General features: G+C 44.6%; 5 protein-coding genes, 4 long non-coding RNA genes and 1 pseudogene across 33 annotated transcripts; 4 read left to right on the top strand and 6 right to left on the bottom strand.

Annotated features, from left to right (window-relative positions):
- Positions 1-305: 305 nt before the first annotated feature.
- PLB1 (phospholipase B1) lies at positions 306-184,752 on the top strand. 7 transcript variants are annotated; one of them, XM_033425198.2, is made up of 62 exons: positions 306-1,479; positions 7,453-7,641; positions 9,036-9,240; positions 48,324-48,862; positions 54,636-54,824; positions 75,954-76,015; positions 77,267-77,339; positions 78,534-78,592; positions 81,891-81,931; positions 82,512-82,555; positions 84,319-84,409; positions 84,745-84,796; positions 86,502-86,588; positions 93,032-93,094; positions 93,882-93,961; positions 95,048-95,123; positions 96,054-96,158; positions 97,226-97,282; positions 101,869-101,940; positions 102,740-102,814; positions 104,860-104,923; positions 113,609-113,667; positions 115,428-115,501; positions 117,012-117,055; positions 120,085-120,193; positions 123,387-123,438; positions 123,782-123,862; positions 125,037-125,102; positions 125,452-125,552; positions 127,552-127,633; positions 130,285-130,389; positions 130,500-130,595; positions 130,829-130,900; positions 131,988-132,026; positions 132,593-132,653; positions 133,495-133,553; positions 134,725-134,798; positions 138,906-138,949; positions 139,662-139,770; positions 141,133-141,184; positions 141,908-141,988; positions 142,547-142,612; positions 143,737-143,837; positions 144,839-144,920; positions 145,593-145,697; positions 146,748-146,843; positions 147,395-147,466; positions 153,724-153,789; positions 156,932-156,992; positions 157,544-157,602; positions 159,560-159,627; positions 159,875-159,918; positions 160,136-160,235; positions 162,888-162,939; positions 163,898-163,978; positions 165,401-165,466; positions 165,989-166,083; positions 167,259-167,343; positions 168,152-168,250; positions 168,771-168,866; positions 175,336-175,410; positions 176,939-177,350. In XM_033425198.2, exons 5-62 carry the CDS (start codon positions 54,767-54,769, stop codon positions 177,140-177,142), a joined length of 4,392 nt encoding a protein of 1,463 aa, XP_033281089.2. In that variant the 5' UTR covers positions 306-1,479; positions 7,453-7,641; positions 9,036-9,240; positions 48,324-48,862; positions 54,636-54,766; the 3' UTR covers positions 177,143-177,350. The 7 variants fall into 7 exon arrangements, with proteins under 7 accessions (XP_033281089.2, XP_033281087.2, XP_049552270.1 ...); XM_033425196.2 differs by having other exon boundaries at positions 8,973-9,240; XM_033425194.2 differs by lacking the exons at positions 306-1,479; positions 7,453-7,641 and having other exon boundaries at positions 8,414-9,240.
- Positions 154,629-162,524, bottom strand: LOC117200779 (uncharacterized). Of its 5 annotated transcripts, XR_007471031.1 has the most exons (5): positions 162,189-162,524; positions 161,043-161,162; positions 160,106-160,252; positions 157,056-157,215; positions 154,629-155,939 (listed from the first exon to the last, which is right to left on the bottom strand). It is a non-coding gene; the product is annotated as an uncharacterized LOC117200779 (long non-coding RNA). The 5 variants fall into 5 exon arrangements; XR_007471030.1 differs by having other exon boundaries at positions 160,106-161,162; XR_007471032.1 differs by having other exon boundaries at positions 154,629-155,929; positions 160,106-161,162.
- Positions 168,720-176,221, bottom strand: LOC117200778 (uncharacterized). 3 transcript variants are annotated; one of them, XR_004482467.2, is made up of 9 exons: positions 176,084-176,221; positions 175,556-175,779; positions 174,497-174,782; positions 174,148-174,411; positions 172,666-172,889; positions 170,580-170,727; positions 170,237-170,456; positions 168,947-169,151; positions 168,720-168,853 (listed from the first exon to the last, which is right to left on the bottom strand). It is a non-coding gene; the product is annotated as an uncharacterized LOC117200778 (long non-coding RNA). The 3 variants fall into 3 exon arrangements; XR_007471029.1 differs by lacking the exon at positions 175,556-175,779 and having other exon boundaries at positions 176,084-176,207; XR_007471028.1 differs by lacking the exons at positions 174,497-174,782; positions 175,556-175,779; positions 176,084-176,221 and having other exon boundaries at positions 174,148-174,472.
- On the bottom strand, positions 177,629-301,848 carry LOC125960895 (uncharacterized). 2 transcript variants are annotated; one of them, XR_007471034.1, is made up of 7 exons: positions 301,434-301,848; positions 301,005-301,144; positions 280,504-282,872; positions 253,900-254,044; positions 184,607-184,772; positions 178,600-178,672; positions 177,629-177,767 (listed from the first exon to the last, which is right to left on the bottom strand). It is a non-coding gene; the product is annotated as an uncharacterized LOC125960895 (long non-coding RNA). The 2 variants fall into 2 exon arrangements; XR_007471035.1 differs by lacking the exons at positions 301,005-301,144; positions 301,434-301,848 and adding an exon at positions 290,926-291,940.
- Positions 260,846-262,916, top strand: LOC125960898 (uncharacterized). The gene is made up of 2 exons (XR_007471039.1): positions 260,846-260,976; positions 261,115-262,916. It is a non-coding gene; the product is annotated as an uncharacterized LOC125960898 (long non-coding RNA).
- Positions 296,196-296,569, bottom strand: LOC117200782 (ubiquitin-fold modifier 1-like). Its single transcript, XM_033425207.2, has one exon. It carries the CDS (start codon positions 296,516-296,518, stop codon positions 296,294-296,296), a length of 225 nt encoding a protein of 74 aa, XP_033281098.1. The 5' UTR covers positions 296,519-296,569; the 3' UTR covers positions 296,196-296,293.
- Positions 301,849-301,858: 10 nt separating the features above from the next.
- On the top strand, positions 301,859-339,471 carry PPP1CB (protein phosphatase 1 catalytic subunit beta). Of its 3 annotated transcripts, none has more exons than XM_004268170.4 (9): positions 301,859-302,009; positions 302,225-302,364; positions 320,466-320,597; positions 322,917-323,147; positions 325,016-325,120; positions 327,227-327,298; positions 331,686-331,837; positions 334,573-334,707; positions 337,657-339,471. In XM_004268170.4, exons 2-9 carry the CDS (start codon positions 302,313-302,315, stop codon positions 337,759-337,761), a joined length of 984 nt encoding a protein of 327 aa, XP_004268218.1. In that variant the 5' UTR covers positions 301,859-302,009; positions 302,225-302,312; the 3' UTR covers positions 337,762-339,471. The 3 variants fall into 3 exon arrangements, with proteins under 3 accessions (XP_004268218.1, XP_012387903.1, XP_049552301.1); XM_012532449.3 differs by having other exon boundaries at positions 301,922-302,051; XM_049696344.1 differs by lacking the exon at positions 301,859-302,009 and adding an exon at positions 302,089-302,112.
- A 4,525-nt stretch (positions 339,472-343,996) lies between these two features.
- Positions 343,997-345,071, bottom strand: LOC101277253 (phosphatidylinositol 4,5-bisphosphate 3-kinase catalytic subunit alpha isoform-like; annotated as a pseudogene).
- A 6,829-nt stretch (positions 345,072-351,900) lies between these two features.
- Positions 351,901-385,902, top strand: SPDYA (speedy/RINGO cell cycle regulator family member A). Of its 2 annotated transcripts, XM_033425208.2 has the most exons (8): positions 351,901-352,105; positions 354,686-354,767; positions 355,936-356,188; positions 358,225-358,283; positions 360,646-360,731; positions 365,235-365,406; positions 371,656-371,950; positions 385,591-385,902. In XM_033425208.2, exons 2-8 carry the CDS (start codon positions 354,750-354,752, stop codon positions 385,677-385,679), a joined length of 972 nt encoding a protein of 323 aa, XP_033281099.2. In that variant the 5' UTR covers positions 351,901-352,105; positions 354,686-354,749; the 3' UTR covers positions 385,680-385,902. The 2 variants fall into 2 exon arrangements, with proteins under 2 accessions (XP_033281099.2, XP_049552302.1); XM_049696345.1 differs by lacking the exon at positions 354,686-354,767.
- Positions 385,559-404,389, bottom strand: TRMT61B (tRNA methyltransferase 61B). 9 transcript variants are annotated; one of them, XM_049696330.1, is made up of 7 exons: positions 403,555-404,382; positions 398,881-398,983; positions 395,680-395,870; positions 387,797-387,888; positions 386,889-387,088; positions 386,068-386,145; positions 385,559-385,988 (listed from the first exon to the last, which is right to left on the bottom strand). In XM_049696330.1, exons 1-7 carry the CDS (start codon positions 404,266-404,268, stop codon positions 385,945-385,947), a joined length of 1,422 nt encoding a protein of 473 aa, XP_049552287.1. In that variant the 5' UTR covers positions 404,269-404,382; the 3' UTR covers positions 385,559-385,944. The 9 variants fall into 9 exon arrangements, 8 of the variants coding, with proteins under 8 accessions (XP_049552287.1, XP_004268280.2, XP_049552286.1 ...); XM_004268232.2 differs by having other exon boundaries at positions 386,862-387,088; positions 403,555-404,372; XR_007471022.1 differs by having other exon boundaries at positions 386,068-387,088.
- Positions 404,390-409,525: the final 5,136 nt, after the last annotated feature.

Here is a 409,525-nt window from a genome sequence, read left to right as displayed (position 1 = left end):
TGTGGATACATTGGGTTGGCCAAAAGTTCGTTCGGGTTTTTCCATAAGATGTTACAAAAATCCGAATGAGGGCTTCCCTGGTGGCGCAGTGGTTGAGAGTCTACCTGCCGATGCAGGGGATACGGGTTCGTGCTCCGGTCCGGGAGGATCCCGCATGCCGCAGAGCGGCTGGGCCCGTGAGCCGTGGCTGCTGGGCCTGCGCGTCTGGAGCCTGTGCTCCGCGACGGGAGAGGCCGCATCTGTGAGAGGCCCGCGTACCGCAAAAAAAAAAAAAAAAAAAAAAAAAAAAAAAAATCCGAATGAACTTTTTGGCAAACTCAATACTTCTAGACTCTGTTCCCTCGATTCCATTGTCTATTCTTATGTCAATACCCACTGTCCTGATTACTAGAGCTTTATAGCAAGTCCTAAACCAGGTAGTGAGAATCCTCCATGGGGTAGCACAGTTTTGAAATACCAACAATTCCCTCCAGTATTTATTCTCCACCCTTGTCACCACTCAGGCAGTTCTGTGCTGATTGCCGAGGGGAAGTAAGCACGAGCTCAAGCGCAAGATGCAGGGCAGACACAAAAGGGAGATTTCCTGCTTTGGTTTTGAAAGCCCAAGTCCTCAGAGGAATAGAGACATAACATTTGGGGAACACAACGTGATAAAGAGCAGCCCGCCCCTCAGCTTCTAGTCAACAACACTTCTAAGACAAGATAACCCACCCTAGGACGGGTGGAAGGAATTAGAGCAACCATGCACCCCTACATCAGGGTTAGGATCTCAGGGAGGCAGGGGAGCCCTTGCAGAACCTCCACTGTCTCTGACGGTCCACGGCAGCAGAATGAATCCTGGACCCTCACTGCGGCCCTGGGGAAGAGCTGTGTCCTGAACAGGCTGTGGATCAGCACAGCAGCCATCCCGACAGAGGGATGGAAATGTACCCCGGTGCTTGGGTTCCCTGTAAACCTCCCAGAAGATCTGCCCTGACCCTAAGAAAAGGGGGAAAGGATCATGAATTGACTGTGATTAATGTCCTGCTACTCTGGTAGCAAGGGGTTTCAGCTGAGTTATAGGGAAGGAAAGAAAGATCCTAAAACACCTGAGTTTATTGCTTACGATTTATTCTGCTTTATATGGAACTTCTAACAAACTACATTTAAATGACTGAGGCTAATGATAGTAAACAGTGAAGATGGGGGAGAGGAGCCCTCCTTTCCGCTGGGAGAAGGGCTGGTGGGGAGGAATCAGGGGGCTCCCCGGCCAGGCCATTTTCCTGCCTCACTAATGTTTCAGCCCCTGTATTTTGGATCTCAAAATGCCATCAAACAATTCATCCTCCTAACATGTTCTTCTGCGATCTAGTGCCTCTGTCCCGAAACACCTTAATAAAGTCCTTCCGCTTAATGCATCCCTCTTGTCTTTAGCAATCAAAGGACATCATGCTGGGTCCCAGATGACACCTCAAGATCCTCACGGAGCGAAGCTTGGAGGTGAGCCCCGTTTCCTACACTGAGGGACTGTCTGGGGAGCTGAGACTCAGAGTGAGGACACTGTCTTTTCCTGGTTGCAGAGAATGTTGAGGTAGGGCTGCCTCATGCTTCCCAGTCCTGGTGTTATTTTCCACGCCATCTGTGTCCTGACTACACCCATTGTAGGTATGGAGAAACTGATGCTTCAGCTCTGTGTATTAAGTGCAGGACAATCTAGTTTGCATGTTGTTTTGCTAATCCAAGCATGTAAAATAAACACTTCAAAACACATTGAATTAATACCTCCCTTTGCTGGGATCTCATTTCCACCAAATGTTCAGAAATGGGACACGTGGAAAATGGAAAACAGACCAAAACTATTTGTTCAACTGGCACTGTGGATTAGGGTGTACAGGAGCGTATAAACACACACACCCGCTCCACATACGCACCCTGCAGGTTGAGCCCTGGATTAGGGCCCTTTCAAAGCAGCCAAGGCTGGGCTGCCAAGTTCAGGGTTGCCCTGGGCCTGGCTGTGCTGGGGTGAGGCCAGGGGTGCTTGGGTCAGAGAAATGCAGTGTCCTGGAGCTCACTGAGAGGCCCTGCACCCACTGCCCAGAAAGGGGTGTGGGCCGTCACCTCCTGCTGAGAAGGCCATGGGCAACCAGGGGTTGGCAGAAGGGAGAAGGGGTAAAAGGCTTTCTAGCTCATTGCTGAGTAAAGGCTAGCTCCTGTCCAGGGTCCTGTGGCCCCTTCCCCCAGGAGGACTCCTGGCACATGTCTAAGTGGCCCTGCTCGAGGGAGTATTGAACTCAATCACCCTCCCAGCAGTTGACGCTCATGGGCCTCTTACTCATCCCGAAGTCATCAGTCATGTTTCCAGGAGTATGAGTAATTCAGGGATGGAGGGGGAAGGGGAGAGGACTCACACTTGTGCAGGGGTGGGGGTGGGGATGATGTTGAAGAGGCAATGTGGCCCAGAATGAGCCCCATCTCTCTTATTCCAGAGCTGGAAATGCTACTCTTTTTGAGAAGTAATGCATCCTTAATCTGCTGCAAAGTGGTGTGTGTGTGCGTGTGTGTGTGTGTGTGTGTGTGTGTGTGTGTAGAATGCTGGCAGTTTAAGGAAACTGGAAACCAAAGCAACAAGGACTTCTCCCTTCATCCCTAGGCAGCTGGGGAAGTGTGGTAGCCCAGAGATGCCAATAGGGTACCTTTTAGACTTGTTGATAAAATATGAACTCGATGTTTTCTAACACATTATCCCATTTGTCTCTCTGAGGGGAACTGAAGCTCAGAGAGGTCATGTGAATTGCCCACCACTGGGAACTATCAGAGCTGGCATTAGAACCCAGGTCCCTAGACTAGTCCAGCACCTACGTCTCTGGACTGTGAGGTCTGGTCTTTGCCAGCCTCTGGACTTGTTTTCTCTGCCAGACCAGCTCTCCACAGCTGGGCTCAGCCTGGACCCGACAGCCATCCCCACCCTTTCCTACGTCACATTCTCCCAGAGGTCCCGGCAGTGGGTGCTCCCGGTGAAGTTCAAGTTCAGATTATTTTTGCCTCTTCCTGCTCTGGGGCTTGGCTGCCTTCAGGGTAGAATATTTTCTGAGGTAGTAACAGGTGGAAAAGCCAGGAGACCACATGTAGGATGGAGAGTTGGTGAGCCAATCAGCCCAGACTATAAGAGGTGACCAAGGAAGGGTTCTTCCGGCCCAAATGGTGGCCAGGCATTTGGGCTGTGGATTGGCTGAGGAAGCTGACATCTTAACCCTGTACCTGAGTTTCTTATGTTTCCCGGCACGCTCCTCCCCAGAGAACGGATGGAATTCATCCTTAATTCCCTGGAAGTGGAAACCCTGCAGGAAATACACCTGGAAAGGGAACTCCCCCTTGGTGAGCACCTACTATGTTCCCGGACATTGTGCTATGTTTTACACGTATTATCTTTTTGGATCTTCACAAAAACTCCCTGTGAGGCAGGCAGTATGATCCTCATTATACGGGTGAGAAACTGAGGGTTCAGAGCTTATGTAACTTGGGCTACATCACCCAACTAGTAAGCGAAAGAGGCAAAATTTGAATCCGGATCTGACAGCTCAGTGCCTAGTCTATCGAGTCATCCTGCCTTAGAAAGTCTACAACAGCTCAGGAAATATATTCTAAACCACCTCATCTCAGGGCCTAACCTCAGATCGAGATCAAAGAAAAAGCCGTTGTCACAGGATAATGACTTCTTGAGATCAGAGCCTCTTATCAGCGGAATTGTGTCCCCCCAAATTCATATGTTGAATTCCTAACATGATTGAATTTGGAGACAGGGTCTTTAAATAGGTAATTAAGTTAAAATGAGGTCATACGGGTGGGCTCTAATCCAATGTGACCGGTGTCCTTCTAAGAAGAGGAGATCGGGACACAGACACACGCAGAGGGCAGACCACGTGAAGACACAGGGAGAAAGCGGCTGTCTGCAAGCCAAGGCGAGAGGGTTCAGAAGAAACTAGCCTGAAGACCCCTTGATCTTGGACTTCCTGCCTCCAGAATTGTGAGAAAATAAATTTCTGTTTAAGCCACCCCATCTGTAATACTTTGTTACGGCAGCTCTAAGGAATTAATTCAGAGCCCCTTTTAAAGATCATCTCTGCGTTCCGCACACAGTAGGCACAGAATCCACGTCTGTGGATGGGCAGAAAGAAGGAAAATGCCTCTCCAGTAGGCAGAGAGGATTCAAATTTTGACTTTTGCAACCGGCGTCTGTCCTTCTGTTGAAACTTCCTGTTTCTGAGGAACAGAGATTTTTACAGATCCCAGAGGGCATCCAGTAAGCCCAGCAGGGATTACCAAATAATTCTGGTTTTGATGAGCTCAGTGAGTATGAATCAGAAGCAGACAGAGTAGCGTTTCCCTTGAAATAGACCCAAGATTACATTTTAGAGGGAAAAGCAAAAACATGTTTGGGAATTTATCGCCAGCCAGGAAAGATGGACAGTGTTGGGACCCTAGGCCAGGTGGAAAAGGTCTTTCCTTCCTTCTGTGCAGAACAGGAACCACCATGGGCTTGGGCGAGGTCCGATGTTGCTATTGGTCACGCCGGGGCCTGTCCTCGTGGTTCTCACCCAAGCCTCCTATTTGAAAAAGGCAATTCTGGGGTGAGGGTCCCTCCTGGGAGCCCTAGTCATCTTGGTGGGCCGCGGCCTACAGGATGACCTGGCTCCAGCTCCCCCAGGAGGGAGTCCTGGTAGCTTCCCCAGAGGTGTAGAGGTTTGGGACAGGGAGAGAGTATGGGGTCCACACAGCTAGGACCCCTCAGCCCCTGACTCAGGGAACCAGGGCTCCAGGTCCTATGATGGGACAAGATGGGGCATGGGTGAGAAGGTCGAGCCAGGGTGGGCCACACATCGTGGTGAAGGCTGGCTGTTTTTTCAAGAGAATCCCATGAAACTGGCCATGGCTGAGGAAGAGCTGTGAAAAATCATGGAAAGTGAGTTCAAGCAGGAGGTCCCAGGGAGGCCTAGGGATGGTAGAGTTTGGAAGCAGTTAAGAGCTTAGACAACCTGGCTTCTGATCTTGGCTCTGCCATTTATTGGCTGTGTGATGGGGGCAAGCTTCAATGCCTACGGCACCTCAGCCTTTATATCCGTCCACTGGGGAAATCGATCTACCTCCGAGGATCACTGGACGGTGGCATGGGGCGATGTGTGATGAGACCTCCAGTGCAGGCCAGACTCCCGTGAGAGCTCCATACTGGGGCCCGTCTCTCTGTGAGCGAGCTGGTCACCCAGCTGTCAGAGTCACTTGCCCACATTAGACAAAGGGTCTCCTCTCCCAGGAGGGGATCTGAGCACGCTCTCCTGGGTTTATACCTTCGGGGGGCCTCACTGCCTGGAAAGAGCATCTCGGCTCCTTCAGGATCGGCTCTCCTTAGCTCTTCAACCTCATTTCTTGCCACCTTCTCCTGCACCCTCTCAGGATCCTCTTACAGTTCCCCAAATCTCCCTCCACCCTGAAACCTCCGTGCCTTCTAGCACGATGCTCCTTCCTCTGCCTGAAACTCCCCTCCCCCGCCTCCATCGGGCGTCTGCCTACTCCTCCCACAGCACGTATCACAGAGTCCCCTCCCCACCCTCTCCTTCCCTCCTGGGGGGCAGTCTTTCCTGCCACTCCCTCTGAATGGCACCGAGCCCCCTGGCCTCCTGCCCCATCTCCCTCTGCCCCCGGCACACCTACGCTCTGCAGTGGAACTGTCTTTCCCTTCTAGGCCACAAGCTCCCTGTGTCTTGTCAGTTCTCTCTCCCTCCCCTGTGCCTAGTCCAGTGCTTGAAACACGGTAACAGCTCAATAAACATGTGCTGAAAGACTTGATGACTTGCTAAATGAATGGCTTCTCCGGGATATGGGGGCAAGTCTCATAAATGAGTCACCATGCCCCCTCCCACTGACCCAGGTGAAACAGTCCTTGTGATGACATCACTAGTTGCCCCTGATTCTCAGAATCACCCATGCCTTCTTCTTTCTTCTCCTTTTGGTCCTATTTGCTTTTCATCTCCCTCTTCCTCCTTCCTTTCCTTCCTCCCCTGGGGGCAGCACATCTAAATAAGGTGATGCTCCCCCTGCGGCTGGCCGGGTACAGCCATGATTTTCACCCAGTTACACTCTTGGATAATGGTGAGATAGAATCCTGAGATCCATCCCCAGGTGAGAAGGTGGGACAGATACGATTCCTGTGGTGCACCTCGCGTTGGACACACACAGAGACCCTGCAGCAAATATGGGACCCTGGTGTTCTTGAGTTTACTGAGTAGGAACCTGAAAGGCGTGGGTGGGGGAAGGAGGAAGGTGTTTGATGAGACCTGGGCCAAGGAGAATGGGCACGGTGTGTGGGAACCTGGCAGGTTTGGGACCCTGAAAGCCTCCACATTCAACACTGATTCTGGTGTGGGTGGCGAGGGGGCACCACCCTCACGCATACACTCATGCCTGGCTGCCTGTGGTCCCTTGGGGAGGGCAGTTGTCCTTCCCCAACCCAACTCAGATGAGTAGGCAGGAGCCCAGAGGTGACCGCTCCAGCCCTGACCCCCAGCCAACCCCAGGGTACACCCCCGCTCCTTTTCTCTCATCTTCCCTCCTTTTCCCCAAGACTCCCCTCAACTTCATTAAATGTCTTGGAGGTGTTTCTGGCCTAAGTTATGAGGACTAGGCTTTCAGAGTGTGCCCCGAGATCACTGCCATCTTCCAGTTGTATACTTTTCCATGAGAATGAAAAACTAAATTAGTACCTGCTCTGGAAAACCGATGTTTATGGGACCATGAAGGAGAAGATGGGATATTTGTGACTCTTAAAACAGAAGACCACAAATATCTGAATAGAAGGCAGCTTCTGAGGCTGGAGAAAAATAATATTATAATGAATAAGAGGACCTGCTACTTCATGTATCTGGTGGAAAATGTACGGCATGAACTGACCTCAAAAAGTTGGTGTGTAAATAAGTGAAAGTAAACGAACCCAAGGAGAGATAAATCAAAGGGTACTTCTTGGGAGGGTTTTATGGGGCAGAGGGGCACCAGCTGGCCACACATCTCTAGCCCCACGCTTCTCACACTTCTCCAGTCATCTCCTTGTCTGTCTCCTCACTGGCTGGTGAGCCCTATATAAGGCTTTACAGGCCCAGTGTCTTTATATAGCATCTCTCTCTCAATCCCTAGCGCCGGGCACAGAACCTGGCACACTAGGTAGGGTGATGCATATCATTGATCATCCAAACCGGGACACTTCAAGAGTGAAAGGAGGCTATTACTCATTATGTCAGGACAACAGTTATAATCTGGGACTCATGCATGAATGAACAAATGAACGAATGAATGAAAGATTCTTTAAGAGGTTGAGGCTGTTGGCACTAAGGCAGCCATGATGTCACTGTCAAATAGGAAATTCCTCTGCACGTACCATGTGTCCCATTACACGTTTTATGGTCCATCTTTGTTCTTCTCTTGCAGACGAGGACTCCTGTTGCAGGAGGAAAGCTGGGCTGGGACTGAAAGGCCCTGCCGGCGCTGCTCAGAGACTCCTCCACCGTGGGCACTGCCTGCTTGGGTACCAGGCACTGAGCTAGGCGCTCTGTGTTCTTACCGCGTTTATTCCTCCCACCACCCTTGCGAAATAGACGCTCTTATAACCTTTTCTAGGTGAGTCAACCGAGGCTTAGTGACGTTAAACAACGTGCCCAACGTCACACAGCTACCGATATCAGAGCCGCAACCCGGGCCCAAGCCTGCTGGACGCCGGCGCGTGCGGTTCTAACAGTCCTCAGCCCAGCTTCTGTGCGGCCTGCTCTCTCCTGCTTGGCGCCCGGTGATATCAGGTTCACCTGCTGGAGAGGAGTCACGGGGGCTGGGGGCTGGGGAGCAGAATGGGAACAGAGCGTTGGCCTCCCTGGAGGCCAATCCTGTGTCCGGTTGTGGGGTGGCCAGGGCAGTGGCCAGGTCAGGACGGCGGGCAGCGGGCTCTTCGTGGGCAGCAAGCCTTTTGGGCTCTCCGCAGGAGAGGATGCCCAGACCCCAGTGTTGCGTCTGAGTCCACATGGCCGGGGAGGGTGGGTTAAGGAAGAGAAAGTGGGTCCCTTCTACATCCTACCTCCTGCCCTCCCCACCCACCTTCACCCTTCCGGGGCTGTGAGGCTTCCTGGGACCCGGCCTGGCTATCATTCCAGAACGGCCATTTGAGGCCCAGCCACAAACCATCGGGAGAGCAGGCCCAGGGGCCTGAGGTCTCCAGCAAGGGTGGGCCATGCCACACCCAAGAGCCCGGGGGTGGGGTGAGAGGCTGGCAGGGGCCTGTCCAGGCTGAAATGGAGGAGGGGAGGTAGTGCCGGGACCGTCTTCCCTCGTAGGCACTGCTCTGGCACCCTGCTGGCTGGATGCGGGGGTGGGGGGGTGGGAGGAGGTGGGCCAGGCTGGGTGTAGGCCAGGAAAGGGCTCAGCTAGGGCTCTGCTGAGCACTGGTCCCCACCTGCCGGCCTCTGCCTGCGACTCTCCTCAGACAGGCCTTGTCCCCTGGCAGCCAATCGGGCCCCAGCCTGGGGACTTTGCCGGCCAAGTACAGCTAACTGGCGCCCTCTAGTGTCTGCCTCTCTCAGTCCAGTTGCCCCTCTTGGGAACAAGGCACATCACACACAACTCCCCTGAGCCAGTCCCCGGGCCAGGCCCCCCACAAACCTATCATGTATCTTCCAAACCAGGACGCCTCTGAGAGTGAGAGGGGGCTCTGTGGACAATGAGGCTAGGACAACAGACATAAAATGGGACTGTCCCAGGCAAGTCGGGGCGTCTGATCACCCCACCCAGGTCAGAAGCACACCCTCCCTGTCGTGGCCGCCAGAACCATCTCTGGGAGGCTCCCATTAAGGAAATGAGAACCCCGTTAGCACACGGCATGGGAGAGTAGGTGATCAAGAAACGTGCGATCAATAAACAAGTACCAGCTACACGTGGTGGTGGTAATCACCTGTTTGCTCTAGCTCTGGGGGCCCTGTTGCAGCCGGGCGTCGGGGAAGCGGCATCTAAATCTCCTTGTGAAGCAGGAAGGAGGACTCTGGCTCTGGAGCCTGGCACGCAGCAGGAGCGCGGGCCTTGGGGCCGATAGAGCAGACCCACACATCGGCCAGTGATTAACCGAGACGTCCCCCTCCGGCCATTTTGGGTCTTGCTGCGGCGTCTGGAAAGAAAAGCACCCCTCCAGCAAGAGGACGACATTTTGACACGGCGCCTCTTCCCGCTGGTTTTCAGGTGGGTCCTCAGTCTCCCCGTCCGTCCCTCCTTGCGCATGCGTTCGCGATGACCTCTACTCTGCTGCTCCGTGCCCTCCTTGACAAACACAGGCCAGTGGGTGGGCCGCCACCGTCCCCGCCCCACCCGTCCCCCTCCATTTCCTCATCACTGCCTCGTGGTTTTTGGGGAAGGCTTCAGGGACTTGTGATAACTGCTGGCTCCCCGGGGCTCCCTAATGTGGGCTGATGCAATGCGGCCGGCATCTGTGACCCCTGCACCAGGTGGGACCCAGCGCAGGGAAGCAGGATGGGAGCAAAGGATTTCCACAGGTGGGGGTGAGGGGAGGGCCCGAGCGGGCTCAGCTTGGAGAATTCCAGGGCGAGGGCTCTGGGGTGGCTCTGTGTGTGTGTATGATTTGAAGAGACATATTAGTGACTTCGGTGAAGTCAGGCGGATTTGGGGGCTGGCCAGACGCCATTCTGGAGAGTTCCTTGGCATAGGGATGATGGGCCAGGTCTGGTGCCTTGTGTGGGAAAGGGAAGAAAGCTTTAAGCTGGTTTTTGTATTCCTCAAACCAGTTTGCCCACATCCTTGCCATCTGTGCCCCATGAAGGACCTGTTTGCAGCTGGGCATGTCTGGACCTGAGGGGCAGAGCGCCTGTGTGAGGCCAGTGGTCTCTCCAGCCTCTCACCCAGCGGTCCCAGCCACTGCTGGAGTGGAGGGAGCATCTGGCTTTGCCTGCTGTCCTCCTGCTCCTCACTCATCCTCTCCCCAGTCCTCCCCCTCCCCCCACCCCATCCCCTCCTCACTCATCCTCCCCCAGTCCTCCCCCTCCCCCACCCCATCCCCTCCTCACTCATCCTCCCCCCAGTCCTTCCCTTCCCCCACCCCATACCCTCCTCACTCATCCTCCCCCCATTCCTCCCCCTCCCCCCACCCCTATCCCCTCCTCACTCACTCCTCCCCCGCAGTCCTCCCCCTCCCCGAACCCCTATCCCCCAGCCAGCGGGCCCAGCTGGCAGCAGCGCAGGCTCAGTTGCAGCAGTCTCTGCGCCTTTTCTATCCTCGGGGCCCTGGCTCTCACATAAGGCTTCCTTCTCCAGCCCACCTGCAGGGCTTTGCACAACCAGCGACACACAAGCATTGGGTCTGGAGCAAAAAACCCTGGGTTTTTAGGAGATTGGGATTGACATATATACACTAATATGTATTCAATGGATAACTAATAAGAACCTGCTGTATAAAAAAATAAATAAAATAAAATTCAAAAAAAACGAAAAAACAAAAACCCTGGGTTTGAGATCAGGCTCTGCCATTTACCAGCTGTGTGGCCTCGGGCAAGCTAAACTCTTGGAACCTCAGTTATCTCATCTGTAAACTGGGGATAATAATACTTGATGGTCCTTATCTCATGGGGCTGTCATGAGAATCAAAGGCATCGTGCACGTGCAAACGCTTTGCAAAGGGCTCCACCAATGGGAGGGAGTATTGTTGCTGTTTTCATACCACACTCAACCCAAACAGAACACTCACCCAAGACTGGAAACATGTTCTGAGGGCTGCGGCTTTACTCATATGGTCACTGTCTGGTGAGCTCACTGTGTGCCAGGCCCTGTTCTAGGGACATGGGCTACACAAGCAAATATGAACCCCCGCCAACCTAAAGCTTACATTCTAGGCGGGGGGCTCCCCCACACCCCAATCTGCTCAGCTCACACTCTGGCCTTTCTCCTGCATCTGCAGACGTAGCCTGAGAAGTCAGACAGCATCGGGACTGCTAGGGACTCTCTTCCTAAGTACCTCGCAGTCACCTGATGGCCTGGCAGAAGCCCTTGGGTGGGAAAACAAGGTCATTCTGATACTTGCTGGAACACTCAGAGCATTGTAGCAAGAAGAGAGCACGGTCATTAAGTCTAATCGCCCATTTTACAGATGAGGAAATTGGGGTCCAGAAAGGTTTAACTGCCTCACCCTCGGTTATGCAGCTGGTCACACAGTTATTCATTTGATCAACAAACATTTATTGAGCTCCTACTCTGTGCCTCCCACTGGACACCAGGGACAAGGCTCTGTCTTAGTTTTGGCATATGAAAGCAAGTAGGTGAATTTCAGGTGGTGAAGAGTGCTGGGCAGAAAACTAGGCCTCCAGATAGGGAGGGGGAGTGCCTAGGGGTTACGGAGGTCAGGGGAGGCCTCGTGAGGTGTCAGATTTGAGCTGAGGAATCAAGCAGAGGCCTTAAAGGACTCCAGAAATCCCCTCCCTACACTTAAAAGGCAAAGGAGTGCCTCTCCATCCCTGCCCCCTGGGAAGAAGAAATGGCATCAGAAGAGAAAAATGGGCCTTGCCCCCTCCTGGGGGCAAGCAAGTCTCTCTGAGCCTAATGCTGAGTGACTCCTGGCCTGAAGAGGGAGGTGGCCCTCTCTGTTACCCAGGGTTGCTTTTGTTTTTTTAATAGACTAATTTTTAGAGGAGTTTGAGGTTCACAGCAAAGCTGAGCAGGAAGTACAGAGACTTCCCATTTACCCATGGTCCCCCGTGTACCCCTGCCCTACACATGCACAGCCTCCCCACCATCCACGTTCGCTACCAGCGTGGTCCATCTGTTACAGTCCATGAACCTACACTGACATGTTATCACCCAGAATCCACGGATTACCTTAGGCTTTACTCTCAGTGTTGTACACTCAATAGGTTTTGACACCTGTATCCATCATAATACTATCACACAGAATAGTTTCACTGCCTTAAAAATGCCCTGTGCTCTACTTATCCACTCCTCCCTCCCTCCAAACCCCTGGCAACCACTGATCTTTTTACTGTCTCCATCGTTTTGCCTTTTCCAGGATGTCATAGGGTTGGAATTGTACAGTAGGGAGCCTTTTGAGATTGGCTTCTTTCCTTTAGTAATTTGCATTTAGATTTCCTCCATGTCTTTTCATGGCTTGATAGCTCATTTCTTCTTTTTTTTTTAAATTTTATTTATTTATTTTTGGCTGCGTTGGGTCTTCGTTGCTGCACGCGGGCTTTCTCTAGTTGCGGCGAGGAGGGGGCTACACTTCGTTGTGGTGCACGGGCTCCTCATTGCGGTGGCTTCTCTTGTTGCGGAGCACGGGCTCTAGGTGCTGGCTTCAGTAGTTGTGGCACGCAGGCTCTAGAGCACAGGCTCAGTAGTTGTGGCGCACGGGTGTAGTTGCTCTGCGGCATGTGGGATCATCCCGGACCAGGGCTTGAACCCATGTCCCCTGCATTGGCAGGCGGATTCTTAACCACTGTGCCACCAGGGAAGCCCCTCATTTCTTCTTAATGCTGAGTAAAGTTCTGTCTGGATATAGGGGCTACTTTTGTTTCAGCTTTTGTTTTTCAGCTGGGCTTCTATCTAGCTTTTCCTGCAGTCTCAGCCTGCCAGCCTCTCATTCCCCAGTGGTGGAGGTGGAGCAGGGATGTTGCTGCCTGGTGCTTGCAGCAGGTCCAGCTGGAAAGCATGGGGCCTCTCCGGGCCCCAAGGCTGCACCACCCCCGGTCCCCAACAGGTGGCCACACCACCGAGCTCTGGCCGGCCTCTAGTTGGTAATGACTGAGAGGGACAGGGGCATCTTGGGAGACTGTGTGAGGGAACAAGGTAGAAGTGGTGGCTGTCCCCCATTGGCCACCTCTCTTTCTCTCTCCCTCTTCCCAGGCAACTCAGGCAGCCGAGCTACATTTCTTGGTTTTGGGGAGGGGGAGACCTGGAGCATTTTGCCATTCGTGTTCTTCAGGGAAAGAAGTTCTGGTGCCTTGCCCTCACACGATACTGTCTTCTAGAAGACTAGATCACAATGGGATCTGATCCCCCAAGTAGGTAGTTCTCTGGGCAAATGACCCCATTTGCATGGGGAGAGCCTCCCTGGGGTAAGGAGAAAGGGTGCTGGTATATTCTGCTCTTGGAGCTGGCAGCGTAAAGGGGGAACTATTTCTGGAGAAAGAGGCTGCTCCTTTTGTTAGCAAGATTGAACCACAACACCTGGGAATGGATACAGAAAATGTATGTATATACCATACAATGAAATGTTATTCAGCCTTCTAAAGGAATGAAATTCTGATAAATGCTACAGTACAAGTGAACCTTGAAAACGTTTTGCCAAGTGAAATAAGCCAGACACCAAAGGACAAATATTGTGTCATTTCACTTATATTACGTATCTGGAAGAGCTAAATTCATAGAGACAGAAAGTAGCGTGGTGGTTGCCAGGGGCTGGGTGGAGGGAAGGGGAGTTAGTGTTTAATGGGATCAGAGCTTCAGTTTGGGATGACGAGAAAGTTCCAGAGACGGATGGTGGCGATGGTTGCACAACTTCGTGAATGTACTTAATGCCACTGAACTGTACACTTAAAAATGATTAAAAGGGTAAATTTTATGTTAGATATATTTTACTACCATAAGAAACCTTAAAAAAAAGACTGAACCAGGATCATAAAGTCCACAGAGCCCATCATGTTCTTTCACCATTGTTCACACTACCCCCCACTATGACAATCCAACACGGAACCCTACGGCTCCCACCCATGGAACCCTACGGCTCAAGAACGGAGCTCTCACTACCTCAAACGAGCTTTGAACCTCAAGTGAAAGGACTTGAGTTGAGCCTAATCGCTGAGCCTCATCTTCCTCAGATATAAAACGGGGAAAGAATACTTGCCCTTTCCTATGTCACAGAACTGTCACAGGATCAGTGAGGTTATGGATGTGAAAGTACGTGTAAATTCTGAAGCACTCAGTACAGATAAGGAATCATAAACAATATCATCCTTATTGCTTCCCTAGGTCATTGGCTCCATCTGGGGACAACTCTAATTGCTGGAAAGTTCAGGCAGAATTGTGAAGTAGCAAAGGTTGCTCTTGGTATCACGCCTCCTCTTACATGTGTCTTAGGATGTACCTCTCCATTTAGCAGTTTCATCTTCCATCCCAACCCCTTGATATCGTGAGCGATGCTCACCTCCTGCCTATATCTTTTCCCTTGGGAACTGTGTTAGGGAAACCCACTTCTCCTGTGTGTCTCCTTTGCTCTCGCACTTCTATCACACTCACAGCCCTTCTGATGCCAGATGTGTGGGGTTCGTCCCCACCTCCCGACACCAAGCGATTCTGTGACACCAGCTGGGTGTCTTACAATTTAATTTGGAATTTAATCCAATTCTGACACTGTCTACCTGGAGATAGCGTCCGATGCCACAGGTTAAGGGCTTAGTCCCACAAGAGTGGCCCCTGCACACTTCAGATGCCAGTTGCAAGTCCAGGTTGCCACCTGTGCTGCTGACTGATTGGCTGTAAATCGGAGGTTTGACTAATTTGCTGCAATGGCTCACAGACCTCAGGAACACTTTATTTACTGTTTACCGGTTTATTATAAAAGGATATAATTAGGGACAGCCAGATATGGAAGAGATGCATGGGCAGGGTGTGTGGGGTTGGGGGGTGGTGAGGAACTTCCTGCCCTCTCCGTGCACGCTGTTCTCCCCACGTGTCCACCAACCTGGAAGCTCTCTGAGCCCCATACTTTTGGGATTTTTATGGAGGCTTCATCACATAATGATCGATCATTAACTCCATTTTCCCTCTCCTCTCTCTGGAGAATACGAGGTGGGGCTGAAAATTTCCAAGTTTCTAATCGTGGCTTGGTCTTTCCAGTGACCAGCCCCCATCCAAGAACCCACCAAGGGCCACTTCATTACATCAAAAGACACTGCTATCACTCAGGAAATTGCAAAGGATTTAGGAATTCTGTGTCAAAAACTGGGTCAAAGACCAATATGAGAACAAAAGATGCTCCTAGGGCTCTCATCACTTAGGGAATTATAAGGGTTTTAAGACTCTGTGCCAGGAACTGGGAAATAGATATAAATATTTTTTCTCTTATCTCACAGGATTCAGGATGCCACCTCCTCCAGAAAGTCTTTCCAGATGCTTCCTCTCCCTCATCTGAGCCAGATGGGGTTTTGGGAGCTGTGTGTTGCAATGAATGTATAAATGAAATTATAAAGACCTAGATTGAATTCTGCTGCCGTCACTTACTATGCACGTGACCTTGGCAAACAACCTCTCTGAGCCTCAACATCTCTCTGTAAATTAGTGGCAATGAGTTACTTAACAGGACAGTAATGAAGAATAAATGGTATAAACAACAGTGCTAGAATATGAAGGATACTCAAGAAATAACAGTTTCCTTCCTCTGAACTTTCATAGCCCTTTATCTGAGCTTTCAGCCTTGTGTTATAGGTATTTGTGTCGTTCATTCATTCAACAAACATTTAACTGAATATGAAGGCAAGAAGTGTTATGACTAAAACTAAAGATGAAGGAGGATGGTTAGGAAAGATTTCACTGATAAGGCATTATTCAGGGAGAAAATTGAAGGAGTGAGTCATAAATATCAGAGAAGGATTTTGGGGCAAGAGCAGAGCCCCTGAGGCAGGAACATGCTGGTGGGTTTGAGGAGAAGCAAGGAAGGAACAGCCAACGTGGCCAGATCAGAATGAGTGAGAGAGGGAGGGAGGAAGAACAGAGAAGTAGCAGGGACCACATCACATGGGGCCTTTGTAGACTGTGACAAGGACTCTTTTTGTTCCCTGCTGAGATGGGAAGCCGTTGGAGCCTGTTGAGCAGAAGAGTGGAAGAACTGACATAGGCTTTAAAAGGAACCGTTTGTCTGCTGTGTTCTATGCCATTGACTGCATGGTAGCAAGGGTAGAAATAGGGAGATTGGTTAGCAGGCTATTGCAGTAATCCAAGCAAGAGATACTAGTGGCTTGGACCAGGAAGGCAAATGGACGTAGAGAAAATGGTCAGATTTTGAATATATATTGATTTGAAAGTAGAGCCAAGACTACTTGCTGGACAGTGAGAGAAGGATCTAAGCCAAGGGGTTTGCCTGGGGAAATGTGAAGATGGTGTTTTCCTCACCAAGATAAGGAACCTACAAGGAGAAGCAGGTTTGGGTGGGGCGAAGTGGGAATTACAAATTTGTTTTTGTATTTATCTGGTTATTAGTATTTACCATGGTCTTCATTTGTTTCTAATAATCCAAATTTCCTTCTTCTATTACTTTCCTTCAGCCTGAGAACTTTAGCATTTTCTGTACTGAAGATCTGCTAATGGTGACATTTTTTAGTTTTTCTTTATCTGGAAATATCTTTATTTTACCTTCATTTTTGAAGAATAGTTTTGCCGAGTGCAGAATTCCGGGTCGAAAGTTTTTACTTTCAGTTACTTTAGAGATGTTGGTCCACTGGTTTCTTCATTGTTCCTTTTCTCCCCGGGCCCCCCACCTTTTTTCAGCTTTATTAAGGTATAACTGATAAAACCGTAAGGTATCTAAAGTACACAACATAATGATTTGATGTAGGATCCGTGGTGAAAGGATTGCCCCCATCTAAATTGATTAGTCACCTCCCATATTTACCTTTTTTGGGGGTGGGGTGAGAACATTTAAATTTTCCTCTTAGAAAATTCCAGTTATACAATACAGTGTTATCAACTTAGTCACCATGTTACACATTAGATCCTCAGACTTTATTTATCTTATACCTGAAAGTTTGTACCCTTTTACCAACCTCTGCCTATTTTTCTGACCTATAGCCCGTGGCCACCACTCTTCTGCTCTCTGTTTCTATGATTTTGATCCCCTCCCACCGCCGTTCTTTAAGATTCCACGTGTAAGTGATGCCATCAAGTATTTGTCATTCCCTGTCTGACTTATTTCACTTAGCACAATGCCCTCCAGCTTCATCCATATTGTTGCAAATGGCAGGATTTCCTTCTTTTTTAAGGCTGAGCAATATAGTATTGTACACATATACCACGCTTCCTTTATCCATCCATCTTTTGACAGACACTTAGGTTGTTTCTATACCTTGGCTATTGTAAATAATGCTGCAATGAACATGGGGGTACAGATCTCTCTTTGAGATAATGGTTTCATTTCCTTTGGATATATATCCAGAAGTGGGATTGCTGGATCATATGGTAGTTCTATTTTTAATTTCTTGAAGAACCTCCATCCTGAAGCGACTGTACCACTTTACATTCCCACCAACAGTGCACAGGGTTCCCTTTTCTCCACATCTTCATCGGCATTTTTTGCTCTCTCTCTTTTTTGATAATTTCCCTGATGATTAGTGGTGTTGAGCACCTTTTCATGTACCTGTTGACCATCTGTATACCTTCTTTGGAAACATGTCTATTCAGCTCATTTGCTCATTTTTAAGTTGGATTATATGTTTGTTTGCTATTGAGTTGTATAAAATTTTGTGTATATATATTTTTTATTGGAGTATAGTTGCATTACAATGTTGTGTTAATTTCTGCTGTATAGCAAAGTGAATCAGCTATACATATACATATATCCCTCTTTTTTGGATTTCCTTCCCATTCAGGTCACCACAGAGCACTGAGTAGAGTTCCCTGTGCTATACAGTAGGTTCTCATTAGTTATCTGTTTTATACATAGTAATGTATATATGTCAATCCCAATCACCCAGTTCATCCCATGCCCCCACCCGCCTTGATATCTATACAAATTTTGTGTATATTTTGGATGTTAACCCCTTATTGGATATTGGCCTCCATTATTTCTGGTGAGAAGTCAGGGTCATTTGAGTTGGTTTTTTTTCCCCCTATATGTAATGTATCCTTTTTCTCTGGCTACTTTCAAAATTTTCTCTTCATCTTTGGTTTTTAGCAGTTTAACTACAGCATGCCTTGAGGAAGTTTTCCTTGTATTTATCTTGCTTGGGGTGTACTGGGCTTCTTGAATCTGTAAATGTATATTTTTCACCAAATTTGGGGGAGATTTGGGCTATTTCTTATTTTTTTTTCTGTCCAGTAGTCTCTCCCCTTTCCTTCTGGGATTCCAGTTACATATGTTAAACATTTTTTTTTTTTTTTTTTTTTTTTTGCGGTACGCTGACCTCTCACTGTTGTGGCCTCTCCCGTTGCGGAGCACAGGCTCCGGACGCGCAGGCTCAGCGGCCATGGCTCACGGGCCCAGCCGCTCTGCGGCATGTGGGATCCTCCCGGACTGGGGCATGAACCCGTGTCCCCCGCATCGGCAGGCGGACTTTCAACCACTGCGCCACCAGGGAAGCTGATGTTAAACATTTTGATAGTGTTTCTTAAGGCTCTGAGGCTCTGTCCATTTTTTTTTTTTTCAATCCTTTTTCCTCTTTGTTCTTCAGATTGGATGCTTTCTACTGGTCTAATATCAAGGTCATTGACTCTTTCCTCTGTTATCCCCATTTTGTTGTTAAGCCTAGTCAGTAAATTTTTTATTTCAAATATTATCTTTTTCAGTTCTAGAATTTCCATTTAGTTTTTTAAAAATAGAGTTTATTTCTCTGCTGTTTTCTATCTTTTCATTGTTGACAGACATATGATGGCTTACCTCATGAAGCATAGTTATAACAGCTTACTTTAAAATTATGATCTGCTAGTTCTAACATCTGGGTCAGCTCAGTTTCTGTTGACTGTCTTTTGAGTATAGATCACATTTTCCACTTTTTTCATGTGTTGAGAAATTTGGGGCTATGCTGGGCATTGTGATTAATTTGTGCACACTCTGGATTCTGTTCTGCAGCTCCCCCCAAATGCTGGACTGTTTGCTTTAGCAGGCAGTCAACTTGATTGTATCAAACTATAAACTGTCTCTTGGGCCACAGTTCAAAACTCAGTTCAGTTCTTTTATTCTTATCTGGGCCTCTTAAGCCTGCCTCATGTACTACATTTCAGGAATTGGCCAGAGACCTGGACAGAGTTTATACATAAAATGTGTGGTTCTTCTTCTCTGGGTCTCTCTTTTCTTGGATTCCTCCCCTCACTTTCTAAAGGCTGTGGCTGCCTTAAACGCTCTCCTTTGATTCTTCAGGGCAGAAGGACTGCAGGTTTTCTGTCATTTTATCTGCCCGTTGTGACTCCACTGTGGCCTGCTTCAGGCAAAACAAAAACAAAAACGAAACAGGAAACACACCCTGTGCATTTGCTTTTTCCAAGTGTTGATTCCTCTCCAGAAACTGATTGCTTCTGTTCACTCTCCAAGACCTTCAGGTAACTGGTAGTTTTTAAGAGTTCCTAGTTATTATCGACAGGAGTCTGTCTCATAGGAGCTTACTGAGCTATCCTGGAAACAGAACTGTCAGTAGTTTTGGTTTGGACACGTTAAGTTGCAGATGTCCAATAGATATCCAAGTGGAAATGTTCACTAGCCAGTTAGATATGCACCTAGAGTCCTGGAGAGAAATCATTCAACATTTGAAAGAATATAGATGGTGTATGAAGTTATGGGTGTGGGTAAAATCAACCAAGATGTGAATATACCTGTAGAAGAGGAACAGGCCCAGAAACAAACCCAGGTGTACTCCAGGGTTTAAAGATCAGCGTGATGAGGAAGAAATTAGCAAAACAGATCAGGAAAGAGTGGACAACAAAGGAAGAGAAGAACCAAGAAAGAGTTATCCTGAAATCCAAGAAAAGAAAGGATTTCCAAAAAAGGCAGGGTAGTCAACTGTATCAGATGCTGCTGGTAGATCACGATGAAGATGAAAAACTGACTGCTGGATTTAGCGACAGGAAAGTCATTGGTAAACCTAAGAATAACTGTGTGGTTCAACTAGTGGAATCAGAACTCACTGAAAGGGAAGTGAGGAATTGATAGTCCAGGAGGATGGAGAAATCCATCAGGGACTTTTACCATCAAAGAAGGAAGAAAAATGGGATGGAAGCTGGAGGGGGTTATGAAGTCAAGAAGTTTTGTTTTGATTTTTGACATCAGGAAAAATTATACCATGTTGGTTTGCTAAAGTAGGAAGTAATTGAGAGGGGATCATTGGTGTGTTGAGAGAGAGGGGACAGGATCCTGTGCACATGTGGAGAGTGGGTCTTAGATAAAGTCATGAGCAGCTCGTTCATAGCAACTGGAGGCAAGAAGAGAAGCTGTTGGGTATTGGATGTGATGGGGGTGGGAAAGACTATTATGAGAGGACCCAGAATAGGGGGAAGTCAAAAGAGGCAGCGGGCCAAAAAGAAATCCCCTTTATTTCTTAAACCAGTTTGTGTTGGATTTTGTGTTGCTTAGGACCAAAATCATCCTAAATGATCGATGTGGTTGTTATGAATCTTTCAAAAATGAATTTTCATAGACCAGAACGTTATTATTTATAAGAAATGACTACAAAGTAATGAACTTTCATATAATAGACAGACCAGAAGTTCTGAGTCCAAATGGGTATTTGCCATTCTTTCACTTACTTCTGGGAGCCACTTCCAAAGAATATTGTCACACCTTAAAATATCTTTTGACTCTGTTCTGTTTTGAATTACTTTAAAAATCTGTGCTACATGTTTTGAATACCCTCAAAGATGACAAATCATGGTCTTTTGCTGGTGGATTAGGGGTTGGATATATACATAAGCTAGCTGGAGTTGAGTCTGGCAAATATCTTTTATTTTATTTTATTTTATTTTATTGGCCACACTGCCTGGCATGCAGGATCTTAGTTCCCTGACCGGGGATCGAACCCGCATCCCCTGCATTGGGAGTGCAGAATCTTAAGCACTGGACTGCCAAGGAAATCCCTAGCAAATACCTTTTTAGATCAAAACCTTTTCCACAGAAAGTCCAGTGCAACCTGGAGCCTTAGTATGGGAAAGAAAAGAGTCACTGTCCAGAGTTTGTTCTTTTGGAGTAACAAGTCATCTTTTGGATCCCTCTTGGTTAGCCTGACCATTCAACCTTGTGGAATATTTTCAACAGACACCATACGCTGATGTCAAGGAAAATAGCCAATGTGAACTTCATTTCTGTTGTGCAGGAGGGTAACTTTTCTCCTTTGAGACAGGATAATCCTCAGATGTGTGTGAGGCAAGAGAGCCACAGGAGGCTCTCCTCTTCTCACTTACCTTTCACAGTGAGTCTGTATCTTTTTTTCTTTTTCTCTTTCTCCCTCTCTCCCTCGCCCCCTTTCTCATGCCCACTGCCCCTCCTCCCCTTCTTTATTGAACTCTAATTGACCTACAACACTACGTTAGTTCCAGGTGCACAAAATAGTGATTTGTTATTTCTATACATTACAAAATAATCACCGCAGTAAGTCCAGTTACCACTTGTCAGCATACAAAGATATTACAATATTGATGACTATATTTCCCGAGCTGTTCATTGCATCCACATGACTCATTTATTTTATAACTGGGAGTTTGTACCTTCTAATCACCCTCACCTGTTTCACCTATCCACCCTTTCCCGCCTGCTCTGGCAACCATCTGTTTGTTTTCTGTATCTATGAGTCTGTTTTGTTTATTGATTTGTTTTGGTTATTAGGTTCTACATATAAGTGAACTCATACAGTGTATATCTTTCTGTGTCTGATTTATTTGACTCCAGGTCCATCCATGGTGTCACAAATGGCAAGATTTTATTTTTTATGGCTGAGTAGTATTCCACTGTATATATATATACACCACATATATACGTATGTATACGTCCATTCATCTATCAGTTGACACTTAGGTTGCTTCCACATCTTGGCTATTGTAAATAATGTTGCTATGAACATTAGGGTGCACATATCTTTTCAAATTAGGGTCTTTGTTTTCTTTGGAAAAATACCCAGAAGTGGAATTGCTGGATCCTATGGTAGTTCTATTTTTAATTTTTTGAGGAACCTCCATACAGTTTTCCGTAGTGGCTGTACCAATTTCCATTCCCACCAACAGTGCACAAGTGTTCCTTTCTCTCCACATCTTTGCCAACACTTATTATTTTTGTTTTTGTTTTTTTGGTTGTTTTTTTTGGTTGTTGTTGTTGTTTTGTGGTACGCAGGCCTCTCACTGCCGTGGCCTCCCCTGTCGCGGAGCACAGGCTCCGGACGCGCAGGCCCAGCGGCATGGCCCACGGGCCCAGCTGCTCCGCGGCATGCGGGATCCTCCCGGACCGGGGCACAAACCCGCGTCCCCTGCATTGGCAGGCGGACTCTCAACCACTGCACCACCAGGGAAGCCCTATTTTTGCTTTTGATAATAGCCATTCTGACAGATGTGAGGTGATATCTTATTGTGGTTTTGACTTGCATTTCCCTGGTGATTAGTGATGTTGCACATCTTTTTATGTGTCTGTTGGCCATCTGTATTTCTTTGAAGAAATGTCTAAATATTCAGGTTCTCTGCCCACTTTTTAATCTGTTTGTTTGGTTTTTTGTGAGTTGTATGAGTTCTTTGTATATTTTGGATATTAACCCCTTATCAGATATATCATTTGCAAATATCTCCTCCCACTCAGTAGATTGCCTTTTTGTTTTGTTGATAATTTCCTTTGCTGTACAAAAGCTTTTAGTTTGATGTGGTCCCATTTGTTTATTTTTGCTTTTGTTTGCCTTGCCTGAGGAGACAGGTCCAAAAAAATATTGCTGTGACTGATGTCAAAGAGTGTACTCCCTGTGTTTTCTTCTAGGATTTGTATAGTTTCAGGTCATATATTTAAGTCTTTAATCCATTTTGAATTTATTTTTGTATATGGTGTGAGAAAGTAGTCCAGTATGATTCTTTTGCATGTAGCTGTCCAGTTTTCCCAACATCATTTATTAAGGAGGCTATCTTTTCTCTCTTTTCTAAAAATTTATTTATTTGTTTATTTGGCTGTGTCGGGTCCTAGTTGCGACATGCGGGATCTTCTGTAGTTGTGGCACGTGGGCTTCTCTCTAGTTTTGGCGTGCGGGCTCAGTAGTTGTAGCGCGCAGGCTCTCTAGTTGTGGTGCATGGGCTCCAGAGCACACGGGCTCAGTGGTTGTGGCACATGGGCTTAGTTGCCCCACAGCATGTGGGATCTTAGTTCCCTGGCCAGGGATCAAACACACATCCCCTGCATTGGAAGGTGGATTCTTAACCACTGGACCACGAAGGAAGTCCCTATCTTTTCTCCATTATATACTCTTGTCTCCTCTGTCTTAGATTAATTGGCTATATAAGTGTGGGTTTATTTCTGGGCTCTGTATTCTGTTCCATTGATCTATGTGTCTGTTTTTGTGCCAGTACCATACTGTTTTGATTACTGTAGCTTCATAGTATAGTTTGAAATCAGAGAGCATGATACCTCCAACTTTGTTCTTCTTTCTCAAGACTGTTATGGCTATTTAAGGTCTTTTGTGTTTCCATACAAATTTTAGAATTATTTGTTCTAGTTCTGTGAAAAATGCCATTAGATTTTTGATAGGGATTGCATTGAATGTGTATATTACCTTGGATAGTATGGCCATTTTAACAATATTAATTCTTCCAATCTGTGAACACGGTATATCTTTTCATTTGTTTGCATCATCTTCAATTTCTTTCATCAATGTCTTAGAGCCTTTTTTGAGTACAGGCCTTTTACCTCCTTGGTTAGATTTATTCCTAGGTGTTTTATTCTTTTTGATGGAATTGTAAAATGGAATTGTTTTCTTAATTTCTCTTTTTGATAGTTCATTGTTAGTGTATAGAAACAACAGATTTATGTATATTAATTCTGTATCCTGCAACTTTACTGAATTCATTTATTCTAATAGTTTTTGGTGGTGTCTTTAGGATTTTCTATATATAGTATCACATCATTTGCAAACAGTGACAGTTTTACTTCTTCCTTTCCAATTTTGATTCTTTTTATATCTTTTTCTTGTCTGATGTGGCTGGACTATGGCTTGGACTACCAATACTATGCTGAATAAAAGTAGTGAGAGTTGGTATGCTTGTTTTGTTCTTGATCTTAGAGGAAATTGTTTCAGCTTTTCACCATTGAGTATAATGTTAGCTGTGGGTTTCTCATATATGGCCTTTATTATGTTGAGGTATGTTCCCTTTATGCCCACTTTTGGAGAGTTTTTTTTTTTAATCATAGATGGATGTTGAATCAAAAGCTTTTTCTGCATCTACTGAGATGATCATATGGTTTTTATTCTTCAATTTGTTAATGTGATGTGTCATGTTGATTGATTTGTGGATATTGAAACATCCTTGCATCCCAGAGATAAATCCCACTTAATCATGGTGTATGAGCCTTTTAGTGTATTGTTGAATCAGTTTGTTATTATTTTATTGAGGATTTTTGCATCTATGTTCATCAGTGATTTGGCCTGTAGTTTTCTCTTTTTTTTTTTTTTGTAGTGTCTTTGTCCAGTTTTGGTGTCAGGGTGATGCTGGCCTAGTGGAATGAGTTTGGAAGCATTCCTTCCTCTGCAATTTTTGGAAAGAATTTCAGAAGGATAGGTGTTAGCTCTTCTTTAAATGTTTGGTAGAATTCACCTGTGAAGCCATCTTGTCCTGGATTTTTGTTTGTTGGGTTTTTAAAAAAATTTTATTACTGATTCAATTTCATTACTGGTAATTGATCTGTTCACAGTTTCTATTTTTTCTATATTCAGTTTTGGGACATTGTACATTTCTAGGAATTTATCCATTTCATCTAGATTGTCCATTTTACTGGTGTATAATTGTTTGTAGTAATCTCTTATGATCCTTTGTATTTCTGTGATGTCAGTTGTAACTTCTCTTTCATTTCTGATTTTATTTATTTGGGCCCTCTCTCTTTTTCTTGATGAGGCTGGCAAAAGCTTTAGCAATTTTTAGAAATCTTTTCCAAGAACCAGCTCTTAGTTTCATTGATATTTTAAATTGTTTTTTAGTATCTATTTCATTTATTTCTGCTCTAAACTTTCTGCTTTTTTTCCTTCTACTAACTTTTGGTTTGTTCTTCTTTTTCTAGTACCTTTAGGTGTAAGGTGAGATGGTTTATTTGAGATTTCTCTTGTTTCCTGAGGTAGGCCTGTATCACTATAAACTTCTATCTTAGAATTGTTTTTCCTGCTTTCCATAGATTTTGGATCATTGTGCTTCCATTTTCACTTGTCTCCAGGTATTTTTCTTTAATTTTCTTTTTGATATTTTCAGTGATGCATTGGTTGTTTAGTAGCATGTTGTTTGACCTACACGTGTTTGTGTTTTTTGCAGTTTTATTCTTGTAGTTGATTTCTAGTCTCATATCATTGTGGTCGGTAAAGATGCTTGATACTATTTCAGTCTTCTTAAATTTATTGAGGCTTGTGACTTCTCTGGTGGTGCAGTGGTTAAGAATCATCCTGCCAATGCAGGGGACATGGGTTTGAGCCCTGGTCCGGGAAGATCCCACATACCGCGGAGCAACTAAGCCCATGTGCCACAACTACTGAGCCTGTGCTCTAGAGCCTGTGAGCCACAATGACTGAGCCCGAGTGACACAACTACTGAGGCCTGTGTGCCTGGAGCCCATGCTCCGCAACAAGAGAAGCCACTGCAAGGAGAAGCCCGTGCACTGCAGCAAAGAGTAGTCCCCCCTCACCACAACTAGAGAAAGCCTGTGTGCAGTAACAAAGACCCAATGCAGCCAAAAATAAATAAATAAATAGATTAATTTTTTCAAAATTTTATTTAATTTATTGAGACGTGTTTTGTGGCCTACCATGTGATCTATCCTTGAGAATATTCAGTGTGCACTTGAAAAGGATACACATTCTGCTGCTTTTGGATGGAATGTTTATATATGTATATGGAGCCCGTCTGATCTGTGTCATTTAAGACCAGTGTTTCCTTACTGACTTTCTGCCTGAATGATTTGTCTATCGATGTCAGTGGGGTGTTAAAGTCCCCTAGTATTATTGTCTTACTGTTAGTTTCTACCTTTATGTTTGTTAATATTTGCTTTATGTATTTAGGTACTCCTATATTCGGTACATGTATATTTACAATTGTTATATCTTTTTGTTGGATTGATCACTTGATCCTTATGTAATGTCCTTCTTTGTCTCTTGTTGCAGTCTTTGTTTTAAGTTCCATCTCGTCTGATTGTATTGCTACCCCAGCTTTCTGTTTCCATTTGCATGGAATACCTTTTTCCATACTCTCACTTTCATTCTGTGTGTACCTTTAGATCTGAAGTGAGTCTCTTATAGGCAGCATATATATATGGGTCTTGTGTTTTCTTTTTTTTATCCAATCAGCCACTCTGTGTGTTTTGATTGGAACATTTAGTCCATTTACATTTAAAATAATTATTGATATATACTTATTGCCATTTTGTTAATTGTTTTCTGGTTGTTTTCATAGTTCCTTTTTTTCCTTTCTTGTTTTGCTCTCTTCCCTTGTGATTTGATGACCATCTTTAGTGTTATTTTTTAAATTTCTTTCTCTTTTTTGTGAGTACATCTATTATAGATTTTTGGTTTGTGGTTACCATGTGGTTTATAATAAGTATAACTATATATATGTATAAAAATATATAACATATATGATTAAGTTGATGATCTCTTAAATTTGTACACATTCTACCAAACCCTGCATTTTTATTCCCCCGCCACATTTAATGTTTCTGACATCATATTTTACATCTTTCTGTTTTGTGTATCCCTTAACTGCTTATTGTGGATACAGATGATTTTACTACTTCTGTCTTTTAACCTTCCTACCAGCTTTATAAGTGGCTGATCTACTATGTTTACTGTATATTTACCTTTACCAGTGATATGTTTTCCTTTCTTTATTTTCAAATTTCTAGTTGTGGTCTTTTCTGCTTAGAGAAGTTCCTTTAACACTTCTTGTAAAGCTGGTTTAGCGGTGCTGAACAATTTTAGCTTTTGCTTGTTTATAAAACTATTTATCTCTCCTTCAAATCTGAATGATAGCCTTGCCTGGTAGAATATTCTTGGTCATAGGATTTTGTTCTTTTCATCACTTTAAATATATCATGCCACTTCCTTCTAGCCTGCAAAGCTTCTGCTAAAAAGTCAGCTGGTAGTCTTGTGGGAGTTCCCTTGTATGTATGTAACTAGTTGCTTTTCCCTTGCTACTTTTAAGATTCTCTCTTTATCTTTAATTTTTGTCATTTTAATCACAAATGTATCTTGGCTTCAATCTCTTTGGGTTGATCTTGTTTGGGACTCTGTGCTTCCTGGACCTAGATGTCTGTTTCTTTCCCCAGGTTAGGGAAGTTTTCAGCTATTATCTCTTCAAATATAGTCTCTGCCCCTTCTTCTCTCTCTTCTTCTTCTGGGACCCCTACAGTGCAAATGTTAGCATGCTTGATGTTGTCCCAGAAGTCTCTTAAACTACCTTCATTTTTTAAAGTTCTTTTTTTTCCCTGATGAGCTGGGGTGAGTTCCACTACGCTGTCTTCCAGTTTGCTCGTCTGTTCCTGTGTATCATCTAATCTGTTGATTCCTTCTAGTGTATTTTTATTTCAGTTATTGTATTCTTTAGTTCTGTTTGGTTCTTCTTTATATTTTCTAACTCTTTGTTCAACTTCCCACTGTGTTCATCCATTCTTCTCCCAAGTTCATTGAGCATCTTTATGATACTTACCTTGAATGCTTTATCAGGTAGATTATCTCCACTTAGCTTAGTTCTTCTTCTGGGGTTTTATCTTGTTCCTTCATTTTGCAGATATTCCTCTGTCACCTCATGTTGCCTAATTCTCTGTTTTTATTTCTATGTATTAGGTAGTTCGGTTACATTTCACAATCTTGGAGAAGTGGCCTTATGTAGGAGACATCCTATGGGACACAGCAGCACACTTACTTCCTTTGGTCACCAGAGCTGTATGCTCTAGGGATGCCCCATATATGGGCTGCATGTGTCCTCTTGTTGTGGCAGGTGGACTACCACGGGCACACTGGTAGATGGGGCTCACCACCAGCCCTGTTGGCTGCCAGGCCCTACTTTGTGCAGAGGCTGCCTGCTTGCTGGTGGGTAGGACCGTATCTTGGTACAGCTGGCTACGGGGCCCAGGAGATCCTGGGGCTGGGGCTGGGGCTGGTCCAGGGTGGATGGATCCAGGTCACCACTAACCTGGCTGCTCTGCCTGTGGCGGGGAGAGGGTCTCAGGACTGGTGCTGACTGGCTAGTGGGTGGTGAGCCCCTGGTGCTAATAGGCTAGAGGGAGGACTCCAGCATGACACTTGCCAGCACCGGTGTGTTTGTGGTAGAATGAGTTCCCCAAAATGGCTGCCACCAGCATCTTTGTCTTCGGGGGAGTCCCATTTGCCTCCTGCCTCTCTGGGAGGACCTCTAAGACGAGCAAGTGGGTTTAACCCAGGCTCCTTTCAAATTACTGCCTCTGTGCTGGGTCTCAGAGCAGGTGAGATTTTGTGCACCCTTTAACAGCAGAGTCTCTGTTTCCTACAGCCCTCTGGCTCTCCTGTATGCAAGCCCCCAGCCTTCAAAGCCAGATGTTCTGGGGGTGCATCTTCCCAGTGCAGGACCCCCTAGGGCTGGGGAGCCCAATGTGTGGCTCAGACCCCTCACTCTTTGGGGAGAACCTCTGCAACTGTGATTATCTCTCATTTGTGGGTCACCTACTCAGGAGTATGGGTCTTGACTACACCACATCTCGCCCTTCCTACCTGTCTTGTTGTGGTTCCTTCATTATACCTTTAGTTGTGAAAAACCTCTTCTGCTGGTCTTCAGGTCATTCTCCTCAATTGTTTCTCTGTACATAGTTGTGATTTTGATGTGCCAGTGGGAGGAGGTGAGCTCAGGGTCTTCCTATTCTGCCATCTTGGCCACACCCTCAAGTCTGCATCTTCAGCTAAGATAAAGTCACTGGCAGACATTTGGACTGCCAGTTTTCCTGAAAACTTTGAATTCTCCTAAAGAAACTAGTCAGGTGGTATTTGGAAGTGTGGAATAAGAACTAGGATAGGGGTCAGAAGCTACTGGCTCATTTTGGCTTTCATTTATTAGCCATGCAACCTTGGATGAGAAACTCACTTGAGCCCCAATTTCTCCATCTGTAAATAGCAGTGATTCATATTTGACCCAACAAGATTAAAAGGGGAAAGGTTTATGAAAGCACCTAGCAATGTGTAATAAAGGAGTCATCTTGCTCAGGTTCAAATCCTGGCTCCAGGCAAGTTACTTAGCTACACTGTGCCTCAATTTCTATGTAAAACAGACATAATTATAGTATCCACCTCATAGATGTTTATATCAATCAGAGTTTAGTGCAGAAAACAGCAGAGAAACAGTGTCTGCCTTCCTCCCATGTTCCAAAATTGAAGCAAGTCCTTCTAATTGGTGGAACCAGAGCATCAGCTGCAAGCTGCTTTCTAGCTTCTGCAGTAGGAAGGTACACAGGAGGATGCTACGGGAGCTGAGGAAGCCAATCCACACGCACCTCCCAAGTTATCACCAGGATGCAGTGAAATGATGTATGTGAGGTCTTAGTAAGTGCTCAAAAGACATCAGCCATCGTTACTTTCAGCACATAGCTAATGCTTGAAATATATTTGTTTATTCCTTCATAATGGACCAGAATATAATCTACTCTGTTTATACAAATAGCATGTATTATGGACCCAGGTTTTCCCACAGCAGACTGAAGGTCTGAGTCTCCCTATTTCAATCAATATCATTCAGGCTTTAGACACAGGTGTCTAGTCTACTGTGGACCATTGCTGCCCTTCTTTGAGAAAACTACTAAGCGATTTGAGATAATATATGTAGAATGTTCTATCTCTGGAGGGTTACTTAAGAAACTGATGACAGTGGTTTCAATGGTATGTACAGGGCTGGGGGTAGGGGTGGGAACTGGTTGAGTGGGGAAGAGGAGGGAGGGAGACTTGGATTTCACTTGCAGTGAGAAGGGTCTATATTCTCTCATTCCTTTGAATTTTGTAATATGTCGGTATATTACCTATTCCAAAAATTGTAGAAAATTTAAGTCTTTGAAGCATTCACTGATTTATTATTGGCATTCAACTTCAAAACAAACCCATCCTACGTTCAAGCTACATGAGTCATAGCGTCCTGGCTTTTAATGCCCATTCAGGGCACTCATCATAAATCAGAGTGGGTAGAAATGGATTGTTGACAGAAGTTGTTCCAATGTAAGGCAAAAGGCATTGTATAACTCTGCCTCAGCTCCAGTTCTTGTGAAATGGTGTCTAAACAATCTGCTCCAGGCCTTAGGTGAGCGCCAACAGGGTACTTCTGCTCCACAAATACTGATGGCCAGTTGTCTTCCAGAAGGGTCCTTGAGGAACAGCTGTTCCTGGTAGGCAGCTACTGTGAGGAGAATAGCTCAGCATAGCTTTGCCATAGACCACACCATTGTTCTTTCCCCCCACCCCACCTTTGGTCAGTTCCTTCAGTCTGCAGATAATTGTAAATCAATCTATTCAGCAGGTTAAGTAATTCAGGAGACTGGGAAGGGGGGATACGGATTACGCAGCTAATTCCTTGCCATAGTTCAGGCACTTAGGCAACCTTGGGTGAGAGGCATCAAAGTGCTGAGATGGAAGGGTCAAGGGAACAGACCTGATTATTGGGCGGACTCCAGAGGCTCAGTGGGTGCAGAAGCTCTGGCTTAATCCTGAGGTGTGGTAAGGAGTGTGAGCAATGAAAGCACTGAAACGGTGGCTGGTATCATGGAGAGGTATGTCTACAAGTGGCAGGACACTCAGGGGAACAACCTCATCAGAGAAGATTGACAGCATCTTCCTGATGCAAGTCGGGGATCAGCCTGTGCCTTCCGCCACTGGCTCCTTGACCGGTGTATGGCTGTTAGCATAACTGATGCCATCCTGGGCCTTATACAATTTCTCCTGTCCTTTTGCTGACACCACTCAGGAAAAGTACTGTGCAGTGAATCACTTCTCTGTCATCAAGAGCTTTGTAGTTAATAGATATTGCTTAATAATCATTTGGACCTGGTAACCTCTATGCTCTGTTAGTCCCCAAACAATGATGAAGACCTTTGCTACATATTCCTGGCACCCACGAGACTAGTTACCCATCATAAATCTTAGGAATGCGGGTCCTGTTTCCAGGCACCTATCCCCCTACCCCGGGTTAACTATAAAATTGTCCCAGTGGCCCCTTGGCGGCACAGAATGTAGCTGCAGGTGCAGTTGGATTGTTGTCTGCCTGGTCCAGATGCCCCCTGTGAGTAAGTTACCCTGCAGTAAACTGACCCATGGACTGTATGGAGCTGCCGGCCTCAATTTTCGGTCTCAAGATGCCTTCTCAGTTTTGTGGGCACTTTTGTTCCGTCTGTCCTTGAACAACTGGGAACAGAGTCCATCAGAGGTTGGTCTAGGAGGTTGGCTTTTATTCACCAATTTCACATCATAATTCAGTGCCCACATACACTCATGCATTATTGAAACTACACTTTAAAGAAACAGTGTGTAGGAATTAGTTGTGATGCACTCTGATTTTTTCTTTTAATGCTAGTTGCAACCAACCAAATGGATGTCATAACCCACCAATGGGTTCGAACCAGTAGTTTGGAAAACACCGCCCTAACCACATAAGCTAATCCGCTCTGGTCTGTCTGATTCTCAGCGGGTGGTGAGCCACACGAAGATTCCCAAGAAGTCTCTTGCACAACCGATTATCTTGGCCTATCTATCCATTCCCAGAGATTTGCATATATGAACTTCAGAGCGCACTTGTGTGAATGTACACTTTGTCTTCCTTGACCTGACCTCAGACAGACTCACTTTCCTGACATTAGAGCCACAGTGCTGAGTGCACCTCTTCATTCCTTGCTTCTCTGATATTTGAACCCAGCACTGCATCTTTCCCACTCAGTCCTCATGGGAGGTCCCGAAGTTAAAATACTTGAATTACAGAATGTCGAGGATGAAAGAGACCTTAAGAATCATTTAATACAACCACCCTTTTGATGCACCTCAGTAGTCTCCAGTATCTGCTTGCATTCCTCCAGAGACAGTGAGCTCACTACTGACTGGGGCAGCCCCTTCCATCTTTGGGCAATATTGGCTAAACCAAAATCTGTCTTCCTATGCTTCCATTTATCACTTTTTGTGTCAAAATTAGTCAATGTGTCTTCTTGGAACAGTGCCTGGCACATAGTAAGCACTAGATAGAGATTTGTTACTAGTGACTAGCAGTGGTTGTATTAGTGCTATTAACAGCAGTAACTAATCTAACCCTTTTCTCACATGACTGCCCTTCATGTGTTCAAAAGAAGGCATCACACTGCCTGGGTCTTCTCTTTTCTCTGCTAAACACCTGCAGTTCCATCAGTCCTTCTTGCTGTAGTGTGCTTTCCTGCCCCTTCGCATCCAGCTTACTGTTCTCCTGATGCGGGCGGGTCTCTGACATGTTGATACTTCTGTGAAAACACCAGCCTTCAGAATTGGCCACCGGACTCCTCGTGTGGGGTACCAGGGCAGAGGACAGAGACTCTCACCTCCTGTGACCTGAGCACTTGGTGGCTAGTAATGCTGCCCAGGATTATTAACAGCCCACGTCAGAGCAGAGGGAGGCCTGCACCCACAGATAATGGAGGAGCGGGAGGGGTGGCATCCCTCCCTCCAGAGCACGGTCCCTTGGGGGAAATGCACCAGCTGGCGTCCTGGAAAGAATGAGGCCTGCAGGAGTGTGGCGAGCCCACCCAGGAAGAACTAAACATCCTGTGGCTGCACCAGGGAGTCTCAGACCCAAATAACTTCAGGGAGGTGAATGAGTGGTGGGACTGTAATGCATTGGGGAGGCACACACTCCCCCTAAGGGAGGATGCACTTACCCTGCTCCAGCCGGTTATTACCACGCAGGAATGTGGGCCCTCATGTTTCAAGGTCATCCACATTTTCCAAAAAGCCAGAAATACGGAGTTTTAAATATAGAATCATCCCACTTTTAAGAAGTCAACTAGTTCAATGTTTTCATTCAAACTGTTGTATGAGGCAACAGTGTCCAGGCTAGACCAAAGCCCTGTGACCCTCAGTTCTTCTTTTGGACCTCTGTTCTCTACCTGCAGAGCAGGGGGCCTTGGAGGGGGGTGCTGGGGCTGGGTGGAGCCTGGTGACTTCCTCTTACTTCAGTGTCGCCAGACAGTTCTCAAGTCACACTGCAGCCAGGGCTAAACTTGGAAAAACGGCTCTGCTATCTGAGCAGCCAGAGGGAGCTTGCTGGAGTCTCTAGTGTTTTCTGGGCAGGTGGAGAGAGCATTTGAGGCTGCTATGCGGTGGAAGAAGGTTTTGAATGGAATCCAACCCCGTCCCCCTCAAGGGGCGGGAACATTACCACCTGGTCAACATTACCGGCTCTGTGGGGGAGGGACTCAGGCTTTCCTTGGCCTCTGGCTTCCTGAGTGACCTCGTCTGTCCTTCCCAATGACTATTTGCTTAACTATTTGCGAAGTAGTGAACATAAAAATGCTTTTGTGTGGTTCAAATGTAAAGCGTGCAAGACAGTGTTAAAACGTAGTTGCTTATCCTAAAATTTTCCACTCATTATGGGATCCACAGAACCATAGATTTTTAGAGCAAAAAGGGGCCTTTCAACCAGCGAGCCAGCCAAATGAGGTAAACTGAGGCAGAGAGTAATTTGCCTAAAGTCTTGCTGCTGGTTCACTAATTCCTTTATTTCACGTCATCCTCCCTGTGCTTTGGAAAAATGAACCCCAGCTGCCCCTCACCCCATCCTACCACTCACACACATCACAGCTGGCCTGATCAACTTACCTTTGCGATAGTATCATATTTTGTGCAAAGTAGAAAATTTGCATAAAATATTAATAAATTTTAAGATACGATTTTATTTTAAAAGATTAATAAAAGTATTAATGAAGGCTTCATTTATATGTAACACATGAAATAATGCAAGTCCCCCAAAGTTTTATAAATTCTTCACAAATTGCATAATTTGAAACCTGGCAGGCCAAGTGAATTATAAACTGTTTATGCTACTACCACATGGTGCTACAAATTTAGCTAGTAAACAGAAACTACTACCAGACACTGTCAGGATTGGTTTTAATTTGCATGAGCTTTAAAATGTGCAGGTTTTCAAAATGCATTTTTCACATGAAATGAAGTGCCTGGTACTCCACTGAACACATTTTATTGTTTCCCAACTGGATGAAACCTGCTCTGGTCTGAGAGTTCTTGGTGATGTGGGAGACATTGCTGGCTGCCTTCCCAGCAGCCATTCCTACTTTCTACCTTGTGAGTAGAATCCCAGTTTTGCTTAGATGTTGATCAACAGTATGCTCAAGGAAGGTGGTACCAGACCTAAGAGATGAGTCATGCTTGCTCTAGTCTAGACATGGTAATCCCATCTCCCTTGCCAGTGATTGACCCAGTTCTGCCCACTGAGACCCAAGGAAGAGTCAGCTAGAGACCTCTGGGAATGATTTCTCTTGACAAAACATAGACATACACCAAAAGAGCCGTGTGTCCTTCCTGCCTTTGGACATTGTTATATAAACATGAGATGCTTGGAGATGTGGCAGCCATTTTGCAACCACGAGGGAAAGCAAAGAGAATCATAGAGAATACCTATATGCTAGGCTGAAACATGTGTTTTATGGTAACAATAAAGGGACAAAGAAGAAAAGGGAATAGATGCAGAAATGTGAGGCATATAGGGCCAAACCTCCCAACAAGACAGGACCAAGTCAGGATTACATTGGGCTGCCTGTCTTAGCCCCTGAGCTATTTCTCCTGCACTAGAGATGTGAAAGAAACATATGTCCTTGGAGTGGGAGCAGAGGGCACTCAGAAGGTGTGGGGTTGCGGGGGACCCAGAGTGTCCTGTGCACCCTGAGGGGAGTGTGTGTGATACTCCTGCATATGCCATGTGCATGTGTGCTCTGGAGAGGACACGAGAGGTTCCCTGTGCCCCATAGGTATGTATGGAGTTGTGGGATAATGTGGAAACTCTCCTTCCCTTGGAAATTAAGCCATTCATCAATTCACTCAGTCATTTTACTAATTTACAAAATGCTGACTTTGGGCCACACCCTGTGTTGCTTCTTTGGGGGATGCAAAAAAGCAGAACACAGGCTTGCTGCCTTTTTGGAGTTTGCAGTCCTGGATTGGGAGAGAAATCATGCTTGCAAATTATTAAGAACCAAGATAGTACGAATCAAATAGCAGGTGAAGGGCCGAGGCAACCAAGGGAAATGGTCTCTGGGGACTGGGGAGTCAGGAAAGGCTTCATGGTGGTAAGGGCAAGAAGAGGAAGGAGTCTGATACGGAGGTTTGGTAACTGGAAGACAGGGAGAACGGAGATTCTCAGTTTGGGATGTCAGAAGAAGGAGGCTTCATCTTCCTTCTTCCTTGCACCAATGGGAGAAGCTTAAATTCTAGGTCTTAATCTACATTCTAATTCTTTGCTTCATTCGTGTCAATAAATTTTTATTGAGCAGCTACTATGTGCCAGCATGGTTGGCATTTGGGGCTATAGAGAGGCAGATCCCTCCAGGAGCTCTGTATCTGTGTTGAGACAGCCAAAGGCAGGGGATAAGTGCTGTTCCAGGGAGAGACACCAGGTGCCAGCAGGCCTGGCCAGAGGAGGCACACCGAGGAGGGCAGGGGGGATGGCAAGGTAGTTTTCAGGGGCACAGATGGCAATTTATCTTGGGCCTCTAGGGAATCTGCTAGGCCGGGGTGGCTGCTGGCCTTCTGATGAACCTATCCCCCACTCAACTTTTCAGTAGGGTCCAGTCTCTGTGACCAGGAGCTCACCCCGTCTCTTTGTGTGGATGGTACCCGTGGTCCATCTGATCATTTTGGTCTCTCATCCCAGAGGAAGGGGATTGAATAGGGAAAGACTCTGCTTTGCCACCCTGAACAGATTCTCTTTGCCTTGAGTTATATGGACAGCTGTAAGTTGACACCTATTTTCCTGGGGTGAGGAAGGGTGTGACAGGACAGTGTGGGCCGTGCTGTGCACATATTCCTCTGTAGGCAGAGCTTGAAGGGTGCTGGGAAGAGGTGGGCAGTTGTGAGCTGCCTCAAGGGCCTGCTCCCTGGGGACCAGCGATGCTAACATCTCTACTGGATGGAGGTGGCTCTATATGAGGTCGCCTGGTAGGAGAGGACACCAGGGGCCTTGGGAAGGAAACTCCCCGAGTGCGGCATTCCACGTGCACAGTGCAAAGACCTGAGGCCGTGTGCAGCGGCCAAGCTGATAAGGCAGGAACCACTGGGGCACAACTTCTTCTTCGGCCATTGTCAGGGGTCTTCTCTGCTCAGCCAGGCCTGTTCCTGCCCAAGATCGCTGTGTTGGAGGGACAGGAGGACCTGGGAGGTGGCAGAAGCAGCCCAATGCCTGGGAATGAGGTGTGAGACGGTGGTGAGGTAGTTGTGAGGTGAGAAGGTAGCTGCTGGCCTTTGTTGGTTTTGGGGCATCTCCAGCCACAGGGAAGTGTTTGACCTTCCCAGGATGGGTCATTACTGGTCCATCCTCATTTCCATTCAACAAATACCTTTTGCGTAGGACCCAAAGGGACACAATAGCCTTAGGGAAGTTTGCCACCTATAATAGACAGCCGATTTGGATGCCGAAAGAGAGTTGCAAAATATGCTAGAGCTTCAAAGGAGGGTGAGATCACAGCTGGTAGGAGGTGACTGGAAACAAGCTCCAATAGTAAGCATTCCTGCCTCGCTGCCGGGAACCACATGCTGCATGGAGCACCTCATAGTCCTGGCTTCGTTTCATCCTCGCTTCGCTGAAGTATGGACCAGCCCTTCCTTTTATAGATTGGGAAAGAGGATCAGAAGACAGGAAGTGACTTGCCCAGGGGCAAACAGCTTCAAAATGGCTAAGCAGAGATTAAGGTCAGAAGTCTCTGGCTCCAGAGCACATAGTCGTATGCATTTTGCCTGGCTGCCAGATGAGACAGATGGGGTTTGAGCTGCATCTGGAGGGTAGGAAGGAACTTGTTAGATGGAAACAGGAGGAAGGTATTTCAGGCTGAAGTTACACCCTGAACAGAGATGTGGGGGTCCCTGTGGTGCCAGAAATGTGTGGTTTGCTCAAAGGGAGTCTCTCAGGGGAAGGGGGGAAGGGGAGGCTTGGGTTCATCGTGGAAGGCTTGAGGGCCTGGGCCAGGGGCTTGTGTCCCTACCAGAAGGGAATCCCTGATGGAGGCAGGAGGCCCAATGATAAAGAGAAGGGAAGAAGCAAACCAAGACCGAGGAGAAAGGAGGGCAGTGGGACACGTGAGCTGGAGGTGAGGGGAAGCGGGGAGGAGTCGCCTTCCTCGTGTGGGCAGTGGAGTTTCTTGGAGAAGAGCTGCACTGTCTTGGGCTGAAGGTGCAGCAGGCAGCCGTCAGGGAGGAACCCAGCAGTACCCACCACCCTGGGGCAGAGAGCGAGAGGCCGGGTGCAAGGCCGATGAGAAGAGGGAGGAGGGGGCTTGTGAACGGTCAGAGTGAGAAAGGACCCTCTGTTGGCTGGGTTGGGGGAATGAGGAAGGGAGAGGGTCTGGTGAGAAGCACAGTCAATTCTCAGATATTCTCCTCAGTCCCAGCCCTGGCTGTGACGCGCTGTGAGTCTGTACGTCCATGTATCTCGCTCAGGCCTGAAGTCACCCTTGGGGGAGCAGGTCCCCACGGGATGATATCTGCTTTCACAGGTCCCGTGAGGCATATTGGACCTGTAGTGCTGGCTCTGCCCTGGGCCAGGCTCTGTGCCCTGGACCCGGATGCAAGCAGCCACGCCCATGCCTCCCCATCTCTGGGAATCCCCACCCCATCCCGTCAGACCTGCCAACCCTCTATCAGTCTGCTCATGGCTCTCCTCCATGCCTTTGCCCAAGCTCTTCCGGTGAGCGCACATCACTTCTTCCAGACCTGGCTCAAGGTTTGCCTACTCTAGGTAGCTTTCCCGCAGGGTCCCACCCTTCGTCCTCTGCCTGGCGGCTCTGTGTACCCTTACATGCTCTTACCTTTTACTTATACAGTCTCTAGGCTTCATTTTTTGTGTATGTTCATCTTATCTCCCCAAAGAGGTGATGAGATCTTTAAGGGTAGGGATTACATCTTACATCTTTTCTGTCTCCCACATAATACCTAAGATTGGCTCATAGAAGGCCCAGCATTCACAGAACATCAAATGAATGGGAATTCCCTTCCACCCACACATGGGCCCTGTGGCTCTAGGAATGTGACCACAAAACATACCCAGAGGATGTGGTGAGATGCAGGTGGGGAGCAGGGCCAGGCAGGAGCTGAAGCATGCCTCCACCATGATGTTTCTCTGGAATGATGCTTAGCTGGAAGGGACCTTGGTGATGATCCAACCTTCTTCCTCCATTGACTGGTAAACAAAAGTCTCAGGTGGGGCATAGGTGTCCCCAGGGGCACAGAGCTGAGCCAAGACTCCAAGGTACAGCATGAAGACCAGCAACAGCCCCCTCTGCTAGAACCCAATTTCCCAGGTCTCAGATCCGTGTCTTCTCAGCAGCACCTCCATGTTAGAAACACTCTTCTCTCCATGACATAAACCTTCTACTTCTCTGGCTAGTTTTTCTTTGTCTCCTTTGTAGGTTTTTCCATCTCTAGCTGCCCACTAAATACCAGCATTCCTTAGGATGCAGTCATTAGATGTTTCTCTTCCCCTTCCCCCATCCTCTCTCCCTAGGCAGACTCATCCCACCACACCTGGAATGGCCATCTGACTTCCGCATAACTCTGGCCCAGAATTCTCTTCAGAGTTTTTGATCCCTTTATCTGCTGCCTCTTTGGCATCTCCCGAGTGTCCATACCTGAACATATGATCTCCCTCAGCATTCTCCAAAAACCTCCTCCCTGCCTAGTGGTCCCTACCCAGTGCGCGAACCACTGTCCATGCCAGTGCACAGGGCAGAAATTGAGGCATTGTTTTTTCTCCCCTCTTACGCGTAATCCATTGGCTTTACTTCCTGAACATCTCTCTACCCGCTTCTCTCCATCCCCACCACCATCCGCTGGCTTCAGGCCTCCTCCACCTCCTGCTCAGAGGGTAAGAGCCTCCTGTCTGGGCCCCTCCTTGTCTCCCTATGGTCCCTACTCCACACAGCCATCAGTCCCCTTTTTAAAATATTAGGCAGATCCTGTCACTTTCCCATTTGCGACCCTTTATTAGCTCCTTGTTTCTCTTAGGGTAAAGGCCCAGACGTGACCAAGGCCTACAAGGTAAAGACCCAGATAGGACCAAGGCCTACGAGGCTTGAATAGCCCCTCCTACCTCCCCTGCCTCAGCCTCCCTTCCCTCTGCATGGTCGCCACCCTGGCTCTTCCCAGGATCCCACTAATCACAGAGCCTTGAAATCAGCCTGGGAGAGGTCCCCTGGCCACATGTGTTCATATCATCATCTTATGTGCATTTGTAAAACGAATTCACGTTTCCCTCTCTACCTGCCTAGAATACAAGCTCCGTGAGGTCAAGGGCCTCACGGCGTGTGTAGAAGTGGCTCACGAAGCACGTGCTGCTCTTAGGCCACCCTCAGGGATGATGCTTCTGAGTTCTGGTCACCAGGCTGTGGGGCAGATGAAACCCAGGTGACCCGGTGCTTCACGGGCTGGACACATGGCACATGAAGGAAGCACCTTTATTCTCTTATCAGCCCCTGCAGATGTTTCTTTGTGTCCATTCTCCCTGCCGGGAAGCCCCAGGCAGCTCCTACTGATTTTCTGGTCACTCTCATGTAATAAGATATCCAGCCCTGTGGGAGAGATATCAAAATGCCCAGCTTCCTTCCAGTCAGCCTGGGAAAGTTGTGGGACGGGGGAAGTGGTCCGCTTCTGTCTCCATCTCCTTTCCCCATTCTGGGAGAGCTTGGTGCTCTTGGGTGGAAGGTGGGGGAGGGCAGGGAAGGGCCTGCTGGACTTTTTACAACTGTATCTCCCCGTGGTGCCCTGCCTTCAGGTACCAGATTCTCTGGTGGAGGAGTCTGTGGTCACTTTGGAGCCTCTCCTAGCACTGAGGTTATTTTCCCTGTGGTTTTCTGCCACAGGCCACACCTCCTCAGCCTGGTCACACAGGGTCCCTCTGGCTCCACCAGTCCTATAGGAAAAATATAGTATTTTATTGGTTGGTTGGTTAGTTGGTTGTTTTTTCTTATTCTTTTCACAAAAAAGAGCTCTCACAATATATACCTTTATCTTCTTAGTTTCTTTACTCAACATTATACCCTGCAAAGCTTTGTTGGTTGGTGTGGGCCACCCCATTCTTTTTCATTACTGTGTAGTATTCCATAGCGTGGCCATACCACAACTTATTCAACCACTTCCCTGGTGATGGACAGTTACAGACTTTCCAGTATTTCAAACAACAGATGCTTTGTTCAGAAGAGCTGGGAAGCTACAGGGGTCAATGCTGGCAAGTCCCAGTACACAAGAGGGGCTCCGACAAGGCTCACGTGGTAATGAGAAGGCACACAAGTCGGGGTGGTAGGGGAGCTCTGCACCAGCAGTCGGGAGCCCGGGGCTTGAGCCCACTCACCTTCTCTGGGCCTCTGTTTTCCCTCCTCTGAAATAAAAGGGTTGGGATGCTCCAGGTTCTCAGTCTGGGGGTTACTCATCTAAACCACCTGGGAAACTCTAAACAACATGACTAACAACAACACAATGCAATAACACCAAAAAGAACAGTGCTTGGGCCACACTCCTAGAGATTCTGATTCTATTGGCCTAGGTCAGGGCTCTTAGTCATTTTTTAAAGTGCCCCAGGCAACTCTAATATGCAGCAAGTTTTGAGAACCACTGTTCTAGACCAGGGCTTCTTAAATCCTACTGTGCACACAAAGTATCTGGGGACCTCCTTAAAATCTGCTTCCTGACTCAGTAGGTCCTGGGTGAGCCTGAGGGCCCAGATTTCTAACAGGCTCCCACATGCTGCCAGGGTTGCTGGTCCTGGACTGTATTTTTTTTGAGTGGAAAACTAGATCCTCTAAGCCCTCTTTCCATCCTAATGTCCTTTCGACCATCCTATGTACACACTGACCTTCAGCCAACTATTGCCAGGCTAAGTGAGGCTGGTATATAGAGTGTGCCTGAAAACTTGGATGCAAAACACAGTGGTTCCCCAGGACCACGCATGGCAGCTGGGGAAGCCCAGGGGCTTGACCCCAGCCGTGGGTGTATCGAGCCCAGAAGACAGTCGGCAGAGGGTTGGCAGGGCTTGTGAGGTCCAGCTGCAGATCCAGTGCTTCCGTCTCAGCCATAATTTAGGCAACAGTTGGCCTAGGGGCCTCCAAGAGAAGGCAGCTGTTTCCAGTCAGGCCGCCTGAGCCAAGCTGCAAGGGATTCAGAGCAGGCAGTGTCACCTAGAAGGAGGCCTGCCTCTAGGCAACTGCATCAGACACCTGGAAGGGGGTTCCCCTAACAAGACGTAAGCTTGGTCTTTTCGTCCCAGTGTCCCTTCTGTTTACAGTATTTCTGGGCATCTTTATCAATCCGAGGCCAATTAGAATTAGACCATCTAATTGTTTCATCTGCAAAGTCATGCATTTATTTTACATTTTATATCGTTTCTGTTTCAAAGTCCTTTCAAAGTATTCCACTAGGTGCTATAGTTTAGACAGTGGGGCTATCTCCCATTCTCCTTTTTGCTTGCAAACTGGGTCTCTGATTTCAGGTTTGAGAGGACTGCTGTTATATCAGCATTGAGACTGACTCCTGAATCTTGTTGGAAAGTAATTTCTAGTCTGTCTCTAAAAATCTCCCTTTTGATTCATCTTTTCTCTGCTTACTACACCGAATCAAGATGTAATCAATTTTTATGTTCTTTAATTTTTTAAATAGACTTTATTTTTCAGAGCAGTTTGAGATTCACAGCAAAATTGAGAAGAAAGTACAGAGAGTTCCCATACATCCTCTGGACCCCACACGCACAGCTTCCGCCACCATCAGCATCCCCCCCACCCAGAGTGGTACGTCCAGTACAGTCCGTGAACCAACATTGACACAGCGTGATCATCCAGAGTCCACGGTTTACATTAGGATTCATCCTTGGTGTTGTACAATCTGGGGTTTAGACAAATGTGGAATAACATGTATCCAGCGTCATGACATCATACAGAATAGTTTCACTGCCCTAGAAATCCTCTGTGCTCTGCCTATTCATCCCTCTCTCCCCCGACACCCCTGGCAACCAGTGAGCTTTTCACCGTCTCCGTAGTTTTGCCTTTTCCAGGATGTCGCATTGCTAGAATCACACAGTGTGTAGCCTTTTCATTTTGGCTTCTTTCACTTAGTGATATGCACTTAAGGTTCCTCCGTGTCTTTTTGTGGCTTGATCATTCAGTTCTGTTTAGCACTGAATAATATTCCATGGTATGGATGTACCACAGTTTATTTCTCAGTCCACCCACTGAAGGACATCTTGTTTGCTTCCAAGTTTGGGCAATTGTGAATAAAGCTGCTATAAACATCCACGTGCTGTTTTTGTGTGGACATAAATCTTTAATTCTCGTGAGTAAATATCAAGGGCTGCGATTGCTGGATTGTAGGGCAAGAGTATGTTTAGTTTTGTAGGAAGCCGTACCATCTTGAACTCCCACCAGCCATGAATAAGAGTTCCTGTTGCTCCACATTCTCACCAGCTCTTGATGTTGTCAGTGTTTGTATTTTGGCTAGAATAAGTGTGTGGTGGATTTTAGTTTGCATTTCCCTAAAAATAGGATGTGAAGCATCTTTTTATATGCTCATTTTCCATTTGTATGTCTTCTGGTGAGGTATCCATTCAGGTCTTTTGTCCAATTTTTTAATTAGATTGTTCATATTCTTATGGTTGAGTTTTAAGAATTTCTTTATGTATTTAAGATGACAGTCCTACATCAGATATGTCTTTTGCAGATATTTTCTCCTGTCTGTGGCTTGTCTTCTCGTTCTCTTGATGCCAATCAATTTGGACAGGGGAGGTCCAGAAATCACTTTTAGTCAATTCTGACCCGTTTTCTGGGCTTTCTCGATGCTGCTGGTTTAGCATGCATGCTGGGATTCCTTGAGTCTTACCCTGGATCGGTCCATTTTGCCTTTTTCATTGCTAATTTAGCCTTTAATCTTCATACCAACATGCGAATTTGTTGGTAGAGATCTGGCAAGCCTGGCTTATAGGCTCCTGGGAGATTCCAGATTCTTCAGAAAGGAGGTGTCTGTCTTGTCAAGATTTGGAGAAATCTTGGGCAATCGTTCTTGGCTGTGCTGAGATCAGGGTTTAAACTCTATGGCAGGTGGCATGTGTGAGTCTCAAACAGGATGTATTTTTAAAGGAAACTGATGTTTTGGAGTGTCAAGGGGCTCGTTAAGAGAAACGCAAGAAATCCAGACAAGGGGAAGGAAGAGGTAGAGGGGTTGGGGTCAGATCTGTGTGAGTGGTAGAGAGTGTATGATGAAGAGCGGGCGGGTGTTAGAAGTGGGGGGGTTCGTGAGAGAGGCGGTTTTATCCCAGATGGTTTTACATTTTGAGTCATCAAGTTCCTTGTGGACCCTTGACCAAAAAAATTTGAAGAACTGGAATTCTGCTTAGAAGCGTCAGGGTACCAATCAATAAACACTGCTCATTGGGCCTGAGGAATTTTATTCTGGTCTTGTTCTAAGGTACCTCTCAAATGAGCAGTTCTACTTAAATCAAGTGTTTCCCCCTCGTACATTGTTGGTAGAAATGTAAATTGGTGCAGTCACTGTGGAAAACACTATGGAGGTTTCCCAAAAAACTAAAAATAGAATCACCATATGACCCAGCAATTTCACTCCTGGATATATATCTGAAAAAAAAAAAACCCCTAATTCAAAAAGATACATGCACTCCAGGGGCTTCCCTGGTGGCGCAGTGGTTAAGAATCTGCCTGCCAATGCAGGGGACACAGGTTCGAGCCTTGGTCCAGGAAGATCCCACATGCCGCGGAGCAACTAAGCCCGTGAGCCACAACTACTGAGCCTGTGCTCTAGAGCCGCGAGCCACAACTGCTGAGCCCACGTGCAACTACTGAAGCCCACGTGCCTAGAGCCCATGGTCCGGCAACAAGAGAAGCCACTGCAGTGAGAAGCCTGCTCACCACAACAAAGAGTAGCCCCCGCTCGCCACAACCAGAGAAAGCCCATGTGCAGCAACGAAGACCCAACACAGCCAAAAATAAACAAATAAATAAATAAATTTAGTTTTTAAAAAAGATACATGCACTCCAATGTTCATAGCAGCATTATTTACAATTGCCAAGGTATGGAAGTGACTTAAGTGTTCACCAACAGATGAATGAATAAAGATGTGGTATGTACGTAATGGAATACTACTAAACCATTAAAAAGAATGAAATTTTGGGCTTCCCTGGTGGCTCAGTGGTTGAGAGTCCGCCTGCCGATGCAGGGGACATGGGTTCGTGCCCCGGTCCGGGAAGATCCCACATGCCACAGAGCAGCTAGGCCCGTGAGCCATGGCCGCTGAGCCTGCGTGTCTGGAGCCTGTGCTCCGCAACGGGAGAGGCCACAACAATGAGAGGCCTGCGTACTGCGAAAAAAAAAAAAAAAGAATGAAATTTTGCCATTTGTAGCAACATGAATGGACTTGGAGGGCATTATGCTAAATGAAATAAGTCAGACAGAGAAAGACAAGTACTGTATGATGTCACTTATATGTGGAATCTAAAAAATACAATAAACTAGTGAATATAACAAAAAAGAAGCAGACTCACAGATATAGAGAACAAACTAGTGGTTACCAGTGGGGAGAGGGAGGGAGGGAGGGTCAATATAGGGGTAGGGGAATAAGAAGTACAAAACTATTAGGTATAAAATAAGCTATAAGGATGAAGTGTACAACATGGGGAAGATAGCCAATATCTTATAATAACTATAAATGGAATATCATCTTTAAAAACTGTGAATCACTATATTGTATACCTGTAACTTATATAATATTGTGCAGTGACTATACTTCAATTAAAGGAAAAAATTAAGTGTTCCCCAAAGTGTCCATTGAAGGCCCAGGTCATCCTTGGTGAAGTTCTGCTAGAGGGGACACAGGTTGGATTGAGAAGACTCCTGGCTGCTGTCAGCTGAAAGTTACAAGTCAACTGAAGTTGCTCTTACAATCTTCTGTCTCGGGCCCCTGACCTAATGGTCAGCTGCCTCTGAACACAGACCCAACGACCAGAGTCCCTGGCAGGTAGAATATATCAGAGAGAGAGAATGCTCTCTTCGAATCAAAATCAAGGTCTCAGGACAAACAGCCAGGATGGGAGGACATTTTTTCTGGCTTTATTGGTGACTTACAGCAAAGTTTGCTCTCAGAGGGTGCTGATCTGCAGAGAACTGCCACCTCCCTGTTCTGTGAGGCTGGTTCAAACAGCCAGCTTACAGGAATGAGGCCTGTGTTCCACTCTGTGGTCCTCCTCCTCTCGACAAAATAACACTCGAGCACACAGGACAGAGCAAAGGGACGCAGCTCTAAAGGGGAACCCTAGCCAAATATAAACACCCAGTATTCGACAAGTGAGTAAAACGGCCAAGGAACCTAAAGGAGAGCGGAGTTGAGGTCCCGCGTAAACGGACTTGTTGATATGGACGATGGTCCATGGGCAGTGAGGCTCGAGGACACCACACCTGGACAAGAGTCACGGTCCACAGTGACAGGCAGGTCAGGCTGGAGCTGAGTCATGGCACCAAGATTGCAGTCAAAAAATCAAACAAAACCCAAGAGAAAATTAGTCAAGGCTGTTTCTTTATAAACTTGCAGCCACAGGGAACCGTCTGCAGTCACTTTAGTTTCCACAGGGGTTCAAAGGTGTCTGAAAGGAGAATAAGTTTCATAGGGGAAGAAAGAGGAAATGCTGGCAGTCTCCGATCGGGAAGCATTTTCTTCGGGGGGATCTTGGAAACAGGGGAGACTCTGATAGACCTTCAAATCTATTTGCCAGTCCTTGATTGGCTCACTATCCATCAGTTATAAGACTGGGAAATTTTCAGATTTTCCTGGGGTTTTTTTTAGGAGGATTATTTTGAGAGATTTCTCAAGCATAGGAGGACACCTGGGCCAGACAGAGACCAAGCAGGGCTCCCTTCCTTTGTGTGGTGATGTATTGTTCTTGGTCCCAAGAGTGCAATTCTTGGGACACAGCTTCCTCCTGTGTGCAAAGCTGCAATGGGACTTTGCAGAGACTGTGCAGGCGGTTCCAATAGGCCCATGTTTGGATGGCTGACAAAGTTAAGTAAGTGATGTAACACAGCTACAGAGAGGGCAGGAGCAGTTAATCTGCCATGAGGTAGCACTGGCTTCTGTTCACCAGGGGCTCCGGAGGGTGACTGGAGCCAGGCTGGGTATTTTCATCAATGTAGCAGTTGTTGAGCATCTGCTGACATCAGGCCCTGTGCTAAGTACTAAGGACACAGCAGAGAACCATTTGGCCCTTGCCCTACTGGAGTTTGCAATCAGAAAGACAGGATAGACCTTGAACGAGCAATTCCAAGTGTGTTGAATATTGGAGGAGAAGCAAGGCCAGGGAACCATGAGACAGGGCCTGACACTCGCTGGGCCAGAGAAAGCATTTTAGGAAGAAATATTTATGCTGAGCCTGGAAGGAGAGCTAGTGAGGCCAAGGGGTGGGAAGGGGATTGGTGTGGCCTGAGAGTTCCAGGCAGAGGGAACAGCATGTGTTAAGGCTCTGAGGTGGCAAAAAGGATGACACGTTCAAGGAAGTGAAAGGAGCCCAGCAAGCCTGGGGTCCGAGCAAAAGGGTAGAGGAGGGCTTAAGCCTAGAGGGAGGAGGGGGACATGCAGGGCCTTAGACAGCACGCCAAGATGGTTAGACTTCGTCCAAAGGGCAGTGGGAAGCTGTCAAAGGCTTTTATACGAGGGTGTGACATCAGATTTGCACTTTGAAAAGATCCTTCAGGCTGTTGTGTGAAAAAAAAAAAACCAAACAAGATTGGAACAAGCAAGAGGGGACATGGAGCGGATATTACAGCCATTCAGGGGAGCAGAGATGGTGACATGGGCCCGGGGTGGGGCGGTGAAGACAGAACGATGAGTGAGCTCACGAGGTGATTGAGGGTCTAGAATTGATGGGACTCAGCAATGAATGATCTGTTGGGGCTGAGGAGATCAAGCTTTCAAGAATCATTCTTGGGTCTGTCTACAACCACTGCTGCCACTTCCTGTAGGAGTGCAAATGAGTGCCAGGAAGAGCATACGGCCCGTTCTTAACCCCTTGAGTTTGAAGTCCTATGAAGCATCAAAGTAGAGATGCTGAGTCAATGAATCAATAAGTTTATGGGGTTTGAAGGTTGAAAGAGAGGGCTGGCTGGAAATGGAAAGGTAGGAGTCAGTGATGCACAGATTTTAAATGAAGCCGTGGGTGTGTGTGTGTGTGGTTGGGGGGTGAGATCACCTTGGGAGACAGAGAGAGAAAGAGGAAGGTCCAGGCCAGAGTGTTGAGGAGCTCCAGAAGCAGAGGGGGAGCTGGCAAAGGAGGCTGAAAAGGAAGAACTGGAGAGAAGAAAGCAGGAAACTAGACATGCAGGCCCAGGACAGCACTTTCTGAGAAGAAGGGTAGCAGTCAGCCGTTAAATGCTGCTGAGATGTCAGGTAGGACGAGGTCTGAGGGCCTCACCATCCACTGGATTAAACAAATTGTTGATCTTAGAGTATGTCTGCTAGAGTGACAGGAGCAGAAGCCACGGTGGAGGGCAGGGGAGATGAGCGAGGGGAAAGGGTTTTAAAAGGTCACCCCCTCGGGGATGGGCGAGGGGTTGTGGTGGCCAGCCTGCAGGGGCTGGTCCAGGAATCCAGGCGAGAGATGCTACAGGTCAAGAGCCTGGAGCCTCGCTCTGCTTAAGAAAACCTGGATCTCAATGTCTGCAGAGAGGAACAATTGGCAACTTGGCTCCAGGTGGCTCCCAGAGCAAAGATGAAAGGGAGTGGGGCGTAGGAGGAGGCGTCCGGGGTTTCCATGGAGACCACCCTGAGCTTCCGGCCGCTCTCTGGAGAGCCTGGGATTAAGGCCTACAGCCCTGGGTGTTCCTGGTCACATGTGTTTGGCCCCTAAGAGGCCTACGAGGGTCAATCAAGGAACAAACGGAAATGAACAAAAGTAAGGAAGTATTGTGTCTTGGGCTGAGGACTGGCCTTTGGGGCAGAAAAAACAGTATTAAAAATCTGGTCTCACCACCTGCTCTCCGTGTGATCTTGGGCAAGCTTCTAAACATTTCTGTGGTTTCTTAGAGACTGTCTTCAGAGATGTTACAGTATGAAAATGTACGTGGATTAGAATGGAGAAAATTAGGAATTTGAAAATTCCTTTTCCTCAGGTTTTCTCTTCTGGGTTCTAACAGGTTATAACCCTGCAGTTACAAAGAAGGTCCTTCCAGAATCAGGGAGAGAAGAAAGGAGTACAGGCTGGCCTGCCTCAGCCAGCAGTGCCCCGAAGAGAGGCACACAGGCGCTCCCTGGGACACAGAGCCTGAGGTGACAGAGCTCCGCGGGGCTGTGCCTCATCTAGACCTGGCTGCGCTGATGACTGGAGCCCAGCGCAGATCTGCCTGCCCAGCCCCACCTGGCCCAGCAGGCCCGTCTGCATCGGCGCCCTGGGACGGAAGGCCGGCCCCCTCCCACTCCCAGCCCCCTTGCACGGCCCTCTTCCCCAGGTGATGCCCATCACAGGTAAACAGGGAGCCGGCCAAGCAGGCACACTTGTGCATCGTCGTCATTACTAAGGCTGTCAACACTGCGTGCAGCGTGTGTGAGGGTGGCTGACGGCCCAGCTCCACAGCAAGCTGGTGACGCCAGGCCACAGCCGTCTCCTGCCCCACAGCCCAAGGCCCAGAGGCCCCAGCCTGGATCAGCAGTGCGGATGGAGAGACGTCGACAGCCGGTAAGCTGCCCCGATTTGGTGGTAGAGAGGCGCTCTTCCGTCTCTGGATCCGTGGTCCGGAAGAAGCCCTCCTAGCAGGTGGTCCACTCTGAACACAGGCCAGGGAAGCATGTGGGGTCAGGCCACGAGGGGCTGCAGGAACCAGGATCCTCCCGGCATGGTCCTAAGCACGCGAGGTTCCCAGGAAAGGCCAGGAGACTGTGGTTATTCCCTTTGGATTTGAGGAACAGATCATAACTCTCAAAGGATGCGAAAGAAATGGAGTAAGGGAAATCTTAGCCACATGGCACAGTTCCCTCAGGAGCACCCCCCTCAGTGGGCAGAGGACTCTCACACCACTTCTCTCCCCAGGGCACTCCCCCGGCCCTGCCCCGGGGATCTCAGCTCTGGAAGATCCAGGGAAGAGCTTCTCCTGTGTTCCAGTGCCTACTGGCCATGCTGGCCGACCTGTCTCCATGGGAACCCTCTTCCCAGAATGGAGATGCGGGCCCTGGTTTTTATGTTGGTATCTGCTAGTGCAGGGTCTGTGTCGAGTGTCTCTGACTTGAACCTGACCACTCCTGGGCTGTGGTAGAGAGGGCAAGCACTCTGGGTTCTACCCTGAGTAGCTGAGCAATTGGGCAAGTTACTAATCCTCTCTGGGTTTTCATTTCTTATCAGTAAAACTGGCCTAAAAATTCCATTGCTGCAAGTGGTCGGGGTGATTCAGCCCTACATGATGAATGGGGAAAGAGCCCTGGACTTGAATCAGGGAATCCAAGACCCTTAGTCACAGACTGGCCCTCTGGCTTTCTCTGCCTCGGTCTCCCCCTCTGTACAATGGGGGTGGAGGGGACTGACTAGATGGCCGCTAAGGTTCAGGTGCTCTCTGACCAGTTCTGACCTAATCCCTGCTGCTTTCCTGCCTCTGGGTGGGATTCTCCCGAGGAGGGGAAAGGAGGTCACAGCCGGGCATCCACCGACTGGGATGGAGCAGAGCATCCCTGTTTGGTTCTCTGGTCCTCCTGAGATGGCCTCCACAGGTTAGTGGGTACCCGGAGCCCAGGCCGTGAGGCGGTCAGGCTGGGTGGCCCGCTCAGACCCAGCGCCCAGGAGGGAATGGTCGTACTGCCAGACTCTCCTGCCCAGCTGGGTGCATGAGCCAGAGGCTGCCCTCCACCAACGCACAATCAGACTCCTTCCCGGGTTTCCCTCCGGAAAGGTGTTTAAGACCATTTCATCAGGCTCATCTCTCAGTCACGCCTGGGAGAAACTCACAGCTGTGGAGGTAGAAGACGTGGGTCAGAACCTCCTCTTTACAACTTACTGGTTGGGTGACCTTAGTCAAGGCTTTTAAGCCTCATGAATGTAGCTGATATTAAATGAGATAATTCATTTATGAGTTTGATTAGAACATGCCTGGCACCTAGTAGGTGCTCAGCAAATGCTGTTCAAGTCTTCACCTGGGTGTAGGTGCACTAAGGTGTACAGATGGGGAAACGCATTGACGACACCCCCCAAGCCCTGCTCGGGGTGGGGGAGGGTGGGAAGGGGCTTGGGGGCTGTCTGGCTGATCACCTAAGGCTGCAGATCGCCCCATCTGCGCAGACTCTGTGTTGTGCAAATACCACCATCTTCCGTGTGCTGGGAGGCATAAAGGTTGGGAAGCACTGGGGGGTCTGGGGGGCTCAGAGTCTGGAGATGGTGGATGAGAGAGGGGAGAGAGGGACCAACAAGCAGAACAGCGTGTGATTTGGAGGATGTCAGGGCTCATGCCGTGGGGGCCACATGCTCCCCATCTGTAAATGGTGGCCAGTTGGTGACGGTGCCCTTCTCTGCACAAAGGTTTGTGCGGGAGAGAGGTACCCTATATGCTTGAAGTAGGCAGCTCGTCTCACCCCTTCCCCAACGGCTGTTGTCCAGTTCTTCACACTGCACGTGAGAACATGGAATTCATGCCATCAGTCTCACAGGCCGGGAAACCAAGATGCAAGGAAGAGGAAAAGCCTGCAGGTGGTAACGGGCACCATGGCTGTTCTGGAACTGTAGCCCACACACCCTGGTGCTCAATGACTGGGCCTCTCCAGGCGCCAGGCCCTTTCCCCATCTACTCCCTGACCTCGGAGGGAAGCACCAGCATTTTACCCAGGGTTCCTGTGGGTTTCCTCTCTGGAGAGGCTGCCAGGTCAGTCTGACTTTGTCAGCATCCGTGGCCTGTTCTGGCATCAAGCCACGTCCCAGGGACCTTTGGCTCGTCCAGAACAGCAGAGATGAAGCCCTCTTCATCCCTCAGTGCTGGGCAGGCCTGGCTCAACTGGAATCCATCATTAAACTTGATGGCCAACTCCCAGCCTAGGCCAATTAATTCAGAAGGTCCGAGGGTAAAGCCCAGGCACAGGTATTTTTCTTGAAAGCTCTCCAGGTGATTCCAATGTGCAAGCCAGGCTTGAGAACCAAGGAGCTGGGAGAATAATCGTGTGACCTTGGGGAAGACCATGGGCTGTGAGCTTCAATGTTGCTTCTCCCATGATGCTTCCCATCGTGCTTCATGGTATTAGAGCATTGTGCCTGTCTCTTTCTCCTCAGTGTTCTGTCCTAAAACATGATGTGTATCCCTTTCATCTTTTCTGTTCTGTCCTGTTGAGCTGATCTTTTTATAGTAGGCTTGGTCTCTTTCCTTTTTATTCTGACTTTCATTCATTTATTTATTCATCCAACATTGAATGAATGCCTGCTATGACAGGCAATGTGCCAGCCGTGGGGGACATAGCAAAGAACAAGGAGGACAGGTCTCATGGAGTGTATGTTCTACTGGGATTTGCCCTGTCCTTTTTTTTTTATTACTAATGCTGTGATATTTGAAAATTGTATTTTTTCTAGACATGCATTGCTGGTCCCTTCTTCATTTTGTCTCTTACTTGTTCATTCCTTAATTAAACTCTTCTTATCATTAGTATATTGATTATAAGAAAATCCACTGCCCCAGGGAAGCTAAATCTGCTCAGTTACTTGCACTGGACAGTGTTTTGCCCGTGTGTGTGTGTGTGTGTGTGTGTGTGTGTGTGTGTGTGTGTACATCCAGGCTTGTGTTTTGTATCCACAGGAACACTGGCATCTAGGTAACATTCAGGTTTGGAGATGCCTAATCCAAGCCTCTTTTCCCTTCTGTGGCTGGGAAGGGCTTGGAGAACACAGGCTTGGTTAAACCAGTTGTCTCTGCCTTTGGAGAAGAGTTAACCAATGAATGAAGATTTGTTGAGGGCCTCGTATGTGCAGGACACCGAGCTAGGTGCTCTGTGGGGAGGGGTGCCAGGGGTGGCAAGACGACAGGAAGAGAAAGGCCCAACTTCTCCCTCAGGAGGCCTACCAGGATCCTGCGACTTAGTTCCATGCAGGAATGAGTGACACGAGGCCGTCATGGTGAGGGCCAGTAGGTGCTTCAGAAAAGCTGAAACTGGGGCAGACAATTCTCAGGGCATGAGTGGTATCCGTGCAGATTATTCTGAAATTGACACCCCTGGTTCCACCCCTGCCACAGTTCTGGTGTGTACCCTTCCTCTTCTAGCCATGGGTCTTTTGTAAGATAGGCACCAGTGGGTACTTGTCCTAAATGACAGGCACACATTCTACCACATTGGCAGAGCTCACCCAGGAGCCAGGGATGAGGTTTTCCTTTGTTGAAAGAAGAGAACAATTTTATTTACTACGGCTCACAACCATTAAAAAGAATCACAGGCACCTTGTGGTTTCTTGGACAACAGCACACTCTCAGCTTTTTTAGTCACTAAGATGCCTTCTGACCAAGGCATGGACTGCCATCCCTAAAAGATTTGAATTCATGGGCCTGTGCCTTTCGCGAAAGGAACACCTGCTGATTGTTGCTAAAGTCTGAAGTGAAGCATCTTACCTTCTCTAGGACATGTCCTCGTAGGACATTTTAGTGGCAAAAATCAGAGAAGCTTATAAGCTTTTGGAGTTTGCCTCTGGCTTTTGACAAGTCCTTTGTCCATTGTTTTCACAGCTGCTAATAGATCACATAGGTCATCAGTGCTAATTAAGCTAACACCTAATGAGCACACCACAGAGGATGACAAGAATGCCCCCAAAAATGTTATTCCCCCACTGCCTCACAGTGGATGAGAATTCCTTGATGCACTGACAGGACTCAAAGATTTTTTTATCTAAGAGAGAATTCAGTCTGTACTATATAAAAATGCTTCACACAGGTTAAATATGTGTTTAAGTCATTTCTCAATTTTTCTAAATGGAAAAGAGGTGAGAAGTTGGTATGTGTGCCAGTCCAGCTGGGCCATAATGGTCATGGAGAGAAGCAGTAAGAGACGGAAAGGAATACACAGACTGCAGAGCTAGGCTATTTCTGCCCATTTCCCATCACGCTTCCCACCCCACCTCCAACTGGCTTAAGCATGAGTGGGGACCTATGAACACCCATTCAGTCCAAGTAGGTTCAGGGATGCTCCTCGAAGCTGTTGGTGGCCTGGAGCTGAGTGGACTCCTGACATCCTTGTAGCAGGGCAGCAGCTTTGGGTCTCTCATTGAGCTTTGTGGGAAGTCTGGTGAAGATAACAAGTGTCAGATGCTCAGAAGCATCTAGTCCAAATGGCCCCTGCACACACGCCTTGGGTTTACTTCTTCTTCCTCCTCTGCCTCGTGTGCCGCCCTCTGCCAGGCTCCAGGACCAGCCGATGGTCAGCTGGTCAAGTTGTATCAGGGCCTCCACACTCTCGGTGTGACCTGAGACCTCCGTGCAGCCCTGAGGCGGAGCCTTGGGCACAGCTAGACCAGTGGTCACCCACGAGCCACATTTTTCTGAGCAGGTGAAAAAGGAAAACAACATCTTAATATCTGGAAGCCAGAAACAAGGGGCCGCCCACTTAGTCTTCACTTTACACTTAAGAGAACCCAACTGTGATTTTAAACGTTTGAGAAAAGTGTCAGCAGATCAAGACCTGAGGTTGGGTGATGGAAACCAACTCCAGACTCCTAGCTAGATCTCAGAAGTCAGGCTCTCAGCCTTGCTGCCGTAAGGGCCACCAAAATGCAAGGATGATTTAAATATATTTGTTCTATTAACTAAAGACCATTGTTCCTTGATACTTGTAGGAAAAAAATTCAACTTTACCCCCTCAAGGCTTGTCACCCAGGCTTTAAACTCCAGCGCCATCTGCCCAGTTTGGACCCAGCCCAGCATCCTGACTTCGTTTGCCCAAAGGAAACTTCTAGTTCTATCGGATGAGTTCCATGGCTCACCTCTCTGGCTAACATCTGTCAATTCAACATGCAGACAATAAACGTGTGGCACACACTTCAGCCCAACACTCCCAGCCACCCCGGCTCTAGGCGCAGGGCTCGGAGAAAACCTCTCTGTGCCGTGGAGGCTAGGGAACCCAGAGGCACTCCTGAGACACTGTGGGAACACATTGCCCACTAGAGATCTCACATTAGAAGGTGGCTGGTTTACAGTTGTTACAGAGTACTTTCACTCCTCTCCTGGCTTTTAGTTCCATAGCTTACAGCGGGAAAGCTGGGGCTAACGTAAGGGATGCCCCCCAAGCTCTGACGGCTGTGGCCGACCTGGGATTGCAGCCCAGTGCCAGCAATTTCCAGTCCCCCGACGCTAGCAATTTCTGGGCACTCACCATCCTGGAAGGCCAGGCGAAGGGGGCTGTGTGGTCCTGGTCTTCTGGTGCCTTTGTCTAGAACATGCCACCCATCTTTGACCCATCTACCTTGAGAAGTCGTCTACCTAAATGTTAATATTTATCATTTACAGCTGGTCACTGCCCCTTTCAAAGGTGAAGACAGTAAAATTTATGACAGGCGTCCTATCAGACAACAGAGGAGCATAAAAGCAGAAGGAAGAGTGATAGCCCATCGGTCCGCGGACATCTGGAGGGTTCCAGCATGGGGCTGCGGCCACGCACTTTCCTCCTGGGGCTGCTGCTGCTGCTGCTGGGGCGAGGTAAGTCTGCCTTTTGCTCAGAGGGCAACCAATGGGTCAGCCCTGCCGGTGTCCCATGTTGCTTCGGCACAGAGCTTGGGAGAGGAATTTTCAGTGAGCACGAAACGCACAGGTGAGAATAAGCAGGCTGCAGTGCTGAGCTTAAGTGCCCACAGCTGTGAGGGATGGGCAGGTCTTAGGACAGGTGAGAAGCGTGGGCGGGCAACAGCCCCGTGGTGGGGAAGCAAAAAGCCGTAGGTGTAGGAGTCGTGAAGACCCGGATTCTAGTGCTCTGTGCTGCGTGGCCTTGGGCAAGTCCTACCTCCCTGGACCTTGCTTCTTAACATGGAAAAGTACCACTATGACCACTAATGGTAAGCACATTTTGATCATTACGTGGGCTTTGTTCGTTTTTGCTGAAAGGGCAGAGGAAGGCAGATTTGAGGATGATGAATTCTACAGGATTGCACCGCGTTCTTTAGTACTACTGACTCTGACCGAAACGAGTGGACTCCAAGCCAGGGCTTTGGATTTCTTCTGAGCTAATGGTTAGAAGACAGTGCCTCTGTCCCTCTTCTCCCAGCCCCTGGCTCTACCTTCCTCCCTTTGTTCAGAAAGGCGGGATCTTTTAAACCGAAGAGGGCCTTAAAGATGATTTTTTTTTTTTTTTTTTTTTGCGGTACGCGGGCCTCTCACCGTTGCGGCCTCTCCCGTTGCGGCCTCTCCCGTTGCGGAGCACAGGCTCCGGACGCGCAGGCCCAGCGGCCGTGGCTCACGGGCCCAGCCGCTCCGCGGCATGTGGGATCCTCCCGGACCGGGGCACGAACCCGCGTCCCCTGCATTGGCAGGCGGACTCTCAACCACTGCGCCACCAGGCAAGTCCCTTAAAGATGATTTTTTAACTGTCTCCAAATGAGAGGCCTGGGCCCAGAGTCAGAAAGCTCTTGCCCTGGAGCCCGCAGAGGGAGAGGAGGAGGCGGGGACAGAGGCCGGGGCCTGGCTGGGGTCCAAGCGCTGCTTCGGCTACCTACCTGGGACATGTCGGTCGCCCTCTCTGAGTCGCTGGGTGGGATGCGAGGCCAGAGAGAACGATAGTGCCTGCTCTGCTTCCTGCACTGGTGACTGCATTTTCCTGATTACTCCTGAGGCTTAGGAATCTTTATGTTTATGGACCATTTGAATTCTTTCATGCAGTGACCGTTCTAGTGTGTTTCCCTTTTTTTCAACAGGTTGTCCTTTTTCCCACTGATTTCTTTTTAGTTGTTCATATGGGCTGAGCACTTGCTGTTTGTTGGTATAACCAACAAGTATCTTCTGAAGCTTGTCTTTCATTCTCTTTATGGAGACTTTAAGTGAACAAACTTCCTAATCTGGGGGGGAAGTAAAGGGAGACCAGCCAAATGAGAACAAACGGAGGCATGTATTCCAAGGTTGCTATGGTAAAAGCTGCTATCATTTGCGTTTGGCAGAGACTCCGAGGCAGGCAGGGGAGTGGGAAAGCTTGACGACGGAAAAGGGGAAGGCTTTAGGGCTGCTCTGACTGGCGGCTGTTGCCAGGGGGAAACTAGCTGCAGGTGGCTAACTAGAAACCAGGCATCTTAAATGATTGGTTTGGGAAACATACGTGGCTTTCTCTGGTTGGTCCTGAGTTGGAAGCAGGGACAAAAGTTGGGGAGCTGCAGACATGGGCCAAGTCCTGACTGTTCTAGGCTGATTCCTTGCCCGTCTACTACAGATGTGTGGGTCACAGGTGTATTGTCATCTATGGTCTGGCCATTGTCTGTCTGTATACTGTCTGTCCATTTCTAAAGTTTTTTTAATCTTTTCTGGTTTGTGCTCTTTGTGTCTTCTTTAAGAACTTCTCTCTGGCCTCAGGGTCATGAAGATATTATCCTATATTTCCTTCTAAAAACTTTATAAATTGCTTTTCTCACTGGGTCTTTTTAAAGACATCTGGGATTGATTTTGGTGACTACTGTAAGAGGAGAACCTAGTTTTATGTGTTTTTTCATGAAGATACCTGGTTGTCTCAGCACCATTTATTGAAAAGTCAGTTGCTTCCTCACCATTCTGAAGAGCCTCCTCTGTTCATATATAAAGGACTCATACGTGCATGCATCTGTTTTAAAACTCTGTTTTGATTTATTTGTCCCATTGTCTATCCCTGTGCCAGTAGCACACTATCTTAATTCTATAGTTTTGTACTAAGCTTTATTATTTGTGAGAAACAAGTCTTTCTGTTTTTTATTCTTTTTTTGTTTTTGTTTTTGTTTTTGCGGTACGCGGGCCTCTCACTGTTGTGGCCTCTCCCGTTGCGGAGCACAGGCTCCGGACGCGCAGGCTCAGCGGCCATGGCTCATGGGCCCAGCCGCTCCGCGGCACGCGGGATCCTCCCAGACCGGGGCACGAACCCGCGTCCCCCGCATCGGCAGGCGGACTCTCAACCACTGCGCCACCAGGGAAGACCTTTTCTTCTTCTTTAGAAGTGACTTGGCTTTGAACTTTCACATAAATTTTACTATTTGTCAATTTCTACCCCCCCAAAAAACAAACCTGTTGGGCTTTTGATAGAAATCGCTTTTAATTCTGTGAATCAAGTAGGGGAAAACAGACATCTTTACGATATTGAGTCTTCCAAATCATGAGCTTATAATTAGACCTTTAATGCCTCTCAATGCTTTATAATTTTCTCTGAGGTCTTGCATATGTTTTGTTAAATTTATTCTTAGGTATCTAATACTTTTGGTGTATGATAAATGGAATGTTAAATTGTCATTTTGAAAATGTTATTGGTATATAGAAATTTTTAATTTTGTACCCAATTAAACTCTTATAAATTTTAGTAAGTTATCTGTATATTCTTTTGAATTTTCTGTATACACAATCCTGCCAGTGATGACGGTCTTGTTGCTCTCTTTTCAGCCTGTGTGCCTTTTCTTTCTTTTGCCTTACTGTGCTGGCTGGTGCCTTCACTACAACTGTTCATAGCAGTGACGGTTGGACACACTCTTGTCTTATTCCCAAGTTCAAAAGGAAAGTGTTTAATGTTTCGTCAGTAAGTGTGGTGTTTGCTACAGGCTTTTCTGTAGATGCTCTTTATGAGACTAAGAAAGTTCTATTTTATTCCTAATTTGCTAAGCGGTTTTAAAAAAAAAATCATAAGTGGGTGCTGAATAAATTTTTCTGCATTATTGAGATGATGGTATGATTTACTCTAATCTGCTAATATGGTGACTTAAGTTAATTGACGTTTTATTATTTTGTTCATTTTTTTCAGTCATTGCTTGTTAAATTCACCAAAGACTGCACATTGCATTTACCTGTGCTGCCTCTTTAAACCCTTTTAATCTAGAGTAGTTCTTTAGCCTTTTTTTCCCTTTCTTTCTTTTGTGTGTGTGTGTGTGTGTGTGTGCGTGTGTGTGTCCTTGAAAATTTGAGCCTGACTTTTTCTGTGCCCACTGCAGTTTGGATTGGTCCAAACTGTTTCTTTGTTGCTAGAATCAGATTAAACTCTTCAGGTAGAAATACAATGTAGATCATGTTGTGTCCTTGATGTGTAACATTCAGCGATACATGTGACGTTAGCAAATATTTTCATTGGTGATGTTAAATTTGATAATTTGGTTAAGGTGGTGTCTACCAGATTTCTCCCTTGTAAAGGTACCTCCCCCCATGTGATTTATAAGTTGTCTGTAGGGAGATACTGTGATAGCGAGTGACTGTTCTTATACCCAATGGTTTTTAGCATCCATTGATGATGCTTGGCTGAATTATTACCATGGTGAGTGTAAGATGGTGATTTTAAAATGGCTATCATTCCTCCTACTATTGTTAGTTGGCATTCCTCCATAAAATAAAATTCTCTTCTCTGCCCCACTCTTTTTAGGTTTTATCTTTCTCATATAAAATGGACATATGGATTCTTTTATTAATCAGTATATTATAACCCAGTCCTGTCATTACTCATTTTGATGCTCAAGTTATTGGCCAGTGAGAGCCACTTCAAGCTGATTCCTGTTTCCCCATCAATTTTTAAGCACTTTTTAGCTTTATGGAACAAGTTATTCCAGGCTAATCTTCTATTTTCCCTATCTCACCATGCAATTAGCAACGTCTTTAAGGTGCCAATTGATAGGGGATTTTATTTAGAAACCAAGATCGAGATGCCAGGGGTGTTCATTGCTTCTGGAGTGTCATTATGTCTAAGTTCTCTCAGTGGACAGAGCCAAGAAATATTGTTTTCTTTTTAATGAGATGAATTTATACAGATATCTCTTAATTTTAGTTAGAATTAGGCTTTTATCTCCTTCCTCTATTCCTGATTTGTATTGTCCTTATCCCACAGTGTAAGCTGAGGTTACAAAAATATTGATAAATTTATTCATTTGCTGAATCCTACAGTACATCCAACACAATATTGGAATTACTGCAACAATAACACCACCACAAACAAAGTTCGAAATCTCTTTGTGGTTCTTTTGTCCTTAGAATATGTCCCACACAGGGTATATAATCAAAATACTTTGATCAAAATCACTTGTATTAACTCTTTTTCTTTTGTTCTCTCTGTGTGGTTATGTTATGTATTTGACATATAGTTAAATTTGTCTCTGTTTCTATTCACTTATAAAGTTTCTCCCATTCTTGATTTTACTTTAGTTTTTGAATATATAAAGCATTAACATGGTTCAAAAGTCAAAACTGTGTGAAAAGATATACCCGGAGAAGTGTCATTCCCATCCCTATCCCATCCATCCCATTTCCACCTATCCCTGTCAGTAACCAATTTCATTATTGTCATATCCTTTCTATGTTTCTTTTTGCAAATATATATTCTTATATTTTCTTCCTTCTTGCACAAAGGTAATCTACTATAAACTTCTTTTTCATCTTGATTTCTTTTCACTTAATAATATATCCTGAAATTACATTATATCTGTTCAGAAATCTTTTTTATTTTTTTCCAGCTGTAGGATATTCCATTGTGTACCATATATATTCAACCAGTCTCCCAATATGCACACTAGATTGTTTCCAATATTTTGCTACTTTAAGTAATGCTGTCATGAACAGTTGTATACATATGTCTTATCCATGTTGTTGGAGGGAGAGCTTAGGGTAAGTTCCTAGAACTGGGATTTCTGGGTCAAAGGATAAAAACACATATAGTTTTTCTAGATATTACCAAATTTCCCCCCAACCATAGGGATTATACCATTTTACATTCCCATTGGCAATATATATGAAAATGCCTACTTCTCCACAGCTTGACAATAGAGTGTATTGTCAGGCCTTAGAATTTTTGCAAATGTCACAGATGAGAAGTAGTATTTTAGTTTTAAATTCTCTGCTTGCAAAGGAAGCTGTCTTTTTTTTTTTTTTAAAGACCACGTGGTCTCAGGTTCCAGAATGCAGCGAAAAAGGGTAAGCTCCAAAAGCATCAACATTTTCAAGTCTCATGCTTGCATCATCTTTGATAATGTCCCATTGACCAAAGCAATTCATATGGCCAACTGCAGGTTTAAGGGGTAGAGAAATAGTCTTCTCCTCTTTTGGGGAGGAACAGCAATGTTGTACTGCAAAGTGACATACATTCAAGGATAGGAGAGATTTGTGGCCATTTTGCAATGTACTTCACCTACCTTCATTGCACTTGTTTTCCAGGATTTCATAGCTATTTTTGCATGTTTATTTTTCTATATGAATTTTAGAAACAATTCGCCTAGCTTTAGAAAAAAAAAAGGTATTGGTATTTTTATTGGAATTGCCATAAATTTGCAAAATAGAGAGAAATAGGCCACTGTATCTTCTAACCAAGCCAGGCCATACATTGATGTATATGAAGGCTTTTACTTTTTGCTATGTTAATTTTATACTTTCTATCTCGCTAAATTATTTCATTGTTTGAATTAGTTTTATCATTGATTCTCTAGAGTTTTCATGGTTAGTCCCACATTATCAACGAATAGAGATATTTTTCCTTTTTCTGCCTTTACTTCTTTTCTTTCCTGATTGCATTGTCTAATACTCCAATACAATGTTAAATAGCAAGGGTGATAGTGGGGATTCTCACCTTGTTCCTGATCTTAGTAGGAAACACATTTTCCCTGTTCAGTTAGATGATGGATTTTGGGAATCATACATACATACACACACATATATGTGTGTTTTCTGTGTTCACATTAAAGAAGTATCCACAAATTTGTGTTTTCTTGAGTGTTTTTATTTTTATCAGGAATGAACTTTAAAGTTTGTTGAGGGTCTTTTCGGCATCTATGGAAATAAGTGTATTATTTTTTTCCTTTTAGATTTATTATTGAATGGTTTTCTAATGTTGAATCATCCATACATTCCTGGAATAAAATCAAGTTGGTCGCAGTGTATTTTGTTTTTATATACTGCTGGATTTGGTTTGCTAACATTTGCTTAGGATTTTTTTCCCTTATATGTTCATGAATGAGATTGAACTATAACTTTCCTTTCTCTCACTACTGTTGGATTTTGATACCAATGTTATACATTCTCATAAAATAAATTTGGGAGTGTTCCTATTTTTCTCTTTTCTAGAATAGTTTTTAATAATGGAAATTTTTTTCCTTTAATTGGTAATAGAACTCACCAATAAGACCATTTAGGCCTGAAATATTATTTTTTGGTGGACTTTTGACTACTGACTCAATTTTTTAATGGTTATAGAATTATTCATATTTACTTCTTCTTAAGTAAGTCTTGGAAAGTTTTATGTTTCACATTTACTTACACACAATTCAGTGAGTCTGCAGTTTGGGATGACTTCAGGGATCTTGTCTCTGTTCCACATAGTGTTGTCTGGGATTGACTTGGAGAGTCTAAAATGCCATATCAGGGGACTTGGTACTGGGGTGCCTTGGTGCCCCTCCACACAGCCTTTATCTCTACATGAAAAGCCTGGGATTCCTTACCTTGAGACTCAGGGTCCAAAAAGAGCAAAATTGGAAGCCACAAGGCCTTTTAATACATAGACTCAAAAATAATTTCTGCTGCTTCTGTTGGTAAATGCAAGTTTCAAGGCCAGCGTAGATTCAAGGGGAAGGAAATAGACTTCACTTCTTAAGGGGGGAAGAGTGGCAAAAGTCATATTGCAAAAGTGCATACAGGATGGAAGGAAATGCCATGGCCATCTTTGGAAAAATATACAGTCTATGTTGTATATGTGTTTCCTAGTTCATTCATTTTTGTGTTAATCTTACTCAACATTTGTAGTGTATCTTGAATCTGTGGCTTAATATCTTTCATCAGTTTTGAAAATTTCCCAGCTAGTATCTCTTGAAATATTGCTTTTACTCCACTATTTCTGTCTTTTCTTTCTGCAGTGCCAATTAAATGTTTGTTTGCTTTTCTCACTTTATGTGCCATGTCTCTTAGCCTGTCTTCCAATTTTACCATCTTGTTGTCTTTCTATACTGCATTCTAAGTAATTTATTATAACACATATCCTAGTTTATTCATTCTTCTTATTGTGTCTAATTTGCTGTTAAACCTGATCATAGATTTGGAAAATTGGTTTTATTTTTCAAATTTAATTTACATTTAGTTCTTTACCAAATTTTCAATGTTACTTTTTAAAATAATTTTGTGTTCCTATAAATATCCTCAAGTTTGTCTTTATTTATTTTAAAAATTTATTTATTTTTTTGGCTGCATTGGGTCTTTGTTGCTGTGCACAGGCTTTCTCTAGTTGCGGCGAGTGGGGGCTACTCTTTCATTGTGGTGCACAGGCTTCTCATTGCGGTGGCTTCTCTTGTTGCAGAGCATGGGCTCTAGGCGAGCAGGCTTCAGTAGTTGTGGCTCATGGGCTCTAGAGTGCAGGCTCAGTAGTTGTGGTGCACGGACTTAGTTGCTCTGTGGCATGTGGGATCTTCCCAGACCAGGGCTCAAACCCATGTCCCCTACATTGGCAGGCAGATTCTTAACCAGTGTGTCACCAGGGAGGCCCTAGTTTGTCTTTTATTTTTTAAAACATAGTATTTTTATAATTTTTGTCTGATAATTTCAGTCTCCAAAGTTTTTGATCTATTTCTGCTTTGTTTTTTTTTGCTAATACTTGCTCCTGGATACCGTGTTTGTTTATGTGCTTGGTTATTTTTAGTGTGTGGTGCTTTGACTCCTTGAAAAGTTATTTGTGAGATTCTTTGAGGCCTAGGATGAAGGCCTAGGATGAAGATGGCTGTCTTCAGAGACTATATGAACATCATCTTTCAGGCACTTGGGACATTACCATGAAGGATCACTTCAAACTAAATTTGTGGTATGAGGTTGCCTAGAATAGCCAAGCCCCATGCTAAGCACTGTACATATATAACATATTCCCTTTAAGTGGGATGTACTATTCTCCCCATTTTATAGATGAGAAAACTGAGACCCAGAAGTTAAATACTTGCCCAAGTTCATTCAGCTAATAAGCACAGGAGTCTGAATTTAGTCCTGAGACTGAGTCCAGAGCCAGGGCCTTTCACCATCTCCCTGCATTACAATAGAGCCCAAAGGAGGAAAGAACCAAACCAAACCAGGGCTTTTGTTTAAGCTTTAAAATGGGCTCACCAAAACCCATATTAAAACAGATTCCTGCTCTGAAAGTTTTGGTTTAGAAAACTGAAACATCATTATCTCAAAACTACAATTGGCGAAAACAAGTTGGCAAGGAAATCCCTGTGCCTAGTAAAATACCATTTTCACTAGAATTTCATTTTCCTGGCATGGGTCAGAAGTTCCCCAGGAGACTGTCCTGCTTGTGAATGAAAACTCTTGCCTTGGTAACACACCCATGCCAGGCCTGTCTCTGCGAAGCCAAAGGTGGGAACTGGGTGAACTCATTGTGTGAGGAAAGGAATGCCTCTTTCATTATAAGAACAAGTAAAGTTAGTCAACGTTTGTTTCACAAGGGCCTGGAGTCCTTCCTGGAGGATGCCAGCCCAGCCTTCTAGAAATACTCTTTCCAAATAAGAGTAGAAAGCAATCTTGGAGGACTTCTGGTGGCCCACGTCCTTCCAGTTATTGATGAGGGGTCGGGGGGACTTGCTCAAGTCACCTATCTAGTTGGTGGCAGATGGTGGAACTCTGGTGTCAGACTCTCTCCTCTACATCAGATGCCTGAATCCCCATTCCCAGCCCCCACTTCAGCTCACACACATGCCTCCAAATTCCTGCCCTGAGTAGCGGGCACAGGTATGGGATTTTCTCTGGGGGCTCAGAAGTCCTACTTTCCTGGGATGTCATCTGCACCTTGTAGATTTTGAGGACTTTATTGTCAATCATCATTTTCATCAAGTTGCATTTTTGCTACTGTCAGTTAACTGTCTGAGCACCCTTCTAAGAACCCAAGTAGGGCTGAGCCTGCCAGGGAGATAATAAACCAAATGTACGGAACCCTCTGGGGAGAGAGAACTGATCTGCATAAAAATCACTGGAGAAGAATTAAGTACCAAAATAGGTGTAAGTAGCTGTAATAAAAGCAACAGGATTCAGAGAACTGAGAGATGAATGTGGGCTGGAGAATTTTCACGTGGGAGGTGAAACTCGATTGAGCATGCTGGAGGATGAGTGGGCTTAAGATAAAGGCAGAGGAACAGGGAGGGCATGCAAGTGGGGGAAACAACATACCTAAGGCAAAGTCAGGGCTCAACGTGATGGGTTTGAGGAGCAGGGAGTGGGCCTATTGGGCTGAAGGGCAGGGCTGGTGTTGGGGGAGGTGATGAGTTAGGTAAAGTGAGGTTCTGAGATCCTTAGATAAGAACAGTAGAGATTATTACAGTGTCTTTTTGCTTAAAGAGACTTCTAAAGTGATTTAATCCAAATCTGTTATTTTTACATTTTAAAAAACTAAACCCTATATATAAAATAGATAAACAAGTTCCTACTATATAGCACAGGGAACTATATTCAACATTCTGTAATAAACCATAATGGGAAAGAATATGAAATAGAAAATATATATGTATAACTGAATCATTTTGCTGTACACCAGAAACTAACATAATATTGTAAATCAACTATACTTCAATTAAAAAAAATTTTTTTTAAACCCAAAAAAACTAAGCCTTACAGAGGTTAAGTGACCAGTTCAAGGTCATGCAGCAAGTCTAGAATTTGGATTTGCTGTATTGGGAAGGGGAAACTATTAAAGGTTCTTCAGCAGAGGAGTGGCCTAATGGAAGTGGTATTTTGGGCAGGATGAGTCTGCTGGTCAGACATAAAAGGTCATGCACTGAGAGAGGCAACACACTGGTGAGTCAGAGGCTCACCTGGCTCTTAGAAAGAGGCCCAGCAGGGAGTTTGCTGGGCTCTGGGAAGGCCAAGTGCTTTCCTCCTGAGTCAGGCAGCCATTTCCTCTTGCACTCTTGCATCTCAGGGAGAAGCAGTGGTCCTCGGGCAATGCTCCCTTCTTCAGACCAGAACCTCCCAGTTGTCTCTGGGAGGAGACCTTCCTGATGGGGGAGACGTGAGGCCCCCCCACAGTTTCCTGGGATCCTCCTCCTGTTGGAGCTCACTAATCCTTGCTTCTGCCCCCATCTGGCTCTGGGGGTCCCTGGTCCCTTTAAATTCTGGCCCCTTGGGGCTGAGGCAAAGCTGGAGCAGAGTGATGGTGGAGGGATCAGGGCTCTGACCTGCCACTGCCCAGGACCACTTGTTCATCTTTACCATGGGACTGTCTTCTTTGGGTTGTTCCTTCCTGGCTGTGGCCCTGCCTCAAGTGTCCCCATGAGGAGATTAAGGAAAATACAATCTAAAAGGGAAGCAGTCCTTGTCTGAGGTCATATAATGAACCAAGGGCCAAAGGTCAGGTCAGCTTTGAATGTGCTCTCTCCTGTTAGGACTGCTCTTAGAACCATCTTCCCTCTCCTGGGGCACAAGATGTTTGAGGTTGAGTGTTGGGTGGGCATCAGAGATGGAGACGGGAGGGTGCGTTGGTCTCTGTCCAGGATGGAATTTGTAATGGGTGTCTCCTCGGGGTCATCAGCACAGGGCATGGGTATTTAAAGAACGGTGGTTTGGGGCTTCCCAAATTATCTCGAATTTTTTAATAATCTCATCAGACTTAAGGTTGTGTCTACCCAAAAATTGTAACAGTGTTAATTCGAAATTATTTTTTGGCATCCTGCTGTTAAATCTATTTCGATTGACTGCTGGGTAAGGTAAGGGCAGCTGAAAATACCTTTCTTGTAGACACGGCAAAGGAACAAATTTCCATATGTTGGCAACTCAGGCTACAGAGCAACACACACAAAAAACCTTTGTATAATTGGCCTTTAAAACATTTTTATTTTATATTGGACTATAGTCAACTTATGATGTTGTTAGTTTCAGGCGTACAGCAAAGTGATTCAGTTATACATGTACATATATTTATTCTTTTTCAGATTCTTTTCCCATTTAGGTTATTACAGAATATTGAGCAGAGTTCCCTGTGCTATCCAGTAGGTCCTTGTTGGTTATCTATCTTATATGTAGCCGTGTATATATGTTAATCCCAGCCTCCCCATTCCCCACCTTTCCCCTTTGGTAACCGTAAGTTTAACAGACTTTGGTCCCAAGGAAAGCAGGCCAGACTAGGTTAAGGAAAACTGAGCTCCACACACAGCCTTCAATAACTTGCTGTGTGGTCTTTGGCAAGTTTGATAACCTCTCTGGGTCTCAGTTTGCTGAGGTATTAAACGAGATGATCTCAAAGTTCAGCCCACCACACACATTCTAGAATTCTAAGACAGAGGTCAGTCTAGCCACCCCAGAAATGTTCTCTGGCCCTTGGGTCGCCCTCACTGACTGTGGCATGTGACTGCCCAAGCACCCTGATAGCATCCTGTGCTCCTCAGAGCACTGTTGGTATAGGAGCAGCAGCCGTGCATGACCTGTGCAGTGCCTGCTCGCAGGTCGACAACAGCATCCCACAGGCCCTAAGTGTGAATGGGGGTAAGATGCTGCACAGGGTGACCGACAAAGCCCAGAAGACCTGCTTACAGCCCAGGACAGCACAGAAGACAAACCCTGGCTGACTTGGGCCCTCCCCTTCCCAGCTTACCCAGATAGCTCACTGGTTAGTGAATGGCAGTGCTGGTGCAAGGCCTGACCCTGCCCTTGCTGGTGTGGTTTGTGTGAGCTGGTGAAAGTTACCTAACCTCTCTAGAGCCTGTCAATCCTGCCTCTACTTACCCTTTAGGGTTGCTGTGAGGACATTATACTTTTTCAAAGAGCCCCCAGATTTAATGTACACTGAGGAGTGGCCCTAATTCCAAATGTGTTGGCCTTGACCGTCCTTCCCACTGCCCAGGGCATGTGCCTCCCATTCATCCAGGGAGACAAGTCCTCCCTTGCAAGTGTGTGGCCTCTCCTATTCACACGGCGCTTTCCTGTTCTCACAAGGAAGCCAGTCTCATCCCCATTTTATAGATGGGGAAGTCAAGGTCCAGAGAGATTGATGCTTGATCAGGGTTACAACATGGCCATCTTTCTTCGAGGCAGGGATGGTGGTGGAAAGTTGTGCTCTAGACACAGTATAAGTAAAAAATAATAACAAAAAAATAAAGGAAATCTACTAATTAAGAGCGCATGAGTTGTTTTAGTTTTGCTTTTGAAATCACACTCCCTCCCCCTGGCCAGCTGTTGGGTTGACAAGCTTTGGGTTTCCGTGAAGAGTCAGGGCTGTTAACCTCAGAAGCACACAAACATCACTCAAAGGGCTTTGAAAATCTGCTGGGGTCCAGCACACCGAGGCCCCCCACCCCCAGGCCAATCCAATCTGAATCTCAGTGTTGGGGGCTGGGCAGCAGGCAGTGGGTTGAGAACCACTGTTCAGAGGGGCCTCCCGGAGGAGAACCGTGTGTGACTCTGCCTTGCCAAGGCCTAGTACTATGATGGCCCTTTGTTGGCTCCAGGACCCCAGTGGTCACAGCTCTGTCCAGCTTGGATGACTGATCTCAGCCAAACCTGTTCTTAAGAGTGTGCACACACATTCTGTTTCCTGCCTAGCAGGGTGGAAAAGTACTTGTCTCTTTCCCTTATTGACCATACTGAGGTGGTAGTTTTTCAGGGAGCTCTACGCCCTTCATAGATCCATGAGCTTGAGGCTAAAACAACCTTCCAAATGGGAAAATTCCCTTGGGATTCCATGATTGGGGTCCAGTCAGGCCACAAGTGCTTTGACAGTTTCTCCCACAATACCTCGGGGTGCTATGGGAAAGGCAAGAATTTTTCTTCCATTTGCTGGTGGGAAGCAGAATGGGAAGCAGAGTGGGAAGCACTGGAGTGAGGGCCCAGGAGTCAGTGGGGATAGGACCCAGGGGTCCTAAGTTTCCATCCGGGTCTTCAGGTCTAGACACTTAGATTCCAGGTACAGCCTCTCTGTGACACCCCAGGGCAGTTATCAGGGATGATTTAGATCATCAGGATAAACACGAACTCTCTAGTTATATAAGGAAATCCCAGAATAGTATCTGAAAAATGGTCTGTGCTTAATCATCTCTCTTATACTGATTATAATAATCATAACTACCAGTTACTGAACCTTAGCACGTGTCAGATACCAGGCTTCACGTTTACATGTGAATGACCCTTACAGTAACTCCACGAGGCAGGTGTTATCGACCTCACCTTATAGGTGAGGAAACAGAGGCATGGAGAGATTGACTAGACCAAGGGTGTCCGAGCTCCTAACACCTGCCTGGTGTATGTACCACATGCCCCCCATGGTCCCCAGCCGCTGCCTGGACCAAGTGCCCTGAGCGGCCCCATTCTTTTTCTTTTTTTTTTTTAACATCTTCATTGGAGTATAATTGCTTTACGATGGTGTGTTAGTTTCCGCTTTATAACAAAGTGAATCAGCTATACGTATACATATATCCCCGTATCCCCTCCCTCTTGCGTCTCCCTCCCACCCTCCCTGTCCCACCCCTCCAGGTGGTCACAGGGCACCGAGCTGACCTCCCCGTGCTGTGCGGCTGCTTCCCACTAGCTCCACTCTTATTCAGGTGGCTCTAGCTGCTCTACCAAGGGACAACCTGCCTCCACTGGTCCAGTCCTGGTTTGGGGGCCACAGGGAACAAGGCCACCCCCTTGGTATCCAGACCTTTCAGACACTGAAGGAAGTTCTCATGCAGCCCCCTAAGCTTCTCTTTTCCGTTCATCCCAAGTGTGCTTAAAAATGATATCTGACCCCCTGTGCTTCAATGTGTCGTACCTGTTCTATGATCTTTTCTCCTCCTCTCTTGTCTTCTTTGGATTAAGCATTTCTATTGTTTCAGTGCCCCCGCAGTATCCTGCCCAATGTTAGCTTGCTGATTATACATTTTTGTTATTTTGGTATTTGATTACAACGTGCATCCTTGTTATATTAAAGTCTAATATAAATGAGGATCAATCACTCCCCAGATAAAGAAAAACCTGACAACAGTGTAACTCCATTTGCTCCATTCACATCTGCCCACAGCAATACATTACATATATTTTAAACTCCACACTATTATTTTTTATTTTTTGTATTGGGGTGGGCAAACATTTTTTCTATAAAGGGCCAAACAGTAAATATTTGGTTTTGTGGATCATGTATGGTCTCTACCACATATTCTTCTTTGTCTTATAACCCTTTAAAAATATAAATATCATTCCTATCTAGTGAGCCGTACAGACATAGGCTGTGGGCAGATTTAACCTATGAGCTATAGCTTGCCGGCTTCTGTTTTATACAGGCAATATTATTTTGGATTTACCTACATGTTTACTTTCTGTACTTCATTTCTTCTTACATTACTATGCTTGCATGTGGGGTCATCTTCCTTGTAGCATTTTGAATATGTCATTCCACTGCCTCTGGCCTCCACCGTTTCCGATAAATTGACTGTTAATCGTAATGTTGGTCTCCTATGCATGAAAAGCTGGTTTTCTTCTGCTGTTTGAGCTTTTTTTTTTTACCTTGGCTTTAAACTACACCTGAACACATCAATTATTACAGTTGATGTGTCTAGGTAAAATTGTGTTTTTCTTACCTGAAGTGGTTGTTTTGTTTGTTTGCTTTTGTTTTTATCCCTGCTTCTTTGATCCGTGACTCAATATTTTTCACCAAATGTGGGAAATTTTCAGCCATTATCTCTTCAAATCTTTTTCTGCCTCTTTCTCTCTCTGCTTCTTCTGGGACTCATTAACTGTACGCTTTCTATGCTCGACGGTATCCACAGACCTCTGAGGCTCTAGTTGTTTTTCTTCAATCTCTTTTCCTCTGTATTTTTCAGAAATGCACTTTCTATTGATCTGTCCTTAAGTTTACAGATTCTTTTTTCTGCCATCTCAAGTCTGTTACTGAGCCCATCTAGTAAATCTTTCAGTTATTTTATTTTTCATCTCTGGAATTTTCTTTTTATAGCTTCTATTTGTTGAGTCTTTCACCTTCACATTTTTCTTTAATTCCTTGAACATAGTTTCATTAATTCTTTGAACATATATGTAATAGCTACTTTGAAGACCTTGCCTGGAAAACCCAACGTTTGGGCCACGTTTTCATTGGCTTCTTTTTTTTTCCTGGGTCTCGCTTTTCAATTTCATGGCACATCTAGTAACTTTTCATTGAAAACTGGACATGTCTGATAACATTTAACAATCTTACATTCCATTTCTGAGGGTTGTTGGTTCATGTTTTAGTAACCTGCCTGGAATTAAACTGTGGAATCTGTTGCCCTGCAGTGGACAGCCACTGATGTCTTTGCTCAGTTTTTTCTTTCTTTTTTTTTTTTAACCTGGCATCCTAGGAGTCACCCCTGAGTCTGCATGGTTTAGTGATCAGTGATTTGGACAGAGGTGGTGTCCGAAGACCTTGAATTTGGAAGGCTCTGTTTATCGGTCTGTGTGTAGGGTGGGGAGTGAACACAAAGTTGCAGACAATTTTCAAGGTTTCCTTCCCTTTAATTTTACGTGGGTCTCTTGCAGGTCTTCCCAGCACGCAGACTCCCAGCCAGCCGGGAATATGTGAGGTGTATCTCTGCCCTTCCCTTTTCCTCCTTCTCATTCCTGGATCGCCCCGTTGAATATCCCATTGGTTTACTCCTCACCCCAACTGGGAACAAAACATCAGGCTAACAAAGCTGCAGATATTATCCCTTTATTTCCACATTATTCCACCACTTTTCACTGTCTATCGTCTGTTGGGATTTTTTTCTCTCTCTTGGTTTCTGTTTATTTGGTATTATCTCCTGGTAATTTTTTTTCATTTTTATTTTATTTTTTGGCTGTGTTGGGTCTTCATTGCTTTGTGTGGGCTTTCTCTACTTGCGGCGAGCAGGAGGTACTCTTCGATGCAGTGCGCGTGCTTCTCAATCCGGTGGCTTCTCTTGTTGAGGAGCACGGGCTCTAGGCATGCGGGCTTCAGTAGTTGCAGCACGTGGGCTCAGTAGTTGTGGCTCATGGACTCTTGAGCGCAGGCTCAGTAGTTGTGACGCACGGGCTTAGCTGCTCCGTGGCATGTGGGATCTTCCCGGACCAGGGCTCAAACCCGTGTCCCCTGCATTGGCAGGCGGATTCTTAACCACTGCGCCACCAGGGAAGTCCCAATTTTTTTTTTTTTTATTGAAAGCCAGGTATTGTGTATGAAAAATTAAATAACTGTATGTTCCAGATGGTGCTGTCTTCTTCCATAAAGGCTTTACTTTGGGCAAGCAGTTAGGTAGGGGCAGATCACTCTAATCTAATACTGGGAATCGATCTGACTCAAAGCTGGGCTTCAGTCTTTTTGGAGGCTGGTCTATTTCCACTTTATCCATCTTCCAAGGGTCTAGCTCTTTGAAGTCCCAGATAAAAGACTGGGACATTCACCAGGGCACCTCCTCCTTGATGGGCACTGGGCTCCAGTGTTTCCCCCCAGCTCCATGGGCAGTCTGAAGCTCTGCCCAGCATATTAGCCACTTACCTGCTGATTTCTGTTGCCCATGATTTGGCAAGTGTTTCAAGGATAAAAACAGCATCAAATGTTGGACTCGCTCTCTCTGCTGTCCTTTTCTCTGGCTCTTTACTCCTCAAGTTCTTGCTGCCTTTATGACTCTCAACAGATGGGCACACATATGCGCGCACGCACACGCACGCACACACACACACACACACACTCACACACACAAAATGGGGAAATGCATGACTTAATGTCTGCAGAGGAAGAAAATCAGGCCCAGAAGATTCCATGATGTTTTCAGGGAAAGATGTAGGGATCCATCTCTTCGAAAACAAGCTCTTCTGAGCCCCTTTAAAACCTTTTAGATTTAGAGTCAGCAGATAGGGTCTCTCAACCCAGCCCCACCTCTCTAAAGAAAAATTTTAACTTTCATTGTTATAAAATTATACTAATAATGACATCTGTCTCTCTGGATTCTTTTTTCTTTTTTCTTTTTCTTTTTTAAATGCCCTTGTTGTTTATCCATTCCATATATAATAGCTTACATCTGCTAACCCCAGCCTCCCACTCCATCCCTCCCCAACCCCACCCCCTTGGCAACCACAAGTCTGTTCTCTAATGTCCATGAGTCTGTTTCTGTTTCGTAGATAGGTTCATTTGTGTCATATTCTAGATTCCACATATAAGTGATATCATATGGTATTTGTCTTTCTCTTTCTGACTTACTTCAGTTAGTATGATAATCTCTAGTTGTATCCATGTTGCTGCAAATGACATTATTTCGTTCTTCTTTCTGTAGTTCTTTTAAGTGGTAGTTTAGGTTGTTTATTTGAGATTTTTCTTGTTTTTTGAGGAGGGCCTGTACTGCTATGAACTTCCCTCTAAGAACTGCTTTTGCTGTATCCCATAGATTTTGTAAGATTGTATCTCTGGATTGATAATGAAACAACTTCTTTCATAAAAATTAACAGATTTCAATATACACTTTGTGCAGGCACTGGGCTAGATCTTCTGCTTATATTATTCAATTTTTTAAATTTATAAATTATAGAGTACAAGCATATCCATGATGATAAAAATCTTTTTAAAAAAATTTTTTTTTAAGAAAACTGCTATTTTCAACAGAGACCAAAGGCTTTCTTTGAGGAGCAATTTTTTATTTCTCAGGCATGAAGCCTGGAGGACCAGGAGATGTGCTGAGCGGGACATTTCTCAAAGACCAGGGAGAGTCGCTCTAGCCCCTGTGTTCCTCTACTTGTGAAGGTGCTGGCAAAGCCCAATGAGGAGCTGTGGCAGCAGCAACCAGCATGGTAATCTAGAGATGGATCCCAGGCTCCCATCGGGGATGCCCAGGGCTAAGGGATATTGCTGATCACCAGAGATGTTATCTTCCCATTTCACCTTGATGACCTCTTTTCAGTAGTGTCTAGATCAGCGGGGTGGGATGAATTGGGAGATTGGGAATGACACTATTGTTACTATGTATAAAATAGATAACTAATGAGAACCTACTGTGTAGCTCAGGGAACTCTACTCAGTGCTCTGTGGTGACCTAAATGGGAAGGAAATCCAAAAAAGAGAGGATATATGTATACGTATAGCTGATTCACTTTGCTGTACAGTGGAAACTAACACAAAATTGTAAAGCAACTGTACTCCAATAAAAATTAATTATAAACAAAAATAGTGTCTAGATCAGACATTGGTTAACAAACAACAGCCCATGGGCCAAATCCAGCCTTCTGCCGCTTTCTGTATGACCTGTGAGCTAAGAACGATTTTTACATCGATTTTTTTTTTTTTCACGTGGACATCTAGTTATTACAGCATCATTCGTTGAAAAGACTGTCTTTTCTCCATTGTGCTGCCTTATGCACTCTTGTCAAAGAGAAGTTGACTCTATTTGTGTGGGTCTGTGTCTGGACCCTCGCTTTTGTTCCATGGGTCTGTTTGTCTATTCTGCCAGTATCATCCTGTAGCTTTATAGTAACTTTTGAATTTGGGCAGTGTCAGTCCTCCGACTTTGTTCTTCTCCTTTGATATTCTGTTAGCTCTTCTGGGTCTTTTGCCTCTCCGTATAAACTTTAAAATCAGTTTGTTGATATCCAAAAAGGTTTTTACATTTTTAAATGGTTGAGAAAAATAAAAAGAAAGGTATTTAATGGCACATGAAAATTATATGAAATTCAAATGTCTCTATAATTTGTCCACATGTTATCTATGGTGGCTTTCACAGTACAACAGCAGGGCTGAGTATTTGTGACAGAGACTGTATAGTCTGCAAAATCTAAAATATTGACTATATTGAAGAAGTTTGCTGAGCCCTGGTCCAAATCTTAGGCTGTGACTTACACTTAGTTTGGTTCTGAGCTCGGCCCATGGGGCCGGGCTGCCCATTTTCAAATCCTTCCATTGCCAGGTGTTCACTGTGTCACCTTTAAAATGTCACTTACCCTTTCTGGGCCTGTTTCTTAACTGTAAAGTGGGGATGATAGCATTTATCTCATAGAGTTGTTGTGAGGAATAAATGAATTATTTCACATAAGTGCTTAGAACAGTGCCTGGCACCCAGAAGCTGCATATGTGTTGAGTCCCATGTACATTTTTATCCCGGCTTAAAAACAGTGTTACCAAAATGGTCTCAAATCTCTGCCCTGCGAATTCACCTACCTCACTACCCCCAGTGATGGTCATCTTAAAACACACCCTGTCATCCCTTCAAAGACTGGTCATGGCTTCCTGTTGCCTGTGGAGCAGCCTGGCATTCACAGCTCCACAGCCCAGCTGCCATCGGTCTGTGCAGCCTCATCTGCCCTGCCCTGCACTCCCCTCCAGCTATGAACCCTCTGCTCCAGCCCTTCCAAGCTCTCCCTGTTTGTCCACACCTCAACACCTTCCCATCATGCAGTTCTTTCTGCACAGAAGCATTTCTTCCGGGCATTTCAAAAGGGTCACTGAGATCTGGGGGCAGGATCCAACCAACATTCCTGTTACGAGCTCCGAAGTGGAAATCAGTGCCTGATCTCACCGTGGGCGTGAAATGGAAATATACTCTTGTTCCTCATGAAACTCCAGATAAATTCTTTTCAGGCTCAGAAAGTAAAGCTGCAAAAGAAGGGTGGGGTAAAGAAATCAAGCGCTTTCCCCCAAGCCAGGCCTCCCTTCAGCCTTGTCTGATGCTGTCTGGGGGTTCTTGCATGATATGCCCTTACAAGGAGTGTGCGCTCTGGGCAGAGAACTGGGTGGGGAGAAGCCAGAGGGAGCAAGGGAGCCAGACCTCTGATTACATATCAGTATCATAAATGTTTCTTGAAGGTGTTGAAGTAAGCATCAAGATGATGTAACAGTGTGAACAAAACGCTCATGATACATTAAAGGGAGCTTGTAGGATACAACGTTGCATCCACATTGATTACAACTGAATACAGAGTGGGACTGATCAGGAGACTGATGGTGGACAGGAGGGTGTGAGCATATGAAACCACTCTTGGGCTAGAGGGGTAGTGGCACCGTGGGTGGTTGTCTTGGTTCCTTTATTGAAAAATGAGTGCTGTTATTGTACACAACACTGTCATTTCCGTAGCTAAAAGTTTGATGGTAGGTTTGATAGGAAAACTCATGAGCTTACAAAATGAGTCTCTCATTGTACATATATTATATTTTTAAAAAGTAAAAAAAAAGTTTTAAAAGACTGGCGCAAAGTAAGCTGGGACAAGGACAGTGTCTTCGCAGCTCTCCACCTGCCTTTTCTTCCTCTTTGCCTCACCGTCAGTAAGCCCACTGGAGACAGCCGCTGTCCAGCTACTGTGTATAGTTATGGCTAAGCTCACATCACCTTCAGACTGTTCCCAGATGTCCTCTGCCTTCCCTCATTTGTCCTGGATCCCCAAACAGCAGCAGCTATTTGTCCAACATTACTCTCCTGGAGAGTTCTGCCCTTCGCTAAGGAACCAATAAAGGCATCTGTGGTAATGTGCCCATGAATGATATAGGGTTATTGCTGACCCCTCCCAGGTAGCACTTTTGCTTTTCATCCTGGGGATTCTGATTAATAGGCTGCATTAATGGAAGCACAGTGTCCCAAACAATGGAGGTGATAGTGGAGGAATGGAACCTGGACTTTCCTAACACAAGGGACGTGACTGAGCAGGGCACATAGGTTGGGCAGGGAGGAAGGGCACGAAAGCTGCAAATCTGGGCGGGAGTTAATTTCCAGCTAAATAACCTGAACTGTTTTTGCTTTCTTTTAGGAACTACCCAGGCCCGTACCTCCCCTGGAGAGAACACACTAGAAGAGCAGCTATGGCCAGAGGTCAGGGCTTCGTCCTCACGGGAGGGGGAGTGAGTTCCCTTCTAGAGGGTGAATCTAAGTCTTGATGCAAGTTGGCAGGTTCCCTCCCTGAAGCCTTGAGGGAATGGGCTAGATGAGCGGCTTCTCCAGGGACAGCCGGGCTGCCTGGCAGAGCATAACTGTATCCCCTGGAATTTGGGGCTCATCATCCCTGCAGAGTGAGCAGGTGGTTCCCAGAAGTGTCTGGAAAGATTATAGATGGGCTGGTTATCTCTGTGAACCTTGAAGCAGATGCTGTGAGTTATCTGAAGGCATCTGGGTGAGATCTTCCCAGAACATCTACAAGATAAGAGTTGAGAGTAAATGCTTGATCTCTTAACCGAAATTGGTAATTCACGAGAAATTAACTTGTGTCTCCTTGTGACAGAGAGATGTGGTCAAGCAACTCATTTACTGCACATTTTTCCCCCATTGGAGTATTTCCCCTTCCACTCTCAATTCTGGGGAGAAAACACATAATCTCCCTTCCCAAAGCCCTCCATGTGATTCACAGAAGCAGAGGCTGCTCTGAAATTTCACAGGCATCTGAGGAGGCCAAGTGGTCTTGAGGACCCCAGCACTGGTCACCCAGTCCCTCCTGTGCTCTCAGCAGCCCCTCTGGGCTTAGGACACATTCCGTTCCAGTGGGAATGTGAGAGTCTCCCAGTTTCCACTTTATCCAGTTACCAGCAGCAAATAGCATAATTCCTCATATACCTACTTTTGTGTAAATAATCAAATTTAAAGAAAGAAACAGATAATAAAAAAACATCATAGGATAGAACAGATTTAAACATTTTTCAGTCTAGATATACTGGGTCTCTTCTTAATGATTTCTTTTTTATTGTAAAATATACATAAAATGTACCATTTTTGAGTATACAGTTCAGTGGCATTAAGTATATTCACACTGTTGGGCACCTGTCACCACTATACATCCCCAGAACTTTCTCACTATTCCAAGAATTGTTCTTATTCTTTATCCTCCCTCCCTCTCCACCCCACTGTTCTGGGGTATCCTTAACTGCCATCTGCTAAAATCACTGTCAATAGGCACGTGTCCCGTTTTACTAGGTGAGCTGGGTAAGGGGTTAGAAGACCATGACTGTGGAAAATTGTTGCTTCTGGATTTTGAGCCTAGTACAACAAGTACCTGGTCATTTCTACACCAAGTTTTCAGGACCTGTAATATTGCCATACAAGGCAGTTGATGTTTCCGATGTTCGGTTTCAGTGGCAGAGCCTGAAGGGTTTTCCATTCTCATGCAACTCAAAGAAGTCAGGATCTGATGCGCCTTCTAACTCAGGTATGTGCCGCTGAGCCAAGAAGGCCAGCATCTTCTCTCTGGTGTGGCCAGCAGAGGCTCCAGCACTACTCCTCTTGCACTTTTTGGCTGTTCAAGCCCTCTCTCTTTCCCATCCTTAGTCCTTCCTCTTTTGGCCCCCTCAGTCATTCCTGTGGAGGGACACAGCCCAACACACCACGCAGAGATAAAACCGGCATGACCCCACAGTGGTTTGCCTGGGTGAGGGCACCCTCTGGGAGCTCACCTCCAGGTGGGTAGAACCGAGTCACAGGAGCTGTGGCTTGGAGCTTGGTCACTCACGTGCCTTCCCCAATCCTGTAATGTAGCCACAGTGGCAGCTCTAGACATATTAGTCCTGTAATGGGCTACATTTATCTAATACCTGGATGCTCTGAACGTTGCTCTTGAGCTGGTCCTCTTCTCCAGCCTTATCCTATCACGTGGCTGCATTATAAACTGTGTTTAATGGATTTGTTTATGTTTGCATTGTACTGACTTACCAGGGTTTCCAGTTAAGCATGCTATTCTCACTATTCTGTCATGTAAGGAATGTGGGTAGAAAAAGAAATTGATGTACTTCTTAGGAAGTGGCTTCTTTGGGAGGCTTACCTTGAATGCCCCCATAACATGACCGAGGAATATATCAGTGGTTTCTAAAGAAACTTAATTCTAAGGATGCTAGGGGCCCAGGTAGGTCACGGAGGCTTCTTGGTACCATTTGCACACAGCTTGCATCCGATGCAAAGCCTGTGTGTTCACAGGCTTTGCGTCCTTCAAGCTAACATGAACCCTTTTGAACCCAGATGGTTTTCATTTTAATTTGTTGCTCTCTCACTCATTAATGGTAGCCCAGAAGTGCAGAGCCAAGGGATAGCGGGAAGTAAGAGGCAGAAAGAGGGCCAGGTGAGAGGGGAATGAGGGCTGTGAGTGACCTTCCATGGGACACCTATTTGGAGATACTGAGTCCAGTTAGCAGTGTGGCCTCCAGAGAGGAGTGAGCCTATCTGGAGCAGGTTTCCAGGGCTCCCAGCAACTGCCTGATCTTCAGCTTCCCACTCCCATGGCCAACAGGCGGAGCCTCAGCAGCTGTCCTTGGGGTGGGGGACATGGGTCTGCTTCTCCCATTTGGCGCCCTTGGCCCGCATCATGGGGAATATAGATCTGACCTTCTTACATGCGTTCTTGTCTTTGCAGTCCACTCTCTGAGCCCTTCTGATATTAAACTTGTGGCAGCCATTGGCAATGTGGAAACTGTGAGTTTGGCAAGGAGATTGAGGTGGGAGGTATAGGGTTTGGGACTGGTGAACTTCTAAATGAGCTCCTAGTAACCAGGCAGAACGCTTCGTTTGGGGAGAGAAGGGCATTCTCTGAGTTGGAAAACATCCTAAACTCTAGGGTTCTGAGCTGATGTTGTTGTTGTCTTAAATGAAATGAATGCCTCCCTTTACATTAGGATGAAGAAACTTTTGGAGTTTCATTAAAAAATCAAACCTAATGATAAATTAAGTCAAAGGTCACACAGAATTTTAAAAGTAATCTCTTAAACTTTCTCTTTATGAGGTGAAGAACAAAAATGTCCTTACCTGCATGGTAAATGTTTAAAAATACACTCTTCTTTGCTAATAGGTTGTAAATGGTGTTGTTCTATATGGTCAGGTAACAGAGAAAGAAAGCAATAAGAAGGGAGGGATGGAAAGAGAGAGGAGAGAGGAGGTGAGCAGAAAGAGAAGAGGGTTGGAGAGCAGAGTGGAATTTCCAGTGTGATTCCCCAGTCAGTCCTGGCTTCCCACAGTCCCACCTGCTCTGGTCTCAGCACTGCTGCCCCCCAAGTCCTAGCAGCTCCCAGCCGAACAGACAACTAATCAGGTGTTCTCAGCTCTGCCCTGGGGCCCAGCTGTACCTCCTGCACCAGAACCAGGATGCCCCTGCCTCTCCCCTCCTGTGCCTTCCTCCTGCCACTACCTACCACATGTCCTTCCCCATGTCCTTCCGTGTCCCTGCTGCACTCTGTACCCCCTGCAGCTTCAGCCCCTGCCCCTGGGCCCAGCCGGCCTCCTCGCTGCAAGCCCCGTCCTGCTACCCCACGCACAGCGCCAGCCGTGTGTAAAGGATGGGACTTCACATTAGAAAACTGACCAGGGCCCAGTGAAATCTGCAGCCAGGGCTCCCGCCCTTGTTCTGTTCTACCTGTGATGGTGGTGTTAAAACTGCACATGTGACTGTGCGTATGCGTGTGTGTGTGTGTATGAGGGTGAAGGTGGAGGTTTCCCAGTAGGAGGGATGTGAAGGGGGGGATTGGAATAATGAGAAAAGAGGTTGCATGTCACGCAGAGCACACTGACTCCGCCGAGCCTGTGTGTCCCTGCGTGTGTCCCTGCGTGCTGATCGCTACGTCACAGAGCCAGGAATGTGTGACACCAGCTGGAGGACTCAAATTCTCCTTCCTTGGGCAGGAAAATTCACTGCAGGGAAATCTCCACCCCAAGTCAGGTTTCTAAAGTTAAACCAATCAACAGTTTCCACTGTCTGGTCCCAGCTCGGAGAGAGTTCTTTCGCTCATGAATTATTCATCCCCACATCTCCTGCTGTCACTCAGCTCACCCTTTCTCCTCCTGGGAGCCCGAGGCCCAGGGCGCTGGGAGACGGTTTCAGTCCATGACGGTCTCCTGGCCCCAGAATCATTATCATCACGCTGACGGGCACCTCAACCTTCAGGGTGAGCCCTGAATGCACAGTTCTTAGGAGGCTACCTTCCTCTGTCTGCCCTGAGAGTCAGCTGTCATGAGCTTAGCCTGGTTTATAAAAGACATCAGACCAGGGAAAAATAATGGAAGACAGTGAAATGAAAAAGACGGAAGTCTGTAAGGCCCATGCTTTTGCTTCGAGTTCCTGAGGCTTTGTGTCGCCAAGGCCGATCGCTTACTTGTATCCATGACTAGCACTTGTTTGTCTCATTGCTGTGGACTTCCTTTTCCTCACAGAACGTTAAAGATCAGATTCATCAAAATTATTTTCAAACTAACACTTGTGATACATGTTCAGTATAAGAAGAAAATCAAAGCACATGTAGATAGTATAAAATATGGAAGATCTCATTCACATCTCCTATTCTCTTGCCTCAACACACACACACACATACTCTCCAACATATAGGGTGAGAGAGAGAGAGAGAGAGAGAGTGTGTGTGTGTGTGTGTGTGTAACCTAAATAGGGTTATACTGCAATATACTAGCTGTGACTTTTTTTCCCCCTTAACTAAGAGTCACAGACATTTTCCACGTCAGAGAGGTTATAATCCACTATATCAAATTCCATGAAGCCAGGGCTTGTGTCTCACTTACTTGTGTGTCTCCAGTACAGGCAGCCAATGAACAGTGTGGGGAGAAAATGGCGGCAGTGGGCAAAATGGTGGCATGGGAGTTTGCAGGGTTTGTCCCAGCCTTCCCTCTGTGACTCCCCCTGAGCTCTCCCCCACTCTCTCCACCTTGTTCCTCCTGTTCTCTCCTTTCCTTCCCCTCACCACCCCCATCCAGCTTTCCTGAGGGAAACCTCTGCTGTCAATCAGGTCCCGTTCGGTTGGGCACAGGCTATCCCCCTTGCCTCGGCCCTGGAGGCTAGCCTCCCTCAGGACTTCTCCTGTCTGGCATCCTTATGCTCCCTGACTTGCATCTGTGTGTGATTTTCTGTTTAATGTGTTACCTTTCCCTGGAAATTTTCCTTTCAAGCTCCCTCTTATTGAGAAGTAGAGAGGACTCCATCCCAGGTAGAGGAAGGTCATGGTCAGCCTGCCCTCCCAAGATGACCCCAGAAGTGTGGCCCAGTTCTACAGACTGAATGGCTGTCGTTGGAGCTGGGTTGTTAAGGACAGGCAGGTCCTTTGAAGGGAAGCAACAGCAGGCTGGGTGTAGGTAGTGTGGGTACAGCATCACCTGTCAGCACCACAGACACTGTCTTCTAGGAGTTCTGAGAGAGAAAATTGGTGTCAGAACCTGTGAAAATAATACTACTGACAACAGCTAATATGTCCTGGGCACTTTCTATGTACTGGGCACAATCCCAAGCATCTAAAATTAGTATCGAGCAAGTATATATTGAGTACTTACGATGTGTCAGGCACTGTTCTAGGTCCAAGGAATATAATCAAGGACAAAACAGACACAAATTCCTGCCCTCATGGCGCTTACGTTCTAGGCAAGGGAGACAAACAATACACAAATACATTTTAGATTGTGGAAGATCACAATAAAACAATCTATTTTGTTTCTATGTGGGATGTTAATATTCTACAGTGATGCATTTAAGTCTAGGCTCTCTCACCCAGTTTTCTATTCTGAAGAAAATGTTTATACCTTTTATTGCTCTGAGTTTGAACCAACAAGCTTTGGAGAAAACCTAACCTTCTTTCTTCCCTCCCTGAAAAACAAACATGGGTGGGTTTGGCCTTTTTCTGGATCCACGGGTTCCCTTTTGTTGGTGGGAGGGGGTGTCCTCCCCAGGACAGGATCTGCAGCCATCCCTGGCTGGACTGCTCACACCTTGCATCTTTTCCAGCCTCCAGACTCAGGGACGGATGACCTGGAGAAGCAAGAATGGTAATTGTCCTGGAACCACAGAGCAACAGAGTTGAGAGGAGCCTCAGAGCTGATCCGCTCTCATCTCCCTGCTTCATTGGCAGGGAAACCCGAGGGCCAGGGAGGAGACACCTGCTCCAGTCTCGCTTAGGATCAGGCGGCAGAGTGGGGACCAGATGCAGCCTCCTGCCTCTGTGGCCAACACTCCCCATGCCCGGGAATCCCCCGAATAAGGGGAATAAGGGAGGAAAAGTGGGAAAGGCCGAATGTGGGATTCTTGCTTCCTTCCTCCAGTCTCCTTGCTCTGCCCTGGAGGAAGCTAGCAGGGTTGGACCAGGGTCAGCCTCGTTCAACACGGGGTCTGCATCCTCTTCCAACTTTGGACCAGACTAACGGGGGTGGGAAGGAGGGTCCAGACCTGCTCACCCCCTTTTGGTGAGTCCATTGCCATCTGAGGTGTGTCTCTGTCTCCAGGAAGGATAAACCAGAACCTGGGCAATGCTAAGCTGGCGCTGGTTATGAAGGAGACCACAGCAGTTGGGGGCAAGGTTGGCAGGCGACAAATGCGGTCTGAGGCTTACGTGCTTGCTTCTGCTTGCAGGACTGAAAGCGAGGGACCGCAGGCGTGCATGGGAGTGGTGACCGGTGAGTTCTGTGTTTTCATGGCCAGAATCCAGATTGTCCCTGTCCCTCCCGACACAGCAGCATTTCGGTTAGTGAAGAGGATGTACCCTATTGGCCACCTCGGGGCAGAGCCTGAGGAAAGGGGGAGGCAATCTGAGAGGACAGATAGGGAGCTAGGGTATGAAAAGACACATTCCCTGAAAGGAGGGCATGAGAAACGTGTCTGAGAGTCCCTGAGCAAAGAGACTCCAGGAGACATTGGGTTAAGCTTCGGAGACATGGGAAAGGGGTCAGGGGGTGGCTGGACCAGAGTCCTGAGGCTCCTTCTCCCCCGGGACCCCAGGGCTGGACTTACAGCACTTCATTTGGGAACCTGTCCACCATTCACTGCCTCCACCCCCTATCCCCCCATCACACCAAGGAGAAGACCCATCTCTAATTTTCAGTTTATTTCATTTTGTAGTAATTCCCTTCCTTACAAAATAAATATCTCAGTTGGATTCAGGGAAATGAAATGAGAAGAATGAAAACCAACTGTAATCCTGCTATCTAGACATAATCATTGTTAACATTTTGACCTTTTTATATATGAATGTGCCTAGGAATATGCTATCTCTAACCTGGTTTTTTTCACTTAACATCAGAGGTCCCTTGCAAGTAGATTAAGCCATCCTGGAACCCCTGAGTCCCTTAACGTCGGCTGAATTAGCCTGGTGGATAGAGTCACCTATGCTTGGTGCTCACAGGTTGAGAGCAGGGACACCACTTTTCACTCCATAATTAGAGTGAGGAGACTCGGGCAGCAATGCAGATGCTCTACTGAGCTGACACCGAGCAGAGCGTGAGGACGCGTGAGGTAGCTGGTATCCTGTCAGTTCAGCCAGTGAATTTCACCAAGGGCCTGGAATGACGAGGCTCCCTGCAAGGCTTGGGATAAATAAGGGACTCATCCTGCCTTCAGCCCTCACCATCCAGCAGGAGAGGCTGAGGCCTGCTATGCAGCCCTCCAGGATCTGATTGACAGGTGAGAGGGTACTGATGGCCCAGGTGGTGGGAGGGTCCCCATCTGCTGCCTGCACCGTGTCAGCTCCCTTCAAAGGCGGCCCCTCTAAAGCCGCCTCCTGGATTCCCGTCCCACAGAGCCCCAGGCACTCGCGGACGGGGGTAAAAAGCAAGGGGGACTGGGGCGGGGCAGTGCACCCTGCCTGCCGAGACACTCTCCCCACTCTGCCCTCTCCTCTCTGGGGAGCAAGACGCAGCCTAGCTGCTCCTGACAGCACTATTTTTAGCGGTCCTCTGGCTGTCAGCTCTGGGACGAGTTTTCTGCGTGTTCCCCGGAGATCTCCCACCCTGCTGTCGCTCTCAGGAGGAGGGAGGGTGGCGGAAGGCAGCCTGCCCGGGTCCCTGTCCCAGTACACTTTCCCGAACGAGTCAGTAGCACAGGACAGTGAAGAGCTTTGGTATCCGAGAGCTCAGGCTCAGATCCCAGCCGCCTCAGGCAGCCCTGAGACCTCGGGGAGCTAGCTTGGCTTCCCCCAGCCTCAGCATTCCTTCACACACACCTAAGTGCTTAGCGCTTGGCCTGGCCTAGCACCTGACCAGTGCTCTCTTTTTTCAGCTCCCTGTACTTCTAGGGCCCTGCTACGAGGTTGACCTCACAGCCCAAGGCAGGTCATGCTTCGGAACAGGGGCAGTGACCCTGGTACCTCACCCCAAAGGGGGTCACTCTTTACAGGTGACCTCCGCATGCCGAGACCACAGCCTCAAACCAGCTCTCTCTTTAGTCCTTTCAGATGTCATCAGACACTTCAATCCATCTGTCCTGAGGCCCATCTGCAGCCCTGGGAAGGGAGTGGTACCCCATAACGGTGCCGAGTAAGCTCTTTTTCTGACACTTTGCAGGGTTGTGCACTCCCGTCAGTCCTGGGTTTCTAGATGGGAGGATTTGGGGTGGCGGGCTGGAAGAGTCAGAGGCTTAAAACTAGAGATCTGTGTTAAAGCCGGAGCTTATCTCCTGCGCTGATTTTAGTCTGTTTGATGGGCCTAACTTAAAAAATCAGGTCAATGTCTGCCCTCCAGAGCCCAGGAGTGGTGTAGTGCAGCTTCCAACTCAGAGACTGGCCTGTGGGCTGAGGCAAGGGGGAAGCTTCCGGCCCTCAACAAAGTGGTATTTAACTGAGTTTTCTCTCTGCTTCCCTCCCTCTGTGCAGGGACTTGTGGATTCAGGCAAAAGAGCTGGTGAGGAACATGAAAGAGAACCAGGTAAGACTCCATCCGGCTCTGTTGGGGGCCATCTGTGTTTGCTGAGAGGCAATCAGGCAGCTGACGCCCCCGGGTTATCATGCCCTGAACTAGGCAACCAGTGTGGCCTGGGCCCTCCAAGACTGCCTTTCCCCTGGTGATTCTCTGGAGGCCAGCAAAATCCAGGGCTACTTCTCATGTTCCCAATGTGGTCCTGCCGAAAGTCAGCAGGTGGGCTAAGTAACTTCCTGCTCAGCAAGATGGTTGACAGCTTGGGTTCCAGAGGGAGACCAGTTTGAGTGGGAATCCTGAATTTCCACCTATTAGCTGTGTGACGTTGGGTAAGGCGCTTAACCTCTCTTAGCCTCGGTTTTCCCACTTAAGAAATGCGAGTAATAAAATGACCTGCAGCACAGGGCTTAGGGTGGATTCAATGAGGTGTTGGATGTGCCTGGCACACACAGAGGCAGTGCTCAGTGCAAGCCTGCAGCTGTCATGGTCACTGACGTGGCCACTGCTGTCGTTATTAATTACGATACCCATTTTAGTTCTTGGGTGGAGGTTTCTGTAACATATATGCTGGGGCCCTGGTCTCCACTCTTCTAGCAGTTCAGACACTCTTTACTCAGAAACTCACATATGGACTTGTAATTAGCTACCTCTAATCTTTTGTGCTCTCCTTATGAACAAGTATCAAATCAAGGCAAGCCTTGCTACCAGGCTGGCTCTAACCAGGGTCTCAGCCTGGACCCCTGGAACCAAGGGAAACCACTTTGAAGGCCAGTCACGCATTCATTAAAGAGTTCAGGTGTTCAAGCCAGGTCATTCCAGGTTATACAAGGACAGGGACAATTACAGGAGTGATGCTGTAAAACGTTGGTTTCCTCCTCCCAAGAGACTTCCTGAATTTCTGGAATGGTCGTAACATTCTGGAAAATGGCTAGGAGGTCTTGAATCCAATCCTGTCATTTTACAGATGAGGAAACTGAAGTCCCAAAAAGTCTTGTGACCCGTCCGAGTTCACTCAGCAGGTTAAAAGCTAAAATCTAAAGTGCCTCATTCTTATCCAATGCCCCTCAAGTACACCATGCTGCCTCTTAAAAAACAGAAGTTTATTTTTTGTTCCACGTAACCCGTGTTCATTAGAGAAAGATCAGAAAACACAAACAGAAGAATATTAAAATCATCCTTAAACATGATGCCCAGAGAGAATCACTGTTCCCAGCTTGGTGTACACTCCCTTCCACATTTTTTCCAAGCACGTTTATCTGTTTTTATAAAATAGGGACGTTACTAGATGTAGAGACTTTTTATAATCTGCTTTTCTCGGTATCCTATTTCCCACGACAATAATTACGTTTTCCAGCATCGTTTTAACAACTACATGGTGTTTTGTCTTATGAGCATTCCACAACTTACACAGCAGTCCTCTGTTTTAGACATTTACATTGTTTCCAATTTTTGACTCTTATGAACAAGGCTTGGATCGAATGGTAAGCCCTTTAAAAAAAAAAAAAGGTTTTGCTAAGTTTTGCCAAACTGCCTCGTAGAGCAGTTTATACCACTTTAAATTCCCACCATATACACCTCCTTTTGGGGGAAAAAACCCCATACATATGGTTTTATGGGGGTGGTGTATGAAATGGAAAGACACGCAAAGAAAGCAGTTCTCTTGGCTTCAGGTTTCACCACCGTCTCTTTTTGATGCTATTGTCCTCTCTTCCAGCAACTTGACTTTCAGAATGACTGGAAGCTCATCACCGTGTTCTTCAGTAACACTAGCCAGTGTCACCTGTGTCCCTCCGCCCAACAGGTAAACCACAGGCTGGGAGGCAGAGGGATTGCAGATGCTGGGGTGGGTGCAGAAGGAACTAAACCTGCCTGATTACATCTGGAAGGCTGGGCCTGATAGCACCTGTTTCAGAGTTAAGGCAGGCAGGCAGGTAGAGAGACAGACAGATATCTAAGGGCTCAAGGAAACATATTGAGGGAGAGGTATTTTTAACTTACCATCCTTACCATTCAGGAAAAGGAAACCATGGTATAGATAAGCTGAGTCAATGGTCATTCTGCACCTGAGGAAAATCCGCTTCCTAGTTCAAAAATCATTTTGCCTCTTTTAACTCTGATTTCATTTGAATGCTGAACTTAGGAAATAAAGCAGTACTTTTGATAACACCTCTTGAACTCTAGCTCACCGTGAACCCTAGTTTTAGTGGGAAGTTGTCTAGTTGTTTATTAGGTAGACTGTATCTTCCAGGCTCTTTGGCATTGCCAGGAATGAGATATGAAACATGTGACTTTTAAGATATTTAGGTGGGTGACTGACTATGACTTAAGTCTTTATTGACAAGTGTCCAGGTTAGGATCAACTGAAAGTGAGAGGGTGGCTTAGAGGCCTAGGCCATGGTGACGTAAATGGCATACAGGTGACCCTTCTGGAGCCTGAAGCCTCATTGCCACCCAGCTGGCCCTGCCACTTACGGCAGTTCAAACACCTGCCCACTGTCCTTTCAGCAGCCTTCCAGGGCCTCCACCAGGCCAGGCACAGGCAAGGGTGAAGTTTCTTGAGATGCTGTCCTCTCCTTTTCTGTGCCCTTCTCCCAAATACGTACTCTTGCCTTCCTCCAAATGCCCCATGACCCCTGCTCCACCACCAAAATCCCCTCCCTTTAGTGATGTTAGGCGCTGGGAGAATGCTGACAGAAGCCCACCTTCCCTAATCAGCTCTTGTTAAACAATATTCCTGCAGATCTCCTGGGTTTGTGGCATATAGATCTTGAAGCTTATTCTACTTCACCTCTGTTTTCTCCCATACCAAGGGAAATTTCCAAGCCCTGTTTATTCTCTGCACCACCCCCTGCACTTTGGCCATTTTGCACACCAACATTTACTCGTGAATTTACACATTCATGCATTGAAATGCTCAAACAAGCATTTAGGCTTTGCTGCATTCCTCTGTATATCCACGCAACCATCCATCCATCCATCCATAAGTTACCTATTCGTGCATCAATTCATTCTCTCTTCTTACATGCAGGCACACATTATTGTACTTATGATGAGTTTGTTCATGCTAGCATTTGTTTGATTTTTTAATATTTGAATGTATTCATTGATACTTACACTCATTCATGATTTCTTCCATGTATTTTATCTTGTGTTCGAGCATTCCTATGTGAATTCTTGCATACTTTCGTGTATTTATTCCTTCAGTACCTTACATGCATTCTTGAATACATGCATGATGTATTCCTGTGTGCGTGTCCATTTATGCACTATTTATTTTTATTAAATTTTAGTTACACAAGCAATGCACAGATGCTTTCTTTTAAAAAATGAAACATTATAGTTAAAGCTAAAATACCCTTTAGCCACCACCTCCAATCCTCTCTCTTTTTATTTCCAAACTTTTTGCATATTTGTAAATCCTAGTATTCCTTTATGTGTGTGTATATAAGAGAGAGATTTAACATAAATAGTATTATATCGTATGTACCACTGAACAGTTTTTTTCACTAATCGAGTGTTTTTGAGATCCAGTCATGTTGATACATATGGATTGAGTTTATTCCTGTAACTTGCTAAATAGTATCCCACTGTGTACATTTACTACATTTTATTTCACTATTTCTGTATTGATGGCCATTTAGGTGTTTCTAGTTTTCCACTAATATAAACAATCTTGTTCATTTACTTGAACGTGGTGGTTTTCTAAATACAGTGATTATATTTCATTGTATTCAATTACAGTGTAATTTATTATATTTCAGATTATAGATTGAAGTATATTAGTGGGTCAAAAATCAGTTTAAAAGATTACAACCAAAAATTATAAAAAAAGAAATAGACTAGGATCAACTATAAAATATTAGAGTTCATTGCATGTAGTAAGGTAAGTGTTGGTTCGTGATTATTTTTGCTTCATTTATATATAGATATGTGTGTACCGGGTTGTGGTGTGAAACATATCTCACACTGTGGGTCATGATCAAAGCAGTTTGAAGAAAGTGCCTTGAGTAGATTCGTAAACATAGAATTGCTGGTCATCAGATACATACACTTTAAGTCTTGAAGGGCTGCCTAATTGCCCTCCAAAGGAGCTGAACACCTTTATATTCTAATATCCTGGGACCAATCCCCACATATAAGGGGCTTTTCCACGCCACCAAGCAATTCTCAGACACCGGCTGGGTGTCCTACAATTCAGCTCAATTCTGACACGATCTGCCTGGAGACAGTATCAGATCCCACAGGTTAGGAGCTCAGTCCTGCAAGACTGTCCCCAGCCCCCATTTCAGAGGCCAATCCCAAGTCCAGGTTGTCACCTGAGCTTCTGCCCAACTGGCTATCAATTGGAGGTTCCAACAAGCCCCTCCTTGAGTTCAATTAATTTTCTAGAGTGGCTCACAGAACCCAGGGAGACATTTTACTCACTAGGTTCTTGGTTGATTATAAAAGGATATAATTCAGGAGCAGCCAGATGGAAGAAATGCATAGTGCAAGGTATGGGGAAAGAGCGAGAATCTTCCATGCTCTCTCCAGGTGGGCTGCTCTCCCAGCACCTGCAGGTGGTCACCAGCAGGGAAGCTCTCTGAACCCATCCTTTTGCGCTTTTTTGGAGCTTCGTTACATAGTCAGGATTGACTAAATCATTGGCCAACGGCAACTGATTCAACTTCCAGCCCCAGGTTGGGTGGCGGTCGTGGGCAGGGGGACTGACAATTCCAACTCTCTGATCCCAGGGTTGGTTCTCCTGGCAACCAGCCCCCATCCTTAGGTGTAGTCCCAAAGTCACCTCATTAACACAGCAAAATACACTTTGATGCTCTCATCACTTAGGAAATTCCAATGGTTTATGAGCTCTGTGCCGCAAAAGGGGACAAAAAACAAATATATACCTCGTATTACAAATGACAATATCACACATTCTCACCAGTGTCTGAGTGCACCCGTTCCCTACAACCTTTCCAACCCTTGTTGTTATCAAAGCCAATGATCTTTTGTCAGTATGTGAAATTCCCTCAGGATCTAGTCATGTTGACACATGTGGGTTAGGTTTATTCACACTTAAAACCGCACACTTTTAATTGGTTGTAAACATATGACAAAAGTAGCCATGCTCCACTCCTGATTTCTAAATGGCTGCATACCAGTGACTTAATCTCTGTAAATTGAACTCACTGAAGCGATGTTTACTATCATCCACTCGTATCCCCACTGTATTGCGTTTTTCCTTCCGTCTTGATTTTCCTTTTGCCCAAAGACCACCGAGGCTTTGGAGCCTAGAATAAATCCCACCTGCACTTCCATTTCCCCCAAAGGACATTGTGGCTCATGGTTCTGGCTCTCGACCTCCTTGGCCTGGGCTGGCTGGTTCCTCCCTTCACTCTTGCACTCTTGCTTCTGCAGCCCAGACCCAGCCCTCACCTCCTAGTCTCCCTGGTGACGCTTCTGGCCACAGCTAACCAGGATCCCCCATCTGAGAAGCTCTTACACAGCACTTCTGCATCCCCAAAGCACATCCCAGGCATGGCCTTTCCCTCAGGGGTTGCTCTGAAGAGTCCCAGGGGCTGCAGGAGGTGCTCTGAGACTGTGGGCTCCAGGCTTCCACCCGACCTCACAGAGCAGGTGCTCTGCCTTTAACTGTGGCATACATATGGCAGGTTTCCTGAAACAGTTCATGTGAGAAAAAGGTATTTTATTGTTAAGAAGAAATGTTAAACTCCGGTCCTGCCCTACTTAGGACCTGGAATTTTCCTCCCCTAAGAGACCTTTGGGCTCCTTTCATGGGGAATAGACAAGGGCTTGTGTCCACATGTGTTCTTTAGGGATTTCTTAAGACCAAAGCCATAAGAGATAAGACCAGGAACCATTCATTAGGCAGTGATGGTGCTTCTTCAGGGCTGCTATGGTGGATGCAGCAATTCAAAGGCAGGTGCTTCAGAGCTAACTAGTAACCTGGCTCATAGCAGTGACACAGGGATGCTTTTAGGGTCTGGACTCTTGCTTACTGCTCTCCAGTTAAAGTCTAGTTATATGGAGTAAGAACAAGATTGCAAGAAGAGAAAAAATAAAGGAAAAGAAAAACAAAAAGCCTAACACTGCAAAAATCGGTTACTGAATCAAGTTCCTTTGCCCCACGCATGACAGGCCACATGCTGGGACACTGAGGATTGCAGAAAGAAAGGATTTATTCACCAGGCAGCCAAGTGAGGAGATGCGAGAACAAATCTCAAATCCACCTCGGGATATTTATGGGATAAAGAAGCAGGGCAGTCCGAGGCATGGGGAATGTGGGGGATAGGTGATTGGAGAGAAGAAAAAGGTGAGGTAATCGTTCTGAGCAGGTGCAGCTAAGCTACATGCTTCTTCAAGGGGACACGTTCTTCTTCATGGGATACATGTTCAGAAAATGGTAGCATTAGCATGTTCTGAAGGTGGAGTTCTGGGCCCTCTGACATCAGAAGGTCACTGATGGGACACTCAACACATGCCCAGTTGGAGGCCTCAACCAGTCTTGTCCAGTTGGAGCTTGAGCCAGTGAACAGCTGACTCCAAGTTCCTGAAACACAACTAGGGCAAACATCTTATTTAGGCCATGGAATGCTTGGAGAACATGCAAGTTTTTATAAAAACAATTGAGGGAACTTGATCAGTGAAGGCAGGTTACAGTTCATTATTTATTAAGCAAGTTGTAGTTTAAGGTATCTAATGGATGACACTTGGTTTCAAAAATATACCCATTTATTCCTTGCAGATGCCTTTAGAAACAGGTGTCAACATTTTGGAGGACATGCTGGCAGTATGACTCAAGAAACCTAAAAGTGTTTGTGTCTTTTGACTGAATAATCTTACTTCTTGGAATAAATCCCAGATAAATAACTTGGTAGAAAAAGTTAAGTCTGGTTGCAGGCACATGTTTGATAACAGAGCATTCTTCTGATTCTGGGGGCAAAATATGGAAATGTGTAAGTTCTTTTGAAGAAATAAGCTTTTTCCTGACTTCGAGTTATGGAGGAGTTTATCACGTGTGACCTTCTAGGCAGGGGACATTTTATAGGAGCATCATGTCTTCCACTAAGGAACAGGGACAGTTGGTGCCCCAAGGACAACCATTCAATACCTGGAAAGCCTAGGTGGGCCCTGATTCACTCTGTAGCAGTGAATCAGCACCTTGACTAAGAGGTTTCTAAATCAGGGTTTGCAGTCTGAGGAGACGCATACAGGGATTCCCCGAGGAAAGAGGGATGCCCTGCATATGATACAGGCAGTGAGGACCTTTCTGGACCGAAGTTCCTATGACTCCCAAGAAGGGAAAGTGTGATGCTTAATGTCATGCTCAGGGAGAGAAGAAATGAGACAGGAGGCTTTGTTGCTGGCTACGGCAGCAGATTGGGCTGGACTGGCTTCCAGAGGACAGCCTGGCACCAAAGTGGGGACACAGGAGCGGGAGACCGCCCTCCACGCAGTCCCAGCCCGACTGATGAGCAGCTGTCTCCAGAGTCACCACCTGTGTCCCCCCCAGGAAACAGAACGGCTGCTAGGCCTGCTTTGTCTTCCTGTCTGAGCCAAGTCGCCTCAGGGAACAGCAGGTTTGCAAGCAGCTTAGGAATCTGTCGTGCTGCAAAGTTTATTTTTGTTTTGTTTTGTTTTTACACTGAAAAGGTAAACCCGGGTTGTTTTTTGAAGTGCTCTCATTTGTTTATTTTCATTACCTGCAAGGAATTGGGTGGGAAGAAGCTGTCTTTAAATACTCAGTGACAGGAGCCCTTTTCTTAGGGCAGATGTGGCAGGGAAAGGTCTGATAAGAGTGCCATGTGGAAGTTTTGAGGTTCATCTGGGTCCTTAAATCCAAGTGTTCCCCCTTTGGGCCTGATTTTCTTCAGGTCAAAGTGATTCCATCAGTCTGTGGGAATAAATCTGGTCTCATGTCCCTCATGTGAGCTTTAGAATTGCCTTGGCCTTGGGTTTGCCCTTCCCTGACACAGAACTTCTCATTTGGGAGAGTTTACTTTTTTCCTGGTGGGTGATGTGTTGGGGAAGTCAGAGAATGGACAAAAATCCCAGGAAGCTCTGGGAACTCTACACTTGTGTGTGGGAAACTGGGGTCTAGATGGGGCTTTTGTTACTATCATCTCTGTCGAGGGGGGATGGGGGGTTGGGGAGGGGAAGGGACAGGCCAGCGTGAGCCTGGGCCTCTCTGCCCCGTGTCCCCCGTCCCCACCCACACTCAGAACATTTCTCCTTCCACAGCAAAGACACATGACGAGCAGCATGGACCAGCTGACGAGAATGCTGGACTGCCTGCATCAGGAGGTGAGGTTGGCAGCTCCCTCAGCTTGGTGGGACCACGCGCCCGGAGCTCCCTCACGGGCACCTGCAGCAGCCAGGAGAAGCTGCCCTTCCGTGGGGTGGGGGGACAGGTTCTGGTTTCTTTCGAATGGCCTCCACCAGGACGGGAAAATGGACTCCCAGGAGGGAGACCAAGACCCCAGGGAAAGGGAAGGCTCTGGAGTGCTTTTGATGAAAACACGGGTCACAGATAGACCTCTTCACTCTTGCAAAGGATATTACTAAGAGCGCCCCCTGGGGGGGAGGGAGGATACAGCCCTGTTCCCCCCTGGGGTCTCTGTGACCCGCTCCTTCCTGAGGCCCGTTTCTGACTGTGTCTGGGGCAGTGATGGCCTGGAGCCTGCAGGGACCTTGAGAACTCTCAAGGCTTCCCTAAGTGATTAGTGTGAGCACTGCAGGTCCTGGAAATCCCAGGGGAGCTCTGGGTTCTCACCTTCCCCGCCTTTCCCTAGGGAGGAAGAGGGTCCCCAGTCCCATTACCACTGGGTCCTGCTGCCCTGTGTTGGGGAGGTGCCCTGCCCACCGTGAGGGGCGGTGAATGACCCATTTCTGGATGGCGCAGCCGACCGAGCTGACAGCTTTGAACTGACCCCAGCCAACCACGTCCCAGAGGGCCTGCCTGTTTAACCAAGGAGAGTCCCATCGTGCTCAACCAGACCCCAAACTAGGCTCAAACCAGGGGTTCCAGAGAGGCCGCAGGGCAGCGGCAGCGACTTTGCAAATGCTCATCTTGCCCCTCGTATCCCCCTAGGTCCCCAAAGCGTTTGTGAACCTGGTGGATCTCTCCGGGGTTCTGAGGGGCTCGCACTGGCATCAGGGGACTCCGCTCAGGTAAAAAGGGAAGTGAAAAGGGACCAGCATTTGTCGACTGGTGCCACGCGCCAGGCACCGCGTGGGGCACTTCACGTGCATCAGCTGATCCAAGGCGTGGAGTGGGAGAGAGACAAAGCGACGTGTGTGAGATTCCACAGCCAGCGGGGGCAGAGTCAGGCTGCGGAAGGGGCCCTCTGCCGCATTGTTTTGGGGACTGAGTTAAAGGATGAAATATGCAGCCTGGTTGACGTAGTGACAGGTGCCCCAGCCCCACCAGGGTGACTTGAGAGTTTAAAAACCAGCTTGGGCAAAACAGCTATTAGCCAAGAAGTATTATTTCCAGAAATTGGAAAGACAATTTAGTCTAATTGTATTTTATTTTCACACAACTTGATTCCCATGTATTTCTGAGATTTTTCAGATAATTTAAACTTTCTGAGCCCAGATCCTGAGATTTCTGGCTGGATAAAGTCAGATCAGGGGCGTTGTAGGTGGTGGCAACGGAAAGGAGAGGACAGTGCAGAGAGGATAGGGGGGTTTGAAGAGGAAGAAAGCTGAAGGAACGGTGGCTCAGAGTAGGGGAGGGGAGAACAGGAGGTGGGTTTCTGGGGGAGGAGCAGTGAGGGAAGCGGTGCATCAGGAGATGAAGTGAGAGGCAGCGTCTCCATAACATACCCTTTTTTTTTTTTTTTTTTTTTTTTTTTTTTTTTTTTTTTTTGCGGTACGCGGGCCTCTCACTGTTGTGGCCTCTGCCGTTGCGGAGCACAGGCTCCGGACGCGCAGGCTCAGCGGCCATGGCTCACGGGCCCAGCCACTCCGCGACATGTGGGATCTTCCCGGACCGGGGCACGAACCCGTGTCCCCTGCATCGGCAGGCGGACTCTCAACCACTGCGCCACCAGGGAAGCTCCATAACGTACCCTTTTTTCTCCCCAATGTGTACTTCCTTCCTTCCTTCTCCTGGGCCATCTAAGACTTCCAGCTTCCCCTTCCCCCGGCTCCCAAAGCAACTCCCAGTGCCCCCAGCCCCACCTTCCTCCAAGAGGGAGTCTAAACGGCCCCACACGGCATCCATGCTCACTTCCTGCTTGTTTTAACCTGCAGTCCCACGGCCGAGCCCTGCAGGTGCTCAGGGGAGACCTCGCGGCTGTCCAGGGTTGCGACCCAGTGGGCCTATCAGGTGAGTGCACTCTGGGACACTGCCTGTTGGCTCACAGGGGCAGGTGGTCATGAGAACAGGGATGGTGGGAACAATTAGGGTGCACGTTTGCTGACGTAGGACCCCACCAGCTGAAGTCAGAACTGAGTCAGGAGCGAACGACAGCAGCTACTCTTGCGTCGCTTCCAGGTGCTGACTTGATCTTCCAGCACGTAAAGTGGGAACTGCCGTACTGGTTGCGGGGAGAGTGGATGCAAGTGGAGGGTGGTGGTGGTACCTACGGTAAAAGATGCTGAAGGATTTTGCAGGTCGTTCCGAGATGCTTTTGGTCATCATCCCCCTTCTGCCACTGCATCTGTGGCTGGTGGACGGGTTTGCCTGGACTAGGCTTGCACAGACTGCAGCCTGGACTACGGTCTGGCTCCTGAAGATGTGCATCTAGTTTACAGGAGAGACCCCAAGACAGTGTGCGTGGCTCAGCGGAAGCCTCCATCCCCACCAGCAAACAGTGCAAAGCACGGTTCCCACTGACATGCGTTAAGATGATGATTTTTGTTTAAGAGGCAGTTTTGTATAAGAAGTTTTCCATATGAAGCTGTATGTCATTTCTCTTGCTTTGGAAATGACATTTTTTGAGTGGTTAATAGCACATCCCTGTACAGAACTCAGCCCTTGAAGAGAGAGTGGGGACCCTAGCTACATACTGGGCTGGCGTATACTTCTCGAGCTCCCAGAGAACAGTTCTCGGGTCTTACCTGATGCTGGACGTCAGAGGAAAATGAAAACCTGGTTTAGTTAATCAAAGGGCCCTGAAGTGTGAGATGAGAGGGAGCTTCCCAATAGCATGTGATTCAGAATAGCATGGGTGGGTGATTCTGACCGGGGGGCTGCTGGGAACTCCCTGGTGTGAGGATGGGGCAGGCTGAGCCTCGCTGGTACTCCTTTCTTCAGGAAACCTGGGAACAGCTCCTGGCCTCCAGCAAGTACAACGAGCAGACGTCCTTCGCAGTGGTTTTCCAGCCTTTCTTCTACGAGGGAACCCTGCCACCACCCTCGGTGAGTGAGGGCCTGGCCCACACCCTCTCCCTCTCCCTCCCCTGCCCTCTCCTCTGCAGATGCCCCAGCACAGTTGAGCTTCACCGAGCCCAGGATGTGTAGTCTCAGGGGGAAATGCTGCAGTGTTCTCTTATACTTTTTGGACAACTTCCCCGTGGGGTTGGATAGCCCCGTGAGGAAGGTTCCGAGAGTCAGAGCCGCCCAGAGGTAAAGAGCATGGGCTCCAGCCAGACGGCTTCTGGCTTTGGAATGGGCCGGCTGTGTGACCTTGGGCAAGTTGTTTGAACTCTCTGTGTCTTGTTTCCTCATCTGTGAAATCAGGGCCATTATTAACATTCCGCCTGCTAGAGTGGTTGTCAGGGTGATTAAATACATGTGAGGAACTTAGAGCAGCGCCTGGCTCTTGGAAGCCCGCAGTGTCTCTCAGCTATGGTGACTATTCAGGATGGAATTTCCAGGCCCCACACTGCACTCCTCCCCCTGAAGGCTCCTCCACATCTATCCCTGCAAGGGAGGGCACTTTGAGTTGTTTCCTCACCCAGGTCACTGGGCAAACGCCCCTTCCCCCTGGGGGTCCTGCAGACCACAAGCGCTGTGGTGGGTGCACACGTGCTCAGCTCAGCAAGGTCTCTACACCTGTGGGGCTTCAGCACTGTACATCTGGGACAGCCCCTCCCTCCAGGCTCCTGGCTCCTGCCATTGGAGTCATTGTGTCCCTCCGGGACTTCAGTGATGTTTAAATAGTGGTTTAGTAGGAGGAGGAATATTAGTTCCCGTCCCCCCCTCCTACTCAGACCATACCTGAATCACTTCCCTGTCACCTCCTTCTGCTGTTGAGTTCAGTGTGTACAACCCCACAATGCGGAGGAGCAGCCAGACGTGAGACGCGCCCCTACAGGCCCTCACCTCCTAGCCTGTAAGTCCCTGCCATTATTGATGGGGAGGGACTGAGAGATAGAATCTGAGTGCATCAGGACCCCCATCTCTGCCGGGAGAGCTTCAGAGTGCGCGGCAGGGCTGTCCCAGCCCCGGGGGCACACAGGACCTCTCATTTGGTTCTCTTTCAGGGGGAGCGACCACTCCAGGATCCCACCGTCCTCGCCTTGACTCTCTGGAACAGCATGGTGAGTGGCTGGGGGTCCCGGGGCGCCGCCCTGCCAGCCTGGGGTTTAGTCTATGGAAGGAGAAGCAGGGCCTCTGCCGTCGTGCCCCGTCTGCTCACCGCTCTGATGGAGGGGTTGAGGGACACCAGCAGGACCCCAAGATGATGATTCTGGGCCATCAGGGGTCCCTCCCACATCCAGTGACAGCCCATCTGGGACCACCTGGGAGTTTCACCTCCTCTTCCTGGAAGCTGGGCTGCAGCCCTGACAGTGAGCATGGCTCCCTGGGCAGCCTCAGTCCTGCTCTTTCCGGATGCAGGAACGTTTCCTTGGCATCTGTCTGGGAGACCTCACTTGGAGTGGGGCACTAGGGAGAAGGCTCACGTAGCAACCTGGCCCAGCTCTCCCTCATTTTACACTTAAGTTTCCAATGCCCAGGGTGGTGCCTGGGGTGAGTGTGGAGTGATGAAGACCTGGGTTCAAAGCTCTCACGAGCTGTGTGAACTTAGGGTCTCAGCTCCCTTTCTGCAAAACCCCCGAGCCAACACGTGGAGAGTGTACAGCTCCCTCCCGGCCCACAGCGAGTATTCACCCTGGGTGGCGCTTCTTACTCTGACTGTGACGGGCTTCCCCCAGACTCTGAAGGTCCCCCGGGGCTGTCTGGGATTAGTCAGTGGATGGAATGTTCCATTAAACTTTGAACCTCTCCAGAGCACCAGACAGAGACCTGATTTTGCCATTTATTTTTTTCCCATCCAAACTGTCCTAGAATTCCAGGGACGGCAACCTGGTTTTCTTCTTCCTTGCATTAGAAAAATTTCTCTCCATCTCCTCAGACTGAGGTGCTGTGCTGAGTCCTGTGAGCAGCTGTAGTTGGATGCGCAGTGGCCAGTGAGACAGCAGGGAGGGCAGGGGCCAGCCCAGGCAGCCCGGACTGACGGAGTCACACTAGCCTTCGGAGAAGCCATTTGATTTCTTTGAACGAGGACCCTTGTTGGTGGGCCTGACCCCTGAGCGGTCAGGCCCCAGAAAACCACTTTGCTGTTCATCTCCCTCCACCCTCTCTCTGGGGGAGGAGGGCTGATTCTTCCAGCTCGGCCAAACCTCTCTCCTCCTCTGTTACCTTTCTCCCAAGCAATGAAAGAAAGCCTAGAGGGTGCCTACCCTATGCTGGGTCCAGGGAAGATACAGGAGACACACCAAATGGCCCAGCGAATAGCTGGAAGGGCACAGCAGGAACAGGGTCATGCCCTGGACAGAGCACCCAAAAGGGATATGGGCAAGAGGCCAGGACGGCCCCCCGAGGGTGGGACTGGAATTGGCTTTGTCGGCATGGGTTGGGGGGAAATATGTCAGAGGAGGTGGGGCTGGCATTCCCAGGCGAGAGGAGCTGTGTGAACAGAATAAAATGTACTAGCAAGGGGTGGTGGGAGAGGAACGGGATAAGGAGGCCCCACGAATGAATGAAGTGCCCTGTGCAATCAGACAGGGGCACGGCGCGCACAGCGCCCTGAAACCCGCTCGAGGGCGAGGATGGGCAGGTGCCCAGAGGGGAGCAGAAGGTCTCACGCTCAAGGCCAAAGGTCTGGGACCCAGTAGGTGTCCCAGGGGCTTTGGGGAGGAGGCAGCTTTCCTAGGTGGGCAGTTACCTGCCCAACGAACCAGCAGTCCTTTCCCAGGGAGAGGCCTCGAGGTCCCTGTAGCCAAGCCAACAAGGAGGGAAGCGTGTCCCCTGGCTTCCTCTCGGGCAAAATGCCAGACCATCCCACGGCTCCCGAGCGCACGGACAGCTCCTGCAGGTTAATTTATGAGAAATTACGAAGGTAACAGGTTAGGGGAAAGGGCACTGGGTAAGGAGCCAGAAAACCTGGCTTCTGAGTCCAGCTGTGCATTTGGTTGTTTCTTGAGGTGAGTCACGTGGTCTTTCTGGGCCCCATTTTCTCTATTTGCCAGCCTCAGAGGACCTTGGGAAATATAGGAGCAGTTCACCCTTGGGTTCCCTCCTGTGTCCTCCCAGGGACATGGGGAGTCCAGGAGCCTCCCTGCCTCCACCTCTGTGTGCCTCTGTGGTGTTGGGCTTAACTGCGACTACAGAGGTAAAAGACAGCTATGTCCGTCATGCCCACATTTGCAGACACACAAGAGCCCCGAGTGAGGGCCACCCTCTTACATGGGGAGCAGAGAGGGACCAGCAGAATCGCTGTGACCAGAGGGGCCCAGTTTCTACCGCTTCTCTGCTTGGCCTCGACCTAGGACACAGCGATGGTGGTGACTGTGCAGGGCCACACAGTGTCTGCTCCCCGGGCCAAGTCCCAAGGTGCGCGTAAGCTCTGAGGGCCAGTGAAGGAAAACCCCCCACACACGCACGCAGTCATCGTGAGCGGCCCTGCTTCGGAAACACGCCTGGCTGCATGGGCCACCCAGACGGAAGCGGAGCTCCTGGCACGGAGCAGAGGAGGGTTTTGTGTTTGGGATGTAATTCATTCCCTGGGCCCTTCCTGCCTCCTCAATAACTTCTGATGATTCTTATGTAACAGTAGTGTTGATGAGGCCCACCTGTGGGGACTCAATTGCCAGGTCTAGCAGTCACGGCCCCCCACCTTATTCCCAGCCCTGCGCTAGCGCCAGAGGCGCAGGGCGAGGTGAGAAGGGCTCACAGTCAAGCGGGACTCTTGAGAGCACGTCTAAGGTCATCCCGCCACCCCTGCCGCGCTCCAGTTCATCTCGGGGACAGGGAGGCTGTGCAGAAGAGATGCGAGCAATTAAAGGGCCGAAGGGTGGAGTAAGAGAACAGGACCAGCGTCCCCAGGGTGCGTGCGGGCATGTGCGGTGCAGGGCGGTGGATGGAGGGACACAAAAAGGGTCATTTGATCTAGCCGAGTCATTTTCCATCCTGAGGATGGAGGGTCAGAGCGTGTGTAAAGGGGATTAATGGCAGCAGGAAGGACGTAGGTGCTGATAAAGAGACATTTAGGACAAGGTTCTTAGTGCAAATGGATTTATTGGGAAAACCTATGAATTTTCCTTTGGAGTCCTTAAAAAATTAGGTTCTGTTTTATCCATTCGACTAAAATGATCACAATGTGGCTTTCTCAACATTTCTTTCCAGATTCTATTATTGATTAAATTCTTGAAAGATTGGAGAAGAGAAGTCAGGCCACTTCGACACTGGGCCACCGACTCAGGCCCACTGAACACTCCCTTTCAGGGCGGCCCTGAAAGTTCTGGGTTGGAATCCCATACTTAGGAGTGTCCACCATCAGAATAAAACTGAAAGGAGATGGGGAGTGCAGTTCCTCCTCCAGCCCCTGAGCAAAAGGTTGCCACTCGTTTTGCAGAAGGTTATTCACACCCTCTTATCTGACCCTGTCCGTTTGGGTGAAGGAAGTTTACCTGAGAAGATAAAGTTCTTCCCCTGCTCTTGTTTGCTGGGCACAGATGCCGGGGCAAGATATTGCTGAGGAATCTAAAGGGCTCGTGGAAGATGGCAGAGCCCGTGACTGAGCCAGATAGGGGGCCTCCATCCTGTAGCCTCCTGCACTTTTGTCCCCCGTCAAGGTCTGTGGGAGGGGAGGGGAGGGACCGGGTGACCTAGGAGCCCAGCTCCTCTGGGCAGCAGGGCTGACAGCAAACACGAGGTCCCCAAACAGTAGAAGACGGTGCGTGCAAGAGAAAATCTGTGATCTCTCAAAGCCACTGTATTTTTCTGTTAAGTGTTTACAAATGTATAATGAACATTTAAAAATAACAGAAGGAACTTAAAATCCTGGCTCCGTTGAATTCTCCAACTGCCTTCATTTTTCTATCTCCCCTCCGATGTCTTTACCTGAGCCGATCCTCTGCTGCTTTCTCTGGCGGGTACACCATACACTTTTCGTCTATGTTGTTAGATAGGCTTCAGTTATCATTGAAGTAGCTGCCTCTATCAGCCACTGGTACCACTATCACTGTTCCTGAATGGCTAGACACTCTAGTTGTTAGCGTGGCGCCGTGCTATGTCCCATGTCACTGTACCTCTGTGTCCCAGGTAAAGACATGGGGCTTGCCAGGTGACAGAGGGTTTCATTCATTCCCTGCTGGTTTACACGAGAGCCATTTATTTGCCCTTCCTTCCCATTCCTACTCTCCTCCCTGAGGGAAATTTAATCAGGGAGCCGGCCAGCAGCAGGGCAGCAAGGAGGGGGATGCGACATCGAGCTAATAACCGGCTCCTGGTGATCAGGTAGCCGGTGACCCTGTGAGAGCGATTTGGTTGAATCTGGACATCCGTGTCCTTGTGTCAGCTCAGCCTCCCTGGTGTTCACTTTCCCCTGTAACAGGAGGGGTGGGCTGGGAATCAGTGGTTCCTCTCCCGCAGTGGGCCCTCACCTTGAGCGCGCATCAGAATCCCTGGAGGGCTTGATAAAGCACAGGGAGCTGGACCCCACCCCAGAGTTGCGGGCTGGGAATTTGCCATTTCTAACGTGTTCCCAGGTGACGCTGATGCTGCCCGCCCAGGGTCACACTCTGAGGAACACTGAGCTAATGAGCCTTTCTCAGTGGTAGTACCCTAGGATGCTGCCACCCGTGTAAGACTTTTCTGTTCTGAACATCACCTTCTTTCCTAGATGGAGCCAGCAGGACAGAAAGATGAGCCATTCAGTGCCAAAGAGAGGCGGCCAGTGAAATGTCCCTCTCAGGTAGGCGAGGACTGGAGGGGGCGGGGGGCCGGGGGGCGGCACCTCCTGCTGAGTTGGGGAGAAAGGCGGGGTCACAAAGCAGGGGGCTTTGCTGCGAAGTGGGTCTTACCTGGTTGAGACATTAGCCCGTTAGAGTCTCGGGTCTGTTCTTCTGGGCCTGGGCACACCTAAGGTTTATACCTGTGGGTCAGGAGAGCTGTTTTAACAGAACTGAGGCCCCTTCCGTGCTTGTAGAGGGCATAGGAACAAAGGCACAGCTCACACGGCCCCAAATGCTAAGATGGGTATCTTAAATATGTGCCTAATATATAGTAGGTGTAGAATTAACATTGCTGAATAAATTAATGAAAAAATAGCTGAATGTAAATGAACAGAAATCTTTTTTATCACTTAATGCTAGTCAGATTTTTGGCTTTATTGATGAATTGGTAAGTTTTTGTTACCAGGCTGTAAGAACCGTATAATTCACCCTCTTTTCCTCTTTGCCTTGGCTCTCAGGAAACTTAAGATTAGGTTCTCTTTTCAAGGAAATATACCTACTTTGCCTGTTGGCATGGACCTCGGGTAGAGAGCAAAAGATGCTGACTGCTGCAAATGGGAAATTTCAAAATGTTAATGAACTCCTTCAGGGAACTAATGAGCAGTCCAGAGAAGAAAAGCCAGAGAATGTTTCTCTCATCCTTTAAAGGATGGTATGAATGTTTCAGATTGGCCAAAGGCATTGCTGGGTGATAAAAGTTGATGATTACAGGATACGGATTTCTGGATCGTGGTTACAACGCATTGCCTTTCTCTGCAGGAGAATCCCTATCTGTTCACCTACAGGAACAGCAACTACCTGCCCAGGTTGCAGAAATCCCAGGCGAAGTTTGAGGTACGGAGAGGTTTTTCTGTGATTGACAAACATGCAAATGAACCAGGGGCCGTACCTTTCTGAGTCTTTTGAAGCTTCCAGGGCAGTTCTTTGTGTCCTGGACCCCATGGGTAGGTTGGAGAAGAGTGAAGGAGCACATGTGTGGCTGTCCCCTTGGTGCTTGAAGCAGGGCTGCCCTCCAGCTCCGTCTTTAAAACGGCCTCAGCAACCAGCATCCCATGGCTTCACGGGGTGTGTTGGGGGGCTCAGCACTACCTGTTCCCCGTCTATTTTGATGCGAGACAAGAATTTCAGGCCCTCCCCAAATCTCTGACACGTCTTTTAAAACTCATCTGAGCCCTTAATCTGAAGAGAAAGTCCAGAAAAGGCAGGGAAATGGGGTGAAGTCTGAGAGCTGTCAGCATGGAGACCAGAAGGCCTCAGCTGTCGGCCACACCTTAGGGGCCCGCCTCACACATGTCTTGCTTATGACTTATCTCATGAGTCTCTTTCTGATACTTCCTGTCAAGATTAGATAGGGCACTCCACACTCTTCTGAGGATGCAAGAAACACTTGAAGGTTGTCTCCTTCTCAGAGGACTGGGGACCAATATGTGTTGAGACGAATTTGGTGGTGGTCCCAGCACCACCCCTGCCTCCCTATTGGATAAAAGAGGGTGCGATTTACTCCCAGGGGTGTAGGCAAAGCTGATGGCCTGGGCCTGCACCACAAAGCCCAAGAGATACGGCGTAAAAGACTTGATGTATCAGCTTGTCCCGTGCTTTCTAACTAATATCACAGCAGTAAGGATACATCTGAGAGGCACCATGGTGCCGCGATTTGAGAGAGCTGGCTCGGGGTTCAAATCCAGACTCTTGCACTTACTGGCTCTGTGTCAGGGGGACTTAACCTCTCTGTGCCTTAGTTTTTCAAATCTGGGAAATGGTGATAGGTCATAGTGCTACCTGATAGAGCTATTAAATCGTAATAAGTTATTAAGTATAAGGCACATATAACAGTATCTGGCATGCCATGAGTTTTATAGTAGAGGGAGCAATGCATATCTTCAGGATACATTTACTGAATACCAGCTGTGTACCATTAGGATGCACGCTCCATGGGGGCAGTGACTCAGAGCAGGTACCTAGTCACTATTAGCCGAATAACCAAGTGGGTGGGCAGGTGGGTGGGTGGACGGGGACCAGGCATAGGAGATACAAACACAAATACGTTGTTTGTCCCAAGGAGCTCAGTCTAGTGGAGTCAACCAGCAGCGATAGCACAATGTAAAAAGTGCCGTAAGGTTTCCACAGGGTATTCTGGGAACACAGCGGAAGAACAAATGACAGGCAGGAGAGAGTTGAGAAGGCTTCCCCAAGAGTACCCATGACCTCAGCCTGAGGATGACAAAAGTCAAGCCAGGTGGGTGGGAGTGAGGGAAGCAGAGGGAGGGAAAGGGAAAGAAAGAGCAGACGTAGGTGTTCAGACGAAGATGTGGAGGGACAGAGAGGTGGATGGTGTGGAATGTCGGGGGCTTCCTACCCCGTGCTGAGGAGGGTGGACTTTATGCTGATGTTAGTACAGAGTGGAAATATGCTTATTCAACCAACAAGTGTTTATTGAGCATCTACTGTGCAGCCTTCTAGGCTCTGGACATACAAGAAGCAAAATGGATGAAAATTCCTGCTTTCACTGAGAATTTGGGCAAGGGAGTGATTTTTATATTGAGAGAGAAAGAGTCCTCTGAATGGATTCAGAAGGCTGGGGAGGAAGACCACAGGCTGGCAGCAGTGATGATGGTGAACAGGGCCATGTTCCAGGAAGAAGGGACAAGGCCTGAACTTAGCCTGAGGCTGAGGGACTAGGGAAGGGGGGCCGGCTTGGGAACATCTGGAAAGGGTGTTGTGGACGCTCAGATGTGAGTGTTGAAGGAGAGGGAGAAATCCTACATGATGCTTAGGTTTCTGTACTAAGTGATATCTTCCAAAATAGAGGCCCACTTCTCACCCAGTTTCTTAGGTTGCAAGATCCATTTCTTCTTATTTCTCCATGTGTCTCATTTCAGGTGAGAGATGGAATGGAAATCAGGTGTCCTGACAAGGATCCCTCTGACACGATTCCCACATCAGGTACACGGCTTGAGTCAAGTAATTTTTAAAGTCATTTGAGGTCTAAAACCATCAGTGTAAGAGCAGCCTTAAGATGACAGGGGCTTTCTACACAATCTGAGATACACCTGAGAAGTTTTCAAGGCCATACAGCTCTGTATGTATACTTGTAAGTTCATGCCTGTGTTTGATTATTCTTTAACTAAAATATGATAACATTATCGAAAGCATTTACTGAGCATTAACTGTGTGCCAGGCCATGCTCTGCAAAGGGCCCAGCGTCAGGTGAGTGAGCTGATGTCATTGTCCCCACTGGGAAGCCTTGATGAGGTGAACTTATTCTCTGAAACATAAAACTACCTTTAAGCAGGAAGCAAAAATAACCAGTCCAAGCTCCCGGTCAGAGCCATATGCAGAGTGCACTCAAACACTGGAAAGCCATCTTACAAACGTGCCATTTTCACTGCTTCTCTGTGTTTCCAAGATGACTGGTGCTGGGCCATGAAAATGAGGCTCATGGAACATTCTAGGCAGAGACCTTCCCAAAGAGGGGCTGCCTAAGGGCTGAAACTTTTCCTCCAGGTGAGCCAACCTCTGAGCGATGGCTCTGTGCGCGTGATCGTGGGAGGTCACGGGAGAGCCGTGTGGTGGCCCACGTGACTCACAACCTCAGCCCAGGAGCGTTTCTGCAACGGTGCGATAGGTTCTCATGCTTGGTCCTGGAGGGTGACTCATTTGTTCATTGATTCGGTCACTTGTTCACTCATCTATTAGATGATTGTTGAATGCCTCTTATGTGCCTGCCAGGATGGAAAGCGAAGTTTGAAGATGTCGCAGCGTGCAAATCTTTGTAGTCACATTGTCTCCTTTTGCTGAGTATTAGTAGAACAAGTTTAAGTGTCAGCCCGCCCTTCATGCCTGTCTTAGCTCTACACGCTCAAATCTAGTCAAATGACGGGCAAGTAAGTTAAAAATCTTCTCACCAAAACTTCGGTGTGTAACTGGTTCTTGACTAAGTTGCAGAATAATGGAATAGGTGATAAAAGTCTTACAGGGCTTCCCTGGTGGCTCAGTGGTTGAGAGTCTGCCTGCCGATGCAGGGGACATGGGTTCGTGCCCCGGTCTGGGAAGATCCCACATGCCGCGGAGCGGCTGGGCCCGTGAGCCATGGCAGCTGGGCCTGTGCGTCCGGAGCCTGTGCTCTGCAACGGGAGAGGCCACAACAATGAGAGGCCCGCGTATCGCAAAAAAAAAAAAAAAAGAATCCCCCTGCCAATGCAGGGGACATGGGTTTGAGTCCTGGTCCAGGAAGATCCCACATGCCACAGACCAACTAAGCCCGTGTACCACAACTACTGAGCCTGCGCTCTAGAGCCCGTGAGCCTGTGTGCCACAGCTACTGAAGCCCACGTGCCTAGAGCCTGTGCTTCAAAACAAGAGAAGCCACCGCAATGAGAAGCCCACACACCTCAACTAGAGAAGGCCCGCACGTAGCAACAAAGACCCAACGCAGCCAAAAAATAAATAAATAAGGTAAAAGTCTTTTAAAAAAAAGTCTTACACACACACACTTAGTCTTTAGACTTTTTCCCCCGTACTTAGTGACAGCCCCTTCGTATTGGTTAGTTTACTAGCAGAACTTCAGTAGCAGAAACAAATTGTTAGCTTCATATGTAGGCCCTCCAACAGCAAAACCTCAAAGATGTATGTATGTATAGAGAGAGGAAGGGGGGAATTTGAATGTTTTAATAGCCATACTCTTTACAGTGAAATGATATCCATCCTCTTTTAATCTTATCATTCTGAAAGGATGATGTGTAAAGATTTTGCAATCTGTCTAGATTATGTTCCCATCATGACAGTGATAACCAACCAATCCATCAGAGCATATCTGAACATCTGAAAGCCAAATAAAATGTGAATCTCTTCTTTATTCCTTGACCCTGAAGATTATCTTGTTTATTGGCACTTGAATATGTAAGCACAAGAAATCTCAAGACCTTGAGATCTTAGATACTCTGGTGACAGAAGCTGTTTGGATAAGCAGATGGATAGATTTATGCCTCCTTGATCTAACCAAGTGGGCCTGGGACCAAAACATTAGCATTGGCCAACTGGGTGGCAGCCCTCATGGGCTAACGTTGGGCCTGCGCCTCTGAGTCCCCCTGAAAAGTGTCTTTAGAAAAATGGCAACAACTAACTGGACAAAAACAAAAAACACATTTCATTACTGCGCTTGATCTATGATTGGACATTTTAATCATACTTGTGGCTGTCAGGGTGGGAAAAAGACTTAGCACAGGGTCACGTCATTATTACCCTTGATGATCGTTGTACTGGTGAGGTCATTCAGTCTTCTGGAGATCATGTTGGCAATTTCTAACTGAGATGAAGGCCTCTGATACGTACTTGTAAGAGCAGATCATCTTATCTTTACAACCGCAGTGACTCAGCACATGGTAGGGGCCTGATGATGGTTGTTGAACTCATCTTAATTATGGAGTATTCCTACTTCCGCAAATCAGAAATTCCCAGAGTTGAAAACGATCTTAAAAACCAAGTGGACCAAAATGCCTTCCGTTAAGACAACTTTTCACTAAGACTCTCTTATAAAATAACTGTTTTATCTTCAGAGTTGTTTTCAAAAATCTTCTTTGTAGTCCCCTTTTCTAGTGTCTCTCTCAAACCAACCCACAGCTACACCTAAAGTGATAATTTCAAAATAAGATACTGCCGCTGTCAACAGGTCCCAGCCCCTGGCAGCCCGGGTGCCCCACCCTCACACCATTCAGAGCCCACAGGTGATGAACCTCTTCTACTGATCTATGGGGCTTGGGATGAGATATATAGAGCTGATGTAAGTAATTTTTATTATCAATCGCTATTTGGTAGCATGAATAAATGAATGCACACGTGCGTGCTTCCAATTTTTCCCTTCTGGTCAGTGCATACATGCAATTTACTGAGTGCTACCTCCTGTGAACTTTATAACTTCATAAGTACTTACATCATTTTATATTACTTCATGGCCCTAACATAGTTGGGATAACTAAGAATAATATGCTGGGCCTGGTAGATGACTTAAGGTTTTCCCAGTGAGAAAAGGCGTTGCATTTTGTAAACAGAAGAGTGGCCATAAAGAGCCAGAGGGCACATGGCTCATCGCCTGTCCATTGAAGCTGGCTATCTCGAAGTCAAGCTGCTCCTTCCTTGCAGAGGGGAAAATTCATAGTATTTGAAAATAGGAGTCCACCAAGCTAATTCTATGCCACTGTCACCAGTAGTATCAATTAGAACAGTTCATTTATTTTAAGCTATTGATTCCTTTCTAAGTCCCTGATGTCATTTATTTTACCCATTTGGCTAAAGTGAGCTATTCAAGCGCTGATATGAAAAATGCCCAGGTTACAGGCACTGGGTGACCACTAGGAGTTTCACTTCATTGTGAATCAGCTGTGTACTGTCCAGTGTACGTCCTGAAACCGTCTCTATAGTCACCACCTGCTCATGAGTCTTGTGGCCTAACCTAGCCTGTGACTAGGAAGTAGTGACGCCCCACAGGGAATATAACAGCCTGCCTGTCCCCTCGGCGTGACCAGCCTACTGGACAAGTTCAAACTCACCCTCAAGACACTCAGATGAATGTATTTCCCTTCCCTGCAGTTTCCACCATTTAAAGCATTGAGAGCTGTAGTCTCTGACACAGAGCCTCTTCCTTAGCCTTTAATTCAACTGAACACATTTCTTGAGCTCCTACTGTGTGCGAGGCACATATTTCTTCACATAAACTTATGCCAACGCACTTCAAAGAGAGAAACAAGGCCCAACCTGTGCCAGCAGTTTACCACCATTGCAGAAGTCCTTATATAAGTCCCTAAAATCTGAGAGCAAAAGGGTTGGGCAGCCCTAGCTGACAGTCGAGAGAAAGTTGGTTTTTCAGGTTATGGCCCCAGGTTTAAGCTGTTGGGTTACACAGGACAAAACTCCCAAGTGTCAAGTCTTTTTCCTGCTGTTCCTTTTCATGTCCAACGGGCAGTTTCCCCTTTCTCTACTCTAGTCAACCATTTTCTGTCTATTCATGATCTTTTATCTTAGTTTGGATGGCCTTCTGATAAGAGGCCCCTTCTGTAAAGATCTTGATGAGTGAATGATGTGTTTATCAACTGCTTTCAAGGTGGTGGACAGTTTGTACCAGACAATGTTTAGCTAATCAGCCACACAAATGTAATCTTATCTCTAAAGAGTTCTGTCCCCAAGGAGAGCAATTGCTAAAGTGCTTTGCTGTGGTTCCAGGCTGTGTCTTTATCATATACGATAATATTAACAAAGCTCAAATCAAGGTCTCCAGAATGTCAAACCAATGAAATGTGTGTTGGGTTCTGTTTGAATAAGATCCCAGAGGAGTCAAACTCCTCCCATCTAGACTTGGTTCATTTGGTTTATTATCTCTTACAGGTCATTCCTTACAGAATGACCAACAGAAAACCACCCCTCCCAACATACCCACCAATCTACACGTATACACACATGCGTAGATGTGGACATACACGAGTGCGCGCATATATGTGTGTTTCCTTTCTGCCTGCTACAAATTTAGGAGACAGGAATGGCCAGTTTCAGCTGCCCCTTTAGCAAACTGCGATGTGCTTTCAAAGCAACTCTATCCATCTCTTCCACATTTTACCAGCCTCAAAGATGTCCCCTAGCCTTGACACACCAGTTAGTGTTCACAGAATTCACTGTATTACACATCATGGCAACAAGAATACGGTGATTGACTGTCGCCATCAGGAGCTAAAATAAACCGTCTAGAGTTGAAGGGAGGAGGTCTTATTTTCCATTTTGTTGCCTTTTTTACCCAGAGCCTCATTTCTTTGAGAAGAGGTCATTTGAAAGTTCTCAGGCTTGGCCCCGTCGATGTGTGCTAATGTGTGCAGCTGGCTTTGTGATTTGATAATGTTCTCCTAACCACATAGGATTGGGCCCACCCCAGACCTACTATATCAGAAACTCTGAGGGTGGCAACCAACCATCTGTGTTTTAACAAGCTCTCAGATGATTCTGATGCATGCTCGAATTTGAAGACCACTAATCTCTATATTTTGCATACACACATTCACAGCTATGCATGTGTTACTTTGCATGCTGTCATAGGGAAGAGGCAGGGACTTTTCCTTTTCCAATGAGAGGAAATCCTCAGTGGGAGCAGCAGTTCCACATCTGCAGACAGCATGGAAGTCAGGTAGACAAGATGTCTCCATGGAAGGAGGCAAGACCTAGAGATCTCTTTGAACATTGATCCCACTGACTGTTAACACAGCTTCCCATGCAGGTGTGATTATACACCATGATTTGGATGTTGATGAGTGAAGCAGGCTATATGTAGCCTGCTGGTGTCGAAAGCATCTTGTTCTCTGTGTTTTACTGCCCTCGTTATAGAGTTACTTGGTAAAGAAGGGCTTTCGAGAGAGCCTCCTGGCAGACAGATTTCAGTTTATCCATCTTAAGCAGTGGTCCACTGAAATGATGGGTTTCTTTCCCCACTGAAGTAGTGGGTCACCCCGTGGTACAAATGCTCTATTAGACTTCTTCCAAGGCTGAAAGCTAATTGACAAGTTACTGCAACATCACGCCGCTAGAGACCATGAAAGGCACATCTGAGGAAAGATGGAGCTGTGTCAAAGTTGGAGTGACTATGGGAGGAGGTGCCCTGGGGGAGTGGGAGGTGAACTTGTGATTTGAGGGGACAGAGCCACATATGGCAGAAGGAATTTAAGTGTGATTCCCAAAATGCACTTGGATTCAAGTCCGTATGTATATAAGGTAAAGGGGTAGATAGATATAGGACAGGCGTATATATGCAAGTAAATATATATATGTATATGTATGTGTGTATGTGTGTGTATATATGTGTAATATTCATGTTAAGCTCCTAAATTGTTAGCCAGGCATAAAAGGCCTTTGGCCCTAACATACATTTCCAATGTTATTTTTTTTTAATTGAAGTATAGTTGATTTACAGTGTTGTGTTAATGTCTGCTATACAGCAAAGTGATTCAGTTATACATATATATATATATCGATACATTCTTTTTTTAATATTCTTTTCCATTATGGTTTATCATAAGTTATTGAATGGTCCTCTGTGTTATACAGTAGGACATTTTTGTTTATCCATTCCATATATTGTATAATAGCTTACATCTGCTAACCCCCAACCTCCCACTCCATCCCTCCACCAACGCCTGCCCTCTTCGCAACCACAAGTGTGTTCTCTATGTCCACGAGGCTGTTTCTGTTTCGTAGATAGGTTCATTTGTGTCATATTCTAGATTCCACATGTAAGTTATATCATATGGTATTTGTCTTTCTCTTTCTGACTTACTTCACTTGGTATGATAATCTCTGGTTGCATCCATGTTGCTGCAAATGGCATTATTTCATTCTTTTTTATGGCTGAGTAGTATTCCATTGTATATATGTACCACATCTTCTTTATCCATTCATCTATCGAAGGACATTTAGTTTGTTTCCATGTCTTGGCTATTGTGAATAGTGCTGCTATGAACATGGGGGTGCATGTATTTTCAAATTAGAGTTTTGTCTGGATATATGCCCAGGAGTGGGATTGCTGGATCATATGGTAATTTTTTTTCTGAGGAACCTCCATACTGTTTTCCATAGTGGCTACACCAACTTACATTCCCACCATATGTATAGGAGGGTTCCCTTTTCTCCACATCCTCTCCAGCATTTGTTATTTGTAGACTTTTTAATGGTGGCTGTTCTGACCGGTGTGAGTTGGTACCTCATTGTACCATTTGATTTGGCATTTCTCTAATAATTAGCGATATTGAGCATCTTTTCATGTGCCTATTGGCCATTTGTATTTCTTCTTTGGAGAAATGTCTATTTAGGTCTTATGCCCATTTTTTCGACTGGGTTGTTTGTTTTGTTGTTGTTGAGTTGTATGAACTGTTTGTATATTGTATATTTTGGAAATTAAGTCCTTGTTGGATGCATCGTTTGCAAATATTTTCTTCCATTCTGTAGGTTGTTTTTTCATTTTGTTTATGGTTCCAGTGTTATTTCTTGTTAGTCTCCTTCCCATGCCCTTCACTTAAGTCAAACTGTACAACTATCCGTTCTTTATGGACGTCACACGATTTACCACACCGCATCCTTATCTCATCATATCCTGAGTTCAGACATGACCTTCTCCATGTGGCCTGCTCTAAACTCTCCTCCCCCACCACACACACACCTCTGAGGGTAAATCATTCCTCCAGCTCCTGAACCTCTTATCACTTTATTACCTCCCATAGTATTCATCAGCCTATAAGTTATTATAACTATGGATGTTTCTCATTCCCTGCTTATCCTGCGAGCTTCCTGAGCACATTCTCCATTTCTGACCACGGTTTTGTCCCCAGGGCCCCCAGCCACTGCTCGGTGGCCAATATGTTTGTCATACAAGTAAGTAGCTGCTTAGCCACATCATAGCACATGCCTAAACTCAAGAGATAAAATAGTAGCAGGCTATGGAAAACAGTTTGGGGTTTCCTCAGAAAGCTAAACATAGGATTATCCTATGGCCCACCAAGTTCCACTCCTTGGTATATACCCAAAATAATTCAAAACAGGCATTCAAATAAAGACTTGTATATGAATGTTCATAGCAGCACTATATACAATACCCAAAAGATGGGACCAACCCAAATGTCCATCAACAGATGAAGGAATAGAAAAATGTGGTATATCCACACAATGGAATATTAGTCAGCCATAAGAAAGAATGAAGTACTGGCACCTGCTACAACATGGGTGAACCTTGAAAATATTAGGCAAAGTGGAGGAAGCCAGACACACAGGTCACATTTTATGATTCCATTTACGTGAAATATCCAGTATAGGTAAATCCATGGAGAGGAAGCAGATAGTGGTTGCCATGGGCTGGCAGGAGTGAGGGATGACTGCTTAGTGGGTACAGGTCTCTTCTGGGGGTGATGAAAACGTTTTGGAACTAGATAGAGGTCATGGTTGGACAACACTGAGAATGTACGAAGTGCCACTGAATTGTGGACTTTAAAATGCTTCCTTTTATGTGATGTGAACGTCACCTTGATAGTGGTTGTCATAGTGTTTTTAAAAAACTATGTATAGTGTAGTGTAGTGTATAGTATACACTATAGTATAGTGTAGTGTAGTGTAGTGTATATATACACTATACTATAGTATAGTATAGTATAAAGGCGTTTCCCTTTTCCCTTCATAAAAACCGAGCTGATTTTTTTCTAATAAGATGGTATAATATTTTATCCCAACTATCAACAGATCCTAGAATGGATGAAGTATGGGTTTCACCTCCACCACAATCCCCTCCTTACTCCCAGATCATGTCGCCAGGGGCTGTTTCACGCCCTGAGAGTAACTGCCCACCTGTGGCATCAGGTTCACCCAACACCAGCAGACACCTCTCCGAAAGTGGGGCCACCTTCCAGCTCCCGAGCCCTGTGTCCAGGCGCCCCACGGAGGAGACTGGCAGTCAGGCTCCACGGCTGCTACTGCTGAGGTTTAGGGCAAGGATGGCCTTTTAATATCTTTGTCCAAGCTGAATTGTTCTACTTTGTCTCCGTTTTCCTGGAAGACGCTCCTTTGCTTTCAGAGGAGACAAGAAGCCCACCGTCTGTTCATCTTTGTTTTCAGTTCACAGGCTGAAGCTGGCTGACATCAAGGTCATCGGAGCCCTGGGTGATTCGCTCACGGTGAGTTACTGACGGTGGAAGGAAGGGGCAGGAGAGGAGACGATCTTGGTTAATAGGAGAATCTCACTCCTGGACCTTAAGCGTTGCCGTCTCTGGTCCCAACCTCAGTCCCTCCCCACCTCCATGCCCACCCTGGAATCCGGCATTCCCTGGCCCATCGTGTTTTCCCACCTCCATTCTAACCTCATCCTTCCTCTCCTAACATGGGAATGAAGGAGAGAGCAGGAAGTGGGGGGACCCCAGAAGGAGCCCCTGAAATGAAAGTAACCTAGCCCAAACCGCACAGCCTGTCGGTGGTGGGGTGTAGGGCCCCTTCAAAGACCCGGTGCTTTGTTTTGTCCATGTAGGAAAGCGAAGGGAAGGTCCCAAGGGCAATGGGATGATGGGACAGGAACGAGTACTAATGGGGGAGGGGTGAGAAAACCGGGGTCCGTGGAAAAGACAGAGGTACTAACGATGACCCAGCCTCTGTCTGCAGGTGGCTGTGGTGACCTCCCAGGCCCAGCAAAAAGCTATCCAGAAAAAGCAGAATCAGGTCCTTAGAGAGCCAGGGTAGGGGGGCTCTGAAGCTCTCGAACTTCAGGTCCACAGTGACTCATTACAGAGGAGTCCAGCTGCTCTTCTCTGGATCAGTAGAATTTTCCCTCAAATACCAGCTGACACCTTTCATGTCTGTGGCCTCTTCACATTGATATGATCTCACTCAATATCCTCAACGAAATCTTGGGCCATATGACTCTCCTCAAACTGAAACCAACAAAGGAGGTGAAGCCGGTTGAAGCGAAGTGAGTGCCGCAGCCAATAGCTTGTAACTGCTGGGTGAGGACAGGACTCCCAGGTCCCGACTCTGAGGCCAGAATTCTTTCCCTGCCCTGTAGCCGTCTCCTCCATGACCCCTCAGGTACTCCTCACCCCGAAGGCCCTATAGCTCCTAACCTTCTGGGAAGGACAGGCAGCACGGCTCATCCCAGCCACTTCCTGCTGGGTGTGGCCTGACGCAGCTGGAAATGCCCTGGCCGTCCAGTGGTTAGGACTCAGCGCTTTCACCACTGTGGCCCAGGTTCTATCCCTGGTTGGGGAACTAAGATCCCAGGAGCCGAGGCGTGGCCAAAAAAAAAAAACAACAAGAAACAGAATCAGCCCAGCTGTTCAGGACTACCTGGGGAGGCAGCAAGGCTCCTCTCCCGGAGGCCAGCCTTCCCCACAGGCTGCCTGGGAGGCTAGCCCTTGGCATGACCTTTGGAATGGCTCTGCTGGGAAATAACGTGCTTTAGGCAACGGACGTGCACCTGCAGAGTGTGTCAGGGTGTGGTTTTAAAAGACCCCGCTCTTTCTTTAGCTGAGGAGTAGGTACGTGGCGTTTCATTTTAATTTTTCCAATTGTACATATGTGAGACCTATTCACATCAAAGGATTACAGGATACTTCCCTTTCTGATACAGTTCACGACTTAAAAAATGAGGAAAATGGGGCCCTGAAATGTGTCCTCTGGAAAACTGTACACTGCAGTATAATTTTCAGAGCGCTTCTGCCAGGCTAGGGTCCGGGCAGGGTTTCTTAGGGTGAGGCTGCCCTTGGAGGGCCCCAGAATTCCCAGCGGGAAGTAGCACTCGTTTCTGACGAGGCAGGATGCAGGTCAAGACGTGGTGCTCTCAAGACGCTAGATTCTAAAGTGCCGGACATTCCGGCCCGGCCAGGAGGAGAACACAGACCCTCTGGTGAGCAGGCAAGGAAATCACCCCCTTGTGGTTCCCTTTCAGGCAGGTAATGGGGCTGGATCCAAGCCTGGGAACGTCCTGGACGTCTTTACTCAGTATCGAGGTCTGTCCTGGAGGTAAGTGCAGGCGTGGCAAGGCCCAGAGACGCCCCGTCGCAGGGCAGGGGAGGACCCCTGAGCATGTAGAAAACAAGTTCTCTAGCAGAAGGATGAGTCAACCTAGTGCTTTTCCATGAGAAAGTTCTAGGTTTAATTTAAGGAAGGTATTTATCAGCTTCCCCAAACCAGATATTCCCCCAAAACAAGCCAGGACCTGAGCAGGAGTTTAGGAGAAAAACTACTCAGACGTTTGGGTTGGAAAAGTTTGGGCTTGCCTTTCTCCCTCTGGGCAGTCACCTCAGCAGGAGGCAGCAGCCTTCAGAACCCGGGTTGTGTAGGAGCCCCAGCTGCCCGCTCTGTGTGACCTTGGGTAAGTTATTCAACCTCTCTGAGCTGGTCTCATCTTTGACACAGAGACAATAATACTGCCTTAGCATTGTCGCGAGGCTTACAGAGAATTTAAATGCCCAGCACAGTGCCTGACACAAAGGTAGGTGTAAATGGTAGCTGGGATCACTATTAAAGGGCCTTCATTTTACAGATGATGAAGCACGGCTCAGAGAGGGCAAGTAACCTGTCCAAGGTCACACAGTCAGATGGTAAGAGAGCAAAAGGTAGAGTAGATGGCTCCTGACCCCTAATGCAGCACACCCCCCATCATGTGTATTTTGTGCAGGCTTGTTCCTGCTCTGCCTGTAGTCAAACCCAGGCAGCCCCAGGCTGCGGGGAGCAGCGCTCCTGCTTCACCTCTGCTATGAAAGCCCAGCTCATGCCAAGCGGGAGAGGGCAGGTTCGGTGTTCCCTCAACCTGGAATCCAGCATCTCTGGCACCAGCTTGAACCTGAGCGTTGAATCCCTGGCATCCTCCCTGGCGATGCTACACAGAGTTAAACCCCAGACGTTTTGAGAACCTTTGAAATGTTCCCAGACATACTTGGCAGAGAATGAGGGGATATGGAAAAGTAGGGAATCCAATCAACTCTGGAATGCTGCTTATTTTCATGCCTAGAAACCCATCCAACTTTGATTTCCTTGGAATTTTAGAAGCGGCTCAGAAGATGGGTTGCTCTCTAGAAGATACCCTTTAAAAACCGGGTTTTCCCCAAGCCAAACAGGACGAGAAACATGAAGGCAAACTTTTTTTTTTTTAATAATAATAATGCACAGCTGCAGTGGCTAGTCGGCGCTGGGCTGGGCTCTGCATCCAGGGAAGGGCCATTTCCCCTTTGGAAGATGGGGCTGAAGAGGCCCACTTAATTCCCCTGTCTCAAGGTCAAAGCTCAAAGTCAGCCATGACGGTTTAAGCCAGTTTTTTGTTTGGACGTTCTGGTTTGTGGGGCAAAGGAGAGAGAAGTTGCTGTATTCTGGTTTTTCAGTTTTTATACAAAAATAATGAGGAAAGGGCAAGCCCCAAGCCCCCAGGGTGTTTCTCAGAAGGAGCAAGGTCTGTCTTGGTGGTGTCTGAGGTGTTTCAGCGTCGCTGGCCGTTTTAACCTTCATTTTCTTTTTTGTCCCCACGACGACGCAGCGCTGGCGGCGATCAGAACCTCAGCAGCGTCACCACCTTGCCCAGTAAGTACGCGCTCCCGGGGGCCCGAGGCGGGCTCGCCGCCGCCCTGCGCGTTTCTGCAGCTCCCCCTGGCGGCGGCCGCGGGCTTGGCAGGGAAGGGTGGCAGGAAACAGCAGCGTTCGGCAGGCGACGCTGCTTCCCCGAGGCGGTCGCCCTGCTCTGTTGCTTGAGAGCGATTAAAGCCTTTTTTTTTTTTTTTTTAAGAGAAATTGTATTTGTCCGAGGAAGGAAGAGAGTAAGAGGGAAAGAATGCTCAGGCCAACCCTTAGTGCAAGTTATTATTAAGAAATGATTGAAGAAGGAAATAAAGGAAACCCATGTTTGCTTTGCCTGTCATTCAGAGCAGAACACCTTTCGGGGAGGCGTTGATCTAGGCTTGGGCTGTATTACGCACCACTGCATACAAAGACGTTGAATTCCTGGTGTTGGTTTAGGAAACGCTGCTATTGCAGCAGTGATGATGAAATTACCTTGTTCAGGCTCTGCAAACACAGCCATATTTGGGGTGCAACCTTTTCTTTAAATTACTTCATCAACAACCTGTTCGGAATGATTTTTTTTAAGCCTGACTACATTCTTTGAATGGTCTTATTCATCTTTTTATTCTCCTTAGTGCATGCACAGTGCTTGTTCTTAAAGTACGCGTACAAAAAAATGTTACAATTGAATTATTTTCCCTTAAAATCTTCTGGCTAACGATTTTGCCTGAGAGGAATTTAATCGGTCCCATTCTCATTTACTTTTCTCGTAATTATCCCTCTGTAATATATCTTTAGCAGCTAAGAAATTATTTGAGCTTTAAGTCACCGAGACTTTGATGATAAAGGTGGTTTGATCGCCACATGGGCAGAACTGGTTGGATTTCATGCGTGTTATCTGTTCTTGCTATTTGCAAATCCTGTTGATTTTAAGTAGGTACAGTTCTGTGGCACGAGTACTTCCCATCTTCCTTATTTCTAGGTCCACACACAAGAGCTATGAATAAGCTCCGCCATCTCTAGCAGACGATTTGGGTTGCGTTTGTGAATGTAATTGGGCTATGAGCTGGGCCAGCATACACAACTTGCTGGGCTCTCTGATTCCCATGCTATTGTGGTTGATAACATGATTGGAAATCATCTGACTCAAGATCTTTCACTAAAATGATTTATAAAATATTAAGACAGCGTCATCTGGGTGGACGCCCTGTCACGCTTAGCCCAGCAGTGGAACATTGCCTGTTCAGACTTCCTTACCAGAGTTGTGAAGACAGATTGGCTGTAGGGACTGGATAATCCATGGAGAAATAATCACGTGGCAATGTGTTGGAAAGCTTATGAGAACATAGGGTCAGAACAGAACCTCGGTTCAACTCCCTATTCAATGTAATCTAGCAAATACACCCGTGCTGGGTGCTTGGGAAACAGGAGAATGAGGTGAGGTCCCTGCCCTGATGACATCACTGAAGTCTCTTTAGGGACACGTCTCCCTAAAGACAGACATGTGTACCAATAATTATAGCCATGTACAAAGTTTAGGGGAAAATAAATAAGAAGGCTGTTACCCTGCCTTTTGAAAGAGGGCTTTAAGAACTGGAATTCATCGGATAAGAAAAGGGGATTGAATGTTCCTGGCAGAGGTAACTGTGTGCACCAGCAAGTTCTTGTCCTGTCCAATGAGCAGTGCCTTCTGTGACATTACTGATAGGTACCTAGCTAGCCAGTGCTGGATGCTTCCAGTAATGGGGAGTCTGGGACAATCCCTTCCGTTTTCAGATAGCTCGAGTGATCTCGCAGCTCTTCCTTCTATTGAGTAGATCAGAGTAATTGCCATCCATTGGTACAATGTCCCCAGAGCCACAAGGAATGAGTTCAATCCATCTGTGTTGTGTAGGCCCTGTAGCAGTGCTTGGTTGGAGAGAGTGCTCTGCTGGATGGCATGATGCCTGAAAGTCCTGACTGATACCTAGCCAGTTCCTTTCCCACATCCTAGTAGATTGTAGGTCTGGGGAAAGTACCCTCTAACACGAGCTGAGAGATCAGGTTCTAGCCTAGGATTCTTAATAATGTATGACTTTTAACAGTTCTCCTAACCTTTCTGAACTTTAAGTTCTTCTTAATTCAGTGCATAAACGTTTATTGAGCCCATGCGAGGCTCAGGGCTGTATACAGACCCTGCTCTCAGGAGTTTTCAGCCAAGCTGGGGGGGATTGCAGAGTGAAAAGTGTAGCTCCAGCATGGTAAAGGCATTAGAATGTGTGAGATTGAAAAGATGGACCAAATCAGCGAGCAATTAGACTGACCAAGGTGGATGGTGGGAAGAGAGCCTAAAACTCGGAAATGAAAGAGGAGACATAAGTATAGAAATAAAAAGGATTATGAGAGAATACGTTGAACAGTTGTAGCCATACAATGGAATATTATTTGCCAGTAAAAAAGAATGAAGTACTGATACATGCTAAACATGGATGAACATTGATAACTTGCTAAGTGAAGGAAGCCAGTCACAAAGGACGTGTTGTATTGTATGGTTCCATTTATATGAATGTCCAGAATAAGGAAACCCATAGAGATAGAAGGTAGATTAGTGGTTGCCATGGGGCTGGAAGAAATGGGGAGGGACCACTAGTGGCTACGGAGTCTCTTCTTGGGGTGATGAAAATGTTCTAAAGTTTATGGGGTGATGGTGGCACAACTGTATGAATGTACTAAAAGCTATTGAATTGTAATTTAAATTGGTGAATTCTATGTTATGTGACTTATATCTCAGTAAAGCGATTACATATTTAGAGAAAAAAGCAAAGCACCCGAGAGCAGCACCTTAACCAGACTGGCATTTATCCAGCACTAATTCATCGAGCGCCCTTGGGTGCCGCACACGTGGTCCGGCATCAGCCTGCTGGACGTTTTGTTTTGGGGGCCAAGCGAACAGTAAGGGTGAGGGCTGTGGGGCGGGCGCTCTGCTTTGTCGCCAGCACCCCCGGCACTTACCAAAGGAATCTGAAGATTGCCTTGGGGCAGTGATGACGAACATCTTTTCCTTATATTTCCAGACATCCTCCGGGAATTCAACCCTTCCCTGAAGGGTTTCTCTGTTGGCACTGGAAGAGAAAACAGTCCTGGGGCCTTCCTAAACCAGGCCGTGGCAGGAGCCCGAGCTGAGTGAGCAGTGGAGCCTTGCGGGTGAACCACACGGGTCCCCGGGAACCTGGTCGGGGGCTTAGCCTAGACCAGGGTGTATGGCTAAAGGCTCCGGATTTGGTCCAGGGGGAGGATCTGAGGGTCAAAGGCTGGACTGGACGGGCTCTCTTGGGGGTGTCCTCTGCCGTGGGACGCGGAAGCCTGCTGGCTCACCCACCAACCGTGCCCCCAGGAGCTAGTCACCGTTGATTCTGATGCCAGGTACATGCTTTGAGCAAATTCCTTTGCCTCGTCTGTAAACCTTATGTTCACATAAGACAGCAGCCGTAGGTGGACTCACGGAGCCCCGAGTCTCACCACTCTGTTAATGCTCCGTCTGTCGTGTCACCTTCTCCCTCTTCCTCAGACTTGCTTTTCAGGAGGCTTTTTCAGGCTCCATGCTTTGCATCCTTCCTGGTTCATGGGAAGAGCACCAGTCCTGGGGCCAGCGGGAGTGGGGGAGTGTGTGAGTCTGAGCCCTGGTTTCTCCCCTGGCCTCTCCAAGCCTTAGCCTCTAAGAGATGGGGCTGAACCTCTCCCATGCGCCGGCTGGGGGGCTCAATGCCGTGTTTTTCGGTGTGTTTTTTTAAACATCTTTTATTTCTTTAATGTTGTATCTATCTGTTTATTTATTGGCTGCATTGGGTCTTCGTTGCTGTGCACGGGCTTTCTCTAGTTGCGGCGAGCGGGAGCTACTCTTGGTTGCAGTGTGCAGGTTTCTCATTGCGGTGGCTTCTCTTGTCGTGGAGCACGGGCTCTAGGCCCGCAGGCTTCCGTAGTTGTGGCACAAGGGCTCAGTAGTTGTGGCACACGGGCTCTGGAGCGCAGGCTCAGTAGTGGTGGCGCATGGGCTTAGTTGCTCCGCGGCATGTGGGATCCTCCCGGACCAGGGCTCGAACCCGTGTCCCCTGCATTGGCAGGCAGATTCTTAACCACTGCGCCACCAGGGAAGCCCTCAGTGCCATGCTGAAAGTGAAAGTTCTGGTGAGCTGTAAATAGCACAGACAGGGTGGTGGTCCCAGCAACAGTGCAGCAGGGCTGCAGGACCCACCTGGGGTAAACTGTTAGCGAGCAACAGGACCACTGAGTCGTGGGCCAGGGGCACTGGATGGAGGGTTCCAGAGAGCGGGGTCAGCTTTCCTGGGTCCTACAGCTCCATTTCTCCCCACCATCCCAGAACCCTGAGTACTTCTTTGGGTTTGCTGCCAGTCAGAGAACCAGTGAGTGCCACATCCAATGTAGGAAAAATAAATGGAAAGGTCCTTTTTGTTTCTTAGTCCTCTATTTCTTCCAGAACAATCACGAACTTTACTGTGTAGTTCCTAGGGATTCCTATGTTTAGGTTCCTAGATCCCCGACATCATTCTCCCAGCTCTCAACACCATCCTGAATCTACGAGTCCCTGACTAGAGTAAATCTTATTTATTCAGGACAGGAAAGGGGACAGATTATCTGAAGCAGAGATCATACAAAACCTAATAGGTTTTATAATGAATTCGGTGGCTTCATTTTCCTTTTGGTGGGGCGGGGGTGAAAGGCTACAGATTTACTGCTTAAAATTTTAGGCTTACGTTAATATTACCTTAATCTTGCTTTTTTCCAAGCATATTTCAGCTGGTGGTGTAAGAGGAGAGGCAGTTCTAAGCATGATTAGGTCAGGAAGGCATCCAAGAATGAAAGCTTAGCTGAAAGCATAAATGTAATGAAAAATGGAGTGTGATTCACATGGCCCCGGATTTCTTCCCTGATTTCCCCAAGGCCTTGGGGCTCGTTCGTGTGAGTCATTTATTTGTCCAAGCATGTCCTGTGTTGTAGGGAAGAGTTGGGGATTATTATTCCAGATTATTATTACTATTCCCCTTAAAGATGAAGAACCTGTAGCCCAGAGAGATGAAGTGGCCTGAACAAATGCCTTATCTCGACCACGTGGTCTGTCATCTTTGTGCCCCAGGCTTTACCACAGGTCCACTAATGACCCTTCATGTGTATATAGCCGTGTGCAGTTACATAGTACCCTCACGTTTGTTATCTCTTGTGTTCTGAACAGTAACTGTGAGATGGACAGAGCAGAGGCTCAGATGCCCATGTTTTCTGAATGATGATCTTGAGGCTCAGAGCGGCCAAGTAATCATCCAAAACTCTGGTCCATAGAAAGAACAGCAGCCCTGCTAACTTCAGAGCAATAGATGAGGAAACTGAGGCTCAGAGAGGTGAAGGGGTTTACCCAGAGTCTCCACCCAGGTGATCTGATACCTAGCCTATTATGACTAAGAGCAGGCCAGTTGGGCTAATACTTAAGAGAGGAAGAGCGTGACAACTAATGTTTCCTGCTGAGTCCTGTGCCAGGGACTTTAGTGATGGTGATGGTGGTGATGGTGACGATGGTAGAAATAATTCAATGGGTTGTTTCTAATATGGATGTTTACCGTGTGCTCTTTTAAGTTCTTTCTGGGCACCTTATTTAATTCACCCAACATCTCTGTGAAGAAGGTATGCTTGTCATCCCCATCTTCCAAAGGAAGAAACTGAAGGTTTGCAAGGTTAAGTACTTTGCTGAGGTCTCACAGCTGGTCAGGGGTGGAAGCAGGATTCAAACCCATATGCTGCCTGGCACCAGGAGTGGCTCTTACCCCACGGGGCTGCTTGGCTCGTCTCTACTAAGACCCATTAAGATGGGGGGGGGGGCGGTTATCTCCTATCTTTTGGATGAGAATTTAAGTCACATTCCCACAGTTAGCAAGAGGCAACTAAATGTCACACCCAGGTGTGTCTGACTCAACCATGTCACGTTGAAAGTGAGGGCACCCTTGCGGCTGAGGTCTTGGCACCTGCAGAGATAGCCATGTGTGGCATGGAACACTCATAGGCAGCCCTCTGTTTGTCTTGAATGAGCCTGGCTTGGAAGAGAAAGAAAACTATGAACTCCAATACGCCAATCAGAAAACAGTCCCGCTAACAGTCACCCCCTCATATGTAGGGTGCTCTGCCCTTCCCAAGGCACACTCACGACTCCCACCCCCAGCAGAGACTGAGTGGGGAAGGAGCTGTGTGACAGGGCATGGTCTTCAGTCCAGTTTTCCTGCTACATATTCCCGATTTCTCTGCTAAGTCCCCTCCTGACCCCGGCTTCACAGCCCCCGCTGGTCACATGACTTCTTCCTGTGTGTGCCTGCAGGGATTTACCTGTTCAGGCCAGGAGGCTGGTGGATCTGATGAAGAATTACGAGGTAAGTCTAGGGGAGGTGGCACCTGAGACCACTTGAGGTAGGATGCCCAGAGGAGGGAGTGGGTGGGAGGATCATAGAGACAGAGAGGGTCAGCTCTGGGGTGGGGGTGGGGGGGACAAGGCACATGGGAATCCAGAGAGGCCACCTTTAAAACAACAACAAATGATTTAGCATCTGTGACCTCTGACCTCAGGACCCACAAACCAAAGAGCAGAAATGATTAATGTCCCCACTAAACCCTCCTGTGTGTGAGGACCCATCCCTACAGCATTCAGCTCTTTGTATTTTCCTGGACTTGACTCTGGAGCAAGGCTTTTACTTGTTTGTTTCCTGTTCATTTCAGGATATAAATTTTCAGGAAGATTGGAAGATAATAACCCTGTTTATAGGAGGCAACGACCTCTGTAATGTCTGCAAAGACCCGGTAGGTCTCCAGGCCCTCACCCAGGACTCCTCTGGGAAGGATTTCCACCCCGGGTCGCTGGAGCAGTGCAGCTGGGTTGGGACTCGGCTGGCAGTCGGGCATGGACCCAGCCTGGGCAGTGTATCCGGGGCCACACAGACACCGAAACACAGGCTCTGTCTGTGATGAACTCACACTGCCAGGGCAGGGAGGTACAGACAAGTCACCATCCTGAGGTGTTTCTAGAGCTGGTCTGGGGTCAGAACTGCCGTGGGATTTGGGGGGCTGGGGGAGGGAGGGGCAGCGTCAGAGGTTTACAGAGAGCAGGAGACTTTCCAGCTGGGCCAGACACATGAGAAGCTTTGTCGGTGGTGGGTCTAGCTGTGGCCTGGGAGCACCTGTCCCAAGGGGTGACCCTGCCCGCCAGACCCCTCAAGGCCTGTCTTCCTGGCATCAAAGTCACCAGGGTCTGGGGGTTTCAAGCTACAATGCGAAGGGCCCACAGTGGGGCCTGGGGGCTGCTGGCTGCCAGGGTGGGGCGGGGCGGGAGGTGGGACCATGGGTCCCTCCCCCACTTCCCTTGAGGCTTTGATCCATTTGGTAGAGCAGGCTCTTGGCTAAATTTCATTCAGACACTGGGTTCCACTGCTCTTTTAAAAAGTTTGAAGACCACAAGTATCGAGATCAGGGGAAATCACCATTAAAATGTATTTATGCTTGGTGGGGGGGTTTGCAGGACCCTCTTCCCCTCTCATAATCTCCTTACGTGATTTGATCGAGCTTTCGCTTCCCAGGCACTTGAGGTTCCATCAGAAGTGATCAGCCCCTAGGACCAAACAGTGTTCAAGCTGTAGGAGATCTTAGAGGTCCCCTGCTCCGACACCCCAGTTTAGAGGGGCCCAGAGGTGTGATGTGCTGTGGCGAAGGCCCCACATCTAGTTGACGTGAAGTGGATCCAGAGCTTTCCGTAGCTCCATGCAGAAGAAAGAGTGTTTCCCTGAGGGTCACAGCCTTCACCTCAAGCCTGAGGACCGTGGGGTGAGGGTGGAGGCGAGGGCCCCAAAAGATAGCCTGTGTTTCAGTGTTGCCCATTCTGCCTGAAATACAGGGAGGAGGGGACCCAGGAGAGGAAGTGGTCCTGGTCTACCGAGAGGTGGGTGATGAATGGGGTTAGAGACATTTCCTCTTCCTGCAGGTCCGCTATTCTCCACAGAAGTTCGTGGAAAACATCGGGAAGGCTCTGGATATCCTCCATGCCGAGGTACAGAGGCCAGGCCACACGGCCTCTGGGCAGCTCAGCCGCAGGCCTCCTCCTTGGGCCTCAGTCTTAGCCTGGAGGCAGCTCTGGCTTCCTGCTGAGACCTCCCTGCCAGGTCCGCTTCTCCTGGAGACCAGCGCAGACCGTGCTGTCAGTCCTGGCCCCAGCAGCCTGAACATATGCGTCAACAGGGAGCAGAGGGGAGGGAGGGGGAGGGGTGAAGGCTGTGGCTGGGGCCAGATGAAAGGCCACAGACCTGAAACCCAGCGGGAGACACTGGCCCCAGCCCCAGGTGAGAGGCTGGAGCAGCCTGTCCTCGATCCTCCAGGGGACGGACCTTGCCTTTGCTCAGGTGCCTCGGGCGTTTGTGAACCTGGTAAAGATCCTGGAGATCATCAGCCTGAGGGAGCTGTACCAGGAGAAGAATGTCAGCTGCCCGCGGCTGGTCCTCCGGTGAGTTGGAAGTTCTCCACCTATTCCTGAAAAAGCCATGGGACCCTCAGCAGAGGGTGACTCTGCTTAGTTAGAAAAACCAAAGGCAGGAGTGTGAGGAGTGCTAGGACCCCGTGGTCTAGCCTGGAGGAGACACCCCAGGACAGCCTTCCCGCACCCTCGGAGTTCATGCGTTTGCAACCCAACGTGCTTCTATTGCCAGACAGCTCAGGACACCCTTCGGTCCTCCAGGGAGGGAAGAATAAAACATGACAGATGGAACGAGCCTCTGTGGGCCAGTCTCACTGGCCACCGATAGGGCCTCCTTCTAAGTGTGCCCTGCCCCCTCCCAGAGGCCCAGCTCCAGGACAGAAGGGGCCTCTGTTCAGCATGGGTGCTCCAGGCTGGGCATTCACAAAGATAGGGCTATTGTCACTTTCTAAAAGACAGGGTGGTCAAGTCAGAATCAGCATGGTCTAGAGGACGGTCTTATCCCCCGCCAGCAAGAGCCCGGCCCTGGCCCCGAGAGGCCGCCTTCATGCCCAGCCTTCAGAGCCAAAGATGGCTCCCCTGCTAATGTTACCCATGAGCCTCAGGAATAAGACGTCCTTCTACCCCAAGCGTGAACGTTCCTTCCTGCAAGGTCTTCTCTGGACCATTAGCCCAGATCGCAGTGGCTGTGCCCCCCACCCCCTTTCTCCCTTCCCCAGCTCTGTAGAGGCCTCCACCACTGCCCTGAGCGCACCACGTGATAATGGCCCGTGTGCCTCTCCCCCCAAGCCCTGAACTCTGTGTCCGAGTCACTGCCAGCACGGTGTAGGGGCTCTGTGGCTGTTTGCTGAATGACTGAATGAATAATTCACAAGGGCCAGACTTGCTCTGGGAAGTGAAGGGGTATCTTGGCTGTTCCCCGGAGATCCATGCCAAACCAGCCCTGGGGGCCTTGACTGACAGGTCCCCTGCAGAAGGCCTGGGGATGCTGTGGGCAGCGGGAGGATGGCTGCAGGGTGACACATGCCTGTTAGCACAGCTGGTGTCAGGCGTGCTATTTTCGGCTGCTGACTCATCCCCTGCTCCCACTCTCTCCAGTCACTGGGCCCCACGGGGGGTTCAGCTTGTTCATTCCGTTTCAGAGCAGCTCACCCAAAAGTCTCTGGCTGCCCATCACTGCAAGGTCTTTAGACAATTAAAGCTAAAGGTTCAGAGTCCAACCTGGAATGGCCAAGTCCCTGGCTGTGGGGTTAGGAAGACTCAGGGTCACCTTGTCCTGCCACCTCTCCAGTGCCCCGCACTCCCTGGCTCTCAGCTGTCCTGCCTCAGTGGCTGTGCTTTCCTTGGTGGCCCTGAGTCTACACTGAGCCATCCTCGCTATTATCACCTCCTCCCCCTGGACCAAAAGCCCAGATCTGCAGGTTGGCTAGTCAGGGCAGAGGTACGGACTGGACAGAAGCAGCTCAACTAGGGATTAAGAGCTCAGGTTCAGACCAGGCAGACTTGAGTTCAAGTCCTGGCTCCCACGCTCAGCATCCATGTGACCTTGAGAAACTACTTAACCAGGCTGAACCTCAGTTTTCTCATCTATAAGATGGGGATGATGAAAATACATCTTCTAGAATTGCTAAGAGGATTAACCAAGTTAATACCCATAAAGCTCTTCGCACAGTAAACATTCAGTATGTGTTAGCATTTTATTATTGTTGTCACTATTATTTAAAAGGAGGCATGCCTCCTCTGTACCACACTGTTACCGAGCATTCATAAGGTAACGCAGCTCCGTAAAAGTCACTCCTGCAGGTGTCAGACGATGTCACTACTTCATTTTCATGGGCAAATCCAGGTCTGGGAAATTTTCTTCACTTCCATCTGGTGCAGTTGACAGGTTAGCCAGCCAGGGCCCTGTTAGCACAGGCTTCTGGTACCTCCGAGTTAAATATATTCTGAATCTCAAGCCAACGCTTCTGCATCATGCACTCAGCCAGGGGTCCTGGTGGATGGGGCATCTCTTTGGTTTGGCCTGCAGGAGACTGTGTCCCTGTGTCCTGAAGTTTGATGATAACTCAACAGAACTTGCCTCCCTCATCAAAGTGAATAAGAAGTATCAGGTAAGCCGGGAAAGGGTTCCAAGACTGCACAGCAACTGCTGTGTGGTTTCATCCCTCTGCTTAGAAAACCAACAGACACTTAGGTTATGTTGACCCCGACTGTGTGTGATGTTACCGCTGACCAGTTTGCAGATTTTAATACTCCCCCCTGCCCCCCGCCGCAAGACAGCAGGTTCAATGTATTTGATTCAAGTTGTAGAGCCGAGTCACTGAACACACGTCACCAAATCTCAGTTCCCGGCCTTACACGAAAATGAGTATTTCCAGTTGTCCACGGAGAATGAGTATGAGGTTCTGACTCCTGGGGACGGGGTTGGGGGAACTCTTGCCACCCAAGAGAGTCTGGAGGATTCAGTGAGAGAACATGCATTCCCTCTGCCCTCCCGTTCGGGGGGGAACAGGTGTTATTAGGGTGCACAGGGAGAAAGAAAGTCAGCAGATGCTCTCCCAACATCCTGTGGGGTGTTCCTTTTAGGCCTTCCTCCATCAAATCTTTGACCAGAGCAGCTGACTCCCTTGACTCTCTTGAGTTTTCCCCCAAATAATCATCCAGTCACTCGAGAGAACAGTGGTAGTCTCCCAGCTCTTCTGAAGGGGGCTGCAGACAGCTTCCAGGGTGCATCCATCCTTCAAGTCCGTGGACTCCCTGGAGCAGAACCCTTCCCTGCAGCCTCTTTCAAGGCAGCCGTATCTGCCAGCAGTGTGAGGGCTCAGGGGAATGAACCTCTGTTTATCGTCCTCTGAGGCCATTCCCCCAGCCCTGTGGGTGACTCCCCAGCTGCACTTCCTTCTACCGTGAGCAGGTGCCTCTGTCTCAGGTGAGGAAGCCCATGCCTCACCAGGAGAGGGAAGGCAGCCGAGGTTATGGCCATGAAAGCAGACCTTTTCCAGGTGCGGTTTGGGTGCAAGCAACAAGCGCTTATGCGATTCTGGTTAATTTATTATTTATTATTAATCCAGATGTATTATTTAAGCAGAATGCCTGGAAGAGCTAAGGTCAGAGGCCAAGCCACCAGAAATGGCGAGTCTTGGAATTTTAGGAGCCAAGCCATGAGAATAAAAACCAGGCCAAGGAACTAGTCCAGTGGAGGCACCCTGGACACCACTGTCACTGCTCTTCTAGGAACTGGATGCAGCTGCCACCCCCAGCAGAATGGGTTCTGTGCTGTCCCTCCACCTTTCTGTCGCTAGCTTCCAAACCAAAGCCTGAAGCGGGAGCATCTACTGGGGGCCACGTGGGCACGTGTGAGGGGCATTGGGAAAGCCAGCATCTGGGTTTCTCACCTTCTGCAGTGCAAGTCAGGCTGGTCTTCACACAGTGGATTTTTTTTTTTTAATATAGGAAGTGGGTCCAGATGCTGGGCAACTAAAGAGAAGGAGAGCTATTCACAAAAATGGCCTTCACTGACCTCTCTAGATTGGCCAGCTGTTGTTCCCAGGTCTGACCTTGGTTACCATGGAGACCCTGATCTAGCATCCTGGACAAGCTCACAGCTCAGCCACATGAGGCCGTCACGCCCTCTCTCTGAATCCTCTGACTCTCTACTTCCTGCTGAAGCTATCATTCCATCCTTCTCCTTGGAGGTGCTCATTGCTGTTAATAACCACCGTGTGCTAGGCATTCTCCACACTATTGCCTTTATTTCTCAAGAGGTGCGAGGCTCCACTGTGAGCCATCATGGCTGACCCACGGAGGCACTAGCAGCCCTGAAAGGGACTTAGGGTTGGCCCAGGCCTCGGTGAACATCCTCCACTTACAGATGAGGAAATAGAGGTCCAGAGAGGGAAAGCATCTTGCTGAAAGTCACACAACTCGTTAGCGGTATTGCACCTTCTGCCTTCCTCAAGGCTCTGCATGTAACTGGAAGAGACTCCCCCCAGGAGGTCAGAGGTGAGGTATCCCCAGCATGTGGACTCTTTTTCTGGCTGACCCTGGAAAAAGACGGTGTTCTTGATGTCATGATGTCTTCTGAAGTGACTGCTGTAATGTTCTGGGTGTGGAAGCCTGACTTCCCCCTCCAGCCAAGGTCCTGGTCCAAATGATGGAAACCCGGCAAGCAGTGAAATGGCAGAGTCCGGGAGAAGTGGGAACCAGAACTGGAGTAACTCGTCCTTGTGGAACTCAGCCCAGGCGGAAGCTATGAAAGTAACAGCTCTGTTACCTCCTAGACAGATCTGAGAATCTCAAGTGTGCACACACAGGAGCACACGTGCTCACACTCACTTCATGCGTGAGTGATATAATAGTCATTAAACGTCATTGTTGATTCACCTTTGATTTTCTGAACACCCGTAGGACAGAAATAAATGTAAGGGTTCTCCAAAAAAGTCATTTAATCAAATTTGTACTCACCCCACTTCCACCCTAGTCTTTAATCAGAAGCTTTAAAAGAGGATCAAACTGATGGACTTGGAGTTTTCTTTTTTCCCAGCCTAGGTCAAATAGAGGCAAAGGCAGCAGAGGTTAGGGGCAGGGGTTGAGATAAAGCCTGATCTGAAAAGTAGCTGGCTCCTGCCTGATCAGTTGGGATTTTGCTGCAGGTTGATTTCACTCAAAAGTCAGACTGTTTAATTCTGCAGTGGAGAAAGAGTTCCCAAAGACCGGGCAGATGCAGAGAGTCTCCTGACCCCTGTCCCCCTTCCTCCTGCAGGAGGGGACTCACCAGCTGGTCGAGAGTGGGCGATATGACACAAGGGAAGATTTTACAGTGGTCATGCAGCCGTTCTTTGAAAACGTGGCGATGCCAAAGACCCCGGTAGGGCCTCGTGGATGAGTGGGAACCACAGGTGTGCCCGGCTGTCTGAGCATCATTTGTGTTATGCGACGTCCCTGTAACACAGCCCCTCTATTCTGTCCTGTGACCAGGAGGGGTTGCCTGACAGCTCTTTCTTCGCTCCTGACTGTTTCCACTTCAGTAGCAAGGCTCATGCCCGCGCAGCCCAGGCCCTGTGGAACAACATGGTAAGAGGACCGAGGTAGGAAAAATTATTCTCCTTTTGATAGGAAAAAGATTCCAGGAAGTTTCAGAGGACTTCAGAGGCCCATCACTCAGGCTGTGTGATTCCCTGCACAGCGGTGACGATAAAGCCTATGTCCTCCGTCCCGCCCTCCCTTCTCCGGCCTCGCCCTGCATCCTGACTTTTCCATTCTTGCCACCCCTTTCTCACTCTGCATCCTCCTGCTTCTTGGTTTAGCTGGAACCTGTCGGCCAGAAGACAAGAAGGCATAGGTTTGAAGACAAGATCAATATCACATGTCCAGACCAGGTACGGTGAAGAGCGCAGCCTTGCCAGGGGTCTACCTAAAGCCCCTTTCCCAGCCTTTCGAAGTCTCTCATTAACATTTCTCAGTTCCTTCCATCCCAGCTTCTCACCCCCACCCCCAGCTCTGTTCACCTACCCACCCATTCCAGACTCCAGTTAGCCATCCACAGTGCCCCATCTGATTGGACCGTGAAGGGTGATAGCCAGTGGCTGGGAGACCCTAGAGCTCGCCTCTGTCTCTCCATGTCCCTGCGAGCCCTGACATAAGTCTGCACACGGCTGTCTCCAGCTGGGCAGAGGGACATGGCAGGACCAGCCAGATCTCATTTTGAAGGCCAGGGGTGGGGAGGACCTCAAGGGCGGGAAGGGACAGAGGATACCCCATCTCCACAGAGCCACTGTCCCCATGGTAGGATGGAAAGAGTGAGGGGCTGAGACCTAGAAGAATATCTTCTAGGGTGGAGGTGGGGTTTGGGGGTGGGAGGTCCATTGGAAGCCGGAGCTAAGAAAGCAGACATCCAGCAGAAAGGCAAAGCAGATCTCCGAGTTCATTCACAAATGATCAGAGATTCTTGGACCTTTGCAGCTGCTCCCTCACCTCTGTCAGTTCCCCTAGATTCCCAGAGGGGTCCCAGGCCCGGCACGGGAACCCACTGGTCTGGGGCTTGCAGGGGGCAGGACCTCAAAGCGCCTGGCTTTTCTTGTCTGGGCGGGAGGCGCCCAGGCTGCTGCAGGGCGGGAGTGGCATGGGGTGGGAAGGGGTCCTGCGAGTTGGGGACATGCTCTTGTATTAGCAGAAAGGGGGGCTCTGCTGGGAAGGGGCAGCGTGGGGAAAGAGAGGTGACCCAGCCACCTCAGCCAGTTGGGTGGGAGGCAAAGAGCAGAGGTGCTCATTCCTGGGAGCCGTGCAGGGTTTATTCCGGTTGTTCAAGAGGTTTGCAGAGACAGCCGGGTACGTCCTGGGAGGGAGCCCAGCGGTCAGCCTGGTGGCCGGGGGCTTGGGAGTGTGGAAAGTGTTTCTGCGCACCGGAGCAGAGCAAGAGGCAAGTCAGCTTGCTGCGGTGGCTCACCCCCCCGCTTCCCCTCACAGGTTCGGCCATTTCTGAGCACCTACAAGAACGCTGTGCAGGTACCCGCTCGTTGCTTCCTTTCGGCTCAGCCACCAATGCAGTGGGCGGCCCCCGAGCTGGGACCAGCCCTGCAAAGCAGGGTGGGAATGTGGGCAGGTGTTCCCGATGGGCCGTCGGGGGGATTCACACTCCTCTGTGAAGTCCATCCACCTACACCTTCAGACAGTGGGGAGGGCAGAGGAGGAGCCATTGATAACAGCACAGATAGGGGGCCAGCCGGTCAACTCTCAGCCTCTCCAGACGTAAGTCAAGAGAACCGTCCCTCTCACAAAGCTGCTGCAGAAGCAGGGCTGGCATGCGGTGGGCTGGCTCGTTTTGCTGATGCCCTGATGTTTACACTGGATGGTGGGGGCCATGTGCGGGGGTCTGAACTAGGTTAGCAGATGGAGCCCAGCCAGATTCTCAGAATCATCCAGGGAGCCTTTTTCAGATGTCCTGCTAGGCCGTCCCCAGGGTAGGGCCCAGGGATCTGTGTTTGTTAAAGCTCTCTGGTGAGTCTGATGCCAAGCCAGCCTCTCTGGCCCCTGGCAACCCTGCGATTCTGGGATTCATTCTACACCCCTAGGGTCACGGGAGCCAGCTGCTGTGCAGTGACAGAGCCCCTTCTGCCTCGCCGCCCACCTCAGGTGAGCCCCCTGTGGCACAGCAGGACCCAGGGCCCCTCCACAAGAACTCACTTATGGCCAGGGCTTGCTTCCTGTCTGGCTGGTCGCCTGGGACGAGTCCCTGCTTTGTTCCTGTCTTCTGTAGTGAAGTCTGACCCAGCAGGACCCAAGGCGGCCAGGGTCCTTCCGATTCAGCCCGCCATCGGGAGCACACGCGGAGTAGCCACAGGAGCGCCGCCCTCAGTGGCCCGGCCCTGGGGTGTGACCTTCCCGGGCCCGGAGGCGGGGTGTGTGGTGCCCAGGAAGGCCCCAGAGGGAGCCAGCTCTGCGGGTTGCCCTGCGGCCCCAGGCTCTGCAATCACTGCTGCTGCCTGCCATAGGGCTGGAAAGTTCTCTGGAGTCTTCGGAAGAGACTTGGGGGCAGGGAAAGACCCAACATGACTATTCCTCAGATTCTTGGTGGAAATCCGGAACCCAGCTCTAAATGGGCCGTGCATCGGGCTCTGCACCGCATCTCGGATGGGCCAGCGGCCATTTGGTCACGCACTCAGGTCACAGCTGGTGTCCCACGTGACTGCTGGCACCAAAGTGGTGGGATCCCACTGTGCCCTAGCATCCCCTTTCCTTCTCCCCCTCTCTCTCAGCACCTCTCCCTTCCCATAGGCCCAGGATCGTTTATTGTGCCTCTGATGGGGAAACTGTTTTCACCTAAGCTCTGCCTCTATGGCGCCATGGACGCTCAGTCCTGCACAGCCGAACACACACGCGGGTCGTGTTTCTGGTCTTGCTTAAAGCAAGAAGCCCTGGACTCTGACTGCAGCTTCCTTCGCACAGACTCAAGTGTGTCTGTTTGTCTTTCCAGTGCACACCCTGAGACCTGCAGACATCCAAGTTGTGGCCGCTCTGGGGGATTCTCTGACCGTAAGGACGCGTGGGCCCCCCGTGGCTGGGGATGGCTGTGTCGGCTCCGGGCCCCCGTCCTCCTGACCCCAGGGCCTGCGCCCCTGGCCCCTGCATTATCCCACCCCTCCTTCCTGACTCTGTCAGTCTGAGTGCAGGACAGTGGTTTGATTTGGCCACTTTCTCCATCAGGTGTGCGAGGGGGGCTCTTTTTCAGGAGCGAACTGAATTGTCTCAGGCAGTAGAGGTTTGGAACACCTAATGTCACCTTTTGAACCATTGCAAAAATATGTCATTTTGACTCAAAAACTCTCCTAAACCTAATGTGGCTGCTCTTTTCCCCTGGGATTATACTTTACGAGCAGCTCCAGCCTTCACATCCATTTCCTCTTTGCCTCTGCCCCAAAGCAGGAAAGGCTCCACAGCTGTGGCAAAAGCTCTGCTCTTAAGTTCCAAGAAATGGGGCCATTGTACCATCCCCAAACAGCACTTTCTGGCAGCACGGCCAAGGCCGTGAGATTGTCCTACAGAACGTCCCAGAGGGAAAGAGGAGAAATGTGAAGTGTATGAGAAATCTGTCCGCTGGGGCCCACTCAGTCTATGGGCTCTTCCTTCATGCGTGTAAAGGACTTAGGAGCAGAATGCCGCTAATAATATTGTAAGTGTCTCACATTTATAAAGCACTTCAGAGGCTTCAAAACTGTGTTTGCAGCTATGATCCAATTTGGTCATCAAAACAATCCTGTGAGGGCTTCCCTGGTGGCGCAGTGGTGGGGAGTCCGCCTGCCGATGCAGGGGACGCGGGTTCGTGCCCCGGTCCGGGAGGATCCCACGTGCCGCGGAGCGGCTGAGCCCGTGAGCCATGGCCGCTGAGCCTGCGCGTCCGGAGCCTGTGCTCCGCAACGGGAGGGGCCACAACAGTGAGAGGCCCGCGTACTGCAAAAAAAAAAACAAAAAAACAATCCTGTGAGATGAGCAGGGCATGGCCTCAGCTCTGTAAGGAGGCAGCTGAGATTCGAGGAAGCCACACAGCCGGGGAAGCAGCAAGCCCGGGCGTTCTGGCTCCCAGGGCAGCGTTCTGCTCACGCTACGTTGCGTGCGCGGAGAACACCTTGGGAAGCCCTGCATATACACAGCCTCCCTTTTCTCTTGACTTGCTGATTTTCCTGTGGATTTTGATATGTTTTCAAAGGCTGGCAATGGGATTGGCTCCAAACCGAATGACCTATCTGACGTCACTACTCAGTACCGGGGGCTGTCATATAGGTAATGTTAACCCATGACCCCCTCCCACCCCATGCTCACCCGCAGAGATCGGCCGGGGGTTTGTCTCCTATAAATGCATAAATACCAAAGAGCAAGGACCAGGTCTGGAGGGGGCTTTCAGAAGGAAAACCTATATATTTCTGCCAAATGTAACAATTTGGTGAGTAGAGAGGGTATCTTACTGCTAATAACCCTTTCCTTTTAATTGTGCAGAAGGAGCACATCAGGGTACTTATCAGACTTCTGGGTCAACAGATCCAACATGAAATGCACCAGAAAAGCACCGAATCTCTGAGTCTTCACCTGCCCGTTTGCGTGTATATGTGCACACGTAGATTCTCCCATGTCTCTTGTTTACTGTCTGTCTGTATCGATTCATGTTGTTTATTCATGTTCTGTAGCCACACCTCTGCCTTTATGTACGTGCACACGTCTGTACAGAAAACTCCGAAACGCAGCACCCGCTTCAGGCAGAAACAACCGAGACAAAAATCACAACCAATAGGCGTTGCCGAGCCCCTCCCATGTGCCCGTATGATGGAGGCGGGTGGGTGAGAGGAATATATGGGAAGCACAGGCAGATGCTTATGCCCAGTTGGCAAGTGTTATTTAAAAATAAAAGATGCCTGAGTGCCACAGGACTATAGAAGAGGGAACACCCAGCCCTGCCAGTTGGGATAGGAGGGCTTCCCAGAGAAGGTGGTAGCCAGTTACGCCTTGAGAGATTAGCAATTTGGTAGGTGAGAAAGGGCATTCCAGGCAGGAGGTAAGAAAGCTTAAGACGTGTCAGGAAAGTGGTTGGATGTGGATATTCTAAAGTTTCTTTCTTTCCTGATAAAGTTCTTGTTTACGAACCCTTCACAGTCATTGGCGATTAGCTCAGGATTCAAAACCACTAGAACACGGCCTACCACAAGAGGGCAGAGCGCTGATGAGAGGCAGGACAGCTCAGTGCCGGCCCCCTCCCTTTCCTTCCGAGAGGTTCAAATGAAAGGTTTCTTCTAAGAAAGCGAGAGGGAACGGAGTGGGGACGACGAGGACAGTGCCAGAGAGAAAGTTTTTCCCGGGTGAGAGAAAGGCATCCTCACTCAGCCAGGAGCCACCCACAGAGAGGATCCAGGGCGTGAGGACATCACCCCGCCTAGAGCTGAGCCAAAGACCTCGCAGCTCCCGAGGTCCCACACACCCTCCGCCAGGTGGGGGGTCTCTACCGGGCTGCCGAGGGGCAGAGTGGAGGTTGCCTCCTGACCACTGGGCCCCAGGCTTTACTGAGGCTGCAGCAGAGAGAAAAGCCAGAGGGAGAGCAGGAAAGCAGAGCTTATTACAGTCGAAAAAGCATGAGGTTGTGGCCGCTTTACTTAGTCTGAGCTAAAGAAGGCCGTGACCTCACATCCTAGTGTGGGAAAACAGAAAATACAGCAGACAAGCCAGCCAGCGATGACGCTGGTGTAGTCAGGGGAGTGAGGTGATCTGCCCAGCTCCGCAAACAGTTCAACTGCTCGGATTCCTGGGATTCCGATAGAGACAATCTTCTGCTAAAGGTCTCTATCTGCAGCTGTGGAAAAATTCAGCCATTGCTCTTTGTTTCTTCCTATGAGTGAGGTCCAGTAAGGCCTGATGTTTCAATCTTCTGGTTCCAATTCCGAGGCCTTGTGTGCTCAGTGGCTGCTGTCCCTTTAAACCCTTTATTCTAAATGTTTCAAAGACCTGCCCCAAGACCCATGTGCGTTAAAGATCGGAGCTCTTCTTGGTCAGAGTCTGAGAGACAGTTTGACACTTGATAAGGTGGGTAGACTAGGGTTTCTCAAAGTGTGTTCCATAGAACACTAGCCCCAGTCTTTTATTTTGGGGAAAATATTTCCTACTATATCCTTCCTCGGGGGAATTCACATACATGTTAGCATACTGAAGGCTCTGAGAAGCCGCCCTACGTTGAAGAGATCTGTTTAAATTGTGTCTGTTGAATCCAGTGTTTCCCTTAATCCCAGAACTCTTTCTTTGTTCATAACTCTTTCTCTGTAGATGCCCATTAGCATCCCCTGGGAAATGTCCATGCAGTAGACTGATCTGAGAAAAAGCAATTTTCTGAAGCCATTAAAACTTCCGGATGGGAAATATGAGGCAATTAATTGATTATAGGTAAATTAAGAATGCAAATCGAGCCTCTTCCTCCAAGGAAAGGAAGTGGAGAGAGCGGACCTCACAGAGTCAGACGGGGGAGAAGGATTTTTGGTGGGTGGGCGGCTGTGAGCAGGGCCTGCAAGAAGAGGTTTGGCTGTGAATATTTCCAAGGCCCCTTGACCTGTAAGGATCACACAGCAGTCAAAGGCCCCAGCTCTGGGTAGCTTAACGGTGTGGTAGGCCCAGAGGTCTTTAGAGAATTGCCTTTCCAATTGAAATGTTTGCTTGATTGAACTCATTCAAAGGACAAAAATAATATTTATCAAAAAATGCATTTCTTTGTCTTATTAATTAGGAGGTCAGTCTCATGTAATTGAAACTCCTCCAATAGATGTTATCAAGCATCTTCTCTGCATCTCTCCGCACACTATGGGTGACTAGGGAACAAAGCCCAGCCTTCGAGCTCATGGTGTCATACAACTTACATTAATCTGAAGGGTCTCGTGTAAACTAGCTGTTTCATATGGGTCTGTTTTCTTTCATGTTTCACACAGTTCTGATCAGAGCGAGGGCTTTCCTATTTTTGCTCCTCCATATTTATTTGTATAATGCTCTCTTTTCTCCTGGAAACGGGCTCAGAGAGATTTCTGTAGCCTATTGGTCTTGATCAGCTACCTCACTTGTTTTAGAACAAAGATAGTTTTAGACAAGAAATTACAATAGAATGTACTTGATGTGTGTGTGTTTACGTATATCTCTGTGTTTATACGTTGACTGAAGGAAAAAAGGAGGCAGAGTTAGAACACAGTGACTGGAGGAGGTATATGGCTTTGTAATTTCCTGCCAAGTGAAAAGTGTTCTGATTAAGTGCTTTTAGTCCAGAGAAGGAAGGATCAGGAAGCAGCTAAAGTAGTAGCTTTATACAGAGTTGGGAAAGGATCAGAAGCGTAAAAAAAAAATGCCCAACCAAAGGCCAAGTTAAGTTCAGACATTGGATGGAGGTAGGAGAGAGATTCCTGAGTGAGATAGAAAGGTAGGGCTTACCTGGCTTCTTTTTCTCTCCACCACTTGAGGTTCTTGAACCTTTGACTTAAGCCCCTGACCACCATAGCATGAAATAGTCAACTTCATTCCAAGCCTTCCCAAGACTTTGATTCGTGGCCTGTCCTTTGGAAGGTTCTACTGGTGGGCTGAAGGCTAACACTGTGTTCTCAAAATCTCTTGGCCTGGGATTATATGCTGGGACTGAGGAGGGAAGAAAGAAGGAGACACAGAAGAAAAATAACAGTAAATACAATACATCTGAACATTGGACTTTTTTCAAATAGAAATACTTTTCTCCTTGCCTCCCCCATGTATTCAATTTAAATGCATGAAAGGCAATGAAACTTTGTGTCTCTTGAAGTTAGATTGAGGGCCATAAAACTAGATGAGATGAGATGAAATGAGATGGGGCATTGGAAGGCAGTGAGAGGCCATCCCCCGAACCTTCCAGCGGGATTTACCTGACCACTGGGCAAAGAAGAGCTTATCCATTTTCTAAAGGTTTCCAGCTCAAGCTGGTTTTTAGTTACCTTTATGGTTTTTAGTTTCCTTTAGAAAGTTGCTTAACCCCTGTGTGCCTCAGCTTCCTACTCTGTAAACTAGAGATAGTTCATCCTCATCACAAGCTTGTCTGTGGATTTGAGATAACTGATGTAGAGCATCTGGTTCGCGGCTGAGCTCGTAGTATATCCTCAGCTAAGTGCGCTCCCTCCTGATTTGCTGAAGAAAAGAAGCAGCCACCTTTCAGCTTCAAATCCTGAATTTGGGGGAACCAACTCCTCGGGCAATTCAAATATTCTCAGAATCCCTCAAACACAGAGATGTCTCTGGCACACCTGGCAGGTACTGATGGCATGGGCATTGTTAAAAGCTGGAGGCGCTTTTTTGTAAAGCCTGTGTATTGATTCAGTCTCTCTCATTGGCTTTGTTCACTCTGTACAGTTCAGGAGGGGACGGCTACCTGGAGAATGTGACCACCTTACCGAGTAAGTAACCACCCGTGGCTTGAGGTTGTCCTCTGGGTCCATCTGACCCCCAGGCTTCCTGAAAAGTGCCTCTCAGCTAAGAAAGGAGGGAATAACATCTTCCTTGTGGACTGTCATTGAAATGAGACGAGAGGCCTGTGGACAGGTGGCTGAAGGGGATGGAATAAACTCTGTGTTTGGATTCCGGAGACCTGGGTATGAGCCCTGACCCTTCTGTGTGCTGGCCGGGTGACCTGGGCCAAGTTACTAAACATTCTGAGCTTCAGATCTCCTCAACTGGCCCAGAGAGTGTGGAGATAGTCAAATGGGACAGTGAGTATTTGCTGCACTGTAAACTATAAAAAAAGAAAGAAAGAGGGCTTCCCTGGTGGCGCAGTGGTTGAGAGTCCACCTGTCGATGCAGGGGACACGGGTTCGTGCCCCGGTCCGGGAAGATCCCACATGCTGCGGAGCGGCTGGGCCCGTGAGCCATGGCCACTGAGCCTGTGCGTCCGGAGCCTGTGCTCCGCAACAGGAGAGGCCACAACAGTGAGAGGCCCGCGTACCGCAAAAAAAAAAAAAAAGAAAAGATAGAAAGAAAAGAAAAACTGAGAGGCTCTTGTTGTCTTGGCCCAGCCTGTCACCAAGTCGTTTGAGGCCCCAACTCCTCTCAGGAGCACACTCTGCCTTCCATCCTAAGCCCTCTGTGTCCTGTGCACCCTTCCCCTTCCAGATATCCTTCGGAAGTTCAACGGAAATCTCACAGGCTATGCGGTGGGCACAGGCAACGCCAGTGACACAAATGCCTTCCTCAATCAGGCTGTTCCTGGAACAAAGGCTAAGTATGGCATTTGGGGAGGGGAGGGGGCCTGTCAGGTAGGGAGTGGGAGGCATGTAGTCCCCTTTAAGGTTGTAATTCTGACCTCTGAGTGCCGAGGGGACATTTATCCATTTGCAGCAATGATTTGAGAAGTTCTTGGCCACCCTCTTCTGTGGCTGCCCCGTGACCAAGGCCGCAGGGAGGCTGGAGGGCTGGGTCTTGGACAGAGGCCATGCTCCTAGAGCCTGAACTCCTGGCCTTGCTTTCCTGTGCAGCATGTTCTAATCATTCAACTAACGAACCCACCTTAGCCAATTTTTAAAACTTAACCATGGCATAGTGGTACTCTCTACAGCACCTCACAAGTGGCAACGCCCCCAAAAGATCAGGGAGTACCAAGCAAATGGATGGGCAAGCCAGGATCTCCAGCCTCAGAGGCTACTTAGAGGGGCAGTAAGTCTTGTCCTGTCCCTGCTCCTGCTCTGGAGCTGCAGGAAATGCAGCTGAGAAGCCAGAGGCAGCTGGAGCCAACTGCTCAGCCTCCCGGGCTGCTCGTCCAAGGAGGCCCCTCACCCTGCTCCTAGAAGCCTCAGCCGCCTGGGTCTCCTTGCTCCTGGCCCAGCCTGGGAAGACCCTTCTTAGTAGTAGAAACGGCTGGGGACAGATGGACCCACCACCAGGCGCCAGGAGATGAACGTTCTGTGGCTCCATCTCACACTATAACAGGGACCTAAACTAGTGAGGAGCTGGGGATGCCTGAGGTCTGGTCTTTCCATGAATTCTAAACCCGAGTGTTTGTACGGTGTATATTTATTCCCCCACCTCTTTCTAAAAGAAACATGTAGCTAAGTTTGCCAAAAATGACACAACATATACATGAGAGAGAAAAATCACAGCTTCTGGTGGGGGGAGGAGGGGAAGAAGCAACTGTGTCAGTATGAGCCTTCTTACGATTCTTGTGTCTAAGCATCAAACACTCAGCTTCCTGGCAGCCAGGGTAAAAAGAGGAAGCATGCCAAAACTTTCCTAGATCTAATTTCAGAATCTACACCAGTCCTTCAAAGGAGATGAACGGTTTCCTAGCATGGAACCTTAAAGACCCTTTGCATGTGGAGTCCTAGAAAGGAGACCATGCGTAACAAATATAATTGTCAGTACCCTTGACTGTTGCTTTAGGACAAACACACGACAGGCTTTGCAAACGGTTATTTGTTGTAAGAACTCTCCAGGAGAGGCAAGTAGCTTCTTGTCCTGAGCCTCAGGGTCTCTGCCAGCTCGTGGTGGGGGGGAGGGGTTAATGCCATAGAAACCTCCAGTTCAAGCCCTTTAGGATGAAAGGTCTGGGCACTGTTCCTCAACAGGACTGATTTCCTCTCCTCCTCAGGGAACTTTCAAGCCAAGTCCAGACTCTGATACAGAAGATGAAAGATGACCATGTGAGTCAGATTTTTGGTTACTTTTACATTGCTTTTTCTTCTTTTTTCTTTTTGGCTGCCTCGGGTCTTCGTTGCTGTGCACCCGCTCTCTCTAGTTGTGGTGAGTGGCGGGGGCTACTCTTCTCCGCGGTGCATGGGATTCTCATGGTGGTGGCTTCTCTTGTTGCAGAGCACAGGCTCTAGGCACGTGGGCTTCAGTAGTTGTGGCTCGCGGGCTCTAGAGAGCAGGCTCAGTAGTTGTGGCGTGAGGGCTTCGTTGCTCCGCAGCATGTGGGATCTTCCTGGACCAGGGCTCGAACCCGTGTCCCCTGCACTGGCAGGCAGATTCTTAACCACTGTGTCACCAACGAAGCCCTATGGTTATATTTAAACACTAACTATCTGACCCACTAAAGTCCCCAAATGGAATTGTCTGCCATGAAACCAGTGAGCCTCCTGTCACTAGAGGCATTCAAGCAGCAGTAGGGCAGCCCCTGTCGAAGGCCCTCAGGAGATTACGTCAGCTGGGGGGAGGTTTGTTGCTGATCACAATGACCTTGAAAATCCCTCCTGATGCTAAGAATCTGTGGTCTATAAACAAACCTCTGAAGTTCTGTCAGCTCTGAGATTCTGATGCTGTTATTTCAAGAGGGCAAGGAAGTTTTAGAGGGTTGAATGGATTTCCTAGAGCTGTGGTGTTTTTATTTGTTGGAAATCATCAGGCATTTTCCTCCCTCTGTGTAGAGAGTAAATTTCCACGAGGACTGGAAGGTCATCACGGTGTTGATTGGAGGCAGTGACTTATGTGACTACTGCACGGATTCGGTAATGGGGGCGGGCCAGGCCTACTCATCGCCCTTGATTTGACCTGTAAGCCTTGGAGATCCTATCTGAGAACAGTCCCTAGAATCAGCCCTAGGATTGTCCATCTACACCTGTGTGTGTGTGCACGCACACACGCACATGCACACGCAATTCACACAGGTGCACGCACACACTTCTTGCCCCCCGAACCCTCGCATTTCTGGCTCCCCCCCATGTCCTAGCTGGCATGAGGCAGCAAGTGACAGATATACAGTGCTTCTATTCCCGTTTCCTACAACTCCTGAGAATTCCGAAAGAGAAGAAGCAGTAAAGCCCAAGCCCGTGAAAGGGGTACTAGACACCTTCTGCTCCTGAGCTACAGCTCTGGATGAAGGTTCCAGTCTTCGTCTGGCCCATCTTTGGCAACAGCGAGTAGCCAACCGTTCATCTCAGATTCTGACATGACGAGCTGGTCACAGTTGGATGCCGAGGGAGAACGAGGCCTTGGGGCTGGAGCCGGGTGGGGAGACTGCCCTCTCCCCCTAACCAGCTCCTCCTCTCCATCCTGTCTCTTCCCAGAATCTGTATTCTGCAGCCAACTTTTTTGACCATCTCCGAAATGCCCTGGACATCCTGCACAGAGAGGTGAGTGGCGGGCTCCCACAAGCTGGACACAGCTCAAGCGTGTTGGGGGCAAGAGGGTGAAATGCCCCCTCCCCTGAAGGAGACAGACAAGGACGTGGGCTCCTGCCCTTTCCAGAGTTTGGGGCTTCCCCCCAAGGAAGCCTCATTCCATTTGGAATCAGCCCCGAGGGTCTCAGGCTTGAAGAAGGGAAGGCAGTCCCCCCACCTCTACCTGGGACATTCCCTGGTGGAGGCAGCTGGGCGGCTCCCAGGCTGGGCACCGCTCTCTGAGTGGCAGGCAGTGTCTACAGTAGGCCCCTCTCTGGTCTCCCCACCCCCTGGCATGAACAAGCCTTTCCAGCTGCCCAGGAGGGGGCGCTCTGACTCCCAGATGCTTCTATGTGTTGCCAAGACTCTGGGCCTGCTCAGCAGAGTTAGCCCAGGTCGGGCTGGAAGGAGAGAGTCAAGGGCTAATGTCCTGGCAAACGGGGCACCTACCTCACCAAATTGAAAGCTAACGGATTTGGGGCTTCCCTGGTGGCGCAGTGGTTAAGAATCCACCTGCCAGTGCGGGAGACACAGATTCAAGCCCTGGTCTGGGAAGATCCCACATGCCGCGGAGCAGCTAAGCCCATGCGCCACGACTACTGAGCCCACGTGCCGCAGCTACTGAAGCCCGCGCAAGTAGAGCCCATGCTCCGCAACAAGAGAAGCCACCACAATGAGAAGCCTGTGCACTGCAACGAAGAGTAGCCTCCACTCGCCGCAACTAGAGAAAGCCCACACGCAGCAACGAAGACCCAACACAGCCAAAAATAAATAAATAAATTTTTAAAAAAGATTTAAAAAAATAATAACAAATTTAAAAAAAGCTAACGGATTTGGGTTCACTAACTGATGGCTGAACGAGCTGAGCCCTCAGCATTTAGACTCGGGTCTGCCATGTTGTCCCACTCCAGGAGGCCCATTCACGCTGCTGCCAACGTGGGTGGCACAGCCTGCAGGGCCCTAGGTGGTCACCTTGTGTCGACACCTCCCAGAACCCAACTCAGGGACTCCGGAGCCAGATCCCACTTCTTGGGGCCCTAAGGCAGCTTGTGAAAGAAGCCCCTCAGCCCCTCTCTCATCTGAAGCCTCTCCCGTAGGTACCCCGGGCGCTGGTCAACCTCGTGGACTTCATGAGCCCCCGCGTCATGCGGCGCGTGTTCCTGGGGAACCCCGACAAGTGCCCGGTGCAGCAGGCCAGGTAGGCGGGTGCTTGCTGGTCTGGCTCACGCGGTGGGGACTCCTCGGGGTCTCTGTGACTTGGTCCGTCCATGTGTGCAAGTCTGTAACAGGGTCTGTGCCAGGACCACCTCCTTCTGGGAAGTTGGAGCCAGGGCCCCCGCTTACCAGCCTCAGGGTATCAGCGAGAACCTCTGTGATACGGGGAAGCCACGGGGAAGCCACGGGGAAGAGGTTAGGGCTGGGACAAACACTAGTTCTCAGAGACGGTGCAGCCCAGCCTGTGAGAAGGAGAAACATATAGGGACGTGTCCACAGGTGGTGGAAGCGTAATGGAAAGCAAGGGAATGGTCCCCAAGATTCCCTTACCTTTGTGGGGAAGAAGCGAATTGGGGAAGGACACAGGGAGCTTCTAGCTGGGAGTGTTTTGTTTCTTAAGCTCCGTGAGAGGTGCAAGGTGTGTGTTTTATTATTCTTCCTACATTGTATATCCATATACTCATTTAACGAATACTTTTTAAAATTTTGCTGTGCACCAGGTACTATTCTGAGCGCTCTAGAGATATCTTTTTTAACATTAAGTGTATTTTATGGATGTGAAATAATCCATAACAAAACAAAAGGGGACACAGTGGGGCACTAGTGTGGACTCAGGAGGTGTCTGAGGCGTGAGCATCAGAGGCCCCGAGATACCAGCTCCAGTGCCAGAGCACGTACTTGTACTTTATTTCTAAACACTGAACGTTGGCTTTCCATTGTCCAAATTCACGTGTTCAGCGTAATTTGCTGCAGGCCCAGGGCCTGTGGTCCAACACTTGTACTCTGTTAACGTGAGAGGCTGCCCACCCATACACCCTTGGGGCTTTGTCCATCCCCGTCAGGCCGGAAACCTGCCCTGAGCACACACGGCAGAGCCTCCTAAGCCAGGGCTCCGGTGAGCGCCTCACCCCGCCCCACGCAGCAGAGTCAGTCTCTGACCTAAGCTTCTGCTCTGGGTCCCCCTGCCTCCCCCTCTCTGTGCAGCATTTTGTGTAACTGCGTTCTGACCCCGCGGGAGAGCTCCCAAGAGCTGGCCAGGTTGGAGGCCGTCACCCGAGCCTACCAGGTAAGACCAAGAAAGTCTCTCCTCCCCCTCGATGAACACGCCAGTCCAGAGCCCCCTGGGGGAGGCACACGGGTAAGGGAAGAGCTGTTCAGGCTTTGAGGGGTAACATCGCCCTCCAGGCCACTTCCTGGCTGAGGTGTCTCAGGCAGCCCAGTTGGAGTCATCCCAAAGGAACCCAGGTGGCAGAGTCCTCATGGCTGAGCTGTCCTTGGTGGCTCAGCCCTGACGCTTGGCCTGAAGAGGGCGGCAGCCCTAGGTGCCCCATCGGACTACCTTTCCCTCCACTGCACCCTGGAGGCCCAGCTGTCCCCCCAACCTCCCACCTCCCCAACAGGCAGGCCACGCACAAATGGGGAGTTGCAGGTCCCGAGCCTGGGGGCCCTCTGGAGACTCTCCCTAGGTTTTTCCGTTCCTTGTGGGACTTCCTGCCCGGCCCTTCAGAACTTGCGGTCCACTTAAAACCAAAACCAAAAGGTGGCACAACCCGTATCCAATACTCTGGAAAGAGATTTACCATCAGGTGTGTCTGTGTTCTCAAGGGAAGAACTGAGTCAGCCCACCTGTTGAGGGAGACGGGGACAAGGACACTACCCACCCCACCCCCACCCCTGCCCTAATGGGCACCTGGAGCCCCAGGGCCTGTGCAGAAGGCACCCATGTGTGTGTCCCCAGAGCAGCATGCGTGAGCTGGTGGAGTCAGGTCGCTACGACACGCGGGAGGACTTCTCCGTGGTGCTGCAGCCCTTCTTCTACAACATCCAGCTCCCCATCCTGGCGGTAGGCTCCCTGCCCTCCCTGACAGGGCTGCCAAAGGGAGGAGAAAATTCAAGGCAGAAATGCCAAGTGCTTCCGTGAGAGTGAAAATAAATGGGGCAGACCTGGGCAGCTCTCCAGCTGCTGGTCTGGTGGGTACAGCTTCCCCGAACATCAGAGCTGCATTCCCAGAGGCAGTCCCACGTGAGATGTTCTCATTACTACTCATCACAGCCTCCATTTTATTGAGCACCTACTATGTGCCAGGCACTGTGCGCACCATGCATCAAATCTTCACAACTGCCTTTTGAGGTGAGTTTTATCATCCCCACATAACAGAGGCTCAGAGACTTGAAGTATCTTCCCTAAAATCATACAGGAAATAAGGCACAGAGGTGAGATTTGAACACGTCCAATTCCAGACTATTTACTTTCTGCCCCACAGCCAACACTGCAGTTATAACGGAGGGTACCGTTGCCGCCCCTGGCTCTGCTCTCCACTTGACACTTCCACTCTGAGCAGGAGAGCTCTGGGAATGGACCAGGGTGGGGACTCAGTTCTCTCTACCTGGGCCTCCATCCCAAGGGCCTGGCCTACCTGGAGGGAAGCCGGAGGAAGCTTTGAGCACCTAGGCTTTGCCCAGGCCTGCCCCAAGGCTTGGCCTCTTCTCCCCACCAAGGTCACTGGGACCAGCTGGCCAAGGGCTGGGAAGTAGCTTTTCCCAGCTGGCTGACCAAGACTTCCTCAGGGACTAGTATCTCATTCCCTCAACCATGGCATGGGTTACGTACATGTGCCTAAACATACATATAGCACTTTTTTAATTAAATAAGGGGAGTTGTGGGACCAGAAAGCAGATTAGGAGTTTGGGGTCACTCAAGGCTATTGATCTGTGGGACTGCTCTGATCTCCCTCTCGAGGTGAGCAGGGCCTTAGGAAGCCACAGGCGGGGAGCACCCTCGGGGGAGGAGGGCATTGAGAGGTCAACCCCAGGGGTCAGGCCCACCAGCTGCGGCCCACTATCCACCCTCTGCGCCGACGGGATCTTAAGGACGTCTGTTTCTCTCCTTCAGGATGGGCGCCCGGATGTGTCCTTCTTCGCCCCAGACTGCCTCCATCCAAATCAGAAATTCCACTCCCAGCTCTCCAGAGCCCTTTGGGTCAATATGGTAAAATAAGTGGGATGTCCCTGGTTTTCTGGGGTTCTAGTCTAGAGCAAAGCCCCCTAGAATGGAGCTTGTTCCTGGCCTCCCTTTGCAAGCAAGATACAGAGGAGCAGTGGCCAGCGCATCTGTGGAAGTCTGTATAGAACTGAAAATACGGAGTCCTTATGATTCCGGGATCAACTGCCTCCCCTCTTCTGGGCTTTGAACTGCGGTGCGGGACTCTTTACATGAATGCAAGGCAGAACCCTCACGTTTATTCAGTATTTTCTATGTGTCAGCAGCTGTTCTAGGCAGTTTAAGCCATGTTATCTCATTTAAGCTTCTCAACAGCCCCGCAAGAAAAGTCTTAGGAGTTTATGAGGAAGCTGAATACTACAGAAGCTAAGAAACTTGCCCAGTATCCCACAGCTGGCAACTGGCAGTGCCAGGAGTAGAAGCCAGGCCCCCTGAAATCAAATCTGAGCTCTCCCCACTGCAGGATACCCTGCCAGGGAATGTTCACTTCAGTGGAAACAAATTAGTACATGCACGTCTCTCTTTTCTTCCTCAATCAGCTTGAGCCACTAGGAAAGAAAATGGATACCCTGGACCTGACGGCAGCTATACGCCTCCCCTGCCCTGCTCAGGTAATGAGGGAGGGCCTGCTGTGCTGCTCTCCAGAAACCCAGAGCTCAGACCCCACCCATCCCCTTCACCCCGCACCACAGCTTCCCCTTTGCCCATCTTGCCCCCTGACTGGGAGAGGACGGACTTCGGAGGATGGAGGGAAGTGGAGGAGAACAGAGGGGGGTAGAAGAGGGTACAGAAGCACCTGTGTCTTTAGGAGAGGCAGGTGGGAGAGGAGGCCTGGCCCCAGTAGAGGGAGACGAGCAGGGTGACGGATGTGGATTCTTGAGAAGTGGCGTTAATAAGCCAGAAGGTGGCAAGACCGCTCATTTCAGCAGTGGTACGTGGGGCAGTTGGGAAGGTCTGGCTGCAGGTTGGAGGCCTAGCAAGAAGCCAGCTGGGCTCAGAAGCTGTGGTTAGTGGTCGTCGAGCCTGGATCGGGAATGTCCGGCAGGGAGAGGGTCAGAGAGGAGAGCCCTGGAGCTGGGTGGGGGAGGGACAAGCAGGCCCGGCCTTGCCATGACTGGGGTGAGGCTGGCTGGGCTCCTTTTAAGGAGGAAGATCTAAGTGGTTGTTAAACCTGATTTCAGGCCCAGGAGTGGGGCAGGTACATGTGCCCATTGCCTTCAACCCCCTCTTCTAGCCCCTGTCTTATGGCTCTTTAACCAAATAAGGCTGAGGCCAGAGAGCCCTCAGAGGCAGTGAAAGCAGGAGAGCGTGACCCGGTCTGGGAGGCTGGGTTTCCCACCTGGGTTGGGCTGCTTCGCCCTCTCACACCCTCCCAGCTGAGCAGGGAGAGGACCTGCAGCTCCCCCGTGTGTCTGCCAGGGCTCCAGAGACAGTGGGCAGCCCTGCCTGGCATACCCCTCCCTGTCTGCTGCCTTCCCCACCCCAGTCTCAGGCCCAGGCTAGCCTTTGTACCATCAGCTTCATCAGGAGGGTGGGAAGAAGGGATGCAGGAGTGAAGGCAGTGGTAGCAGAGGGCTCAGATGCCGGGTCCAGGGCTTGGAGCGAAGGAGATGGTCAAAAGATGTAATAATCAGTGCAATGTGGGCAAGGTCTTAGAGGGCCCTTCTGTGCCAGGTATAAACCCTTTAATTGCTAGATCCATGTACAGCGGGTTCTAGGGGAGGGACCAGGCAACCTGGGTAGTGGGGGCATTCGGGGACTCAGAGCAGTGGCTGTAAGCCATACGGGGGTAAGTATTTCAATATTTTCAGAACCCATATGGCCATTCTGAACATCAGCCATGGAAAACCCTCTCCAATCTGCCAATTCCCCTTCCATTAAATAGTAAAAGTAATCACAGCCCATTCCAGGGAGCCGTCATTTGCTCTCCTCCTCACAAATATCTGTTAAGTACCAGGTTGCAGCCTAGGCGCTGGGGCAGGTAGAGCCCTGTCACCATAGGCTTCAAAGTCCCAGATCAGGCACGGAGCCCCAAAAGGCTGCTGCTTCACCCAGAATCTCAAGCCACATTGGGCTCCGCTTCTCCTCCTGGACAGAACCTGAATGAGCCATTGGTGAGCAGAGGAGAGCAAATCCAGCCTCCTGGAACGTAGAAGCCCAGCCTGGGAGAAGCGGTTGCCAGGCAACCCCAGAGCACATTCCAAAAGGATCCATCTGTTGGCCAGCCCAACTTCACCGCACCGGGCAACGTAGAATTCTGCATTCCTCAGGTCCCATCTGCTCCCTCCCATGTGCCTTGGAGCTATATAAAAGTCCACCAGCAACTCAGTGTGAGCTGACAGGGGCCAGGCAGCACATATTTTAATCCTAGCTGAGTCTAAACATAGAGGCCACAGGCAGGACCCAGCAGGGAGGAGGGGGCAGGGACGGATGCAAGCACTGGGGAGCTCTCTCAGCTTCCTGCCTGCTCCTCCCCCAGCCCCAATCAACTGCAAGTGCATTCTGCCCAGCCAGGTCGGGCACTTAACAGTATTCCATGGATTTCTATTAGACTTTAAGGTTGCACACAGGATTTTATGGCCAACTTTTTTTTTTTTTTTTTTTTTTTTTTTTTTTTTTTTGCGGTACGTGGGCCTCTCACTGTCGTGGCCTCTCCCGTTGCGGAGCACAGGCTCCAGATGCACAGGCACAGCGACCATGGCTCACGGGTCCAGCCGCTCCGCGGCATGTGGGATCTTCCCGGACCGGGGCACGAACCCGTGTTCCCTGCATCGGCAGGCGGACTCTCAACCACTGCGCCGCCAGGGAAGCCCTGTGGCCAACTTTTGATCAGTTGCTCTGTGGACTGTGACTGTTGTCCCCTTCCTGCCTTCATGGCCTCTGCCCACTCCTTCCCTAACCCAGGGCTGCTGGCTGTGGCTCCTCCTCAAGCTTTGAAGAAATCGGCCGAAGGTGAGCGGAGTCCTTTTTCAGGTCTTTTTCTTGCCCTCTCTAGACGCGTTTGTCAGAGTTAGCCACCTCCTCTGTGAATTTATTCCTCCTTGCATTCGTGGATGTAAAGCCACCTTGATTGTTCTGTTTTTCTAGCGTCTGCCCCTTCTCATCTCTTTTAATAACCCTCCTTCCTTTCTCCCAGCATCGAAAATGTGGACATTCTCCAACTTCCATGTCTCAGCCCTATTCTCTTTTCTCTTTCTTTAGGTCCCCTCACTCTGAGATCTGTCCATTACCAGGGTTTCCCGTTAAATGTCTTTGCCTAGGATCCCCCAACCTGTGTCATCATTTCTTACTTTTTTTCCCCAAACTTGAGCTCTATTTCTAACCCTTAAGAGATCTTTCCCCCTTGGTTGCCCTCTATGGTGTAAGCTTACCCAGAAGGCAGATTAAATATATGATCAGGGTACCCACAGAATGGGGGAACCAAGGGGAAACACGGAGAGACAAAGTGAAATAATTTCAAGTGCTATTTCATCCAGTCTTTCATCTTGAGAAAAAGCCGAGGTTTCTTGGATTCCCTTATACTTCCTTTATTGTTTAGCAGTGTTTCTCTTTTGAATTACGTATGGGGTCTATTGTCTTTTGAATGCTTTGGACTTCTAAATCTCCCATTCCTGCCCGGACCTCCTCGTCATCTCAAACTCATATTCATTCAAAAAATGATGTTTGAGTAACAACGTCCATAGGAACGAAATAGCTGTCTTCCCAAACTCTCTGATCCTTAGGACTTCCTATTTCTGTCCACGTTGTTGTGGCTGTCACAGTTCTGCAGGTGTGAAACGTCAGGCACGCTATCTGATAGGATCCTTCCTAGTGCTTTTCCTGCTGGCATCCTTTCCGTTCCCACTGCCACCACCCCAGTTCAGGTTCTCAACACTTTGTGTGTTAAAGGTCACCTGATGCTTCCCATCACAGAGCAACAGAGAATTTTATAACCTTAGGATCTCAGTGCAGAGGGCCTTGGAGTCCTGTTGAGGCAGTCTCTCACATAATAATTGAATTATTCTACCACATCCCTCCCCAGGCAACTAGAGGCTATGGCTTCTACTTAAACTTCCACACGCTCAAGGCAGTGCTTTTCTAACAGCCAAGTGGCTACCTGTTAATATGTTGTAAAATCAGCCTAGTAGGTCGCGTTTGGGATGGGATGATGGGATGGGATAGGATGGGAGGTTGGGATGAGGTGGGACAGAAATGTCAGAGGGTGTTCCATGCACCGCTGTTATGTCCTCCTCTCTTCTACCACTACCACCCTCCCCTGGGTCTTCTCCTCAGTTTCCTCAACTATTTATCGCAGACAAGTGTCCCAAACCCTGCCTCACGTAGTAGGTATGTCTCCTTGGAACGTGGCCCCCCCTTAAGTTGGTGCCCGGCCCTGACAGTACACACCTGGTTTGGTCCAAGCAGCACAGAACAGAAGAAAACCAGCTCTCCTTCACAGAACTTTACACCTAGTAACACTGCCAAGATGAACAAGACCTTTTCCCGAAACCACTGACTCACGTTGCTGTCTCACATCAGGTGGCTGTCGGGGCTGTGCCCACCGGCAGGCCACACCATCTTTGCACAGCTCTAACTAGGAGAACATTTCCTTGTGCTGGCCTTCAATGGGCTTAGCTTTCTACTTACTGGTGTTAGCAACCTCGCCTAGGAGAGCCAGCGGACTAAATGGGCTCCCTCTTCCCTCTGCTCAGCGCCAGGCCTTTAACCCAGTCTGACTCATGCAGACACAGTGCGGTCAACGGGCCCAGGGCACCCAGGCCGCCTGTCTGCCACTGTCCTGGACCTGTTCTCATTGTTCCCGTTCTGGCCTCACTCCCCACCGCATTCCAGTGTCTCCCTGACGCCTTAGTTCAGTCTCCCCTCTCTGGCCCCTCCCTCTACCGTTGGATCATGAGATGGAATAGGCTCTCCAGTTTGATTTTAAGCATGTCTGGAAGGGCAGGGAGCGTCTTTGCTCTCCGGTTCTTCCTGTGGTAACCACTCTGAGACTAGCTCCAGCCCCCAGGCCCTGTGCCCCATCGGGGCTCCCGTGAAGTGGGGAGAGAATGATAACGAGTGACCCCCCTCCCAGTGAGTCTCGTCTTTGAGGACCACACATTCCCAGATCTTGCAACCGTTCCTCAGCAATTACTGCACTTACTGGTTGCGCTATCCTCTGATGCTTCGCTACGTGATGCTTCTCATGTTCTCTGCCTGACCGGGTTGTAAGCCTCTGTATCCTCCCCTCATTCTGGCACCTAGAACAGAGCTCTGAACACATGGGGCTCTACAAAGGTGGGTATTTATTTATAGGATGCTCCCAGAGCGCCCTCGTCTGATGGTGAAGCTCAGGGGGCACAATAGCATTGGCCAGAGGCAAGCCTCGTTAGCCGGGGCGACGCGCCATTGTAAGCTCTGTCTCCTTGCAGTGTTGCAGATGGTCCAGGGCACACTTCCTGCCCTTGGCCCCGAATGCCCCCTCTGAATCATGTTGCAACTAGGAATGCCGAGACTCGGAGGTTAGGAGAGACGCGCACTGCCCAGGGAGCCAAGGTCTGTGCTGAGGGCTAGGGCTTTCATGTACCTAGATTTCATCCTCCAAGGTGACTGCTGAGACCTTCTCTTCCTCATCTCTCTGTATGACCAGCAGGGTCTTTCTCGGACCTGACTCCCGTGATCAGGAGGAATTCCCCGTGAGGAATGGCAGGAGGCCACTGCTGGTCAGGAGGCTTGGCGGGTCGGGCCTGGCTCTGCACTCACTTCCTGCTCTCCACCTGGAGCAGGTCCCTCCTCCACTCTGCCCCCCAGTTGCTCCTCATCTGTAAAGCGGGGGCATTCAGGGGTTGCAGACTCAGATGCAGTGCCAGGCAGGAACACGACTGTGTGGATGGGATCAGGTCTGGGACAAGAGGAGGTGGTAGGGTCAGAACTGAAGGGCACACGCCTCTTCGGGAAGCATTCAGAGTTGGTCTTCTCTCCTCTCCCTTCCTTTCCTCCTCTTCCTTTTTAAGCACCTTTCAGGCCAAAATAGAGCAGATGGGCAGTCAGCTCTCAACCCCTGGTTCGGATCTCCAATGACCTCTTCTCCAACATTCCGGTTCTTCCTACTTACTCCCATGTTATTCCCAAATTTTCAGACCATGGCCCTTCTACCCCACTCAGCGCGTCTTGTGAAGGTGTTGACAGCCCTGGGCTGTTTGGCCTGATCTCTGGCTTATGAACTTCTTATTGCTTCACTGTCATTTTCACATTTTCTCATTACCTGCTTTCCCCCTTTTCTCCTTTGTCTACTTCCTTCTTCGACCAACTTATCACCCACAACTGAATAGACCTGGATTCTTGACTGGGCGTGTGTGAAACTGATTGTAAAATAAATAGGCGAGCAGGGAAAGAAGAGGCTGTTTCACGAGAAAAAAACACAACCAGAGTATGTGAAGCCAACCCGAAGGGGGTAAGATACATAATTCAAAGGAGGCAAAATCATACTAATAGCAGCAGATATTAAAATACATTGATGATCATAACACTTTTTGGTGAAGAAAAAAGTGCTATAATGTGAATCTCTTGCCAGAGAAATGACAAAGGAAAGAAAAATCATTCTGAGGATTAGGGAGATGTTCAATTGTCAGGGTGAAAACAAAAGCGCAGAACCCTGAATAGAACATGTATGGAACCCTTTTTAGGCCTTTTATTGTGCATCCCTTGTCAAAGCTGTTATGTAAAATCCTCTAGGGAATGAATGAAATTATGTTTGTACGGTTCTTTCTATTTAAATGCAGAAGATCATGTTAAATAAATCTACAGGACAGGATTGTTAGTACTTAATGTTTCCTAAGCAATCTTCCAGGCTGTCAGATAACCTCTCCCTGTGGTTTCTTTTCTCTCCTAGAATGAACCCTTCCTGAGAACCCCCCGGAACAGTAACTACACATACCCCACCAAGCCGTCCATTGAGGTAACCCCCGACGCACGTCTGCCTCTCTCAGGGACAAACCATTTCCACCTCCCGGCGACTCGGGGCGTGGTGTGGGTTTCCGAGAGTTAGCTTAATCAGAAACGTACCCCGCTTACATACTGGAAATTGGAATGTGAAGAAAAGGCTCCTGAACCACAAAGTCCCAGGATTGTCCTAACATGTTCTCAAGTGTTTACCTGATGTCAGCAACCAACTAGAGGAAGTGCCTGTGGAGCACTTGTCTTTGACCTTTGCACAAACATCATTTCTGATCAGGCAGCTCAGCCTTTCAAGAAGAGATGAGGGGGAGGCGGTGGGTATGATGCACTGTCAATTTCCTGTCGTTGAGTGGGAAGAACCTCAATTCCGGGGGCTGGGCCCAACAGGAAGCTGACGCATATGCAGGTGGGTCTCCAGGGCTTGCTTGGTTCAAGTCAATCATTCTAGCTCTGAGGATTCAGGGCCCATGACTTTAGGGGCAGCTACTGCAAAGATGGCCTGAAGGATCCTGAACCACACCCGGCCTTGCAGGACCGGCCTGGTCCAGACCACATGTGTCGGCCACCAGATCAAGGGATCAACCACCAGTGTCGGATGAGCACCTATGGTTTGTCCAGTCTTGTGCGAGGGGCTGGAGGGCGTTCAGAGAAGTGTCCGCGTGGTCCTGCCCTCAGGAGTTAGAGGTCGTTCCAGACTGGACACCTACTGTGTGTCAGACACTGATTCAGGAAGATAGAGCAGTGGACCAGACAGATGGGTCCCACCCCTCATGGAGCTTACAATCTACCGGAGGAGGCATCCAGTAGACAGCTAAGCACAATCATTTCGTAGAGTGAAGACAGCTCTGAGGAAGGTGATGCAGGAAAGTGAGATGGGGCAGGGAGGGTGGCATGTTCTGATGAGCCGTGCAGACCACGTCAGGCCTCTCTGAGGAGGAGAGATTTGAGCTGGGATGTGTATGATGAAAAGACGCCAGCTATCTGGAGAGCCAGAGCCAGAGTCCCAGGCAGGACCAGGGAGTGCAAAGGCTCAGAAGTGGGGCTGAGTCGGGTGTATTTGATGAGAGAAAGAAGTCAGTGTGGCTGTGGGCGTGTGAATGAGGTAGAGAGTAGGTCATGAGACCAGAGGGTTTATTGAGGGACCGATCCCACAGAATCTGAATCCCTAAGAAAGAAGGTTGGACTTCAGGTGGAGCACTGTGGGAAACTGTCGGAGGTTCTAGGAGAAGGTGATGTAATCTATTTCACCTTTTTAAAGACCCCCTGACTAGTGTGGAAAATGGATTCGGGAGCAGCAGGAGTGATTGAGGAAAGACGTTTTATAAGCCAGCTGAAGCACTGAGACGAACTCACCTGAAATTATTGAAGAACCGTTAGGTGCTAAGCGCTGGGATGCAAGCCATGTGGTAATGCCACCATCCAGCCTCTCTGAATTCTCTTAGGCTCATGTTAGCCCAACAGAGGCGTGTCCCAGGCCAACCACGAACAAAATCCATTAGAATTGAAATGTCAGCTACATCTTGTCAGTTGGGCATTGATTGATTTATCTAACATGCGTATATTTATTGGATGCCTAAATGGCGCAGGCACTGTGCAAAGTGCTGGGTATACACTGGTGAAAACAGTGGTTCTGGTTCTGTCCTCTTGGATCTTAGTCTCATGTGTCTTTGCTTCTGTTGCCGGAAGAGTTAAAAACCCAGGCCTAGAAAGTGGTGGGATTTGTTTCTTTTTTTAAAATACCTTGCTATTTAAATTAGCCACAGACAGGCAACAGCAACATTACTTGAGAACTTGTTAGAAATGCAGAGTCTTAGGCAGCACACCAGTCCTGCTGTCTCAGGATCTGCATTTAACAAGACCCACAGGGGATCCGGGTGCCCTGGCATAGGGTGCCAAGTACAGTTCTTCCCTTGGAACAGACGAGAGTGCTCCATTTCCAACCTGGGTCTGTTCATCTGCATGGGATGGGCTTGTCTCTGGCTCACCAGTTCTCTGAGATGTTTCTAAAGTGCTCACGGCTATAGAATTTTTTTTAATTGCATCTTCCCCAGATATTTGTCATCTGCGCACAAACGTGTTCTTGATTTCAGTAGAACTCCCACACAGAAGGACTCCATCCGTGTGATGAATTGAGCAGTTCCCTGGAATAAACTAAATTACATCAGATTAAGCAACTAATATTTAAAGGAAGTTTCATTTTTGCTCCCTTGTGAGAGGAGTGTTTTAACAAGGCATGTCTGCCTCATCATCTGACCAAATGAAAGAGACAAGCTTCCAAAGCCTTTGGCAACCACACGCCTAGAGAATCAGTCAACCGGACAACAGCTGTGTGTGGAGCCCTACTGTGCACTCAGCCCTACTGGGCTTGTCCCTCAGGCCCCTCTGGGCATATGCAAGCGTCTGCACTAGGGAAGGAACTCTATCTTTCCCCCAACTTCTGCGCCCTCTGCTTCCCTCCCCATCCCCTCCTCCAGCACCTGGCAAGTGTGCCCTATATTCCAGAGACAAGAGAATTGGACTGAAGGTATCCAGGTTATAGACGTTAATTTATATACATACAAGGAATTGTTTGGCTATTAAGTTAAATACACCAAAAGAAATGATATGCACATATTCAGAAATGATATGCAGAAACCAGAAACTTTGCAGTTGTAAAAATTTCACATTACTGTCCTAAATATATTGTAATTATTGTTTTGGTCCTAGCGTTGTAATTAGTGTACATTAGTTTCATGTTAAACGACACCACCAAAACCCACATGGAACCTCTTATTAGGCATCCAGGTCTGTGTTCCTTTGGGAGACCACCTGTTGCACACCTTCACTGTTTTCTCCCCTACTTTGGATGACTGTGGGCTCCATTTAAGGGTGTAGATAAGTTGAGGTGGGAAAGACTGTGGGTGTGCATGAGTGTGTCCACACATCATGTGTTTTGTGCATGGCGGGTGGGGAGAGACCTATTTTCTCCTCTCTGATTCCCCTCTCGCTCCATCCACAACTCACAGCTCTAGCCTCACATGATCCCCTACAGTAACATAATTCCAGCCTCCACCAAGAATTGCTTAGCTAGTTCTTCCTGGGCTGAAGCTAACCTTCCTGCACAGTGAGTGTCGGGTGTTGTGTCTTTCCTCCTGTTGATTTAGAACTGGGGCAGTGACTTCCTGTGTGAGGAGTGGAATCCTTCCAACAGTGTCCCCACATCAGGTGAGTATAAACATCATCACCCCCTTCAGTCAAGGGCCCCCTTCAGTCAACCTACACACACACCTTGGAGCCTTGAGCAGGTCTTGCTGATTCCCGTGCAGTGCAGACCTTGATCCCGGGTAGCCCATGACAAGCTAGGCTGCAGCACTGCTGGGCTCCCGGGCTCTCCACAAACCACACTTCTCCTCTCGGGTTAGTCCCAATGGCAGCCTTTCAGACCTCCCTGCCCGGTGAGGTAGGTATAGTCAGGGATTGGGGTCCTCTCTACCTGTGCTCATGACCCCCCCGCCCCCCACCCAGCTGGAGCTTTCCTGGACCACTCCAGTGTGAAGTGGGCTCCTCTCAGGATGGATGAGAGCCATCAAGCCCATCACCTTCAGTGCCTTAGTTGCTCTGAATAGATGGAAAATACAAATTTTCTAAAGCCTTAGGCTGGAAATAAGTTTAATGGGAACCTGTGGGATAAGAACAGAATCTCAGACTCCTAGCCAAGTTAATAGTTTCAAAGGAAGACCTCCACTGACCATCCATCTTTTTTCCTGTCTCCCTAGTCCATGAGCTCCGGCCAGCGGATATCAAAGTGGTAGCTGCCCTGGGTGACTCGCTGACTGTGAGTACTGAGCTGGGCCAGGCCCTGTGCGGAATCACCTCTTCCTCCACATCAGCTCTGTGTTCAGCATTTAGCCGAGAACGTACCTGTGTCCGGCAATGAGACATAGCCAGGCAGCCGCAAAACACCAGCAGGCGATCGAGAATGCCCTCCCCTCCTCCCTTCCACAGCCTGGCTCAATACCACCTCCTCCACGGGGCCTCCCCTCCATCCCCTGATAGAAGCCGTCCATCCCCCTTCCCCACTGTTCCCAAGCGTTTCATCTGTGTGTGTTAAGGCAGCGGTCCCCAACCTTTCTGGCACCAGGGACAGGTTTCGTGGAAGACAGTTTTTCCACGGACAGGGGAGGGGGGCAGGGGAGGGGTTCAGGTGGTAAAGTGAGCGATGAGTAGCGGTGGGGAATCGCAGCTGAAGCTCCGCTCGCTTACCCGCCACTCACCTCCGGCAGTGCGGCCCAGCTCCTAACAGGCTTCGGACCAGTACTGGTCCGAGGCCTGGGGGTTGGGGACCCCTGTGTTAAGGTACTTATCCAAGTCTGCCTGCCTTTACCAGGGAACTCATCTCCTTCACCCAGACTCCTAGGATGGTGGGTCTTACCCACACACTGCCCAGCACCCGCTCACCCCATTTAAAGATGTGTTTGTGGGGGCAGAGGGGGCCCAATACCTGCACATAGCACAGTTTCACTAAAGGAATTGTATGGGCCAACTGTTTAGCTATTGTCTGTGTGTGAGACACTCTGCTAGCAATTCAGAGGGAAAATAAGTATGAGATGTAGTCTTAACCCTCTAGAAACTTGTCCAGCTGGGGAAATAAAAAACACTTACACAGAAGAAGGTACATAATCATATCGGGGACAAACCGGACTTGTGAAATCAGGTATTCATTTCAGTAAAGAACAACTTCTCCAGATGGGTTTGAGTGTGTTTTAATTTTGGTATGAACGTGGGGAAAGCTGTGGAAGGAAGGATACACACCAGGCTCTTAACCATTAATTGATCCTGGTAGTGTGTATGTGAGGGTAAGGGGTGAGGAGGGAGGGGACGTAGAACCTGGAGCAGGGGGCAGGTTATTAAAGTAGGGGTAAGTTAGTAATTAAAACGTCTTTGTATCATTTCACTGGTTATAGTGAATGCATACTAATTTTGTAATTTTCAAAGAGGAATACTCTCTTTTTTTAAGATAGGGCCTTTAGAAAGCAACTATACTCCAATAAACATTAATTTAAAAAATGGGGCCTTTAGAAAAAGCGTAATGGAGGAGGCAGAAATTGACAAAGGTGTTAGAGAATGAACTGGAGACATAATGGCTGGAAAGGAGGAGTTTCAGCATTCCCAGAAAGGATGGAGTGGCTGTTAGTAGGCCGGTCCAAGGCCCTCATGCTTCAGATCAACTTGTTTAGACCTGAAGGTTTGTGTGGACAGGAAAGGAGGCGGTGAACAAGGAAAGGAAAGTGGAAACCAGGTCATGGTGAGCTCTGGATGTTGGTGAAGGGGTTTGGCTCTGACCCTGTGAGTAAGAGACACCCACTGGAAGGTCAGAGTCAGAGGGAGGCGTGAAGGAACAGGTGTGCTTGGCAGAGCAGGTGGGCAGCCCCGTGAGATGGGAAGAGACACTGGAGACCGTGGGGTCAGGTGGACGCCAGAGCCGTCCATGGTGAGGGGATGAGAGTCTCACCTGGAAATATGGCAAAGGGAACACGAAGAAAGGGACGGAAGCCAGAGAGGTTGGGGAGGAGGAATCTTGCTTCTTCCACAACTTGGTTACTGGTTGCGTGTGGAAGATTGGGAAGTCAGGACGACTGCGAGATTAAGTGGCCTGGGGAAAGGCTGGTACCATTTTCAGAAAAGGTAAATCCAGGTCCCAGCTGCTACACCAGGGCAAGAGGGCCCCTCCCCAGTGCCCCCAGCCTGCACCCGACCCAGCCCAGCTCTAGAGCCTTCTCTTTGCCTTTCAGACAGCGGTGGGAGCCCGACCCAGCAACTCCAGTGACCTCTCCACAGCCTGGAGGGGACTCTCCTGGAGGTGAGGGTGCTCTCCACTCATCTCTGTTGATGACGCTCCCCACAGAAGCATGGGTGGTGTGTTTCCCTGTCACCCCTCCAGAGATGAGGCCGGGTACTCGAGGCCCGGTGCTGGGATGCAAGGCGATGCCCCGATGCTTCTGTTATTCCTAAGGGAGATGGGAATCCTGCCCCAGGGCAGACTGTCTGGTTCTGACTCAGAAATATGATGACCTGTGATTTTAACAAATGTGCTTTCTCTTCCCCAGCATTGGAGGGGACGGCGACTTGGGGACCCACACCACACTGCCCAGTAAGTAGCAACACGGAGAGGCACCATCACTGTGGCCGTAGCAACCCCTCCCTGAGGCCAGGGCCCTTCCACTGAGTGAGGGAAGAGAAGGTTGTCTGTAAGGAGAGAAGTCAGCCTGCCCTGAAGAGACCCAGAAGCGTCCTGCCCACACCTGTGCCCCAACACTGTACGTCCATCTCCCTCTCACCTGTGCTCTCTGCTCCTTCCCTCTTCAAAGACATTCTGAAGAAGTTCAACCCCAAAATCTTTGGCTTCTCCGCCGGCACCCGGGAGGAGACGGCCGGGCTGAATGCAGCAGTGGGAGGGGCCAGAGCTCGGTGAGTAGACGTGGGTACTGGAGGGACAGAGGAGGGCAAGGCCGAGAGATCGGGGACGAGAGAAGGGTGGTGTCTGGGACCCGGGCCCACAGACGGGCCGTAAGAGCCGTGGTGCACGGAGCACTTCTGCTGCCCGGCCCTGAGCTGCCCCCTCACGTGGATCATCTCCTGTAATCCTTACACCCTTCAAGATGGGTACTAGCGTGAGGACACAGAGGCGTAGACCGTTTCCTGAACGGCCCAAGGTTATCAGAGCGAGGGACCAGAGGAGCCAGGATCAGACCAGGCTGAATCAGAGCCTTCGCTCTGCCCACTGAGCTGTTAGCACCTCTCAGGGCAGCGGGGAGAAGCCCTTGAGGGTGGCCGGACAGGAAGCATGCGGCCAGGGCGCAGGGTGCCCTCCTGCTGACTCCAGCTGGTCTCCCAGCCCAGAGGAGGCTGGGGTCGAATGTGCAGGTGACAACTCTCAGCACCTTGGGGACACAGAGCAGGACCTCACGGCTGGCCGCCCTTCCCTCCTCCCTTCTCTCGCCTCTGAACCTCCAGCCCTTGACTCTGAAAAAGCCGTATGTTGGCACTCGGGAGTTAGATGGTATTGACACTAGGGAGTTAGATGGTTGAGCCTCGAAACAACATGGCGGTTGTCTGTTTGCACTTGGATTTCTGTGGTTGACAACAACCCAGATAATTAAAGTTGAAATGCCTGATGGAGTTCATTGATTTTCTGCACAGAGCGTGCTGGGTCTTTGCTTTGTAGAAGGGTTGCTGCACTCAGATCACCAGGGAAACAGAACCCGCTTGACTCACCCTGTTTACAGGGAAAGTTCCTTTCAGACGCGGTAAGGAGGGCCCCACGCTCGCTTTGAGCCTCTGAGCCACAGGAAGCGATGTCAGGTCCTCAACATCATAAGCAGGAAGAATTATTTTCTGCAAAAAATTGGGCTTCATGGGGCCATCATATCAACCTCTAGTTGCTGGTATTACCATTATTATTTTTTTTAGAGCCCAGGCTTTATTAACCAGGAATTGATTCCTTAGTCTGTTGACATTCAAGCCCCTTTCCCCGTTCCTGCTTCACTTCTCTTAAACTGCTTTTTCTATTTCACTGCTGCTTGGTGTCTCCATCAGGCAGCAAGAGTACCTGGGGAGGAGTGGCAGGGGAAGTAGCCGAGACATGCAGCTTCTTTAAAGCCTGACTTCCCCTAGTGCCCTTGAGGGCTTGTCACCCGTGGATTCCCCTGTTCATAGCTTGAACCTATTAAAAGGTTACAGGGATTTCTGTGGTCACCTTTAACCAGGACAGGCTTTCTTTATAGCTTTCTGACACACGCATCAATAGCAGTAGCATGTGAGATACGGTCCTGAATGTATTAATGAGAAACATGGCAGGGATGGTACCACGTATGCTTGGCCACATGCCCAGCTCACTGTGGACATGCAAAGATTTAAAATGCCCATTCTGTACCAGTTACTGCTTTTATGATTTCTTCCATGGAAGCCTCCATTGGCTGTATCCCTTCTCACATACATATCTTTTTTTAAATAACAGTTTATTGAGGTGTAATTGACGAGTACACTGTACGTATTAAAAGTGTACAATTTGATCAGTTTGTTATATGCATATACCTGTGAAACCGTTACCACAATCAAGATGATAAATATATCCATCACCTCCAAAAGTTTCCCTGTATTTCTTTGTAATCAATCTCTCCCTCCCGCCCCTTCCTGTCTCTACCCCACTCCCTGGGCCCCAGGTAACCACTGACCTGCTTTCTTGTCCCTATAGATTAGTTTTAATTTTCTAGAACTTTACAGAAACAGAACCATAGACTATGTACTCTTTTCTTGTCTACCTTCTTCCACCCAGCAAAATTATTTTGAGATACATCCCCATTGTTTTGTGTATCACTAGTTCATTCCCCTTTATTGCTGGGTAAGCTTCCATTGACATACCTGTCTCTCATCCAGAAGCATTCAATTACTCGTTCATGGCAGGTATCCAGGAGGTGAAGGAAGAACTAGTCCTGTCCGTATTTGTCTCCCCCGTCCTGTTTTGTTGCAAGTGGGAGAAGTGAGGAGATGGGGAATGGTGTGGAAATCCAAAGGAACTACAAGGAGAATAACAAAAGGATTAAAGGAATGGAGAGTGGGACTTAGAGGTAAAGGTTAAAGGAGTCGTGAAGCCTGGAAAGGAAAAAGCTGAGGGATCATTTGGGACGATGAATGTTTTCAAATATACAAAAGGTTATTTTTAAAACAGGCAGCCAAATAAGAACTGAACAGGCTCAGTTCAGTTTCATCCTGCAGCGAAAGAGCTGGATGAAGTATAAGGGAATGTCCCTGATGGGAAGGTCGAGCAAATCCCCCTGAAGTGGCTTCAGAGGAGCAGGCCTGCAGAAGGGGGTGGGGAGATGCAGATTAGCCCTTGGCAGGGTCAGGATCAATTACGGCTCCAAGGTCCAGGGCAGATCTTTGAGTTTTCTAAACAGGTTGAGATTTCTTGAGAATTGAAAGCCTTGCAATGCATTCTGAAAGAGTGAACTTTATATAACATTTTTCTTCCTGAAACATCTCCTTGCCAGGCCCAAATCCTACAGCTTGAGCCCTCTCTCGTGAGCCAGCCCTAATGTCCCCTTCTCTTCCCCCCTCCAGTGACATGCCGGCCCAGGCCCGGGACCTCATGGAGCGAATGAAGAACAGCCCTGTGAGTACGGGACCCCGGGCCGCCCCTGGAAGGTGCTCTGCCCGTAGCTGGGGTGGGTGCAAGCCGCCCTAAAAGAGCCCCCTCTGTATCACTGCAGCTCAGGCTCTTGGCTGGCCCTTAAGAGGGGCCAAACGAGCCACGAGGAGCAGGCCTTGCCGCCCAGACGCCGCCCGTCTCTGCCGCCCCCTCCCCCCAGGGCCGGCTGCAGGAGGTGAGAGGGGCAGAGGGTGGCCGGAGGTGGCAGGCCTCGGCCTCTGGCGGCTTTCCACTTTACCCAGGAGCTGGCTTCCAGAGCCCTATTATGTAAACTTTGGCTTCTAAAATTAGGCAGCTCATTCCAACCCTTCCTCCTTCCCGCTAACCCGGCCCCTCTAAACCTCCCCACCAGCACTTTTTTAAACACTCTGTGTTTATGCCTTGGAACTCAGCGTCTGGGAGGACTCCTATTATGGCGGCGCTGAGTGGAAAGCAGGCTCCTCCGGGGGCCGCCCCGTCCCCCTCCCAACTCTCAGTCCACGAGGGGCTCCTCCTCCACCCCCCTCCCTGGACCCAGGCCTGAAGAGAGGCCAGCTCTGGGCTTTTGCTTCTAGATGTGTCTTGTGCCCTCGGCTCCTCTGAAGGCCTTTCGATCCCATTTTAGGGGTGGGTTAATACACACCACCTCCTCCTGGACCGCAACTTTCTTAAGAGGATCTCAAAGGGAAAAAGGTCCTCTGTACTGAGTGAGCACACACGTGCGCGCGTACACACACACACACACGCACGCACACACGCACGCACGCGCGCGCGCGCTTCTCTGGCGGAGTCCTTGCCCCAGCACCAAGGTGAGGGCAGGAGAGCCTGCACTCGGCATCTTCTCTCCACTGTGATACAAAGAGAGGAAAAGGCACTTGGGGGGCCGTCTGGCACATGCACGTACCCCCCACCAAGGCCTAACTGGGATCTTCTGTCCCCTCAGGAAATCAACCTACAGAAAGACTGGAAGCTCATCACCCTGTTCATTGGGAGCAACGATTTGTGCCATTACTGCGAGAATCCGGTAGGCCCCTGAGCAGCCCCCTGGGGGCCCTGAGAGGGGAGCTGCTGGCCAAGGTCACCATCCAGGCCCAGGGCCAGGACCTCCCTCACGGGAGGCACACGGGCCGGCTCTCCTAGGCACCTGAGTCTGCCCAGGAAGCCCCAGCTCACACACGCCAGGAGAGGCCTGCCTTTCCCACTGCTGAGTGGCCGCTGCATTGGTCCCCTGATTCCAGAAGTGTCTGGATGTCCCCACTCTTCAGGCACTGCCAAGGCGGCCTCTCTTATGCACACAAATACTGTTCTCTGGTATCCAGTGGATAACTAGGGAGCCCCACCCTCACCTGCTTAGAGTCCCTGCCCACTTTTTTGGGCGTCTCTTGGTGGTGGGGAGGTTGCAGGGGGAGGATGAAACAATGCCATAAATAGGGTTGATTCAGTTGAACTGTTCCCGATCGATGGCTTACTGCTCCTTCAAGGACAACACGCGTTAACAAACTCTGCCGGCCCGGGAACCCAACCCACTCCTAATGTCGTTTCTAAGGGGAAATATGTCCAGACTTACAAACTGTGGGAAGTAATAACTTTTGGAATACATCTTGTTCTAAGTTGAGGGTGTGCTATATTTTATTTGGCCAGAAGAAAAAAGAAAAAGCAGCTTCCATAATTCGGAGGTTGTGGTAGAATATTTGACAGTCACAGGCAGCGAGGAGAAGGCATTTATCATTCCTTTGGCTCACAGTGACCAAATTCTGGATGAGAACTGGCCTCCCCCCACCCAGGGGCTTTCTCCCTCCCTGCCCAGACTCCAGAGGCAGAAGCGACCTAGTCCCATGGGGTTTTAAATGCGATTGTGTCCTGCACTCGTTGGGGTCCAGGGAGCCAGAAGTGACCCCAGAATACCTGTCCTCATGCAAACAGGCAGGTTTACGATCCTGAGAGCAGCTTTCTGTGGAAAGACCTGGGGCCTCCATCAGGATTAACTCCAGCTATGTTTTAGGAAGGGGCTAAATCAGCTTCCAGTTGGGAGATGGGCCAGAGGAGGAGACCCTTGACCTGAGTTACAGGGATGGGAGTGAGGGGGAGGCAGTGCAGAGGGCCCCAGGCAGTGGGGCCAGCACGGACCAAAGCCCAGAGGAAAGAGACAGCATGGCCACCAGGGGCTCTGTCCTGGTTGGAGGAGGAGAGGCGGGGGAACGGATGGGACTGGAGCGGCAGTGGGGTCCAGCACTGACAGGCTCTGGGTTAGAGGAGCCGGGAGCAGGGTGGGGTGGGGATTGTTCATGGTACCTAGTAGGAGTCAAGGGATGACTTCTTACAAGAGACTGTGTCCACCAGCAGTAAGGGCTGGGCTTCCCAGCCCATGCAGTGCCCTCCTGTGCTGGCCTCAGGCCACTCTCCTCCTCCTGCCAGGAGCTGAGGAGAGCCCGTTGCTTCTTCACAGGAGGCCCACTCAGCCAGCGAGTATGTTCGGCACATCCAGCAGGCCCTGGGCATCTTCTATGAGGAGGTAAGACAGCACAGGGGCAGCACAATCCTGGGTCCTATTTCCTGGTGGCAAGCAGGCTGCTCCCCAGGGGCTGTGACCCGTGTGCATCTAGATGTGTTCAGTGAGATGCACGCCAAGCAGAGCCCCCCCACCCCTCCGTGAGCCGGTCCCTGGATGGGATGGGCGGGGTGGGGGGGGGAGGCAGCTGCGTAGCTCCTCTGCGGGGAAGATTCTAACTGGATCCGACTGCATCTGTTTGGTGGCAAAGAGCCAGTCGGCCTGATTTGTAGCCAGGTACTGTGGCTTAGCGATGTGGCTTTGGGCAAGTGCCTTGTGTCTCGGTTTCCCAGTCTATAAAGCGGGGCCAATAAGGGAGATTCCACGGGATAATATAAGGCACGTTCCCTCTCTGGGCCTCAGTTTATTGGTAAAGTTGGGGAGGAGGAAGTAGATTGTAGAGGATCCCCCAAGCTCTTTCCAGCAGTAACCAGTGCCCCCCCACAAGTGCCTGGGGACTACTGAAGCCCACCCCTCTGCCCACAGCTTCCAAGGGCTTTCATCAACGTGGTAGAGGTCATGGAGCTGGCTGGCCTGCACCAGGGCCAAGGTGGGAAATGTGTCATGCCACTGGCAGCCCAGTAAGTAGACGTACGTGGGCCCAGGGGGAGGGCACCTGGGGAGAACAGGGCTTAGATGTCAGTGGGTGAGATTGATAAAGGTGGACCCAGACCTTCTTGTCTGGGGAGCAGACATCAGCAATTAGCCAGGGGCTTGGAAAACCATTCAGAAATGCTACCACCTTATTGAATGCCTACTGTACGCAAGTCACTTTATTTCCCTGGACCCCAGTTTGCTTTTCTGGAAAGTGAGGCAGACAGTCAGATAACCCGTGAGGGCCCCTGACATTGTCTGTGATGCCAAACCCCAACTTCAGCAAGTTGTTTGTTCCTGTTTGAGAGGCAACACAAGGCAATGCGCTTTCAGGACAGCTCTATCAGGCCTCAAATCCTGGCTCTGCCATCTTAGGAGCTGTGGGACCCTGTACAAACCATGCAACCTCTCTGGGCCTCTTACTCCTCACTTGGGAGGTAGAGGTGAGGTCTAGCGGAAGAGCAAATAAAGTACCTGGTCGCTGTGGGGCAGGTGCTCAGGAAATAGCACCTTTTTTAACGTGCTCGATAGGACTGTCCATGAAGGCCAGGCTTGGAGCTAAGGTACAATGTGCAAGAATTTCTGCTGGGGCTGGAATTTATTAAAGCTCAGCTGTGACCCTGCAGGAAGTTGCCATCTTCTGAGGCCAGAGGTTCGCCCAGAGTTCCTGTGACCATTGTTAGGGGGGAGCAGATTCTACAGGGAGCTGAGGAGTCCTGTCCTATCTGGGGTCAAATGGATTCGCTGGGAAGGTGACCAGCTGGTTCCTATTCTCAGAGTGGCCACTGCTGCCCAAGAGACCCCTCACTCCGGAGCCCTGTGGGAGAGTCCCAAGCAGCCAAAGGTAGAGAAGGGAGGCCTCAGGAGCATGAGGAAGAAAGGCTGGGCCACCTTGGCCGTCTTCCCCCAACCCCAGCCCTCGTGGAGAAACCCCAGGCAGGAGCTGCACTCTTGGGAAGGAGCAGTCAGGCGGCCAGGGGAACAGGCAGCCCGTCCACAGGAGACCCGGGCATTGGTGCCAGCCCGTCCACCTTCTCTCCCAACAAGCACTATGGTTCTGTGACCCGGGCCCAAGAGGAAGCAAGGCTGTGTTTGGGGACACCTCCGTGGGGCGGGGGCAGCCTCCTGGGGGCACTGAGCCTCAGGCCTCCTTGTCTCACAGGAACAACTGCACCTGCCTCCGAGGTTCCCAGGAGAACTCCCTGGAGATGCTGCAAGAACTGAAGACAGTGAACTGGGACTTCCAGGTGACCCTGTCCCCCACCTCTTCTCCCTACCACCCCCCCATCTTTACTCCTGGAGTGAGGGCTCTACTGAGATCACAGCCCCTGAAATACGTGTCCAGGTGAATCAGACACCAAGGCAGGGGCGGGGAGTGAGAAGCTCAGAAGGGAAGCTGGGGAGAACGCCCACGTCTCAGCTCCCAGAGGGGAGAGGGGCTGTGCTCACTACCCTGGGGCTCCTCCCTCCTTTAGCTTCTCACGTCCGTCTGTGCCTTCCCTGGACCTGCCGTGCCCCGGGCCTTTCCGCAGTGTATCCATCTCATGCACAGGGCTTGTCTTCTTACCTCTTCTGAGAAGCTTCCCCCCACGAAGCACCCCCGGCAATTTCAGTCAGCACTTCACGGCCCCTCAAGCCCTACCTGGTTTTGATTTTTCCGTCTCCCAGATGAATAAGTTTCTGGAGGATGAGCACAGCTAGTCTATCCCTTTTATAGTCCACCTTTTGGCACTTAAGAAATGCAAAGACCGTGGATACTCACCCCCAACGTCACAGGCATTTTGAGGAGCTGGTGTTGAAATGCTCCCCGTTTGAACTGAGGCCCCGTGTTCTAATTCACCTCTTCATGAAGTGAGAGCAGAGGCGGCCTCGGGCCCAAGCAGACGTCAGGGCAGAGCCGGGTGGCGCCCCCACCTGGTGCAGACTAAATAGATGCTCAGGCACTAGAGCGGCTCCTTTGAGTCCCTTGCCCCTGCCGTGACCCACCCAAGCCCACAGGAACAGACCGTCTGCCCGTCTTGCGGGCGGTTAAGCAGCCTCTCTCCCCATCCCCAGAGTCGCCTCTCCAGGCTCTCCTACCAGTACCTGCAGCGTGAGGACTTCGCCGTGGTTGTGCAGCCTTTCTTCCAAAACACTCTTGTCCCCCTGAATGACGTAAGTTGCGGGCGTGTCTGGGAGGTGCGTGTGCAGAGGCCGTATCTTAGGCAATGTATTTCCTTTTCTACATGGGCTTTTTTGGACCATCTCTCTCCAAGAGCACTCCCAAAGGGTTGCTGTTTCTGCTTTTCCTCCTTTCCCCTGCACCCACCTTTTCTGAGTATAACTTGAACTTAGATGTACTTGGAAAGAAAAGGTGAAAATTAACAGTGACCAAGCTCCCCAGACATGGCCCTGCTATTTGCTGGGTTGGGATGAAATGGAAAGCTTCCTAAAAATATTATTATTCTTTTTCAACCATTAGAGCAGGGATGCTGAAGGAAAAGGGATGCGGACTGTAGGGGGCTATAATTTTTAAAAAGTAAAAATTCCAAAACCAGGGAATTTCTCCATCAACATCTGAGCCAACTGGCAGCAGAGTTGAAAGGATGAAAGTTGAAATGCCCAGGATGCCGCGGGATGGGAGGGTAGCAGTGCCCTCTTCCCAGGAAGATAATCCCCTTGCCTTTGGTCACAGCGAGGAGGCGCTGACCTCACCTTCTTCTCCGAGGACTGTTTCCACTTCTCAGAACGCGGGCACGCTGAGATGGCCATCGCTCTCTGGAATAACATGGTCAGTGCCTGAGGGTCGAGTGGGTTTGGGTCAAGGGGAAACCCGAGGAAGCTGACTCTTTCCCACAACGAAAAACCTACCGGCTGATGTGGCTCCCTTCTCCCCAGAGCTCCAAATGGCAGCTCACGTATTTGCCCAGACAGATTCTATTCTTTCGGTAATGCCCCAGTGCTGTCGGGGGATAATTTTGTCATCAGATAGACTGGAAGGATGAAAATATCAGCATGAACCCCTTACTGTGTGACCTCGGGCCAATGATCTCTCTCTGGCCATTTCTATCAATAGCTACAAAAACAACAAAAATGACACAGGTCTTAGAAGACTGAGATAACGTGTGTACCGCACCCAGTACAATAATCCATCCACTCGGTCCCAACTATTATTTCTTTAAACATCAAAAAGAAAAGAGCCACTCAACCTGTTTTCCCAGGCTGCCACCTATTCTAGCCCTAATGGGGAAAAAGGCGACCTTACGAAAGGAACATACAGCCCAGAGGCCACAGGGACAACCCGGCCTTGTGGCTTGCTCTGCCCTTTACAACTGGCCACTCATGACTGGACAGTCAGCTGTGTTTGCACAGAGCTCGACGAGTAACCCTGAGCGCTGTATCCTCTTGCACGGAGCAAGTGAATGCCTTTCCAACCCACTGGCTTCTTTTGATCTAGGCTCTGCGGGTAACCCAATCCCCACGCCAACCTGCCTGCTCCCTCATCTCTCCCATGGTGACTAAACAATCCACACGCCTGCTCCTCTCATTGCAGTTTCAGGCCTGCTGCGGCTCTGCCAGGCACCGCTGTGCAAACATTCCCACACCTGTCAGCTCCGCCAGCGTGGCCGGTATCCTACTCGGCTGACTCACAATATTGTCTTTCTCCTTAGCTACGCCACCTCCTCCTCTTCTCAGAACAGCACGTAAGGAGGTTTTCTCCTTGGCCTCCTTAATTGCAGACTCAGCCTTCCTCTGCTTTTGTTTTCCTGGTGTTTTCCTCCTGTTGACACCACATTCTGCCCCCTCCTGATCTCCTGTCAGTCCAGGACTCAGAATTGCAATCAGAATACCTTTGAGTTCCCTCCCAACCCTACCTCCACGGTAGTTTTTTAAATCAAAGTTAAAACAATTCCTGAGAGCAGTTATGTTTCTTTTGAAGACTTTTTTGCTTTGAAGTCCAGGTGTCTTTCAGTGGCTGAGTCACTCAATTTCATTCCTTTTAAAATCCCCTCCCCACACCCCCACAAAGACTGGATCTCTCTGCCTGGTCCATTTCTCCCCCTGTGACCTCGGGGGAATCCACAGACTCCAAGGAGGGGCAGGAATGCTGAGCCCTAGCCTTTCCCTCCCAGCATCCCCTTCAGGGCATGGTCTTCCTACCTCAGGGCAGTTCTGAGCCTGCTCAGTGCCAGGACCCCCCACAAGTCTCCTGGGGGTCGATGGCCGTATTGATGACTTGAACATTACAGGGCCCATTTGTCGCATTCTGCATGATTTAATGTAGTTCTGGCCTTTCTCTTCCAAAACAGCTCGGTAGGTCTTCCCATTCACACAGGTGAGAGGCTTCTATTTCATAAACGCGAGCAGAAGGGATTTAGATCTGAAAACAAAAGATGAACACTGTCATATTATTAATACTACAAGACTGTCCACGGCCCCCCAACCACTCTGTCCCGGCCATAACCCAAATTTAAAAAACAAAGCCACGCAAAGCAAAACAAACCTAAAATCATCTATGAGTATGTTATCCTGTGCTATGTGATTTGTGGAAATAATTACAGGGTCCAGTGTTTTCCTCCAAAACCATCTCAGATATAAAGCTATAGCATCATGCCAACTTTTCAGGTCGTCTTCTTCCTGGAATCTCACCCCTAAAGTGACATAAAATAAATGACGAACCGATAGACCTTGGCTCTTAGAGGTCATCTAGCCAGAATGCTCTGTAACTAAAATACAGAGACATGGAACAATCTGCCCAAGATCACACAGCCAGCTAGTGGCAGAACAAGGATTAGAACACGGGTCTAATTGCCAAGCGTCCTGGCCACAGCGCCACGCTGCCTCCCTGCTCCCAGCCTGATAAGCACATGCGTAACCAGTGAATTCATGTCTCATAATTAGAGTCCTATGACATAGTGTCTGCAGGCTTTGGCTCACACCCTGAGTACCCCACTGTGGCAACAAACACACTTGAAACTGTTGCATCTCCTGCCCCTCCTCTCTGAACAGTTTACGCATCCTTCTCCAGAGACTTCCGCAAAGCCAGAAATACCAACGGCACTAGGGAATTTTTTCTCTTCCTTTTTTTCTTTTCTTTTCTTCAAATATTTATTTACCTATCTATCCATCTATCTATCTGGCTGTGCCGGGCCTTAGTTGCGGCACGTGGGATCTTTAGTTGCGGCCTGTGGGATCTAGTTCCCTGACCAGGGATTGAACCCAGGCCCCCTGCACTGGGAGCTCAGAGTCTTAGCCACTGGACCACCAGGGAAGTCCACTCTTCCTTTTTCTTTTGTCTTCTTATGAACAGTTTTTTCTCCTCTTTTCTGATGCCTATTCCTCTACTGCTGCCCGCTCCCTCTTCTGTGGAAACCTTACTCTCAGCTAACATTAGCATCTCCCTGGGCGCTGAGTAACAACGCTAGCCTCCTAGCTGGTTTCCCTGTCTCCAGGCTTACAGCCATTAGAATAGCTCTGGCTGTGTATTACAGTTATCTGGGGACTCTTAAAAACAATTAATACCTACAGCCACTTTGGGAAACCTTGGTATATCTACTAAAGCTGAACACATGTATTCCCTATGGCCCCAAAATTCTACTCCTACGTGTATCTCCCCAACAGAAAGGTATACACAAGGTTCACCAAAAGATGGATACAACAAGAATTTTCATAGCAGCACTATTCATAGCCCCCAAACAGGAAACTCCCCAAATGTCTACCAAAAGCAGAAGGGATAAACAAACGGCACATTCATAAAATAGAATACCTCACAGCAATGAGAATAAAATTTCAACAACATGCAACTATATATATAAATTTCAAAAACAAGCAAATAAATCCATGGTCTTATTGGGGAGTGGATAGTACTGGAAGAGGGTAGGAGGGAGCCTCTGAGTATTGATTATATTCTGTTCCTTATCCGGATGCTATGTGGGTATGCTCATTTTGTCATAATGTATCAGCAGCTCACTTATGATTTGTACTTGTTTCTAGATGTATGTGAGCTTCGATTAAAAAATTATTTAAGAGAAAAACCAGAAAAAATAACCCAAAAACAAAACAAAAACCCAGTGCCTGGGCCTCATCCCCAGAAATTCTGACTTTGTCTGGGGTAGCACCTGGGTTCAAGACGTTTCAGACACTCCCCAGGTGATATTACTGCATAGGGCTTGCAAACCACTGCCTTAGATCTCCTCACCCCAGGGCAACCGCGTAGTCTGCATAAATGAGATCTGACCAAGTCATGCCCCTGCTCTCAAACTTCCAAGGCTGGCCCCTCCCTGAGGAAGAAAGGCCAGGCCCCTTAGCGCAGCACACCAGGCCTTCCAGACTTGGCCCCAATTAACCTCTCGGCAGCCGCTGCCATCTCCCTGATTTGCATTTAGCAATCCAGCAAGGAGTGAAGTTTCCTGCACCACCCATGCTGTCTCCTGCCTCTGTGTGTTTGCCCTCGCTCCTCCCCTTATCTGGAGCTGCCCTTTCAGCCTCCTTCCCCGGCTAACTCTGACCCACCTCAACACTCAACTCAGGTGTCAGCTTCTACAAGAAGCCCTCTCTGAGTCCCCAGAGCTGGCCCCATGGCACCCTACCTTGTCTCAGTCCTGTCATTTGCCACATCAGTGGTATCCACAGTGTCTTAGGAAAGGTAGGTTCTAGGAAAAACAATTGCCTTTCTTGTGGCCAGCCTCAGGCCTTTATGAGTCCAGTTCTTCCATCCATCCCCTCAACCACTATTTCCTGAGCTCCACTATGTGGTGGGGACTGCCCCAGGTGCTGGGGAAAAGAGCGTCCCTGCTCTTGGGGAGCTGCCAGTCTAATGGGAAAAAGAGATAAAAAGTAAATAAATCGGGCTCCCCAGGTGGCGCAGTGGTTGGGAGTCTGCCTGCCGATGCAGGGGACACGGGTTTGTGCCCCGGTCCGGGAAGATCCCACATGCCGTGGAGCGGCTGGGCCCGTGAGCCATGGCCGCTGAGCCTGCGCGTCCGGAGCCTGTGCTCCGCAACGGGAGAGGCCACAACAGTGAGAGGCCTGCGTACCGAAAAAAAAAAAAAAAAAAAAAAAAAAAAGTGACTAAATCAATGAGGTAATTTCTGACCACATTCATGGCTTAAAAGAAAAAATAAGGCAGGGTCATGTGACAGAGAGTAACAGTGGAGAGAGGGAGGGCTCACCGGAGAGTGACGTGTGAACTGAGAACCGAACGTGGAGAGGCTGCTGGGCACGCAGAGGTCTGGGGCCACAGTGTTGCAGGAAGAGGAAACGACCTGTGCGGGCCAGAGTCAGGAAGGAGCTTGAAGCGTGTGAGGAGCGTAAAGGCCAGTGTGCCTGGAGGGAGGGGAGCAAGGTCAGAGGTGGGCGAGAGCAGGGGCCGGGTCCTTGGATGGCTTTCCACGTGATCTGGTTCGCCCTCCGGCTGCTGCATAGAGACAGACTAGGAGGAAGCAAGAGAGGAGTTGGAAAGACCATTAGGAAGCTGCTGGAAGTCCAGGTGAGAGGTGAAGGTGGCCGGGACCAGGGGATGGCAGTGGGGGCGCAGGGAAGTGGTCAGATTTGGGATGTGTTTTGGACTGGCTGGTGGATGAGGCAGAAGAGGAACAGGGGTGATTCTTCAGTTTGAGGTCAAGGAAACTGGGTGGACAGTTGAGGTGTGTAGAGAGAAATAGAGTTGGGAGGGGAAGATCAAAAGTTCTTATTTTGGACATGGTCAGTGTAAGCTGCCTTCCAGAAATCCACCCAGAGGTATCAGGTACGGTGTTAAATGTATGATTCTGGAGCTCAGAGAGAGTCAGAAATGGAGATTTAGGGGAAAAAATGTGCGGGTTATTAGCATAGAAGTGGTATTCAAGACCATGGGGTTTTCTGAGATCTAGAGAAAGAATAGGTGGAAAAGAGCAAAGGACCAACCACCAAGCCTGGGGCTTTCTTCCAACTTTTGACCCAACGACTGATGAGAAGGAGAGAAGGGGGAGGTGGGAGGGAAACGAGAAGTGTTGTGAGAGGGAGGCATCAACTTTGACAAATTCTGCTGAAAAGTCAGACTGATACAGTCATCAAATCCATATGATCGTTACCTTCCTCGACGCCAGTTAGTTCCTGGGTTCCTGGAGTATCACTGGGGCTCAGCCAACTGATCTGTAGCATTTGTTCTGTCACCTACGCAGGAAAAATGCTAGGGGCAGTTCAGGAGCCCACCTAGCACCACACAGCTCATTATCAGCAGAGCCAGGACCCCAGTGGATGTGCCCACCATGCTCTGTCCAGTCACCGTGGTGACTCTCCCAAGGCCAGAGCAGCCCTTCCTCCTCTAATTGTTACTAACAGACAGGTGGAAAAGGCTTTAAGACAACAAAAAGCAAGGTCACGGGCCAGGTGTGGTCATTAGCCGGCATAGTGGACTTGCCCTTCCCTCCTGGGCAGTACCTGGGGGTCAGGAGCTGATGAGGTCAGGAACAGGCAGGGAAGCAGATCATATGATGGGTGGACGCTAGACATTCAGGACAGAGTCTGGATAAGTGAGTGCCAGGGATCCATTCTCCTTGGTGCTGGCCACATGCTGCCAGGGGGCAGGCTACTGGCTTAAGATGCTGGGGAGGGAGTCACAGCAGCTTCCAGCTCATTCTCAGAGGGTCCCAGGATCAAAAGCATGAAGCAGAACCTCCCTGAACCACAGCTGCTCCCCGGGAGGTTTCAAAGTAAATCTTTTCATCTATGCGGAAAACACACGAAAGTAGCTCAAGTGAGAAAATGCCAATTTCTTAAGGTTGACAAGCCAAGCATAATAACGACGTCATGGTAACCAGTATGTTTTCAAAATTTTCCTGAAATTGACTATCCCCAGACACTTCAAGGAGTTGGTAAATATGATGATCACCATTTTATAAAGTTGAAAGTGCAGAGTGTCTGCAGTCACTACCACCCAGCAGGAAAGCAGGAGGTGGAGGTCCTGGGCTCTGCCCTCCCACTCTCGCTGCAGCCTCTGGACCGGTCAGTCTCTCCTGGGCCTCAGTGTCCTCCGCAGTAAATCCAGGACACAGACTCAGGGTTGCCCCCTCCTCTGATGGACTCTGACCTGTCAGTCTGTGAGTCAGAAGTCAGGTCTAGCTCTGGCCCCAGGGCCGCTAGTGTCTGCCACAGGTCTTGCCCCTTTGGCTGGTTTCAGCCTTGCAAAGGGAGGAAATCTGGTGTGAGATTCTCTTCCCTCGGACAGGGAGGTCTCTCCCAGCTTTGGAGGGAACCAAGGTTTCCTTTTCTCTTTTCAGCTGGAACCCGTGGGTCAAAAGACAACCTCCAACAACTTCACCTATAGCCGAACCAAACTCAAGTGCCCCTCCCCTGTGAGTAAGGTCCTGCCTGTCTAGAGTGGAACAGGTGCCTGGGTTGGGGGAGGGGGGAGGTCCTGGCCATCTGGAGGCACAAAAGTCCCCTGGGAGGCTTCACCATCATGCACGTTCGTTCACGACCACCATTCTCAAATCTCACCTCTCCTGGCTGCCCCGACACTTCTCAGGTCCTCAGGGAGCCGCAGCCAGGAGTGAGGGGAGGGACAAAGGGATGGGTTCACCGAATCAGGAAGAGGCCCGGGGAGGCAGATGAGCGAGCACTGGCCAGAACCTCGTTACCCCCGTGACCCTCGAGGGTCTGTGGCATCCTCCGTCTTAAACATGCGCCGAGGAGCCCTCCCATGCCAGGCATGCTCCTGGGAGCTGGGGGTTGGGAGGAAAAGAGAAATAAGAGGCCGTATCTGTTCTGGGTGCCCACGTCGTCTTCCTGGCCTTCCAGCACCACCAGTGTCCAGGCCCGCACCGCCCTCGCCCGGACCAGGGACGAAGCCCCAACCCTGTCTCCCCAGCTCTCCTTTCTCCCTTCTCTGTCCATCCTGTAATCGCTGCCAGACCCAGAGCGGCCCACCTGGAAGGAATTCCAGTCTCGTCAAGGCTGTCAAACCCTTCCCCGGTCCCCGCGCCCACGGAGGAGAGTCCAGACAAGAGGCCCACCTTCCCCTCTCACCTTAGGCACACACTCCGCTCCTGGAAAACGGAGCGGCTTCCCAGAGAAGCCCCACGACAGCCCCCGTCCGTGCATCTGCTTCTGCCATCTGCTCCTTCTGGAGGCTCACCCCCCATCTCCGCCTGTGGGAAATTTTCACATCCTGCAAGGCCCAGATGTTGCCCTCTCTGGGCTACCGTCCACCTTATCTCACCCTACCACTCCCACCCCAGACACGCATCAGCATTGGTCTCTCTTTTCTGTGCGCACCTCTCACAAGCACTGACCCAGGCTCCTCTGTGATGGGATTGTTTCTGAACATGTCTTATCTCCCACTGGACCGCGGAGCGAGTGATGTCACACCTGAACCCTCAGGCCCTCTCCCAGTTCCTAGCACAGGGCTCCACACAGCCACCATGCCACCAGCATTCACCGGGGGGAAGGAAAGGATCCAGGGAGGCAGGCCCTTCACATTTGGGTTCTTAACCTACTACAGAACCAGCTGTCCTTCCACACCGACCTTCCCCGCTCGCGGGCACTCCTGGGATGGGAGGATGGGAATAGCTGTCCGGGGCGGCCTAGAGGAAACAGAGGTGGGCACTCTGCAAGCTCCTCAGGACTCTCTTCCACGGGTCACCTATCAGTTCCCGATCTCTCAAAACTGAGTTGACAGGAAAGGAGGTTATAGCTGGGTGTTGACCACTTTGGATACCCCTCCTTATCCAGGGGGTTGGGGCACAGTGTGGATGAAGGAGCTTTACAAACAGGGATGAGCGGTGGAAACAAGGTTATTGCACCGTCTCTGGGATGGGGACTACACAAGCCTCAGATGGGTGGTTTTCAGGCCCTGAGCCCTGACCCTCTCCTCCTCCACAGGGGCACCCCTACATCTGCACCCTGAGGAACAGTCGGCTGCTCCAAGACCGGGCTAAAGCAGACCCCCCAATGCTCTCCTGGGCCGTGCCAGTGGCAGCAGGAGGCGGCCTTGCGGTTGGTGTCGGCACAGTGATGGCCTGGAGAGCCCTAAGGGGTCGCCAGAGGGAAAATCCTCCCATAAGTCTGAACACTGTGAGCTTGTAGGCCCGCCAGCCCTGTGCGGGCTCTCATCCTGAATTCCCCAGCCACGTTCCTCAGCAGCCCTCTCCCTTGGCCACCCCTGGCCGCTACAGAGGTCACTCGCTTCAACACCTGGTAATGTAGGAAGCCAAAGGGACAGTCACAACTCCTTGGGGCCTGGGACCTATGATCCTGGAATCGGCACATCTAAATAAAGGCCAAAGCCGTTCTATTCTTGGGTTTGCCTGCTTGAAGCTCTCGCCTTCCAACCTGTCGTGTGGCGCAGAGGTGGGAGCTGGGACCTTGTCTCAGCCAGGGATGGCCAACCTGAGCCCAGACTGGCACCCAACAGGCATATCCTCAGTCACCAAAACCACTATTTCAAATGTGGGAGAAACCTTGGTCACCAGGGTTTGGCTGGAATTTTGGAGCTCGCCTGCCATCACTCAGTACCATCCAACATCTTTTCTGTACCCAGGACAAGGTAGAGCATTGTGGTACCTCCAAGGTTGTGCATGTCACGGCCTGGCCAAGAGACGAACTCTTTCAAAAATACAAGATGCTCTGTGACAGCGTGTGGTTCAGTCCTGGGGCAGTGGCAGGAAAATGCGTCTGCTTTCAAGAACAGGAGTTCCTTGGGAAAGGGTTCCTGGAAGAGAGCAATTTTGAAATGTCATTTTAAAAAAAGGATTGGGACATGAATGCTTCACATATCCTCAACCTGATTTTCTCAAGGTGCTAAATTTAGAAAAGAATTCCTCTTTCTACATTACCAGGTTTATGAGAGAGCTAGAGAGAGTCTGATAACACAAGCTCCCTCCATTCAGCCCCTAGCAGGGGCAAGGCCCTGAGCTGGATGTCTTACACAGATAAGCTCTTTTATTCAGCACAAAAACCCAGGGCGGGGTTGATGGTCATTTCTGAAGACAGAAATAGTGGCTGCACAACACTGTGAATGTATTAAATGCCATGAATTGTTCACTTTCAAATGGCTAATTGTATGTCATGGGAATTTCACCTCAATAAAAAGCAAACAAAAATCCATTATCATCAGGATCTAAGTACCTCTCTGACCCCAAAGCCTGAGATGACAAAGAATGTGAGTTAGAATCCCAGATGTACCATTTGAATGTGTGGCTTTCACAGCAAACCCCATCACCAGCCTAGGTCCCAGTTTCTCAGACACCTCATCTATACGATTCGAATGAGAGTACCCATTTTGCCTGTCTCCCAGCACTGCTAAAAAACAAGATGCCGTAGAAAAGCGCTCTGTAACTCTAAAATACTGCACCCACGAAAGTGGGTTGTCTTCTCCTCTGTGAAGAGTTGAGCTAGGGTCTAGGCTGCTGGGGATGTGGAGGGGTCCAGAGATGGGTTTAGGAACTGGGGGTAATGTACGAGTGAAGACTGCCCACCTTCCTCTCATGAAGGGTCATCATATTGTTTCTCTTTGGCAAAAATAGAGTCTTCAGAGGACCTACCCAGTCCCAGGTTTCTGCTGGTTTCAATTTCTGCTTCTGTACAAAGGGAACAGCATACCTGCCCCACTTCTTCCTGTGGACGAAAAACAATATCACATACCCTAAAGAACCAGCAATCCCAGCTTGTGTTCCTGGCTTAACAGTGTGACAACCAAGATAACTCATTAAGTCGAAGAGTTCGGCTTTTTTTTTTTTTAATAAGTTTCCCTTCCAGTAGCTCCTACTTCAAAGAACCGTGGAATTCATAACCACAAGTCTCCCCTCACTTGGGTTGGGGGTTGCAATTTATACTACCCGAGTAATCCAGGAGCCCCCAGTCTGAAAAGTTAATGAAAGGTGTGGTTCCCAGACTGGTCACCAAGGAACACTTTGCAGAAATAAAGAGAAATCCTCTTTGGAGGGACACAACCGCAAACCAGGCCCCAAATTCCCACCAAAGACACACTAAAAAGACAAAATTTAAAAATACGTGAGAGCACTTACTTGAACCTGGTGGTATTATATATACACGAAAACATGTCCTTTTCCTATAGGAAAATGTTCAATCTAGTTAGGAAGCCAATCACAGCCACACCAGGAACAAAACCACCAAATCCTGAGAAAGCTACGCTCTGAGATACTCTCCATAGAGGCTTTCGAGTTCGAGAAAGATTAGTGTGGATTAAACTTGGTCAAAAGACTTCACAAAGGACATAGAACTTTAATTGCGCTCTGAAGAATGGAGAGGTGATTTTGTTAGAGGCTGAAAAGAATGGGGTCATGGAGACTGGGAAAACGCCATCTAAGTGGAGAGGTGAATGAGCATGGTGTGTATATAGGGACAACAAGAGAGATGTTGTCCAGAAACAATGAGGATGGATGAGCCAGATACAGTCAGATTAGGCACACACTATGGAAAGGACAAGGAATTAATAGTGATTATATTGTTACAATGGTTGTAATACCAGGCTGCATTTGATTTGGGACTAAAATGCTATTGGGAAAAGATTGGTACAAAGAAAAATAATATCAATAAGAGTTGACTTAGAGTGCTTACACTATGACAGGCAAGCTTCCACATCCCTGTTTATCATCCCCTTTTTACAGAAGAGAAAACCAAGACTCAGAAGAGTTAATTGGCCCAGAGTTATACTTTCATTACATAATGGGACATTCATCAAAATGAATACTGGTTTCCAGGGTAGGAGAATAACCCCAAAATACAAAACAGATGATTCTAGCAGTAAATTGGGCTGAACTGCAAATAAATGGGATATAAAATAAAAACCTAGAAAGGAGGGACACACATTATCCTCACAAGGCTATGACGGCACCACGAGTTCCTGTGCCTCCAATTGGTCTGAAGAACTCAGCCATCTCTAGTTGGTAAGCTGTGGTTTTAAAAATTAACTATAGGGGCTAAGATTTATTTTGCTAGAGTATATGTGGAGTTATACAGCAGCTAGCAAATCTTTTAATTAGGAAAAAAAATGAAGAAACAATCCCAGTGAGAATTAGTAGACACAACAAATGACAGGATTAGACCCACATTTTACATAATAGTATTGAAGACAGACTATATGTCAGCAGATTTTTGAAAGATTAAAGACAAAAGGAACTATTCTGTATGATGCTGTAGTGCTGGATACATGACACTATGCATCCTTCAAAACCAAAAACACTGTACAACACAAAGAATGAACCCTAAAGGAAACCATGGACTTTACTAGTGCATCAATATTGGTTCATCAATTGTAACAATGTACTCCACTAATGCGAGATGTTGATAATAGGAGAAACTGTACAGGGGTAGAGAGCGGGTATTTGGGAACTCTGTATTTTCTGTACAATTTTTCTGTAAACTTAAAACTGCTCTAAAAATAAAGTATATTAGTAAAAACAGGAACTTAAAACATGAGATAAGACTAAGGTAATTTTTTAATGAAGGCAGATTTATATAAGAACCAAATGGAAATTCTAAAAATATATTATTAAAAATAATCTTCAGTAGATTTGTTCAAATAACAGATTTGACACTCAATGAAACAACATGTCTTGTGTATTTACTATGTATCAGGCACTGTTTTTAACAGTAAGTCTATATTACTCATTCTCACAACAGCCCAATGAGATAGGTACTACTATTATCCCACTCTTACAGACAGAAAAACGAAAGCAGATTCGGGGTCTTTTCAGTCTTTTTGTAAGAATTAAATTAGATAAAAACAATAGTTTAAAAAATAGGTATTCAGTAATTCCCATATCCCTTCCCATATCCCATATTAAATCCAATAGATTATTTAGGAGGGCTTTGTGAAACAACCATAATAATGAAAATATATTTGGTACCTTACAGTTTACAAAGCACTTTTATATGTTCTCATTTGATCCTCACCACAAACTTGGAAGCAAAGTGCAGTATTATTAAGAAAAAATATCCCAAACTTGGAAAGAAGGCAGGAGAGTGACCACGTGTCCTATTAATGTCACTGTTGAACAAAGCTCATCTAAGAAATATTTAGTTACCTAGAATACACTTGTGTTTGACTTTGCTATTTACTATTTGATTAGAGCTCAGATATTACGAAGTTATGTTGACTAATGGATTTCTGACTGGTAGAAAAGATAAAATCAAGGTTATGATTTTATCACCCTATAGAACATTAACTAGTTTTCTATTAGCAACATCATTTCAGTATTCCTTTGACCAGCTAACAACATAAATCTCCATTCCTCAAATTCTCCTTTGAATCAGACTTGACCATCTTAATAATTCCCTTATTAATCACTGAGTTAGTCTTGACATACATTCATCCTATATTTGTATGAGAATCATACTTTAAACTTTTTAGAAAGAAATGACTTTTTAAAAATACCTAAGGGGGGACTTCCCTGGTGGTCCAGTGGTTAAGAATCTACCTTCCAATGCAGGGGACGTGGGTTCGATCCCTGGTCGGGGAACTAAGATCCCACATGCTGTGGGGCCACTGAGCCCGTGAGCCACAACTAAGACCCAACGCAGTCAAATAATAAAATTAAAAATACCTAAGGGGAAAACTAATTTTTAAAAATTATACGAAAGTATATAAAACCACAGGATATATTATAAAAACCTAGTAAATCTGAACAAGTGGAAACCGACAACCCAGTAATTCCATCCCTAGGTGATGGCTCTCAAAGAAACATTTGCAAATGTGTCTCTCTTGGGAGATGTGTAGGAGAATATTTATGGCAGTGTTGTTCATAAAAACAATAAAGCCAGAAACAATGAGGTCAATGTCCATCAATAATGGACTGGGAAAACAGCTCATGGTGTATTAATATAACGGAGTAATTATGCATCTGTGAAAATAACTACAGCTTCATTCATCAGCTTGGGTGACTCTTACATATAACGCTGAGCGAAAAGAAGAAAGTATTACAAAGAACACATATAAGACGACTCCATTTAAACATGGAGACAGGCGGTAAAAGTAGAAAAGGAAATCAGTGTAACCATTATCAGAAAAACCATAATGCTACTTTTGAGAGGAGGAGGGATATACAGAAGGCTTCTCAGATACTGGAATGGCAATTTCTAAACGTGGGTGGTAGTTTCACAAGATCTTGCTTGATAACTATTCTTATAATTGAATGTATATATATATATATTTCAGGCTTTTTCTGTATGTGTATTTCATATTTTTTAAGTTAAAAGAATGAAGGAGGAAGATGTTTTATAAAAGAACCAAGCTAAATTAAGCTGCTTATTCATTCAGTGACCAGTTGGAAGAGTTTCTTCTTTTTATTTTTTTGTGGTACGCAGGCCTCTCACTGCTGTGGCCTCTCCCGCCATGGAGCACAGGCTCCGGATGCGCAGGCCCAGCGGCCATGGCTCACAGGCCTAGCCGCTCCATGGCATGTGGGATCCTCCTGGACTGGGGCACGAATCCGCGTCCCCTGCATCGGCAGGCAGACTCTCAACCACTGCGCCACCAGGGAAGCCCCTGGAGGAGTTTCTTTACCCAAGGGCCACCTACAGAAATTTGGTGAGTGTTCAAAGTCACTAAAGTGAAGTAAACATAAGTCAAAGTTGATCGGGCAAAGAAAAAGAGATCCCACATCCAGCTGGTGAGGAATCAGCCTCCCTGCAGCAGGCCAGTTTGGGCCCAGCTCCTGAGCAGCATGGCGATGTTGGGTGGCAGCCAGGGCTCACCAGGCTTCAGCAATAGGAGGCCACTCAGGTGTGTCCCCCCTGTGTTCCATGCAAAGTCTAGAAGACTTGTCACTATAAGCTTGTCCCACTGTTCTGGCAGCTGGCACTGTGATACACCAAGGGCCAAGGGAACATGTGCCTTCCCGGAGGCCCAAAGTCCACCCCTCCTGGGCCCTGGCTACGCCATGCATTACCAAGAGCGCTGCCATCAGGACACTGTCACACAGTGCTGGGTGAGCAGGAAGTGAGGACGATGGGAAAAGGAGGGGAGGAAACAGAGGCTTCTCCTAAATACATTCACCCAGATGGCGTTTCAGTCAGTTGAACTTCATTCTTTCTGATTAAATAAAGTCTCAAGCGCAAGCAGGCTCCGGGAGTAGGGGAGCTGGGGATCAGATGGGAGCAAAAAGGGATTCCAGTCCTGAATGATTAGGAGTGGCCTTATTTCTTCAACTGTAATAACGCAGGGATAATGTCTACCTTAAGAGGCTATCAGCAGATTCAACGAGAAAAAAATGTATGACAAGGGTCTGGCAGAGGAGGAGCCTGAAAACATGGCAGCTGTAGTTATTCTCCTCTCCTGTGTGCAAACTGGGCCGAAAGCGTGTCCGTGAATCCTGCTCTCCCCACCCTCGGCAGTGCGTTGTCCACTCTGGTCCTCCAAACATTTTCAACCTAAGCCTAGAATAAAGTGATTGGCCTTCCAGCAGAAGCTCAGCCTCCCCCCCCGGTTATCTAAGAAGAGGCCTCTCCCTTGGATAGGACAATTGAGGCAGCAGCCCTGGGTCCCACACTCAGAGGTGAACAGGGTGGCCTCAGGTGCCTCTGACGGTTCCTTTCTGAGCATCAATGAATTCAATTCGGAATTGTCTGAATTGCTGAGATCCCAAAAGGACTATGAAAGAAGTCGACAGTACAGCCTTCCAAGTGTTATCATCTCGGTTCCTCTAACTGGGGGAATATCTCAGGATCCAGGATACAAAGGAGGGCAGGCTCTCACCTTCCAGTCCCCAGATCACCTGGGAGGCAGCCGTTTCCTGTGCTCACTCGGCCAGGGGACTCGGTAATGTTACAAAGTCTGGTTTTAGTTGATTTCTAAACCTGTCTAGGTTTAGAAATGAAAAAGCTAGCCCTGCCTTAGACCATTTAGTGCTCTGCGCTCTCAAAAGCCAGAGTGAGACAGGACCTCCCTGCACCCCTGTCCCCTGTCTGTGGGGAGAGGAAGGAGGAGGCCAAGGGGTGTCAACCGCCTAGAGAGGAAGTGCTGGACCCTGGGGCAGACCCGAGGTTGCCCTACCCACAGGGAGGCCTACAGGGCAGCTTGGTTTTTTCCACTTGCTGGAAAAATAGCTCAGAGCTTATCCCCTGTGCCCTGCAGACCGATGATAACATCATTATATATGAAGGCTCCGTGTCGACCTTTCTTTTCCAGTTCTTTCTGTAACTCATTTTACACAGGAGAGCACATGATCGGGATCTCTTTGGGTCTGAAATCCCCTGAGGAGACAAGGAAACAGTTTCCAGAATTGTCCCCAGGGCAGCCCTCCTTCTAGAAGGCGGCACAGGTACCTGTGACACCAGCCTGCTGCTGGCATATCTCACAAGGCTGTTGTGAAAGTTCGGGGAGGGTCCGAGGGCTGAATATGGAACACACCTAGCACAGAGTGAACACTCAGTGAATTTAGCTCCTATTAGTGTTATTTATAGACGCACCTCAGGATTCACATTTGATGGTTTTTGTTCCTCTGCCAAATGCTTACTTATGTATTCAGTACCCCCGCCCCCCTCCGCGAGTTGATGTTTATGTTGTTCCTATGATGGAAACATTTTTACCGATTGATGTCTTCATTCAGCCAGCCCGCCAGGCAGCCTACGGAACGGAGGCTCCTTATCACATGCTCTGTGTGGGCGAGAAGTAAACTTGGATGAGGAAGACTCGGGTCACCTCCAAGGGATTCAATTCAGCTGTAGGGATTGCCACACTATTTCGATTATGTACCTGCAAAAAATGTCAGCACGTGAACCACAATATAGCGATGTTTATTTACAAACTATATAGGTATATAACTATACTAATATATCAATCACAAAACTCACAAAAATAGGCATTTGTAAAGAACAAGATAAAGGTGAAGTAAAGGTTTTGCTCTTGCTAAAATAGTAATATTTGGGGGGAGGACAGCGTTTTGATTGAATATGTTTCACTATTTTTAGACTCTTGATTTAGAGCTTTGTGATATGACTATTCAAAGGCCTTGTTTCAGGTTAATTTTCTTTCTGAACTGGCTTTCAAAGATAGTCATGGCTTGGGAATTCCCTGGCGGTCCAGTGGTTAGGACTTAGTGCTTTCACTCCTGGGGCCCGGGTTCAATCCGTGGCCAGGAACTAGGTTCCCACAAGCCACATGGCATGGCCAAAGGAAAAAAAAAAAAACCATGGCTGAAAAAAGATGCCTCACAAAGATGGATTGTTCCAAACAAAAGATGTACCTGGTTGGTTGTGCTAAGTCATGATTCTCGTTCAATTGTACAGATTTTTGTTGAATGTCACTCATGAAATACGCTTCTTCCTGATGTTAATCTTTATTTTTTAGCAAACTAACTGGAAGCTATCCGATTTGTCACAGACGGGTTCACACCCCACTGATGAAGTCATTTTGAAATTTTAAAAGCAGGTTTAAAAAGTTTACTTCCCAGATATTTTTAATGTACACAGATATGAGAGTTTATGGAGGGAGCTCATCATGTCAGCAGCGGAATCACATAATAGTAGCCACATTTCCAAACATGTGTTTTCAAAGCCAGCTCCCAACACCACCTATTTTGTTTGTTTTGTTGTTGTCATTTTGTTGAATTTTATTTTTTTAATTTATTTGACTGAATTATAGTTGATTTTAAATGTTGTGTTAATTGCTTCTGTACAGCAGTGATTCCGTTATACATATATATACATTTTTTCATATTCTTTTCCATTATGATTTATCACAGGATATTGAATATAGTTCCCTGTGCTATACAGTAAGACCTTGTTGTTTATCCATTATCTATATAATAGTTTGCATCTTCTAATCCCAAATTCCCAGTGCATCCCTCTCCCACTCCCCTACCTTTGTTTTTAAAGAGTATTTTCACACACCACACTCTACAACTTACTTTCAGAAAGCAATTACTTCCTCTCCTTTTCCATGAAGTGAGGTAGGTGTTTCTGTTTGTTTGTTTTTAATATTTGCTAGGTGACATGTTACCAACAACCAGCTGTCATCAGAGAAAAGGTCAGCAAGTTTGAAACAGTTGTCTATTGATTTTTAAAATGCGTAATTCATCTTCAGGCTTGATGGTTTTTACGAGCACATTGTCAAAATAGTTTCACGGTGACTCCCCATCTCATTACAAAATGTTACGAAGATTCTATTACACTTAAGATTCTGGCTCCAGTAACAATAACCACATTGATGATATCCTATCTCATTCTGTACGCTTTTGGCTTTGCTGCAATAGCTTGCCAATAAATGATACAGTGAAAGAATTTCATTGACGGTGCTGTGTTTGTACTCTTACCTGGAAATCTTTTTATTCTAGTCAATGGAGTAACTCTATTAGTGAAAATGCTTCCAGGGTTTTTTGTTGTTGTTTTTTTTGTTGTTTTTTTTTTTTGCGGTACGCGGGCCTCTCACTGTTGTGGCCTCTCCCATTGCGGAGCACAGGCTCTGGACGCGCAGGCTCAGCGGCCATGGCTCATGGGCCCAGCCACTCCGCGGCATGTGGGACCTTCCCGGACCGGGGCACGAACCCGTGTCCCCTGCATCGGCAGGCGGACTCTCAACCACTGCGCCACCAGGGAAGCCCCAGGGTTTTTTTTTTAAGAAGTAATTTTCTGTTGAGTATATGTCTTCACTGGTACATATTCCTTTTTTTAATGGTACACACAGAAAGAGAAAGAGCAACTGTATGTATATTTCATAACTGAAACAATTCAACAAACACCATAGGCTGAGTTATATTGGGTTTTTTATCCAGATGCCCAAAGCTTCATAATCTAACACTTGGCAATATTTTCTATGCATCTTCCAACAATGGACACAGACAAGCATGTACCTATTCTTTTTGCACTGTGTTGTTTCCCTTGTTTTATTTTAGTCATTATGGCATGTGGCTCTTTGCCTCTGCTAGTAAGAAAACGAAAAAAAAAAAAAAGGAAAAAAATTACCTCTAAACATTTATCAGTAAGTTTAGTGAATTTTGTGAGGTGTTGAATTCAAAACCCTATGATTTCAAACATTGCTTTTAAAAAATATAGTGGTTTGCTGACATGTTACAAAATGCTTAGTTTTTAAATGTCTTGCGAATCATATGGTTTCATTTCATTAGCTTAAATCTGAATGTATAATAATGCACTTAGGCAGGGGTTTACTAGTACTAGGAAGAGGTGCTTATAAATTCATATTCCATATAGACTTCTTGACTTCTTGATAACATCAATGTCAACGTTTTGGGGGTTTTGGTTGTAAGGTTGTGGTTTTTTTTTTTTTTTTTTTGGTCTCCTTGTTAGGTTGGCTTAGATCATCGTTGTTTTACTTTCTCACTGTGGCTTTGAATGAGCCCTTACTCTCATGGCTGTCAGCTCTGCCATTTATCTTGTTGCTTTAATTTGTCTGACAGCTTGTTGTCAGACAGATTTCAACTCTGGTTCTATTACTCTCTAACTCTATGACCTGGGAGGACAGTCATCACAGCATGTTGAAAGCAGACAATTCAGCAAAGGACCACTTTAAATCCCTCTGTGCTGGGTTCACACTGCCACACCCAGGAAACCACCCATACATGTTACACTTGCATGAGAATGCCAGGGTCAATCCACAAAGAAAATATTAGGAAGGCCAGCTTCTTCTTTATTTTTAGGTTAAAATGGCAAATAAGTAGAAAATGTAATATTTTCTTCCACATCCTAATGGGTCAACCTATATAATTTTCTTTGGGGACAAGTCCTCAACTGAAATCACAGTTATCACTACAACCCATCATTCTAACACTCTTGCAACCCAACGTGCTTTCCTGAGAGAGAGAGAATGGTCTGAAGATAAAGCTGGTCTCTGGACTCCTGCCTAATAGGACCTGAGCATGGAGTGATCCCTGAGGGGTGGGGTTGTGTTATCTGTCCTGGGTAGTGGGCGTGAACAATTAAGAACTACTGTGCTAGATGGAGAAACAGACAAGTAAACACATGTAGTGAATGTTGAGTAAAGTTGCATACAATACAAGGACCCTCATGAGACAGAATGAGGAGAAATTCAGGAAGATTTCAGACTAGAGGTAATGGAACCTTTGAATAAGTTATGAAAGAAGGGTAGGATTTCAGTGGGAGGAAGGAAAAGCATCTGAGTTATGGGATGAGTGGCAAAATGTTTGGGGAACGTGGAAATACTCATAGCTGATCAGAAGAAACAGGTAGTGAAACTGGTTTCTGTTAAGGACCTATGATGTGCCCTCCTCACATTAGCACTGTGCAGTGTTTTCTTAAAAGAGAATGGGAGATTTGTTTTCTTCCCTGATGAGAAACAGTGTCTCCTAGCGTTATCCTCCTTAGTACCTGAGCCTGGGAAATAGTGAAGAAACTTGGAAGCCATGCTAAGGAGTTGGACTTTGTCCAGGATGCATTTGACAGTACGTTAGAGGCAGAAGGGAAGGATTTGTTTTAAGTAGAGGCATGGTATGATTAGATACCTTCCACAGCACTCTTGAAAACATGCTTAAATACAGGACAAGTTCCACTGATAACAGAATCACCTGGAGAGCTTGTAAAAAAAATGCAGATGACTGGGCCCTGCCCCAAATCATGAGAATCAGAATTTCCAGTGATGCATACAGACAGCAAGTTGTATTTCAAAACTCTCTAGCTAAATTTTTTCTTGCATTAATCTATCACCCTACTGCCTCACCTCCACCTAGAATGGTTCAGGTGCACATTAAAAATTGAGACCAAAAACTAATAGAAAAAATTTTTTTAAGAATTTAAAAAATTGAGAACAAATACATTACTGATTTTAGGAGATAACTGTGTGGTTGGTTTCTGAGCTAGAATATGTCAGCAAGTTATTATGCTTCTATCTATGATAGTTACCTAAGCTACTCTTAGGTTCAAACTTGAAATTCTATGTTCATTCCTTTTCAACTTTAAGTCCGCTGTTATTAAAGTGTCTAACTCTTCCCCCCTCCCAAACTTGTATCCCTCTCCTTTTCCTGGTTCCCAAGTTTTACATAAATCATGTAGCCAAGGCCAGGTGCTTTACCTTTAAACATTTTATCCTTACAACAACTTCATGAAGAAGGTATTAGGATTCTCATTCTTAAAATGAGACTGGAAGCTGGACTCTATAAGAACAGATAACTCATCCACAGTTACAGGGTTAGCAAGTAACAGAACTAGAATCTGAAATCTGTCTGACTTCAAAACCTGTGCTGCTGAAATTTTAAACACTAACAACAAGTGTTAGAGAGGATGTGGAAGAACTGGAATTCCCCACACAGTGCAAAATCCTCCAACCACCTTGGAAAACAGTTTGACAGTTTCTCCTAAGGTTAAATGTACCCTTATCACATGACCCAGTAATATATTCCTATATTTGTCCCCAAAGAAAAGAAACACACATCTATACAAAAAGTTGTACAAAAATGTTGACAGCAGGGCTTCTCTGGTGGCGCAGTGGTTGAGAATCTGCCTGCTAATGCAGGGGACACAGGTTCGAGCCCTGGTCTGGGAAGATCCCATACGCCACGGAGCAACTAAGCCCGTGCGCCACAACTACTGAGCCTGCGCGTCTGGAGCCTGTGCTCCGCGACAAGAGAGGCCGCGATAGTGAGAGGCCCGCGCACCGCGATGAAGAGTGGCCCCCACTTGCCACAAGTAGAGAAAGCCCTCACACAGAAATGAAGACCCAACACAGCAAAAATAAATAAATTAATAAACTCCTACCCCCAACATCTTCTTTAAAAACAAAAATGTTGACAGCAGTTTTGTTCATAATAGTCCAACACTGGAAACTGTCAATCTGCCCAACAACAGGAGAATGGGATAAACAAACTGCCGTATATCCATACAATGGAATACTACTCAGCAACGAAAAAGAATGAACTACCAATCCTCACAACATGGGTGGACCCCAAAAACATAAAGAAGCCAAATATGTAGGAGTACATACTCTGTGATTCCATTTATATGAAATTCTAGAAGAGGTTAAAACAGATCTATAATGACAGAAAGCAGATAAGTGGACTCCCTGGGCTGGGGCAGGAGCAGTGAGTGCAAAAGGGGATGAGGGAGGGAATTCTTGGTGGTGGAACTGCTTTATATCTTGACTGTGGTAGGGTTACATTTGTCACAACTCATTAAACTGTACACTGAAAATGGGTGATTATACCATATATGTTATAGCTTAATAAAGTAGATTTTTAAAAAAACAACTTGCGCTCTTCCCACTAAACCACACTGCCTCTTTCCCTGGCTCTACCCTAAATCACACACCCTGCCCACAGACCAAGTGAATGGTGTAGTGTGCTGTGGCGTCTACAATGGAGGCCTGGGAGGCTGCACAGCTGCCCCTGGTGACCAAGTGTGATTTGGGTGCAATATCACGCCCAAGTTTATTCCTTTACTGAGCTCTAAGTGTAGTTTAGCCTGAGCCCCCATCCAGTAGGGGGCAGCTTTCGTTTTCCTTGTTATCTGTGCTAGGGAACCAAAAGGCAGGGACCCCTGGAAACTTCTCCACACTGAGCTAGAAAGGCACCACCATGGAGAGAAGTACTTCCGTGCCCCTCCCCAGGCACCACCAAGAAACCTAGTGGGAGCCCAAGCCAGGAACAATGGCAAAGCTGTCACCTACCCTGGCCTCCTTCCAAGCGCCTCCCACACTGAGAAGGGGCTTCTGGAAGAAGAAGGAGGGCATCTCCTCCATTCTCTGGAACTCAACATTTTCAACCATCTAGATGCAACTCCATGTAGCACCTTCTCCTTGACTCCTTCTCCAACTTCTCCCTGCCAGGACCACTACTCCCCTTCTAGCCTCTGAACCCGCTTATTACCTTGCCTCCTCATGAACAGCTTAATTATACAGCACATGACACTGTCCTGTGTGCTCATTGCTTTGTGTGTCTTCCTTAATGTCTCTGAGAAAACAGTTTTTTACAGCGGTTCTCACAAGGCAGTGGTGCTGCACTGATGGACTGATTGATTCCATCTTTACCGCTGGACCAATGCCAAAAATAAATCCCATGCTTTGCCCCCTCTAAAACGCTGTAGCCATACCACAGAAATATAAAGGACCATAAGAGACTACTACGAACAATTACCTGCCAACAAATTAGACAATCTAGAAGGGATAAATTTCTAGAAATATAAAACTTACCAAGGCTGAATACGAAGAAATAGAAAATCTGAATAGACCAATTACTAGTGTAGAAGAGATTGAATCAGTAATCAAAAACCTTCCAATGAACAAAAGTCCAAGGCCAGATGACTTCACTGGTGAAATCAACAAACATTTTTAAAAAAAAACTATTACCAATCCTTTTGAAACTCTTCTGAAAAACAGAAGAAGAGGGGATACTTCCAAACTCATGAGGCCAGCATCACCACGATACCAAAGCCAGACAAGGACACTATAGGAAAAATTACAGGCCAACATCCCTGATTACCATAGATGCAAAAATCCTCAACAAAATATTAGCAAGCTGAATCCAAGAATAAGTTGAAATGATCATACACCATGATCAAGTGGAATTTACTCCAGGGATGCAAACAACCACAAAAGCAATGTGACAAACCACATTAATAAAATGAAGGATAAAAATCATATGATCGGACTCCCTGGTGGCACAGTGGTTAAGAATCCATCTGCCAATACAGGGGACATGGGTTCGATCCCTGATCCAGAAGATCCCACATGCCGTGCAACAACTAAGCCCATGCGCCACAACTACTGAGCCTACAGTCTAGAGCCCGTGAGCCACAACTACCGAGCCCGCGCACCACAACTACTGAAAGCCCACGCGCCCTAGGGCCTGCACACTGCAACTACTGAAGTCCACGTGCTCTAGGGCCCGCATGCTACAACTACTGAGCCCGCATGCTGCAACTACTGAAGCCTGCGTGCCTAGAGCCCGTGCTCCGCAACCAGAGAAGCCACCGCAATGAGAAGCGCACACACCGCCACAAAGAGTAGCCCCTGCTCACAGCAACTAGAGAAAACCCGTGCACAGCAACAAAGGCCCAAGACAGCCAAAAAATAAATAAATTTAAAAAAACCCTCATACCTTAATATTTTAAAAAAATTTTAAAAATAGATCGTATGATCATTTCAATAGATGTGAAAAAAGTATTTGACAAAATTAATCATTTCATGATAAAAACTCTCAACCTGGGTATAGATGGAACATACATCAAAATAGTAAATGCCACATATGACAAGCCCACAGCTAACATCAGACTCAATGGTGAAAAGCTGAAGGTTTTTCCTCTAAGATAAGAAACAAGACAAGGATGCCCACTCTCACCACTTTTATTCAACATAATATTGGAAGTCCTAGCCAGAACAATCAGGCAAGAAAAAAAGAAATAAAACCCTCCAAATTGAGAAGGAAGAAGTAAGACTGTCCTTTTCTGCAAATGATATGATATTATATGTACAAAACCCTAAAGACTCCACCAAAAACCTCTTGGAATTCATAAACAAATTTAGTACAGTTGCAGGATACAAAATCAATATTAAAAAATCAGTTGCATTTCTATGTGCCAGCAATGAACTATCAGAAAGAGAAATTAAGAAAAAAAATTTTATTTACAATAGCATCAAAAAATACTTAGCAAAGAATTTAACCAAAACAATTAACAAAATGGCACTAAGAATATACATATCGAGGGGGCTTCCGGGGGCTTCCCTGGTGGCACAGTGTTAAGAATCCGCCTGCCAATGCAGGGGACACAGGTTCGAGCCCTGGTCCGGGAAGACCCCACATGCCACGGAGCAACTAAGCCCGTGCACCACAACTACTGAGCCTGTGCTCTAGAGCCCGTGAGCCACCACTACAGAACCTATGCTCTAGAGCCCGCGAGCCACAACTACTGAGCCCGCATGCTGCAACTACTGAAGCCCATGGACCTAGAGCCCGTGCTCTGCAACAAGAGAAGCCACTGCAATGAGAAGCCCGCGCACCGCAACAAAGAGTATCCCCCGCTCGAGGCAACCAGAGAAAACCCGCGTGCAGCAATGAAGACCCAACACAGCCAAAAATAAATAAATTAATTAATTAATATTAAAAAAAAGACCCAATGCAGCCAAATATTTTTTTTAAAAAATAGATAACCAACAAGGACCTACTGTATAGCACAGGGAACTCTAATCAATATTCTGTAATAACCTATATGGGTAAAGAATCTGAAAAAGAATGAATATATGAATATATATAACTGAATCACTTTGTTGTACACCTGAAATTCACACATTGTAAATCAACTATACTCCAAGAAAATTTTAAAATAAATTTTAACAAACTGTAAGATGTCACTTCACATCTGTTAGGACAGCTGTTATCAAAAAGACAACTGATAACAGGAGCTGGCTAGAATATGGAGAAAAGGGAACACTTGTACACTGTTGGTAGAAATGTAAACTAAAGTACAGCCACTAAGGAAAAAAGTATGGAGGTTCTTTAAGAAATTAGAAATAGAACTACCATACGATCCAACAATCCCTCTTCTGGATATATATCCAAAGGAAATGAAACCATTATCTAGAAGAGGTATCTATACTCCTGTATTCATTGCAACATTACTCACAATAGCCAAGGTATGGAAACAACTTAAGTGCCCACTGATGGATGAATGGGTCAAGAAAATGTGGTTTCTATACACACTGAATATTATTCAGCCTTAAAAAAGAAGAGTATCCTGTCATTTGCAACAACATGGATGAAACGGGAGGGCATTATGCTAAGTAAAATAAGCCAGACAGAGAAAGACAAATACTGCACGGTATCACTTATATAGAGAATCTAGAAAAAAATTTTAAAAATTAAGGTTAAACTATAGCAACAGGGAGTAGAAAAGTGGTTGTCAGCTGCTGAGGGTGGGGGAAATCGGGAGAAGTTGGAAAAAGGTTACAAACTGTCAGCTACAAAACAAAAAAGAGCTGATGATCTAATGTATAGGATGGTGACTATAGTTGATAAGACTGTATTGCATAATTGAAATTTGCTAAGTGAGTAGAACTTAAATGTTCTCACACTAAAAAAGGTGGATATGTGAGGTGATGGATGTGTTAATTAATTCCATGGGGGGAATCCTTTCAAAATGCACATGTATATCAAATCATCACACTGTACACTTTAAATATTTTGCAATTTTTTGTCAATTATACCTCAATAAGTCTGAAAAAAATAAATTAAAAAACTACTATAACCATAAACCAACCAACTGCTCCCACAGACAGCTTCTCATTTACTTTTCCACAGACCAAAGACTTTGCATGTGCTTTGTGCCTGCAAAATCTCAAAGGGAATAGAAAGAACTGCAAAATAATCTCAACAGGTAGCTTAATATAAGATTTCCTTGTTTCTTTCCGGGAACAAATCACCTGAATTTTATTGACATAAACTAAATATAGGCCCTTTTTGCCCTTTGTCAACTGAGGATGTATTTCTAAGTCTTTTTACCCAGCAACCACTTGCAAACAGCCTAGTGAATCAGAGGCCTGCCCAGTTTCCACCCTGGCAATGAATGAGTCTGCTGGTGTAACTTACACATAATGGATAGAGATGGATGGACGAGCCAAGGCTCCTAGTTAGTGGTTTTTGCTGTGACCCCAGTTGGGGTCTGCAATGGACTGATATCTTCAATGTACTGTGGCTTTGACCCTGGCATATAGAGTCCTGAGCCTGGCCAGATAGGGCAGGGCAAGGGCAAGTTGGTATTGAAAAGAGACAAGGGGGACTTCCCTGGTGGTCCAGTGGTTAACCACGCTTCCACTCTAGGGGCACGGGTTCAATTTCTGGTCGGGGAACTAAGATCCTGCATGCTGCATGGCCCAAAAAGAAGAAGAAGAAGAAGAAGAAGAAGAAGAAGAGAGAGAGAGAGAGAGAGACAGACAGACAGACAGACAAGGCTAGAGAACGTGGATCCACAACAGGGCAAGGACAACAGTGAGTGGGTAAGTCGGAGACAGGCAAGGCATCCAGACCTAAAGAGGTGAAGGACAGAGCAGGGAGTGAGGGAAATCCCAGCAGCCTCTTGGGGATGGAGGCTTAAACAAGATGAGCTTGGGTGGTAGATACACAGGTGGAGAAACCCTGAAGGGCCAGTCTTATTTTGCTCCCCAGGGAGACTGTGTTCTTAGAGGTTCTGCCAAAAACCTGTCCTTTCTTAGCAAAATGATGGGCTATCAAGAGGGGTTAGAATTGCCAGGTAACATACAGGACACTCAGTTAAATTTGAATTTCAGATAAGCAGCAAATAATGCTTTAGTATAAGTGTGTCCTATGCAATATTTGGGACATACTTATATTGAAAAAATATTCCTCACTTAGTTGAAATTCAAATTTAACTGGGCATCCTGCCATCCTAAACCTGTTAACCTTAGGAGGGGCAGATAATTAATTTCTCACCAAAGAAACTGTTTGAGAATCACACCTTGGCAGAAAGCGCCCACCCCAACAGTGAGATATGGGTGTAGACACAGTGAAAACAGAAGGAAGCAAAGGAAAGAGGATTTGAAGGGAGTAAGCAGGAGTATTAAGAGATTGGAGAGAGAACAGAAGAGGCAGGAAAAGAAAAAATAATAACGTGAGATTAAAGATGTAAAACAGGGGCAGAAAAGTCCAAGTGATGCCAGCCTTACAGGGTATTGGGTCACTTGCAGAGGGAAGCAGTAAGCCCAGGCTTCAGCTCTGAGCAAAATAAGCTGACACTCTTTCGAATAGAGGAGGGAGCCAGCAAAAAGAGTGTGGTCAGGCAAGACAGCCTGAGATCAAGAAGAGAAGGGCAGCTTGCTGGCTGTGTATCCTGGACAAGCTATTTAACCTTGCTGAGCCTCATTTTCTCAGCTGTAAAATGGAGATTAAAAAACAGGGTTTTATACCCTAACTCTGGCCCATGTACCACTATAGATTTGTTTTACCTTTTCCAGAATTTTGTATAAATGTAATTATAGAGAATATGTTCTTTGATGTCTGGCTTCTTCAATTTTTTAAAATTCATCCATGTTGTTATTCTTTCATTGCTGACTAGTATTCCCCTATATGGATATACCACAATGTATTTATCCCATTTACCTGTTGTTGGATATTTTGGTAGTTTCCGATTTGGGATTACTGTGAACAAAACTATCAAATACAAGTCTTTGCATGTATGTATGTTTCATTCCTATTGGGTAAATATCTAGCAGTGAGACTGCTGGGTCACATGATAAGTAAGGGTCCATTTAACTCTAGAAGCTGCCAAGCTTCTTTCCAAAGTGCTGGTACCATTCTGCATGGCCATCAGCACTGTAGAAGGGTTCCATTTTTTCCACATCCTCACCAACACGTGTTATTGTTGATCATTTTAATTTCAAGAGCACAGGTTTTGAAGTCAAACAGACTTCAAATTCTAGTTCTGCCACTTGCTACCCCCATAACCTTGGATAAGCCATCTGGTTTTACTGAATCTAGTTTCCTCATTTTAAAAATAAGCATAATATTCATACAATGAAATTTTATGTGGCAAGTGAAAATGAAAACTGTGTTCAATTGTTTAGCACATCTAATTACTTCCACCTTGTATTTATTCAGTTAGTCTCAATTCTGAAGACTAGTTTGTCTGAGGTTCAAATTTAAGAGCCCTATCAAGATGTCTTTGTATAAAAATTACCTGAAATAGGGCTTCCCTGGTGGCGCAGTGGTTGAGAGTCCGCCTGCCAATGCAGGGCACACGGGTTCGTGCCCCGGTCCGGGAGGATCCCACGTGCCGCGGAGTGGCTGGGCCCGTGAGCCATGGCCGCTGAGCCTGCGCGTCCGGAGCCTGTGCTCCGCAACGGGAGAGGCCCCAACAGTGAGAGGCCCGCGTACCGCAAAAAAAAAAAAAATAATAAATTACCTGAAATAAAGTGCAGCCTGATGCCATGGGCTCACCACAGGGATCAGGGAGAGCTATTAGGTCTGCCTTCACAGCTGCCCCAAGATAGACAGGGGAGGAGCTTACCCTCCAAATCAGGTGTAAACACACTCTCCTAGAGCTTTCTCTCCAGCAGTGGATAGCAGAAAAATAATGCGACTTGGAGTCATTAGCCAATTTCTTAAACCTTCTGAGCCACAGACTTTTCATGTGTGAAATGGGGTTTATGATTCTTATGACATAGTATTACTGTCAAAGATCAGCATTTGACAAACTGTAAGGGCTACGCAAATGATAGTTTTACTTCCACTAGAGAGAAAAAAAAAAAGATTACATCCAGATAGGGACCTTCTTAAAACTAATCAAATGGCAAATACAAATCCTCCTTGTCAACTTTCCTAGCCACACTAGAGATGATGGGTTTCTGTGCCAATGGGCAATTGAGGAAGTTCACTACAGGAGGGGCCAGTATCCCAGTATTCCTATTTGGCACAGGAGAGAGGGAAACCGGCCACCAGAGGCCAGGCCAGGCACACAAGATATTGACCCTTGGCGATTCCAGTTCAGTAGGGCTGAGGTGAGCTCCAGGAATCTCCAAGTAACCAATCTCCCGAGCTGATTCTAATACTCAGGTCTGGGAACTACAGACTAATAGTTCTAAAAATGTGGTCCTCTGACCACTAGCATCAGCATCACAAGAGAACATAACAGAAATGCAAACTCTCAGTTTCCATCCCAGGTCTATCCCATCAGAAGTTCTGGGGGTGGGACCCAGCACTCTGCTTTGAAAAGCCCTCCAGGTAATTCTGATCAATATCCAAGTTTGAGAACCACTGTAGTCATCAATGACCATCAAGGACTTCCCAACACAGAGGGGCTGAGGCCAGAGCAGGAGAAACAGCAAGGGAACAGATCCATAAAGAAAAATCAGGAAGTGTTGCTGGTTCCAGCCCCGATGGCTATAGTCACACATAGGACTCTGCTTGATCCAAAAATACAATAAGGACTGACTGTCACCTACTCCACTCTGTCCCTCTGGGTCCTGCTCGCTGGGTGAACAAGGTGGGCAGCTTACGTCCTGGTAAGCAGAGAAAGGCTGGGGTCCCCCGGCTTTGCTGATCTTCTATTCTGAATTTCAGTATAGTTTGGCACATTGATTGAGACAGGCTGCCAACCCCCAGATACAAGACCCCAAACACGAGTTTAAAATGTGTTAGACTGTGATAACCGAGCTTTAAAAAGGCATTGAAAAGAAGACTGGAAGGAAACATGCCAAATTAGAGATGAAAGGGTGGACTAATCTTAAAATCACAGTTCTGTTTTGTTCAGGTTTCTAAAGCTAACCACCCCTTCCTCCAGCACACTCATGAGGAGGGAGAAGGCCAGGGTCCCAATATGGAAGCAGAAAGCGCTGCAGGTGTTGCCATTGGCCCAGGTGAGCGAGGGTTGGACTGAGTTTCCCAAACAGTGTTCCAGGAGATGTTAACAAGTGTGTCAAGGCAAAAATAAAAGGGGAGGGGTCAAAAAAGTTTGGAAAATTCTGCTTTTAATAATTCTCAGCTGGAAATTCACATTGCATATTTGCATATTAAACGTGCTGAGGACTCCTGTAATAAAGGAACCTGTATGGCTTCATTTAATCCAGCATTTCCCATCTTTATTGAGCACAGACCCTTCTGTCTTGACACACTCAGAAGCATCCTGTGCAGCAGTGTTCTGCAGACTGTCAGCTTGGGAAACACAGGGCTACAAAAATTGTCAGAGACATCCTTTGCACTCCACCTCCTGCTTCTCTTACTGCAGTCTACCGGCCTGCTTGCCTTTCGCCGTGGATTCAGACAAACCTAAACACTTAAACCTAGTTTTGTCTTGGACAGGAAGTCTAAAAACGGCCTCTGCTTTATGCAACCCTAGTTAGTGTCGGTCTCCATGCTTGGTATTCTTGGTCTCTTGCCTAGACACATTTTTTTTTTTTTTTGCCCAGGCTGTTTGTTGCCAGACATGAGTCCTTGACAATTCTTCAGAATTCTGGGCCTGGGCTCTGAAAACCCAGACTCTGGGCCTGACGTGCCTCCTGCCCTGACTCTTCCAGACCTGAGCCTGGCCTGCTGGGTGGCACACCCCTGCCTGCTGCTTCCTACATCAGCTGTCTCTGGGCATGACCTTGGACCTGCTCTTTTCTAGTACCTATACCCCTCCCTCTAGAAGCATTCCTGCCCCTCCCCTGGGTGTTCCATGTCCTGTTCTCATTCAGATGCCAACTCAGCTCCCAGAGCACTTTGGTTAATTTGCAGGTGTTTTTCTAAAGAGTTGCATTTGGGGGTAATAAAATAAGGCATGACAGCTACTGGTAATAAATCTGCCAGGGCTTGGATGGAATGCCCCTCTGAAGGTTCTCTGCTGGTTGGTGACACTGTGCGTTCAAGGCAGGTGACCACCATAGCATGTGCATGTGACCAAAGAGCACCAGAACTGGGGGCAGACAATTTGCATTATGGACCTAGATCTGTGACCTTGAGCAAGTCCGTTAACCTCTCTGAGCCTCAGTTTTCCCATCTATAAAATGAGGTTAATAATACCTGTCCTGCCTAGCTTAAAAGGAGGCATCAGGGGGAGTAAGATGAAACAAAGTCTTACGGGCTAATTAGAAGGTGTACATTGCCATAACAATGTAAGTCATTCTTATCAGTGTTTTACAGTTTAGCGTCTTCTGCCCACATCACAGGCTCAGGATGGGAGCAGGGTGAAGGGGGTTGTTGCTTTTTTTTTTTTTTTTAGGTACAAATAAATGTCTTTCAAAGGTTGGCTCTACAAGCAGTCATGAAGTGACAGTGACATTGCTGACCACTTCCCCCTATCCACCCCACTGAATTAAAAGTTTCAACGAAGTGACCATTCAGCCTGACGCTTTGGCACAGAAACATGCCCATAAATGAATGGGGTTGGCCACTGGACTCAGGGAGATTTGAGTTCCCTCTCTGCCTGGATAAGCAACATGCCCAGGGGAGGATGAATCTGCACCTCTCCACGGAACAGGCCCTCCCTGCCAGGGTAAAACCACTGATGAGACTGGAATAGACTGTACGGCCCCTTCCAGGAGACACTGGAACAGTGGGTGATGACACTTGCTCTGGAATCAGATGACACTGATTTGTGTTCCAACCCTGCCACTTACTAGCTCTGAGACCTCAGACATAGAGTTTCGTTTCTTTTGCCCTTATACTTCTTTTAAATGGAGGTAACAGTGCCTACCACACAGGTTGATATGACAACACTGTGAAAACTACCAAAGCTCTATGTGAGGGTTTCTCTGATAGCACAGTGGTTGAGAATCCACCTGCCAATGCAAGGGACACGGGTTCGAGCCCTGGTCCGGGAGGATCCCACATGCAGCGGAGCAACTAAGCCAGTGCTCTACAACTACTGAGCCTGCGCTCTAGAGCCCGCAAGCCACAACTACTGAGCCCAGATGCCACAGCTACTGAAGCCCACACACCTAGAGCCCGTGCTCCGCAACAAGAGAAGCCACCGCAATGAGAAGCCCGTGCACCACAATGAAGAGTAGCCCCCGCTCGCCACAACTAGAGAAAGCCTGTGTGCAGCAACGAAGACCCAATGCAGCCAAAAATAAATAAAAAATTTTTTAAAAAGCTCTATGAGTGGAAGCTAGAGGCAGTGGAGGTGGAGATGATGGAGTTGGTGCCATGGTGCCAGTGATAGAGAGGCAGCAGCAGAAGTGGCAGAGGCAGTGGTGGAAGTAACAAGTTGGCAGAAACGGAAGTGATGGTGGTTGTGTATAGCTGGATTGGATTCCAGAGGAGAAATGGGTCTGTCCAAAATCTCCGGGAGTAATGTCCATCCTAGAAAGAGAGCCTCAGAGATCCCAGAACAAAGTGAGAGAGTGGCATGGACATATATACACTACCAGATGTAAAATAGATAGCTAGTGGGAAGCAGCCGCATAGCACAGGGAGATCAGCTCGGTGCTTTGCGACCACCTAGAGGGATGGGATAGAGAGGGTGGGAGGGAGATGCAAGAGGGAGGAGATATGGGGATATATGTATACATATAGCTGATTCACTTTATTATAAAGCAGAAACTAACACACCATTGTAAAGCAATTATACTCCAATAAAGATGTTTAAAAAACAAAAAAAAAAAGATCCCAGAACAGAGAAAAGACCCCTAACATACCCATGGGATCCTAACAACCACCTCCCTGGAGTTTAGGAAGGCTTTGGTCACAAGGGGTGCTCGGTGAGGCTGCAGGACACAAAGCTCTCCACCGCAGGGATGTCCCAGGGGGCCAGCCGTGGGAAGAGGGGAAATGCTTGCATTCTCTTTCTGTCTGGTCCTGGGTCACTGGACCACAGAGTTCAGCAAGTTGCAGACAAGGCTGGGAACTAAGTTCTTTTTGAATTCCAAACTATAATCTTCTACTTTCTGGTGAAGGAGGCTTCAGCCTTTCTAACCACTTCTCAGTGAGGCCCATGTGGGCCTCACTTCTGAGGTCAGGGGGATGCTAGATCAAATCAGTAGATGACTGACCAGCTTTTAGGAAAGATGAAGATCTCTGCTCAAAGAGTGGCCCACGGACCAGCAGTATCAGCATCATTTGGGAGCTTGTTAGAAATGCAGAGGCTCAGGCCCTGCTCCAGACCTACTTAATCAACATTTAAACAAGATTCTTGGGAGAGTAATTGTGTGTGTGTGTGTGTGTGTGTGTGTGTGTGCACGTGAGCAAAACTGTATTCCTTCTGGAGGCTCTAGGGGGAGAATCCATTTCTTTCCATTTTCCAGCTTGTACAGGCCACCTGTATTCCTTCGCTGTAAGACCCCTTACTCCATCTTCAAAGACAGCAATACAATATTCAAAAAAAATTTAAGAAGCACTCATATAGTGAGCTATGTCTGGACTGAAGTCCTTCCTCAGTCTCTGGTGTCATTTTTCACAGTATTCAATCAAATATTCATTCCTGTTCATTCAATAGATATTTACTATGCATCTACCTTGTGCCAAGCATTGCACCAGACCCTAGGGACAGGGCAGTAAACAACGCCAGTCTAGGTCCTGAAGAGCTTGTGGTGATGTCTTCCAAAGGAATGGAAACAAAGGCCATGGCCATAGCCAGTCCTCCAGGGCAGATGCTTCCCTGGCTGCATTCAGGGAGATGTCCAGAGCGCTGGACATTCACTGTGACACATCCCCCTGTGGAAACCTCACCTTGCTGTTGACGGCAGAGCACAGTGAGTGTTGATGGCTGCAGGTGCTGCCATTCGTACCTGGCATACAGTTGGGACATACTGTATGCACACAGAACTGGATCACTCACTTACGGCTGACTGCCTCTCCTCCGCCAGCCTTCTCTCTTCTCCCCTTTTCTTCATCCCCTCCATCCCTTTCCTTCCTCCTCCTCCAGAATTGTCCCCCAAAAGGCCTCCTTTATTCTTTCCTACCATTTTCCCCTACCTCTTCCAAAAATCTCCATGTGCATTTTACCAATCTGTGTAGCAAAAACAGCTGGGGATCCAATGGCTCTCAAGAGTTTGTTTTAAGCCAGGATGACATACACATATCACGTACCCCTGACGCACAACACTTAGGAACATCTATAGCTTTGTAACGTGACTCTTCCTTTTGAAGGCTCTTCAATTCAAATGCATAGTTGGGGCAAGCCAATCACCCGCCCACAGGCGCCAGGACGCTGGGGTGCCTCAGCTGCCCACTCCAGGAAGATTAGATGCAGCTGTAAGGCTCTGATATGCCAGGCGGCCCTGCCACTGGATAATATTTTGAAGGGCCAAGGGACCTCCCCTTTTTGGCTAATAGCAGCAAACACAGCTCAAACCCAAGGTGGCATGGGGCACAGGCGGGGCACACAACAAACAGGGCTGTTTGAAGTGGTATAATCCAAGTTCACACCCTGGCTATGAGGCAGGAATTTAGAAATTCATTCCTCCAGAGAGGAATGAAGTATTGGGTTGTTCCAAAGTGGTAGCATAGAGTAGATGGCCTAAGTGCCTGAGCCCACACCCCATCCTGGTTCTCACCAACATGCAACCAGAGCTAGACTCCACATCCACAATCAACATTGTGGGTGAGGCCCAGACCTCAGCCTTCCCTGTAATTTCGATGGATATTGTGTGACTCCTTGCCCAGAGAACTGAACTTGATCTCTTGGATAGAATATCCAGCATAGATCCTCTCTTACGAAAAGGAAAGAAAAGGAAAGAAAATTGCCTCTGGCTTTCCAAGTGAAAGAAATAGATTCCCTCTCCCCAAGCCCCTGTTTACAGCAAAGCTGACGCAGAGAGCTAATGTGTATTTGTTCAAGGCAGTCACTCGGGTTTGCAAAATACAGAGGGCTCAAGTCCCCTGTACAGGATGTGGGCTGGGAGGGGGGAGAAGGGGCCTTTGTGATGAAGTAGGTGCTTGACCTCCTTCACCCTCACAACTGCACTATTTGTGAAGTAGGCATGAGGGATTCCATTTCAGAGATGAGAAAACTGAAACTCAGCAGGATGAAGAGAAATTCCCTCAGAATACCCAGATTCACAGAACAAAACCACGGTTCAGAGGCTGGTTGGCCCGATTCCAAAGTGCTTTCCTCTACAACCCTCTGCATTCACTCCAGAAACCTCCCCCAGGGAGGGCAGGGGTGGGGCGCACACGTGGAAGGTAGACTTGTAATTAAAGCTCGGAAAATCCATGACCTCCTTGGAAACTATCTAACTGATCATTCGCCCCACGTTGTTTCCCAGCAGTGGAACTGGGGCTCAGGCATCAACAGTCCCACCTCCCTCAGCACCCCCCCCAGCACCTTTTCTCGTCGGGAGCCAATCCTGGCAGGTGCACAGCCTCTCACCCACCAGCCGTGTGTACTGGAGTCACCTTTCCAGGCACACAGCTGTTGCAACAGACACTCACATGTCCACTTACCTTCTCTGAACCGTCCAGTCACCACCGAGTTCTTGGGTAGCTCCTGTTTCTAGGCCTGGAGTCCCTGCCCCTTTGGCTGGTCCCTGCTATGAAGCCTTGCCCTTGGCCCACCCAGCTCTAAGCCCAATGGACTTTCAAGTGGCTACCTGTCTACTCTTGCTTCTCCCCAAGACCAAGAGACTACCCCTTCCGTGCTCCACATTTGGACACTAGCAAACCCTTCTCATTTGTCAAACCCAATTACTGATGTGGGCACAGTAAGTTTTTGGTCACCTCCCTCAGGATCCAACTCCCCAAATGTGTGCCTACCCCTTCCCCACCCTCAGCGTTAAGATCCTGGCATTCCTTCCAGCCCCGCCCTCCTGAGCCACCACCTTCACAGGTGCAGACACAATGATGGTGATGTGACTGTGAGGACTGGTGCATTATTTAGCATCAATGTTTAAAACACATAGGCTAGAACTTTCACTGCCTGCTAGTAAACATGGAGTTACAGGATTTAATTACAGCACTGGGACAATTGATTTTTACCAATAACTTTTCATAATATGATTTATTGATTTTACCATGACACAACTAACTCAGGCACACCAGTTCCTGACTGCATGTAATACTGATATCCCATTCATCTTCCCGTCCCTGGAATGACAAAGCACTGGCAGGTAGAGTTGTGGAACAAAAGCCTGAAAGCCCAATCAAGCCGACAGTACTCATGGCATAACACCCAAGTGCACCCCTTCCGAGGGAGGTGCTGCCACACATCACCATGGCAAGGAGCTAGAGAGAGACGGGTAATGAGAAGAATGGGAGGTGCCGGGCATATTGTGAACTGCGGAGAATGCAAACTGCTCGTTGACAGTGTTTGCTCATGCAAGGCAACTAGGAAGGGTATTAACAAGTAATAGGGCAGAAATCAATAACTCACTGACAACCAGGCAGCCTAGAATCTTTGGCCCGTACCCAAGAGCACAAGACAAAGCTGTCCGAGAGACCAGCACCCACTCTGGCCCGGCCTGCACGTTAGGCCCTGCTGTGCCTAACCGGACCTGCCTGTCCCCACTGGCTGCCCAGCCTCCTCCATGGCGGGGTCCCACCACTTCCCTTACTTATTGCCGCTGGCTGGCCATGGGTCCTCCTTTGGGATGCACCTTCTCCTCTCAGGAAGCAGCACGCACTGGACAGACACCTCAGTGCCTCTTCAAAGCCAACACCCCAAACAGGCCAGGATATACCTGACCAGCCTGCCGAGACGCTCACTGCAGCCCAAGGAGCCCGCCAGCTCTTGCTTCCAACACTTACAACTTTCACCTGGGTGCCTACTAGAGCAACGTTTCTCAGAATCACCTGGAGAGCTTAAAATTCAGATTGCTGCTAATTTAGTTAGCCTGGGGGAGTCCAAGAAGTTGCCTTTCTGACAATTCCCAGGTGAAACTGATGCTGCTGGGCCCAGGACCACCTTTGGAGAGCCACCACTGTGTGAGTGAAAACCTGAGAGTGCTTTGAGTCAGTGGAAGGCACGGCTAGTGCTTCACTCTCTTGCAAAACTTGTCCTGAGTCCAAGATGGAACTAGACAGGAAAGCACGTCAACGGCCCTACTGTCTCGTCCAGTATAAAACGTGGTTCCCCCGAGCGAGGCCCGGCTCTAACATTGCTCTTGAATTCCTGTTTGGGGGCATCAACAATTAAATGGGACCTTTAAGGCACTTTCAGAGCACACTGTGTGGGATGGACCCCAAGATAGACTTCTACTGAAGTCCAGGCAGCTGCAGATTACAGGTCCTGGGCCTCCCATGAATTTACAAGGCTGGTGATGACAGAGGCCAGACAGCCTGGTGGGGTGTCCCCGTCTGGAGAAGGCACATTCTGAAGCTCCTCTCTGGGCCTTCCCTGGAGCTGCTGCTTCGCTCTGAAGCAGGCCTCCAGGACTTCATTTATTTACAAAGCAAAAGGAATCTGGAGCTGGTGCACTGGAGGTAGGTGATTCAGCAGTCTGCTCTGGCCTCCCCATTTAAGGGAAGAGATCCCTGGGCTTGGAGTGAAGGAATGCAGGCTCCAGGCCTCCTCAGCACTAAATGGATATGTGACTTCAAGCATCGTCTCAACATCACTGAATAGCTTATTTCTTCTGTCAGGGGGGAAAAAAAATATCTGTCCTAATCACAAATGCATAATGATGTTGTAGGACATTATTTAATTTCATTAGTATTATTGTTATTTTTTCTAGGAGAGGATTATTTACCCCAAAGGAGCTTCTTCCTTGTTCTGGGACACTTTCCTGGCCCCTCCCTCCTGTATAAGGTTTGCCAGTGTTTCATCAAACACTTGTTGAGCCCCATCTCCTTGCCAAGCACTGCACCAAATACCAGAGCACAAAAATGAAGCAGACAAGATTCTCAGCCTCAAAGAGCTCTCAACCTAGTACGATTGACAGCAAGTGTCAAATAATCCCATTCCAGTGGGATGTGTTGATACCAGGGTGTGCAGAGGGCACTCTGAAGCAGAAGAGAGGCCTAGTATTCCTACCTAATATTTAGTCGTCCATCTTCCTTAGTAACAGAACTCCCAGTTTTTAGTTTGATATGGGGCCACCCAAATATAGTTTCCATGCTCCCAGGTAGCTAGGTGTGATTATGTGACTAAGTTCTGGCCAATGAGATATAATTGCAAATGGTATGGGGATAATTCTAAGAAATGTCCTTAGACAACAATTAGCATGTGCCCTTTCTCCTTACCCCTTCCTCCATCTTGTTGCCTGGAATGCAGATGTGATGGCTGGAGCTCCAGCTGCATCTTACACCATGAGGATAGAGATGTCCTTGAAATGATAGAGCAGTGAACTAGAAAGGAGTCTGGGTCCCTGACAGCTTTGTGTACCAGACCTGGGCTGCCTATCTCCAGCATTCATTTGCATGAGAGAAAGTAAATAAACTTCTATCTCACTTTTAAGCCACTATTATTTTGGCTTTTCTGACACATGCAACTGAGCCTAATCCCAACTAATTCAAAGCCAGGTTGTGAGTGGCTTGACGACTTTGGACTTCATTACATAGGCAATAAGGAGCTACAGACAGTTTATAAGCTGTGGAGTAACTTGAGGGGGAAAGATAAAAGGAGAAGGGAAAAAAAAGGACCCAAGATGTAAAGAGACTATGGAAATTTATTTCTGTTGATAGAAGTGAGGACCCTCTGATTTGAAGGGAAGTAGGTGAGCATGATTTTAGACTTGTGGTCTTTGAGGGGACTGCAGTGATTCAATGTTAAAGAATCCAAAAGGTAACTGGGGTGTAGAAGTGAATCAGAAAAGAGAGGTAAGGACTGGATCTGTAGGAATTACTTGTATAAAGTAATAGCTGACATACTACAACATGCATGAACTTTGAGCACATTATGCTGAGATAAGCCAGTCACAAAAGGACAAATACTGTATGATTGCACTTCCATGCGGTACCTGGAGTAGTCAGATTCATAGAGACAGAAAGTAGCACGATGGTTGCCAGGGGATGGGAAGGTGAGAATAGGGAGTCAATGTTTAATGGAGACAGAGCTTCAGTTTTACGAGGTGAAAGGATCTCTGGAGTGGATGGTGGTGAAGTTTGTACGGTATGAATATACTTAGAATATACTTAACACCACTGAACTGTACACTTAAAAATGGCTAGGATTGTCAAAACATATACGTCTGTGTGTGTGTGTCTGTATGAATAAATAAATAAAGGAAATATCTATTAACTTTTAAAAGTAATAGCCCAACCTCAAGAGTAGATGAGGTTTCCTGGGAAAGAGGGCAAAGTGAGCCAGAAGGGCTCACCTTTGGGAAACAGAAGAAGGAAGCTGGTCTAAAGAAAGAGAGACAGCTGGTCTGAGAGATGGAAGGAGAGGGAGGAAAGGCTTTACGTCACAAAAGGCAAAGAGGGAGAGAATTTGTGACATGATTCAGAAACGTTTGGAAAGTAGCAATGCCAGAGAGAGAGAGAGAGAGAGAGAGAGAGAGAGAGAGATTGTTCAGCAAAGTCTAACCAAATTGTTTTGGTAACAAAAGCGTCTGTGAGTTAGCATTGCATGCGAGACTGAAACTGCAGGTGGTGATCATCTAAATTGGCTTTTTCAAAGCTGGTCAAAGAAAATGTCATGTACAGACAGACTGGGCCTGCGTGAAGAGCAACCCAGGCACCCACTCCATTGTAATTCTTTTCAAAGTAAAAGGGCTGCCTGCATGAAGTGCAATGGAGAATCCATCCAATCAGAAGTCAGTTTCTGAGCTATGGTAGGAACCCAGAAATGCAGGGGAAAATGTGGCAGCAGCACACTGGGGGAAATGCCCAGGAAGAGGGAAAAACATGGTCCCAGAGAGAAGAGAATTCTAGTAAAGAATCTTCACTGTCTTAAAACTGCTCCCTCCACTTTGAGTCGGTCTGGAGAGCTGGCCTTTAACACCTGATCCATCAGGGATCACTTTAAGAGCTGAGGCCTGTGGAAAAAACCTTGGCCTAATGTCTGGTAACAGAATTCCTCTCAGGGAGGAAACCGTCTTCCCACAGCATAGGACCTTTACCAGCCTTCAGATGGCAGGTGTGACTACAGGCCTAGGCTAGCAGGAGACAAGCTTATGAAGGAAAAGGTTAAATAGGGCTGCATCGGCGAAGGGATGGGAGAACAGAGTGGGGCACCAGCAGGAGTACAGAGTCCCCAAAGGACCTCTAAACGTAGAGGGCTCAGGCTTCCCTGGTGGCGCAGTGGTTGAGAATCCACCTGCCAATGCAGGGGACACGGGTTCGAGCCCTGGTCCCAGAAGATCCCACATGCCATAGAGCAACTAGGCACGTGAGCCACAACTACTGAGCCTGCGCATCTGGAGCCTGTGCTCCGCAACGAGACGCCGCGAGAGTGAGAGGCCCGCGCGCCGCGATGAAGAGTGGACCCTGCTCGCCGCAGCTAGAGAAAGCCCTCGCACAGAAACGAAGACCGAACACAGCCAAAAATAAATTAAAAAATAAAAAAAAAATATAAAAGTAGAGGGCTCTCACAGTCCACTGTTTGCAACTCTGTAATGAAAACGCACTCCTTCTGTCTCCTCAAACTTTATTGGAGTAGGGAGGTTTGGGTAAAAAGTATTACCAAGTAATAGGGCAGAAATTGATAACACACTGACAACCAGGCAGCCTAGAATCTTTGGCCCGTACCCAAGAGCACAAGACAAAGCTGTCCGAGAGACCAGCACCCACTCTGGCCCGGCCTGCACGTTAGGCCCTGCTGTGCCTAACCGGACCTGCCTGTCCCCGCTGGCTGCCAACCCTCCTCCATGGCGGGGTCCCACCACTTCCCTTACTTGTTGCCGCTGTCTGGCCATGGGTCCTCCTTTGGGATGCGCCTTCTCCTCTCAGGAAGCAGCACGCACTGGACAGACACCTCAGTGCCTCTTCAAAGCCAACACCCCAAACAGGCCAGGATATACCTGACCAGCCTGCCGAGACGCTCACTGCAGCCCAAGGAGCCCGCCAGCTCTTGCTTCCAACACTTTCAACTTTCAACTGGGTGCCTACTAGAGCAGTGTTTCTCAGAATCACCTGGAGAGCTTAAAATTCAGATTGCTGCTAATTTAGTTAGCCTGGGGGAGTCCAAGAAGTTGCCTTTCTAACGATTCCCAGGTGAAACTGATGCTGCTGGGCCCAGGACTGCCTTTGGAGAGCCACCACTGTGTGAGTGAAAACCTGAGTGCTTTGAGTTACTGGAAGGCCCAGCTAGTGCTTCAGTCTTGCAAAACTTGTCCTGAGCCCAGGATGGAACTAGACAGGAAAGCAGGTCAACAGCCCTCCCCTCTCGTCCAGTATAAGACGTGGTTCCCCCGAGCGAGGCCCGGCTCTAACATTGCTCTTGAGTTCCTGTTTGGGGGCATCAACAATTAAATGGGACCTTTAAGGCACTTTCAGAGCACACTGTGTGGGATGGACCCCAAGATAGACTTCTACTGAAGTCCAGGCAGCTGTAGATTACAGGTCCTGGGCCTCCCATGAATTTACAAGGCTGGTGATGACAGAGGCCAGACAGCCTGGTGGGGTGTCCCCGTCTGGCGAAGGCACATTCTGAAGCGCCTCTCTGGGCCTTCCCTGGAGCTGCTGCTTCGCTCTGAAGCAGGCCTCCAGGACTTCATTTATTTACAAAGCAAAAGGAATCTGGAGCTGGTGCACTGGAGGTAGGTGATTCAGCAGTCTGCTCTGGCCTCCCCATTCTAGGGAAGAGATCACTGGGCTTGGAGTGAAGGAATGCAGGCTCCAGGCCTCCTCAGCACTAAATGGATATGTGACTTCAAGCATCGTCTCAACATCACTGAATAGCTATTTCTTCTGTCAGGGGGAAAAAAATATCTGTCCTAATCACAAATGCATAACGATGTTGTAGGACATTATTTAATTTCATTAGTATTATTGTTATTTTTTCTAGGAGAGGATTATTTACCCCAAAGAAGCTTCTTCCTTGTTCTGGGACACTTTCCTGGCCCCTCCCTCCTGTATAAGGTTTGCCAGTGTTTCATCAAACACTTGTTGAGCCCCATCTCCTTGCCAAGCACTGCACCAAATACCAGAGGACAAAGATGAAGCAGACAAGATTCTCAGCCTCAAAGAGCTCTCAGCCTAGTAGGAGTGACAGCAAGTGTCAAATAATCCCATTCCAATGGGATGTGTTGATACCAGGGTGTGCAGAGGGCACTCTGAAGCAGAAGAGAGGCCTAGTATTCCTACCTAATATTTAGTCTTCCATCCTCCTTAGTAACAGAACTCCCAGATTTTAGTTTGATATGGGGCCACCCAAATATAGTTTCCATCCTCCCAGGTAGCTAGGTGTGATTATGTGACTAAGTTCTGGCCAATGAGATATAATTGCAAATGGTATGAGGATAATTCTAAGAAATGTCCTTAGACAACGATTAGCATGTGCCCTTTCTGCTTACCCCTTCCTCCATGCTGTTGCCTGGAATGCAGATGTGATGGCTGGAGCTCCAGCTGCATCTTACACCATGAGGATAGAGATGTCCTTGAAATGATAGAGCAGTGAACTAGAAAGGAGTCTGGGTCCCTGACAGCTTTGTGTACCAGACCTGGGCTGCCTATCTCCAGCATTCATTTGCATGAGAGAAAGTAAATAAACTTCTATCTCATTTTTAAGCCACTATTATTTTGGCTTTTCTGACACATGCAACTGAGCCTAATCCCAACTAATTCAAAGCCAGGTTGTGAGTGGCTTGACGACTTTGGACTTCATTACATAGGCAATAAGGAGCTACAGACAGTTTATAAGCTGTGGAGTAACTTGAGGGGGAAAGATAAAAGGAGAAGGGAAAAAAAAGGACCCAAGATGTAAAGAGACTATGGAAATTTATTTCTGTTGATAGAAGTGAGGACCCTCTGATTTGAAGGGAAGTAGGTGAGCATGATTTTAGACTTGTGGTCTTTGAGGGGACTGCAGTGATTCAATGTTAAAGAATCCAAAAGGTAACTGGGGTGTAGAAGTGAATCAGAAAAGAGAGGTAAGGACTGGATCTGTAGGAATTACTTGTATAAAGTAATAGCTGACATACTACAACATGCATGAACTTTGAGCACATTATGCTGAGATAAGCCAGTCACAAAAGGACAAATACTGTATGATTGCACTTCTATGCGATACCTGGAGTAGTCAGATTCATAGAGACAGAAAGTAGCATGATGGTTGCCAGGGGTTGGGAAGGTGAGAATGGGGAGTCAATGTTTAATGGAGACAGAGCTTCAGTTTTACGAGGTGAAAGGATCTCTGGAGTGGATGGTGGTGAAGTTTGTACAGTATGAATATACTTAACACCACTGAACTGTACACTTAAAAATGGCTAGGATTGTCAAAACATATACGTCTGTGTGTGTGTGTCTGTATGAATAAATAAATAAAGGAAATATCTATTAACTTTTAAAAGTAATAGCCCAACCTCAAGAGTAGATGAGGTTTCCTGGGAAAGAGGGCAAAGTGAGCCAGAAGGGCTCACCTTTGGGAAACAGAAGAAGGAAGCTGGTCTAAAGAAAGAGAGACAGCTGGTCTGAGAGATGGAAGGAGAGGGAGGAAAGGCTTTACGTCACAAAAGGCAAAGAGGGAGAGAATTTGTGACATGATTCAGAAACGTTTGGAAAGTAGCAATGCCAGAGAGAGAGAGAGAGAGAGAGAGAGAGAGAGAGAGAGAGAGAGAGAAGAGAGAGAGAGAGAGAGAGAGAGAGAGATTGTTCAGCAAAGTCTAACCAAATTGTTTTGGTAACAAAAGCGTCTGTGAGTTAGCATTGCATGCGAGACTGAAACTGCAGGTGGTGATCATCTAAATTGGCTTTTTCAAAGCTGGTCAAAGAAAATGTCATGTACAGACAGACTGGGCCTGCGTGAAGAGCAACCCAGGCACCCATTCCATTGTAATTCTTTTCAAAGTAAAAGGGCTGCCTGCATGAAGTGCAATGGAGAATCCATCCAATCAGAAGTCAGTTTCTGAGCTATGGTAGGAACCCAGAAATGCAGGGTAAAATGTGGCAGCAGCACACTGGGGGAAATGCCCAGGAAGAGGGACAAAAATGGTCCCAGAGAGAAGAGAATTCTAGTAAAGAATCTTAAAACTGCTCCCTCCACTTTGAGTCGGTCTGGAGAGCTGGCCTTTAACACCTGATCCACCTGGGATCACTTTAAGGGCTGAGGCCTGTGGAAAAAACCTTGGCTTAATGTCTGGTAACAGAATTCCTCTCAGGGAGGAAACCGTCTTCCCACAGCATAGTACCTTTACCAGCCTTCAGATGGCAGGTGTGACTGGAGGCATAGGCTAGCAGGAGACAAGCTTATGAAGGAAAAGGTTAAATAGGGCTGCATCGGCGAAGGGATGGGAGAACAGAGTGGGGCACCAGCAGGAGTACAGAGTCCCCAAAGGACCTCTAAACGTAGAGGGCTCGGGCGTCCCTGGTGGCACAGTGGTTGAGAATCCACCTGCCAATGCAGGGGACACGGGTTCGAGCCCTGGTCCCAGAAGATCCCACATGTCACGGAGCAACTAGGCACGTGAGCCACAACTACTGAGCCTGCGCGTCCGGAGCCTGTGCTCCGCAACAAGAGAGGCCGCGACAGTGAGAGGCCCGCGCACCAAGATGAAGAGTGGCCCCCGCTCGCCGCAACTAGAGAAAGCCCTCGCACAGAAACGAATACCGAACACAGCCAAAAATTAAAAAAAAAAAATTAAAAAAAAATATAAACATATAGGGCTCTCACAGTCCACTGTTTGCAACTCTGTAATGAAAACGCACTCCTTCTGTCTCCTCAAACTTTATTGGAGTAGGGAGGTTTGGGTAAAAAGTATTACCAAGTAATAGGGCAGAAATCGATAACTCACTGACAACCAGGCAGCCTAGAATCTTTGGCCCGTACCCAAGAGCACAAGACAAAGCTGTCCGAGAGACCAGCACCCACTCTGGCCCGGCCTGCACGTTAGGCCCTGCTGTGCCTAACCGGACCTGCCTGTCCCCGCTGGCTACCCACCCTCCTCCATGGCGGGGTCCCACCACTTCCCTTACTTGTTGCCGCTGGCTGGCCATGGTTCCTCCTTTGGGATGCGCCTTCTCCTCTCAGGAAGCAGCACGCACTGGACAGACACCTCAGTGCCTCTTCAAAGCCAACACCCCAAACAGGCCAGGATATACCTGACCAGCCTGCCGAGACGCTCACTGCAGCCCAAGGAGCCCGCCAGCTCTTGCTTCCAATACTTACAACTTTCACCTGGGTGCCTACTAGAGCAACGTTTCTCAGAATCACCTGGAGAGCTTAAAATTCAGATTGCTGCTAATTTAGTTAGCCTGGGGGAGTCCAAGAAGTTGCCTTTCTAACGATTCCCAGGTGAAACTGATGCTGCTGGGCCCAGGACTGCCTTTGGAGAGCCACCACTGTGTGAGTGAAAACCTGAGTGCTTTGAGTTACTGGAAGGCCCAGCTAGTGCTTCAGTCTTGCAAAACTTGTCCTGAGCCCAGGATGGAACTAGACAGGAAAGCAGGTCAACAGCCCTCCCCTCTCGTCCAGTATAAGACGTGGTTCCCCCGAGCGAGGCCCGGCTCTAACATTGCTCTTGAGTTCCTGTTTGGGGGCATCAACAATTAAATGGGACCTTTAAGGCACTTTCAGAGCACACTGTGTGGGATGGACCCCAAGATAGACTTCTACTGAAGTCCAGGCAGCTGTAGATTACAGGTCCTGGGCCTCCCATGAATTTACAAGGCTGGTGATGACAGAGGCCAGACAGCCTGGTGGGGTGTCCCCGTCTGGCGAAGGCACATTCTGAAGCGCCTCTCTGGGCCTTCCCTGGAGCTGCTGCTTCGCTCTGAAGCAGGCCTCCAGGACTTCATTTATTTACAAAGCAAAAGGAATCTGGAGCTGGTGCACTGGAGGTAGGTGATTCAGCAGTCTGCTCTGGCCTCCCCATTCTAGGGAAGAGATCACTGGGCTTGGAGTGAAGGAATGCAGGCTCCAGGCCTCCTCAGCACTAAATGGATATGTGACTTCAAGCATCGTCTCAACATCACTGAATAGCTATTTCTTCTGTCAGGGGGAAAAAAATATCTGTCCTAATCACAAATGCATAACGATGTTGTAGGACATTATTTAATTTCATTAGTATTATTGTTATTTTTTCTAGGAGAGGATTATTTACCCCAAAGAAGCTTCTTCCTTGTTCTGGGACACTTTCCTGGCCCCTCCCTCCTGTATAAGTTTTGCCAGTGTTTCATCAAACACTTGTTGAGCCCCATCTCCTTGCCAAGCACTGCACCAAATACCAGAGGACAAAGATGAAGCAGACAAGATTCTCAGCCTCAAAGAGCTCTCAGCCTAGTAGGAGTGACAGCAAGTGTCAAATAATCCCATTCCAATGGGATGTGTTGATACCAGGGTGTGCAGAGGGCACTCTGAAGCAGAAGAGAGGCCTAGTATTCCTACCTAATATTTAGTCTTCCATCCTCCTTAGTAACAGAACTCCCAGATTTTAGTTGATATGGGGCCACCCAAATATAGTTTCCATCCTCCCAGGTAGCTAGGTGTGATTATGTGACTACGTTCTGGCCAATGAGATATAATTGCAAATGGTATGAGGATAATTCTAAGAAATGTCCTTAGACAACGATTAGCATGTGCCCTTTCTGCTTACCCCTTCCTCCATGCTGTTGCCTGGAATGCAGATGTGATGGCTGGAGCTCCAGCTGCATCTTACACCATGAGGATAGAGATGTCCTTGAAATGATAGAGCAGTGAACTAGAAAGGAGTCTGGGTCCCTGACAGCTTTGTGTACCAGACCTGGGCTGCCTATCTCCAGCATTCATTTGCATGAGAGAAAGTAAATAAACTTCTATCTCATTTTTAAGCCACTATTATTTTGGCTTTTCTGACACATGCAACTGAGCCTAATCCCAACTAATTCAAAGCCAGGTTGTGAGTGGCTTGACGACTTTGGACTTCATTACATAGGCAATAAGGAGCTACAGACAGTTTATAAGCTGTGGAGTAACTTGAGGGGGAAAGATAAAAGGAGAAGGGAAAAAAAAGGACCCAAGATGTAAAGAGACTATGGAAATTTATTTCTGTTGATAGAAGTGAGGACCCTCTGATTTGAAGGGAAGTAGGTGAGCATGATTTTAGACTTGTGGTCTTTGAGGGGACTGCAGTGATTCAATGTTAAAGAATCCAAAAGGTAACTGGGGTGTAGAAGTGAATCAGAAAAGAGAGGTAAGGACTGGATCTGTAGGAATTACTTGTATAAAGTAATAGCTGACATACTACAACATGCATGAACTTTGAGCACATTATGCTGAGATAAGCCAGTCACAAAAGGACAAATACTGTATGATTGCACTTCTATGCGATACCTGGAGTAGTCAGATTCATAGAGACAGAAAGTAGCATGATGGTTGCCAGGGGTTGGGAAGGTGAGAATGGGGAGTCAATGTTTAATGGAGACAGAGCTTCAGTTTTACGAGGTGAAAGGATCTCTGGAGTGGATGGTGGTGAAGTTTGTACAGTATGAATATACTTAACACCACTGAACTGTACACTTAAAAATGGCTAGGATTGTCAAAACATATACGTCTGTGTGTGTGTGTCTGTATGAATAAATAAATAAAGGAAATATCTATTAACTTTTAAAAGTAATAGCCCAACCTCAAGAGTAGATGAGGTTTCCTGGGAAAGAGGGCAAAGTGAGCCAGAAGGGCTCACCTTTGGGAAACAGAAGAAGGAAGCTGGTCTAAAGAAAGAGAGACAGCTGGTCTGAGAGATGGAAGGAGAGGGAGGAAAGGCTTTACGTCACAAAAGGCAAAGAGGGAGAGAATTTGTGACATGATTCAGAAACGTTTGGAAAGTAGCAATGCCAGAGAGAGAGAGAGAGAGAGAGAGAGAGAGAGAGAGAGAAGAGAGAGAGAGAGAGAGAGAGAGAGAGATTGTTCAGCAAAGTCTAACCAAATTGTTTTGGTAACAAAAGCGTCTGTGAGTTAGCATTGCATGCGAGACTGAAACTGCAGGTGGTGATCATCTAAATTGGCTTTTTCAAAGCTGGTCAAAGAAAATGTCATGTACAGACAGACTGGGCCTGCGTGAAGAGCAACCCAGGCACCCATTCCATTGTAATTCTTTTCAAAGTAAAAGGGCTGCCTGCATGAAGTGCAATGGAGAATCCATCCAATCAGAAGTCAGTTTCTGAGCTATGGTAGGAACCCAGAAATGCAGGGTAAAATGTGGCAGCAGCACACTGGGGGAAATGCCCAGGAAGAGGGACAAAAATGGTCCCAGAGAGAAGAGAATTCTAGTAAAGAATCTTAAAACTGCTCCCTCCACTTTGAGTCGGTCTGGAGAGCTGGCCTTTAACACCTGATCCACCTGGGATCACTTTAAGGGCTGAGGCCTGTGGAAAAAACCTTGGCTTAATGTCTGGTAACAGAATTCCTCTCAGGGAGGAAACCGTCTTCCCACAGCATAGTACCTTTACCAGCCTTCAGATGGCAGGTGTGACTGGAGGCATAGGCTAGCAGGAGACAAGCTTATGAAGGAAAAGGTTAAATAGGGCTGCATCGGCGAAGGGATGGGAGAACAGAGTGGGGCACCAGCAGGAGTACAGAGTCCCCAAAGGACCTCTAAACGTAGAGGGCTCGGGCGTCCCTGGTGGCACAGTGGTTGAGAATCCACCTGCCAATGCAGGGGACACGGGTTCGAGCCCTGGTCCCAGAAGATCCCACATGTCACGGAGCAACTAGGCACGTGAGCCACAACTACTGAGCCTGCGCGTCCGGAGCCTGTGCTCCGCAACAAGAGAGGCCGCGACAGTGAGAGGCCCGCGCACCAAGATGAAGAGTGGCCCCCGCTCGCCGCAACTAGAGAAAGCCCTCGCACAGAAACGAATACCGAACACAGCCAAAAATTAAAAAAAAAAAATTAAAAAAAAATATAAACATATAGGGCTCTCACAGTCCACTGTTTGCAACTCTGTAATGAAAACGCACTCCTTCTGTCTCCTCAAACTTTATTGGAGTAGGGAGGTTTGGGTAAAAAGTATTACCAAGTAATAGGGCAGAAATCGATAACTCACTGACAACCAGGCAGCCTAGAATCTTTGGCCCGTACCCAAGAGCACAAGACAAAGCTGTCCGAGAGACCAGCACCCACTCTGGCCCGGCCTGCACGTTAGGCCCTGCTGTGCCTAACCGGACCTGCCTGTCCCCGCTGGCTACCCACCCTCCTCCATGGCGGGGTCCCACCACTTCCCTTACTTGTTGCCGCTGGCTGGCCATGGTTCCTCCTTTGGGATGCGCCTTCTCCTCTCAGGAAGCAGCACGCACTGGACAGACACCTCAGTGCCTCTTCAAAGCCAACACCCCAAACAGGCCAGGATATACCTGACCAGCCTGCCGAGACGCTCACTGCAGCCCAAGGAGCCCGCCAGCTCTTGCTTCCAATACTTACAACTTTCACCTGGGTGCCTACTAGAGCAACGTTTCTCAGAATCACCTGGAGAGCTTAAAATTCAGATTGCTGCTAATTTAGTTAGCCTGGGGGAGTCCAAGAAGTTGCCTTTCTAACGATTCCCAGGTGAAACTGATGCTGCTGGGCCCAGGACTGCCTTTGGAGAGCCACCACTGTGTGAGTGAAAACCTGAGTGCTTTGAGTTACTGGAAGGCCCAGCTAGTGCTTCAGTCTTGCAAAACTTGTCCTGAGCCCAGGATGGAACTAGACAGGAAAGCAGGTCAACAGCCCTCCCCTCTCGTCCAGTATAAGACGTGGTTCCCCCGAGCGAGGCCCGGCTCTAACATTGCTCTTGAGTTCCTGTTTGGGGGCATCAACAATTAAATGGGACCTTTAAGGCACTTTCAGAGCACACTGTGTGGGATGGACCCCAAGATAGACTTCTACTGAAGTCCAGGCAGCTGTAGATTACAGGTCCTGGGCCTCCCATGAATTTACAAGGCTGGTGATGACAGAGGCCAGACAGCCTGGTGGGGTGTCCCCGTCTGGCGAAGGCACATTCTGAAGCGCCTCTCTGGGCCTTCCCTGGAGCTGCTGCTTCGCTCTGAAGCAGGCCTCCAGGACTTCATTTATTTACAAAGCAAAAGGAATCTGGAGCTGGTGCACTGGAGGTAGGTGATTCAGCAGTCTGCTCTGGCCTCCCCATTCTAGGGAAGAGATCACTGGGCTTGGAGTGAAGGAATGCAGGCTCCAGGCCTCCTCAGCACTAAATGGATATGTGACTTCAAGCATCGTCTCAACATCACTGAATAGCTATTTCTTCTGTCAGGGGGAAAAAAATATCTGTCCTAATCACAAATGCATAACGATGTTGTAGGACATTATTTAATTTCATTAGTATTATTGTTATTTTTTCTAGGAGAGGATTATTTACCCCAAAGAAGCTTCTTCCTTGTTCTGGGACACTTTCCTGGCCCCTCCCTCCTGTATAAGTTTTGCCAGTGTTTCATCAAACACTTGTTGAGCCCCATCTCCTTGCCAAGCACTGCACCAAATACCAGAGGACAAAGATGAAGCAGACAAGATTCTCAGCCTCAAAGAGCTCTCAGCCTAGTAGGAGTGACAGCAAGTGTCAAATAATCCCATTCCAATGGGATGTGTTGATACCAGGGTGTGCAGAGGGCACTCTGAAGCAGAAGAGAGGCCTAGTATTCCTACCTAATATTTAGTCTTCCATCCTCCTTAGTAACAGAACTCCCAGATTTTAGTTGATATGGGGCCACCCAAATATAGTTTCCATCCTCCCAGGTAGCTAGGTGTGATTATGTGACTACGTTCTGGCCAATGAGATATAATTGCAAATGGTATGAGGATAATTCTAAGAAATGTCCTTAGACAACGATTAGCATGTGCCCTTTCTGCTTACCCCTTCCTCCATGCTGTTGCCTGGAATGCAGATGTGATGGCTGGAGCTCCAGCTGCATCTTACACCATGAGGATAGAGATGTCCTTGAAATGATAGAGCAGTGAACTAGAAAGGAGTCTGGGTCCCTGACAGCTTTGTGTACCAGACCTGGGCTGCCTATCTCCAGCATTCATTTGCATGAGAGAAAGTAAACTTCTATCTCATTTTTAAGCCACTATTATTTTGGCTTTTCTGACACATGCAACTGAGCCTAATCCCAACTAATTCAAAGCCAGGTTGTGAGTGGCTTGACGACTTTGGACTTCATTACATAGGCAATAAGGAGCTACAGACAGTTTATAAGCTGTGGAGTAACTTGAGGGGGAAAGATAAAAGGAGAAGGGAAAAAAAAGGACCCAAGATGTAAAGAGACTATGGAAATTTATTTCTGTTGATAGAAGTGAGGACCCTCTGATTTGAAGGGAAGTAGGTGAGCATGATTTTAGACTTGTGGTCTTTGAGGGGACTGCAGTGATTCAATGTTAAAGAATCCAAAAGGTAACTGGGGTGTAGAAGTGAATCAGAAAAGAGAGGTAAGGACTGGATCTGTAGGAATTACTTGTATAAAGTAATAGCTGACATACTACAACATGCATGAACTTTGAGCACATTATGCTGAGATAAGCCAGTCACAAAAGGACAAATACTGTATGATTGCACTTCTATGCGATACCTGGAGTAGTCAGATTCATAGAGACAGAAAGTAGCACGATGGTTGCCAGGGGTTGGGAAGGTGAGAATGGGGAGTCAATGTTTAATGGAGACAGAGCTTCAATTTTACGAGGTGAAAGGATCTCTGGAGTGGATGGTGGTGAAGTTTGTACAGTATGAATATACTTAGAATATACTTAACACCACTGAACTGTACACTTAAAAATGGCTAGGATTGTCAAAACATACACGTCTGTGTGTGTGTGTCTGTATGAATAAATAAATAAAGGAAATATCTATTAACTTTTAAAAGTAATAGCCCAACCTCAAGAGTAGATGAGGTTTCCTGGGAAAGAGGGCAAAGTGAGCCAGAAGGGCTCACCTTTGGGAAACAGAAGAAGGAAGCTGGTCTAAAGAAAGAGAGACAGCTGGTCTGAGAGATGGAAGGAGAGGGAGGAAAGGCTTTACGTCACAAAAGGCAAAGAGGGAGAGAATTTGTGACATGATTCAGAAACGTTTGGAAAGTAGCAATGCCAGAGAGAGAGAGAGAGAGAGAGAGAGAGAGAGAGAGAGAGAAGAGAGAGAGAGAGAGAGAGAGAGAGAGATTGTTCAGCAAAGTCTAACCAAATTGTTTTGGTAACAAAAGCGTCTGTGAGTTAGCATTGCATGCGAGACTGAAACTGCAGGTGGTGATCATCTAAATTGGCTTTTTCAAAGCTGGTCAAAGAAAATGTCATGTACAGACAGACTGGGCCTGCGTGAAGAGCAACCCAGGCACCCATTCCATTGTAATTCTTTTCAAAGTAAAAGGGCTGCCTGCATGAAGTGCAATGGAGAATCCATCCAATCAGAAGTCAGTTTCTGAGCTATGGTAGGAACCCAGAAATGCAGGGTAAAATGTGGCAGCAGCACACTGGGGGAAATGCCCAGGAAGAGGGACAAAAATGGTCCCAGAGAGAAGAGAATTCTAGTAAAGAATCTTAAAACTGCTCCCTCCACTTTGAGTCGGTCTGGAGAGCTGGCCTTTAACACCTGATCCACCTGGGATCACTTTAAGGGCTGAGGCCTGTGGAAAAAACCTTGGCTTAATGTCTGGTAACAGAATTCCTCTCAGGGAGGAAACCGTCTTCCCACAGCATAGTACCTTTACCAGCCTTCAGATGGCAGGTGTGACTGGAGGCATAGGCTAGCAGGAGACAAGCTTATGAAGGAAAAGGTTAAATAGGGCTGCATCGGCGAAGGGATGGGAGAACAGAGTGGGGCACCAGCAGGAGTACAGAGTCCCCAAAGGACCTCTAAACGTAGAGGGCTCGGGCGTCCCTGGTGGCACAGTGGTTGAGAATCCACCTGCCAATGCAGGGGACACGGGTTCGAGCCCTGGTCCCAGAAGATCCCACATGTCACGGAGCAACTAGGCACGTGAGCCACAACTACTGAGCCTGCGCGTCCGGAGCCTGTGCTCCGCAACAAGAGAGGCCGCGACAGTGAGAGGCCCGCGCACCAAGATGAAGAGTGGCCCCCGCTCGCCGCAACTAGAGAAAGCCCTCGCACAGAAACGAATACCGAACACAGCCAAAAATTAAAAAAAAAAAATTAAAAAAAAATATAAACATATAGGGCTCTCACAGTCCACTGTTTGCAACTCTGTAATGAAAACGCACTCCTTCTGTCTCCTCAAACTTTATTGGAGTAGGGAGGTTTGGGTAAAAAGTATTACCAAGTAATAGGGCAGAAATCGATAACTCACTGACAACCAGGCAGCCTAGAATCTTTGGCCCGTACCCAAGAGCACAAGACAAAGCTGTCCGAGAGACCAGCACCCACTCTGGCCCGGCCTGCACGTTAGGCCCTGCTGTGCCTAACCGGACCTGCCTGTCCCCGCTGGCTACCCACCCTCCTCCATGGCGGGGTCCCACCACTTCCCTTACTTGTTGCCGCTGGCTGGCCATGGTTCCTCCTTTGGGATGCGCCTTCTCCTCTCAGGAAGCAGCACGCACTGGACAGACACCTCAGTGCCTCTTCAAAGCCAACACCCCAAACAGGCCAGGATATACCTGACCAGCCTGCCGAGACGCTCACTGCAGCCCAAGGAGCCCGCCAGCTCTTGCTTCCAATACTTACAACTTTCACCTGGGTGCCTACTAGAGCAACGTTTCTCAGAATCACCTGGAGAGCTTAAAATTCAGATTGCTGCTAATTTAGTTAGCCTGGGGGAGTCCAAGAAGTTGCCTTTCTAACGATTCCCAGGTGAAACTGATGCTGCTGGGCCCAGGACTGCCTTTGGAGAGCCACCACTGTGTGAGTGAAAACCTGAGTGCTTTGAGTTACTGGAAGGCCCAGCTAGTGCTTCAGTCTTGCAAAACTTGTCCTGAGCCCAGGATGGAACTAGACAGGAAAGCAGGTCAACAGCCCTCCCCTCTCGTCCAGTATAAGACGTGGTTCCCCCGAGCGAGGCCCGGCTCTAACATTGCTCTTGAGTTCCTGTTTGGGGGCATCAACAATTAAATGGGACCTTTAAGGCACTTTCAGAGCACACTGTGTGGGATGGACCCCAAGATAGACTTCTACTGAAGTCCAGGCAGCTGTAGATTACAGGTCCTGGGCCTCCCATGAATTTACAAGGCTGGTGATGACAGAGGCCAGACAGCCTGGTGGGGTGTCCCCGTCTGGCGAAGGCACATTCTGAAGCGCCTCTCTGGGCCTTCCCTGGAGCTGCTGCTTCGCTCTGAAGCAGGCCTCCAGGACTTCATTTATTTACAAAGCAAAAGGAATCTGGAGCTGGTGCACTGGAGGTAGGTGATTCAGCAGTCTGCTCTGGCCTCCCCATTCTAGGGAAGAGATCACTGGGCTTGGAGTGAAGGAATGCAGGCTCCAGGCCTCCTCAGCACTAAATGGATATGTGACTTCAAGCATCGTCTCAACATCACTGAATAGCTATTTCTTCTGTCAGGGGGAAAAAAATATCTGTCCTAATCACAAATGCATAACGATGTTGTAGGACATTATTTAATTTCATTAGTATTATTGTTATTTTTTCTAGGAGAGGATTATTTACCCCAAAGAAGCTTCTTCCTTGTTCTGGGACACTTTCCTGGCCCCTCCCTCCTGTATAAGTTTTGCCAGTGTTTCATCAAACACTTGTTGAGCCCCATCTCCTTGCCAAGCACTGCACCAAATACCAGAGGACAAAGATGAAGCAGACAAGATTCTCAGCCTCAAAGAGCTCTCAGCCTAGTAGGAGTGACAGCAAGTGTCAAATAATCCCATTCCAATGGGATGTGTTGATACCAGGGTGTGCAGAGGGCACTCTGAAGCAGAAGAGAGGCCTAGTATTCCTACCTAATATTTAGTCTTCCATCCTCCTTAGTAACAGAACTCCCAGATTTTAGTTGATATGGGGCCACCCAAATATAGTTTCCATCCTCCCAGGTAGCTAGGTGTGATTATGTGACTACGTTCTGGCCAATGAGATATAATTGCAAATGGTATGAGGATAATTCTAAGAAATGTCCTTAGACAACGATTAGCATGTGCCCTTTCTGCTTACCCCTTCCTCCATGCTGTTGCCTGGAATGCAGATGTGATGGCTGGAGCTCCAGCTGCATCTTACACCATGAGGATAGAGATGTCCTTGAAATGATAGAGCAGTGAACTAGAAAGGAGTCTGGGTCCCTGACAGCTTTGTGTACCAGACCTGGGCTGCCTATCTCCAGCATTCATTTGCATGAGAGAAAGTAAATAAACTTCTATCTCATTTTTAAGCCACTATTATTTTGGCTTTTCTGACACATGCAACTGAGCCTAATCCCAACTAATTCAAAGCCAGGTTGTGAGTGGCTTGACGACTTTGGACTTCATTACATAGGCAATAAGGAGCTACAGACAGTTTATAAGCTGTGGAGTAACTTGAGGGGGAAAGATAAAAGGAGAAGGGAAAAAAAAGGACCCAAGATGTAAAGAGACTATGGAAATTTATTTCTGTTGATAGAAGTGAGGACCCTCTGATTTGAAGGGAAGTAGGTGAGCATGATTTTAGACTTGTGGTCTTTGAGGGGACTGCAGTGATTCAATGTTAAAGAATCCAAAAGGTAACTGGGGTGTAGAAGTGAATCAGAAAAGAGAGGTAAGGACTGGATCTGTAGGAATTACTTGTATAAAGTAATAGCTGACATACTACAACATGCATGAACTTTGAGCACATTATGCTGAGATAAGCCAGTCACAAAAGGACAAATACTGTATGATTGCACTTCTATGCGATACCTGGAGTAGTCAGATTCATAGAGACAGAAAGTAGCATGATGGTTGCCAGGGGTTGGGAAGGTGAGAATGGGGAGTCAATGTTTAATGGAGACAGAGCTTCAGTTTTACGAGGTGAAAGGATCTCTGGAGTGGATGGTGGTGAAGTTTGTACAGTATGAATATACTTAACACCACTGAACTGTACACTTAAAAATGGCTAGGATTGTCAAAACATATACGTCTGTGTGTGTGTGTCTGTATGAATAAATAAATAAAGGAAATATCTATTAACTTTTAAAAGTAATAGCCCAACCTCAAGAGTAGATGAGGTTTCCTGGGAAAGAGGGCAAAGTGAGCCAGAAGGGCTCACCTTTGGGAAACAGAAGAAGGAAGCTGGTCTAAAGAAAGAGAGACAGCTGGTCTGAGAGATGGAAGGAGAGGGAGGAAAGGCTTTACGTCACAAAAGGCAAAGAGGGAGAGAATTTGTGACATGATTCAGAAACGTTTGGAAAGTAGCAATGCCAGAGAGAGAGAGAGAGAGAGAGAGAGAGAGAGAGAGAGAAGAGAGAGAGAGAGAGAGAGAGAGAGAGATTGTTCAGCAAAGTCTAACCAAATTGTTTTGGTAACAAAAGCGTCTGTGAGTTAGCATTGCATGCGAGACTGAAACTGCAGGTGGTGATCATCTAAATTGGCTTTTTCAAAGCTGGTCAAAGAAAATGTCATGTACAGACAGACTGGGCCTGCGTGAAGAGCAACCCAGGCACCCATTCCATTGTAATTCTTTTCAAAGTAAAAGGGCTGCCTGCATGAAGTGCAATGGAGAATCCATCCAATCAGAAGTCAGTTTCTGAGCTATGGTAGGAACCCAGAAATGCAGGGTAAAATGTGGCAGCAGCACACTGGGGGAAATGCCCAGGAAGAGGGACAAAAATGGTCCCAGAGAGAAGAGAATTCTAGTAAAGAATCTTAAAACTGCTCCCTCCACTTTGAGTCGGTCTGGAGAGCTGGCCTTTAACACCTGATCCACCTGGGATCACTTTAAGGGCTGAGGCCTGTGGAAAAAACCTTGGCTTAATGTCTGGTAACAGAATTCCTCTCAGGGAGGAAACCGTCTTCCCACAGCATAGTACCTTTACCAGCCTTCAGATGGCAGGTGTGACTGGAGGCATAGGCTAGCAGGAGACAAGCTTATGAAGGAAAAGGTTAAATAGGGCTGCATCGGCGAAGGGATGGGAGAACAGAGTGGGGCACCAGCAGGAGTACAGAGTCCCCAAAGGACCTCTAAACGTAGAGGGCTCGGGCGTCCCTGGTGGCACAGTGGTTGAGAATCCACCTGCCAATGCAGGGGACACGGGTTCGAGCCCTGGTCCCAGAAGATCCCACATGTCACGGAGCAACTAGGCACGTGAGCCACAACTACTGAGCCTGCGCGTCCGGAGCCTGTGCTCCGCAACAAGAGAGGCCGCGACAGTGAGAGGCCCGCGCACCAAGATGAAGAGTGGCCCCCGCTCGCCGCAACTAGAGAAAGCCCTCGCACAGAAACGAATACCGAACACAGCCAAAAATTAAAAAAAAAAAATTAAAAAAAAATATAAACATATAGGGCTCTCACAGTCCACTGTTTGCAACTCTGTAATGAAAACGCACTCCTTCTGTCTCCTCAAACTTTATTGGAGTAGGGAGGTTTGGGTAAAAAGTATTACCAAGTAATAGGGCAGAAATCGATAACTCACTGACAACCAGGCAGCCTAGAATCTTTGGCCCGTACCCAAGAGCACAAGACAAAGCTGTCCGAGAGACCAGCACCCACTCTGGCCCGGCCTGCACGTTAGGCCCTGCTGTGCCTAACCGGACCTGCCTGTCCCCGCTGGCTACCCACCCTCCTCCATGGCGGGGTCCCACCACTTCCCTTACTTGTTGCCGCTGGCTGGCCATGGTTCCTCCTTTGGGATGCGCCTTCTCCTCTCAGGAAGCAGCACGCACTGGACAGACACCTCAGTGCCTCTTCAAAGCCAACACCCCAAACAGGCCAGGATATACCTGACCAGCCTGCCGAGACGCTCACTGCAGCCCAAGGAGCCCGCCAGCTCTTGCTTCCAATACTTACAACTTTCACCTGGGTGCCTACTAGAGCAACGTTTCTCAGAATCACCTGGAGAGCTTAAAATTCAGATTGCTGCTAATTTAGTTAGCCTGGGGGAGTCCAAGAAGTTGCCTTTCTAACGATTCCCAGGTGAAACTGATGCTGCTGGGCCCAGGACTGCCTTTGGAGAGCCACCACTGTGTGAGTGAAAACCTGAGTGCTTTGAGTTACTGGAAGGCCCAGCTAGTGCTTCAGTCTTGCAAAACTTGTCCTGAGCCCAGGATGGAACTAGACAGGAAAGCAGGTCAACAGCCCTCCCCTCTCGTCCAGTATAAGACGTGGTTCCCCCGAGCGAGGCCCGGCTCTAACATTGCTCTTGAGTTCCTGTTTGGGGGCATCAACAATTAAATGGGACCTTTAAGGCACTTTCAGAGCACACTGTGTGGGATGGACCCCAAGATAGACTTCTACTGAAGTCCAGGCAGCTGTAGATTACAGGTCCTGGGCCTCCCATGAATTTACAAGGCTGGTGATGACAGAGGCCAGACAGCCTGGTGGGGTGTCCCCGTCTGGCGAAGGCACATTCTGAAGCGCCTCTCTGGGCCTTCCCTGGAGCTGCTGCTTCGCTCTGAAGCAGGCCTCCAGGACTTCATTTATTTACAAAGCAAAAGGAATCTGGAGCTGGTGCACTGGAGGTAGGTGATTCAGCAGTCTGCTCTGGCCTCCCCATTCTAGGGAAGAGATCACTGGGCTTGGAGTGAAGGAATGCAGGCTCCAGGCCTCCTCAGCACTAAATGGATATGTGACTTCAAGCATCGTCTCAACATCACTGAATAGCTATTTCTTCTGTCAGGGGGAAAAAAATATCTGTCCTAATCACAAATGCATAACGATGTTGTAGGACATTATTTAATTTCATTAGTATTATTGTTATTTTTTCTAGGAGAGGATTATTTACCCCAAAGAAGCTTCTTCCTTGTTCTGGGACACTTTCCTGGCCCCTCCCTCCTGTATAAGTTTTGCCAGTGTTTCATCAAACACTTGTTGAGCCCCATCTCCTTGCCAAGCACTGCACCAAATACCAGAGGACAAAGATGAAGCAGACAAGATTCTCAGCCTCAAAGAGCTCTCAGCCTAGTAGGAGTGACAGCAAGTGTCAAATAATCCCATTCCAATGGGATGTGTTGATACCAGGGTGTGCAGAGGGCACTCTGAAGCAGAAGAGAGGCCTAGTATTCCTACCTAATATTTAGTCTTCCATCCTCCTTAGTAACAGAACTCCCAGATTTTAGTTGATATGGGGCCACCCAAATATAGTTTCCATCCTCCCAGGTAGCTAGGTGTGATTATGTGACTACGTTCTGGCCAATGAGATATAATTGCAAATGGTATGAGGATAATTCTAAGAAATGTCCTTAGACAACGATTAGCATGTGCCCTTTCTGCTTACCCCTTCCTCCATGCTGTTGCCTGGAATGCAGATGTGATGGCTGGAGCTCCAGCTGCATCTTACACCATGAGGATAGAGATGTCCTTGAAATGATAGAGCAGTGAACTAGAAAGGAGTCTGGGTCCCTGACAGCTTTGTGTACCAGACCTGGGCTGCCTATCTCCAGCATTCATTTGCATGAGAGAAAGTAAATAAACTTCTATCTCATTTTTAAGCCACTATTATTTTGGCTTTTCTGACACATGCAACTGAGCCTAATCCCAACTAATTCAAAGCCAGGTTGTGAGTGGCTTGACGACTTTGGACTTCATTACATAGGCAATAAGGAGCTACAGACAGTTTATAAGCTGTGGAGTAACTTGAGGGGGAAAGATAAAAGGAGAAGGGAAAAAAAAGGACCCAAGATGTAAAGAGACTATGGAAATTTATTTCTGTTGATAGAAGTGAGGACCCTCTGATTTGAAGGGAAGTAGGTGAGCATGATTTTAGACTTGTGGTCTTTGAGGGGACTGCAGTGATTCAATGTTAAAGAATCCAAAAGGTAACTGGGGTGTAGAAGTGAATCAGAAAAGAGAGGTAAGGACTGGATCTGTAGGAATTACTTGTATAAAGTAATAGCTGACATACTACAACATGCATGAACTTTGAGCACATTATGCTGAGATAAGCCAGTCACAAAAGGACAAATACTGTATGATTGCACTTCTATGCGATACCTGGAGTAGTCAGATTCATAGAGACAGAAAGTAGCACGATGGTTGCCAGGGGTTGGGAAGGTGAGAATGGGGAGTCAATGTTTAATGGAGACAGAGCTTCAATTTTACGAGGTGAAAGGATCTCTGGAGTGGATGGTGGTGAAGTTTGTACAGTATGAATATACTTAGAATATACTTAACACCACTGAACTGTACACTTAAAAATGGCTAGGATTGTCAAAACATACACGTCTGTGTGTGTGTGTCTGTATGAATAAATAAATAAAGGAAATATCTATTAACTTTTAAAAGTAATAGCCCAACCTCAAGAGTAGATGAGGTTTCCTGGGAATGAGGGAAAAGTGAGCCAAAAGGGCTCACCTTTGGGAAACAGAAGAAGGAAGCTGGTCTAAAGAAAGAGAGACAGTTGGTCTGAGAGATGGAAGGAGAGGGAGGAAAGGCTTTACGTCACAAAAGGCAAAGAGGGAGAGAATTTGTGACATGATTCAGAAACGTTTGGAAAGTAGCAATGCCAGAGAGAGAGAGAGAGAGAGAGAGATTGTTCAGCAAAGTCTAACCAAATTGTTTTGGTAACAAAAGCGTCTGTGAGTTAACATTGCATGCGAGACTGAAACTGCAGGTGGTGATCATCTAAATTGGATTTTTCAAAGCTGGTCAAAGAAAATGTCATGTACAGACAGACTGGGCCTGCGTGAAGAGCAACCCAGGCACCCATTCCACTGTAATTATTTTCAAAGTAAAAGGGCTGCCTGCATGAAGGGCAATGGAGAATCCATCCAATCAGAAGTCAGTCTCTGAGCTATGGTAGGAACCCAGAAATGCAGGGGAAAATGTGGCAGCAGCACACTGGGGGAAATGCTCAGGAAGAGGGAAAAACATGGTCCCAGAGAGAAGAGAATTCTAGTAAAGAATCTTCACTGTCTTAAAACTGCTCCCTCCACTTTGAGTCGGTCTGGAGAGGTGGCCTTTAACACCTGATCCATCTGGGATCACTTTAAGAGCTGAGGCCTGTGGAAAAAACCTTGGCTTAATGTCTGGTAACAGAATTCCTCTCAGGGAGGAAACCGTCTTCCCACAGCATAGTACCTTTACCAGCCTTCAGATGGCAGGTGTGACTGGAGGAATAGGCTAGCAGGAGACAAGCTTATGAAGGAAAAGGTTAAATAGGGCTGCATCGGCGAAGGGATGGGAGAACAGAGTGGGGACCAGCAGGAGTACAGAGTCCCCAAAGGACCTCTAAAAGTAGAGGGCTCGGGCTTTCCTTGTGGTGCAGTGGTTGAGATCCACCTGCCAATGCAGGGGACACGGGTTCGAGCCCTGGTCCCAGAAGATCCCACATGCCGCGGAGCAACTAGGCACGTGAGCCACAACTACTGAGCCTGTGCGTCTGGAGCCTGTGCTCCGCAACAAGAGAGGCCGCGACACTGAGAGGCCCGCGCACCGCGACAAAGAGTGGCCCCCGCTTCCCGCAACTAGAGAAAGCCCTCGCACAGAAACGAAGACCGAACGCAGCCATAAATAAATAAATAAATTTTAAAAAATGTAAAAGTAGAGGGCTCTCACCGTTCACTGTTTGCAACTCTGTAATGAAAACGCACTCCTGTCTCCTCAAACTTTATTGGAGTAGGGAGGTTTGGGTGAAAAGTAAGGAACAAAGGATGAATTCCCTGTTGGCACAAACACCAGGGTAGCAATAAAGGGAAAGGCCCAAGGTCAGAGCAGAGAACAAGAACTCGCTGGAGACAGGAAGCTGGAACCAGAGGTGACCTTGAGAATGAGAGCAGGAAGCCCCCAGGCAACGACCGTCTGGGGTAGATTACCGTGAAGGTCTGGCTTCGTGAAGAGCCGTGCTGGGGCTTGCGGCTGTCGGAATAGCCAATCAATCTTTTTAGCAATATACCACTTGTATCCTTAATCCGGCTCCGTCCTGTCTCCTTCAATCCAACATAACAAGTTGCAAAGAGGAGGGGGTGGCTCATAATGTCACATGAAACTGAGAGATCAAAGAGAAGGAGAACTAAGGAAAGGTCATCAGATTTGATGACAGTGGAAAGGAATTTTCCAGCAGGAGTAAGGTCAGGGGTGTTACATGCAACGATGTGGATTGCGCACTGCACAAAGGCAGCCCATCTGCAAGGCGTCCTCCCTTCCTGGTCCTCACAGAGTGGATATTCATGACAATTTTCCAGCCAAAGGGAGAAAACTATCTTGAGGAATGGGTCCCTTTTCTTAATTGGCACAATGTGATGGGCCAGCAGCAGCCTTGGAGGAGACCAAAGGCAGACAGCACGAAGGTTATAAACAAATCACTAGTGAAGAAATGAAAGCCATGCATTTGGAGCTCCCACATGGGTATATATACTATTTATCTACAGCTGCCTAACAAATGACTCCAAAATTTAGCAGCTTAAAACAAACATTTATTATTTCACAGTTCCATAAGTCAGGAATCCAGGAGCAGTTCAGCTGATTCTGGCTCAGGGTATCTCATAAACCTGCAGTAAAGCTGTCGGCTGGGGCTGCAGTGATTTCAACGCAACCAGGGCTGAAGGATCCACTTCAGAGCTTTCTCATGGGGAAGCTGGCCGACTTCCGTTCCTCCCAGTGGTTGGGCTGAGGGGCTCAGTTCCTCACCACACCGCGTGGGCGTTTCCATAGAGTTGCCCACAACATGGCAGTTTGCTTCCCCCAATGTGAATGATGCAAGAGAGAGAGATAATGGAGAGAAGGGATGGGGTGAAAGAGAGGGAGGGGAGGAGAGAGGACAGGGAGATAGGAGAAAGGGAGAGGAGAGGGAAGCATGGATACATTTCCAGGGGAAAACAAGATGGGAGTAGGGGAGGAGAGGAGAGGAAAAGAAAAATGCGGATACATTTCCAATACTGAAACCATAGTCATTTTATAACCTAATCTCAGAAGTGACATCCCGTCCTTTTTGCTCTATTCTGTTCTTAGAATAGGTCAGTAAGTCCAGCCCTCATTCAAAGCGAGAGGAGTACCCTAGAGTGTGAATACTGGGAGATGGGGATCATTGGAGCCATCTTAGGGGCTGCCTGTCAGGATATCAAGTTTCAACCACTCTTCCAGTGATGTCATTACTGGAGAGAGAAAGCAAAATCTTTCTCTCATCCTGGGGGTGAGATCGTTTAAGAGACAAACAGAATTTGGGAAAAGTTCTAAGCTCACTTTCAGCAGAAACCAGAGTGTGCCCCAGTTAGTGACACAGCGCCTGAGTTGAGCCTGATTGCAGAAATCATTGCCACTGGCTGCGCCTCAGCAGGGACCTGGTCATTTGCTTTACAGGGATTTAAGCTTTGGTGCCCAAGCAAGTTGACTGCATCTACCTCATGAAGAAAGTTCATGAATGCCAACAAAGGTTTCTAATTTGGAGGCCCAAGCAAACATCTAAAGAGGCATTCAAGGAAAACAAAGCACCTCACAGGCCGGCTTTGATTCTGTTTTCTGAGTAGGCAGACCTGTTATGGAGAAGTATGGAGGGAAGAAAAGGCTCACCAGATCAGCCAGTAACAGGCAGCACCTGTTTCCCACACCTCCAATATCCAGGGCTGGTCAGGCCCCCTAGAAGGCTGGGCTTGAGACTGCCAACTATACCCTAGAATAAAAGTCCTGTGTGGAGGGACTTCCCTGGTGGCGCAGTGGTTAAGAATCCGCCTGCCAATGTAGGGGACACGGGTTCGATCCCTGGTCCAGGAAGATCCCACATGTCATGGAGCAGCTAAGCCCATGTGCCACAGCTACTGAGCCTGCGCTCTAGAGCCCATGAGCCACAACTACTGAAGCCCGTGCGCCCTAGAGCCCACATGCTGCAACTATTGAGTCTTCATCCTGCAACTACTGAAGCCTGCGCACCTAGAGCCTGTGCCCCGCCACAAGAGAAGCCACCGCAATGAGAAGCCCGTGCCCCGCGACAAAGAGTGGCCCCTGCTTGCCACAACTAAAGAAAGCCCACGCGCAGCAATGAAGACCCAACGCAGCCAATCCTGTATGGAGAGTAGCCTCTTGTCTCATCCTGACTCACATCCCCTGTGGGACTCTCTATGGAGACAGAGAGAAGCACAGGGATAAAAGAGAGGGATTCTCAACTTGGAACATACTGAAACAGGAGGGAAGGGGGCAGGGCAGAAACTTTAAAGGAATGACATAGCCCGAGGACATGACATAAACTGATTAGAACCAAATGGGTCCAAGATGTTGGACAAGTTGACTTCCACTAGACCTTGAGCCTCAGTATATGCTCCCTGTAACACATCAGCAAACTAAATGACACACCCACAGGCGCCATGACAGTTCCAAGGCTGACCATGGGGATCAAAAAGTGGGTGGTGGCCCAATTCCTGGAAATCCCCACCCCTTCCTGAATTAGCTGGAATACTCCTCCTACTCATTAGCCTATGAAATTACCCGCCCCTATAAAAACTGACAATCCCATACCCTGGTGCCTTTCTCACCTTCTGAGATGGCCTGTACCTTGTCTGTGGAGTGTGTTTCTCTCCAAATAAATCCACTTCTTACCTATCACTTTGTCTCTCACTGAATTCTTTCTGCGATGAGACATCAAGAATCTGAGCTTCATTAAGTCCTGAAACCAGGCGTGTGATCTCAGTTGGAAGACCGTGGGTTTTGGCCAGGTTCGAGTCCCGGCCACGTGGATTCAAATCCCAATCTGAGTTTTGGCCAGGTTCGAGTCCTGGCCATGTGGGTTTGAGTCTCAGTCTGAGGTGCAAGGTTTCAGTACCGTTAGATGACAGCCAACTCTTCCGGATTCTTTTAGAGGCACCTGTAATTTCTGAACCACTCTGGAGTTGATTCAATTCATAAATATTTATTGAGGGCCTGTTATAATGATGGGTCGGCTCCAGGCCATCGGCTGCCTCAGACGAAGTGGGCGAGGCACTAGGAGGTGGGCCAAGCTGGTGGGCATGGTGGCAGGAAGTTGTTGTGTCAGAGGTTACAGTTCAGGGTCGGTTCATTGGGCAAGGAGACGTGCAGTAACCATGAACCCAAACTTCAAAGTCAAGGGCAGAGACTGACAGGAGATCAAAGGCAAGACACACATAATACTGAATCTGTGTAAGAGAGCCAAGGCTAATGCTCAGCAGTCCCAAGTGAACGGGGAAAGCATGCATATCCCTGGCCAGAGAGTAGAGGCCAGGAGCCAGCATCCTTTCCTGAAAAGAGGGCTCGCTCCTGACATGTTCAGCACCCTCTCCCCAGTATCTGGCATAGTGATCAATTCAGGTGCTCAGGCCAGGCAGGAGAACACAGAGGTGTGGTCATCTCTGTAGATACCCATAGGTCAGGGTTTGGGGTCTAAGGTGGGCATCAGAAAACAATCAGGGAAAAGCGTCCAGACCCAGAGGCTAGGAAAGGTGGCTCAGGATCCAGAATAGGTGAGTGGGGTCACCTAACAGCCCAACCAAGGTATGAATGCTGATTCCAGGGAATTCTCAGGATTAATTGTATAATTAATTCCAGGATCAAATATTTTAAGCAGCCTTCTGCTTCTGCTGGACTGAGGACTGAAGCCATGTCTGTCTTTTCATGTCTTTTCAGAGCCTGGCATGAAATACATGCTCAGTAAGTGTGTGGAGGGAGCAACTGCTCCCAGAGAAAAGTGGGGATCTGCAGAGGGTGGGGCCCAGGTCCAGGGCCCAGAGAGTCCTCACAGGTCAGTGCAGAGGTAGAAAGGTTTTTCTTCCAGGTTATAAGGAATCAGGTGAAGCCAACAGAGCCCAGATTTCAGACTGAGAGCAAGCAATAAGATGCCAACCTTCTATTTCATGTTCCTCACCCTGTCACCCTCCTGGGTCTCCTTCAGAATAGAGCAGAGGACTCCAATGACAGCAGCCATTCACCTTTCCCAGGGCCCACTCTCCAAATGTTGGATCTGTGTAGGTGGAAGCCAAGCTAACAACTTCAACATGAGACTGTGAAATATTCCCTATACCCATAACTAAGTGGGTGGCCTTGAGCAAGTCATTTAACCTGTCTCTATTGTAGCCACAAACTCTTTCCTTATCCATACTAAGAAGCTTTTTAATTTGATGTAGTCCCACTTGTTTATTTTTGCTTTTGTTGCCTTTGCTTTTGGTGTCAAATTCAAAAAATCACTGCCAAGACCAATGTCAAAGAGCTTCATCTCTCTGAGTTTTTTTCCAAGAGTTGTACAGTTTTAGTTATTACATTCAAGTCTTTCATCCATTTTGAGTTGACTTTTATGTATGGTGTAAGATGGGGGTCCAATTTCATTCTTTTGCATGTGGCTGTCCATGTTTCCCCATTTATTTAAGAGACTATCCTTTCCCCGTTGTATATTCTTGGCTCCTTTGTTGAAAATTAACTGACCATACATACACGGTTTTACTTCTAGGTTCTCTATACTGTTCCACTGGTCTATGTATCTGTTTTTATGCCAGTACCACACTGTTTCGATTACTATTGCTTTGTAATATAGCTTGAAATCCAGAAATGTGATGCTTCCAGCTTTGCTTTGCTTTTCTCAAAACTGCTTTGACTATTTGGGGTCTTTTGTGTTTCCACAGATTTTAGGATTATTTTTTCTGTTTATGTGAAAGGTGCATTGGAATTTTTATAGAGATTGCATTGAATCTGTAGATTGATTTGGGTAGTATGGACATTTTAACACTATTAATTCTTTCAATCCATGAGCACAGAATATCTAAAGGAAACCATCACAAAATAAAAAGGCAACCTATGGAATGGGAGAAAATATTTGCAAACCACATATCTGATAAGGGATTAATATCCAAAATACATAAGGAGCACATATAACTCAGCAAAAAATCAAATAACCCAATTAAAAATGGGCAAAGGATCTGATTAGACATTTTCCCGAAGAAGACATATAAATGGTCAACAGGTATATGAAAGAGTGCTCAACATCACTAATTATCAGGAAAATGCAAATCAAAAAACCACAATCACTTCACACCTGTTAGGATGGCTGTTATCAAAAAGACAATAAATGCTGGCTAGGATGTGGAGAAAAGGAAACACTTGTACACTGTTGGTGGGAATATGAACTGGTACAGTCACTATGGAAAACAGTATGAATATTCCTCAAGAAATTAAAAATAGAGCTACCCTATGAACCAGCAATCCCACTTCTGAGTATATACCCCAGGGAAATGAAACTGTTACCTCCAAGAGATAGCTGTACTTCCATGTTCATGCCAGCAATATTCACAATAGTCAAGGTATTGAAACAACATAAATGTCCACTGAGGCATGAATGGATCAAGAAAATGTGGTAAAAAAATACAATGGAATATTATTCAGCCTTAAAAAAGAAGTAAATCCTATCACTTGCAACAACATGGATGAAACTAGAGGGAATTATGGTAAGTGAAATAAGCCGGAAAGAGAAAGACAAATACTGCATGGTGTCACTTACTTGTAGAATCTTAGAAAAAAAACCCACTTCTTAAAAAGGTCAAACTCATAGAAACAGAGAGTAGGAACGTGGTTGCTAGGAGCTGACAGTGGGAGAAATAGGTAGAAGTTGGTAAAATTCTACAAACTTTTAGTTACAAGATGAATACAGCCCGAGGATCTACTGTATAACATGGTGACTATAGTTGATAACACTATACTTGTATAATTGAAATTTGCTAAGAGAGTAGAACTTAAATGTTCTCAAACACACACCAAAAAAGGTGAATATGTGAGGTGATGGATGTGTTAATTAACTTGATGGGGGGAATCCTTTCACAATGCATAAGTGTTTCAAATCATCTCGTAATTCATGTCTTACCATTTTATAAATTATACCTCAATAAATCTGAAAAACAAAACAAAAAACTATTTCCTCATCTGTAAAATTAAGGCGTTTGACTAGAAGGAAGACTCTACGGTTCCCTTTCTTTTCTGATATTCTGTGACTCGATTTTTCTGGCTTTGAAGAGGATATGGATTAGGATTGACCTACCATGAAAATACGTGGTGGCTCATCAGCTTCTAATGGGAACTGGAGCGGGTCTAGAGGAGAGGCATGGACATACCCTCTGCGTTCCGTTTCCATGGAGTTTGGTTCTGGAATGCCGTGTCTGTTAGGAAGGTGAAGCATATTTCCTGTAGGCAGTTTCTTATGCTTCCTAAGCTCTCTGGGGAAGATGCAGCATGACAAAGCTGAAAGCTTGTAGCCTTAAAAAGGAAGAGACCTGGATGCTGGTTCTGAACCAGGCGTGTGAGTCAGCAATTCACTCATCCTCTTTGGGTCTCCATTTGCTCATCTCTAACGGACAGAATGCCCACCCTGCCAGCCATACAAGACTGTTGAGAAAGGCCTCCCCAAAACATTAAGTGCTAAACAGATGTGTCATATTGTTAGCAGAATCCTGTCAAATGGCCGGTAGGACACTAGCGAATGTGTGGGGCAAATAGTCCATAGTTTGAAGGCACAAAGGACTCCTAAAAGATTTGTACATTCTGGAAAATTAAGATGAAAGCTGGACTTTGTGAGTCTGTCTGGTAGGAGGCAATGTGGCATAGCTGTCGATTCAGTAGAACTGGAGGATCATAATTCCAGCATTGCCATTTACTAGCTGGGTGACTGCGTGCACACCACTTCACCTTTCTTTCTTTCTTTTTTTTTTTTTTTTTAGTATTTATTTATTTAGGCTCCACCAGGTCTTAGTTGCAGCACGTGGGATCTTTAGTTGTGGCATGCGAACTCTTAGTTGCAGCGTGCATGTGGGATCTAATTCCCTGACCAGGGAATCGAACCCGGGCCCCCTGCATTGGGAGCGCAGAGTCTTAGCCACTAGACCACCAGGGAAGTCCCCACTTCACCTTTCTTGAGTCTCAGTTTTCTTATCTATAAAATGGATATAATCTTTGGCCCTGCCTATTTCCCAAAGTCATCACTGGGTCAAATAAAATCATTGTTTCTAAAAATGTGGTCCACTATAAAGCCCGTCACACACTGGGCATCAGTACTCCTGGGAGTGTCCGGCACTTAGCAGGGACTCCTAGTAATTAACCCGGCTGAGCCAGTGAGGCACATGCAGCCTATAGCACCAGCTCCAGCATCAGAGTAGGTGAAAGAGACAGACACTACATGAGACGATTTGTGGGCAACTACAAGTCTCCATCTGCCTCCAAAACTCTCCCCTCCTCCCTAGCCTAGAACCCTTCCCATTAGGATCACTCCCATGGAGCACGTTCAGTTGAGAGAGAGCTCAGAGCCCAAGGGTATCCAGGCAAAGGGCAAGTAGGGACTAGAATCCACCCTCAATTCCACCTGGCAGGGCCTGTGCCTACCCACAGGGAGGGGCGCTTTCCTCTAATTCTCACGGGCGGCCTGCCATATGGACCAGCACATCCCTCACCTGGAAGTTAGGAAACAAGTGATCAGGGTTTAAATGAACAAAATGTTCCCTGAAATGTGAGAGTCACTCTTCTACTGCCTCCCATCAGTAAACAGAACTCTGGAGAAATAAAACGCCAACCAGTAAATTCCGTGTGTGTGTGTGTGTGTGTGTGTGTGTGTGTGTGTGTGTGTGTAAACCTTAGTCCTCAAGGGTGTGGCAGGAGAGGGTAGCATGATGGGACCCACCCAGGAAGCCCAGTGTAGGCCCTGGGAGCTGCGAGACGCGGGCCAATGCTGGATGAGCTGCAGAGCACCATGGCACCCATCTGGGTTCCAGGGGAAGAGTTAATGGAGGGTACTTTGACCAACACAAACTTGGCTGGCCTCAGAGCCTCATGCAAGATCGGTCCTTCCAGCTTAGGCTGTAGGGTACCTACAGTGTGTGATATCACGTGAGGGGTCTCACCCCTCTGACCGCTCGGATGAGCCCTTAGCCTTCCACCAAAGTGCTTACTAGAGCACTTCCACCCCCTCTTCATTTTGGCAACACGGTCAGACCCTGAGCACTGCTAGGTGGCTTCAAGTCAACAAGAGTAAGCAGTCGAGGCCACTCCGAGCTCACCTCATCCACATGGACTCTGGTGACTCCCGTGCCCCTCTCTTCTCTCCAGATGAGACACCTTATTGCCTGAGCCTTGCAAATCCTCCAGGGAGTTCTGGGAACCGGACTCTGCGCAAGACAGTAAACAGAGACCGTGGATCGTGCCGTCACGGGAAGGGAAGGAGGTTTTCCTTCAGGGAGCGCAGCATAATAGCCCAGGACGTAGCTCCCTATCAACCGTGGCAGTGCAGCCGCGCAGCCACGGGCATGCTCACCTCACAGCAAGAGGGGGGTCTGGAGCCAGGCGTCTCCACCAGCTTTCTAGAAAAACAGAAGGGCCACAGAAAAGGGCTTTCCTTCCGGTGGAATGAAGGCTCTAACCTAACCCTTCCCCTTGGAGTCCATCCCCTCACTTTGGAGTCTGAGAAACTCATCTGTGGAGAGAAGGAAAAGGAAGAAGACGCATCTAGGGCAAATCGCACATCCTCCCCTGAACCTCTGGTTTTGAGGAATGGGGAACAAAGGGCTACTTATTATCAAAGGCCTTGCTGGTGTGGATGACGGCCTAGACATAAACCCTTCAAGGCGTTTTCAAAGGTTCCTTCAGTTTTGATGCAAAATTAATCTGAAGGCCAAAGAGTCACCTTTTTTCAAGAATGGATATTATGTTAATACAATAATGCAGCTGATTCTTCTTGCCCTCATTTACAGCCCATTCACATTTCTCATACTGTTGTCCGTGTCTTTCATATGTTTGAACATCCACAGAGCATTAGGAAAAGCACTCAGCCATGCCCTCCCAGTCATCTCAGTGAGTGATGTGTTCTCTGTCTTTTTCACCAGGATTCCCCTTGGGGCTCTCATAACAGATCACTATGAAGCAGGCCACCCCTAACATCTGCAAGGCCCAGCACAAGAGTACAGATAGAGCCCCATTTATGTGGGGTCTAACATTTAAAGGTTATAGATCAAGCTAACAAATAAAGAAAATGTTATACCATCCTATCCTAATAAATACATATTCCCAATGACTTAGAAGGCCAGTTTCAAATTTAGAGCTCTCACCCTCCAAATTTAGAGCTCTCACCCTCCTCAGAATTCTGCTGCACAGGGAGAGCCTGCCCCAATGCTTGGGCCTGGGCTCATGGACTTTTCTTCCCATCCGCCACCGCCTGCCCATATCCCAGCCCATATCCCCGAGCTCCCGCTACACACCCCACTAAGAGCCTCCCGTTTGCCACCCTTTGTACAGACTGGCCCTACTGGCTGTGACCTCTGCCTTTCGTACGATGAACCTGGAAAAGAGGCCTGAAGAAGGCTGGAAACAGGCTTGGGATCATTCAGGCAGGGAATTCAAGGTACCATAGAGAGTCTCTAGGTATGCAGAGAATATTCTAGAATTCTCTAGGTACCCAGAGAATGTTCTAGAGGAGGTACGTGGGCTCCAGGTAGTCACATCTCCTTGGCCCTGCAGACTCCTTACCCATAGAGAGAGGCATAGCTGAAGGAGGTTCATAGTGGGGGTCCTGTAAAGCCCAGGGTCCAGAGTAAGAGAGGGCATCTAAGGGCATTATTATTAGGTAGAATCTGAATCCAGGAACTCAGTGCTCACCCAGATCATTCCCCATGACTTTGGGCAATCCACTTCAACTCTCTGGGCAAACTTCTTCATTTATAAAATGTGGGGTTTGAGCCAAGAAATTTTAAGTGCCTTTACGGAACTGAAATCCAACGCTTCCACTCCAAATCAAATTCCAATAACACACATGGAGTACCTGCCATGGGCCAGGCACCATGATGAGTGCTTTTGCATGCACGGTCTTATTTAATCCATGATTCCCTCGCTGCACACTCACTTTCCAGCCAGACAAGTTTATGGAGCTGTGCTCAGGCTGGACATCCCAAAGACATCCAGGGATGGACACTAAAGATGCTACAATGCTAAGAGCATCCAGGAGCGAACATCCGTTATCCAAACAAACCCACAGTCCACCTACAGCGGCAACCGTGGGGGGCTGGCAGGGAGGTGGGCACTATGAAACAGACCCGGGGGGAATGGGTGCCTCCTGCCTAGCCTTTGGGTGAGGAGGGAGCTGTTTAGGGCTGCAGTGCACACACTATTTCATACCCACAAAAAGCAATAAAGCTCCAGGGTCATTCTCTTTGCTCTTAAAGGGACAGGTCTGGGCCAGGCAAAGAGAACAGTAGTGGGAGAAGGGAAGCTAAAATCGAAGGAGGCATTAAGATCAATTCCACGATTCTTGTGCTAAGACTTGAGGCGGGTCTGCGGGTTTTTGGGAACACGGCTTCCCATCCTTTTTCTGTTTCCCTAAGATTCTCTAGAGCTTCACAGCCCCCAGTTGGTGAAAACATCTCTCCTAAAGGCCCCCGTTCTTGAGGTCAAGTTGACTCATGTACCTCTTTGCCTTGGTTAGCTGGCCCTCCTCAGGTCACAACTTACTATTTGACCTTGAGGGAGTATCTTCATTCTCTAGGCCTCAGTGCTCTTAACTGTAAAGTGAGCCTTCTGAGGTCTACAAGAGATAACGCCTGTTACGTGCCTGGCACAGGATAAGCAGTCAGCAATTGCTAGATGTGAGTATCATTGTGCTTTCCAGTGGGAGAGCAAGAAAAAGGGAGAAGCCAATTTGGAGCTAGATCAGCCCTGCTGTCCTCCCTAAAGGACAATGTGCCCCTTCTTCCCTGAGGACATCGGTCTTTGACCTGTCACAGTCAGGTACAGGACAGCCTGTAGTCACACTGCAGAGTTGATCAGCCAACCACACCGCACCCCCGGGCCTCATCAAATATTGATGGAGTGTATAATGTCTTCCGAACACAATACACCACTTCTCAAACATGAGCCTGACCTTCTCTGACCCCAGAGGAGGGTGAGGGCTTCCACATCCCTTAAGTGGCTGCACATCTAGTAAATCTTGCTCTGGTCAGGGGCAAACATCACAGGGCGTGCCATCCTTTCATGGCAGGATGAAAGCTCCCACTGCCTGCTTTTAGGTTTTTCCTTCTAAGCCAGTTCCTCAAGAAGGGAAAGGATGGAGATGGAAACAAATGTTGGAAGCACATCTTCTGTGCCAAGCGTTGGACAGAGGGCTGTGCATGCATGATCCGATTTAATCCCAACAGGAACCCAATAACATGGGTGGTACTGGCTAGAGTTTATGGATGAGGGCACTGAGACACAAGGCAATTCATTAGGTAACTCAAGCAAGATCACAACATTTGTCCAGGGTGGAGTTGATATGTAGACCTATGTCTAAAATCAGCGTGCTTCTGCTGACAGTACACGGGAAATGAGAACTGAGAAAGATGGAAAAGCCCCACCACCCAGATAGATCTATTCCTGGGACCACTGCCTGAGCTCAGGCACATTTACCTGTGCTGACTTTCTCAAAGGCTAATCACAGAATGAAGCAAAGTCAAAACTGTAGTTCTACAACCTAGTGCTCACCAGTGGGGAGAAGGAAGTGGGGAGGCACATCACAGGGGTGGAAGAGTAAGAGGTACAAACTATTAGGTATAAAATAAACTGCAGGGAATTCCCTGGCGGTCCAGTGGTTAAGACTCTGTGTTTCCACTGCAGGGGGCACGGGTTCAATCCCTGGTTGGGGAACTGAGATCCCACATGCTGTGCGGTGTGGCCAAAAATAAATAAATAAAATAAACTACAAGGATATATTGTACAACATGGGGAATATAGCCAATATCTTATGATAACTATAACCTTTAAAAATTGTGAATCACTGGACTTCCCTGGTGACGCAGTGGTTAAGAATCCGCCTGCCAATGCAGGGGACACGGGCTCGAGCCCTGGTCCCATAAGATCCCACATGCCGCGGAGCAACTAAGCCCGTGTACCACAACTACTGAGCCCGTGTGCCACAACTACTGAAGCCCACGCTTAGAGCCAGTGCTCCGCAACAAGAGAAGCCACCGCAACGAGAAGCCCGCACACCGCAAGAAAGAGTAGCCCCCCTTCACCGCAACTAGAGAAAGCCCGTGCACAGCAATGAAGACCCAAAGCAGCCAAAAATAAATTTAAAAAAAAAATAAATTTTTTTTAAAAAGGAAAAGTACGTTCCTTTAAAAACAAAATTGTGACTTACTATATTGCACACCTGTAACTTATGTAATATTGTGCAGCAACTATACTTCAATTAAAAAAATAAACAAACAATTCTAAGTTCTATGGGCCACTGCCAAGCAAATCCCGACCAGCTCACATCTCCTGACCCTCTGAACCAAACCTTGTTTTCAGATTCTTTGTAAATAAATTTGCATCTATTCCTTCAGAATCCCCAATAATAATAGATATTTATCGAATGTCCCTGTGACTGGGCCCTGCACTACGTCGGGGCAGGATGGGACAAAGGTGTGGCACATCCATTTCTTAGCATAGCTTAAATCAGTATTTGCCCTCAAGTTATTTGTAATCTACTTATAAGTCACAAGGGTCATCCTAATAATCAATGGTATTTATAAAATGCATGAGAATTCAGAAATCAACTTCATATTAGGGCACCACCAAAGGAAGACCATATGTCTCCTGGGATCTTCATGACAACCCGGTGAGGTCAGTAGGGACTATTTTGAGAAAACTTGGTCGCAAAGTGTTCAATGACTGTCCCAGAGTCACAGAGCTAGTTACTGCTGAGCCACGACTGGAACCCAGGTCTGTCTTATAAATGATACGAACTGCCATTGTAGAGCGAGCCATTTTATAGATTACAAACAAACAAACAAAAACAAACAAACAGGGACTTCCCTGGTGGCGCAGTGGATAAGACTCCACGCTCCCAGTGCAGGAGGCCCACGTTCGATCCCTGGTCGGGGAACTAGATCCCACATGCGTGCCGCAACTAAGCGTTTGCATGCCACAACTAAGGAGCCAGCCTGCCACAGCTAAGACTCGACACAGCCAAACAGATAAATAAATAAACAAAACAAAATAAAACAAAAACTGGGGCAAAACAGAGAGAAGTAAAGTGGAATGGCTTGCCTCAGCTCACACAGCTAGCCGGGATCTGAACCTAAGCAGCCTGGCTCCAGAGTCTGGTACTTAACCATTATACCTTCCTCTGTAACAACTTAATTTCTACACCACATTCCCCAACCACTGGGGAAGCAGGAAGCTAAGTTCTGTGATTTTGTGATTCTTCTTCCCTTTTCTCTGAAATGTGTTCAAGTTCCAGTGGCGGGGGTGGGGTGAGGGTGGGATTTGCAAAATGCCAAAGGGGCATCTCATCCAGAGGTGGTCCAGGCTTCACTGACCCATCTGGGCCTCAGTAATCATGTCCCACGTGGGTGGCCCTCACTGTCCCCTGTTCCTGTCCTCCAGCGGGGTGCCATGCTCAGGGCAGGGGACTCACTCCCCTACTGTGTGCCACGCTGGCCCTAGGAAGTTCTGTGAGGCTGGCCAAGGCCTGACAGGCCACGGTTTACCATGCGGCCAACGCCTCTGTGGTCTGGCTACCTCCCCAGGGCTCCACTGCAGGAAGCTGACAGCCTCTCAGTCCCTCTCTTGTGCCCCAGTTTCAGTTCTCTTGTGTTTCCCCCAAATTTTCTGTCTACGCCCATAGTCCCCTCTGGTCTCCTAAAGATAAATTTATGGGGCCCCAAAGATGGGAAGATGCCTTTGTTTCTTCCTCTGCCCTGTCACATCCCTCCCCTGAGGTGACACGTTTAGAAAGGCCTGGCTGCTTGTGGCGGAGGGTCAGTTATGGCAGGGAAGCGAAATACTTGGGGAGAAAGAAAACAAGAAACTTTGATTAGGACAATAACAGATAACTATCTACATACATATTGAGGGAGATTTGAGAGCCGAGTTAGTAAGGCTTCACAGAATACCTGTATTTGAAGGAGATCGTACAGCAAGTAAACACTGATCAACCAAGAGGAGAGAAAAGGCAAGTATTTCTACCCAGCCAGCCCAGGGATAATTACACCACCCTTCACAGCGCCAGAGAAACTGAGGGGAGAAGATTGCGAGCTGTTTCCTTCATGCTTGAATTAGAGTAAAGGTGAGACAATTAACTCCATTCATTCTTGAGCACCTGTTATGTGCCTGGTACGGGTACCTGGTACCAGCACCTGGCACTGGGGATTCAGCTGAGAACAAAACTGACACAGAAGATGTGCAGCAGGTCCAGGGCCGATGAGAGGCCATGAAGTCCAGCATTCCGGGTGGATGCCACGACCACGCGTCCTTAAGAGCCACGGGCTGCCAGGGTGGGGGTGGACACAAGGTCACAGATGACGGCTCACGGTGACCACCCAGCAAAGGCAGCTGCTGTGCCGATTACCATTGTGAGTCTTCCCCAGCCAGGAGCCACATCACTGTTTGGACTCCCGTGGGCATCTCCAGTGCAGGCAAAGGAAGCCGGGGAGCCAGGAAATCTACATCACGTTCCGTGGCCCCAGGGACCTGTGTCTCCCAGTGCTGGAAACACAGCCCCAGTCATTAGCTTTGGTACAAGCCCTCCAGGCCCCCAAGCCTAGAGAGAAACCTGCTTCCCAGCACGACTCCCTCATTCCTCCTGGGTGCACTGCCTTTATTTGGCCAAGTCCCGTGGGCAGGGATTTAATTAACTCTTTACATGCCTTTGCAAAACTCAGCATGGGAGAACAATTCCTCCTCTCTCCACGGAAAATGCTGATGCCAAGGGAATGTTTTTATTTGGTTATTATCCTGTCTCCTCTTGATATAGTGCCAGTTAACCAGGGCAGGGATCTGTCTGAGCACCTCAGGGACTGGACTGAAAAATGCTTGGGGGAGTGGGAAGTGTTTGTTTAGTTGGGTTTGAAGGTTGGCAAGAATGTTGCATGCCTACTACCTGCAAAGCATGGTGTGAGATATACAAAGGTAGAAAAGAAGTAACTCTTTGTTTTCAGGATAGTCCCTGATACAAGAGAGTAAATAAATTGTGGTGAAAAACAGGAACAAGTAATCTGAAAGGAGGGTGACCCCCAAGACCATCAATGGCTCAAAACCCTGAGTTTCGACGCAGAGGTCTGACGGGAAAGGGAAGGGCCAGAGCAGCTATTTGATCCTCCCCCAGCCCCACCCAAAGCGACTGGATAAGGTCAGGCTGTGAGAGAGGATCCCCGCTTATCTGTGACACACCCACCGAGCTGGCCTATGTAACCCGGTCGCCTTATCAGGAGCCCTGTCTCAAACGGCCAGAGGGTCAGCAGAGCAAGGAGGGCGGCAAGGTGGTTCCAGGTCCCCATGTGGAAAATGAAGAAGCTCAGGCTCCTGCCAGAAGTTCCACTAGGCTGTAGAACAGCCTTCTAGATGGTCCCCTTGGCACCAGGTACTCCCTGTATCAACCCATGGCAGGTGGGACTTCCATTCCGAACTCTCTGAAAGCCAGTCTGAATCGTAACTCTGTCGTCTGTTCCCTGCCCTAAACCTCCAGGGGCTGCCTTCTGCTGCCAAGCTCCTATGTCAGCTCCTCAGCCCAGCATCCTGTCCCCTAACTCCCGTCATCAGACGGCAGGTACCCTTCCAGCGTCACCCCGGTACTCATGCTGGTCGCCCACCTAGAACACTCTCCCCTGGCTTCATCTGTTGAAATCCTGTCCCCTCTCTCTCAGGGCGGCCTCAAATGCCCTTTCCCTCACCGAGGCTTCCCTGTTCCCCCAAAGCCCCATTCCTGCCAGCCCCCGCAACACACACACTCCTGAAACGACCTTGCATTTCGTACCTGACAGGTGTCACTTGTCACACTTCACCCAGGACGGGCCTCTCTCACTCCATTAACTTGGCAGCTCCCTGAAATCAGTCCCCGTCCTGTCCCCTGTCCCCCTTCACCAGAGTCCCACACAGTAAAGGAGCTCTCTGTGCTTCTATCCCCTCCGCGTTACCCACTGTCCCCACTCCCCTGCACGAGTCACACCTGCTCCCTCTCATGAGGGGATGGTCGGGGCCACTAGAAGCCTGCTGGGGAGATCTTTGTTGTCCAGCTTCGGCATTCATTCACATAGAATTAAATTGCTATGAAGTCCTAATGGAACTCTCCCATCTCTCCTTTCCTTGAAACACTTGCTCCAACATTTTTTTTAAAATTTGTATTGGAATATAGTTGATTTACAATGTTGTGTTAGTTTCAGGTGAACAGCAAAGTGATTCAGTTATACATACACATATATCCACTCTTTTTTAGATTCTTTTTCCCATATAGGTCATTGCAGAGTATTGAGTAATTTCCCTGTGCTATACAGTAGGTCCTTATTAGTTATCTATTTTATATACACTAGTGTGGGTATGTCAGTCTCAATCTCCCAATTTATCCCTGCCCACCCCCAGTAACCATAAGTTTGTTTTCTACATCTGTGACTCTATTTCTGTTTTGTACATAAGTTCATCTGTATCTTTTTTTTTTTTAGATTCCACATATAAGCGATATCATATGGTATTTGTTTTTCTCTGCCTGACTTAACTTCACTTAGTATGATAATCTCTAGGTCCATCCATGTTGCTGCAAATGGCAATATTTCGTTCTTTTTATGGCTAATATTCCATTGTGTATATGTACCAAAAGAGAATTGACTAGAGAGCCTCCATGCACATTACTTCGACCCTGACTTTTTACTCAGAACTTTCCAGAGGAAAGAGGCCCACTCCTGAACTGAGGAAGCTTCGCCTTGCCTGGCTTTTCTTGCGAGGCACTGCCTCCGGTTCTCGTCCTACCTCTCTAATTATTCTGACTTCTCTTTCTCCAGCCCCTCAGTCCCGTTGGTCCCCAGCCCTCTTCCCTCCTTGATGGTCCCTCCCTCAGAGGATGGGCCCACTGCTATAGCTCCTGCTACCTCTTCAAAGTTGTTGACCTGAAAACTCCAATCCTCAGTTTCCTATCTCCCAACAGCCCTCTGGGCACTGGTGCTTGTACAACACATGCAGTTAGGGTTTGCAAATTTCAATCCCCAAGTGCAAACTTTGTCCTCCTCCTGGACTTTCCTGTTTCTGCCAACACCACCATCCAGTGCAAGTGGGGCCTTCAAAACCCCACTCTGGCCCCGAAATGTTCAGACTCACTCTCAGAAATGGGCACTCTCAGAATTCATTCCTGAACTGCCCTTTCCCCCACCCATGCCTGTTTCCCCCGGCCTTGCTGCTGCCGCCCATCCCTCTTTTTCAGGCTGCCCCTCCGGCACCAGGCACAGATGGACCTTCCCTGGCTGGGAAGCTTCTTGCTGTTTCCCAGCCTCAGACTTGCGTTCCCTCCTTTACCAAGATGGAGTAACAGACCCCGCCCCCCCCCCGCCCCCCCAGCCCCCCCAGCCAGGTCCTGTGTCCACACGTTCTCTGCTCATGGCAGCCCCCAGGTACCCGGCTCGTGTACCTTTCAGACAGATGCCATCAGTTGTCCAGGCTAGAACACCCAGAATCGGCTTTAACTCCTTGTCCTTCAGTGCCCAGATCCACTCACTCTTCTGGTATAATGACTCTGGAATCTCTCTCTTTAGTTCCTTTACCCTTGTTTGTCACCACCCTCAAACATACCGATTACTCACTCCCTCCACGGGCTCCCCTGAACTGTGGTCCCACTCCCATTCCAGTGCCGAGCACTTGGCCGTGAGTCTGTCTCCTACCACACTGTGAGCCTGGAGTTGGGGCTCATCAAGCCTGTACCCCTAGTGTTGAGCAAAGACCTCTTTATATCATAGGCACTCAATAAATGAAGAACTGAATGAGTGCCTGCCTGCCAAGTGCAAAATCTGATGTGAAGTGCTAGGTGGACCCTGAACTTGCCCCTTGGGAACGGTTGGATATGGACGTACAAGATGGATAACGGCAGCAGGACACCAAGGGAGAGGTCCAGACTGAGTGCTGCAAGACTTCTAAGAAAGAAGAGGTGACCAGAGGCTGGAGCTTCAAAGGCATCCAGTAAAACAGGCAGACTTAGATAAGTAGAAAGAGTGTGAGGTTAATGCAGGGAAGAGAAGGGGAACAGAGAGGAGGGTTCAAGAGGCAAGATGACGCTTGGCTTATAAGAGACAGTAAGTAGACCTGTTTGGGGAGGCCAGGCTGGAAAAATGGGCTGGAGGCCAATTGCAGGGTCAGAAAAATACCAGGCTAATGGCAATAATTTAGCTAACTTTTATTGAGCACCTACTAGATACCAGACACTAATCTATGTTTCATTTGTGAATTATCTTGCTTATTCCTTACAAACTTCTGAGGTAATTACTGTGATTACAGCCATTTTATAGATGAGGAAACTAAGGCACAGGATGGTTTTATTACTTGTCCAGGGCCACACAGTGATCAAGTGGTAGAGCAGGGCTCAAACCCAGAAAGTTTGATGCCAGGTCTCACACTCCTATCCACTATCCGCAGCAGCCTCTCAGGCTAAGCCTTGGCCTTTATCCTGAAGGAAGCAAGGAGATATTAAGAGTGGGGGGTGGGGGACAGGGAGAGGAGAGGGAGAAGAGTGTCATGAAACCACCGGGGCTTGGGGAATATTCATCTATGAGCACTCTTTAAGGTGGATCGGAAATGGAAAACCTGAAGTCTGCAGGGTTAATTCAGAGGAAAGGGACAAAACAGTGCTCTGGGTTTGAACTCCATATCAATACTTATTAGGCACCTTGGTCCTTTCTTGGGGACTCAAGTTTTCCCATCTGTAAATTGATAGGAAGGACAGGGGTCCCTTCCGGCTCTGAGGTTCTATGGTTTTATGAGGATTTTGTGATATGAGGAGATGGCTGCCTGAATTCATCCATGGCATAGAATCAGCCAGGCCTCAGCTCCAGCCCCACACTCTTTATGGAGCCTTCCTGATACAGCCTCTGACTCGCGTGCCCTTGTTGTCAGCACCACACACTGGTCACTTGACGTGAACAGCCTCAAACCATTAGGGGACTCTGAGGGTTGTCCTCAACTGAACCCACAGCTCTTGGAGGTCAGCACAGGCTCATCTTATACTTCCCTGGGCTCTTCTCTCAGCATCTGACTCTGTGCACAAACACCACAGATCTTAAAGATATCCTGGGGCTTCCCTGGTGGTGCAGTGGTTGAGGGTCCGCCTGCCAATGCAGGGGACACGGGTTCGTGCCCCGGTCCAGAAAGATCCCACATGCCACAGAGCGGCTGGGCCCGTGAGCCAGGGCCACTGAGCCTGCGTGTCCGGAGCCTGTGCTCCGCAACGGGAGAGGCCACAACAGTGAGAGGCCCGCATACCGCAAAAGAAAAGAAAAGAAAAGAAAAAGATATCCTGAATTTTGAATAACCCCCAGCTGTGCAGGCCCAAGTTTCCCTTGCCTGTGTTTTTAGGGCATCATTTACGTCATGCATCAGGTAACCGGGACATATTCCTATGACAGAGTTCCCACCTGTGCTGGCGTTGTACCCTTGTCATAGGCCCCTTCCTTGCATTCAAGGCACCGCACTGCTACTTCCTGGCTGAGTGATCCTTATTCTTTTTAGTGTCCCTTATCTGTAAAATCAGATTAGACATACCTACTTCCTAATGTGACTGTGAGGATTAAATCAGACAGTATGTGTTGATGCGTGTTGATGCATTTTACGAAATGCTATCTAACTATAAAGTAATGTACAATAAATCCTACAAGGCACTGAACTAGGTTTAAGTTCTGACTCCAAAGTGAACTAGCCATTTAATTTCTAGTCTCTTCCATCCTCATGTGCACGATCTCCCTTTAAAACCCCTGTGGTCATCTTGACCTGCCTATTCTCACCCCTCCCCACTCCCAGGTGCTGGCGATCAATTTCCTTCTCCGCCTTCAAGGCCTGGATTAAAACCCTAATGCCCACTCAAGTCAGAATTGATTCTCTCTTTTTCTGGGCCGTCAGTTTAGGTAATTTACACTCTCCTGCAACTGGCTTCATCCTGATTATATATCCATCTTCCTCTCTAGACCAAGGGTCAGCAAACTCTTTCTATAAAGATCGAGATGATAAATATTTTGGACTTTGTAGGTTGTATGGTTGCAACAACCTGATTCCACTACTGTAGCATGAAAGCAGTCATAGACACTGTGTAACTGAATGGACTTGGCTGTGTTCTAATTAAGCTTTGTTCACAAAAACAGGCACTAGACCAGAACTGACCCAAGGGCCATACTTTGGTCACCCTGTTCTAGACTGTCAGTTCCCTAAAGTACTGACAGCTTTTTATTCTTCTCTGTGGCTTCCCGTGTAGCCTCAAGGCCAAGCACAGAGTTCAGCCCCCAGAGGTCTCAAATAATTTATAAATTAATAAATAGCAGTAATAATAAGAGTGTCCTTTTACTGAAGCCTTATCAGGTGCCAAATACCTGGAACTCTGTAACAAAGGTATTTATTATTTCATGTTACAGATGAGGAAAATGAGAGATTAAGGACTTTGCCTGCAGAGCTGGTAAGTAGCAGAGTCACACCCAGGTCTGTGCAAATCAAACCCGCCGTGCCGTGCCACGCCACGTGTGTTTGCAAATGTTAACTGGAATGCATTTGAGTGGTGTGGTCGAACCAGGTGTCCTCTAGTTTTCCTGGCAAAGTCAGCAGAAGATTCTTTACGGCCCAGCTCGGCTTCCCACGCAGTCACAGGCTGCCCCACCGGGCTGTGGGGAAGCACCACCTGACATGCTCCTCTGTCTCCTCCTCACTTGCCCAGTGCCAGTCCCCACATCTGCTTGGGCACACAGCTCAGCAGCGGGCACCGTGAGACTTCTTTGAGCGTGAACAAAGCCTGCCTTGGGGGGCTGGGCCCCTCTGTGCACCAAGAGCCTGCCGCATCCCATCCTCCACATGCTCTCTCAGGAGCCCAGGGTGTGAGAACCATCGCAGTGACCTCCTGGCTGCTGGAGTGGGACCGTCATCCCAGGCTCTTCAAGAGACAAAGGGAATTTATGGGAGAGCAGGAGGTGGGGCTGAGGGCCAGATCTGAGTTTCATTATCTAACTTTCTGTTCCCTAGGCCTGCCTCAAATCCCTTAGAATCCCAGGCCTTAAAAGGACAGAGAGAGAGAGAGAGAGAGGAAGCAGGTCATTTATAAATAAATGGTCCTCCCAGACGTTCCAGGAGTGGGGAACGACGTGAAGAGTCCAGGCTGAAAGCAGGTAGTAGAAGATGGTGCTTGGAAGTACACAACAGAATTTAATCTCTACACTTCTAGGAGCCACTAAAGCATTGGCTCAAGCAACTGAGATTGTGATTTTGGAAAAGTCCCTGAAGCAGTGGTCAGGGAGAGTGGAGGAAACCCGTTAGGAAGCTGCTGTCGTAGGTGAACTGTTCAGAGGCTCTGCAGTAGGGTGACGACACAGTGGGAATGGGGACTGAGCTCCCCTTGTTCTTTGCTAGTACTACCCGTGCACCCCACCTGTTCCTTCTACTTCCTCTCATCTTTCATTCGTTCAACAAATATCAGTTGAGCCCTACTATGTGCAGACACTGTGATAAACATGGATACACCTGTTCCATTCTCTCTCTTCCCCATCTTTTCCCTTTCCTTTCCTTCCTTCTTCATGCCTCGCAGTCTCTCTTTCCTTTCACCAGCTCCTTGCTTCCCCGACATCCTCCTTTAGGCTACTTTTCCAACTGGAACTCAGGGGCAGAGGCCCAACCCCCAACTCCTCCCCAGGGGCAGGGGGCTGGGTGGAACCACTGGGTGGAGACCGTGCACAGGGGGCCTTCAGAGCTCAAAGTGAGCAGCAGTGTGGTCTGGAAACCAAACAAATGCATCCAACCCCCCCACCCATCCGGTTTAAACATACACACCGCATACCCTTACCCCATCATAAACCAGAAAAAAGACAGAAATATACCACCCCCTCCAAGGTACGCATCAGTGACCTCACTATCAGTTTAGTGGGGTCCCTAAACTCAGCTGGTATATTAGTTAGGGTCCAACCAAAAAACAGAAAGCACTGAATACTCACAACGAAGGGGATTTAATGCATGGAATTAGTTACACGCGTGACAGAGGAGCTGGTAAATCTATCAGGGGATGATGAGGCAACCCCGAGCGGCTGGAAGCAACCATCACTCCCAAGGACTAGAGGGACGAGGAGAGAGAGAGAGGCAGCGTTACCTGAGCCCAGGGGCGAGGGTCACCTGCCAAACGCTGGAATAGTAGCAGACCTATCTGGCCGGTACCAGAGACCCAAAAAGAGTCACTGCCCAAAATGCCCTAGCTTCCCACCAACACCTCTGACTGGTCAGACCCAGCCAGAAGCCACTGACACGGAGCCTCTAGTGGTCAGCCTCCCTGTGATTCAGAGCAGAGCAAAAGATCCGGAAGCAAATGGGCTCAACTGGTGTGGCTTTGCATTTTCTCTTACCGTGTACCTGTGCCAGGCCTCCAGAAGCCCACCTTGCTTTGCCTTTGATCCACAAGTTTTAGTCCCAGGAATCAAAGAGAAGCCGCTTTCGTCCTGGTGGCCAGGCGTCACTCTGGGCTCCATTTCCCTATACCCTTGCATCTTGCCTACTGGATGTTCAAACTCGCTTGTTTCCATGACATCTTCCTCCCTTCCTTCCTTCCTTCCTCCTCCCTTCCTTCTTTTCTTCCTTCCTTCCAGTATCCCTCATTCACACATCTGATTATGTGTGGATCACCCTCTATGCATCAGGCACTGTGCTGGGCACTGGCCACATTTTGGAGGATGAGAAATACTCCCTGCCCTCCAGGAGCTCACAGTCTAGTGACAATTCCATATATAACCCTCAGAAGTAAAGGCAGGGGTTGTCACTGCTGCCTGGGGAGTGGTCAGGGAAGGCTCACAGAGGCGCCAATGTTTAAGTTGAATCTTGAAGAACATTTCACAGCTAAGTAAGAAGAAGGAGGGCTTTAACAGCATATTCAAAGATCTGGAGGCAAGAAAGAGTTATAATCCAGGGGGGCAGAGGGTGTGAAGGTGTGACAGACAATGGGTAACATCTAATAGACAGGCAGGGCTCACTGCTGGAGGGCCATGTGGGAATATTTCTCCTGGGAGCTACCACAGGGTTTTAAACAAGAGAGGAAGCTTATCAGAGCTGAACTTTAGAAAGATCAATCTGGCTACAGCATGGAGGCGGACTGGGGTGAGACCTGATGCTGGAAGACCAGGGAGGAAACGGGTTTCTGTGCAGGAGTCCAGGCAAGCCAGGCAAGGTGAAAACAGCATCTCTGGGAGAAATCCACAAGGACCTGGTCATAGTCAAGGTCTGATTATTTGAAAAGAAGGACAAGAAAAGAGAAGGAAAGGAAAAAGAAAACCTGCTGGGAGAAAGTCAAGCTTTTCTTCAGTAAATCTTGTCAGGGGCTCGGGTTGCTAAGCTACAGGGGAAATGGAACAGCCCGCTCTAAAAGGAGCTTTGGGGGAGGTGGGTGTAATCAGTCAGGTTGCTCCCTCCTCCAGGCCCGGAGGAGGGGAGGGTGGGTTCTCCAGGAAGGACCCACAGGGTGCAAATGGCAGCAGCACAGCAGCGAGAGGAGGCTTCAGGGCCTTGGCTGTGTCTGAGATACGAGCTGGGTGTGCATCTCATCAGCTACTCACCACGGCTGCCGTGCACAGTGCTCCCAGGCCAGTGAGCACAGGGTGGTTCCACTACCTAGGGTCACAAGCTCCCATCAGTCTTTTAATCTGTTTTAAGGCGATGGAGGTGTAGGTTTCTCTGCATCTCTACTCTTCCAGGTTTGCCCTGTGTAACCAAAGAGGCTTTTTTTTAAATCAATTTCATCATCCAGTGACTTAACTACTATCACCTGTAGCTTCTTAAACAAAATTCAGAGAGTGGGGGTGGAGAGAGTTGCACCGCAGCAAGAAGGCCATCAGTGGAGGCTCAATTTACTTTCCAGCATCTTAAATTGACAGATTTGCCCCTGGATCTCAAACTTGAAGCAACAAGGCCTGGGGTCTTATAGGGGGCTCATCATCAGGTCTGGTCACGCTGTTTGTGGCCAGGAGCTCCAGGTGCACATTCCTGGGACTCTTTGCCCTATCCACGCCCAGCACACACCAGCTTTGCCTTTCTAATAGTTACTCGGAGACAAAGTATAATACTCTTCAAGGTCAATCATGTCCCACCTCCCTCCTTCTCTGACATGCAGATCAGAGAACATCCCCCTGGATGTTCTCATCCCCCTGGACCAAGTGCTCCTGGAGGTAACTGTTTAGGGAGCTGAAGCCAGTGTAATCTGCCTCCAAGGATCAGACCCCGAGAAGTGAACACAGTGATGGGGTGCCTGGAAATAGAGAAACCAGAGGAGCAAAAGACAGGAAACTGGGAGTCTGTTGACATGTGGCGGTGGGGATTGGTGACAGATGACGGAATCAAGACCTGACTGAGGAGAGAAAGCCTGGCCAGAAGAGGTGAACTGGATCACAAGGCCTGCAGCTGAAAACCAGCAAGAAGGAACTCAAGGCTGGAGACAGAGAGAGAAGCTTCTGGAGGAGACGACCAGGACAGGGAGGACCTAGACGAAGAAACTGATCATGTCAGCACTACCTGTTGAGCTCCCACCTGTTGAGCAAAGACTGTGCAGGGCCCACTGGTGGCACGAGGCCAGCTCTTCCCCCAATCCTTGCAAATCTACACTACCCAGGCCCCAGGGGTTTATCTGTGCCTCTCTTTCCCACTTACTACCTAGGGGGCCTTGGGCAACTTACTTAACTTCACAGTGCATCAGTTTCCTCATCTGTAAAATGGGAATCAGATCATCTCTACCTAACAGAGTTGTTGTAAGGATTACATATGTTAATATATGGGGGGTGCCTAGAACAGTGTGTGGCACAAAGTGATTACTCAATAAATGTAAACTATTATAATGTCCATCATTATCGTCATCATCTGCATTTAAGTGTGAAATGAATAGCTTCTAAAACATGGAAGGGGGGGGAACTCTCACCCCTGTTCTGTAACTAGGGGGAAAGAAGGCTGAGAAGGTCAAACACTTTCCGAGGTCACACAACCAATGAGTGCTCAGACCTACAAGAGAATGGACTTGAGGATATGGGGAGGGCGAAGGGTAAGCTGTGACAAAGCGAGAGAGAGGCATGGACATAGATACACTACCAAAGTAAGGTAGATAGCTAGTGGGAAGCAGCCGCATAGCACAGGGAGATCAGCTCAGTGCTTTGTGACCACCTAGAGGGGTGGGATAGGGAGGGTGGGAGGGAGGGAGATGCAAGAGGGAAGAGATGTGGGAACATATGTATATATATAACTGATTCATTTTGTTGTGAAGCAGAAACTAACACACCATTGTAAAGCAATTATACTCCAATAGAGATGTTAAAATAAAATAAAAAAACAAATGAGTGCCGGAGCCAAGATTCAAACTCAGATATGGCACTCCTACTCTCCAACCTCAACTTCCCCATGTAAAATGAGTAACGCCACTTTGCAGCGGTGTTGTGAGGAAAGTAAAGGCTATCACGGTGAAAAGGACAACACACAGCATTTTGTGTGTCTTGTCACCAACAATCAAAAAGCATGAGATGGTTCTATATCTCCTTCCCGCCACACGTGGATCTCTTACTGTTGTTTCCTGGCTCCCTCTCTTACCCCCTGCCCTAGGAAATCCTTTTGACCTCGATTTCTGAAATACCTTTCTGCCCTTTGCTCACTCTTTGTGCTTATATTTTCTTTCCCTGGAAGTTTCCATCTAATTCCAAGCCTCCGGTCCCTGTTTGCAGTTAGTGCCTGTACCTGGGCCTTTAGCTGGAGAAGTAAAATACTGTTTCATTCCAAGGACCAACCCCAAGCAAAACATGGGATTGGGTAGAGCTGGTCTTGGACTTCACTGCTTTTGTATGCACCCCCCTCTTCCCAGCCCCTGGCACCTGAGGTCCTTTGGTTTTCTCTTCCTCTAACCAAAACTGATCTCTGGACAGAATTGGAAATTCCTTCCCACTCAGGTGAAAGTAACAGATAATCACTAATACGTCCAAAGAGCATTTTTATTTTAATGAGAGTGAGAACCTTCTGCCCAAGCACTGAAATCTCCCTACAGAGAATTTCGTTTGGGTGCATCTCCAAAGTATAGGGCCTTCCCTATACCATGCAAGCTGTTGGAACACACCTATGCAGCAGCCAGGCCCATGCGATGTCTCCGGACTGTTTCCTTGCTTTGGGAGCAGTATGTCAGGCCTATGACAGCTCTTATCTTTGTATCTTAAAGAGCTCTGGGAATGTTAATTAATGCAAGACAGAGTCTAAAAAAGCAGACTTGCAGGCGGCAACTTCCAGCTACAACTGCAGTTCCTTTTACGCTTATAAGTCTCCATTAAGAACGAAATTCAAGGTTTCTAAAGACCATGTCAGCCCTTGTTCTAGCAAAGAGGTAATATATGCCTCCAGTGTTTTGGACGTATTTTAGTTCCATTCCTAGCTGATTTCTAAAAAGTATTTCATTATTATTGTTCCATTTGTATCAGGTACCGACATCCGTGTACAGGTTCAAGTTCTAGCTCTGAATCCCAACTTCATGACCCTGGGCAAGTCTTTTGAGCCTTCTATCTCAATTTCCTCATCTATAAAAGGAGATAATAGTACCTAACTCTGGAGATTGTTGTGAGCCTTAAATGAGATAGTATCTGCAAAGTACCCACCCCAGTGCCTGGTACTTAGAGGCACTCGGTGAAAGTCAGTTCCTTTCTCTCTTCTTCCCCCACATTCTCACTCCTTTGCTATACAACACTGTAAAGAAATAAACAGAAAGATACATTCAAGGTTCATCCAGCACCACGTGTTCTAAAAGGACCTACATTTGAGTATTAAAAACTTCAGACACACGTTGCTGTTGTTTAAAGACTTTTAATTAGGAGTTTGTGATTAAAATATACACACTACTATATATAAAATAGATAACCAACAAGGACCTACTATACAGCACAGGTATACAGCATACAAGATATACTCAATATCTTGTAATAACCTATAATTGAAGAGACTCTAAAAAAGAATAGATATATGTATATAGGTATAACTGAATCACTTTGCTGTACACCTGAAACTAAAACATTGTAAATCAACTATATTTCGATAAAATTTTTTTAAGACTTTTCAAATATTCTCTCTCACCTTTTCTACCCTATCCTAGGAAAGAGAAGAAAGAGTAAAAGATGAACTGAAGAGAAAGTTGTGGAGAGCCGTGTATGCTGATCATTGGGTTAGACACACCACAATAAACAGATTGCTTTGAACAAAGAGATTATTTACAGTCTACAAAGTAGAATTATGAACCTGGCCCAAGCTGCAATGTATAAGAAAGAAGCCAGCCAAGTGTTCCCTCCTTTGGAAGCGCCGTGACAATTAAACTGTCAGCTGGTGTGGCTGGCATTCATCTCAAGATCACAATAACAGAAATCTTGTCCAGTTCATCATGGCTTTCTTTAACCTACTCTGGGTGCCCTCACCGTGCTATATCCAGGTAGGTGGGGCAGGTCGATAACTGCAAATTGCTAACACCTTTTAGATTTGGGATCAGAGCCAGGAGATCAAAAGCAGTGGTAAAAATCCAAGAACGAATGTGAAGTTATACTCAGGAGGCAAAGCAGGATGTTAAGAGACCAGGCCATCGCACACTGTGGATGGGTCCACGATGAGGTGCTGGATAATGGAGCAGTTGGCATCAGCTGATCCAAAAGTGCCAGGCTGGGCCGGGCATACAGCAGGAGCCAAGTGCCAACCCTGGGAAATGAAAGGAGTAGATGGAAGAGGAGTGGGGACCAGGAAATAGCCAAAGCTGAAAACAAGTAGAAGAACAGGTTAAGGTCAGAACGCTGCAATCCCACGGCTAAATCCAAGTGTGAGTGACAGCAAGAACAGAGGCTAAGACACAGGCTGAGGGCTGGTGCCTTTCCACCGGACCAGGACTGGAACGCTGTGATGGCAGGGATCCCCCAGCCTCGTTCACTGCCTTGTGCTCAGAACCTGGAGCAGAGTTTGGCAAACCCACAATAAGAACAGCATAAATACTGGCCATTGTCAAAACCAGCAGAAGCCAATAAGTGAGCAAGGTGAGGGAAACCGGGGGTTCGACCAAACGGAGGACACAACACCTGAAAGTGGGCTTTTCTCAGTGAGTGTCTCTCCCTGCCTCAAAGTGCTGGTAGCCAACACCTTCAGTGGTACACACCTCAGACTTTCCCCTCACCTTCCTAAGTTCTGCCTTAATTTCCTGTAGTTACCATAAGGAATTATGACAAATTTTGTGGCTTAAAACAGCAGAAATTTATTATCTCACAGTTCTGGAAACCAGAAGTCCAAAATCAGTATCAATGGGCCAAAATCAGTGTCAGCAGGACCACACTCCTTCCAGAGGCTCTAGGGGAAAAACTGCTCCTTGCCCCTTCCAGCTTCTGGTGGCTGTTGACATTCCTTGGTTCATGGCTGCATTACTCCAATCTTTGCCTCTGGTTTCACATGGCCTTCTCCTGTGTGTGTGTGTGTGTGTGTGTGTGTGTGTGTGTGAGAGAGAGAGAGAGAGAGAGACAGACAGACAGACAGACAGACAGACAGAGAGAGAGAGAGAGAAATAGAGAGAGAAATCTCCCTCTGTTTCTCTCTTACAGGTACACTTGCAGTGCCATTACAGTCCACTTAGATAATCCAGGATAATCTCTCCATCTCAAGATCCCTCATTAAATCACATCTGAAAAGAGTCTTTTTTTTTTTTATATAAGGTAACACTTGCAGGTTCTAGGAATTAGGACCTGAGGTCCTTGGGGAGCCATGATTCTGCCTACACAGGGTTTAAGGCATCAGTGGTTGGGACAGGATTCCAGTTTGCCTTTCCCTGGAGTGATGTGGCAGGGCCAGGAGGGGAGGACAGCTGTCACCAGGACAGAGGCAAGACGAAGCAGGGCAGAGCAGGGATGTGGGAGAGGCTGGTTGCAGACCACATGGCAACAGGCAGGGTGACAAGAGTGAGGCTGTGGGGCAGAGTGGAGCTCAGCACCAGCAACTGGGCAGGGACACGTTAACGGCCTCCAGGAAAAGGCGTGAGTCACTTGAACACCTGGCCAGGGGAAGGAAGAGACCAAGAGTCCAAGGTCTAGCTGATTGCATTGCTTGCGTTCAGAGCCTTGGTGAGCCTCAGACCTCAGAGCCTGTGCCCGACCTCCCTAAACTGGGCCCAGCTGGGCCACAGTGAACAGGACCCAATCCCTGTCCTTGGTGAGTTCACATCCTAGTGGGGGAGGCAGGCATAGCTCCCTCTTCACAGGGCTGTCTTCCTCTGTGTCTCTTATAAGGACACTTGTCCTTGGATTGAGGACCCACCTGGATAATCGTGATGATCTCATTTCTAAATCCTCAACTTGATTACGTTTGTAGGGACTCTTTTTCCAAATAAAGTCACACCCACAGGTTCCAGGATGTGGGCGTGTCTTTTGGAAGCCACCATTCAACCCACTCCACCTCCCCTGTCAAAATTTACCTGTCCCGTGCTTAATTCCTTCAGGTCCCAATGCTGATGTTAAATATTTTCAGCAAAACTGTTAACGATTTAATGTGTTACCTCTCTGTTTTATCAAAGAACTCCTAGAGACTTAATGTCTTTGTCAAGAGACAAAGGCTCTCTAGGAATTTCAGGCTCTCTGAAAAAAGATAGCTTTGGGGAAAGGCTCTTTTATCAGCAGCCCTCCTATCAGATCACAATTTGCTGTGGATTTGCTCCGGTGACCCAACCACTGGAAATCATGGGAGAGTTTGAAAATGCTGATTTCACCATTTCATCTCCTGGCTTTCTAAATAACTTTTGCTTCTTTTTATTCCTAATCTTTCCCTTTTAGACCAATTAATAGTAACCCTGCACTGTGCTAAGTAATTTACAAGTACCTTGTTTCATCTTTGGAACATTTTTATGAGATGGGAACTAGCTCATACTATGTGTATTTATTAGTGCCACCATTGAAACAGGAGGGAAGGGGGCAGGGCACAACTTTAAAAGAATGACATAGCCATAGGACATGACAAAAACTGGTTAGAACCAACTAGGTCCAAGATGGTGGAAGATTTGACCTCCAGTGGACCTTGAGCCACATTATAAGCTCACTGTAATAACATAAGCATAAGCTAAGTGACACACCCACCAGTGCCATGACAGTTCCCAGGCTGACCATCAAATAGCAAAAAAGTGGGTGGTGGGGCTTCCCTGGTGGCGCAGTGGTTGAGAGTCCGTCTGCCGATGCAGGGGACACGGGTTCGTGCCCCGGTCTGGGAAGATCCCACATGCCGTGGAGCGGCTGGGCCCATGAGCCATGGCCGCTGAGCCTGTGCATCCAGAGCCTGTGCTGCGCAACGGGAGAGGACTCAACAGTGAGAGGCCCGCGTACCGCAAAAAAAAAAAAAAAAAAAAAAGTGGGTGGTGGCCCAATTCCTGGAAATCTCCACCCCTTCCAAAATAGTTGGAATAATCCTCCCACTCATTAGCCTATGAAATTACCCAGCCCATAAAAACTAACCACTCCAGATTTTGGGGCTTCTCACCTTCTGAGATGGCCCACACTCTGTGGAGTGTGCTTCTCTCTAAATAAATCCACTTCTTACCTATTGCTTTGTCTCTTGCTGAATTCTTTCTGCAATGAGACATCAAGAACCTGAGCTTTATTAAGTCCTGAGACCAGGTGAGTGATTCTAATTAAAAGACCGTGAATTCAAGCCCCAATCTGGGTTTTGGCCGGGTTCGAGTCCCAGTGCATGGGTTCAAGTCCCAATCTGAGTTGCACAGTTTCACCATGACTGAGAGACCCCCTTCTTTTTAGGAGTATGGAGTCTCAAACTGGCGATATTGAGAGACACAAACGTGCAAAAGGACCAGACAGAATCCTTCTACGTGTTTACCTGTGAGCATAGAGGGAGGAAAGAATGAGGAAGAAAATACAATTGAGAAAACAAACAAGTCTAATTTCTGGTAAGGTGAGATGCCTTTAACACCCATAAAGGTATTCGGTAATACTATTGTCCCATCCCCAGCAGGAAGAGCCTTTGCCCCATATATGGTCTGTCAGACTAAGCTGCCTTACCTCTCAGGAAGGAGGGAAACTAACATTTATTTCAGCATGTAGATTTTTAGACCATTTCCCTCGCACTATTTTACTCAATCCTAAAAACTGTCCTCTGAGGAAGATGTTACTACCCTCACTTTACACACAGGGCACCGGAGCTCAGAAGGCCTTTGTGGTTTGCCCAGAGTCACTCAGCTGGGCAAGGAAAAGCCATGACTTGAGCTTACATGTTCTAACTCCAGTTTTGGAGTTCTGTTTTTTTTGTTGCTGTTTTTTTTTTTTTGCGGTACACGGGCCTCTCACCGCTGTGGCCTCTCCCATTGCGGAGCACAGGCTCCGGACGCGCAGGCTCAACAGCCATGGCCCACGGGCCCAGCCGCTCCACGGCATGTGGGATCTTCCCGGACCGGGGCACGAACCCGTGTCCCCCGCATCGGCAGGTGGACTCCCAACCACTGCGCCACCAGGGAAGCCCTGGAGTTCTGTTTTATATTGCAGCTCCGAGTTGAAGATAAATCCTGGTGATGCTCTGTTGCCTGTTTAGATTTGAAAAAGGATCCATGTGTCTCAGGCAGGTGGAATCCGGAAACCTGCAGAGTCACAGCTGGTGTCCCCAGCCCCACGTGTCTCCTTATCTGTCAAGCAGACTTTGCCTACCTCTGCCTAGAAAACGTCTTAAACTTGAAGACTCACCTCAAATGTCTCTTTGAAAGCTTCTAGATCTACCACCCTCTGGCTCCAGGTAGAATAACTATTCTCAGACCCATAGAGATATGTGCATTACTAATAGAGCACTTTGAATATGCCTGCCTCCCCCACCAGGATGTGATCTCGCCAAGGACAGGGATTGGGTCCTGTTCACTGCGGCCCAGCTGGGCCCAGTTTAGGGAGGTCAGGCACAGGCTCTCGGGTCTGAGGCTCCCAATACAGCCCACCAAGGCTCTGAACCCAGGCGGTGCAATCAGCCACGCCTTGGTCTCTTCTTTCCCCTGGCCAGGTGTTTAAGTGACTCATGCCTTTTCCTGGAGGCCGTTAACATGTCCCTGCCCAGACGCTGGTGATGAGCTCCACTCTGCCCCACAGCCTCACTGATGTCACCCTGCCTGTTGCCATGTGGTCTGTACCTGTCTCTCCCACATCCCTGCTCTGCCCTGCTTTGTCTTGCCTCTGTCCTGGTGACGGCTCTTCTCCCCTCCTGGCCCTGCCACATCACTCCAGGGAAAGGCAAACTGGAATCCTGTCCCAACCACTGATGCCTTAAACCCTGTGTAGGCAGAATCATGGCTCCCCAAAGACCTCAGGTCCTAATTTCTAGAACCTATGAGTGTTACCTTATAAGAAAAAAGGGTCTTTTCAGATGTGATTTAATGAGGGATCTTGAGATGGAGAGATTATCCTGCATTATCTAAGTGGACCCTAATGGCACTGCAAGTGTCCCTATAAGAGAGAAACAGAGGGAGATTTCTCTCTCTCTCTCTCTCATACACACACACACACACACACGCACATGCGCGCACACACACACACACACACACACACACACACACACACACAGGAGAAGGCCATGTGAAACCAGAGGCAAAGATTGGAGTAATGCAGCCATGAACCAAGCACTGTCAACAGTCACCAGAAGCTGGAAGAAGGAAGGAACGGATTCTCCCTTAGAGCTTTTGGAGGGAGTGTGGCCCTGCTGACACCTTGGTATCAGCCCATTGATACTGATTTTGGACTTCTGGCCTCCAGAACTGTGAGAGAATACATTTCTACTGTTTTAAGCTGCCAAGTTTACGGTCATTTGTTGTGGCAACCACAGGAAACTAACGCGGGCCCCAAAGCGTTTAACTTTGCTTTTCTAGGTTCTTTCAACCCCCACAGTTGACGAGCTGTCTTAGCTGCCTCACTCCTCCAGTTTATTGCAGCCCCTTTCTCTAAGAACCTAGAACGGTAACCACCATTTACTGAGCACTACTGCATGCAGTAAGCCAGGGCCTTCACATGAGCTGCATCCCTAATCCATGCAATAACCCTATGAGATAGGTACTGAGGCCCAAAGAAGTTAGGTTACTCACCCAGGATCACTCAGCTAGAAAATGCCGGAGCTGGGATCTAAAGCCAGCCGTGTCTGACTTCAAATCTTGTGGCCATAGCCCTGGTTCCTCACTGCCCAAGTAGGGACCTTGTCTGGTTGACTGTCAGCTCTTCAGAAGCCTATCGGGATCTCATACAAATAACAAGAGCTTATTATGCGCCAGGCATTGTGCTCAGCACTTTCCATACATCATTTTATTTTTTATCATTGAAGCAACTCCATGAGGTAGGAGCTCTTAGGAACCCTTTCCACAGACAAGAACGCTACCACTAGTGGTAGAGCCAGCACTGAGCCCTGGGTCTCCTAGGGGTCCTGGACCAGGGTCATTTCCTCTGATTCTCTCTGCTTCTCATTTGCACTAGCACACTAGGCTGTAATTTGACTTGGACGCAGTTCAGACTTCTCAAAGGCTTCTGTGTTGTCCACAGTCTGGAGGACTTCCATCAAGTGTATGTGTGGGGCTTGCTTATTACTTTCCAGAGAGTTCAAAACACCCACCATGCCACAAAATATTCCACAGCCCAGACATTCACAAACACCCTGCCCACATTTTCAAAAGTCTCTCTCCCTAGTCCTATCTGCACCCTCCTCCCCCTTCTCATTAGAAAACTTGAGAAACTTACAGGGCAAAATTAATATACTAAAAAATCTGCAAAATATATATTGTTACAACATTGGTCATTATAACAATGATCATATAAAACCATAGGAAATAAAGAAAATGTGAAGGATTTCACCAGAATTTGTATCCCAAGAGAAGTCTTTAAAAAAAAAGAAGTTTCTTAACAGAGGCAGGCAGGGGGAAGAAAGCCAGGGAAGAGATAGGATGAGACAGAAAGCAAAATTCTTTATATTTATAAACCCTGAATATCTAAATTGATTTATTTACAATCAGTGGTAATTTGTACGCTCTCATATGGAATGTTGAACAACTTAATTGAACCAGCAAGCCACACAACATGGCCAACAGGCAACAAACTGGCTTTGGGAGTGAATTATGATTTCCTTGATCATTTTGGCTCTTTGTGGGGTTTGGGAAAAAAAGAAGAGTTGAATGAAAGGGAGAAGAAAACTGTCCATGTTTGTCAACAGAAGTAGAATAATGAAAAGAGAACAGAACCAGAGCTGAAAACCTAATTTCATTCTTAGCTCTGCCACTCATTTGCTGTGCAACCTTAGACAAAGCACTTGCCTTCTCTGAGCTTCAGCTTTTCACATCTGCAGATGATTTCTATGGTGCCTTCAAATTCTGTAACTATATATATATATATATATATATATATATATATTTTTTTTTTTTTTTTTTTTTTTTTTGCAGTACGTGGGCCTCTCACTGCTGTGGCCTCTCCCGTTGCGGAGCACAGGCTCCGGACATGCAGGCTCAGCAGCCATGGCTCACAGGCCCAGCTGCTCCACGGCATGTGGGATCTTCCCAGACCGGGGCACAAACCCGTGTCCCCTGCATCGGCAGGCGGACTCTCAATCACTGCGCCACCAGAGAAGCCCTATAACAATATTTTTAAGTAATATAGAATCACAACGATGTTTTTTGTTTTGTTTTGCTTTTCTTCTCAGAGTTGCATAATCAAGTAAAAGAATGAGATGTTGTTGCTGCCAAACACACACATTTATCCAGAGGGCAAAACCACACAGATGTTTGATTAAAAATCTTCAGACAAAAGCTGTGCCTCACATCCAAATCCCAAGCTCAGTGGAACTGCCCTCGAGATGCCAGCCGGAGCAGCCTTGCTGGAGAGGAGGTCCGTGGAGGCCTCTGAATCTCTTTCATTGCAACACTCCCAGAAAGCCAGCCCTGTCATTAGCCTGCAAAGTAAACACCATCCTCGGCAAAAGCCCAGTCAGAGTCACCTAGAGTCAACCTCTTTCTTTTAAAAAGAGAGCTTTCACCATTCATCACTCCACCAGTCCCTGCTTTAAAACATGAAAACAAACATGGGGCTCCCCTAGGAAATCACCCTTGCCTTTCTTCCAAAATCACTGAAGGCTGTGGGTAGGACTCGGAATTATGTTTCACTGGCTCGTCCAGATCACACTTTGTCAGGGAAGAGAAATCGACAGAGGGGACAGAGAGGCAGGGCTCTGGGGCTGGGGGTAAGAAAAGGGCCTCTCTGCTGTGATGCCACAGAGCTATGGGTGGTATTAACACACTCAGAACATTTTACCCAGAGTCCAGAATTTAGACTTATTAATAAGCATTTCTTTATACTGAGTTTTTACCACATCATTTTGTTCTTGTTAATTAAGATTCTGCTCCATTACATTAAAGCTGCATTTTGTGTTATGTTTTGAATCCCCACCTAGGTAGCAAATTGTTCAAGGGCAAAGGAAGTTCCCTTCTCCTACCGGTTCATCCCCATCCATTTCTGTGACCCACAAAGTACTACTTCCTCCCCCAGGTCTGAGAAGACTAAGGAGGGCATTGAGGAAAGTGTTATTAGGTTCCTACACAGCCCAGACTAGTCTATACCACATCTGGGACTTTCTGAATAATGATTAAAAATAATAATAATAACTGCTAACATTTACTGAGTACTTACTATGTGCTAAGTGCTTTATTTTGCAACACAATTCATAACAACCTTATGAGATAGCTACTTTATCATCCCCATTTTGCAGATGAAAAAATTGAGGCCCAAGGTACACACCTGGGATATAGATCAGGGCTGGCTAACTTGAATCCTGTGTTTTAACATCTCACATATACTGCTTCCTGAACAAGTTTTTATATGCCTTAAGAGAAGAGATTCTAACTTTTTCTTTTCTGGACTGTCACAGAGCCTAGAGGAATTCTGAGCAATAAATAGTAGACTCTTGGCATCTGCCTGTTAACTGACTGATTGATGGAAGACCCTTGCCCAGGGTGGTCAAATGCCATACACAAGAGTGACAAAAGGATAGAGAGGGATCCTGCAGAGAGTTTGGAGAGCTGCTTAAAGCCAGGCCAATTTAGGGTAAGGTAGTGTAGCCACAGAGACCCCTTCGAGGCAATACTCAGAAACTTCCAGAAAGCCCTGAGAAAAAAGATGGTCTTCTCTCCTCTGAGAAAGACTCTCCAAGGAATAATAAGGCATCCAGATACAGCAAGGGAACAGGGGTGGCTATTCGACCAAACCTAATTCACTGTCCCCATCATTGGTGGTCACTAAGGAGCCAGTGTTGCTTTTCGCAAGAAACTGCTCATCTGTTGTCCTGGCTGACATCCAGTTTAGAGAAAGGTACAGTGCTCAACTGTTCCCACACTTTGGGTGGTCTGCAGAATTTTTCTTCCTTTTCCTACACTAAAGATGTGAAGAGGGAATTCCCTGGCAGTCCAGTTGTTAGGACTCCACACTTCCCTGGTCAGGGAACTAAGGTCCTGCAAGCTGTGTGGCGTGGTCAAAAAAAAAAAAAAAAAAAAAAGATGTGAAGGATTGCAGCCCCATTTTCCTAATGGTTTATATTTCAATATTTTATTTGCAAATCAATTATGTGGAACTGTGAACACATTTCCCATTGGGAAACATATTATTTAAAGACGTTAGGATCTCAGGTAGGTCCTAAAGGTCTTATTTTATCCATCGTTAATAGTACTGAGCTCAGTGGTACATATCAGCTACAAATAATCATGTTTGTATAGGAAAATGCAATCTCAATTCTATATCAGCATTTCAGGACAGGATTCCCCCTAGCCCTTGGAGTATGGATTCCTGAAAATGAGAGGATTGGCAACTGTGTGGTGCCTGATAGCTTTCTAACTGGATTTGGAGGGGAGATCAGGATTTGAGGGCATGAAATCAGGCTAGCCTTATTAAGGAGGTCACATTTGCTGAAACAAAGAGTTTATCAACACCTTTGATGTCTGTTAACTCAGGACGGCACACATGAGGGTATAAGTCATACTCCTGACATCCTTCGGGGCATTTTAAAGTTCAAAGGCATTTCCACCATACTCAGCCTGTTAAATCCGAGAGGCAAAGAGACCATCTAGTTTCAGCTCCTATCCTCCACCTATTATTCCGAGTTGAGGGACAAAGACTTGAAGAAGGAATGCCTCCAAGAAGCTCCTTATTTTAAAAAAAATAATAATCATTATAATAGCTACTACTTCTTTTGGTACAATTTTATGCCAAAGACCTTATAATTTATTGTGTTTTAATTTATTAAATTCTCACAACTCTATGTATAGATTTATCATTAACCTCACTTAGAGTATGAGGAGACTGAGGTTTAGCTTGCTTAAGTAATTTGCCTTAGATCACATGGCTAGTACATGGAAGAATCAGGATTCAAATCCCAGTCTGTATCAAACCCCAAATTCCAGACTATTAACTGCTTTGCTATACTTATTTTTCCCAATTAAAAAATTTCCAGAAAAGACACCACAAAGTAAAACTTGCTTCAAGTATGTTAAAAAACATATGTATTTTTTTTAAGTGATAATCTTAAAAATAGATATAAGCATATTCTGGATCGTCAGGCAGTCCAATTATGACTGAGTCCTGTTGCAATTTAATGGCTCACTATGTTTTGTTTGTGATTTATTTCTAGCCAAGAGAGGCCAAGTATGATAATGACACACCAAGTGAATGAGGGTTTTACAAGTGATTGAACAGAAACAAATCATAGGAGGCTCGCCTCCTCACGCAGTCTCAGCACACACCAGTATAGGTATGCCAGACACACAAGGATTTGCCTCTTAGGTACCATCCTCACAATACTTTACACAGATTCCACCTTTCTCTACCCAACATTGCACACTGTTGACTCATCATTTCGAAAACTAGCTACTTGGCTGCTAAACTGCTTTAGTCCCCAGTGCGAATTGTTAAGGACTAAAGATTTTCACCAAGTCTCCTCATAGCTATTCTTCTTTCCTGATGATGCAATGAGTAATTATAAACATCTGCTAGAATCTTCTCATTTGCCTTCTTAGAAGAAACTCAGATAGCTAGTGGGAAGCAGATGCATCACACGGGGAGATCAGCTGGGTGCTTTGTGACCACCTGGAGGGGTGCGATAGGGAGGGTGGGAGGGAGACGCAAGAGGGAGGAGATATGGGGATATATGTATACATATAGCTGATACACTTTGTTATAAAGCAGAAACTAACACACCATTGTACTCCAATGTGGTGTCATACTCCAATAAAGATGTTTAAAAAAAAAGAAACTTGAAGAAACAAGACAGAAACCTACTGGTTCAATCATGTATGGGTAGCCCATCAAACGTGTTTGTGAAAAAGGAAGAATCACAAAGTTTAACATTTGGAAAAGTGGGAGAGAAGAAAGCAGTGAAAAAGCAGTACAAATAGGAAGCACAAAATGAGATTATAGAAATAAATCCAAATATATCAGTAATTGCAATAAATGTAAACGGATTAAACCGACCTATTAAAAATAGAGAAAACATTAGATTGAAAAATATTATAAATCCAAATATATTTTTATAAAAGACTTGTTAAACGGTAAGGATTCAGAAGGACAGAAAAGAGTATGAAAAAATATAAAGCTGTCAAACACTCACCAAAATAAATAAATAAATAAAAGCTAATGTGGCTATTATACCATACACACGAGTTTAAGACAAAAAGTATTATTAGGGATAAAGTGAGTCACTACATTTTGATAAAAGTGTTAATTCATCAGGTAGATGTAACAACTCTAAACGTGTATGTACTTAAAATTTACCTAGAAGGAGTCATTTGAAATGGTCTTAAAGAATAAATAGGAGTTTACCAGAAAGACACGGGGAGAGGGCCAGGGAGAAGAACATGCCAGACAGAGGAAACATAATGCACCAAACCCAGGGGTGAGAAAACATAGCATGTACAGAGGTCTAAAGCACTGCATAATTACATTGATGAAGCCTTTGTTTCTTTGACACTTTCATGTACCAGAAAGAACTAGACCAGGTTCCTCTTCAGCATAAAACCGAAGCCACTAGAAAAAGAATACTTACTTACATGGGGGATGGAAGGAGTAAAAAGAACGAATGGTTTCATTTTCCCTGGCAAATCCTGCACTGCAGATTTGCAAAGCCCCAGAGTAATTCACTCTGGTGACGTCATTTTAGCCTTGGATGATGGCACATCCTGAACAATCATGTGCATAACACCCTTCAGCTGTGACTGAATGGTCTAAACAAGATCAGCAGCATTGCTCAGCCTCAGAGCGCTAGCAGTCTGCCTTAGTTCCTCACTTTGAAGGTTACAATCTGACTTGTTACACATAATAAAAAGAGAGTAAGAATGGAGAAAGAAAAACAAGGGTGGAAATGATTTCATATTAATGTCATGACCTAATGCATCCATTTGATCTCAGTTGGCAAAGGAAGCAGAAGATCCAGTTTGACAAAAAATATCCAGAATAGTTGCACAATGGGGTTGAGTTGGGAACGTCCTTTATGTATTGTCAGTTTCTTTATATATTGTCAGCCAATCATGAGCAAAGCACCTTAAAGAGTAGCGAAAAAGTTTCAGGAAATGATGTGCACTTTAGAAGGAACTGCTTTTTAAATTTTCATATAATTCAGAGGATTTGTGTCCTTTGAATTTGGACCCCATTTTTTGCTGATATTTTTAACTAAGGAATTATCTAATATGTGGTGAGAATTGACACTTATATACCCATTTTTAATTTTGGTGATGAAAACTGGAAAATCAGGAGAGGCAAGAGGGATGTGGGGAGGGATTGTTTCCTTTTCTGGTTTCTTCAAAAATGTCCTTTTCTGCAAGCTAAGCCTGGCTTTTGCTTTAATCATAGCAGAAAGCATTCTCCACATCAGAGAAAGTGAAGAATAGGCCTTGAACCCTGTGCCCTATTTTCTCTCCAGCTATCCAGGTTTGTCCTCTGCCCTATAAGGAGCTATTTTCCCCCCTTCTCTTGTTGGTTCCTCCTTTCTTTGTTCAGTCCTCCGTTTCTTTCTTGCCCAACACAGAAAGGCATAATTTATGCAACCTAGTACTTTATGTAGAAGCCACTTTATTCTAATAACTCAGCAAGTATTTATCAAGTGGCTGCTGTCTGCCAGCACTGTTCTGGGTGCCGGGAATACTGCAGGGAACAAAGCAGAAGAAATCCTTTCTGTCACTGAGTTCCCTCTGAGGCCTGCCAGAGAAGGTGGCTCAGAGGAAGTGTTATCTGAGCTGACATCAGAATCATGAAAAGGAGTGAGCCCAGGGGAGAACACTTGGAAGAGTGCTCCTACCAGAGGGACCAGCCCAAAGCAAAGCCTTTGAGAGGAGCATGAGCTCTGTGCATCCCAGGAAAAGAAAGGAATTCAGTGAACTATTCCTGGGATCCAGTCACCCACCCATGAAGGCCACTTGTAGCTGCTAGGTCGCTGGGCTGGAGCCATGCCAAGAGAGAAAGACGTACCCCCTGCCGAAGGTGAGAAGTTCAGATTTTGAAAGGCCTCTAATTCCATTCCAAGCTATGGAGTGGAGGGTGGGGATCCTGTGCTTCCAGAAATCAGTGTGGCAGCTGTAGGCAATGGCAGAGTAGAAAGACTAGACAGAGAAGGCAGGCCAGTGCATCAGTCCAGGCTCCAGAGAGCAAGAGAAAGATGAGGTCTCTCTAAGAAAGGGAGAATGGGGCACAGTGTCTTCCAGAGAAAAATCATCAGTTTGGATGAGGAAGAATGGGGGATTAGGAATATGAAATAAGAGAAATTAGCTTAGGACATTTTGTCCACAGAGTTCCAGAGTCTGAGCAAACACAGGAGAGAGAATCCTTGAGAGGTCTAAAGAGAGAGAACTAAAGACGTGATGAATCGGAGAGGGAAGACCAGGTTCCCAGCAGACCTGGAGCTAACACACGGACACACGGACAGGTACACACACTTACAGTCACCCACTCATGCAGCAATCGCAGCTGCCTTTTCATTGTGTGCCAGGTTGAGGGAATTGAGCTCAAAGTATCTCTTTTTATACAGAAGGCAGGAGGACCAGTCTGTTTGTATAGACTGCATCCTCAACACCTTTTAACCTTTGTTCCCTCTCAGTAAACATAAAAATCACATACCCCCTCTTAAAGTTATTTGAAACTTCAAAATAAAAATAGTAACTAAAAACAAAGCAAGGTGATTTCAGAATGTTTCTTGGAGTTACATATGCCCCCCTGCCCAGATTTTGGTCTGTACCCTTCTGACCTGAGGGCTCTCCATGAGGATCCCTGCTGAGTTGTCTGAGCCTGAAAGGGTGGCCACATCTGCAACAGCAGCCTCAGGCTGCATTCATTAACCCAAAAGGGAAAAGGAAAAGGCAACAACTTAGTGGACTGCCAAAGCTTGTCTTTAAAAATATGTAGATGGGTTTAGTCAAATGAAGGAGATGGATCCTGGGGTGAAGACAGAGCTTACCTTGCTTCAGAGAGCAAAGCTAGGCCCAGAAACTAAAATTTTCAGAAAAAAAGTTTCAGATTAAAAAAAAAAGATCTCACTAAAGATGCTAAAGATCAGAACTTTCTGACAGTGGAAGAACCACAGGTGAGCTGGGCTGCAAAGCAGAAGCCTGCCCTGGGTCTAAGGTCCCTTCTAACACTTTCATTCTATGATTTGGTTTATGTCTAAACACCATGAGCGTGGCACTGAGGAGGCTGTTTACAAAGATTTTTGTTTTCTCTCTCTTCAGGAATAGCCAATTAAAAAGAAATATCAACATCATTAGCCATTAGAGAAATACAAAGCAAAATCACAGTGAGGTACCAATTCCCACTCAGTAGGATGGCTATAACGAAAAAGATGGACACTAATGAGTGTTGACAAGGATGTGGAGAAATCAGAACCTTCATATATTGCTGGTGGGAATTTAAGATGGTATAGCCTCTTTGGAAAGCGGTCTGGCAATTCCTCAAAATGTTAAACATAGAGTTACCATATGACTCAGCAATTTCACTCCTAGGTATATACCCAAGAGAAATGAAAACATATGTCCACACAAAAACTTGTACATGAATGTTCATAGCAGCATTATTCATAATAACCAAAAACTCAAATGTTCATTGGAAACAATTCAAATGTCCATCAACTGATGAATGGCTAAATAAAATGTAGTGGGACTTCCCTTGCGGTCCAGTGGTTAAGACTCCACGCTTCCACTGCAGGGGGTGCGGGTTTGACCCCTGGTCAGGGAACTAAGATCCTGCATGCCTCGTGGTGCGGCCTAAAAAAAAAAAAAAGTGATATATACATACAATGGGATGTTATTCAGCAGCAAAAGGGAATGAAGTCCTAAGACATGTTACAAACACGGGTGAACCTTGAAAACCCTGTAAGTGAAAGAAGTCACAAAAGACCACATATTGTGGGATGCCAACTATATGAAATGTCCAGAATAGGCACATCTATAGAGACACAAAGTAGATTTGTGGTTATCTAGGGCTGGGGAGGGGATGGAAGGGAGAAGGATGGGAGAGGAGTCTGGGGGGAAATAGGAAGTGACTGCTAATGGCTACACAGTTTCTTTCTGGGATAACGAAAATGTACTAAAGTTGACTGTGGTGATGGTTGAGCAACTCTGCAAATAAAAAAACATTGACATCTAACACAACATTGTAATATAACTATACTTCAATTAAAAAATCACATGGCGTTAAAGAAAGAAATTGATAAATTTTTAAAAATTGACATGTACCCTTAAAATGGATAAAAATGTACGGTATGTGAATTATATCTCAGTAAGACTGCTAAAAAACAGAATTCTGGCACCAAGTTCAGAATGCAAATTGACTTATGTATCCCAGACCAGTTTAGATTTGTGCTGTCAATACATAGGGGGCAGTGGGAGAGAAAGAAAGAGAGAAGGAAAGAAAGAAGGGGGAGCAGGGAGGAAGGAAGAAAAGAAAAAACTATTCTCACAGCAAAATGGGAAGTAGATTTTTGGCATAAATGTTATTTGTAATTTGCTAATTAAAGAAGGATCTCTATCACGTAAATATGTGTTTCCGAATTCTGACACCAGAGGTGTTTTTTAGGATGGTTGCTCCTGAATTTCCCCAATACCCAGACAGTAGAGCCCCCTGACCTGCACCCAGAATTTAACACACACACATACACACACACACTAACTTGATTAAAGGCCTCTGGCCCCAGAGATGCAGCACTTCATGCTGGTTCAAATGTGACCCATTACCCTAAATATTTCTTCTTGATATAACACCATCCTGAACTCATGGCAGCAGTTCTGTACCTCTTTTGCCCTATGTCTTCAAAACAAAAGGTTTGTGGGTTGTGTTGCTTCCCATATTAGAAATAAAAACTACTTTGGAAAGATTTGAGTGACAGAAGCTCTTAGATAAGAAAAGACAAATGAATTAAGTTGTCAAATCTTTCTTTTCAAAGAGTATGAACGCAATAGGTTCTTGCCTAACACAGTATCATTAGCCAGGAGTGCTGAGAATCCCTTGTCTTTCTTCTCTTTGTGTTCCATCTCATAGTCCTGGAGGTACTTGAGAATTAGATGCATTTGCAATAATTGCACAGGTGACTGAGGATATTTCACAATAGCAAACCATTCATATTACTTTTAAAATGTAAATATGTGTATGTAGCATGCATGAAACATAATACTGATTCTCTATTGATGACTAGATAGATATTAAACACGAGAATTGCAATAATTTAATTTTATAAATATACTTAATAAGATTTAATCAAATATTCAGAGTTAAATTTAAAGTTCAGCTATATTTAAATAATCTTTATTTAAAATGTTGGTGTATTTATGTATTTGTTTATTTTTGTTTGTTTGTTTGTTTTTTGCAGTACGCGGGCCTCTCACTGTCGTGGCCTCTCCTGTTGCGGAGCACAGGCTCCGAACGCGCAGGCTCAGCGGCCATGGCTCACGGGCCGAGCCGCTCCGCGGCATGTGCGATTCTGCCGGACCAGGGCACGAACCCGTGTCCCCTGCATCGGAAGGCGGGCTCTCAACCACTGCGCCACCAGGGAAGCCCCATGTATTTGTTTTTATTTTGCCTTTAATTTAAATAGATAATACAAATATTTTAAAGCAATAACTTTTTGAAAATATTCAAAGTAATTATAATTTAAAATGTACATTCACTGAACTTACATTTTGATAAAAATAGACTCAAATTTTAAACATTTTGAATATAATTACTTTCTATTTACTTTGTTATTACTGTCAATTGAATACATTACATGAAAATCTTTATTTTAAGAACATAATCAGTGATTTTGCTGAAATGAAGAAAATGTGGAATAAATGATTTACGAATTATTTAAGTCTTTTGTCACTCATACAAAATATCATTAGCGCATCCAAACATGTGCAACAATTAAATTCAGCCAGCTTGGATATTTTGCTACCTTTCATCATATTGAGACTATAGCTTTATCAGTGTTTTGGGATTTTGTCATTGATTTGTCAAGATAGAAGGATAGGATAATCTTATTTAACAGTTTTTAGCCTTTTTTTTTTTTTTTTACAGCTTTTAAATATGTGGACATAGGGTACATGGTCTCCATTGGTGCCCTTGCCCAGTCTACTTCCTTTCCTTGACCCTACCAGGCACTAGCCTTTACAGTTACTTAGAATTTTTCAGGACTTTGGGTGGGTAGTCTCTCTATAAATCCAAATTACTAGGCTTTATTAAACGTTTTACATGCCAAAGCAGACAAACAACATACATTTTTAAACACCCACATCTGAAAATTCTTCTAGGTATAATCCCTTGTAATGTACAGCCAGCAAAGCAACCATGACATTCCCTCATTTTCCTGACTAAATTTAGAAGCAAATATTTTCAGAATACGAAATTAAATTACAAAGGTCATAGGACAATGAATAATATGCCATGTGTGGTTAATTACACTTAGTTCTTTAAAAAAAAGAAAGTCATCTTAGCCTCTATATAAAAACTGTGTGTATGGGTATTTCACTTTGAAATGTCAAAGGGTTACTTGGTTTCAAAAAGAAAATGGAAAAGCACAAAGATATTTATGTAATACTGAAAGAAAGTCTTTCTTAAGAGAATGTAATGTTTAATTCTTTATGGCTTCCCTTTGTCCTGTGGCTAGCTTACAAATATGCAGTGCACAATACTTTGTGCCATTGAAATTAAGGGTTCATGTATTTTTAGTCTTTTCAGAGAAAAGAACCAAATAATTAAGATACAGAAAAGATATGATTGTTTCCCTACAGTTACTAAATCTGATGAACCATTATAATCATAAGGTACATAGAATTACATTTAATCTTTTTCCATGAGGAGATAACCTGTACTTTTAACTTCAAACGAGAGGCTGTTTTTTTCTACCCTTAATACTTCAGACTTCAAAAGTAAAACAGTTCTGAGATACTTGAATCAAAGGCAATTGTCTGCCTAATTTTTATTTCTGCCATAATTAAAGCAGGGAACTTAATTGTCAGTGAACTCATTCTAATACTCCAATAAGACAAAATAAGCAAGCCATGTTGTTAATGGCAATGACGGTAGTGATAGCTCTGGGCAGTCTAGCAAATGCTTACCTGTGACTTGGGGTGTTCACCTAAAAAAAGACACACTGAGGTCACGCTCACTTTTGGTTTTTTGGGTAATTTTGCCCTGCCACGCCCTGGGAGATCAGAGAAAGATTTTTCCTCTCAATTTTTTTTTCTTCCCTCTGTTGCCCTAGGACTTATACTCTTGTTTATTCTGATCGGTTTAACAAGTATCAATGGACACTTACTGTCAGACACTGTGCTTGATGTTAGGAATTCAAAGTGAAGAATACAGTCTTTGGGGTCAAGAAGCCCAGTCTGGAGAATTCAGACAATGGGAATACCATGTGATATATGCTCTCTGCTAGAGGCATGCATGAGGTTCCTGTTCCAGCCCAGCCCACAGATTTTGAGTCCAGAGGAGGGATTCAGTTTCTTCATCTGAATAACTTCTCTATGGTCCATTCAAACAGTAAAATGTACATGATTCTAGTTTTTTTTGTTGCTGTTGGAGTATAGTTGACTTACAATGTTGTGTTAGTTTCAGGTATACAGCAAAGTGAATCCGTTATACATATACATATATCCACTCTTTTTTAGATTTTTCTTTCCCGTATAGCCCATGACAGAGTATTGAGCAGAGTTCCCTGTGCTATACAGTAGGTCCTTATTAGTTATCTATTTTATCTATAGTAGTGTGTATATGTCAATCCCAATCTCTCAAATATCCCTCCTCCACTGCCCCTTTACTACCCACCCCCCACCCGGTAACCATAAATATGTTTTCTACATCTGGCTGATGACTCTAGGTTTCATATTATTTCAGATGAAGTGTTTAACAGTTACACTGATGCAGCTATAGACTTTCTCCAATGCTGATGCCAGGATCAGTCTGTCTCTTCCAGGCTTCTCTTAATGTTTTCCTTATGTTATTAACCTACGTAAAGTCCCACAGCTACATTTTATCCATGGGGGCTGGGGGGTTGGTATGGGTGTGTTTTGAAAGTGCAGTACCCCTTCAATTCACCCTCACTTGGTGGAGAATGGTTTTGTCATCTTACTCAAGTTACTTTCCACAGATTCAAATTCTAAAAGAATTTATCTTTGATCCTTTTGAAACAAATACAAGTCTGAGACATACTCCTCTCTTCTGTTTTGGAAAAGAGAGGCCTTAAGATGGTTGTATCTTGTGATTTATTGCCAGTGTACAAGGCTGATCCCAGGCACAGGCTCTTGGCTTGTGTCATCCAAGCTCCTAGGGTTTTGCTGATTCAGGAATCATTCTGTTCTTTATAGCTCTTCTGCTGGCCACTTCTAAATAAGGAGAACCATCTTCCAGCTTGAGTTGTAAAACTCATGTTTTGTTTTGCTTTTTTGAAGAGGTTTCAAGAAGACCCAAGGTAAGATGAGATGAATTGTAGATCAGTGAATTTCAAGTGGGAGGGATAAGAGCTTTTTCAAACTACACAGTGCCCCTCTGCCCATCCCTATCCATCGCAGCATTTGAGAATCACTGCTGTAGGGAGTCTCCACAGGAGATTAGAACCTGGAGACCAAGCTCCACTTACATTTCTGTCACCAGCTCCCCAGCTGTTCTGTGATCCTGGTTCACCTTCTAGTCAATACACTAATCTGTTCATCTGTATACTTTGAATTTAAATACATAAAAATTTAAAGTGATTTAAATCCCAAAGAATGAAATATATAATGAAAAAGCTATCATAGAAAAAAATATATTTAGACTGCCTACTATACTTACCCCCAAAACAGCAAAGTTGGTTAAACTGGGTTCTTTCAGTAAGTCTTGTTTACCCCTCAACAAAACAGACATTCAATTGCAGCTAAAGGATCCAGTTTCAAAATGATGTCCGTTCATTCCCTGGGATGCAATTTAGGTATATTATCCAAACTCCAGGGGCAGATCCCTTTATCTAGACGAATGATAGAGCGCTGACAGGACCCAGCAGAGCCAGGCAGTTACAGACCCACCGGGGGTAAGTATGTAGCTTGCAGACCTGTATGAGATGTCTCAGAGAGCCCTTGGATTTGGTACTTCCCACCGGTTACCTGAGCTCATCTCATTCCTGGCTAAAGGCATTTTCTCCTTAGCTTTCTCTAAAAGTCTCACCTTGCCCTGCCTCCCCCTCTGCTTTAGTTCTAAAAACCCCTGTTCTCCCAAGTGTCCTAGGAGGCAATAGCTCCTGTCTGGCCCCTCCAGTCCCTGTTCCCCTCTTGGACTTACCTATCTCTGTGGTTAGCAAAACCTAATGTATTTATTATCTGGCCATTTACAGAAAACATCTGTCAAACCGTGGACTAAAGTACCCATGGCTCCTCTGTTGGGGATGCGTCCAGCATAATCACTCCTGGCCCCTCATCTTCCCCTCACTCAACATCCCCTCAGGAAGTCATGTGAATTATACGACTGTTGAACTTGGCAGAAGGAACTGAGCTTAGATCAGCCCTTATCTTCTCAGAGCTAGCCTGTGTGGTCCACTCTCTGCCATGCAGTACGGGGCCAACAAGTCACTCTGCTCTAGAACTTTATCTCAGGGGTAGACTCACACTAACCCAAGCTCGCAGAGACGGCCATAGAGCCAGAATACTAATTTATTCCATTTTAATGATAAATGCAACCAGCTAGCCAGTGGGCCCTCACATCAGCAGATCAGGGCATTTGCTCCCTGAAGACAGGGAAAAAAGTGATTTAAATTCTGTATTTAGAGCATCAAATCTGCATAAGGAGAAGTAGGGAGATGATTTATCAAAGGATACATTTGCTACAGAGACCTAAGAGCTCAAGTCCTTGAGCCAAGGCCCCTTCTCCCATGGACACTATTTGGGAAGCTGCTATCAACTTCTGGCTTCTTAGCTCGGGTTGTTTTTTGTTTGTTTGTTTTTGTTTTTGCTGTACGTGGGCCTCTCACTGTTGTGGCCTCTCCCGTTGCAGAGCACAGGCTTCAGACGCGCAGGCTCAGCGGCCATGGTTCACGGGCCCAGCCGCTCCGCAGCATGTGGGATCTTCCCGGACCGGGGCACGAACCCTCGTCCCCTGCATCGGCAGGCGGACTCTCAACCACTGCGCCACCAGGGAAGCCCTTAGCTTGGGTTTTCTATGCTATAGGCTAACAGCAGCTCTGCCCACCGCCGCTGTTCATCCAGGCTTTCTCCAAACAATCAATTACCTTTACACTTGTTAAATTCACAGTCACATTCCGGTGCTTGCCATCCTGAGATTACCTCCAAGTCACCTTGGCTGAATTTATAGGTGTTTCCAGTTACACACTGGTTACCTATCAGTTTACTCCTTCAGTTGACTTACCATATCTGTGTGTGTGTGTGTGTGTGTGTGTATATTTGTGTTTGCCTTATCCATTTAACTCCCAGAAGGAAACCTCATTTCCTACCTCCAGTTTTCTTTGGAAGCCATTACCCCATTTACTGCTAACAAAGGCATTTTTGAGCTCTTTGGAAAGAAAACTTTCAGTATAACTTTTTATTATAGTTTAAAACTTAACTACCTGAATTCAAACACGTAAGCAGTTTTTGCTGATTTCATATTGTAATAATTTATGAGACTGAGCTAATGATGACAAATACCTTGTAAAGACTCTCAGTGTAAGTCATCTGGTCTTTAACCACTGTTAGTCTTACGCAATAAACTCAACACATTTTTAATATCTCTGATTTGTTTCCAAAGGAGGTGGATAAAAGTATTTGACTCTTAAGCAAAGAAATAGCTAGCTGGATGCCTTGGACAACCAGATCAGTCTCAGATCAGAACCAGTCTTTCCCCACTGTCTTCCTTTTTCTCCTCCCCAAACTTCTCTCCTGTGTGAGGCATAGTTTGGGGCACTGTAGCTATAACCGTGAAAATATGACATAATAGATGATTCTTGACCTAATGGGGCTTATGTTCTAGTTGAGGGAGACAGACTATAAACAAACAAACAAGAAGAATATCAGCAGCTAGTTGACTGCTACAGAAAACAAAACTGAATAACATAATAGATGGAGGTCATCAGTTTAAGCTAAGACCTGAACAAAAAGTAGGAGCCAATTATAGGAAAATGAGGGTAAAGAACATTACAGTAGAGAAGGCCTGGGACATGCCCAAAAGGAGGAGTAGGCTTGGTGAGCGAGGGAAGAGAAAGAAGGCTAGAGGGTGGCTGGCAGGGAAGAGAGCAGGAATAAGAATAAGTCTTCCATCCACAGCATGGGATGTGGAATGTGTGCAGGGGCAAATACGTTGATAATTTCCTCATTTAGAGGGACTGTGGAAACTGTAACATGTTTTTTTTGCCTGCTTCATGTTTTTGTTCTATTTTAAAAATACGTAATAAGGAAAGGTGGGTGTGTAATATGGGTTGGTTCAGTCTCCGTAGCATTGTCTCTGGCCAAACTCATCTGTAAGTCTTTTCCAGATTTACCAGGTGATACCATGTTCCAAATCAACCAAATGACATTTGAGAAGAGCAAAAGGGCAAGGATGTTAAAAATTCATCACCGTGCCCCTCAAGATCTCAGAGGTCACAGGTGTTTAAAAGCCAAGAAAGGAAGACTAAAGCCCAAGTGAATGGCTTTTTATGAATTGTTTTATTAAATTTGATAAACTTACCCCTTTGGAGGGATGGAGATGTCAGGATTCTGGGTCTCAAAATGTGTCTTCCAGCTCAGTGATACTAAGGAAAGGATAAATCAGGCCTCCAAATGTACATTGGCCCTGAAGTTTGCAGGTTCATAAAGTCATTGTTCTCAGTTCTTTCGGGAGAGAGCTGGCTCTGGGGAATTGATTCACATTAATCAGATTTATAGTAGACTAATAAAGTACAATGCCATTTATTCATTACCCGAGAGAGTTACAACTACTGACTGAAATTCATGTTTTTGGTCAGCACACACTCTGGCTGGTAGGAAAACATATTTAAGAAATCAGATTAAAGTCAGATGGTTAACTGTTAAATATGGAAGTTGAACAAATCAAGTTCGATGTCTGGAAAGGCTATATGCATTAAGCAGTCTTTCTTTTCATTGCAAGGACATACAGTCTTGGGTGGGCAAATGATCTACTATTCAGCTGGACAGGGAAGGCCAGTGCTGGAGAAACATTGGCAAATTTTTACTCCTAGTCTCTCCTTTTTTCTAGAACTGGGTCACTGATTCCCAGAGGGTGGTCTGAAGGTCACCTACAGTAAATGTTCCTTGGTTATTTATTAAAAATGCATTTTTTCAGGTCCTGTCCCACACTTCTGAATCAAAATCTATGGTGTTGGGCTGGGAATATTGATTTAAATTATTTTTCTGGGGAACTGTAAGCACACCAAAGTTTGCTTCTTTTTTTAACTTAATTTATTAAAAAATTTTTTTGGGGTGCGTTGGGTCTTCGTTGCTGCGTGTGGGCTTTTTCCAGTTGGGGCGAGCGCGTTTCTCATTGCAGTGGCTTCTCTAGTTGCAGAGCACAGGCTCTAGGCGTAGGGGCTTCAGTAGTTGTGGCACACAGGGTCAGTAGTTGCAGCCCGTGGGCTCTAGAGTGCAGGCTCAGTAGTTGTGGCACACGGGCTTAGTTGCTCTGCGGCATGTGGGATCTTCCCGGACCAGGGCTGGAACCCGTGTCCCCTGCATTGGCAGGCAGATTCTTTTTTTTTTTTTTTTTGCATTACGCGGGCCTCTCACTGCTGTGGCCTCTCCCGTTGCAGAGCACAGGCTCCGGACGCACAGGCCCAGCGGCCATGGCTCACGGGCCCAGCCGCTCTGCAGCATGTGGGATCTTCCCAGACTGGGGCACAAATCCGCGTCCCCTGCATCGGCAGGCGGACTCTCAACCACTGCGCCACCAGGGAAGCCCAATTGGCAGCAGATTCTTAACCACTGCGCCACCAGGGTAGTCCCTCAATATCTTGTAATAACCTATACCCTGAATTTAGAAGGGAAAACTCAACAACACCGCGGAATGATAGCCCAGTTTCACAGGGTAGCTTCCTTGACTTTATAACGAGCAGTATTTTCATTCATCATTATTATGGTGACTCATTTTCTCATCTAATAAATGATGGCTCTTTCATTTCCTTCATAAATGTTGATGAATTTGTTTCAATATCATCATCAGTACTTATTCTTGTAAAAATCTGTTCAGCAATTCTGAAGGAAGCATATTCTGCTGGAACATATGATCCTCCAAACTCCAGAACTCCATACTCCAGAGGTCCTCCTTTGGATATGCTTAGCAGGTGGATTCTTAACCACTGTGCCACCAGGGAAGTCCCCACACCAAAGTTTTGAAAGCCGCTGCTAAACTATATAACCTTAGGCAAGTTAGTTACTTAACTTCTCCAAGCCTTTGTTTGTTTGTCTGTAAAACAGGGATAATAATAGGTCTTATCTTCCTGGGCTACTACAGGGATCATGTAAAGCCCTTAGAAGAGTGTCTGGCACCTAGTAAGCCCTCAATACCTGCTTCCTGTCATTATTATTACCACCATTATTGTCATCATCTTCATTGCCATTAATTGGCCCACCGCATTCCTGTTTGCTCACAGATTTGATTTTTTTAAATTTTTCATTGATGACATTTTGGGGTTTTTGCTTCTTAAGGATGGAAAAGATGGTATCCTAAGCCATTTCTAAATCATGCAGCAGGATGGATTTATTTTTAGGAAAGTTTCTAATGGCATCCACAGTGTTTGAATTAAAGCTTACTTTTGATCTCAGAGTTTGGCACATCCTTGCCCCTGCCTTAAAAGTCAGGTTGCATCTTATTTTGGGGCTAAAAGTTCTGTCTACTGACAACAGCAACATATCAAGTTGTTTAAAGTCATTTCTTTAAAAGTTGTCACTTGTTATGAATTACCCTCACATTTACACCTTCCTTTAAAAAATGAACACAATGGGGACTTCCTTGGTGGTCCAGTGGTTAAGACTCCATGCTTCCACTGCAGGGGGCATGGGTTCGATCCCTAGTCCAGGAACTAAAATCCCGCATCCGTGTGGCTGGGAAAAAAAAAAAGAAGAACACAATGTAGAAACAGAGTTCTCTCAACTAGTGTTGGTTGAGTGATGGTGATCCTAATTAAATCGGGTGAAATCTTGGAGGTACCATGCTAGTATGTTTGGAACTAGAGTACCACATACCATGTTTGGTAACTTGTCAGTTTGCGAGTAGAACTTAGAGCAGCACCATTCCTATTAACCCTTTCTTCTCTGAATACTTCAGAGTATTCAGAGTGGGTTATTTAATTAAGCCTCAAAACATCTCTGTGACACGGATAATTACACTAGTCATTCCTACATTTTAGACGGGCACATTACAGGAGGAAGAGGTTAAGTGAAGCTAATTCTTCCAGTTAGGCTGATTCAGCAGCAAAACCACTCAGGGAATGTTTAAGCATTGCAATCTAAATAGTTCTGCACCTGGTTTCCTTAAGTATAACATTTAAAACTGAGTTGTAATAGTATTGGAAGTCCTAGCCACATCAATCAGACAAGAAAAAGAAATAAAACATATCCAAATTGGAAGGAAAGAGGTAAAATTGTCATTCTTTGCAGATGACATGACATTCTAAATAGAAAACCCTGAAGACTCCACATAAAAACTGTTAGAACTAATAAATGAATTCAGCAAGGTAGCAGGATACAAGATTAATATACAGAAAAGTGTTGCATTTCTTTACACTAACAATGAAATATCAGAAAGAGAAAGTTAAAAAACAATATCATTTAAAATCACTGCAGAAAACAAACAAGCAAACAAAAAACCTAGGAATAAACCTAACCAAGGAGGTGAAAGACATATGATGAAAACTATAAAACATTGATAAAGGAAACTGAAGATGATTCAAAGAAATGGAAAGATATCCCATGCTCATGGATTAGAAGAATTAATATTGTTAAAATGGCCATACTGCCCAAAACAATCCACAGATTTAATGCGATCCCTATCAAATTATCCATAATATTTTTCACAGAACTAGAACAAACAATCCTAAAATTTATATGGAACCACAAAAGACCCAGAATTGCCAAAGCAATCCTGAGGAAAAAGAACAAAGCTGGAGGCATAACCCTCCAGGCTTCAGACAATACTACAAAGTTACAGTAAGTAAGATGTTATGGAAAAAGCCAAAAGAACTTTTTGGCCAACCCAATAGATACAATGGAATATTACTCAGCCACAAAAAAATAATGAAATATTGCCATTTGCAGCAACATGGATGGACCTAGAGAATATCATACTATTTGAAGTAAGTCAGACAGAGATAAACAAATATTACATGATATCACTTTTATGTAAAATCTAAAAAACAATACAAATGAATCTATATACAAAACAGAAACAGACTCAAAGACAAAAAACAAACTTATGGTTACCAAAGGTGGGGGGCCGATAAATGCAGAGTATGTAATTAACAAACTACTATACATAAAATAGATAAGCAACAAGGATTTACTGTATAACACAGGGAACAATATTCAATATCTTGTAATAACCTATAATGGGAAATAATCTGAAAAATATATGTATATAACTGAATCACTTTACTGTATACCTGAAACTAACACAATATTATATATCAACTATACGTCAATTAAAAAAGATAAAATAGAGGTGTTGAGAAATGAATACATTTTTGCAAAAACAAAAATTGAGTCTAACCTGGTGAAGAAAAAAGGAAGGTACACCCTGGGTTTAGCCAGGGCTTAACTACTCTGACTTCCTTTATGTCCAGTCTCCCAGTGCTGGACCTCTCCCCTTCTAATCAGTATGGATTCTTGTCCCTCCCTCTCATTTCCACTCACCAGTAAACTGTGACCCTACACTACCCACTGGTCTGCAGTGGAGGGAACAGCCTGAGTTACTGACAGCAGGCATGGCTCAAACAGCTTGCTGAGAGTGAGCCATGCCTACCAGACCCACAGCGCTCCACGTGGCTCTCCCCCATTTCACTCACGTGCTGGTTTCTGCTAAACATAGCCCAGTTCCCAGGTCACCAGCTGGCAAAGCTCTGAACTATTTTTAGCTAGGTCCAGGGCTCAGGGCACTAAATCTGGATAGGAAGCTGAGATACCACTCCAGCTTTTAAAAATAATAACTTCTATTTTTCTCTTGTTACGATTTATCATGACTTCATTTTAGACTTTCTGGAAAATATAGCTGAGGAAAAGGTGAGAACATTTAAAACACATAGCACAAAAAAGAAAATTAAAATTTTCTTTAATTTTAGGGTAATACTCTTCTTTGAGGTGCTATATCTGTATCTATCTATACATACAGTAAAGCATACTAATCTTAAATACACATTGTGTAAGTATATACTTGTTTAACCCAAACCTAGATCATCATAATGGATATTCCAACATCCCAGAAAGTTCTCACTTGTCCTTTACAGCCAATATCCTTATGCTCCAGAGGTAAATCCTATCCTTACTTTTACCACTTTTGATTTGTTCTGTTTTTGATTTTAATATAAATGGAATCATATGATATATACTTTGGCAGCACCACATGCAGGATCCTAGTTCCCTGACCAGGGATCGAACCCGTGCCTCCTCAGTAGAAGCTCGGAGCCCTAACCACTGGACTACCAGGGAATTCCCTAGTATATGCTCTTTATGTTTTCCTTTTTTTCACTCATTATGTCTGTGAGATTCATGCATGTTGTCACATGTAGCAGTAGATTGTTGTTTCGTCTGTTTTTGCTGTATAAAATTCCACCATGTGAATACACTATAATTTATCACTTCTCCTGTTGAAGGATATTTAGTTTGTCTCCAAATTTTGGTTATTAAAAATAAAACTGTCATGAACATTTTGTTTGTGTCTATTAGTGACCACACGCACCCATTTCTGGTATGGAACTAGGAGTGGAACTGCTAAGTCATAGGGTAGCCTTAGATCTGGCTTTTATACATGTGCCAGTTTTCCAAACCAATTCTACCAAATTTACATTCCAAGAGCAATGTGTGAGAGTTCTAAAACATACCTTCACTTGATAATTTCAAATCTTTTAACTATTCTAAAGAGTATTAGTTGGGGACTTCCCTGGTGGCGCAGTGGTTGAGAGTCCACCTGCCGATGCAGAGGACGCGGGTTCGTGCCCGGGTCCGGGAAGATCCTACATGCCGCGGAGCGGCTGGGCCAGTGAGCCATGGCCGCTGAGCCTGTGCGTCCGGAGCCTGTGCTCCACAACGGGAGAGGCCACAACAGTGAGAGGCCCGCGTACCGCAAAAAAAAAACACCAAAAAAAGCCCAAGAATCTGCCTGCCAATGCAGGGGACATGGGTTTGAGCCCTGGTCCAGGAAGATCCTACATGCCGCAGAACAACTAAGCCTGTGCGTGTGCCACAACTACTGAGCCTGCACTCTAGAGCCCGCAAGCCACAACTACTGAGCCCATGTGCCACAACTACTAAAGCCTGCAGGTCTAGAGCCCATGCTCCACAACAAGAAGCCACCGCAATAAGAAGCCTGCTCCCAGCAATTAAGAGCAGCCCCCGCTCGCCGCAACTAGAGAAAGCCCGCGCACAGCAACAAAGACCCAACACAGCCAAAAGTAAATAAATAAATAAATAAATAAAATTAATAAAGAGTATGAGTTGGTATCTCATTGTGGTTTTCATTTGCATTTCCCTGGTGACTAATGATGTTGAGTACTTTTTCAGACACTTACTGGACATTTGGACAATCTTTTCTATGAAATGCTTCTTTAAATCTTTTGCCCATTTTAAAAATTGGGTTGTTTGCCTTTCTTCTTATTGGTTTATAGGATTCAAGTTATTTGTTGGACCCTCAGATTCCTCATCTATGAAAAGAATAAGGACCATGACATTAAAGTTCTTCTAAGCTCCAAAAGTCTACTATTTTACTCAATGGATGCTTTTGGTAGAGACAAAATAGATGAGTTCAAATAAACAAAACACATCAGAACACAAAATATATACTTAAAGGAAAACACAGAATGAAGAAAATACATGTGCTCAATATATATAAATAGGATCTTCCCATCCAAAACATATTGATAAAAATTGATATAAATATATAGATCCAAATATGTATGGTCAACATCCAACTGTGTTCCATAAGTAATTAAGAAAAATGAACCAGAAGTTTGCACATCTGATTATAAATGTAGTAAATCACTATCCGGAAAAATGGAGAGGCTTGTTAAAAATGCAAACTAAGGGCTTCCCCAGTGGCTCAGTGGTTAAGAATCTGCCTGCCAATGCAGGGGACCTGGGTTTGAGCCCTGGTCCGGGAAGATCCCACATGCCACGGAGCAACTAAGCCCGGGTGCCATGCTACTGAGCTCGCATGCTGCAACTACCGAAGCCCACGTGCCTAGAGCCTGTGCTTTGCAATGAGAGAAGCCACCGCAATGAGAAGCCCGCGCACCACAACGAAGAGCAGCCCCCGCTCGCCACAACTAGAGAAAGCCCGCATGCAGCAACGAAGACCCAACACAGCCAAAAATAAATAAACTAAACTAAAAGAGAAAAAATTAAGTAAAAGGGGGAATACTGTCTTTAAAAGGAGATTTACTTATGTCTTTGTTCAACAAACATTTGAAAGACTAGATCTCTAGTCTCTTCCTTCAAGGAACTCAAACTCAGGGAGATAGATGTAATAATTATAGGCAATGTTTCTGGAGGGCTTCCTACATAGAAGGTACTATTTAAGTGCTTTAGATGTATTAACTCTTTTTTTAAATAAATTTATTTATTTTTATTTTTGGTTGCATTGGGTCTTCGTTGTTGCGCGCGGGCTTTCTCTAGTTGCGGCGAGCGGGGGCTACTCTTGGTTGCCGTGCGAGGGCTTCTCATTGCAGTGGCTTCTCTTGCTGCGGAGCATGGGCTGTAAGCGTGCGGGCTTCCGTAGTTGTGGCCCATGGGCTTAGTTGCTCCACGGCATGTGGGATCTTCCCGGACCAGGGCTCAAACCTGTGTCCCCTGCGTTGGCAGGCAGGTTCTTAACCACTGTGCCACCTGGGCAGCCCAGATGTATTAACTCTTAATACTCATGACAACCCTGTGAGGTGGATATTATTATTGTCCCTGAAGCACAATGATGAAATAACTTGCTCAAGGTCATGGCATTCCAGTTTAGGGAAGTATCATCATTTATTTAATTAATCCCTAATCATTAGGCCCAACTGATAAGTAACAGGGCTGGGATTAGGATGGAGGCTGGGTGGCTCCAGAGACTGAGCTCTGAACCCCTGCACCAAATACCTTGCTCTTTTTACACACAAATAATGGGAGATAAGTTCAGTAGGTACAAACTACCATGGGAGCACAAGGAATAAAACAGTAGACTTGTCAGGGGTGGAGGATGGAGGGTGGGGCCAAAGACGGAGGTAAATCAGGGAGCAGAGTTTACAGAAAAGTAGGCAGAGGCAACGTGGACTCTGCAAGACCTGCTCAGGTGTTTAGATTTTATACTGAAGATGATGTGGCATGAAGGATATAAGAGTATAGGCTGGACGATGGGAGGACTGGTTGGGAGGTTTCTAAAACTGTCCAAATGAAAGGAAAGGCACATCTGAACATAGGCAGAGCCAGTGAAGAGGAGGAAGAAGAACAAGATGACCAGAGTGTGTACTCCACCAACACAGAGAAATGTGTGTATGGAATAAGCAGGCTGGGGGAGAGGGAAAGGGGGCCAAAGAGCACAAAATGACATATAGAGTACTGATAACTTCTGAAAATGTGTAGGCACACATACTGAACTCCCAGGGTGTAAACAGAGGGAGAGAATGAACCCAGACTGACGGCTCAGCATGTCCTGAACTAGGTCCTCTATGAGTGTTACTTCATTTAGTGCTCCCAACTCTGCCAGGCAGTATCATTCCTATTCTACTGGCAGGGATACTGAGAGCCCCAGAGATTAGGTGAGCTGTCTGAGGGGCATGGCTTGTCTGTGATGGAGCCACGGTGTGTGCCCTGGATTGTATGACCCCAAGTTCCTGCTCTTGCGACCCTACCACGGAATCTTCCTCATTCTAGTAGAAAACTTCATGATCCATGACGTTTGGATCAGGACAATTGAGGGAGAAATTCAAACTAGGAAAACTAATGTGTGGAAGACTAGCTTGGAATCATCACCTTCCTTCATCCCCCTGTAAATCCTGCACCACCAACTTCTGTTAACCCTGTCTCCAAGACAGTTCTAGATGTTTCCACATTTCCATTCCCAATGTCATCACCTTAGGACAGCCTGGGTCAGCCCAATCCTGCCCAGGCTCATTTACTTGAATGGCATTGTATCCTGCTCTTTCTCTGATCAAACTTTTTTTTTAAGGATTTTTTTTTTTTTTTTCTGCGGTACGAGGGCCTCTCACTGTTGTGGCCTCTCCCGTTGCGGAGCACAGGCTCCGGACGCACAGGCTCAGCGGCCATGGCTCACGGGCCCAGCCGCTCCGCGGCATGTGGGATCTTCCGCGACCAGGGCACGAACCCGTGTCCCCTGCATCGGCAGGCGGACTCTCAACCACTGCGCCACCAGGGAAGCCCTGATCAAACCTTTTGAGAAGGAACTCTTCAAGACTTTCTAATGAAGTTGCTTCCTAAATGGTCTTCCTGTTCCCACTCTTGTTTTCCCCACCTTCTGAGGGATTAGGTCATGCCTCTGTCCTCAGCCCTTCATGGGCTCCCATCACACTCAATATAATCCAGTGTCTCCGGCATGGCTCACTCTCTTGGGACCTCCTTCTCTCAACCTCTCTGCCAAGGCTATTCTTCATCTATGTCAAGCATGTTTCCACTTCAGGGCCTTTACACGGTATTTCTCTCTGCTAGAAATAACCACCCCTCACCAACCTACTCCGAGATATTTACATGGCCCTCACTCATTTTATTCAGATTGCTACTCATTTATCATGTTCTCAGAGATCCTCCCTGACCACCCCCTCTAAAAAAGCATTTTTCTTTATCCCCAACTTCTTACCCTGCTTTAGGTTTCTTTATCACCCCTAGTATTACACAGGCATGCATGCACATTCCACCTCCTAGGAAACCAACTATTCTGCTTTGCCCAGGGGGTTCCTGGGCCAAGGCACTTTCAGTGTTAAAACCGCAGAAAGTTGGGACTTCCCTGGTGGTCCAGTGGTTAAGAATCCACCTTCCAATGCAGGGGATGAGGGTTCGATCCCTGGTCAGGGAACTAAGATCCCACCTGCCACGGGGCTACTGAGCCCACACGTCACAAATAGAGAGAAACCTGCGCACTGCAACAAAAGATCCCGCGCGCCGCAACCAAGACCTGACACAGCCAAACATAAGTAAATAAATTAATTAATTTTTTAAAAATAATAAAATGTTAACTCCCCCCTAAAAAAACCCCAGAAAACAGAAAGTCCCAGGCAAACTGGGATGGACTGATCACCCTACAGTTCCTCTACCAGAATACAAACTTGATGAGCAAACACTTTATTTTGTTCTCTGCTGTATCCCCAGCACATAACACAGTGCCTGGCACAGAGTAGGTGTTCAATAGATAATCACTGAATGAGAATACATGAACAGTTTCCTGTTTCAAACAGCATCAGGTTTAAACTCTCCTGCCCAGCATTCCAGTTCCTTCTTGACTGCTCATCTTAACAACCCCACCCTATTTCCTACCACTCCCTGTGTACACCGTCTGCCCCAGGCATTCCAGGCTCCTTATACTTTTGCAAACTTCACCAGAAACGATCCCTTCACCGGAAGAGCCCTCCCCTGGCTCTCCTACCTGAGTGTCTCTTTGTTATGTTTTGCTTTATCTTTTGAGATCTATGCCAGTGAAAAATGGAGGAGGGATGCATGTCCCTATGAGAATTCCCTAGGGCATTGTTTGAAAATATCTACTCGTCTGTTCCCAATGCTGAGAATTAGATAGGAGTTCCTAAGGGGAGGAAGGGAAATCAAACATTGGTATTTTCCAAAAGTTCCCTAGATGATTCTGACAACAAACACACAGACACTTTATGTGAAAGGCACTGATGTAAACCCCACAATGCTTCACAACCCAGCTCAAGCCCCCTCAGCTGCACCAGTTGTATTATGGCCTTACCTGACCTCACTGTTCTCTCCCTCAGGAATTCTAAAAAGCTCAGGATCTGAACCACACTCCTGAGCACTACTCCGGCAGGCCTGGCATAAAATATGGACAAATCAGGGTTGCGTAAGTGGGACTGTTGGCCTGGCCCGGGAGCCCTCTCAGGTGTGTGGGACAGGCATTCCCCACCCTCCCCCTGGCTGTAGGTGTGAATGAACGCTCCTTCCCTCTCATTCCGGAAGTATCTGCCCTACTGAGAAATCACCCAGCTTCTGCCCACTCCCATCCTGCTTTGAGCAAGCTATCCCTGCCATCAAAGCAGATTACAGTCACTGCCAGGGCCCACCCTTCTCCTCACTTCCCACTTCCTCTCACAACAGTGTCCCAGAGCTGGTCCACCGAACCAGCCCCAGTCTCTAAGGTGCGCTGCCTGGCTGTTCCAGCAGGGCTCAGAAATCAGACCAACCTGGTGACTCAAGGCAAGCCGAAGGCTTTTGAGTCTTCATTCCCACATCTATGAAAGGGAAAATACTGACCTCACAGGATTTTTAGAGGGATTAAATGTGATAGTAAAAATTCCCAGCACATGGTACACTTAGGAACCTCCTGCCAGAAGCCTTCTTTCTGACAAAGGAGCAATGCCTGTCACCTGGGCATTGGGACACTGGCTCGCCCAGCCAGTTTGGGTTCTGTCTTAACAGAAACATCACTACTAGAAGTACCTCAATGTCACTAGAGTTTGGGATTCCTCAGTCTCATTCTCTAGGTGGTTTGTACCAAACTGGAGAGGAGTCTGAGGGGCTTCTTTCTGGCAACTAGAAAGTCATTCTTTGAGTTGGTGGCACTGTTAAACCACATATGGGCCAAACAGAAAACTGCTGTGCTGATCGTTGACCAGACTGCCCTGGAAGACCAGAGGATGAAAAATAGGATAAGGATGGGGTGGGGGTAAAGGGTTCTAGGGATTCCTGTGCAGGAAACAGAGGCAGATGAAAAGAGTAGGTTCCTGCACAGCATGACAGCCAGAGGGGAGGGGAGGGATCTGGGCTAAGAATCATTAGGTCTAGATTCAAGTCCTAGTTTTGCTATTAAGTCAGTGCAATGTACCCTTCCTAGATCTCAACTTCCTCAACCACAAAGGGAGTGAGATCAAAAGTAATTGCATCCACCTCATTACAAATAGCTCAATTTCATTCCTTTTTATGTGGATAGACCTAGAGTCTGTCATACAGAGTGAAGTAAGTCAGAAAGAGAGAGACAAATACCGTATGCTAACACATATATATGGAATTTAAGAAAAAAAATGTCATGAAGAACCTAGGGGTAAAACAGGAATAAAGACACAGACTTACTAGAGAATGGACTTGAGGATATGGGGAGGGGGAAGGGTAAGCTGTGACAAAGCAAGAGAGAGGTATGGACATATATACACTACCAAACGTAAGGTAGATAGCTAGTGGGAAGCAGCCGCATAGCACAGGGAGATCGGTTCAGTGCTTTCTGACCGCCTGGAGGGGTGGGATAGGGAGGGTGGGAGGGAGGGAGACGCAAGCGGGAAGAGATATGGGAACATATGTATGTATATATATAACCGATTCATTTTGTTGTGAAGCAGAAACTAACACACCATTGTAAAGCAATTATACTCCAATAAAAAAAAAAAGTAATTGCATCTTTTCTCTTAAAAGTTTCCAGCACATACATGTTCACTCCCTTTTTTGCCTCCTGCCCTTACATTCCCTATCCTTTGGTTTGGAGCCAACTCCTTCCTGGCAACCAAAACTCCAGACGCCATGAACTGTCCTCAGCCACCCCGACCCCTGCCCCCCTTATGAGATCAGAGGTATCAGAGCCTCACTCTCCATGCTGCCAGTCCAGGCTTTGTTTCTCATTTGGGGCCCAGGTCTGCCTGTAAATTAGAACTAGAATTGCTTCGTGCCTATTGCTTCAGGTAGTGGAAAAAACACTGATAGATGTTTTCTGCCATACCAAATTGGAATCCCTCAATGGCTTTTCCCATAAACTTTGTTATACGTAATTGGTGGTTAGAGTCCATATTACCATGGATACTCTTCTACAGTTACATTAAGGATTAAATTGATTTTGCAGACGGATCTAGGATTTAACCGCCACTTGTACCACAGTCTCTGTGGGAAAATATATTCTGTGTTCCAAACAATTGACCTTTTGGAGTTGATCCAGTTCCTAAGTTGGGGACAGCCTGTACAATATTATGTTACATTTTGGGTTTCATTTGTGTGTCCTAGAATCAAAGACTTGTTAGAGCTGGAAGAAACTTTGGAGATCATTAATGCAACTAATTTTGTAGGTAATGAAGCCAAGGTTCAGAAAGACAGAGAGATTTGTTTAAGGGTATTCAGCTACTTTGGTCTCCCAACTTCAAGCCAATGCTTTTCCCACTATCCAAATCATTTTGTGGTCATTTTCCCAAATAGCCATTAAACCACTTGAAAGTTGGGAAGATCATGTTTTCTTCAGTACAGAATCAAACATACTAAATATTTCATAAATACTGAAACAATTCATTATTCACTGTGCTTTGGAGGTCTATTCGCTATAAGATGTCCTCAAATAATAAGTAACATTAGGGTATTTCAATTAAGAATGTATTTATAGTAGACTAGATTTGGTTTGAATCAAGATTTGAATAACTGAAAAATATTCTATTTAACCAGTGTTTCCTATATAAAAGGGTCTATTAGGGTTGATGTCACTCCAATAAATATTTTTCACAGCTCACAGACACATCTGGTTCTAGTTTTAGGAGATACATGCCATTAATTTTAATGTGGTCTTAGGGGAGAGCCACTCATTTTATAACTACATTTAAAAACTTAATATCCCTTTGTTTATTTACCAAAGCCAACTGAAACAGAGACTTATGAAACCATTCAGAAGCAAACCTTCTCCAACTGAAAAGGTGACAAACATAATTTTGATATACTATATGAGGAGAGCCACCTTCATTAGAAACAAAACACTTAAACTGTTTTATTTGAAACAAACTTTCCCATTTGGTGTACTTTTCTTCACCAACAAACACATTGAGTTATTTCTTAAATATCTTTGAATGAGAAAGATAGGAGAACACTGAAAGAGAAACAATCTCATATAGGTAGATGACACGGTTTTATTGTAACAAACTAGGGAGTGACCTAAATAGACAGCCCTGTAATCTAATTACGAGGGGAAAAAAAAAAAAAAAAGAGCCACAGATCAACTCTTCAAAAATTAGTCATCCTTTGTGATAGCAGCCCTCCAACTTTAATTGTCTTATAGTTAACAGTTATACAGTTAACTCCTTCAATTACTAGGCATTTATTTTTTTTATGGTATAAGAAAATGTATTTTCACAAGATATTAATTATGTACCAATAAAGCATTTAAACTAAATACAACACTTCAAAACATTCTGCACAAAAAGTTACAGATCACATTTATTTAATAACAAAATGTCTAGTTCTTTAAGAAAATATTTTTTAAGAACTTACTGCAATAAAATTTTCCAACCAAAGAAAAAAATATTAAACAAATTATGGTACAAGATATCATAAAACTTATTAATGTAACAAATCAGGCAGAATTTTGTGCTAGAAACAGAATGGGGGACATCTAAATAAAACAAAAATTCAGAAAATGTGTATTCATAAATTTCTGGTTAACTGAGGCTTAATGTTGTTAAAGACCAGGAGTCTTTAAGCATCAGACTTTGTTTATAAAAATAAAAAATTCCCCAAACATTAGCAACATACTACCTCAGCACAATTTTTTTTTCCCTTTACAATTCAGAATCCTGCCGTTCATTTGTCAAACATATGAACAATATCTAGTTACTTCATTAAACTTAACCAACATTACCCTTTGGATACTGATTCGGTTGCATTATTTTTTTTCCCAATGAACCTAGAGCCTATGCACACTTAGATAAAAACTGGTCTTAGAAATACTTTATCCATGAATAATTCTACACATATTCAATGAAAGCCTACATTTCCAGGCCTAGAAAGAGCAAGACAGACACCAGGCCTGCCTACAGAGAGCTTACCATCTAGAATACAGCAAGTCAAGCACTGGTTTTCAGTCACTACGAGCCTTCATTTCACCTTTCAAGATGTGCACAGATATTGATGTCCTCTCTAAGGGCAAATAAAATCTTCCCTTATGCCTATCATTCTTTAGATTCTCTACGGGGAATTTTGAAATCTGTATGTTGACAAGGCCTATGCTTTGCTTTCTCTGATTGCCTTCTGCTCCTCATAACAATGTCAAGTATTTTATTTTCCTTTCAGTTCTTCCCAACATAGCCTCTGCAGTTTTGTCTATCCAGTTTGGCCTTTTCTGTGACACTCTGTTACAGCTTTCTGCTCCCCTTCATTTTTCTTTCCTTCTTACTAGAAGCCTGGTCATCTGGGCTTCCCCATCTGCCTTTCGTAGCTTCTTATTCATTCTAGTAACTAATCTTAACACTTCCTTAAATGTTGGGTCTTCAGAAGGTAGAATTAGTGAGCATTTCAGTTAGCATTTCCTTGAGCTCTGTTGTGAACAATAGATCTTCTTTACAACAATACTTTCTCCCTGCACGTTATTTGGAAATATCATCCTAATATTCTAGGATATTAGGATTTCTGTTTTAAAGGTTTTTTTTAAAAAAGATCAATAAAGAAATGCATAATTCAGCAACTGATGCTTCTACTTTAGTCTCAAACTCTTTGGCATGGGATACCAATGTTACACGTAAGGGGCTAGATCAAAAATTCAATTTTTGGCTATTTGAATTTTAAATTAAAATTTATAAGAACTCAAGAAGTTTGAAACTTTAAAACAAGCTAAATGATAAAAAGACAGTTATTCATTGATGTGATCCTTTATCATAAACGATATATAATGAAGAATTCAACTATTTTTGTGTCTGCAAGTCAGATGCTATCAAGCAAACTGCCACGTATGGATTGATAAGTTTTTACGTTTTTAACTCAAAGACAAATAGGAAGATTCAGTAAATTTTAATTTTCCAAATGTTCTCAGAAAGAATGATCAGAAGCACCCTCCAGTTATGACACAGGTGGGTAATCCATTTACCCCCAACGAACCACCTGTGTGTGCTGTGAGGTAGTAATGTGACCTTCTATGGTGATGACACCCTCAACAGAGAAGTGTCCCCTCTTCACATGAAGAGTGTGAACAACAAGAAGGGACAGAGAGTTACCTTTCATTACTTCATCAACTATTGGTGTTTTCATAGGATTTCAAATGCCTGACTCCAATTTTACAACAATAAAAATACCAATATTTATTCTGGAAGGGGATTTTATGTTCCAAGCAGCAGATATTAACAACTTCCAACACAATCTCTAGGAATTATTCACAGTTCTGAACCGTGCTTTAGAAAAACATTTCCAGCAGTCTGTGCAGGATTTATTCCTATTCCATCATTGGTAATAACTGCACCTGTTGCTGCAGGAACTTTAAATTCTGCTGCTGCAAACTTTAAGACTGCTGTAAAAGGTGTAGTTTCGGGAACACTGAGTACTTTGTACGGCAGCTGTGGGTCCGACGTCAGTGTGATCTTAAAGGAAACCTTCGACATGGTGCAGCCGGTCTGGACAGAAACCCCACGCTAACCTAGGCATTTATTTTGTGATCATTTTATCTTGAAGCATACACCAGAGAGTTTCCTTAAGAGACAATGTTCCACTGAGAGAGAGAGACAGGGACAGAGACAGAGAGACAGAGAGAGACACAGAGAGAGAGAGAGTTGGGGGTGTCAGAACTGGAGGAAGGGGGAGGGTTTTGGCCAAGGGCAGGGGAAGAGGTATTTGGTTATACCTGGCTTTATAATTTGGGGGGCTAAAATGACTGAGGACGTGCCTTATGGCTTAGCTGATCACTCTGGTGCTTGATTATTCTCTCACGTGTGTATTGAAATGAAACCAGAAGTAAATCCTAAGCAAAATTCTTGGCCCTGCCTAGGTGTATACCAGGTCTGGCTCTGTACTGACAGGGGTGGCCTCCTACTGATGCATGTGTCCTTGTCTGGTTTCTCAGTATCCTTGAATTAAGCTGACTACAAAAGTCTATGACATTTGATAGACAGAATGGCTGCCCTCAAGGTATATCTAGTAAAATTTAGAACTTACTGTCATTTAAGACTATTAAAGACTTGATTAAGAGGAATCATATTCATGGAAGGACAGCCTGATGAATGTTGATTCATTCATTTATAAGTTATCCTGGATTAGTCAAGGCAGCAAAGAGCTATACATCACTATCACAACCTTCACACTTTGCTACCTAAACCTATTCACTTTCACACCATATTGGCTACTGGCTAATATCAAGAGGCATATAAAACATCCCTATGAAAGTCTGTGCTGTGTTTACTAAAAGGAATCATGAGGCTGCTGTTCACTGTGTTCCAAAGTGCCTTCTTTGAGGACACTCCATAGGGACATCTTTCTGATCTCAGCACAGTGATAGTTGGGCTCCTCTGAGCACTAGTCTGGCCCAGGTATTTCCTGTCAGTAAGTACAAATAAAATCATGATTTTATTAAGACCCTAAATCATGATTCCCCAAGTCCTTTACAATCAGGAAGTCCAATTTCCCTCCACAGACATTTCTGGAATTACCCAAGGATATTAACATGCATGTTATGCCTCCCTAAGCCCAGTGGTATGCTGGTAAATGTTTAACAACCAGCTTTCTGGTGGAAAAAGCTGATAGATTTGTAACATGTGCTAATTTCCTTGGTGTAAATACTGCTCTCACTATGGCCAATATAATATCACTGAAGGTAGAGTTGGAAAGAGATGCATAGCAGCATTTCATTATATAGTATTTCCACCATACAGATACAGTACATGTTAACAACTTTAGACTATACATAATAGTAAAATGTAGCAACATAAATAGAAAGTGATGAATCTTGAGCAATAATTACCTTTGTTTTTGTTATATTTATTTGTAAGTCTATATAATTTACTTTTTAAATAATGACTCTGTTTAACAACTGGCTTGCAAAATTCTCTGAAAGTTTAACAACTGGCTCTCATGAGCCAGTGTAAGCTGGCTCCCACATACCACTATCTAAAGCCACACTGGGTTGGGAGTCTAGCTAATAGTTTGCCCTCTAGTCTCTTGGATTAACAATCCTGGTCTCACCAGGAGCAGGACCTTAGCCTGATCCTTGTCCAGAAAGAGAGGGAGGCAGTTTCCTACATGCAATCAGAACCACTCCCTGCCAGTCCTCTGCTCTAAAGTCTGCTGGTCTCCAGGCTCAGGTGCTCTACAGAGCTGCTGCCCACCACACATTGCTCCTACACCAATGGCAGCCTTCTCGTGTCCTGCTTCCAAGCTGCTGACTTCCCTAACTGACAACCCCCATTCTGCCCATGGACCACTGCTCACACTCAGGCCAAGAACTTCCTGAGAGTCAGTATCTGTCAAGTGAGGCTTCTGTCTCTTTGGTACCCGCCTACCCTTGAACCTCATCATGGCTCTGACTGCCTCTATTGCTGCTGCTGCCTGCAGCACTGTCTCCTCTGACCTCTGGATCTCCACCTCTTACCTCTTCCTCTGCCCTCAACCTCTTATCCACATTTTAAGGTCTAAATAAACTTTGAAAACTGAGATTCACATAAATGTGACACGAAAACTCACATAACCAAGTAGGATGAAATGGAAGTGAAGAATGATCCCCATTTTACAAAATGGGTATACATCTATCTATCTAGTCCCTGCTTTTAGAAAGTTCACTGTATGCAACTTTGCTTTTATGAAAGACCTACGTGAGTATCTTTTTCCGCTAACCAAAAGAAATCCAAAGAGGATTTTCACTGTTACAAAAAAAGGCGAAAAGTAAAAATAGTGATTAGCGTTAGTTCTGCAGCAAGCCATTACAGAGGAAATGCACACATCAAGCACCGCCAAGTTCCTTCTCTAGGAACTATACTCAGCATCTCAGCATCAGGCTGCCATAACTTTGAACTGTGTCTGTGAGCATCTGTGCTTTATCTCGATTTATTTTGTGCACCTGTTAGCAAGATGTGTCCTAGGGTAATTGCTTCTTTGCTTTATGACATTTCGGCTCACGAAAAGTTTCATAAGAATGCTCTACTTCCTTGGTGTAAATTTATATAGACATATATATGTCTATATAAATAAATATATTTATAATTATATTATATATGATATAAAATATATAAATATATATTCAGAAATAAAACAGAAAAGTGGTTAGCTATGGCTGGTGAAATTATAGGTGATTTTTATATTTTTTCTTTGTTTTCCAATTTCCTTCAATAAATACGTTTTATTCGGGGGGGGGAGGCTGCTTTAACGGCAACTCTGACTTGAACTGATATGAGGCAAAATGCAGTCTTCATTTACCTTACATGACATGGATATTCATATGATTTTCTTTAAAAAAAAAATAATGCTTCAGTTTATAGTGAGCTGCCCCAGAAGCTGCTGGGGTGTTAAGTAATACATAGTATATGCACTAAGCTTCAAAATCTGAAGACGTCTGATTCTGAATTCTTATATAATATTTTTGGAGGGGGATCCCACAGGAAAGTTGGTTGGGCCCCTAGTGATAGAGCTCTTTCATTTTTATAATAGTCCCTTCTTACCCAGGATTCGAAGGCACTAGAAAACCTGGTGGGGTGGGGGTGAAGGGGCATCTCCAGCTGCAGGCAGTACCAGACGGTACTCAGAACCACCCTCTGAGCTCTTCTGACTCCCAGAACTCTGCTGAGACCGGCCTCTCTCTGCCCTCCTCCACTTGGGGTGATTTTCTCTAAGATGCTCACTTTCTCTCTGTGCAATCCAGTTTCCTTTGAGTGTCCCTTGTCCCTTAAATATATCTGAATATATATAAACCCTAATGGAGGACAGGGTTCAAAGTTCTTTCTCACGGGGTTCATGGGCCCCATGAAAATTGGAGGATAAGAAGACACCTTAAGTGTTCTAAACATTCTGTTACTCATTTAGAGGCTCATGGAAGAGATTTGGGAAAGTGGCATCCAACTCCACAAGCTGGTCTATTCAAGCCTCAGTTCCAGCTCAGCCAGAACACTTACTCCACTTGCTACTCATTGGTTGCAATTTTCCTTGGTTGCTAGGAAGCTTAGAATCATATTTGTGACTTATCCCTAGCAAACCATAGGACCTTACACCATGCATTTTACATACAATACTGCTGGTTTTATCTTATCTTTCCCACTCTTGGTTTTCTTTTGTGCTCTCTTTCTCTGTACATATTTTAAATTTATCCTACTTCAATGTATTTACGTAAGTTACTTTAAATCCCTTCTTCTGAAATAAAGCAGGGTATAAATAAATGGTCATTAACAAAAGAGTTTGATGAGGATCCATTTCTTCACCTATAAAGGCCCTAAGATGAACTGGTGGCAATAAGAGTCTGTGAAAACTACTCCAGACAGGATCACCATTATAGCTTGTCACCTGTTCTGTGTTCACCATCAATCCACAAGCTAAATCTTGAAATGGAGAGAAAGCTAGAAAAAAAGGGATCAGGAAATCCTATCTCTGTAAGTCATCTGAACCATCATAAAGCACTTGATTGGATAATGCTTTTTCCCCAAAAAAGTATGATTTGTGTTCTCGACATTTATGTTGTAACACATGCATATTTAAGCATCTCAGTTCACATACACTGAGAGGGAGTATATCACAATTGTTGAGTGCAGACTCTGGCACTAGGATGCCTGGGTTTGAATCCCAGATCTGCCATTTACTTGGGGCTAGGTATTTAACCATACTGTGCTTCAATAAATTCCATCTACAAAGTAGAGATAATAATAGTACCTACCTCACAGGGCTGGTGTAAGGATTAAATGAAATAACATATGTACTATAACATGTAAAACAGTGCCAGAGCACATACAGGGATCTCAAAAATGTTAGCTATTATTAGTGATATGTGAGTGGGAGAAGCACTGCCTTGAGCTTGAGACAGCATCTTGTTTGTGAGTTTCTGGACAAACACCTGAGGAATGAGTGAAGACTTTTGGTCTGACCACTTCTGAGAACAGGCCAAAAACTCTTGCTTACCCAGATCCTTTGCGTGGCTACTCTTTCCCCTGCTTTTCTAGAGGCAGAATTCTGTGGTGGAAAGAAGAGGTGGGCAACCAACCTTCCTGAGCCTCCGCGTTTCTTTGTCCCTCTCTTCTACATACCAGATACAGTGGGAGCTGCAGGCACAAAGATAAATTGGGTTTACCGTGTAGGAGCTCACGGTCGAGTGCAGGAGATAAATGCAAAAACAATTACAAGGTAGGATGATTAAGCAATATATAATGAAGGTATTTTTCTTGTTCAAAATGCACTGTGGAAAAGCAGTATCCACAGAATGGAAGATGTAAGATATGTGAAAGCGCTCTATAGAAGGCAGACAACGGTACCCATGTAAAATATTATTACTGCTGACCCTCCCAGGGCCCTCTTTAACTTATTTCATCCAGGGACACTTGGGCAACCAACCTTGTGGAACCGTAAGGTATAAAACCCCTTACGTGCAACGTCAAACTGCTCCAGCAGAGTAACCCCTTCTTGCTTTCCAAACGTGTAAACCCAGTTTCAAACATGGGTAACGCAGGCCGCGTTTCCCGCTTACCGGGAACGAGGAACTACTTGCAAAACCAGGGACTGAAACCAAGAAAACAAAAGCAAGGCGGAAAGAGCACAACCACATCTGCTGAGCGCCCTCGACCCGGGAAGCTGGGAAGCGGGAAGGCCAGCGCTGCCTACGCGCGCTCTGCGTAATGGGAGCTTCCCCAGCGCAGCAAACCCTGGGAGCCTCAGGGGCGCCACCTGCGCAGCCGCGAAGATTCGGCGCAGTGGAAGTGGCGAGAGAGGCCGCCGCACCTGCGCGAAGGCAGTGGCGCGGCGGCGGCGGCGGCGGGAGAACCGAGTCCAGTGCGATTGCGCCGAGGCCGCGGGCGAGGCGGGGCCGCGAACGAGTGCGCCGTGCGCCTGCGCGGAGGGCTGCGTGGCGCGGTGGCGGGGAAGGGCGGTGTGAAGTGAGTGGCGCTGCGGGAGGGGCCGTCGGCGGCGCTGGTGAGCTTTGCGGAGTTGGGCGGTGCCGAGGAGGAAGAGGAGGTGGGGGCTGGGTCTGACGCGGCCCGGTTTTTGGGGGCTCCACTTGTTTATTTTTTTTTTCGTGGGTGCCTCCGAGTGTGTGCGCGCTCCACTGCTTGGTGGGAAGGGGGTGGGGGGAGGGCCCGGGGGAAGGGGGAGTTGGAACCGGGGTCGAAACGCCGCGTGACTTCTAGGTGAGGGAACGCCGAGCGGTCGCCGCAGCGTCCGCCGTCGAGAAGCCCTTGTTCCCGCTGCTGGGAAGGAGCGTCTGGTGCCGACAAGATGGCGGACGGGGAGCTGAACGTGGATAGTCTCATCACCCGACTGCTGGAGGGTGAGTCGGGGCCCGGCCGGCCGCGTGGAGGGGGCGCCTCCCTTAGCCCTCCTTGTTCCTCCGCCGCCGGAGCCCGAGGGGACCCCCCCCTTCCCGCCCCGAGGCGGCCCCCGAGGAGGGGGCAAAGAAGCTGGTGGGCCGGGGGGAGCGGCCTCCGGGAACACGGCCGAGGGGAGGCCGGGCGTCAGGGGCTGTCCCCGCAGGCAAGTAGTGCCCCAGCGGACCTTCGGGGACCCGCACGGCGGCGCGCCGGCGGGGGTGCCGGGTGACCCTTCGCGAGGAGGGTGCCGGGATGCGTGCTCCGGGGCATTGTACGCCCGTGGGACGTGTATTTCTTCTCTGTTCTCTTTGTGCCTTGCCCTTGGATGCCTCCGCTTCTTGTTACCGGAGTGAATTTTTAAAAATCTTCTCCTTGAGTCGACTGTTTGATCTGTTCGGCATTTTTACATGATGCTACAGGACAAACTCTATTCAAGGAGAAGATAACGTGAGCGGGAGTTGAGTCCCGCCCATGTATTATTTAGCTTTAAAGCATAGTAAGCCAAAAGTCTTTGACCGAGCTGAAGATGCACGCAAGAAAAATGTAGACACGTTTGCTGAAGGGATTGGTTTTCGGGTTTGAGAATTTTAGCAGGTTTGAGCAGGATTTAATGTCTGCACAAACTTAGAAAAGGTCGATTGTAAAGCCTCTCTTGTGTTTAAAAGATATTTACAGGTCTTAGCAGCTTTTGAAGTTTCTGGGCCCTTCTGTTTGTAATTGGATAGTTTTATGTTAGGGTCGGGGATTGAGGGAAAGGGAAGAGATGGAGAGACCAGGGTATTATTCAAAGTCAGTCGCTGTTTTCTGCCAGTGAATCCCTTTACCCTAAAATTTGCGTCATCACTAGCTGCTTTCTGAGTGTGTAGGAAAGAAATTACGCCATTTAAAAAAATAAATTATTGTTCTCTCTGTCAGAAACCGTGGAAGGATTACATATCCATTGTTACTGGCTTTCAAATTTCCTGAAGATAATTGTTTGCCACCGTGAAACAGTGTGTCCTTACATTTGGAAAATCATCGCAGAAGAAGATTGTGTGATTAGGGGGCGGAAGGGAGGGCGCTAGTTCCTTTTTTCAGCCAAAGTGTCGGTGTTTTATCAGTTCTCTGTGTACCCGTTGTGTAACAAACTGCAGTATACTTGCTCCAGATGTGAAAGCCTTCCAGCAGTCTAAGACTGAGTCTCTTAAGACTGAAGAAGAAGCAAAGTTTCACCAGGAACTCTTGTTTGCCTTTTCCTTTACTATCAAGTTATTCTTGGGAGGCCCCCTGGTGCCTGCAGTCAGTGTTCACACAGATGTGAACATCTTACTGGGTCTGTGAGACATTTGCTTTGAAAAAGTGTATGTATTTTTTGTAGTTACGCATTGTTATAAGAGGGAAGTGTAGCTATTTAAAAATTTTAATATCTTGTTAACTTGGGGGGAAGTTTATGCTCACCATGAACTTGGCTTGTAAACGTAAATATTTAAAAATCTGATGCTTGTATCTCAACTTCTTTATTTTTATCTTACATAAACTTACATATTTATATATTGTATAGGCATAAAACACAGCAGACTTATGTGTTTTTAAATCTTTGATATGGGATCTTTTAAGTCAGATGCACCCTTTTAAGATTATAGATAATTAAGAAACTTCACTAGTGGATTGTTCAAGGTTGTTAAGAGAAAAGATATGGTGAGGAAAATAGGCTAAGTGATTCTGTTTGTTTCTGTGAATTCAGATTACATACGTGTTGGGTTCTGGTTTTGGGTGATCATTTTCCAGACGTTTTCCCCTTTTAAATTAGCAAGCATTTATTGACCTGCTTTGTGCCAGTCACCAGGAATCCAAAAATAAGACACAGTCTCTTCACTCAGGGAACTCCCAGTCTAAACAAGTGACTTTCAGGCTTTTTCAGCCTGCTCTCTGACAGTAAAGAGTACCATTACTTGCTTCTTAATCCCGGGAAGTATGTTTAGTTTTGACCGTGCCTCCCTGGGATTCTTAAATTCTCCTCTTCTCCTTCCCTTTTCCAAAATCTAGACCTGTCCAAAGACATCCTAACAGACTTGGATTTTCTAATAAATAATTGTTTTTAATCTTCAAATAAGAATTCTTTTGTCTGCCTTGATTTTCAGTGATGTTACATGCTAATTATTAACTCAAATTCAAGTAAAGCTGCTTAGCAGAATAGCTATAGTTAGGTTTTTTGCTTGTTTGTTTTCAGTATTAAATGAAAGTATTGTACAAGGGAGGGGAAATCAGCAGGACTTGATCTCATTTTAAAATGTTGACTGTAGTTCCATAACATATTCTTGATTTTTTTATTACATCAGATTGCTAGTCAGCTATAACCCTTTTAGTAACTTTTATTACCAATCAGCTATAACACTTTTAGTAATTTTATGAGTTTCTTTGTGTTTTTTAAGTGGCCAAATGATGTTCACTTCCAAAGTGCCTTTTACGTTTAAATTTTTTGTTATTATTTAATGCAAAACAGTATACTGATTTATTGTTTGGATAGTGCATGTTCCTTCAGTATATTTCTTTCTTTCTTTTTTTTTTTTTTTTTTTTGGTACGCGGGCCTCTCACGGTTGTGGCCTCTCCCGTTGCGGAGCACAGGCTCCGGATGTGCAGGCTCAGCCGCTCTGCGGCACGTGGGATCTTCCCGGACCGGGGCACAAACCCGTGTCCCCTGCATCGGCAGGCGGACTCTCAACCACTGCGCCACCAGGGAAGTCCCAGTATATTTTCTTGAGTTAAGTTTTACTTAACCACAAAGCCAAAGATGCCTACCACTCTATCCCCTTTAGTGATCCTGCTACCACATTCTTGTTGAAATTGAAGCTAGTTCCTATGGGTATCCTGGAAAATCCAGTAAAAGCTTTTTACTTTGATCAGCAGTTCCAAAAGGAGTTAGGATGGCAGTGGGAGTATAGAGAAATCACCTGGGGAGCTTTATTCAGACTATAAATGTTGAATTTATTTTGGAGGACTTGAAAAAGGTTGAGTAGAATCTGCTTGTTTGGGAAGAGGGTTGTGTGGAAAACTGCTTCCCGATGGTTGAGATTGTGCCAGCTCTGTTCCCAACAGTTTTATTGAGATACAATTCACATACCATACAGTTTCACCTATTTGAAGTGTATAATTGAGTGGTTTTTAGTTGTGCAACCATCAGTCACCACAATCAACGTTAGAAAGTTTTCACCACCACCACCCTCAAACACAGCCCTGTTTTCACTAGCCAACAAATCCCTTTTCCTTTCACCACTCCTCCCATTACTTGGCTACCCCTGATATACTTTCTGTCTATAGATTTTGCCTGTTCTGGACATTTCATCTGAATGAAATCATACATTATGTGGTCTCGTGATTGGCTTCTTTTAACGTTTTGAAAGTTTATCTATGTTGTAGCATGTGTCAGTATTTCATTCCTTTTATGGCCGAATAATATTTCATTGCATGAATATACCACATTTCATTTGTCCATTTATCACTTGATGGACATTTGAGTTGTTTCCCCTTTTTGGCTATTGTGCATAATACTGCTATGAATGTTCATGTATAAGTGTTTGTGTGGGCATATGTTTTCATTTCCCTTGGGTATATAGCTGGGAGTGAAATTGCTAGGTCAAATGGTAACTCTGTTTAACTTTTTGAGGAACTGTTAGACTGGTTAAAGCCTCTTTTCTGATTAAATTGTTTAATTATGACCCAGCAGTCTAAAGATTAGGCAGTTTGAGGGAAGTGCTAGTTGATATTGGCAACCTCAACTTCTGCAGGGATAGTGTTGTTGTGTAGACCCAAGGCCAGGTCTGTTAAAAAAGAGCAGGTTGAGGAATAGGGGAGATGGTCTTAGGGATACTTTCTCTCTTCTCTTGCTTCTTTTTAGATGAGAAGCTAGAGAAGGCATAAAGATGCTACACTGTTCAGAGATTCAGGGATTAGGTTGGTTGCTTGGTTTTCTTGTCAGTTCCAGCAAGTGAGGGAAATTTTGACAGTTTGAAGAAGTAGTCCAGAGTATTTTTATTTTATTTGAAAATACAGAGCTGGAGCTTTTCTGGTAAATGTCTAAACCAAGATTAGGATTTATTGGGATTTAGAAATCTATTTACATTTGAGTCTAGAGACAGGATTATATTAAGATTTAGGATTAGTGAGGTAAAGATAGTAAATTTTATCAAGTAGGTTTTTTGCATCTGAAGTCTTATTATCCACATTTATCTTTTAACAGAGTATCCATTCCAGTAGTATACGTTCTCAGACAACTCTTAACAGGTAAAATAACGTCAGTGTTAAGAATGTCAAGATATTTAGAAATAATTAAAATCTCAGTTTCAGAAACAACCTTGATCCTGGAAATCTTGGGCTATAGGGATGCAAGAAGAAATGGTTTGTAAATGTCAGTAGGCTTAGCAGTGGTGTGGTGGTGGAGGATAGGGATTCCCAGTTTAATCTTCTAGGATTTAATTTTGAGTGAATACAAATTTATACCCTCAGGCAGCGATCACTGCTCCTCTAGCAGCTGTAAGTAGCCATTTCAAGGCTTATTCTTTCTGGGAAAATAGGGGATCAGTGAAGATAGGAAGCAGAAAGAGATTAAGGTTACAACTCATCTTTCTTTTTGTAAACCCTCTACCTTCCCCCAAGATTGAATATGATTACCTTTGAAGTCTTGGTTATTGGTAGGTGAAATTTTTTTTTTTTTACACCTCATTCTCTGAAATACACTGTACCTCAGAGATTTTCCATCTTTAAAGATAAAATGAAAATGCTTTAATAGAAATTGTCTTTATTCCACAATTAGAAGTAGCGGACTAAAAATGCAGAAACTCATTCTGAAGTTAAGTAAGTACAAATAACTAGTTGCCAGTCTTTTCCTAGTTTAATGGAGGAATTCAGTTCCTGGTCTAGGTGGGTACTTGTCATGCAGTAGAAAAAGTAGTAAAAGGACAGGGACAATTGTCCTTTAATCTGCCTACCCACTATTCACGTGTATAGCAAAGTGATTTATGAGGACATACATAACCTTCCTAATAGTCACTGACCTCAGGGCTCTCCCTTCCCAAATTTACCCACATCTGTGCAAAGACAAATAGAGGTATTTATGTTACATGCGCGATCTGGTGGGAATGTTGCCTTTGGGTCTTGATATATGCTGGCACTGTGTAATTTGGAGGTTTTGACACAGTTTATTTCCCCATAAAGGAATTTAATCCTTAGAATGTTCATCAGACTATGCCTGAGTTCCCATCTAGTCAATTTACAAACTATTGATCAAAACATTTTCTTGCTTTGAGTGCTTGTCTAACACCATTTTAACTTTTCCCTTAATCCTACCTACTATTTTCAAGATTTAGAGAAATCAAAAGTTACTTTTCATGAGCTTCCCTGGTGGCGCAGTGGTTGAGAGTCCGCCTGCCGATGCAGGGGGCGCGGGTTTGTGCCCCGGTCCGGGAGGATCCCACATGCTGTGCAGCGGCTGGGCCCGTGAGCCATGGCCACTGGGCCTGCGTGTCCGGAGCCTGTGCCCCGCAATAGGAGAGGCCACAACAGTGAGAGGCCCGCGTAATGCAAAAAAAAAAAAAAAAGTTACTTTTCATATTTAAGGACATCTATTATATAGCTTTCTCTAATATTTAGCAGTTATTATGGCTCTTTTTTATTTTAAATAGTAAAGTGAGAGGCAAACTTTATAGGTACTTGTAGGTTCATCTGTGTTGTTTGAATATGTATCAAATAATTGAGCCAAAGTAGTGAAAGAAAATGACCAGGCTTCTGGAGTGAAAGTGAGAGAAAGATCTAAGTTATATAATGACAGAAAGGAACATATTTTATGAACATCAGACCTTAACTGCAATAGTTATGTGAATCCTGAATGATAACAGATATATACTCAATTAAGTGTTTATTCAAGGTAGTTCAGTAAGTATTGTTATAGTGGGGGACCATGTTTATACTTGCTAAAGGTACAGGTTCTGCATGTATTATAATTTCAGCTCTTCCTCAGTTTCTTCTGCATTTTGAGAATGATAATCGACCTGCTTCATAATGTATCTGTAACAATTAAACTGGTAGAACGCTTAGACCATAATAAAAGCTCAGAAAATGTTAGCTACTGTTATTGTTTAGTATAAACCTGAGTGTAAGGTAATAGAGAGCTTCTTATGCTACTGAGCCCTGGACCCTCCTCAAAGGAATTTTTGAGAAGGCTATTTCTTGTGAGGATCTAACAGATGTGCCCTCCACATTGTTTGTTGCATACAACCACTCATACATAGTATGTATGTATGTATGTATAAAACATTTCTTTCCTATTCCCATTATTCAGAATTTATAATCTGGTTTGACATATTAATGTTGGTGCTGAGGGGGAGAGATATTTTTAGGCAGAATTAAATGGTGAAAGGTGATTTAAGGAGATTCGGTGTATGCTTTCTTTTGGCTAGGGGCTAGAGAGCAATGGATTTCAAACTTTGAATCTTGGGACTACTCTGTACTCATAAAAATAATTGAGGGGCTTCCCTGGTGGCGCAGTGGTTGAGAGTTCGCCTGCCGATTCAGGGGATGCGGGTTCGTGCCCTGGTCCGGGAAGATCCCACATGCCGCGGAGCGGCTGGGCCCGTGGGCCATGGCCGCTGGACCTGCGCGTCCGGAGTCTGTGCTCCGCGGCGGGAGAGACCACAGCAGTGAGAGGCCCATATACCGCAAAAAAATAAATAAATAACTGAGGACAGGAACTTTGATTTGTATGAGTTATTTATCAGTACTGTGTTAGAAATTAAAACTAAGAATTTTAAAATATTCTTTAATTCATGTAAAATAGCGATAACCTATTCATTTTACATAATCAGAGTTTGTTTTCTACAACAAAAATAATAGTGATAAGCACATGTCTTTAATGTCTGGTTTTGTAGAAGACAGAATTCTCATATCTGCTTTGCTTCAGTTTGTTTTGATACATTGTTTTGGTTGAAGTATATGAAGAAAATCTGTACTTTTACAGATACAAAGTTGTAAAAGGAAGGAGTATTTCAATAGCCTTTTTAGATAATGGTGGATATTCTTTAACATTATACCAGAAATCGACAAGTGATAATTTCTTAAAGGTTAGTTGTAATGTAGAATCTGAAATATTGTTCTCTTACATTAAAATCCATTTATCTATCTTGCATTTTAAATGGATCTTACAAATGACTTTGTAACATGCATTGGTCGTTTTGAAAATACTGGTTAAGCTGATTTATGCAGATGTTCAAATGTTGACACATTTTATACAACATCAAAAAATTCACATTTGTTAATATTACAGCAAGGTATCAGAAGAGTCCTTAAGTATGAAGAAGCTGTCAAATTCATGGTGTTGGATACAAGGTTTCCAAAATTTTAATTTTCACTAGCAACAAATACTGTCAGTTGTTTTCTTTGAAGTGACAGGCTCACTTTGTTCATTTTCAAGAGTATCTGTTAAATATCTTAAGTGTGAATAACCATAGTTTGTCACTTGTGCTTTCCAGTAAAAGAGATGGTCTGTGAAAGTAGCTATATCAGCTTGGAACTAAAACAGTCATACAAGTGCTCTTTTTGAAGACAACCATTGTACTTTGATATGCAACAGAAATGCTTCATGGATACTTTCATTTCATCATGCAGAATATTAAAAAGATGTATACTTGTTGGTGGCGATGTAAGAAAATTGATTGTTTTTACTGCTTAATCAAGGGCAAGGGCATTTTTAATTGAAACTGGACTTTTTTTGTTTCGCTGTGTGTGGCAATTTAGTGCCTCTGATTTGGTTTCTGCTGAGGTGTCGGTGTTTTAAGGTGTTTTAATCACCATTGCTTTTGCACCATGCAGATGTCAACACAGTGAAAAAGGGGATCACACTCGTGAGAACCACAGGACTAGGGTGCTCCCTTCTTCTGTTCCTGAAATGTCTAGTCCTCCCCTGTATCTGTTAATTTTCTTCTTTACTCTTTTTTCATTATCTATTTGTTTACTAGTTTACCTGGAATGATTTTTTTAACTTACGGCAATACACAGACCCCTCTGAGAAATCATGAAAGCCCCGGACTTCTCAGAAAAGTATACATGTGTAACAGTATTACAGTTTGGGTTTTTATACAGAGCTCCTGAAGGCCATCTGTAGGCTCAAATCACATTAAGCAGGCAAACTTAAGATAAATTGAAATTATGGCAGTGGCTTAATTCTTTCATTTAAAACCAAAATTCCCCATTCTAGCCAACTGTAAAAATTTTACTTTTTTTTCTTTTTTGTGGCTTAAAGTAGACTCATACTAAATATGGAGAAATTGCTGTTTCATCTTAGAAAAAAATTTAGGAAATCTGGATTTATGTTAACTTTGCTGTTGATTAGTATGTAACCTTGAGTGAATCTTTTTGGTAGGGTAGAAGTTAAAATGTTAAAGGTTAATGAAGATTACTAAGATTTCATGTGGCAGATGTAATAGTGGAATTAGGTGTTTTTTTCTCCTTGTCATTCTTTCTGTTTTAGAGAAGACAGTTATTAGTAAGAACTTGCTGGAGAAAATAGCAGATGGTTATTGAAAGATAAAATTTAGTGTATACACAACACAGACATATATGACACACACCATTTGTAATTTAAAAAACAAACCTGCATTGAAAAGGTTTTTACATGAATATGAAATTTAAAAAATAATGATGGAGTATAAATTTTTGTGATCATGAGAAGAAGGGACTTCTTTTGGGGGAAGAGAACATTTTGCTTAATTGAGGTTCAAAGTTAGTGTTCTGTATCATCAAAATCAACTGGAAGTGTTCATCTGTTAATGCTGATCTATAATGAGATTTTATGTATTTCATCTTGGAAGGTGTCTTAACACAGATAGGTAGGTACTACTGAAACTATTATCAATCCAAAAGCATGTGGTTTTAGTTAAGTGATTTTAGTCATCACTTGGAAGGTATTTATAGAATTTTATTAGTTCTCTCTTAATACTTGCCTTTTATCATGTGATAACATTGCACATTAGTCAATTCCAGTGAGAGGTTAGGTGGAAGCTCCTCACCTGCACAATTAAATGGATTTTGACTTATTTTGCACTAACACTGAGGTCTAAAGAATGCTGTAAGAACTGTGGTTTGAGCTTAGAAAATAGTGTCCAGTGCAAATCTGTGAGGGAATGAAGATCTCACTTGTTTTAACATTTGACAGCCCTGGAACTGTGTAAAGCAACCTGACATTTGCTTGTGATTACAAGCAACATTAGTTGTCAGAGTGACTTAGCATAGTGTATGTTTCACACATAAGTATTTTTTCACATTTTAATTTTAGGTTGAATTATTAAGAAACATTATCAGGTTTGCAGCAAGATCTAATTTGTAAAACCTACTCAGTGCTCGATAGTAGTGATTGAGGGTGATTCTCATTCAGAAAAATGTCAGTATTGGCCCTCAGCTCAAAAAAGTCACAATAAAACTTTATCACTATTAAACCACTGAACTGCTGTGTGGTAGGGCAAGTCAGGATATTCAGCTTTTGTTTCTGACAAACATTTGTGTAACTGACAATGGTTAAGTTCATGAGAGCTAATGAAATACACCATTGATACCACTGGTTCAATATTTTTCCACTGAGTGATTGCACCATAAGCTTTAAACACCTTCAGTTTTCACAAGCTTTATTAAATTGTCCAACTAAGTCTTTTCCTGCTCCATGAGTATTTTTACCTCCATCATGTTTTGGGTTTGTTTCTTTAGCTTCTTTGAAAGTATTCTTTTTATTTATTTTTGGCTGTGTTGGGTCTTCGTTGCTGCGCACGGGCTTTCTCTAGTTGCAGAGAGCGGGGGCTACTCTTCACTGTGGTGCGCGGGCTTCAGTAGTTGTGGCTTGCGGGCTCTAGAGCGCAGGCTCAGTAGCTGTGGCGCACGGGCTTAGTTGCTCCGCGGCCTGTGGGGTCTTCCCAGACCAGGGCTCGAACCCGTGTCTCCTGCGTTGGCAGGCGGATTCTTAACCACTGTGCCACCAAGGAAGTCCCTTCGGAAGTATTCTTGCCTGTGGTTGTCCCACACAGACTATTCATAGAGGCTAACTTTTCAGTCATTTCAAATTCAGCATTGGCTCCTCAAGTGAGCAAAAGCTAAGTATTGGCAATATCTGTGAACTCATCAAGAGCCAAGGAAACCACTCAAAATCATTTTTGTTTTTTTAACTGATTATCGACGTTGCTTTCAGTGTCCTCAACCCTTCAAGAACTGTCTTTACGGAAGGACTAATAAATATATAGTCTTAAACAAGTTTATAGTCTCAGGACATACTTCTTTGGCTTTTCCAAACAAATATGATTTAATTAACTCACCATTAGTAAATGGCTTTCCTCGCTTTCTAATACATGAACCAGTTGGAAGCTTACTTTCATTGCAGCCTCATTTTTATTTTTGTGAAGAAATTCTGCTGTGATGAGATTCCATTTACAATTTAAAAAAATTTTTTTGATTGTTACTTTCCTATGAGATGGGAATGTTGTGAAGAAGTGCTTAGTTTCCTAATGTGAACATATATTTTATTCTTTTAGCACAGCTATAATGTCATAAATACAATGCCTAGTCATCTAATTCAGTAACAAAATAATCCACACTCCACTGGGCCTTAGACATTCATATTTCAATTTTCTTCCTTTGATGAGTATGCACTGGTAATAAAAGTAAAATAAAATGTTGCAGCACAGCAGTAAGTAGATGCTGAAGACACTGTTGAGTTATAACTGCATCTCTGCAATTTCTAGTACCCTGGGAAGCAGTGCGAAGCCATGAGGGTGCCCCATGTGGTCTCTATGGCAACTACTCAACTCTGCCATGGTATCGTGAAAGTACCCATAGGTAATACGTAAATGAATGAGAGTGGTTTTGTTCCAGTAAAGCTTTACTTATGGACGCTGACATTTGAATTTGATATAATTTTTATGTGTCACAGAGTATTGTTCTTCCCCCGCCTCCCCCTCCAACTATTTTTAAAAGTATGAAAGTTACTCTTAACTCACAGGTCACACAGAAACAGGGATTGGACCAAATTTGACCCTCAGGCCTTAGTGTTTTCCCCCTTTTCTGGTGTAAACATGGTTGTGCAGAAAGATTATTTTATCAGGAACCAGGAGACCTTGATGCTTCCACCTAAGTTGAATGACTCATTTGCTGAGATAACATATGGGGTTAAGGCCAGTAGTGTCTAGTCCTTGGCAAGGTGTTCCTCAAAATTCTTCACGTAAGCGTCTGAGTTTCTAGTGTGTGTCCAATGATCATATTTTGTGTACTTCTCTGTTTTCACTTGAGCAGCCACTCCACTGTTGAAGAGCAACCAACACAGGAAATTTTTGAGGGTTTTGATCTTTAAGAAAAGGAAAGCACCAGTGTGTTCAACAGTCACTCCTGGAGGCATAGGGGAATAGACTCCAAATAAAAAGTGGCAGTCTTACTGGACTAAAGAGGAGAGGTGGAAGTCTGGGGCAACTAAAGCAGTTGAAACTTAAGTCTAAAAGAGGAGAGAATCACATAGACTCTAACCTCAAAATCTGCAGTCAGGTCCCCCTAAGCTCATTAATTTTTAAGATACACACGTGCAAGGGAAGATTCTAAGTAAACCAGAAGAAAACAGTGTCTGGGAAGCTAAGGATATGAGCAGAGATTCCAGCATCCCTCACAGTACCAGCATGGCACAAGTTGAAGTTCAGTCTTTATGAAGTGAGAGAGGCCATATTATACCCTGAGTTTTTCATTGAGACCCCCATCATGGCCACTCTCCAAGATTGAGGGCAAAATGAAGTAGACCAGCCCTCAAGAAGATGTGGGTGAGGGGCTTCCCTGGTGGCACAGTGGTTAAGAATCTGCCTGCCAATGCAGGGGACACAGGTTCGAGCCCTGGTCCGGGAAGATCCCATGTGCCGTGGAGCAACTAAGACTGTGTGCCACAACTGCTGAAGCCCAAGTGCCTAAAGCCCATGCTCTGCAACAAGAGAAGCCACCGCAATGAGAAGCCCGCGCACCGCAACAAAGAGTAGCCACTGCTCACCGCAACTAGAGAAAGCCTGTGTGCAGCAATGAAGACCCAACACAGTCAAAAAAAGAAAAGAAAAGAAAATGTGGGTGAGTCCTTGGTACTCTGCTGCTAAAGGAAACAGCCCTCCATGGAGGAAGATGTCATATAGAAATTGTACAGTTTTTCATCCATAATCAAATATTTCATTCAGTGAAATACTACAGGAATGCTAACAGGATTAATGGACCAAAATATCAAGAGGAGAAAAAGGTATAAATCCACAGAATTCACATATTAGAGTTATCACACAGACTTGAAGATAACTGATTTAATATACTCAAGGTAAAGAGGAAAAATTTTATCAGACCTGGAAACTATACAACTAAAAAAATGTATTAACTAAAATTAAGAATTTGGTAGTGCATTTACTAGCAAATTAGAAACAGCAAAATAGAGTAGTAGTAAACTAGGGGAAAAAAAGAGTTGAGTAGAAATTATGCAGTGCTGAGAGAGAAAAGATAGAGGGGAAGTACAGAAAGAAAGCAACAGAAGACAATGGAAGGGTTTAACATGTGTAATGGGATTCCCAGAAGGACAAGAGATGTGGAATAGAGGATATATTAACCAAGAATTTTCCAAAATTGAGAAAGATACCAAAACAAGATTAAAGAAGGTCTGTGACTTCCAAGTGGGAATAATGTAAATAAAGTCATATTGAGACCCATCATGGACTTAACTCCTAAAATCAAAGAAAAAAATTTTTTTAAAGCTCCCAAAGGAAAGAAGTCATTACTTTCAGGATAATAATAAGAGAGATGGTTGATATATCACCTGAAACTACAGAAGCCAGAAATCAATAGAATGACCTCTTAAAGTGCTAAAAGAAAAAAAAAGAATGCTAACCTACAATTCTAAATCTAGTGAGCATATGCTTCAAAAGTGAAGGCAAAATAAAGATAGACTAAAACTAAGAAAATTTATTGATAATAGATGGCACTAAAAAATGCTAAAGAAAGTTCATGTTGAAAGAAAATGATCACACATAAAAGCACAGAACTGCAGAAAGAAATGAAAGATAGCAATAAGAATAAATGTGTATAAATATAAATTAGGACTGTTTAAAATAATTGTGACTTGTGGGGGTTAAAATATATGGGAGCAATATATGACAGCTGTAGAGCAAAAGTCTGGAGAGTGGTAAATCAGTCACAAGTGCATATGTTATCTCTAGAGTAAGTGCCAAAAGAAAAAGAATATATAACTAAAGAGCTAATAGAGGAGAAAATGGAATAATAAAAGATAAGCAGTTACTCCAAAGAAATGTAAGAAAAGAGAAAGGAATAAAAAACAGATGAGACAAAACAAACGACAGGATGGTGTACTTCAACTCAGTTTTCCCAGTGATTATGGTAAATGTGAGAGGAGCAAACACTCCAGACAAAGCTCAGAAGACATAACCATATACTGTTTACAAGGGACATATTTTAAATTTAAGGGCACAGATGGGTAAGTAAAAGAATGAGGAAACTACATTATGCACATACTAACCGAAAGAAAACTGAGTCGGCTATATATTTATGCCAGAAAAAGACTGTAAGGTAAGAAGAATCGCTAGAGGGAAAGAAGAGCATTGCACAATTTAAAGGAATAAATTCAACAGGATGATATAACAATCTTAAATTTTTTAGGTATGTAATAATATAGGTCAAAAACACAAAAAGGAAAAGTTGATAGAACGAAAAGTTTGAAATAGACAAAACTACAACCATAGTAGATTAATGCACCTTTCTCAGTAACTAATAAACAAGAAAAAAAATCAGCAAGGATCTAGAAGATTTAAACAACACAGTAAAATTGACCTAATTGATACACATGGAATGCTTTACCCAGCAACTGTAGGCTATTACATACTTTTCAAGTATGTATGGACACTTAATAAAATATACTGTACCATAGAGCAAATCTCTAAATTTGAAAGAAAGGAGAGATCTCAGATATGTTCTCTGAATTCATTGGTGATAAGCTAGAAATCAATAGCATATAATTGGAAAATCCTCAGGTATTTAGAAATTAAGTAATGTAAATACTTTCACATGTCTTATTGGCTAAAGAAGAAATAACAGTGAAAGTTACAAAATACATTGATCTAAATAATAGTGAAAATATGTGTTAAAACGTTTACAGTTACAGCTAAAAGCAGTGCTTAGAGGGATACATATAGCTTTAAATGTATATATTAGAAAAAAAGGCTGAACATTAAACTATTTCAAGACAACAGAAGAATAAATTATAACCAAAAAAGGTAGAAGGAAAGATATAATAAAAATAAGAGCAGAAATCAAATAAAAAGATGTATGATTTTTTTTAAATGAAATCCTTGAAAAGATTGGTAAATTGATAACCCCCTAGAAAGACTGATAATGTAAAAATTTTTTTTTAATTTACCAGTATCAAGAAAGATATAGGAGGGCTTCCCTGGTGGCGCAGTGGTTGAGAGTCTGCCTGCTGATACACGGGACACGGGTTCGTGCCCAGATCCGGGAAGATCCCACATACCGCGGAGCGGCTGGGCCCATGAGCCATGGCTGCTGAGCCTGCGCGTCCGGAGCCTGTGCTCCGCAACGGGAGAGGCCACAACAGTGAGAGGCCCGCGTACCGCAAAAAAAAAAAAAAGGAAAAGATATAGGAGATACCACTATTAAAGGAGACTAAAAAGATTGAACAAATAATGCAATAACGTAATCCTGGATTGAATTCTGTACTGGGGAAGAATATGCTGTAAAAGACATGATGGAGACAGTTACTAAAATTGTAGTACATTCTTTATTTTTTTTTTAACTTTTTTAACTTTTTTATATATTTATTTATTTTTGGCTGTGTTGGGTCTTCGTTGCAGTGCACATGCTTCTCATTGCCTGGCTTCATTACGGTGGCTTCTCTTGCTGCGGAGCACAGGCTCTAGGTGCATGGGCTTCAGTAGTTGCAGCACGTGGGCTCAGTAGTTCTGGCTATCAGGCTCTAGACCGCAGGCTCAGTAGTTGTGGCGCAAGGGCTTAGTTGCTCTGCAGCGTGTGGGATCTTTCCAGACCAGGGCTTGAACTCGTGTCCCCTCCATTGGCAGGCAGATTTGCGCAACCAGGGAAGTCCCTTTAGTACATTCTTCAGATTAAAGATTTGTATAAATATTAAATTCCCTGAATCTGATAACTTGTATTGTGGCTGTGTAAGAGATACTATCGGAATAATACTGATGTATTAAGGGGTAAAAGAGCATGATGTATGCAGTCTATTCTCAGATGGTTCAGAGAAAAGTTTTAAATATATGTATTTTAAGCATAGTAAGATTCTAAATAACTTAATGCTAATAAATTTGATAATTTAGATGAAAAACTAACCTTGGCAAACTGACACAAGGAATAGAAAACCCGAATAGTCTAGTGTCTGTTAAAGAAAATGAATTTGTACTTAGAATACTTTTCAAAAAGAAAATTCCAGACCCAGGTGGTTTCACTGGTGGCCTAAACATTTAAAGAAGAAATTTTACCAATTGTATAAAGTCTCATACAGAAAATTAAAAAAAAGGTAACACTTCCCAACTTGATTTCTTAAGCTAGCACAACCTTAATACCAAAATCTGATAAAAAGCAAGGAAAGGAAATTACTGGCTATTATCACTCAGGAATATAGCCACAAAAATCCTGGGCAAGATATTAGCAAATTGAATCTTGCAATATACAAGAAAGATAATGTCATGATTTGGTGGGGCTTATTCTAGGAATCCAAGTTCAGCACAATCAGTATAAGTCATATTAACAGAATAAAGGGGATGAAATTATGATTATCTCAATAAATGAGATAGTGTATTTGACAAAGTTTAAAGACTCTTCATGATAAAAGGTCTTAGCAAACTAGTCGAGTATGTACAAAATTATAGCTATCATACTTAATGGTGAAATAATAGAATGTTTTTCCCTCCAAGTTCAGGAACCAGACAGGGAAGACCATTAGCACCACTTCTATTCAACATTGTCCTGGAGGTCCTAGTCAATTCAGTGAGGAAGGAAAATAAAAGATGTAAAGATTGGAAAAGAGGTAGAACTGGCTTTTCACAGCTGACATGATTGTATACATTTGGAAACTACAAAGGAATGTATAAACTGTTAGAATAGGAAGTAAAGTCGGTTTTCAAAAATCCGTTATTTCTATATGCTAATATTAAACAATTGGAAAATGAAATAAGAAAACACATTTACAGTATCAGCGCCCCTCACCTCCCATCAATTTAATGAAAAATTTGCAGGACTGCCACACTAAAAACTGTAAAACAGTGCTGAGACAAACATGACAACCTAAATAAAAGGAGAAATATTATGTTCGTGGATTGGAAGACTAGGTATTGTTAAGGTATCAATTCTCCCTAGACTTACATATTCATTCCCAGTTAAAACAAGTTAGGGTTGAAAGGGACAAGCCAGTTTTAAAACATATTTGAAAATGCAAAAGGACCTAGATTAGCCCAGGAAATCTTAACAAAATGAGAATGATTATATTACCTGATACCAAGACTTTATTAAAAACTATAGTAATTAAGATAGCATAGTACTGGGACTTCCCTGGTGGTCAGTGGCTAAGACTCCGCACTCCCAAAGCAGGGGGCCTGGGTTCGATCCCTAGTCAGGAAACTAGATCCCACATGCCACAACTAAAAAAAAAAAAAAAATAGCGTAGTACTAATGTAAAAATAAACAGGTTAACGGACTATGTAGAGTGTTTAGAAACAGACCCATTCATGTATGGTCACCTAATTTTTCTACCAAGTTAGCCGTGCAATTCAGTGGAGAAAGGATGATCTTTACAATAAATGGTGCTAAATCAGTTGGATATCTTTATGGATAAAAGTGAACTCATACAACTTAACATGAAAAAAAAAAACCAATTAAAATATGAGCAGAGGACCTGAACAGACATTTTTCCAAAGACGATATACAGATGGCCAACGGGCACGTGAAAAGATGCTCAACGGGCGGCCTTGATTTATTCCTTTTTATCAGTTGACTGATAAACTGAGACCCAATGCAGCCAAATAAATAAATTAATTTTTAAAAATTTCATACCAAGATTAAGAATTGTTCCTATTGCAGAGCATTGAATCTAAGCTAGTATTCTAGATACTTAGTGGAAGATACAAAGTTAGATGTGTTTTTTTCATCTTAAAAAAATTCAAATGTTTATGGGAAGTAGGTAATTGATGTTTGAGAACTAGTACTAATGTAGAAGTTATGCTAAGTTCTTATAATAAAGGCAGTTCTGCTGATAATTGTTTTGAATTTCAGAGATGATCTTATTAACTGTCATATTTGCTTAAAACACATTTCAACATTGGCTCTGTTTCCTCCTTGTTACTTATATATTACTATACTTATGGAATATATACACGAATAGGCTTTAAGGGGGGGGGACGACTTTTTTTTTTAAGCCTCTCTCAGCCTGACAAAGGAATCAGCAATTTTTAGCAAGAAATTCATGGACTTAATTGTAAATGGGAAATGATAGGAGTATATAGAAGTATAGTGTCTGTTTCCTTTTTAAAATGAGATAGAATGGGAGCTAGCAGTGTATCTAAAGAGAAAGAGCCAGTGGAGAAGGTAATGATGAGAGGAAATGATTGTTGAGTTCAGTAGGGCAAATAAGGAACTACCCATGGACCATTCCTCCCCACTCCATCCCAGAAGTTACTGAGAACCATATTAATTAATGAGTCTTAGTCACTTGGGCTGTGAGGCTTTAAGTTGGCCACTGGAGAACAAAGAAGACCGCATTTCCATGGCAGTAGCTTTGAGGAGCGTCAGAAACCACAACAGTGGAGATAGAGAAAAGCCAGAGGTCATGGAATAACCTTACTGTCAGCCTTACTGTCAGCCATAGGACACAACAGGATATCTGGTAGTTTGCTGCCTACGTGACTCTTCTGATCTTCAAAATATGGGCATGACTCCTTTTTAAGAATTATTATTTTATGGATAAATTTTAGAAAACTGACCATTTTGTTTATTGTTTACCAGTACGAGGATGTCGTCCAGGAAAGATTGTGCAGATGACTGAAGCAGAAGTTCGGGGCTTATGTATCAAGTCTCGGGAGATCTTTCTCAGCCAGCCTATTCTTTTGGAATTGGAAGCGCCACTGAAAATTTGTGGTATGTAAATGGGTAAAGTAGGAAACAGTCTCTTGAATCCTATATTTACATTGAAGATGATTGAGGAAACACCTAAAAATTTTTGTTAAAAAAAGGATTGCTAGGTTTTATTACATTAAATTATAGAAATTGAGACTTTTATAAAATGACAAGTTAGAGACAAGAAGAACATGTTTGCTGTATATACAACAGATTAAGAGATTGCTGTTCACACTATATAAAGTGTTCTTAGAAACAAGAAAAAGGTAATACGATAAAATTTAAGGGGTGGAGGCAGATTGTAGAAGAAATTCAAGTGGCCAGTAAACATAAGATCCTCAGCCTCACCAGTAATCAGTGAAATGCAATTTAAAAATAAATCTGGAACTCTGATCAGATTGAAAAAAAAAAGTCAAAAATTGATACCCATTGTTGTCTAGGATCTGGAGAAAGGGCATTCCAGTACACTGGTTAGAAAAAACAGGTATAGAATTTCGGAGGTCAGTATGGCAATATCCATGGTTTTCTAACTTAGATGTGATCATTTTAATTTATTTTGAAGATTATATAACTTTATACAATTTGTATTTGATCTTTCAAATCTTACAGTGGCTTTTGGCCAAAAACTAAAACTTTAACCTTAGTTAAAGTTAACCTGGGGCTTCCCTGGTGGCGCAGTGGTTGAGCGTCCACCTGCCGATGCAGGGGACACGGGTTCGTGCCCCGGTCCGTGAGGATCCCACATGCCGCGGAGTTGCTGGGCCCGTGAGCCATGGCTGCTGAGCCTGTGCATCTGGAGCCTGTGCTCCGCAACGGGAGAGGCCACAGCAGTGAGAGACCCGTGTACTGCCAAAAAAAAAAAAAAAAAAAAGTTAGTTGAGTGATTGCATTTTTTTTAAACATCTTTATTGGAGTATAATTGCTTTACAATGGTGTGTTAGTTTCTGCTTTATAACAAAGTGAATCAGTTATACATATATGTATATCCCCATATCTCCTCCCTCTTGCATCTGCCTCCCACCCTTCCTATCCCACCCCTGTAGCTGGTCACAAAGCACCGAGCTGATCTCTCTGTGCTGTGCAGCTGCTTCCCACTAGCTATCTGTTTTACATTTGGTAGTAGATATAAGTCCATGCCACTCTCTCACTTCGTCCCAGTTTGATTGCATTGTTAAAGCTAGAAAAACTGTTGGCACAGAAAGCATTTTTCTGTAGTTCACATAACGTGGGAAGTGGTATAAATGCTGTATTACACTGACTTTTGGTTTGATAGTGCAGTTTTTCTTCTAGTAACTGTTAGTATTTGTCACTTAGCTTTTATGAACTTAACCATCAGCTTTTGTTCAATCAAGGATTATTTGCTATATGCAGACCTTTTCATTCCCCTGCATGTTTTTTAGTGATCCACATTCACACCATGTAACCTGCAGATGCATAGTGTGCTCTTTAAATACTTTTTTCCTCTTATGTGGCTTATTAAGTCATGTACTTGGTGTTCCTTTATACAGTGCGTAGCAATTAAGAGATATTAACTAAGTAAATGTTGAATAAATTAATTAGCTTAGAGTATCACCTGTAAGAGGTGGTAGTTGAAATTTTGTGGAAATGAAGCAAATTATGTCATCTTAAAATTAAAGTGAGTCATATTCTCAACAAGATACTCAAATGCTTTAATACAGGAATAATTTGAAGGTAGTAGAAGTTATTTATACTAAATATTTCTAAGTTTTTGCTGTTTGCTCACTACTAGGTATAAAAAAGTGGACCTAAGTTAAACTACCAGATAGTGTAACTGTATTAGCATAACAAATTATCCCAAAACTTTGTGGCTTAACAACATTAATTTATCATCTCATAGTTTCTGTGGGTTAAGAATTCAGGCACAGCTTAGCTGGGTCCTTTGGGTCTGAGTCTCTCACAGCCTGTTAAGGTGTCATCTGTGCCTGCAGTCATCTCAGGGCTCAGTTGTGAAAGGATTCAGTTCCTTATGGGCCAATGGACTGAGGACCTCCGTTCCTAATGAGTTGTTGACCAAAGGCCTCCTTTAGTTCTTTACCAGATGTGCTTCTCCATTAGGTGGCTTCATCATCCAGCATGAGAGAAGGCAAGAGAGAGTGCAAGCAAGATGGGAAGTTACAATTTTTTGTAACTTTATCTCAGAAGTGAAAGCCCATCTCACTTTTGCTGTATCCTCTTTGTTAGAAGTAAGTCACTAGCTACGGCCCACATTCAAGAGAAGAGGATTACATAAGGGTATAAACATTGAGAATCATTTCATAGAAGCTGTCTGTGTACCACAGTAACCATAAATTTTCTAAAACTGTTTTTTTCTATTTTTAGGAGATATTCATGGACAGTATACAGATTTACTGCGATTATTTGAATATGGAGGTTTCCCCCCAGAAGCCAACTATCTTTTCTTAGGAGATTATGTGGACAGAGGAAAGCAGTCTTTGGAAACCATTTGTTTGCTGTTGGCCTATAAAATCAAATATCCCGAGAACTTCTTTCTCTTAAGAGGAAACCATGAGTGTGCTAGCATCAATCGCATTTATGGATTCTATGATGAATGTAAGTAAAAATAAAAGCTTATTTCTTATTAAAGGAAAAATTCCTTAATAGTTTTCCATTTCAAAAGAGTTCCTTCAATTCAGAGTTTTTAAAAATGTGGTCTATCAAACAGAAGCCCAAGAAGAGAGCCTTACATAAAAGAGGAACCTAAAACTGGGAAACATGTTATTAATTAAATTGGTTCCTATCTCCTTGGTCATGTTGTTTCAGGTTAATTGCAGCTTACTCAGCTGAAAGGCCCTCTTATAATTAGTTTGTATAGTAAAAATATCCAAGTGGAACAGAGGTCACTATAGACAGTAGCCTGTGGTTTTCTAGTCTCCATTAAGGTTTTAACTCTCAACTTTCTTGTGATATGACAGAAACTCTTATTGACCCTGTGTCACAAAGAATATTGAGAAGTTCTATAAAATTATTTAAAAGTTGAAGTTTATTAGAATTTTAATCTGTGCCTGTAAAACTAGAGAGATAAGGATATTGAATACTCTGGATGTCCTTATTTTGTTGTACTCTTTTTCATCAGTAAGAAATCACTGATTCGCTGTTGTGTGGTAGTGTTTCCAAGTGTTAATTACTGAATTACCCTACTACATTTGACTTCGGTGTTTTGCTTTTGTTAGAGTATGGGAGTGAATGAACATGTTTGGTTAATTAAATTTGGAACCAATTAACAATGATTTTCAAATTGAATTTTGTTTTTTAATGCTGAATTCTCCATTAGAATCGCTTTTTGCTTTTTTCCATCCTTAATTATGGTAGAGTTCTTTTAGAACCCCTATCTTCTTGATTCATGTAATCGTTTATTTGACAAATGTTTGAGGATGTATTATATGCCAGGTACTATTCTAAATACTGGGAATGCAGCAGTGCTCAAGAGAGATGATCTCTATTCTTATGGAGTTTACATTCTAGTGGGAGTGATTTTGTATTGATTTTACATATTGCATTTTTATTTCTAACGTGTACTGTTAACGATTTCAGTTGTTTAAATCAGACCAGTAGACAGGAAGTGGATTGAAGTACATCAAGCTGCAACCACTTTTCTAAAGCTACATTAGAAATAGAGGTATATTATTAAAGGATAAAATATGGCCTTGAATATCCTCAAGGATAGAAGTGACATCAAATGAAATGTATGTTGAGAGCAGCTTGTAAACACTTTGAGTTATACTTGTTCATTGAGGGGCAGGTTATGGCATAAAAGCATAGGAAATTAGTGCTTTGTGTCTTTTTATCCCTCCGTTGGGTTAGTTGTTGCAACTTACTGCCAAATTCAGAAAAATCAAGTAACTCCAAAAAGGTGAACGTGCACTTGAGATTGTGCTTGTTGTAGCTCTTTATGCTAGACTCCAGGAAAATTATAGCCTTTGTGTCTCTACTTATACTTACTATGGTGCCAAGTAAAAATTTACTCAGAAGTGAATGCCAGTTAAGCACCTGGAAATTCTCCTTTCTTGGCAGTAAGTTTATGCCGTGTTACCAGTGCACTAGAGTTAAAGCGGACAGTCTCCAGAGGCACCCTTTTCATTTCTGCTTACTTACTTGGCTAGGTATTTAACATTTTGAATGGAAAATTAAACTAATAGTCTATTAGATTGTTTCAAAGTTGCTATATTATAGTGACCTTAAAAGGCAAAAGTGTTTGTTTCATAAAACACCTGGCACTATATTTGTAGTCTTTGTAATTTTACTGAAGGTGCTGAATGTTTATTTTACTTATTACCTTTTTAAAAGTATACAAGTCACACTCATTATAGAAAAAACAAGTGCTAAATAAACATAAAATTGGAATCATTCATAAGTCTGTTGCTGTTAGATAACTAATGAGAACAGTTTTAGATTTATTCTATTCCTTGTCCTTTTTATAGGCAAACGAAGGTTTAATATTAAATTGTGGAAGACCTTCACTGATTGTTTCAACTGTCTGCCTATAGCTGCCATTGTGGATGAGAAGATCTTCTGTTGTCATGGAGGTAGACTAATAAATTCACCTTATGGGTTTTTCTTCTTTTTCTCCCATTATTTAGAAAAGGCCTATAATAATTGAGATGCTGTGGAAAAACAAAGCAGTGCTTATTTGAAAACTCAAGTGATTAAAACTGTTTGAAACATGGCTAAAATGTCTTTTAATAACTAGAAATTTGTGGTTATTTACATAATGAAAATGCAAATTTAGTACTTGTCTTTAAAGAATTTCACATATGAGGATAAACCAGAGTTTTGCTTGAAAAAATGTCTTTCCTTTGCCTCAGTTTTGACAGAAGGATACCTCTACTATCAGTAAAAATGAGAGGATCATGACCATTTTCCCATCTTTATTAAATACTTTTCATCAGAATCCAAATATAATACTAAATATATTTATGTTATATAAATAAATATATAAATATGACATATATATAATATTAAACTCAATGTTTAATGTTCTCACATGCCAAGAGTTCTAGGTTTTATGTAATATGTCTGCTTTAGTCCTAAAAATAATTTTTTAGTAGAATGATAAATTATTCTGTATGACGTGTTAAATAACCTTGAATATATGAAAGTTCATTTGAAAAACTAACATGTGTCTAGCACTTGGCTAGATGCCGTGCAAATATATAGATAGTGTATGATCTGGCTATCTTGAGGCATTTAAAACCTATTGATAAAACATTTTCAAAACAGATAATTGAGTAATGAAAGGAATTTAATTATGTGTATTTGTTGAGACAGTAATTATAGTGAAAAGTCAGGAAAGGTAGAGAATTGTTGGGCAAACATTTACGGAGGCATGGGTTTTGGAGGTGAAAAGGACTTGAGACAGTCTTTCTAGTTGAAGGAATGTGTGAGGACTGGCCTAACTAGAATGTCAAATATATATGGGGAATGATGGGATCAGATTATGGAGGTTTGAACACTGAGCAAAGGAGTTTTTTGAATGGTTTAATAGCCATATTGGGTTTTTGTACAGGGAGATAGTTTAATGAAAATACTATAAGAAAATTAGTTTTTCATCTGTGTGCAGGAAGAATTAAGGTAGAAAAATGCTAAAAGACAGATTGATGCACTTATCTAGGCTTGAGGTAATAATTGTTTATTCTCTGATAGGACATAATTTACTATGTTAATTGAAACATTTTACAGTAGCTACTAAACATGGAAGAAATTGTAGCTCTTGCACATTAGTATAGTTAAGAATAGAAATGTAGTTGGGGCTTCCCTGGTGGCACGGTGGTTGAGAGTCAGCCTGCCGATGCAGGGGACACGGGTTTGTGCCCCGGTCCGGGAAGATCCCACATGCCATGGAGCGGCTAGGCCCGTGAGCCGTGGCCGCTGAGCCTGCGCGTCCGGAGCCTGTGCTCCGCAACGGGAGAGGCCACAACAGTGAGAGGCCCACGTACCACAAAAAAAAGAGAGAGATATGTATATGTATAACAGATTCACTTTGCTCTACACCTGAAACTAACACAACATTGTAAATCAAGTATACTCCAATAAAAATTTTTTTAAAAAAAGAATAGAAATGTAGCAATATGAATATTGAATATGGAATGTGAGACTTGAATTGTCTACCAAAGAGAAATACTAGGTTACTTAAAAGATTTCTAAGTATTTTCATGTGCTTTTTGTTTATCTTTCTGATCAACAGTTATGCTTTTATGTAAGAAATTGAGCATGTTGGAGTGGGATGTAGGAAGGTCTTAATGGGACATGGTGAGCACTTTAAGTAAACATATTTAAGTGGTAAGAAGTGGCAAAACTTCTTAGTAGGAAGGATTGGAATTGAGTGCGTTCCTATGAAGAGCAGGGAATGATTGGAAAGAAAGAAGAGTGGTAGGATTTTTTTTTCCTTGAAAAATCTTTTGAAATGAAAAGTTTTATTCCCCTGGTAGGGAAAAATGGAGAAGACCTAATGGTAATGTTCTGTTATATCAAAGTGGGATTCTATTTAATAACCCAATATATTAAAGATAACATTGAAAGGAACACTTGAAGTATCTTTAATTTCACATAGTAAATCTACTTTGATTAAATGCTTTTTATTTGAGTGAAAATTTTTCCGATGTCAGTACTATGAGTCATCTTTTCATTTATAGGACTGTCACCAGACTTGCAATCCATGGAGCAGATTCGGAGAATTATGAGACCCACTGATGTCCCTGATACAGGTTAAGTGTATAGAGAAGTTTAATCAACATTTAATGTAAAATGTTGGCATATTTGAAGTTAATTATATTTAATGGAAGTAGGATTATATTGTGTAATAAATAATAGAGCTTTTTTTATAGTCAATAAACTAACTACAGATTACTTGGAATAATACAAAATATTTCACTTTCCACTAATACTCCAAAGTACAGAAGTTTTAAATTTTATATATAACCATAATATGGTTCTGTCAAACTTACTTTTCACAAAAGTTCTGCTATTGAGTCCCCTTACCTTCCAGTCTTTCTAAATTCCTTTATTCATATCAACATTGGTTATGTTCTTCAAACAGTTGTTAAAAATTAGTCGAAAGATTTTAAATTAAAATAGTCTTTCTTAACCAAGGTTACAATTACCTTCTTTTACTTTATCTAGTAGTTTTCTGTTATTTTCTGTATCATCTATATTTCAAAGTTTTAGAGCTCTTAAGGCTCTTGAGACAGAAGGCTCTAGAGATGTGTGGTTAATGTTATGAAAATTGTGAACATTTATGTGAAAAAAAATATGAAAATTGACTATGCAGATATTGAGAATAACTTTCAGATTTTCAGTAAAGCAAATAAAACAGAAGCAAATAAGTTCCAACTGAGGATAAATTGCTGTGTTGATTAACAAATAAGCTTAATGTAATTTTATAAATAAATGTTAGGTACAGTTGCCACTTACCCTGACTTTTCTGTTGGCTTTTAAAGGATAATTATTCATATTTGAGTACTGGTATATGTATTAATTACGGTGTTCATATCATAAAATACCATGAAGACCTGTGAATTGAATGCAGTTAGTGTGTTGTTTCCTCAGTTCAACTTTTGCTTAAAACATCAGTACCTTTCTGTGTGACATTTTCTGACAACCAGTGTGTGCAGTTTTTCCATACCACAGCCTATTCTCCAAAACCATGTGGGTATCTGGCAGTTCATTTCAATTCTGACACTAACCCCTGAAGTTAGCCCAGACCCCACAGGTTAAGGGCTCCATTCCACAATTCTGCTCCCACTTCAGATGCCAGCCTCAAGTGGGGTCTCCAGGAGAACCACACTTCTGCCTGGCAGACTACAAATTCAGAGGTTCCCACAACCACTTCCTCAGATGCTTTACTTAGACATGTACCAGTTTATTATAAAGGATACAAATTCAGGAACAGCCACATGGAAGAGATACACAGGGCAAAGGTATGGGGAGAGCCCCATGTTGGTAGGTGAACAGCTTCCACACCCTTTGGCATCAGCGTGTTCACCAACCTGGAAGCTACCCAAATCTAGTTGTTCAAGGGTTTTTATAGAACTTCGTTTCTAGCCCTCCACTCTCACCCCTCCCCAGAGGTGGCGGGTACGGAGTGGGAGGACTGAAAGTTCTAACTCTCTAACCCTGTGTTTGGTCTTTGTGCTGACTGGGTCCCATGGTGAAGTTTCTGGGTCCCTCCCAATCCACCTAGGTCCCCTCATTAGCCTAAACTCAGGTGTGATGGAAAGGAGGCTCCTTATGAACAACAAGACACTTCTATCAGGAAATTCCAAGGGTTTTAGCTTTGTGCCAGGAATGGGAACAAAGACCAAAAGTATTTTTATTATGTCATACTATTAAAAGCATTAACAAAAGCAAAATTGCCCTTTCGCTCAGTTTCTACCAGGCTTTTAAAAAAAAAAAAAACAAAAAAACTTACATTATTGGATTAATTGTCCCGTTATCTGTGTAGTCAGACCCACCGTATACCTATTATATTCATCAGTTCTCAACAAACTAATATCTAAAATGAGGATCGCCTAGAGCGCCATAGGGTCTAGAAATCCTATTATACATTAGGAACATTATATATATATGGAGGGGAAAGGTCTTTTAGCTTACTGATAAGAGAATTATTTATTGGTAATTTTGTAAAGGAGAATTGATTATTCATCAAATAGGGTTGGGCTGGATGGTACTAACTTCATTTCCCACTCTTAAGATCCAAAGACTATAGAAAAGTAAGCATTAAAAAATATTTGTGAACCAGTGCCTGAGTAAATCATGGCTAAACCTCTAAATTGGATTGTTAATAACATGCATCTGGTTGCTTGTTTTCAAGTGTGATTGTACTGTTTTACTCAGTGTACTAAAGTATACTGAAAGTGTAATGATACCACTCAGAATGCTACTCATGACTATAAAGCAACCGTTATAAACAGTTGTATAGATCCTCTATTATCAGTAAGCCACCAACATACTGCATATTGCAGTAAGTTGTCTCATAACTTACTTGAGTGACACGATGTTTTTGTATTGATTATAAAAAGAAAACATGCATTTTTCCAGATTCTGATTATAATTATAGAATATATTTGACCAAACCTAATAGAAACTAGTATTTAAATAATAGGGTATTTATTTAAAATAAGGTACAATATAAATATCAAGTGATACCATCTTCAGAGCTTCTGTTTTTGGTATAGTTCAGACATAAATCAGTTTCAAGGATGGCACGTTAGGTTTCTCTTTTTATCATATTTTAATGGGAAGTTTCCGAGATGCTAAAAACAGTCATTTTGAGCTTTCATATTCTCTGTAATCTTTAGAAATTTAATTTATAAATTATGTTTTTTGAGACAATAGCCTAATGATTATATTGCTTATTCATTAGGGATTGGATTATAAACATTGAACCTTGACTCTGAGATTTTTGTCTCAATCCATTAAGATTAAGGAACGCCACATTGTTACTGCTACAGTTATTTGATTTTGTACGCATCTAGGCTGTTGCATTTTCCAGATAATTCCAAAAGCAACTACATTCTAGTTTTATTGTCACATTAAAATTATAGAATAATATTTTGACCTCACTGCTTCTTCTGTGGAAACGGACTGGAAAGTATGAGCATTATAGAGCAGTGTGTGTGTGTATTTAAAGAATCAGCTTCTGATTCTTTAGAGACCAGAAAGAGCTTTTAAACTGAGACCATCCCAATGGATTTTGTATGCTGGTGGATTTCTTAAAACATCATGACAGGAGTTTAGGAAATAATGATAGAAATTAAGCGTGCATTGCCACGATTTCTACAGGGTGTTTTAGATACTTCCCCTATCAAGATAAGCTGTACTTGACTCAAAATGAAGATCTCCTTTCGTGATAAGCTATATTATGAGGTATATGGATTATCAAAAAAAACTTTAACGCTGACTCATTCTAAAATAGTCTTCCCTTAGTACCATAGTTCTTAGAAAACTAAATATTACCATCTCAACATCCACCCTTTCTTAATCTCACTACAACTTGACTTTACCCTCTCTCTTCCCCTCAACCATCAAGATATTGCTTTCATTATGGTCTAGTAATGTAATTGTAAATAGCATAGGTTTTTGTCCTAATCCACTTGTTCATTGTACTTGAGACTTAACCATTTCCTACTTCTAGATAATTCTTACCCTTTCAGGAGATCCTACTATTCTAATCTCTTCCTTTTGTTTTGACTATTCCTTCCCAATACTTTTTGCTCATTCCTTCTCTGCCTGCTTATTAAGTGTTTGATTCCTGTTCATTTACTGGTCTTCTTACTTTACATTCCCAAGATGGTCTCAGTCCCTTCTAAGATTTACACTACTATTAGTAAGATGAAGATACTTAGATAAATATTTTTAGCTCTGACCTCTTTTTTTTAAGCCCAAAACATTCTAAAGTCAAGGATCTGATCTGATTTTGTTCCTCCATATACTTTATTTAAATCCTCCAGGCCTTTGTAGAAAATGTTTTCTTCCATCAAATTGATCTATAGATCAAATTAGTTCCAATGAAATCTTGATTAGGTCTACAGAATTTGACAGACTGATTCAGAGATTTATATGTGGAAGAACAAAGGATTAAAAGTAACCAAGACAATCCTGAAGAAAAATATTAAGCAGGGGGTAGGCCTACCAAATAGGAAGATTTATTTAAAAGCTCTAGTGTGTTATTGGCTCAGTGTTAAATAAAGTAGATTAATGGAATAGACTACAGCACCAGAAACAGGATAGTTAGCTCTGTAAGGAAAGGATGAACTATTCAGGAAATGCTACTGGGTCAATTGGTTATCCATACAGAGAAACTATAGACAAAAGACGGACAACCTTTTCCAATATATGCTTTAGAGTGAGCCATGCACACATGTCTTATCTGTGGAAAGGGTTGGCGAGTACTGCTTTAAGTCGGGCACAATTGTATTTGCATGGTTACTTTAACAAAAAATGGCTAAGTTTGATAGGCTGGGATACTAGGGGGCAAGTGATTATTACTATTATTAAAGGGTAAGAGGACAGGAGAACAAATGTGATGTAGATATACTTTATTTTATAAATTTTGTTTTGTTTTTTTCATTGCTGTGTTTTTATTCTTTAAAGGGTTGCTCTGTGATTTGCTGTGGTCTGACCCAGATAAGGATGTGCAAGGTTGGGGAGAAAATGATCGTGGTGTTTCCTTCACTTTTGGAGCTGATGTAGTCAGTAAATTTCTGAATCGTCATGATTTAGACTTGATTTGTCGAGCTCATCAGGTATGAAATAACAAAACTTGGATGTTTTGATGTTTATTAACTTCATCCAGGTGTACTCCTTTTATTTTTGAGGAAATTGAGATCCAAGAAAGCTAATTATACAAGGAAAGCAGTAGAAGAGATAAAGCCTATACCTTGATCTCACAATTAACAATCTAATGATTAGTTAACCCTTTCTCACCCTCTAAGGGGAAAGGTTTCAAAGGAATATATTTTTGTAGTGTACTGCAATACTAACAAATTTTTCAGTTCTTGTCTGAAGCTTTCTAGAAATATTTGACCCCATTTTAATATGATAGTTACATATTATAGATAAAAATCAAATGAACTGTGTGGATTTTGATAAGAACAAACCACACTGTAAAGAGACAATTGGGGAAATTCGATTATAGGCTAGGTATTAGATATCAAGGAGTTGTTGTTAATTGTTTTAGCTCTGTGATGATACATATTGCTATGTAAGAAGGATGTCCATATTTTTCAAAATGCCTCCTCAAGTATATAGGGTAAGATGATGTATCTAGGGTTTGTTTTAAAATAACAAAAGTAAGATGCAGACATAGAGAATGGACTTGAGGACACGGGGAGAGGGAAGGGTAAGCTGGGAAGCAGTGAGAGAGTGGCATGGACATACATACACTACCAAATGTAAAATAGATAGCTAGTGGGAAGCAGCCACATAGCACAGGGAGATCAGCTCAGTTCTTTGTGTCCGTGTAGAGGGGTGGGATAAGGAGGGCGGGAGGAGATATGGGGATATATGTATATGTGTAGCTGATTCACTTTGTTTTAAAGCAGAAGTTAACACACCATTGTGAAGCAGTTATACTCCAGTAAAGATGTTAAAAAAATAAAATACATCAGCAGAGAAAAGCGGGGGTGAATAAATGAAATAAATGTAGCAAAGTCTTGGTAATTATTGAATCAGGTTGGTGAGTAAATGGGAGTTTATTGAACTCTCTCTAGTTTTGTGTATATTTGAATTTTCATTGAAAAAAAATACATGTACAATTTAGGCGTATTTGGGGGTTTTTTGTCCTTCACCGATAGATTATATACTCCGCGGGCCTCTCACTGTTGTGGCCTCTCCCATTGCGGAGCACAGGCTTAGCGACCATGGCTCACGGGCCCAGCCGCTCCGCGGCATGTGGGATCTTCCTGGACCAGGGCACGAACCCGTGTCCCCTGCATCGGCAGGTGGACTCTCAACCACTGCGCCACCAGGGAAGCCCAGATTATATACTCTTTAAGGAGAGAATTGTGACTTGTTGGCCTTTGACTATCCACTGCCTTGTGAATTTACTGACATATTGTAACATGTAATTAGTGTTTGTTAACAAAAGCTTATTTTAACAATATATCAAGTCCTCATGCTCTCTAGAACATAACTAATTTAAAATACATTGAAAAGCATTTTTTAAAATCTTTTTTTGCTACTTTTTTAATTATTTGAAATTTGTAAGTATAATACTTAAAGATTCCTTGTTATTTCTTCGTTAAGGCAAAATTTGTTAATTATATGCTATTCTACAGTACTCCCCTTTTTTCTGTGGTCTTGCTCCCCATAACCCTTGACTACTTCTACCTTCTTTATGTGATCCTATGTGATAACAAAGATGACAGGCCTCTCATTTTCTGCACATGTTGTATATCAAATGCCTTTTTTTCTATTAAAATTTCCTAGTTCAATTAAGTGAAGTTATGTCCCCAAATCCTTTGCTTTGGGCATATTTTTTAATCAGTGAACATTGTATTTATAGTTTAGGTAAATTAAAATAAGTCTTCCACAAGATAACAGGGCAGAGTTGCTGGGTTTCCTAATGAAATATCCACTGATAATCAGTTTTTTCAGCTATAGGTCTCTATTCATTTGTCTTTTCAGAAATAGTGATGATTTTTAAAAGTCAGGTTACTGAACTACCTTAGTTTGCATGATCTTTTTCTAGACACCTCCAAAATCCTGTTCTGCTTATTTTCAAACTTACTGTTTCTAAAATTAAGAGATTTATGATGGGAAACAACACAAACTACAGATATTTCCTTTTTTTAAAACCCTGTTCTTTTAGTAAATACGTGAATAAATAAACAAGTGAACGAGCAAACTAAGAACTAAAAGGACATACTGAGTGCCAAGCAGTATGCTGAGCTGGAGTAGATAAGGTGGACAGAGTCTTAACAGAAAAGGTTAATATCTAAATTTTACCATGAGGTAATAACAACCGGCACATGTACCTGATACTAAAGTAGGAATTATATAAAAATGTAAATAATTGTGGAAGTGCTTTCTCCAAGTATTGTAGGATAATTTTGCTTAATCAAAGAATACCTAGAAGACTTTAGAAAGTATTCTTGCCTACTACAAATAAATAGAAAATATTTACATGTCATTGCATACCTCTCAAATCTGTAGACTGGGAAACATAAATTGTTTAGTTCACTCATTAAATCATTAAGGAAAAGAGTTACACACAAAGAAGTGTAATCTATAGGCAGCTAATTTTTTGTAGCGTTATCTGTGTACAGTAAGCTCAACTTAGTAAAAGTTTTCAGTGTGTGGCTATGTAATACTAATAGGAAATTAGAAAGTGGAACAAAAATCAAGCTTCCAAAACAAAACAGGGTTTTGTTTTTCTTTTCAGGTATTTGTCACATTAATCTTAATTAGTATTAATGGTTGAGAATTTCAAAGAACACATAAATAAGTGTGTTTTTTCTTTTGACTTTTCCTTTGCCAGGTGGTGGAAGATGGATATGAATTCTTTGCTAAGCGACAATTGGTAACCCTATTTTCAGCCCCAAATTACTGTGGCGAGTTTGATAATGCTGGTGGAATGATGAGTGTGGATGAAACTTTGATGTGTTCATTTCAGGTATGATATAATATATAAACTTTGAACAACTAGAAATCTCTTTTTTTCTTTGTTTTTTTGTTTGTTTTGTTTTTTGCGGTACACGGACCTCTCACTGTTGTGGCCTCTCCTGTTGCGGAGCACAGGCTCCGGACGCACAGGCTCAGCGGCCATGGCTCATGGGCCCAGCTGCTCCGCGGCATGTGGGACCTTCCCGGACCGGGGCACGAACCCGTGTCCCCTGCATTGGCAGGCGGACTCTCAACCACTGCGCCACCAGGGAAGCCCCTCTTTTGTTTTTAATTGAAGTATAGTTGATTTACAATGTTGTGTTAGTTTCTGGTGTAAAGCAGTGATTAAGTTATACATATATATGTATTCTTTTTCATATTCTTTTCCATTGTGATTTATTACAGGATATTGAATATAGTTCCCTGTGTTATACAGTAGAACCTTGTTGTTTATCTAATTTATATATAGTAGTTTGAATCCTCTAATGCCAAACTCCTAATTTATCCCTCCGCCACCCCTTTTCCCCTTTGGTAACCAAAAGGTTTTAACAACTAGAAATCTAATTAAAACTATTGTCAGAAGAATTTTCTTTCAGATTGTGTTCTTCCCTTCAGTTAGTATAGAAAATCAGTTTTGTTCAGAAGTAAAATCACTCATAGACTCCTTTAGAGATTTCTATTTTCATTCACAAACGCTCCAGTCTTTTTGGTATATAACCCATAATTAGAGTTTTAGGAAACCTGAGTCGTGTCAGTCATTCTTGATGCAGATGTTTAAATTGTTAAATTCCTGTATGAATCCTTAGATAGTGGCTTACCTACTAAAAGAATGTAAATTCAGTGAATAATTTAGATTTTGTTTTCTTCTGCAAGATGAATAGGTAGGACAGGCGTTGAGTGGAGAGAGTTATATTATGAACTTCGATTAAAATAATGTAGAATATTTACCTAAGAAAAATTTTCCAGATAATCTTAAAGTATCAATTTGTGAACATAGAGACATTTACATTTTAAAAAGAGACCAGGGCTTCCCTGGTGGCGCAGTGGCTGCGAGTCCTCCTGCCGATGCAGGGGACACGGGTTTGTGCCCCGGTCCGGGAAGATCCCGCATGCCGCGGAGCGGCTAGGCCCATGAGCCATGGCCGCTGAGCCTGCGCGTTCGGAGCCTGTGCTCCGCAATGGGAGAGGCCACAACTGTGAGAGGCCCACGTACCGCAAAAAAAAAAAAAAGAGACCAGCTTTAACTTTAGTGTGCTCCTTAAAATCATTCTTGTTCATGGACTTAAGTCACTTTAATACTTAGCTTTTTGCAAAGGTTATTTTATGTCCTTAATATCACACACTGTATTTCTCTTTTTAAATGTAGAAGGGGTTTGTTTCTATCAGTTAGTAGACTTGAATGCTAAATGTTTGATTTCTCATTTTCAGTTTAAACATAGTAACCAGGCCTTATCCTTCAACAGTTGCCATAATGGAGTTGTATTAATATATCCCGCCCCTCCCACCGGGGCACTATGACACTGTGAATAAAAATGCTTATGAATCTTTTCTACACGTTTTTTATGTAAATACTGAAATTCTCTACCTGAAATGTAGATTAAAGCTGTGTTTACACCCAGAAGAATAAACATAATTTTTAAATGTCAGATAGTAACAAGTATTGGTGAGGATGTGGAGAAGTTGGAACCTTATGCATTGATAGTGGGAATGGAAAATGGTGTGGCTGCTTCGCAAAACAGTTTGGCAGTTCCTCAAAAAGTTAAACATAGAATTTCTATATGACCCAGCAATTCCACTCCTAGGTATATACCTGAAAGAATTGAAAACAGGTACTCAAATACATGCACATGCATATTCATAGGAGCATTATTTATAACAGCCAAAGGTAGAAATAACCCAGATGGCCACTAGCTAAAGAGTGAATAAACAAAATGTGGAATATCCATAAAATGGCGTATTGTTTGGCAATTAAAAGTAATGAAGTACTGGGAATTTCCTGGTGGGTCCAATGGTAGGACTCTGCACTCTCACTGCCAAGGGCCTTGGTTTGATCCCTGGTTGGGGAACTAAAATCCCATAAGCCGTGTGGCATGGCCAAAAAAAAAAAAGTAATGAAGGACTAATATATGCTACAACATCAAAATCATTATCTTAGTGAAAGAAGCCAGTCACAAAAGACCACGCATTGTGTGGTTTCATTTATTTAAAATAGCCAGAAAAGACAAATCAATAGAGAAGGTAAAGTAGTGATTGCTTGGAGTTGAAGGGAGTTTTAGGGGAGTGGAGAATGGAAATAGGGAGGGAGTGATTGCTTATGGGAACAAGGTTTCTTCCTGGGGTGACAAAATGTTCTAATGTTAAGATTATAGCAGTGGTTGTATAGCTGCAAGTATATAAAAAATTGTTGACTTGTTACATTTTAATGGGTGAACTTTATGGTATCTAATATATATAGCTTTTTTAAAATAAAAGATCTGTGTACACATAATAAATTAAGATCTGAAGAGTTTGTGACTAATTACCCTCTAAATAGTAGAAGAATTATGATGAGAACCTAGGTGTTTTGACTCTTAAACTAGTATTCTTTCTTCGTCATAGAGATACGCTAATTTGAAAATTTTTTTATTGATACTTAAGTCTAAGGATTGGGTAGTTGAAGGGATTTGTGTACTTGAGCTTTTGTACAGCAGAAAATAACACAACCTTGTAAAGCAACTATACGCCAATAAAAAATAAAATAAATAAAATTTTAAAATTATCAATGGAATGACCAATAATAGCAATATTCAGACATTTACTGTACTCTTTAAATGTGAGAAATGTTTGTGGAACTTTGCTGTTTTCTTCTACAGTTTTATAATTGATGTCATTTATTGAAAGGCCCACTATTGTAACAGTAATTTCCTTAAACTTATTGTACTTGAAAAAATAACATTGTTACTAAATTATTTACTTTAAGATATTGAAACCATCTGAAAAGAAAGCTAAGTACCAATATGGTGGACTGAATTCAGGACGTCCCGTCACTCCACCTCGAACAGCTAATCCACCGAAGAAAAGGTGAAGAAAGGAACTCTGTAAAGAAACCATCAGATTTGTTAAGGACATACTTCATAATATATAAGTGTGCACTGTAAAACCATCCAGCCATTTGACACCCTTTATGATGTCACACCTTTAACTTAAGGAGACGGGTAAAGGATCTTAAATTTTTTTCTAATAGAAAGATGTGCTACACTGTATTGTAATAAGTATACTCTGTTATAATATTCAACAAAGTTAAATCCAAATTCAGAATTGCCCATTAAATTTACATCTTCACGTATCACAGTTTTTAAAGTTGAAAAGCATCCCAGTTAAACTAGATGTGATAGTTAAACCAGATGAAAGCATGATGATCCATCTGTGTAATGTGGTTTTAGTGTTGCTTGGTTGTTTAATTATTTGGGGCTTGTTTTTGTTTTGTTTTGTTTGTTTTTGCTAAAATAATGGCAAATTCTTTAAATTTTTTCCCAGACATTTTAAAAAGTGAAATGTGGGAAGAGCTTTAAAGACATTCATCGACCTTAATTTTCTATTGCTTATTTACTTATGTACCTGTTTGATCTTACTAAGAAAACTTATGCCTCATTACAGTAAAAAGGAATTTTAGAGATATTTTTTAAAAATATGCAAACTGTCCAATCGAGTGATTTAATCAGTTTGGGCAAACATTACAGCTGATAGTGAATATTTTGCTTTATACAGAAATTGCCACTGATTTGGATTTGTGCACTCTAATTTTAACTTATTGATGCTCTATTGTGCAGTAGCATTTTCATTTAACTTTAAGATAAGGCTCATTTAGTATACCCAACTAGTTGGTAATGTGATTATGTGGTACCTTGGCTTTAGGTTTTAATTCGCACGAAACACCTTTTTGGCATGCTTAACTTTCTGGTAACACCCTCACCTGCATTGGTTTTGTTTTTTGGTTTTTGTTGTTGTTGTTGTTTGTTTTTAGATCCACAGAACATGAGAATCCTTTTTTGACAAGCCTTGGAAAGCTGACATTATCTCTTTTTTCCTCCCTCTGTACGAAGGATGTATTTAAATGAATGCTGGTCAGTGGGACATTTGTCAACTATGGGTATTGGGTGCTTGACTGTCTAATATTGCCATGTGAATGTTGTATACGATTGTAAGGCTTATGTCACTAAAGATTTTTATTCTGATTTTTCATGATCAAAGTTCATATGATATTGTATAGACATGCTTTGTAGTGAACTATAGTAGCAATAATTTCTGTACATGATCAAGGGTTTATTGCAGCATTTCTATTCCTGTTCTCTTTTTTTTTTTTAAGGGTAGTATTAACAAATGACAGGAATAGAAAAGTCAACATAAAGATTTTAGAAGGAGAACTTACAGGACACAGATTTGTGATGCTTTGGATGCAACACTTTTGGATGTGATTCTCAAAGCTTTTATTGAGCGTTGTCAAATTTGTAAGCTTCATAGGGATGGACATCATATTTATAAATGCCCTTCTACAAGTGCTACCATAGATGTGAAATTCTTGACCTTAATATCGTCTTTGAAATTGTTAAATTGAGAATTCTGTTAACTTACGTTTTAAGAATTGGCATATTGTATTACTGCAAGAGATTTGATTTTCAGCACAGTGCAACGTTCTTTCAAATGCATATGTCTTTTTTTTCTAATTCCATTTTGTTTTAAAGCACATTTTAAATGTAGTTTTCTCATTTAGTAAAAGTTGTCTAATTGATATGAAGCCTGACTGGTTATTTTATTCCTTTTTTTTTTTTTCCTTTACAATGAGACATTTAAACACATTTTATTCAAATAGATTTTAATGTTTTTGACGCATACTGAATTGGTTCTTTTTTAAATTTGTCCGTGTACTGCATATGATGTATTAGGTTAGGTCACACAGGCTTTTTATCTAATGTGATTTAAATATCTTCCTAGCTGAAGAGTAAGTTGAGCAATTTTTAATAGAATTTTAGATGTATTCTTATCAGCGTAGTGTGAAGGGGGTCTAGAAAATAAACCTTTGGCAGGAGACAGGGCAGTCTTTTATTAATCTTAGTAATAGTAAAACACATTAATTTGGATCCTACATATTGGGTTTTTGTAGTAATTTAGCCAGGTCAGTACTGAATATGAAAAAAATAGTCACTAATTAAGCAAATTAATATTGGTCGCTGAATTTGAAGAATAGAAATTTATCATGTTTTAAAATTATTCAAGCAGTCTTAAAATACTTTAACAGCTTCTATTCCTATAATGTGTTCATTACAAATATTATTTGCTTGGTAACTCTGCTACTTGAAATAAATAAAACTTTCTTAGCAGAAAAATATCCTATAATTCTAGTGTCACTAATTTGTTCTTCCCTGTTGCTAATTTATATCATTTTTCCTCTCATTTTTAATAATTTTCTATATTCAGATTTATTCTAAACGTCATGACATTCAGAGTCATTAAACACACTAGATAACGGTGATAATGTGATGATCACATGGATTATTATGGTCCATTTCTGTTCTTGAATGGAAAGAATCAACTACAAATTGCATTTGAAGCTTTACCATTCATTATTTTAATTTTGCCCGGGGACCAATTTTAATCATGATCAGCAGGACAGGTTTGTTCAAAATGTTGAGTCAAAATACCTGCAAGCAGAATTTTAAAGTTTAAAATGTGGCTGGTTGGAAGTGGAAGAGGTTATAATAGGCCTTAAAAAAAAAAAAATTTGTCTAAGGGAAAACCAGGAGCATCTTGAGATGTGTCCCTTAAGAGTATATAAAAGTGTGTTATATCGAGCCAAGGAACTTAAGTATATCTCCATATATAAGTTCACGTACATTCCTGTCTACTTGGCAACTGTTAACTTCTGAACAAAAAGAACAAATTTTTTTCTTTCACATCTTTACATTAAAAATGTGTTTAGAGAAGGAAAATAGGCTTACTTTACTCTTGCTGCCCTGACTCAATCCACCTCTTCTCTTCCTTGTAAATCCATCCCTGAATAAAAGCTGTGCCTGAGAAAACACTTAATAGCCTGACTATACCAGTGCCCTCACGTAGAAATACTCTATCCCTTTTTTGCTAGTAGATTTCAGTGTTTTATAATTTCCTTAAACAGCTAAAAAGTGGTTAAAGAGAGTTTAAAGTGACAGGGTACCTTGCAAAATCAACAGCAGTTCAATAAAACATAAATTGATTCCCTATAAGTATATGATGAAAGTTTTATTATCTTTATTCTCTTTATAATGTTTCAACAGAAGTGAAATTTAGATACAGTGTAGAAAGTTTGATCTCTTGTTCAGTTTTACCTGTACTTTTGAATGCCAGAATTTCTAAATAAATCCCCTGATTAGAAAAAACATTTTTAATAAGAAATTTTCATTATTTTCCAATCTTAGTGTAATTTAACATCAAACTCCAGTTTACATGGACCTAATGCAATAATAGACTTTGTTGTGTGCACATTTCAAAACATGAAACATTTGCAAGACAAAAAAATCATTCTTTTTCCTTCTCCATCATTTCTATATATTTTGGGGGTTTTTTTGTTTTTTAAAAAAAGATACAAACAATCATGAAGTTTACCTTTTTGGACTTAAGGCATAACATGAAATTGCACATTATTGTAAAGCTTAATTTTGAAATGAATTAGTTCTATCAAACCCTGTTTGCGTTTACATTATTTAAATTATATAGTATTTTATTTCTATTCTTGCTGTAAATTCTAATGCTGTTCATGGATTGTGCATTTCCTGTGCAGTCAGTCTTTGCCTGTTGACAGTTATTAACAGTGCAATATAGAATCCAGATACTGAGCTTTCAGTTTCTTAGTTATCATTTCGGTTCAAAGCATGCTGCTTAATTGTGTGGAAGATCCAATCCATTTTTGTTGTCCAGCCGGCATAGTGTGTATCATTGGTTTTATGAAATATTCCAAACCCTCTTGCTCAGTTTTATCTAAAGCTAGGGTCTTTCGAATGTATGCAGTATCATGAAAAGATTGTAGTTCTGGCATTCCAGAGCCAAGCATCATTGAGAAAAGATTTATGAAGAGATTGACATGCTGCCGAATAGCTAGATAAGCCTTGTAACACATCTCCTGAAACCTCTCAGATTCTCTTATCTTTGTGCATTCTTGGGCTCCTTTACTAATCACTATTAAGAAATCTTGGGTCAAAACAAATGGTACACGCTCTCGTTTATAACCAAATTTTTTCTTCTTGTGATCCAAAAAGTGTCCAAAATCTGTATGAAACAGTTGTCCATCATCTTTAACCATGATGTTACTATTGTGACCATCTCCAATTCCCAAAATGAAGATAGCAACACAATACCCAGCACATGAACATGTAAACAGATCGATGGCTGCATATTTCTCCCTTGTTCTTGTCTTTGAGCCACTGATGTAGTGTGTGGCTGTTGAACTGCAGGGCACCTTTCAGGCCTCCTTTAGACTGAATTTGCATAATAGTGTGGATTTCTCACCACCTCAGTAAGTCCCACACAGTCACCAATTGACAACCATAAGGTAACATTTGAAAATCAAAACCTTAATTTTGTCAGATATTTTCCATAATGCAAATAATTTGAAGTGTTAGCATATCTTGCCATAAATCATCACCATTTTAAAAAATCTCGTTCTGAAAGAGTAATTCTGATGTGATGTCTGGGTTCTCCCAATTCAACCACAGTGGCCTTTTTGCAGAGGACATAATTCGACACTCTTCAAGCCTGAGATTTCCCAGCTGATGAGCAGGGTTTAGAGGCAATAGAAAGCCCTGAAGAGCATCCATGAAATCTGGCAGCCGCATTTGCTCAACTAAAAACTTCATCTGCACCTTCTGTGTTTCATCCTTCTTCTCTTGTTTGAGAATGTCAGTTAAGTTAATGAGCTCTTCCCATAGCTTCAACCTGCCTGTTCAGGTGTTTCAAATACACCCCACATGCACAGCAATAGGACTCCAAAAGCAGGCCAAACCTGTTTTATGGTGCATCTCAGATTTTAAATGCCAAGAGAAAAAGTGCCTAATCCTTTGATTAGTCAATGCTTTTTTGAGTAAAAATCTCACAAGTAGGTTATCCAAATACTGTTCATAGTTTAGGACCTGTACTAGCAGAATTAGGTACTGAGAAAGTTTGTCATCTGTTAAATATTTTTCTAAGCACTGAACAGCAAAACCTTGAACCATGGGATCTGGGTAATTGCAGTCCAGAAGCTCCATAGCCTGTTGAGGTTTGATTGGAGGCCAATCGTTTACCAAGCAGTACATCTGAGCTACTTCATCTCTAGAATTCCATTTAACAGACAGAGTTAATTTGGGTAGAATTTCAGGGATAGTTACACAAGTGTCTGTGGCTCCACAGAAAATCTCTTAGTGATTTCAGATAGAGGATCTCATGTACAAATTGCTTGGAGCTGTTAGCATTTTCTCAATTCATTGTCTCTAGCTAGTCTGTTACTCAGTCCTGCATGGGAATAACTAAATCCTGCTTCTCGGGATACAGACCAATTGGCATGCTCTTCAATCACTGACATATCTGGAAACTTCACCACACTGCCGAACCAGTCAAACTCCAACTCTAAACATGGAGTTTCTTTATTTGGATTTGATCCAGTAACACCATTAGAGTTCAGCAAATCTTCAAGTCCATGAGGTACTGCCGAAAGATTCAAAGCCATTTTTCCAGATACTAGAGTATCTGTGTAATCAAACAAGTTTATATTTCCCCAGCCCAATGGACAGTGTTCCTCCTTAGCACCTTTTCGGCCTTTAACAGAACAAATGGAAAGGCAAAGTCGAGCAGCATGAGGAAGATCAGGAATGTATATATCTTAATTCAGCCATTCATTCCACCTGGGATTGGAACAAGGTACTCTTTGAGTGTTCACATTATCACATAAGCGTTCTCCTCCATGGTAGATACCTGTTCTAACATAGATCTTGTCAGTGTCTCAAATATTTACATTCACATAGGTTGCACAAAGAATTTTTATTCTGAGTGCACTATTCATAACCCAAAGGGATTTTGTAGATGTTTCTCCATTCGTATATGGTGTAGCTGTGGAGATGCATCTGGAATAAGATGGCATTGTAAAAATCCATTGGCAGTTGAGAGTAGAGCCTTTCTTTAGCCATCAGCATCAAACTGGGCATCCTCTCAAGCATTATACAGCTTCTTATATACTTACACTAAGGATATTTTTCTAGAAAGTATTTGTCACATCCACACACTTTTTTTTTTTTTTTTTTTTTTTTTTTGCGGTACGCGGGCCTCTCACTGTTGTGGTCTCTCCCGTTGCGGAGCACAGGCTCCAGACGTGCAGGCTCAGCGGCCATGGCTCACGGGCCCAGCCGCTCCGCGGCATGTGGGATCCTCCTGGACCAGGGCACGAACCCGTGTCCCCTGCATCGGCAGGCGGACTTTCAACCACTGCGCCACCAGGGAAGCCCCACACACTTTTAAAATATACTTGCCCTGATATTCTAAAACACAGAGTTTCAGTTGTTCAGATGATAGCAACATACTTTGAATTTTTTTCCTGATCACTTCAGCAATTACTTGTTCTGGCACACAGTCATGGTTTGATTTTCAGAGTATACTTCTTGTCATTTGGAGAAACTATTACCCAAATCACCACTATTATTTGCCCTTTATCCAATTTATTATGTATGCGCTTTGGCGGTTCTCGTGAAGATTCTACATTTGGAGGATAGACATACATTGCTCTACCATGAGGTGAATTGAGATCCGTAAGATCCACAGCTTTACAAACATTGAGAATATTTCTTCGAAGTCCTGTACTTCTGGATCTTTAACCATATCGAATTCACACACTGGCATGCCAACGGCAAAACCAGTTTCTCGGTTGAGGATCTTTTCTTCATGGTTGCCTAATGGTTCAGTTACTTTTTTAAAGGGTTGAAAAAGCGTAAGGTCACAAAGTCGTCTTGTTTCATGAAAAAATTCTTCCCTTTCTGCTTCTTGGGTAACACAAAAGGTAAGAACATTCATCTTGAAGTTGATGGCGAGGGTATTTTCTCACTTCTTTAAATAGTTCATGTTTTATAGTTATTAGTGTAGCCTCACGGAGGCATTCTGAAGTTACTATCATCCCATTTGGTAGTAAACATTCTACTAGGAGTCTTGGCATCAAGTGGATGCCCCACAGTTCACCTGATGATGGTCTTGGAGGCATTGTTCTGATCCTTTACAAGTTTTACATATAAAAGTACTTTGCAGAATTAGATGCGTGGCTGTCCCAAGGCAGAAATGCTGGGAGCTCCTAGAACCTAACCGCATCGGGTCCCGGCGAGGTCCCAGCCCCGCCTCCCAGCCCCCCTGCCCCGCCGCTCCGGAGCTGCCCGGCCAGGCCCGAACCCTGCCTCGCCAGCAGCCCGGCGGCAGCAGCCCGAGACCTCAGCGGCCGCCTAGAAGATTTTTTAAAGTAAAAACTTCCTTCAGCTACCACCTCTTACATTGGCTGACATTAAATCATAAACTTATTTAATTTCTTATTATTTTCTTTCTTGTACAGATTGCCAGTGTTTTTATTAAACCTTATTTTTACAGAAGTGGCTGTAAATCTTTTTTCCTCTTAGGGATCTTTGCTAGCTAATGTGGTTACAAAATCTTACTTGTAACCCAGATTGTTCTGGGTATCAATAGAATGGAAGATTACAAATGTGTTGTGAGGTGTGTGTTGTATGTATGTGAAAGGGAGCGAGAACAAACTGCCTGAAGCTCACAGATTCAGCATTTCTTTTTTTTATTTTTATTTTTTTAATTTTTCTAAAATGATTTTATTTAAATAATTTTGACTCAAACTTTTAGCATTCATGGTAATTTGTATTTTGCCTTCGAATCTTTTTTTTTAACATCTTTATTCGAGTATAATTGCTTTACAATGGTGTGTTAGTTTCTGCTTTATAACAAAGTGAATCAGTTATATATATACATATGTTCCCATCTCTTCCCTCTTGCGTCTCCCTCCCTCCCACCCTCCCTATCCCACCCCTCTAGGTGGTCACAAAGCACCCAGCTGATCTCCCTGTGCCATGCGGCGGCTTCCCACTAGCCATCTATTTTACGTTTGGTAGTGTATATATGTCCATGCCACTCTCTCACTTTGTCACAGCTTACCCTTCGCCCTCCCCATATCCTGAAGTCCATTCTCTAGTAGGTCTGTGTCTATTCCCATCTTGCCCCTAGGTTCTTCATGACCTTTTTTTTTTTCCTTAGATTCCATATATATGTGTTAGCATGCATATACACTGGAATATTACTCAGCCATAAAAAGAAACGAAATGGAGTTATTTGTAGTGACATGGATGGACCTAGAGTCTGTCATACAGAGTGAAGTAAGTCAGAAAGAAAATCAGCATTTCTTTGATACTGCGTGCAAAAAGGTGGGAACCTAAGATCTATCCCTGGAGGTTTTCAGTCAAGCCTGGCCTGGGCTCACCAAGTAAGATGTGTTTTAATTTTTGCAGCTTCTTAAATCTGAGTTATTCAGTAGATGTACAGGCCAAAATTCTTCCCGAGAGAGCAATGACACCACAACTAAACGTGAAGCTATCAGACTTTTACACCAACTATAATTATTATTACAATAGTGTGCCTTTTAGCACACTAATTTATAGTCTATCATGTATAAACATGATTATTGACAAAGTCACAAAGACAGAATACAGTACAACAGGAAAGAAGTAGTCCAGAGGAGTCCTTAATGTATGTAATACGTTTAACTGGAATAACTTAAGTCTTAAATCTCCTAGTGTATTTCTTAGGAAAAAAGAGCCGAGGAAACAAAACCGGGGTGATGAAACTTTTTTTATCCAACTGCCTCCAATATGTGATTCTCAGACTGATACTGGGGGCTTCCCTGGTGGCGTAGTGGTTGAGAATCTGCCTGCCAATGCAGGGGACACGGGTTCGAGCCCTGGTCTGGGAAGATCCCACATGCCGCGGAGCGGCTGGGCCCGTGAGCCACAACCGCTGAACCTGCGCGTCTGGTGCCTGTGCTCCGCAACAAGAGAGGCCACGATAGTGAGAGGCCCGCGCACCGCAATGGGGAGTGGCCCCCGCTTGCCGCAACTAGAGAAAGCCCTCCCACAGAAACGAAGACCCAACACAGCCATAAATTAATTAATTAATTAAAAAAAGAAATTGAATACAATATTTTTTTAAAAACTGATATTGGCATAGTTTCTGAAAATGCTGTCACTTACCAACAGATTATTAACAGACTGACACCTACCCCACCATTCTTGGGGTAAACATGAGCTCTGTCTCTAGCTCTCTTAGTGTAATAAGGATTCCTGAGAATGCAGGCGTGAGGGGTGGAATCACTTGAAAAATCGTATTCCAGTCGAACTCAGGAAACTACTCAACTTACCAAATTAAAAATTAATAACCTACTTCAATACCTCAGAAGAACTTATGTGAGGCCGAGGATCCCATTCTCTGTTACACATCTGTTATGCAGTATATGCCTTAAGTTTTAGAAACAAATCCCTGTCTCCTGGGATAATTGCCCCAGGTTTTTGTAGCCCATCTCTAGCTGGGGCCTGGTAACACCACTGAAATTAATTTGATAATATCAAAAATCTAGGTTAAAAGCTTTCTATTTAATAGGGCTTCCCTGGTGGCGCAGTGGTTAAGAATCCGCCTGCCAATGCAGGGGACACGGGTTTGAGCCCTGGTCCGGGAAGATCCCACATGCTGTGGAACAACTAATCTCGTGTGCCACAACTACTGAGCCTATGATCTAGAGCCCGCGAGCTGCAACTACTGAAGCCCATGTGCCTAGAGCCCGTGCTCCGCAACAAGAGAAGCCATTATAATGAGAAGCCCGCACACCGCAACGAAGAGTAGCCCGTGCTCGCCGCAACTAGAGAAAGCCCACAAGTAGCAACAAAGACCAAACGCAGCCAAAAATAAATTAAATAAATAAATTTTAAAAAGAAAACACCACTTTATAGCAGTACACCATATATACTCAATAAATATGTTTTTTAAAAAAACAGCTTTCTATTACTGTACTGTACAGCCTGTTTTTCGTGGGGTACCCTAATCTTTTATTAAGTGAGTATCCTAAACTATTTGGGTATCCTCACTGACAGGTTACCACAAATTGTGATCTATTCCATTTTTGAAAGAAAATCAATTATTTGCTGTACAGATCCGTTAATATGTTGGGCGTTCCTTCAAAAAGTTTTTCCATTTGGTCCTTAGAAGCCTTTGGGTCTAGATCAGTCTAATTTTGACTAGAATGTATGGACAGAGATTTTTTGTCTCTTTTGTTCGCTGATGTGTCTCCAGCTTCTAGAGTAGTGCCTAGCACATAGTACGTATGCAAATGTTGGTTTAATGAATGGCAAATGAGTTTCAAAAATCACTATTACTACCACTATTTTGACACTGTGACCTTTTGGAGAAATTAGCAAAAAATAATATAGTTGCAGTTTTTATTTATCTTCATCTAACTGCTTTTTGTCTCGTACAAGAATGCTGGAATAGTCTCAGGAGAAAATTGATCTGGGTCTATATGGCAAAAATAGTTTGTTGTCAAACCTGTAATCCTTATTTGGTAAAATATTGGTAAGTATGAGAAGTCAGTGTTCAGTTAGTTGAAGGAACGTTTCTCAGCTAGCTGCTGACAGGCACACTGGGGAAGTTGCCTCTTGTTCAGAATCAAACTTTCCAAGATCCTTATGGGTACTTTCTTGCCTCCCCTTTGCTATAGTTTATTTAGGTTCTGTTTTATTGACCTTAAAGTCATCTTTGTTGTGAGCCACTTCGAATATTTTTAGGAAAGTGATATAGTTTTGTGTAACATTTTGTGTTTCAGAAGTCACCTAGTAAATATGAACACTTAAAACCAGGAATCAAAACTTGAAAGTGGAGAGGCTATTGCCTCATTTTAACAAATAAGGATTATGTCATAGGCAGAAGCAAGAATGGGGAGAAATCAAGAAAGATATTTTCATTAATGAGCAAAAAAGTGAGGTACAGTGGAGAAAACTATTCTAGAGAGAAATTTTATAAAGTCCTTCTATCTATTGTTCTATCCTAATACTTCTGAAGACTTTATCTCTACCATATAAAAGAGCAGTCAGCCAGGCTGCATTCTTGGTCATAGTGCAGAATTCCAGGAAGGGAATTTTGCCCAGCTTGAATCAAGGGCCAGCCCTTATGACTCCAGTGAGTGAGGAAGGAGAGAGATGATATTGCATGAATATAGCTGCTATCTCTACACCCAAGTGGTTTGGGAGGTTCAGTAGAATATTTCCTAGAAAAGGGGTGCTGAAAATAAAGGTGTCCTCTACAATACACCTTAAAAGATAATCTAGTCACAAAAAGTCTGAAAATATGACATTGGCAAGATGTCGACTAATGGAAACACTTACTTAAAACTGGTAAAACTACCTGGGAAATGAATTTAGCATTGATAATCTTGTATAGCTGAAACTGCATACTCTAAAACCCATCAGTTTCACTTTAAAGCATTTATGGAAAAACTACGTGAGTGCACCATGGGGCATACATATATAAACAGAAGTATTGTAGTATTCAAAATATTTGACTTTAATACACGGGCACTGACCAGACACCAACTCATCAGAGCCTGTGCAAGCTATAAATAACTAATTTGGCTTTACAGAGGCATAGCAGCTGATAACGAGGTCTGTGCATGGGAATACTCAGAGCATTCATAGCAAAAAATAATACAAGTGACTTGACAGAAGCATTGATTCATTATGGTATATTTACAGAATAATCCTACACAGGAATGAAAATGATTTACTGTCATTCATTAGTGTGTCTAAATCTTGAAACTATGAAGAATACAAAGAGTATTAAATTTTCAAACAAGATTTGTGTTTAAGAATACGGTAAATCTAAAAAGAAAATGGAATGGGGGAATTAATTCCCTGGCGGTCCAGTGACTAGGACTCGGCACTTTCAATCCCTGGTGGGGGAACTAAGATCCTGTAAGTTGGGGGGGGGATGGGAAAAACAAAAGTCACCTCTGCTGGGAAGTAAGGGGAGGAGGAGGAGCATACAGAATCTCAACAGTATTGTTTAATGTTCTATTCCTTGGATCTTAGGTTCATGCTTTTTGGGTGGGCAGTGGCTTCTTGAGGTTTCGTTTTATGCTAAGCTTGCATATATGTTACTAATATTCTTTTGTACATGTCAAATATTTCATTTTTTATAAATTTATATGCAATCCCATTTATGGAAAAGAGGCCTAGCTTTTTTTTTTTTTTTTTTTTTGCGGTACGCGGGCCTCTCACTATTGTGGCCTCTCCCGTTGCGGAGCACAGGCTCTGGACGCGCAGGCCCAGCGGCCATGGCTCACAGACCCAGCCGCTCTGCAGCATGTGGGATCTTCCCGGACCGGGGCACGAAGCTGTGTCCGCTGCATCGGCAGGTGGACTCTCAACCACTGCGCCACCAGGGAAGCCCGAGGCCTAACTTTTGATTTAAAGTGAGAGACATGCAACTCTTCCTTTCACTTGAACCCTTAGGAGCCACTGTAAGGTTGCTAATTGGCCTGATTTCAATTTCATTGTGTCTCAGGGAATAGGCCTGAGGAAAGGGAGTGAGACAAGAGAATGGCCAGTTAGTGGAGCAATCAAAACACACATTTATAGATGCATTAAGTTTGCTTTTATGGTCTCCGTTTGTGGTACCCCAAAATAATGACAATAGTAACATCAAAGATCACTGATCATGGATCACCATAACAAATATAATAATAATGAAAATGTGTGTAATGTTGCAAGAATTAGCCAAACGTGACAGACATGAAGTGAGAAAATGCTGCTGGAAAAGTGGCGCTAATAGACTTGCTCTACGCAGGATTGCCATAAACCTTCAATTTGTAAAAAATGTAGTATCTGCAAAGCACAATAAAACAAAGCAGTATGCCTGCAGTAGTCATTCATTGTTCAGTAAACATTCTGTGTACTCAAGGCTGGAAATTAGTAATCACAATAAACCCTGATACCTTGTGGAAAAGAGAACCACCAGGGAAAGACAGAATGAGGCTCAAAGCAGTGTTTTCCTAGAAGAATCAGTATTTAAGGTTTTCACAACCAGTTTATGCTTCTTGGTTCATTCCCCCATTTAAGGGCCATGGGGAAAATATCCAAAATGCTTATAAGGAAAAATGAGTTTGCAGATTGTGTCCGCTTTCATGTAGGTGATTTTTTGCCATCATCTAGCTGTGTGAGAGCCCGAGAAAGAAGGGAACTAAATATTCATTCTTCAGAGTTGCTGACTGAGGAACTAATTGCTAGGAAGTGCCACAAATACGCAAGGCCAAATTGCTTTTTAAGTGTGATAGTTGTGGTAACTGAAAAATCTAGAAGCAATGCAAATATCAAAATGATTTACATTTGGTCCATCCACTCTGGACTATTATGCAGTCGTTAAGAATACTCAGAAAGACTGTAGCAACATGAAAAAAGGCCATGATACGTTAACAGGGGGAAAAAAGCAGGTTATACATTAGATAGAAGGGAAGCGAAGAGTAAAAGATGTCACGTACAAAATTTTAAAGCTATGAAGAATGCTTTTACTTATTCATTGAACAAACATTTATTATGCACCTTACATCCCAGGCACCAGGTCAAAAAGAAAAGGTTCCTGTAGAAGAAATTAGTTTGGAACGATAGATTTAACAGGATAGAATAACATTACCCCTTCTCACAAAGAGCCACGGTGCTCACACCTTTCTTTTTTGGTTTAGGTTGTCTCTTCCTCTGTTTCTACAGTTATTTTAACGTAGCAGTAATTTACAATTGCTGCTGCGAAGTTCACCTCTGATTCTTCGTCCTCCTGCTGTTGACGTCTCCGTTTACCGCGTTCCTGCCAGTGTGTGTGCCCAGTGCGGTGGAGGAGGGGTAAGTTAAGACCTGACGTCCCAGCCCGGCAGGGCCTCTCCATCTCGCAGCAGGGAAGATAAATGGCTCTAATCCAAGCCTGACTTTGGTAAGTGTCCAAGGGTAAGGCGTTACATTAGAAGGCAAGAAGCGGTCTGGGAGTGTCGAGGCGTTTTATCAGGACCTTGCCGGGAGGGAAAGCAAGGCCGGGTAACGGGACAAAGGTGGGCAGGCGGCTGAGGCTGCGAGTGCAGCGCGAGGTGGGAGGGGAGACGCGCGTGCCTTGGGCTGGCCCCGCCCCCCGGAGACCGGCTTTGAGCGCTGATTGGCCCGCGCCGGCCTCGCTCCGGGTTGGCGGGAGGTCTCCGAGCCCGCCGTGCCGCGGTGGAGTAACCTGAGAGCAACCGTCTGAGGCCTGGGGCGTCTGGGGAAGGCTGCCCGCCGGCCCGGCCCCCGCTCACTAGCCTCGGTTTTCCGCAGGTACTCTCCGCTCGCGCCCTGGCTTCGGGCCTCGCCGGCAACTTTCCAGTTTTGGTTGTGCCTGGTTCCTCCGTCCCCTCTTTCCCCCAACGACGCCACCCTCAGTGTGTGAGGTAGCGGCGGCGTCTTGGCCCCTTCCGCCCGTGAGTTCCCCGCCTCAGGTGCCGGCGGGGAGGAGGGGCGTCGCGGTCGTACGGCGCCTGCCGGCGCAGGGCCGCGGGGCCGGGGACGGCGGCGAAGTAGAAAGAGGGAGGCGGGGCGCTCCCCTCGGCCGGGTTTGTCGGGCTTCGCCGGCACAGCGCTCTTTGGCTCAGCTGCTCGTGCTCACTAGTGGGCGGGGGAGGGGAGGGGACAAAGGGGTTGGGGGGAGATGCGTCCCCAAGTGCTAGCCGTGCCCTCTCCTCAGCGGGCGCTCCCCTCCTCGGGAAGGAAGGCGCTTAGGAAAGAGCTCGTGCCTTCCCGCAGCACGCCCGCCCACCTGCCTTTTCCCTTGGCCCATTTATCAAAATTTACTAATGTCCCTTTCTTACATTTCCAGTACGACTGGAGGCCAACTAGCTTATATTAAAAAATAAATAAACTTTAGAAGTAATTTAACATTTAAAGACTGATAAACCCATGCTATGTTAAAATTGAGATCCTGTCTCTACAAATTTTATTCTTTATCATGAGCACATTAAAAAAAATACCTATGGTCTCTGTTACCAATAAAATTTTAACATTTAAATTACATGTACTAGTTGAGGTGAAATTTGGTTTTCTGTCACATTGGGACTCTTCTTTCTTTCGAAGACACCCTTCCTGTAAAAAAGATACAATAATAGTGCTGTGCATGTATTGAGATTTTGCTAAGCATTCAGCACTGTGCATTATCCATATAGTTCCTTTCCTCACTAAGCCTACAAAATATGTATTATTAACAATGCCTAGTAAGTAACTTTAATTGAATACTTACTATGTACCAGGTTCTAAAAAAAAATAGCTGCTTTTATTATCTCAGTATCACAAGTGAGAAAATGGAGGCTCCCAGAAGTTAAATAGCCTAAGACCCAATCGCTAGTGAGAATCAGGTCTTAATCCAGGTCTATTCTCCAGTATTTTAACGTATATTCTCAGGTGGCTCTGTCCCTCTGCCTTCTGTCGTGCTGAAAAATCCTCTGTCTTAAAAAAAAAAAAAAAAAAAATTCTTGGGAATTCTCCTGCGGTCCAGTGGTTAGGAATCGTTGCTTTCACTGCCAGGGCCCGTGTTGGATCCCTGGTGGGGGAAATAGGATCGGCAAGCCGCGCGGCCGGCCAAACTTAAAAAATACTACTAATAATTTGACTGTTGTCATTCTTTTAGTATGTCTAAATGAAGAGCAAAAATAGAAGTTACCTCAAGTTGGAATTTGACCAAAATGTTGCATTGATAGCTTCTCTCCTTAAGGTCCTTCTCCATAACCCTCCTGCCAGTGTTTGGTTATTAATCTCAGTGAATCTCTATTTGAGGAATTTCCTCCTCTTTCTGTTTTCTCAAATTTTATATGAAGCAGAATAGTGTAAAACATATTTATTTTTTTGATTGATAGAACATTTGCATTCTATTTCATGATATATCCAAGGTTGTTTTAACAAAGCAACGCTTTTAAGTTACTTAATATTAAGTAACGTTAAGTAAAACTGACATCCTGGGAGATATGCCACAACCATTCTATATTCTGGCACATCTGTCCCGCACTCCCCCAAGCCTGCCCCCACACCCCAATGTGAGAATCCTGACTATTTAGTTTTTTCCATCTAGATTTGTAAGGTTGCTCTTTCTTTGAGGGGGGAAAAAAAAAAAAGATGCAGATGAGACCTCCAGCTGTCTCCCAGATGAGGTGGGCAGGAAGTAGCAAAACGTTCTTAACACAAGTCTCAAGGCACAATTAATCACCCATTCCTTTTTCTATGGAGTTTGTAGCACTCCCCCACCCTCAACTCCATAATTGCCTTCGATTTGCTTGGACCTTAGGATCTAGGAAGAAAGATGAGAGGAGGGAAGCAAAATAGAGGGAGGAGAAGCAATTATAGAATTAATTTAATATAATTTACTCTGCCTAGTTCTTCATAATCTAGCCCTGTACTGTCTAATATGTGGTTGTTGAGCAGTTGAAATGTGGCTGGTGCAACTGAAGAATTTTTACTGCAACTGAAGAATTGAATTTTTACTTTTATTTAATTTAAAATTAAATACTGAAGGAGTGTAAAATATTTTTCCCTTATGTACCACATCATTGTTTTGGTAAGACTACATTTCACTTTAACTGTTAGAAATTTAGCATCCAAAATTGAGATACACTGTAAGTGTAAACACCAGATTTCAAAGACTTAGTATGAAAAAAAGAATGTAAAGTATCTCATTAGTTTTTATATTGATTACATGTTAAAATGATATTTTGGATATACTAGGTTACATAAAATACATTCCTAAAATTAAATTCACTTGCTTATTTGTACTTTTTAAATGTGGCTTTAGAAATATAAAGTGACTCACATTATATTGGACAGTGCTGATCTAGCCCCACTATATCCAATCTTATTTTCCATTCCTTCCTTCAGCAGGGAAGTTGCTGAGGGTCAGGAAGGAGAATCTGTACCTGACTCCTTGAACATCAAGGGAGGCATGGCTGCCTGGGTCACTGTGAGTTATGGATTCAGAGGTTCTCATTAGGGTCTTAGAGTAGTTTCCTGCTTTGGCTATTCATAACTACATTTCCTATTACCCTATAAGTACTTTGACCGTAAAAGTAATGCTAACTAGTAATCACGTGAACTAATTACCACCAAACATGGTAATGATTATGCATATTGTTACATATTGATGGATTAACTTTGTTTCAATTTTTATTAGTCTATAACAGTTTACATTCATTCACACTGGTAATTGGCCACTCAAATAGCATAGTCATACACTCACAACTTTAGAAATTAAAGTGACCCTACCAAATGTAAAATAGATAGCTAGTGGGAAGCAGCCACATAGCACAGGGAGATCAGCTGGGTGCTTTGTGACCACCTAGAGGGGTGGGATAGGGAAGGTGGGAGGGAGACGCAAGAGGGAGGAGATATGGGGATATATGTATATGTATAGCTGATTCACTTTGTTATAAAGCAGAAACTAACACACCACTGTAAGGCAATTATACTCCAATAAAGATGGTAAAAAAAGAAGATATTAAAGTGACCAATTTATGAGAATCCCTCAATGCACTTTATACCATGCATTTCTTTGCTAGAATTGTATTTAACTTTTCAATAAATAACAATCAATGCTTGTTGAATCAGTGAGTTTTATAACATATCAAGGAATTAACCAGTTAGAAAATATGCTTTTTTGTGTGTGAGATTGCTTTTTAATATAATAATTGATGTTGATAATAATTTAGTTCTGGAAGTAGTTTGCCTTATTGTATAAAAACTTTGACTGACATAATAATATGATAAAATTGTCAATACAAGCAGAATAAAAATTATCAGGAAAAAGGAATACCACAAATAGATTATAAACTCAGCATAGTTTCTATAATTTAAAATTTGGTTTTGAGTTCCCTAGTAGTCAAAGCAAAATAGTATGCAGGATCTTATTATTTGGGAAGAGAAGGCATATCAGTTACCCAAAGGAAGCATAGCTTTTCTTGGTACTAAATTCTAAAAGCAGTTTCTCATGTGAGTCATTGTCATAACTAACATTTTAGTAGCAAGTTCAGTAACATTTCCTATGACTGCATCTGATAGTGTCATCCAATCTGTTGTTTTTATATAGAAGTGAACAAGAGTGTGATAAATAACTGTGTGTTTTATTTTTACAGGAATTGTGGGAAACCAAAATGAGGCATAATCAGCTATGTTGTGAGACACCACCTACTGTCACTGTACATGTAAAATCAGAGTCAAATAGATCACATCAGCCTAAAAAACCCATTAACCTGAAGCGTCCTATTTTTAAAGATAGTTGGCCAGCATCTGAAAAAAATGCACATAATAGCGACAAGTCTAAACGCCCCAAAGGACCCTGTCTAGTTATACAGCGTCAGGAAATGACTGCTTTCTTTAAATTATTTGGTAGGTTTAAAATATTGTAATGGGGTAATTATAGAGTACTTAAAAATAAGAATATAAGATCTATTTTATCATTTTTATAATAAAGAGGATACTGTTATTTTCTATGTCAGATTTTCTATCTCCAACCAAATTTGCCTTTTGTTTTCCTTAGTCCTTTTTTTTTTCCCCCTCAATGCTGGATTTTTGTTTGTTTTGATTACTTTTAGAGTAGAAATTCATCATCTAGCTTTTAGACTACTTAAATTCAAGTGTCAAATGTAAATTCTGGGCAGTTCAAGGTCATAGCATGAGTTTTGTTTGACCTAAAGTATAAATACTACATAAAGTCTCAGGTGAGCCAACTGACCCAGTGTCACTGGGCCTGAGGGGTTTCCCAGGACTTTCAGTGCTGAAACTGAGCAAACTGGCAAGGTTAGTCAACCTAGAGCAGTTTCAGTATTATATCTGGGGAATATTATTAAAAATTAACTATGCTTTATCATCATGCTCATGTAATGAAATTGAGTTTGAATTTGTTCAGATCATGAAACAGTGCTACTTTGCTAATAAGCCTCTTAAACATAGCCAAAAAGAAACTTCTTTATAGTACTTCTACTGGCCAAGAAAGAGGATTGGTTTTTGGTTTTTGAGGTAAGGCAGTAAGGTAGACGGAATAAAGGGTTGGATAGATGGATTCTGGTAAGTATCTGCGGGACTGAATCAAATCAAGTAGCTATCACTGTCTGGTAGATCCAGGTAACAGCCTTCCTTGCTTATAGAGGAAAGCATATGCATAAAGGAGGAGAGAGTTGGGGACAAGAGTGTTTGCCCTGCTGAGAGGACAGAAATCTTTAAAAAAAAAAAAAAAAAAAAAGGAGGGCAAGCTGGTTAAGATTTAAAGAAAAGCAAAATAAGATAATAGAAGACAAAATGTAAATAATACAGGTAGAAAATGTTGAACTATAAAGATGTTCCTTGTCAGGATCTAGAATGCTGTTAATAAAAGTTTCCCTCTCTCTTTATTAAGAGTAGAGTGAAGTTATTACCCACAAACTTTATTATTATTTGTAACTGAATGTGAGAAATAGGAGAAAATACATGGCTTTACCATTTTAGGTAATTTAAGAAATAGAAATGGAATTAACAAGGCAGAAATTAATTATTCTCAAAAAAGCAGTACTTATACTTGGAACTTTCCATTTATTTGACTACATTGATGATATTTCTAGGATATAACAAGAAGTTATGCTTATTTAACTTAAAATGCAGGGGGAAATGGAAAAAAGTAGATCTTTCTCAAATTATATTCTGACAGCTACCCATATATTTTGGGATTATATATTTTAGCCTTTTAAAATTGAAATGAGTGTTTCTGACCTATTTTTTGGATGTTATTCATTTTTTAACAGTATGTTTGTTGATCTTTTTTGTCATACTCAGTTTTTTCCAAAATTAAATGTTAGTTATAAATAACTAATGAATTATGAATCTCCTTTACATAGATATTTTCATGTGTATTTGGATAATAGATAATTGGACAGAGATAAGTAGGAGAAGAGAAAACTCAAAACTAAAAATACCCCGTACCTAAAAGGAGAAAGTAGTTAAAAAAAAAAAAAGTAAAACATATTTAGAAAACAGAGTATTCATTGAGTCATTATGTCTTAAAGACTTATCTTTTATCAGATTCCATTTCCACCTGTTAAAGATTGATTTTGGAAAACAACAAAGGCTCATCTAGAGCTACCCAAGACATATTTCTAAAAGAGCTATAGAAATATTCAATAAATCAAACAGTTCTATCATTCTTCCTGCAGTCTGGGCTATATATTAAGGCAAATCAGATGGGAAGCCAAAGAATAAAGCAGTAGCTTTTTGTACAGCGCTTGCAATGGCAAACACGCTAAAGAACTGAAAACTACACCTTGGACAACCCTGGTCCTGCCATTTTTGTTTGATTTCTAAACATCATTTGTCATCTTCTTATGTAAAAATTAATTCTTCAAAAGGAAACCACCTGTTTTCAAAAGACAAGTCATAGCTATCTTTTATTGTAGATGACGACTTAATTCAAGATTTCTTGTGGATGGACTGCTGCTGTAAAATTGCAGACAAGGTAAATTTGTTAACAGTATAATCATTAACCAGCATCATTATGTTACTAGGCTATCAGGACTTTAATGAACCTTATTAGGATTTTCTATCTTATTAATTAAGGTTAGGAGAAGAACTAGCCTACATTGCTCCTTCAAAGTGGAATCCATTAGCATACAACATAGATTCATTCTATCTATACTTGAGGCATTGTGAAATATTATTGATTAAATGACCTTAAACCCATATCTGTTTGATTTAAAACAAGAATCAATATAGACTTAATATGTTCTTTGTTTGGGTGGTTGGGGGTTTTTTTGTTCTGTTTTGGTTTTTTTTTTAATTGAAATTTAGTTGATGTATATCAGTTATAGGTGTACACTATAATGATTCAAAATTTTTAAAGGTTATACTCCATTTATAGTTATAAAATATTGGCTATATTAGGCTTAATATGTTTTGATCAGAATTATTACTTTTTATCAGGTAATAATATCTGAGATTCATTCCACTAAGGCAGTCTGTTACACATTTTAATATTTTGTAGATAATTTAGATAAAACAAATCCCAATAATCTTGTAGAGTAAAATTAGTTTATCATGTTCTTTGTTTAGGAATCAGTGTTTCATAAAAGAACATCATGATGCTGACTTATATACTAGGGATTGTGATGTTTCTATACTATTTAGGTTTAGCTGATCAGTTAGAATTTCAGCTTTATAAATGTCATCTTAGACCAGTTAGTCATATCAGAAAATTCAGCATGACTTCGTATTACATTTAAAATAACATGCTATGGGACTTCCCTGGTGCCACAGTGGTTAAGAATCGCCTGCCAATGCAGGAGACATGGGTTTGATCCCTGGTCCGGGAAGATCCCACATGCTGTGGAGCATCTGGGCCCATGTGCCACAACTGCTGGGCCTGCGCTCTGGAGCCCGTGAGACACAACTACTGAGCCTGCATGCTGCAACTGCTGAGGCCTGCATGCCTGGAGCCCGTGCTCTGCAACGGGAGGGGCCACCGCAGTGAGAGGCCCGCGCACCACAATGAGGAGTAGCCCCCCCACGCTGCAACTAGAGAAAGCCGGCACGCAGCAACGAAGACCCAAAGCAGCCAAAAATAAATAAATAAATAAATAATGTGCCAACCAACAGAAAAGGGAATGAACAGAAGACTAGCTCATGATTAAATACCCACTAATTTCATATTGATGTGAACTCTTATTTTAAGCTTAAGATAAAAATAAAATCAGAGGGTTTTTTTAATTTTGAAAATTTTTAGAAAATTTCAAACATACAACTTATAGTAGAGAGAATAGAACAAAGACCCTCCATGTGCCTGTCATCCAGCTAAAACAATGATCGACTCATGGCCATTCTTATTTCTTCTAATCTCTCTCCCAAACGTGGATTATTTTGAAGCAAATCCCAGACATCCTAACATTTTATCCTTAATAATTTAAAGATGTACTTCTAAAAGGTGAGATCTTTTTAAACATAGTGTCACTGATGCTTTTAAAAATTGACAGTAATGCCTTAATGTAAAATATCCAGTTCATGTGGAGTTCTAAAGTTTTAAATTTTACAAATTTAAGCACCTTACAGTAATTAAAGTTGTTGGACAGCAGGGCGCAGTGCCTTTAAAGTAGCCAGGAGTACTGTATCTTAACACTCAATATATCAAGAATCCTCTACTGAAAGTTACCTTGAAAATTTGGAATCACCTTTGTGGCCAAACCTGTGAAGGTAGCATGAATTAGGCATTTTATGAAAGGGAGTCTATTATCAATATATCAGTATCATAACTTGTTTTTAACTTGCAGAACAGGCAGAACCTGGCATGGGTCCTAATAGCAGGCTAGACATATGTCTTCCTAATAGTACATTTAAAACACTTTTATTCCAGTGAAAATAGAGCCATGTTGTTCTAATTTCTGGTTAGAAGTTATTTTTCAAAAATTATTTTCAAAAGTGAGTATGGATGTCTGCAACTAACTCAAAGGGTTGAGGGGAAAAATTTTTGCATATACACATACATCAAGCCAGTGTGGCAACAGAAAAACAATTGGTGAATCTAGATGAAGGATGTGTGGTTATTCACTTGATTATTATTTCAGCTTCTCTATAGGTCTGAATAGATGGCAATAATAAAATTTAGAGGTTAAAATTATAATTATAAAATTATAATTTAATCATAAATGATCCAGAACTATTTCTCACTGTTCATATGGATTAAAGAAAGCCAAAAAATAAGGACTCAAATAAATAGCTAATTCTATAATAAGGATAAATAATGCTTTATTTTAGCTTATAAACATAACTATTTTAAAGCAGTTTTACTATGAAAGCAAAACATTAACTTTTAACTTTTTTCCCTATAGTATCTTTTGGCTATGACCTTTGTTTATTTCAAGAGAGCTAAATTTACTATAAATGAGCATACCAGGATAAATTTCTTTATTGCTCTGTAAGTATGCTTTCTACTAAGTGATTTTTGTGCTAGTTATTTATAATATATACAATACCTTATTTAAAATAGAGGCTGTTTAAAACCTGATGTATATCTTTGAATAGGCCTTCCTGTTTAAAAGCTATATGTTTTTTTACTTTAATAGGATATTCTTATGTTCTTTTCACTGGTCTTATCCTGCCATATGCCTAACATTTATTATTCAGTATTCCACTTGAGTTTGTATTGTACCTTTCACATTTCCATAATTTATATAGTGTTCCACATAAATTATCCCAAATTTTCCTCTTTTGGACTTAGAGATTTTTTTAAAAGCCAGAATATTCTCTTTGAAATGTAATGTATAGTAAAAATTATCATGATTGCCCTTTTACACTGAACAGCTTGTGGAAAATGCTCTAGACATCTCAATATCAAAACCTTTTCTACCTAGTACCTGGATATAATGCTGCAGTTTGGAATATATGAATATAATTTTAAGTACCTAACTAGGGAACTACATATAAAAATATTTAAATTGAATACCACAACAACCGTTAGCACTGAAGAATTTATTTAAAGTCTGTTTAATTCAGAATCAAAGAGTGATTCAAGAAATAGGACTAGAAGAAATTATCTCTGCATGTTTTCAGCAGACACATTTCCCCATGCATAGGAAAATATGAACTCAATATAAAATTTGAGTTGATGATTGCTAAATGGGGGGAATATAATAGTATTAGCTAATATTGATATGTGCAAGGTACCACAAAAATGTTTTCTATAAACTCATCTAATCTTCCCTGTAAGATACATTTTTTTAATTATCTCCATTTTACAGATGGGGAAATTGAAACTGAGGAAGATTAAGTACTTTCCAAGGTCACAAAAGTTAATCAGCAAATTCAGGTGTGACTTGCCAATGGCCAAATTCAGCCATTTAACACTAAGCTGCTGTTTACGTGTCTCTTAGTATTATATCTGTATGTTGATGCAATATCTATTTTATAGTTTTTTTTCTCACGTGAAAATTGAAAACAAACCAAAAGAAACTTTATTTAAATCTTACCAGATGCCCCAAATTGGATTTGACAAGTTTTGTAATGTTATTACCAGCAAAGCACTGTGTTAGCTTACACTGTGTAGTAGCATGTCAGGTTGCGTTGCATGTTGTATTATAAGCTCCATATGAAAAGTAACATGAATTATAATTTACATTTTTATATCTAATCATTCTTTTGATATAACCTCACTCAATAGTTCTCATTAAATATTTTCTCAGCCACAGTTCTAACTCAACTCCTTTTCCTTTCTATATATTCTTATAACACTCTGAACTTCTATTATCATTTTCCTATATCCTCTTTCAGATATATTTATTTCATACTTGATTGCCTTTTCTACTTGACTGTAGACTCCTTAAGGGCAAGGAATGTGTATCTTACATTTTTGCATACTTCAGTGGCTGACATAGGAGGTTCTTAATTCTTTATTTGAATAAACATAATTAACCCTATGCAAAAGAAATGGACTCTGCTCCAAGAAAAATCTATTTCAAATTAGAAGACAACTTACATGTGTAAGAGACAGATATTTCATTACCTTGAGGCTGAAAAATTGTTAATATAGAATAGAATAATAATGTGGTCCTGATACTGGAGTACCATAGTCCATTATAGATTTTTCATTAATCTGCAAGCATGAAAGGGGCCAACCTCCAGCTCTATCTACAGTTTACTAAGAACTCTCAGGGATACTTAAGTGAGAAATTACTTTATGTAATTTCACAAAGGACATGATTTGACTCATATAACTGAATGGGTTTAACAATGAGGTGCTTTATAATAAGGTTTTATATATATATATAATGTAATATAAGGTAATATTAAAATAGTTATTTTAAGGGAGGATAAAAATATGTACATACTCATTTTATATTAATGTAACTAAATATGAATATGCACATGGTTAAAAAAATATATAGGAGGGTATACAATTAAAAGTAAGTCTTGGGGGCTTCCCTGGTGGCGCGGTGGTTGAAAGTCCGCCTGCCGATGCAGGGGGCGCGGGTTCGTGCCCCAGTCCGGGAGGATCCCACGTGCTGCGGAGTGGCTGGGCCCGTGAGCCATGGCCGCTGAGCCTGCGCGTCCGGAGCCTGTGCTCCGCAACGGGAGAGGCCACAACAGTGAAAGGTCTGCCTACCGCAAAAAAAAAAAAAAAAAAAGTAAGTCTTCCTCATATCTCAAGACCTTGACCTCCCTCCTCAAGGACAGTTAACAGTTTCATATGTATGTGTCTAGAATAATTTTCTATATATGAACCAGTGTGTATATTACATGAATAGAGATGTACTATACACTTCTGTGCCTTTAAAATTTTTTTAATGTGAAATATTTACAAAAAAGTATATGGAATGTATACATATGTGTGTGTAAAAGAATAGAAGCAAAACAAATACTCATGTACCCATGACTCAAGAATAGAACATTGCCAAAATCTTAGAAACTCACAGCACACAGTTTCCCAATTAGAGCCCCCTCCCTTCCACAAGTAATCATTTTCTTACTTTTCTTTATTCTATGTATATACCTCTAAATAATATATTATTTGGTTATTCCTATTTGGGGGCTATATAATAAAATAATTATACACCATAATTACCATTATCATTCTTCTGTAACTTTCTTCTTTTGCTTTATAATATTATTTTGAGATTCATTTCTATTGATACATGTAGCTATAGTTCATTTCATTTTCACTGCAGAATAATATTCTATTGTTTCTTATATATTTGCATTTTTTCCTACCATCTTGTTGTGTATTTTGTGTATGTCCCATTTTTTTCTTTCTTCTTTCCCCTCCATTTTAATCTTCTTTTTGATTGAGATTTTAATATTTTTACTTTTGACACTTTTTCCTCTACATGTTTGGAAATCTTACATTCTATATCTATTCTTTTAGCAATTGCCCTAGTTATTTTTAATTACAAGACCCTTAAGCATTTTAACTCTAATCACTCTTCCCAACTTCTATTCTCTTGTTTTGCAATTCTATTAGTTCTACCTGATGCCCTCCAAAATGTTAGACATTATTATTGTTGTTTTATAAATTCAACATTTGTTTAGATTTGCCCATATATCTATATATCTTTGATTACTATTCCTTCTTGCATCTCAAACCTTCCACTTGGGATCATTTGCCTTCCTTTCTGATTGCTTTTAAGACCCCCTTTTCTTGGGTGTTTGTCTCTTAATTCCAGTATCTTCACACTTCAGGGACTGTTTCTGTTCATGGTGCCTTGTTCCCTTGTATGTTTTGTAATTTTTTTTTATTGTGAGTCGCCTGTTTTTCTTAGAAAGTCATCTATGGAGCTTGCATTGTTTCCAGTGGGAAATCTGCTCCATCCTTATCTCTGTTCCTGTGTTATCTAACATGTCTTATTTTTTTTCTCTGACTGCTTTTAAGATTTTCTCTTTATTACTGGTCCTAAGTAATTAATTATGATATGCCTTAGTATAATTTTCTTCATGTTTTGTGCTTTGGAGTTCACTGAGATTCTTTGTGGGTTTATAGTTTTCATCAAATTTTGAAAATTTTCAGTCATTATTTCTTCAAATGTTTTTTCTGTCCAGCCACCACCCTTTAGGGATTGCAATTTCACCTTTATTAGGCTGCTTAAAGTTGTCTCGCAGCTTATTGATGCTCTGTTCATTATTTTTGTTTCCTTTTTTCTGTGTTTCATTTTAGATAGTTTATATTGCTATGTCTTCAATGCACAATTCTTTTCCTCTGCAAAATTTAATCTGCTGTTAACCCCACTCAATGTAGTTTTCATTGTACACATAGTTTTCATCTCTAGAGGTATACTTTCAATGTGTCTAATCTTTTTGAACATCTGGAATAATTATAACTGTTTTAGTATCCTTGTCTGTTACTTCTATCATGTGGGTCAGTTTTGATTGACTGATGATTCTTCTTATCTGTCCGGTTTTCCTGCTTTTATGCATGCCTGATTCCCCCTCAGGTATTTGAGTGTAGGGAAAGACCGTAAGAATAGAGGGAACACAGTGACTAACATTCACCCAGGGCTGGAAATAGTGCCTGTTCCCACCAGCCAGACTGAAAAAAACTTATAATTCACACTGAGTAATTCAGTACTGAGTACAGTACTCAGGAACGTCTTGCCTTAGTGGGGAGAAATTAGCCCTAGACTGAACATTGCTCCAGATCCACCTAACAAATCATGAAAGCAAGACTTGAAAGGATCAGACCGTTTCCATATAACTGCATCCCAGAGCAAAGCTCAAGATTGATAGGAATATAAAAGTATCCAGAACTCAACAAGGTAAAATTCACTATATCTCTATTTTTGACCTACCTTTCTTTAATCATGCATAAGGTTGAACATCTTTTATGTGTTTATAAACAAGTTGGGGTGTGTGTGTGTGTGTGTGTGTGTGTGAACTGTCTGTTCCTGTCCTTTACCCATTTCTTTTTTGAGTTGTTGGTCTTCTTTGCTAGGTATCTGGCCAATACAGTTGAAGAAGATGAAGAAGAATCCAAATATGAAATTTTTCCATGGGCTTTAGGGAAAAATTGGAGAAAATTATTCCCTGATTTCTTAAAGTTAAGGGACAAACTCTGGGATAGAATTGACTATAGGGCTATTGTAAGCCGGCGATGCTGTGAGGAGGTAAGATTTTTACATGCGTTTTATATATATAATCTCTGTCTTCTCTTTATGTAGTTTTCCTTTTATGTTTTTTAATGTGCTTCTAATGTTTCACTTTTTTTTGTATATGAAGTGTAAACCATTAACCTTGATGATTAACATGAGTACAACTTTTATATTACAATGTTGATGTTTTAATTTTATACCACAATAATTAAAAATTGTCATTTCTGTTTTTCAGAGCAGCCTAGTTCTGTAGAAAGTATTTTTATTTTAGAGTGTTTCTCTAAAAAGATCACCAGTATATTGGGAAAGAATAGCGTGCACATTCCAAAATACATCATGGTAATAACATTGGAGCTGAATAATAATTTCCATTAAATAATTTCTGTTAAAGTATCAAAATTTCAAGTTCCCAAGGTTAAATGTGAACTACATGGTATAAAATAAGTTTAAAAACTATACCTCTTTTCATAAAGCATACATAAAGTTTCCTTGATGCCAGATTCTATTAATATAAAGCAGAAAGACACTAAAAGTTAAAAGATTATTTTATCTAATGTTCTGGTTTTCAGTAAAGAAAGTTAATGTTTCAAACTAAAAAAATTTAGAGTAGAAAATTAAATGGAAGGCAATGATCACTATAAGCCAGTACTAGTTCAAAGAAGTTTGGTAAATGTGGGCTAGATAATGCTGTAATTAAATGAAGTCATATGGGACTTCCCTGGTGGCACAGTGGTTAAGAATCCGCCTGCCAATGCAGGGGACACAGGTTCAATACCTGGTCCGGGAAGAACCCACATGCTGTGGAGCAACTAAGCCCATGCGCCACAACTACTGAGCCTGCGCTCTAGAGCAGGGGTCGCCAACTCCTGGTACTGGTCCACAGCATGTTAGGAACTGAGCAACACAGCAGTAAGTGAGCAGTGGGGGAGTGAGCGAAGCTTTGTCTGCCGCTCCCCATTGCTCGCATTACCACCTGAACCATCCACCCCCACCAGTGGAAAAATCGTCTTCCATGAAACCAGTGCCTGGTGCCAAAAAGGTTGGGGACCTCTGCTCTAGAGCCCACGAGCCACAACTACCGAGCCCACACGCTACAACTACTGAAGTCTGCGTGCTCTAGGGCCCATGTAGCCACAACTACCGAGCCTGCATGCTGCAACTATTGAAGCCTGCGCACCTAGAGCCCGTGCTCCGCAACAAGAGAAGCCACCGCAATGAGAAGCCCGCGCACCGCAAAGAAGAGTAGTCCCCACTCGCTGCAACTAGAGAAAGCCCGCGTGCAGCAACGAAGACCCAATGCAGCCAAAAAAAAAAAAAAAATGAAGTCATATCTAGTTTAATGACTACAGGCCAAAGGAACCAATTAATGGATTAGTGTCAGACCTGAGGGGAGACTTCAGAGCTAAAAACTATAAAAATCTTAAAACATAGGGGTTACATCTTCATGACCTTGGATTAGGTTTCTTAGATATAATACCAGAAGCACAAGCAAGAATAGGAAATATAGATAAAATGGACATCATCAAAATTTTAAACTTTTGTTCTTCAAAGGACACCATTAAGAAAGTGAAGAGACAACCCACAAACTGGAAGAAAAATTTTGCAAATCATCTGTTTTATAAGGCACTTATATCTAAAATATATAAACAGCTCTTACAACTCAGTATTAAAGAGACAACCCAATTTTTTAAAGGGCAAAGGATCTGAATATGTATTTCTTCAAAAAAGATATTCAGATGGGCATAAAAGCACATGAAAAGATGCTCAACATCATTAGCCATCAGAAAAATGGCAAACTCAAAAACACAAGGAGATATCACTTTACACCCACGAGGATGACTATATTTTTTTTTTAAAAAAGACAGACAATAACAAGTATTGGTAAGGATGTGGAGAAATTGGAATCCTTATACACTTCTGGTGGGATTGTAAAATCATGTAGTTGCTTTGGAAAACAGTCTGGCATTTCCTCAAAATGCTAAACAGAGTTACCATGTGACCCAGCAATTCCACTCCTAGTTTTATACTCAACAGAAATGAAAACTATGTCCACACAAAAACTTGTGCATGAATGTTCATAGCAAGCAGCCTTATTCATAATAGTCAATAGTTGTGAAAACAGTCGAAATGTCCAGCAGCTAATTAATGGATCGACAAAATATCTATACAATGATATATTACTTGACAATTAAAAGGAATAAAGTACTGATACATGTTACAAAGTGGATGAACCCTGAAAACATTATGCTAAATGAAAGAAGCCAGTCCCCAAAGGACCACATATTGTATGGTTTCATTTATATCAACTGTAAAGAATATATAATCCAAAGTGACAGAAAGTGGTTGCCTAGGGATGAAGGGAGAGAGGAATGCAGTAACAGTGCCTGACTTGTAGGCGCTCAGTAAATATAGCTGACTGACAGAATGAATGGAACTTAAAGCTTCTGATTCTTTTTCATACCTTCTTATCTGTGAAGACAAACAACAAGGACCTAATGTATAGCACAGGGAACTATATTCAATATCTTGTAGTAACCAATAATGGAAGAGAATCTGAAAAAATATATAACTGAATCACTTTGCTGTACACCTGAAACATTGTATATCAACTATACTTGATTAAAAACTTTTTTTAAATAAACAAAACTATAAAACAATTCTTGGGCTTCCCTGGTGGTGCAGCGGTTAAGAATCCGCCTGCCAATGTGGGGGACATGGGTTCGAGCCCTAGTCTGGGAAGAGCCCACATGCCGCGGAGCAACTAAGCCCATGTGCCACAACTACTGAAGCCCGCATGCCTAGAGCCCGTGCTCTGCAGCAAAGAGAAGCCACCGCAATGAGAAGCCTGTGCACCACAACGAAGAGTAGCCCCCACTCGCCGCAACTAGAGAAAGCCCGTGTGCAGCAACAATGCAGCCAAAAATCAATAAAATTTTTAAAAACAATTCTTTTATTTTTTGGATGTTGGGGGTAGGAATTTATTAATTTATTTATTTTTGCTGTGTTAGGTCTTCGTTTCTGTGCGAAGGCTTCCTCTAGTTGTGGCAAGCGGGGGCCACTCTTCATCGCGGTGCACGGGCCTCTCACTATCGCGGCCTCTCTTGTGGAGCACAGGCTCCAGGCGCGCAGGCTCAGTACTTGTGGCTCATAGGCCTAGTTGCTCCACGGCATGTGGGATCCTCCCAGACCAGGGCTCGAACCCGTGTCCCCTGCATTAGCAGGCAGATTCTCAACCACTGCGTCACCAAGGAAGCCCTCCAAAAAATAATTCTTTACCGAGCTCACCTAGCACTGACCCTTATCCAGATAGATAAGCTAGATAAAGATAAGATCTTTTTTTTTTTGGTTGTTCCAACCAGGTACATTTGAATCATATTGGTGTACAGAAAAAGAAATTACCTAGTAGATTTTATCCTGTTCTCTTAAGTATTCATTTAACAGCTAATTTATGAGTAAGACACTAAGTTCAGTGTTGTGGACGTTTATTATAAAGAAGTATTACATCATCCTTGCCCTGAAGTTTGCTGCATTATAGTAGCAAGACATGCTGTTAGAAATTTAGTTTTCTATGCATTTGTTATTAAGAGTCCAGTACTGGCATACTGTCAACCCATTTTTTAGTCACATATCCTAAAATAAACTCAAGTTATGATAGTAGCCACAAACTGGCTTACAGTAATTATACTATACACTTGCATTGTGCTTTACAAATTTATATTTTCATATAAATTATCTTCTTATCCTTACAAAAATACTTGTGAGGACCAAGGAGGTTGAGATTTACTCAAGATCATATATCAGTTAAGTGGCAGAGCCAGAACTTGACTTCACATCTAATGGCTTCCCAGTGTTCTGTTTTCTCTGACATCTAGCCTCCATCTCTTATGTTGGTTAGTTTAGAAAGTGCACTTATATCTATTATGTTATCTCAGGAATTAAATAGCATAATAGGTAAGTGTGCATGCATTTTTCTAGGTGGGTTAACATGTGGAGAAACTACGATGTCTAGCTTATTGCAGAAAGAACAGTACCAAATCTTCTATATTGTGCCCTTTACTTCATATTTCCCTCTGCTCTTTTCACTAGACTTTGCTATATAGGATACCTACAAAAATCATATTGCTGAAGGCTCCTAATGTTAGTGGCCTCTAATTCTTAAATATTTTCATCTATCATTAAAAAATATTTAATGACTGCATAATATTGTGGAGAAGGCATTTGAAAGCGGTGTATGAGAAACTATTCCTGTCCAGAGGGGGCTTTCGGCAGAATAGGTTACATGCATAAAAAGGTACATCTGGGGCTTCCCTGGTGGCGCAGTGGTTGAGAGTCCGCCTGCCGATGCAGGGGACACGGGTTCATGCCCCGGTCCGGGAAGATCCCACATGCCGTGGAGCGGCTGGGCCTGTGAGCCATGGACGCTGAACCTGTGCGTCCGGAGCCTGTGCTCCGCAATGGGAGAGGCCACAACAGTGAGAGGCCCGCGTACCGCAAAAAAAAAAAAAAAAAGGTACATCTGAGTGCTAACATTTACATGCTGAGTCCTAATATAGCATTAATAATAAAACAAGAAAATCTGAAAGCTGGAGTTTCTAGAAAGGTGGGACTTATGTTGGGCATTGAAGGAAAAGAAATACTAAGACAAATAAAGGGAAAGGACATTCCAGACATGAGCAATAAAAACAGAAATATTGAGAAAAATAGTAGATAAATATGGAAGGAATAAGAAAATTTGATATTCTACTTCCTCACCTTGGGTATCTCTGCACCTAGTTTTACATTGGCATAGAAATGTGTATATTTAGAGTTAATATCTTTATTTACTTCTACCTTTTAAAAGATATATAACTTTATTACATGTCTTTGGTTGAAAACTGTTTTGAAGGATTTAAGAAGTAGATTATAAAATAAATCCAATCCTAAAGTACACTTTAAAAATTAGGGTTGCTAGTATTCTTTATGCATTGTCTTGGGGGAGGCACAATAACCCTATTTTCTGAGGGAATCAGCTTTAATCTGGGGGTTTTAAGGTTGTCATTCTTAACAGCAAAAGCCTTCTTTCCAAACAAAATTTTACACACAATGCCCCAAATTGAGGTCCTCCACCTGCTGTGTCTTCCCTTAGCCCCTCCTGCGACCCCTAATGTTGTCTGTGAAGCCTAGGGCTCCTCAAACCAGTTTGAAAATCACTCGTCTAGGCAATTAATAAAGCACTGTCTGTCTTTTTTGAATAATAATTTTGTCTAGATACTTGAATAAAATAATTTTTTTAAAAGCACTGTCTAGCTCTCAAATTCTACAATTCTCACTTACCTTGGGTCACTGATAACTGCAACTAAACATTTTTGCTTAGAAGTAACATTCTAACATTCTGTTTAGAAGTTTTAGACACCATGAGGTCAGCAGGTAGGTACACTTCGCTAGCTTGTCTTAAATGGCTATCATTCGCCAGATGTTTACTATGTGATAAGGATTTTACACATATTTAACCTTCAGGACAATCCTATGAGGCAGATGGTATCCCCAGTTTTCCATATGAAGATATTGAGGCTCAGAAAGGTTAAGTAACTTGCAAAGTATCATACAACTAGGAAGTGGCAGAGCCAGAATAAGAAACTAAGTCTATCCTGACTCTAAAGGCAGTGTGTTCTCTAACCGACCTTAGAGAACAATGCCTGAGAGGTAGTGTGGAATCTTGAGTACTTTCTGAATAATCCCTCATCTAATCCTTGCAACAACCCTCTGCAATAGACACCATTATTCTCTCCATACCACAGACAAGAGAATAGGAACCGAGAGGTTAAGCACCTTACCTCTGTTTTCATTCACCATATCTCTTGCTGTGATTGCAAACATGTTAAGATTAGCCTAACATACATAGCTGGAAACCTCAATTAAAAATATTGTTTTCAACCCAGTACATTCCAGAGAATTATGTATTGTTTTGGACTAACTGTATTATTTTTCCCAAACCTATAATATCCAGAATTGAAAAACCTGGAAGGTTGCTTCAGTTCTATTTCCTGTTTGAAATAATTTAAATACTTTGTCAATTATTATCTTACGGATCCAAGCAATGAATCACTTTATAGGTAATATTGCCTTATCTGGAAATGCTTTTTTTCTAAAAAAAAAAAAAAAATCGGTGACAGATTTTTAGATCTAGTTTTACAGGTAGCTTGTTCTTGATTTATAATTTTTGTTCTTAATTTTACTAAATTTTAAAATCTTATTAAAATTCTAAAAGAAAGCTTTCCACCATAGGTTATGGCCATTGCTCCAACCCATTATATATGGCAACGAGAACGCTCTGTGCATCACAGTGGAGCTGTTAGAAACTACCACAGAGATGAAGTTCAACTGCCCCGGGGACCTAGTGCCACACCGGTAGATTGTTCACTCTGTGGTAGAAAAGGAAGATACGTTAGACTGGGATTGTCTTCATCATCTTCATCCAGTGATACAGTAGAGGTGGTGGAGAAACATTCTCAGGAATCACACAACTCATTCCCAATGGACATAATAGTTGATCCTTCTCAAGCTTATAGCTGTTTTCAAGGTATGACTTAAGAGATATGTCAGAATTAGATCTATGAATGTTATTAATAAATCCAAGTTATCTATTGACCAGTAGTCCTTATAGGCAGGAGGACATAATTATTTATATACTACAACAATATGAGTTAAAGTAGTATTGAAAGTTTTCCCCTTTTCAAGTACTACTTTTTGTCTTGGTATTGTTTTGTGGTAGCTTACCTAAACTAAGAGATTTTTAATGTGACTTTTGTTAAACTGAAACCTAATTCACCATAGATCTCAAGTATTTTAAGAGCCTGAAGCATTTTCTTTGAAATGTTTATTTTATTCAAAAGAAGTTTTAAGAAGAGAATAAATTTACTTGTAATCTCACCATGCAGCTTTATCAGTAATTAACTATTGGTTTCTTTTACACACTTTTTAAAATTGGGATAAAACTGACATATAACACTGTATTAGTTTTAGGTGTATAACATAATGATTAACACAATAAATTTAGTTAACATCCATCACCACACAGTTATGGTTTTTTTTCTTGTGATGAGAACTTTTAAGATACACTCTCTTAGCAACTCTCAAATACACAATCTTGTTAACTTATACAATCTTGTTAACTACAGTCACCATGCTGTAGATTATATCCCCAGAACTTATTTATCTTATTACTGGAAATTTGTACTTTCCACTACCTTCACCCACTCCCCCCGCTCTCCCCGCCTCCTCTGGCAACCACCATTTGGTGGTGTATCTATGAGTTCAGGTTTTTAAATTTATTTTTAATTTTTGTTTAATATTTATTTATTTAGGCTGTGTCGGGTCTTAGTTGCAGCGTGCGGGCTCTTCGTTGCGGCGGGCAGGCTTCTCTCTAGTTGTGGTGCACAGGCTCCAGAGTGCGCAGGCTCAGTCGCCCCGTGGCATGTGGGATCTTAGTTCCCTGACCAGGGATCGAACCCATGTCCCCTGCATTGGAAGGTGGATTTGTAACCACTGGACCACCAGGAAAGTCCTGAGTTCAGCTTTTTTTAGATTTCACATATTATAAGTGAGATCACACAGTATTTGCCTTTCTCTGTCTCACTTATTTCACTTAGCACAATGCCCTCAAGTTCCATCCATGTTGTCACAAATGGCAGGATTTCCTTCTTTTTTAAGATATATATATAGATAGATATAGATAGATAGATATAGATCGATATATAGATATAGATAGATAAAAAGATAGTCACATTTTCTTTATCCATTCATCCACTGATGGACACTTAAGTTGTTTCCGTTTCATGTCTTGACTATTGCAAATAATGCTGCACTGAACATAGGTGTGAGTGTGCAGGTATATTTTCAAGATAGTGATTTTGTTTCCTTCAGATAATACCCAGAAGTGGAATTGCTGGAACATATGGTAGTTCTATTTTTAACTTTTTTAGGAACCGCCATACTGTTGTACATAGTGGCTGCATCCAACAGTGCACAAGTGTTCCCTTTCTCCACATCCTCACCAACACTTGTTATTTCTTAACAGCCATTCTAACAGGTGGGAGATGATATCTCATTGTGGTTTTAATTTGTATTTCCCTACTAATTAGTGATGTTGAACACCTTTTCATGTACCTGTTGGCCACTTGTATGTCTTCTTTGGAAAAATGTCTATTCATTTCCTCTGCCCATTTTTTTTTTTTTTTTTTTTTTTTTTTTTGCGGTACGCGGGCCTCTCACTGTTGTGACCTCTCCCGTTGCAGAGCACAGGCTCCGGACGCGCAGGCTCAGCAGCCATGGCTCACGGGCCTAGCCGCTCCGTGGCATGTGGGATCTTCCTGGACCAGGGCACGAACCCGTGTCCCCTGCATCAGCAGGCAGACTCTCAACCACTGAGCCACCAGGGAAGCCCTGACCATTTTTTAATTGGATTTTTTTTTTCTGTTGAGTTGTATGAGTTCTTTATATATTTTGGATATTAACCCCCTTGTCAGATACATGATTTGCAAATATTTTCTCCCATTTGGTAGGTTGCCTTTTCATTTTGTTGATGGTTTCCTATACTGTACAGAAGCTTTTTAGTTTGATGTAGTCCCACTGTTTATTTTTGCATTTGTTGCCTTTGCTTTTGGTGTGAAATCCAAACAACAGTTGCCAAGACCAATGTCAAGGACCTTACCCACTGTTTCTTCTAGGAGTTTTGTGGTTTCAGGTCTTACATTCAAGTCTTTAATCCATTTTGAATTAATTTTTGTGCATGGTGAAAGATAGTGGTCCAGTTTCATTCTTTCACATGTGGCTGTCCAGTTTTTCCAACCCCATTTATTGAAGAGACTATCTTTTCCCAATATATTTTTGACTTCTTTGTCATAAATTAACCGTATGTGTGCGTTTATGTCTGAGCTCTCCATTCTGTTCCACTGATCTACGTGTCTGTTTTTATGCCAATACCATACTGTTTTGGTTACTATAGCTTTGTAATACTATACACTTTTCTATTTCTATTTTCTATTTTCAAAAATAGAACCATACTGTATCTATGCTTGCTTTTTTTTTCACTTCCCATAAAGCATTTCCCGATGTCATTATTTAGTCTTTGAAAACCTGATTTTTAGTCATGACATGCTATAAGTACCACAATTTATTTGCATATTTCTGTTTTGTTGGGATTTAAGTGGTTTTGAACAATGGTATTTTATATTAATTTGAAAATAATCGCATGAACTGGAAATACTTTGTCAACCACACCCTAATTTTCATTTAAATTATTATTTATAAAGGTTGAGTACTTCTCTGACATTTCTCGATTTGAAACAGAACCAGAATGACATTCTACCAGCAGTGATCCTTTTTACTTCTTATAATGCCTTTGTCCCAGATTTTCACCCATCTGAAGATGGGACTGGCAGATTTCTTATGGTTCTCTCTAATTCTATAGTGAGACTCACATTATTTCAGAGTTTCACCTATTTATTTTTACCACATTCTTATGAGATTAGCAGTGGCTACTGAAGTTTTACTGAGAAACCAGACTCTTAAGACTCCAGAAGGTAGGGGTCTTGCCTATTTCTGTTCCATTCCCTGGCCATAGTAATCACTGAACAAATTTGACTGACAGTATAGTCTCTTCCCTTGTAACACCTCCAAGCATTTTTATTTGTTCACTCATATTTGAAAGTAAATAGGGTCTATCATAGGCTAAATGATAAGAGTTTCCTTTTAGCATCCTTCCCCTCTCTCCTAGCCCCTTTGCCTACAGTCTTTGATCCTCATAACAGGTAAGATTTACTAGATATTTAAAATGTTCCATGCAATGTGTTAAGGATTTTACATTCATAACCTCACTTAATATTCACAGCCAACCCCAAGGTAAATACTAGTATCTCCACTTTGTACATAAGGAAACAGAGGCTTAGAGAGGTTAAATCATTTGCCCAAGATGACTGAGAGAGTGACACTTGAACCCAGGTTTGACTCTACTACAACCTTAATTCCTGTGATGCTTTGCTACCCCCTTTGATGAAATCCTGCCTTCAGTAGTGAAAATAAGCTGCCACAGAAGTCTTCTAGCAGATTGCTAAGGACTAAAGAATTGGTGAAAGCATTAAGAACAAAGTCCCTGGCCCTGAACCAAGATGGCGGAGTAGAAGGACGTGCTCTCACTCCCTCTTGTGAGAACACCAGAATCACAACTAGCTGCTGGACAATCATCGACAGGAAGACACTGGAACTCACCAAAAAAGATACCCCACATCCAAAGACAAAGGAGAACCCACAATGAGACAGTAGGAGGGGCGCAATCACAGTAAAATCAAACCCCATAACTGCTGGGTGGGTGACTCACAGACTGGAGAACACTTATACTACAGAAGTCCACCCACTGGAGTGAAGGTTCTGAGCCCCACGTCAGGCTTCCCAACCTGGGGGTCGGGCAACGGGAGGAGGAATTCCTAGAGAATCAGACTTTGAAGGCTAGCGGGATTTGATTGCAGGACTTCAACAGGACTGGGGGAGAAAGAGACTCCACTCTTGGATGGCACACACAAAGTAGTGTGCGCATTGGGACCCAGGGGAAGGAGCAGTGACCCCAGGGGAGACTGAACCAGACCTACCTGCTAGTGTTGGAGGGTCTCCTGCAGAGGTGGGGGGTGGCTGTGGCTCACCATGGGGACAAGGACACTGGCAGCATAAGTTCTGGGAAGAACTCCTTGGAGTGAGCCCTCCCAGAGTCTGCCATTAGCCCCACCAAAGAGCCCAGGTAGGCTCCAGTGTTGGGTTGCCTCAGGCCAAACAACCAACAGGGAGGGAACCCAGCCCCACCCATCAGCAGTCAAGCGGATTAAAGTTTTACTGAGCTCTGCCCACCAGAGCAACAGTCAGCTCTACCCACCACCAGTCCCTCCCATCAGGAAGCTTGCACAAGCCTCTTAGATAGCCTCATCCACCAGAGGGCAGACAGCAGAAGCAAGAAGAACTACAATCCTGCAGCCTGTGGAACAAAAATCACATTCAGAGAGAGACAGACAAGATGAAAAGGCAGAGGGCTATGTACCACATGAAGGAACAAGATAAAACCCCAGAAAAACAACTAAATGAAGTGGAGATAAGCAACCTTCCAGAAAAAGAATTCAGAATAATGATAGTGAAGATGATCCAGGACCCCGGAAAAAGAATGGAGGCAAAGATCGAGAAGATGCAAGAAAAGTTTAACAAAGACCTAGAAGAATTAAAGAACAGAGATGAACAATACAATAACTGAAATGAAAAATACACTAGAAGGAATCAGTAGCAGAATAACTGAGGCAGAAGAACGGATAACTGACCTGGAAGACAGAATGGTGGAATTCACTGCTGTGGAACAGAAAAAAGAAAAAAGAATGAAAAGAAATGAAGACAGCCTAAGAGACCTCTGCAACAACATTAAACACAACAACATTTGCATTATAGGGGTCCCAGAAGGAGAAGAGAGAGAAAAAAGACCAGAGAAAATATTTGAAGACATTATAGTCGAAAACTTCCCTAACACAGGAAAGGAAATAGCCACCCAAGTCCAGGAAGTGCAGCGAGTCCCATATAGGATAAACTCAAGGAGGAACACACCAAGACACATAGTAATCAAATTGGCAAAAATTAAAGACAAAGAAAAAGTATTGAAAGCAGCAAGGGAAAAATGACAAATAACATACAAAGGAACTCCCATAAGGTTAACAGCTGATTTCTCAGCAGAAACTCTACAAGCCAGAAGGGAGTGGCATGATATACTTAGAGTAATAAAAGGGAAGAACCTACAGCCAAGATTAGTCTACCCGGCAAGGATCTCATTCAGATTCTATGGAGAAATCAAAAGCTTTACAGATAAGCAAAAGCTAAGAGAATTCAGCACCACCAAACCAGCTCTACAACAAATGCTAAAGGAACTTTTCTAAGTGGAAAACACAAGAGAAGAAAAGGACCTAAAAAACAAGCCTAAAACAATTAAGAAAATGGTTATATGAACATACATATCGATAATTACCTTAAATGTAAATGGATTAAATGCTCCAATCAAAAGACACAGGCTGGCTGAATGGATACAAAAACAAGACCCATATATATGCTGTCCACAAGATACCCACTTCAGACCTCGGGACACATACGAATGAAAGTGAGGGGATGGAAAAAGATAGTCCATGCAACTGGAAATCAAAAGAAAGCTGAAGTAGCAATACTCATATCAGAAAAAATAGACTTTAAAATAAAGAATGTTACAAGAGACAAGGAAGGACACTACATAATGATCAAAGGATCAATCAAAGAAGATATAACAATTATAAATGTATATGCACCCAACATAGGAGCACCTCAATACATAAGGCAACTGCTAACAGCTATAAAAGAGGAAATCGACAGTAACACAGTACTAGTGGGGGACTGTAACACCTCACTTACACCAATGGACAGATCATCCAAAATGAAAGTAAATAAGGAAACACAAGCTTTAAATGACACAATAGACCAGATAAATTTAACTGATATTTATAGAACATTCCATCCAAAAACAGCAGATTACACTTTCTTCTCAAGTGTGCATGAAACATTCTCCAAGATAGTCACATCTTGGGTCACAAATCAAGCCTCAGTTAATTTAAAAAAACTGAAATCATATCAAGCATCTTTTCTGACCACAACGCTATGAGATTAGAAATGAATTACAGGGAAAAAACCGTAAAAAAGACACACACACGTAGAGGCTAAACAATACATTACTAAATAACCAAGAGATCACTGAAGAAATCAAAGAAGAAATCAAAAAATACCTAGAGACAAATGACAATGAAAACACGACGATCCAAAACCTATGGGATGCAGCAAAAGCAGTTCTAAGAGGGAAGTTTATAGCTATACAAGCCTACCTCAAGAAACAAGAAAAATCTCAAACAATCTAACCTTACACCTAAAGGAACTAGAGAAAGAAGAACAAACAAAACCCAAAGTTAGCGGAAAGAAAGAAATCATAAAGATCAGAGCAGAAATAAATGAAATGGAAACAAAGAAAACAATAGCAAAGATCAATAAAACTAAAAGCTGGTTCTTTGAGAAGATAAAGAAAATTGATAAACCATTAGTCAGACTCATCAAGAAAAAGAGGGAGAGGACTCAAATCAATAAAATTAGAAATGGGCTTCCCTGGTGGCGCAGTGGTTGAGAGTCCGCCTGCTGATGCAGGGGACGCGGGTTCGTGCCCAGATCCAGGAAGATCCCACATGCTGCGGAGCAGCTAGGCCCGTGAGCCATGGCCGCTGAGCCTGCGCGTCCAGAGCCTGTGCTCCGCAACGGGAGAGCCCACAATAGTGAGAGGCCCACGTACCACAAAAAAAAAAAAAAAAAAAAAATTAGAAATGAAAAAGGAGAAGTTACAACAGACACCGCAGAAATACAAAGCATCCTAAGAGACTACTACAAGCAACTCTATGCCAATAAAATGGACAACCTGGAAGAAATGGACAAATTCTTAGAAAGGTATAATTTCCCAAGACTGAACCAGGAAGAAATAGAAAATATGAACAGACCAATCACAAGTCACGAAATTGAAACTGTGATTAAAAATCTTCCAACAAACAAAAGTCTAGGACCAGATGGCTTCACAGGTGAATTCTATGAAACATTTACAGAAGAGCTAACACACATCCTTCTCAAACTCTTCCAAAGAACTGAGGAGGAAGGAACACTCCCAAACTCATTCTATGAGGCCACCATCACCCTGACACCAAAACCAGAAAAAGATACTACAAAATAGAAAATTATAGACCAATATCACTGATGAATATAGATGCAAAAATCCTCAACAAAATACTAGCAAGCAGAATCCAACAACACATTAAAAGGATCATACACCATGATCAAGTGGGATTTATCCCAAGGATGCAAGGATTCTTCAATATATGCTAATCAATCAATGTGATACACCATATTAACAAATTGAAGAATAAAAACCATAGGATCATCTCAACAGATGCAGAAAAAGCTTTTGAGGAATTCAACACCCATTTATAATAAAAACCCTCCAGAAATTGGGCATAGAGGGAACCTACCTCAACATAATAAAGGCCATCTATGACAAACCCACAGCAAACGTCATTCTCAATGGTGAAAAACTGAAAGCATTTCCTCTAAATCAGGAACAAGACAAGGATGTCCACTCTTGCCACTCTTATTCTACATAGTTTTGGAAGTCCTAGCCATGGCAATCAGAGAAGAAAAAGAAATAAAAGGAATACAAATTGGAAAAAAAGAAGTAAAACTGACACTGTTTGCAGATAACATGATACTATACATAGAGAATCCTAAAGATGCCACTAGAAAACTACTAGAACTAATCAATGAATTTGGTGAAGTTGCAGCATACAAAATTAATGCACAGAAATCTCTTGCATTCCTCTACACTAATGATGAAAAATCTGAAAGAGAAATTAAGGGAACACTCCTATTTACCATAGCAACAAAAAGAATAAAATACCTAGGAATAAACCTACCTAGGGAGACAAAAGACCTGTATGCAGAAAACTATAAGACACTGATAAAAGAAATTAAAGATGATACCAACAGATGGAGAGATATACCATGTTCTTGGATTGGAAGAATCAGTATTGTGAAAATGACTAGACTATCCAAAGCAATCTACAGATTCAATGCAATCCCTATCAAATTACCAATGGCATTTTTTACAGAACTAGAACAAAAAAATCTTAAAATTTGTATGGAGACACAAAAGACCCCGAATAGCCAAAGCAGTCTTGAGGGAAAAAAACGGAGCTGGAGGAATCAGACTCCCTGACTTCAGACTATACCACAAAGCTACAGTAATCAAGACAATATGGTACTGGCACAAAAACAGAAACACAGATCAATGGAACAAGATAGAAAGCCCAGAGATAAACCCACGCACCTATGGTCAACTAATCTATGACAAAGGAGGCAAAGATATACAATGGAGAAAAGAAAGCCTCTTCAATAAGTCGTGTGGGGAAAACTGGAGAGCTATATGTAAAAGAATGAAATTAGCACACTACCTAACACCATACACAAAAATAAACTCCAAATGGATTAAAGACTTATAAATGTAAGACCAGACACTATAAAACTCTTAGCGGAAAACATAGGAAGAACACTCTTTGACATAAATCACAGCAAGATCCTTTTTGATCCACCTCCTAGAGTAATGGAAATGAAAACAAAAATAAACAAATGGGACCTAATGAAACTTCAAAGCTTTTGCACAGCAAAGGAAACCATAAAGAAGACAAAAAGACAACCCTCAGAATGGGAGAAAACATTTGCAAACGAATCAACAAAGGATTAATCTCCAAAACATATAAACAGCTCATGCAGCTCAATATTAAACAAACAACCCAACCCAAAAATGGGCAGAAGACCTAAATAGACATTTCTCCAAAGAAGACATACAGATGGCCAAGAAGCATATGAAAAGCTGCTCAACATCACTAATTATTACAGAAATGCAAATCAAAACTACAATGAGGTATCACCTCACACCAGTTAGAATGGGCATCATCAGAAAATCTACAAACAACAAATGCTGGAGAGGGTGTGGAGAAAAGGGAACCTTCTTGCACTGTTGGTGGGAATGTAAATTGATACAGCCACTATGGAGAACAGTATGGAGGTTCCTTAAAAAACTAAAAGTAGAATTAACATATGATCCAGCAATCCCACTACTGGGCATATACCCAGAGAAAACCATAATTCAAAAAGACACATGCACCCCAATGTTCATTGCAGCACTATTTACAATAGCCAGGTCATGGAAGCAACCTAAATGCCCATTGACAGACGAATGGATAAAGAAGATGTGCTACATATATACAATGGAATATTACTCAGCCATAAAAAGGAATGAAATTGGGTCATTTGCTGAGACGTGGATGGATCTAGAGACTGTCATACAAAGTGAAGTAAGAAAGAAAAAAACAAATATCGTATATTAATGCATATATGTGGAACCTAGAAAAATGGTACAGATGAACCGGTTTGCAGGGCACAAACTGAGACACAGATGTACAGAACAAACGTATGGACACCAAGGAGGGAAAGCCGCAGGGAAGTGGTGGTGGTGGTGGGATGAATTGGGCGATTGGGATTCACATGTATCCACTTATGTGTAGAAAATTGATGACTAATAAGAACCTGCTGTATAAAAAAATTAGATTAAACAAACAAAAAAAAGAACAAAGTCCCTGATGAAAGGTTGTATGGAGTGAACTGGGAGAGAATTCCAACCATAATTTGAACACATATTTAACGAAAGCAGAACAGAAGCACTTATATTTTATTCAAACTAATGCCTTAGATATCAAAAGTAGTCACACCCTATGTTTAGGCTTTGATATTTCAATGGGAAATCAGAGTGCACCCAGGGTGTAAGGGGCTCTGCTAGTCAGCTTGCTTCGAGGAAAAAAAGGAAAGCAGGTCTTTGAGGGATTTTGGATGAAAAGTGGGGCACTTGACTTAGGGCAGTTGTAAATGGAACTGTGCTTTCTTCCTGTCCCTGGATGAAAGCCCTGACACCCTGGTTTAGGATATATAGGTCCTTTATAGGAAGAAATAAGTATTTACTCATTTGTGTTTTGTTCTGAGTGGGAATTCAAGGTTAAATGTAAAACCTATTGTTTCAGGATGACAGAGGGTAGGCAATACAAAGAAAAATTATTGGTCATACATACACTTGACCAATAAACGTTTACATTCATTTTCCCTCAGTAGGCTTAACAAGTCAGTGGGCTAACGGGGGGTGGAGAGGATTAAGGGTAACATGGTATTATCAGGAACAGTGGTCTCTTACTGCCTCAGCAGCTGTTTTGATGCTCAGTAAATGGCCTCTACCAGCAAAACTTTATTCCTCCAGTCTATATAAGGTGGTTGGAATCACCTAAGGTTTGTGGCTACAGACAACTCAATTCATTCTCCAGGAGAGACACAAAGAGCTGATGCTCTGCTTAGGCTTTTATGATAAAACTTACCAATAGCTGGTATCGATGCTTCCATCCTTCTTTCAAACGCAAGCAACTTCTTGCTTTTCAGGTTAAAAACATGTTTTTCTGCCTTAAGATTTTTTCTCAAAACAACACGTTCAATGAACAAGTTTTACATAAACATGTTTATGACATTTACTAAGAATAAAATAGTTGATTTTGATAAGGTTGTGGGAGATAGATAGATGGGAGATAGATGAGAGAGATGAGATAGATGAGGCATTCTTTACAAACTTACATGCATCACAATCACCAATCACGTGCTAGCCACCTTATAAAGGTAGTCTCATTTAACACCTGACCCCCCACAAGAAATCCTGAAGTGCCACTATGACATTCATTTTACTGATGAAGAAACAAACTCAGAAAAGTCACAGCTGCAAAGTAAAACAGCAACAATGAAAACAGCAAGATGAGAACCCAGTTCTATCTGAATAGACAGCACATTTTTATACTTACTGAACTATATTGTTTCTCTTTACCTTATGCTGTCTTAACCTAGGCTAGTATATCTGAGACATGGGTACATATTATTATGTATTATCTGAGGACTCCCCAGATTTTAGAGTGAAGCCAAGGGAAAAAAGCAGTATACCAAACCTTAGTCCTGGGTCACGTAGGCAGGCACAAGACATTCCATTATGCAATCTAAAACCAAAGAATTTTTCCTCAGAAATAAATCCTTCTCTGAACTTCCTTATTTACTTTTGTCATTACCACTGTTCTAGTCATCCCAATTTAAAATCCTTAACGAAGGCATAATCAGGGCTTATAAATTAATGATGTGATAAGGGCAATGCTAACTATATGGTCAACATTTATGAGCACAAAAGATTTCAGAATCAATTCTGTAGGGTGAGAGACATAGTGAAGGCTGTTCCAAGGAAGTTATTTATGAGCTGGGCTGAATCCTGTTTGCCCAGAGAAATAAGGCAAACAGTAGATGTTTGCCTGAACAGTAGATGAAAGTTTGAATATATATAGCTTCTCTCCCTCTACATACAATGAACCACCAGCTTATCTGGTTCTTCCTTCACAATATTTTTTTACACTTGCCCCTTTTCCACCCCTCATAGTTGTATATTAATACAGATCACCTCATAGTTTTATACTATGTATTACTATGACATTTCTGATTTAATATTTTCCTTCCTTTAAATACTCAGACACCACTAACAGACTAACTTTTAGAAAGTATCTGCTTTTACATGACCATGGAAACTTCAGAAGTTCCCTACTGACTCTGAAGTATAAAGTTCAAACTCAAAGTCTTCCACAACCTGCGAGCTATATACTTAAATTTCCCCCTAGAACAACCAAGTCAGCAGATGAAATAACACCTGATCCAGTGTAAGCTTCAAGCCATCAGCAAACTTTTACTGATTTACTGGGTGGAAAAGTCAGGGCCTTTGGAAGTTACTGGGAAGACAGCTGTGAACCACTCACAAATCTCTAGGAGTTTATATTATGGTAAATGAGAACCAGAAATGAACATAGAAAGCTAACTTTAGAAGAAGGCACCTGTCCCACAAGCCAGATTATAAACATGCTTAGTGTTCAATGGAGAGATGGATAAAGGGCTTAAGCTGGACTTTGATTAACTATATAAATAAATGTTTATTTGCTTATATAGTTTGGTTTTCAACTCATTATTAGAATGGACACTGTTAGCTCTTGTTCAGTTCAGCATCTACTGAGCATAGTGTACTGAACAGAAGCCATTCTACATGAAATAGGAGAAGGCACAACTTTTCTTTGCTCTTAAGTCAGCCCCTTCTCCAAGAAGTACAATTAGGGCCTGCATTCAAAACAATAAATGAAGGACAGAATTTCACTAGTAGTTAAATAGAAAGGCAGAAGAAAGGGGAGTATTCCATGATGGAATCTAAAAATATACATCAGAGCGTCTATAGATCTGGAAATGTTATGAAAACTTTAAAGCCATTATTATTGTTTGAGTGTTCGGATACTTACCATTTAGAAATGGTACCAGAAGACTACTCCGCTTATGATTCAATCAGTTCTCCAGATGCAACCAGAGTGATTTTTTTCCCAAAACACAGATCTAAGCATGTTACCACTTACTTCATGAAATCTTTCAATAGCACCCCTTTTTTCTTAGGATAGACAAACTCCTTAACAGGTCTACAAGATCCTCCATGGCCTGACCCCTACCTATCTTTCAGTCAACCCCATCACTGGCCTTTTTTGTTCTCATTTTCCCTGCTGTAGTTAACTCTTACCTGCCCTTCAGGTCTCAGCTCAATTGACATTTGCATAGGTAATTACCTGATCAGAGCAAAACCTCTACTAAATCCTGTACTTCTCTGAAGTATTTATAACAGTTTTAGTTTTATATTTGTGTGATTATTTAATGTCTATCTCTACTATAGGCTGTAAAGTCTAAAAAGGCAGAGATTTTAGACTAAATTTTTCCACAGAACGAAAAATATGTAAAATGTTATTTAGAATATGTACATTATTTTAAGTAGTTCTAGCCTAAGGGATAAGTAGCATATATCCTCCCAGGCACTACTACTTCAAAACCTATAAAACATCTATATTTAAATAATAACTATAAGCTTATGTTTATCTGTAAAATGTGGATAATCTTAAGGATGAGCTACACATATTAAATGAAAAGATATTATAACGTTCTTAAAACAATGTAAGGCACGTGGTAAATGTAAGGCACATGGTAAATAACATTATTCATAGTGCTTATGAATAATAATAAGCCCTAGTCCTAATTAATTCATATGTATAAAAAGTGTATCTCTCCAAACATTATCTTTGGCTGCGCCGTGCAGCTTGCAGGATCTTAGTTCTCCGACCAGGGATTGAACCTGGGCCACAGCAGTGAAAGCGCCGAGTCCTAACAACTGGACCACCAGGGAACTCCCCAAACATTTGATTTATATAACAGAATAATTCTGATGTTCTTTCAAACTGTTAAAATGATTCTGAGAAAGATAAGAGATTCAAGAATTGCTACATCTTTTGTTACAATTTTTAAGATAGTTATTCTTATCAGTTTTCCCCCTATTATTTACTATAGCCCAGATTTGTTATTTTTTAAGACACATACAAGCCATTAAAATATGTACTTAAAATACAGATACCTAAAATTTATCTCAAAATGCATATTTTATTTTGGTAGCCAATGACCATCAATCAAACAAAGAAAAGAAAACTAATTTCATGAAGGAAGACAAATCTATGGAGTGGTTTACAGGAAGTGAAGAATGAGATGGCTCAACTGAACAAACTTGGAATCATTAACTACAAAATGTCAAACTAACTGCAAGACAAGTGTCAAAATGGGACATTTAAGCAGTTTCGAAATGTTACACATTTTTCTCTAGCTTTTGTTACTTTTCAAAATTACATGTAAAAGTTATACAAATCATAGTAGTAGCTAAGAATATCAATCTATGAAAGTAGTGATTTGCAATACAAAGTTCTATTTTGATATTTTTCTTCACATCTTCAAATCAGTTGTCATCTGAGGTACTCAGTTAAGTTGTGGTTTGCACTTCCTCAACTTGACAAGAAAAGCTAATTTGAAGGGAGGAAAAGGTAAGGTCATTGCAATTTTGAGAAGAAAACACCATATAATATAGCATGAAAAACTTACCTGTATGACCAGTTTGCCAGTGTATAGGTCTAGCAATATAGGGAAATGATCCATAGGGAAAATCAGAATGTGATTCTTCTGTTATAGAACAAAATATGTATTGTAAGCTACACAAAATATTTTATAATTTGTTCACAAAACTGTTAAAAAACAAATTACTGTCCTTTTCCTGTAAGTTTTTTCCTCTCAGACTTTTTTTTTTTTTAGCATTTGTCTTGGAGCTATTCTGACAGTTATCTTACAGAAACAACTTGTCAAGGATGACATGATAAACCTATATATGGTTTTATAACCAAACGGATAAGCTCATATCATAAATCAATGGATGTCTGAAAACTTGTTTATGGCCTAAGTAATGTGTACATACAACAAGGACCTAAATTTAGTTCTTTGAAAAATTCCTAGAAGTTGCTTTTTGGAATATTAGCTATTTGCATATCGGGTCCTATTAAATTCTTTCCCTTCAGTGATAATCACTGATCTAAATTTACAACATTCTTTAGTATATTTAAAGTATTTCATAAGCCAATCCCCTTATCACAAGTAAAATATGAATATTATAAGAAGTTCAGTTCTTCAAAGGTATCGGAGTTTTACATAAAAGGCAGGAAAAGTCATGATTCTGTCTCTTAAAAGATTTTAATTTAACAGAATAAATACCACATTTCAATTTCTATAGGAAAAACATAATAAATCCCTGAGAAATATTTTTATAATGTATTGCCCAATATATTCAGGAATGTATTCTCCATTTATTATTTCAAACACATGCATAAAATAAAACTGAAGCTCACCATGGTCATCTTCTTGAAACATCTCACCTTCAATTCTAATTTTCTTTTGAGAATGTAATTGTAAATCTCTGTTGATTTTAGGTTCCACTTTTTGAGGTAAAATTCCATTTTTCTGTTTTGCAAGGCAAACCAACCAATCTCTGACAATAACTTCACTTATCTTTTCACATGAGAGGGCAAGTTCACAGATGCGAATTCCATCTAAAAGTTCAATAACCTGTGTGATGCTTTCAAAAAAGTGAAAAATATAGTTTAAATTTCTACTACAACAATAACTTTATATTTAAGTTCACTATACCTCTTACGCCAATTTAAATGCTATGCTTAAATCAAAAGGGAAAAAATGTAAAAATGCAAGTTAGGGCACATAAGAGGAGAATACTAAGTAAAAACAATAAAGAGACTATAACGTCATTGTTCACATTACACTTTTAAAAACTTTTCTTCTAAATTGTCAGAAGAAATATTCATCTTATATTACCATTTATGTAAAGGATGATTTAAACAGCAATATAACTGAATTTGGGACATATGCTGTTTCATAACAGTTTTTTTTTTGACTTTTTAAAAAATTTATTTATTTATTTTGGGCTGCACTGGGTGTTCATTGCTGCACGCAGGCTTTCTCTAGTTGTGGCGAGAGGGGGCTACTCTTTGTTGCAGTGCGCGGGCTTCTCATTGTAGTGGCTTCTCTTGTTGTGGCACATGGGCTTAGTTGCTCCACAGCATGTGAGATCTTCCCAGACCAGGGCTTGAACCCATGTCCCTTGTGTTGGGAGGCAGATTTTTAACCACTGTGCCACCAGGGAAGCCCTTCATAACAGTTTTACGAGATAACATATACACTTAACTCAGTTACAAAATGAACACTTTAGCCTAGTACTTAAAACAAAACTGTGTTTAAATTATCATTACCAAAAAGTCACATTACTCACTTTGCTAGATACACAGCACATACACCACCCTGTTTAAGATTTGGGTATAAAACAGGCAAAGCAACTTGAGGATTCAACATATCCAAAGCTACCTGTAGTGGGGGAAAGAGAATCAGACTGAGTTTTGTTTAAATAAAGCATGTGTTTTCTTTTCTTATTGAGGTGAAATGATACATTTTGGGAAAGCAATTACCCAGTTAAAGTATTTCATTTTTTAGAATGTGATACTAATGACTGTCATTTTACCCCTCTCAAAAAGGCATACTTATAATTATACAATTTGTCATAGTACTTGACTACATAAAAATTGTAATGGCATGTCTTGTACTTGGCAATATTGATAATACAGGAATCTTTATCTATATTTTATACACATACCTAGATACACACACACACACACACACACACACACACACACACACACACACAGTTGCCCCTTGAACAACATGGGTTTGAACTGCGCGGGTCCACTTAATGCAAGGATTTTTTTCAATAGTAAACACTACAGTACTACACAATCTGCGGTTGGTTGAATCTGAAGATGTGGAACCCTGGATATGTTGGAACCATGGATAGGGAGGGCCGACTATAAGTTATACTCAGATTTTTGACTGCACATAGGAGTGGTGCCCCTAAACCCCATGTTGTTCAAAGGTCAACTGTGGGCTTCCCTGGTGGCGCAGTGGTTTAGAGTCCGCCTGTCGATGCAGGGGACACGGGTTCGTGCCCTGGTCCGGGAAGATCCCACATGCCGCGGAGTGTCTGGGCCTGTGAGCCATGGCCGCTGAGCCTGCGCGTCCAGAACCTGTGCTCCACAACGGGAGAGGCCACAACAGTGAGAGGCCCGCGTACCGCGAAAAAAAAACCAAAAAAAAAACAAAGGTCAACTGTATATGTAAAGTTTCAATGCTTTAGTTCAGCTTTTGGCAATAGAAATTCACATTATCTCAAATGTGTATTTTTATGTTCAAAAGTGTTGAATATTAATTTTAGAGATTCTAAAATTCAAGAATCATGTCCCTTGTTTCTTTACTCTTCATTCAGTTGCAGAATACAGGGCTGTACTCAAAAGATGTTGAATGAATGCAGAGTAAATGAAATTACAAAAAAATTCACTGAAAACAAAAATACAGTCAAATAGAAAATAAAGTGACTTACTGATAGATAGCTCTAGAAATCTAATGTAGTTGGCACATCATTATATTTACTAAATTAGAAATTATTCTGTTTATGTGTTTTAAAATAACAGTAATAATGGGTCATCATTCATTATTAATTTATTCACCAAATATTTACTGAGCATCTACCATGTGCCAAGTATTTTGCTAAGTGGTAAAAATATAATGGGAGCTTATATTCTATTTTGTTTCATAGGAACTTATATTCTAATTAAGGAATAGGCAGTAAACAAAAATCTAATAAATATGTAATTCAGAGGGTAATGAGTGACATGAAGAACTACAGGATTATAAAGGAGGACATGAAGGATAGAATGACAGGGCAGGGGAAGGAAGTACTATTTTATACATAGGCTGGTCAGTGACGATACCTAAAGAAAATGATTAAGGTTACCCTGTGGAAATTGAGGGGGGAAGTGTGCTCCAGATTCAGAGAACAGCAAATACAAATGCTCTGAGGCTGTAGGATACTTGGTGAGTCTGAGAAGGCCACAGTCACTGCAGTGGAGACAAAAGGGGGAAAGTGGTAAGAGAAGAGTTCTCAGATGGTGGGGATGTGGTGGGGATGGGGAGGGACAAATTATGCAGAATCTTACAGACTTTAACTTTACTCAGGAAGTGAAAAGTCACTGGAGAGTTTGAGACATGGTCTGACTTTTCATACTTTTTTGAATGTGATAAACATAACGTAAAAGTTGCCATTTCAAGTGTACAATTCAGTGGCATTAAGTACATTCTGACTTGGGCAAGGAAAGATGATGGTGACTTGCAATAGCAAATAGCATTGGATGTGATGAGAACACAGAGCCAATTAGAATTAGAATTGGCTGTCAGATGTGAGAGAAAGAAGTGAGAATGAATCCAGTGTTTTCATCCTAAGTTACTGAAAGAATGGAGATGTCATTTACTATTGAGGAAGATAATTTAAGACAATGGGAAGAATAAGCTTGGGGAGAAATATTTGAGAATTCAAGATTTGGACACAAGTTTAAGATGCCTATTAGGGCTTCCCTGGTGGCACAGTGGTTGAGAATCCGCCTGCCAGTGCAGGGGACATGGGTTCAATCCCTGGTCCGGGAGGATCCCACATGCCGCAGAGCAACTAAGCCCGTGAGCCACAACTACTGAAACCCGTGCACCACAGCTGCTGGGAGCAACTAAGCCTGCTCTCCACAGCTGCTGAGGCCCACACGCCTGGAGCCTGTGCTCCGTAATGGGAGAAGCCACCATGATGGGAGGCCCACGCACCACAGCAAGGAGTGGCCCCCACTTGCCACAGCTGGGAAAAGTCCACGTGCAGCAAAAGGGACCCAATGCAGCCATAAATAAATGAATGAATAAATAAATAAATACTTTTAAAAAAAGATGCCTATTGGATATCCAAGTAAAGATCTCAATGACTAATCAAACGGCCAACGGTGTGGACATATTGGTCTCTGTGACTGTAGTTTTAGTATATTATCAACAAGGACCAAAAATAAGACTACCAAGAAGCCTGCCATTCCAAAGCTCCATGGCTCAGCTAACAACATTACCATTCATTAGCCACTCAAATCAGGAAATTACAGTCACTATTTCTTTACCTTGAATTCTTTTTTGAGAATCTGTGGGGTTTTGATGCTTTTATTTGGATTAAAATTATCCAGTCCTACAAATCTACCTCTTAGTATTTCTCAAATTCATCCTACTGCTAATGCTTTAGGTCAGGACCTCATAATATCTTGTTGAAACATTACAATAGCTTTCTACATAGACTATGTAAATTCCATTCTTTCACCAGAATTATTCTGAAACAGGAATCTGGACATTCTACTCCCCTACTTAAGAACTCATCAATAGTTTTCCATTATCTAAAAGATAATGTCCACATGTCCTAGCTTGATATACACACAAGTGTTCTTCACTATCTAGTCCCTCATGACTGTATTTGCATCTTCATCTCCTCATTAGACCCAATTCTACAGCCATAATGTTTCGTGCTTCTGAGTCTTTCTAATAAATGTTTATATGTCTACCTTTTCTTCTATATCGAAACCTCCTTTAAATGTATAATTCATTTTTGTCTTAGCATAGTACGCGGCACACAGCAGGTCTCTAATACATATTTGTTGAATCAAGAAAGTGGTTCAGTAATTCAGAGAAAGATGATAATCCTCCACTTAGATGATTACGGTATATTCCATGGAGGAGACAACCTTTTATCTAAGCTTTGAAGGAAGAGTAGAATTTAAACAGGTAGGGACTTCCCTGGTGGTGCAGTGGTTAAGAATCCGCCTGCCAATGCAGGGGACATGGGTTCGAGCCCTGGTCCGGGAAGATCCCACATGCCGTGGAGCAACTACGCCCATGCGCCACAACTACTGAGCCTGCACTCTAGAGCCCGCAAGCCACAACTACTAAGCCCGTGTGCCACAACTACTGAAGCCCACACGCCTAGAGCCGGTACTCCACAACAAGCGAAGCCACTGCAGTGAGAAGCCCGCACACTGCAACGAAGAGTAGCCCCCGCTCGCCACAACTAGAGAGAGCCTGCGCGCAGCAATGATCCAATGCAGCCAAATAAATAAATTAAATAAATAAATTTATTTTTTAAAATAAAATAAACAGGTAGAGAAAAGGGAAAAGGAGAAAACTAATAATGATGAAAATCATAGCTAATACTAATTTAATGCTTACTATATATCAGGTACTGTTCTATGCACTTTACAGAAACACCTCATTTAATCTTCAACAACACTATGAAATAGGTATTATTATTGATTACTGTTCCTGTTTAATACATGAGGTGACTGAGGCACAGAAAGATTAAGTAATTTACCCGAGGTCATATTGGCTACTATGGAGCCTAAGTGAACCAGGATGAATAAACTCCAAAACTTACTTCCCTCTATTCACTCCCTCCTTTTCTCTCCTCAGAGATAATCACTGTCCTGAAGTTGGGATTGTTGCCAAATAATTTTATGCTTCTACAACATAGGTATATAGCTACAAACAATACATGGTACTGTTTTTAAAATTTTACATATATGTAGCCATTCCATACTTATTCTTGAATAATTCATTTTTCACTAAGTTCTATGAGATTTTTTTTATTGGAGTATAATTGCTTTACAATGTTGTGTTAGCTTCTGCTGTACAATGAAGTGAATCAGCTATATGTATACATATATCCCCTCCCTCTTGGACCTCCCTCCCATCCCCCACCCATCCCACCCATCTAGGTCATCACAGAACACCGAGCTGAGCTCCCTGTGCTATACCGCAGGTTCTAACTAGCTATCTTACACGTGGTAGTGTATCTATGTCAAATCTAATCTCCCAATTCATCCCACCCTCCCCTTTCCCTCCATGTCCACACGTCTGTTCTCTACATCTGCATTTCTATTCCTGCCCTGGAAATAGGTTCATCTGTACTATTTTTCTAGATTCCACATATATGCATTAATATACGATATTTGTTTTTCTCTTTCTGACTTACTTCACTCTGTGTGACAAACTCTAGGTCCATCCACATCTCTACAAGTGACCCAATTTCGTTCCTTTTTATGGATGAGTAATATTCCATTGTCTATATGTACCACATAGTCTTTATCCATTCATCTGTCAATGGACATTTAGGTTGTTTCCATGTCCTGGCTATTGTAAATAGTGCTGCATTGAACATTGGGACATATGTGTCTTTTTGAATTATGGTTTTCTCAGGGAGATTTATTGATGTAGATACAGTACATTTATTTCACTATGTTAAATAATACCATTGTTAGTATTCCACCATGTCCATTCCTCTTTTGATGGTTAGGTTGTTTACAAAATGTATTAAAATTTGTTTAAAATCTTTTATTAGCCATTTTTTTCTTGTTCTGTTCTCTTTGTCTTTGTGGTTCAACACCTTTTTTTATTCATCTACCCTCATTTGAGATGGCAGGAGTATAGGCAGGTTATATAAAAAAGCTAAAGAAAGGAAGGTTGAGATCAGATTCTGAAGGACACCATAAATCTTTGAATGAAAAGTTCCTAATTGGTTTCTCAGCAGGAGAGTGACAGTATGAGAACTAGATTAGTCTAAAGATGAGGAGAATGGATTGGAAGTGTGAAGGCCCAGGAGGTGAGATGGCAGCTAGGAGAGGAATTAAGTAGTCAAGGAAGCAAAAATCAACTAGGATAACAATAACCAGAAATCAAGTGGTGGGAACATGCATAGAAATTTATGTTTACTAGTATGGAGGTTCCTTAAAAAACTAAAAGTAGAGTTGCCATTCAAAAAGATACATGCACCCCCATATTCACAGCAGCACTATTTACAACAGCCGAGATATGGAAGCAACCTAACTGTCCACTGATAGATGAATGGATAAAGAAGATGTGGTACATATACACAATGGAATACTACTCAGCCATAAAAAAGAATGAAATAATGCCATTTGCAGCAACATGGATGGACCTAGAGATTATCAAACTAAGTGAAGTAAGTCAGAAAGAGAAAGATAAATACCGTATGATATCACTTATATGTGGAATCTAAAATACAGCACAAATGAACTTATTTATGAAACAGAAACAGACTCATAGACATAGAAAACAAACTTCTGGTTACCAAAGGGGAAAGGGGGTGGGGGAGGGATGAAGTAAGAATTTGGGATTAACAGATACAAACTACTATATATAAAATATCAATAGATGAATAAGGTCCTACTGTATGAACTATATTCAATATCCTGTAATAAACCACAATGGAAAGGAATATGAAAAAGAATATGTATATATATGTACAACTGAATCACTTTGCTGTACACCAGAAAATAACACAACATTGTAAATCAACTATACTTCAATAAAATAAATAAATAAACATCCTCTCCCCCAAAGATATTTATGTTTACTATACGCCTCTTGAGTTTTGGTCAAGTGCTACCTTCAAGCAGGACTTTCACCAACTGACAATTTTTAGAGACTTTCTTAAAGAAAGGAAAATTCTTCATGATCTAGCTTTAACTTAATAATTCTATATTATGAGTAATTTATTTATGAACACCAACTATAATTCTTTGCCCCAATAGTATATGACTCTTCCCCAGAAGCTGACAGTTCTCCTCCTTCTATATGCTCTGAGTATTCATCTGTCACTATTATTCAAGAGAGATTCAATTGAAAAAATCTAGTAAGGAGTATTCTTTCCTTTGGAACAGGGATGGATGTTTCAGCAGGCTTCCACAAGGCTGTAACAATACTGTTAAAATCCTTTGTTGTGTTTCATGCTCATCAAGCAGAATTCTGATGACCAATTAAACTCCCACGTATCTGTGACGTTCCTATGGATGGCCTACATAGAACAAGTCCTCTTTCTGCCCTTATTGAGCTATATAATGTGCAAGCCAAACAAGGATGAGGAAAAAAAAACACAAACTGTGGTCCTTGTGTCCAGGAAGCTGTGCCACTGTAGCTATTGGCTTTAGTTATATCAGAGATAGGAACCAGTCCTGATAAAAATCACCTCTTTGAACTTTACTTCATTTCTCACCTAGTTTCCCTTATAAAGTTCCTAAAATAAGCTTCCAATAGCCAATTAAGAAAAGTGAAGAAGAGACTTCCCTGGTGGCACAGTGGTTAAGAATCCACCTGCCAATGTAGGGGACACGGGTTCAAGCGCTAGTCCAGAAGATCCCACATGCTGCGGAGCAACTAAGCCCATACGCCACAACTACTGAGCCTGCGCTCTAGAGCCCATGAGCCACAACTAATGAGCTCGTGTGCTACAACTACTGAAGCCCACGCACCCAGAGCCCATGCTCCGCAACAAGAGAAGCCACCACAATGAGAAGCACGTGCAACGCAATGAAGAGTAGCCCCTGCTTGCTGCAACTAGAGAAAGCCCATGCGCAGCAACAAAGACCCAACACAGCCAAAAATAAATAAATAAAATAAAATAAATAAATTTATTAAAAAAAAAAAAGAAAGAAAAGCGAAGAAGACTTCTTACCCAGACCTCAGTCCATAGTGTCAAGCCATGAACTGATAATGGCATCATCAAGGGTAAGGCAACTTAAACTAGAATTGTGAAACTCTGAGGTCATCTAATAGCACTATGGCCCATATCTCCACCATCACTGTTCACAGCTTAAAATGGCATTCTCTCGTCGTCTATCCTTTTATCTTCATACTACTCTGCTTCTCCTCCCCTAACTCAACCTCCCAATCCTCCCTCTCCTCACAAATCCCTCCACTCCACTTTCTGGAGCTTTGTTCACAATAAATATGCCTCTATCCTCAACATCTTTAATTGACACTCCTCTACATCCTGACTTTAACTGTCTAAAGATGCCTCTTGCCTCTTCCCTCAAAACTGAAGGCTATTTATTCCCCCAAATCTCACAATATGAGGTCAGGTGCGGGGCTCAGTATGCTCCCAATGCTGCTTCCAAATTATTATTCCTTTATCCTAGAAACGTTGAAGTTCATGATGCTCAACTACTCCTCCTAGTATTTCATCATTACCCCACATTTATTAACAACTTTGGCACCTAATTCAGTATATCTCTCTGCTCTGAATCCCACCATGATATTAAAGGAAAATATTCCTCCCACTCTTAGAGATAGAAATGGGGCAAATAATGAAGGAAGATCCTTTTCCATATAAAAGAAGCATGGTCCTTGTTTTCTTTGTACTCAGTATTAGGTAATATCATAGGACTACTTTAGAAAACTTACCGCATCAAATGTTAAAGATTTTATGTCTTCAGTTGCTCCTAAAATATCCTTATGAATAAAATCCACGTTGTCTGGCCACTCTTCTACATGACTCATTTTCCATGAATCACGCCAGTGTTTGTAATTCTTCTTAGCCAGTTCATGGTGGTCTTTTCTAATTTCAAAACTTATGACTCGTCCTTGTGATCCAACTTAATTTAAAAAAAAATCACGACATTACACAGTATTAATCAGTACATAAAGAATGTCAAATTTTTATTTTGCAAAGATATTACATGGATGTGAAAAAAATAATTCAAATAGTTCAAGGTTACAAAAGTCTCTACCCTATCCCAAATACCCAATCAATCTCCCTCATCAGAGACAATCATTCCACCATATTTACCCTTCCCGAGAAAGTCGCTGCCTATAGTACAAGTGTTCAAGTATCTTTCTCTGTTTTTAACACACGTTGTTACCTATCATATATACTGTCCTGTACCTTCCTTCTTATTTACCAATGCCATTTCAGTGATTAATGATCTACTGCATTTTTTAAAACAGCTATTATGTTCCATTGTATGACTATGCCACAGTTTATTTAACCAGTCACCTACTGATGAACATTTAGCTTGTTTCTAGTCTTATGCTATAACAAACAATATTGCAATAAAAATTATTTTGCCTAAGTCTTTGTACACATGAGCCAGTATATCTATAGGATAAAGTCCTAAAAATGGAATTGCTGACTCAAGGGATATGTGAATATTTTTATTTTGAAAATTATTACCAAATTGTCCTCCAAAAAAATAATGATACCAATTTACACTCGACCAACAATGTATTAGAGTGCCTATTTCTCCATATTCTCTCCAACAAAGAGTTATCAAACTTTTTACCTGTGTCAATCTAAAAATTGCATATAGTTTATCATTGTAGTTTTAATTTGCATGTCTTTTGGATGTCATATGGATGAAGTTAGGCCTTTCAGATACTTAAAAGATACTTGTTTGTTTTTTTAAATTTATTTATTTTTGGCTGTGTTGGGTCTTCGTTGCGGTGCTCGGGCTTCTCTTGTTCCAGAGCATGGGCTCTAGGTGCATGGGCTTCAGTAGTTGTGGCATGTGGGCTCAGTAGTTGTGGCTCGCAGGCTCTAGAGCACAGGCTCAGTAGTTGTGGCGCACAGACTTAGTTGCTCCGTGGCATGTGGGATCTTCCCAGACCAGGACTCGAACCCATGTCCCCTGCATTGGCAGGCGGATTCTCAGCCACTGCGCCATCAGGAAAGCCCCAATACTTGTATTTTTGTGTGTGTCTGAAAAACTTTCAAACTATTTATCATAGTAATGCTGCAGTTTCACAGAAAACTACTACATTTTAACTTACGGCAATTAATTTTCTACCCACCTCTATATGAGGTGATTTGATACCATTTGGAGGCTGTCCCAGATCAATCAGTCTATAGTTAAAATGAAGAGTTTAAATTGCAGCATGTCTCTTTAAAATGTAAGTCCAGCTGTAAGTCATCATGTTCTCAAGGGATAAAAATTAATGTTAATAGTAGCATAAGCTAAACACTTAGAAAATTATGGTGAAAATAAATCCATCCTGAAAGTAAACAGCAATAATTTCTTGATCACTCATAGTTTGGGATTATTTATGCCATGACACTCCTCCAACACTATAGATATTAGAAATACAAACATTCCTCTTGTTTCACAAATTTTTTATAAATTCACTTTGTCAAATGCATTTAGGAATCTGTCACAGATTGTGAAGAAATGGCTGCCTTTAACTATGCACAGAAAAGAGTCCAACAAAAGATGTGAGGAGCCCAAAATGAATTTCCTGACCCAGTATAAGTTGGATTATGTTTGTATGTGATGACATTAGGTCAAAAAACAAAAGGTTTAAGTTTAATTCAGTATATGTCTATCTGTAATCTTTATAAAATCTACCCACATACACCTACAACTGCTCTAACAATGTTTATTAGCTAAAAAAGAATGCATTTATAAAACCAACATGAATGATTAAAAAAAAAAATCTACCAAAAGAGAATGCTGTCTATTACTAGGTGAGAAAGGGAACACTGCAGAGGCAGCCAAACAAGCCAAAGCCATCCTGACAATCAGAGGAATTAAGTGGTCAAAGGGAGCAATAATCAACTACAATAACAGTAACCAGAAATCAAGTGGTGGGAACATGAACAGATATTTATGTTTACTATATACCTCTTGAGTTTTGATTAGGTGCTACTTTCAAGCAGTACTTTTACCGACTGACAATATTTAGAGACTTTCTTAAAGAAAGGAAAATTCTTCGTGATCTAGCTTTAGCTTAATAGTTCTATATTACGTATTAATTTATTCATGAACAGCAAAAATAATTCTTTGCCCCTGATAGTATATGACTCTTCTCCAGCAGCTGACAGCCCTCCTCCTTCTATATTCTCTCATACTGAGTATTCACTTGGCACTATTATCAACAAACACATGTACATGTGTGCACAAAAGACAAGTACAAGAATGTTCAGAGAAGCACTATTCACAACGTTCAACTCAAATGCCCATCAACAGCAGAATGGATAAACTGTGCTTTACTTACAAAAATGGCAACTAACATGAAATAACCATCGCTGCATGCAATGGCTGAATCTCACGAACAGAACGTTGAATGAAAGCAACCAGATTCGAAAGAGTACAATACTACAGGATTCCTTTTACGTAAGATTCAAAACAGGCAAAACTAATCAATGGTGATAAAAGTCAGAGTGGTGGCTACCTTCTACCTTTGGGTAGGATAAGGACTGAGAAGGGATTTGAGGAGGTTTCAGTGGTACAATAACATCCCCTGTCTTGATCTGGGTAATAACTACGTGAGTGTGGTCACAATATAAAAATTCATTGAGGTATACACTTATGATCTGTGTACTTTTCTGTAGCTATGTCATGTTATAAAAAAAAATTTAGTTAAAAAAAAGCGTGGAGGGAGCAACAGAAAGCAAACAGAGAGAGGGTTAGACAGAGAATGACTTGAATAAATGCACAAAATGGAAAGAAAAACAGTTGCTTACATTTGATTTCAAGGAGAATGCTCTCTATCACAAAGTTATGTGAATATTTTCTGAAACATCTGTATCTATTTAACTTCCCGTTATTATGGACAGACTGAATGTTTTCTTTGTCATCTAAATTCAACTCATTTATCCCAATCTCTTACCTGCTTTGGATAAAAACAAGCTCGTTCCACCAGAGCCCGAGCCAGCTTCCAAAACAGTATCACCTGGGTGGATATTCATCATCAACAGTATCATATTCATATCCTATGATTGAAACACAGCATGGGTGACTCTGTGACCAATAAATATGTACTAAGCACCTAGGCTTGCAAACACTATGTTGGACTTGGAGAAAAGAAGTGAAAAAAAAAAAAAGGATTAAACTCTGGCCCTGCCTACCAAAAGTTTATATTTTACTTGATGAAATGAGAGATTCAAGAATCAGGTAGCAAATACAGAAGCACTTCAGTATAATATTGAAATTACAGAAAATAAGTAAGAATAGGAGCTCAGAGAAAGGAGAAATCAGCAGACTGCCCTACCTTAAAGACATAGAGAATTTAAGGAAACAGTCACAAAGTAGAAACAGTTTTAAACAAAAAAGAGGTAGAGTAATAAACACAGTTTGCCCATCTCAGGAGGAGCGGTAAGGAGAGACCTGAATCCATGCTAACGCATCTGAACTTAACCTGGTAAGTAACTGGGGCATGTCACTGAGGTAATATTAATGGCATTTTATAAAGATTAATCTGTGAGACGAATACAGGATGTACTAGAATAGAAAAAAATTAGAGGTATAAAGACCAGTTAGGAAGTTATTACATAATCTCTGCATGAAATGATGAATGCTCATTAGAATTAGGATACCAGGAATAGACAGGAGGACTCATTTGCCAAACTTTATAGCTAAAGAATTGTTTTGTTAACAGGAGTATCATGGATGATAGTAGTAATAGCTGTTTATTGAAACTTCACCAGGTGCCAGGCTTCTGTTAACTATGCAAACTGCTTTCAAACATTATCTTGTTTAATCAGAATACTAATATGAGAAAAGTATCACCATCCCCATTATAAGGATGAGAAATCGAAAAAGTAATTTGCCCAAAGTCACACAGCCAGGAATCAAGTGGGCAAGTCAGGGGTAGACCTGATGTTGAACTCCCAAACATCTCCTAACCACGCTGTTGATCATTTCACTATATATTACAAATGCTATAGAGAGAGAAAATTTTAAATGTTAGCATTTATTTCAACAGCCCCCCAATAACAAACCTTTCGAAGTTGCTAATAAGCAGCACATCTGGTAAGGTTTTACTATCTTTTCCTTCTCTGGCAAAAGCTGCTGTGAAAATTCTAAAAGAAACAGGAGGTTTTCTAGGATCCTCTGTTGAGTCACAACAAAGTTGTGTATTAAATATAGGTTTGGATGCATAAGAAACTATTTAACAGGTACAGTTATCTAATTAAAAGCCAAAATGTATTTTCTTTTTTTTTTTCTTTTGCGGTACGCGGGCCTCTCACTGTTGTGGCCTCTCCCGTTGCGGAGCACAGGCTCCGGACACGCAGGCCCAGCGTCCATGGCTCACGGTCCCAGCCGTTCCGCGGCATGTGGGATCCTCCTGGACCGGGGCACGAACCCGTGTCCCCTGCATCGGCAGGCGGACTCCCAACCACCACGCCACCAGGGAAGGGAAGCCCTCAAAATGTATTTTCTGAAATGATGGACTAAGGCTTGAACCAAATGATACTTAGACACATAATCCTTAAGGGGTATTAGTCAAAAAGTTTCATTAACAAATTCAAAGTCTTTCAGACATACATATCCTCTCCCATCTGCCAGGCACGTGGGAGTAGAGGTGAGAGGGGGCACAGATAACTTCACACAGGAGTGGGAGGCAGCTCCAGTAGCCATTTCAGTGAAATGCCCTGGAGAAGGCAGTTCTATTTCCTTGGCTCTTTCATATAAGACTAGAATTATAAAATTAAAAAAAAAACGTTAGCACACTTTAACTGTTGCTTCCTGCCATTCAGGTTACCTGGTCTCCATGGAATGAGGTTGGAGCCCATTTTACACATCCTAGCGATTTCAGTCCAAAACTGGGGTGGGAATAGCATTTATTCATTTCCTTGCCTCTTTCCAAAAGGGATTTGAAGCTACTGGGAGACTCCTCTGAAGTTATGAAATATCACTCTACTATTGAGTTTTCTATACATTTTAAAACTTTAGGCTTTCAAACAATCTTTTCAGACTTTTTCCTTTTTTTCCTTGGCAGGAATTTTAATCTCTTTCCTAACTAATTCAACAATTTAAACCTAATGCTCAGCAGAAGGTTTTAATGACTGGGCTGCACTTTAGCCTTAAGTGGCAACAATTCCTACTCTCCAATGGTTCTTATGTAAGTATTCCAAACACGCAAATCAGCAGAAAAGATTAATTTAAAAATTTAGGGAGTGTTGGGAATTCCCTGGCGGTCCAGTGGTTAGGACTTGGCACTTCCACTGCTATGGTCCCAGGTTCAAACCCTGGTTGGGGAACTAAAATCCCGCAAGCCACAGGGTGTGGCCTAAATAAATAAATAAATAAAAATAAAATAAAAATAAAAATTTAGGGAGTGTTGCCATTTATACTTCTACTCCAAACCTAAAAGTGCTTGATATTGACCCCTGTGAAATGTTCACACTTTACACGTAACTATTAGGAAGTTTATTCAAAATTGCCCCCTCAGACCAACTTTTAATATTAAGATAAAACTACATAATTCTACGGAGGAGACCAGCTTTCAAAAGTCAGTGGAGGGACTTCCCTGGTGGCACAGTGGTTAAGAATCCTCCTGCCAATGCAGGGGACGTGGGTTTGAGCCCTAGTCCCGGAAGATCCCACATGCTGCAGAGCAACTAAGCCCGTCCGCCACAACTACTGAGCCTGCGCTCTGGAGTCCGCGAGCCACAACTACGGAAGCCCGCGCACCTAGAGCCTGTGCTCCACAACAAGAGAAGCCGCCGCAATGAGAAGCCCTTGCAGTGCAAAGAAGAGTAGCCCCCACTCGTTGTAACCAGAGAAAGCCCGTGTGCAGGAGTGAAGATGCAAAGCAGCCAAAAATAAATAAAATAAATAAATTTATTAAAAAATATACATATATATAGACTGGATTCCTACTTAGAACCTTCCAACAGTCACCCAATGCACATGGAATAAAATACTCATATCTCCAACCACAGCACATCTCATACCATTCTCTCCCTCACCTAACCCACTCAGCCCGCAGCAGGAACTCTGCAATACTCTTCCCTTTGCAAGCACTCTGCTCCTAGATCTTTGCAAGGCTGGCTCTTCCTTAATTAGTTTATCAAATGTACCTCCTCAGAGACCTTCTCTAACCACCTGACATAAAGTATTCTCCTCCCCCAGGTTACCCAACACAATGTTATTGTTAATCTACTTGTCTTCATGGCACTTAGCACTACCTGAAATTATCGAATTCTTTCATTTACTTGTTTGTTCCTTGTCACCTCCTCTAGGACATAAGGTCTATGTTGAGAGCAAGGGCTGTGGTTCACCGCTTCACCTCCCTAAAATAGTGCCCTGAATATATAAGGTAGGCGAGTATTTACTAAAGAAATAATGAATGATTCCTCATCTAGGACTAGGAGGAGGAGTTGTTACAAAGGAACATTCTGCTCAAGGACAGTGACTGTGACTAATGATTAAAATAAACCACTAGCAAGGATGATTAGCATAAGATTGTAACAAGAAACTAGGTAGATAATTTACTTATAAATAATATTCCTTTTATGTTTAGTGTCTAATTTTAGCTGTTTTCATATAAATTTTTTTTTCTAATGGGAAAAGCATAGTGAGGGCTTCCCTAGCGGCGCAGTGGTTAAGAATCCGCCTGCCAATGCAAGGGACACGGGTTCGAGCCTTGGTCCGGGAAGATCCCACATGCCACGGAGCAACTAAGGCCATGCGCCACAACTACTAAGCCCGCGTGACACAACTACTAGACCCCGTGTTCCGCAACAAGAGAAGCCACCGCAAGGAGAAGCCCGTGCACCACGACGAAGAGTAGCCCCCACTCTCCGCAACTAGAGAAAGCCCGTGCGCAGCAAAGACCAAATGCAGCCAAAAATAAAATAAAATTTAAAATATATTTAGGGCTTCCCTGGTGGCGCAGTGGTTGAGAGTCCGCCTGCCGATGCAGGGGACACGGGTTCGTGCCCCAGTCCGGGAAGATCCCACATGCCGCGGAGCGGCTAGGCCCGTGAGCCATGGCCGCTGAGCCTGCGTGTCCGGAGCCTGTGCTCCGCAACGGGAGAGGCCAAAACAGTGAGAGGGCCCGCGTACCGAAAAACAACAACAACAAAATATATATATATATTTTAAAAAAGCATAGTTTGATATCTATTGTTGACAAAATATACCTCTAACAACATGCCTGATTAAATATGATGCTTAAAATATCGCCACAGTGGTACTAAAAAATTGTCCCCAAGAGTTCAACGTTCTCTTGAATGCTGAACTCGCAACCTTAAGAATTATGGGGAATAAATACACATTCTTATTGCCTAGTGAGTCCACATCACTCTATATAGTAAATCACTTTACAGATCTGAGAATCGAGGCTCCCAAGTTAAAATTAAAATCTGGCTATTTCTTCCTAAAATTAGTAATCATAAAATATGTCAAAGTCATAGCCATTGGTTAAAAAAAAAAGTGAGAACAATAAAAACTTGAAACGTGCTGAGATGTGCTTTAAGTACATTAATCAGGTCTGTAGTACTGCATCCGTTTTGCTCTTGGTGCAACCAAATGAACCTAACTCCCATCGCATTACCTTAGGATACGTTATGGCAGGCCCTCTTTGCATCAGTAATACATAGTCTTCCAATGCTGGCCTCCTCAGCATGAAGTGCTTACCAGAGGAACTCCTCAGTATCTGGCCGGGGAACTTCCCCACGATCTCGCTGAACGGGACTGCCCCCCAGATACTATTTAAGTGTCCGGCATTGCTCAACCTAAATAATTTTTTAAATTGTGTTTCTCTCTTCCCAGTCTCAGCTAAAATCAGCTCCCCAGCCCGAAAAGGCACCTCTCGGGTAGTTGACCAGGAAGAGGAGACGTGAAGTTCGTCATCCTTGGTGGCAGGCTGGGCCAAGGCGGGCATTGAGGGACCGCCGGATCCCTGGTGTGCGGGACCCGACTGGCCCTGGTCTTCACTCGAGCCCTCGTGCTTTCGAGGGGGTGACTCCTTTCGCGGCGTCGGTAGTCTGAGGCTTTCCAGTGACGAAAGACATCTGGTCCCAAGTCCCCGGACGAGCGGAGGGAGAGATGGAGGCGACTCTACGTCTGGGGCTTTCCTCTGTGCCGCCTCGCGCTCTCCTTCTTCATCTCGCGCGTCTCTAGACGAGAATTTGCAACACAATAACCGGGCTCTCTCGAAGGGCTCTTGCCCAAGGCAGCGCAGGAATGGACAGGTCCCGAACCCTGGCCACCTCCGGAGACGCCTCAGCGGTAGCAAGACCAGACCCAGGCGCCTGGTTGACAACATGACGACCCGCGCAGGCGACTGTCGCAGGCGACTGTCGCAGGGCCGAGGCTCCGCCTCTCGCTGCGCTCAGCATTGACGCAGCTGCCTGGGGGATGGACAGCTATTTCGCCGGAAGAACTCCGCTACAGCGCCTGCGTCCCGAGGAGGGGCGCAGCGGCCGAGTTGGCAGCCCGGGGTTCCGTGAGGTAGTCGCTGAGTAACTGTCCCGGGAGCGGGCCTCTTTCCCGCGCAGGGGCCCATTTTCCTCTTTGGAATGTGTGCAGAGTAAACAGTTTACTGCTGACAAATCTCCACCAGCCTCGTCCGGGGACGAGAGGATTAAGAGAGACACAGCCTGTCAAAGCGTTGTCTAAGCTGAAGTCCTGTACCAGGGTTAGTTAGCTCGCTGGTAATCAGGAGCAGGAACGTCAGTCGGTCACCATAAGTAAAACTGGCCCCGAGATGCGTTTTTATAGACTGCAGCTGGACATGCCACCCGCTGACTGGAGCTTCTTTCCCAGCTGACCGCCTCCTTCCCCCAGTCCGAGCGAGTCCCTTTTGACTGGGCTCTGACCACCTGCATGCCCTCCCCAGGCCCAGAGAGTCGGCGACCCTAGATTAAAGTGACTGTATTCACTGTGTGCTCATTTTACAGAATTGTTTTTAATCATTAAAATATAATAGTTAACTAAGTGTTTTACCCTCCCCAAAACTAAGTAAAATTATCTTAAAATGGGAAAAGGCCAATGTTAAAACAGGGGTGGCGGGGTAGAGGGGTGTTATAGGCTCCACTTCATCCCTCCCAAGTTCATGTATCGAAGTCCTAACCTTCAGTACCCCAGAATGGGACTGTATTTGGAGATAGGGTCTTTAAAGAGGTAATTAAATTAAAATGTCACCAGAATGGGCCCTAATCCAATACGACTGCTGTCCTTGTAAGAAGAGATTAGGACACAGAGGGAAGACCATGGCCATCTACAAGCCAAGGAGAGAAGCCTCAGAAGAAACCAAACCTGCTAACACCTTGATGTTGGACTTCTAGCTGCCAGAACTGTGAGAAAATTAATTCTGTTGTTTAAGCCAAAAAAAAGAGCATTGACTGTATTTTCTAATTCTCTCTTTAAAAATTTTTATTCCCAGGTTTTGGCACCCCCCCCCCAAATTTTTAAATAAAAATGAATTTATTTAATCCTAAAAATAAAACAAAAGAAAATTAAAAACTGGGAAAAAGTTATCTATGGAGTCCAAAATCTCATTTAACATTGAATATCACTAACCTGTTTGCTTAATATTAATTCAATTGGCAGAAGTTTATTAAGGGTCTGGCAATATCTAATGTGCCTGGTCTAATGAGGCACATTAGCTATTTATTTCATTTAAGTTTACAATAATCCTGAGTCAGAAATAAGTATTCCAGTTTTACGTGTAAGAAAACTGACCCAAGGAGATTAAATGATTTGGGCAACAGCCCATAGCTGACAAGTGACATGACAGGGTTTCCTATCTAGGTCAGTTTGGTTCAGCAGTCCATGCTCTTTGTACTGTAACACCCCTTCTCAAAGGCCAGTCAACAGTACATTTGAATTCAGAGTTAACACCGGAATACATTCACAGAGCTACAAATTCAGTTTAAATTTGAGAAAAGAAGTCTTGTTATTACTTTCAAAGACATAAATTCTTTCTAATCTGTGCTTTCTAAAACATCAACCATCATAAACTCCATCATCAGGACTTCTCTCTTTTAATCCTAAAAATGAAAAAACAAAACAAAACAGCCCGGCTCTCCCCCTATCCCAACTGCATGTCTCACTTTTGGTTTTGATTTATTTTAAGAAAAGTTCTTTTGACTAACATTTATGTTATCATTGCCAAATATGGGTCTGCGTTGGAACCTTCTGAATCCTAAGCTCTACAATTGTTTTTAAATTTATCATTCCTAATTTATTATCTCGTTATTAAATGATATTTGGCTGTTATTTCAGAAGGAGTAAGAATTAGAAAGATGGTATATTGACAAAATATAGGAAGTAAATTTACATACCTTTGATTTCTGAGATAAATTGTGAACAGTTAATGGCATTCCTTTCTTTCTATTATTTGAATAACAGACAGTGATATAGTTTGTCCTACACACATCTAATGAAATGCATTAACATACGCTGAAAAATATAATTATTCCTCATTTATTCATGACCTTTCAGAGCATTTAAGCTCTCAAAAAGAAGTCACTCTGTGTGCTTTTCTATTTCTGGCTATACTTTTCCTTTCCTATCTTTCCTATGAAACTGCCAACTTGGACTCTGAAACTATTCTCTGAAAATATGAGGCATCATCAACTCATCATTTTTACTTTAGGGTATAAGACCAGAAAGATACTATCGTCTAGTGGCATTTAGTCAAGCAACCACTTTAAAATCCAAATAGATGTCAAGAAATGCTATTACTGATGGGTGACATTTTAAAATCTCCAGTCAAACTATATCTCTATGTCTAGTTCCACAAACGTTCTCCTCTAGCTCTTTGCATATGCTTCTTCCCTCTATATAACTCCAAAAGACTGGGAGAAGTGCCTCTCCTCTGTACTCTTGGTATGTCCTATCTTTAGACCTATCATGGTGTGTGTCATACTGTGTGGAAGTTGTTTACTTACCATTTCCCTGGTTAAGAGATAAAATTGTTCGGAGAGCTGTGTCTTGTTCATCATTATAATTCTGTCATAGTTATATCACTATAATCCTGTTATATCATTGTATCATATTATATGGTATATATGATATATTGTATATATAATATCATCATATTTCATAGCTGTATCATTATAATCCTGTCATAGTACCTGGCACACAATATGCCCTCAATAAATATTTGTTCAATGAATGAAGAAAGTAGGAAATGAGAAAAAATAGCAGCCCTGATACCTAAGTCCCTATACTAAATGATTCAACATGTAAATATGATCCAATTACATTTAATAGTTACATATTTTGTTCTGTATCTACACATGTACTTAGCTTTTTTAGAACTGTTGAAGTTTTTCTTACTGACTTTTAGTGAAATAGAAAGTATCTAAGTCTAAGAATATAACTTCCTTTCTCTTGCCTTTTCATTTTTTTCCTGAGTTGCTGCTAACTTGAATCTGGACCCTGTAGAACTCCTCTATGATTTACTGTTGTATTACTAGAAATTGCAAATTTAAATCTAGAGAATTTTAAAATTTTCTTAAATATGTGTACAGTTTTAAAGAAAAATTGCATGATATTTAGACTTGGAGAAGCTTCTTACTTATCATCACCCACCACCACTCACTAAACACCTTTTTTGGTTCCTAAAGTAAAGGACAGTATACAGCATGATTCAGAACCAGTTTGTTAGCACCTTGTGAGCCATCATTTTAGAATGTTGAGAACCGATCAGTCCTCCTTGGGATTGAACTCCTGGAGAGGATCCTAGATCCTCCTTCCTTCTCCTCAGGGTCCTTCTTTTGGAGAACGGCCTGACTGTCACCTCCATCCCACCAGCCCTACTGCTGGTCAGGGTCCAGTGCTAGTCTGGGCCTCAGAGTACCTCTACACTGCACCCCTCCCTTCTACCCTCCATCTCTTTCTCAGTTGTCGTCAACTCACACTGCAGAACTCAATAACCAATCTTCTGATTTCTAAATTGTGAAGCATTTAAACTTTGTGTTTATGTTCACTCTCTTTGTTTATGAATGCTCATAAACTCTTCAAAATTTAAAACCTTTTTAAAACCTAAAACCTTGGGCATATCCATCCATCTATTCATTCGCAATTCCTTCATTTATTTACTTTGCATAATTGACTTGTAATCATGCTTAGCTCACTCGAGGGGACTCCCCTGAACACCCAAGACAAATACTGTTATAATCTTTCTTCTTCTTCTTCTTCTTTTTTTATAAATTTATTTATTTATTTTTGGCTGCGTTGGGTCTTTGTTGCTGTGCACGGGCTTTCTCTAGTTGTGGTGAGCCGGGGCTACTCTTCATGGCAGTGTGTGAGCTTCTCATTGCGGTGGCTTCTCTTGTTGCAAAGAACAGGTTCTAGGTGTGTGGGCTTCAGTAGTTGTGGCACGCAGGCTCAGTAGTTGTGGTGCACAGGCTTACCTGTTCTGTGGCATGTGGGATCTTCCCGGACTAGGGCTCGAACCTGTGTCCCCTGCATTGCCAGGTGGATTGTTAACCACTGTGCCACCAGAGAAGTCCCTAATCTTTCTTCTATGTATTGCTTTTTATTTAGTTTTTGTAAAATTGTAGTCATACTTTAATCTTTTTCTCACATTAGCTCTTTGTATCAAAGATTATGAATGAGCATAAGCAATAGTAAAACCTTAGCAAGACCATGTACAAGTGTCACTGTTGTGAGCTTTCATACTATAGGAAATCCTGCCTAATTGACTCTTGTTTGTGCTCTGTAAATTCACACTATTTTGTAAGGCTGTATACTAGGATACTGTTTGGCTATAAGTGAAGGTAGGAAATTCAGAGCTAAGATGGTCCTCTGAAGTGTCAGCTACTCTTGGGTGTGGTCTCCATTCCAAAGCTTACCTTATGGCTGCTCAAGCTCCAGCCATTACATCCCAATTTCAGTCAGTAAGAAGAGAGAAGAGAGAAGAAGGTCATGCCCTCTTTCCTTAAACACACTTCCCTAAAAACACACATATCACTTTTGCTTACATTTCATTCACCAGGACTTAATCACATGGCCAGATCTAGTAGCAAGGGAAGCTGAGAAATTTAGTCTTTATTACAGCTGAATATCAGCCTAACCAAAAGTCTGAAATTCTATTAATATTGAAGAAGGGGGAAATGGATTAGAAGGCAACTAGCATTTTCTTTCCCAGGTGCATGCTAGCTAGTTGAGGCAATCCCCATTTTAAAAAAATGTGTTGTGTTCCTAAAATTTGTCAGTAGGATGTTTGCAATCTTGTACAAGTAACAGTTATGTTCCCAGCTCTGCTCAAAAGCCTATTTAGGGATAAAGTAGCTGAAGCAGTGTTCACTATTGAAAAAGACAATGGAAAACTATTAACAAGCCACTTGCATCATTTAAACAAAAAATTAAATACAAAATCTGTGTTTTCAGCTGTCTACTAGACACCATCTCTGGTTGACCTGCTGGTACCTCAACAGCATGGCCCAAACTGAACTAAGTCGTCATTTCCACCTTTTGTCCCATCCCCTGGAACACTGGACCTCCTATATTCCCTATATGAGTTTAAAAGTCACATGATTTTCTGTTACTTTCAGGCTAGAAAATTCCAG

This window comes from Orcinus orca, chromosome 13 (genome assembly GCF_937001465.1).
Source record: "Orcinus orca chromosome 13, mOrcOrc1.1, whole genome shotgun sequence".
NCBI classification, from domain to species: domain Eukaryota; kingdom Metazoa; phylum Chordata; class Mammalia; order Artiodactyla; family Delphinidae; genus Orcinus; species Orcinus orca.
The sequence above is the reverse complement of the archived record's forward strand: the minus strand, read 5'-3'. Positions and strand labels throughout refer to the sequence as shown.

What these genes read in the sequence shown, in the direction of transcription:
- LOC117200782 (XM_033425207.2), bottom strand. Translation starts at nt 296,518, where the DNA reads ATGTCGAAGGTTTCCTTTAAGATCACACTGACGTCGGACCCACAGCTG.
- TRMT61B (XM_049696327.1), bottom strand. Translation starts at nt 404,268, where the DNA reads ATGTTGTCAACCAGGCGCCTGGGTCTGGTCTTGCTACCGCTGAGGCGT. An exon ending in CTTGTTTTTATCCAAAGCAG is followed by an intron (nt 395,871 to 398,880) that starts GTAAGAGATTGG and finishes TTTTAAATTAAG; the next exon opens with TTGGATCACAAGGACGAGTC. An exon ending in TGTGCTGTGTATCTAGCAAA is followed by an intron (nt 387,089 to 387,796) that starts GTGAGTAATGTG and finishes CTTTTTTGAAAG; the next exon opens with CATCACACAGGTTATTGAAC.
- PLB1 (XM_033425198.2), top strand. Translation starts at nt 54,767, where the DNA reads ATGGGGCTGCGGCCACGCACTTTCCTCCTGGGGCTGCTGCTGCTGCTG. An exon ending in AGAAGATGAAAGATGACCAT is followed by an intron (nt 141,185 to 141,907) that starts GTGAGTCAGATT and finishes CCCTCTGTGTAG; the next exon opens with AGAGTAAATTTCCACGAGGA. An exon ending in TCGCTCTCTGGAATAACATG is followed by an intron (nt 168,867 to 175,335) that starts GTCAGTGCCTGA and finishes TTCTCTTTTCAG; the next exon opens with CTGGAACCCGTGGGTCAAAA.
- SPDYA (XM_033425208.2), top strand. An exon ending in TGCTTTCTTTAAATTATTTG is followed by an intron (nt 356,189 to 358,224) that starts GTAGGTTTAAAA and finishes CTTTTATTGTAG; the next exon opens with ATGACGACTTAATTCAAGAT. An exon ending in GCCGGCGATGCTGTGAGGAG is followed by an intron (nt 365,407 to 371,655) that starts GTAAGATTTTTA and finishes TTTCCACCATAG; the next exon opens with GTTATGGCCATTGCTCCAAC.
- PPP1CB (XM_004268170.4), top strand. Translation starts at nt 302,313, where the DNA reads ATGGCGGACGGGGAGCTGAACGTGGATAGTCTCATCACCCGACTGCTG. An exon ending in AGCGCCACTGAAAATTTGTG is followed by an intron (nt 320,598 to 322,916) that starts GTATGTAAATGG and finishes TTCTATTTTTAG; the next exon opens with GAGATATTCATGGACAGTAT. An exon ending in CACTGATGTCCCTGATACAG is followed by an intron (nt 327,299 to 331,685) that starts GTTAAGTGTATA and finishes TATTCTTTAAAG; the next exon opens with GGTTGCTCTGTGATTTGCTG.